This window comes from Artibeus jamaicensis, unplaced genomic scaffold, assembly GCF_021234435.1.
Source record: "Artibeus jamaicensis isolate MK-2021 breed Jamaican fruit bat unplaced genomic scaffold, CSHL_Jam_final scaffold_847, whole genome shotgun sequence".
In the NCBI taxonomy this organism is placed as follows: domain Eukaryota; kingdom Metazoa; phylum Chordata; class Mammalia; order Chiroptera; family Phyllostomidae; genus Artibeus; species Artibeus jamaicensis.
In genome coordinates, this window is record NW_026522057.1 from 13,123,881 (window position 1) to 13,698,356 (window position 574,476).

The 574,476-nt window shown below is 47.9% G+C and overlaps 6 protein-coding genes, 1 long non-coding RNA gene and 1 other non-coding gene across 32 annotated transcripts; 4 read left to right on the plus strand and 4 right to left on the minus strand.

Moving 5' to 3' along the window:
* Positions 1-109,971: 109,971 nt before the first annotated feature.
* LOC119052350 (uncharacterized) lies at positions 109,972-114,437 on the minus strand. Of its 4 annotated transcripts, none has more exons than XR_008390687.1 (4): positions 114,353-114,437; positions 113,934-114,043; positions 112,130-113,723; positions 109,972-111,612 (listed from the first exon to the last, which is right to left on the minus strand). It is a non-coding gene; the product is annotated as an uncharacterized LOC119052350 (long non-coding RNA). The 4 variants fall into 4 exon arrangements; XR_008390686.1 differs by lacking the exon at positions 114,353-114,437 and having other exon boundaries at positions 112,130-112,379; positions 113,595-113,723; positions 113,934-114,324; XR_008390685.1 differs by lacking the exon at positions 114,353-114,437 and having other exon boundaries at positions 113,934-114,328.
* A 25,980-nt stretch (positions 114,438-140,417) lies between these two features.
* PTPRU (protein tyrosine phosphatase receptor type U) lies at positions 140,418-216,277 on the minus strand. Of its 4 annotated transcripts, XM_053660412.1 has the most exons (31): positions 216,102-216,277; positions 201,435-201,566; positions 198,398-198,669; positions 197,838-197,919; positions 197,620-197,735; positions 197,106-197,280; positions 196,324-196,617; positions 186,868-187,176; positions 182,382-182,491; positions 181,726-181,927; positions 181,279-181,381; positions 178,633-178,906; positions 177,886-177,922; positions 177,023-177,161; positions 173,020-173,049; positions 169,908-170,065; positions 160,499-160,689; positions 159,723-159,798; positions 159,183-159,259; positions 153,872-153,908; positions 153,133-153,230; positions 152,934-153,050; positions 152,007-152,161; positions 149,956-150,091; positions 149,343-149,492; positions 147,820-147,993; positions 145,413-145,553; positions 143,303-143,428; positions 143,018-143,175; positions 141,847-141,982; positions 140,418-141,599 (listed from the first exon to the last, which is right to left on the minus strand). In XM_053660412.1, the coding sequence occupies exons 1-31, from the start codon at positions 216,172-216,174 to the stop codon at positions 141,537-141,539; spliced, it is 4,341 nt and encodes a 1,446-aa protein (XP_053516387.1). In that variant the 5' UTR covers positions 216,175-216,277; the 3' UTR covers positions 140,418-141,536. The 4 variants fall into 4 exon arrangements, with proteins under 4 accessions (XP_053516387.1, XP_037005179.1, XP_053516385.1 ...); XM_037149284.2 differs by lacking the exon at positions 173,020-173,049; XM_053660410.1 differs by lacking the exon at positions 173,020-173,049 and having other exon boundaries at positions 201,435-201,581.
* A 6,804-nt stretch (positions 216,278-223,081) lies between these two features.
* On the plus strand, positions 223,082-253,890 carry MECR (mitochondrial trans-2-enoyl-CoA reductase). Of its 5 annotated transcripts, XM_037149283.2 has the most exons (11): positions 223,204-223,294; positions 229,297-229,521; positions 235,287-235,384; positions 235,861-235,992; positions 242,384-242,527; positions 245,226-245,328; positions 246,395-246,497; positions 247,478-247,551; positions 248,738-248,798; positions 248,950-249,022; positions 250,400-252,129. In XM_037149283.2, exons 3-11 carry the CDS (start codon positions 235,339-235,341, stop codon positions 250,558-250,560), a joined length of 897 nt encoding a protein of 298 aa, XP_037005178.2. In that variant the 5' UTR covers positions 223,204-223,294; positions 229,297-229,521; positions 235,287-235,338; the 3' UTR covers positions 250,561-252,129. The 5 variants fall into 5 exon arrangements, with proteins under 5 accessions (XP_037005176.2, XP_053516392.1, XP_037005175.2 ...); XM_037149281.2 differs by lacking the exons at positions 229,297-229,521; positions 250,400-252,129 and adding an exon at positions 253,525-253,890 and having other exon boundaries at positions 223,082-223,294; XM_053660417.1 differs by lacking the exons at positions 229,297-229,521; positions 250,400-252,129 and adding an exon at positions 252,983-253,349 and having other exon boundaries at positions 223,082-223,294.
* On the plus strand, positions 224,641-224,745 carry LOC119052537 (U6 spliceosomal RNA). The gene has a single exon (XR_005083135.2). It is a non-coding gene; the product is annotated as a U6 spliceosomal RNA (small nuclear RNA).
* Positions 253,891-256,426: 2,536 nt separating the features above from the next.
* On the plus strand, positions 256,427-284,979 carry SRSF4 (serine and arginine rich splicing factor 4). Its single transcript, XM_037149279.2, has 6 exons — positions 256,427-256,740; positions 273,067-273,209; positions 274,101-274,213; positions 277,450-277,664; positions 280,441-280,530; positions 280,792-284,979. Exons 1-6 carry the CDS (start codon positions 256,634-256,636, stop codon positions 281,639-281,641), a joined length of 1,518 nt encoding a protein of 505 aa, XP_037005174.2. The 5' UTR covers positions 256,427-256,633; the 3' UTR covers positions 281,642-284,979.
* Positions 284,980-297,353: 12,374 nt separating this feature from the next.
* On the plus strand, positions 297,354-301,098 carry TMEM200B (transmembrane protein 200B). Its single transcript, XM_037149221.2, has 2 exons — positions 297,354-297,446; positions 299,454-301,098. Exon 2 carries the CDS (start codon positions 299,474-299,476, stop codon positions 300,395-300,397), a length of 924 nt encoding a protein of 307 aa, XP_037005116.2. The 5' UTR covers positions 297,354-297,446; positions 299,454-299,473; the 3' UTR covers positions 300,398-301,098.
* Positions 301,099-301,192: 94 nt separating this feature from the next.
* Positions 301,193-472,698, minus strand: EPB41 (erythrocyte membrane protein band 4.1). 15 transcript variants are annotated; one of them, XM_037149213.2, is made up of 21 exons: positions 472,552-472,698; positions 397,835-398,295; positions 394,060-394,269; positions 391,616-391,720; positions 381,457-381,499; positions 375,194-375,269; positions 372,775-372,993; positions 363,082-363,169; positions 359,392-359,544; positions 356,832-356,929; positions 354,525-354,697; positions 350,131-350,336; positions 345,566-345,628; positions 340,643-340,819; positions 338,845-338,895; positions 317,038-317,487; positions 315,721-315,849; positions 309,013-309,114; positions 307,847-307,927; positions 304,732-304,836; positions 301,193-304,056 (listed from the first exon to the last, which is right to left on the minus strand). In XM_037149213.2, exons 3-20 carry the CDS (start codon positions 394,111-394,113, stop codon positions 304,738-304,740), a joined length of 2,367 nt encoding a protein of 788 aa, XP_037005108.2. In that variant the 5' UTR covers positions 394,114-394,269; positions 397,835-398,295; positions 472,552-472,698; the 3' UTR covers positions 301,193-304,056; positions 304,732-304,737. The 15 variants fall into 15 exon arrangements, with proteins under 15 accessions (XP_037005108.2, XP_053516389.1, XP_037005102.2 ...); XM_053660414.1 differs by having other exon boundaries at positions 397,835-398,312; positions 472,552-472,623; XM_037149207.2 differs by lacking the exon at positions 472,552-472,698 and adding an exon at positions 453,433-453,573 and having other exon boundaries at positions 397,835-398,312.
* A 16,598-nt stretch (positions 472,699-489,296) lies between these two features.
* OPRD1 (opioid receptor delta 1) lies at positions 489,297-535,283 on the minus strand. Its single transcript, XM_037149795.2, has 3 exons — positions 535,070-535,283; positions 492,304-492,653; positions 489,297-489,858 (listed from the first exon to the last, which is right to left on the minus strand). The coding sequence occupies exons 2-3, from the start codon at positions 492,641-492,643 to the stop codon at positions 489,320-489,322; spliced, it is 879 nt and encodes a 292-aa protein (XP_037005690.1). The 5' UTR covers positions 492,644-492,653; positions 535,070-535,283; the 3' UTR covers positions 489,297-489,319.
* Between the last annotated feature and the right edge of the window lie 39,193 nt (positions 535,284-574,476).

Here is a 574,476-nt window from a genome sequence, read left to right on the forward strand (position 1 = left end):
CCACTGCCTGGAGCAGATCTGTGGCAGGGCTGCTACCCAGTTTTAGGGCTGTAAATCTATCCCTTTTCCCCTCTGGAAATCAATCGGAAACCCACTTGCTGAGCTGACCCTAAATATAAAATCTCTTAAACCGCAGCTTTTCCTGGGCCAGGATGGGGCCACCTAAGGACGTGCCCTGAGGAGAGTCCATCCTTGACTCAGACCAGGGTTCTACCCAGGGTCAGGGGCAACAGCAGGGACTCCCAGGGCCAGGCCCAATCACAGCACAGACCAGAGAGCAGGTGACAGTGGAAAAACCGCATCTGGGCGGCGCTCTGTGCTTAGCACCTCCCTCTCCTCCTGCGCCCATTTTTTCCATTCTCTTCTCGAGTCTCTCTTTCCAGTCGGGGAAGATCTGCTCAGAGAGGGCAGGGGACTCACCAGCTTCCACCGCAGGTCGGGCTGAGGGTAGGGACCGTGGCCTGGCCGCTCAGTCTGCCTTTGGTCCCGGAGACAAGGGAACCAAAGGCTTTCTCACTGTACCTAACATGGCGTCACAAACCCAGGCTTTTCCTTGGGATAAAAGCTGTCTGTGAATTAAACCGATGAACATCCTTCCCGTACGCGGCTCTTGCCGTTTTTGGAGATGAGAACAAGATGGTGTGCAAGGGGAGAACGGACCGCCCTCTGTGTTCACAGAAGTCAGGTGACAGCTCCCTGTGAGAACTGCCAGGGCCCTGGCCTCCTCTCTTCCTCCCGCGTTCTAGAACAGAGCGGACAGGCCCTGCGCGTTTGCTGGGGGCACCGATGGACTGACCGGGTGGGTCAGATGTGGGTACGGTGCCTAGAATTTGGGGGTGTCTTTTGACCAGCTTTCTGCAACAGCAATATTCTCTCTGTCACCAACGGTGGCGACTTTATTCTTTCTTTTTTAAAAGATTTTTATCTATTTACTTTTAGAGAGAGGGGAGGGGAGGGGAAGAGAGAGGGAGAGAAACACCAATGTGAGGCAGAAACATCCATCAGTTGCTTCTCGTCCGCACCCCAACCAGGGACTGAACCCACGACCCAGGGACGTGCTCCGACCAGGGACTGAACTGGCGACCTTTCGCCCTGTGGGTTGGCGCCCAAACAACTGAGCCACGCTGGTCAGGGCACCAACAGTGGCAATTTTAAATCAAGATTGCAAATTATTTGTTTTCCCCTCCTTGACTGCTTCTGTCAAGCACTGTGTGGTGGGAGCTGGATGATTTCCCGGGCTAGGTCCTGAAGGCCAAGGTGAGTTCCAGTGCCCCGAGGCCGCCATGCTGTGAGGAGGCCTGAGTCCCAGGGAAAGGCTCTGCTCAATATCATCAGCTGAGCCCGGGCTTCCGGCCCAGCTCGGCCGTCACACAGGTGAGTGAGAAATTCTCCAGATGCCTTCAACACCCAGCTGCTCAGGTCACTCTCAGCCATTTGGGTCTTTCCAGCCAAGGCCCCAGATGTTGCAGCATGGGGATCAAACATTCCCACAGCACCGTGTCCAAGTTCATGACTCATTGACGCCGGCCATTATTTTACGCCAGTGAACGCCAGGTGGGTGGGTGGGCAGATAATCAGACTGCGGATGTAGGGTGCCAAACGCTACTCAGGCAGGGAGTGGAGTCCACTTCCCAGGGGTATCCCAGGAGGAAGGAGGGTGAAGAGAGGAAAGCAAAACGGACGGCTCAGGGGACCGCATGAGGCTCGGGCAGGCCAAGGAAGGGGGCGGCCGAGGCTCCCCCAGATGATCCCCCAGTGGTGACGTAGCCCCTCCCCCACAGCCCCCACTCGGGGACGTGCACCAACAGCGTGTGGAATGGGTGTTCATATCGGTCTCACCTAAATGTTAAAGGTGTCCCAGCTGGGGGACCAGGACCAGCCCTGTTTTTGTCAGGTTCCAAATTAGTCTAAATATCACAGTGGCCAGAGGAGAGAACAGGTCATACAAGACCACGGGAGTCCCCATTATTGCCATGTGGAAAGGGATGGGGCAGATGCCTCAAGGCGGACGGAAAACTGGCAAGTTCCAACCCCCACTTCACAGATGAGGAAACTGAGGTTCACAGTGTAGAGGAACTTGCTCAAGATCACACAGTGATAAAGCAGCAGAGCTAGGGCGTGAACCCCGGTCCTTTGGGCTTTGGAGCCTCTGCTCTAACCACAGGGCGTCTGAATCTCAGGCTGTGGACTCAGGTGGCCCTGCCAAGGTTGGAGAGGCTGCAGGGCCCCAGGGTCCAGGCAAAAGATTCCTGAGTCCAGGATGCCAGGGAAGGCTGGCACTTTGCCCTCCGCGGCCCTCGGCCCCTTTCAGAGAACTTAGCTGGGTGAGCATGGCCGGGGCTCGGTGGCTGAAGTAGGAGCATGTCTCAAACTTCCACTCTTTACAACCAAAGCTTCTGCCAGCAAATGACTCCAAAGAGTGGGGCTGTTTGCTCAGGAAATTGCGGAGGCAGTAAACAGCCACCAAAGTAATTAAACACAAACGGTGGACGTGCCAGGCTTCTCAACGCCGCCAAGCTGCTCCCACAGCAGCACCCCCTCCGCAGGGTGAGGCCAGGCGAAGCCACCGGGTTGTTTGTCTGTTCAGCTGAGCAACTGAAAGTCAGTTAATCAAAGAAAAGTCAGAGAGGATGGGGGATGGGGTGGGGTGCCTTGGAAACCGCCGAACAGAAACCCCTTGGCCCACAGATAGGGAAACGGAGGCCCAGCAGGGAGCCGAGACCTGCCCGAGGACACACAGCAGCCTGGAGGCAGAGGCAGGTCGGGAACGTTCCCAGAACTCGCGGCTGAATGCAGGGGCGGGTCCTGGAGACAGGTAGGGTCCGACAGGTGGTGAATGAGAAAACTGAGGCTCAGAGAGGGGAGGCAACTTGCCCAACAACCTACAGTAGGTTAAGTGGTGGAATAAGGAGTTGGACCGGGTCTGTCCGGCATCTTTTTATTACGCTTCGCTCCCTTCCCTGCTTCAGCTTCTGGATCAGGACTTAAAGGAAAGGAGCTGGGGGAAGTCAGGGACACTGACGTCCAGAGGCAAGGGGCGGCATTCCAGGCTGAGCCACGGCCCAGCACGAAGGTGGGACCCTGCTTGGTGTGCTTGCCTATTAGTCCTCCAGGTGACAAGTGAAAGAGTCCACTCGCCCTGCCTTGGACGGTCAAGGGAAGGGATTGGTTCCTGGAACTGCGAGGCCACAGTCCAGACTAAGTATCTCCCATTTGTTCATCCAGACCCGCCCCACCCCACCCCGCTCAGGGCCCCAGAAGGACGATCTGTGTGGATTATCGTCCTCTGGCTTCTAGGTGGCTCAGCCAATGGAAGCACCAAAGGGAGACTGGAGGGAGGAAGGACAGTGTGGCCAAAGAATTGATTACCTCTCTCCCAGTGCAAGGTCCCCAGAAACTGTGACCAACATGCACAGTCCCCACAGGGAAGCCATCTCCACACAGCCCTCTGTCTCCAGGTTGTGATACCGGCTCACTCCCCTCACCCAAAAGTAGCACTGGCCCTCTATTACTTGGCCTGAACTATCCCTGTGCTGTCCCCTCCACACTGCCCTCAACCTTATAAATTGTCCATGTATTAAATTCTCCTCAAATTGACCAATTGTGTTTCCCGAGACCCAGACTCACACAATCAGCTTCAGGTGTGGCTTGACCTAGTGGCTCAAATGATGTCAACAAGAGACCCAGGCTCTCTCTACCTTCCTGCTCTACCTTCTGTGATGCCAGCTTCACCCTCGGGCTCCCCGTGGTAGCATCCTTCCCCCTTCCCAAACCCATCCCCCTACCCACCCCACTCTCACCTCCAATGACCAATATTCTCCAGGTCTCACCTCCCCACCTCACAGCATTTGGGGGAAAGAGAGAGAATCTATTTGGGTAGCTCAATGGAAAACCTTTCTGTTTCCCTGAATCCAGAGCAAATATCTCCACATCTCACTGGTTCTGATCCAACCAAGCCAGAAACTGTGGCCAGTGTCTAGCTGGCTCAGGCCAAGGAGGGCCCACCCTGGAGCTGTGAGTAGGCCAATCCCACCCAAACCACGTGGCTGAGAATGGGAAAGAGGTCAGCTACACAGAGGGGAGGCTGGGAGAGCCTGGAGGTGCAAAGCAGCCAGGAGGCTGTTGCAATGGTCCAGCCGAGCACTGGGAGGGCCTGGCCTGAGGCAGGCTGTGGGGCAGGGAGAAGGAAGAGGCTTCCGAGAGAGATGTGTGGACATGCACTCCTGCATCCCAAGGGCCCGGATGAGGAACTAAATTCTAGAGTTGGCATCCGGCCCCATTTGGTCCAGGACTTTCCAGACCATATTGATGGATAAACAGCAGCTGTGGAAGTGGGTGTGCAGAGCCAGGGCCCAACGGCCACCCGCACCTGCACGTCATGGGGGCTCAGGCTGCAGATGGAGCAGAAAAGCACACAGATGGGCCCAAGGTGGGCGGAGGGCAGGGGAGGGATCCTCTATGGGGAAAGGCCAACAGCCATGCAGGGCAGAGGAAAGGCCTGGACTCTGGAACCTCGTGGACCTGGGTCCAAATCCGGCCCAGCCACGCACTTGCTGTGCAAGTCACCGCTCTCTCTGAGCCTCAGGCTTCATAACTGTATAAAGGAGGGTTAGACTTCACTATGAAAACCAGATGCCCTAGTCAAATTCTGGGGACAACGTGGGCTGTGGCTCAAAGATGGACCCCTGAGGCAGGCGAGAAGTTCTTCGCCCTCACCCAAACACTGCACCTAACCGGCACAACATGCCAGTACGAGAGACCGCATGGGCCTCATTAGGTATTCTGCTGAGACTTACGTGTAAATTGACCAGACACCCTGCAACAGTCTGGGGACCAGGTCAGCAGATGGTGCTGGCGGCAGCACAACAGGATGTCTCAGCTGCCCTACCCCTGGGGCCTGCCCACCCAAGACACTTGTTAACCCAGGTATCATTGCTGATTGAAGCTCCTGGCAAGGCGGGGGAGTCCCCACCTGCGGGCGCTCCTTGGGGATCTGGGTGTCCTGCCTCCCTGACCCAGGTACCCAGCCAGACTCCATCAGAGAGACAGCTTCCGGCCCAGGATGGGGTACTTGTGGAGACTAGCCACCTAAGCCAGGTCCTCCAGGTAACACTGCACTCGGATAGTCCCATCTTGGGTTGGGTCCTCTCAGAAGCTGACCACAGCATTGGGAAAACATAGCAGTACTGTCCCATTAAGTGGAATACTCAGGAGGGAAGCAGGTCTGGTCCCACTGCTGTGTCCCTGGATATGCAAAGGGTGTAACCGTACCTGTGGGTGACTCCCCTCAGTCACCCACAGGGGCAGCCTTTGGCTATGTGGAGACAGGGGTTCTGGTTCCAGGAAGTGCCTCGGGGTACTTGGGCTTAGTTCGCTGCTGGCTCAGCCACACTATCAGCTGGAGGTGCCCAGTGGGTAAGCCTCCTGCCCTGACAACTCCGGAAGCCCGCACTGACAGCCATCACCCTCGTCTTAGACATACTCCTAAGAGGGAGACATGTCACACTTTCACCAGCTCTTGGGCTGTGGCTAATGCCTTAGGTATCTGCTCAAGTACAAATGATGGACACCCTTCTATGGAGCTGTGAGCTTGCAAATCCATTGTCACAGCCCAGTGGGACATTTGTAGACCTGTGTAGATGCCATACTCATGTGAACCTGGATAGAACAATGTGGCTGATCACACCTGAGCAGCCCAGGTAGACGGCATCACAACGGGGGTCCAACAGTGGACTGGGCATAGCAATTCTGCCCCCAGAACTCAATGGGCTCCAAACATGGTCCCCACCTGCCTGCCGAGAAGGGACCATGGTACGTCCAAGTCAGCAAGCAGCGCTCTATAGCTGCTTGTTCCTTCCAGGGCAGCCATTGGTTACAATGTTTGCTTCATGCTCCACAAGTACCAAAGCCTTAGCCCTGGGTTCCCCCACCACCCACTGCATAGGTGGGATCCACCTGGGTCCATCACCTGCCCTGTGGGACTTGGGGCAGCGGGATCTGTACAACTACGCTAATGGTCCTGCTATTTGATGTGTGTAGTAACAAAACATTTTGCCCTGATCTACTTCTACTAGGGGCACCTGTGGAGTCAGTGGCAGGATTCTCCTTGCCATACTCCGGTAGGTGGGTTTCTTCCCTGACAGGCCCCCAGGGCTGGGGAACATATGAGGGAGCTCTCAAAACAGAAACTGCAGGAACGAGTCTTCGTGCCTCCAAGGAATCTTTCTGCACTCATCAGTCACCTCTGCTGGTCTCTGCTTCATCCCACAAAGTAGCCTGCGTTTCTCTCACCAGACCCAGACGGGCCTTGTGAGGACAAGGAGGGTGACCCCAAGCAGCTGCTTCCAGTGCCATGATTCCAAAGACAAGACAGGATTCTCCTTGCCAGTTTCTCCTATTTGCAAGAGTTTCTCTTATTAGGTCCCCCAGAGAGTCCTAGGGAGGGTTCTGATTGGCCCATCTCTGAACCAACCACTGGGGTGCAGAGTGCAATACTCTGATTGGACAAACATTAGTCACATGCCCATCCCTGGGCGTGGGGAGGCGAGGTTAAGGAATTGAGAGTTCTCAGAATTGCATGGGGCTAATGGGAAGTTCTCTCAAAGGGAAGAGGTGTTATTATTAGAAAAGGTAGGAGATAAAAAACAAGTAGACATTCTTCACATGCACTCACATACCCACACTCACCTGGTTAATTCCTATTTACCCTTTAAGACTCAGCCAGGAACCTCCCCTGACCACCTCAGTCTCCATCAGAAGCCCCCTAGTGTGTCCCTGCAGTGTCCTATAGTTGCCACTATCACATCCCTAGCCAGCTGGTGTAAGTGTGTCTCCCCCCACCGGATGCGACCCCTGGAAGGCGGGGCCCTGCATGCAGGAGGCATAGAGGAGGTTTCAGGAACAGGTTTTGTTGACTATTCTGTTACATATTTCCCCTGACCTTTCGTAGGACTCACTAAGAGTAGACTGAAACCCCTCATAGAACTGGTGTCTGGATCGTTCAGTCCAAAATCCAGTGGGTACAGAGAGGAACAGAGAGAAGCAAATGGTGTGTGTGGGGGCGGGGGGTGGCCCCACAAGCAAACCACAGGGCTGTTCTGATCACTCTGCCCAGATGGCCACAGAGGCAGGAGCTCTGTGTCACCAGGAGCTGTCCAAGAACCTGGCCACATATAGTGAACTATTGGATAAAGCGAAGACCCCCTCCCACCTTGCCTCCTGCTGGCTGTGTGCACAGCCACCCGGGGCCTGCAGCCCTGACCTTCCCCCGCTTCCTGTGGCCTCAGACAAGGCCTGGCCTGCAAACCCTTCAACCCAGAAAATCAAGGGAGAAATGCTCCCTCGAGCACAGAAAGAGGCACGTACAGGATGTTTATTGTGGTGTAAGGATGTTTACATAAAGAATAAAATGGAAACAACCTAAATATTTATAGGGGGATGATTTAGGGAGGGAGGGAGAGAGGGAGGGAGGCAATGAACGTGACGCATGCCTCCTGAAGCAAAATGAGGTGTCTCTGTGCTTGCCCGTGTGGAGAGATGCTAGTGATTTCAAATGATAAAAAGGAAGATACAGCACAGTGCATAGAGTATGATACCTGCTGCGCTTTTAAAAACAGCTCAGCACACACCTACAGGTACAGAAATGCGTGTTAAAAGGGTCCGTAAGGATTATACACCACACCGATAACTATATGCCGTGGGGAGGGGACTGAACACTGGAGGTGGTTATGGTGGGAGAACGGAGGAATTTTTCCCCCTTATCTGAATTCTTAAATATCAAACAATGAGAATGTCTGCATGCCGCACTTGTGTAATTAAAAAAATAATTTAAAGTGAATGGGGGAAATGGCAGGATCAGCTTATTGCAGCATTGTTATAAGAGCATAAAAGCCGAAAACAACTTAAATATTCGTCTGTGGGGAACTAACGAAATAAATGATGGTGCCTATGGCAACAGAGTACCAGGCAGCCACCGAAAGGGAGATGCTCACAAATGAAAAACAGCTTGAAAAATGTGTCGTGCATGATCTGATTTTCGTAAAAGAAAATTTAGACTGTCCATAAAAATACTCACTGTAGGATAAAGCATGTGAGCTTTGGGACCATGCTGAAATCTCTGCTGTGATGTTTACTAAAAGAGGGGCCTTGGACAGGTCACCCGATGTCTCCGAGCCTCGTTGGCCCACCTTTAGGTGGCAACAGCGGCATCTATCTCACGAGCCCATGGAGAACTGTTCGAACTACTATGTCCAAAACACTCATCACAGCAGAGTTAAGAGATAGATCTCATGATTATTGTTGTTATTTTTAGTGTCTCGTCTGAAAAGTGGACTCAGAGTGGAAGAAATACAGTGTTTTATTTTATTTGTAAAGAAATATTTTGAGGTAGAACTGAAACACAATAAACTGAACATAATTAAAGTGTAAACTTTGGGTAAGTGTTGACATAGGTACATACCCATGAAACCATCACCATGATTGAGATAATGAATATATTCATCACCTCCAATAGTTTCTTCATGGCCCTTTGTCATCTGTCCCCCCCCCCATTCCTCTTTGGTAGTCTATGTCTTTCAAGGAGTTGGTCCATTCTATCTAACAAATGTATGTGTGTAATATAGTATTCTCTTATAATATAGACTTATAATGTTTATAAGCTCAATTCTTCTAATACTGGTGATTCATTTTCTCTCTCTCCATCTCTATCTTTCTAACTCCTGGCTAGTAATTTACCAATTTTATTTATCTTTTCCAAGAACCAGCTTTTGGTTTTATTAATTCTATTAATTATCTGTTTTCAATTTCATTGATTTATGCTTCCATTTTTATTATTTCCTTTCTTCTGCTTGCTTTAGAATTTCCTTTTTTTACAAATTTCTTAAGGTTATTTTAAGAGCTTTCTTCTTTTCTAATACATGGATTTTGGTGCTATAAATTTCCCTCCTAAGCACTGCTTTAGCTGCAACCCACAAATTTTGATCTGCATTTCCATTCTCATTTAGTTTAATTTAATTTTCCTTAAGGCTTCCTCTTGGTCCATGGGTTATTTAAAAGTGTGTTGCTTACTTCCAAATATTTAGGAATTTTCTATAAATCTTTTATTATTCTAGTTTAATTCCACTGAAGTCAGAAAGCATATTTGTATAATTAATGTTTTTTTTTGTTAAGGTTTGTCTTATGGCCCTACATATGGTCTGTCTTGGTGGCTGTTCCATATGTACTTGAGAAGAATGTATGTTCTGCTGCTACTGGACGGAGGGTTCAATAAATGCCATTGTGATTAGTTGATAGTGTCGATCAAATCTTTTATATCTGTACTGATCTGTGTTCATTGTGATTCAGTTTCAACAGGTTGGTTTTTCTCCTCATCAGGCACCTATTTTTCTGGTTGTTTGCATGTCAGGTAATTTTCGACTGGGTGTCTGACATTGTGAGTTGTATCTTCCTGAGTGCTGGACATTTTGGTATCCTTACACATATTTTGGCCTTATTCTGGGATGCAACTAAGTTACTTTGAGATAGTTAGATCATTTTAGGTCTTGCTTAAGCTTTGCTAGCAGGCCCAGAGGAGTATTCAATGTAAGGATTCCTCACTCTGCTTAGCATCACAGGAGGCACGCACTTTTCCAGCCTGGCGACTGGGAGCAGGGACTCTTCCCAGCCCCGTGTGAGTGAGTGGCCCTGTTATCTGGGCAACATTTACCCCAACCCACAGGCAGACTCCTCCCAAATGTGTCCCAACGAGAACTCCAGTGAAGACTTGAGGCAAGGATCTCTGCAGATCTCTGGTGATCTCTCTGGGTGTAGCTCTCCCCTTTCTAGCCCTCTGCCCTGTGAATCCAAGCTACATTGGTCTCCCCAGAATCTCAGCTCTGTCGCCTCAACTCAGAGAGTCCACGGTGCTTTGTCTGGGGTCCCCCTCTGTGAGTGACACACAGCAGGAAACTCTTGAGAGGGGAGCGAACACAATTATAGGACTCACCTCCTTGGTCCCATCTCACAGATCACTGGCCTTCACTGCCAGATGTCCGACGTCTTACACACTGTTGTTTTATATAGTTCGCCCATGGTCGGTCCTCTCAGATGCAGGAAAAAAAATCCAGTCCCTGCTAGTCCATCTTGGCCGGAAGCAAAAGCTCCTCACTTTTATTCTTCATGTATTTTTACACTGTGTGAATGTTTACAGTATAGTTGTATTATTTTCTAATTTAAAAAAAACATGCTAATAAAGATGAAGGTGAGGTGAGGGAACAAGCCAGCCCATCAGTTACCCGTCATATGTGACTTTCCTCCAGGCTGTACATCTGGTGCCACCAAGGAGAGGATCCTGGGACCAGTGTGCCCACGTTCAGCTTCTGGGGAAAGCACTTGTCCATCTCCACTCTCATCTCAAGTAAATTGCTTTCCGTTCTACAACAGTGACAATGGAAACTGCACGTGAAATGAGCCAGGTCCTTGGAGCACAGCGACACAGGCTCAGAGGGTCCCTCCCTGGCAAGGGCTAGGGTGTGCGTGACAAGGATTCTCTTACCGCTCACGAATGCCCTGTGATTTAACATTGTTTTTGAAATGTCTCCAGTTGCGTGGTGGCTGGGGCTCCAGGCACATGAGATTGTGCAGAGGAAAATGTAAACATAGGACACTGAGACCTTGGCTCCCTGAGATTTTGCCACTGGCTCTTCCAGAGCCCAGCTGGCACGTTAAATCACTGGAGTCAGTGTGAGATGCAACAGGACTGACATCAGCGAGAGGAAGAGGGGGCAAGCTTGAGAGCACTGCAGAGTGGGCTCTTCTCTGAGTTGCATGATTCTGCTGCTATCGCTTTGGGGAACAGTGGCATCAGGTAAGACCTCCAATTATGGGGAGACCACCCCAGGTGAGTGGCAGCAGGGACAAGGCCTGTCAACAGGGTGTTGTCCTCGGTTTCACAGAACGTAGACAGCTGCTCTGTCAGCTTGTGATCTTCAGGGCACAGGCAGTTTTGTAAAGGAGATAATAGCTCGGCTGTGGTGGCTTCTAAGGAGTGCCAGTCCCGTGCAGTGGCACCAGCTGTGTGCCCAGGCTGGTGAGGCCCCTGCCATGGACAGCCATGATAAACAGCAGCTATTACTAAATAATAACATCATCATTCCTTGGCCCACAACTCCATGCCCAGCTCTGTGCTAAGCGCTCCAAGTGTATTTTTCACTTCATCCTCACAAACATGCTCTGAAGTACAATTTTATAGAAAGGGAAGCCAACCCTCAGAGAAGGTAAGGTGTTGCCCACTGTGACCAGCTTTGTAAAAGGCAGGTGTAAGGTGCGAGCCCAGACTCATCTGCCTCCAGAGCCTGCATGCTGATGCCCTGCAGGTAAGGCACCCCTCGTTCTCTAGACCTACTGAGTGCCCGCCTTGGTTGAATGCTGTGTGGCCCCAGGTGAGTTGTGAAGCCCTGTGCAATGGGCTAAGTCACCTGCCCTGGGGTGACTTCGAGTGATTTCTAACAGCTCATCACCTCAAGAGGAGGTTTTCTCATTATTAGTTTTAAAAATCTTATGTGTCTCTAAACCTGTCTCAGATTTCAACTTCCATATCATGTAGCTTCCCTCGGACTCCCAAGCTAATGAGTCAAGTGTGGGGCCTCTTGGGCAGGTTCATGGGTTGGGAGGGGCAGACCTCGGACAAGGGTGATGCTAGACCAGGCTGCTCCGGGCAGCCCTGGCCTTAGTCGTCTGACACCTGAGAGACTAAGCTCTGAGCTGGGGAGGGGGGGATGGAGAGGAAACCGAGCAGGAGAGTGGCTTACCCAGCTCCCAGTTCGGACGTCTTAGACCTCAGAATTCTCACCTGTAAAATGAGGATAAGAAATTCAAAGTGGGGAGTGGTATGATACTATGGGAAGACGCACGGAGCCCCATTTTCGGCGTGGAGCAGCGGCCCAGAAGGTGTCAGGCTTTGTGTACCGTGCCCACGGCTACCCCTGCACAGCCAAAGCCACCTGGAGGACCAATGGCATTTTTTCACGTAAGTGGCAGAAAACTTAATCCAAGGTTACTGAAGAAAAAAATGAATTAACTGAATTCAGTAACTGCAGTCCATGGGGAGGTCCCGTTTCAGACCTGGCTGCATCCAGAGGACCCCCACAGTCTCCCCGGGACCTGGTTTCTCTCTCTGGCCCCTCTCACTCCCAATTCCCCTGGTCTGGCTGCGTCCAGACGCTCCCTCTGCGGGGGAGACGGGATGACTGCAGCGAGAATGCTTCTGTCCCAGGGTCCAAAGAGCCTTTCCTTACACCCAGCACGAGTCCTAGGAGCCACTTTGATTTCCTCCTTAATCTTTATGATTTTCTTTCTTCAGTTTCCTTTGAATTTAATTTGCTCTTATTTTTCTAGTTTCTTAAGGTGCCAGTTTCAATCATTGATCTGAGATCTTCCTGCTTTTACAGTATAAGTTTTTGGTGCTATAAATTTTCCTCTAAGTACTGCTTTAGAAGCATCCTACAAATTTAATTTGCTGTGCTTTCATCTATGTTCAGCTCGAAATACTTTCTAATTTTGACTTTTTTGGGCCCACAGTTAATTTAGAAATGTGTTTTTAGTTTCCAAATGTTTGGTGGATTTTCCAGGAAACTTTCTGAATTTACTTTCTAATTTAATTCTATTGTGGTCAATGGAATTAGTGCACTTAATTCCATTTAAATCTTTTTGGTTTTAGATTTCCAAAATCTAAAAGATAAAATACAAAAAGATAAAAATTTCTAATTTAAATCTTTTTAAATTTGTGCACTTAATGAATATAGGTTGTTCTTGGGTGAAGTGTTCTGTGAATATCAATTATGTCAAGTTGGTTAATAGTGTCATTCAGGTATTGTATAGCCTTACAAATTTTCTGTCTACTTTGTCAATTATTAAGAGGATATCAAAACCTTGGACTATAATTGTATGTTTGTCTATTCCTCCCTGGTACATTTAGTTTTTGCTTTATTTATTTCAAAACTCTGGTATCAGGAACATAAAAACAGGATTTTTATGTACATTTCATGAATTGACCCCTTTATCCTTATGAAACATCCTTCCTTATTCCTGGAATAGTCTATGCCTGAAATTTACATTTTTTATGTTAATATGGCCACTCCAGACCTGTTTTAATTAGCATTAGCATGGTGTGTATTTTTCAATCCTTTTTACTTTCAAGCTATTTGTTTCTTTATATTTAAAATGCATATCTTATAGAGAGTATACAGTTGGATGATGGTCATTTATCCAATATGATAATATCTGCCTTTTATTGAGGTGATTAGACCATTAATATTTAACGTGATTGTTGATACAGTTAGATTTAAATCACATATCATGCTTTGTTTTCTATTTTTCCCAAGTGTTCTTCATTCCCTTTTACCTTTCTTCTGCATTCTTTTAGGTTGAGTTTTTTTGTGATTCCACTTCATGTCTCCTGACTTATTCAGTCCATGTCTTTTCTACATTAGTGATCTTCTTTAGGGTTCACAGTGTGTGTGTTTAATCTATCATGGTCTGCCTTGGAGTGATAGCACACCACTTGCAACAATAGTTTCTTTCTCCCTACCCGCCCTCTGTGCTATTTGTTTCAATCCATTTTACAATTATGTATGTTACAAAGCCCACAATACAATGCCATTACTTTTGCTTTGGAACCAGCCAATTACCTTTTTATCTCATTACCTCAAATAATAAGAAAAGAGTCTTTTATTATTTACCTATATAGTTGCCATTTCCAAAGCTTTCGTTCTTTATGTAAATCCTTACTCCATGTGGTATTATTTTCCTTCTGCTGGAGGACTTCCTTTAATACCTCTCGCAGTGCAAGTGATAAGTTCGTCCAGAGCCTGGTCCTCAAGACTTTTGTACCCAGAAGCCCAAAGTAACAATTTCCCAAGGATGGATCATACCCTCCGAAAACTCGAAGTTAACCAACATTTCCTGTCAACCCGGGAGGAGCCAGCTGGATGCGAACATGGCAGGACCACTAAATCTCAGTCATGCAAGGTCTTCTTTATGATTAATGTCAATAGGGTGCCCCTCGGAGCTGCTGTCCTGGGAGATGGATGAGAAAAGTGGGGATGCTGCATGTTGTGCACCTACTGTGTGTCGGCGCTACGCCAAGCGTTAGGAATACCTCACAGGGTTGCGAAGAGGATGAAATGAGCCCAGCACCAGGCACATGTCAAAGGTAGCTGTCATTATCTTCCTCTATCATTTTAACAACTTCATGGCACAGGCATTGTGACCTTGAGTTACAGATGAGTAAACCAGGCTTAAAGAAGTGAACCAGTAGGGCAACTGGGATTCAAACCCAGATCCGTGTGGCTCCGAAGCCTAGGCTCTACTCCACCTGATTTGCCCCAGTCCTGCAGGGCCAGGGGCCTGAGCTGGTAGCCACAGGGCAGAACTGACCTCCAGGCAGCAGAGCCCATGGCCACAGAAAGCATGGAAAAGAATGTCCAGGGAATGAGCTGCAGTGAGCCAGGCTGATGGCTCAGCTCAGAAATCAGTCTGAAGGTCCCAGCAGGAGTGAGAAGCAGCTCCAGCTACCAGGGCAGGGGTGGGTGGGGGCACCCAGAGCCAGGTCCAGGGCCATTTCCCAGCAGCCCCACCACACTCCACCTGCCTGATCAGCACCTAGCACATGGAGAGCTCCAGGGCACATTTGATCTTTTAACAAACCAGAATGTTCTTGCCGCCACAAAGCAGTGTGAAAGTACAATGTGTGCGGCACCAGAGGTATTAAAACTGATTTTGCAGGTTTTGCTGGTTTTCCCCATAGTCACCAGCTGCCCCTGAGCTTCAACTCCCCAGAACAAACTAGGAACATCTATTTTCTCTTTTTTCCTTTTTTTTTCTTTCTCTCCTTTGTTCTTTTCCTCCTCCTCACTTGCTGCTTGTCATCTCAGAATGGTGTTGCTTCCTATAATCAGGACTTAATTCCTCATCACAGAGCTGGATGTTTCCAGAAGACAAGAAAGGTACTGATGGTAATTAATGCTCCCCTGCTCTCTGGGAAGCAGGAATCACTCCATGCCCAGCTCCAGGGTGTGGATTTCTTTTTTAGGAGCTTTAGTATGGGAGGCACTGGGAGGCCAGCCATGGGTTAGCAGATACTCCTCTCCCCGGGAAAAGCAAGAATTCAGAAGAGGTTGTCAAGCTGAAAGCTGAGAGGGGGAGCTTTAGAGGCAGGGCTAGGGAGACCCCACCACAGGGGCTGGAACCAGCTTGTCCCCCACTATCAGGACGACTAGCTGTAAGAGGGGGGAAGGTGGGAGGGGCATCTGGATCAATTCTGCTAACTTGGCGAGACTGTTCCTGGTTTTCATCCTTTCCTCATTTTCTTTCCCTGCCGACTCCCATCACACTGAATTCATTAAAAGTTATCTACTCTGTCCCAGAAGATGATGGGAGAGGATCCCCGTGGCCGTGGCCAGAGTGGAGGGCACCTTGGGGAGAATCAGGAAGTGAGACCAGGTCAGGCAGACCCAGGGAGAGGCTGCTGAGGTCCTCAGGGGAGAGCTGGCGTGGCCTGGAGGAGGGGAGGAGGCAGCAGACAGAGTCCGCAGCCTCGGGTGACGGCAGCCATGCGGGCAGGACTCAGAATGTGTATGAAGTTGCCCTTAGCAGCAGGGCCCACATCCAAGCCGGACGGGATCCAAAAGATGATGTTTTAAGGCAGAGTGGCGGTCTCAGTGAGCGCCCAGACATGGAGGAGGTGGGCAGTAGGAGCAGAGATGTCTGCAGTTCGCATTTCACCCTCCTCTCCTGCATACCACCCCCCTCATGCAAGATTCACCTGTCTCCTCGTGGCTGACCCAGCCCAGCACTGGGCTCTAGCTGGTAGCCTCTTCTCTCATTGGCCTCAGTTTCCTCCTCTGACAAGTGGGTTAATGCCCCCTTCCCCACACTGTGGGGACTGAATGAGATCAGGCGGTGAAGGAAGCCAGCAGTGACCCAGCACCAAGGGCACCAAGGCCACTGAGACCGGCATCTGTGCCCCACTGTTCTGTGCCTTTCAATGACACTGTGCTTTACCAAATAGGGGGAATTACTGGGTCCGGCACAAAGGAGGGCCTCCATCCATCAGGTTGTCACGCAAACACATTAGTTAATGGGTTGAATTCCAGCTTTGACATTTCATAGTCGCATAACCTCCAGCTGGAGCAGAGAGTCATTCACCCCTGGACTTCAATTTTTTAAATCTCGGTAAAACAGGATCCGATTAAAGAAGGGGACTAGGGGCTGAAGAACAGAAATGGTTTTAGAAACACCTTGGGTAGCACCCGACCTGTGCCACCACTCAGCTCTGCTCGTCCACTTACCACTCGCCACCACCGCCTCGAAGTTCTTCATTATCTTATCTTTAACTCGTGTTTGTAAGTGAAGTCCGAGGGGACGCTGGGGCACACGCACATGAGCAGAGAGTGTGCGTGGCACGTGTGTCTGCTGTCTCTAGCTGTCCCCTCGCGCATGCAACCTTCGTGGTGCCCCCTGCAGGCCAGCAGGTCTGCAGCAGGTCAGCAAGATGCAAGCGAGCACTTGGCAAAGCCTGACATCTATGACGAGTGAGCATGCTGACAGCCCCAAACGGCCAGGCTTCCTGTTTGAGCCAGAACATTCTACAGGTGCAGAAGAGAAGTCGTTGGCATTCCAAGAACCATAAATGACCAGGGAAACTTATCGTGTTCTCTCCTTCTTGTGTTGCTCCCATCAGCCAACCACTTACAGAGCATCAGGATGGAGAGGGGAAATGCAGGGTGAGCACTGCATGGCTCTTTGCCTTTCCGGTCTTTCTTGCTCACCAGCGGCCAAAGGCAGGAAGTGCTGGGAGCACGTCCACATCTCAGGATGTGGTGGACTGGCTGTGGACTTGGCCTCGTGCAGAGTTTCCGCCCCTCCAGCAAGAATGAAACACATGCTCACGAATGAGCTGTGAAACACCAACTGCATGATTTCAGTGATTCTGTATGCAAATTAAATGTCCTTGTATTTGCATTTAAAACTAGCATTGCACGATATAAAGATGAACAGTAAAGTTCATGCTAATAATTTAAAATTCTAATTTTCTTTACTTAAAATAATATGAAATAGAAAATGAAAGCCACGATGACAAGATGAAAGAGACGGGCAACAAGGGAAAAGCTTTCCATGGCGCTTCTTTCCAGCTTTTTGAACAAGGGCCCCACATACTCATTTTTCTCTAGTTCCACAAATTATGTAGCCGGTCCTACGGGGAGAAGCCAGGTGCCAAAGCGGAGTCTGGGTTTCTGTTACACGGCTTCTCAGCCACCAGGATGTGCTAATTAAGCACAGAACCTTTTAAAATGTGAGTCTGAGTCCAGGAGGAAGTTTTTAATTACCTGTCCTCTCCATGCAGGGAGGAGGTGGGTGGTGGGGAGCCCTGCAGGAGAACAGGGGCCCAGGGCGCCCTCAGAGGTGGAGGCGAGAATAGAGAAGTGAGGAGGGAGGGAGAGGCTGGGGCCTGAGAAGTGCGCACTGGTGTGTGGGCCTGTCTGGGTCCCTGTCCCTGTGCCTGTCCCTGTGTCCATGGCTGTCCCCACACATCTCATGTCACACCCCAGCCACCCTGGGAGATGAGTTGTCACCCCCTTTCACCAATGAGGACAGCGAGGCTCTGAGTGGTCAGGCGACTTGTCCAAGGCCCCACAGCTGGTGAGGGCAGAGCAGGCGCAGAGCCGGCTCTCCACAGGCGATGACGGAGGCTGGCTCTGTGCCGGCCACAGGGACGGAGATGAGGTCACTGGCCTCTAGGCCCCCAGTCCTGTGGAAGGCAGATGACGATGATGCAGGGGTGTCTGATGGGGAGGCACAGGCCATGTGGGAGCCAGAGGGGGACCCTAACCCAGCCTGGGGTGTGAGGGGGCTCCCCAAGGAGGAAGGGGAGGAAGGGGAGGAAGGGGAGGAAGAACGTGTCCAGGTGGAGGGACAAGCAGTTCAAAGGCCGCAGAGCCCCGGCCTCTCTACATGCTGTCACCTGTGTCCCAGGTCGTCTCCCAGCTGGAAGGCGAACAGCCCAGGCAGGAACTGCTCCCGAGTCTTCCCTGGACCCAGAACCTAAGAACAGGGCCTGGCACTGTCATGGGGCTTTCATCGGCATCTGCCTATCGGTTCTGCCTGCCCAGACGCCCTTCCTAGTCTGCCTGCCTGGCTCGGTCCTGAGTCTCCCCACTGCCCGTCTTCTCAGGGGGGCCTTGGGCTTCCCCAGAGTGCCTGCTGCCCCTTTCCCCTGCTGCTGGTCTGGAATCTGGCCCCCCGATGGGGTACACGTTCCCAGAGGTCCAGGACCTGCCTCCCTCAGACCCTCCTCCAAGTGCCAGCCTGTGCTTCACGGGAACATGCTCCTTGCCAGCTGAACCGATGTCTGGAGCCCCAGCTCCTCTGATGTGTGAATCAATCCCCGTGGCCTCCTGCACAGGCCCAGGGAAAGAGCAGGGACCCAGGGTCCACCAGACCTGGGCTCCCCTCCCCTCCTGCCACGGACAAGCTGAGTGACCTGAGACAAGTCAGTGCGTCCCTCAGAGCCCCTGTCTCCCCTCCAGAAGACTGGGAGCAGCAGTGTCCACCTGGGGGCAGGGTGAGGGGTGACGGGGTTCAGCACAAACTCGGCCCTGCACGCAGTAGGTACTCAGTAAATGCCGGCCCCACCCCTGCAAGCTGCATCCAACTCAGAGCTGAGACTCCAAGATGCTTTGAATGAATCCTTTGTCTGGCAGCCTCCAAACCGCCAGCCCAGCCTCGAGCCCCCTCAGCCCCACTCCTCCTGACGTAACCCGAGTGGTCTTGTGGGATTCGTTCCATCCATTACATACAATAAATCTTCCAGGATGTTTAAATTCCGATCTTTTTTGTAATTCCCCCCTCCTCCTCAGGGAAATGGCTGCTTTCAGCACAGGTCACACATAAAACACCCCGTATCAGACAGGAAGAGGAGGCAGGGACTCCAGTAAGGAGCAGCTGCCGTTGATTAGGGGACATCGCAGCCCCCCTGTCAAGGGGCGCACACTCTGCCCTCTGCTGGGGCTGCAGAGCCCAGAGCGATGCACTCTCCTCCCCACCGACTCAGAGACACGTGATTTAGGCTCTTCAGGTGGGACTGCTCCTTACAGCAAAGCTGGGAGTGTGGTTTATTGAGCACCGGCTTCGTGGCCCCCACCCCAGATCCGCACAGTCGAGAGTATTATCATCTCTGCTGCACAGTGGGGGATACCCCAGCACTGAGGGGTGAAGAGGCCCCTTAAGATTGGGCACAGTAGTAAGAAGAGGGGCTAGGATTTGAACCCAAGTCTGGCTGACACTTAGGCCCCTCCCCTCGCCCTGCTCCTGCTCCCACTCTCCTGCTCCTTAGGAACATAAGAGGATCCCAACAGGAAAGGTGAGCAGAGAGATCCGCCCAGTCCAGCTCACCAGGCTTTGGGTTCAACTCCCTCTGCTGGTCATTTGCATATATTTGTATGTCGTGGTGCCAAAGGCCTCAAGTATAGGCAATAAAATCAATTAATTAGTGCAACCAACCAGCGGGCTCTTAGCGGCAGGATGTCCTTTGCCAAGGTAAAAAGTGGAAGAGAGCTAGAAAACAATCCATCTCATCACCTCCTGGTCCGGTAGAGCTATCTCTGAACTGGGCTCGACCCCCACCGTCAGCCCCTCCCGGTCAGCGGGGAGGCACTGGGGGGCGGGGAGGAGGAAGGCTGCACATGCGCAGACTTCTGGAAGAACAAACTGGCCGCAGGTAACACCGACACAGACGTAAGGACACAGGTGTAGGTGGGATATGGCCAGGGGTAGACACAGGTACAGACACAGACATAGACGTACAGGGGGACGCAGACAGGACTGAGGCCACGTGTGACAAGAAGGACAGCACCTCTGTTCTCTGTAAATGCCTCAGAGGCAGCACCTCCTCCCAGCCCAGAGTTGCAGGTGCTCAGACACCCTGCCCACAAGTGAAAGGATGCCCCGGGACAGAGCAGGGGCTGGTGGTCTTGTTACCGAACAGAGGCCCGGGTGGGGGGCAATATTTGGCCCACCCAGGGATGCCAAAAACTGTTACAGAACAACAGGGGCCCCTTCCAAGGACGGTATACTAATACCTACTGGGCTCATCTGTCCACCACCAGAGGAAAGACATCTCTCAATGCCAGAGATTTGTAAAAAGGAAAGGAAAGGTTTATCTAAAGGTATACAGACTTCAAGTAGTGACCCAATGTCCCCATTAATATATCAAAGTCCTTTAGGATAACCACAGACACCCACAGCACTTCCTTCTCCCCCTGCCCTAATTCGGGGTACCGTATCTCAGGAAAAGAAGCACACGTCCATGTTTCAGGTTGCTGCCACCATCAGTGGGTCGCCATCCAGGCAGAATCTCCAATTAATCCAAAGTCATGTGGCACTTTCTCATAGTCCACTGGCAAGAGTTCTTTGTACCCATTTTTCCAGTCAAAGTCTCTCCTGCTTCCCAGGCCATGCGGCCAAAGGGAGCACCCCAAAGCCTCATGGACCTCCTCTACCAGAGCTGCAGGGGTCTGCACTCTGGCCAAAACTGCATGGTTCCCTCCTTCACCTGGGGAAGAAGGGGTTTGCACTCCACCAAAACCGTGTAGCTCTCTTTCCAATGGCTGCCGCTTCTGCGTTTAAATCCCCGTGCCAGTCCTCCTTTGCAGCCCCATTTCCGACTCCTCCTGCTATTGGTTACACCTGCCAGGACTCCCACATTCTCCCAGCTTTACTGGGCTGCCATAGTGAGTCTGGGCAGGTGTGGCCCCATCGCATGGAGCCAATCAACGGCAAGCTCTCACGCAGGCGCTGTAACCAGGGGGTGTTGCCTCCTAATTACATCCTAGGTGGAAGTCACTCCCTTCTCCCTGGCTCAAAGCATGGCCACAGCTATTTAACATATCTACGAAACCAGTTAAAGGTTAGAGACATGTTAAATGACCATTCTAGAGGCTATCTGCAAAACTGTTGCTATGCAAAACAACTCTCAATGGCCCTGCTCCATTTGTCCCTTCCCCCAACTGACACCTGTGGGGGGAGGAGGGGTAAGAGGTGAGGACATCTTATATGTCTTTCTAATATTTCCTGGACACCTTGAGTTCTGGACCCCATACCAAATCCCTTTTAGGGGGCCCCCCCTCTTGGCTGCACCCTGTTACAATCTCTCTTCTATCTGTACAGTTTCAAGCACTGTAACTGTCTGGCCCAGGTCTCACAGGAACCCTGAGGGGCCGTCAGTGCCCCCCAGATGGTTGCTCTGACCTGCCCTCCAAGGTGTACTCTTTAATGGCCGGTCCCTGAGTGACCAAGGGGAGAGGCCAGGGGGACCTGGGGGACGTGAGAGTCAAATGAGCCACACCCACACTCTTTAAACTGCCTGACTCCCTTCACGGACACAAGACGGACATGGCTGTTCACAGGAAGGCTGGAGTCACACGTGGGCCAGGAATGTCTGCCCACACACTGGGGAAGGCCGGGACAGCCAGGTGGGGCCAGCCTGGATGCATGAATGAATGAATGAATGAATGCACCAAAGAGGTGGAGCAGGAGAACTGACGGGGAGAGCGAATCCACACCCCACTGGACCATGCAAGGATTCAGCATGGATGGCGCGAACCAGAGAGTGGGAATGAGCAAACCCCTAAGGAATGAAAGACAGAGCGGACACCTGTGGGCTGGAACAAGGGGAGGTCTTCCCACACCACCCCCTTCAGGCTGTGCTGCTGCCCTGTGGGAGAACTCCACCATCCACCTCACTGTGTCCAGGAGGGACATGAAGCACAGAGAGGTTCGGTAACTTGCTCCATGTCACACAGCTCATGGGGGCAAAACTGAGACCCCAGCCCAGACCCTCGGCCCCACCAAGGGCCTCAGGCTGCTAACAGATCTGCCATGGCCTGGCCTTGGCCCAGGATCATCAGGAGACTCGGCCTCCTTTGCTTCCCAGTTGACATTTGAAGTGAACTTAATAACACCCAACTCTTTATGTCAGAGTGAAACCCTGCCAGATTCTTCTAAACTGCTCCAGTGTCCCGGCGCTGGGTTTCACCATCAAATTGGTCCCTGTGGCTGGGGCTGGGCTGGGCGGGGCTGGATGCAAATGGACCCCATCTTTTCTAATGTCTCTGAGGCACCTTTGTTTGACTTTCCTGCCCCTGCCTGGCCGATGGGGTCCCGGGAGGCCAGGCGGCTGCACTCTGTACCCGGGCTGAGGCCGATGCCAAGTGGGGGAGGGAGTCTCCACAGGAGGCTGCCTCTGCCTGCCGTGACTCCCAGCGCCTTCACCCCATCCTGCTGGACGGTGATCCAGGGCCCCACTGTACCCCAGACCATGTCTGCAACTTCGCCCCCACATCCTCACCCTCAGAGAATATTGTGTGCCATTCTCCATGTTATCCTGACGTGTTTGGGCTCCCTGGCCTTTGCACAGGCTGTTCCCTTTACCAGGAATGCCTTTCCATGTCTCCTCCATCTGGAGAAGCCCTGCTCATCCCCCAAGGCCCAGGCACAGATGGCAGGAGGGAGGGAGCTGGCATATTTGCCCCCCTGCCATGTGTCAGGAGCCATGCCGTGAGGTGAAGACTCCAATCACAGACTGAGCTTCATTTGCCCATTTTACAGATAAAGAAAGTGAGACTCAGATGTAGGGGCAAGTTTGCCCGCAAAGTCCACCATCCGCCACGGATGAAAGTGAAACTACCAAGACCAGATCTGCTTGGGGAGGAAAGGTAGCCAATCCCTCAAAGGGGAAGGGCCAAGAGCCCCTTCTTCAAGGGGCTTTTATTGGGTTCGTTTGCACAAGAATGTGAGAAAGGATCAAACAATAGATAGCATTCAAAGAACCATGAGGGCTATTCTCAGTCAGGGTCAGATGGCTAATGAGCCATAAAACTTTGAGAAACAAACTTCTTGCTTAGACCCTTATCTTTTTAAATGAAAGCATTCTAAACAAAGCAGGTTTCACAGGATTTTTACCTATTCTTTCTTATGCCTGATTTACCCCAATACCCGCCCTTTCCAGCACAGGGCTGCACGCCTTCTGCATCATAGGTTTTTAGGCTTCAGTGGATTAGAGGCAGGAAGCGCTTCTCCCAGACAGAAATAAAAACAAGGGTCCATCGCTCCCTCTTTGTTGCAGCCCCCCACCAGCCCTGAGTCCTTCCATGATGGCCTCCCAAGTGATCGTGTCTGGCCTAGGTTGTCCCTCTCTGAGGGGTCATACCTGCCATGGGCACCATCGACCATGCTTTGGGGGCAGGGGAAGAAGCAGAAGCAGCGCTTGCTGCCAGAAACAAGCTTTGTCTCCTAAGTGGCCTGCATTCTGGAGGTCGCTCACTTAGCCATGGGAGGCAGTTACAATTCCTGAAACCAGGCAGGGTGGTTCCCAACACTCAGAGACAATGGTAACTTTTCCAAAATCACCCAGGGATCAGTGGCAGGGCTGGGATAACTGACCAGGACAACTGACCCCCAAACCAGGATGTCTCTGGTCATCCATCCAACCCCGAGAAGGGGCATCACTCCTTCCTTCATGCCCTCACAGAGTGTCTTTTCTACGTGGTCATTTCCTGTCTGTTTGCCTCTGTCCCTGACAGGTCCCTCCTCAAGGAGAGGAGCAGATAGAATTCTTCTCTTGCTCACTTTGCTGCATCACAGTGGGCCGAGGTGAGCCGAATGGCCCCGTCCCATTCCCGCGTCCTGGTGCCCGACTCCGCCTGGAGAGAGAGACCCTGGAAGGAGCGAGCTGTGCTTGTCTAGGTCAAGCCTCTGTGTTTGTCCAGTTCACACGGTCACGTGTTCAGCCCTCAGGAGGGGCTGAGGGGGGTCATGTGGGAGCAGACTGAGGCCCAGCATCAGCACCTGGATGTGTCCAATGGTGGGGCAGATTCTCAGGCAGGTGGTGAGCTCCCCATCCCTTAGAAGAGTTCAAGTTATTACATTAAAAGGCTGCTTCCTGAATAACCACACATAGGGGAGGGGTAGGTGGACTGAGGTCACTGCCCGTGCTAAGATTCTGACCCCAGGATGTCTGGCTCAACTCCAAGTTCCTCCGGATTGATCCTGTGATTCCACGGGTCCAGGGAGCTGCGGGAGAGGTTCCAGGCCTTCTCCAGAGATCCCGTCACTCTGAGACTCTCGGGCCTGTGAGTCCAGAACAAATCTGTGATTCCAGAATTCGAGGATTCTGTGAAAGGGACCAGATGCTCAGATTGTGAGATGCAAGGATTTTATAAAAGTGTCTTTGAGTCTATAAAAGAAGTTTTAATTCCAACATCCTGTGCGTCACAGATGCTGTGAAAGGGCAGACAGTTCTGAAAATCCTGGGCGACATGAGAGAAGGTTCCAAGACCCCCTTTCAGGTTTCAGCGTCCGCAGGACAGCACCCATGGACAAGGACCTGCAAGCTACTCTCTGCCCCAACATGCAGTCCCCGGGAGCTCTCCTCGCCCGGCTCATACACCCTCCCAGGTCCCCTCATGCTTAATAGGTTCAAGGGACCCTGAAGACCAAGGTGACAGAGCCTGTTCGGTCAACCCCTGGACAGATGTCCTCCCAGCCAAACACTGTGCTTTCCGGTGTTGCCCTGCTCTGTGACTTAGGAGGAGTGTCCTGCTCTGTGATGGGGGCGCAGCCTCTGCTGAGTAGCATTTTCCGCAAAAAAATGTCCTTAGTATAAGCAGCAGGAGTGGGAACCAGAGGCCCACATTCATTTCAGTCCCGTTTGGTTCTCCTGACCCACTCACCTGCTCGTCACGGGGGTCTCCTCCCTCAGCCCGTGTTTAATCGGAGGCTCTCGGTGGGTTCAGAGCAATGGCTTCCTTCAGGGTCAGTTCGGTTTCTCTGGAAAGGAGTTGGATCCTGGGGAGGGGAGACGTGGAGACCAGGCAGGGAGGGGCTGGAATTCTGGAGGAGGCTGGATCCTAAATTTGTCATCCAGGACATCCCAGGGTGGCCCCTCCCCACACACCCCCATCTAGAGGGACCTTCTTACCCAAATCTGCTCAGGTGCCTCCTCTGGTCATACCCTGCCCAGCAGCTGCTACACTCAGGACAACACCCCAATTCCTCTGCAGGGTACCCACAGCTGCTGCCCCCCTATCCTACCCCCTGTCCCTCCCCCAACCACAGCAACCGGGTCTCTGTTCCTCAGGCCCACCCCACCACCCTGTCTGCACCTCCCAAGGGTGGGTGAGCCTCCACCCACCCACTCCCTCTTCTCTGGTGAACTCCTCATGGTCCTGCTGGTCTCTGCTCAGATGCTTCTTCTTCCAGGCAGGCTTCCCTGACTCTTCTAGGGGACTCCTCAGTGGCCTGTGCTCCCCCTCCATAGCCATTCTCACAGTTGTAGGGGACATGTGCTCAACACCAGTCCCTCTGCTCAACCGAAGCCCCGTGAAGGTGGGACCTCAGCTGTCTTGTTCAGCAAAATCTGTATCATGACACCTGACTCATAGTAGGTGCTCAATCACCATTTACTGGATGGATGGATGGATGGATGGATGGATGGATGGATGGATGGATGGATGATTCATGGATGAGGGATGGATGGAGGGAGGGAGGGGGGTGAGTGGGTAGATGATGGGTGGGTGGATGCATGGAAGTCTCAGCATGTCAGAGAGGATACATCTAACACTCGGAGCTGGTTCAGAACCCCCCAAATCACACCAAGCTGTCCCTTCTTGACCAGCAGGTCTTCACCTCATGGGAAGACAAAATGTCATCCAAGATAAAGCCCTGCTGTACTGGGGACTTGCCCCGCCTCTTCTTGCTGCTCCTCACACTGCCGACACCTCTGTGCAATGGGTCTCTCAGTCTTAGTACATTCAGGACATGGCAGCTCCAAGAAGCTGTGTCTCTGCCTGGCAGTGGCCCAGGGGGACACACATGGCCTGCCTGGCCCAAACCAGGCTCTTCTCCATCGGTCCCATGGTGATGGCTACTCCTGTGGGGATTAGGTGACAGACTCTCTCCCTATGAAGCCATCGGTTGCCTCAGGTAAATGAACTCCTGGTGATAATAGTGATCCTATCACTATAATAATAAAACTACCACCACCACTGCCACAGCTGGGCACTGACTTCGTACCCAGCTCCAGGCCAGCACTCCAACCTCCTCACCCCGATTCATGCTCTCCATCCCCGCCCCCCTAGAGCTGCCACTGCTCATCCCACTTGACAGAGGAAGAAACAGAGGCTTGAGGAAGTACAGGGACCTGCCCAGGCGCCTCAGCCGCAGGCAGAGCCAGGCTGGCCCCTGGGGACCCCTCCGGGGCTCACAGGCCTCTCAGTGTCTCCCACTCCGGCCCTTCCTTGGGTCCCTGCGTGCTTCTCGCCATCCCCACCCCCCACCCACACAATAAAGACTCGGGCCCTCCCTTTGGAAGGACTCGAAGTGGGCTCCCTGCTCCCTTTTGCAGTCGCCTGGCCCTGGGCAAGGACACGGAGAAGTCAAGGGTGCAACGCTCTGCCTACAGTGGGGTTTTCTGACGCCATCAAAACACAGGTGCGACCAGTAAAATGGTAACTATTAGTGTTTGTGTGTGCATCACCCACACTCGCCTCTCAGCGAGCACGTCCCAGTCCACTGAGAGGCTCGGGCCTGCTGCCGGGGAGGCCGGGGGGAGGGCAGGAGGTGGCATCTGGGTGGTCGGTGTGGCCTGGCCTCTCCCAGCCCAGCCTGGCCCAGGACGGTGGGGTTTTCTCTTTGTCCTGGGGAGGCCCCACCGTGGTCTGCTGCCCCCAGGCTGGGCCTCAGCAAAAGAAACACCGTGCTGCCCAGGCCTTGTGGGGGGAAGCCCCAAGGGGAAGGCGTCAAAGGCTGTGATGGCCCCAATGGCCCCCGAGGGTGGGGTGCATGTTGGGGTGCTCGCATGCCCCCCGTCTCTCCCAGAGGAAGCCCTAGACACCAGGAGCAGAATTCCCAGCTCTGCAGCACCCCCAGGAGAGAAGCCAGGAGGTACCTTCTGTTCATCTGCAAAGGATCCTGCCAAGAACTAAGACAGGAAACTGCAAAGGAAAATCAGACAGCAAGAAAAGGGAACAGAACCTTCCAGAAAGGCAGCCACAGCCCCATCTGCAGCAACTGCGGTGGGGGAGGGGGGAGGGTGGGAAACAGGCAGAACAGTCTCCAAGCTGGAGTGGGGACAGGGTGGGGGGGTGGGGGGGACGAGTGCTGAGACAGCCTGTCTGCTCCAGGCCCACGCTCCGGGGCTGTGGTCAAGCCGGAGGACGCCCGGATGCAGCACCAGCAGGGGCAGGGACCCCAGTCCGATTTCCCTGAAGAGTATGTGGGGGCACGAGAGGTTCTTCACAGGGGAAGGGAAGCATCAGGGGCCCGAGGGGCAGACAGGCCTGGTTCACAACCCAGCTCCTCCTCCTGGTGCTGCAAACCCTCTGGTTTCTGAGCTTCATTTCCCTTGTCCGTAATATGGGATGGACTCGCCTCTGCGTCTGGGGCTGGTTGTGGAAAGTAGCCACGTTGAGCACATGGGGAGCACTCAGTATGTGTCAGCTATCACAACATTGGTTATTTAATGCCACTTACTGCTCCAGCCGTGGGGCGGTGGGGAGCAAAGGGAGCCAGCGTGTCACGTGTGGCTCCAAGTCCTTTACTAACTCATTTACTCAAGCATACTCACTGAACACCTGTTTTGAGCCAGACCCTGTGCTGGGTGCTGAGTGTGGATACAGGGAAGGGCTGGGACCCATCTGCAAAGCAGAGTTGAGTTCAAAGTGGGAAATCATTTAAGTGCAGTCACACCCTTCCAGTGGGTGCTTTAGGAAGGGCTGAGTCCCTTGCTGATGCTGGAGTTTTGGAGACATTCACACTGATAACATGCCTACTGTGTGCAGGACATAGGCCAAGGCACACTCCATGGCAGCACCTCACTGAGCCTTCGGCAGAAGGCTAGGAAGCAGAAAGCATTCAGCCCACTCACTGATGGGCGAGGAGACTTGGAGGAGGAGAGGGACACGCCCAGCGTCTCCGGGGCCAGGTGCCAGGTGCCGGAGCAGGTCTCCCACCCAGGCCTGGGAAGAGGCAGGGTGGCCAATCAGAATCCAACCTCTACTCCCCACCAAGGGTGTCTGAAATGTAGACCCAGGATGCGCCCCCCCCACCACTCACTTAAAGACTAGGGACCTCAGGGCCCAGTTCCAGGATCTGGGGCCACAGAGCCCACAGTAGGGAAGTCCCGGTGGGGAATTAGCTAGGCAACTTCCAAGGTCTTTCCCAGCCTCTACCTTCCCGAGTCTGAAAACCCTGCACCCAGCGCCCAGCTGAGCCCAGCACAGTGAACAGCCCAGTTTGCTGGACAAACAGTGATTCCCATTACTGGGACCCTCAGCTCTCCCAACTGCCCCTGGCTGTCCTCCCATTCCTGGTCTGGGATGCTGGCACATCCTCCCCTTCTGGTTGCCTGCCCACCCTCACTGCCCCCACACACGCGCACATACACAAGCTCCCCCAGCCAGAGGAGGCTCTAAGGAGCGGGGAGGAGTGTCCACCTAGCACAGAGCCCCTCCCCGCACCTTTTGCCTTCTCCCCTATCAATTGCATTTGCATCTGAAACAGATGGAGTGTTGGTACTTCTCCCCCCATTTTTCACAGAGCTCTGGGCCAGGACAAAACCATGTGTAGTAATTAAAAACGGAAAAATGCAATGCAATCCTCCTAGTGGGACTTAACCATCTTCCCCCTTGTAAACCCGTTAATGAATTGTAATTGCATAGACAGATCCCCTCTAGAAACCTGGTAATCAATTCATTGTGGGGCAAAGAGCTTTCCCAGACCTGAAGAAGGAAAGACGTGTATATTAATTAACTTAATTCTTTTTCTATGTAAAAATCGGGACAACAAAAAATATTGGTTGAACAGCAACCTGCCAATGGATGTGGCTGCCCTGGGGAGGTCCTGGCTCCCCTTGTCTCTGGACCTTGTTTCTACCCTGTTAATCAGCGGAGAGCCAGGAGAGACATGGGAATGACACGGAGAACGTGGTGGCAGGAGGACCCAGAGCAGAGATGGGGGGAAGTGGGGCGAGTGAGCAATGAGAGTTGGGTTTGAAAGACCCCAAGATGCCAGCCTCACCTACCTCAGAATCTGACGAGATGGTCCCTTTGGGCTCAGCCCCTCACTGGGAAAACCATGGTCCCCAGGAGGGCGGCCGTGCGGGGAGGTTGCTCTGGACCCAAGGTCCAGTGCAGGTTGTGTTCCCCAGAAGCAGAGGCACATGGGGACCTGTGGGCGAGTGGCTTGCAGAGGGTGCCCTCTGCGAAGGAGAAGAGGAGCCAGGCAAAGGTGCGGCCTCAGCCCGAGTTCATAGGGAGCCTTGGAGGACGTATGGCATCACGTGGCTGTGCCCCTCAGGCCACGAGCAGGCTTTTTGTACCTGTGCCAGCCAGTCATTAGCTGCAGGTCAGCGAGTGGGGAGAAGGTTTTTCTCAGTGAGTCAGCTGAGAGTAACTCTCAACACAGCTAGAACGTGGGTGCACTGGCCCAGTAAAGAGCACCTGTGTGGGGCATCAGCTTCTGTGCCTGTGATGGGCTGAACTGCCTCCTCCCCAAACTCCTGTGTTAAAGTCCTAACCCCCAGTCACTCAAAATGTGATCTCATTTGGAGATAGGGCCTTTACACAGGTAACAAGTCACAGTGAGGTCATTAGCATGGGCCCTAATTTAATGTCTCTTGTGTCTTAGTCCACAGGGGAAATTTGGACACAGACGTGCACACAGAGAGAAGGCCAGGTGAAGAGAGAGGCAGAGATGAGAAGGATGTTCTTCGTACAAGGAACGCCAAAGACTGCCAGCAACTCACCAGAAGCTGGGGAGAGGCACAGAGCAGATTCTTCCTCACAGCCCCTGAAGCAACCAACCCCTGCCAGCACCTTGACCTTGGGTGTCTAGCTTCCAGAACTGTGAGGTGACAATTTTGTTGTTGAAGCCACCTGGCCTACTTTGTTCTGGCAGCTCTGGGAAACTGAGACAAGGCCCAGCTCTGGCCTCGTCCTCAGTAACATCTGGAGATTCTGCTGCTCCCCACCCCCACCCCCGCCCAGCATCGAGCCTCTGAGAACAGCCTCCTAATTTTCCTCAAGGAAATGCTGTTGTTCAGAGTGGGTCAGTTTTATTGATCTATCCTGAAGTTCACTGGTTCTATCCTCTATCCTCTCGACTGCTGAGCCACCCGTTGAGTTTTTTTATTTCGGTCATTGTATTTTTTAGTACAATAATTTCCATTTGGTTCTTTTATAACTCCTATTTCTTTGCTGAGATGTTCTTTCATTTGTTTCCAGAGAATTCATAATTGCCTATTGAATCATTTTTATGACGGCTGCTTTAAAGTCCTTGTTAGATCATTGCGATATTTGATTCGTCTCAGGATCGGGGTCTGTCGATTATCTTTCTCATTCAGGTTGTGATTTTCCTGGTTCTCAGTATGATGACTGATATTTTTTTTTACATTATATCCTGGACGGTTTGAATATTATAAGACTCTGGGTTCTATCTAATTAATTTTCTTTACCAGAAATCGCACCAAGAAGCCAGATGGGTTTGCACGCTCAGCTCTCCCCACCCCCTCACCCAGCATGCCTGCAAAGATAGGGCGCCAACCTACTCCTTGTTGCTTCTGAATGGGGATGTTGGTTCAGCTCTCCACTTGCCCTACTGACACAGCCCGTAAAGGGAGGGGACGCCTGAGGACTGGTGGAGGCAGGGGTGAGCTTCCCACTGGGAGCGGAGGAAAGCAGAGTGCCAGCGAGGCCGCCTCCCACCACCTCACCACGCCTCATTGATGCCAGGGTGGGGGAGAGACTCAGCTCCTCTCTGGGCCCCACTGGTGCCAATTCAGTGGTGGGTGGGGCACCCAGTGTGACTCGCCCACCTTCCCTCTCTACGTCAGTCTCACTGCAGTCAGGTGGGAGTGGAGGCCTAGCTCACGGTTAGCCCCGTGTGACACGGCCCTGCAGAGCAGCCAGAGCATCTGGCCTGCTTACTGATTGGGGTGGGGGATCATCGCTTCCTGCTCAACCCTGCTGAAAATGCAGGCCAGGGGGAGTGGGGGAGAGTAGCTTTTCTGTTGCCTTTGGGCTGGAGTTAGGCAGATTTTGACAGAAAGCTTCTCTGTTAATCGGCCACCCTTTTCCCACTCCCTTGGCCAGAGTGGCAGGTTTTTCTTGGAGCTTTTTCAGGCTGTGTCTGTTGGTGGTTCTGGGCTGGAGGCCGCTGCAGCGCTCTGTCGGGATATAGGGGAGGCAATAAGGAAACTCTGGAACTCGCCGCCAGGTCAGAGTCAAGTTCTGAGGCCCCCGGGCAGTCGCCTCCTTCTGTCTGTCTCTCAGTCTTCTGTGCTCGCTGCCTTGGTGAACCCAGGGTGTTTTAGCTATAAAGGGGGAAGACCTGGGAGGACTGGGGCTGCTCCGACTTGGAGGAAACTGGAGCCCCAGCCTGTAGATATTTTCTTGCCACCCTTCGATGGACATAGAGAAGCCCTCCCTAACTCACCAATAGGTCAGCCCCACCCTCCCCTTGTTACACGTTTCCATGGCAACCCGTGAGCTTCCCATGTGTTACCATCAGCTGCATTCGTATGTTCGTGTGTGTCTGTCTGTCTGTCAGTCCTCAACTAATATCAGCGCCCATCCTTCTGTCGTGTCCATGGAGCCCACAGGGGTCCAAGGACAGGTGTGGGTCCTGCTCACTGCTGTGTCCTCTGTGCATAGCCCAGAGCCTGGAAAAGGAGTGGGAGGTTTTGGGGGGTGGGACTCCTTTAGATAGAAGCTCAGAAAAGGCCACTCTGAGGCGGTGACTTTTCGGCTGAGACCAGAAAGACACAACAATGGAGTCAGGTAGGTGAAGCTCTGAGCTTCTTGGCAGAGAGAGCATCAGGTGACAAAGCCCTTGGTGGGGATGAGTCTGCCGCACTCCCAGAGCAGCGAGGAGGCCAGTGGCTAAGGAGAGAGATAAGGAAACATCACACGGGTCCTCGTAGGCCAGTGGGGGAGGCAACGGAAGCCATGAAAGGCTCCCTCGGAAGGACAAGGGACACGATCTGACCGCGCTCGTTGGGCGGTCTCTGTCTGCTGAGGACTGCGAGGACGGCAGGCATGCATGGGGAGGTTGTTAAGACACTGGATGAGAGACGACTTGGGGATTACATCCGGTAAAGGGAGGAGGTTAAGGGGTGGTTGAATTTGGGAATGAATGACTCTCCATCAGCAGAAGGGTGTCCAGGGGTTAAAATGGGACAGGGTGCAGAATGCACGGGCACACAGTAGGTGCCTTCCCCTCCCCAATTAGAAACTGGCTCCACCCCTCTCAGCTCAGGGCTTCCACGGCTCCCCAGGGCCTCGGCAGGTTAGGGTCGCACAGGCGGCTCCAGGTCCAAGGTGAATGCTATCAGCGGGCCCCTGCAGAAGCAGATGGTGTTCCTGCACCTTCTGCCTGCGACTTGTCGTGGCAGGTGGCAAGTGGCCCCCACCTGTCCTGTCTCAGTGCACTCCGGTACAGGGGGCCCAGGAAAGCATCTCTCCCAAAGCCTCACTTGCTAAGTCCAGCCCGCTTCACTTCAGAACCAGGAATCTGGCCTGTTCTCCATGGGCTGCAGACAGGCCTTAGAAGCCTGCTCCCAGTCTGGACTCTCCACCAAGAATCGTGGAGGCAGAGTGTTAGCACTAGAACTTGAGGCATTATCCGTTCCAGCTCCTTTAGCTTTCAGGTGGGGAAACTGAGGCTCGGAAGGCTGAGTCAAGGACAGTACTTTGGGGTCAGCAAATCTTGGATCCTCATTCTAACTCTACCACCTCATTGCTGAGATCTTGGGCAAGTGACTTACCTTCTCTCTAGGCTTCTTCGTCTGTAAAACATGGCTAGTACTAGTAGCCACACTTACTCTGTCATCAGGCATTGTTTTAAGCCTTCGCTCTTTAAATCCCCAGAGCAACGCCATTTGGTCGGTATTTTCATTACTTGCTCAATCTTGCATGAGGAAGGAAACTTAGGCACAGAGAGCTATGTAACTGCATAAACTTCCATCACTCAAAGCCTAATTGAAATCCAGTTGCTCCCAGCCCCAGTGCTGTCCTCTCTCCGGCACATCCTTGAAGAGGACCCTGAAGGTGAATTGATAAATGCCTGTGCAGGGCTGAGCACAGTCCCAGCACACAGTCAGAGCTCAGTACATGCTGGCGAAGGTGTCAGGCTCCGCCCTGAACTCTGGGGAAACAGCGGTGACTGAGCTGGACATTGAGCCCTAAGGGGCTGCCCATCCCATGGAATTGTTGGAGGAGTGAACTGTCTCTTATAACACAGAAGGGGGCGGGAACTGGAGAAGGTCAGGCAGGGGGCCCCAGGAGCCCCAGGAGGGAAGTGGAGACAGAGAAGGGAGCAGCATGTGCAGAGGCTGGGTGGTGAGGAGGGCGTGCCAAGCCCAGGGGCCCAGAGAGGGGCACCAGGAGCCATTGTAGGCCCCAGGGGTCCAAGAAGGGACACAACAAGACCCGAGGGGTTTTTCAGGGTCATTGTGGGGGAGGGATCACACGGGGAGGGAGTTGAGACTGGAGGCCAGTGAGCTACTACAGGGGTGGGGGTTGGGCGCATATTCAGGTCCTTGCTTCCTCACCTTTCATTGGCAAGGGGAACTTTCACAATAGGAGTAGGGGTGGCTCTCTCTCCCCTCCTACTGGTTGCTCTAGACCAGGAGTGGATTCTGGGCACAGACTCTGAAGCTGCCAGGCCATGGGCAAGCCAGGAGCCTCCACCTCTCCCCTCTTCACCCCCTCTCCTTCTGAGGCTGCTTCAGCACAATAAATGATGAAGCAGCCTCATTACTGAAGCCTCTGGCTCATTAGCAGGCAGCTGGAGGGGCTGGGGGACCCCTGAGGAGAGATGGGGGTGGGTTGGGGGGAGCGGCGGAGCCCAGGCGGTAATAACAGCTGCATGGCACTTTGTGCTGAGTTTGGTGTATTCGGATTGGTGTACAGACATCCTGGGCTTTCCTCTTTTATAATCACTCATGATCTCGTTTGGGCTTCAGAACGATCTATGGCACTGTGCTCTTGTTAGAAGGGCCCCATTTTAGGCTCTGAATTCAGGCACAGAGAGGGGGAGTGAGCTCCTCAAGGTCAGGCAGATGGAGGCCCGTTCCTAACAACAGCAGCCCACAGTCACAGAGCCCCTCGTGTGTGCAGGGACTGTTTGTTACCTGCAGCACCAAGGTGCGGGGGCGGGGGGGGGGGGTTAGGGAAAAGAGGAAGAATAAGACCTGGATTTATTGTTTATAAAAATAACATATATAGCAAGAAGCGAACCCAGGACTGACCCGGGTCTGCCTAATCTCTAAACTCAAGCCCAGCCCACACGGACACCCTGACTTCCCCCTCCCTCCCCCACCCCACCTCATTCCAACCCCTGTGACCTGCCAAAGGGCCCGCAACCCTCCCCTTCTTCCCTGGGATGGATGAGATGTGCTGTGTGACTTCGAGCCAAGCTCCTGCCCTCTCTGGGCCTCAGTCTTCCACCCTCCTCGCTCCTTCCCACTCCCAGTCTGCAGAATTTCTTTGTGGAGGGCCATGTGGAAGTCCGTGTGTTAGGGTTCTGCTGATAGGGTGATGTGGGGGTGGGTGAATGGAGGCACACGCTGGGTGTGCCTGGGTTGAGCCTCAGGAGAGAGCCGGCTCTGGGGTCAGGGTCCTGACCCTGCCCTAGACCCCACTAGGGACCCCCAGAGAGTCCCATGAGACCCTGACTGTCTCCTCACCTGCAAAGTAGGGGTCAGACCTGCTCTGGCTCGTCTCTGTGGGTGCTTTGTGTTCACGTCAGGGTTCTTGATCCAAGTTGTGCTTTGGGTGCCTGTGAGGGGCAACCTCGCTTCTTTAATGGACTCCACACCTGGCGCAGTCTGGGTGGGTGAGGGGGACCCTCCCAGAGACAGGTTTACACAAAGGGCTGTCCCCTGAGGGGCAGAAGGGGGATTGAGACTGAGCGTGAGGCTGTCTGCGGGGGCAGGTACAGTTGTTACCTTCGAGAGCATGAGTGGGGGAGGGGGGATCCTGTGTGTAAGTGCACACGTCTGTGTGTGTATTTGTTCATTCGAATCGTGCACGTGTCTGTGAGTGTGTCAGTGTATCTGTCTCAATACGTGGGTGTCTGTGCTCGCATTTGTGAGTGTATGTGGCAAGGGTATGTAACCTCACTGGAGGTCACAGGCACTGGCTTGTAGTCACAGTCTCGGCTTCAGACCTGGCTCTGCTGGGTCACGCCGGGCAAGTCACTTACCCTCCCTGAGTCTCCGTGTCTTCCCCCCGCAGGACCCAGAGGCAGCCCCTCGTGTTCGGGAGCCATCCCTGCAGGTCAGACCACAGTCCTCATCCAGGGGGTCCTCACACAGCCCCGGTGGTGCCTATTACCATGGTTGCAGTTATTACTAAACTTGCCACGTGTGGGGGCCTTCATCTCTCAGGAAAAGCCTTGGTGGGGACCGGACTGGAGGAAGGGACAGGTGAGGTGAGAGACATGTCACCTCGTGAGTTCACTCTGAGCTCTCTGTCAGTCCCATCTCAGGCCTGTCTCCCTCTTCTGTCCCTGAGCTGTTGATGTATTTGGCACCGCATGTTTAATTCACTGGTGCATAAGAAATCCGTCAAGTGAGGGTGTCAGTCTGCGGCTCCGGCCTGTGGGGATGTTCTTCTCCACTCTGGTCCGAGATGCTTGCTTGTCTTCAAGAGCCTGTCATCTGCGAAACTGAAGGGCCCGGCCCCCAGAAGTGTGATTGCTAATCCTGGGCTGGGTCCCCTCCTCCTCCTCCTCCTCCTCCTGGACCGAAGGCTCCCGGGAAGTACGGTTTGAGGCTGACGCTTGGGTAGACACTGTCTCAGAAAGCCCAGAGCCCAGCCCAGAGGGCATGCCAGGGTGGTCGGCAGATGGGAAGTGATTCTGTCAATGGAACAAGCTGGAAGGTCACACTGTCCCATAAGTTGTGGTTATAGAGGAAAGGATTTTGGATCCTGAAGTCATTAGAATAAGTCCTATCTTCTGGCCAATGTTCTCATAAAGACTAGAATGAGTTTCAAGGTCAAAGTTCAAACCAGCATTAGGATGTCAGAGTCCAGGTGAGTTTGAGATTAGGTTGAGGGTCAAGGTCAAAAAGAATCAGGTTGATAATAAGAGTTAGGTGGAAGTTAGACCAGGACCAGAGTCCACATGAGGAGCCAGGCGCGGCCCTGGTGGGGTCCTGGCTGGGCTGGGCCCTGCACCTCGTACTCCTGCTTGAAGCCATAGCCCTCGGCCGTCTTCATCTGGTTAATGTGCTGCAGGAGGTCAGCCACGCGCACCGCAGGATGCAGCTGTCCCGTGTGGTACGGGGAGCCCTTCCGGCCACACGGGCGCCGCGGTGAGCCCCCCAGAAGGCTGCTGGCTTCAGCGACCACACCCCCACGCTGGTCCCCTGCAGTTGGAGAAAAGGAAAGGGTTTCTGACACACGCAGGCCCCAGCTCAACTTGGGGACCAAGGGAGGACAGGGAGCAAGGGTAAGGAGCAGTGCTGGGCTGTTCGCTGGAGCCAAGCAGCCCAGCTGGGCCTATCCGTGTGACTGTGGGCCAGTCCCTTCCCCACTACATCTGTGTTTTCCCACCTGTAAAATGAGCAGGCCGATCACGTGACCTCTGAGGGCCCTTCTGACCCAGCCCGGCCTGCTGTCCCCTTTCTCCATCCCTCTGCTTCCTCCTAGGGCCAGACCTCTGTGACTTCTCTGTGCCTCCTGCAGGAGCAGCACTCAGCAGAGTCCACAACAGCCCCTTCCTTTTCCTCTTCCAGGGAACAATCCGGAACACTGACAACTCCCAGCAATCGCCCCCGTTCGAAGTCTAGCAAATTTCGAAATTAGCTGTTGCCACACCCTCTCTGTGGATTTGCTCTTGAACCCACAGATTAAAGATGACAGGGAGAAGTTCACTGTCATCCTGTACAGTGGCCTCAGCCAATCCAGGAACAGGCAGAGAGGTTCACAGTGCTCCCCCATCCTCCACCCCCAAAACACCATCTCCTCCCCACTGGACTGACCTGCTCCCGACTCTTCTGGTCAGCATCCCCAAGGACATCCGCCGAGGTCCCTGATGTCAGGTCCTGGGGTGGAGAAAACAGCCCCTCAGTCCCACCCGCCCTCGGACACCTGTTCCCACAGCCACGTGTCACGCTCCTCCTCAGGGTCACAGTCCTGAGCTGCCTGTTGCCCGAGGTCTGAGACAGCTGTGCTGCCTATTCGCCCTGTTTTCTAGCTGCGTGGGGCGGGAAAGCAGCCCGCTGCCGTCTGGCCCATCATGACCACGGCGCCGCCGAGGCTCGGAAAGACGGGACTGACCACTTGTACTGTTTCCAAAGCGTGTTCCAGAAAACGCTAGTTATGCAAGATGATTCAGTGGTAGTCCATTCACTCAATAGGACCAATGTTCAATTTTTAAGAATAAATTTAGAAACTTTTTCTTTAAGCCAAATGACACAGGTGTGTCCTCTGCAGGACACGTCAGGACCTCCAGTGCGCGAGTGTGCGCAGTGAACCTCCATCGGCAGAGCGGAAGGAGCAACATTGCCCAAACCTCTTTTAGCATGGAGGCTTTTTTGCCTGTTTCACAAAACGTCTTTAGGAGAACAGTGTAATGCAGTGATGAGCAGCAGGGACCCTGGGTTAAGACGTGTGAGCTTGAATCCCAGTTCCGCCACTCACTGGCTGTGTGTCCTTGGGAAGGCCACTAGCCCTTTCTGAACCTCAGTTTCTACACATGCCAAATGAGGATAGAGTCATTTCTATCCGAGGGAGGTATTGAAATTATTCAATGGGAGGATGTGTGAAAAATATCCATTCCGTTGTTGACACATCATGAATGCCCACAGGCAACTGTTGCTGGTATGATTCGAATTTACCATGAATTCAGACAAGCTCCGAGTCCCAGAGAGGTGGGGCAGCTTCTCAGAGGAAGGAAGGAGCAGACAAGAGTGGAGCTTGACCTGTCTTTAATCTGCCTTTGCATAAAAACTTGAACCAGAACTTGAAAGGTGGCGTTGGAGAGATGGTTCTTCAGAGGCAGCTGCAGCCGACATGCAAAGCATGTGTACAGATTTCAAGCAAGAGAATCTTCTCCGGCTCTCAGAACTCTTAGGAGCTCCAAAAAGGGGACAGGGGAGACAGGATTTCTCAGGGTTTTTATGGAAGCTGTGCCGACAGCTCGCCAGAGAGCTCTCCAAGTGGAGGGAGGGGGCCGTGTGCAAGGACCCCTTGATGGGTTGCCAGAAAGTGCACGCGTAGGTCCTCTGGCTGGGGACCAGAAAACTGTGCCACCTGGTCAGGGTACGTCAGGAGGCTGGAGTATATCTGGGCAGCTTCCTGGCTGAGTCCAGCGGCAACATAAGTTGGCAAATACACATGCAAACCCAAATACAGCTGGCCAGCAGGAGACTCACATAAGTATAATCATATAGTGTTTGTCTTTCTGTGCCTGGCTTATTTCATTTAGCACAATGTTCTCGAGTTTCCTCTATGTTGTAGCGTCTTTCAGAATTCCCTTCCTTTTTAAGGTTAAATAATATTCTGCTGTAAGTCTACAGCGCACTTTGTTTATCCATTCATCTGTCAGTGGACATGAGTTAATTCCACACTATTGTGAATAGTGCTGCTATGGACCTAGGCGGATGCCCCACCCCCAGGCTCTGGGAATCACCCTCACTGTGGCCCAGGGCACAGCCAAAGACCCATTTTGGGGCAGATGAAGAGCAGCCTCTATGCCAGTGACCTTGACCATCAACATGAGAGAGAAGATGGAGGAGGAAGGAGGGAAGAAAAGGGAGGTCAGGAGGGAAAGAGAGCAGGTGAAAGAATTAGGATACAGATAAGGAAGAGGGGGCGGGAGATGAAGAGAGAGAGTAAAGGGGCAATGGCAAGGACAGAGAGATGGAGAAGGGCAGAGAGAGGGAGGGACAGGTCAGACACCAGCACGCCACAGGGAAGACAGAGGACAGAGGACAGCCAGTCAACCCGGCTGGACAACGGTGCCCAAGCAGCACCCATCCCGACTGGACACCGGCCTAGAAGGTGGTCCCCAGTGGTGGACCACAGGGCTCTGTTCCCGCCCTCCCGGCCCACTCGGAAGAACTACAAACACCAGCCAGGCAGACCCACAGGAGACAGAAGTGGGAGGGACACCGAACAGGGCCCGCCTCCAGCCGATCTCAGGGTGGGATTAGCAGATGGAATGTAACAGAGACACTCAGAAAAGTTCTGCATTTGGTTCAAACATGAACCGCACAAGTGGAGGGAGGAGAACTGCCCTGTCAGCCGTTCCTGTAAAAGCTGAGCGGGAGGCTCCCAGTGAGTGGACGTGGGCGGGGCTGCTGGAAAAGCTAGAACAACTCTGGGTGACGCTGATGCAGACAGAGGGTCAGGGAGGAGGAGGTGAGAGACCACTGTCCTCTGGGCTGGTCCAGGACCATCTGAGCCTGCTCTGCCAAGGAGGGAGAACAAGCAAGGGTGGGGGGATGTTCTAGAAGGCTTGTAGAGTCAGGGAAACAGAGTAGCATCAGAAATCAGACAGGGGCCTGGGTGGTAACCCCAGCTCGGCACTTCCTGTGACCTCTGACAGGTCCCTTACCCTCCTGAGCCTCAGTTTCCTCATCAGTAAAATGGGGTCATAGTGCCCACTTGTCGGGGCTGGTGTGAGGACTGTGTGAAGAACTGAGCCCAGAGGAAGCGCCCAGGAGGCGGATCCGAGAAGCCGGAGGCCACCCAGCCAAGAAAGGCTCCGGCAGACCTGACTGCTGTCTGCACTGCACGGAGACCCACCAGTGTGGGGACAGCTGCTCCCCACACAGGCACACACGCACACGGCTGTGGACCCCAGAAGCTTACTCTGCACTGTGCACTCACTCCATCTCCTCACCACAAGTTCACACAGTTAGTGTAATGACTGCCGCCTTACACAAGAGAAAACCGAGGCTCAGACGAGTTGAGTGATGGAGAGGTAGAGGGCGGCAGAGTGGAGATCTGAACCTCATTCTGTTTCACTACAAAACTGCCATTCTCATGCTCACCTCCTGTCGCGTTGCACGCCGTGTAAACAGAAATGTGACGCCTGAAAAAAAAGGAGAGAATCCTGTTCAAGTGGGTGGCACAGGCCGTGCAGCATCAGGTTCACACTGCAGGAGGGACACGGATAAGCTGAAGCTCGCCTATGGGCCTCCGGGCCCAGAAGGGCGTGGGAACAAGGCCACATCGATTAATTAATTAATTGAAGATGTAGTTATTAGAATCCTACTGAATATTAAGTCTTGTTCTAAGCACTGGAGATAAAGAAGAGAAGAAGATGGACAAAGACCCTGTTCTCCCAGAGCTCGAATTCCAGTAGGAAAGACAGACAATAATCCAATTAGCACATATTTGGAAGTGGTATGTTCTGTATTACAGAGGCTGGTCAGGGAGAGCCTAATGGGGGGGGTGATATTTGCACGCAGACCTCAAGCAGGGAAGTAAATGTTTCAATAATTATCAAGAGAATGATTCAGTCTCAGGGGGCGGCAGGTGCAAAGGCCCTGAGGTAGAAATGAGTATGATATGCTCAAGGATAGTGGAGACGTCAGCATGGCTGAAGCAAAGCAAATGAGGAAAGAGATAGGAGACAAGGTGTGAGGAGTTGGTGGGAAAAAGAGCATTTAGGGTCTATGGGCCATGGTCAAGTTTGGAGTTCATTTGTAGTGTTGAGGGGATTCATTGCAGAGCTGTGAGCAGGAGAGTGATGTGAGCTGATTTGTGTTTAAGAAGACCGCTGTGGCTGCTGGGATGAGAATGGAAGCGGAGAGGCCAGAGGAGGAGAGATCATAGAAGTCCACGATGACTGGGGACCGTGTCCAGGACAGGGAAGTCCTGGCCTAGCTGGGGGGTGACACCGTACTGCCCATGTGCTGGTAGCTGCGGGAGCCAGGGGGGAAGTAGAGGGTGAGCTGCAGGGAGGCTCTTACTTCTGCCAACACTTCCGGGTCTCCCACGTGCCGTAACTGCCCGGTCGTAGTCAGAGATCCTTAGGTCAGAAGGAAACTCAGACACCCTCTCATCCAACTAACTCCTTCCGTTTAACGCACGGGAAATTCAAGCCCAGAAGGGAAGGGGGCTTGCTTAAGGTCCCAGGCAAAGTCCGGGTGTCCTGACGTCCAGTCTCCCTCTCTTTCTCCTTCTATAGAGTGGATCTGTTGTGCCAGTTATCACTCTCAGCTCCAAGTTCATGCTTCAAAACCTGACCTACGCTAGTTGGCTGAATTCCTTTAAGCGTCTCTCCTTTACAGGGAGCGCAACATTAAGCTTTCTCAGTAGAGAGCGCCGGAGGAGCGCTGCAGGAGGCAGGGGCTTCTCACAGTCGGTCAGCAACACGGTTCTGAGGACATCTGGCCACACCTGGCCCCTCCGTGCACCTGGAACATGCACCCAAGACTGGTGCTTCTGAAGTGGGGCGATGGGGTGGCAGCAAACTTGTGGGACTGAACCCTTAACCTGTGGGGTCTGATGCTGTCTCCAGGTAAACAATCTCAGAACTGAGTGAAATTGCCAGACACCCGGCTGATGTCGCAGAACTGCCTGGTGGGTAGGAACCCTCACATCTGACATCAGAAGACTGGCGTGTGCTGAGAGCGGCGGAGACACCCAAGGGTGTGCTTTCCCTTCACATTAAAAAATAATTAAAAACGTTTGGTATTCTCGCACACTTCTTGAGATTTCTTCTTCTCTGGGTATGTTTAGACTTACATGTTGCTTTTTACTCTCACTCCTCTTTTATCGGCACCTCCCCAACATGAATTATTTTTGACTGTCTTTTTTTTTTTTTTATTTATCTGTTTTTAGATAAAGGGAAGGGAGGGAGAAAGAGAGGGAGAGAAGCATCAATATGTAGTTGCCTCTCCCACACCCCCAACTGGGGACCCAGCCTGCAAGCCAGGCATGTGTCCTGACTCGGAATTGAACCAGCAAGTCTTTGGTTTGCCGGCCAGTGCTCAATCCACTGAAACACACCAGCCAGGGCCTTGACTGTCTTTTTTAATGGCTGTTCTACATTTGGTCGCATGGTTGCTCTGTAACTAAAGGAGCTAATTGCCATTGCTAGGCTCCCATCTACATGTGTCTGTTATAAATGATCCTGGGAGGGCCAACTCTTCACATAGATCTTTGTCTCCCTCTGATTTTCCCTTATGATAGATTTGGGGGCTTAGCAGTGCGATAGGTATGGGTATGTTTAAGGTTTCGGGTGTGCTTAGCCAAATTGCTTTCTCAGGGGCTGGATTGGGTGCCGCTCTCCGTGCAGGGTCTGGGGGGCGGGGGTCCTGGGCTGGTTTCTGACGCCTTCCCCCTCCTCCAGCATCATCTTTCTGCCTCCCACCTCAGCTCTTCTCCCTTTTCTCTCAGGAAACACAATGGAAAAGTTGATGTTCTGAAATACTGAATCAGGTATTTCTCTCTAAGTAGCTTTAAAAGTCAATATAATTATTCTAGTCCCATTTAGTTTAATTTGCAGCAAATTATGCCTTTAGTGTGAAGTGGGGGTTGCTTTGCTGGTTGGAGTGGAGGCGGGTTTGCCCGTTACAATGGGAGCCGTGGACAAGAGCCCAGGCTGGGCAACTGCATCGGGGCTTCCCAGAGGAGGGGGTCCCCCAGCGGGAGGCTTGTGCCTTGGATACCCCACCCTGTGTCCCCGGGTCAGCTCCAAGTTCACCTGCAGCAGATGACCATGGTGATGGGCAGGTCCAGCGCATCCTCCACACTTCCTCAGGGGATGTCCAGAATGACTGAGCTCACAGCGCCCTGTGACTCAGCCTTTAGGGCTTTTTCCCCCACCCCCCACTCTGTCCCCTCCTGGTTGAGTCTCCTGGGATCGCCTCCCACATGGACCACCTGCACTTCGGGTGGAACTCGAACTCAGCACTGGTCACTGCAGAGCAGCAGGATGGTCAGAACACAGGGTCTTCTCGAGAGACAGACGTGAAGGACTGTGACCGGCAGGATGGAAAACAGTGAAAGCAGACTTTCTCCCATTTCTTTTTTTTTTTTTTAAGATTTTATTTATTTATCTTTAGAGGGGAAGGGAAGGAGAGAGGGAGAGAAATATCAATGTATGGTTGCCCCTTGTGAGTCCCCTGAGGGGAACTGGCCTGCAACCCAGGCATGTGCCCTGACTGGGAATCGAACCGTGGTTGCTTGGTTCCCAGGCCCGCGCTCCCATTTCTGATGAGACATCTGACTGGTGTCTGAGGCCCCTCTTGTTCCCTGTGCTGCAGTTCCTGTGCCTGCCAGGCCTCCATGTGGGGCCCAAAGCCTGCTGGGAGGTCTGCTCCAGAGATGACACCTGCTACCCAGGTGGCCAGGCCTGCACGGTGGCCTCCTGTCTCACCCATTCCATGACCAGGCACCAGGCCGCCCTAGGCAGCCCTCTACCTCCTGCCCTGGGCTATAAACTCTCCCTCTCCTGGTTGTAAGGCCCCAGCCCCACATAGCTTATCGCAATGGTTAATTTTATGTGTCAACTTGGGACGTGTTTTGAGTGAGATTGATGCTCAAACTGGTAAACTTTGAGTAAGCAAATTGCCCTCCATAGTGTGGAGGGGTCTCGCTCAATCATTTGAAGTCCCAGATAAACAAAAAGACTGACTCCCCCCGAGCAAGAGGGAATTCTCCAGCAGACCGTCTCTCTGGGCTCCAGGTTCACACAGCAGATTTTGGACTCTCCAGTTTCCATAGCAATTGCATGAGCCAATTTCATATAATAATCTCCATATATAGCGCACACACACACACCCTATTGGCTCTGTGTCTCTCTAGAGAAGCCCAACTCATACACCTGCCCAGACCAAGAGCCCACGTTCTCCAGGGCTGCTCTGTTATTCAGCAGGTCGCCTCCCCAAGTCCGCTCTCCTGGGTGTGGAGACAACATCTTTGGTCAGCGCCTTCTCCTGTCTCGCGTGCTCCCTTCACTCCCCTCTGTCCAGTAAACCACTTTCTCAAGAATCCGTAGTCAGACTCTGCTTCTAGGGAGCCCAGTCTCAGCGAAATAGTAGTGGGAGTGCTCCTAGGAGTGAGCAGGATGTAAGATGAAATTACTGAGGTGGCAGTGAGGGCGCTGTCACGGCTGGTAGGGGAGTAGCAACAGTCCCTGCCATGTGGTGGCAGTGCCATGGCTGAGACATTCACCAGAGGGAACAGGGAAGAGATACAGCTGGGGTTGGGGGGGGGGATGCCCTGGCTGGTGCAAGTTCTGACACCATGACATATGTGAGATAAGTAATTATAAGGATATTGGAATTAGAGGCTATTGTTAAGTGCCACTGATACACTAGAGACTGAAAATTATAGACTCAAATTTATTGATCAGCAATTTGAAACAAAATGCTCATCAGAGAACCGACTTGGCAGCATATGAAGAGACAGGCATCTCTTGTAGCCAGACACCAGGTACAGGACTTCACCAGGAAAGCGGGAGAGCTCCAAAGAATGACGGCCTCTGGCTAGGAAAGCCTCCTGTGCCAAAGTCAGGCCCCAGCAGGAAGTCCCTGAGACTTGGCCAGACGATGTCTGGATGGATGGACTTGAGAGCCCAGATTCCCCTGAGCCCCTAGGCCTGCAAAGTGACCCACTCACCCCTGTTCAAAGGTGAAAGCCCCCTTCTGGAAGACTGTGCGCAGACCTCAGTTGAGGGGGTGCCTTACACAGTAAGACCTGCCTTCTTCAGGGTCTGGCCCTAGGTGCCCTATGGTCACCAGACCCATAACGAGGCTCAAATCTAAGCATGCGTCAACTACCCAAGTACTGGGTCTGCCAGGGGAGGAGAGAGGTCATACATCCAAGGAGCTGCAGGACCTGGCCACAAAGAGTAGCAGGGACCAGGGAAGCAGACTGGGAAATGGATCCCAGAGGTGCCCCTGGATCAGGAGAACGGAATACAGAGCTGGGCGGTGAAACACGCTGGCGTCGGGAGACTGCGCCATGATCTGGATTCAACACCCTGGGAAGGGCCTGTTCCAAAACAGGGCTCCCTGGCGTCTGTGGGGATGACAGACACCACGATGGCAGATGGCATAATTATCGTAATGAGCAGCAAGGCTGGAATGGCAGCCTCATTAAATCTGAAAACGTTGACCTTCAAAAGACACTGGTTAAAGATTGGAAAGGCAAACCCCAGACTTTATAAAAGGACTGCAAATCATGTATCTGATAAAGGGCTTGTTTCCAGAATATATATAAAGAACTCTCGAAACTCCATACAGAGAAAATAACCCTTTTTTTTAATGGGCAAAAGACTTGAACAGATGCGGATGGCAAATAATTACACAAAAAATGCTTGATGGCTTTAGTTATTAGGAAAATGCAGATCGTACCACAATGAGATGCTACTCCACACCTAACAGAATGGTGAAGATTAAGGAGCCGGAACACCAGGCGCCAGGAGGGACTCCCACACACGGTGGGTGGGAATGGAACGAGGCGCCAACACTGTGGAAAACAGGTAAACACGCAGCCCACCACCGGACCCGGCCAATCGCTCCGCCTATTTACCCAAGAAAAATGAAAACGTGAGTTCACCCAAGGACTCGCCCACAAATGCTCCTAGCAGCTTTATTGGCAACATCGGAAACACTGAAAACCATCCAAAAGCCCATCGCCAGGTGAACAGACGACCAGACTGTGGTATATCCACATAATGGTTACTACACAGCAAGAAAGAAGGACAAACTACTTATACGCAATAACGTGGATGAAACTCAGAATAATTAGGCTGAGCGAAAGAAACCAGACAAAACAATACATGCTTTATAATTCCGGTTGTATAAAATTCTAGCAAATGTAAACTAATCTACAGTGACGGAAAGCAGATCAGTAATTGCCCGGAGGAAAGCAGGACAGAGAAGGGGTTAAAAAGAAGCTAGGGTGGGAGGAGGTAGATGCAGGCAGATGGGCGCCAGCTCGTGGTCGGCAGGGACTGGGAGCTCTCCCTTGTGCTGAGCAGAGCCCCGGCCCGCCTCAGTGCCTTTCCAGACTGTCCTCTCCGGAGTGAGTGTCAGAGGGACCAGGCAGGATCTGCTGATGGCAGGAATGAGAGGACCCCTCCTCCACTCAGCCTGGTCTCTGGGAAAGTTATTCCAGCTGCCGGCCTGCGGCCATTCTGGGTGATGGATGGTCTCTCTCCAGTGTTGGCTGGAAGATGGGTCCTCTTTAATCTGCTGCAGTGTCATTAAGACAGAAAACATTTGTTCTGTGGGGCTTCGGGTGGCCTTTAGAAACTGCAAGTTAAACACCAACCAGAAAGGGCTGCTCCAGATTTAACCCTTCCCTTTCCAGACAGGCCCAGGCCTCAGGCGGATGGGTCTACAGATCACCGGCCTGGGGCCCCTCACCAAGCTCATCTCAGCCTGGTAAGTGAGTGGGTGTGAGGGTTGAAGGAGGGGGAAGGGAGAGGAATCCTTGAGTCTCTCCGTTTGGGTGTTTGTAGGGCCCTCCTCCGAGGCTGGTTAGAGAGCAGAGCACTGGGAGGCCCACACTGGGAGCTGGGTGATGTTAGGCTACTCCCTTAACCTCTCTGTGCCAGTTCCTACAGGGTGGAGGGGCTGAAGGAGCCTCTCAGCTCTGAGTTTTTGGGGTCTTTCATTTTTCATGGCAAGAAGAGTTTGGTGGTCTTCTCCAAGAGGGGTAATGTGTTCATGGTCCTCCCATGTTCCTGCACTGAAACCTGCTGCCCTCTGGGACCACATGTGACCAGGCCACCTCTGGAGACAGAAGGGAAAAGGTAACCTGGACGAGCTGACAGGAGGGAAGAAGCCCCTGTTACTGATTGTGCCCTGGAAGCCCAACAATTTGCTGGGACCACCCCTGCTCAAAGACACACACACACACACACGTACACACTACCCCATGCTAGCTTCACAACACAAGAGAGAGTTCTCACCTTGATTTCTCCCCTTTCCACCTCCCTGCTTCTGTACATGCAGCCCCCCCTCCCAGTATACCTTCCCCTCCTCTATCCAAATCCTATCCAGCCCAAGGCCTGCCTCCTCCAGGAAGTCCTCCCTGATGTCTGGCAAACTCCTGATGGCTCCACCCTGGTGGCCCACTAGTTATTCAATTTCCCAACAGTTTTGGATTTTGCTGCCATGATGCCCAGACATGAAGCGTGGACTCATTTCATTGTTCACCAGGTTAATTTACTGGGCACCGACTTGCCACCGGGCACTGTGGGACTGCAGAGGGGACATAACAGATGTGCATGGAACACCTGCAGATGCAGGTGCTCCCTTTGCCTGGTGGGGGCCCACGTGGGGTCCTGGCAGGCTCCTCCCCCTGTTGGGAGGATGAGGGACCCTAGGTCCAGAGATGGGAAGGGGGCTGCTCAGATCCTGCAGTGAGTCAGTGCCTGGGACTCAAAACCAGGCCAGCCCTGGCTAGGGTGGGTCAGTGGGTTGGACGCTGTGCCATAAACTAAAAGGTTGCCAGTTCAATTCCTGGTCAGAGCACATACAAGAGGCAACCAGTTGATGTTTCTATCTTACATCAATGTTTCTTTCCCTCTCTTTCTCCCTCCTTTCCCCCTCTCTAAAAATAAATAAGTAAAAAAATTGTTTAAACAAGACAGATTCCAAGATCCACTCCACCCACCCCGGTACCTGCCTTGAAATTCTTTAAGCCCCCTTGGCTAGGGCAGGATTGCTCATTTAACTTAGAACCCTATGGTCACACGAATGGGGCTCAAGTGGCCACTGATGTGCAGAGAAGGGGGCAGAACAGGAAGCAGCCAGGCAGGGCCCCTCAGGGGACAAGGGTAAGGTGAGGGAGGCACCCAGCACAGGTGCAAACTTCTAAGGGACGCCCTCTCTCAGGGCCATGTGAGCGCCTGCTGCTTCTCCGTGGACGCTCTCGCCACTCTGTGGACTTGGGTCTGTGGTCCACCTGGGAGTCTGGGCCCCCTTTCTTCAAACTGTCCCCAGGGCCTGTCTGTGGCTACCGGACATAATCCGTCTGTCTTCAGACTGTTCTCTCACCTTCCCTGGTAGGTCCTCTCACCAGCAAAGTTCTCAGAGAAACTCACTGGTCCCAGGCAGTGAGAGGGCAAGGCCTAGCTCTGGTCCTGGCACTGGGTGGCAACTCCTGTCGCTTGGAGCTGGTAGGAACTTCCTTGCAAACAACTGTCAACATAAAAGCAGTAAAGCAGTCCCGTTTTCCTGGTCCCTGGACTCCCTCTCTGGCTCTGTCCTGGGGCCGCTGGGGTGAGAGGAGAGTTTGTCGATGAGGCTAATAATGAGCATCAGCTTGTGACCCCACTTGGGCTGCTCCTGGGTCAACTTCAGGTTAAGGAGAGAGAAGAAAGAGAAAATTAAGTCCCAGGGTGCTACCACCAGAAGGATCCCCCCCAAAACTGAATCGAACTCTCTCATTACAGATGAGGAAACTCAGTCTCTGAGAAGGTGCCAGAGGTTTACCCTTCGGGGCATTGCTGCAACTGGCCTGCAGGACTCCTGGGTGTCAGTGCTTCTGTGCGAGATGGGATGTACGTGTGTGTGTGTGTGTGTGCCTCAGCACACACAGGAAGGTCACAAGGACAGATGTCTCTGGAGTGGGTGAGCATGAGCGTGACTGGGTGTGTGACAGGAGGGACAGCGGCTGTCCCTGAGTGTAAGGGTGGTGGCCTCAGGTAGCTCGGCCCTCTCAGAGCATGTGGGTGCCTGTCTCAGCCAGGCCACACCGGGTAGGGATCCAGTAAACACTTGCAGGATGCAGGGAGAGCGAGAGGGGTGAGATCAGTGACATGGGTGACAGTGTACAAGGTGCCCAGCACCGTGGTGGAAACCCAGAGTCCAGGGCTTGGTGCTGAGCCCCAGGGGGTGAAACGGATACCACCCTCTCCTGCCGCAGGGAGGGCCCACTCTAGGCTCAGGCACTGAGCCTGCAGGGGCACCAAGTGGCCTCAGCTTGGGTGGGGGAGGGGGCCAGCCCACCACCGAGCATCTGCTGGTGGGTAGCTCAAACCTGCATCTGGGGATGTAGATGTAGGTCGCGGACACCCAGGGTGAGTTGGGGCAGGAGGACCAGCTGCCTCCCAAGTCCGTCCCAATCCCTTAGCCCACAACTGCACGGGCTCTTCCAAATGCCCTGGCAGCCTACCAATGATTCCAGTTTCCTAGACTCATCCCCCCACTCAGCTTATGGTGAAAGGGACTCGCTGATTTAGGACATAGGATCTGCAGTTAGAGGGGCATGAGGAAGGGTTTGTACAGGAGACCAGCTCACTGTCCACTGTGGGGAGCCACACCCTAACCCCCATTTCCTAATGCCTCCCTGGGTCCTGTGATCCTGGAGAGGATGCAGCCGACTGACCCCACAACCAGGAGGGGAGGAGAGAGGAGGTGGCCAAGGTGAGACCCATAGTGTGATAGTTAAGAGTTTGGGACTCCAAGTTTGACAGACCTGGGTTCAAATTGTTCTTGGTGTGAACTTGGGCAAGTCCCTCCACCACTCAGAGGACAGCTATCTCATCAGGGCAGGCCCCATCCTGGACTCGGACACATTGGCACTATCCTGGAGATCGTTCATATTCCCAGAGAAAGTACATTCTTCCCCATCTAATTAATCTAATTAGAAGTAATCAAGTTGTGGAGATCTGTGCAGCAGGGTGAGTGATTAGGAAAAATTACCTCCCTGCAAAGAGTTTAGACATAATGTTTTTGATTCCATAATCTAAAAACCAAATAAAGGAGAGTGGGCTCTCTCTCCCCAGCCCCACTGGCGAGAGCCCAGAGATGGAGTGAAGCTACCGCCAGATGGGCAGGGAGGCAGAGAGGACCGGCTGAGACAGCCCCTTGCAAGCTCTGGGAGAGCCGTGCTGTCTTGGGACCACCACCCACACCTTCGGGCACAGCCATAGTCCCACCATCGGGCCGCTCTCACACACCAGTGGGGCTCGTACACACCCAAATCCTGGGACAAATGACACGTCTGTCCTTGAGCTTCAAAGTGTCCTTCATATTCTATTCTAATAGACCCTCCCTCAAGAGAACCCAGAATTCTCGGGAACCAGAGATGATGTCATGTGTGTGCCCACATGTGTGTGTTGGGAGAGGAGTTGCACCAACTTCACTGCTCCATCGGGAGGAGCTTGGGAGAGCACCTGAGGGATGATGCCTGGGTAGCGCAGTGCCTTGCAGGGTCCCTAAAGCATACTCCCTCCTCCGTATTCAGCAGGGAGTAAGCGCTCAGGTTATTTCAGGACGGGGGACCTCTTTGCTGAGAGCAGGGCCCTACCCAGGCCATCCACCACTTAAGGATGAGCAGAGGCTGGGGACAGATATCTTCTGCCCGACTGGGTTAGGTGGACTGGCCCTTCCACCCACAGCCTTTCTCAGTTGTCCCCCTATTTACCTGAGGCGCCTCATTAGGATCAGAGAAACTGGGGAGAATAGGACTTCAAAGGGACAAATGGAGGGGCTTCCCTTAGATAGAGGGCCTGTTGTGGGGAGGGAGACAACAGTCTTCAGAGGGACTCTTCCCCAACCCCTGCCTTTGGGTTTAAAGATGAACAAACATGATGTAGCATTCAGGGCCATAGATAAAGCCTGGAAGCCAGTACTCAGAATTTTATAACCCAGAGTTAAGACTATAGAATTCTTGACCCCAGGTCTATAGATTGTAAAACTCAGAACCACAGAACCTGGAGGCAAAGACCCCAGAATCACAGAATTCTAAACCTGGATATTCAAAAACCAGAGTCATAGAATCCTGTGCCATGGAATCTAGAACAGTGAAATAAAAGACACTGAGCCCAGAGCCCAGAATCACAGACCCTAGAACACTAGACCAGAGGACTTTTATTCTCTCTGAAATGCTCTTTGCCACCTGTATCACTGCAAAACCCTCATCCCCCCACTCAGATGCCCTTCCCCACAGGAGTCTCCTTGATACCCAGGCTTTCACAGGGCCCTCCTTCATCCGAGGTGCCCAGCTCTCTCCTGGGTCCTGTGATGCTGTTATGCCTGTCGCCTCCTACCACTCAGGTCTGATTCCCTCTGCATTCACTCCACCCCTGCACTGGGCCTGACCCAGTTCCACACTCATGGTAGATACCCGAGGCATGTGTGTGGAAAGAGTGAGTTCCGGAGTCATTTAGCTTAAACGCCTTTATGTTCCAGATGGGGCACCTGAAGTCACAGTCACAGTGCATTTAGAAAATCCCAGAAAAGACCCTGGTTCTTCTCATTCTAAGCCTAGAGCTCCTCCTGTGCCCTAGATTGTCTCTGAGGGACTGAGCATTGGCACGGAGAGCTGCCATATCTTGTTGCTTTATTATATTCACCCACTGTTGTTAGTTTCACCTTCGAAAGCCCCCAAAGTTTAGGAGGCACCACTCAGTCTAGGGTTGTTGGTGATGGTGGTAGAGATGACAGTAGCTTGCCTGGAGGAGATGGCACCTGAGCTCAGCAGCTATGGGAGGCTGTGCCAGTCAGAGAGAAGTATGTGAACAGGCCCAGAGATGCATCTGCATTCAGACACTACAGGTGAAGGGTAATCATTGAGACAAAAGGTCATGTTAGAGGAGACCCTGCAAGGTTTATATGTGACCTGAGGATGTTTAGGCCTTACCTAATGTATATCTTGTATATATTATATCCCCAGACTGCATATAGCTCCTTGAGGGCAGGAACTATGTGTTCCTCCCCAAATACAAACACAGATTTGATCAAGAGAAAAAGTAAAGTTGTGGCTTGGGAATACTGCTGAGCCGAGTCTCAACTGAGGCAGCTCAGCTGAAAATGAACGAACGTCAGGTTAGACCAGGTGGGTGTTACAAAGAGTAGTCTGAACAGGTGGGGGCAGGGGCCGAGGAGGATTTGGGAGCCGGGGAAGGGAAGGTGTGTGGACATCAGGAAAGTGGATCCCAGGTGAGGTTCCTGTGTTGGTTAGTGGCCATGTTGGTTTCAGAACCACGGACAGCTCTCGGGCAGTGCCATGGCTTTTCTCTTCAGGCTCCTGGGATCACTCACTTTCCTCTGCACTCTGGATAAAATGTTCAGGTCGATAAAGAACATTTTTTTTCTTGCAGATTATGCATTGTGACCAGGAGTGAAGGAATGGGTTCTGGAGCCAGACTGCTTGAATTTAAAACCTGGCTCTGCCCCTTAATAGTTATATAATCCTCAGCAATTTTCTTAACCTCTCTGCTATGGCTGCCTTACCTGAAATAAATAATGGTACCTACCTCCTAGGGCTGTAACGAAGAACAGATAAATGTCATTGTAGTAAAGAGCTTGGCATAGTGACTGGTACACAGGTGGTACTAAAAGAATATGTGAGCTATTATTGTTGTTGTAATTATTATCCCGAGATCTTTCTATGCAAGATGGGAATTCTTGCACTCAACTTCCATTCTTTAAAATGAAGCCATTTGCTTCAGACACCTTATTAGACCTTTTTACCGTGAAAACATATTTTATGTTGTTTTGTTAATAACTTAAAATAAAACAACAAAATAAGGGTATTTGAGTTAAAAAGTATTTAGGTTCCATAACTGTCCAGCTGTAATTGTCCCCGGGCCTGATTCAGAACTTTTCATGAGTAGATAAAGAGTCGAGCACGAGGCGTGACCAGATATGGGGCCTCCGGAGCAGATCATAGGGTATACTGATTATAAAGAACTGTAAGTTCTTGTCAATGTTTTTAGCTTCTATATTGTTCCTCTCCACTTCCCCAGTGTATGTTCGGGCTGCTAGGCACCCTGAGCCATGGTATGCAGACACCCACCCCTCTGCTCACACACCACCCATCAGTCACATTGCCCTTTGGATTTCCTGAACAGACCACAATGCTTCTCTCCACTGACACACCCCATGTGCTGTTTCCTGTGCCAGAAATGTACAATATCAAAAAGGATTATTTCTGTTGCAAGGGGCAAAAAACAATTCAACCTGGTTTAAACAAACTAACAAAAAGGGGAAATTAATTGCTACATTTCCCTGAGACATCCAAGGAGTTGATGGCATCAAGCATGGTTGGATCCAGGCACTAAAATGACGTCATCAGGACCTTGTCTCTCTGTCTCTTCGTTATCAGGGTCCTTCACAGTCGTACTCTCTACTCGAGGTGGGAAATGAACACCATAAACACCAGATGACATCACACTGGATGAGCAGCTCTCTTTTTTGTTTAGCAAAAGTTTGTGGCAGGATTATCATCGGTCCAGCTTGGGTCATCTGTCCATGACTGAGATGTTATTATTGCCGAGAGGTGAAATTAACTGAATGGCCAGGGCTGAGTGGCAGAAGCCAAGGGTTGGGTCAGCTCCATCAGGGCAGTCTGAGAGGGGGTCAAGGATTGCTTTCACAGGAAAATTGGGGAGTGGTCCTACCAGAAGAGGGATGAACTCTAGACAGGCAAACAAAAAAACAGGCCAAGCTACCCACTTTGTCTCCCCTCTTTCTGATGTGTGCATCATCTTTCAGATCTTGGCTTAAATTGCACCTCTTCAGAAAATACTGTCCCGACCTCTGAGCTAAACCACAGCCTCTAATCCTTTTTGCTTTACTTTTTAGCTCTTTTATATTCAAAGTTGGTTCTCTATCAAAGAGAACCAGAGCCAGACACTAGTCAGAGTTATAATCATAGATTTTATTCCAAAACTGTTACAATAGGGGAAGAGAGACTTCAGTATAAAACTAAGCACAATTTTAAATACAAGCACAAATAGGGATGTATAGCCATAAAGCAGAGTGAGCAGTTGCTGGATGGGAAATTACTAAGAGGAGACCATGGGGGGGGGTGGATTCTTATTAAACTGACCTAACAGGATTCTTACTGAATGTAGGACAGGGTAATCAGATGCCAAAGATGGGAAGTTCTCTCTAAACTGACTTAGCAGGATTCTTGCTAAAACTAGACTTGGCAAGAATGGATATGTAAGCCCAAGATCAAGGTCTGGTCAAGAGGAGGGCTCAGAGGAGCCTGTCTAAAGTTCTGTCAAGGAGAATCTGCCATTGCTTACTAGGCACCAGTCACTATTCTAACTGATTTACACATATTACTTAGTTTAATCCTCCCAACTTCTCTATGAGATATATACTTTTATCTCCATTTCAGAAGTGAGGAAACTGAGGCCCAGAGAGGTTAAGTAACTTTCTGAAGTTCCCACAGTCAGAACGTGGCTGGGATTATAATCCAGGCAACTATTCTTCAGAACCCGCTCTCTTAACCACTGTGCACACTCTTTTTAAACACAATCGTGCAAATAATCACAAGCCACCTGTACTTTGATATATTTTTGATGTGATTATTTACTGAGCACCTGTCTCCTCCACCAGGTCATGAACCCGAGAAGGCAGAGATCCTGTCTGTTGTGTTCATTGTTAGAACCGGGCTCATCTAGCCCCTCACACAGCATGTAGCACATGGAAGGATGTGGTGTCCTCATTTCCCAGTGGGGATAAGGAGCCCACCCAATGTTTCCCTCCCTACAGGAGGGATTTGGAGAATTAGCTCCAAATGTAAGTTTCTTCTCCCCTCTTCCCCCTTGGTGGTGCACTCCTTTCCTTCTCTCGCCCTCCTTCCTCTTTCCTGCCCTCCCTCTCTCACTCACCCTCATGCTATCTTCTTTCTCTGCCTCTGTACTATACTATCTCCTCCCTCTCTCCATCCTACCTCCTAACTAATTAAATGATACTGTGAAATGCATTTCATTTTCATTTGACTCAGGGGCCAAAGGGGGCCGGCAGCCACGTGTTCATGAAGCAGCTCTGTGTAGAGGGATGTAATGAACCAGTTTTATTACAGCCATCCTCTTGGCTCATTCCATGAGACGATTATGTATTCACTGAGAAAAAAGAAGAACCACAAACCTCAGCCACAAGTGCTCGAGACTTAAAGGTGGGGAGGGAAGGAGGGTCCGGCTCTGAATCCAGAAAGAGCCTGGGCTGCTCAGTGCTCTGCGTGTGTAAAGAGCAGGGGAGGAGGGACAGCTGGACCCAGGGGACCCCTGGACTCCTGTTACCGCAGCGCGGCCATAACCGTGCGATCGGAAATCCCTCTCAGCTTTGACTTGATCCACGTCAGAGTGTGGTTATTTAACTCATGGGGATGGTTGCTGCGAGGGGTTCTCAAATCTGTCTGTTGTACACCCAGCACCTAACAGCGCCAAGCACAGGGTGTGTGTGGAATAAGTGGCGTAGCACATTACAGACCACTGTTTTATTAATACACATGCTACTGTGGTTGTAATGAGAGAGAAGTGCATTAAAAACATTTCTGAACTCCTGCTAGCTTTCCGCCATTATGTCCTTCCTCAGCCATCGGCACTCAATAGTGGTGGCTGTAGTAGTGACATCATAAGAGCAGCCACCATCTGTTGGGCACTTACTGTATCACACTAGGCACTGGGCTTGCTGGTTTGATGGATTATCTCATTTAATCTTCACAACAACTCTGGGAAGGGAGGGTAGTTATTCTTATGTTTTCCTAGTTCCCTTTGGTGAGGAAGGAAGCCAAGCCTCAGAAGTAAAGAGCTACGACCAAGACACTGAACATTAGACAATGCAGGACAGTGATCCCTGAGAGACGGGCCACAAAGAGGTGAGGCCAGGGGCTTCCCAGCCATGGTGCAGGAAGGAGGAACCAGGTGGAGCTGAGCTAAAGAGACATTGCCAGGAAGCCAGGAAGAACAGGGCAGTCAGGGATCATAGCACAGAGTGTCAAAAGGAGTGAGAAGAAACAGAGAGAACTTGGTACATCCGCAGAGGGTCCCTCCCAAGCATGCCACCGAGGACTGAGAAGCGCCCCCGTCTGAGGAAGCTCTGGAGAAAGAACCACCCGAAAGAATGAGAGGTCACAGAGCCAGAACCCACACAGGCCTGGGAACAGAGCCTGTTCCCTCTAGCCCGACTGGGGAACCCGTGGCTCACAGGCATTTGAGAAAAGCACACAGAGGGTCTCACCCAGATCATGGGAGGTAAATACCTGTAGACTAAGCATTACTTCAGGTCCACCTAACAAGTCTTAAAAGCAAGACCAAAAGGATTAAACTGTTAATTATTAACAAGTAACTACACCCCAGAATATAGCCTAAGAAATGAATAGAAATACAAAACTACCCAGCATCCAACAAGACAGACTTCACGATGCCTTGGATTCAATTAAAAGCTAGCAGGTTGCCCTGGCCCAGTGGCTCAGTGGGTTGGAGCATCATCCAACACACCAAAAGGTTGCGGGTTCAGTTCTTGTTCGGGGCACGTATGGGAGGCAACTGATTGATGTTTCTCACACCGATGTTTATGTCTCTCTCTCTCTCTCTCCACTACCTCCCTCTCTCTCTAAAATAAATGAAAACATATCTTCGAGTGAGAAAAATAAAAACAAAAATTAGCAGGCACTCAAGGAAAATTCAACCCATAATGAGGAGATAAATGAACTTAACAAAACCAACTCAGGAGTGACAAAGATGGTAGCATCCTCAGAGAAAGACTTTAAAAGTTGTTCTAACTGTATTTCCTATGTTCTCAAAATGAAACAGTGATCGTGGAAGATATGAAAAAGATCAATGAACATGGACCAGTGAAAACCACAATGTGTGAGATGATATATATACACACTCACATACATACACTGGATGAAATCAACAGCAGATTAGAAATTGTGGAAGAAAAGATTAATGAACAGGATGCCATACCAATAGAAACTATTCAAACTGAAATACAGAGAAAGAGAATTTTTTAAATAGACAGAGCAGCAGTGAATGTTGGGACAAATTCAGATTCTACTGTACATGCATAATTAATGAAAGTCCCTGAAGGGACCTGTTGGGTCAGGAATTCAAACCCAGGTCCCTGATGACCCCTAAGTCCATTTCCTTCTTCCCTCCACACTGTCTACATTTATTCTTCACTCTGTGAGGGTCCCCATCACTCCTCCAGCTCATGGTCTCCCAAAGCCAGCAGGCAGGTCCCTGGAAAAGGAAAGCCTCAGTAAATCTGAGCCATCAGCAAGGAGGGGCTGAGTCAATCCCTCTGAGAAGCAAACATTTCCGGCAGAGTAAATCACCAGCCTCTTAGCCCTGGCAGGTGCAGACGCCCCTCCTCCCCCAGGAAGTTTGTAAATCAGAACTTAGACCTGGATTACAGGCTCTGCTGAAGGGGAAGTGAGGCAGGAAGGGGAGGGGGGAAATTTAGGGAGAGGGCAACTCCCCAAGCCAGGTCCTTGGCAGGTTTCTGGGATGGTGGGGAGGGGCACAGTGAGGGGCCATTGCTCCCACGTGTGCCCCTAGAGGGATGATCCAGATGGTGCCTGGGGCTCCTGCTAGCCCAGACATTCTGAGTGTCTCTGACCTGGGTGTCTGGGGGCAGCTGAAGAAAAGAGTCTGGGCTCAGTGAAAAGGCTGGAGAGGGGGCATGGGAGTTGGCAGCAGCTCTGAGCTGAGCCCTGAGTGAGGGCGATTGGTAGGAAGAGGGAGTTGGTGGTGACAGAGGATAGGCCCAGGGTAGGGTTGCCCTGTAGAGACCCTGGACCAGGAAAACTAGGAGAAAGCCAAAGGGGCCAGACTTAGCACTCTGGGCTGGCAATCAGAGCCTAGGTCAGTGCTGGTTCTGCTGCTGATGAGTCATATGACTGAGCATGTCTCATGGCCTCTCTGTGCTTCAGTTGCTTCATCTGCACAAGGGAGACAATCAATCCTGTCCTGGATGCTGGGCTGTTGGGAGGACTGAAGGGGGTCAAGAAGGGGAAATCCTATTGGAAAAGGACCTGCTCCACTTGCCTCTACTCCCAGTATCCCTGCCCCTGAGAGCAACGTAATTGGAGGAGGCAGGGAATTTATGCAAACGAGACTTCTCCTTTCCTTCCTTCTATCCTTTCTCCTCCAAGGTCACCATCACTGTGGCCTCATACTTGCTGGCTTGAGTTTTCCCGGGGATGGCTGGAGCCTATAACACATTGGTTGTATTGTTTAAATGAACAGCAGCTCTGGCTGTCTCTTCCCAGGACCCATGCTGCTCTAGAGCCCTACCACTGACCCTCCCATCCTAATCCCTGCCCCCCTCACCAGCTGTGTGACTTTGGACAAGTCACTTCACTTCTCTGAGCCTCAGTCTCCTCTTCTGTTAAATGGGTATAAGAATGCCTACATTTGTCCAGTGTATTTACACATTCTTCTAGTTCTCAAACAGACATTTCTTGGGAGCCTCCTGCATGCCTACCCTGGCCTGGAAAGAGGACAGAAGGTGGGCAGGGGAGACGAGGCCCTGCTTTCTAGGAGCTTCCATGGTATTGGACTGTCAGGTGGCTAGTAAGAGGCCAGGAGCTGAAGCAATGCAGAGTGGCGGGGGAGGGGCGGGTGACACATCCTGAGTCACAGGGTGGGTCCTGAAGCAGAGCCCTGGCCCAGCAGCTGCAGAGCAGACACGTGACAATCCCTGGGAGGGGACCTACAGTGTGCGTTTCCTACAGACCTGCGAGCCAGTGAAGTCACCTCCCAGAGCAGGGACGTTCCGAGCCCAAAGCAAGCCTCGGCTCCTGGTGGAGGCTGAAACCTTCTGGGTGCCCTTGTCTCCTCGGGCTCAGACAAGGCCCCATGATCTGTATAGGTGAGGCTTACCTGCTCAGGTGTGTCCCCCTGGAAGAAGGACCCTCAGCTTCCCCTTCCTGAACTCTCCGTCACCTCTCCACTGGCTTCAGAATGCCCAGCAGTCTTACCTTGGGACGTGGAGATCTTGTTATCAGAATATTCTGTCCACTCAGCCATCCATAGCGGCTGGACGAGCAGCACCTTCATCCCCACAGGCGATAACAGAATTTTTAATTATTATAATCATCACTTAAAACACTGCTTTACTAGCACTGATAAATAGAATGAGATTTCTCTTTGCCCATCCTCTTTGCCCATCCTCTTTGCCCATCTCTCCCTTCAGCTCCAAATCTGATGGTGACTTTTGTAGGTAAGCAGAGGCTCCTAAGGGGGACCTCGTGCAGGAAGACACCTGGAGCAGAGGGTGTGAATGTGGACATGGAGACACAGCTGGGGCCAAGGGCCCCGTGTGTGCATGTGTGTGGGTGAGTCTGCCGGCAGATGCTTATGCACATGTGCAATGACTAGGGGTGGCAGGGGGCAGATAGCACCTTGTCAGGAGCAGGACACAGGAGGTGAGGTCAAGCGACAGATGATGGCATACCTGGGGAGTAGGTGATGGGGTGCAGGTACAAGTCTGTCCCTGGAGGTAACAGCCAGGGCCCTGGAGGGAGGTGGGCCCACATGCCAGCTTCCTAGTTGTCTCGGCCTCTCCTGAGCACTCACGATGCGCCAAACACCCTGCCTGCCTCGGCTCCCACCCCCCAATGAGGTGCCACTGCCCCATTCTGCAGAGGAGGAAACTGAGGCTCAGGGCAGCTGAGTGACTGGCCCAGGGCCACAGACCACTGAGGGGCAGGTAGGGAAACATGAGCCTGGGGCTTTGGGAGAACAGGGCCCACTCCTCTCCCAGGGTCCCTCCACTGACCCCCTCACTCAGGGTCCTGGGGTGAGCCATGAGCTTCCTGGCTCAAAAGGGTCAGGGTAACAGAGTACTAGAAAGACTGACACCCCTCCCCACCCAGGGTGCGGAGTCTACCACAGGGCTTTCCAGTGTGACCTTGAGCAGGTCCCTCCAGTCCTCTTAGCCTCACTCCCCTCACCTGCCAAAGGTGGGGGAGGGGCGGCAGGGAGAACAGCCTGGTCTTTGGCACAGCCCCAACAGCCTGGGTTCAGATCTGGCCCTCAGCACCTGTGAGTTTGCGTCACCTTAGGTAAATTGCTTAACTACACAATCTTCTTATCCATAAAGTGGGAGACCACAATAAAAGAACAGGTGGCTTGTATCAGTATCATCGGGAGGAGGTAAGTGCAGCTCCTTAGAAAAGTGAGAGCAGGGCCCAGGGTAGGATAAATTCCCAAAAAATGGGAGCTGTTTTAATGTGATGATGGGCAGTTATGAAGGCCAAGCGTGATGCTAATATCTGACACTTATATAGCGCTTTGTAAAAAGAAATGATGCTGGTAAGCACTTCATTCAGGACAAACTCAGTGAATGTCACTGTGCCCCTCACTCCCTGCCCACCACTGACCCCATTTCAAGGCCCCACCCCCACCCCCAGTGCTCAGCACTCCGCCCACCTGCCCCCAGCCCTGCAGTCTGAATCCTGGACACAAGGGGCAATTTCATTCTAACCCGCACCCCAGCCCTGGCGCTGAGCAGACCCTGCTTCCCTGAGATTTCATTACTCAGCCCTGCAAGATTATGCCTCCTGGCCGGCTGACTTCTCGCCCACAGCCGAGGGGCAGGGGGCGGGGCGTGCTGGGAAGAGGCGGGCAGGGGGCAGGCCAAGCAGTGCTGTGAATGAGGTGAGGGCTTGGCTCCCAAAGGCAGGGTGTTTGCTTCACAACTGGAGCTGATTGACTTCAGCCTCCCTTCCTCCCCGTATTTCTTAGATGAGGAAACTGAGGCCCAGAGAGGGCGAAAAACTTACCCAGGGTTACACTATAAATCTGTTTCAAAGCAGGGACTAGAACGCAGGTCACCCCTCGTGTCACCCCTCCTGCCAGGACTCTTCAGGCCACTCGGACGATGGGGGATTAAAAGGCTTGTTTAAGGGCGACCGCAGGGACGGGACCAGTCTGCTGCCGTGTGGGAGAGGGGTCTAGGAAAGGAGGCCGCTGGGGTCAGGGTGAGGAGGTCGGGCACTATTATGATGGGTAATAGGAAGCCATGGGTGGTTCTTGAGCACAGTAGTGACCCAGTCAGAGCTTGCGTTAGGGAGCTGTCTCCAGAAGCCGCATGGGGCATGATTGGAGGTTAGGAGTCCAGCAGGTTGGGGGGGACCTGGTGAAGAAACCGGGCTGTGATCCAGGAGCAGAGTGACCAGAAAACTGTAACGTAACACTAGGGACTGTGTATTGACCACGATGGGTCCTAGGAACTTCACGTGCTTCATTGTATTTCGTCTTCCAAACTGTCCCATTAATAGTCCTGCTTCTTCATGCGACTGAAGCTCAGAGAGGTTGAGTTCTCCCCTGAGGGTCTAACATCTATTAAACGACAAACCTGAGGCTTGAATCCAGCACTGCCTGCCCCACTCAGGGCTGACATGTCTGGGATTGTAATAGTGGGGGTGGGAAGGAGGGAACCTCCCACAGACACCTAAGAGGACGAACTGACAAGGGAGGGAGGTGGCAGACGGATGAGACTTGGAGGATCAGCCTGGGAGTTTGAGCTTTGGGGGGGGTGTTGGGGTAAGGCCTGGTTTGGGGAAGAAGGTAGTGAATCCAATGAGCAATATGAGGCATTTCTGTGGCTAATCTCATTCCCAGTAGCTTCTAACTTGATTATTTAAAAGAAAAAGTTTTAAATCAGTCACTGATGATCCTCAAAACTAAATGAGCATCTCTCTGAGTGCCTGACTCTGAGCTTTGTATCAGTCAGTCAGGCTAGTCAATACTGCGGTAACAAATATCCCCCAAATCTCAGTGTTGTAAAATCACAAAGGCTTCTTTCTCACGCAGGCTACCTGTCCCTGGTTGGCTGGCCCCTCGGACCCACATTATCCTCTCCCCAAGCCCCAGGCTGACAGGTCCAATGGAGCATCTCAGATCATTCAGGCAGAGAGAAGAAGCAGCAAGGGGCATTGTGCACTGATTCTTAAGCTCCTATCTGCTCCTATCTCATTGAGCAAAGCAAGTCAGACAACCTCACCCAAGCTCAAGTGGGCAGAGAAGTGCAGCCTACCATGTGTCTGGGAAAAGAAGAGAAAAATTGGTGTACGGTGCACGTGCCAACGGCTCGTCTGATAGTCCCAGTTGTGCACCCAGGAGGCAGCTCACATTCCGCATTTCCAAAGAGAACTTCCTTCTCCTCAGAACTACCACCGCCAAGCCTTCCTTTGCCCACAAATGGTGCCTCCATCTACCAGTGAATCAATCTGGGAACTTGAGGCTCATTCTGACTCTCCTCTTTTCCTGCCACCCACTTCAAATCCTTCATCCAGTTCTGTTGATTCAACCTCAGGGGTGTGTCTGGGTTCCATCTGCTTCTCTCCGCCTGCACTGCCTACAGCCTGGTCCAGGCCCCCAGCTCTGACACCTGCAGTGGCTCCTGCCAGGTCCCCCTCCTCCTTCTTGCCCCTCCACACCCCATCACTCACAACAGTGTGACCTTATAAAAACATGTATACCTGTCACTGTCCTGCTGAAAGCCATCCAGTTGCTCCCAGAGTCAACTTCAGAGACCTCACATGGCCACAAGGTCGTGCTGGATAAACAGCTGTCTCCACCCTCTCCCACAGTCCCTCAATTACTCCTAGATGTAGCAAAGGTCTCTGTGCTCACCTTCCCACAAGTGCCTGGGACGTCCTTCTCATGGCTCCCGGCTGCGGAGACACCCTTCTCATCCACAGATATCAGCCAAGAGTCTTTAAAGCCTTCCCAGACCTCCTGGGAAAGGATCCCCATGCAGGCGCTCTGTACCACCTCATCCTGTGTCATTACCTCCATGGCATGTAACACTTTCAGAAATTATCCCGCTTATTTATTTGTTCATTGGTGTATTTATTATCACTCCTCCCACAAGGCTGCAGGCTCCAAGGGGCAGAGACCTTGTCTGCCTTATTTCCTGTTGAATCTCCAGTGCCCTGCAGGATACTGGGCACGTAATAGGTGCTCAAGAGACAATTGAATGAATGAATGGATGGATGGGTGGATGAGTCACTGAATCAATGAATCAATGAGTTAAGTCAGAGCCCAGACTTCCTGCCTCCTATGGTAGGATCAGGGAAGAGGGGCTTTAAGTATGGTCAGGGGCTGGTCCTCCCAGGCTGGAGGTCACAGTGGGGACCTGTCCTCCCTGGTCCGTGGTCCTCTTGACAAGGACCTTCTCTCATATTTGTATCCAGGTGGTTTGAGGGCCAGCATGTCACCTCCCCTCCATCTCTGGCTTGCCACCTTCACCCCTTCCACACGTTGGCTGCTTCGGGAGAGAGCCAGCCTGAACCCTGGGCCATCCACAGACCCTGCCCACCTCGGGCCTGTGAAGAGGACCAAAGAGAGGATGTCTACGGAGAGGCTCGTTCCCTGCCTTCAGGGAGGCCTCAGGTTGGTGGGGGGCAGGGCATTCCTGACTCCTGGTGACCCCAGGCTGAGGGAGGAGACACACATAGGTTCTCAGCAGCCACCCACGGGGCAGCAGATTCAGACACCTGCCCCAAGGAGTCCCCAGCCTGCCGGAAGAGACAGTCCTGATTTATAAACACCGAGTCCAGTAGGGGAGTTCTAGTCCTCTCTGGGGTCAGGAGCTCTACCTCAGGGAGAGACCGGGCACTGCTGAGGGAGCCCCAGTCCCCACACATCACACAGACGTGAGCTCACACTGTCCCAACCGAGACCGGGTGGTGAGGTGGCCCTTGTGCAGGTGGGGACCCCCATCCCTGAGGCAGAGGGGCAGCTTGGGGGAGGAGGAAGCTACCCTCCCCGATGAGGGGACACTGAGGCAGAGTTTCCAAGGGCTTCCCTCCCCTGGGGGACGTATCCCCCCTGACCCAGTGGAAGGAGCCCGGAGCCCAGTCTCTGTGCCCCCAGCATCCTGAGTCATCGTAGACAGACCCCCGGCCCTCTCCAAGCCCGTCTCCTCCAAGCTGTGCCTCAGGGTGAGCTGGGTGACAGCTAACGGTGGCACCACTCCCCCCCGGATTACCTCTCCCCTTTCATCACAGCCCCTCAGCCCGCCCCGCTCACCCCGTCACCGGTGGTTCATGATCCTGCAGTTGTGAAAACAGAGGCCTGACTAAATTCTTGGGCCCGTACACCGCCCAATGGGGAGGCCAGGTGGGCGCCCCGCTTCCACTCCATCACCCATCCTAATGCATCGTCTGACACTTTCAATTTATTTTTCAATTCCTCTATCATCAGAAATGACGATTAAATTTCCAGCATAAATACAGCTTTAGCAAACTGAATTAATCACAGTGAGGAGGGGCAGTCAGACGGGCTCAGTGCGTCTCAGGCGTAAACCCTTCGGTCCTCACCAAGGCCCTGCAGGGAGGCCCGAGGTCCCGGGGGTGTCCCTGGAAGCCACCCCTCAAAGCCTCACTGGGGTCCCCGACCCTGCACCCTTGGCCCTCTTTAGGCGGTTCTCCTGTAGGGAGTCCGGGAGAAGAGTCTTGCCCAAGGTCACCTTCCCCACTGGGGCAGACTCAGGGGACACCCGCCCCTCTTCCTCCAGCAGCAGGGGGTTCTGCAGGAAGCCTTCCCCACCCCCAATGTCCACGGGGCGGGACGGGCAGGTGGACCTGAGCACACTGACACCCCAGGCACACCCCAAACCCCAGGGGTTTGTCTTTCTTGAGGCTTTTGCTTCACCATTTGCTCCGCCCACCAACCATGAGGAACTTCTCAGAGGTCCCCTCCTGGCCCTCCCTGGCCCCAGCTGTGCCCTGGGGGTCCCACCCGCCCTGAGCCTCTTTCCTCGTCTGTAAAAGGCTCAGTGATGCTCTGAGGCTGAAGAAAATGAGGGAAAGGGACACAACGGGCTTCTATTAATATAACATTAATATCAGTACAGAAGGGGCTTTGCGAATAGTTATGTGCTGCGGCCCCATCAGGCGTGTGGTTGGTGGGGGGCAGGGTGGGGTTAGCAGACCCTGTTTGGTCCCTGTTGGTTGCTGGATTAGTCAAGCTCCTCCCTTGCTTATTCATTCACCAACCCATTTTAAAATAACATAAGCACCTCTGCAGGCCATGCTGTGTGCCAGGGGCTAGGACACCACGGTGAGCGGAGCCAGACCCTGGCCCTCGGTGTCCCCCTCTGTGAGATGGCGGTCACCTACACGATCCAGGGGCCCCGCCTAGACTGCCGCCCTGAGGCCAGGCTGAGGGAGCGCCAGCAGGGCTGGGCCGGGCGGGGCCTGGGCAGCGCACTGAGAAGAGACTACGGGGGTCTGGGCGGGACTGGTGAGCGATTCCAGAGAAGACAGGGGTGCTCCCACCCCCGCCCTGCTGCTCCACACGGTGACCTCCTGGTCCGTGGCTGCTGTGGCCTCATCCTGCTCTGGGAGGCCCCGCCTGGGGAAGGAGCCCTGGGCCCGCCATGGACTTGGAGCCTGACCCACGTCTGAGCAGGGAGCCCCCACCCCTCTGTGTGCAGATGGGGAAACTGAGGACAGCAGCTTCCCGGAGACCACACAGCAAACTGGTAGTGACTAGTTCCCACTGACGTGCGTGCTTGTGGTGGAGACACGTAAACAGTAATCACAACAACAACCGTATTAAAGGGCACCTCACACTGAGAGTTATTTCGCCCTCACAGCCTCCCCTTGGGGTGGATGCATGACTGGCCCCATTTTACAGGCAAGAAGACTGAGGGGAGGGCCCAAGCCCACTCCCATTGCAGCTCCTCCATCCCCACCCCCCACCCGCAGCACTTTCCCCAGCGGGCATCTCTGTGTTGGGGGAGATCACTTCACTCACGTCCGCCCTTCCTGCTGGTCTCTGACCTCCAGGTGCTCAGTGGCCGAGTCTGTGTCACTCACCCTGACATCCCAGCCCCAGCACAGTGCCTGTCATGCACCAGGCACTCACTAAAGATTTAAGAGAGAGAACAATGAGAGCTCTTAGGGAAACCAAGTCCCCCAGAGGAATCACACCCACTCCCTGCCCCGTCCTGCCCCCAGCACAGGCAGACCACCCACCCCGGGCTCCCGCCAGCCCTGCCTCCCACCCTCCTTTGCTCTAAGTGCCTGGCAGGCTCAGAAGGAGTTAACAGCCCCAGCAGCAGGACTCCAGGCCTGCCCGGTTGGCTGAGCCCCTTAATGAAGCCCTGCACAGGCACAGCCGGCTGCTGGAGGGTGGGTGGTGGCCAGGGGACCCTCTCAGGAGGCCAGTGCACTCTGGGGAGTCAAAGTGAGCCCCTCCCCTGCAGAGCCGTGTGCACGGGTTCAAAGCCCCCACACATCAACACCTCCTTTTGTCCTCGAAGCAGCCCTGGGGCACTGCTGTTTACACAAGAAGAGGGCAGGGAGGGAAGTGACAGGTCGAGGGGGTGGGGAGATGACAGGCCCAAGGTCACTAACTGCTCAGTGCTCCCCACCTCTCACTCAAGTAGAATCCTTCCTCCTCCTCCCCAGTGCTGGTGGCTGACACAGCCAGGCTTTCCAAGTCCCTGCGTGCTCCCCGCCCACCCTGCCACCCTGCAGGGCACTCTGCCTGTCCACAGACTGAGCAGCTCCTCCTCAGGTCCCAGCTGCCCCCTCCCCTGGGCCCTCGAAGTGACGGAGATTACAGAAGTTTCCTCGGGGACAACTGTCTGGCTGAGACTTCAGAGAGTGCTCAGGAAGGGCTCAGGGCAGGGGCATCTGAACTGAGACATGAAGTGCCAGGGTCAATCTGTCCAGGAGCACAGGGTCAGGGTGTCATTACAAACAGAGCCCCCTTCACTCTGAAGTGTCCCGGGGGAACAATGAATCCTGTAGTTGCTTCCGTCAGTAGGGTCAAAAGAGTTCATGTCCATAAAACCCAATCTGGTCCCAGTACAGGGCAGGCAAACCACACACGAGAACCATGACACCATCATTGCTATTGCTGTCACACTATTGTCACACACACCTATAATAGGTCACACACACACACACACACAAGTCCTTCCTATTCACCTGCTCTGAGTCTCAGGGACCACCCCTGGGAGGTGGTTGGGGTGAGCACTGCCTGCCCTGGGTGAAGCTGCCCAACCTGGGGCTGTCGCGTAACTGAGCACCCTGAGCCCCCACGGTGGGGGTGCAGCCAGGTGTGGGGTCAGTCCCTCCCTGCCCATCATCCTTGCAGCACCTGCCAATGGACTGCAGTGTCAGGGACCTGGGGAGGCCTAATCAATCGTGGTGATCGGCACCTTGGCCGGATGTCTACCGTGAGGAGCCAGCCCGCTCTGATGATCAAAGATCCAGGCGGTTGTGTTCAAACACTTCCCAAGTGATACGCTTCTCACTTGTATCTCCAGGAAAACAGTTTATTGTCAAGGACATTGGCCAGGGTGGCTGGCTGACTGGACCCTTGCTCTCCCTCCTGGAGTCTGAGAGGGTATCGGGGTGGGCGGGGCTGGGCATCAGAGTGTCTGGCTCAGGACACAGGACAGACACGTCCGCTGGGAGAGCCACATCCCCATCCCCCCAGGACCCCAGGGCCCTTCACTGGGTAGCTGTCTCACCTCCGCCCTGTTTTTCCTGTCGTCTGCAAAGTCTCCTCACTGCATGGGGGTCTTCACCAGTTTACAACCCCCCTACTTCCTTTTATCCTGCCCTCTGCCCAGCTCTTAGTTTGCTTTGTTTCTGATGTGCCCCAAGCCCCTAGAACAGTACCTGGCACATAGTAGGTGCTCAGTCAGTGAGTGCATCCCTAACAACACCAGCTCATGCACAGGCAGGAAAGCTCACAGGCCCATTCACTACAGTGCTGCAGGTGACAACAGGGTGTGATCACAGCTCATACGCCTCAGAGCCCTGGGCTGAGCACTTGACCCTCACAAAGCCCCTGAGGCAGGCACTATCATTAACTTCTCTTTACTGATGACTTAAGTCCCTTGACCAAGGCAGCACAGTTGCAGAGTGGCAAAGCCGAACCTTGAACCTGGCAGTGTTCTTTAGGCACTCTGGGGTCAGACTCAGTGCCAGGCCAGGTCAACCTCCCCACCACCTGCCCTCACCATTCTCCTGGCAGTGCTGCGGCCAGAACCCCCACTGCCCTTCTGCAAGGTGTCAGGTGAGGCTCAGGAGGCAATGACTTGTCCAGTCTCTGTCCTCAGCTCTAGCCCTACCCCCATTCCCATCCCTCCCTCGAACCCCAGCACCTCAGGACCAAGAACACAGACAGGTACAGCCTTTGGAGGTCCTGGTGGGGAGGGCCCTGCTGATCCTCCCCAGGTTCCCCAGGAGGGACAGAGGGGCCAGGTGGCGAGCCTCGAGCCTGGGGCCTTCAGCCTCAGGTCCTACAGCCACAGGAAGAAAGCCAGAACCCCCCAGGTATCTGTCACTCAGCTAAGCCAGCAGCAATGACCCATCCAGTCCCAGGCCCCAGCAGGCCTGTGGGAGCCTGTCAATCAGGGCCAGGAGCTGCGGCTCTTCCTTCCACGATTCTTCCCGGCCTCACCTCAGGGCTCCAGGCCCTCTTTGTGGTCCAGGGAGAGACAAAGTCATGGCCAGCACTAGCCTCCTTGCTTTCCATTACCACAGGACTGGGGTCTGATGAAACATTTTGGAACCCCTGAGTTCAAGGTCCCCAAAAGCAGACTTTGTGCCAGACACACAAACCACCTGCGTCACCTCACTGAACCCTCACAACAGCCACACTCATATTGTCACTCGCCCCGTGTTGCAGACGAGGAAACCGAGACACAGGGAGGTCGAGATCTCGGCCCACAGCCGCACGCGGCTGCTCTGGGTCAGAGCAGTGAACGCTCGTCCCCACTCGTGGTGCTGTCCTCTGGCGCCCCGCTCTGCCCGGGCCCTGGGGTGGACACCAGCGCCTCCGTGACCACGGGCACGCTGGGCAAGTGGGAGCACGTCCAACCGCCCGATGCGGACGTGTCTGCGCCTTGGGTCCGGGCTGCCGGACGACTGAGTGGGAGGTATGAGTGTTTCAGAGCCACTAAACCAGACCCACGGGCCCCCCCCGTGAGCCTGGCAACTCACTCTAAAGATTGCACTGCACCTCCACTTTGCTGCGTAAATTTGAAGTGGCCTTTGGCCAAAAGCAATAAAACTCTCACCCAGAAATGTTCGAAGGACTTTGAAATGATGGGCCCGAGCCCTGGTCTGACGTCTGGATGTGGACAGGGGACGGTGGCAGCAGAAGGAAAGAAAAAGCATGACAGCAACTTCCCACCCGCCCGCTCCTTCCAGTTTCTATTAACCTCCCGGCCCAGAGCCCTGGCCTGTGGGTGGGGAAGGAACCAAGTGGGTGGTGGCAGCACCGGGAGGGGCATTCCAAGGTCACTTTGCCCTTGAGGACGCCCAGCCCCCTCCAGCTGGGGCAGCCATTGGCCATGCAGTCCAGAGCAGAAGAGCAAGGGGGTAGCTGCCAATCCTCCAAGGTCGGGATCATTCTCAATATTTTGGATTCACAGCACCCTAGAATTGTAGGCAGCCCATGTGAGGTTGTCCCAACAACCCAGCCATGAGGACAGTTCATAGCAAGGACAGGGTCCTGCTCAAGTTACCACGTTTTGTCGAGTACACACTTTCTCCTGCCTTCTGCTCCAGGTCTCCATGTGCAGCCCTGCTCTCTGAGCCCAGACGGTGCCTCTTCTACAGACGCCGTCCTGTTTAGAGGTTTCCAGCATTGGCTCAAGGCTTAGCTGGGCCCTCCTACCTTGCTTTTGTATGAGTTTTGAGACTGGTTCATCTTCAACTGATCACAAAAAAGAAGGAAGTTAGAAAGGGGAAGGAGCCACAGGGCCAACCTGGCGGTCTCCAGCCCAGCTCCCCCAACCCAGTGATTTTTTTGGACGAAGTGGGGAAGAAGAGGCGGGTCCTGCCTACATCTGCCCTCCATCCGGCAGTGACCAAAAGCAGAAGACAGAGGCTCCTGCCTTGTAGCACAGTGACCCTGGCCCCAGCAATAATGGACTCTGATGGGGGCGGGGGGTTGACCAGGAAAGCAGAGGAGGGCATGACTGAAAAGGGGAAGAAGACGTCGCCCCTCTGACAGTCATGTAGGTCGTAGCAAACGCCATCCCACCCCAAGGCACAGTCCCTCCACGTTCCCCACCTGGCACCCCACCTCTAGCATGCTCCCACGAGTGCCCTGGAGTCTCCTTCTGAACTTTCTCTCCCGTGTGCCAGGCAGACAGCCTTCCGCCAAGGCTGGGAGAGGATGTGGAGGACGCCCACCCCAGCTCCCTGGCCCATGGGGGGGGCAGCCGGGAGGCCTGTTTTAAAACGCCTCCTAGCGTTTCCTACCAGGATTGAGCCCCAGTTGCCTCCTTTGGTGACTGTCCCAAAACGTGCTCTGGTGAGTTGGCTCTAAACCCTTCCTAGTTGTGTCCTTAGGCAGGTCACCTCGAGTTCTGACTTCAGTTTCTTCCTGCTCATGAGGATGCCACGCAGCAGTTGGCAAGATGTGTGACAGTGGGTACCAAGGGCTTAGAGCAGCACCTGTGTGCTGCAGGCGCTCCATCCGGCACATGCACTCTAGCGGCACCTGTGCCTTGCCCCAGCCCCAGAACTCATGTCCTCATGTCAACAACAACTCTCGATCTGGGGAGGGATCAAAAACTCCCCCCTTCTTCCACGCTATCTATAATTCTGGGTGGGGCTTTACCCCAAGCCCCAGCTAGTCAGGGTATGACAATAACTATCCCTCAGCCATAGCTATTGGCTCAGGGATGGTCACATGGGTCAATAAGAGCAAACAAGGTGCAGCAAACATTGGCTGGGGTGCTGGGACAGAGGTGCATGGTCCCTGCCTCCGAAATTGAGCCCCAAGGGACAAAAAAAGCTACTGCAGCTATCTTGCCACCACACAGGCCCTGAGGATGGAGCCAATGCGGCAGAAGCAGAGCAGAGAAAGAGACTCAGACATCATTTGAGCCCTTAATCAAACCATTCCTGAAGCCCTACTCTGACTTTTAAGTTACCTATGCCAATACCTCCCCTTTATGCTGAAGTCAGTTCGATACGGGTTTTCTTCTCATCAAGTGCAGCTGAAGGCATTGACAAAGACATGACTGCTGTTGTTGGATGTATTCTTATCCTCTTGAACCTCCCCAATTGCACCAGGCAGATACCAAAGCCCAGGCAGAAAGGACAGCCCAGAGAAGTCAAGGGTCTAGCCCAAGGTCACACAGTCATCATGGGATTAAGCCAGGGCTTGACCCAATCCCCAAATGCTCAATCTTCAATCTCCCCAGGTAGCTCTGCTGCCCACCCCCTGCCCCAACTTGGTGGTCAAGTACGGCTGAGCTGTGGTAGATGCTTGTAGATGACCATACACATGGCTGCTGGGTGGAGTCTTCCTGCTGTCCCTACATGACCTACGAGAGGCCCAGATGGTAGGAGAAGAGTAGATAGAGGGTAAGAGGAGTGGCCACAGCACTGTGCCTAAGAAGAGCTACATGTGATAGAGCTACACGACCTGGTCCAGCCCTGGCTCCACCATTCAGAGCAGTAGGACCTGGGACCAGTGACTCCACATCTTTGTCCCTCAGTCTCCTCACCTGTAGAATGGGCATTAATAAGAGTCCCTGCCTCAGGGTCTCAGGGGAGGCTGTCAAACACTAGCTTGGAGTTCGCTGAGTAAGACGTAATCTGAGATCTGACTGATGCCACCAAAATAATTTAAAATGAATTTTTATTTTGTAAAAATGGCAACCACCTAGTGTAAAACATCCATGCAATATGAGACATTACCAAAAAGTGAGTTCAGTATTTGGTGGATCTCATCCTAAGCACCTCTCTATGCATGTAATTGCATAGAAGGGAAGATAGATGAGGAAAAGTGAAATTACACAAGTTATCTGTAATAAAAGCATATCGAATATAATTTAACAGAAAACATTTAAATTGAGGTTAAACTGAAATAAATATCAACTTCAAATAAATGTTGCTTCACAGGAGATATTATTTCCTAAAATAAGTTCACAGTTAAGAAGAAAACTTATACATTTTTAAGATGTTGTGGTTATGCTTTTTTAAAAAAACTTTTTTTAATTTTGGACTGACTGTATTGACTCCCTTGTAATAAAAGTTAGGAAGTTAGTGGTCTTGTTACCCTTACACTGTTCTTTAAAATGTGATTATTCCCTTATCAGGCCTTATATACTTCATGCTCGTGCAGAGCACAATTCTCATGAAAATCTGGAGTGAGCTCTGCATTTAAATGGAGTCTGGTCTGAGCCCCAGTCCTTTCTGCCTACCTACCTGCCTTTCTTTTTTTAATTTTAATTTTAACCATATCTTTGCCTTTTTTATATTATTTTTTCATTTCAAAATTTTTAACAGGATATTTTTTCCAGAAAGACTCATGCATGTCATTTGGTGAGCTCTGCACACTGGAGAATGTGCTGCCTTTATACCTGAAGACAGCTTGGCTGGGTATAAAATTTGCAGAGTGTATTTTCTTTCCCTCAGAATGTTGTGGACATTGTCCCACTCCGTCTTCCAGCATTATTAGGGTGATACGCACGCCAACCTGATTTCCCCCTCTGTTGTGATTTGACCTATTTACTACATGAATCTTTTATTTTTGAAACTCAATTATTTCACTCAGATTTGTCTTAGAGCTGATCATTCTTCAGCAAAATTTCCTGGGTGATTGTGTGTACTTTAGGGTGGCCGATTCATGACTTTTCCAGACTTGCTGTATAATTTGGAATTTTTTATACCATTTGTCCCATACAAGGTTTATTTGCTAGATAACCTCTGTCTCTCTTGTATCCCCCTCATCACCCTACTCCTTGACACCAGAAAAGGCTCTCCTTTTCCATTAAATGTTGTCTGACTTTCTGCAGCTTATCCGCAGTGTTCCTTATTATAGTTCGTCACGCCCATTTTATTCACTGGCGTTTGTAATGTGGTTGTAATCTCTCGTTTCTTTTTCTGCTTTCCTCTGTCTCATTCCTGAGGACGGCCAGCTTGATTTCATCTCGTGCCGTTACTTCAAGTCACCTCTTTCAATCCTCATATTTCTCATTCAAGTCCTTTTAAAAAAAAATACTGTGTCATTTGAAAAGGATGGAGACTGTGACAAACAACTGTTTCCCTGATGTCTTCGGGCAATCCCTCTCGTGGTGTGTATTCCTCACCTGCCTTTATGTCCCCTTTCTCCCTTTTTGCAGCATCTGTGCACAGTTCCTGCGCTGGTCTCTTCTTAACTCATCTTTGAGTGGGGCCAGTTCTTCTCGGGAGGGAAGTGTAGGGAGGGGTGGGAGGGAGGGCCTTGGGCAGCACTCAGCTTCCACTTGGGTGTGCCCTCTCGGAGTCTCCCCACATCAGTGGTTTCCTTTGCTGTGGGAGCACAGCTCAGTGTTCGACACTCGGTAGGCAGGGTGGCCCCAGCCAAGACTCTGGGGGAGATGTCTGGGTCTCCATGCCCTCAGCCAGGGATTTCTGGAGAGTTTTCAGGTTTGGGACATATCCCACAAAGCCTCAGCTTTCCTATCCACAAAGCAGACGCACAGTGTCTGCCCAGGGCCACAGCTTCCTCTGTGCCAGGGCAGATGTCACAGTATTGGGGCAGATGTCACAGTATTGGGGCAGATGTCACAGTATTGGGGCAGGAAGACTTCAGAGGATTTGATCTGTGGTCATTTCCTATTTCAATTAAAAAAATCAAGGGGAAAAAGAAACAACTCATTTATTCCTTTTGTTGCTGTTGTTGTTGTTATCTTTAGTTGATTTTGGGAGAGGAATAACACTCAAAAGTCCTTATCACCATTTTTACATAGAAATTAAATGCTTCCTTTTCTCACCCATTATCTCTTCATCCTAACACCAACCCTAAGAGGGGAGCAATATTCTGTCACTCTGGGCCAGATACTGGCGGTGGCAAGGCCAACAACTAGGGGACCCAGTGTCTGTATAGAAGGCAACAGGGCATGGTCACCTCCAGTAAGAGCAGGTGGTGCTCACAGGCGCCCTGCTCTGCCTCAGGAGAAAATCCCGGTACCTCAGCCAAAGATTCTCTTGTGCTTTGGGTTTGGGTATACACAACACTTACACAGCAGATGCATAGCAGTCGCATCACTGCTTCTGGGTTCGCCACCCACAGCAGACAGCACTAATCAGCCACGGCACTCGCTTATTTTCCCTGAATTTTTTCAACACTGCATTATAGGCAGACATCAATTAATCAACATTGGCAAGTGAAATGAAACCTATTTGCCACTCCTGTATTACAGTTTCTTTAACTATGTTAAACACTGGCAAAGGAGTCAGCAAAACCTGGGCCAAATTTTAGCTCTGTGATTACTATCGGGATATCCTCCAACAAGTCTTTACTTCTCTGAGCCTCGACTTTCCCATCTGTAAAATGGGGATTACTGATATCACATAAAATTATTAAAGGGAATACATTAGACAGTGCATTTTAGTTGTGGCTGCTTTTTTCTACAAAACTTCAAAACTTACTATCTTAAAACAATGAGCACTTATTTAGTTCTTAAGTGTGCCACATAGCTAGGGGATGCTTTTGAATGAACCAGTGTGACTGATCCCACTTGAACCTACTCCCTTGTCTATGGCAGGTCAACTGGAGCTGGTTGGTCTTTGGTGCCCTTACTCAAATGAATGACAGTTAACTGGCTGTCAGCGGTGTGATGGGGTGCTTAGGCCATGGGGTCTCTCATCTTCCAGCAAGCTAGCCCAGGCTTGTTCCCATGGCAGCAGCAGGATTCCAAGAAATTGGGTAGAAGAATACAGGGTCACTTGGGGCTCAGGCTCTGAACTGTTATGCTATCATTTCCACCCTCTTCTACCAAGCAAAATAAGTTGCAAAGCCAACCCGGTATGAGGGATGGGGAAATAAACTCCTGCACCTGATGGAAGAAACTGCAAAGTCGTATTTCAAAAGGCATGATTACAGGGATGGGAATTGTGACCATTCTTGCAATAAGTCTACCATAGCACTTTACACGCTAATGGACACGGTTGATGCTCAATAGTGGGTTTTAAGGGGGGAAAAATAAAAAGTCACAAATTGTGCATTTTTTCTCTTGGTTGATGGAGCTGATAAAGACTGAGTATAGCAAATAGCTTTCATCTCGTGAGTTAACTCCAGTATTAGAGAAGATTGCAAGGTTCACACTTAGCGGGAACGGTGCTGAAATCAATCAGCACATGAGTTTGCAATAGGAGGCCCTGGAAGAGCGTGTGCCAGGCAAGGAGACCAGAGCTTGGAGGAGCCAGGCCCTGCACCCTCCTGCTCTCCCCACGGTTCCTTGTGGGATCACACAGGTGCATGAAAAGCAGAGTATTCTTTTAACAAAATGGCATTTTCTGCTGACCTGATGACAGTCTGGAGGCACATACAATTTTCATCAGAGCTGACAGGGACAAGCACTAATGAGAAGGTCAGTGGACGGAGCAACAGCAAGCCTGTACTATGGTCCCGGTTCCCCATGGAGCAGCTGTTTGATGGCGAGCAGGTCCCTACCTGGGGATGGACGCTGGCAGAGAAGGGATGGTGGGGGAGGAATGCTGTCCGACCTAGCCAATGGGGCGAGCCCCGATGAACTCTGACATGGAGAATGAGTCAGTTTGTTAAAGGCAGGCTGCCCCCCTCTACACTCAACACTCACCCCTGTCTCCCCCACCCCTTCCCTGGTTCCCTACCAAACCCTAGAAAGTCACAGTCAGTCCCCAGGGAGCTAATGGGTGCAGAGCTGCCTCTGACTTAATGCAAATCCTAGCCAGCTTTAGTGTTGGGGTTCTGCTCATTTGTACTTTGCTGGTGACACAATCTGTCCCTGGCTCCAGTTGAGCCTCTAATCCCCGCAATTTCCATAGTGCTAGTAATTATGAAAAACCACCTGAAGCACAGAGATTCTGCACCCTGTGTATGAGATTACACACTTTAATGGAGTTTATTAAATTTATTTTGCAGTTACTGCGGAGATTAAACTCGCTGTGTGGCTCCAGAGGGCCAAACACGCACCAGAGGCGGAGCCTTCCAGGAGACAGGCTCGAATTCAAGGGAAGAAGCACTTTCTGAGGGTCAGAGCCAGTCGGTGCTGGTAGCAAGTGAGCGAGAGGGTGAAGCCAGCCTGGTGGGTCACTCTGGAGGCCCCGAGAGCAGGGGCCACAGTGATGATGCCTGGGCACGTTCCCTGAGCGCCACTCCCCAGGGACCTGGGAGAGTCAGTGGATTTTTCTGAACCTCTGATGGTGACAGCCATGCATTAGGCGCAGAGCAACGCTCAAAGAGGGGCCACGCTATTGTTTCATTGCTTAGAGTTGGGAGAGGCCTCCCCCCACTCCAAGTTTTCCATTAACAGTTATAGAAACTGAGGCAGAAAGAGGTTATGTAAATTACCAAAGGTCACACAGCCATTAAGGGGTGCAAGAGGGATTCAAATCAAGGTAGTCATATTCTGGAGCCCATATTCTAAGGCCGCGGTCCCCAAACTTTTTGGCACCAGAGACTGGTTTTGTGGAAAACAATTTTTCCATGGGTGAGGGGGAGGGGTGCAGGAGGTGGGGCTCAGGTGGCAATGCCAGCAAAGCCCCTCAACTCTGCTCACCCCCTGCTGTGTGGCCTAGTTCCTAGCAGGCCACGGGGGTTGGGGACCCCTGCTCTAAGGCACCACCCTGTCCTTCAGCAACATAAGGATGGGTCACCTTGGACTTCAGAACGAGTCCCCTAGTGGCTAGTCTAGGAGGTTCATTCGGAAACACAAAACTTGAGCCTGCTGATAGATTTAGAAGCACACTGGCATTGTCCTGTGAAGAATGACCCAGTGGCACCGGTGGCATCTACTGGATCCAGGCTTGCTGTGGACTCAGATGTTAATGTGTCAAACTTCCATGCTGGCCTTGGACCAAACTACTGTGGAAATTGGTGTGGGAAGCCCCCGCCCCAGTGGTTAGTGGCAGATACGTCACGGGGGCGAACGTGCTCCTCAGAAGTGCTGCTGATGAAGACTCCGGTTTAGGGCAAATGCTAGGAAGGCCTATGTCACAGGGAAGTGGCATTGAGCGGGAGCCGCAGGGACTCTTAGAAGCGACGACCGTGGAGCCTGAGCCAAGCAAGAAGAATGAGAAAAGCAGAGACCCCTGTCGCAGCCACACCTGGGCAAAGGGCTTTCACTGGCTGTCTGGTGAGGAAACGGAAATTCAAACAGAAACCGTGTTCAGTCATTCGTCAGAGGTTTATTTCACAGCTTTTATGCTTGTCAAGACAGACAAGGCCCCGCCCACCCGGAGTCTACATTCTCCTGGGCCCCCCTCAGTCGGTATGATGACCTCTGCCCCCCACCACAGACACACCCAAAACCCAAGGGCTAACCTGCCTTCTCATTCACCTCGCAGTCTGGTACGGGTCTACCAGTTCTTCTCCATCTTGTAGCTGCACTGTCTGGAACAGGTGGCCCCAAGGTCCCCCGAATGGGGAGAGACGGATGGAGGAGCCACATTAGCTCTTCGCCACCTCACCCGGGAAATGACACATGTCACTTCTGCTCACAGTCCATTGGTCAGAGCAAGACACAGGGTGTGAACTTAACTGCTAGAGAGGCCGGGAAATGCAGGGTGGCACGTGGACTGGGTGGGGAATAATGTCTTGGCTGCAGGCTCCACTGAGACCGTCCAAAGTTGCGTTTAGTCTCATATCACCTGTGCAGTGAGTTGTCCACAGCTCTCTTCTCGTGGATTGATGCTGTCTTCCTCAGGGAATCATCCAGACGACGTCATGGAGTCCTGAGTCTAGGGGCTCCTGCAGGCCATGCTGCATACAGTGGAAAGGAAGGGGCTGGGACCACAGGACCACCGTCAAGATTCTGGGCCCAGAAATGAAGAAATCAGAAAGACAGCCCCTTAGAGAATTTCACCTCAGCAAGGCTTAACTTTTCCTCTGGCTGACAGACAACTTGAACATGACTTTCTCCTGGATGTTATAGGAAAGGCAAAGAGAAACAAGATTGGGGTAAAGGCTGGAGACTCCGGGAAAAGCCTCATTAGGGGGAAGGACTCGGGTACCGGCTCGGAGTGGGGTGTTCGATGACAGCGACTGAGTAGCCAGGCTTGGAGCCTGCATTCAACGGGACAGCAAGCAAACCAGGAGACACGGCCAATTCTTCACATCTCCTCACCCGAGGGGTGTTGATGTTTCTGAGTGTCCAGGGCTGCCTTCCCAGGAGGCTGCAGGAGCCAGGAAATCAAAGAGCACAGAGCCGTGGGCTGGCAGGGCCCCCAGTGCAGTCACCCATCCAGGCTCCTCATGTTCACAGCAGCCCGTGCTCCTCTGATGCTCTCACACTCACCACGTCGAGAACCTGTGTGTGTGCCAGGGGCTGGCGGAGGGGGGACGTTCCCGCTATCCTCACACGTCAAAAGAGAAAAACTGAACCGCAGAGAGGGTGATGCCTGGTTGAGGCTCACTCAGCTGGCGTGCGAAGGAGTGGGGCATGGAAACTCAGTCTCTGCTGGCTTCCACATTGTCTTCCTCTCCAGAAACCCGAGGAGGAGTGACAAGGCCTGCTCACCAGCAGCAGCAAGCCCGTCTTTGTCCTAAGGAGGTACTGTTCTGCCCTGTGCCTGAGGCATGACTTTACCGGCCCCTGTAACGTTATCCATCCGGGTAAGTGAGGCTCTGGTGCAATAACAAACAGGCCCTGAATCAACAAAGATCCAGCACCCGGGCTTCCTGTTCACTGAGGCTCTGCCCCATGTGGTCCTCACTCAGGGACCCTCAGAGTGGCTGCCGTCTGGCACATGGCCAGTCGCCAGAGCTGATGAGCAGAGAACGCTGGAGGGTCTCACAGCATGAAATGCTCCAGCTCAGAGTTGTCAGATCCAAGGGGGTTAAACAACAGGAATTCATTTCTCACAGTTCTGGAGATTGGAAGTCCCAGATCAAGGTGCCTCAGGATTGGCACCTCGTGGGGGCTCTCTCCTTGGCTTGCAGATGGCCCACCTTCTTGCTGTGTCTGTGTGTGCACTTTCCTTCGTGCGTGAGGGTGAAGACAGAGGGGAAGCAAGCTCTGGTGTCTTGTCTCATAAGGACACTAATCTCATCATCAGGGCCCCACCCTCAAGACATCATCTAATTATTTCCCAAACGCCATCATCTTGGGGGTTAGGGCCTCAACATATGAATCCCAAGGAGACACAACTCAGTCCATAGCAAGCACTCGTGTTCACAACAAATTGCCCAGAATGAATTGCTCAACTGCTCCCCCCAAACCCTTGGAGGCCAGAAAGTCCATCCTTCCTGGTGCCAGGCAGGGAGGAGAGTGGAAAAGCTTGGTGAGCAGCCTGGATGACCCCACCCCCAGCTTTCCCACATGGGTGGCTGACTGGGCAGCTGCTGCTACCATTAGCAAGTCACAGAGCACAGGGGAGGGGCTCAACTGAAGGGAAAGGTCATGACAACGACTTCCACTGAAAAACTGCCTCAAGTCACGCCCTGCGATATGTTCTATAAACACATGATCTACTTTGATAATCACAGCACAGTGTGGGGGAGAGGTCGTCTCCCCCTTTCCCAGGTTATTTTAACACAAGTAGTTACCGAGCACCACCATGGGCCAAGCTGTGCTCTAGACAACAGGAAAGGGCAGTGAACAAAGCCGACCAAGTCTCTGTCCTCACTGAACTTGTACTTTGGTGTAGAACATGGATAACAACCAGCTTAACAAAGACACAAAGGGTCCAATGACGTCAGAGCAGGACACACGTGGTAGAGAGGAAGGAAGAGGAGGAGGAGTGACGGGGAGGCTGTGGTGATGGGGTGTTCAGAGAAGGCTTTCTGGGGAGGGGATGTCTTAGCAGACCTGAGTGGGGTGAGTCCTGTGAATTTGAGGTGAACAAGCATGAAGACACTGTGAAGGGCTTGTGCCAAGGCCCCGGGGTGGGAATGCACTGGTTGTGGCCACAGGATGGCCAGGAGACCAGGGGGGCCGGAGCAGAGGGAGGGCGACGGGGAGAAGGTCAGAGAGGATGGGAGACCAGATCGGGCCTCACGTGGAACAGAGCTCACACAGCTCACACCGCACCCAAGCAGCTGATAGGCTGTTCCTGGCCATGCCTGTGCCCTTCCGCCTCCAAAGTGCCCACCCTGCCTTGTCGCTGTCACTCCCCCTCACAGGGGGTGAGATGCCTCCCCACGGCCCACCTCCCAGACAGTGAGACCCCATCTTGCGCATCACCCTGCAGTCCAGCACAGGTGGCTGGACCAGGACTGGGCACCTGACCCAAACTGGGCCAGTCACAAGTTTGGAACTAGACCATGGGTTCATTCTTTACTTGGCCAGACCTGTAACTTGTAAACCCGAGGTGTCTGCGATGGCATTCTGTCATGTGCCCAGACACAAGGAGGAGATGTGGTGGGGAGGACCATGACGTGTGAGAGGAGCGGGGACTCAGGACCCTGAGAGGGACGGCCAGCGCTGCCCTCTCCCCTGCCCCCTCTAAGTTTGGATCCCCCTCCTGCCCTTGGGCCCAGGGAGGCCACGCAGGTCCTGAATCCCCTCCAGTTGTAAGCTAACTCGAGCAGGGTTCTGATACCTGCTACCAAGGGAATGTCATTGGCTTCGACTACACACGCATCTCCCGTCATCTCTCATGGCCCATGTCACCTGCGGCCCTGCCAGGAAGCCCATCCTGACCGTCTTCCCCGTGGTGGGTGTCTCCAGCCACCGCTGACCCCAACACCTTGAAACTTCCTGTGATCCTTATGTGAAACCCTGTGATTTGTCCATGTAGCTCATCTTTCTGTCTTGAGTATCTCCTCCCAGGGGTCAAGAATCCTATTTGTCTCACACCTGAATCAAAGCCCCGATCTCAGGCCCTGGCCCAGCCCCCACACACAGCAGGCACCCAGTGCGAGTTCACTGAGCCACAAGCTGATCATAGTGAGGACCACTCACTGAGCACTGACCCCGTGCCTGGCATCTGCAGTGCCTGCCTTCGCTGTTTCATTTCATCCTCACCAGGAGCCATGCGTCTGAGGTTCGAATCTCAGCCTTGCCACTGTTTGACCATGAGCACGTTGTTGAACCTCAGTGAGCCTCTGTTTCTCCTCTGAAAAATGCGACTAAGAATGGTGTCCCCCCTCATGAGATGGCCGTGAGGATTAAATGAGTTAACGCAGGGAAGGTGCTGACACCAATAAGCGCCAAACGATGTTAGCTGTTTTGAGGCAGACAGAGCCAGGGAGCCCGATGCAGCACCAGCACCACTCGCGAGGCTGTGGGTGTGCCGGGCCCACTGCTCACTGGTGCCCACTGATGCCCACTTTCCAGGGAGTCGACAGTGGTGCATACATGTTAATAAGGATCTAAAGAGAAAGTACATGCACAAGCCTGAGGACACTGCTAAATCCAAACGTAGATGTCAACCCAAGAAAATAAGGGCGGCAGCCTGGGCGGGGGCAGCAGCCCAGGAGGACTCTTCCCCAGGACTCCCTGGAACAGCCAGAGCAGTTGATAAAATGCAGAAATATGTCCTCATCGGGTGGCATTAGTTGCCACCCTGAGCCCCCGGGTGCTCTCACACTGCCCCAGCCCCCCTCTGGGGGCCCTCCCACCTCTAAACTGTCCCACGTAAGAGCTGTATCCAGCCTTGGGCTTCAGGGTCCTTACCAGCTCTGGTGCCTCCAACCCCTATTGGGCGGTGCCCTGGGTCTACTGGTCAGTATTCTCAACCTTATCCCTGCTCAGGAGGCTCTTTTTACCTGATTGGAAACTACGTGCTTTCTCTAGAATGCCGTCTCCTCCATTTTTCTTTGGACACCCACTGCCACTGCCTCCTAGGCCCCTGGTGGCTGGGTTCCAAGAGATGGGCACACAACCTCAGTCTGGCCAGTTAATAATCAGAAATATTGCGCATTACCTCTGGCCATAGCAATCAGCTGAGGAATGGACACCTGCCTCATGACTGACCAATGAAATTCTACTCTGAAACTTTCCCTAGAATTATTAGGCTAGTAAAGCTCTCCCTTCTGCTGGAACTTCTGGAAGCCTCTAGGAAGATGGGGGTTGTGAAAAAGGTGGAAGAGTGAAAAGGAGAAAAACACCAGCCAAGTCATAGGGCGAGATGGGTTCCCGAAGACTGTGTCTGATCACCTGGATCCAGCCACACCTGAAATACCCTGGACCTTTTGTTTAATAAGCCTCTAGTTTCTCTTTTGCATTCCTTTCCCTTATAAGGAAAAGCATACCACCTGGCACAATTATTATCCCTGTGAAATACTGACCCCGTGAAGTAACTTATCGATAGCCCCACACAGGGATTCAAGCCTCAAACCAGCTGTCTCTGGTGGTGACGGTCTTTGAGGAAAGCTTGAAGACTCGGGGCTGAGGGAAGTAAGAGGCCCTGCTTAAAATTCAGTTTGCAGAGTCTGAAGTCACTCAGCAGGGGAGTCTAATTTAAGGTGTCCCAAATTGCAGGCAATCACCACAATTTCCTGGAACCCCCCACTCCCCTCCCAGGGCCAGGCTGTCCACGGACCATGACAGTTCTGTTATCAGGCTTGGCAGGACATAAGCTGTTGCTGCAGCTGCCAATCCAAACAGGTGGTGAAGTATAGCAGAAGGTCATTTTCCTCCCTCTCACTGCCTGGGAGCAGCCCCTCAGCTGCCACCAAGACTGGCTGGTGGTGGGACAGGGTGGGGGAGTCTCCAGGAGGCCAGGGGCTCAGATGAACCTTGACAGGTAACCACTTACTTTTCAGAGCAGCAGGTAAGTGGTGATCTGATCGGAGCTCCTCCTGGCTGGAGAAGGAAGTGGCCCTATGCCCCCCATCCCCCTAAGACTCCAGCACGGAAATTATTTAAACCAGCACAGGTGTGGTGAAGCCTCCAAATGTAATGGAATCCTCCTTCCGTCACAGCCTAGGATCCACCAAGAAAAGGCCCTTTTAGATTGGGCGCTGCTCAGGGACCGAGGGTTGAAGGTCAAGGTGAATCAGAGACCAAGATCCCGAACAATACCACTATCTTCTGTAGGCTGATCTCCTTGAAAACAGGAAGGGGTTTTTGTTTGTTTGTTTGTTTGTTTGTTTGTTTGTTTGTTTGTTTGTTTTTTGCCACTGTTGGCTCCTCAAGGCCTAGAAAGTGCTAGGACCTAGGAGTGTTTGTTACATATTTGTTGAATGATTGAATAAATGAAAAAAACAATAACTGAATTTCTAGGTGGGGAAACTGAGGCCTACAGAGAGCTCATAGCTCATCTGAGACCACTATCAGCTATGAAGCAAATGGGGAGGGAATCATACGGCCCACTTTGCCCAGGGCAGTCCGGTTTATATTGCCCAGTGCCCTGGCATAATCATTAATATTGCCTTCTTTCACTCTCAAAAGTGGCCTCATTTGAATAATTTTTCAGGATCAATGAAGAGGGTGGGGTCTGGAGGAGGAGGCTCCGGCTGATGGGTGGCCTACAAATATCTGGGCCTCACCTTCCTCCGTTTAATCCTGACAACCACCCTTGACTCTCCATGGCTTTCTCGCACCTTGGGCTTTTTTCATGTATTAACAGAAGCTCCATGACAAAGACGTTCTATGGCCAAGTAAATTTGGGGAAAGCTGAGTTAAGCAACAGGAAACTGGCTTCCTCACCACCATGGTTCTCAGGGCCCTCGCCAGGCTAATATTAGCAGCAGGAAGAAAGAAAGGACACTCCTTCAGCACTGTAACTGCATAAAAAAATTGTTATGAGATAAATCTTTATACTATTTCCCCTTAGTTCATTCCTTTACCCAGACAGGTAGTTTACTGTGCCACAGAATGTTAATAGGAAGGGGGGAAAAACACATAAGCATTTTATGATGCTAAAGACAGGCTCAGAATGAGATGCCTTTTTGCTCAGTCAAGCAAGTCAAGGGTTTTTGATTATGCAAATATAAGCCCTAAACTTAGTGTGCAATGGAGGTAAAGAACAGACATAGGAAGGAAACGGAAAAAATTTAGAGGGGAAAGAAAACGAGCAAAAGCTGTGATCAGGAGCCCCAAAGCCTCAGGGAATTTGTAGATCTCTTGGGGAATCCCCAGGAAATGAACAGAACATGAGATGGGGCTCAAGCCAGATTACAAGACATTAAAGGAGGACTGCACCAACCTGGAGGACTTGGGACAACCCAAGTGGAGGGAGCTATGAGAGGCCTGGGTACTCTGTGACTCTGAGTCTGCAGTGTTACATATGTAAGTTGGATTTTTGTTCCTAACCCTTCACTCCCTTTCTGCCTCTGCCAGGTAGCCTTGCAGAGCACTGGAATAGGTGAGATATAATTGCCTGCCTCACTGATCTTGGGCTTAGCCATATAATTTGCTTTGGCCAATAAAACGTGGATGCAAAAAATAGTTGCAGTTCCGAACTGAGGCCTTAAGAAGTAAGGGGGCTCTTGGGAGTCAGAGAATGTGGGAGAAAAGCACAGGAAAAGGAGAACTTGAGAGGCCATCCAATAAACCTGTGCATAAACTATACTACAAAGCTATAGTAACCAAAACAGTATATCGGCAGAAAGGCAGACACACAGACCACTGGAACAAAATTGAGAGCCCAGAAATAAACCCACACATATATGGGCAACAAAATTATGACAAAGGAGCCAATATACCATGGTTAAAGGTCTTCAATAAATTGTGTTGGGAAAATTGGACAATCCCATGAAAAAAGAATAATACTAGACCACTATCTTACACTATACACAAAAATTAACTCAAAATGGAGTAAAAATTTGCATGTAAGACCTAAAACAATAAAATACATTGAAGAACAAAGATGGAAGTGTGGGTAAACACAGCTCATCTTCTCACACAACCATAGCAAAAAATTACAACTAAACTGCAAAACAACTATCACCCAGAATCATCAGAAAATTGAGCTGTATAGAAGTCTGACAACGAAGGAACTAAAGTCACACTCCTCCAGATGGGTAGGAGGGGTGGAGACACAGAGACACGGAACAGCTAGTCCCACACCTACGCGTGGTGAATAAAAATCGGGAGGCACACCTCAGTAGCAAGGGATCTCAGTCTCACCCCAGATCACCCAGCCCTGGGTTCCAGTGCCAGGAAGATAAGTGCCCATAACTTCTGGCTGTAAAAACCAGTGTAGGGTTGGGGTGGCTGAAAAAAAAAACTGTGGGATTCTCAGGCATCTCCTCTTAAAGGGCCGGAAATAGACTTAGGAAGACTCAGTCCCTCTGGGCTCCAGCACCAGGGAAGCAGCTGAAAGGGCACCAGTGGCACGTAGGGAGAAGCTGAAGTGTCTGGCATCAGGCTGAGTGCTGGGGGACAGCCTCCTGGTTGAAATCCCAGAGGCCAAGCCGAGGCCATCATCCCTTCTCTGGGCCCTGCCCAACGTGGAGCAACAGAGTGGAGAAGCCACATGTGAGACTTCATCAACCTGGTTGACACAGGTTGCCCCACCCTGGCCATTCCCTAAGGCCCTGCCCCATCCAGCTTACAGGTGCGCTTTTCTACAGTAGGCCATAGTACTAAGACAGGGAGTCAAGGCAGCTCTACCCAATACATGGAAATAAACACAAGAAGGCTGCCAAAATGAGGAAACAAAGAAATATGGCCCAAATCAAAGAACAGAACAAAACTCCAGAAAAAGAACTAAACAAAATGGAGATAAGCAATCTATCAGATGCAGAGTTCAAAACACTGGTTGTTAGGATACCCAGGAACTCTCTGGGTACTTCAAGAGCATAGAAAAGACCCAGGCATAAATGAAGGTTACACTAAGTTAAAAAAAAATTTACATGGAATCAATCAACAGTGGAGTGGATGAAGCCAAGAATCAAATCAATGACTTGGGACATAAGAAAAAAAAAACCATTCCATCAGAACAACAATAAGAAAAAAAAGAATTAAAAAAAAAAAAACAAGGATAGACTAAGGTGTCTCAGAGGGGACAACTTCAAACACACCAACATTCGAATCCTAGGGGTACCAGAAGGAGAAGAGAAAGAGCAAGAGATTGAAAACTTATTTGAAAAAATAATGGAAGAAAACTTTTCTAATTTGACTAAAGAAATAGGCATACAAGTCCAGGAAGGACAGAGAGGCCCAAACTAGATGGACACAGAGGACCACACTCACACACATCATAATTAAAATGCCAAAGGTTAAAGATAAAGAGAGAATCTTAAAGCACAAGAAAAAAGAAGTAAGTTAACTATAAGGGAGTTCCCATAAGACTATCAGCTGATTTCTCAAAAGAAACTTTTCAGTCAAGAAGGGACTGGCCAGAAGTATTCAAAGTGATGAAAAGCAAGGACCTACAACCTAAATGACTTTACCCAGCAAAACTTTCTTTTAGAATTGCAAGGCAGATAAAATGCTTCTGGGACAAGATAAAGCTAAAGGAGTTCATCATCACCAAGCCATTATTATAAAAAATGTTAAAGGGACTTATTTAAGAAAAAGAAGATCAAAACTACAAACATTAAAATGGCAATAAAGTCACAACTATCAACAACTGAATCTAAAAAACAAACTAAGCAAACAGAACAGAAACAAAATCATAGATATGAAGGCCATTTGGAGGATTATCAGTTGGGAGAGGGAAGGTGGAAAATGGAGGGAAAGGTGCATGTACTGTAAAAAGTACAAATGGGTGGGTACAGAATATGCGGGGAGGTGCTAAGAACAGTATAGAAAATGAAGAAACCAAAGAACTTATATGCATGACCCATGGACATGAACTAATGGGGGATAATGCTGGTGGAAATGGGGGTAGGAATGGAGGGGGGCAAAGAGTGGGAAATGGGACAACTGTTATAGCATAACCGGTAAAATATAAAACATTTAAAATTTTAATAAAAAAGAACTCTGCTCCCAGATGGAATTTGTCTGACATCCACAGTGTTGTAAAAATTTGGACATTTCATAGAAAAAAAAAAACCCACAAGGTCTCTGATTTCTCTTGAAAAAGTAGGAAATCAGGACACAGCATTCTAAAAGTCCCACATGGCAACAATTACCAGGAGCCAAGCTCATCTTCAAGAGCAGCACAGGCTTTGGGGTTCAGATGCCTGGGTGACCTTGGACAAGTAACATGCCCCTCTGGGCCCGTTACATCGTCCATGTGACAGGTGTATCTCGAGTGCCTACCTTGGGGGTCCTCAAGAGCCATAAGTAAACTAACACGTGTAAACACAGGCAGGTTCACGGTAAGAGCTATGATTGTGTTCACTCCGGTTCTCCGCCAACGGGACCTGCCCTCTCCTGCTGCCCACACTTCCCTCCTCTGATGATTTTCCCCACTGTCTTCATCCTGTCACTCATTTACATGACTGACCTAGCCACCTGCCCCCAGTCATTAGAGTTTGTGACCCCTGCATTCCAAGATTTGGGCTGAAAAGGGACAAGACTCAAACATGAACCAGAAGTTCTCGATGGGAGTTCCAGTCTGGATTCTGCCCTCAGTCAGTGCCTTACTGCGTCCGGGGTACCCTCACCAGCCCACACATCTATCTTCGGGGGGTGTGGAGACCCCAGTGCCCTGGGACGGAGAGAATGGTCTGAAAGGGGCAGAATCCCTGCAGGACCAACCATTGGGGTGACTGACATAATGTGACCGTGAGGATATCACCTCCTTTGTCCTCACACCCGGGGCTTCTCGGGCTTCTGGACGCTCCCCTATGCAATGCACAGGCCTTCTCTGAGCTCCTACAAGGAGATCCAGGCCAGTGGGGGAAGAGCGTCCTTGCTCCACTGTCCTGAGAAACATCTGTCAGCACCAGCTGGACCGTGTGAACAGTCCATCCGCTCCTGTGGACAGTCAGTGGAGCCAAGCAGGGGGCCCGGGTGAACTTGGAGGAAGAGCAAAAGATTGATTTTCAGATTATTTCCCAATCCATAGCTGTCAAGGAAGAAAAAAGACCTAAACAATAGTGAAATTAAATCAAATGAGTTTCTGGATGCAGAGCCATTTCTCTCGGTCTGCGGACTCCCTCCGCTGTCCCTAGGGAGGGGATGATGGAGGGGCTGTCCGTGCATTTGTTCACCCACTGCTCCCTCTGACCAGCCGCACATCTCCACAGTCAGCAGGGATTGGCTGTGCTCCTACTGTGTGCTCAGCCCAGTACCTGGTGCCAAGAACCTGGGAACAAATGGTCAAACGCCACCCCTTCTTCGTGGATCCTCTGACCAGAGAGCCCTCAGGCCTTCAACAATCAGCTGCCACCTGGGACCGAGTGCTGTGTGCAGGGCACAGGGTTCTGTGGGACCCTGTGCCAAAAGGGCAGGGGCTGGGGTGGGCAGAGAGGCAACAAGGACTTCCTAGGGGATGCTGAACCCTCAAGGTTGGAGCACTTGGAGGAGCACTTGGAGTAGCGATGAGCTGGGCTAAGGCTGGCCACGTAGTGGGGCAGCTCTGAGTAGCAAATTATCAAAACTTTGGACTTTGTTCTGAGGGTAATGAAGATCACAGGAGGTTTCACTCAGTAAAGAGTCAGATTCCTGTGGAATCTTCACTCTGGCTCCTGTGGGGAGAAGGGGTTGGAGGGCAGGAAAGCAGGGAGGTGAGGAGGGCAGATGGGAGCCCAGACATCCTTCCTCTAGGGGAGATGGAGGCCTCGGTTCAGATGCATGAACCCCCAGCACAGAACCGTGAGTGGGCTGAGCCAGCAGGTCAACCAACCAGCACCTCGGGGCACCAGAAGCACTCCCCCTCCCCCTGCAGTCCTCCCTCCGGTCTCGTCAGTGAGCCACCCTGACTCCGTTAAAATGCAGACGCTCCCCCGGCTCCTCCAATGCCCCTCATCCTGCTCTCATCATATTTGAACGTACAGTATCATTTACTTACTCACTGTGTTTATTGCTTGCTGTCTGTAACACACCCACATGAATGGAAGTTCCAGAGCAGCAGGGACTTTGTTGTGACTTCAGACGTTCAGCAGAGCCGTCCCCTCCTTGCCCTTCCAAAGACCAGCTTGGAGAAAGAAATCAAGGAAGTCACTTCAGTGACCTCCCCTGTGACCAGCCTGGAGGGCAGAGCTGGGGGATCTGGGAACTTCTAGTAAACTCTGTGAGCAATGAACACGGAGATGCAGACCAGCAGGCTCCCGGTCCTCAGGGTTGATGAGGTCAGGCTGGGCTGCGCTGGGCCGGGGTAGAGTGGGGGTGGAGAGGGACGGGGTTTGCACCTTCGTGTGGCTGTGGACACAGGATAAAGAGGCTAAAGGCAGCTCCCCTCACTGCAATGCCGCACACCCTTCACCGTCAGGCCATTGCTTCTGTCCAGCTGCGGTTCCCACCCGGCCACACCTGGACAGCTATCCAGCTCCCCGTCCTCCTCTCACTGACTTGGGAAAAGGAGAGATAATGATTCCATCCGGATTCCACCCTCACATCAGCAAGATCTCTGCAGTGAGAGTCACCTATCTGTTTCCGGTGTCCCTGGAGGTTTTCGAAACTAGAGCAGATAAAATGTGTAATAATTTATATTTATGGAGGATAGGGGATTTGTGTAAGATGTCCTGCCCCATTCAATCTCACCCTAACGGGAGTAAGGTAGGGATCATTATCTTATTAATTATAAGGACAAGAAACCAAGGCTCAGGAGGGACGTGACGTGGCCAAGTCACATTAACAGCACAGCCAATATTAGTCCTCAGATCAGAGACTCTGGTGACCGCCCTGTTCCCAGAGGACATCTGCAGCCCCTGTTACCTCCATGTCCTGAGGGGGGGCCCTGTGGACCAGGATCTCCGTTGTACAGAAGGAAAGTCAGGGGGACCTGAGGTTCTGCTGCTGGTTTTCAGAGGGGCTCATTCCAGAGGCCAGAACGCCAGCTTTTCGGCTAAAAATGCATGAAATGAAGACGTGATAGATTACAGGCTCTCTTAGCCCCTGGTTGTCAGTCTTTAGGCTGCTGAAGAAGTACCTGGGGGCAGGTGTGTCTGTTTAAAATGCATGTTCCCTGGCCCCACCCAGAGATGCTGATTTAGTGGGAGCGGGCCAGGGAATGTGCACTTCATGCAGCACCCGTCCCTCACCTAAGTGCTCTGGCAGAGGCTGGCCATGCAGACTGTTCTCAGGGAAACACTGGCGTAGGGTTTTCCCAGCCTCATACTCAGTTCTGTGGGGACAGTTTATAGCCTGGTGTTTAGGATCAAAGATCCTGCATCCACCCAGTCTGGGCGCAAGGACCAGCCCAGACTTCCACTCACCAGCCCCAACCCAGAGGAAGCTAGCTGACCACTCCGTGCCCAGTGTTCCCACCCAGAAGTGGGGATAATGACAGCGCCTCCTTCATTAGGTCCCTCACAAGGAACATCGAGTCCATGCCCCAGAGCCCTGGGGAGAGCGCCCACACAAACTGGAGCTCAGCGATGGCCCAAAACAGCCCCGCGACACAGAACTGGGGGCCCACTGGAGAGATGAGGGATTTGGGGGTCAGCGAGGTCAAGTAATTTGCGTCAAGACCCACAGCTAACAAGTGACAAGCCAGGACTCAAACTCTCCCCCATTTGTCTCCTCCACCCAGTGCTCCCAACCACTGGATGGCCCTGCTCCAACAGCACACGCCCCCTGGCCCCACCAGGTACATCGGGAGGGAGTCAGACGAGGCCACCGCAGGGGCCGGGCGTAGATTGGCCACATAGGCCTAGAATCGGCACTGTGACTCTCCAAGTGGCACTGGCCAGAGTCTTCAAACAGCATCCCTTTTTGCCACAGACACTTCAAGTATCATTGCATCCGTTGTATCCTAAGGCCAAAGGGGTAGAGCAATTTGCCATGTAGCCTAGACTTACTGTAGAGACCACCTGGGCTCCCACTCAAAACCAGCAGCTTCACAGATGACTGCTGTGGGGTGGACGTGGGCCAGTGTGACGTTTTGTGGATGTCAAGACACCCGAGACCGAATTATGGGCAATAGCAGAAGACTCGCCACACCCCTTGACGAGATTCAGATGGTATACAGTTGGCCCTGCCAGGTCAAAGAAAACTGCTCCTCGTGGTCCTCACAAAATTGGTGTAGAGAAAAGGGCATCAGCCAGGTCAATAGTTGTGTTCCAATTGCCGGGGGCCATGTTAATTTGCTCCAGCAAAAATAGTGCATCTGGGAAATAGCTGCAGTCGGAGTCATCACCTAACTATGGTGACAATAACCCTCACCACCTTACAGTAGCCCACAGCCATCCACAGCCATGCTCCAAGAGCCATCTAACTTCCCAGCAAGTTCGTCAGATTAGTCAACATGCCTATTTTTTTGAAGATTTTATTTAACTATGGAGAGAGGGGAAGGGAAGGAGAAGGAGAGGAAGAGAAACATCAATGTGTGGTTGCCCTTCACATGCCCCCCAGCTGGGGACCTGGCCCGCAACCCAGGCACGTGCCGTGACTGGGAATCGAACCAGCGCCTCTTTAGTCCACAGCCCTGTGCACTCAGTCCCCTGAGCTACCCCAGCCAGGTCAAAACGCCTATTTAGAAGCACCCCTGCTTCCTTCAAGTTGGGAAGGTGGCATTAATCTTTGCGATCTCTCCCCCCTCCACTGAAAGCATTGTCACCTGGGGTTTACTACCTTCCTGGGGAAGGGAAGTTGTAGGGACTTCTACTTAACCTTCCCTGACCGAAGGGCCAAAGTGGGGATTCCACCGCTTGCTTTGTATGTCTATTCAATCCCACTTACAGAAACTGGGGAAATAACTGGCCTGGCCCATTGTGAGATGAACTTGAAATAAGACTCCACCTTTCACCTGGCCATTGTAAATCCCTCTTGGATGGGGACCACAGTGGCGTGTTGGGACCCCAGGACTGAGCATCACCTCACAGCCAGTGTCTAGCAATCCCTGTAAGGTCCTTTCCTCCAGTGGACGGTCTCCCTGGTACAGGGACTGACACGCCAGGCCTGTGTACCGAGTCTGGTCCACCGTCTACCTTTGCAAGGCCCGTGACCTAGAAATGGTTTTTTTTACATTTTTAAGGGGATATATATGCATACACAGACATATATGTGTGTATATATATATATATATATATATATATATTTTTTTTTTTTTTTTTGCTGATCTATATCCTGGGACCAGTTTCTGTATCAGTTGCAGTCAGTAACAATGTTATCAGGGAAAGTTTCACAAAAAGAATTATCAGCTAGTAATGGGATTAACCACAACGAAGCTAAGAGAACTCTAAACTAAACAGAACCAGTCGGTGTGGAGCTGAGGCAGCATATTCAAGAGAAACAAAATTGAAAGAACCAGTCCCTGAAAAGCTGGGATTCAGACCTCAGTGGCAAGGGCGTGGCCGGAGCCACAGGAGGAGGAAGGCTGCTGAGGCTGAGAGACCGCACAGCACAGGGCCAGGCGGCCAGGCAGCCCGGGACCTGCCGTCTGAGGAGCCGAGGCGCCTTGCTGGGAAGCCCTCCTCTGCCACAAGATGTAGGTGATAATAGTCTCCACGGTGTGGCTGTGAAGATTCAACAATCCTCAACCAGGTGATTCAACCAGGTGAGAGGCTGAGAACAATGGTGTTTTTCCAGGTGCACTGAAGTGCAGGTAAGCCCTCGGGACGTGTTAGTGGTCACTGCTGTTCTTATCATCCTCGGCACCACCGTCATCATCGCTTACTACCATCCCCTCAGGGAGAAAACTGAGCCTCAGTGAAGTGACCATCCTGAGGCCGCCCCAGGACACAGCAGCACTGGACTCCAAGCCCGTCCATCTGGTGCCAAAATCCAAGTTCTTTTCACCTGTGCCATGCAAGAAGCCCCATCCCAGTCTCTGAATTAGATAAATGGGGAAACTGAGGTCCAAAGAGTGGAACGGACTTTAGTCACACGGCGAGAGGGGCCAGAATCAGACCCGGGTCCCCCTCTCAGCCTTCTCTGAGCAGAAGCTGAGACAACAGTGTCCTGGACACCTGGGCAAATGTAAACCCACTCAGGTAACACTCGCCAGAGCCCCTGTCCTTTCTCCCCCTCCTTCTCCTTGTCTAATGTTGATTTAATCTGTGGTTTTATAGTTAATCATCTTGTAGTAAATCTTGGTTTTAATCTCCCCTGGGCCACCCAGGCCATCCTTTTACTAGGGAGTAAATAGCGTGGGCACTTTGGGCCACACTGCGGCCGGCCCAGGGAGCCTGGTCGTGGGGGGAGAGGCGGCAGAGCCTGGGGGAGCCTTGAGGCCCTGGAGACGGTGAGGTCAGAGAATATCACAACATGACGGCGGGTGTGGGCAAGGTTTGTGCAAGACACGGAGCTGTGATAAAATCAGCCTTTGATCCAAAGCTCAAGGTGAGATTTTAAATGAAAAGGCCAGCTCCAGATACAGGGCTTGGAAACAAGAGCCCTTGACTTACGTCCTTGCACTGTGGCTTTCCTGCTGTACCACCTGAGGCCAGCCACGCCCTCTCTGGGCCTCTCTGCCTCCTCACTGTCACTCAGGGGTGGTCCACCCACCCAGCTGTGATGAGAGCTGAGGAAGTCCAACTCAGAAAGAAGCTCTACCCACAGGCCCCTTGGCTGATGACCTTCGTGGAGCCCTGAGGGCCAGCCCTGCCCCACTCAGCTTCCTCTCTTCTCTCCCTGCCTCTCTGAAGGGCAAGAGCACTGAACAGGGAGTCAGGAAACCTGGGGCCTCAGCTCAGCCTCACAAGGCAAGACAACAACTTGCCTTGTGACCTTGGATTAGGGTCTTCCTCTCTTGGAGCCCAAGACATTGCAATTTATAATGTATATTCGGTCTTCCTCCACCATTTCCGTCATGGAGTTCCTAACAATGGAATTTCTTACAATGTTGAGGGGTGTCTTTTGTGATATTAGTGAAGTGACTTTCGGAAAGCCCCCAGGTTAACCTAGGGGTGGGGGCTGGTCGCCAAGAGAACCCACCCCATGATTAGAGGTTTGGAACTTCTAGTCCCATTTCTCCTTCCTGACCTGCGAGGAGGGGGGAGGGGCTGGAAATGCAGTGCAATTACCAATGACCAATGATTTCATCGATCACGCCTATGTAGCTAATCCTCCACAAAAAGAAAGAAAAAAGGGGCAGGAGTTCTGGGAGCTGCTGGATTGGTAAACGTGTGGAGGTCCGGGGACAGGGGCGTGCTCAGAGAGGGCAGGGGTGCCCCTTCCCATACACCTTGCCCCATGCACCTCTCCCATCTGGCTATTCTGAGTTGTAGCCCTTTATAGTAAACCAGTGGTCCAGTAAGTACTTTCCTGAGTTCTGCAAGCTGCTCTAGAAAATTAATCACAGCCAATGAGAAGGAGGAGGTCTTGGGAACCTCTGGTCTATAACAGTTCAGTGAGAAACACAGGTGACAGCCCGGACTTGGAATTGGTGTCTGACGTGAACTTCCGTCTGGTAGGACTGAGTCTTTAACCTGGGACCTGGCGCTATCTCCAGGTAGGTAGTGTCCAAATTGAGTTAATTGCTTGCTGGTATGAGAAAAACCATCTATCAGGGGGCCTCGTGTGCAAAATCAGAAACGTGCTGGATTCCAACATTCTTCCCAGTGTCTTGGGTTCTGGGATCTGCTGCAGGCTGGTCCACTGGATGGGAGGAAGGTGCACGGGCCCTGGATGTGGCCCCTCCCCCCAGCTGCCTGCCCCCTCACCCCTGCCACTGCTCCTCCATCCCCCTCTGCCTCCTTATCTTTGGGGACCCCATAGGGCACCGTCCTCATTCCGCTCTCCAGATGCCAAGGGGAATATTTCAGTGCATCTTAGTCAGAGCCAGAGAGCTGAGCTGTCCCTCCAGATGGCGAGTCCTCTCCTGCTCCAAGCCCTAAACTTGAATGTGTTCAAGATGAAAACCAGAAGCCCTAACTACTCCTTCCCTTAGCTGTCATCCTGCAACCTGTGCTTCAAAAGCGGTGCCACAGAAGAACTGAAAGCAGGGTCTGAAAGAACTCTCTGTACACACATGTGCATGGCAGCACTGTTCGCAATGGCTAAAACATGCAAGCTACCCAAGTGTCCACCGAGAGTCGAGTGGATAAGCAAAATGGGGTCCATACGTACAGCGGAGCCCTTGGTAGTGGGGAGCTGGTGGGTGCTGGGATCATCCACACGGGCAGGAGTGGATTCTACATCAAGCGGGGCTGGCCGGGAAGCAGCCTGAAGCGTCCGTGACCCTGAGAAGGAAAGTCTCTGAGGGACGCAGAGACTTCCTGCTCTCTGTTTGGGGAGCTGGCAGAGCATTCTGGAAGGGAGGAAGTGCCAGAGTTGGCTCACCCTCCAGGGCGCCCGAGGCAGCACCGGCTGAGCCCAGGGAAGTCAGGCGCCAACTTTTTATCTTGCCTCTCATTTTCAGGAGGGTCATCAACCCCGATGTCGGTCACCACCATGTTCAGGAAGTGGCCACAGCGGGGACCAGCTTCCTTCCCTGTACCTGGCCAGTCCCACGGGACCTCCCCCACTTTCTTCAAAGCCTGTTGTCTTTAAAACAATCAAAAAGCCCAGAGTTGATTTCAGAGCTGTCATGAGATAGGAAGAGGAGGGAGGGGCTGGGGGTCAGGCAAGTTCAGGTCACTTTCCGGTAGAAGGGACTCGTGGCATCAAAGAACTCACGCCCCACCTCTGAGCCTCAGCTCTCTTGACTGTTAATGGAAATGGTGACTGGTGACCGATGTCACAGGCTGCGGGAAGGATTAAATGTGACCATGAAGGCAGGGTTTGACACAACCGTTCCGTCACCTCTTTGCTCTTGATAGAACGTCTTTTCTTTTTCTCTGATGGAATGTCCTTTCATGACCTGGGAAGGGAGGCGTACCAGCCAGTGAAAAGGAACAAGAAAATATTTAAAAGTAAAACATTCAGCATGCCTAAGCTTTGAAAAACCAACCTTCCTTTCAGGTTCAGGTCGGGACCCTCCTGCTGGGTCCTGGCTCTCTGCCTGCTCCACGCCACACCCAGGGGCTCCTGCTTCACTTCTGTGCCTGGGCCAGAGTGAAACAGACACCTGGAGCCGGGCCAGCTCGGAGCTGCTGCCCAGAGCCTGGCTGAGGTCCCAGGCAGCGGGAAGGAGTCTGGAGACAAGCCAGAGCCAGCGGGGAAGACAGAGTGTACCGGAGTATGTGTGTGTGTACCAGAGTGTACCGGAGTGTTTGTGTGTGCCAGAGTGTAGAAGAGAGAGACAGACAGACAGACAGAGAATAGAAAAATTAACTGCGAATCCCTGGTCTGTGCCTGGGGCCCTTCCTCCTCTCTGATCCCCTTTCTGCCCAGCCCTCGGTCACCCCCTCACCCCCACCCCAGCTCCTGTTCCAGGAGATGTTCAGTATTTGGGGCCTTAGATTCCCCAGCTCAGGGAACCATTTATCAGCTGAACTCTGGGCTGTGCCCGAGGGGCTGAGGGAAGCATCCAGAGAAATTGGGGTCCTTCTGATGCTCCTATCGCCTCATCCAGAAAACCAGGACGGCCCTGGCTGTGGACTTCTTTCCTGAACACTTTTGAAAACCAGAGACTGGAGCGAGAAGCCAGGCATCAGAAGGCTGCACCCAGGAAGCTGTGTCTGCTCCCAGAGTAGGAGTCCCCGTGTCCCAATCCTTCGGGCCACAGAAAGGGAGGGAGAGCCAGCCCAGCCCTCAGCTGTGGGGGGAGAGCAGGAATCATGGACCCACTGCACAGGGGGGCAAAATAGGGTCTCCTGAACATATATAAACCCACACAATAGCTAGAATGGAGATGATAATAGTTCAGACTTACCAAAGCACCTAATAAATACACAGTGAAGAGGTATCCAATGAATAAAAGACATCCCCTTTGCAGATACAACTTGGTTCCCAGAATGCCCCTGCGGATTGGGGAGGGTAATTGCCACAACCTCACCTTTTTAGACAAAGAAGCAAAGGCTCAGAAAGGTTAAGCAACAAGTCCAAGGACACACAGCAGTAGTTGGTACTCCTGACTCCTGAGGAGCACCGGGTCCAGCTCTCCATTGACAGACAGGGAGCTCAGACTCGGGGAGCAGCAGGGATGAGCCCCAGGGCACCAGCCAGGGTGTTGCCAGCACCAGTCAGGATTCCCACTTGGGCAGCTCTGACCCAGCGCAGGCTATTCCCTGGACGCCAACCCTTTTCTCTCGGGCCCCCCTGCACTGCCTTCCTGTCCCCCTCCCATCCCAGAAGCTATGACACTCCATGTCACAACCCCATCCTGACCTCAGCCTTGGAAGACCAAATGTCCAGAACTCACCAGGCCAATAGAGCTGTGTGATCCCTTCAGCTCCCTACACCCTCCAGGGCGCTGTTCTCCTGCATCCTGTCCCCACCAGAAGGCCAGGGAACATGGGCACCCCTCACAGATGTTCTTCATCATCCCAGGAACTGAGCCGTGGCCCCCCCTAATACCAAGACTGTCTACATTGCCAAGTCTAGGGGCACTGCCACAGCCCTCAGTACCAGGCCTCTGCTTACACACCTCCTATGATGGGGCGCTCACTCCCTCAAGTGCCACCCAACACACCAAGACAGCCCCGACTGCCAGAAAGGCTGTCCATTGACTGAACTGAGAGCTGCCGGTGGGCCTCACTGCCCTGCCCAAGACACACTTCTGGGGCACACAAGCCGAATCCCTTTTTTCACGGTAGCTTCTTAAACATTTGAAGGGATGATCACAGCCACTCACTTATTCATAAAATATTTACTGAAAGTAGCCACTGTAACTTTTGTATCATCCATTCATCCTTCTGAGTGGGAGCCAGGCCTCAGCTGGCTGGCACATGCACAGTGGAACTGTCTTCACCATAGTCCTGCAGGATGGGACCATTGTCCTCCTGAAGGAGGAGCTCGTGAGGCGCATTCAGGCAACCCTGAGAGGGGGCGGATTCCTGGCCCTGTGTAGGACTCAGTGACTCGTCCAGCTCACTGGGGCCTCTGACCCCAGAGCTCAGCCACGGTGTGGCCTCCACTGTGTCAGTGGACAAGAGGCCAGGGAGGGAGTGACTAGAGGGCCCAGCCCAGGAAAAGGCCCCGGTGGCCAGGCACTGGCCCCTTTGGTGCCACCTCGAGCTCAGCTCTGGCCCTGCCTGACCCTGCCTTGGGTTTGCTCCCTGGGGCAGGGTTACTGGGCTTCAGGGCTCAGTTCAGGGTCAGAGAGACCCAGGGTCCAGGCTGACTTCCAGGACTCCTGGCTGCTCCCTGGCCAGCCTGCGGGGCTGGGGTGGGTGGGGTTATTTGCTGAAGGCCTGGAGGCATGGACGGACTCTGGAATCAGATGCCCTTCAAATACTGCCTCTGACCCGGAGCAGCTCTGCCCTGGGCATGTCAGGTAACCGCATCTGTACATGGAATAACTACCCTCCAGACGCTGCTCGTCAGGGGTCAGTGACCCAGGGAGCAGGCAAGGCAGAGCATTCCACTAGAGTCAGAGCCCCATGGACACCAGATGTCACTCCCGGGCAGCCCTAAGAACGTCATCGGTGAAGAGAGCCCTGTGGGGGTGAATCCAGGCCCCAGGCCCCAGCAACCACTCCCCTCATCCACACTATGTGATTCTCCCTGGTCCTCTCACTCTTTGTCTGGGTGACGCCTGTCTCACAAGGTGGCGGCATGAGGAGTGACAGTGTGAGAGCGCCCTCTCCCCTTCTGGAACCAGTCAGGACCCAGTGAATGTGGCTCCCACCCCTTTTCCATGGAGCTCACCCGAGGCACTGCCGCAAAGAGGTTCCTGGTGCCCCTTCTCCATGGGGGCCCTGGAGCCAGGCCCATTTGAAAGGCATTTGGTGGGGTGGCTGGTTAATAATCCTGTGAGATCACAGTGTTATGTGTAGGGTGATGAACGAAGCACTTTACACAGCTATTATCTCACTGGGTCCTTCTAACGGCCCCAGCCAGGCAGGTGCAGACTGTTCCCTGTTTTACAGGTTGGACATAGGCAGTGGCTTACCCACGGCCCCGCAGGTGAAAATTGCAGTTAGAACCCGGCCAGCCTTCCCCAAGAGCCCACTCTCAGCCACTCACCTGCCCTGCCAGCAGTAAGAGTGACGAATCACCAGGGGAGACAGTGCCTGCTGTGAGGACAGGGACAGAGCCCTCTGCTGCCGCAGTGACTCAGCGGGAGGCAGCCTGATGTCCGGCCCCTCTCACCGATTCACTTTCTAGGGCAGATCTGCCCAGGTCACCACAGTCTCCCACTGTTTTATTTTATCTGTTGAGCTGAACAAACCCGCAGGACAGAAGGTGAGCTTGGCTGGGGCCCTGCCACCGTTCCTGCATCACGGGGGTGAGGAGGGATGGAGGGGAGGCTGGCCCGCCGCAGCCAACACAGGGTGTCGGGACCCCTCTGCACCTCCTCCTCCAGTGACCTTCCCCGCGCCCTGGCAACTCAGTGGCCTTGCTCTTCCTCCTACTCTGCACCCAGGGCTGGATCCCCTCTCTGCGTGAATGTGAACTGAGGAGAGATGGCCATCTCCAGGGGCGACAGAAGGTTCTCTCACCTCATAGGCTGATGAGGGGACCAAGGGGGACAAGCTCTGGGGTGTTCTGGTGCCGACTCACTTACCCCTTCTGGAAGCCATTTTCTCGTGTATACAATGGGAGGAGAAACTACGTGGTGGGAGGAGGAAGTAGACGATAAAATGTGTGGCGAGCTCAGTGCTGGACGAGCCTGCAGCAAGTATGCAGTAAGCACCAGCTGTCACTGTTACTATGAAAATAAGGACCACGCAGCCCACCCGGCCCAAACCCTCCTGATTGTACAGAGAGAGAAACCGGGGCCCAGACAGAGCAAGAGATGGATTCCAGGCCCCAAATTGTGAGCAGGGGTGGATGCATGGCCTGGCCCTTCGAGTCTGCATTCCTGACCCAGGTGGGTCTCAGCCCCACTGGGGATCTTCTGGGCATCCTCAGAGGAGCCGACTTCAAAGGGTAATTATCCAGGAGAGGAAACAGTCCTTGTCTCCGCTCTCAGACCTAGAGCAGTGTCAGTGCCTTGAAGGGGCCTGTGGAACTGGGAGGCGTCCAGGGAGAGAGCTCAGAACTCCAGAGCCCAAGAGGGGCTTTGCAGACATACATTTAGGGGCACAGACACCTGCTGAATGCCAGGCATGACGTCAGTCACTTTAAGTCAGACAAGGCCATGCTCAGATCCCAGCTCTGCTGCTGACTTGCTGTGGCCTTGGCCAAGTCCTTTAACTTTCTGAGTTTCAGTTTTCTCATCTGTAAAATGGGTATATAATGTCCGTCTCATGGGAGGGCTTTGTGGAATAAATGTAATAACTTACATGGGGTGCCTGGCACATAATGGAAACCTACACACTCTAGTTTTCTTCCACCCAGCCTTGACCAGCCTGGTGACCCGGGTGACCCCTGACACCCTGCCTCTGTCTCCTTCTCGGAGAGAACTGGCCTCAGGTCTTCCACGCTCCTCCGCTTCCCAGCAGCTCAGAGTTTGGAACCTTACATTTTCTCTGTCTGCTCCTCAGAGATCAACCAAGGCTCATCCCGAGGACCAGGCAGGGGTGTGGTAGGTGGCAGGGTGGGTGCCACTGTAGGGAAGAGAGAGGGGCTGCTGCTTGAGAAGCAGTCAGAGGAGGGGCACTAAAGGGAGGACCAGAGGCAAAGAGAACGTACCCTCCACTGATTCAAGCCCAGGTGATGATGGTGGTGGTGAAGATCCTGTGGTGGTGAGGATGGTGGTGGTAGTGGTGGGCGTGAGGGGATTAAGGATGGTGTGATGGTAGGGAGAATGTTAATGGTGATGTTGATGACAGTGGTAAGGATGATGAGGAGGAGGGTGGTAGCGATGAAGGTGACGGTGAGAATGAGGAGGAGGAGGAGGTTACTATCATGAAGATAATGGTGAGGATGACTATGTCAAGCAGTTCTATGTACCAGGTGGCATTTTAAGCACTCACACACTTTCATGCATTTATTCTTCTCAACAACTCTAAAAATCGGTATCAGTGGTGTCCCAATTCTGCAGGTGAGAAAACTGGGGCACAGAGGTTAAGTAACTCGCCCAAGGTTGTGCAGTTGTTACGTGACAGTGATTGAGCTCTTCTGGCTCCAGAGTCTCCATGTTCGGCCACGATGCTGTAATAATAATGACCGTAAAATAGTAGACACAAGTAATGAGGTCAGCCAACCATTATTAAATGCTGACAACGTGCCAGGAGCTATTCTAGGCATTTCATACTATCTTATTATTTTTAATCTGGCACACAGTAGGTACCTGGTAAACAAGTTCACGGACAGATCTGCAGAACAGATTTGGCAGCACCTGAAGTGAAGGGTCCTCCGACCACAGGACCAGGAGTGGCCTCGGAGCAACTGGGTTAGAACATAAAAATCCCCCCAACTGGCCGGCTCTTCTCTCTGCACGGCTCACACCGCCAGGGTGGAGTCACAGAGCCCTCTCTCCAGCTTGATATCAGCCGCCACAACCCGTGCGGAGTTCCCCACAGCAGCCCTGAAGTTGGGTTCGTTCTGCTGGTGGGGAAACTGAGGCACAGAACGCCGTCCTAGACCTGGGATTGCTGACCCGCATCCGTGTCCAATAAAAGGAAAAGCCAAACGTCTGACCCCAAATAACTCCAACTCCATCCCAGTTAATCTGGTTGTCTGGTAGTTTCCAGGGCAGTGGACCCATAAGACACAGGGCGCTCAGAAGTGCTCAAACATCCCCATTATGGTCAGTTCTCTCTGCACTGTTGTTAAATTGCTCCTGGAGAACAAGATTGGAGAGACAGTGCTAATTTAATTTGCCAGAATGAATAAAGATAAGACAGTTACAAAGGGTGATGAAGTGCTGGGAACACATAATTCACGTCCCGATACCCAGCTCCTTCCATCACCACTACCTTCCCCACTCTGGAGCTGATTAAGCCAGAACGATTGCAGTTAATTATCTTCCTCTGTCGCCGGGCCAGGCTGTGGGCGTGAGGGGGTTGTAAATGGGCAAAGGATGTTAAAGGGGGAAGGAGGAAGCAGGGGTTTGTGGACCCCTCCGGAGCTCACAGGTCCCCCTTGGGGAAGAGGGGCCACTTAGCGAACATGTCCCTGAGTTAGAAGATCATGAATAACCCTCGGGGCCTGGAGTCCAGAACTCCTGGGAGCTGTCAACGGATGTGCCTGCAGGTGGGTTCATCACTAGCCCGATGACAGGCAGCTGGACCCAGAATGTGGCAGCGGCATCAGTTGCGTTCACGGGACAGCGCGGTCGGTGCACACTGTCACCTCCCGGAGCACAGGAGGCCTCTCATCAGTGCACACGGGGAGGTGGCCCATCCGTGAGGCAATAAGTGCTTTCATGGTACAAGTTGGGGTGCACATTATGTGTGAGGGCACACGGGGGTTCTTGGGGGCTGGCTCAGCGCTGTACACAGGGGTGTGAGGTGGACAGAAGCACCTGTGTTCAGACGGCCCACTGCTAACTAGTTGCGTGACCTTGGCAAAGTTTCTCCCTAAGTCTCAGTGACTTCCCGTGAGGAGTGAGGACAGTAATAGCACCCTCTTCGTAGAGTTCCGGTGAGGACTGAGAGGCCACACCTGGAAAGAGCCCCACTCCGCGCCCAGCCCACGGGAAAGGCTCTGTGGTCACAGCTACCGCCCATGTCATTACCGTGAGGATCCCACGGTTCCTTCCTGTGTGAACATGGGGCGCGTGTTCATCGGTGAACGTGGGCAGGGGGCCGGCTGCGCTGGTTCATGCACCCCGTGGGCAGTGGCATCCACAGCCATAGGGAGAGACCTCTGTCACCTCCAAGGTGCCATTCCACCCTCCTTAGTGGCTCGGACTCTGAGGATGTGGGGCCCGGCCGGGAGGAGGGAAAGCAGGTGGAAAGCCGCCCTCCAGGGCCAGGGCGTTTGGACTTTATGCAAAGCCGGAGACCTACTTTGCTGGAACTGGAAGCAATTTGCAGCCACACAAAAGCGGGCATTGGAGAGGGAGCCAGGGGCCCAGCCGTGAAAGGGGGAGCTGACTGTGGAAGAGCAGTTTCAATGCAACCGGAGCCCGAGCACACCTGCGGGGCACCGGGGCTTTCGTTCAGCAGAATGAAGGATCCGCACGCAGGCACCTTGTCTGCTGGTGGGAGGGGGAAGCACAGACTTGGTGGGCTGGGTTTCAATGTCCTTTTGTATGGAGTCTAAATTGAAGACAGCTGGCATCGGGGCTTGGGCTTGGAAGATCCTGGAATCTGGGTCAGGCAGGGCTGGAATTTTTCTGGGCATGAGTCACGACAAAGATGAAAGGGATTTGGAGCTGGAAGGGCTGTAACAGGCACAGGTTCAAGGAGTGAATGTGGCTGTGAGTGGGAGGGTCTTGGGGAGCAGAACAGGTGGGACCGAGGGGAGAGAGTGTTTCAGAGCAAAAGACTCGAGATAAGGCTGGGAGCATAAAAAGGGCAGGGTGCGGCGCTGGGCACGAGAAACCCCACGGCTTAAAGGAACAGGACCCTGGTCCTTAGCCCCAGGAGCAGGTCCTGGCAACCTCTGATTTACAGCCAGTCAGAAGCACAGGTGACATACAACCTGCACTTTTGACTGGCATCTACAGTGGTAAGGTGAGACAGTCCTGTAGAACAGAGCCCTTAACCTACGGGATCGGACGCCATCTCCGGGTAGGCCGTGTCAGAACTGAGCCGAGTTACAGGACGCCTGGCTGGTGTGGGGCACGGCTTTGTGTGGTGGGGCGGGGGGAGTGGGAGGGAACCACACACGTTGGAATTGGGGTCAGACACATAAGCTGACGGCCAGCCACGAAGTGAGTCAGAGGCCGAGTGGGACCAAATGCCAAGCAGTCCCCTGAGAATACGGGACTGCTGAGAACACAGAACTCTCCCGAGCCCGAGCTACCTCTGTGCCCCCACCCCCGCCCCAGGGCAACACAGCTCTGGAAACACCACAGCAGAGGCCTCACTCTTAAGAGTCTCTGTTGGACGCTCCTACTGGGTGGGTCTTCCCAGGGAGGCCCCTGGTAAAGGCTCTGGCTGCCTGGAAGGGATGTGCCAGCCCCTCCCCGTCAGCACTGAAGCAGTGTCATCTCAGATGGTGACCCTGAACCAAGTGGGCAGTCAGCAGGCAGCCTGAGGCCGAGCAAGCCAGGGACTGGGCAGCAGCACAGGAGGCAGGGCCCAGGGGCTAGGCGTCCCAGGGGGAAGGTGCCAACACCCAGTGGGCGTGTGTCCCACTCTCCTGCAGGACAAGCTCTCGGGTGTGGACTGAGCAGATGGGACTGACTGCTCCAGGCACACTTCTCTGAAGCTCCGGCCAGTTGCCTGGATGCTCTGAGTGGGGAATGGGGCCAATAATACTCACCCAGAACTGCAGCGGAGCATCGTGAGTCCTGAAATTGGAAACACGCCCATCCTAGCACCTGTCAGAGGGAAAAGTCCCTGAGAGATGGGTTCCCTCCCTGCCCGCCCCGCCCCAGCCAGGCCACCCAGCCTGGGGACGTCGGCACCATAGTAATGCTTCTGGGACTGTGTCCTGCGCCACTGCCTTGTATGACCCTGGGCCAGCCCTTCCCTTCTCTGAGCCTCACTATCTTCATCTGCAAAATGGGGATAATAACAGCCCTTCCTTATAAGTCCAGGTAAGGACACAGTGAAGGCCTGACCCAGAAGAGGCACTGGAACAGAGGCAGCAGCCGTCACCCGGAGACGGGGCTCTGCGGGGCCTTTTAGAGGCGAAGCCCTGGACCCGGAGCAGGGCTGTTATTCCTGCACCATCGTTCACCCCAGCGTCCCTTCCAGGAGCCCACGTGGGAGGTTTGTGGCTGCTCCTCTCCTGCCCCCGACACCTTCTCTCTGCCCGTCCAGCTTTGACAGGCCAGGTCTGGCTCTGCGTAGAGAGAGATTTTCTGTTCATATCAAAACCTCATGGAAAACAGTGTCGTCTGCTTGATTAATGACAAGAGCAAAAACGTACCAGCATTCTTCCACCGTGCCTTTATGGGCAGACAGGCGGTCCCCGCGTGTGAACAGCTCCTCGAAAACTGTGCAGGAACACACGCCCCCCCTTTTAAGTCACAATTATGTTAAGAGCAGTTTTCTCAACACTGTTACCATTTTGCCTCTCTTTTTTTATTTTTATGTTTTTAAACCCGTAATTTTATTTTATCTTTTTTAAATTTTTGTTCAGGTACAGTTGTCTTCATTCTGCCCCTCCCACCTCTCATTCATTGCTAGAGACTGAATACTATCTCCTCAAAATTCATATGTTGAAGCTTAACTCCCAAAATGATGGGATTTGGAGATGGGATTTGGGGAGATAACTGGGGTTCAATGAGATCACGAGGGTAGGGCCCCCACGGTGAGGTCAGTGCCTTCACAACAAGGGACACCCGAGAGCTGACGCTCACTCTCTCTCGCTCCCTCTCGTTTACAAAGGGGGTAGGTGTTTGTTTTCCAGCCAGGAGGAGACTACTCCCTAGAACCCAAGCGTGCTGGCTCCCCAGTCTCAGACTTTCAGCCTCCAGAACTGTGAGAAAATGAATTTTTGCTGTTTAAGTCACCCAGGCTGCGGTATCAGCCTGAGTTGACTAAGACATTCATTTTTGTGAATGATCTGTTAAGGGAGCTGAATCTAGCAAATGCATGAACTCCTGGGAAGGCATTGCTCTTTATAAAAGCATTCATTTGCGGCATAAAACACAGCTGCATGCAAGCCCAGGCAAGGCCGACGGGGTGCCCCGTGCAGGCTGAACATTCTGCTGCAGAGTTGTCTGTAATTACTCGCTCACGACCGGCGCCCAGGGCTTCTGTTTCCAGTCATGACCTGCAAGGAAACAGCAGAGGTCCGGCTGGGTCTGGCAGCCCTGCCACGGTCCTGTAAGGCAGCCAGGTAAGGCCCCACCTGGACCCTCTCACCTGTACAGCTCCCTCGATCCCAGACCCCTTCCCTGGCTGACTCCATCCTTGGGGCTGTAGGCCCTAAGTCTGGTCATGTCCCTGGACTCTTTTCCATGGCCTTGGCATTGGATCTCTGAGTGTCATTTTCCCTAAGGGCTTGTTCCTGCTTTTGGGGTCCTTCTCCGTGCGTAACCAGGCAGATGGCCTCACAAGTGAAGTGGGGCTGGGCTTGACACCATCCTCGGGCCTGAACAAGAGGCCTCGCCCAGGCCCCGGGCACTAGAGGGCCCCATTCTGCCCCTCCTCTAGCCATGCCTCTCCTCACAGGATGTGGAGCCTGTGTGAGCAAAGGGATGTGCCCACTGGAGACTAACCCCCAATTTCAACAATGGTTTGGATATCCGGGACCCCACACCTCCCACCCAAATGTCCCAAAGCCCGCTTCCTGAGCCTGGTGGGCCTTCCCTGGGTCTGTCCTCCTGAGGGTGACATACTGTAGGATAAGCACCCCAGTCCTGAGAGGTGCTGGGGGCAGCGGTTCATGGGGGTATAAAAGCAGTCTGAGCAAGTGCCCTGGGGCAGCCACAAGCGTGTGAGGCCTTGGTGCTGTTCGGCAGCCTGGGGAGAGGGAGTGAAGGGGTTGACCCCCACGGGCCCAGTATGGCTCTCTCTACACCTGCACATCTAGGGTGGAACCCCCAGGGGCCTGAGAACGTTAACATCAGACCTGGTCTCCCAGGTTGTCATACAGGTGTATTTGTCAAGGTAGCAAATAGAATATATATTATTGACCAGTTAGCTGGCTTACCACTTTAAATATTTAGGAAAATGGGCCTCCACTAGTGGGGGCCTCCCTCCCTGGGCCCCTCAAATATTAGGGACAGCCTGGATTGCCTACGCTGCGCGGACAATGTGCTTGGCACATCATCAGCAGGGAAGAAGCCCACCTCCAGCAGGTAACACGCTCCAGCTTCTGTTTCCACTGGTGGGAGTGGAGGAGCCGGGGGGCCTCAGCTGATTCCACTGAGGGGCAAGCAGAGTCCTCACTGGGTGCCATGTCCCACTGGGGACCGGCACGGTGCTCACCCACCCATGGGGACCATTTCATCCCGCTGTGTGAGAGGACAGGCTCAGCCCCTGAGGGCGTTCAGTGCTGCTCTGGAGAAAATCGGGGCCCCTGTCAGGAGGTGTGGCTGGGGGAGGTGGCAGGGGCCTCCCAGCTGGGTTTACGGGGCTCTGTCCCCTTCCCACACTATCTCACTTACTCCTCACAACCACCCGGCGAGGGGTTACTCTCATCATCCCCATTTCCAGGTGGAGGCAGCTGGCCTGGGTCACGCTGGGTCAGCACATGCACCCCCATCTTCCGACTGTTGGACCTGGGCCCCCTCCGTTGTCAGCAGGAGGTCAAGAGCAAGTGCCAAGAGCATGGTCAGAGGCTGGGGGTGTGGGAGAGCTGGGAGCATCTGGGAGAGGTCTCTGCCATTCCCGACTCCACCCCTGGGACCTTCAGTGCTCAGCACAGGGTGTGGCACAGAGGGAATTTCCCTTGAGACGTGTGGCTGGTAAAGGGACGACACAGCTATAGGGACAGGGCGGGAGACTCCCCCAGGGTCCCCTCAGCCTGGACCCTCCAGCTTCCTAAGCTTTCTTCAGTCACTGCCTTCCCTACACTGTTCCCTCTGCCTTCCAGCATTCAGAGCCTTCTCTCAATCTCCCAGAATGAATCAGCACCCCCCCCCCCAATTCAGGGCCTTTACCCTTGACCTTATCACTTCCTGGTCCCTTGGCTCTTCCTCACGTTCTCAGGCAGGTCAAGTTCATATTACTGTGTCTCCTTCAGGGCACTCAAGCCCTCTGTCACATGGCACTTGCCCCAGCCTAGATGAATTATGATGTGGGCAGTGATTTGTTCGATGCGTCTCTGCCGGACTGGCTGCGAACTCCATGAGGACAGCCTCCGGGGCCTGGTCACCTGTCTCTCCAGCATCGTAACCCGTGTGCAAGAACCAAGGAGTGGGTGGCTGAGTAGGGAACCAGTGCAGGGGACGGCAGCGGAGCCGGGTCTGCAGCTGCAGCCTGGAGCTTCCCTCAGCACCCCCCCCATCCCTCCCGCCTTCTCTGGTCCCCAGACTCACCCTGGCACTTCTTCCACACCCCTGTCCCCTGAGTGCGCCCCTCACTGGAGCCCTTCTCATTGTGCTTCGTAAGTGGTCTGTGCCTCCACCCGCCTTCCCATCCCGACCAGGGACTCTGGGCTGGGGTTTCTCCAGGGCCCCAGGGCCCACCCCGGGGCAGGACCAGGATGGGGACTTGGAAGGTTTGTTGAATGAATTACACTCAAGAGAAGGAAAGCACCTGGCTGTACTCAGGTGCAAAGTAGCTGGCCCTTCACTCTGCAGACTAGCTGCTGATCACCCCCCAATACACACACACATGCACATGCACACACACCAGCCCTCGGCACAGCTTTGGCTATAGCCTTCAGAGGTCCCATGTGTGATACAGGAAACGACAGGGCACCCTGGAGCTCAGAATCTGGGAGTGAGCCTTTTGGGACCAGAGCGACAGTGAGGCCGGTCCCCGCCTCCCCTGCAAGGAGAAGCAGGCGGGGGTGGCACACCCGAGACTGCTGGCCAGTGGTCCGGCTTCCAACACGGCTGTGGGGTTGGCTGGTGCCTGAGGGGCACTGGTGGGGTGAGGGTGTCAGCGCATCCATTTCCCCCTGAGGCCTGACATCTTAAAATTCATGGGATCGCAGCATCACAGGCTGCAGGGACTCCCCAGGGCACTTCGTGATAACCGGCCGAGGCGGGAACAGGATTTGTCATCCTGTGTGTTTGCCACCGTTTTCACACACGAGAATTTTATCTCTACCCACTCAGCTTCTCCCCTTCCCTCGCCCTCTAAACGAGAATATTATCTTTGCACGATGGTTTCTGATGTGTGTGTGCGCCTGTGCGTGATGCCCAGCCAAGGGAATGTGCCATGGAGAGAAAAACAAAGGAGAAACCAGAAGACCAAGGTGGTCGTTCCACACACAATGAGCCAGGGAGGTGAGGAAGGAAGGACGCAGGGAGAGCCGTGTGGCAAACTTGCCGTCCGGAGAGACTCTGGAGCGGGGCCGAGAGAGGCCCCGCAGTCTCCGATGGGAGGGAGGGGGCCTTGGCAACCTGTTCTGGGGGTAGGAATTGCATCCCCTTTCACTGCCTTCAGGAAATGAACGTAAAGTGGGAATTCCTTTTTCAAGTGACTGTGGTCACTGGACTGTTTCTTTGGATACACACTGAGTGGAGACTCAGCCTCATGGATCCCGTGATAATCGGGTCAGTCCGACATGAAGGATGCAGACATCGGGGCTTCTCGAGGGCCAAGGTGAGCTTGTAGGTGTTGTGCCAGTACCCAGGGCCGAGCCCGTGCAGGGGGAACACTTACTAAATAATTGCTGAACAAATGGAGAAAGAGGAATAAGAGTCTTTTTTTTTGTAATTTATTTTAAGATTTTTTTTTGAGAGAGGGAAAGGAAGGGAGAAAGGAAGCTAGAGAAACGTCAATTGATTGCCTCTTGTAAGTGCCCCAACCAAGGACCCAACCTGCAACCCAAACATGGGCCCTGTCCGGGAATTGAACCGGACACCCCTCAGTTCACAGGCTGGTGCTCAATTCACTGAGCCACACACACCAGGGCAGGAACGCAAGTATTTACTTTCAGGAGTTCATTTTATGGTCAGTTAGCAGAACAAAAGTAATGAATAAAAGACTGTCTGAGGTAGGAGTCACCGAGTTGAAACCTATCAAATGCTTTATTGAAGGTCAGGTACAGTGTGGTCAGCGGGTGTCACTTCTGGCATCACACGGATGAGGAAATAGACTCAAAGAGGGAAGAGACTTGCCCGAGGTCACACAGCCAGGCAGCCAGGAGCTGGGGGCAAACCCCACCTGCCTCGCCCTCCCACCACGCTCTTTCCACGCACTCAGAGCAGGGGAGGGGCAGGCGATGTGTAGCTGTGTAGCATCAGGGCAGGAGTTGGGGAAAGGTCGCAGGGTGAAGGGAGCGGAGGCTTCTGATGGGCACAGCTGATAGGACAGGGGCTGCAGGGCGGGAGGGGCATTCCAGGAGGAAGGAAGAGCTGGGAAGTGGGGAAGCCCAGAGCTTCTCGGGGGAATGGAGAGAAGTGATGTTCGGTAGGATCAGCAAGGGAAAATATGAGAAGGAACCGCCCCCCCAAACGGAATTATCTCCTGGAGGGCGGACCCCCCCCAGTGCGGCTCCCCCTGCTAGGTGAGTGTTCCAGGAAGCCATCTCCGTCAGCATTGGCCGACCGGCTGGCGTGGTTGTGTTCTATGTCGGCAAACTTTTCTTTGAAGACTCCTTCAAGGCATTTGCCCTTTTCGTGGTGGGTGGTTTGCAAGCACACCTGCCCACACTGCGCTGAGTGTTCAGCAGCTTTGACCAAAAGAAAAGCCTGCCCCCCATGCCCCACCCTCCCTATTCACCCTATCTCATCCCAATCAACCTTTGTTTGCTTGTTTACCCAGAGGAAAAAGGTCCTCAATGGGAAAGGTTTTGCCCACGTGGAAGAGGTAAAACAAAAAACGGCAGAAGTACTGAAACGCATCAAAATCAACGAGTTCAAAAACTGTTGTGAGCTATGGAAAAAGTGTCTCAGTAGGTGTATTGCATCAAATGGGGAGAACTTTGCAGATGACAGATGTTTAAACATGTAAGAATAAATACACCATTTTTATAAATAAATTCCAGGGTTGTTTTTTTTTTAGGTCCCCCCTCATATAACAGGACGGGCAGGGTGGGGCTGGACCAGGAGGTCCCTCCAAGGTCACAGCTTCTCGCAGCTCCTCAGCTCACTAGAGTCAAAGGTGTGGGCTCAGTTTGAATACAAATGCGTAGACCCGTTTTTCCAGCCCCTGGACTCTAGCTACTTCCCCTGCTCTGTAAGGAGCTGACTTCCAGCCCGCCCTTAGGGCCCTGGCCTGTCCTCTAGGCCCAGAATCTGCACATCTAAGCTTAACAGGCCCTTCGGACTCCGTCTGCCTGGCCCTGAGCCCCTCACCAGCTTGCCCAGGTCCTGTGCTTTAGACGTAGGGACTGGAATGGGCCCAGGGGATGAGGTGGGGGAGAGGAGGGGGGGGTGAAGCACACAGAAGCCAGGACAGGCCACAGGCAGAGGGAGAAGGGCTGGTGCTGCCTAGAGCTTCCAAAAGTCCTGCTACCACGTGAAGCCTACCATGCAGTTGGGGATCAACATATATTTATTGAATAAATAAATATCATCCATTTATTAAGCACCTACTACGTGCAGGCCCTGTCCTGGGCTCTGGGGATGCAGCACTGAGCAGCACAGATTTCCCACCGTGGGAAGGGGCACAGGCTGTGGGCAGAGCAGGCAGACAGTCCAGCGTGGGGCAGTGGGGGGCTGCCCGGAGGAAGAGGCGCTTCAGCCAGGAGGGTGAGCGGGGCAGGGGTGTGGGGCGGGCCACAGGAGGGGAACAGGCTCCTGCTGGAGCCACCAGCCGTGCAAAGGCAGGAAAGACAAAGGAGGTAACAGGGTCCAGCAGAGTCGTGGTCAATGAGACGTCCAGGAATGGAGCTGCCCTAAGGTTGTGCATGATCAGAGCTATGTTACCCAGCAGGAAGCCAAGGCTCGGAGAGGCCAACGGGCTGTCCAGGTCACCAGGAGCAGGCGGCGGGGTGGCTGGGCGGGAAGCCCACTGCCCCCACCCCCTGGCTGGCCTCCTTGGCCTCGGGACCTTCTCTGCCTCCTGGTCCACCCCAGCCTCTGTCCAGCTGATCATTTCCCTCTTTCCCAGCAATTCCTCTTTCACCTTCCACCTCGGTGGCTGAGACCATTTCTCAATGTCCAGCCAAAGGAATGATACTTATTGGATGTGATGTAAGTAACAAAACACTTGGTATTCCAGCTGGTGGGCCCGGCTCTCCGGGAATAGCGAGGCTGGCTGCAGACACATGATCAATCTCGCTGCCTTCCCAAAATGAGACCTCAGAGGGGCGGACAAAGGGCTTCGGGGCCAGGCGGCCCTGGGCGTGGATCTGCGATTTCCAAGCTGCGGGTCGCTGTGAGAACTGAAGACACTGGGTGCAAGCTGTCACATCTCATGGTGGTTCTGTGCAAAGGAAAAGAAATTAGCACACCTGCCCAAGTTCTCCGGGCTCAGGACAGGCCCTGCCCATCCCCTTAGCCCTGGACCTGCATGTGGAGACAGAAAATAAATGGAGATGCTGGGTAGAAGCTCAGGTTCAAGCTCTTGCCCTGCACCCCTGAGGAGCTGCTCCCCCCTCAGGCCTCACCCCCGTTATCTGTGCAATGGGCTGTTTGTCCTATTGTCCTGGGCTTGGTGGGTTGTAGACACATAAAAGTTTGCCTGGGCTCCTCATAAGACCAGCACCGTGCCCGCCATGCTTCTGTGACTGCTGTCATTCTTGTCATTTCCCTCCCCCAACACCCTGCCCCGTCCCCTCTGTGGGTCTCTCAGAGCCAGGAGCTCACCCTCAGGGAGCTGGTCACTGCTCTCATATCCCTCCCGGTTCTGGACCCTGAGTCTCTTCGATAGGTTCAGTCCACCTTTTCCAGCCCGAGGCTCATTCTTTTCTACTTGTTATGCATTCTGGAGCAGCAGTTACCTTGGACATCATCTGGTCCAATCCCTCCGCTGTCAGATGGGGAAGCTGTCCAGGAGGTCCCTGGGATTCGAGCCGGGGAAGCCCCGTGCTAGGCAGGGCTCTCTGCCCCTCCAGGCAGCCCCCTTTCATATGCCCCCCACTGAGGTCGCCCCTGTGGAGCTCCACACTGAGCTGCACCAGATCAGGAGAGAGCAGGGCGCCGTAGACCGTCTCCACTTCTCCACCTGCAGAGAAGGCACCACAGCCCCGCCTTCAGGTGCGGGGGTGCGGGGGAGATTGCTTGGATGAAATATTATTCAACCATAAAGAAGGAAATCCTGCCCTTTGCAAAAATATGGATGGACCTCGAGGGCATTACACTAAATGAAGTGAGTCAGACACAGAAAGATCAGTGCTGTACGTTCTCTCCTATATGTGGGATCTAAAGTTCAAAAACAAAGTCAAAGGAACAGAGAGTAGAATGGGGGTTCCAGGGGGTGGCGGGGCAGCAATGGGGAGATGTCGGTCAGAGGGCACAAGCGTCCAGCTATCAGATGCGAGGGTCCTGGGGACCCGACACACGGCGTGGTGACCGTACAGGGAGCGGTGCTGTGCCACGTGCTCGAGAGGTGCTCGGAGACTAGATCTGCAATGTTCCTACCACACACACACACACACAGTTGTAGCTGTGTGAGGGGACGGGTGTGAGCCTTGTTGTGGTAATCACTTCACAATATATACATGTGTCAAATTAACACATCGCACGCCTTAAACTTACACGATGTTACAGACAAATCACATCCCAATAAATCTGGGAGGGAAAAGTCAAGAGGCTTCTCATCCAGATGAGAAGCACAGTGGGCGGGGGATGTTCAAGTTCAAGTCCAGGTGAGAGATGTCAATTTGGGGGTCATGAGCGTGTACGTGGCATTTCCATGGGACCGGATGTTCTCCCCTTGGGGAGAATGTCCGTAGAGAGGAGAAGAGGATGGAGGCCGGAGCCCTCCGTTACTGAGAGGCTGGGAAGAAGGGAAGCGTCCTGCCAGGGAGGCAAAGAAGGACCAGACAGAGAGGCCAGAGGGAAAGCAGGAGAGCCACGCCCTGAACACAGGTGTGATGGGGCGGGCACACACCAGATTTTGCCATACGAGGACCCTGTTTATCAGATTCGGAACTAAGTCTGAGATCCCATCTTCCTCGGTCTCTGACTACAGCAGAGATCTGTAAGACCTTGCTCCTTAGAGTCACATGGACCTGAATCCCAACCCCGGCACTGCCCCTTACGAGCCATGTGACCTCAGGCAAGTCAGGTCCCCTTGCAGGCCTCCTGACTGGGAACACGGAGATCATCACCACTTTGCCTCATCTCACAGGCCTCCAAAGCCCCGTCACCCACCCCACGCCAGGCCCAGTGGAGCAGGGCTCCGGGAGGCCTTGCGGGCTGGCACAGCCGGGGCCCACTCCCGGTCCTGCCCACGGCCCCCACCCTCACTGGTGACAGTGCCCATGGTCCAGCAGCCCAGCTCTGCAGCTTCTCAGCCGTTCCATTCCAGGCACTGCTTCCTTTCCGGAGTTGGGTTCTTCTCCGACTGCGGCTTGTTTCAGGCAGAACCTTCTATGGCGAGGGGCAGGGCACAGAGAGTTAAAGCAGGAGGTGTAGTGATTTATTGGCCCACGTAACTGAAAATACAGGGCATGGGATTGGCCTCGGCGTTGACTAGAGGCAGGGGCTCAAGCCGTCCCCGGGGGCCCTGTCTCCTCCCTCCCTCCCCTGAGCTCCGCTTCCCTCCCGTGAACGTCATTCTCAGGCAGGCCTGCTCCTCACCGTGCGAAGCTGGCACCAATGACTCCGGGCTTAGAAGGTCCTTATGGCTTGTGATCCCACTGAAGGGGACCTGTCTCCATCCCAGTGTCCACACATCGGATCACAGGGGCCTGTTAATGAAAGAGAAGGGAAGGGTGTGGACAAACCCAACAGCAGATCTCTAGAGGACTGATGCGCCCTTCGCTTCCTGGGGCCCTGGAAAAATAAGGGTCTGTCTCCCTGATGTGACTGCAGCCCCTGCTCAACCCAGGAAGGTAAGTGTGAGGTCCATGGGGTCAGCAAAGGTGGGCAGGGCTCCAACGAAGGGCTCAGAGGATAGAGTGGAAAATTTTGGAAGACAGGCGTGTGCTCCTGATCTCTCTCCGATTGGAAGCCAGAAGAGAGAGGAAGGCTGAACGGACTGGAGGCCAGGGTCTGACCTCTCGGCCCCAGGGCCCCCAAAAGAGATAACACTCCAGGCATTGTCCTGGGCTCCGGGCCTGGCCAGGCTGCCTCCTGTAGCTGGGAACAGAATGAATAAACAACAGGAAGGAGGGTGCCTAAGAATAACCTAGGATTGGGGAGGAAAGTATTTATCACGTAAGCAAATCACAAGAGAACACAATCGGCAACAACCTCCAGTCAGCTGAATCTGTGTATTTGGCTAATCACATGTCTAGCACTGCTGTGAGCTCCTATTAAGAAACAGGTGGCTGGCACTGGGGGGCCTCCTGGGGTCTCCCCACCCATTGCAGCAGGGTGCACATCCTACCCAGCACACTGAGGACACCATGGCCTCCCATTTGTGGGAGTCTTTCGAGGCGTGCAGGGGGACTCCTGTCTGATACTTCGGTGAGGTGTTAATACACTGGCGTCACCAGGCCCCTGATGATGTCAAAATGTTATGAACTTCCTGGGAGAAGTAATGAGTGGAACTGACTGAAATGAAATACAAGCCTGACTGGAGTGGTGGGCTGCTGAGTGTGAAGCCATGGTGACAGCCTCCCTGTTGACTTCCCACTGGCCAAAGGGGACAGGGCAGTTGAGGGAGAAGGGCATCTGTCAGGCGCTTGTGGGGACCCCAGCCCAATTCAAGAGACAGAGGACCTTCAACTTTGTTCATTCATTCCCTTCCTCATTCCATATACTCGCCCAGCCCCGATTTCAGTGTGAACACCACAGCATGACCCCTGTCCTCAGAGAGTGTGTGGTCCAGGGGCACAGGGGGACCTACATACATAAACAAATGAATATAATTTAAAACTGGGGTGCTTATCGTGAACTGAGAGGATGAAACAGCATGAAGGAAGAAGAAAATGAGGGCTTGACTTGGGGGGTCAAGAAGGGCCTCCCTGAAGGAACAATTGAACTGAGACTAGAAAGAGTAAGAGTCAGTTAGGCAGCAAGGAAGTGGAAGAGCTTTCCTAGTAGAAAAAAAAACCTGCCCATGCAAAGGCCCTGAGGTTGGAAGGAGCTTGGAGCATCCCAGGAACAGAGGCCGCCAGCATGGCTGGAAGGAGGCTGGAAACCCAACAAGGACTCGCCCAAGGCTGATGGGCAACAGGAAGTGCCCAGGAGACCAAGGCTGAGGCCGGCGAGTGGTTAGAGTTGACACTCTCTGGAGTCCCTGGACATGGGTTCAAATATCATCTCCCACTCACTGGCTGGGGGCCTGGGTCAGGGGCCCAACTACTGGGGCCTCAGCCACCTCACCTGGAAAACGGGGCTGTCCTCGCGCCGCCTCCCTGGTGGGCGTGTTGTGAGGACTATCCGTGGTGGCCGAGTGTCCGGCACCCTCATTTCACACTCAGTAAATGATGAGTGTGGTTCTGGAATCGGGACTTCCCAGCCTGGCAGAGGGCTCTGTGTGACCACGACCACCCACCTGGGGCCCGGCCCCCGGCAGGAGCTGCTCAGTGAACTGGCGGAAAGAAAGAGCGTCCGGTGCGGCAGCGGGACACTGCCTGGGGACAGCTAGTCTCCGCTGCTGGGGAGCAGCCCCCCGAGCCCCCTCCCTTGAGTTTCCCTTCTCCCACTTGGCTCCCGGCCAGATCCCCTGTCGTGTCTGCACAGGGGTAACGATGACAATAATTACAACAATCCCAGTCTCAGCCCCCTCCTTTCAGCAGAGCTCCACTGGCACCGGCTGCACCCCATTCACATCCCCAGAGAAAGGGGTGCTGAAGGCGGGCTCAGGGCAGGAAATCCAGCACCGACACACCACGTGACTCTGGGCAGGTCCTTTTTCCTTCAGTTTCTCCATCTGCACAACACAGGTATTGAACTGAACACTTACAGAGGTGGGAAGAGTTCATCACTTTGAACTGCTAAGTTCTGAGCACGTTCAGTGTGCGTGTGTGTGTGTGTGTGCACGCACGCACGCGTCTGCCTTTCTGACTTTATCCCCTCTCCTCTCTCCATCTCATAAAGCAACAGTCCCAGTGGCCTCTTGCCAGTGCTGCTCAAACAAGCTCTGCTGATTCTGGCCTCAGGGCCTTTGCACTTGCTGTTTCCACTTCTTCTGCTTTTCTGGGGTGTAGCCAGGCAGGTCCCTCTCTTTCATTCAAGGCTCAGCGCAGACCTCCCCTAGAGTACCACCCACCACAGTCTATTACCCTTTCACCCCAAGAATTTACCCTTTCCAAGTTTCATCACTGAAGCAGCTCTAACCCACAGCCCCTCAGATGTAAATGTGTTTGCAGATGGTGCCTCTACAGCAGTGAGTAAGATAAAACGAGACCATTAAGAGGGCCTGAATCCAACCTGCCAGCTGTCTTTATACGAAAAGGAGATGAGAATACACAGGGAGACACCAGGGCTATGTGTGCACAGAGGAGAGACCATGTGACGACACAGCGAGAAGGTGGCCATCGGCAAGCCAAGGAGAAAGTCCTCGAAGAAACCAAATGTGCTGACACCTTAACCTTGGACTTCTAGCCTCCCAAACCGTGAAAAAATAGATTTCTGTCCCTTGAGCCACCCAGTTTGTTGCATTTTGCAGAGGCGCCCAGAGCAGACTAGCAGGTCCCCAAGCCCTGCTTTGTTTTTCTGTCAGCACTTACCAGCCCCGACCTTATTTGCAGATGCACTTGTTTATTGTTTTGCCTCCTCCCCACCTCACACACTGCAGCAGGAGCTCCGTGAGGACAGGGACTTTGCTGGTTCTGTTCTTTGTACCCTCAGCCCTCAGGCCAGCGCCTGGTGCAGAGCAGGCAGGCCTCAGTAGATGGCGAGGCCAGAGCCAGGATCTCTGGGTTCACATTACAGCCCCCTCACTCCCTCATGGTGTGACCTTGGACGGGATTCTTGACATCTCTGAGCCCAGTATATTTCCTCTATGAAATGAACAGAATAGTCATGCCAAACTTAGAAGCAGGTACAAAGCTACGGTAGATAAATGCAGGCAAATTGCATAGCACAGGGCCTGGCATCTAGTGTATGCTCCAGAAATAGGAGTTACAGTTGTTGCTGTTGTTGTAACAGTAGTAAGTACACTCGCTCACTCATTCCTTCTTTCCTTCCTCCCTTCCTTCATTCATTCACTTATTCCCTCTGCAACACACACTGACACCTCTTCTGCTGACAGACTCTGGGGACATCAAAAGTCAGACTTGGTTTCTGACCTCGAGATGCTCGTGGTTCAGTGGGGGAGACAGGCCAGGGAACCAGTACTGACGGGCTGTGTGCAGAGACAGAAAGAGGTTCCGTGGGAGGGCTTCCCAGAGAAGTGGGTGTTGGGGCTGGGTCTTGAAGAGTGAGTAAGAGCTCACCAGGCTGAAAGGGAGGAAAAAGCATTCCCTCAGAGGGACAGGCAGGTTTCCAAGCAGGGGCAGGCACTTGCCCGGTGTGGACCTGCTAATGTCCGTGCCTCTATGCACTGGTGCAGAGCTAAGGAGTTTGGGCTGTGATCTGAGGACACATGGAGCCTGGGAAGGGCTTTCAGCAGGGAGGGACCCCATCAGCTTTATGCTGGGGAGGAAGACTAGCCCTGGGGCACCGTGGAGCAGGGGCTGGAGGGCAGAAAGGCTGTCAGCACAGAGAGCTGGGCACAAGGAGACCGGAGAGGGGCTCCCAGGTCATCTCAGGAGATGCATCCCAGTCAAGGGGCTTGGCATAGAAATGTCTGAGCTGCAGAGTGAGTCCCCACCCACCCACCAGGCAGACAGGAAGGACTCGGTGACAGTGGGGACAGAGAGCTAAAGAGGGTCAATCAGGGCATCATCTTTACAGTTCACAGGGAGGTCAGGAAGGAACACTCTGTCAGCCAGAACCAGGCAGGAACACTGGCAAGGCCAGAGAAGCTTCCTCCCCCACCAAAAACAAAGGAAAACACATTGATTTTCATGACACATTCATATTTTCTCAAGAGGCCATGTGATTGTTTTTGCACTGGAAAGCTATGAATGGAAAATTCCACCTGCCTCCTCCAGACACTGCACAAGAGTGAAGCATCTGTCCCAGTTCCAGGGGCCCAGAGCTCCACCGTGGGAGCTCAATCCCGTGACTTGAGACTCTGTTTCCCGTTAAAATGCTGACATCTTCACAGAAGTACATCTTCTGCACAGACTTATTTTCATTAATTCAACAAATATTTACTGGCTTTTAGTTCGCAGACCTAGGAGCTGGGAATACAGAGATTAATTATGACTTGTCCACGTTCACACCTTCATTTAAAAATGATTAAAGAAGCGAGACTGAGACCAAAAGAGTTGAGAGTCAGTTGGGCTGAAAGGAAGGGCAAGAGCTTTCCCCTTCCTCTTAGGTGATACACACAAACTTATTTAACACTCCATGAAGCAGGGAGTTCCCATGGGTTCCGGGAACTGCAAAATGGGGCAGAGGGGAGGAAGCTTCTATAGAAGAAAAAATGAGGAACAAGAAAGACAAAAACAGAAAATAAAGAACAAGGAAGTAAGCATAGAGCTCAGAGCTGGTTTCGAATTTAAGGGTTGGCTGATTACATATATTGCATTTCTTGTCAAGTGGAGCATTTACAAAGAAAGTTATCTGAGTTTTAGTTTGCTGATGTGGCACCCTGGCAAGAGCAGCTCCATCTTGAGCCTAGAAATTTATTTCAGTGCCTTCAAGATACTGGCCAGCTCTGTGTGTGTGTAGGGAGTGGGTCAGGGGGACAACGGGAACTCTGACCAAACCGTACAGCAAATGGTGGTGGGAGCAAGGTGCTATGGGAGACGCCAGCAAAGGTGACTCATCTCATAGCTGCAAAAGGCAAAGCTTGAGATGAAGCTTGGAGAATGGAAGGGAGTGCAGGACGAGGTAGAGAATTCCAGACAGAGGGCACAGCCAGGGAACACAAAGGGAGCCATGAGCTAGGATGCTGGGGGACAAAGGACTTCATGCCACCCAGAAGTCTTGGGCATAAGACAGGACATGGGGATGGGGCTGGAACTTCAGGGACTTCTCATTGATTGAATATTATTAATCACCTCAGTTCTTTGCTAGCTCACAGCTTCCACCTTATTTCTCCCACCAAGCCCAACACAATCTCCTTTGGAGAACTGCCTTGTCTCAGTCAAGTGGTCTGAATGACCCACCTTCAGCACCAGGGTGGGGTCTGATTGCTTTAAGCTGGCAGCCTACCCCATCCTGCTGGGGAGGGAGGCCAGACACCAGAGGAGGGTTGAGAAGAGAGAAGTTCTGAGAAATGGAGCCTGCTAGGCCTGCCCTTGCAGTTCTCAGCTGAAGCAGCGGATTCCCACGTTTGTCCAGCCCATTTGTTGTTACTTTCAAGTGAAAAGCTCCTAACTGGTGCAGGGCGTTTCTGGAGGGCAGAATTGATAGAGCTAGAACAGTAGCAGCCAGCCAGTGCCTAGACCTGGAGCTGGGTAGTATATACAGTTCTTATGAGTCAAGGTCTTTCCCCAGACAACATCCCCTGACCCCTTTCACTGCTTTGGCACCTGAATGGCAAGTCCTGGTTGGGCAGCCTGGGCATCCGGAGCCCTGGGTTTTATCCAAACCCAACCCCTTGCCTGATTGTGGGACCCAGTGGAATCTTACACCCACCTTCACCTCCCAAGGTCAGGGTCATGTGTGACACTGACGGGGACTGGCTGCTGTTCCTCTGTCCATCCACACAGACTCCTGGAAACCCAGCCCAATGTTAGAGAAACAGGAAGAACTTTCACAGGCTGCAGGCAGGAGGCCTCAGCTCCCACAGAACCTTTAATGCTGTTGAAAGCTCACTGAGCTGCAATTAGACTGTAGGGTGAGAAAAATACCCCCGAATCTCAACCATTTACTTTCTAGCTGCAGCTGACCTGGGAAGTCAAGCTCTAGGAATCTCTCCTCAGTCTGCTTATTGTAGACAATGTCGAAGAGCCCATTCTGGGGGACAAGACTCAGTAAGCAAAGTAAATCAATGGGGGTCAGCCCAGGTTTATTTCTTAAAAACAGCAGAACCACTGCTCTGCTCTGCTGGGTGGCGTGGGCTACATCTCAGCACCCATGTCTGCATTTACAGGCAGGAGCAGAGAAGGCAAGGGTGGAGGGACCCACCTTCTCCCATGGAGAAAGAAGATAATCTGAAAAGCACTAAAGCATGAGCCTGGGGCACAAAAAGACCTATGTGGGGTGTGTGTGTGTGTGTGTGTGTGTAGTTATGGTGTGAGATGTGAAGGCAGGGCAGGGGTGAAAGTGAGGGAGGAAGAGAAGGAAGTGGTCAATGCTGATATGGTTTCCAAGCTAAGGATCTTGAACTTTGCCCTGTAGGCACTGTATCCCACCACACACACGCACGAACACACACACACACACTAGAATAAATATCGGGCATTCTCCCTCTGTGTCAGTTTTACTGGAAAATGTTCATTATTTTCTTTTTTATGTTAAAACAATTATAGATGCCAGAGGAAAGGGGAGGGTAGAAAGAAGGGGAAGGGATTGGTCAAAGAACATGTATGAATGACCCATGGACATGGACAACGATGTGAGGACAGACTGTGGGAGTGGGGGTGGGCTGGACATAGAAGGGCAAAGGGGGGGAATTGGGACAACTGTAATAGAATAAACAAGAATTTTTTAAAAACAAAAACAATTACGGGTATATCATAGAGGGCACACTTTGCATGGATTCGAAGTATGAAATTGGAAAACAAAAGGAACCTGTGAGCTGTGGCGGGGGTGTTGATGAAGCCCTGTGTAGATGGAGACGCTCTGGTAACCTGGGCATCCCCGTGTCCTGACACCATTAGCAGGAAACTCCCAGTTTCTCCTTCCTAAACGGGTCAAAATCAAACCTCTGGTTCCTCCTGGTGGATCTGTCCATGGTGCTGAAGCAGGGTTGAGCCATTGCAACAGGTGAGTTCAGCCCTAAAAGTTTCTGTGTCTATCTCTTGGAAGCAGATGATAGGAAAGGCTCAGAGAAGACCCCCCAAAAGTTGAGCAGCTCTGAGGGCCAAGAAGTGAATAATCCTTACCACTTCCCTTTCAGTTCAGAGGGCAGAATCCTCAGGGCAATTCGGCTGGAAGGTAAGGAGAGGAGCAAGATTAAGACAATTATTACATGTGGCATTTATGGGGAAATTATATCTTGAGTTTGGAGACTTTATTATGCTTCTTAAGAACTATTTAGGGCTTTTTATAATTTTTCTTTATCTATCTTAGAGAGAGAGAGAGAGAGAGAGAGACATAGAGTTGTTGCTCCACTTATCGATACATCCATTGGTTGATTCTTGTATGCCCTGACCAGGGATTGAACCTACATTCTTCACATATTGGGATGATGTTCTAACCAAGTGAGCTACCCAGTCAAGGCTCCACTCATGTTCCTGAAGTTACAAAATAGTGTATGTGTGTGTACACATGTGTGTGTGCACATCTGACTATGCATTTAGTAGATTCTCTATGTTATGACATGTCTCTCACATTAAAACAACCTGACATCTCATAATCCCATTACTCAAGAAAATCTTTGACAAATATTTTTAAATTTTACAATGTAGTTTATTTATATTATATTTATGTCAGTTATTAATTTTTTAACTTTATTTATTCATTTTTATAGAGAGAGGGAGGGAGGAGGAAAGAGAAGGAGAGAAACATTCATGTGCAATCACCTCCCACATGCACCTCACTGGAGACCCAGCGTAACCCAGGCATGTGCCCTGGCTGGGAGTCGAATGGGCGACCCTTTGGTTCATGGCTGGCGCTCAATCCACTGAACCACACCAGTCAGGGTAGTTGTTAAATTTTTAATGCATACATTTTTATCTGTTTGCTTTATTTCTGCAACTCTAGTCAGAACTATACAGTTGCTTAAGTAAAATTTTGTAGAACCCAAAAGTGACAAAAAACAAATTCCCTCCCCTTTGGCACCTCCATTCTCTTGGAGAAGGAGACAATAAATACATATATACCTATGTACAAAGTCAGTTGATGATAAATGCAGGGGGGGAAATAAAGCAAAATAAAGATGTTGTTATTTTTTTCTTTGTCTCCTTTTTTATTTAAACTAAAACCAAAAATAGTGTGTGCACATCTCCCCTCCTCCACCCCTGCCTCTGGCAACCATCAGTCTGTTCTCTGTATCTGTGAGCTTGGTTTATTTACTTATTTTAAGTTTCCACATACAAGAAAGCTCATCGATATTTTTCTTTTTCTGTCTGGCCTATTTTACTTAGAATAATGCCCTCAAGGTCCATCAATGTTGTAGCAAGTGGCAAGATTTCATTCTTTTTATGGCTGAATCATATGCATATATAAAATCTCACATCTTCTTTATATATATATATCACATCTCCTTTGTGCATCCATTGATGGACATTAGGTTGTTTTCATACCTTAGTTATTGCAGAAAATGCTGCAGTGAACATGGGGGTGCAGGTATCTTGTCAAGTTGGCATTTTTGTTTTCCTTGAATGAATACCCAGAAGTGAAATTGCTGGGTCACATAGGAGTTCTATTTTTAATTTTTTTAGGAACCTCCATAGTGTTTTCAATAGTGCCTTCACCAATTTACATTCTCACCAACAGTGTATAAGGGTTTCTTTTCCTTCACACCTCACCAGTATTTGTTTCTTATCTTTTTTTAAGATTTTATTTATTTAATTTTAGAGAAGGAAAGGGAGAAAGTGAGGGAGAGAAACATCCATTGGTTGCCTCTTGCATACCTCTAACCAAGAACTTGACCTGCAACCCAGACATGTGCCCTGACCAGGAATTGAACCAGCAACCTTTCAGTTCACAGGCCTGCACACAGTCCACTGAGCCACACCAGCCAGAGATGTTTCTTATCTTTTTGATAATAGTCATTCTCACAGGTGTGTGGTGATATTCATTGTGGTTTTGCATTTTCCTGATGATTAATATGTAGAACATCTTTTCATGTACCGGTTGGCCATCTGTATGTCTTCCTTGGAAAAATGTCTATTCATATCTTCTGCCCATTTTTAATGAAATTGGGGGTTTTTGCTATTGAGTTGTACAGGTTCTTTATATATTTATATTGAATGTATTAACCTCTTATCATGTATATGATTTACAAATACTTTATTCCATTGAGTAGATTACCATTTTGTTTATGGTTTCCTTTGCTGTACAGAGCATTTTAGTTTGATGTAGCCCCACTGTTTTAATTGTGCATTTGTTGCTTCTGCTTTGGCGTCAGATCCAAAAAATCATTATCAAGACTTATGTTAAGGACCTTACTGCCTATGTTTGATTCTACAAGTTTCATGGCCTTACATTCAAGCCTTTAATCCACCTTGAGTTCCTTTTTGTTTATGGTTAAGACAGTGGTCCAGTTTTTTTTTTCATATGGCCAGCCAATTTACCAACATTATTTATTGAAAAGACCGTTCTTTCCTCACTATATATTCTTGGCTCCTTTGTTATAAACTAATTGACCATATACATGTGAGTTTATTTTTAGACTCTCTATTCTATTCCACTGATCTATGTGTCTGGTTTTTAGACCATTACCATACTGTTTTAATTACTATAGCTCTGTAACATAGTTTAAAATCAGGGAGCATGTTGCCTCCAGCTCTGTTTTTCTTTCAGAATCACAGTAATTATTCTAGATGAAGATCTAGAGATCCTTAATCTTCTCATTTTACAGGTAAAGAAACTGAAACTCAGAGAGGGGCACCTGGCAAGTGAGGAGCAGGACCAGCATCAGATCCCAGGGTCCCTAATTCTCAGGCACTTGTCTGTAACAAAATGGCAGGCACAACCTGCGAGTTGCTCCAGGATGTTGTTTTGTTTTGTTTTTTGTTTTGTTTTGCATGTTTCCCACCCTGCCTGTTCTTCTGAGAGTTTGGAGGTGCAGGTAGGGCCGAGCTGCCTGAACTCCGACGTAGCATCCCAGCATGCCACTGGCTCAGTGTGTGCGGCCCTGGGCAGCCTCTCCTTCACTCCCATGGGCCTCGCTTTCTCCACTGTAAAATGATCTTTCACAAGACACGAGCACTGAATTTTGAGTCCCCTGGCATTCTGGATGTGCTCAGAACACCCTCTTCCCCGAGGGGCTATAAAGCTGGACGTGGTCTATATGTGCTCTGGCTTGGCAACAGCTGCTTCCCTTCCCCAGCAACAAATCCAATTCCACCTGCTAGAAATTCAGCTCCATGTATTTGGGCTGAATAAGTTGATTTGTAGGTATTACCATTTCCTGGGGCTGCTCGCATCAGAAGCAGCAGGAGGGTGTTCCAAGTGCTTCTGAATGAGCCCTAGAGTCCAGCTGGGACAAATCCATCCCTCCAAAACAACATCTGCTGGAAGGTGGCATTGGATTATGTCACATTAGAATAGCATTTTATTTGATTCCGGTAACCTTTATTTCCTCAGAGTCCCATCGAAGGGATTTACTCAATCTCTCATCGAAGGACCCACTTCCCTGTCGGGGGACTTTTCCTGGCAAGAGGCATTCTGGGAAGTGACTGAGTTATACCAGGAAGAAAGGGTGTTGATGGTAGAATGAAGGTCTCTGGGCCTGGGGGGGAAGGTGGCAAGAGCAAGCCCCCTGACAGGAGAGGAGAGTCCTGGGATTGAGAAGGCCACACCGGTGGGATAATTTGCTTCGCAAGGCCTGTCGCCCAGCATAGGTGCCCCAAAGATTCATTTCACTGCTCATCCATTCTCTTCTCAGTCACTCACTCAACAAGTACTTCTTGGCCATTGGTGCGCAGGGGTAATGTGCCCGGTAAAGGGGACACAGAGGTGGTTAAGAGTTTGCCTTACCTTCAGGGACTCACAGTCTGGCACAAGGTACAGAAACTCTGCCCCAAGAATAGACACCAGGGAGCAGGAGATGGAGCATGAATCACCTCAAGGGGCAGGTGGGGCAGACGCGGGTCTGAGGGTGGATGCCCCAGAAGCAGATGGTGAGACAGGGCTCTGGTGCCAGTAGTTTATGTGTGAGGTGACCCCAGGCGAGGACATGGAGAGACTGCACAGGGAAGGGAGCGAAGCCTGGACTTCCGATGTGTCACAGTGACAGGCGGCAAGCTCGGCCCTGCTGGGGACCCTCTGAGGACCATGAGGAGCTGTATCAGAGCCATCCTACTGCACGACATGGAGGCTGCACACTTGCCCACTGACCTCAGGACGTTATCTCCTCCTGCCCCCTGAACTTCCAGGTGGCACTCACCACACACACCTGTCACAAGAATGAGCAACTTCTCCAGGTGCCAGAAAGAATAAAAATGCAGGCATTTGAGGTAGGAGCCATCAGCATGCCCAAAATGGTCTGTAGTTTCAGAACTCAGGAGAACTCAGGACATCAGGGGGACATGTGCTGGGGCGTCCCCAGCACCTGCTGTGGCATCTTTGGGGAGCCCACATTTGAACTGGGTTTGAAGTGTGAGTAGGAGTTTGGTTACTGCAGCGGGCATGGGGGTGGCCACGCCAGTCAGCTGGACGGGAGGGGGAGACATGAAAGTGGTTCCGAGGGCCAGAGGATTTCAAGAACACAACTTCTTTCAGAGTTAGTCATGAGGACAATTTGAGCGGCCTCTGCGCAGGGAAGTTTGGGTGGTGGAGTCGGAGGGAGAAAGAGAGCTTTATAGGACTTTATAGGGACAGCCCCCAGCAAAGGCAGAGAGGAGAGGATCCAGAGGACAGGAAGAGACTGGCCTTCCACCAGGAGAGGAAGAATTCTCCTCCTGAGAACGGTTAAGAATTCTGCTCCTGAGCTGGCTGAGAACAGGTTTGGCCGGGAGACAGAAGGGAGTACTCACAGGAGTCAGTTACCTCTTGGGAGTACAGGTCGGGGTTAGGAGAGGACTTGACAAGGATGGAGGACTCGAATAGTCTTTGAGGGTAAGGAGAGTGGGAGCAGACGACAGGAAGGTCAGAGGAAGGATGGGCGAAGCTGGAGGCAGCTAACGTTGGCATGGACACCTTGGCAGTGTTGCCAGTACCCACGGAGTGCATTTTTCTCAGCGGCTTCCCGGCATCTCAGAACAGGAGCTGAGAAAGCAGATGGCTGCCTTGGGAAATGGCTAGGGTTTGGCAGGGCAGGGTGACAAGAGGAGAATGCCAGCCTGCAGGCACAGTGTTCCTGGGGGTGGGCCGCACGGGCGCCCCATCGCCTTTCCTGTCCTGTACCAGGGAGAAGCTGGGTGAGGGTGAGGGCTAAAAAGACTTCAGCTGGGGGTTCAGGGACCTGGCTGCCATCCAAGCTGGTGTGCCCACTTTATGAGTGACCCTGGGCAAGTCACGTCCCCTCCTCTGGGCCTCCATTTCTTCATCTGTTAATTCAGAACTTCTCAGCCTCAGCGCTAATGACATTTACAGCCAGATGATCCCTCGTTGTGGGGGCTGTCTTGTGCCATATAGGAGGTTTAGCAGCACCCCTGCTTTCTACCCACTAAATGTCAGCAACCTGTATGCAGATCCACCGGGAACCAAACGTCTCCTGAGAAGCAAAGCTGCTCGCTGTTGAAAACCACTGCAGTAATAATAACAACAACAACAATAATAATACCTATCCAGCCAACCCATGAGCACAGCGGTTCTCATGAGGAACACGTTATAAAATGGGAAGTTCACTGGTGGGGGCCTCCGGCAGCAGCTTGGATGTGAGTAGGGATTTATCACCACTTCTCCGTTGCCCACCCATGCAACACATGGGCCAGAGACCGAGCTGGCTCTGGAACGCAGGTGTCCAAGGCCCGGGCTTCTCCCGCACAACCAGCTTTATGAAAGTTCACCTTTTTGCAAAGCGTCCTGGGAGGCTGCCACATCTTCGCTTTTCCACAGTCACTGGGTGTCCCCAAGACGGGTCTTAAAGAGCAGAGGTGAGGAGAAAGGCCCAGTTGGGGACGAGAGGGACCCTGATCTGTTGAGGATGGGGTTGGAGGCAGCAAAGGAGGCCAGATGACAAGGAGGAGAGAAATTTGAGTCAGGGTCCGTGCAGGAGGCAGAGGGCACTCCAGGAATTCGAACAGGGGAAATCAAACGTAAAAAGAAGTGTTCATACATAAAAGGCATGAACTACTAGAATAATTAAAAGAGGACTCTGAAGAACACAGAAATAGTAGATGCAGGGAACAGGTACCACTTCTAGCGATGGCCAAGGGTGTGGCTAAAGCCACCTGGACGATGGCTGCGGGCTGAGGAGAGCACAGCCTGGGGTGCAGTGGAGGTGGCCCCCGACGGCTGCTGAACTGGCTGCTGATCAGCTTCCACACTGAATAAAAGAAAAAGGAGGCCCGACCCCTGAAGCGAGCTGCCTTCTGATGCTATCGCCTTGCACTGTCCCTCCAGTGCCCTCGACTGACAGATTTCAACACTGCCAGGGTCCAGCTCCTGCGCCCCAAAGCAGGGCAAAGAAGGGTAGACTTGGAACTGAGAGACACTAGAGTGACAACTGCCACTGTCCTTGCCTTTGTCTAGTCAGATCCCACCCTCACCTTCTACACGCTTTTGAACTTCCCTTCGCATCAAAGCAATTGCATGTCTCCACCCGATAGAACAGTCATCCTTTGTGCCAATAAAATTCCAATTCTTGCCTCAAATTGGGGAGATACGCAGTTCCAATGTCACTGTGCCTGTCACTGGTTGTGTGAATGACCCCTCAAAATTCATTACAGTCAAATTCTGCTTCCTAAAAATGAAATTATAAAGTTTGCCTCCAATAATCTGCATATAAATATTAATGGGAAGAAGGAGAGAGAAGAAGGAAATGGTTAACATCTAGATATAAATGTATAAACATGACCAGCAAAGGTATTACAGCCCTCATTTCCGTAATTGGTCACCAGGCCCAAAACTCCTCCTTCTTCCACTGCCCATCCCACATCGCCCCCCTCCTCACCCACAGCCTCAGCTCGTTGGGGTTGTTACCAGGAAAAATGCACCAGGACTGCACCCCTGAGTGGTAGAGTCCTCAACTATCCTGCTCTTGGGCGTTGGCAGAGTTTCCCATGAACCTTTACCGTTGGACATGGAGTACCAGAGGTACCCCAGAGAGCCCCCCGAGTTCCAGACGCAGTCCTCCGTGCCCCCATTATGCAGCAGCAACTCAGTTTCACCTCGGAAGTCAGGATCAATCAATCACTCTGTCCAGCAGCATAACTCTTTTTTGTGGTTAAGCAAAACAAAAAACCATCAACCACACTTTTCGCTCTAGTGTTTGCTCAGTGACACGAGGACCTCAAATGGCTCGATGGCAGCCTCATCCTTCCATTCACCGGAACCATCATTGTGTCCTCTGGTGTGGCCCCTTGGGAACAAAGATCTCCAAGCTAGCAAAGCTCAACTTTCCTAAGAAGCAAAAATTCTGCAAAGGGATGATCACGACCAACAGTGAGAGGAGCCTGTGTCCATTGTTACTCATCACTTCCCAGCTTCAAATCCACCCCCCAAGGCCTGTTCGTGGTACCAGAACCTCTTCCCCTGCATGTGTGATGTTCACCACTGTCAGTAGGTGGCACTGGCCGGACACGGGACGCTACCTGATCCCAGCGTATTCTGCTCCTGGGTGTGCAGGAGGACACTCAGGGGAGCACAGTCCTCGTGGTATCCTCAGCATCCCCACAGCTGGCTTCCCAAAGGCAAGATGGATGGAAGCCCCAGCTCCCCTCCAAGCCTCTTCCTGATGGCAGCCCCCTGTTCCCTGCCCCCCGACTCTGTGGGCAACTCCTTGGCAGCCAGTGCCCGGGCTGGCTTTCCAGCACACTCAACGGCAACCCCACAGACAGCTTCCCAGTGACATCAGCACCTCAGCGGGTAGTTCTCGGCCGCCACCACACCACCTCTGGCTGGGACAACCCAGTGAACTTTTCCACTGTCCGTGGGCTGCGACCACACCCTCTCTAGTGGTCTGAATCCCGGCTGTGGGGAGGATCCTCACTCCCTTCCAAGTTTTATTCCTTGAACACTCTCCTCCATTCTCCATGCTATTCTTTAAGGTTCTCCTTTATTTCCATTTAGTTAGTTTGATGTAGTGTCTGACTCCTGACTGAACCTTGACTGACAAAGAACCACTGGCACTTCCTTCCACACCTCGATTAATGGACCCACGCATCTCAGTGATGAGGGAGACAGCAGTACACAATGCCATCTGAATCAAAGCGTAATTACATCCTTTCAGCATCTGTGTCCCAACTGGCACCATACTTGAGCCTTTAATAAGCCATTCTATTTTTCAATTAAGCTATCTACTTTCAGACGATGACTTCTATGGTAAGACCAGTTAATTCCATGGGAATGAGCCCACTGCCGCTCTTCCTTTGTAATGAAGTGAGTTCCTTGACAAGAGGCAATTCTGGCAGGACACCATGATGGTGGGTGAGGCATTCTGTAAATCATGGGTGATGATATAAACAAAAAAGCATTACAGGCAGGGACAGCAAATCCATATTCAGAAAATAATTCTATTCCAGTAAGGAAGAATCATTTCCCCTACATGACGGAAGAGGTGTAATGAAATCAACCTGCCGCCAGGTAGATGGCCGGTCCATCCGGGGAACGGTGCCGTGCTGTGGGCTCATGTTGGTGCCATATTGTGAGCTTATGAGCACCCAGCAGTGCTGGTATCCAAGGCAACCCTCAGTAAGGGGAAGTTCATGGTTTTGAGCCCATGCAGATCCCCTATCCCTGCCACTCTGTCAACTTTATTCATGGGCCAATTGGACAAGCACAGGGATATCTGGGTAAAGAGGCGGACAACTGCAAAGCACGTCCTAATGATCACCTGATTATTGGAAGCCTCCCTGGCAGTGGATTCCTGTTAGTGAGCATTTGCTTCGGACACAAATCAGTCTGCGCCTACGCTGAAGAGTCCATCCACTTTCCTCTCCCCCAGAAGTCCTTGCCACCAATCTTCCAATCCGGTTCCTCCCAAGTATCTGACCATCCAGCCAAACTACACCATTAACAACTGCTCATAGATCACTGTAGATCCCTACTTTTGGCCATCTCTAATTGCAAAATGGGCAACCAAATATATTATCCGTACTTAAGTACTTAAAGTTGTGCCCACTGTGAAGACTTTCCTTCACCCCTGGCCGGATGGGGCTGTGATGCTGCAGCCTTCCATTTGGGGTGGTACCAGCCTATTGTGTAGCACCAGCTATAAACCAGGCTTGAGTTTTTATTCCTCAGTCAACTGATCATGAGGAACTCCCTGGGAAGCCATAAGTATGTTTGAGAAATAAGAGGCAATGAAGCAGGAGTCAGAATCACTGACTCATATAAATCATAACTTCCACACTTGCCTAAGCATAGACTCTTTCACACCATTCCCATCTGATGGTAGATTGCTGCTTCACAAGGCTAAATTTATAGCTAGTTGTGTCCAGGAAATCCTAAACGGGAATCTCAAACTTTGTGATGTCCCGTAGTTAGGCATCCAGTCTCTACCACAGTCCAGTAGCAAGCTCGAAGCTCTTTCTCAGAAGAAAACAAGTGTTACCTGTGTAAGAAGGAATAGATTTGCTCAAACCCTGGAGGTCTGCTCTGTGGTCTTTCTGTTGGGGCTTGCCTGAGCATCCCCGTACAGCATCCACCCCGTACAGCATCCACACCATACAGCATCCACCCCGACAAAGTGGCAGAAAGACTTTTACTGAAGCCTTTACTTCAGGCAGGGCCCTCTTTGGCTATAGTCCCCGCTCACAGCTGGCAGTCTAATGAGGGTTTTATCGATGGGCCAAAGCAGCTCACACAAACATCTCCTATATGTTTCTTCCAAAATCCCAAAGCCTACCAAGTGCCATCCTCCTTTTTTGAGGTAGGTAGCGTCAGGTGCAGCAACTTGACTTTCACCTTGAAGGAGATAGCTCAGCACATTCCATACCATCGAACACTCAGAAAGCTCCCAGAGATAGCAAACCTCTGACATGTCGTGGTAATTTCCCCGCCCTCTTGTTCACGTATGTGCTACTTCCTGTCCACCAGAGGCAATCAGCTCATCATCAGGGCAGTGCACAGGTGCGAGGATGTGCAGCAGGTCAAGGCCATCGCCTTCCTTGGGGACTAACGGCAGAAAGCCAGGGAACCGACTTGGCTCCCAGGCGAGACCGTGAAGGTGTGTGCAAGTGCAGCTGGCCCCCTCAGGTAAAAGCAAACTGGTCTCAGTGGTCCTCACAGACTGGTATGGAGGAAGAGGCAGTAGCCACGGCACAGTAGAAGTACCATCCTGAGTTGCTCCAGTGAAGACTACGTCTGAGACAGAAGCTGCAATTAAGTCACTGCCCGACGAAGCACGCAATAACACAGTCACTTTCCGAAACCCATCCAACCCCTGCACAGGCCAAACAGGCCAGTTAAGTGGGGATGAAACAGGAATTACCACCTCCGTACATCCCCGTCTTCATTAACCCCTGAAATCTCTCTGGGACGGAGAAGTGCTTCCACTTTCCTATCATGGCAGAGCAAGGAAGTTCCTTTTTTTCCCCAGAATTCCTTCCATAATTGCCCTCACTTCATGAGTCATAGACCCAATCATGGGGAGCCTTGCAGTTGCCAAGGAAGGCCACCGCAATTATACCTGCAGGAACTAGGCAAATGGCCCACGAGATACACTGGGTCTAACTATTGATCACCTGACTGTGTTAGTTGTTTGTCACTTTGACTGGTGAGCCACAGTGGCATTTTGCATCCCCAAGGATTATCATTAGTCATGTCCAAAGGTCTGGGTACTCTCTATTTTCTACCACGTTCAGTCTTTCTAGTAAGTGGCCCTTGGGGAAGGCTCGGGGGAAGATTAATGGCACATAGGGATAGCTCTGGCGCAAGAACCTTCTTCGAGGGGCCTGACCTCCTCTTCAGCAAGGGACCCTGATCTGTGACTTGGCTTAGGCCTGGAAACCAGTGAGAGCCACAACTCTTCAGGGCAATGATTAAACTCAGGTTTTGACTGCCGGGTGCAGAAGTTTGCTTGTTTGTTTGTTTGTTTGTTTGTTTTTCTGTTACATAGATCAAGTAATACTGCAAGAAGCTACCCATCTATTCCCTTCCTAGGGACACACTGATCAATTAGTCACCGCCAAATGTCCCTAAGGACCAAGGCATCCTGATTACTGGTACGTCCCTGCTGCACTTTATGGCAAAGGCACTTACCTTGTCTTTGGCTATTAAGCTCTGCCACTCAGCCGCTACCTCTCCAGGACCTATGGTCCCCGTGAAGTCAAGGAGCCCCTCTGAATGTCGGCATACTCCTGGTGATGTCTGGCCTACAAAGGTGAGCACCCACAGAGTAGCTTGAGGATGTAGGTTCTCACCTCACTAATGCATTTCTCAATGGCTCATTTAGGAGAGCGTCTTCTGGGAATTTTCACGAAACACAGTTTGGGGTGGTCATTCAGATCATACATGAGAAATACACTCCAACACTCTATATCCTTAAGCCTTTGGATTCCCTCTTCCACATGATTCCATGGAAGCTTGGGCATCCCTGCCCATTAAACATAAGCCATCTTTTTAATATATAAATATTTTATGTTTTTGTGCTATTACAGTTGTCCCACTTTTCCCCCTTCACCTCCCCTCCACCTAGCCCACCCCCCCACTTCCATAACCAGTCCCCTCACCACTGTCCATGTCCATGGGACCTTCATATATGTTCCTCGATGAATCTCTTTACCTTCTCCCACCAGTCCCCCCCTCCTCCTCCCTCTCCTCTGACAGCTGCCAGTCTGGTCCATGAGTCTATGCCTCTGATTCTATTTTGCTCATTAGTTTCTTTTGTTCATTAGATTCCTCTTATAAGTGAGATCATATAGTATTTGTCTTTAACCAACTGGCTTATTCCACTTAGCACAACAGTCTCCAGTTCTATCCATGCTGTGGCAACAGGCAGGAATTCCTTCTTTCTTTCTGCTGCATAGTATTTCATTATGTAGATGTATCACAGTTTTTTTAATCTATTCATCTACTAATGGGCACTTAGGCTGTTGCCAAATCTTGGTTATTGTAAATAGTACTGCTATGAACATGAGGTTGCATAAATTCTTTTCTTCGTGTTTATTCCCAGCAGTGGAATCACTGGGTCAAAAGGTAGTCCCATTTTTAGTTTTTTGAGGAGATTCCATACTGTTTTTCACAGTGGCTGCACCAGTCTGCAACCCGCCCCCCCAACAGTGCACTAGGGTCCCCTCTTTTCCACATCCTCACCAGCACTTGCTCTTTGTCGATTTATTGATGTTAGCCATTCTGACAGGTGTGAGGTGAAATCTTGTGTTTTTAATTCACATCTCTCTGATGAAACGCAAGCCATCTTCAAGTCCAAGTTTCAGTCAACCAATCAAGTTAACTGCTCAGAGCCACCTTCCAAACCACACAAGCTATCGTATGAAATCCCAAATCCACATTCAGGAATTCAGAATGATTTAATATTATCCTCTGCCCTTTGAATCAACTCCCATATGTATTCCCCAGGATTAGTCAAATCTTGCCATCAGCAAAAGTCTTGCTCTTCTTCTATTCTGTAAACTATCTCCTCCTGGATCATAGTGTGTACCTGACCCCTTACAGCACACTGAGATTTGACCCTCATTATGCATACAATGGCAACACAGGGTGCACGTTCAACTAGAATAGTCACCAGCTTCAAGGCTTCTGCCCCATAGAGGCTACCACAGGGTTTTCAAATGAAGGAGAACTAGTCTCTTCAGACACAAGAGAGCAAGTTCTTTGTGATGGCAAATCTCAGGGTGACTTTCCATTTCATCTGAGTCCGACCAGGTATCGCCAATCCAAGTTTCGGGATCCCATTCTTTCCTGACTCATATCCGAACTCTCCTGTGGATGCCTTGCCCATGCTGTGAATTTAACTGATGTTTCGATCCTATGGGCCACGCAAGTGTTTTATGTTCATTAATATTAGCTCCTTGGCTGCATGAAATAAGAGATTTTTTGATGGAAGCTCTGTGATTCTCAAACCATGATTTGAGCTGAGAATTAAATGGCCTGAATTTATCTTTTTTTTTTTTTTACCTCGAGTGCTCCAGTGCATTCAAGACCCCATCCCACACCAAAGTCCTTGTCATGTGACGGTCACCTGTAACAGTGACTTGGGCTCCCCAGACACTTGCTTCAGTGGGCTTTGCATCAAAACCCATCACAGGTGGTGGGGTAATCATGATGGCACTGAGTGTATTACCAGCATCCGCACTGGCAGGGAGCTAGTGGGCAACCAAACCACCAAACTTGCACTTTTGAGGGTTTGTGTCCTGGGACCACCCCTGCTCCCGATTCTATATCAATTAGAATTCAGTCAGGAGACAGAGTTCATAACCCATAATTTGAACATGAAAATTTAATATAAAGAGTTATTAACTAGTAAGGGGTAACTCATTACTACAGGCATAAAGACACTCAAGGACCCAGGAGCAGCAGAAAGAGGCATCCGGAAGACACAGTGTTCTGAAAGGAAAAAGCAAAAGCAGCAACTTATGGCTGGGTTGAGGGAGAGGGAACGATGAAGGGTCTAAGGCCTGAGAAGGTTCAGGTGAAGACTGGGGTTCGGGACGAGGGCGGGATGGCCACACAGACGTGAAGAGCATGCAGCCTCTGGTGGCTGAGAGGTTTGCCGGGGACTGTGGGCTAGCACTGGTCTGTGGAAGCAGCCCTCTGGAAAGTAAGGCCTGAAGGAACATCTGGAGCTGGTTTACAAGTTTTTGGCTCCTGTACTAATTTTTTTTTTTTTTTTTTAGAGGAAGGAGGACCAGACCCTTGAAAAGAAGTGACTTCTGGCTATCACCTTACAGTGTCCCTCTAGCGCCCTCTAATGGCAAAGCCTATCATTGCTCCAGCTGGCAAAAACTGTTTGCAGGGTCCGGCTCCAGTATCACCAAGCAGGGCAAAGAAGGGTGTACTTGGAGCTGACAGACAATAAATCAGCAACTGGCTTGGGGGAGAAGCAGCCATGGAAGGGAGCAAAGGGATCACCAGGGGAAGACACTGAAAGGGCAAGAGTTTCTCTGCCTCTTGGGGAAGAGGGGCAGTCATGGGCTAGAGCCCTGGGGAGAGAACTGTCCCCAGCTCTCTTCAAAAAGAAAATGCAATCACATAGTAACCACAGCTCAAGAAAGCCACATTGTTCAGCTTTCAAATGAACAGAAAACAGAATTCCTGGACAGGCTCCTTCTTCCCACCCCTGGGAGTAAGTAGGAAGTGAATTGAGACACATTTCATTTTTCTTGAAGAGGCTTTTTCAGTTCCTTGGCTCCTGCTGACTCGGGCCACCCCCACGATTTGCAGATCCACCTGATATTCAAACATTTATTCAACAGCCTCCCTGACAGGCCTGCCAGGGGATGGGCACTGAGTCTGGGAAGCTACTTGACCATGGGCCTCAGCTAAGCCTGTCTCCAGCTGTCTGCACTGGCCGAGCCTGGCTTGAGTAAGTGTTGAGAGGGAAGAGTGATTTGTGGGCAAAAAAGAAATTGCAAACAGCTAATGTGCTTCAGGCTCAGATTTGCCCGTATTTTTGTGATGATTCCAAGAGCAAAGGGCTTGGAGTCAAGTGACATGGGTTCTAATTCTATCTTGGTTCTTTTCTATCATCTATGGGACCTTAAGCAATGCACCTCACTTCCCTGAGCCTTATATATCCAATGGTTCTGGTAATATGTGCCTCTCGGGTTGCTGGAAAGATTAGGGACAATGTCTACATGAAGTTTAATGCAAGGACCTACCACAGTAAGTACTGAGGCCTGTGAGACCAAAGCCCAAACCACAGGCAAGTTTTCACCAGATTCTGAAAGCAAATACTTAGACCAATGGCCTGACACCACTGAGCCACATCAGCCCCTTTGTCACTGATGCGGTTTTTTATTAGTTGACATACAATGTTATACTGGTTTCAGATATACAGCATAGTGATCAGACATTAAATGCATATAAAGTGACCACCCCAGTAAGTCTGGTACCCACCTGGCACCACACAGAGTTGTCCCAGTATTATTGACTGTGTTCCCTAAGCTGGGTTTTACATCCCTGCTTTTGTCACTGATGCTGAACCAATGGTACCCTCCTTGCAACGGGTTCCTAAAGGGCAATGGGTCTTTCCACACTGGACAGATCAGGAGACAGAGCCCCAAAGAGAACAGATGTTCACTCAAGGCCGCGTAGCACGGTGGTGGCTGAGCCAGCTCTGGAACCCAGCCTCATGGTATCAAGCCATTTGACCATCTGGAAGACTAAAAATAATGTGCTTAAGGGTACGGGCTTTAGAGGAAGACAGACGGTTTGTGTCCTGGCCCTGCACCTTTCATTCATCCAGCAAATACGAGTATTCACTGAGGCTGTGCCAGGCGCCATGCTCGGTGCAGGGGGCCCAGGGGGACCAGATCCACATGGCTTCGGCTCTCTCACAGTCTGGTGGGAGAGGCAGTGCACAAACGACCAGTGGATAGCAAGCCCATCGCCCACTGTGAGAAGGCAAGTGAGAACATATGATGCAGGGCCCCGAGAGTGACAGGGACAGTGAGGCTGGAAGGCCCCCTCGGGACAGTCGGGGGGCCTCTCGGGGAGGAGCTGGGACCTGGATAACAAGAAGAACCAGTCATGCAGGGACTGGTGAGGGGCATTCAGGCAAAGAGCTGGAAGCGATAAGAAGAAACGAGGTCAGAGAGAAGGCAAAGGCCACACCAGGCAAAGCCTCCAAGGTCAAGACCAGGAGCTCTGCTTTTACTCACAGCAGCAGGAGGTCCCTGGAGGTCTGAGCAGGAGATGGTGCCTGGCTTTTTGTTTATTTTTTCAAACAGTCACTCTGGCTGCTGCTGTTTGTGGGACATTTGGTGGCCCTGTGACCTGAGGCAAGTCGCTTCAGCTCTTTGAGCCCTGACCTCTGCAGACGGGGGGATAACAGAACCTGTCTCACAGGCTCCGCTGGAGGCCGACCACGCACTTGGCACCATGCCCCAGGTTTGGCAAGGGCCAAATACAGCTTTGCCGTTTACATCAACATGTCCGGAGCCTTTGTCCTCCGCGCACAGGACAGAGTGTGGCCGGGACCTGTTGAAACCAGACATCCTTCCAACCCGGTCCACACAGCCCCGCCCCCACTGCCCTGGCAACACCACAGCCCGTGGTTTTTCCTTCTTCCATTTCTCAGACGAGGTCCCAGAGACTCACCCAGGGTCCAGCCTCAGTGCCTCCCCGCCCACCCACCGAAGAGGAGTCCCTACTCTCTCCACCACATGGCAGGGTAGGGTCCGCCCATGCAGACCCCATTGTTTCTGCACTGCCCTCGGCCACGGGGTGTCTATTAAGCTCTTGTCCATCAGAAGCCAGCCAAGGGAGGTCAGCAGGATCCCAGTGACAGGGAGGCAGCCAAGGCCTGCTCTCAATTAGGGCCTTGCAAATGGCCTTAGCATCTATCAAAGTCACAGCTCCATCTCCTGGGTGCCCAATCAGAGGCCAACAGGGAGGCCAGGAGAATAATTGCTTGGCAGGTTCCTACAGCCAGATTTATTATAACAAACAAATTCCGCTCCTGGCAGTGCTAGGCAGCTGGCCCGTCCGCGATCACAGAAATCCTATTTGCTGGGGTTGAACGGGTAGAGGCTTCCACCCGACTCGTGCTGAGCCCGAGGCCCTGGGCAGAGCCAGGCTGGAACATTTGTCTTTTTGTGCTCCGGGCTGCCTGTCCAAGAGGCTACAACCTCTGACACATTTCACAGCATTTGAAAATCAGCGCCCGAGCCACAAATTACTCATTCGGTGTTGCGCCAAGTGATTCTCTGGCTTTTGACACCACCCAGATCGTCAATAGAGCGAGGCAGTTAAAGGCCCAGGCTGTGGAATCAGTCCAACCATGGGTTCAAATTCAAGTCTAGACTCTGTCGTGTATGGCTATGACTTCGGGTGAGCAAGCCACCTCTCTGAACTTCCATTTCCCCATCTCTAAATGAAGGAGTTATCTCCACCTCGAAGGGCTGTTGGAAGAAGTAAGCAAGAGACGAAGGGTATGAGGCACCTAATACAGTAACGGGTGCTAAACAAAAGTGACAGTGACCATCGTTATTAACCAAGGACCTCAGTAGTATATGAGACGGCATTTGTGGAGGGACAGTTACTATGCTAATTCCTATTTTTAAACAATGTTAGTTCTTTCGAAACATTTTTTTTCTCTAAACATCACAACCAATCCTGCAAGTAGGTATTGTTACATTGATTTTCTAGATTAGGAAACAGGGTGGCTGGGGCACGTGAGTGGTGGGATGTACAGCTGGGGGTGGGGTGCCGGCTTGCTGGCTCTGGAGCTGGCACTCCTTGTAATACACACACCACCTTCCCAGCTCCTCTGAAAGGCCATGTAAGGCCGCTGGTCAGACAGGCAAGACCACTCTCCCTCCTCCCTCCCTCCCCATACCAACATTTCTTTAGCACCAGTTACAAGACCAGCCCTTTGCTAACCAATGGAGACAATAAGATCAACAAAGAAATACTTCCTGCCCTTGAAGAAGGAACTCAGTACCTGATGGGGGCAAATAGTAAAGCTGTATTCACACGGCCCAGAGCACATGTATCAGTTAGCTGCTGCCGCACAACAAACAATCCCCAAAAATGTCTTGGTTTAAAAGAAAGAACAATTTATCTGTCAGTTCTGGGGGTTGGTTAGACAGCTTCTGCTAAGCTTAATCATGCAGCCACTCTCACTTCATTTTGGAAGGCCCAAAATGGCCTCATTTGCAGGTGTGATAGCTGATACATGCTGTTCACAGGTTGCATTAGTTCTTCTCCACATGTCCTCAAAGTTTCAGGTAGGCTAAACAGGTTTCCTTATGTGGAAGGGTTCTGAGAGGGCAAAGCAAAAGGTGCAATGCCCCTCGAGGTCTAGGATGCAGAACTCACTTGACATCACTGGTGCCACATTCTATTGCTGAAAGTAAGTCGCATTCTGTCGCTTAGCCAGCATCTGACATACGTCTGCGAGCCACCATGTAAGGCTCAGCTGTCAGCTCAGAATGAGGGTGGGTGGGTGAGTCTGGCTAAGTGGGGTCCCAACTGATAGATTTTTAATTCTGATCAAAGGATGTTGAATTGCGTGGTTGCTAGAACAGGTCATCTCCTTTCCAACGGTCCCCAACCTTTTTGGCACCAAGGACTGGTTTCGTGGAAGACAATTTTTCCACAGACCACAGTGGAGGGTGGGGGGTGGTTTCTGGATGATTCAAGCACATTACATTTAAGCTCACCTCCAGCAGGGCAGTCCAGTTCCTAACAGGCCATGGACCGGTGCCCATCTGTGACCCAGAAGTTGGGGACCCCTGCTTTAACCAGTGGGAAAACTGAGGCACAGAGAGTTAGCCCGCATGCAAACAGAGTCAGCACATCACACAGCCAGTCTCCACACAAAAAGACCGAGGCCCAGAAATGGGGACTGTCTTGCCGAAGGCCACACGGCAAGTTTGTGACAGAGCCAGGAGTGACTCAGGTCCCTGTCAGCCAGCCCACTCCTGCCCTCCCACTGCACCCCCTGAGGAAGCCTCAGGCTGGGAATGACCGAACCTGGGCAGCAGCATGACCATCTCCAAGTGTGTGTCTCCTGTGCCCTCTCTGCTGTGTGTTCACAAATAGCCCTCGTGGCACACCTGACACCATGCAAGGCACTTAATCACAATGCCTTCTGATCCTAACAGGATTGCCCACATTTTACGGATGCGAAACCGAGACTCAGGGAGGGAAGCCGGCTTGCCACCCAGGGTCTCGAAGCTGGTGGACCCCACCTGCCTGACACCAAACCCTGAGCTCCCCATGCTGCCCCCAAAAGAGCTCAACCTGGATCCAGGTCCCCACGGCTGAAAGGCAGCTCTGTGACCCTCGAAGGTCTCGGGATAAAGCCCCCGCCTGAGGAAGTGCCCCAGAGGCCCAGCAGGAGGCAGCAATAAGCCAGAGTCCCTTTGAACCACCTCTGCAAATGGAAGGTCCCCGAGTCTCCACCATTTTATGGACGGGAAACAGATGCCAGACAAACGCCTAGGCTCCTGACTCCCGGCCCAGGGCCCTCCCACTGCCCTGGGCAGCAGGGGCAGGTGCGCAAGCCCCAGTCAGGCCAGCCAGACACACACAAGGCTGCTCTGCGGCATTCAGAGAGCACGTTTATTTACAAAGCACTTTACAAATACCAGCTTATGCCTCCCCACAGCCCCCTGCGAGGTAGGTCAGTAGTCATATCTACAGTTTACAGATGGGGAAATAGAGGCACGGAATGGGGGTGTGGCCTGCCCTCTTTGAAAGACAGTTTCCCACCCACCCATCAAAAACCAAAATAAACAAAAAGCATTGATCCTCCCTCCCAGAATATACCTTCTTCCTCTGAACTCTAAGGGCTGTGAGCAACCCTGACCTAACAGCGCCCTCTCCCCATTTGGCAGCCTGATCAGGAGCCGAGGAACCTCGATGCCAGGGGGCTGTAGTTCAAACTGCCACTGGTCCAGGCTGGGCAGGACCCAGCCAGTGAGGCCTGAAGGTTCTAGGCAGAGGGGACTAAGGTTATGTCTCATTCTGCAGATACTGGGTCAGGCTGGGAAGGAGCCCCATGTCGGGCACGGCAGGGATGGGCAGATCCCGCAGGGAAGCTCAGAGCACATGTCAGGGAAGCGGAAGTGGGAAGGATAGTGAGCAAAATAGCCCAGGGGCTGCAGGGGGCAGCAGTCGGGGGTGGAGGGCTGCAGTTCCCCCTGGGGAACCTCAGTCTGATGTGCCCACTAGCAAACCAGGGCAAAGCCCAGTCTCCCCAGGACCTTCAGGAGCTGGGCCAGATGGGATTCTAGATGCCAAGACCCAGTGCACTCCCAACACGTGTCAGGCCACGCAGGGTGGAACCCTGGCCTGGTATACACTGCACCAAGGGTGGGGACACAGTCAAGGGCCTTGAGCCTCGGTCCCCTAGAGCAGGCAGTTCTGAGTCCCTGTCACTCTGCCAGGCAGTGCCGGGCCCCTCAGAACAGGCCAGCACCCTATACAGGTGGGCTGGGCTGCAGTCTTGCTCGGCTGCTCCTTGGCCCCCCGCCTGCCCGTGGGACATGGCAAAAGGGCCTGCCCACAGCGGAAGGCAGCACCAAGATGGCCCGTCATCCACTCCAGTGGTCTCCCTGTAGGGCTGTGGTTGAGCAGAGTTGGGGACGCAGGTCTTCCTCGTCATTCCGGGATGACAGGCCTGGTCCTGAGTGCACAGCGGGTGCTCCGAGCCAGGGGCCCCCGCTATCTTGACTCCAGCCCCTCCAGGTACTCCAGGGCCATATCGTAGCAAAAGTGGTACTGATCCTGGGGACAGGGAGAGAGGGGACCATGAGCTGGCCCCTCTCTAGTACTGGGGAGGGAGGGCAGGCATGAGACCTGACCCATCTTTGAGGAGAGGAGGGAAATGGGGTCACATTTTGGCACCACAGGATTAATTGTGAGGAGCCCAAGGTCCAGTTGCAGGGACCAGGTACAGGAGAGTGGGTGCCGAGAGGCCTGGCTGGGCGTGAACCAGGGAGTTGGAAGTAGCACGGGGAACATGGCACCTCACCAGGGTCTCCACCATGTTGGGTTTGTAGTTCCTAAGCGTTTTGGCAGCAAAGAAAACGTCCACCAGGCTGTGGCAGCGAATCATCTCCAGGACCGTGGAGCAGGCGCAGAAGGTGCCGCTGCGGCCGCCCCCATTTCTAAATGAGACAAAAAAGGTTGCGGGCAGGGCTTGCAGTAGGAGGCCGAACTCCAAGGTAAAGGGCAAGGCCAAGGTCTGGGAGCCCAGAGGTGAAGGGTGGGGCCAGGGAACCCAGAAGGGAGGGGCAGAGAACCTAGAAGTGAACTGCACAACCAGGCGAAGGGGGCGGAGTCAGACGCTAAGACTGACATCCCAAGCGGAAGATACCTAGGAAGACAAAGCCTCCAGGAGAAACAGCGGATTCCGAGAGAAAGGAGAAAGGATTGCTCCAAGAGAAAGAAGTGAGACACACAGCAATGGAGGAGGGCCGCGGGGCAGCAAGCAAACCCCAGAGAGCAGAATGGAAAATGAACACTGAGAGTAGCGGTCACTCCCAGCAGGGCGGACCCAGATACAGCTTGAGTTAGACCCTGGCCCATCCCTGTCCCTCTGCTTCCTCTGCTCCCTGTAACTCAGGGGGTGAGGTACCGCCTGGGAGACAAGGGACTAGGCCGGCCCTCAGCCCCGGTCTCTAGGAGTCTCTCCCACTAGAAATGAGAGCCCCGGAGAGCCAGGCAGGCCTGCTCGACTTGGCTCCCTATCCCTGCATCCAGGATGCCCAGACCCACAGCACACAGGGAAGGGCAAGTCTAAAAGCGTGAAAAAGTGGGGGGCAAAGAGTGGCTGCACCCAGACATGAATGAACATGTGAATTATGAGTGGGGCATGTGAACAAATGAATGAATGAGTGAAAAGATTTATGTGAACATTCACGAGCAAGACCAGAAATCCACTGGCTTAAAAAGTGCACTATGGTATCACAGGACTCTGACAGGACTCTCTAATTAAATTGGTAAAGTCCAACATCACACAGAGTGCTGGATGGCTCAGGGTTAAGTCCACACCCTGGGAACTGACCGGGATACTCTAGGGAAGGCAGGGTCAGGCCATCTGGGAGCCCAGGGGCTCTGGTGCCCACTCCCACGCTGGACCTCTGCCCCTGGCCCTTGGGTCCCCGACCCCTCCTGCTACCCAAGGCAGGGCCAGCACTCACAGGCAGTGCACGACAGTGCGCCCGTCCCCACTCTCCGCCTGCCACTTGTCCACCTCGGCCAGCAGGCGCAGGAAGGCCTTCTTGGAGTCAGGTGTGTCCCGGTATGCGGACCAGCGCAGGAACTGGAAGTGTCGCACCAGCAGGTGCCCCTCCTGCAGCTGGGGTGTGGGGGTGGGCAGCCAGTGAGGGGACATGAGCTCCGGTTACAAGGCCCCCAGTGACCTGAAGGCCATTACAGACCATACCATCACCCCACTTCTCACCTGGGGCTCCCAGCTCACTCACCCTGGAGATGTTCTGTACCCGGAAGACACGGGCCACCAAGTCTTCGTCCGCTGTGCCTGACACGAACTCCACCTCCATGAGGCCATACTGCTGCCGGCCCGGCTCTGGCCAGTACTGCAGGCATGGCTGGCGGCACAGGCACAGAGATGGGGGCTGAGCGGAGCCTCTGGGCGGCTGCCACTCACACCCGCCCCCAAGCCTCCACACCAGCCCTGGGACTCCCACGCACCCTGGCCCCCTGCCCTCACTCCAGACTCGTCTTCAGAGTTCCTCACTCTCTGCATTCACCCACGAGACTGCAGTGCACACCTGCCCTGGTGCACTCTGCACAGACACGCTCACACTTCCTCAGGAGCACACACACCTACAGGAGGCTGCCTTCTTCCAGGGACCCATCCCAGCAACCCCTGCCCCCGGTCTTCTCTCGCACTGCTTCTGCCTTCTGGCATCCGCTCAGAGGTGGGGTGTCCCTGAAGCTGCGACACAGCTCAGCCCCCGCCCGAGTCCACTCTGTGGAGTCAGGGTCCGGCACGTGTCCCCCTCCAGGCCACAGACTCCAGACGGCAGAGGGACAGGAGGCACGGGCCCCACACATACAGGCACAAGTGCTCCAGGCTCGCCGACCCCAGGCCCCAGCGTCTAGTCTCAGCTCTTCCTTTATCTGGGCCCCAGTTTCTCCATCTGTGAAATGGCCCAGCTCCTCCCAGACAACACCGTGCTGCATCTGCTTCCCTCTCTGACTACTCCCTGCAGGGAGAGGGTGCTACCTTCCTCTTTTTGCCTGGGGTCCCAGCAGCCGCTTGCATTCAGGCCTTTGCACATGCTGCTCCTTCTCCACAGATCGCTCACCTTGCACTTCTTCGCCCAGTTAACTCTACCCTTCCTGCCCATCTCAGCTCAAATGTCACATCATCTCCCCCAGGAAACCCTCTCGGAAACATCGTCCCACAGGCTCCTGTGTTTCTGCTGTCTCTGTCGGGTTTCGTGACTGTTCCCCCTGGACCGTGAGATCTGGGAGGGCAGCATGTTCTCTGTCTCCCCAATGCCCATGGAGGGCCTGGCAGGGAGCAAGCTGCGGTAAAAGGTGGCTGAATGAAGGAGCAAATGGGTGACCTGTGAATGATGTCCCTGTGGGCCTCCCTCTGGGTCCCTTCCCTCCACCTGAGCAAGGGTAGGTTCTTGCCACATAGGATTCCCTTCAGATCCCTGCCCAGGGACTGAGGTTCATTACCCTGCAGCCCCGGGTCATTTATGCCAAGTGCCTGGCTCATAAAGAGCCTCGGGGACAAGTCTTCTCCGGGCGGCCACTAAGAGGATGTCATGCTCATTCCTCCTGGTCTCCTGGGACAGGGAGCAGGGGAGGGAGGAGCACAGGGACCTAGGGGATATGGCCATGAGGGGGGCATGCTGGGCGCCTGCACTTCCCGGGAGCTTCAGTTTGGGGAGCCCCAAAAGGAAATGGGGCGCCCCTCTAGCTGAAGTCACTGAGCCAGAATCAGGACCAACCTCAGAGGTGACTGTCACCCTCATCGCCTTCATCCCTGCTATGCACCAAGAGGCCACCGTGTACTAGACATGGCCCAGCACTAAGCTCCTACATACTCTGACATGGTCCTGACAATAACCCCATGAGAGATCAGATGCTGGAAGATCCCCATTTCACAGAGAAGGGAACTGAGGCTCAAACAGTTTCCTAGACGGAGCAGTCAGAAACTGAGGGGGCTCTTTACTCTGCCCTGAAGGCCCCCGTGATGGGCAGGTTACTTCAGGGACTGGAAAAGCAGAGGCTCTGAAAGGAGGCAGCCCGGAGTAGGGGACACGGATCCGCCACTTCGCAGCTGTGACCTTGGGAAAGTTGCTTCACCTCCTTGGGTCTGAATTTCCTCACCTGAAGCCCACAAGTGCAAAGCAGAGTCCCTGACACACAGCAAATATTTAATAAAAAGCAGCTATTTTTCTCTAGTCCGGCAGACAAGGAAACCCAGGCTCTGCGAGAGAGCACGACCTGACGAACATCACTCAACAAAGATGGCAGAGCTGGGATCCAACCCGACTTTCCGGACGTGCCCTTGAACACACAGGGGCCCTGGGCGGCAAGCGGGGCCCTCACCCAGGCGGAGTTGGACTGGTGCAGCTGGTTGAGCATCACGATGGAGGTGCACCCATAGTCGTAGACCAGCCGCCAGAAGTCGGGCGTGGTGCTCTGCAGCGGGTGCAGGGTCACGATGAAGGCCGCGCTCCGTGTGTAGCTCTGCGGGGAAACCGGGACGCAATGGGGCCCGTTCACCACCACGGCACAGCCCGACGACCCCTGCCACTGGCTGACCCTCCCCCACCTGCCCACACAGCTGCCCGCCACAGGACCAGGCTGACTCCACTGGCCCTTCACAAGTTGGCCAGTGCACTGAGGCCTGAGTTGGCAGGCTGAGCCCCCAGGCCTCTCCAGGGTCCAAGTCCACGGCTCCCAGGAACTAAACAGCAGAAGGCTCCCAAGTGGGTGGCAATGGAAGCTGAGGCCTGCTAGACAGAGGCTGGCCAAGCTTGCTCCCTGCCTCAGGGCCTTTGCAACTGCTATTCCTATTGCCTACAACAAATTTCCCAAGTGTTTACATTACTCTCTCCCTCACTTCTCCTAGTCTTTGCTTAATTGCCACTTCCTCAAAAAGGCCCTCCCCAACCCTTCGTCACATATAGCCACACAGAGCCCCAGCCTGTGTGGCTCATTTGATTGGAGCGTAGTCCTCTGGACCAAGAGGTCGCAAGTTTGATCCCCGGTTGGGGCACATTCGAGGGGGCAACAGATCCATGTCCCCTCTCACATTAATGTCTCTCTTTCTCTGTTTCTGTCCCTCTTTCTCTAAAAGCAATAAAAAAATGTTCTTGGGTGAAGATTAAAAAAAAATAGCTATGCACACAGGCCTCCGAAACCCACAATAAATATTCCTTCTGCCGGGTTGACTTTTACAGAGATTACCAGCATCTCACATTCCACTGCATATTTGTTTAATAACTGTTGCAGCCCTTTCCCCAAATGCAAAGTTCAAGAGACCAGAGACTCTGGAGTATGGTCTGTACCCAGCAGCCGATTCCTACCTGGGGCCAGAGACCCAATGGGACCCTCCCCAGCTCAGAGGCACTCAGGACCCTCGGAGAGCCTGCTGTCCAGCCCAATGTGCCGGTGGGCACACTGAGGCCAAGGGGTGGGCTGGGAGGGAGGTCACAGATTCCTAAGTCCCCACCCCTAACTCTCCAGCACTCAGGCCACCGCCCAGGACCCTGGCCCCTCAGCGGGCACAGGCACACCCACACCCACGCATCCCTGCAGGCTGAGTGACAGTGGCTGGTGGGCCCCTCTCTGGCCATTCCCTTCAGTAGCTGTGGCAATGACTCCCCTTGCCTTCAGCCCACAGCAGGAAGCCCTCGGGAAGCAAGTATGGGAGCTTTCGCTCTTTAGAGAAACCCCACTGTCCCCTGTGCTGTTCTGTCAAGGGACTCCAGCCAGGAACCAGGCCCCCTCTCCCGCAGACCTGCTATGAGAAAACCTCCCCCTCCATGCGGAGGGACATCCAGTGGTTGACAAGCCTGGCACCGACCTACTTGCACACGCTCCTCCCACAGCGAGTTTTAGGACAAGGACGGAGCTCAGCTCAGCCCCTTCCTCCTTTTCTCTGGGCCAGCCTGTCCTCAGGTGTGCGATCAACCACTCCTGCCGCCACCACACGTGCAGGCCTGTCCCTGAGGGGAAGGGGACGGCCTGGGGCTGTGCAGCTGTACCCGGAACAAGTCTGCCTGATTCAGGGGTGAAGGAGCAACTGGACCACTTGGCCACATGCCAAAAAAAGTCACTTTCTCCAGTGTGATCAGCTTTTTTTTTAAAGGTAACATGTTGACCTCCACCTGTTTGTCTCCCGCACCCATCTCTGGACTGGTTCCCATTTGGGAGAGGAAAGGGGCGATGCTCACACTCTTCCCAGCTCAGACAGCAGCATCTTGGAATCATTCATTGGGCCCAAAGGGCCCCCATTCTGCTTGCAACACCCAGTGAAGGAGGTGGAGCCCCCTGAGCTGGGAGCAGGGAAGGGGCTTCTAAATGGACCTTGAGCCCTCAGACCAGGCCGGGGTAGAGCCAGGGAACAAGTCACCATCCTGGGCCATGTCACAGGGAAGAAAGACTCCAGGTTCAATCTCCCCAGGACACGCTCCCCTGGCTCCAGACGTGAGGTCTCAAGTCCCGCCCCCGAACTCTCCCATCCTCCCCCAGACTCTGTGGGGCCTGATCCCGCTGACTGCCATACCGGGGCTCCGCCACTCGCACCCCTGCTCAGGCCGAGAACGCCTGAGTAGGAGCACTGGCTTTGATGGCCTGAACGGAAGCTCACTGAGGACAGAAGGGTCACCCCAGAAAGGGCAGAGGGTCCAGAACCAGAGCCTTCAGCTCTGCTCCCTGGCTCCTGGACCTCTCCAGATGCTGTGGGGGTGGGGGAGTCCCAGAGCCCACCCCGCGCCCGAGCCCTCACGTCCGTCAGGGCCGCGTTGATGTAGTTGTTGGGGTCCCCGTCGGTGGAGATGAGGAAGGGCAGGCAGCGGTCAGGCGGCAGGACGTCCATGCTGCGGTTCTTGTCCCGGTTCCGGGGCAGCAGGGCGATGCTGCACTCCTCCACGTCCAGCGGAGGCGTGACCGAGTTCAGCGTCTACAGGCAGTGAGAAGACGAACGGGCTGACAGCCAGTGCTTCCTGGACCGCCGCACAGCCCCACGAAGGAAACTGGGCTGGGTTATTAACCCCATTGTACAGATGGAGAACCCAAGGTCCAGGGGGGGGACAGAGGGCACGGACCTGGGCTCCCCGTCTCCAGGCCACACAGAGCCCGGACGGAGCTCTGGAGACTGGAACTGCCTCCTCGCCACCCGTGTAAACTGAGCCTCATTTTCCCTCAGCCGCACAACGGGACAGTAACATGCCTGCCTGAGGGGGCTACCGGGAAGATGAAGTGAGATCACGTGCAGAGCCCAGGAGACAGAAGGCACAGAGATGACCATTACTAGCTCGTCGGGTACGTTCCAGGACACAAGCCCCGAGAGCGCGCATCTCCCACAAAGCGGACTCCAGGGACTTGGAAGGGGTAGTCACCTTCCTTGGCCACAGCCCTGTGTGACCAGAACTCAATTCCAGACCACCTGGCACGGCAACAAGCTAGGGACCCTGGATTCCTCTGTCTCTTGCCTTCACGACTCGTGCATCCTGACTCATGGGGGTCTCAGTTTCTTTCTCTCCCCTCACAGTGGATCCCCAGTCTCTCATGATCCCCAGAACCCAACCTCCCTCTCTGGGAACCATTTCCTGAGACACCACTCTGTGCTGGCCTAGAGCACCAGGCAGCCGGAACACATGCTCCTGAACTCTGGCAGGAACCCTGGAATGGAGAGCACATCTGGGCTTTCTGCTCACCTAGTGACCACACTCTGGACCACTGCAAAAGTACCTTTTCCCAGTCTCCTGACAGTAGAGAGGATGTGAACCTAGCCCTGCTGGGTACCAGGGGGTGGGTCTAAGAATGAAGCCAAAAATAGAAAAGAGTGGAACCAAAAACAGACAGAGACTGTGTCTTGACATCATTATCTGAGCACCCAGATCCAGCCATAACTGAAGCTGCACCATCTTCAATCTTTTCAGTTACAAGAGCCACTGAGCTGGATTTTTATTACTTGCAACCAAAAAAATCCTGATGAACATGAACACTGCAAAGCCAATATTACCTATCCATCTTTTCTAGATGAGAAAACTGAGGTCTGGAGAGGTACAGTGAGTGTTCAAGGCCATTCACAGCTCTTAACTAGATAAGTCAGGATTTGAACCCAGGTTTATCAGACTTCAAAGTCTGGCTCCACGGCACTTTGATGTACCTTCTCCACTGTCTCAAACTCCTTCCTAATAGCCCAACTCTGACTCTTTCAGCACTGAGGACCTCCAGTGCACACACACAACCCACGCCCACATGACCACACACCCATACACCTACACACACGTGCTCACAGCCCACCTGGAACTCTTCCCGCAGCTGGGAGGAATTACTCTGAGGGTCAATACGGATCATCTCTTTGTAGGTAGCCTTGAATTCGCTGACAGGGATGGTGGTCTCCCCACACAGGCAGGCCTCCAGGATTGCATCATGGATGAAGATGTACTGCTCCTGGAACAGGAGGTAAGAGCACGAGGAACCAGGAGGGGAGGGGACTAGAAGCTGGAGATTTGGGGGGTGTGGCAACAGGAAGTAAGCTCGAGATTGAGGTGTGGGTCCTGATGTGGAGTCACTTGTCTCATATTTCATCCCTACAACCGCCCTGAGAGAAACTCTGAAGGTCAGGGGACACCCCAGGGTTGCCTCCAGTGAAGATCCATGTCCAGGCATGTGTTGAGTGCAGAACCTATGACCTTGGCTGGCTGCTAGTTGACCTCACCCAGCTGCTAGTTGACCTCACCCAACAGAACACAGTGGAGCTGAGTCTGCGAGACCCTGAGAGGCTGGCTGACCAAGTTCAGGGATCAGAAAGAACAAGGGGAAATTCTAGGGAGGGGAAGAGTCTAAGGACACCCTTCGGACACCAGCTTCGGGCTCCCACATGGAGCAGGGGACAGAGGCCTGTGTCCCCTACCTCAGTCTGGATCATGTTGACACGCCGGGAGCAGAGGGTCTTCACGCAGTTGTAAATGTCCACGACACCCTCACACTCGGCCATGTCCAGCATCACGTCCAGAACGATGTAGCAGCCTGTGCGGCCAGTGCCCGCGCTGGGAAGAGAATGGCCCAGGCCAGGTCAGGGGCTCGGGGAGGGAGCCCAGGAACAAAGGGAAGAAAAGAGGGGCCCTGGGGCACCTGGCCAGGTCTACACTACGCAGGGGATGAGGGGCAGAGAGACCCCTGCCCCGCAAGGAGGAGCCAGGGAGAGGGCTGCTGGAAGAGTCCTGGACAAGCGTGAGAGGACAGAGCGGGGCATGGGCCTCGGGGAAGGAAAGGAGGAAAAGGGAGGGGAGAACGCAGAGTGAAAATTAGCAGCTTCGGTGGGAGGGAGGCACAAAGGCGATGCCCGGAGCTTACTCCGAGGCTGTTCTTGCTCCGGGATATTCCTCCAACCTCCAGTCTCCTGCACGTCCCTCAAAGCCACCCACACACAGACCCACTCTCAACCCTCAAAGCAGACAGCACGCTTTTGAGTCCCCGGAGCAATCTGGACAGACTTTTATTAAAACCCCCTTCCTGCTGGGTGATTGCTGGTCTCGTGGTTGTCTCCCTAACCCAACTCATCGAGAGCTCGGCTATGTGGGATCCATCCCTGGGGCCTTCATGCTCAACACAGGTGAAGCAAATTGGGGGGGGGGTGGGCAAAGATGACGCCAAGACTTCAAGATTGAAAATAATGGTATTACAGTGGGTCCCCATGTCCTGCTGGTGGGAGCTAACTTAGTACGACCACTGTGGAAAGCTGGCGGGGTCTTTACTAAAACACAGACAGCAATCTACTCCTACACATGCACCCCACAGAAAAGTGTGTGTGTGTGTGTGTGTGTGTGTGTTGGCCAAGGGACATGCCACAGAATGTCCTTACAGCGCTACTCACAGGGCTCAGAACCGGAAGCCACCCAAATGCCTACCAACAGCAGAACCGATTAACACGGCGGTTTATTCATCCAGAGGGAGAAGATACAACAGGAAGGGATCTTAGGAGCGCAAGGTTGAGGGGATGAACTCGGACAGGAGAGAGCACCTGCAGTGCAACCCCAGGGAGACAAAGTTCGCAAACACGCGAAACCGACCGACAGTGCGAAGTCAGGGCAGCGACCGCTCGGGGTGGGGCCCGCAGGGCTCTGGGGGCCTCCGGGACCTGGTGACACACCTGGACAGCGGTGGTGCTGGTTATTTCACAGGTGTGTTCAATTTGTGAAAATTCATAAAGCTGTATATACACGTGTACACCTTGTGCGTTGTAAGTGTATTACTCATGGAGGAAGTTTTAGTCTCAAAAAACAGCATTTTTGTAAAGAGGCCCAGGGAAATCCAAGAGGAGCCGGTGTGCGGGCTGGCAGTGCGGGCAGTGGGGTGAGTCTGCTCTGTGGCACTGGGGCAGCGACAAGCCAAGCAGTGGAGCCCTGGACTCGTGGGTCCAGACGCCTTGCCGAAGCCACGGGGTCAGAGGTGAGGCTCCCCAACGGGACAGTGGGGGCGGGAACAGGACAGGGCACGGGGCCCCCACTTAAGAGGGAAAAGGAAGATACAGAGTCAAAGAAGAAGCAGAGCAGAGAGAGGAAGGCAGCTGGGGTCACGGGACCCACCCAAGGCAGGAGTCAGGAGAGGAGGGGGTGAAGGTCAAAGCCACAGAAGGTGAGAAGGCCAAGGAGCAAGGAAAGGCCCTGGGTTTGGAGAAAAGAGAAGGCGAAGTCCTTCCCAGCTGAACTTGATCTTGCCTGGTGCCGCCAATCTCAACCCCTCTATGTCTCCTGTGTCTCCTTGGTATCTGGGCCAGGGTCTTGGGAAGCACATGAGGGTGCCAACCTCAGAGCCAAAGTTCAAAGGGTAAGGGCCCCCTGAAGGTCATTCTCTCCTGTCCTCTGCTTCTAAGTAGGATGAGCCCAAGCCCAATCTCCCATATAGACTTTGCACCCACCCCACCCCCAGCTTCTCTTCTCCTGGGGGTGCCCAGAGCCCCACCTGCAGTGGATGACCACGGGCCCGGCGTCAGGCGGGGTGGAGGCCTTCACGCGCCGGATGAAGGCCAGCAGCCCCGTGGCATGGTAGGGGACGCCGTGCTCCGGCCACGCCGTGAAGTGGAACTGGCGGACCTCATGCCGGGCAGAGTAGCCTCTCTGGGGAGACGACAGTAAGCACAGTGAGTCACTGCCGGCGTCTGCTGGACACTTGCTGTGTACCAGGCACCATGACGAGCATCGCCCCACAGGATCGCAATCAATTCCAATAATAAATGTAGGCGTAGGTGTTACTGTTCCCTGTACAGGGAGGAAACTAGGGCTCACAGAACAGAAACCCCTTGCCCGAGGTTCCTTACTGCAGACCTGGGCCGGGGTCTGCCTGACGCCTGCACCTGCACCGTCAAACACCGACCTCCGACACCAGGTCGCTGTTAGCCCTGGGAGGTCACAGCAGCTCTCTGGCTCGTCTACAGGGGGAAAGTGTCTTTTCTGAGGCTCTTACAGTGAATCAGGTGGGATCATGGACAGGAGGGCTTGTCCAATCACTGGCCGGTGGCTTCTCATCAGTGATAGAACCACTCTGGGGCTCACCTGCTTATCTGTAAAATGGGGCTACTGGTAAATGCCTCACCCTACAGGGCCTTCCGGGGCTGATACATATGTGTCACCTGCTCAGCAGCATCCGGCACAGAGTAAGACCCACAAGTGACTACTGTCATCATCTACAGTATCTCAACTACCTTTCAGCATCGCCAGCAAAAACAGCTTCCTGTCCTATCACGCTGCTCCCAGCAGGTCCCAAGAAAATGCCTGGTGGGAAGGCAGCAGTGCCCTCCTCCCCTCCTGCTCCTGGGCTGGGGGAGGTGGGCGGGTGGGCTCTGCCTCACCCCCTCAGACACCCCAAGTCACCAGGTGACAGGAGACTCACCCGCTCCAGGGCAAAGGTGCGCACAACGTATTCAGCTAGAGTCTCTGTCTTCACCAGCGTGATCTTGATGTCCCCGTACATGTCCGAGTCTTCCGGCCAGTACCTCGAGCATTTCACCTGCAGTCCCACGGGGCAGGCTCAGTGGGCCCTTCACTGCACCCTCGGGCCCCGCGCGCCCTCACCCCACGGCCCCGCTTACCCTGCCCACTTCCACCAGCTTGGTGATCATGACAATGCTGGAACAGTGCTCCTGCCACACCAGGCGCCAGAAGTCGTAGACCATCTCGGGCTTCGGCCCTGGAGGCGCGGAGGGCGCTTGTCTCGGAGGCAAGGCCTCCGTCCATGGCCAGCACCCCATCGCCCGGCACCACCATCCCAGGCCAGGCAGCTCCTGAGTCCCAGTGGGGGCTTCGTGCACATGCCACTCAAACCCCACCAACTGCCAACATGTGCCCAGAGAACCCCGGGGATGGGCAGTGTCAGGGAGGGCCTGGCTGGGGACCTCAGTCATCTTGAGTGGGACCTAGGAGGTACAACTGGAGGGCCATGGCACAAGTCTCCAGAAAGGATGGACAAATGGACAGTCGGGGGGGCAGGAGAAAGACAGCCAGAGGGACCCAGGTGGCCCCCAGACTAAAAGGCACCATCCACAGCCATGGGGACTAAGCCCCTTCGCATGCTCCACCTCAGGGACGGACAGATGAACAGGGAGCTACAGACGGCCCGGGCACATCGGGGGACACAAATGCAAGGAGGGTGGAGGCTGACAGCCAGATTCCAGAAGATACAGCCAGACTGGGGCTCAGAGAGACAGACGGACAGACAGACACAGAGGGAGACAGGGAGTCAAGCCACTTGGTAGGGAAGATGGAAAGGTGGCAGAAGGCACTCAGCACAGCGGGACACACGGGGGGCACGTGGGCAAAAGTGGCCGATACCTTGAGTGGCTATGAAGTGGTTTGACCTGTGGTAACCCTGGAACAGAAGAAGAGGGAGCAGTGAGCCCCCAGGGAGGAGCCCCTTGCTCGCTCGGGCCTCCTCCGCCCTCCTTCCCCAGAAGCTCATCCCCACCCCCAGAACTGCCCCACCCAAGAGGACCTGCTAACCAGGTGACCCTGTCCTCCCAGTCCCCAAGCAAGAAGGGAGGAGCAGCGGGGACGCCAGTGTATTGGGTCTAAACCCATTGTTGCTGTGTGGCCCCAGGGAGGACATGACTCCTTTACAGGCCTAGAGGATCTCCCCATCCATAAAACCGGGACAATTATCCACAGTCTGCTGACAATCCGGCTGCTGTTTGCAGAAAAATAAAGCCAGGGTGACCCTTCTCTGTCCCCAAAGCCCCAGAGGCCCTGAGCAACCCCAGACCCTAGGCTGGGTCCTGTCAGCTGTCCCAGCCCTAGTCCCTCAGCCACCCTCCCGGCCCCCTCTCAGCCACCAGAGCCTGGGGGCCTACAGGAAAGCGTCAGGTGGGGAGCAAATGAGCACACAGGCCACACAGGTTCTTAAGTATTTTCTTAAATCCTTAAAATCAATAATAATAAAATTGAGACCTTATTTATTATGGCCACATACTGTGCTAAGCACTTTGCCTGAATTATCTCCCACAAAAGAGGCCAAGAACTACTTCTTCCTCCATTCCCACTGCCCTCAGGCACGGCAGAGAAACTGGCCAGACCCCACCCCCGCCCCAGGGCCACAGCTGCCCCTGAGGCCCCGCCCCAGCGAGACAGGGCATCACCAGGACGACCTGGGATTACAGCTAAGAAATACTGCAGAGCAGGTGCAAGAGAAAAAAAAAACAAAACAAGGTCAGCCACTTGCATGAACTTCACGCCCTCAATACAGCTCCTGGAATTCCCCTGCCCCAGGCCCAAGGAGCCCTGGAATCAGACTGCCAGGGTCCAAACCCTGCTCTAAGGAGTGCTTGCTAACTGTGTGCTCTTAGACAAACCATTTCATTTCTCTATGCCTCAGTGTTCACATCTGTAAAATGGGAAATGTTGCAGTATTTATCTCCTTGGGCTGCTGTGAAATAACCTGTCAAGGGCTTGGCACTGGGCAAGCAGTGTCAATATTTACTTAATCAATAGCAGCTGTTCTTATTACTACTGCTTCAAAAGTCAAAGAATATCCTTCACATCCAAAGTATGAGTGTCAAGAATCTCTGGGGCAGGAGGAGGTTTACTGTAGAGGTTAAGAATCTTATCCCTGGAGTCAAGTTGACCTAGGTTCCTGTAACAGCCTCACCAAGTGCAGAGCGTGCTTCTCAGCCTCACGCATGCACACGAATCCCCAGGGGTCCAGTTAAAAGGCAGATTCAGATGCAGAAAGTCTGGGGCGAGGCCTGGGGATTGCCAGCCACCTCCCAGGTGGTACTGATGTTGGGCCTCAAAACACACGCTGAGTAGCCAGACCCTCAGCCTCTCTAAGTCTCTGTTCTCCTCCGCATTTGATGATAACAGTAAGAAACACATCTCAGAGAGCCTGCTGTATACCTACATGCCACTCTCATGAAAATGACCAGAACGTAGTCAAAGACACAAACAATGAAAAGCCTCCCAGACGTCCTCAGTGCTCACCGCTGGGACTTCTCCAGGTTTGGCCGAACGCCCTGCCTCTGCCTCCCCAGCCGCTGCCTCTGCTCCAAGTCCCCAGCCAAGCTGCTGGGCTGCTGCACCACGGGGGTCGGAGGGGAGGGCCCAACAAAGGTGCTCTCGGTGCTGCCCTCCCCCCGCCCACCCCCAGTGCTGGGCAAGCTGGCAACAGGCTTCCCACCTAAAACCCATTTTCCTGAGAATCCCACATGAGAGCAAGAGCCTCTTCTGATTCCTCCATCTCACACCATGCCAGCACCCACTCATGCGCTAGTCAGCAAATACACCTTTTTAAACAGATAACCCACGATATTCGCTTACTCCCTCTTTAACTGCATCTTGCGTTATGGCAGAATTATATTACATAGAGGACAGTGGAGTCGAAAGTTTAAAACAATCGGATTTAAAGGCAGATAAGGAATCCACCTTGAGCAAACCTGCTTTAGAGACTGCATTACAGAGCACTGGTCCTCACACGCCAGGGCATCAGCGTGTCCTAGGAGCCTGACGCTGGGGCAGACCCCGCCCCTCCCTGCAGCCTCCGAGTGGGGGACACTGGAGGACTGACCACCTGCGTTGTGGGTGAGACCCCCTGGGCACCCTGCTGCTCCCCAGAGGAAAAGCACCACCATCTCGTGTTAGGACTGAGGGCTCAGGCTGGGGATGAGGCCCAGCTCCACGCGGTGGTGAAAGTCACCTAACTTTTCTAAGTCCCCGTTTTCTCATGTGCCAAACGTGGGTTCCCGCCTCACAGGGCGCAGGGAAGACGATGACGTGCCGTGCTTAGGTGCCCGCACACAGCAGGCGCTCGGCCAACGACACTGATGTCGACCGGGGCTGTTTCTTAAGAGAGTGACAGCAAATAACCGAGCGGGTGGGACTGTGTGTTGTGGACGGGAGGAGAGCGACCCATGCTCGTCACCTCCAAGTGGAGGCACGGGGACTGAGTGCGGCCACCACACCTGGTGGGTCTAACGCCCCGTTTACAGTTGGGAGCCTCACACACCAACCGCGGTCAAGCGCCCTGAACATAAGGGGATGTGTGGGGGCACCAGGGCAGTCACTGGTCACCTCCGGCAGACGGGGCCGCGGGGAACTTTCACTTTACTGAGGCATCTCCACAGTGTCTGGCAGTCTGATAATGAACCGTATTTTTGTGATCATAAAAAAGCAAAAAAAAAATTTTTTTAAGGAAAAAAGGAGATAAAGTGGAAAATGCAAACAATCCCATCAGGCATCAAATATTATTAAAATATATATATAAATAAAATCAGAAGATCATTAGATAAATTTGGAAGTTTCTTAAAATAGTTTTAAAAGGCCCCAAAATGACACAATTAAAAAAAAATAGAATACCCAAACTGCTCTCCAAAATTAAACATTTCAAATTAGGGTCAAATGGAAGGCAAAATAGTTGGGGAGGAGTTTCAAGCAAACTCATCGTGAAGGGATTTGAACTCCAGGGAAACTCGTTTCCGGGAGACTGACCTTGGCTGTCCGGCCTCCTTGAAAACCCTGACTCCCAAATGGCAGAGTCAGGGCGGCAGGTCAGCCTCCCCACCCACCCTCCCCAGGTCCCCTGAAGAAGGTGTGGCTAAGGAGGGGACTCCTGGAGCACAGGGGGTAGGGACAAAGGTGACTAAGGTGGTAGCGGGCCTCACGGGGCCTCGGGACACACCCCAACGCCGCTGCCCGTCTCAGGGCCTTCACAGCGGACGTCCCGTTCAGCGGACGACAGGAGGGACCTGCGGACAGTGGGTTAGTGTCGAAGCATCAGCGCTGGGTGGCCCCTGGCCAGGTTGCTAAAATGGACGGTTGGTGCTGGGCACACAAGTGACCGGAAAAAGGGACAGAGACTGAGAGAATCTGAGATACAGCCAGTCAGACAGACAGGAGGGGGAGGAGGAGGAAGTGGAGGCAGGGAAGGGGAGAGAGATACTTACTTCACGGTTTATCCGAATCTTAGTGATTCCAGTGAGGAACAGTACAAAGCAAAAGAGACAGATATTAGGCCAGAGGCAGAAGGAGGGGGACAGAGCACAGGAGTGGCCAGAACGGGCGATGCAAGTGGGGGAGGCAGAGTGGAGACGGGTGGGCCGGCTGGGGCCAGGGAGGGGTCAGTGGCCTATCCCCGTGGGGGCCCAAGAAGAAGCCAACTGGGACCTTGAGGAGACCAAGGAGAGGCCCCCTGTCACCAAAGCTGCTTCAGTCTGAGATGCCAGGCCCTGCCCACATCCCAGCCAGGAGAGAGGATGGGAGGTGGCGGACAAGGCAAGGAATTCTGGGAAATAGGGGTGGACTGTCGGGCCCCCAGGAGGGGGTGAAGAAGAGGGAGAAGAAGGTCATCTCCAGAATCCCCAACTACCCCTCCTCCTCCTACACACCTCAGGCCTTTGCTCGTGCTCCTCCCTACCTGGGAGGCCCTTCCCGTTCCTCCTCAGCCACCCAGAGCCAGCTAAAGCCCTCCTTCGTCCGTGCAGCCTACCACTGCTAACCGTGACCTGACTGACCGGCTGTGTGACTCCAGCAAAGCCCTTCCTCTTCCCGGCCTGTGCTTCCCTATCCTGGAATTACTTGACCTGTGTATATATAGTGAAGGATACTTCTGTGTCTCCCTCCCTGGAATTTAATGCTCTGGGAAAGCAGGGACCATGTCTGTCTTGTCCACGTCTGTGTCCTTGGTGCCCAGCACAGTGCCTAGCATGTCGCAGCTGCTCAAAATACCTCTGACGAACGAACAAACGACTCTCTCCCAAACCTGGCCTCCTGCAGCTGAGGGAGTCCGACCAGTGTCTTGTCTCCACCTCCTCCATCCTTGGGGAACAGCCTCGTCTCCTCCTCTTTGCACCCCTGCCCGGGCCTCCTGGCTGCCTGCCCTGTCTCTGGCCCTCCCTCCGGTCCACCCAGACCTGGTGGCTGCAGTGACGGTTAGCAGCAAAGGCTTTGGAGACTCAGACAGGCTGAGATTTGCATCCTTCTTGGCCATGCACTGGCTGTGTGACCTGAGAGAAGTAGCTTCACCTCTCTGAGCCCCAGTTTCTTCACCTATCAAGCGAGGTCATGATGCTAACTACCTCATAGGGTAGTTGTAGGGATTATATGAAACTAAATATTTGGTATAAAGTGCTTAGCACAGTGCCTGGCATATCACACATGCTGAATAAATATGAGTTATTATCCTCAAGTTCTACCCGGATCCCAGTTGAACGCTTTAACAACGCCCTGGCGCCCCTAGGGAAAGGCTCCTATTTCCTAAAAACTGCCATTGGAGTCCTTGGCAGTCCAGCCCCTGCCTATCTGCAGCCTCACTGTGTGTCATGAGAATCCCAGCTCCAAGCCTCTCAGCCCCTTACCGAGAGGGGATCCTCCTCACAGCTAGGCCTAGCTGCCTACCCTCTTCTCTTTATTCTGCTTCACGGAAGCCCCCCCATCTCTCAGGCCAACCCAGAAGTCTGCAGGAACCTTCCTGGTGACTGCCGCCCGCTCTGTCCTCCCCTGCTCTGAACTGCCTGGCCCTGATGCAGGAGATGGGGGCACTCAGAACCCAGCCATCTGAGCCCCCACTCATCCCCTGGCAGGTTTCGGCCCTGCCTGGACAGGGAGCCTGGAGTGGGCGGGGCCAGGTCGGCAGAGATGACGGGGGTGAGGCACTCACGTCTATATAGTTGGCGTTGATGTAGTCGGCGTCGGGGTCTCCCAACATCGGGTGCAGCTTCACTCGGTGCCGATCATCTGGAAACACAGAGCAGGTAGCCATGGGGCACGCAGGGGCTGAACCGGGGAGCACGGAGTGGGGGCCGGGGGAAGGCTCCCTGGACGCCAGATGTGAGGCACAGGCAGGGCAGCCGGGCACTGACCACTAGGATCTGGGGACCACGAGGGGCAGGGCAGGCCAGTGGTTTGAGTGTAGACAACGGCATCGTGAAGGCCAGAGGTCATGTGCTGCTCAGACAAGTATTAGCTGTGTGACCTTGGGCAGGGGGCTTAACCTCCTGAGCCTCAGCTTCCTTACCTGTAAAGTGGGTTATATATCCCCCTTCACAGGATTGAGAGGAAGTAAGGTAACAAGTGTAATGCTCACCACATGGCTGGGCGCATGGCAGACCCTCAATAAATGGCTCACTCGGGCTGCTCTCCCCTTCTGGGAGCCCCTCCCACCCACTGCCCCCGACCCAGGCCCTTCCCCAGGACTCACAGGCAGGCAAGGGTTCCTGCCGGCCACCCTTGACCTTGTCCTTTTTCTTTGTGGCATCCCAGCCTTCAAAGAAGCTCTGCCAGAAGGGAAAGTGGAAGTCGGTGGGGGAGAGAAGCCCCTCCACTCATAAGACCCCTGTCCTCTCAACAGGATGCATTGGGACCAGGATGAGGGCCATGCTCGGGGTGAAACCTGCAGCCTGAGATAAAGCCACCGTGAATCCCTTCGCCAGCTTGGTTCAGAGCCGAGCAGTGTGTGGGGAGAAAAGTGAGAAAAGGGAAAAAGAGGAGCAGACTTCAGAGACATTTTAGAATGAGAATCAGGTTTAGGTTAAATCAGGTTGACTTGGGAAGAAAGTCAAAGTGAGGGTCAAATTCAGATTAGGATAAGAGTGGCATCAGAGTCCAGACAGAGGTAGGACACGGGACTCAAGTCAGAGTTCAAAGGGTGCTCAGATGAGAGTTGGGGTTAAGTTTGAGGTCAGGGTCAGTGTGGTGGTCAGGTTCAAATGCAGGATAGGATAAGGAGCATGATCAGGGTCCAGATAGAAATTACAAAACGATTTGAGGGCTGATTTCAAGTCAGGGTTAGGATTTGAGTGAGAAACCAGATTAAGTCTGAGATTAGGATCAAGATCAAGGTCAAAAAAATTGGAATGAGTTGGGACTGTCAGAACCAGGGTCCACTGGGACGGGGCTGGGGGTCGGCAGGGTCAGGGTCCACATGAGGAGCCAGACGCGGCCCTGGTGGGGTCCTGGCTGGGCTGGGCCCTGCACCTCGTACTCCTGCTTGAAGCCATAGCCCTCAGCCGTCTTCATCTGGTTGATGTGCTGCAGGAGGTCGGCCACACGCACCGCAGGATGCAGCTGTCCCGTGTGGTACGGGGATCCCTTCCGGCCACACGGGCGCCGCGGTGAGCCCCCCAGAAGGCTGCTGGCTTCAGTGACCACACCCCCACGCTGGTCCCCTGCAGTTGGAGAAAAGGAAAGGGTTTCTGACACACGCAGGCCCCAGCCTGGGGAACCGCAGCGGTCACCAACCTTTCTGGCACCAAGGACCGGTTTCATGGAAGACAATTCTTCCATGGACCGGATGGGGGAGATGGTTTCAGGATGATTCAAGCGTGTTACATTCAAGCCCACCTCCTGCTGTGTGGCCCAGTTCCTAACAGGCCGGGACTGCTACTGGTGCACAGCCTGGAGGTTGGGGACCCCTGGACTAGCGGGGGGAAGGGAGCACAGGCAGGGAGCAGTACTGGGCTGTTCACTGGAGCCAAGCAGCCCAGCTAGGCCCACCCGTGTGACCCCGGGCCAGTCCCGTCCCTACGGCATCTCTGTTTTCCCATCTGTAAAATGAGCAGGTCAGATCATGTGACCTCCGAGGGCCCTCCCGGCCCAGCCCGGCCTGATGTAGTCCCCTCACTCCATCCCACTTCTCCTCAATCAGGACCACCCCTCTGTGACTTCTCTTGAGATGCCTCCATGGGGCAGAGCCCGTGACAGTCCCCTCCTTCCTCCCCCTCTTCCGGGGAACAATCTGGAAAACTGACAACTCCCAGCAATTACCCCCATTCAAAGATAAGCAAACCCCAAAATTAGTTGTTGAGGCCACTGCCTCTGTGGATTAATGAGAGGCACCTGAATAGAAGCATTTATCCTGCATAAGCATTTCCATTGTCAGCCTGTGCAGCGGTCTCAGCCAACCAGGGAAGAGGGAGAGAAAACTGTCCCCTCCCCCAAGACCAACCCACTCCCTGACCCTTCTGGTCAGCCCCTCCAAGGACATCCCAACCTGTCCCTGGTATCAGGACCTGGAACTGAGAAAACAGCCCACTCAGCCCCACCCACCCTCGGACACTGCCTCCCACACACCTGCTGAACCCTCCTCTCCCTCCCGTCCTGGGTAAGGCGAGGGGGTTCCCACAGGCCGACCCTCTGCCTTTCTTACAGCTGTCCTCTGCCCAGGTCTGAGCTGGCAGGGGAGAGTGGGGCACTCCCAGTGGGGCCCGCATGCCGGCCTCCATCCACCCCTCACACATGCTGTTCCCTCGGCCTCCAGCGCCCTTCCCTCCTGCTTTTGCCTGGTGAACTCATACTCATCCTTCAGATCTCGGCCAAAATGGCCCTCCTTCGGGGAGCCCTCTCTGGTGCCTGGCCTCTAGTTCCTACTCATGACTAACTAACCGAATGAAAGCCGGAGCACCAGGGCAGACCCCTGGGCAGCTGGGCTTCCCCGGCCACCAACGCCTGTCCCTTCACACGGGGAGCCTGCCGGGCCCTGCGTGCACCCTGTCTTCCTGCCCACAGTGCGAGGGCTGGCCCCAGGTGGAAAGGCAGCTCAAAGTGGGGCCCCATTAGAAAGATGGCGAGAAGGAGGCCAAGGGGGGGTTCTCTGTTCTAAGGAAATCCTTGAAATTCTGGCTTAAAAAAATAAGTAGGCTTTTTCCCCCTATAAGACCTGCTAGGGCTTCCAGCACGGTAGCGTGCATTTTAGATCTCTGAGAGATGGGTGGAAAGAGCGATGTTCCGCCCCACCGTCTCTCACCAAGGACAGCTTTTGTGTTTGTTTCATGAGACACCCTCAGGGAACACGGTGCAATGCGGCGACCAAGGGGCAGGCTCAGGAGTCGGGCCCCAGATCGCACCCCAGCCCTGCATGCGACCTTAGGGGTGTTACTTAGTCTCCCCAAATTTCTGTTTTTGCACGTCAGATGGAAAAACTGTTACTCTCCAATAGCATGATGTACACATTAAGTGAGATAATGCACACAGAGCCCCAGCACCTGACACACGGTGAGCACCTGCAGAGGCAGCTATTGACCTGCAAGGAGTTTCCAGAAAAGGGAGGAGCTCCCTGAGGCTCGGGGAGGCGGGACAGCTGGCTGAGAAGAGGAGGCCTTTCTGCCTCAGCCCCTCTCCGCCGGCCCACGACCTAAAGAGCACCCGCAACAAACACACAAAGACAGGGATTTCGAGAGGAAGCCGTTCTGCTGGCTTGGAGGACTCGGGGACGGGGGGTCCTGGTGCTGGTTGCGGAAACCACGCTAGCAGCTCTACAGAGGGCTCTCCAGGTGGGGAAAGGGCTCCAGGAAGTGGCAGGAACCCAGGAGCTCGTCCAGGAGACCCCGAAGGACTAGCAGCCCTGACGCATCCTCACAAGTAGGCGTGGGTCAGCTTGATGGGTGAAGACAAGCAAAAATCCCACCTGGCTGAGATCTGACTGGAACCACGGCCAAACCTGGACGGCCTCCAGCTGAGCCTGAGAGAGACACAGGCTGTTCTACAAAGGCCACCACAAGACAACAGGATGAAAACCAATGACGTGGCCAAGAGGACCCTCCATGTCCTGGATCCAGAGATGACAGGTCCCTGGCTCCCCTTGTCTATAAATTCCCATGGGAATCCACACACACGTCTCCCTCTCTCTCTCCTCCCTCCCCCACACACCCTCCTCGCCACCCCCACCCCAAGGACCAGCTTGCCCACAACTGGCAGCCCCACCATGAAGGTGGGGCATCTTGTACAAGTAACCACTCGGCGGCTGATGTTTTGTGGAGAGGGCTGAGGACTGAGAGAAATAAACACCAGGTCCGGAATCAGAGAGGCCTGAATTCAAATTTAAGTCACCTGATCTCTCTGGGCCTTAGTTTCCTCATCTGAAAATGAAGAACCTCAGACCTTCCTCGAACACAGGCCCTTTCTTTGCCCTATTCCCATCTGCTCCCTGACAAAGACAGGCCCCCGATGATACAATCTAGTAGCACGCTGTAATTTCCCTTCACTGTAAGCAATTAGCATAAACTTTAAAGAAATGCAGGCTGTAATGACAGCTAACAATAACTAACATATTGAGTGCTTTCATGTGCCTGGCATGATTCCTAATGTCATTTACTCCTCAGTACATCCCCATGAGGTAAGCACTATCGTTATCTCCCCGTCCAAATGAGGAAACCCAGGCCTGGAAGGGTCAAGCTGCTTGCTCAGGAGGCGGCAGCACTAGGACCCAAGCTCAGGCCCCTCTATGGTCCACCCTGCTTCCTCTGTTTCACTCTTCCTGATAAAAGGACATTTGTGGTGACGAGAGAACCTGGCACTTATTTGACAAACCATTTGGCTGGAACCCACCGGCACCCACGGGGGTCAAGAGCTCCCAATGGACAGGGCCCAGAGGGTGTGAGGGTTTTCACAGGCAGGACTTCAGAGACACCAGGGGCACATGCCAACATCTCGGGAATATCCCAGCCGGCTTCTTCACAGCCGGCCTGCCACCATTTACTCAGCATAATAAGTCCCTATTTTAAAATTCACATACCGAGGAGGCATCAAAATCCACATGGCTTTCTGTTCTAAACCACAAAAATCTGGCCTACCCTGTTGGGAAAAGAATAGAAGAAAGTGGAGGCTAGACCAGTGCGGGGCCTGGGGAGACGGGGAGGAGGCTCGGAGACCCACCTCGGTCCCGGAAGACACCTGGACCTCCCCCGCCGTCACGTGTCCACCTGCGCCCTGCCTCCCGCCTCAGCGCCCACTCCCTTCAGACAGTCGGTTAAATCTGATCCGTCCCAGCCGAAGACCGGCCACCCTGCCCAAAGGTGTATCTTCTCAAATTGCTGGCAGCACTAACTGTCCCCACCACCCGCATGGCCATTAGCCTGGTGCTGCCTACCCTGGATCCGCCTTGTCTCCCCAACCCATCAGCGAGTTCCTTGGGAAGAGAGCCCAGGCTTCCCGCCTCTCAGGTCTCTCTCAACAGGACACAGAAGCAAGACAGGCGCCGCCATCACCCTCACCTCCCCCCAATACTACTTAAGTTTTTGGCAAGATGAGATCTCTCCTTGTTTCCCTTACAGGCCCACCCACGTGCCTTTGCACATGCCGGGGCCCATCCACGGACGCCCTTTCTTCCCCATCTCTCCCCATCCAGGTCCGACCCCCTCCTCAAGGCGCAGGACGGTGTGTGCCAATTCCTAGTGTGTACCAGCACCAGGAACAGCGGCCCGCAACTCAGAACGACCCACACTGCAGCCCTGGCTACGCCACTTCCCGGCCGTCAGGCCAGACAAGCACCTTTGGAGCTTCTGTTTCCTCATTTGGGTTTGTTGTTTTTGTGTGTGTGTGTGTGTGCGTGTGTTAATGTTTACAGCAGAACAGCCCCAAACTGGAAATACCCTAAACATCCATCCAAGGATGAACGTGTAGCTTGAAGGGTTGATAACAGCCACCGTGCACGGCCGTGGCGGAAATTTGTGAGGGAGATCACGGAACATGATGAGTAAGTGCCTATCGGCGAGTTTGCAAAGTCAGATAAAATTGGACAAGTTCCTAGACAAATTTAACGTGCTAAAAGTGGCTGGAAAAAAATAGAGAGCTTCAATAATCCTTTACTCCTTTAAATAGAGTTAAAAGTTTAATTTTTTTTTCACAGAGAAAACAACAGAGAGAGATTGTTGTGCAGACAAATTCCATTGAACTTTCAAGGAGCCGGTTATTCAAATCTTCTGGGATAAGGAAAAAAAGAAAAAAGACCTCAATGCATTTTGGAAGGCTAACAGAATTTTGATATCAGAACCCAGAAAAGACAGCACAGAGAAAGAAAAATTATAGGCCAATCCCACTCAGAAACCCAGCTTTAAAATCGCGAACAATATTGTAATTATACTGAATCCAAGAATACGTAAAAATGTAATACATCACGACCAAGCTGAACTAGCTCAGGACTTAAAGGTTACTTTCACACTGGAAAAGCTAAAAATGTCACTCACCTCATTAACAAGCTAAAGGGGAAAGAAATGACAATAAGGCAGAAAAAGGGATTTGATAAGTTTAATGCCCATTTAAAATAAAATCTCATAGCAAACTAAAAACCGAAGGAACTTTGTTCATCTGGTAAAACATTTCTACCAAAAACTCCAGTCAACTTCATTCTCAGTGTTTAATGTTGTATGTACACCTTTTAAAATCGGAGAAACATGACAAGGATCCCTGCTACAACCAATCCCGTTCAACACCAGGGTTCCCAGTCAGCGCTACTCAGAAGGGAAAGGGGAAAAGGCTAAGAACAAAGAAAGAAGAAATAGGACTGTCAGCATTTGCAGATCTTTTCATTGCAGTCAGAAAATCTGAAAGGTTCTACAGACAAATTAAAATTAATAGGAAAGTTGATCAGGAAGTATGGACATAAAACATATACACACAGAAATCAACTACGTATCGCTATATGAGCAACAATCAGACATGCAATATTTTAAACGTGTACCATTCTTACAGGGAAAGCTGAATATCCATATATCACAGGATGAAGCTGGACCTTTATCTAATATCATATACAAAAGTACACTCACAATGGATCAAAGACCTAAATGTGAGACCTAAAACTATGAAACTCTTAGAAGAAAATACAAGGTGGCAATGATTTCTTGGTTATGACACCAAAGTCACAGGTGACAAAAGGTTTAAAAAATGACAAATTGGACTTCATGAAAACTTTTCATTTTTGTGCACCAAAAGATATCCACAAAATAAAAAGGCAACCCACAAAATGGGAGAAAATTTATGCAAATCATGTATCTGATACGAGATTAACATCCCGAATATACATAGAGAGAGAGAGAATGCCTAAACCTCAACAGTAACAACAGAATAAAAAACCCGACTCAAAGTGGGCAAAGGGCTTGAATGGTCATTCCTCCAAAGATGTACAAGTGGCACATGTTCAGCACCATACATTAGGGACTCGAGAAGCAGATCTACGAGCTATTACCCGCACTCCTTAGGATGGCTTCTACCAAAACCAGAAAAGAGTAAGTGTTGGTGAAAAGGCAGAAAAGTCGGAACCTTGTAAACTGCTGGTGGGAATGCAAAATGGTGCAGCCAGTGCGGAAAGCGTGAGGGTGTCTCCAAAAAATTAGACATAGAGTTACCATGTAATTCCACTTCTGTGGATACATATTTTTAAAAACACTGAAAGCAGGGTCTCAAAGACACCCATTTTGTACAGCATTATTCAAGATAGTTAAAACACGGAAGCAACCCAAGTGTCCACCGACTGATGAACGGACGTGAAAAATGTGCTGTGTACATACAATGGCATATTACATCCTTTATAAAAGAGGGAGGAAGTTGTGAAAGGTGCTGCCAGATGGAGGAACCTTGAGGGCATTATGCTCAGTGCAGTTAGCCAGTCACGAAACACAAACACGGCACGATCCCACTTACAGGAGACAGTCAAAATCAGAGCGACAAAGGGCAGAAGGGGGTTGCTAGGAGCGTCAGAGAGAGGGGAAGGGGCAGTCCCTACTCCAGAGGCACAGAGCTCCAGTTTACAGATGAAAGAGCTGTGGGGGCGGGTGGCAGAGATGGCCGCATCACTCATATGAGTGAATTTGATACCGCTGTACTGTACACTTAAGAATGGTTAAGATGGGCCCTGGCTGGTGTAGCTCAGTGGGTTGAGCGCAGGCTGCAAAACAAAGGGTCACCAGTTCAATTCCCAGTCAGGGCACATGCCTGGGTTGCAGGCCAGGTCCCCAGTAGGGGGCGAAGAAGAGGCAAACACACACTGATGTTTCTCTCCCTCTCTCTCTCCCTCCCTTCCCCTCTCTCTAAAAATAAATAAATAAATTTTAAAAAGAATGGTTAAAATACTAAATTTTATATTACATGTATTTTACCACACATACACACAAATCTGCCATTTGCAATAGAAATAAATATATATAAGGGACCTTGGTGTATACCTAACAAAAAAAAAGGTAGAACAATTAATAGAGAAAACGATTAAAAGACATTCAAGACCTAAGTCACTGGGGTGACATATGTCACATTCGGAAATGCTAAGGCAATCTCAGAAGGTGCCAGTTTTTCCCCAAATTGATCCACAGGTTCAATGCAAGTCCAGCCAACCACGTTTTCCAAGGAACCTGACGATTGTGGACTTTGTAAGAGAGAACGAGAACAAATAGAGCCAAGACATGCCTGATGAAGAACGAAGCTGGGAGGGCCTGACGTTTCAGATGCGAAGCCTTAGACCATCTCGGGACACAGAGAAGGTGGCACAGGCACCACTGCACGGGCCCACGAAAGAGAACGAAGGCGAAAACACAACCCGCACGTGTGCGGAAGTGCGGTGTGTGATCAGGGTGACGTGGCAAATCCGTAGTGAAAGCATGAACTACAGTAACTGATGCGGGGACAGCTGATTTTCTTCACAGAAGTAATAAAATAAAATCCTTCATTCATATCATACACAAAATTCAATTACAGCAAGATAAAGATTTCAATGTAAGCCCTGGCAGGTGTGGCTCTGTGGATTGAGTGCCAGTCTGTGAACCAAAGGGTCACCTGTTTGACTCCCAGTCAGGGCACGTGCCTGAGTTGCAGGCCAGGGCCCCAGCAGGGAGTGCACAAGAGATAACCGCACACTGATGTTCCTCTCCTTCTCTTTCTCCCTCTTTCCCCTTGCTCTAAGAATAAATAAATAATACAAATAAAATCTTTTTAAAAAATTTAAATGAAAAATGCAAATTATTAAAAGTTTTAGAAAGAATAAAGAAGTATTTTATGACCATACATAACGAAGATTCTTTAACAAAACGCAAAAGTCGAGCTCTAAAAAGACTGATGAACTTCACTAAAGTGAGATAAAAACCTGTTCATCCAAAGACACTATAAAAAACCTGCAAAGATGAGTCACAAATTGGAAGAAGATATTTGCAATTCATAAGTCACAAATGGTTACCATCCTAAACATATAAAAAAAGTGAAAAACCACTAAGAAAGCAACAGAAACATCGACAGAAAATTAGGTAAAAGACATGAACAGGCATTTCATGGAAGAAGAAACCTGAATGGCCAGTAATGATTCGAAAATACATTCAACCTCATTAGTAATCAGAGAAATGCAAATTAAGATGGTAGAGAATTACCATTTCATGCAAAGTAGTTTGGCAAAAGAGAAGGAGGCTGGCAAACTCTGATCCTGACGTAAAGCAACGGGAACTCTTGCGCACTGCCGCTGGGAGCAAACCGAGGCAAAGCCACTTGGGAAGACAAGTGGGCACTGTCTCATCAGGCAGAACAAGCGCACACTCCGTCGCCCAGCGGTTCTAGCATCTCCTGCGCAGGTGCATCTGGAGAGGCAGCTCGGAATGTTCGCAGCAGCCTCATTGGGAATAACAGGAAACTGGAAACAAAGCAAATGCCCACGGATGGCAGAACAGAAAAATAAACTGCAGCACATTCGAACAATGGAAAACTACACATTGGAGAAAATAAATGAACTGCAGCGCAACATCCACCTGGGTCAGTGTTTGAATCGTGACGTGGAGTTGAAAAATAGAGCGTGATTTCGTTTTTATAAAGCTCTAAAGCCAGCAAAGTTCTACAACGCCCAGTTTGGGGGGGGTGTGCACACGTGGCCAAGCTACCCCCCAAAAGGCAAGAAAGTAGAAACACAAATTTCATGGGAATATTTACATGTAAAAGGGAGAAGAGGGGCACCTGGCGGATGCTGTAATTCACCAGTGGTGTTCGCTGGTGTTTGTTACATTATTACGACTTTATGACCTTCATAAACATTATATATATTCTTCTGTACAAAGCAGCACTAAATGTAATAAAAAGACGTGTGACGAAGCGAGTCATGATCAATCCCCAGCACATACAACTGATTCTCCACGTGCTTCCCGCATGCCAGGTACAGCACTAATGATGCACACACATCATCCTACTTAGTCTGCAGCAGCCCTACGGACAACGGAATACAAGGAAGCGGACCACCAGAGAGGTTAAGCAGCCTGCTTCTGGGACCTGAGGTGCAAATCCAGGTCTGCCTGGCTCCTGGGCAATCCCTCTTCGCCACTGGTCCCTGGCCTCGCACACCACAGGAGCTCCCTAAGCCAGGAGCCTGCTCGGGTCCCCTCAGATCACTTAGCATCACTCCCTCCCGAGTCCCCGGAGCACTTCCCACAATCAACACACTTCGCCTCCTCTATGCATCTAAGTCCTCCATTTTCCAACAGCTCCTCCAGGACAAAGGCCACACCTCTGCCTTCTCTGCCCTTCCAGGCCCAGTGCCGGTCACTAGCAGGCGTACAATAGATGCTTGATTTGGGTTGGGATGTCACAGAACTTAGCGAATGTGAGGAGCCCCAGAGCCAGGAGGAAGGGGCGCGAGGCCGGCACTCACCCCGCGGGCTGTAGCCACGGGACTCCATGAAGGACAGGCCCAGCCGCTCGTCCTCCTGCAGGGTGCTCTGGTCCGTGAAGCTCCGGTCCACCGCGCTCATCATGTGCGTCTTCTCCTGGCGGTAGTTGACGGTGGCCTTGGTCATGTTCACAGGCTTCCTGCAGAGGGGGGTTGACGGGAGACGTGGATGCCGAGCTGGGCAGGGCAGTGCCCCGAGTCGGATGGGAAGCCCAGCACTCAGGGGCCCTGAAGCCAGGTGCAGAAACCATTCTAGAAGCATCTTTGGATGCTGAGAGGGCTCTGCCTCCCTCCTTCACTCACCAGACCCAGAGAGGGCTGCCTCCCCCCAAAAGGGACTGGACAGGCACCCTCTCCTGAGGACCTTTGCTAAGAACAAGGGATGGAGCAGCAGTGGGGACCTGGTCCCAAGGCTCGGGAAATGGCAGGAAAAATCACTCTGGTCCTATTTTAGTGTCACAGCAGTCACCCCATCCCGAACTCGGAAGACGGCTGCGCCACTCCAGCCCCCGCATCCCCTCATCCATCGTCCTTTCCCCTGTCCTCACCAGTAACCTGCCCTCACCAGTCACCTGCCCTGGGAACTCCTTTTTCTCGTGTAATGAGATGGCCCACAACCCTCCTTCTGGGCAGAGGGTCTGGCCAGTGCTCGGCCAGTGCTCAGGAGTCCTCCCCTGTGCCCGGAGTGAACTCCAACCACGGCTGCATCTTACCCCCAAGCTCCCAGGATGGGCCCAGCACAGGCCACACTAGACTTGTAAGGAGATCCACACAGGTCCATGTTCCCACCACTTAACCATCAGTCCATCCAACCGCTAGAAACAGCACCGGGAAAGACAAGAGGCCCCGCCCCACCCCTCCCAAGGGCAGAGCTTCTGCAGAAGGCCCTGGGCAGCTGCCCTGCACAGCCCAGGTCTTCAGCCAGATGAGGAAGGCAGTTTGTGACTAGCGCCAGTCGGAGTAAAGTGGGAAGGAGAACAAGGGATGGGGAGCCAGGGACACAGCTCCTTGACGAAGGGGCCAAGCAACAGGCAACGACTTGGGACTCACTTGAGATTGAAGAAGAGCAGGGGCACAATCCCATGAAAGGCTCCAGACGAGAGACCTATCAGCCCTGGCCAGGTGCAACAAATGGATCATTCCCCCCACCCCCTCTCTCTCTAAAATCAATAAATAAAATTTTAAGTTTTGAAAAAGAGAACTATTCACTTGCTCGGCCCTACAGCATGCAACAGGTGGGGCAGACCTAAGAAAGGACTTTCAGGTTGTGAAGGCTCAGGGACACTGATGATCACAGAGAATAAAAGGCCCATGAAGGCATCTTCCCACACAGGCAAATTCCAATTAGCCTGTCCTGGCTCAAGAGCTTCTGGGGCAGAGGGAGGACAGGAGGACCTCTGGATGCCCCTTCTGCCAGGACCCCAATGTCCTTCCTGTGCTAAGAAGATGGCTCTGGGGACTGATGCTGCTGTGCGCTGAGAGAGGCACAGCCTTCTCAGCCTGGACCAGGGACAGCTCAGTGGGCCCCAGCCTCCTGCTCCCAGCCCCACCCACAGGCTCTGGGCATCACCCTCACTGTGGCCCAGAGCACAGCCAAACACCCCTCTGAGGGCGGATGAGGAGAAGCCGCTGTGGCTGTGACCTTGACCATCCAAATAAGAGAGAAGGTACAGGAAGAAGGGAAGAAAAGGGAGGTGAGGAGGGAAAGAGAGGGGTGAAAGAATTAGGATACAGAGAAGTAAAAGCAGGTAGGAGATGAAGAGAGAATAAAGGGACAATGACAAAGAGAGAGAGAGATGGGCAAGGGAACCGAGGGGGGTGTGGAACAGAGAGAGGGAGGGACAGGTCAGACACCAGCACGCCACAGGGAACACAGAGGACAGAGGACAGCCAGTCAACCCGGCTGGACAACGGTGCCCAAGGAGCACCCATCCCGACTGGACACCGGCCTAGAAGGCGGTCCCCAGTGGTGGACCACAGGGCTCTGTTCCCGCCCTCCCGGCCCACTCGGAAGAACTGCAAACACCAGCCAGGCAGACCCACAGGAGACAGAAGTGGCAGGGACACCGAACAGGGCCCGCCTCCAGCTGATCTCAGGGTGGGATTAGCAGATGGAATGTAACAGAGACACTCAGAAAAGTTCTGCATTTGGTTCAAACATGAACCACACAAGTGGAGGGAGGAGAACTGCCCTGTCAGCAGTTCCTGTAAAAGCCTAGCTGGAGGTTCCCAGTGAGTGGACGTGGGCGGGGTTGCTGGAAAAGCTAGAACAACTCTGGGTGACACTGATGCAGACAGAGGGTCAGGGAGGAGGAGGTGTGAGACCACTGTCCTCTGGGCTGGTCCAGGACCATCTGAGCCTGCTCTGCCAAGGAGGGAGAACAAGCAAGGGTGGGGGGAATATTCTAGAAGGCTTGTAGAGTCAGGGAAACAGAGTAGCATCAGAAGTCAGACAGGAACCTGGGTGGTAACCCCAGCTTGGCACTTCCTGTGACCTCTGACAGGCCCCTTACCCTCTCTGAGACTCAGTTACCTCATCAGTAAAATGGGGTCACAGCTCCCACTTGTCAGGTCTGGTGTGAGAACTCTGTGTGAAGAACTGAGCCCAGAGGAAGCACCCAGGAAAGGGCGGGTCCCAGAAGCTGAGGGCCACTCAGCCAAGAAAGGCTCCTGGAGACCTGACTGCTGTCTGCACTGTGCGGAGACCCACCGGTGTGGGGACAGCTGCCCCCCTCGTGCACACACACGCACACGGCTGTGGACCGCAGAGCGGGGCTGCATGGGGACTTTCCTGGATGAGGACTGTGGTCTGACCAGCAGGGATGGCTCCCGAACACCAGGGGCTGCCTCAGGGCGGGGCAGGACACAGAGCCTCAGGGAAGGGAAGAGACTTGCCTGGGATGACTCAGCAGAGCCAGGTCTGCAGACTCTGACTACAAAGCCAGTGCCTGTGTCCTCCACTCGAGGACGACAGGGAGAGGACAGTCAGAGCAGAGGAGGGGGCTCAGAGACAGAGGAGACTACCGAAGCCAGAGTGGGTGGGACGGGGTCTCCCAAGGAGGGGCCGGGTCCCAAGGCCTGTGGAGCTACTTACGGGTAGTAGGAGTAGGCATAGTGGTCTCTCCTGGCAGCGTGCAAAGAGAACAGCGCAGTCGGGCCCAGGTCCTTCCACAAGGCCAGGCCCGGGGCCGCACACCGCCAGCGGGGAGGAGCCGGGTGCTTTCTGGGCTGGAGGAGGCCTGCCCCAGCACCAGACAGGTCAGAAGGGCCTTCCTTGTCCCAAGGGCTGGCCAGGCTCAGTCATTTAGGACCAGGACCCAAGGCCCCCTCTGGAACCTTCCCTGAGCCTGCTACTGGGGTGCAGAGAAGGTGGGGAAAGGGCCTGAGGGAAGCAGAGCTTTCAGCCACTCATACGTGTACACACAGAGAGAAATACACGGAACTGCACGCCCACACAGAGGCAGACACACTCAGATGGATACACGCTCACTCTGTATGCAGGTAGAAACACACAGACACTATATGCACTCACAAATGCACATGGACCCACATGCACAGACACATGTATTTAAACACACATTGACACACTCAAAAACATACACACACAGTGGTGCACACACACAGACACCCCCCACTCACACACCCTGCTCACGGGCCCCCACCCTCAGTCCTTCTGGCCCTGAGGGAATAGCCGTTTGTGTAAACTTGTCCCTGGAAGGGAGCAAGCAGCTGGGACAGGGAGGGGGAGGGTGGAGAGGGCTCAAGGGAAAACCTGGGGTCCCCCTCACCCACCCAGACTGCTCCGGGTGTGGAGTCCATTAAAGAAGTGAGGTCGCCCCTCACACGCACCCAAAGCACAGCTTGGATCAAGAACCCTGACGTCACCACAAAGCACCCACAGAGACGAGCCAGAGCAGGTCTGACCCCCACTTCGCAGGTGAGGAGGCAGTCAGGGTCTCACGGGACTCTCTGGGGGTCCCTAGTGGGGTCCAGAGCAGGGTCAGGACCCTGACCCCAGAGCCAGCTCTCTCTGGAGGCCCAACCGAGGCACACCCAGCGGCCCTCCATTCACCCACCCCCACATCACCTTATCAGCAGAACCCTAACACACGGACTTCCACATGGCCCTCCACAAAGAAATTCTGCAGACTGGGGGGTGGGAAGGAGCGAGGAGGGTGGAAGACTGAGGTCCAGAGAGGGCAGGAGCTTGCCTCGAAGTCACACAGCACATCTCATCCATCCCAGGGAAGGAGAGAAGGGTCGAGGGCCCTGTGGCTGCTCAGGGGCCCTGAAAGAGGCAGTGTGGCTGAAGGAAGAGCATTCTTCTGCGCTCCTTGAAAGGTCGTTATTTAAAAGAGCCCTCCCTGACCACTACCCCATAATCACTGACTACATTATGTTCCCTTTACTCTCTCTGCCCCCCACTTGGAGACCCTGTTCTTTTCACAATTCATAATCATCCATTTGTGCTTCTAATTTAATGCAACGCGCCGCACTAACTACAAAGCACAAGAGGATTCTGCCCACCACTGGATCCCCGGGGCCCAAGACAGTGTCCAGCACATTATAATCTCTCGATAAATAATTCATTGAATAAGTAATCAATAAATAAGGGGGAATAAATAAAAGATCTCCACCTCCATGAGCTTCCATTCCTCCTCTAAACAAGTGATGTTAATAATACCCCCACCTCCACCTTCCCATCCCCTGGGGCTGCTGAGGTTTAGGCAACAGGAAGCGTACGCTCAGCTCTGCACTGGGGGATGCACCGCCAATGAGACGGAACCTTCTCTGCCGCAGAGTGTTCAGTCCGGCAGGGAATATGAACATTGAGCAAAGCACTGTATGAAAGTAACTGAAAAAAGTGCAAGGAAAAGAAAGAGTTGCAAAGGGAAAGGGAAGAGGCTCTAGAAGCAGAGCAAGGAGATCTGACCCAGCCTGAGGTCTTGGGCCTGTGGTCTGGGGTAGGCCAGGCCTCCCCCCCCAGCCCTGGGGTCCTGGGCAGATTCAGCCAGACTCACTGTCCCCACGGGCAGGGCAGGATGGAGAATCTGACATCTCCTCCCATCTGGCCCTGACTATCTCCCATAATTCCCTGCCCCCAGCCACCTCCTTCCTCCAACAAGGGTGCACAGGGGGTAACTGAGTAACTACCCTCCTATAGCAACCTCCAAATCTGTTCATTACATTTGCACCCCAAGTTGATCTGAATACCCCCCTGCCAGGACCACCCTGTCCCATGATGGACACCCCGCAGTGCAGACTGAAGGAGCCTTGAGGGCCACAGTGCACCCTGAGGGCCAGGGAGAACTGGGGCAGGGTAGAGTGGGGGTATAATGACAGGTTATAGAACGGGCTGAATAACTTTTAGAGGAAGGGAGGATCCTGAGGCTCCTCAAGTTGCCTGAAGGGTTTATGGAGAAGCAGTTGCATAAGCAGAGGGTTTCCTAGTGAGGGCCTGCCTGGAAGCACCTCTGGCTCACAGCCTCCTGGGCCCAAGCTCTCTCTGCAGAGATGGATGACATCCCCCACTTTGCCAATCCTCTCTCCTTGAGGGTAGATTGTTTAGGGCCTCAAATGCCACTTGCAGTCCCCCAGTGTGGGAGCCCTCCCTCACACCCCTCTCCATCTGTCCCACGCCCCAGTGATGTGGGTGAAGCTCCTAGTACCTAGTAATTACTCAACAAATGATGCTTTAAAATTCAAAGCTATGTGGAAAGCGGGGCAGGGAAAAATCGAGCCTAATGCCCTGGACTGGCCACCAACTTGCCCGCTCCCCACACCACCTCCCCACTGTGGGCAGGCCCTCCCCCCAGATTCTTCTCCTGCTGGTGCCTGGCCTCAGACAAAGGGGCCCTCGCCAATTCTTCCTCGTCTTCCTAGAGCCTGCTTATCTGCCGCTGGCAGCCCAGAGACCTGGCGCCAACTCCTCTGTGTGTGCCCAGCCTGGCAGCAGCAGGGGCTACAGAAGCCAGAGCCCAGGTGGAGAGAGGGCAGGGTAGGCTGTGCCTCTGGTTCCCTGGGTGACCTTGGGCAGGTCCGTGCCACCTCTGGGCCTCAGCATCTCCATCCATCAACTAAGGGCTGTGTACAACAGAGTCCTAGGGCTGCCTGGTGGGGAATAAGGTAAGGAGGGGTCTCAGAAGCCCCCATCAGGCTCCAAAGAGAGCTCAGTTTCAGCTGCTCCAGGCATGGGCTCCCAGGGGAGGTTCATTTGGTGTTTTGAAGACAGGTCCTGTTGCTTTCCAAAAATCTGAAACCCACTAGACTAGATGTCCTTGAACTACCTGGCAGCTCTCACTTTACTGGGCTCTGAGCCTCTACAGTTCTAAATTCTGAGTCTTAGCATCCTAAGTCCTGGGTCTATGAAACTCCAAAACTCCATGCTTCTAAGTTCTGGGTTCTAAGATGTGCCGGGATTCCTGCTGCCCACTGCCAAGTTCACCAGGACACACGGCCCTTGCAGACATCGAGGCTAGACCTTTGAGGCGAATCTTTAAGGCTTGGGGGATAAAAGGGGCAGAGAGAGGACTTCTCTGGGTCATGAGCCCAAGAACTCCTCAGGCACCAACGTAACAGGGTCTAAGGCAAGCTAAGCCCAAAGGAGAGTGAGGCTCAGGGTCCTTGGCTTGAAGGGGAGTGAGCACCTCCCTCACTGCTCAAGGTCAACACCTCAATTCCATGGTCAGAGTAGACAAGTTGGCAGAAGGTCTGCAGGGGGATGGGGATTCAGAGTCACGTCACCTCCACTCTCCCCCTGGAACAGCCCAGCAGGTGCAGGAGGGCAGTGCCTGCTACTAGCATAGCTCCTTGGCAGCAGGCACCGAGCACCCTTTCCTGGACAGCAGTACCTGGCACCAGCCAGACCCAGGCTCCAGCCAAGCTGCTCAGGGGCAGCTCTGTTTGCGGTCTCTGGCTTCCCACTGCCCGGCTTGGGTCCATCCACAGGCCTGATGCCCAGGCTGGCAGTCCTCCACACACCCACAGCGGCCCCCTGCCAGCCCCCAGCCCTACCAGTCTCCAGCCATGGCTCCTCTATGCCTGCCAGGCCTCTGAAGGGCAGGAGCCACAGGTGGGCAGGGCACCACCTCACTCACCCCTTACGGATGATGATAATGATGGCCCCCAAGAGGAGTATGAGGACAGCAAGTCCCCCAGCACAGATGCCCAAGATGAGCCCCATCTCCTCTGATCTCTGGGACACCTCCAGGGGCCGCTTGCTTTCCTTGCAGGCAGCTGGGGAGAACAAAACAGGGCGAAAGATCAGAGAGGAGACGGGGACCACCTACGCCCTGGCCTGAGCCACAGGGGGTGAACCGGGCTGCACAACACGTGTGCACCGAGACACCTGCCCCTCTCCACAGGTCAGCTTTCCAGCAGAGCTATCTCCTCGAGACCCCCCATTCCTTCTGCGTCCCTGCGTCCGCTTCACTTGCGCTATTCCCCTACCAGGAGTAGCTCCTCTATCTCACATCCTCCCCGTCCTACAGTGAATGGGGGACCTTCGGACCCACCTTCTTGCCCTCCTAGGATGTGATAGAAGGAGAGAATTATACACCTAGAGTCTGGCGAGAACATCTCAGGATGGGAACCAACTGTTTGGGAGCAGGGTCCACCCTGTCCCCACCACAGGAAAGGGGACAGATAAGAACCCAAAGCTGTGCCCAGCATCCATCACTCCCGTGGCCCTGCCATAATGGCTGCCCATACACAGGCCTGTTCCGGGCCCCTGCCAAGGCCCCCTCTGTGAGCACGAGCAGTGGAACAAGGGAGGGAGTTGTCCCTGCTGCCTAGTCTGAGAGAAGGAGGCTTGGGGTGGGCACATGACGGCCAAGAAGGGAAACGTTTTCTGACCCCAGGCAGGCTGGATGACCCTCCTCTGCTCCCAAAGGCCTGGGTGCTCAGGGTCCACCTCCCAAAGCCCAGCAAGCGACAAACCCCCAGACCCAACAGGACTTGCCTTTCCTGGCGATGCGGATGCAATTCAGCCGGGTCTCCTGGAGGTACAGAAGGGGGTCTCAGCACCAGTGAAGCCCAGCCCTGACCCTCCCCAGGAGGGAGCCTGGGACAGCTTCTCCTGACCCTGGTCAGGGCTTGTCTGGTCTGGACAGTGACTAAAGACACCCCACCCAGCAAGGGGACCTGGGGGAACCTGGAGGGAAGGGCTGAAAGGGGAGGGACCTGCAAATAGTGCAAGACCTTAAGAAAGAGGAATGAGATCAGCTAACGAAAGAAAGGTGTCCCCCAAATTAGAATCGGGCCTAGGTCCAGGGATCTACTTAGGAACTGAGAAGCCTGGGTAGGAAAGACAGAAGACAGAAGGAAAGACAGGGGCTTGGGGAGGAGGTGGGTTCTAGGCCTCGAGGTCTGGTGTGAACAGAAACCTGAGACGGTCTCCTCCGGGGAAAGAGGAGCCTGAGACGAAGACCAAGGGCTCAGGGAGGGGGCGGGGACTAGACTGGGGGCTTGGATAAAAAGAAGTCAGGTAAAAAAAAAAAACACCTGGGGAAAGGGGTAGAGTTGGAGGGTCGGAGCCTAGCGTCAGAAGGGCGGGGCCCAGGGGAGGGCGGGGCTCAGATGGGGGCGGAGTTTACCAAACAGTGGGAAGGATCTGAAGGGGCGGGTCGTGGGGGAGTGTGTTCCGGACAAGGACAAGCAGCGAGCCTGTCCCCCAACCACTCCCAGGCAACCTCGGCCTGTCTCTCACCCCCTTAAGGTGGCTTGTTGCCTGGAAGTAGATGAGGTAGGCCTTCCGGGGCTCAAGCGGTGGGTTCCAGAAGCCGCGATAGGTCTGATTGTCGCCCACGGTGAAGGGCATGGCCTCAGGCAGACTGCTGGCCGCCAGTTCGGCCCCGAAGTAGTGCACCAGGCCGCGGGCCAGCGCGGCATCGAAGGTGAGCGGCACTGGGAAGCAGTCCTGGCCGCCGGGCTCCCGCCGCAGCCTCCTCGGGCGCTCCTCCTGCACGATCACCTGGTACACACTGGAGGGGGACAGGAGAGCGCAATGACCACTGGGGCCAGGGACAGGGAGAGCTACCTGGGGGCCAGGGCCATGGGCTCTGAGGTCAGGCCCAGCAGGGGGCTGATCGCGGCTCTGCCTCTTGCTAGCTAGGAAAGTCACTTAACCTTCCTGGGCCTCAAATTTCATCCTCTGCTGAATGGGCGTTATCACAGGGCTGTTCCTTGAGGTAGAAGTGAAGAAGGAAGCAAGCTTAGCAAGTAGCCGGGCCTCTCGGCTGTTATCACTGGGACTCAGTAAGGCTGAAAGAATGTGGGCCCTGCTCAGGTGCGCCCACCGGGACTCCCCAGAGAGTCCCGCAGCGCCTGCCACAGGTCTGAGAAACCCGTGGTCTCAGGCTCCATTCTCATCATTGCTGGCTCCCTCTTCAGCGAGAGTTAAAGGAGATGTGTTCATTCATTCAGAAAGTGTGCGGTAAGCTCAGACAACTGGCCTGCAATGGGCACTCGGGGATCTGGTGACCTCGGGTCGGAGAGGCTGGCGCTGAGCAAGCAAACGACACACAAACGCTACATCCCGAGTATCCTCCCAACCAGAGGCAGCCTCGAATCTGCAGCTCTGAGCCCGATGTCTCTCGGTCCTAACGGCTGGTTATGTTTCCTGGTCTGTATTCCCTCTGATCTGTGTCTCCTGGTCCCGACTTGCGTGTTTCTGTTTATTTTTACCACTTTCCTGAATGGCTTTTTGCTGAGAGCGCCTCCAAATCCTCTGTGGAACAAAGCCAACCATGCCTAAATGAATCCTGACAAATTTAAATATTTCGAGTCACAGCCTTGATTGCGTCTCGGCGTGTGACACCCCACACGGACAGCCTGCAGTCTGGGGAGTGGAGATGCCTTGCTCTCCAGCTGTTTCCTTCGAGCTTCCGAGCTGCGGGGGAGTCACCCCAGCACCCCGGCATTTGGGCCACACAGGTTCATTCCCTGTCACTAGCTTGTTGCAAACGCCAGCCCAGGCCCCTCTCAGCCTCCACTTCCCAGGCTCCGTTCAGGCCTCTCCTGGCCCGAAGTCCCCCCAGGAGATGATAATGATCAGCACTGGCCGGGAAGAAAGTGCCTCTTAAGTGGGCATGACCCCCATTATGCAGACAAGGAAAGGGAGCTGCGAGAGGTAAGGATATACCCAAGGCTGCACGGCCATCACCCCCGCCCCGCCCAGTCTTCTCATCATCATTCCAGAGCACTGCTGACCGGGCAGGCTTGCAGGACCCCTCACAAGGACAAGGCAAGGAGGTTTCCCAGTCCCTTCCAGACTCAAGTGCACCGAGGCCCTGTGCTCCTGCAAAATGCAAAGTGCCCCTCAGATGCCCTGATGTTTTTCTGGGTTTGCCCTGAGGATCTGGGAATCAATGAGGGACAGGCTTTGCAGTGGCAAGCATGGGGGAGGCAAAGCAGAGAAAAGAGTGGAAGGGAGTGAAGAAGTGAAGGGTGTCAAGGGCACCTGAGCGACCTGCTGCCTTCCTGAAGGGCTTGCTAGGCCCCGCCCATGGCCAAAGACAGGTTTTCACCTTCTCCCAATGCTTGTACCTTTTGTGAGTAAAGAAGATGAACCAGAGGTGCAGGGCGGCTCTGTGACTTCGAGAAAAGGTACCAGCTTTGCAGACAGACCTGGGTTCCAAACCCCAGCTCTATCTCTCACCAGCTGTGTGGCCTTGGGGCCAAGTTCTTGAGGCTCTGAGCCTATTTCCTGATACATAAAATAAGGTACTAGTACCCACTCCACAGGGTGCAATGAGGACAAATGACTGTGCAGGTAAAGTCCCTAGCATGGTGTCTGACTGACAGTGAGTATGTACACATACACCCTCATACTCTCTCACACACACACACCCCAACTTGTCTCCAGCACCTTCTCCCCAGCAGAGGCAGCCCCATCAGCAGCCCCAGCCTCCTCTGGGGAGAAGGAAGTGGAGAAGCCAAGTTCTCGGCCACTCCAGAGAAGTGGCCCCATCCAGCTGGCTGCCCTAGCCTTCTAGACAGCCCATCCCCGTGCCTCCCTCAGATGAACCCTCCAGGAGATAAGCTGGAAAGAAACAAGGCCCCAGAGCTCCCTTCTCCAAGGGGTCCGAGGGAAGGCCTTCCAGAGCTCCAGGCTGACACTGTCCAGGGATCTCATGACAATCACCACCTGACACCCGTGGCCTTGGAAGGGAGTGGCTACGGGCATTCCGCCTGCCCAGGATCAAAGAACATCCCCCTCCAGACACTCCAAGCTCCGAGTGGGAGATTGAAGGAGGACAAGGGTGAGCTGGCCTGGGGCAGTGGGCTCTGGGTCAGCGGAGGGGCCTCTTCCCAATGACCTTGACCTCCCACCCCTCCCTCCAGGCTTTCCTACCTGATGGGCGCACCACGGCCCTGTGCGGGCCTCAGCAGCACGGTGATGGTGTTCTCAGACTCTCCCAGGGGCGACGGCATGTCAGCATAATCAAAGCTGGGAGCTGGCGGAAGGGACAGGGACATAAGCATGGAGCCACTGGACCAGAAGGCCAGGCCCCCAACCTCCTTGACCCCTGCCCTTAGATCTCTTCCCCTTCAGCCTTCGGCTCCTTGTCCCCTCTCACCTGAGCTTCCCTGACCCCTGACCTCAGCCCTCTGATTCCACTGACCACAGTCTCCTGTGCCCTCTGACTTCATTTTCACTGACCTCAAACCCTAAACGGTTCATTTATCTCAGCAGGAGACGACCACAACCACCCCCAGGAGGCTCCCTGCCCCCACCACCCGCGGAGCCCCAGGATTCTGGTCTCCTCCAAAGGGGCCAGGCCAAGGTCAGAGGGCTCACCTGAGATGTTGGTGGTGATCTCTGTGAGGGCCGCCTGGCCGAAGCCTTTGCCCGTGCGGGCCCGCACAGAGAAGAGGTAGGTGGTGCCTGGGTGCAGGTTGGAGAAGACATGGTAGGTCTCATTGCGGAGCTTGGAGATGGTACGCCGTGGGCCCGGCACGTTCACCGCCGGGTCTGATGACTCGATGCTCTGGTAGCTGATCTGGGGACAGGAGGGGCGGGTAGGCACAGGGATGGGGAAAGGCATCGCTGGCCTAACAGCCTCCCATCCATATGTTAAGGGATAAGGCTGGGCAAAGGAAGTGGGACTGTGGTGCCACTTGGCCCAGGCTGCTGGGAACCTTCCCCTCCCTCTCCTGCCTTCAGGTGCCTTGTCCCTGTAACCCGGGGGTCCCCAACCTCCGGGCCGCTGTGGACCAGTACCAGTCCAGGCCTGTTAGGAATAGGGCCGAACAGCCCAGTCCATGGGAAAACTGCCTTCCATGAAACTAGCCCCTGGTGCCAAAAAGGTTGGGGACCACTGCTGCAACCCACAGATGCCGATCACAGTTGAAGGAACCTCAATGATCACCCCAGTCCCCACACCATGCTTCTCCCTCTCCAAGTTGTATGTCTGCTTCCACCAGGGGCCCCCACAGTAAGGGGTCCAAACCCACCTCATACTGAGTGATGAGACCATTCGGTTCCTGAGGCTCCTCCCACTTGAGAAAGATCATGTCCTCCAGTGGAGTGAAGGTCAGAGACTCAGCGGCAATCCCACCAGGCACTGCAAGGGAAAGGCAGCATGGGGAAGCTGGCTTTGTAGCCAGAGACCCGAATTCAAATTCCAGCCCTGACATTTCCAAACTGGTACACTTGGACTATTCAACCTCTCTGAGCCTCAGTTTCCTCATCAGTGAAATGGGGGTGATGCTAACCCTTCCCTCACCCAAATTAAGTGATGTGATGTACATAAAGCAATGTCCTATGGCTCAACCTATTCCTGGGCACTCAAAAAAGTAGCTGGCGCTTGCATTACTCTGCAGGTTGCGTTCTGCACAGAAGAATGTTTGGATGGTCTTATTCTGACCCAGTTGAGTAGTTTTCAGAACATATAAACATTTGCCAGAGAAATGAAAATAATTGCCTTAGTGGATAGATACATTCTTTTCTAATTACATAAACAATATGCTCAATGTATAAAATCAAAATGAGCAGAAAGAAAATTAATGGCACCTACAATTCCATTACCCAAAGAATAATACCGTTCACATTTCAGCATAAACCCTTTCGGGCACAGTTTTGTTTTACTTTGTCTGTTTTTGTTCTCATGTATCATCTTAACAGCAAGTCACAAGATGTTTCTTCTGGGAAGAGAATGGTCTTTGTCTGGGAAAACACCTTAATAAACCACTGCTGGGAAGCTCAGCTCCTCGGACGGATGGAAACCAAGCGGTTAGCGAGGCCACACCACCACCCACGCGCCACAGCGATGAAATGGAAAAGACGATTCCAAGTGTTGGTGAGGACACAGAGCAGCCAAAGTTCTCACACTCCTGCCAGTGGCCATGGAAATGGCTAAAGCCACTTGGGAAAACTGGGTCTATCTGCCCGTTGTGAGCAAGTCTACTTAAAATATCCCACCAAGATTTTTTTCTTTTCAGCACAATTGAAAATAGCTGAACACGGAAGACAACTACAACGCCCAGCAATAGTAAAGAGGGTGAATAAATACAGGGCCTTCACACAGTGGTCTGCTCAGCAATGAGACTAAATTCCCTAGGACTGCACCCGCGACGTGGCTGAATCTCTCATGCAAGAAGTTGAGAGAAAGAAGCCAAGTGTTTTATACAGTACACAAAACAAACACACCCTGCGTGATTCCACTGACATATAATTCACACGAGTGGAATCTGCATTACAGGCATTACAGCCCAGGATGGCCCTGGGAGTCTGTGGGTGGGAAGGTACCTGGAGGGGTCTCCTGGGAGATGGGGATGCTGGGTGTGGATTATCCTGATGCGCCCAGTCTGTGGGAATCGACTTAGCTGACCACTTAATGTAAGCATACCTCCTCCAAGTACTATCCTAATACTTAAATGAAAAGTAGAACATAGTAAGTAGTGAGCAGTTACCGGAGGGAGAAGGGAGGACAGGGGCCGAGAAAGAAGAAAGAAGGCCAAGCAGCCCAAGTGAGGCCGGGTCAGAGTGAGGTGCAGTCTCAACAAGATACCTCGTGGGGGAGCAGGGCAGAGGTCAAAAGATTTTAAGAACACAGCGATCTGACGTTGAACTTGACGGTAGTTTATGAAGGGTAGCAGAGTGCATCGCCCCCAAACATGCCACTTTGACTTAAAGACTATTTTGAGCTGGATTGAGGAGGGAATTGAGGGGAAGCAGATACAGAAGACCCTTGAATAAAGCCCTTTCGTTGAACACTGCTCTATTATAATGTTCATAAGAAAAAAAGATCGCTTCCCGGCAGGGGCCACTGTCCGTGTGGAGTTTGCCCGTCTTCCCCGTGTCTGTGGGTGTCCTCACCGGGTACTCCAGTTTTTCCCCACACCCCGAAGATGTGCATGTGAGGTGAGGTGGGCTGTCTGAATGGTCCCAGCGAGTGTGACCTGCCTGTGACGGAAGGATGCCTGTGGCGCCCTGTCCGGGGTCAGGTCCCGCCTTGGGCCCTGAGCTCCAGCCACCCTCCACCCTGCAACTGGAATAAACAGGTTGGAAAATAATTATCTTACTTGTCTCTAATCATCTTTTCAATGTTTACTATTAAAAGTGCTTTGGGTCATTAACCAGAAATATGCCCTTGGAACCTGATTCCTGTTTATATCAATCAGCCTGTGGTAAAACTGGATTTGTTATATGTTGTTTCACTGGAAGTCACGATTGGTGAGAACTTATCGCTGATGTTAAGTAAGGACCGTCGAAGAAAAGTTCTCTGCCCTCAACTATTTGCCTAAAAGAAAGACATAAATTTGTAGAGGTGCCCCCCCCACCCTGAAGGAAAGAAGTTAGTCAATGAGACAACGCTAGACTAGAAAAATCTACATGAACTTTACTAAACAGCCCTTATCTACCATTAGTTTCCCCATATTTTTGCCTTCGCATAATCTGCTGCCCCTAGAATCTCAAGGTGCTTTCCTTTGCCTCGTCACTTCTCTAACAACTCACTGTTCTGCTGTTATGATGCCACAGAAGCCCCAGTTCTAACCAGCCCTTCCAGTTACTCATAGCTGAGCACTCACTCCCATGTGTATACGCCACGCACATGGTAATAAACTCCCATATGCCTGTCTCATTAAGCTGTCTTTTCTCAGTCTAATTTACAGAGCCCCAGCCGGTGAACCTAAGATGGAGAGAAGGGAGAAAGTTCAGCTTTTCCTTCTCTACATTTGCAGTTCTTCGGGGTAAACCCCTGTGGTCCTCACCGCCCCCCCCCAGCAAATCCACACCACGTCGGCACTGGGCATGGGGTACGCATGCTGCCTTGGGGGAGCGGGCTTTGGTGAAAACCAAGGGAGGAGCTCAACCCTGTGTCCGGGCCGCTGCTGGGCACAGCAGGAAACTGCACATGTGAACAGGCGAGGAAAACTGTTCGCCAAGCAGCTTCGGGCGCCCAGGGATTTGCAGGAATCTGGGCAATGCTCCAGACCTGTGCTGGCAGTGGGGCTGCTAGGAATGAAAACTCTGAAGCAGATGGCCCGGTTTAGAACCCAGCTCTGCAGCCCATCCACTAGCTAGGTGATCGCATCTGTAAAATGGGAGTGGTAACCGTAAGCTACCACGTAGGGCTGTCATGGAATTATATGCACAAATATATGGAGAGTGTTCAGAACAGGACTTGACGTGGGTAGTAAGTGCTGGCTACGTATCAGCTGGGCACAGGTGGAGCACTTCACCCAGCAACAAGAGGACGCACATTTTTCCAAGTGCACATGAAACATTTACCAACATTTAACTATAGGTTGGGCTGTAAAGTGAGGATCAAATTTCAAAAGACCAGAATTAAAGCATGTACACTGCCCACAGTGGAATTAAGCTAGAAATGAATAACAAAACAATAATTAGAAAAGTCCCAATTGCCTAGAAATTAAACAACATAATTCTAAATAATTCTAGCGTCAAAGAAGGAATCATGACAGAAATTAGAAAATATTTTGAACAGAATGATAATAAAGATGGGGCTTATCAGAAGTCATGAGTGCAGGTAACACAGGGCTGACAGGGAAATTTATGGCTTTAAATGCATATATCAGGAATGAAGAGAGTTCAAAATTAATGCTCTACTAAGCTCCCATCCCAAAAAGCTAAAAGAACAGCTGATCAGATCCTAAGAAAGTATAATAAAAAAGGAAATAAATATGCAATAAAGAAAATCAACTAAGCCGAAGTTGCCCCTTCACAAAGGCTAATAAAGTTTATAAGTCTCTAGCAAGAGCGAACAAGTTTCGGAGTCAGGGGGTCAGATCTGAGTCCCGGCTCTACCAGGTGCAGCTGGAACCTCTCTGAGCCTCAGTGACCTCAGCTTCCAAATGACATAACGATAAGCCCCACCACAAGCACGGCTGTGAAATTCAAGGGAATGTGTGCAAAGCACGTGCAACAACAGCTAATGTCCCATGGGCCCTAAAAAATATTAGCTGCGGTTTTGTTTTAATAGCACAGTTCACCTCCTAGGAGAGAAGACACAAGTTACCATGTCAGGAATGGAAAAACGGGATATCATTTAACAGACGTTAAATAAATATAATAAGAGGATTTGGTAGACAACTTAATGTCAAGGAATTCGACAATTTAGGTGAAATGAACAAATTCCTTAAAAACACAGTACACCAAAACCGATACAGGAAAAAAGCTGAATATCCCAAAATCTATTTTAAAAATTAAAACTGTTATTTAAAAACACTGCCACAAAGAACACTCCAGGCCCACAGATGGCTGGCTTCACTGCTGAATTCTTCCAAACATTTAAGGAAGGAATTATACCAATTAACCCAAAGGCCTCCAGAGAATAAATATTAGCTATCATGACTTCGTTGTTACAGAGTTGATTTGATCCTAAGCCAAAAAACTTTCCTACGTACATCTCGGTCTCAGACACGGGGTGTCCGTGGGGGGCACGGAGGGCCCTGGGAATCAGGGCAGGGCTCTTACCGTCCTCGTCCGTCTGGAAGGTGACCTCCTTGCCCTCCTTGCGCCCCTCGGGGTTCGTGAGGACGAGGCGCACATGAACGTCCCGGAAGGGCAGCAGGTTCTTGATGGTGTGGCGGCTGACCCCGCGCTCCATCCTCACGCAGTCCCGGACCGTCTGGTTGTGGCTACTGCCCAGGGTGTAGTGGTAGCACAGGGACACGGTGTAGGTGTGGCAGCGGGTCACGTTGTAGCCCAGCGGCTCCCACTGCAGGGTCAGCTGGCGGGCCTGGATCTCAGCGAACGCCAGGCCTTTGGGGGCCCTCATGGGCTCTGGGGAACCCGGGGGAGAGAGGAGAAGGCAGAGGAAATGGGGAGAGAAGAGGAAGAGCAATCAGAGAGGAAACATCTCAGTCAGTTGACTGAAAGCATCCCCCCTCCGTCCCCAGGAGCTCAAGGGGTCCCCCAGCAGGGTGCAGGTGTGTGTTCTGGAGTCAGGTGGGGCCACGTCTGAACCCTGGCTCTGCCGCCTGCCGCTGGCAACCACGGGCTGAGTCGCTTCCCCTCTCCGAGCCTCAGTCTCCTCACCTTCAAAATGAGACAATAATAAGCCCTGCCACACAGGATGGTTGTGAAGTTTAAGGTGATGCGTGCAAAGGACACACAACAACACACACGACAGGCCCCATAAAATATTAGCTGTAGTTCTGTTTTGATAACACGGTTTACCGTATTCCTGGACCACATCAGGCCAGTCTGAATCAACCCATTGCTGTATTTTTCTTAAGAGATTAATTCCAAAGTTGTTCTGTAATATGTAATACAATAATATAGAAATCAGGAGGACAGAGGAAACGAGAGCCAAATAGTTTTAAAATGCCAGAGAATGTTTAGGAAAACAGAAATGCGTGCCATTAAGTCCTGTGCGGGGTCTAAAAATAAGATTCGGGTGGAGTGATGAGCACCCTGGCTACCAAAGCAAAAAGAGAAATACAATGTTATATAAGGAAAATAATAACAATGGCAGTTAACGTTTACTGGGGGCTTTGTACGTGCCAGGCATTGTTTTAGAGCCTTTAAAAGGCTTTATTTCATTTAATCCTCCCTGAAATTCAACAGACAGATGCTATCATTAGTCCCATAAGAATATGCCAAGGGGAGGCACAGAGAGATGAAGTAACTTGCCCACAGCAGCACAGCCAGGTGAGTGGTGAAGCTGGGATTTACATAGGACAGGCTGCCTCCAGAATCCGTGATCTCCATTAACCACCACCACTCAACCTAGGGAGGTGAATTCCTAGGTGAATTCCAGGGTTAGGAATTCACTGCCAAAAAAAAATCACACCAATTCCTCAGGAGAGACAGCTACCCCAACAAGAGGAAAGAGCATGTTATAGCCTCTTGGTGACTCTGTGGGGCCACAAAAAATGTCCCCATTTGATAAATGAAAAAACTGAGGCTTCTGGGGGAAGCCAGGATGGAACCCGGGGGCTCAGCCCTGAGTCCGGCATCTTCACTGGCCAGCGGTGTGATCTCAGGCAAATCTCTGGGCCTCAGTCTCCTCCCCTATAAAATGGGGGCATGAGGGAGAAGCCAAGATTACTTGTGAGGGTCCTTTTCTCTCTTGCACCCTGACTCTGTGAAATTCAGTGTCATTGCCCTCAAGTTCTATGAGCACCAACGCGTTGCCAGTTAGAGGATCTCAGGAAACACCTTAGTGAATGGGGAGAGGGCACAGCTGCTTGGCCTCTCAAAATGATTACGTCCCTATCATAGTTTTGTCTATGATTGATGGGCTCAGGATGCACTTTACAGAGAAGATGCAGAGGGAAACATGAGCCCAGGCTGCTCTTCACAGGGACCCGTGGGTAGCACAGCTTTAGCGGCTGGCCCCCAAGCGCGGCACGGTACAATTTTCTGTTTCCGCCCGGGACCTCTCCTTTCTTTCCCGAGCCACAGGCAAAGACCATGTCTTCAGACATATATCTGGCCACCAAAGAAATATTTCTGCAGCTGCTAGGAGCAAGGCACACCCTTCAACTTCTTACAGTTCTGGCTCCCTCCTCCCCACAGGCGTGGCAGACCTGGTCCCCACCTGACAAGGACAGGGAAGGGCTGGCTCCCGCTGCTCACGGCAACCCGAGGGCTGCAGGCTGCAAGCCCAGTAACCACACATAGGTTTTTCCTCCCTGGACCACGGAGACTTAGCTAAATGTTCTTCTCTGCAGTCTTGTTTTAACCCATCATTCTTATGTGTTTGGGGCAGAGGGGGTGGATTTTGTGTGTGCTGACTCTGCCGTCTTCTTCAGAGGTCCTAGGTTTATTCCCTGACTTTCTGGCCCTGGTCCTTGCTGTCCCACGCGTTTTGTCCCAAGGTGTCTGTGGGAGCCGGGTTAGCACTGCCTATGTGCGCTAGCGCACACCGTCCCCGCCCCTGGGACGCCTGCCCCACTTTCTGCTCCATCCCTCCACTCGGCCCAAGCGTCCTGCTTCCTTCACCCTCCTGCGGCATTTACAGGTGGGCAGGGGATGTTACACGTAAACCGGTGACACAGGCTGGGCCTGCAGTACATACAACAAACAGACGATGAGCATCCCGACCACAACGGGCGGCTGCTGCCCAGCTCCACTCGAGGTTCCCGGGCCCAGTGACAGGCTCAGGGTTGCCAGACGCCCCCATTTCCTTTTTTTTACAGAAAAGCCAGAAATTCAGATTTTCATGCAAAACCTCCAGATTTTTAAACACTGACAACCTGCTCAGGTTCTTTAAAGCCACTTTGCAGGGCACCAAACAGCAGCCTCTAACTCAGGGGGGGTAACACACCCACCCACACGCCGGGGTGTCTCGTTCTCCCCTGGCGGTGCCAGCCCCCACCGACCTCGCTGGGCTGAAGGGCCTTCGGGAAGAAAGCTCCCATTGCTCTTCCCTCCCCACCCTGATCAAATCTGGGCAGATCCAGAGGCTGGAAGAGTTTGTTGACTACAGACTGATATGTTGATTGAGGGGTGTGAATTCATGAGTCTCTGTGTTTCCAAAAACCATCTGGCAAGCAGACACACTCCCTTCAGCTGCCAGCGCACACGGGCAACACAGAACCTGGGGGCCTCTGAGCCCCTCCCTCTAAATTCCACAGGCTGCAGGCCACTCGGAGACCAAAGGTCAAAATGCACATTACAACAACAAGGCTAACAGTTAACATCTGTTCGATTAGTCCAAAATGTGTTGATTTTCATAATGCTAATGAAGATACAGTAACCCTGCACCATTCAGCTGTTTCCTGTGGAAGGGACTTTGGGGTGGGGCCGGGTGCTCCAAACTGCAAATCCTGCGTCCACCCCTTATTAGTTCTGTGACCTCGGGCAAGTGACTCAACCCCCTGGAACGTGAGGTCCACGACCAGAACAAAACGGAGGTGACCACGCCCACTTTGAAGAGCAAGTGCGAGAGCTCCAGGAGGCGGGTCAAGTTGCTCAGACCGCATTAATGAATTAAACAAGCGCGCACCAAGGTGAGATGCTGGTAGCAGTGCAAATCAGTACAACCATTTTTAAAGCTCTGTACGTCAAAGCCCCTTCTGAAACCACTGCTGTCTACTTATCCTAAAGAAAACTCAGGAAGGAAATAAAGCGCTCTAAGCACTGTTTCAACATTGTATTGTTTTAATAATAATGGGAATCCAGGAACAAACAGTCCAGCAATATGGAGACACTCAGTGGACTTCTACACCCACTAAACAATACGATAAACAACCTAACACATGTAACAGCATCAAGCGAAGGAAGCAGAATACAAATGCTTTCCACATCCCAATAACAAGGGTGTAAAAATGTGTACATGGGCAGAAAAACTGAAACAGCTGCTGGGCAGGGGCGACGAGATTGAGAGAGATTTTTTCAATGCCTTTTACTAACATTATATTATTGTTTTTATGGTAAATAATGTTGTGGGAGGGGAGTGTCAGGGGGATAGAGGAGACGACAACACAGCTGGCCACCAACGCAACAGCCACCGGCCCAGGCGCCTGAGCAAGGAGGAAGTAGTTATGTCAACGAGAAGCATGTCATTAACAGGGGCAGGACGAGCTGCTCGGGTCCTACCTGCCTGGCCCCTGCCCGGGCGGGCTTCCCTCCTGGCCGGCCTATGACAGATGGTTCGCAGTGCCAGGCACAAAGTCTCAGCCCACGCTGGCAGCTGTTTTGACTTTGTCTCAAACATCGGATCAGAAAGCAGGGCATCCAAACTTTGGTTCTGACTCTGCTATGGACTCGCTGTGTAGATTTGGGCAAGTGACTAAGTTTCCAAATCTCAAGCTTACTCATCTGGAAAATGGGATCAACAGCCACTACCAGGAAACCTGGGATCTTAACCCACTCCGTGACCACAGGCAGGAGCCCGCCCCCTCTGGGTTCCCATCCTACCTCTGGACACTAACAGGAGTGGAACAAGATTCTCTATGGGTCCCCAGCTCTTCTTTCTTCCATTCTAAGTACCCACATGACCAGAACTGGCTTTGAAGAGTTAAAAACACCATAATAATGACAGTTGTCATTTATGAAGTTTTGGGCACTATATTTCCCGTGCATTTAATGCGTTTGTATGCAATTACCTGCATTTAACCCAAAACACTGAAGGGCTCCAGGATGCAGACTTCACAAGTCCTCTCTTTTCCATCTACACTTATTCCCGAAACTGTAAGGGCTAAGTGTGGGGTTCTCAGCCTTGGCAGTATCGACATTTTGGACTCCGTAATTCTTTGTTGTGGGGGGGCTGTTTGTGCATTATAGGATGTTTAGCAGCTTCCCCTGCTTCCTCCACCCTTTGATGCCATTAGCCTCCCCCCCCCACCCCCTCGCTGTGATAACCAACATGTCTCCAGACGCTGCACATGTCTCCTGGGAGACAAACCACCCCTGGCTGAGAACCACCCACGTAAAAGACCTCATCCGGTCTCAGGGCTTTAAATACCATCTACGCCGTGTCTACTCTGATGACTTCCAAATGTATATCTGCAGCCCAAACCTCCTCCCTGAACTGCACACTCGTAAATCCATCCGCCGGGTACAGATCTCCACCGACCCTCTCACAGGCACTTCAGCGTCAACACCGAGCTCCTGCTCCACGGACCCCGGACCCCTGTCACAGCAGCTCCTCCTGCAGTCTGCTCCTTCACAGCTGCTCCAGCAAAACGCCTTGGAGCCATCCTTGACTTCTTTCCATTCCTTCTCTCTCATTGCATATCCAGTCCATCAGCGAGTGCAGTTAGCTCTGCCCTCAGAGTAAACCCAGAATCGAACCACTTTTCACCACCTCCATGCATCTTCCCAGCTCTCAGCCTCCACCCTCTCTCCTCCAGAGCGCTGCTATAGCCCCCTCACTGGCCTCTCCTATGGTCCCCTTGCCCTTTTAGTCTATTCTCTGCAAAAAGGGCCAGAATCATCCTTTTAAACAAAGCAGGTGATGTTACTCCTGCTCTCTAAACCCCACAGTAGTTCCCCAGCTCACCCCAAGTAAAATGGCCCCGAGTCCTACATCCCCCCCCCTCAGTCACTAGCCAGCAATCACACTGGCCTCCTTGCTGCTCCTCACCCAAGCCAAGCGCACTACTGCCTACACTGAGCTCACTCTCCTCCCCCAGCAGTGCCTCCCGCTTCCTGCACAGCCGGTCCTTGCCTCCTTCAGGTCTCTGCCATAATGTCACCTTCTCAGTAAACCGGACCCTTGAGCCTTTTTAAAATAACAATCTTCCTACCCCCACACCCCCACCCCCTCCCTGACCCTTATCATCATTTCACAAACTACACTGTCTGTCTCCTTGCTGTCTGTCTCCTGTCAGCAGACTGTGAGCTCCACATGCAGAATAGCCCACAAGCTAGTGGCCTCTGTCCGTCTTGGTCCCAGTCCTGTGTCCCTAGGAACTATATAGTACCTGACACATAACAGGCACCAAGAAACCATTTTGAATGAATCTTTACAGTCCGTTCAGTAAAGATCATTATTATTCCCACTTTATAAAACAAGGGACTAAAGTTCCAAGAGGTTAAGTAACTTGACCTAGATCTCTCAGCTAGAAAGTAATTCCCACTAGAATACTCCGCCCCACCACCCTAGGGTCTCCCCAAGTGTAGCATTAAATTGGATTTTAGCTGGTTCCCAGATCAGCTTTTAAATAAAGCAAAGAACATATATTGCTTGTAACTGTAAAAGTCAATATATGCAAATGAAATACGAAAAATCTCGCTGTTGAGGATAAAAAGAAACACTTAAGAATATGAATGGCAAAAATAAATAAACCTAAACCTTGTACCTTATTCAAAAATTAATTCAAAATGGATCATGGACTTAAGCATAAAATGTAAACACTATTTTGCAGTTTCATTGAAAAGAACAGGAGAAAATCTTTTGAATCTAGGATTAGGCAAGGAGTTCTTAAACTTGACACCAAAAGCACAATTCATAAAAGGAAACTTTTATAAATTGGCCCTCATCAAAATTAAAAATGGTTGTTCTGTGAAAGACCAGGTAAAGAGGATAAAAAGACAAGTTAAAAACTGGGAGAAAAGTATTTACAAACTATATACCCAACAAAAGGACTAGATCTAGAATGTGGAAAGAATGCTCAAAACTCAGCAGTAAAAAGTTAATAACCCAGTTAGAAAACGGGCAAAAACACCAACAACTCATTGAAGAGGAACGCAGATGGCAAACAGCACAGGAAAAGATATTCAGCATCACTAGGCACTGAAGAAATGCAAATTAAGACCAGAATGGAATATTACTATATACCTCTCAGAGTGACTAAAATAAAAAAATCACGACAACACCAAATGTTGGAGAGAATACTGAAAACTGGATCACTCGCACATTGCTGGTGAAAACATAAAAAACCCAGCTACCCTGGCAGTTTCCAATAAAACTAAATATGTCATTACCATATGACCTATCAGCTGGGAGCACTGATCCCAGAAAGTTCACGTCCACAAGGAACCTCTAGGCAAACGTTCACAGCAGCTTGACTTGTCAGAGCCAAAAAGCAGTGCCAGTCCAGATGTCCTTCAACAGACAGAAGGTTAAGCAAACTGTGGTGCGCCCATACCACAGAACACTACTCAGCCATAAAAGGAATGAACCGTTAATACACACAACAACTTGGGTAAATCTCCAGGGAATCATGCGGAACAAAACAGTCGATCTCAGTGCCAAAACAATTCAACTGGCAAAGAAGATTATTTTCGATAAATGGGGCTGGGACACCTAGACATCCCCATACAAAAGAATGAGGCTGGATCCTTACCTCACGCCATATACAAAAATTAACTCAAAATGGATCAAGGGTCTAAATATCTATGAAACTCTTAGAAAACATAGGGGTAAATCTTTGTGACTTTGGATCAGGCAATAGTTTTAGGTAGGACATCAAAAGCATAAAGTGGGCTTCATCAAAATTACAAACTTTTGTGCTTCATAGGACACCATCGAGAAAATTCAAGGACAACCCACAGAATGGAAGAAAATGTTTGCAAATACATCCAATAAGGGTCTAGTATCTAGAATATATAAAGAACCCCTACAACTCAATAACAAAAAGAAAAAAAGCAACTTAAAATGGGTAAAGGATCAGGACAGACGTTTCTACAGAAAAGACACCAGTGACCAATGAGCATGTGAAAAAAATGTTGAGTGTTATTGACCATCAGGGAAATGCACACCAAAACTATAGTAAGATATCACTTCACACCCATAAGGAAGGTCAAAATTAGAAGACAAATAATAACAAGTGTTGACAAGAATACCGAGAAATCGGAACCCTCATACACTACTAATTGGGATGTAAAATGGGGCAGCTGCTTTGATGGAGTTACTGTGGGATACATACGCCATATACCCAGATGCAATGCAGACATTTGTCCACACCAAAACCTGTCCCTGAATATTCACAGTGATATTCTTCATAATAGCCAAAAAGTACAAACACCCCAAATATCCATCAGCTGATGAATGGATAAATTGTAGTATTGTCCATACAACAGAAGATTAGTCAGCAATAAAAAGGAATAAAGTACCGATACATGCCACGAGATGGATAAACCCCAAAAACATGATCCTAAGTGAAAGATGCCAGTCACCAAAAAAACCCCAACAACTATATATTGTAAGATTCCATTCACATGACATGTTCACGAAGAGGTCACTCTATAGAGACAGAGTGAATCACTGCTCGCCTAGTGTTGGAGGTGTTAGGGAGAAATGAGTGGGCTCCTGAAAGGCAGACGGTTTCCTTCTGGGGTGATGAAAATGCTCGAAAACTGATTGTGTTGACAGCTGCACAGCTCTGTGAATATACTAAACACCACCACATTCTAATGAGTGAATTGTATGAGGTGTGAATTATACCTCAGTAAAAGTGGTACCAAATTTAAAAATCAATTCCAAAAGGTTATAGAATGACTTCATGATTTATATGACATTTCTGAAATGACAACACTTTAGAAACGAAGGGCAGATCAGCGGTGATCAGGGCCTGGGGTGGAGGAAGGACTGGAGGTGAGTGTGGATACGAGAGAGCAACAGCAAGGATTCTCAGGCGGATGGAACCGCCTGGCATCTTGACTGTGGTGACAAACACACAAACCTACACGTGTGGTAAACTGTATAGAACTAATTGCATACGGATGACTATAAGTGAAGCTGGAGAAGTCTGAATAAGATCTGTGGATTGCATCCATGTCAATATCCTGATTGTCATATTATGCTACGATTTTGCAAAATGTTACCAGTGCTGGAAACAGGATAGAGTGTATAGGAGATTCTGTCTGTATTTTTTTTCTTATGTATGAATCTACAGTTATTGCAAACCAAATTCCAATTTTAAGAGAAGCTGAAATCACAGAGTGAGAAAGTTGTTCTTTTCTCAATTTCTCTTCGGGTTAAAATGCTTTACCCTTTTCAAGGTAGAAGAGCAGACCTCAGGCTCGAATGCCTAGACCAGAGAATCCAGCTACATTCAACGACATGCTTTTTTACTTAACGGTGTTTAGTTGTTTATTTTATCTAGATGGTATGATACAGAATGAAGAACATGGATTCTGGGGACGGTCAATCAAGGGTGGCAAGGCCAGCTCTGCTACTTACTAGCCGTGTTACTTTGGGCCACTTAACATCTCTGTCCCTCAGTCACTTCATCTACAAAACGGATATGAGCAGAGTACCGAGACCATGGGGTTGCTGTGGCTTTTACATCGGTAAGAGTGTGTGTGTGCACACGTGTAAGGGTCTGGCACAAAGTTACAGTTAGCTATTATTTTTATCTTTCCCATAACAACAATTGAGGAAAAATCACGTCTTGGCAAGTTTTAGAAGCACAGATGCAGCCCACACTACCTCTCAGACTGTGCCATCCGCCCCCCCCCCCCGCCCCCGCCGCATGCCCTGAGCCTGGACCCGGGTGTCCAAGGGAAGAAGTGGGTTCACGAGGCACACACCTGCGCACTTGGTGCGGCTGACCAGGGGCGGCCCGGGGCGGCCGGTGCCTCCCTCGCCCGGGCGCGTGAGCAGCACGCTGATCTCGTACTCCGTGTCCGGGTCCAGGTGCCACAGCTTGTAGGTCTGCAGGTTGACGGCGTGCACCTCTGCCCACGGGCCACGCGACATACGGTACTCAATCTCCTTGCGCACGATCGGCCCGTCACCGATAATGGAGTTGGTGTTGAGCTGGATGATGAGGTAGGTGGGACCAGCACGCAGCAGCTGCGGGGGCGCGATGGGAGTGGGGGGCTCTGCGAGGACATAGGGTGGAGGAGCCGACGGATGTTGCTGTGAGGACCCTGGCCCGCGTCCCATCACACCCAAATCCCCAAGAGCCGTCCCAGCCCTGCCGGGACCCTCGCGCAGCCCCCAGGCCCTTGATCAGAACGCTTATCCCTTCCCCGTTAAATGCCCTGGCCCTAAGGGGCGCCCCACTGCAAAGGCTGACCCTCTCCCTCTCTCCCCCTTGGAAGCCCCAAGTCCTCACCACCAGAGGCGGATCGCGAGCCAACCCAGGTCAACCCGTCCCCCCTCAGCCTGATCCCTCCTGGCTCACACTTGGACCCGGTGGTCCCGCTGGCCCGCCTCTCTCTCAGTCAGACTCCACCCCCTCCAGCAAGACCTCCTCTCCCGAGAGACACTTCCAACTCCCCAGGCCAAGTTTCGGGTCAGACCCGGAGCCCGAAAGACCCTGCTCCCCAACCCCCATCGGCCTCGCCCTCCGCGAGCCTGCGCTGACCCTTGACGATGAGCTCTGCGAAGTTGGAGACGCCTGCGCCACGCGGGGCCTGGGACACACAGCGGTACAGGTCCTGATCCGCGCGGCCCACCGCGGCCAGCGGGAAGGTGGCTAGGAAGCGACGGTGGCTGATGTGCCGCACGCCGGCCGCGGGCACCAGCGCCCCGCTCTGCCGCTGCTCGAGGAGAGGGGCGACAGGGTCAGGGACGCCAAGGAGAGCGGGTCCCAACCTCGCTCTGACCTGGCCGAAGGGAGTAGCAGCTGTCCCGGCCCCCTTTAGCCGCCCCTACTGCCTACACTGGGGCACAGGGGGTTCCCGGAACCCGCTCCGCCACAGGAAGGTGCGGAGCCCGTTAAAGAAAGGTGGTCGCTCTGCCTCTGATGGACAGTGTGACCGGGGGACCCAGGGACCGCGCTCTGTCTCAGGGGGGATGCAGGCAACCCAGAGGGCAGCCCAGAGCGAGGTCCGGAAGGGGCCCCCAACACACTCTGGCCGAGGTTCGCACCCCCTCACCTGCAGAAGGAAACGCTCCGCCTCCGCGGCTCGGCCTGCGGCCATGCACTGGAAGGAGGCGTTCTGGCCGGCGTTGACCTCCACGTCGCCCAGGCGGGAGAAGTGCGGGGCCTTTGCTGCGGGAATACAGCCGCCGAGTGAGCTGGGTCTGCGCCCCACCGCAGGCGGAGCCGTGAGGGCCCGCCCCCCTCACCTCGCACCCGGGGTCTGGAACTCACCGCAGGGGTAGCTGAGGAGCAGGATGTCATCAAGGCCCATGTAGCCCCTGCGGTCCGGGGAGATGAGGGCCTCGAACAGCACCTGGGAGAGGCGGGAGGGCCCCTGTCACACGGACATGCCTCCAGCCCTGCCTGGGGAGGTGTCAGGAGAGCCCCCCCTCAGCTCTGCTCCAGCCCCATCCTCAAACCAACAGAGGTCAGCCCAGCTCGCAATGACCTGTCAGCACCCAGAGCTAACAAGGTCAAGGCCAGAGGTTCCATCCCAATCCTTCGAGCAGCAAAACTCTTCCCAGCCAGACAGGGGCACAGTTGCAACACACCCTTAACCCCAGCCACAGACTATTCCCACTAAGAATGACCTCTGATGCTGAGCCCAGACTGAACCCTCACTGAATAACCCAGCACTGACCACAGACTGACCCCTGACCTTGACCACAGATAACTCCTGACCCTGAACAGACTAATCCCAACCTTAGCCACTCACTTAGTCTGGCCTGAAGGGGGCGCCCCTCTACCCCCGCCCCAAAGCATGAGCTGACCACAGACTGCACTCGGCCTACCTGATACTCGTTGGGCCAGAAGGTGCTGACAGCCATCTCGGCCTGGTGCCACTGGCGGCCGTGGGACCCGGTCATGTTCCAAACGGCACTGCCCAGGGGGCCTCCGTTGACCCGCACGTAGATGCCCAGTGTGCCCGGGCTGTGCCCATCCCGGCTGTAGAGGAAGTAGCTGAACTGCACGCAGTGGGTGTCGTTCTCGCTCAGGCTCTGGAAGATGAGGTGGGCTCGCTGGCCTGGAGCATGCTGAGAGGCATTGACCAGCAGGTAGGAGCCTGGAAGGAGAGGAGGAGGAGTCAGGAGCTGAGGAGACTGCAGGGGAGAACGGGGGGGGGGGGGGGGTGGCCAGAGGAGGGGGCCGAAACAAAGGACCCCAAGCATGTGCACCCGCGGTGAGCCAGGGGTTCTGATTCTGGTCCCAGCTCTCATTCACTGGGTTCCGTGCACTTCCCTACATCTGTTCCCCAAAGGAGAGAGTTGGAGCAGCAAGAAAAGCACAAACCCTTTCTTGCTCCTCACCACCTGCCATCACATCCAAACTCAGGCTGATCCGAGGCTTTCCCCATGTTCGGAGCTGTCCCTCAAGGCAGGGACTAGGCCACTCATCTCTGCAGTCAAGAGCCTGGCACAACTAGCCCTCAAAGGCCACCTCTTCTGAGGTCTCACCCCCACCCCGTTTTTCTACAGGCTTCCCCCGGCCCTTAGACCATTGATAAAGGTGTGTCTGTTTCCCAGCAGCCTGTGGCGCCTCGGGCCTCCACTTGTGTCCTCAGCACAGGCTCTGATGCAAGCTGAGTGAATGCATAGAGCAGATTGCAAGAAAGGACTCTTAACTTCTCTTCCAGCACCAAACCCCTGCCCCACCACCCCACCACCCCACCGTGTCTGAAATCCTGAGATACAATTCTCTTGGTTTCCAACCTGAAGAAAAGCAGCCCTGCCCCTTCCCCAGAGATGCAGGCTGTGAGCTGGCCTGAGACTGGGGTGAGGGAGCGGGCTGGCCTCCTGGGGACCTGGCTGAGGGATCGTGGCTTCCCTTCCGTGGGGAGAAGGCCCCAGCAGCTGCCAAGGGGGTGCCCGCAGCCACTGGCGCTGCCTCCTCCTGGGCTTGGCTGACAGCCAACACAAGCTCATTCAACTCCCAGCCCCGGGAGGACTCCCCGGGGACTCCGCAGAGGCGATCTCATTCATCTCTGTGAGCAAGAAGCCTGTGAAGGCTGCTTCTGGTTCGGTCCTGCCGGGCTAGTAAACAAAGCCCCAGGTCCCCATCCCCTCTCAGGAAGGGACAGATCCCAGCCCCCAACAGTTTCTCTTGGCCCACTCGGCGTCCTCCTCTCTCTTCTCCCTGTGACAGCTGTGTGTGTCTCTCCCCACTCAATCCAACACTTTGTTCTTGCTTCTTCCTTCTGCTCCCTCCGCCTCTCTCCTTTTCTCTAGGTTTTTCTCACTCGGCATTCCCCACCCTTCTTTCTTTTACTCCCATCATCCCCGTGGCTCTTCCTTCTCCTCCCTCCTGCTCTCTGTCCCTTCTCTCTCCACCCTCCACACCCTCCCCAAGACAGTGGGAGGACCAGGAAAACAGAGACCGTGTCTCCCTTGCTGACCACTGTATCCCCAGGATCCAGCCCAAGGCCCACGTTATTTGCTAAATTTCTCTCTCCCCTTTCTCGCTGGATATGCCTCTGCTTATGTGCATGAGAGAGGCACAGCCCACATGTGCTTGGTACATGCCAACCACGTACCAGACTGAGCTGGGCCCTGGGGACATGGAGACAGCCCACGCAGGGCCCTACTGTGGCGGGCACCTTGACAGATCACTGTCACACAGGTCGGACTTTGACAACTGGGGATACAGAGGTCAAACAAAGAGCTAGAAGCCCTGCAAAAGCAGAGACGAAAGCTCCAGGGAGGATGGAGTGTGTAGAAGACGAGGCGGGGAGGCCTCCAGGCACTGCCAGGGAGGGAGGTGAGGATTGGAGGCCACCCAGGCCAGGGCATGGAGGGCATCTCTCCTGTGGGCTCCCACTCCTGGCCCCGCCGCTGAGAATCTTTGGCGCCCTTCCCCCTCCCCCACCCCCTGGGCAGCAGTCGCAATCTCAGCCGGCTGTGCTGAGAGCTGAGTTGTTAGACCCCGGCCCCCTGCTGTGCCAGGGCAAAGATGAAGGGGCCCCCAGGCCGTCTGTTCCTGGGGCTCCCTAGTTCTCACACCACCCTATCTCCTCCCACCCAGCCTTAATCTGTGAGAAGGTCGATAATTTGGGGTCTACCTGTCTTATCTCGTTATTAACTCCCAGTTGATTCTGCAAAGAGGGGTGCTAGTAATTGGGCCCCCTCAGATACGTCCAACAACAGCAACTAAACATTAATTGAACCCCGCCATGCCACCCCATGTTATGTACTTTATCTAAAACCCCTATGACATGAATTACTCTCCCCATTTTTCAGTTAAGAAAATGGAAGCCCAGAGAAGTTAAGTGACTTGCCCAAGGTCACACAGCTGACCAAGTGATAATGCCAGGATTTAAAGCCCATTCTTTGTGATGCTGGAACCAGTGTCCTAGGGGCCATGACCAGAGTAGGAGGCCAGAACTAGAATCCCTCTGTGTAATTTGTCTCCTGGCTCCCCAGTCCAGGGCTCACAATTCCCCAAAATGCCCCATCCTGAAGCAGTGGCAGAGCATTGCGGAAGTGGGGACGGATCTGGGGCTTGCGAGAAAAAGGGGGCACACATATCCAGCCCCTAGTGTCACTGCTCCGTCGGCACCTTTGGGTCCCAGGAGACCAGGATTCGGAGGCTCTCAGGGAGGAGAGAGGGGCTTTGATGACCTGGAACTACACCCATCTTACAGGGAAAGCTACATGATGTACACAGCTGGGCAGTGTCCAGAGAGCTCCACATTCCCAGTGTCACGTATGTCACTACAGATGCCAAAGCAGAGGAGGCCCAGAGACTGAGGAATGTACCCACGGTCACACGGCAGGTGGGTGGAGTGCCCCTAGAAGGAGACAAATGGGCAAGGGCTGCTGAGAGGAGACTCACCGTGGGGCAGGTCCGCAGGTGCCCGCGTGCCGGGGTGGATCCGCACCTGCTCCCACTGGAAGTCGTCGTACTGGGCCTGGCTGTACTCACAGGGCACTGCTGAGTCACTCGCCTCCTCGAAGGTGCAGCCGGCTGTGAGGGCGGGGCCTGGTTAGCAAGGCCAGGAGGGCTCCTGGGATACCTCCAGGTGCCCCCGCACTGTCCTCTGCCACCCAGGCCCACCCACCTCCGCTCCCTCCCCTCAGTGGGCCCTCCCACCAAACCCTCCCTCCTCCACCATCCCCCTCTCCCAAGACCCTCTTTTCATTGTCTCCTCCCAATGCCAGGCCTCCACATGATGCCCAAGCCTCAGATACTTCCCAGGACCCCCCACTGCTCGACCACCCATCAAAGACTCCCCTCGACAAGAACTAGTTATCATCACTGCTCCATCATCAGAGCCTCCCAACATTAGAGCCACTCACGACACCAGGGCTAGAATTACTCCCATTTCACAGATGAGGTAACTGAGGCCCTAAGAGGCAGAATGGCTTCTTTAAGGTCATGCAGCTGGTTAGTGACAGAGATGGGGTTTGAAACGCAATCTCCTGACTGCTAGCCAACGTCCCATTGCCTGTCCCTCCAACTCCACATAGAGGACAGATGTAGCAAACCCTGAGACCGGCAGGGTCATGAATGCCCTATGCCAGCCCTGACAGTATCTCCTTAAAAATGACACTGGCAACAGGCTTACGACAAGCCCTGAACACTTCACACTCGGACTCGCATTCAGGCCTCGCCTTCGGAGCGAGTACCACTATCGTTCCTACTTGACAGACGAGCTTCAGAGTTTCAGTCACTGCTCACAGTTACCTGACTTGGGGTTCTGCCGGCAGAAATGTGACACTCGAAAGCACAGTCCTGTGTGGGCGGGGCACAGGTATGAGTAGAGGAAGCAGATTCTCATGTTTTGGAACCAATATTTGCAGGTTAAATGAGAAGAAGAGGAAGGAGGAGAGGACTGAAGTGGACATGAGACCTCTGCAAATCTTAGCGAGCTCAGCGCAGCCCTGAGACAGACACCTGATGACCCTGAGAACACCCTGGGATCCGAAAGTGACCGCACACCGGTTCCTGCACCCACGCCCCAGCCTCAGTGTTCAGAGTCCCATCGGGAGAGTCGGAAGCATCCGAGACCAGACAAATGCCTGAGCAGGAGGCAAGGAAAAAGGCACACACGTGCCAGCCCTGGGTGTCTGCAGGGGACAGATGAGGTGACTGGGGCTCCGAGGGGTGGAGGGTGCACCCACAATATAACGTGGTAGACAGGTGAGCAGACTCCGGCATCAGACAGACTTGGGAGTGAATCTTGACTCTGCAGTTTGTAGGCAAGTCGCTTCTCATTTCTGAGCGTCAGTTTCTCAGCCACACATGGGTTGTGGAGGATTCAGTGTAGGGTCCATTTAGCACAATGCCTATGGCACACGCAAGTACTCAGGAAAGTGCAGCTTCTCACACATGTCGCTCCAGCCTACATGAATAGCAAGCAGGATCGGAACCCATGCCAGTCGGTTGCCAAAGTCCACATCTCCCACCAAAAAAGCCTTCACTAAGACGGGGGCAAACCTGAGCTGCTTCCCAGGCTCAGGAAGAGGAAGGAAGACAAACAGACAGCAGTTGGGGAGTGAGTGCCACATACCAGGAACAGCAGAGGCTTTGCACACGCAGCCAGCAACTTCACTATAGGAGGCTCTTGTTTCATCTACAGCAGGAACCCTCTGGGTTGTCATGTGGACCATGTAAAGTGGCATATGGAAACACACCGGGCACGGCCCGGCACAGAGGGGCTGGGCACGGCCCGGCACAGAGGGGCTCGCCACTGTTGGGGCGTTTTCCTTTCCTCTTCTTGGTCCCTATCAGTGCACAATGATGGGAAGTGGGCATGAGGCTGGCACAGAGTTGCATGCAAGGAAATCACAGAAGCCTCTCTGCAGAGCTGGGGCAAGGCCCAGACTGAGCTCTTCGCCCCTTTATGTGAAAAGCCCTGGTCAGCACCATGTCCTGTGGCCGGTGGGAGGTGGGTTTTAACCCCATCAGTGCTGGGAAGACCTCAGCTCTCCCACTAGAAAATGACCCACAGTACAGCACAGAGACAGGACTTGGCCAGTAGGGATGGTCAGGGAGTACTTCCTGGAGGAGGAGACAAGTGAATTCATTCAGCCTGAGCTTAGTCTGCTCCTGAGGGTCTTAGCCAAGGCCTCCCTGAGGCAGAGAGATTGCCAGGAAGGGAAGCCAAGGATTTAGAGCCCTAGCCAGGGCTCAGGTTCTTCCTTTTTCTTCACAAGCAACACAGCAGCTGCCCAGCTGTCTCACCCATGGCCCTGGGGTGAGCCTGAGAGTGCCGGCTCCCTCTGTCATGTGCTGCCAGGACTTCCAAACCAACTGACCTGGTCAGAGGGACTTCCAGACGAACTGACCTTAACCAGTATAGCCAGGTCAGTGACCCTGCACAGGTAGACTGAGCCAGAGTGGCCCCACTGTCACCCAGGTGACTGCCAGACCAGCTGACCATGGCCAGAGTGACCCCTGACCTCTGCCAAATAATGAACCCCGGCCAGGGTGACGTCCCCAGCTGACTGACTCCATCCAGAGGGCCCCCTTAGGCAGAATGACTCCCTCTCCCTGGCCCATGTCCATCCCCAGTCATGTACGTCTGAGCCAGGCCCATTCCAGCTACAGCCCTTAGTGGGTAAAATCCTCAAGGAAAACCCTACCCTGCCCCCAGCTCACCCTGGGATTGGAACAAGCAGCCCTCCCAGGCCCTGGGAAAAGCCCCATGACCTCCAGTCTGGACGGCGCAGAAGCCAAGAACCAAAGCCAAGTCCCAGCTCCTGCCCGAGACCCAGCTGCTGCTAGAGGCCAGCAGCCCAGGAGGGAAAAAACGAGATCAGACTTTAGGTTTAGAGCAAGAGTGGTAGCAGGGAATCCCTCTCGGCTCCACAGGCACAGGCGTGGGCACAGCGCGGGCACAGACACGGCACTCACATCAACACCACCACAAGGGGGCTGCCACTCACCCCTGTGACCCCTGCACCGCTGAACCCTCACAGTAACTCAGAAAGTGGGTGCTACTGTTATTCCTATTTAACCAACGGAAACTGAGGCCCAGAGAGATGAGGAGGCTTGCCTGAGGCCGCACCTTCAGTCCCAGAAGCTGGGCCTTAAGCCTCCTGTCTCTGTTCAAGAAGACAAGGCACAGACAAAACCAGGCCCTGGTGTGCCACCGACCACAGGCATTAGCTCAGTGCCATTCCCGGGTCCGTGTTCCCTGACCAAACAAGGCGGGGCCCAGGCTGGCACCGTTGGAGGCACAAGGAGGGTAGGACAGCCCTGCCCTCAGACCTCCCAGTGGGAGTGGGACAAACGAGAGGTCGCCAGGGCGGGATCTAAGAGAGGTGCAGAGGAAAGGTTCCTGGAGGTGGGCGCACCTGAGCAGGGCCTGGAGGGATGGGCTCGTTCCGGAAGGGTGTGTGAGGCAAAGGGCCTGGCGGTGGCCGAGGGAGGCAGTGAGTAAACGGAGCTCGTGGGGGCACAGAGAGGAGCGACTGCCAGAAGCAGTGGGGGATGAGACTGGAGGGAGGGCATTAGAGCTACATCAGGGAGACCTTGATGCCAGGGTGAAGGGTTTGGCTTCCTTCGAGTTGGGAAGCCACAGGCGGCGCTGGGGCAGGAAGCTCCCGGATTCTGCTGGGACGAGTGACATGTTCTGTGAGCCACAAGGAGGCAGGTGGCTTCTCCAGAGGGCACTACAGGAGCAGGAGATGGAGAAGCCACCAAGGGGCTGGGGGTCAGCTGTCAGGAGCTAGTGAGGAAAGGGGCCTCAGTCCCCATCCTGGATGCAAACACTGCATACTCCAGTCTCACTCAGAGAGACGCACAGCACACGCACACGCACGCACGCTCCCTTACTCCTGCCAAGTCCAAGCCTCGGGGACACAGTCTCCACTGGACTAGGCACAGGGGAAAGCCAGGCCCCTCCCTGTCTCTGCCAGGACCTCCCTGAGAGGGTGGGTTTGATCAAAGCGGGACCACCACAAGCTCCCCCAGCCTCAGCTCAGACTGGCCCAGCCACATTCCTCAGCTAATCTCCCCAATCTGGCAGGCGGTTGCCTGAGCAACCGTCAGCCACAATTTGGGGAGGCAGGAGGATGGTTTATCCACATCCGGCTGGGCTCTGGATGGGGTGATATAAGGGGCAAAGTAACCTCTGCAGGAGGGGCCAGAGTGGGGGGCTGGCCCTGGTGTAGGAGTGGCGTGAGGGTCTCCACCACCCCACTGCGTGTGTTTCCATGTGCTGAGGCGTATGTGTCCCTGCGTGCATGGCCATGAGAGTGACAGCCTGGTGCCAACTGACAAGCACTCAGACAGGAGACCAGATCTAACTCCTGCTGAGCCTCTGACACCCGTGTGACACAGCTGGTGGCTTGCCCTCCCTGAACCCCTGCTTCCTCACTTACGAAGTGCAAGTGGGGAACCAGGTCACTGCCGACTCCGCCTCCAGAACTCTGATCCCCCTCGAGTGAGTACACACAAGAGCACCAATGCCGTGGCGGGGAAGTGAGACCGAGCATGGCTGTCTCCCAGCAGTGTCCCCCGGGCGTGTGCTGCGAGGTGGTGGGTGTGTAGGGGCACACTCGTGTGCATATTCAGCAGTATGCACGTGCCTAAGGGGAAGGTGAGCTGCATGGGGGAGGGGGGGTGTGCATGCATACGTGTGTGTGTGCGCGCGTGCGTGCGAGCACCACAAGCACATGAGCTCAGACTCCCCTCCCCGCCAGGCAGGGGTGGTACTCTGTGCCACCCGCAGCTGCCAGCCACCACTGGGGGACTCGGAAGGCCCCCGGTGAGCAGAGTTTGTATGCCATGAGATTTGTGTTCCCTTCAGTTTGTCAACAGAACATCCGGTCCCCAAGGGCGGCCCCGGGAGAAAGGAAACCTCTCCCAGAAGATTACAAATTGAGGACTAGGGTCACACCCCATCCCAGCACAGCCCTGGCCTGGGAACCCGAACACCACCCCAGTGACAACGCAGGCCTATGGCATCAGCCGAAGCCACACCTCTACTTCAGGCATCCCTCACCCAAAACCTGGAGCCAGCACGGGCCCACCCCTGGTCAGCCTTGCCCACCCAGCCCTGTCCCAGGTTCCCCAGCCCTGTCCCAGGTTCTCCACCCCAGCCGAAGTCCCAGCTCGGACCCATCTAACCCCTACCTCGTCCTTACCGAGGTTAAATCCCCACGCCCTGCGCAGACTGGAAGGTCAATATGCTCCCCAAGAGTCTGATCCCAACCAACCCCACCAGGCTCCAGGACCATGCATGACCCCAGCCCAGAGGCCTGACCCCGCCCACTTTGCCAACCTCCTTGTCCAGACCATCACGTACAGACCTCAGCCAGGGCTCTCTGCAACTGCCCTCCAGAGCCCTGAATAATTGATGAGCAATTAATTAAGGGCAGAGCTGGCCGCAATAGCCCACCTTCTGATCACACAGGCTTCAGCAGAGCTGCAACCAGGAAGGTCAACTCCAAGGCCAGCTGACTCAAAGGCCAGCGGTACAACATCCTTCATCGCCACTGAGGCTAGAAGGACGCCAACTACAGAAAGGGAAGCCACACCCACTCCCCATTTCCCTGACCAATAAGCGCCCCGAACCCCAAGGTTAACCGTTGGGCCGATCCACTGGCAGTATAAGGGAAGGCACAGGATGGGGCCAGACTCCACGGGGAGGCAAAGGACTGAATGGAGGACGGGGCTGTGCAGAGGGACGGTGGGCTGAGAGTACACAGACCCCTGCCGTGCACACACCCAGTGTCACACAAAAACACAGAGCAGAGTAGAGAGGCAGAGGGCTGTGCACATACTGTGCAGCGGGAAGCTCTTCCCTTGCTGACTTTCCGTGGAGGGAGCAGCTATGTGGCCCCACAGTGCGATGTGCCCAGGGCACAAGCAGCAGCTCCACACCGCGCAGAGGCAGGATGCAGTTATTCGACTCGGGGGAGCAGGGCACACGCGTGCACAGACCGCAGCCCACACACCTGAACCAGCACGGCCCGAGCGCTCAGCACCACGATGCAGTGTAGAGGAGCCCCATCCATCGCGGCCATGACCCAGAACCTCACAGAGGCACAGCACAGCAGTGCAGTGAAACAGGTGTCTGGGGGAATGCCCAGGTGCTAACTAAGTTCAAGCCTTACTAGTTCTCCCCCTGCAGACTCCAGCATGGGGGGCAGGCACGTGGTTGGCTTCTGTGCAGTCTACGAAAGGATGTGTCCATTGCGGGCATGGGAACAGCACAGAGACGCCGGGAAGAAGAGGACACCTGTGGTGCAGAAGGAACTGCTGGGTGTGGAATACAAGCTCGACACAGTCCCAAGGAGCAGGGTAGGTGTAGACGCGAGGACGGGGGTAGACTGTGGCACAAACTGGCCCACAAAAACCCAGGCCACTCCCCGGGCCCAACACGGTGGCCCCAAGCTGTGGCATCAACCGGGACCCCGGAGCAGCATGCACGGAGGGGCAGAGGGGCACACGGTGATGGCGTTCCATGCAAAGAAGCTGTTCAGCTGGGGCTGCCAGCAGAAACCTGGGAGAGGCCACCAGCAGGCACCTCAGCAGTCGCACTGAGATGGGTGTGGGTCCCGGGGGGCAGGCAGCGTTACAGAGGCAGCGGTGCCCAGGGGAGGACTGGGCCAGGCGCAGGCTCGCACCCAGTGCGGTTCGGCGCAGAGCAGCCGTGTGATGCGCAGACGCAGGGTTGTGGAGGCATGCCATCTGTTGGCACAGCACAGTGGTGCATTGCTCGGAGCTCTGCCCAAACCCTGGGAGAGTCCACAGCCCAGTGCAACAGTGAGATCTGAGAGGAGTACGGCCCAGACGGGACAGCGGCGCAGCTGCAGGGTGCAGGTGCGGCCCCACGGACCGTGCGAAGGCGGGGCCTACAGACACACGCAGTGCAGGGTCCCGGCACAGTCCCGCAGCGCAGGGCTGAGATGCGGTGCAGGGTGGCCCAGTCCCTGGGTCCAGGGACCCCAGAGAACACACACTCGAAGCGGTCCAGGGCCACAACACAGCACAGTTATGACTGTAAAGCCAAGGCATGGCCCACCGCAGTGGGGAGGGCCGCACGTGCTTCCCCGTGAGGCCCGGGGAGCAGCGAGCCCAAGCCCCTGGGAACACCTGTGCCCAAAGCTCCGGGAGGCTGAGCTGGCTGCCCCACGCGTTAGGAGCTGAGGCCTTCTCTGCCCCGCGGGCTTCCCTCTACTCCACCCCCAAGCCCCAACACCTTCCACCCCAGTGACCCTCCCAGCCCAGGACAAACCACCGCCACCCCAGGGACGGGCAGCACACTGCCTGGGTATTTATGTCTGAGCAGGGTTCCAGCGCACTGGCAGGCAAACAATGAACTGAGGTTTTGCTAAAAAGCTTTTGGACAGTTCAGCACATCCCCTGGCCCCAGCCCAAGGCAGAGCAGGGCAGAGACAGAGAGGAGACCTGGGTCAGGCGCCGGCACAGGGCGGGTGGCAAGTGGGATGAAAAGCAGAGTGGAAGCGAGAGGCAAGCCGGCCCCAGCCCCTCCTGCTGGTCACTCTTGGCCTCCCCACCCCGTGGCCCCTCGCAGGCCACGACTTCATCAGAAGCCGAGAACACACACATAATAACAGCTGACACAGGTAGTGCCTACTGTGGGCCAGGACCTGTTCTGAACTGCACACAAGTACGTGTGTACACACACACACACACACACACACACACACACACACACTACACCCTCACAACAACCCCAGGCAGCGAGTTCTGGAATCACCCGCCTCACCAGTGAAAACACTTCAGACCCAGGGAAGCCTGGTAACTGGCCCAAGCGCTGAGCGGCCGGCAGTGGTGGAGCCGGGATTAGAGCCCAGAGGGTCTTTACACTGTAGGTAAAGTGCATATTTACACACATGCACGACCACGAGGGTGCACGTGTGCTCTCATGCACGCACACACACACTCGCACGCTCTGAGCGACGCGTCTACCACTCTCCCACATGAGACCCATCTGTCCTATCCAGATGGCCTTCCGACGCCTCCCAGGGTCACCTCTTATCCCCCTGCTGTCCTGCACCCCTGCTCTCCATCGCCCTCTCTCTGTCCCTCACGCATCCCCCAGCCCTCAGCTGTCCCCAGCACCCCCTGCGCCCTCACTCCCAGCTGTCCCCACCCCAGATGTACCTTTATCACTAGTGACCTCTCGCCCCCCAGCTGTCCCCCAATCCCCAGCTATCATGCCACCCCCGGTTGCAGTCTTGACCTCACGTGCATGCTGTGTCCCAAAAACACCCATTGCCCCATCACACACACACACACACACACACACACGCCTCTGTAATCAACGCCAAACCTCAAGGACCTCTCTAAGCCCCTTCTCCTCATCCCTTCTGATTCACCACCAGGTCCTGGGGTCGACACCCCCAGGGTCCTCCAAGACCTCCTGAGTGGTAACTGCCCCTCTTGTGGTGTCCAGCCGAGGGGTCCTCCATTCCTCAGGCAATGGTGGCCCCTGCCAGAGCCGGCCAAGGGGGCCTGCCAGCCCCCCCCATAACTGTCCCCTAGAGCCCCAGCTCCACCTTCCATCCCCACCACCGAGCCCCTCTGTGTACTGAGGGGCTCACACGGATGCAAACACCGAGTGGCACCTGTCTTGGTCAAGGCCCTGGGGACAGGAGATGACACTCGGCCCTGCCCTCGGGGGCTCTCAGCCTGCTAGGGAAGGAGACAGAAAACAAGTGTGGCGAACTGTCACAGGGGCGTCTGGGAGAACTCTGACCCACTGTGCCGGAAGCGTGCCGGGAAGGCTCCGCTGGGGAAGTGACATCGGAGCTGGACCCTGGAGGCTGAGCGAGTAGGCAGGCCCGGGCAGGCGAGGCGGCCCGACTCACGCAGGGTGGAGCGTGTGAGAGGGCCCGGGCAGGGGCCTGGACCAGCACCGGCCTGGCGAGCCCGGAGCACAAGGTCCGGAGAAGGAGGCGTGGGGTTGGGGGGGGGCCACCGCATGAAACTGTCACGGAAGGTAGGGACTGGGCCACACAGGGCTGCGCCTGCCCATGAGGGTTAGGGTTTTGTCCCCTGGGTGCTGGAGAGCCTTGAGGCCACAGCATGGCAGGATCCTGTGTCCACCCAAGAGAAGTCCTGCAGGTCCCCAGGCCACGGAGGCACCGGAAGGCCGGAGGCAGAATAAAGACCAAAGAGGGGCTGTTTCGACCGTGTAGGGAAGAAACTGAGGAGCAGGGGTTGTGGATTCGGCGGATTCGGTTGTGGATTCGGTTGAGAGGTTGTGGAACCTCCTCAACAGCCCCTGAGCAAAGGTCCATCCAGACCCATTCCACCCCCGAGGCGTCCAGCCCTCGCCCCTTTTGTCACTTCCCACGTGACAGAAATGTCCTCCACCCGCACTGACCAATATGGCAGCCACTAGTGACACGCAGCTCTTGAGGACTTGAAATTCAGCTGCTGAGACTAAAGTACTGAGTTTTTCTTTGAATCTCAACAAACTTAAATTTAATGACCGCATGTGACTGCGTGGCCACCGTATTAGAGAGTGCAGGTGGAGAACACTTCCATTGGGTTAGAAAGTTCTGCTGGGCTGTGCCACTCTAGAATGACCACACATGGGGATGCAGGGCCACTGGGGCCTCCTGCAGGGGCTCCCGGCCTTGGGGTCTGAAGGGGGATCGAAAGGCAAGCCCCAGGGAAGGGGCGTCACAAGCTGAGCTGGCACAGTCCCAGTTCCTGGTCCACAGCTGGGCGCAGTCACCAGCCAGCTCTCACACACCCTTTTCCTGAAGACATACACCCCTGAACAGACAGACAAGACTCCCCAACCACAGGGCGCCCCTGGCCAGGCTCACAAACACAGGTAGTCCGATGCCTGCTGTGCACCCCAGTGCTGGATACAGAGAGAGCCCCTACCCCGCCGTCCGGACGCTGCCTGCCGCACACCCAGACACCCAGCTGGACCCGACACAGAAGCACTCCTGCACCGGAACAGCCATGGACCCTAGGACTCCCCCACATCGGGCACACCCACCACCGGACACAGAGTGGCTGGGATATCCTATGACGGCATACCCCGACCCTTCACGTCCCGGCACTGGGAGACCCACACGAGACACTGAAACACAGCCACCAAATAGCCCCACATCCAAACTCCAGGAATTTAACACTTCGATACCCAGACACCCTGGCATCAAGATCTCCAAGGCTCAGAGCAGCTGGTAGCCTCCCTCCTCCGAACTCAGATCCTTGCACACAGAGTAACCAGATGGCCGGACACCCTGACAGGCCACACATATGTCCTGTGCCCCGGGCTAGAATCATACAGCCACAGTCACCCACACACGCACACACACTCCCCATTCTGACTGTTCCGATGCCAGAATCGCACCTGCACACACCTCAGCTGCCTCGCCCCACCTGCAGAGGTCACCACGGGGAGCAGCCCTCCCCACTTCCCTCAGGCTCACGAGCAGCCAGCACAGAGGCTGGGACCCCAGCTGCCCACTCCAAGATGGAGGACTGAGGGAGTCTTCCCCTCCCCACTCCACCCCAGGCAGTCTCAGTGACGGTTGGGACGCAGTGGCTCTCACCAACCGCCAAGGCCTCCAGCACAAAGGGCTGTCCACTGACGCCTGGCCAGCTGCTGGGGGTGGGGTTGCCGGGAGGTGGGAGGCGTGGGGGACGCTGGGGGAGGGGCTGGCAGGCAGCGACCTGCTCCCGTCCCCTCTGCCAGGGCTGAACCTGCCTAATTCACAGCTTCCAGACGACACTCTCTTCATGGCCTGTTCACACACCATATCATCCCCCAGCAGAATTTTCCAGATTCCTGAAGGGAAACTTCTTTAATCTTGACTTTCAGTGGAATCACTGCGCCCCCATCTGGCACCTCCAGCTCAGAATGTGACCCTCTGGACTTCATTCATTGTGTCACGCCACATGTTCTTCACTCAGCACGTGGGCCTCCTGCCTGGCACTAAGGATTCAGAGGGGAGCTAAAAACTCAGTCCCTGTCCTCACACAGCTCATGGTCTGTAAAGGAAAACGAACCAATAAACTGTAATTACAATAATTACAATGGTATAAAAAACCCAATCAACCCCCCTTTCCTTCCAGGGCTGGAACAGGGAGTAATGAGGAAGACTGCAGGCGGGATGTGGGGTCCCAGCTGAGCTGACAGCTGGAGGAAGGGAGGGGTTCACCAAGTGAAGAGTCGGAGTTAGGGAGTGCCAAGGTGCAGAGAGGAGACAGAGGGCAGTGGGCGTCTAGGGAACACTGATAAGTGGGTCAGACTGGCCAGAACATCAGTCAGAGAGGCCAGGGGCATGGAATGAGGTGGGGCGGGACAGGCAGCGGGGAGCTAGAGCAGACAACGAGGCCAAAGGAGAGGGACTTAGCCCTGAAGGCAATGGGGCACCTTCGGAGGGTCTCAAACTGGGGCTCCAGACTTGTATTTCATTTTAGGAAGCTCCCTGGCACCATGGAGGGAGCGATGGAAGGAAGAGGCTGGAGCCTTCCTGCAGGTGAGAGATGGCCGAGGGTGGAGAGATGGGGACAGATGGGAGGCCCTGGGAGAGGGTGAGGGTAGGATGCATGGGGAGGCAGGCAGAGGCTTGGAGGGAGGGAGCACAAGGCAGCCCGCAACTCTAGCTAACCCAGCCCTGCAAGCCTGGCCTAGCTGATGAAAGCATGGGAGGGTGGCAGCGTGCCTGGAGCAAGCACGGTGCCCACCCTGAATTTTCTCTGACACCTGAGCTGGGCAGGAAGCTGCCCAGGAGCTGGGCACCCCCACCCTGGCCACTTTCACTGCTACCTGCGGAGTCCCCTCCCCCAGCCACAGGGAGAAGGGCCAGCTGCCCAAACAAGCCTTTATTGCCCAACCTGAAACCACTGGGCAGCCTCTCCCTCATCCTGCTCTGTCCACATCTCTCGCAACAAAAAGGCCCTAACGAGCTAGGATGCAGAGGAAGAGACTGACTGCCAGATCTACAGGGCCGAGAGGCCTCGCCACCCAGACTAAGGAGGGGAGGGGGACGCAGAAGGCGTTCAGGGACCCAGGGTGGCTGCACATAGACTGGGGGCAGGGCTGACCCCACCCCTTCTACTAAGAGCTTCTGGATTAAGCTCTAACAGTAAAGCAATAGCAACACGGGTGCCAGGAACTCTAGAAGTGAACTGACCTGCCCAAGGTCACAAGGACAGCAAGTGTTGGAGGCAGAATTTGAAACAAGTCCCAGAGCTTCAAATCACAGCCCCAGGGGCACCCCGCAACAGCTGTCAAATTCCTCCTTCCTTCCCTGCCACTATTAGCTGGAACCTTCTGCTTCGACCTACCACGTGCCATTATGATGATGCCCATGAAGCAGAGGAGGAAACTGAGGCCTGAAGAAGGGAAGTACTTTGCTCCAGGTCTCACTCCCAAGACCTCAGTTCTTGACAACCATCCCTGCTGGCGGGAGTTGGGGCACCTGAAGATTCGTGGAATCAAGGTGAAGGTGATAGGGGTGGGGAAGCATATTACCCCTTGGGTTTAATCTGGAGGTGGGGGAGGGGGACAGAGTTGCCGCGGGACCAGGGAGGAGTTGGGGAAGGACAGGGAGCAAGGTCGACTTGCCATCCTCTCAGGCCTGGCGAGGTCAAAGCTAAACTGTGCGTTAAGGCCCCGGAGCCTGAGAGCTAGTCCCCAGTGGGAGCCGGGAGCCTAGGAGCAGCGCTCGGAAGGCCTGAGAGGACGGCGGGACCCTGCACTGGATCCCGGGGAGGCCGGTTCTCAGAGGCAGGCGGCCAAAAGCAGTCTCTCTCTCGGGGCCGGGGCCGGGGCCGAGGTAGCTCAGGCACGTGTTGATCCGACACGGTGCTGATCCCTGCCCCGGGCCTCTCCCTGCTACTCAGTGCCCTGGGTGGGTACCAGGCTGGAACCGCCCAACCGGTGGGAGTGGGGGAGGCGGCTTGGTCACCCCGCCCCAGGGGAGGGGTCGAACGCAACTCAGAGGGAGGGGGCCACAGTCTGGGATCCCAGGCCTCAGGGTGGGATGTGGGGGTTTCGGGGGTGGGGGCACACAGACACACGCACACAAACACACAGCCGACACACGGTCCGCAGCACACACGTGCCCACAGACACAAGCTCCAGATACACGCGTAGAAATCCGATCACACACACACCTACACACACACCCTCTCTCTCTCTGTCTCTCTCTCTCACACACACACACACACACACACACACACATACACACACACACCCCGAAGGACGCCAGCCTGCGAAACACACCCAGCGACAGCGCGATCGCACAGCAGACAGCATAGAGACGCGTACACGCTCTCACACACGCGGAGGTCCTGGCCGGCGGGGAGACAAAGTTGCGGAGTCGACCAAGGGAGTGTCCCGGGAGACCCCGTGGTCCGCGGTGCCTCCTGCGAGCAACCGGAGGGGGAGCTGTCCGGAGGCCGAAAGCCAGGCCCTGCCCGGCCCGGACGTCGCAGCCCCGCACGGGCCCGGCCCCCGACTCGAGAGCCCCTGCAGTCCCAGCCCTCCCCGCCTCCCTTCGCGTCCACCTCCTGCGTGGGGCTCTCCCAGCCGCCCGCCCGGCGCCCTGCAGCCCCGGCGCCGGCTCGGATCAGCCGCCCGCCAGCGCCGCGCCGAACTTGCGAAACAACAATCGGCCCGACATGTCGGAGTCGGCGGCCGCGGGGGCCCCATCCCTCCCTCTGGAGCCTCCAGCCCGGCCTGACCCGGGAGGGGCGGGGGAGACCGGCGCGACAACTTGTTCCGGGCCCGCGCGCCACCCGCGCGCGCGCGCGCGCACACACACACCCTGCCACTGCCCCTTGGGCGGCCCCGGGCCCCGGGCACACACTCAGCCACACTCACCGCATTCCTGGACACGCAGCCAGCACGCACGGACACACTCACACGCTCACATCCGCTCCAGACACGCTCCTGCACACGCATTCCCGGGTCACTTGGCATTCACTGGGACCCACGCGGCCCCCGACGGAGCACACCACCGACCCCAGGCACTCCCACTCGCACACAGCGCACGGACACGCACGTTCCGGGCCCGTTCCCACGCCTTCGCACACGTACACGCGTTCTCTGATCCGCACGCGGGCGGAATCCACGGAGCACTCCCGGTCATACGTATAACACACGACACATGCTCAGGCACAACAGTCATGCCCCGTCACGGCACACGAAATGCAAACAAATGCAACACTAAGCAGCTGCAACTCCAGCCACACAAACTCAGATGCACACACAACGGACACACAACCTACTTGGCTGCACAAACATTACGCACAGGGAGACACACAGACCCTCTGTGCCCAATGCCTCGATGTACACAACATTCACTCCAACAAACTCACGGACACACAACACATACAGCACCTTTTCTTACACACACAACTCATGGATACACAACAGTCGCAGACACAGAACACCATGAACCCGGGATCGCACATCCGACACTCAGACACACACGGGAGCAAGCTCCTAATGCCCGGTCATCCCAAACTCACACTTTCTTCCGAGCTGCGCCACGGGCCCGGGGACTCCGCAGGGCAAGCTTGGTCCGACCGACGCGCACTTACCTGCCGGAGTCTCGGTTTCGGGCGCACAGAGCTGGAAGGTGAGCGCCAGGACGAGAGCCCGGGCACGAGCCATGGTGTGCCGCCGTCTGCCCGGGAGCCTGGAGCGGGGGGCGCCGCCGGAGCCGGAGCCGAGCCCGAGGCAAGCCTGAGCCCGAGCGGAGCAGCGCGGAGCGGACCGGGACTGGCGCCGAGTCCAGAGCGGGAGCCCAGGCAAGCGGGGCGCTGACGTCAGTCCCAGCCTCGGGTTCCGCGGTCTCGAGGCGCCCCCTGGTGGCAGCCTCGGGATCTGGCGTTGGATCCTGTCTAAGGCTGCCTGGGCGCTCCCCTCCCCCACTCCTGCACCCCACCCCACCCCCACTTTCCCATCCCGCCTGGAGGTCCCGAGTGGGCCTGGACTCCACGCGACTCCGCACTGAGCGAGCCAACACCGACATTCTCAAGCAAGCATGCTCACGGTCCACGCCTACCGCTCACACAGTGCCCTCAGGGACAGAGACCCAAAGAAACCCCGACCTCTCTGTCCCGTTTGATGCTTGCACCCCCTCCACCTCTGCCCCTACAAATGCGCACTCATGCATCCCTTGAAGGACAGGAAGCTCACTGCCTGCCAAGAGCTGGTGGTTGGGTCTTTGGAATGTTAACTTTTAGAGCTGGTCATAGTACTCATTGCCCTTTTAATGTCCGTGGGACCTTTCTGATGTTAGTGATCTGTGTCATCTCTCTTTTCTTAGTTATCCTGGCTGGAGGCTTGTTTACTTATTTATTGATCTTGTTAAAGAAACAGCTTTTGGTTTGTTTGGTTTTTCTCTATTGATTTTCTGTTTTCCATTTCACTCATTTCTGCTCTCATTTTTATTATTTTTCTTCTACTTCCTTTGGATTTAATTTGCCCTTTTGTTTTTCCAGTTTAATGCAAGAGCTTAGATGGTTGATTTTAGATCTTTCCTCTTTTCTCCTATAAACATTCGGTGCTATACATTTTCCTCTAAGCACTGCTTTCGCTGAATCCCACACGTTTTGATAAGCTGTGTTTTTATTTTCATTTAATTTCCATTGAGTTCAAAGTAGTTTGACATTTCTCTTGAGATTTCTTGCTTGACTCATGTGCTATTTAGAAGTGTATTATTTAATCTCCAAGCATGTGGGGGTTTTACAGCTCTTTCTGTTAATGATTCAAGTTTAACTGCATTGTGCTCTGAGAGTAGTCATTGACTGAGTTCTGTTCTTCTGAATTTGCCAACCTGTGTTTTGTGGCCCAGAATGTAGCCTGTCCTGGGGAATGTTCCAGGTGAGCTTGAGGAGAAGGGGTGCCCTGCTATTGGGTGGAGTGGTCTGTAAATGTCGGTTATATCCCGTGGATTGATGATGTTGTCAAGTCCAACTATGTCCTCACTGATTTTCTGCCTGCTGGAAATGTTCTTTTCTGACAGAGGGGTGTTGAAGTCTTCGACTGAAACAGTGGATTCATCTATTTCTCCTTGCCACGTTAGCTTCTAAAAAGCTCTTCCTTTTCATTCTATGAGGTCCACCTCCCTCAGGAACTCTCATCGGTTCAAGTCTACTCTCTGGCCACACAGGTTAAGTATTATTAGGGCTTCCACCCAGTGTAAACCCTTGTGCAATGACCACAAACCAGTTGCGCGTTACTGTGTAAGACCAGACACCTTCTGTGTGCTCAACCCGCATGGACTTGTCCGGTCCTCGGCTTTGCTATTCCCACTATGCAGCTGAGAAAACTGAGATACAGAGCTAGAGGTGATTTTTCAAAGGTTAGGCAGTAGCAGTCAGCATGCAGCAGCACCAAGATGTGAATCAAGGTCATCTAGCCTGAGTTGAATTGGGGCTGAGACCTGCCTTTCATCTGGAATAAATCAACAATTACTGGATACTGATTCATTCATTCAACATTTGCTATGTGTCAAAGAGTAGATATAAAACAGACAAAAATCCCTACGCTCATGGAGCTTATACGCAATGAGAAAACAAGGAAAATAAACAACCAAGAGCAGCAAATTCTCTCGTATATGAGACAGCGATATGCCAGAGAAATGGGAGTGAAGAACAGTGAGGGGAAAAGCAGGGAGTGGCAGTTTTAAACAGAGCACCTACTATATGACATACCCATTATTTGTCTCCACCCCAGAACATGAGCGCCCTAAGGGTAAGGACTCTGTCTTATATTCCAGTGCTTTGGATGTAGTTAGTGCTCAATAAACAGTGAATGGATGAATGAATGAGTGAGTGGCTGTAGACATTGTCCTTGCCCTCCTCATGTGGCTTACATTGTAGGGGGAGAGACCAATAGCAAACATGCATTAAACATTTTTTTAATTTCTTTATATTTAGAGAGGAAGGGAAGGAGAGAAAGAGAGAAATATCAATGTATGGTTGCCTGTCATGGGTCCCCTGCTGGGAACTGGCCTGCAACCCAGGCATGTGCCCTGCCCGGGAATCAAACCTCGGTCTTTGGTTCGCAGGCCCACACTCAATCCACTGAGCTACACCAGCCAGGGCACATTAAACATGTTTAATGTTTAATTACAATCTTCTATGTGTACTCTAAAAGAAACAAATGGAGTGTTGTGATAAATAACTGGAGGGGTGGAGGGATCTACTTTAGTTAAGGATCCGAGAGGGATTCCCTGAGCGAGTGATGTGGTGACATTTGAGCTGAGCCTGGAGCATGCGGAGGAGCCTCCGCGATCACTGGTGAGGAGCCCTGCAGCCAGCGAAGACGGCCCGCGCAAAGGGAGAAGCTGGCGCGTCTGAGGAGCAGGCAGGCCAAGGTGGCTGGAATGGAGTGAGTGGGGAGAAGAGGGGCGTCGGGTGCAGCTCTAAGGCTGGGAGGGCCTGCAGGTCACACAGAAAACTAGGAGGCTTTAGATTAAACCATAAGAGCAGTGGGAAGCCACTGAAACATAAAGCAGAAAAATTAAAGGTTCTGATCTCTGTTAAAAAAAAGAAGAAGAAGAACTGCTCCCTAAGCAGCCAAAGGGAGCACAGGCTGAGGAAGTGCAAAGCCCTGGAAGCAGATGGATCTAACTAGGTGGTCAGTGACACTGAACAGTGCCTAGCAGTTCGAGGCATATCCAGGCCCTTCCTGTGCACTGGCTCCACTGGCTGCTGCCTCCACACTGGGGCTGGCACCACTGAGGTTGCCCTGGCCTGGAGGAGGCAGGACTGAGGACACCTGGGCTCTTGGTCTCCTCTCTGGTGAGCCCCGACGAGCTCCAGGCTGAGCTAGGAAGGGGCCAAAAAGACAGCAGGCAAGGACCAGAGGCAGAGAATGAAAGAGAGTCACAGGGTGACAGAGAGAAGCAAGAAAAAGGTGATAAGGCCCTGACTGGCAACTGGGCGTGGTCCCACAAAGCAAAAGGTTTGCCAGTTTGATTCCTGGTCAGGAATCAAATGGTCAGGGTACATGCCTGGGTTGAGGGTTCGTTCCCTGGTCAGGGCATGTAAAAGAAGCAACCAATCAGTGTCTTTCTCTCTCTCTCACTGATGTTTCTTTCCGTCTTTCTCCTTCCCTTCCCCCTCTCTATAAATAAATTCCTTATTTAAAAAGGAATTGGTGATGGGGAAGAAATGGAGACAGAGAGATGCTGGAGCAGAGAAGAGACAGAAGGTACAACCCAGAAAACAAAAGTCACGGAGAGAAACCTGGGGAACGGCAGGGACAACCAAGAATGACGCTGTTTGCAGATAACGCTTACAGGAGCCTCTGACAGAGGTGCACCATGGAAACCAAGGCTCAGAGGGTATAGGGCACTTGCCAAAGGTCACACGACTGGTAAGTGGTGGGCCCAGGACACAAACCCGCACCGGACTAATTCCATGCCCCTCTGGTCTTTGTGCAGGGAAGTCTACAGGGCAGGGGCTCTGGTGGGAAGAGAAGGAACACAAGCAACAGGTGGGCAAGTGAAAAGAGAACATTCTGCTATACCTGAAAAAGACTATAAAACTTCTCTAATCCTAGAGAGAAGAGAGAAGGAAGAAGAAAAGTCCTTCCCTGAGTGACCCAAATTTAAGGAAAAGGAGGCAGCACGACAGGCAGGGCCAGGCCATGAGGAAATCCAATTACTTTCAACTCATGGAATATTTATGACCCCAACCCTGCGCCAGGCCCCATATTGGGTGCTGGCGTCATGGAGATGCACCAAACAGGGTTGCACTCTTGCCTGGAGGGGGAAATGGGCACATAAATAAATGAGAGGCTACATCCTAAAGGCCATAACACCTACCCAGAGAAAAGACAAAGGCAACAGGGGTTGACTCAACTTAGGGATTCAGGAAATAACATCCAACAAATAATGTGTGAACCTGGAGCTTCCCATGTACGCAAGGCAGGGAAAACCATATCAAGCAGAAGGAGCAGGCTGAATAAAGACACGAGACATGTAAGTTCCGAGAAAGGTGGGTATCAGGTACAGTTGGATCATGGGCTGTGCACTGTCCAACAGTAAGAGATAAAGTCAGTGTGGGAGACAGAATGCAAAGGCCTTGATGCAAGCCCAGGACTATTGGGCTCAACCCCCTAGATCAATGGTTTTCAAACTTGTCCCTAGGGGGACCCCGGCATTCCTCCAGCCAAGGTGAGGGGTTTTACCATTGCATTAAAACTAGTCATAATTTTTCTAATTCGCAAAAATGGAAGTTAAGTGCATTGAACATAATTTTTTGTTGTTGCTTTAAGGTGTCTTTCCACCATACATTTTTCTGAAGACTTCAGTAAATGTTAGTAGTGTGACAGAATGATGGAATGAGCACAGAATCGCAGTTTTGTTTACAATTTTAAGTTTAATATATCAACTGTTAGTGGTGTTTTACAAAGAACTGTAGTTTCTGGTTCTCTCTAAAGGAATTGGGGAGGCAGAAAAAAGGGAAGGGATCTCAGGGAGAAGCTGTTGACACAGTTCTGAGAGCTGAGGGCCTAAACAGAAGGTGAAGGCAACCAGGATGGAGGAGACTAAGACCAGCCCCAAGGAGGAGACTTGCCAGGCTTCCCACAGAATTGAGGGGAGCCAATCTGGTAGAGAAGATAATGTCAACAGCTCAATGTCCCCTAGGGAGTCTTACAAGAGAAGTCACCCCGTGTGTCACTGTGAAAATAGAAGATAAGCAAGGCTGAAAATGTGTGTGGGCGTGCATGTAAGTGCAGTATGCACCCAAGTCTTTCCCCCATCATGGGACACCAACTTGCTCTATAATAAAAGCAAGTACAGTCCTTTTCAGTGTGGCTCAGTTGGTTAGATGTTGCCATTTCAGTTCCCCATCAGGGCACATGCCTAGGCTGTGGTTCGATCCCCAGTCGGAAGCATATAAGGGAGGCAACCAATTGATGTTTCTCTCTCTCTCTGTGCGTCTCCCTTCCTCTCTCTCTAAAATTACTAAGCACAGTAAAAAAAAAATAAAAGCAAATACAAACACTTTTTGAGCACGTCCTATGAGCCAAGCCCTAGTCTGTATGTTTTACAGGTGATATCTCTTATTTACCCTTCACAGTAACCCCCTAAACACATTCAGCAAAAGCTTTCGTGTGCCAAGCATTCTTTTGCTCAGTGCTCCAAGTGAAGTGAATAATATCTTACTTGATCCTCACAACAGCCTTGAAACAGATGCTATTATTTCCTTCATTTCAAGATAAGGAAATGGAGACACAGAGAGGTCAAGAGACTTGTCCAAAATCACTTTGAAGTGGTTCTAGAAAGTGGCTGAGCCAGGACTCAAACCCAGATTGGCCAGAGCCCGGCATCTGCACCCTTCAACACGGCACTTTGCTTTCTTCTCTTCCTCAGAGAAAAGGCTCTGAGTTAAAGAGCTTTGGGTCCATAAAATCCAGAGGAAGGAACTTTTCCTTACCCTTCAAAGCCCTGGCTCAGTGTTTCTCAAAGCCTCTTCCCTGGGCCACCTGCCTCAGAATATTCTTAAGAGCTTGTAAGAAATGTACGTTCCTGAAGACCTGCCCAAGACTCTAACACAGTAGGACTAAGATGAAACCTCAGGTGCTTTTTGTACACATGGAAGATTCTGAGTCACAGAACTGGCTCCAACAGCACCTCCTCCAAAAACCCCTCCCCAGCCCCCTTCCCAAACCCCTCCCTCTCTCCTCCACTCCAACAGTGCACTCTGTCATGCTCCTACCCTTTAACTGGGGTTTTAGTTCAGCTCATGTCTTCACTCCACCAAAAACATGACCTAGTGTCGTTACTGGACTACATCTTTTTACAAAGCACTTCCATTGTCCTACTTAATCGTTTTCTAAACCGAGAATTTTCAGAGCGGGCCCTCCTCCTTGTGAACCCTCTCTTACAACTGAACATGCCGCGTTTTACAAGGCACTCCCCGGTCCACAATAACGTTATTCTACTGTTTCATCTTATCCGCACGACTGTCTTGAAGGAGGAATATTCTTTCCCATATTCCTAGGAGAAGACAGACTCCGCGTTTCAGTCATTTGCCCAAGGTTCCCAAGCTAGGAAGCGGCAGGGCTGGGTTTAGAACCTAAATCTTCTAACTCCAAAGCCAGTATTCTTGCCTCCACATCAGCTTATATGTACTCTACTCAGTGTAGGGAACTCAGCTTTGCCTCCCTGTGCTATTAGAAGTGTAGATTAAATGAAATCATGCCTTTAATGGCCTGGGCACAGTGAGCTCTCTACAAATTGTGGGGAGAGGGAGAAACTGAGGCCGGGGAAGGGAAATGTCTTCCCCGAAATCAAACAGCAGATCGAAGACTGCAGACATAGCTTTGGGCCCGTCTCAGGCGCTCCCTGTGGGGAGATCAACTGTGGCGGGCTAGAAATCTTCGCGACTCCCTCCAGTACCCCCACCGTGCATCCCTCTCCTCCCGCGCAGCCTCACAAGGCGCCACAGTGCTGGCGGCGGAGGAAGAGGGACCGCCCTTTAAAAGGAGCAAGGGGCGCGGTCACGGGGAGGGGCAGGGGGCGGGGCGCCAGCGCGCGCCGTCGCCGGATGATGACGTATTCCGGCGTCCGGCTACGAGTTCTTGGAGTGAACATGAGGGTCAGCCGCACTCGGTGGTTGGCGCGAACCGCGGCTCTCCTGCGGCGGAGGCTGCTACCTGCCCCCGGCTGCCGCCTGTCTGCTATCACCGCCTACTCTGCATCCGCGGACCCCTCCCGGGTCCGGGCGCTGGTCTATGAGCACCATGGGCACCCAACCAAGGTCGTCGAGTAAGAGACAGCGCCGAACCGGGGCAAGGGGACTGTGGTTCTTGTAGGGTTTTAAGACGGCTGTGGGGAAGGGGGCCGGGAAGGAAGCGAATAATAGGACCGAAACTGAGGCCCAGGGTACGTTTGGAAGCTTGGAAAGCCCGTGCTTCTAAGAAGTTAAAGACCCGAGGGGCACAATTTTATCGGCAGCAGTGGCTGACGTTTATGGGTCAAGTACTGTATGTCAGGCAACCCCTGTGTACATGGAGGCTCTCATTTAATCGTCACCACAACCTTTGGGCTAGGTCCTTGACGTAGTCTGACTTTCAGATGAGAAAACTGAGGCATAAGAGAGGTAAAATCACTTGCCCAAAGTCACACAGCCAATAAGGGGCAGAATCGGAATTTGAATCCAGGTCCGACTAACTGCGTTCTTACCTTCTATTATTTTTGGAGAGGATTTTCAGAATGCTTTTACACCCATTTGGATCTTCACTTCTCAGTAAAGTAGGTCATTGTTTCCATTTTACAAGGGACAAGAGACTTGTCCAAAGTGCTATACTAACAAAGATTGGAACAGAAACGGGAAGCCATAGCTTCTGACGCCTCCTCCTGTGGTTTCCTCTCCACGGCCTTGAATGCGTGTCTGTAGTTGCAAAGTGCTCCTGTCTTGGAGTCAGTGCAGACCTGAGGTCAAATGCATACTCCTCCTATTAATAGCTGTTTGATCTTGGACAGGACGCTCAGCTCCTCTGAGCCCTCATTACTTTCATAATAATGTCCTCCAAAAATTCTGGTAGATCTTAATCCATGATTTTTGCTCACAGCTGATAAAGGCAGTATGTGACTTGTCAACCATCATAAATCTGCACATAAGTAACTACAGGCACACCTGATTTCATTGCACTTTACGGACATTGGGTGTTTGCAAAATGAAGGCAAGACCCTATACCAGCGATAAGATTACGACCCGGTTTATTGATAGACTCGCCTTGTAGTGCTCTGAAACCTAACCTGAAAATCTCCTGTGTAGCTCCTCAAATGAGGGCGAGTGTGGACTGTAGTGGAGCTAAGGTGAAAGCCCCAATCCCGAATTCAGAAGACCTGGGGTCAAACCCTTGACCCCCGCTGTCCTAGCTGTGTTTGGCAAGTTACCAAGGTTCTCAGAGCCTTGGGTTCATCATCTTTAAAAATGGAGATAGTACTTTTACAGCTCATAGTGCTCACCAGCTGAGATCAGTCTGGTGTCAGAAAGTGCCTACACTCCCACAGCCCCTTGTTTGCAGCTCTGGTTCCCAGCAAATAGTTGGACTGTTTTCCAGAGGATAGGCGCAGGGGACGACTTCACGGTTAACATACAGGCCCTAGTGCTGGCTTCGGTGGCACATGCACTAAGATTGGAACGATACAGAAGATTAGCATGGTCTCTGCACAAGGGCAGCACACAAATTCCTGAAGCGTTCCATATTTTTACCAAAAAAAAGACAAGGTGGATGTTTGGACAGCCAGAGGGGATACATTGCAGATAAATTCAAGGTCATTCACTCAGCCTAGCCACATCCATTTGAATTGTGACCAAAAGAATTTTGAGAAGACTCATCAATAAACCCCAAATTGTATGTTGCTCATAAGTAATAAATTACCAGTAAACCCTAAAGTGTATGTTAATCATGAGTAATAAATCACCAGTACACCCCAAATTATATATCAGTCATAAGTAATAAATTACCCCAAGGACTGTGCTGTAACGATCTAGTAAATCTCTGATGATCACACCTTTTCCAAAAATGAGCCCCAGACAGGAACAATGTAGAGTCTTTCTTCTCACAGGCTTGTGACTTATGTGTCTGGTCTGGGGCCACATTGTTAATCTGTGTCTGATTTCAGTAAGAAGCACACCTTTTATTGTGTTCTGTGGTGATGAGGAAGGCATCTCCAATGTTTGGGGACCCTCTGGGAAGGTTGGGCAGTTGAGGGCAGTTGCCTCCTGATTGATCTCCTCTTGGAGAGCTAGGGACACTGAAACAGGCTTGCTGCAGATGCCACTTAGAGAAAAAAGACAACCGTCTTGTCTCCTGTGGAGCCCTGGGAAATTCCTAGAAGTTCAAAACATGACACTTCCATGACCCATTGTGTTCAGCCCTGGCTTCACATCTCAGTCACCTATGACACTTTTAGAAACTACATACTCCCGGGTACCACCCCTGAAGTACTTAGTAAGGCTAGGATGGCCCTGAAATCTGTGTTTTTTAAAGCTCTCCAAGCGACTCTGATGCCAGGCCAGGGTTGAGCACCGCTGCCCTGTGGATGTGGACGGTCAGGCCGGTGGGCAGTTCTGCCTCGGAGTGGCAGCTTTCCCTTCTGACTCCCGTTCAGGCAACTTGGCTTGATCAGGGTTGGACTGAGGCCAGAGGCTGGGATTCTCTTTGTAGTCATGTCTTGGGAGGATAGGATAGGGTATCCGCACTGTCACAGAAAGGATCAGGTGTCCTTTAAACATACCAGTGACTGGGTATGTGGGTCAGGTTACACCAGGTAGGGTCTTGGAACCACTGAGTCTGAGCAGAGTGTTCCCCAGACGCGTGCGGTTTGTGGCGTTTGCACCGAGTGCTGGGAGCAGCAGGGAGGGGATGAGGAATCCTCGGGTCTGAGGGGCTGGGGAACTTCTCAAAGCGAGTCCTCCAGGGAGCTCCTGTTCTCATTTCAACATTCCGAATGGCCTTCTCTTCAGTTCTGCCGCCCCCCAAACTAAGCTCTACCCTCCTCTACCAAGTCTTTTCCCCTGATACTGTAGAGTTTCTTTTCCCCCAAAGTGAACTCCCCTACTTATTTGGGCCTTCTTCATTTAAAGAGGTGAACTGCTGATCTAAATGAAGTTACGTGCAGGACAAACAATGACATGGGAGAGTGATAAACATTCTAGAAATTTCAGAGGCCCGCATGGCCATTACCCCTTGCGTAGAGTTCCAGGTTCTCTCCAGTGTCTTTCCCTTTCCTTTTGTTTCTGAACGTTCCCTTTCAGAAGTTTGCATGCGCTGTGCCTTATGGTGAAAGCTGCTCTCATGTATTCTGTACTCGCTATGTGGCAGGCATGGGACTGAGTTCTCCACATATATTATGGAATTTAATGAAATACCCCAGTGTGGTCACTGTAATCCCCATTGTACAGACAAGGTAACTGAGGCTCAGGAAGCTTGAAAGGCACTTGTCCAAAATCATACAACTAGGATGTTGCTTTATTCAAAGTCCTTGATACAGACATAGACCCGAAGAAACCATGACGATCATCCCACATGTTTTTTGAGAATGTGATGGGGGATGAAACTGGGAGTGAGGTCGGTCAGAAGAGACAGAGGAGCTATAGGTCTGCTCTTCACAGGAAGGACGGTGCACCCTGGGGAAGATGGTGGGAATGCTGTCCCTCGTCTCTGCCTCTTTTCAGGATCCTGAAGCTTTCCTAGAACAGCGTCCTGGTCGTCATGGCTCTCACCTGCTGCTGCTAGCACAAAACGAGACACAGCCACTGTGCTGGCTGTGTGGAATCCGGGGAGCAGGTGGCAGGCGGCCGGGCGGTGTAGCCGCAGGGAGTTCTCACGGCAGGGCGCTGTCTGTTCTCACACATTTCTTCTTTTTCCAGTTGATGTCAGTGTTCAAACCCCAAACTCTGTGCTGGTGACTTGGTTTATAAAACAGAATTCTGGTACTTTGAAAAAAATTAGCATTTTGGTTTGGCGTCCTGTTGAAAACCGGGATTTTGTTTGTTTTGTCTCCTGCAGCTCTCTATTGTGGTCCTGAATGAAGGGGGGCGGACAGAGTTCACTAGGTTAGCCTGCATTCATTCCCAGAGGGCCTAGGGAGTGCTAGGCGCCGAGCCCGCAGAGGGGTGGTCCGTGCGGTCTTCGCCCTCAGGAACTTGCCATCTAGTCCAGGAGAGAAAGTACAGAAATGTTCCTGGCAGGGCTCCTGCATGTGCAAATACCGGAGGGAAGAGATGAGAAAACGTGGTGTGTGCGACAAACAAATACTTAGTAAGTGCCCATCAGTGACCCTCTGAGGGAGGTGTCTGCTGAAACAGGCACAGAGGGACCAACCTGCGCTCGCGGGATTCTAACTCAGGCTGGATTCTACGTCCTGTGGCACCTGAACATCACCTTCCCTCTGGACTCCACACTAGGCTGCGGGGTTTAGGGCCAAGCCCTTTCCCCCCACTTGCTCATTCTTGCCTCTAAGGGCGAAACCCAGCAGGCACACCTCTGGGGGACTAAGCGTTTTCTCCATGTCCAGAGTGTCTGGGGGGAATGCTGCCCCCCAGTGCGACCCCAAGTTACTGCGCTGTCTGGCCCTCGCCTAGCGGCTCCAACAGCCCTCTGGTACAGTTCCAGGCCATCCCCACCCTGGATGGGTGGCAGGGTCCTCAGGTTAGAGAAGGAAAAGCAAAGCGGATAAGAGATTAGTCTGTGGCTCCGGTGTGTCAAGGGGACTGGCCGGGGTTCTGGTCTCCACACTGCCATTCATTATTACAGTGAGGAAATCTCTCCAGTCTCTGTTTTTGGGTTTTTGCTTTTTTCATTTTCTTTGATAAAGGGGTTGACCAAAGTCAGCAGTGGTAAATGCAAGCATTTGTGCTGTCCCCTCCACCTTCCATCCTCTCTGCCGATGACAAACCCTCAACAGCTCCCTCATTTATATACCTCAAACCCTACACACCTCTGTACCCCATGCTGCCCAACAACTTTTTCCTGCCCAGACAAGAGGAGGCCTCAGCAGTGTTTTCAACATGGTACTGCAGCCATGGAAGTTGTTAGGTGACACAAATCCTCTTTGATCCAACAATTATCCTGCCCTGACGATTCTATGAAACTGAAGCAAGCCTTAGACTGCCTGCTGGTCAGTGGTTGCTCTAGCAACCTCGGGGAACACTGCTGTGGCTAGAAATCTGTGGTCCTGGGCACAAGACTTCACCAAGGCCCCCTTTGCCATCAGTTGGTTACCCAGTGGGCAGCCCACTAGGCAGGGGCTGCTCAGTCACCTTTGCACCTATCAGAGACAAAAGCAGTGGCAGGCAGAGACCCCGCCGCCTGCCCTGGCCCGGTCTTGCTCTCTGGAGCAACAGGGAGAGTTAGGCCTCAGCAAAGCAAGCAACAGGGACGCGGCAGCTCCCCTCAAGCAAGTGTCCTGATGTCAGCAGACTAGAATGTTACGGGGCTTGTAAGCTTCATCTTAATTGCAGAAAAGTAGGGGATTGAGAAGGGAGAAGGTTTCTTTGCCAACCCTGGGTAGAAACTTCCAGAAGCTGCCCCAAGTCTCTGACTCCCTTTTGTTCAAAATGAGTGAGCAAAAAGTCCTGGATGGTAGGAGAGCAAGATTTCTTTGAGGCAGGAAGGGAAGCAGGCGCACCTATCACACCAAAAGACGTGGGACGGATGAGCTTGGCTTGGGGAAGGGAGCTTCCCTGAGGGCCAAGGACTCCTGTGGAGCCCCCCCGCATCAAGGCCCCCAACATCCCCTACTGGGGGATGAGCTGAAGAACTTCATTTCTCTGAGATTTCCAGGCTCTGCTTATTAATTATTAATCAAGTCTCAGGACAACTGTGTCCATCCAGCACAGCAGGCGTTTGACCAAGTCACAGGAGAAGACTTGTTTGTAACCATGGGGGTTGCAGGCAGGCCAGGGAAAGCCACATAAGATGTCAGTTTCCTCCACCCAGTGTCCCCTGGGAGGGGACACATTCTTTGCCGTCCATAGTGAGCAGGTGAGAAAGTGTCCATGTTCTCTGACTCTCTCCCTGCGCCTGTTCGTTGTGCTCAAAATAATTTTGACCCGTGTGAGGGGACTGAGTGGAAGATGCAAGATAAGTACAAATGGTTGCTAATTAAATGCGGAAGGCGGGAAAGCTATCTTCACGGCGCTGGCTAGTGCCCGCCTTACACAGCAGATCTAACTGAACAGTCCCCAGAGCCCTGGCCTCTTTTTCCCCCTCTCAAAAGGCTCTTTCTTCGGCCTGCTTTTGTCTCCCTTGTAGTTCACATGGCATCACAGGTGTACAGCTGCAGCCTCAAAGGAGCCATTGTGACCTTATCCAGCCCGGGATCTGTTGAGTGGAGGCAGTGGCGTCCCTCCGAGTTGCGTGGCGCCATCACCCTCACAGGGGAAGGCCCTGGACGTCCAGGGGAAGCGACTTGAGAGCTAGCCAGGCTGTGTTTGGGCACTCCATGTGTGCTCCACTGCACAGCCACCAGTTCCTTTGGTGAGTTTAAAAAAAACAAGAAGAAATTGCTATCATTACACCAGAGGTCCAACTCCTGGAACTCAGACTCGCGCCGCTTTCCTTCCTGTCTTGGCAGGCTGGTATCCTTGACGACGCTGTTAGAACTCTGCAGGAGCAGCGGTGTCTGTGGTATTGATGGCGTTCCACAGGGCAGGCCTGGGCTGGTCTCCCAGGGTGAGACTCGGCTGGTCCAACACGCCTTCCCCCGGGCGCACAGCGTGTATGTCGGGCCTGCCACCGCCCTCACCCACCTGTGTTTTGGCTTCAGCTTTCCATGTCCTAGACCCTCGTCCCCATCACATTCTCCTCCCCTCCCACTTCTGTGGATGTCACCTAGCGCAGAGCAGCCAGGCCACCCAGAAGACAAAGAAGAGAGCTGGGAGCAGGCTGGAGCCCGGTGCAGCACTTCTCAAAGCGCTGTCTGGGGGCCGGCAGTCCCTCCGCGAGCTGTGTGACAGTGTTCCCAGCTGAGCCCACTCCTGGAGCTTTGATTGCTCGGAGCCACAGGGGTTTCTTTACTGGAGGACTTCTCACAACCTTTATGACTCTGCTCTGCTGTCTGGATCTTATAAAGGGGATTTAGTGGGCAGCCATTCCCAAACGAATAGCACCCCAGGGAAGACCTAATAATAACATCTCCCAGGACAAAAGTCCACAAACAGCGGGAGGGGTGCAGGCCTAGTGTTCTACAGTCTGAGATTTGGAGTCAGGCTTCAGGTCAAGTTTTGCCACTTACTAACAGTTTCACCTTGGGCAAGTTACTTAACTTCTGAGCCTCAGTTTCCTGTATGCAAATTAGAGTGACAACATTCTCCAGACAGGTGTTTTGAGGACTAAACAGCACCAGGTATATAAAATGTTAAGCACTATGCCTGGAGCTTAGTAAACTGTCGACATTAGTTGCCATTTAATTGTCCAGCCATCGCCCAAAATATGTTCACTACCCTAGACTTCATGCCATTCGGCTGGGGCCTGCTTTAAGCTTTCTCCCCAGTCCACAGCACTCTTCTTTTGTCCCTTGTCATCATCCAATTACCCAAGCCACGGGCCCAGGAGCCATCAAAGATTTCTCCGTCCCCCCACATGGAGTTGGTTACCAGGTGACATCAGTGCTACTCATATAAGAGATTCTAGGTCAGGGGTGTCACACTCATTTTCACCGGAGGCCACATCAGCCTTGCAGTTGCCTTCAAAGGGCCCAATGTAATTTAATACCGTATAACGTAACTACTCCTTAACTAGGGGCAAGGAGCTCGGAGCTGCCACCAGGTAGAAACAAGGTGCTAGGCGGATAAAACAAGGCAGAAGGCCGGGTTCAGCCAGGGGCTGGGGGGCGGTTGGCATGTGTTTGCCACCTGTGCTCTGGGCTGTCTGATCCTGCCTGTTTGCACAGCTCCACTCTGCACTGCGCCTGTCACCTGGCCGTTTTCTGTGCCACTTTCTCTGGCAGGAAAGTCCTCCTTCACTCTGTCCACCCAGTAAACTCCTGTTTATCCTTCGAGCCTCAACTAAACTGTCACTTCTTCCCAAGCCCCTTTGCTCACTCTGCTGTCTTCCTGCAGCTGGTTCACCTCAGCCGCTGTCAGCACCACGCACCTGCCTCAGAGACAGCACTTCTGTGTGACTGCCCACACCATCAGGTCCTGGGCAGATTTTTTTTCATCTTTAAGCCCCATGGCACCATACCTAACACTTAGTAGGACTATCAATATTTGTTGAATTAAATTCACTTGAATTTTCCAGAAAAATTGTCTTCCTTTCAGCGATCCTTTACAGAGGTATGGCCAGCTTGTAGTGGCCTGCCCAGGAGGGGAGCTAGCCACTGAATCAATAGGATGAATGTAATGGCTAATAGCCTGCCCAGGAGGGGGCTAGCAGCTGAGTCAACAGGATCAGGGAGAGCAAGTAACTAAGTAACTAGGAAGTAAGAAAGAATTTCGTATTAACTCCTATCAGCAGTTCAGCTTTCTTGCTTCTATAAGCTGCTTCCTGCTTTCTCACCAGAAGTAATGGCCTGAGTGACAGACTGCCCCCTCACCCTATATAAGCAATTTTCCCCACTGATCGGGGCCCAGAATTTGGAGACTGCCTCCTCTGGGTCTGCATGGGTAAGTAAAGTTCCACTCCGTACACCCAAAAGCGACTGAGTTGTTTTCTGTAACAAGCTAACTGTTTCAGAGGCTTCCTTGGACTGGTAACAGGTGCCACCGGGCACTGAAGGATGCTTTATGCACTCAGGTCACCCTGTGAGCCAGGCTCCAGTGTCCTCCCAGTTTCACAGACCAGGGTTTCAAGGTTTATCTATCTGGTAACTGACCAGGGCAGGATTCAAACCCAGGACTGCTGATTTCGACCCAAACCCACGCTCTGGCCTTCATCTGTGAACTGTGATCTGCCTGGATTCTCATCTTGACCACGGCCATCTAGAGCTTTAAGAAGTACCATCTTACTGCATCTCTGGGCTGAACTTGCCTGTGAGGAAGAGCCATGGGTTTTTGCTCAGACCAGACTCTCTTAGAGGTCATCTCCATTTGTTTATTCGCTCCCATCTTTCAGGCCTGTTTTCCCTAAGAGCCCAGAATCAGGAAGAGCAAATACAAGCCTCAATAGCTAAGTCCCTGTGGTTTGAGCCTCTCCTCCGCCCTAAACGACTGGCACTTCTGTGCCACATTTTCTCTCTGGAGAGGAGACTTGGATCATCTCTGTGGGGAGCCACGAGCGCTGTTCTGGTCACCAGCACTGTGCTGCAACCGAGAGTCCTCTGCTCTCCCTGAGCTCCCGATCTAATAGGAGGCAACTCACTGTGACTGCAAAATGAGGAGGTCAGTAAAAAAAGCCCTGAACTGAATCGGAAAGGCCTGGATCTAATTCCAAATTCATGCCCACAACCCCGAAATCCAAACAGCTCTGCACACTGAGCCTTGTTCTTCTTTTTTAATCATTTGTGTTTTTTCGTAACTTTTGGAGGCAAAACCTGACCTCCAACATGAAGTTCTTAATGTGGTCGTTATTCGTTCCCTTACTGTGAATATGTATGTGTTTTGTTGCAAAGCAGCGTGTCTGATGGTGGAGTGCTGCCCCATCCCCCACGTGGGGCAGAGATAAAACACAGTTCAGAACCCTGAGGCATGCACATCTCACCCCAAGTGTTTCGAAAAGGAATGTGAATTTGTGCCTTGTGATCAATTGAAAAATATGTATGAAAAAATTTCGTAAACTAGAAAGCAACGAGCTCGGGTAAGAAGGTCTTATGGTGTGATCGCTGTTTCTGTGTAATGGGGGCGTTCAGGAGCCCAGAAGTGGATCAGTAGATGTCTTAGGGGGAGTGACATTTGAGTTGGTTCTAAAACAGTGAGTTGAATTTTTCACTTCCTGGAGAATCTGCGGGAAAGCCTGGGCCGAGGCAAGAGCATGTGGAGACTGCAGGGAAAACAATGTCTCAAAAGCTTGAGGGCATGGACTTTGCTGGCTTACACAAAAGCTCAGATTATATGTCAGAATGCCAGAGAGAAGCAGCACAGATGATCCAAAGGGGCCACCAGTCCATGGTCCATGCTGTCTGGGCATAGTGTGTCTTTGCAGTGCCAGCTGATTTGTGCATTCACAGAAAAGCTTCGCTGTCTGCTTAGCGGGCTGGGGAGCTTCTGACGCCTCCGCTTCCCCTGGCCCGTCCAGCAAGAATCAAGCCCGCTCACCGCTCCTGGCAGGTGCTCACTCTCCTTGCTGCCTTCCGCTTGGTCTGGAGGAAGCCGCCAGCCATTTGACTGCTCCAGCATCAGACTACCAGGCTCACATGGATCATACACTTACTGCTTTTGGTGGCCTTGAGCAATCTGTATCCCTTCTTTTGTGCCTTTGTTTCTCGGATATAAAATCAGAATAATAGTAGAAAGCTGGCATGGAGAGCACTCAGCATAGTGACTCACCGGTAAGCACTCGAGCAGCAGTTACTGTTATTATTACAAGGACCCCCCTCCAGCCGCACATAAACACGCACATTCCTCAGCATTTACCAAAAAAGGGGGCGGAGGAATCTCTCTCTCTATTCTCTCTGCCACGTCGTCAACTTCTTCCTAGTTACCCACTTTCTCTAACAAGTATTTTTATTTTGTTTTTTTATAGCTGTTTCTCAACCATGGTGAGGTACAGCCTCCCTTATTTTGGTCATAATCTGGTACAGGGGTTCCCACATTGGGACCCCCAGAGTCCTTGCAGGCAGTCAGAGGGGTTCCCAGACTAATTTCAGGATGCTGGGGACAGGAAGGTAAGTAAGTAAGAGCACCAACTTTGCAAGTAGGGAAGCCTCGCCACTGTCCAAGTGTCTTACCTGTCCAGTGATCTCTGGCAGCCTCCACTTCCTACCTGATAGAATGGAAATAGTAATACTTCCCTCATGGAAGTGTTACATCTTAGATCGTGTATTTAAAGCCCCAGCACAGGACGCCGTGTGTAATAAATACCTGCCACCATTATTACTATTAGTACAAGACATTTCTTGAAAGTCACACTTTTACTGCAAAATGGAGCCTCAGACATAATTAAAAGGTCAGATTTCCATGAAAAGTGGGCAGAGTTACATCAGTGTAGAGCGGTGACGCTGTTGCCTAATGCTCAGAGCCCCCGGCCAGCAGTTACACGTGCCTTTAGTAAGCACAGATGAAGAGAATCCTTGCTTAGCAAGTCCGTTTGGGCAGAGAAAGCACCGCAGACGTGAAGCCTGAGGGGTGTGGGGAAGGAAAGGGTCCCGTAATGAAAAGCCACAAGGACCCACCAGTCTAGCACACTGATCAGTGCTTTCTGGCTGGAAGATCTTAACAAAAGTAACACACGGATATTGTCACTGGGCCACGCTCAGAAGCCCTTTGGCAGGTTTTGCCCATTGACCAAAGTTCCAGGGGCCCCTGGGGCCCGCAGCGGTCAGAGGGAGTTGTTCCATACACTGGGAAGGAGAACTGCTCTTGGAAGTGCTCGGGTGCCCGCCCCACCCCCACCCGTTTTACAGGCGGAGAAACAGCCCAGAGTGGCACGGCCATCACATGGTAGGGCTGCACACCTAAGATGCTTGCTCCCGGTCCAGTGTGCTTTCTGAGCAGGTTCCTCATCCAGAGGGGGCACCACGCCAGGGGGTGACCCACAGTCACCAGGGAGTTCTTTCTGAGGGACAAAGGTCATCTCAACTTCCCTCTGCAGGAAAGTCTCCCCCTCCCCTCTGTGTGTCATGAGGGGGAACAGGAGTGGAGGACAAATGAGCCAGCTCAGGGAGGCCTGGTCGGTTGCGCCTGTTCCCGAGGCCTCCTCAGGACGCCCCTGTTTGGAGAGTCTGGGCAGCGGGTCAGAGCCGGGGCCTGGAGCCTGTGTGAGTGAGCACACCAGGCGCCCGATGAGCAAGTTCTGGGAAGCAGAAAGTTCATCCAGGCCAGCGGACTCTTGAACTATTTTCTGTCTCGGAGTGGGTGATGCGGCTGAGCGGAGTGGGTGGTGCGGCTGAGCGGAGTGGGTGGTGCGGCTGAGCGGTCACCAGGGATTTCCCCCTTGCAGCTAATGAGAGACTCAGCCTGTACGCTGTTCCTTACAGCACCTTTCTCGTTTCCGACAGAACCCAGACTCCTGGGCGCACAATGGCAGCGGGCACACAGCAACGCACACGACGGTGCTGCCTAACGTGCTCTGGGGAGACGGTGTGAGTGAAAGACGCCCTGTCTGCCCTGGGTGACATTAACATCTCTCTTTGGCTTTGTGTGCAGACTGAAGGACCTGGAGCTACCTGCCGTGGGCGGGTCAGACGTCCACGTGAAGATGCTGGCAGCCCCCATCAACCCATCTGATATAAATATGATCCAAGGTAGCCTTGCTTTCTGTGGTTTACATGGATTGGCTTTTTTGTTGTTGCTGCTCAGTCACCCCCTCACTTTCATCCCTCCTCAGGTGTGGGTGTGAGATGCCTGGGGTAGCAGCCGCTGTGCCCCAGATGCAGATGCACAGTCTGCAGGCAGTGTGAGCCCCTGGCCTCCTCTCCCTGGGTTGTGAGGCTTTTCCAGAATTAGGAGGATTGCAGTAGGAGTAAACCAACCACAGCGATGAACCTGCAACATACTGGGCTCCTTTCTTACATTATCTGGTTGAATCCTCCTAATAACCACAAATGCAAAAAAGCATTGTCCCCCTTCACAGGTGAAGAAGCTGAGGCTCAGAGCGGTCGGGTGGTAACTAACACAGCTGGTCAAAGGCAGAACCCAGGTCGGGCTTAGGCCTGACTTGAGGTCCATGCTCTCGCTGCCCAAGCCTGGTCGGATGACCCTCTGTGCTCTTCCTCCTTAGGGAATTACGGCCTCCTTCCCACGCTGCCTGCAGTCGGAGGGAACGAAGGCGTCGGACAGGTGGTGGCAGTGGGCAGTGGCGTGACCGGGGTGAAGCCAGGAGACTGGGTGATTCCAGCAGCTGCTGGTTTGGGTGAGTTTCTCCAGGTACCTGCAGCCTTTCGTTGTTCCAGATCCTAGTTCACACGCACTGGAGAGGTTTGCTCACTGGCTCACTGCAACTAAGCAGCTCGGGGTCTATTGTTAAGTCCACAGACCTCGCCTACCCTCAGGGCAGGTGGGAGCTGAACACAGAGAGCAGAAATTCTGTCTCTTCCGCTCAGAAGGTGAGTTGCCTGCTCTCTCATCTCCATGGGCTCATGTGGATTGGAGCTGTGATTCTCTGAATCCCCAAATCCCTGCTGTGAGGTTCAGTGTGGAACACAATCAAGACAGCCCCTGCCCTCCAGGAGGTTAAGGTCCAACTGAAGGAATCTCCAAACCAATAACCTCAGCAAAGGGAATGCTACAAATTCAAATTCACAGGAAGCGGAAGACGTTCCTGGCGACTCTGTGCGCCAGTGTGGGGGGGGGGGGGGGGGGGACAGTCTTAAGGGAGAATCAGGGCTTCCTGGAGGAGGCTCATAGGAACAGACCTTTGACAGATGAGTTTTGTCGATGGAGAGGAGCCAAAATCATTGCATTTGGAGGAAACAGAGGAGCAAAAACACAAAGATGAGTTTGGGAAATGGCAGAAAATCCGGCACAGCCTCAGCAGAGGATGTGCACTTGGGAGAAGGTGGCGTGAGTGAGAAGGTCACAAAGGTAATGCGGCCACACGGGACCCTGCAAAAGCCACACAAAGCATTAGGGCCCCCTTTTCAGTAAGGAGTCATTGCTGAGTTATTCAACACTTGGTGGGTTTTGAGGCGCAAATATTACACAGAGGAGTCCTCCCAGCAGCCACGGGAGGGAAGCGGACAGACATTGTCAATCCCATTGGGCAGGAGGAACTGAAGCTTGAAAGAAGCCCTTGCCCAAACTGAAATAGCGGACTGAAAGAGAACTCACCAGACTCGCTTTCTCTGTTTTCCCCACTACACCCCAGCTGTAGGACTCTATGGGTTATAACTTCCAGAGAGTCAACTCAGACTTGCTTTACAAAAAAAGAAGCTAATCAGTCTGTGAAACTGGGAAATGCAGGAGATAGAAGGCTTCAGGCAGAGCTGGAGCCAGGAACTGCAGTGATGTCAGAGCCCTGTCTTTCTCTTGTTCTTATTTGTTCTTAGATGGGCTCTCCCACACAGTGATATAGTAATAGCAACAAATATTTATCAACCACTCCCTGTGCACCAGGCACTGTTCTGAGGACCTTACATATATTAACTCATTTATTCCCACATGAGGTAGATACTGTTATTCCCATTTTGCAGATGAGACGATAGTAAATGTAAAGGATTAAGTAATTGCCCAGGATCATCTAGCTAGTAAGTGGTAGAACTAAGATTCAAAATCCCCTCTGTTACATAACCTTTCATAGATGGCCACCGGCAGCCAGAGGTTTACGTCATCCTGAGAACATCCTGCACAGTCCATTCAACACAATCATATCCATCCCCCAGCAGGGCACCCAACAGTCCTCTCTGGGTCCTTGCCCATCCGTGACCCCACCACCAGGGCAATAGGGTTGGGCCAGTCCAATCGCTTAGTTGATTCTCTTGCCCATCTCTGTGGTATGGAGGGTGGGCCTTGTGGTTGAGAGCCCCAGAGGTTAGGAAGCAGTAGTTCTAGAAGGAAAAAGGCGGGGGGAAAAACAAATGAACCAGTAACAGAAGTCCACGAGAAGCTCTTTGCTTCTCTGAGATCAGGAGAGCTGCCGAGAATGGCCACACCCTCTCCTCCCGCCACCTGGCAGTGAACGTACCCGGCCATGTGAACGAACGGGGAGCTGCAAGGGCTCACTGGACACCGGCTGGTGCTCGGACCAGTGCCCGTGCAGGGTGAGGAGCACATGTGGTGGGGCAGGTAGGCCCTGCCCGCAAAGGGCTCCCGCCTGGGAACAGGAAAACAGCTATACAACGCAGTGTAACAAGTGCCCCTCTCACCGGATGGCACAAAGGCGAGAATCCTGTATCAGGAAGCTTCAGGAACTGACGATTGAACTTAGTTGGAAACACTGAGTAGTGGAAACGCAGCCAGCGGGCTGGGTGAGGGAAGGCTTCCCTGGCAGGGAGTACAGCATGGGCAAAGGCATGGCGCCATCACTGCTGCAGGCAGCTCAGTGTGGCTGGGCCCGGGGAGAGACCGTGCAGAAGCAAGGTGAGGCTGGAGAGGTGGGCTGGGGCCCAGACAAGGAGGGCTCTCATCCACGGTCAGAGGGGGCCTGGTGAGGCGTTAGGAAGAGGAACGATTTGATCAGACTCCTGCAGTGCAGAGAATGCTCAGGAAGGGCAGCAGCCACGTGGAGGCAGGAAACCAGTAAGGAAATGCCTGACTTCAGGTGATGAGTGTCTGGACAAGACAATGACGCAGGACTGCAGGAGACATGGGTTTAAGAGCTAAAGTAACAGAACATGGTAATTAGACTTGGAGAGAACAACAGAGGACATCTGCCAGGCGTGTGGGTAATTGCACAGGGGATGCCGGTGGTGGTGGTGGCCAGAACAGGTCTTTCTCCCTGGAGGAAAAGCGAGTCTTTTAAACCAGGTGCCAGTCAGAGAGGATGAGGATTTTATGATTATCAGGACTATAATTAGTTCAGTTTATTCAGTAAACATTTTGGGAACATCTGTGCTGTACTGGGCCCTAATATACAGCAGTGAACAGACCTGGTCTTGTCGTGAAGGCTGCAGCTCAGTAAGAGTGGTAATTAGGTAAACAGCTAAGTCCTCTACTGGCCAAGTCTTGGTCATTTTTCATGGTATTGAGCTGCCCAGCCATTGCTGTGGCTCTAGTGAGCTTTTCCCCACGTGCATCCCAACTAGTCCCGAGGGCGACGGGGCCGGAGAATGTGTGATCTAACCTACCCATTGCAAACAGTCAAACCCCGGCTGAGGCCCTGGCTGATGTGGCTCAGTGGATTGAGCCCAGGCCTGCGAACCAAAGGATCCTTGGTTCCATTCCCAGTCGGGCACATGCATGGGTTGCAGGCCAGGTCCCCAGTAGGGGGCACACAAGAGGCAACCACGCATTGGCGTTTCCCTCCCTTTGTCCCTTCCTCTCTGTCTAAAAATAAATAAATAAACAAACAAACAAATAATTTTAAGGGCCTGGCTGAGGCAGCACGGAGCAGGAGAAAAGGGACTGGCCTGGGAATCACATGCGGGCTCTCCTTCCACCTGCCCTGTCTGACCTTAGGTCACAACTATTGCATTTTGGGCCTCAGTTTGCTCATCTCTAAAATGGACTAATAGTTACTGCCTTGCAGCTCAGACACTACTCAACTGAGGTAATGGGTGCAGCGATCTTTGCAAATGCTAAATCTCTGTGTACATTAGATCAGGGTTAGGAAACTTTTTTCTTGAATGGCCAAATAGTAAATATTTTAGGCTCTGCCTAACGTACCACCCCTACTCAACTCTGCCATTTTAAGTAGCCATAAACAATTTCAGAAAGTGAGCGTGGCTGTGTTCCAGTAAAACTTTATTTACAGAAATAGGTGGTGAGCCGGATTTGGCCCACGGGCTAGTCTGCCGACCCTGCATTAGGTGATGGAGATGGCGAAGGGTCAATGGCACATGTGTGAGCAATGGCTGTGCCCAGAGCTGGGGCCCAAGACTCAGGACCAGCAGAGGGGCGGTGCTCCTTTCCCACCCACTCGGCACACGACGGTCTGCACGAGCGCCATCGCGCTGAATCTTCACACAAATGCAGCGAGATGCTCTCCTCTCTGTTTCATACAGTGGGAAAAGTGAAACTCAGAAAAAGTGAAGTAAAAATCTGAGATCGCACCACTAATGGGTGGCAGAACAGTTTTTAATCAGGTCTCTCCAGCTCCAAAGCCTCAGGGTTTCTCCTTTCAACCCCTGGAGTCCCTCGGGGCTGGCCTGGGCACTGTCCTCACCCCGCCCAGGTCCTACTGAGAAGAGGATTAGGGACAGTCAGGCCCCAGAAATCCCTGTCAAGGGCTGAATCTCCCTTGTCGTGCCACTAAGGGGAATTAGAAGACAACCTTGATTTCATGCATACAAGCCGGGCACCAAGCGTTTGGCATGGACTAGAGTACAGTAAATGTGGGCTGCAATGCGGGGGTGACGATCACGAAGAGGACGATGAAGACTTGAGAACCAGGCCCAGTGAAGCCCAGAGAACACCAAGGCCCCTCTGGGACCCCAAAGGAACCCTTCAGTTTTTCAGCCTCTTATTTTTTCTCAGTCACAGATCTGCTCTGGGATTGACACGGCCTTTAATCGTGTCCTGCTCCTTATCCCCAATTCCCGGTCCCTAAAGTCCAAATATTTTCTACACTCCTGCAGCACAATTAGTAGTCGCTTAAGCTGCCTCTTACCCCCCATACCTGGGACGTGTGGCACCAGGAGACAGGATTCCGGCAACTGAGTAATGAGTGCGCATACCCACGGGCTTCGGAAATTTCGGCCCAGGGCCCTGGGACAGCACAGCCAGCAGACACAGAGCCAGCAGGCTGCGCGGAGTTTCCGTACGGCAGTTTCCAGCCTCGTGTGTGCGTGGCACAGCCTGACTCCAAAGTCGTCCTCTCCGCCTCCGCTTTGTATGAGACCCTGCCTGCCTGGGCGAGCACCTGCCACCCCGCCCCCGGTGCCCTTCAACCCCTGCCGACATATCTTCAGCAGACAGTTCAAACCCATCTACTCTTCTCCATGCCCACCGCCAGCGTCTGGGTCTAGACAACCATGGTCTCAGGGCTCAACCCCTGCAGAAGCCTCCTGGTCGGGCCTCCCATCTCCACTCTGCCCCTCACCACGCCCGTCTCTTCCTCTAAGCAGCAACAAAGTGTCTTAAAGCATAAATCCAGTGGCCCCAGGGTTCTCTTAAAGCTCATTAGAAACTTCCCGTTCACTAAAATAAAATCTATTCTCCATGCCATGGCCCTGAGCTCTGTTTTTCAGACTATAGGTTATGACCCATTCGCAAAATCAGTAAAGTGAGTTGCAAACGGAATTCTTTTTTACTAGGGCAGAGTAGAATGAAGAATGAGATGGTAGGGTAAATATTGGTCCGTGAAAACATTTGGTGTGTGTGTGTGTGTGTGTGTGTGTATACACACATGTATTAATATATGTATAGACACACATATATGAAGACAGATACATAAATATTTATAGAGAGAGATACACAATCACGTATACACACCAACAGAGAAAGAGATTCATATATGCGTGTGTCCTGAGTTACAGCATCACTCATGGTTCCTCTAGTCCAGATCATGAAATTCTCTGAAACATTCATTCAGCCCGTAATACCTCAGCTACATCTTGACCACTCTTCCCATCACTCTCTGCCCCCGATTTCCACCCTGATGTCCGGCCTGCCTCAGAGTCCCCGTGTGTGCGTTCTCCTCTGCCCCGGATGTCCCTGAGTGGCTAATGACACCACCCTTTAGCCTGTTACCTCCTCAGAGAAGCTGTCGCTGACTCCCGTCTAAAGTAATTCTCTCCACTGTTACTCTGTCCCTCTATAATTTATAATTACTGTGTTTTCTTGTTTGTTTCTCACTTGTTCTACTCCACTAGAGTGGAAACTCCACGAAAGTAAGGCACGCATCCGCGCTGTCCTGGTGCGTGGCTCATAGCAGGTGCGGGCGGGGGGGGGGGCGTCTGAGGAGGGAGGGGCAGCCTGGTTTCCAGGCCACTGGGCGAGTCGCTTCCTTAGTTTCCTGCTCTGCAGAGTGAGGAGGTTAAACTCCCGACTCTCAAGGGCCTTCTCAGCAGTGACATTTTACGAGTCTTTAGTCTGGGACTGGAGTGTGGCTTGGTAGTTCATGATCATTTCTTTCCATTTATAGGACTTTTTTATTGCCCGTATCTCATTTGATCTGTGCAGCAGCTCTCGGAGGAGGCCAGCCAGGCTCTTCCTGACAGTGTCGTTTATCTACTAGAGGAACGAAAACTCGAGTGACGTGGGGATTTGCCCAAAGTAGCAGACTAACACCACCGGGTCCCAAACCTAGGGCTCCAACTTCTACTTCCATGTGTTTTCCCATAACCCCACCCAAGTCAGCCTGCCCTGGGTGAGACTGCGGACCCAGGAGGAAAATGGGAGCTTTCTTGGCCTCTCACTTTCCTGGTAATGATGTTACTGTCTTACCCTCAAAGTGCAGTAGCCTGAGATTCTTAGCCACCCACTGGGTAGCATTAGCCAATGGTAGTTAACGTGGGAACAACACAATCTACACCTCACTTAATTATGAGGACTCAGAGGCATCCAAAAGGACTTCAAGATTGTTTTTGTTCTCTAACCCTTCTTTGAAGTCTGCTGTCCTAGAGGCCCGTGCACTGAGGAGGGTGGACGGGGGTAGAGGAGGAGAGGGCCCTCCTTCACTGCCCAGAACTCCTCCGCTGACCCAGGAACCTGGCGGACCGAGGCCGTGTTCAACGAGGAAGCGCTGATCGCAGTTCCCAGCGACATCCCTCTTCAGAGCGCAGCCACACTCGGCGTCAACCCCTGCACAGCCTACAGGATGCTGATGGACTTCGAGCAGCTGCGGCAAGGTAGGACCCTGCAGGCGGGAGGAGCAGGCCAGCATCTTCCAACTGGGTGTGACCCAAGTCCTGGCGCCGAGGTCAAGGGCACTCAGGCTTGGGGAGGAAGACGGGCCCTCACTCGGGTGAGTGTGGTGTGGATGCTTCTGCTTAGAGAGATGTTAGCTTGGTTCCTGGAATACACGCTGAACCCCCATGAGGAGCACATTCTGGAAAACTGCTGAAGGGTCACATTCTTGGAGCTTGGGCCGGAATCCTGTCATTCAGCAAAAACAGGTCGAGCTAAACCCTAGGGATACAGAGCCAGGCGAGGTAGACACAGGCCCTGTGTTTTCAGTAGAATGCTGAACTCAGTAATTCCACTCGGCATCCACGTATCACTTTGCAGTTCACATGGGGGCCTCCACGGCTCTCCCACGTTGGATGCGTGCAGTGGTCAGAGTGCGCAGTGAGCGAGGTGCCCCTGGTTGAGATGCAAGCCCCAGACTGACAGCCTGGGCCTGAACTCCAGCTTCACCTTCACTAACTGTGTGCCGGCCTCTCAGGTCATCAGACTTTGTGAAACGGAGGCTGGGAATTCCGAGGGTGAGCTGAAACCCTGCAGTGACACCTGGCGCAGGGCCTGGCCTACAGGGCAGTGACCACCCTGCTTTCACCATTCGTCCTTTTCAGGAAGGAGGAAGCTGAGATGCAGAGACGTAAATTATCCGTGTGAGATCCCTCAGCAAGGAAATGACAAAACCGGGTGTTTTGTTTGGGGTTCCCTGGTAGCAGAGTCCGAGATAAGGCCTGGGGACACACAGTTCACTGGGGAGGTAACTTGGGAATCAGGAGTAAGGGAGAGGGGAGAGTGAGATGGGAAGGGGGAGAAGCCAGTGAAGGCCGGTTACTGGGGTGGGCGACCACGGCTCAGTCCTGCAGGGGCCCTCCAGCGACCCTCAGAGCACCCACCTCAGCATTACCTGCAATGGCAGGAGGTCACCCACCCACTCTCATGCCCCATGTGGGAGGCTTCCCTGCACGTTGTGCATGTCCGCAAGCTGGTAGGACCGTGGAAGTCCCCCAGCTTACCCCTGCCATGCCAGCGAGGAACCTGAGACCAAGAGGTGTTGGAATACAGTAAACTTAGGTGGCCGCTGCCGCCCCAGGCCAGCTGGAAACCAACCCCAACTTCCCACGGAGAGCAATGCAGGTCTCGCAGCGCTAGCAGAGCAGTCCTAGCAACTGACAGCGGGGAAAGCCAGCAGGTGTGGCCGGGGACCTTTGCTCAAGCCTAGTGAGTGGACACTCTGGTCATCTGTGCCTCACCTCTTCGGGTCACCCCTGACCTGGGCCACCACTGTGGTGGACACAGCAGGGCATTCTGCGACACCCCACCTCAGGTGCCCACCATGCCCCTTCACTTTCCTGACTCGGGGCTGGTGTGGCCTAGGCTAGATTGGCATTGAACTTATGATCTTGACCCACAGTAAGAATTCCATTTTGTATTAAAATCCAGAACATAGACATGTATGAATATACATATAATGGGAACCAAAATTTCATAGAGCAATATTTACCCTTACTATGTGTGATGTGCTCTGCTGTTTTTTATTCTAGTCCCTTCTGTTTCACTAAAAAAAAAAATGCCACTTGTGACCCACTCCATTGATTTCATAACCCACTAATGACTGACAGCCTGTGTGACACCCTGACCTCAGAGAATGGGTGTCCTTCCAGGACGTCCTCTGTCTCTCGCACCAGATCCTGCTGCCTGTCCACACCCGGACAGCACTCCAGGGGAACGGAGCGCCTTCCCGGGCACGACAGCATCGGCTCCATTTCGGAGCGTCCCGACTGATGCTGGCAGGGCTCCCGCTTCATTGGGAGGGAAACCAGTTCAGAGAGGCCATGACCTGCCCTGTCTCGTTCAGTTACCATCACTGGCGAAGCAGGACTCACACCCAGGCCCATCCTGTTTTAGGGTGCCCGTTTTCCCCAGCATGCCGCACTGCTTCCCCAGGAACTACTTCCAGATCTAGGGCTGGGCTTGGACTACAAACTATAGGACCCTGTTTCAGGGGCTGTGCAGCTTCTCCAGGATGGCTGTCATCCCGTTTCCAGGCCATGAGCCTTTATTAAGCAGTATGGAGGGAGAGTAGGCATAGCCTTCGCCTCAAGAAGCTGCAAGCTCTGGGTACAGTTGGACCCATATACAACCAAGTAGAAGATGAGGCCCACTGTGTGGATTAGCAGAGACAGATGCCTGCAGAGTGCTGTGGGGAAGAGCCTAGGAGGGCTTCATGGAGGAAGCTGCACACTGGAGCTGCACTTCAAAGGATTTCAGTAGGATTTCAAAATGAAGGGAGAAAGAAGAAAGTATTGCACACCAAGGATATAACCTAATCAGAGATTTGAGGACATAAGAATTGGAGGATGACAAAGGATATAAAATCATTTTTACACAGCAGGGTCTAAATTTCGCCCACTGTAGACTCTGATATGCCAAGTCTTAGGAGGCACCGAGGGTGTTGTGGAAGTTTGGGGGGACCATTGGGAGAAGAGGGAGCAACACTCCAAGGTCTGAGAAGGCTCCTCAGCCAGGTCCCTGCGCCCCGTGAGCCTAAGTACTCCATCTCTTGCCTAATGTGATAGGAACGCAGGCTGGAAGCCCTTGACCAATTACATGTCTCCAGGGCTTGATCTGAGTCTCTTCCTGGCTCCACAGGAGATTCTGTCATCCAGAACGCATCCAACAGTGGCGTGGGGCAAGCAGTCATCCAGATCGCCAGGGCCCTGGGCCTAAGGACCATCAACGTGGTCCGAGACAGGTACGTGGGAGGTGGCATCCCAGATCCTGACTTGGGCCTTTCCACCTGGTGTCCCTGCGTCTCCACCAGATGGCGCCCTTGCATAAGCAGGCTGCTCAGGCCCAGCTGTCAGAGAAGAGAGACTAAGTCTGGACTTTAGGACAAGCGAATCTCGCAAAGGTGAAGGGAGGGCAGGAAGGAGGTGGAGCTGGTGGTGATTGAACACTAGCAGAGTTTGAAACTCTTGACTTGTGATAACCCCATGTTTTCAGACGAGATCGGGCGCTTTCAGGGTGGTATGGCCGTAGACGACCCCATGTTTTCAAAACCACAGTACATATATGGGAAGGTTTTCAGCTGTGTTACTCTTTCTGTGAACCATCTAACCCAGGGCCTTTCCCTTGCATGAGTGTGCACCTCTTAAGTGCACAGAATACGGATTGAAGGGCAGGGGCAGGTTCATCACCTCTGTTTTATCCATGAGGAAACTGAAGCTTCAGAGAGGAAGCAGCCTGCTCAGGGGGCTGCACCCTGCAGGTCCGTAACAGACTTCCCTTCCTGACTGGTTCCCCTTCCCTCAGATCACTACACCCGGCTGTCCACAAGTGTGGCCCTGTCTGTCGTGGAAGTGCGGGCTTAGGGGGAGAATTGATACTCGGTTCAGTTCCCCACCCCCTCGGGTGTGTTAACGGAAATCATTGTTTGCCTTGGGCACTCTGGGCTGGAGTGTGTTTGTACAGCACTCTGAAGAGCCCCTTGAAAAGAGAGGGGAGCGGAAAGGAAGTGGGGTTTGTCCTTCACTAGAAGAAATCAGGAAGTGAAATGACTTCTGGGTGGGGATGGTTTTGAGCATCCCTGAGCTGGCAGGAGCTGCACAAACCGCCCAGCCCCGAGCAAACCCAAGCCCAGAGATGGGGGAGCTTGATGCACCGGGCGGCGGCCCCACCCCCCCCACCGAGGTCTGGCTGACACCCAGCCCCAGCTTCCCACAGGGAGGCTCACAGGCTCACAGCTGCCGCAGAGGAGCCCTAGGAGCCTTGCTGGAGAAGGTGAGCACGTGTGACCAAGGACCATGTTTACTTTCCAGACCTGACATCCAGACGCTGGCCGACAAACTGAAGAATCTGGGGGCTGAGCACGTTATCACAGAAGAGGAGCTGAGAAAACCCGAGATAAAAAGCCTCTTTAAGGTACCTCGGATGCGGGGCAGTGCCCTCCAGTCCGTGCCTGCCCGCCACAGAGAGCTGGCTTCATCTAGAGCAGCTGGGACCCGGCCCCACTGTCCCTCCTCTCGTCGCCCCTCTGTCTCCTCGTGGGAGGCTGAAGCCCACCCCTCGGCCAGGGCACAGCGTGGAGCAAGTGCCCAGGGGCTGTGAGAGAGGCAGGGGAAAAGACAGGGTGGAGCAAGCCCTGTGTGAAGTGCAGTTTTGAATGTTTGTGTTGGGGCCACACAACCATGTAGCCAATGGGAATCTCAGAGCTGGGAGAGGGCCTGAGGAAACTGAGGCACAGACAGGAAAGAAAAAGAAAAGAATGACGTTCCCTAGGTACCTACCTTCCATTTTATCTGTTAGTCCCACAAAGCAGGTGCTATCTGTTTTATAGATGAGGAAACCCAGACTCAGAAAAGATGAAGGTTTTGACCGAAACCACACTGTCAAAGTGGTGGAGTAGGGGCTGCCCCCAGGACTCTCTGAACTCAGAGCTTCTGAACCTTCCAGAGCGTCCACCCCAGCACACTAGTCAGTGCCTAAGCCACATGTCAGCCTCTTCTCACTGAACCCCCAAGTGACCGAGCACACGCTCTGTCGGGAATGCACACCCCCCGAGGACACTCCTGACGCAGTGGGTCTAATACGAACTGAGCTCGGGGTGCCGAGAAGAGGTGCGCTTGGGGAAATGAAGTCCTTGGGAATGGACTGCAGCAGCCCTTTGTCTCTTCTTTCCCAGAGGAGGGGAGATCTGAACGAAATTCTCAAACAGATCATAGGATTAGGTTGGTAAAGAAAAGGCCATTCCTGAGCAGGGGAAAAAAGAGAACTCTAAGACAAGAACATCCTGTTTTCTTCACCCCAGTCCTCTAGCCACTTGGGCCAGGGAAGCGGTGGGTGGCAGCGTCCCCCCACGTGCAGAGCGGGAGCCCCCTCACTGCAGGCCCCTTGTTTTCCAGGACACGCCTCAGCCTCGACTTGCTCTCAACTGCGTGGGCGGGAAGAGCTCCACAGAGCTGCTGCGGCACCTGGCGTGAGTCCGTGAGCCCAGCAGGGCCAGTTCGCGGCACTCCCCTGGCCTGTAGCTGCTGGGCCAAGTCATGTCCTAGTTCTCTGGGCGCTTCCTGTCTCGGCCACCTTCATCACAAGTGACTGAGAAGCCCACCCAGCATTGTTTTTCCCAGGGACCCACTGCCAAGCTATCTGTGAGGGGGGTTGGTTATGAACTTATAACTTAAGGGCATCTTAAATAGTCACTTAGTCCTAGCTTATTAGCTTTTAAAAATAGATTCTAATTTCAGAGGTAATACGATGCTTATTGTAAAACATTTTGAAAGCATAAAAAAGTACAAAGGAAAAACTAAAGCACCAGAGCTACCGGTCATCCCACCACTGCGGGACTAACAGCGCGTGTCCTTCCCTTCTTTTTCCCATTAATGCAAACTCGGGCAGAAGTGTGCCCGAAGGGACACTTCCCAGCGACAGCAGGAATCCCCTAAACTGTTTCAGTTAACGTGTATTTGCTAGCACTCAGCAGCTGCAGCGTGTAGAGATGGCTGAGACACCCGAGGAGATCCCTCCAGAACTCACAGTCTAGGCGGGGAGATGGGTCAAAGGGCAGGGAAAACAGTCACTGAGAGTTTACTGTGCACTGAATCCTGTGCAGGGAGTTTGAGGTGCCCCTCCCCCAGCCACCCTGGCCAGGGGTGCTGTGCCCACCCCCATTTAAACAAGGCCCCAAGAGGATGGTCACCTACCCACGATCTAGGAAGCAGCAGAGCCAGGCTCAGCCCTGCTCCAGGCAGCCTCTGAGGGAAACTGCGGTGTGGCGGGGAGAGAGGCGGTCTGGGCCCATGTCAGCACCGTGCTGCAGGCGCACGCCTGAGAGCGGAGCAGGGCCAGACCGAACACAGGTCTCGAGCTTTTCTCAGCGGAGCGAGCTTCTCTGCGGAGCCTCATCAGAGTCTGGCTGGGCAGTTAGAGCGGTGGGCCCCCAACCCTGCCCCCACGTCCAGGTCACCTAGAGGGGTGGTGGTTGTTTTTAATAGAGACCCTTCCCCCCTGGTTCATTAGGTCTGGGGTAGGGCCTAGGAATCTGGATTTGGGGCCCTTCCCAGGAATTCTGAAAACAAGGTTTAGGCTTTAGAGTTGGAATAGAAGTGCTGTGGCAGATTCCAGAAGGGCCCCGTGCACCCACTCCGTTCTCTCTGACTCTTCAGGCCTGGGGGAACCATGGTGACCTACGGGGGCATGGCCAAGCAGCCCGTCATAGCTTCCGTGGTAAGCCGGTGGGGAAGGGAGGCCCGGACGCGGGCCCAGACTCCGCAGCTGTCTGGGTTCAGGCAGCCCGTCCCTGGGGGAGGAATGTTTACTTTAAGTGGTACCTGAAGTCCTCGCCCTCGGAGCCTCAGTGTGTCCTCTGTGTCCCCAGAGCCTGCTTATTTTTAAGGATCTCAAACTTCGGGGCTTTTGGTTGTCCCAGTGGAAGAAGGACCACAGTCCAGGTGAGTGCGTGGTAACCCCCTTGCCAGGGGTCACACAAAGGGCAGTGCCTGCTGTAGAAGCGACCAGACTTGGAGCCCTGGATCAGTGATTGGACGCCCCAGCCCCACAACAGAATAAAGGAAAACAGCCTCTAACTGCAGCTGTACTTAGCAACAGTTACCAGACTAAAGTGGGCTTAGTCCTCAGGGGCGTAACAGTGAGCAAGGCACACCCTGCCCTTCCGAGAGGCACTGGCGTGGGAAGACCGCCGTGACACACGACCAGGCAAAGGAGGAACGCTCTGGAGCCAGCCTGCCCGCGTCTCCCGTTTCTGGTTGTGGGTTGTGCCTGGCCTAACTGCGGGACCTGGACAACCTCTGCCCCGGTTTAGACGTCATCGTAGTTTAGACGTCATCATAGTTTAGACTGTTGTTGGCCCTATTTGGCAGAAGAGGAAACTGAGGTTCAGAGTGGTTAAGTAGCTTGCCCAAAGTCACCCCACCTAGGGAAGGGTGCAGCCAGGATGGGACTAGCTAATCTGTCTGACCAGAACCTGATCCGAGCTGGAACATTCTTCCCCTCCTGGTGGACTGGCTCCCCAGAGACTGACCCCCAAGTTGAGACTGAAGGATGACGAGGGGTCATCCAAGTGAAGAGAGGAGAGGGGTGGTGTGAACGGGGTGCTTCAGGAAGAAGAGACAGCATGTGCAAATGCCCAGCAGGGAGAATAGGAAACTGGACATACAGGTTGTGACCGCCTTATAAAAGGCCTTATAGTCTTCTTAAGGAGCTCAGAGTCTGTCTTAAGACAGCTAGAGAGCCGTGGAAGCGTTCTAAGCAGAGGGTATGATCATATGTGAACGCTGAATGCATTGATGTCTATGAGAAAACACTTCTCAGCCAAGGTCGTCACTTCTTACCTCCCAGTACCCTACTGGGTCCTCAGTGGGAGGGGATGCTGGCGGGTCTGCTCTCAGAGAGCTCCCTTCCTGAGCAGAGCTGATCTGTTCCGCCCAAGTTGTTGTGCCAGCTACATCCACCTCCCTCCCTGATCCTCTTCCGGCTGCCCTGCCTGGAAGTAATCCTGCCTCTCCCGCCATTCAGACTCCAGGTCACACCCCAGCAAGGTTCTGTGTGTCTGAGCCACCTGTCTGTCTGCCCATCAGTTCTGGGGCCACTCCCTATGTTCCTCTGCCCCCACCCCTGGCTCTCACTGTCCCGAACACGGGTGGGGACCAAGCAGCCTCCATGGCTGCCCTATCTGTGGCCAAGCCCTGGGCTCTCCAGGCTTTCCTGGGCTGCAGCGCCAGCTGCTACAGCAGGGGTGATGCGTGTGCCCTCTCCGAGCCCTGCCGCTGCTGCTGCACCCCTGTCTCACTGCCTCCAATGTCCCACAGCCCAGTTCAAGGAGCTGATCCTCACTCTGTGCGACCTCATCCACCGAGGCCATCTCACAGCTCCCGCCTGCACCGAGGTCCCCTTGCAGGACCACCAGGGTGCCTTGGAGACCTCGATGCAGCCCTTCGTGTCTTCAAAACAGATTCTCACCATGTGGTAACTCCAGCAGAGCCGGAGCGAAGTGTGAAGGGAAGGGGATCGATAGGACTGGTTTGGGCCCGTAGTCTGGGCCCTCAGCCTCCCACGGGCTGCTCCCCTCCTCCCAGTGACTTCCTACCAGGAGAGCTGCAAAGCCAGCCAGGGCCTTCTCCCAGGCCAGCCTCAGGGCACCTAATAAAGTCTGAACTTCCTAAACACAAACGAAACCCATAGAAGTCACCCCTTTTGAGAAGGGCCATTATTGTCACAGTGCATCTGCCATCTCCCAGGACTTAGATGCTCCTCCTTGCTTATCCTCCGTTTTTTCCCCCAGTGACCATTTACTGACACCCTGAAAGCAAAGCCAGGGTGGGCCTGGCAGGTACCAAAGCCAGTAAGACTCAATCTGTGCCCTCAAGCCACCCAAGCCCACAGAGGAGAATCTTCTAAAAGGGCAGGTTGAGCCCTGGCCGGTGTGGCCAAGTTGATTGGTCACTAGCCTGCAAACTGAAAGGTCACTGGTTTGATTCCCAGTCAGGGAACATGTCTGGGTCACAGGCCAGGTCCCCAGTTGGGGGCGTGCGAGAGACAATTGATGTATCTCTCTCACACTGATGTTTCTCTCTCTCTCTTTCTCTACCCCCCTCCCTAAAAGTAAATAGACAAAATCTTAAAAAAAAATAATGCCCTATTTCTAAGAAAAAATAAATAAAAATTAAAAAGCAGGTTGACTCATTCTCAGGTGGTATGCAGCTCAACGAAGAATCGTCCAGTCCAAAATTCAATAGTGCCTCTGTTGGGAAACCCTTTGTTAAACCAGGAATCCCATAATAGTTTCCATAGTGATCAGCGAGCTACAGAAGAGCCGTGTGGGAAGGTCTACAGGTGCCCTCTGGATAAGATTTGCCACCTTAAGCAGCTGAGTTCAGGATCCACTCCAAGTCCCTCATCGCCCTGTCCCTTATCCTCAGGATTAGGGGAACAAGCGATGTGTATGGAAGGCTTCTGTGGGCAGTGAAAAAAGCTTGAGAGGTGGTCAGGGGCTGCCCAAAGGCTTTCGGAGCGAGAGTTAAGGTTGGGTTCCTTGGGCAGTCCACACTGTTGGGCTAGAGGGAGTGAGGCGCCTGTGCAGGGAAGGGGCAGACAGGAAGGGGTAAGTTTGAGCGCACCATGGTTGGAGACCTCTGGGGGCGTTCAGAATTCCTAAGAACAATACCCCTGGGGGCCTGGGGGTGACATTTGGTTGGGCTTTAATGGGAGATGATTGTTTTCTCAGACAGGAAAGGGATACAAGCATTACAGATTAAGAGACCAGATTAAGCAGAATTGTAGAGGCAGGGCATTTATGTTTGCATCTTCTGACTTTCCCCCAATAGCCACTCTCTTCCTAGGAATTAAAACTGATGACTTTTAGGTGGGCACAGAGTAGGGCTACAATAAGCACTTCCCTGCCTCCCTTGCAGCAGATAAGGTCTGTCCCTTGTCACTGATGCAAGCAGACTGCATGTCAGTTTCTTAGGAGCCTCTTTCAAATAACTGCCATCTATTCTGAACTTTTTCTTCCCTTCCACCTACGGCCTGGCTGGGATGCAGATGTAATTCCTGGAGTTTGCATAGTCATCTTTGACCATGTTAAGAATGGGCCAGCAGCGAGAGAGCACAGGAGCCTGGGTGACACCCAGGAGCTTTGACTGTCCATCTTGGGAATTGAGGAATAAGTTTTACTTAAGAAATAAGCTTCTGTGATATTCAACCCCCTGGTGTTTGGACTTTCTCTGAACCTAACAATCGGAAGCTGAGAAAGTGCATTGTGGCGGTTTGTGATTCCCAGCTAAGGAACATGCACTTGATCCCATTGCAATAAGAAAAGATTTCTGAGCCAAAAGATCAAAAACCGCTTTGGAAAAATCTCTCCAGCAGCATGTTAGAAAATTTGGAGAAGGGAGGCACTAAAAGATAAAATCAGAAAATCCCGTGCTTCTGAATTTTAGATAAGTAAAATCTCCCTAAACTTGAAAGACCAACATCGGGGTTACCAGCATTTAAGAGGCCGGCAGAGGAAAGGAGGCAGACAAAATGATGTCAGAAGAGAATCTGACTTCAGCCCTGGCCGGTGTGGCTGGTCCCACAAACCAAAGGGTCTCAAGTTTGGTTCCTGGTCAGGGCACATGCCCAGGTTGTAGATTTGGTCCCCAGTAGGGGGCGTGCAAGAGGCAGCTGACACATGTTACTTTCTCGTTACTTACTCTCCCTTCCACTCTCTCTGGACTCGATCAAAGAAAAATAAAAATTTTAAAGAGAATCTGACTTAAAATGGATCACTTCTCCCATACTTTACAAGTACAGGAGATTACTTTTAATTTTCAGGCTGAATAATCTCTCTGTGGGGTTGAGACAGCTCTCCTGGCTCACTAAGTAAGCAATGCCATTTTTAATGGTTATAGGAGGAACCTTTGGCTCCAGGAAGCTAACATAAGACAAACCAGCATTACCTCCCAAACCAAAACTTGGGCACACCTGAAGCCCCAAGGCTCTGCGACTGGCTCTCCCTGGTGTCTTCTGGGAGCATCCATCCTACGACCAGTCTACAGCCACTGCTGTCATATTGATGATTGTCTGTGTTTGGAAGATGAGATCCTTAAGCCCGCTTTGCTCCGGGAAAGCATGAGGCCAAGAAGAAAAAGGTTCTTGCGTCAACCTGTGTATGCTGGAAGCGCTCAGTTGTACCCACCAGCCACATGCTACCTGGCAGGCACCATGGCCTGGGTGGGACACTGGGCCCAGACAGAGCAGCTGGAGAGGGTAGAAAAGAGACTCAGTCCTGGTACAGCACCTGCCTTCGTCTGGAGGCAGGAAACTCTTGGGGGGGGCGATAAATGGGAAGGAGACACTGGCCCCCTCTGAAAAGTAAGATAGTTTTCCCTACACCCCTAACCATCTGCAGTGTGCGAGTACTTTGACGTGTGTCTTCATTTGATTTTCACAGCTTCCCTGTATCGTTGCGATTTTAATATCACCACTTTGCTGAAGAGGAGGATGCTGAGAGAGATGAGGTGACTTGCTCAAGGTCACAGCAGGCAGCAGAGCTGCCCCCAGACACCAGGTCCCTGATCCTGTCTGGTCACCATACCAGTCAGTCCCAATTCTTTTGGCCTCACAGTTGGCCTTGAGCTCCCTCTTTTCTCAGGGCTCCTTGATCTTGTTCGATGACAATTAACATGTCAATCAGAGGAGTTCAAATTGCCCTGAGTCTATGTCTCATGGGTGGCATGAAAAAAAAAAACAGCACAGAACCAGGAGGTCATTGAAGTAGTCCATTTACTCATTCAGTAAATAGTCTGAACACCCATTATGTGAAAATCCCTGTCCCTGTCTCCAGGATAAAGCAGGAGACAAAAAATACCCCACAAAGACAAAAAACAAACTGGGGCCCCTGATACCAGGGAACTTATATTCTAGTGGAAAAGAAAAACTGAGTGAGTGAATAAACAAGGTAATTAGAGCATGATAAGTGTAGTGAAAAAATAGTATGGGGGGCATGAACTTGGAACAAGGTGAACACGGAAGGTCTGAGGCCTGAAGAAGGAGCCAGCCATGTTCCAGACAGAGGGAGCAGCACACTTAAAAGCCCTGATGTGACCCTGGCCTGGTAGCTCAGTTGTTTAGAGCATTACCTTCATATGTGGAGGCTGTGAGTTCAATCCCTGGTCAGGGCACATGTAAGAATCAACCAGTGAATGCATAAATAGGTAGAACAACAAATTGATGTCTCTCCCCCTTCCCTCATGCTCTCCCTCCCTCTCTCTAAAAATCAATAAATTAAACCTTTTTAAAACCCTCATGTGTGAACAGTATGATGAGGCCTGAACTAGCTTAGTAAGTGAAAGTGGAGAGACGTGAATAGGTTCATGAATATTTAAAAGGAAAAATCAAGAGGACAGGTGGTTGAAGGTTGAACTTTGGCACTTTGCTGGCTAGAGGTGCCACCCCCCGAGTTAGGGAGCACCAGAAGGAGGCTCAGGTGTTAGAGACAGGTGTTTCCCCCCCCCCCCCGCTGTGGGGCTCTTTTCTCATCCCTACGACAGACTGATCACATTATAGGACAACCAGGGTTAGTGCTAGTTCTTAATATTATGATCCTCACACTTTACTAAATTCTGAATGGATCAAAGATTGCAATAAAAAATAAGCCCTAGAAGTAACAGAATAAACCAGGGGAGGTTTTGGTTTTGTGGTGGGGGGTTTAACCTCAGTATGAAGAAGGCCTTTCAAACTACAGCACAAAATCCCAGAATCAAAGACAAAGAATGGGTAAGTTTGATCCCATAAATATCAAATATTTTTGCATGGCAAAAAACACTAGGCAACTGGGGGGAGATATTTGCAACTCATCTGACAAAGAGCTAATTTGCCTATTATACTGTCAGCTCCTATGGAAAAAAAATTAAGAAAAATGGTCAAAAGATATAAAAGACACAGAAGGTAAAATATAAAGTTCTCTTAAACATAAAATAAGGCTCACCCCACTCAAAATAAGATAATTTCAATTTATTGTACCCTACCCAAGATACCATTTTTCAGCTATCAGATTGACAGAGATCATAAAATTTGGTAAGTGTTAATGAGGAAATGAAGAATTGAGCAATATCTGTCAAAATTACATTTGCCCACACCCTCTGAGTACTTCCAGGAATAGATACAACGCACACAAACACACACACACACACACACACACACACACACACACAGTTACTCCTTGTAGCAGTGTCCTTCACTAGGGCACTTATTAAATAAATTCCTGTGTGTAAAATGTGTATTATGAGCTACAAAAATGGTTCTGAGGAAGCTCCTTTTGTACTCATATGTAATGATTTTCAAAATATCAGTGCATAACTCTATGTACACTACTATTTGCTTTATGTGTGTCAAATACCTCCAAAGGGACATTTAACAAACTGATTACACTGATTGCCGCTGGGGAGGGAAACTAAGCAGCCAGAGGAAAGATGGGAAAACTTTTCACTGTGTATCATTGGAATCAGTTAATGACTTATCTTTTCAAAACTAAATATAAGAAATAAGTAAAAACAAAACCCAAGAACCTCTTGTGGTTCTAGGTAAAGTGGATTAGTGAAAAAGGAACCAATATTAAGCTCCTACTGTTCAGTCCAGATATGGTTCCAAGCCCTTCCAACTACACTACCCCACTTATCCTGATATTCCATTGAAATGGGATAAATTATTCTAATTTTACAAGTTAGAAAGTAGGTTAAATTGGTCTTGTAACTTAGTCAATGTCAAGACTAGTCTCGCTCCAAAGCTCCATCCAGGCGTCTCCATTTTCCAAACTGCTTCTATTGAAGCAAAGTGTCCTATTTAAAAATAATTAATACTGGTGTTATTTATTGGGCACTTGAGATATGCTGGGAACACCACAAAATGCTTTGCGTAACAATCCTCAAGACAACTCTGGAAGGTTGGAAATTCTAGCCCACTTTCACAGAGAAGAAAAACGAAGCGCAGAGATGTGACCCGTAAAGAGCCCGAGGTCACAGATACAAGACGGTTACAAACCAGGCTTAATTCCAAACCTCCTATTCTAAAGTAGAAACCACACCCGCCCAATCCGAACGTTAGAAGCAGAACGCAGGCCGGGAGGGAGGATCACGGACACTTCCGCCCGAAGGGGCAGAGCCCGCGGCTGCGGAAGGCGGTGTGTATCCCGCCAAAGCGAGCTCGCGAGAAGATGTGTCGGGCTGGCTTGGGCCAACGGCCTCCGCACCGCCTCTGCCGTCTGTCGATCACCTGGCCCCGCCCCACGCTGGCGCACCCCTGGCAGGCTCCGCCCCCACCCCTGGCTGGGCGGGAAGCGAACGCGCGTTCCCTCCCGTTACCGCCCGCCTGCGGGAAGGGCGGGGGAGGCGGGAGGCGCGCGCTCGCGAACTACGTGCTCGCGTACGTCGCCGGGGTTCGGCTGCGTCGGTCTTGCCGTCCACCCGTTGCCGCCGTCGCCGCTGCCGTCGCCGCGCTCTCGCTTCGCCGGCCACCGCCTAAGGGGGTTGGGGCTGGGCCAAGCTACCGCCGCAGTTGCTGCGATGCCGAGGGTGTACATTGGCCGCCTGAGCTACCAGGCCCGGGAGCGCGATGTGGAGCGCTTCTTTAAGGGCTACGGGAAGATCCTGGAGGTGGATCTGAAGAACGGGTGAGGAGGGCGCAAGAAGGGCCGCCTGGCTGGGGACAGGGCCCCGGCGGTGGCGGGGATGCCGCGGGGACGGGAAAGGGAGGCCTGCCTGGCCCGGAGCTGCTCTCGGCCTGCTCCGGTTCCGCCATAGTCGCGGCGCTTCGGGGGCACGAGTAGGCCGTGGTTCCCACTGCGCCTGCGCGGGTGGGGGTGGTGGAGGGAAATGGGAGCAATGGTGAGGCTCGGAGTGGGATGGGGAGAAGGAAAACCCGAGTGATACTGGGGCTCCAGGCAGGAGTGCACAGCTTCAGGACGCGGAGGAGGCCTGGTTTTTCTCCAGCTAGGCACTGGGGCTGGGGACCGGTGTTTTTCCGGCTAGAGACCAACCTTTCCCGCTGAACGGACTGCTGTAAATAAACAGACAGGATTTCCTGCTCCCCTTTCCCTTTTCCCCAGTATAATGGACCAGACGGTCACAACGCATCTTTCCTGGGGATAGCAGATCTGGAGAGAAGCCTTGTTTAGACTTGCCATGTGCCACACTTTGTTGAGGCGGGAGACTTCGGTTTGAGTAGTTTAGTGACAGTTTCGAAAGTATCGTCTTGCCATGCTGAAAGACTTCACCGTTCCCTCTACAAGGGTAAAGCCTTAACTTGTTATCTTTAAGATTCCGTACAGAGTTTCCAGGCTGTGGTTTCCGTTCTCCAGCTTGCCAAAAAAAAAAATTGCTTTGTCGTTGTAGAATTTGGTGGAGAATAGTGGCCACCCCGGCTAGTACGCGCGTCAACTAGCTACTGTAGACTGAGACGCACAGCACGAAATTGCTTATTGCCTCCCTGGGTGTATATGGTCTGTTATTTGTGTTCCTAATCTACTTTGGCAGAGCAGGGCTCGCGGGAGCTACGTGTTTCAGGGAAAACCGGTGGGGAGTCGGATCAGAAAAAGAAACTCAACGGGGAAAACTATCAGAATCAGGAAAGTTTAGGTAGGACTTCAAAGACACAGACATAAAAATTAAAAGGAGTAAGGGCAGCATTTTAGGGTACCGAACCTTGGCTTTTTTTTTTTTAAGACCTGCCTTGCAGCAGGGCTAACGTTGCTACAGTTTGCTCCCCAGCAAACATTAGCAACTAACACTTGAGTAGTTGGGGAATATACCTAAATTTGAGTTGCATGTTTGAGAAAAATCGGTAACTACCATATACTCAGAATGTTGGGTGAGTTTTAAAAAGTCAAACCGATCGTTAGGAAAATCACCTCACTCAGAATAGTGTCCTCAATAAATTTTTTTTTTTTATGAATACTGACTTTGTTTAGAGTAAAAGACTTGGGAAAATAATCACTTTGTACAATAGAGCTTTCAGTTCTTAAGGGGTTTTTTTGTTATTGTAATACATATGTATGTGAGAGAACAAGTTAAAATTCCCAGTTTTCTTCAGAGCCCAAAAAAGTTGACAGAATAACTAAATTTTACAGGGAAAGCATGGGTTTTGAAGCTCGACAGACCTGGGTTAAATCTTAGCTTCACCACATAGTATCTGTGGGCAAGTTACTTCTCAAATTCTAAGTTTTCTCACCCAGGAAAATTAGATGTAATAATTGTGAAGCATTTGGCTCATAGTTGTAAATGATGGCTATAATTACAGAGATTTGATGGGGATGTTGACGAGACATCTTAGCTTGTGTTTTGTAACATAAAGCACATTTGGTGAGGCCTGTTTTCTAAGATTACTCAAGTGACGACAGGAAATGATGTTGATATTAATGGGAAAATTGGTTAATTGAACAAATATGTTGATAACCCACCAACAGGGTATCTGCTAAATGAATTGGGAAGGAGACAAAGGAATTCTGTTCTTGAACACATTATTTATGGTTATAAAATGTATACTTTGAGTTAAATGTTGTTCACACTTTAAACCCAAACAAGTAAAACTTGGAATAGTTTGTTCAAAAAGGGTTTTAAAGAATGGATTGCCTAAGGCTTCAACAAAAGAAAGAGAAATGTCTGGGAATAGTGCATGTTGTCACAGGTAATGAGGAGTTGGTCCATTAAGGGATAATTTTGAGAAGTAATAAACAATCTACTTTGGATTGACTCTTCATTAAGGATCTAGAAATTTAACAACATAAACCAAAAGCAACTATAAGATTTTATACTAAAAAATCAAAATCATAAGTTAAGAATTCAAAGTCTTTAGAGAGAAAAATTGAGCAACCCTGGAAATGTTGGGATGAGAGAAAGGACAGGTTGTTCCAGGATCCTAAATGTCTAGGTTTCTTTGGAAGAACTGTTGGATCTTACAGTTCTGCTGCTGGACCATGATGTACATGAGATCTGTGACTGAAACGAGAAATAGGATGTTATTTCAGGGGTTTGAAGACAGGTGTGACAGTCACCAAGCGGGCACGCCTCCTGGCGTCATTACAGAGGAAAATGAGCCAAGAACCAGTGGTATAGGTGTATTTCAAGTAAGAATCGCCTGGACAAATGGCAGGAGTGCCAAGGGGTCTGAAAGGAAGGATCAGGTCCAAAAGGAAAATACAGCATAACACAGCAGCCTGTGTAAGCTTGTGGTCCTGGAAACAGGAGGATAGGAGAGCGGTATTTCTGAACACACCTGGATTGTGATTAATAGTGATTGAAACTTAAAAGCAAATCTTCCATGGGTAGGGAATTTAAGAGTTGCTGGAGTCCAAGTGTGTAGAAGGGAGATATTGTCGGTAGACATACCTGTTACCGTATTTTGCACATATAATGTGCTCCTGTATATAATGTGCACTCAAGGTGTTTGTGTGCATTATATACGGGATTATTATACCCATGTATAATGCGTATCCTTATTTTTTCTCTCAAAAATTCAGGCAAAAAGGTGTGCATTATACTTGTTTGGGGGAAGGCTCAGGATTAATTACATAGGCATAAAGTACTGCTGTAGTAGAAAGTTGACCAAATGATGAAGCAGATGAGAGCTCTCTAGACGAGACTTGAGTGTCAAGGAGAGGCTTTTATGGGCCCTCTTGGCATTTGGAGAAGGATGTGTGTGGTAGTTCGCTGTACCAGGCAACCCTAGCATAGACTGCCTTTGTTTTTGGAGAACTAGGACCACAAACATGATGTAGATGCCTCAGCACCCTGGAGACCACTCCAGATCCCCTTAGATGGAGCCTACGTTCATACCTGCAGCACTAACTCCAGCAAGAGTTAGTCACCAGGGGGGTCAAGGAAGAGAGAGTATTAGCACCTGCTTATGGCCTACCAGCTCTACGGTAACCTTTGCTACCTCTGACCGTGTGAATCCTGTGGGCTTTCTTTTTTATTAATAAAACCACTTTGTAAAGGACAGAAGGTTTTTTGATACAGTAGTTTCTCTTGACACCAAATTTTGTGGTTTTAGTCAAAGACCTTTGTGTCTTAATTTTTCCATATTTTAGTTAATGACTTAAACATCACATCCTGAGATTATTCTACTTGCCTAGTAGCTGGACAGGGGAACCACCCCCCCCCCCCCCCCCCAACCAAATCATAGAGGTGGTAGGTTTTTGTTTTGTTGTTTCTGTTGTTTGTTTTAATTTGTTAAAGGGATGAATTAAAACTTTCAAGGGAAGCTTGGCTATAAATTTCAGAATCTGTGTTTCATATTATAGTGAAATAGTTAATAGCCAGAATTTTTAGGGGATATTCTGGTCTGCTTAATTGGATTTTTATGATAGCCAAGTATTACCAGGAAGTTTTCTTCTCACCCTTGTTAAAAATTCTTTCAAGTAGCCCTAGCCAGGTGGCTCAGTTGGTTGAAGCATTGTCCCCTACACCAAAAGGTTACAGGTCGGATTCCTGGTCAGAAGGCTACAGTATGGGAACCAACCCTGGTCAGGCAAGGTGGGCACATTCAGGAGGCCACTGATTGATGCTGCTCTCACGGTGCAGTTTCTGTATGTATGTATGTGTGTGTGTCCCTCCCTGCATCCCTCCTTCCCTTTCTCTATTTAAAATAAATAAACATATCCTCAGTGCATGAAGATTTTTAAAATTTCCTTCAAGTAGAAGGTACCTTATTTAATTTTTAAGTATGTGAAGACGCCTTAATGAGTTGAGTCCTTGCATTTGTTTCTGATCTGGGGCATTGTTAGGCCTTGGATACTAAGATGAGTCTCCACCAGCCCCAAAACCTACACAGGGATTTTACCTTTTGACTGCATTGACGGGAGTTTGTTTTTTCCTTTTTTTTTTCTTTTAAAGGGGCAGTAATGGAGATATAATTAGTTTGATGTTCCACGTTAGGTTTTTGATTAATTGAACCGTTTTTTCTTAATCATGTGGGAGATCACCTTCACCCATTACCAAAGAGCAAATAAATGCTTTATAATTTTTTGTGGTAATGCTATTATTAATGGGTGACAGAAATAACAAAAGAAAAATACTGTCCCTTTAAGGACCTCACTACCTTTTTCTTGGGCAGTTCTGTTCTCAAAAATAGAGTCACATTTGAACCCACGCAGTCCCAGGCTTGGGAGCTGTGTTAAGTCAGGCATTCGTTCTGGATCAATTTTGTGATTATCTAAGAGAGATTAAAACATAGCTTTCTTTAAAGGAGTGTTTGAACAAGAATAACTATTTTATGCATAGTTAGAGTTAACTAATATTTCAAAATAGCACCTATTTATTTCTGATTATAAAAATTTTACATGTTTGTTGTAAATTTTTTAAAATAGAGAGGTAAAAGCAAATCATCCAGAGATGACACTCTGCATTTTAACACTCTTTAGAGAGAAGGGAAGGAAGAGAAAAAGAGGGAGAGAAACATCAATTGGTTGCCTTTTCCACTCCCCCAACCGGGGACCCGGCCCACAACCCAGGCATGTGCCCTGACTGGGAATTGAACCAGTGGCCCTTCAGTTCCCAGGCTGGCACTCAGTCCACTGAGCCACACCAGCCAGGGCTACATTTTTGACACTTTTACCTTCTCCCACCCACTGTCTTCTTATTCTTCCCCCTCCCTTATTTTAACATATTTGGGACCATACTGTAATGATAATCCTATTTTGTGACCTTTCTGTTTCTAACAGCCTGATGGTCCTTTTCCTTGGTCATTAAGGGTTCTCTTACCTGATTATTAATGGCTACATAGTATACCCACATATAAATGCTACGTCATACACATAATTAAATCCATTGCAAGACATTTAGGGTGTCTTGGTTTTTCACTGTTTCGTGGATCTAAAGCACTGTGGTGGGTATCCTTTAGTAAGTCTCGTACCCCTGCTAGTTGTTACCTCAGGGCCCCTTCCTAAAGCGGGACTCTGGAGTCGGTGTATGCTGTACATACTTTTAAGGCTTTTGCTACCCATTGATTTCCATTACTCTCAACAAGTAGTGTTTATATTTTCACTTGCCATGTATAAGAGTTCCTATTTTTCTGAACTGTCAACTATCCATGTTATAATTTTTAATATGATTTTTTAATTAGAATGTTTAAAAATTATGAGGAAATTATCTTGAAGCCTTCGATGCTCACCCATGTCGTCTCATTTAGCCTACCAAGTATAACAAATTCAAGGACTTCTTTTAAAAAACAAACTAACTAACTTCAGGCTGATGGGGGTGGGGGTGGCAGGCAGCGGAAAAGGCTCATGAAGATCATTTAGCACCAGAAGCACAAAGTGAAAAGTGTCTGTACAAACCCTTTTTCAATAGGCATGGTCTTGGGTGCAATTTTAGGTCCCACTTTTTCTACTTAATTTGTCTCATATATTTTTTCCTATTACATTAAAATCTTCCTTATTCACATCATTTTAATGACTGCATAAAACCCATTGTATGGCTGTATCATGATATTTTTTAACTGAGTATATCGAACCCATTGTATGGCTGTATCATGCTTTACCCCAACCATTACTCCTAAGTTGTCTCTAATTTCTTGCTGTTAAAAATAACCCTGTGTTGGGTATGATGTGCATAAAGCTTTGCTTGCATTTTTGTTATTCCTAAGGACAGATTCTGTGAAGTGACATTCATATGTCACAACGGGAACAAACATTTTCAAGGCCCTCAATACATACGGCCCAAAACTTTCCCTCCTAGCAGCCTCGCCAGCACTGAGTGTCCATGTTGTTTAAAATCTTTGCCAATTTAGCAAGTGAAATGGTCTTACATGTTTTAACCAAGAATTTTTTTCTTAAGCAAACAAGACATAATGAGGAGCAGGACTATGGATTGCATAGCAGTCTGTTCCATTAATAGCGTGACCGATACAAATGTGACCGCGTTTTTGTACTGAAGTCTTGTTGAAGTCAACCCACCTCCAAGAAATTTATTCATAAGTATGTTGCTGTATTTTTACCAAGACATGGGTAGTTTTTTAATTTGTCATTTTGGTAAATTAGTGCCAGGAGATGATGCCACACCGTGATTCTGACCGAAGGCCACTGGCATCGACTGCCCTGGCTCAGCACTTCCGCTCCTCGGTCCCAGGTCCCCACAGTGGGTGATCTGGGTGAACATGCTCTTTTTTGGCCAAGTCATGTTAAACCCCTGTTCCTCAGTTACTGTCTTGCCCCTCCCCCCTCCCTCATTGAGGTAGCATGCGGGTGAAAGGGGCCACGTGAAGAATTTTTCTTCTTAAAAGATAGATGCAGGATGTAGACTAGACAGATTGTGCTTTGGGCTCCTCTGAAGAACAGTGCTTCAGGCCCCCGACAGAGTACTGTTGGGGTGGCGTTTAGAAATTTGGGAGCTAACATTGCGACTTTCAACTAGAATATATGAACAGTGTGCATTTGAATGACTTATTTTTTAACTGAGTATATCAAAACACTGTACAAACAAGTGTTGTCTCTGGTTTGTGCTGATGGGGAAACTGAGGCATGAGGAGATTAACTGACTGTCCCAAGGGTACAAAAGGAGTTGTTGACCCCTGGAAGCGGCAGCTCTTTCCTGTTCACACAGCAGACACAGCACGGCGGTGCCTGTCGAAGCGGCACGCATGCTGTCTCTTCCCAGATGGTTCCGCCCTGTTTTTCTGGGACTTGTCTCCAAGGGTGAGAAGGTGGCTCGGGTTCCACAGCTTGTTCAGTCTTTAGTTTCTTGGCAGAAGCTTCCAACGGGCTGACAACTTAGCTGCCAAAAAGTATGACAGGTGGTACTTTTCATGACATCGGCCCTGGACAGAGACTGGTAGTGATTCTTCACCTCAGGCCACTCTTTGAAGCGCTTCGAGGGAGGATTTGTGTGGTGGGTGCGGTAATGACCTCTGTCCTGTTCGCCAGGGGTCAGGCTGTGCTCTGAACTTGCACGCCCGCGTTTTGAGGAAATGCCCTACATGACCTTTTCTTTGTATTGAGGTGAAAGTTTGAGGTATCTGAACTGCATCTGCTACCTGAGGGAGCACTTTAAGGGTACTTGTAATCCCTCGATGGGGTCCCCCAACCATGTCTTCAGTCCTGGACCAGAATAGGGCGGGCGGGGGTCTTCCTAGACAGAGACTTCTGAGACCCAGAAGGTGGCGGGCACTGAGAGGAGGAAGGTTTGGGATGAAAGTCAAGCGGGAGGCTCAGGGAGTCAGGAACCACAGACCAGGAGCCCTGACTTTGAGAAGTTATTCCGTGTGGGTGAAATAAAGCGATCAGTTCATTAATTTTAAAGAATTTCATTAAGGTGTTACATGGTCAGTTTCAGGGGGAGGGCATCCCCAGGAAATAGCACAGGGAGTGTCGTCTTTAACCAAAAATAAAATTAAAATGAGAAAGCCCAGGGACTGTGTGGCAGTTACGTAGGACAGGAGAACGGCCACAGTGGTCCCAGAGGCGTGACCTATAAGAGGCTCTAACGCCTGTCGTCCCCCTTATAATAATGTCTTTTCAGAAGCAGGCACTGGTGTTCTTCGTAGTGTTGGTGTTGGAATCAGGTAGTGCTGTCTGCTGAGTGTAAACCTTTATTTCATTAATTGGCTATGTGACTTTCATCTTTTGGGTTTTTAAAAATTGTTGGTAATTGTGACTGAGTCTTCATGAAATTTAGTGGGTCATCAGGGAATAGGTGACCCCTTTTCTTGTAACACCTTTTAATTTCATTTACCCTTAATGTTGATGTGTCTGAAAATTGAACAGACACAGGTGTGACTGTGTTTGTCCCTGCCCCCCCTTTAAGGAACGCAGCCATGTTGACTGAAAAATGTCGGTAATAACTTTTAGTTATGACAGGAAGTGCTGGTTGTGGTCATTTGATCCCACACTGTTTGCAGGTCTGTCACTTTCTGAGGGTAGTTGTGTTTTGTGGGGCGGAAATACAACTATGACCAGGTAAAAAGTGAAATAGCATAGCAGCCTCAGTTTAAAACAGTTTTGGGGAGTTAAAACAAATTGGCAGATCAGCGCATAGGACAGTTACAAAATAAAACTAAATTAGAATTTGATACATACATATCTTTACCTCCTATTTTGGAGGAATTATGTTTTATCCCTTAGTTTTAGGATAATGAATGTTTTTATTCTGGTTTCCTCTGGTATGTGAGTCTCCCCTTAGAAGTGGGCTGGTGTCTTCTTCATGGTTTGTTATCTTCTCCGTTTTCCTGGACTGGTGTTTCTTGGTTTGGGGGGGGTTGTTTGTTTGTTTTGTTTTGTTTTTAAAGATTTTATTCATTGATCTTTAGAGGGGAAGGGAAGGAGAGAGGGAGAGAAATATCAATGTATGGTTGCCTCTCATGCGTCCCCTGCTGGGAACTTGCCTGCAACCCAGGCATGTGCCCTGACGGGGAATCGAACCATGATCCTTTGGTTCTCAGGCCCACGCTCAATCCACTGAGCTACACCAGCCAGGGCCCAGACTGGTTTTTAAATTTTTATAAGTTTGGTTCTAATACCCTAGAGAATAATTGTTCACAACTTACTAGTTCTAGTGCACTTAATGGTATCTCTTGCCATTTAGTTTTTCTCATAAGATGCTAATATTTATGTGGGGACTTGTTACCCACAACACAATTTGATGAAACTGACTTTCTGTGTTCCTGAAGGTTGTGTTTCTTAAATCGTGTTTGCCCCATGGACCACTCCTCACTCTGTACAGAAGGCGTACAGAAGGTGTGGAACGTGGTGGTGGAGTGTTGGTTTTAGGTTAGAACCAGGATTTGGAGAGTCCCAGGGGTTGGGTATCCTTGGCAAATTACTTAACTTCTCTAAGTCTTAGTTGCTTCATCTTGAGCTTTACAGTAAGTGTCAAAGTTGTGAGAGTTACTACAAAGGAATTTGAAGGAGGGAGGGGTCCTGGCGGGCAGCAGTAGTTCACGGTGGTTTGACATTAAATCAGATCTTAAATGTTCATCAGCAGAATACTTTTCTGGTTGTTGTAATTCTTAACATAGTTGAAGGGCTGTAAACCTTGCGGTATGCTTTGGTTTCTCGTCCATTTTCCCCATTACTCATGCTTATATTTTTTGATCCCAGTCATCATTCCTTACAAAACTAATTAAGTGCATTTTAAAATACATAATATTGTCAGTACCCACTCACGGCCACCCCCTCTAGGCCCAACTCTGTCGTCTCTATGCTGGTCTACTTTGTGCTGAGTCGAAAACCAAAGACAGATTCTGGGGGTTGATACGGGACCTCCAGAATGGGATTTGCACAGAATAATCTTATTTTTCCTCTATTCTTCTAGTCTGTTATGTTCTGAACCCACACATGTTTTCGGAAGGACCAGATGGCTGACACTGGCTAATGGGAACCAAAAGACAAGAGTGAAAATAACCTGATTGTTACATACCCCAGGCTTTGTGCTGCTTCACCCTGCCCCGGGAAAAATTTGGTTTTTTTCCCTCTGGAGACTACCCCACTGTGTCAGAAAACTTGAACACAGCCTGGCTGACCTGAGGTTAGACTGTCGCGTCAAGCAGCAGCGCTTGTTGAATGGAGAGGATTACACTCGGGACGGGGAGAGAAGCATCGGCCTTCACAGAGGCAGTGTAACCTTGTGGTTAAGAGCTCGGATTTCTGAGTCTATTGGATCTGGGTTCAAATTTAGCTATATCACTTACGAGCTCCTTGATAATAAGTTGTGTAGCCTCTCCAAGCCTTGATCTTCTCGTTTGTAAAATGGGGATAATAATAGTAGTAGTAGTGATAGTACGCTCTGCACCTTTGATACGGGGCAGGAATGAAACATGGACAATTATTTACTGTGTGCCAAGCGCTAAATATTAACTTTGGTGGTGGTTATGGAAGAGCTCATAGTCAAATGAGAGGAGAAGCACAAAGAAAAAAGAACGAGGCTTGAAAGGACACAACAGCGTTATATTAAACATAAAAATGGATTGAAGTTTTGAAGCTTTAAAGAAGGTGCTGTAAATGCTTAGAGTCGGGCAGGTTTCTGAGACTCATACAAGGGTGTATGGAAGAAGGTTGGTATCATTCACCTTGTATAAGCAGGACATTCCAGGTCTAGAGGGCAACACAAATGGAGGCATTTAGGAGTCATTATAGACCTCTGAGCAAAAGAATGATAAAGTAGCTGGCTTTCCCTGCTATGTGTAAAGAGACAAATTGAGTAAAAATAGCCATCTTCTAGAATTAAGTAAGTTGATCAGACAGGAAGAGACAGCCCCAAGGGCCCAGCAGAATGAGAAAACTGTAAACCAGGCAATAGGTGAATGGCCAACTGGAAAGGAGTAGACAGAGGTGACTGCAAGGTTGTTGGGAGTGAATTAGATGGCCAGGGATCCGGAAGAGAGAAATCATGAGGTAGGTTTTCTTCTTTGAAGGTGGGGAAAGATCAAGTGCAGACTGAGCTGTGGCCAGCGTTTGCAGACCAGGAATCCACACTAGCTCTGATCAGAGAGCTCTTGGTGTGCAGGAACTGCCGGTTTGCCGACCTGAAAAGAGCCCCAGACTGGGTATTGGTGAGTCCTGAAGTCGCACCCCAGCTCTGCCACTCAGTGAGCACGGGTAAGTCATCCGCCTTCTCCGGGTGGCCTTGATGGCCCTCCCTTCTCTGAGGCCAAAGAAAGGAAATCCAGAATGTCCAGAGCAGCCTCCTTCCTGTCTCACGGTAGAAAAGGGTCTCAGGAACCTACTTTGTGTAGTAGGAGCTCCTAGTTGTGGGTTATAAACAACCCTCTATAACCGGGAAAGTCAAATTACAACCATAGTCAGTGACCCAAACAAGTGACTGTGACACTGGTTACTTCTGCCTGGAGGGCTGGACCACTGCACGCCTGGAATGTAGCAGACCTTGGGGACCAGGGGCAGTCCCAGTGCTCACTCCCAAGCTGCTCTCCGAGTCGGCCTCGCTGGAGCACTAGAGAGCTGGTTGCAGAGTATCTTCCTGCAGTTTTCCAAGCTCTTTGTGCAGACAGCAAGAACTGCTGTGGTGGTGGTGTCGTAATTACTCTCCCATCCATGTGTCCTGACTTTTTCTCTCACAAACACCCAGTTGGCTGAAGTATAGGTCCAACACTGAGTGCTTTGAAAGAAAGCTATTTGATTCCTGTTCACTAAATGCCATTTCTTTCAGGGTAGTAGATTTAAGGGCTCTGCCCTTAAAGTACAGTGCTGTTGACCCTAGTTTGAGGGTTCAAGCCGACCCATGGGTTAACTTCAACAGATGAAAATTTTTCCTTGGCTACAGCAACAGCCCTAATCCTGACCAGCCATGGAGAGGTTCGGTTCTTACCAGGAAAATGAGTGAATGTGGGAATGGCTCACCACATTGGGAAACAAAACTCACATCCTGCTGATGGTTGGCTGAGGACTGTCATGTCCACATACAAAGAAAAGCATGTGGCACAGTTTTAGGACAAAGGTGAGCAGAGACCCACTGTGGAAAGGGGCACATTTCGGTCATAGAGAGAACATCCAAGGCATGCCCCTTGGTGAGCAGTGTTGGTGGGTGACTGCAGGCACACGCATGGAGGCTTGCTTTTCCTGGCTCCCCACGTCCACTCCCTGTCCGTTAGCAGGTGCCCAGCACCGCCTCCGCCAGTCTCTGCCCAGTTAGCCGCCAGTCAGCGCACCTCCAGGGCAAGCCGTGCTCACCGTGTTTCAGACAGGACTCTCCGCCGGTCTCCGTCCTCGGAGACGGTGTCGGGAAGACAGAGACGGCCCGAAGTTATTCCAAAGGGGTGAGACGGACTCTGCATCTTCTTCAGAAGGACGTAGCAGGTGGTGTTTGGTACAGGTTACTAGTATCAGGGGAGTCTGTAGCAACAGCACAGGCTCAGACGAGCGTTGTTTTTCGGGGAATTCTTCTAAAATTGAAGTCTTGGAGTACTTCAGCTTGAAGAACACGTCATTCCAGGTTGAGCGTTTCGGCACTCGGACCGGGAGCTGGAGCCGAGCTTCAGTGTTGAGTGAGAAGGGCATCCACAGCACTGTCGGCGGCGGAGAGTGGACCAGAGCCTAGAACAGCCCGCGGCGTTCGGTGTGGCTTTGTGTGCGCTGTCCAGCTACCTGGCCATACTTGGTCAGAATCCTGGTGCCCGCTTTTTTTAGGGAGAAAGTAACAAAAACTCCCATCCGTCATTTTTTTTACTTCATTTGTCAGAGGAAAACGTGACCCCAAGAAAGGGAGTTTTTGTCTTGATTGGTAACTAGCGTTCGTTTCATAACTAGGCCATGCTGTTGGTTCTTTCACACAGGCACAGGGGGGAGAGGTTGAGAGACGTGACCTCTAGAAGTCTAGCAAGAGGAGGAATGTTGGAGGGTTTTTGTTTGTTTTTATTTTTAGCAATGCCTGCCAGAGAGGGATTTTTAAGTTTGTCTTAGATTTGATCTCAGAATTCCTTCATCTTCTTTATTTTCATACTGGAATTATGAAAGATGGTCTATATTTTTAATAGAGCATAAGAGAAAGGGCGTCTGCAGCTAGAATTAAGTGTATCATCTGTTGGGCTGTGTGGAGAGGCTCACTCTCGGGTCACACCAGGGATACGTGTGCATGTGTGTGTTTAACATCACTCCTGCCTCTGACAAAGGAATTGAAAGGAGAGTGCTTTGGCGGGGCAGAGCTTAGTTTCGTGTTATTTTTTGCAAAGCGCAAATGGATGTTAAAATGGATTACGAAAGATTCCTTGACATTAGTTATCAGAAGGCTCTTTACTTTTCGAAGGCACTAAAATTCCAGAGATAGTTAAAATGTTTAAATAAAACTGAATGGGACCCACACAGTTTTAAAAGGTATTTTAGATGGTAATTAAATTTCTCCCCAACCGTCTGCCACTCTGGTGTAAACCTCTGGTGCCACCACATTAGTTGAAGTCACCCCTCATTAAGCCAGAGGAGGGCTTTCATTTGTCATACTTCTGATGTTAGAAGAACCCTAGACGTGAGTAGTATAGCTCCCTCATTTCACAGACTAGGCCCAGAGAAATAAAAGTATCGAGATGTGCTTTTCAGAGTTAGTTTATAGCTGAACGAGGGCTAGATCCCAAGCCAGTTCTTGTTTCTCCAGTCTTACTAGTTACAGTATGCCTCAGTTTCCTCATCTGTAAGGCAGGGACAATAGTGCCTGATTCTTGGGTATTGTGAATATTGAATAAGATAACATTGCCTTGTACATGGAAATGAATAAATGTCGAGTAACATTTTGTTACATAGCCTCTGCCTTATTTGGGGGGACCCCTTCACTTTACTGAGTGGAACAAGTCATTCATTGAGTCGAGCAGACCTGAGTGGACAGTGACGTGGCAGAGCAGCTGCGCTGACCTGGTCTTTGCTCTGAGAACAGTCAGCCTCTCTGTCGAGCCTGGTTTGTGGCTGTAGGAGGATCGTCGGTTTAATGTTCCCAGCCCACCCAGCGTATCAGTGGCAGAGAGAAGTGGCAGGTGCCTGATTTACCCTTGGACTGGACTTTGGCATTAAAATGTCGCAAATGGTATTTGTGGCTTTTCACAGAGTAGTGGCCAGAATTTTCCTGTGAAATAAATCAGATCTCACATCATCAATTTTAATAAGTGACTTGGATAGCCCCCCAAAATACAGCTCCTAAGTGACCCACCCATTGGGACTTTTTTGTAGGGAATGTTAAGGAGGTTCTGTAGGGGGCATTATTTTCTAACAACACAGATGAGTCCCTACAACTCAGGGAAGAACTTTATTGGCAAGGCATGCCCCCCTTCAGCCTCAGCGAGAGATAGGTCTGATCGAACATTAATTTTTGTTTTCAGATCATTGTGCCTCCACTTAACAGACCGTCCTTACTCTCCCTCAGAGGTCAGAGTAGGTTCTGCATGTGAGCCTTGGAGCAGGTTGAGCGTGCACAGGATGGTCTTTGAGTCTGGGGGAGCGCGTGGCCTCGTAGGTCTGACGTGCGCTTCACTCTTTAACAAGTTCAACTTTTTATTCCAGATGACTTGCAGAGCTTAGGGTCTTGCATTCTCTGACCACCCCCCACCCCAAGTGGTTATAAACCATCCTTATTCTGAAGGAAGACCATCTGTGTAGATGTTTTTCTTATTTAATCTTTAGGAGTCACTGTCCCTTCTGATGTCACACTAGATGAGTTGGGGGTCGCTGAATGGTGCGGAGCCTGCGGGGCGTTTCACCGCACCCATACTGAGTGTGATCTCATCCCTCTCTGCTCGGCATCCGCTCACTCTCACGTGAAGCCGAGAGCAGTGATGCTGTGGGCAGAGCAGACCTGTGGCCCATTTTGACAACTGAATTCAGGTTCTTTTGCGGGGAGGAGCGGGCACTTTATTGTAATCTATTTAGAAATAAACCAAAGAAGAAAGTAGTTAGCTTTGATTTTTTTATTTGCTTTTCACACTTTTTTCTCTAGAGATGATAGTGTGGCTTTCCTCACGACCCACCCTACTTTGGAAAAGAAAGAGCAGTGGCGATATGTTTTATGTTAGATTTCTAGTGACTGAAGCACTTTTAACATAGAAAGTCTATGATTTGGAGAGGCACTTGCTCTGTCAAATATGACATCACATTCAAAATCACTTACTAAGCTGCTCAGCAATTCTAGCCCACGGAATTAATGAAACCATGTTTTTAAAGACTTCATAGCCCACAAAGGGAGCCGGGTGCCCCCTGGATAATGTTACTGCAAAACATCTCCCATGAAACCACTGGGTGTGCCTGTATTACATTTTTTTTAGGGAGTTGAGATTGAGTGACTCTTAATGTTTGAATGCCATTAACGGACATTGCAGTTTAAAAACCCTCTGAAATTGTTAGCTGTGCATTGTCACCTAGAGAGACTCTTACTGGAAAGGAACTCTTTAGTAAAGAAAGAATCCTGCAAGGCCAAGTTCTCTCACTTAACACGTTGAGCGTTACGTGCTGGTGAAGCTGGTGTCATTTTGGTCAGACTGAGTGAACTGGTGGCAAGTCTTGTAACCTGTGTTTAGTTCCGGTGTGTTTAAACGCAGAGAAGCACCAAGTTTGCCAGTGTGCACAGCTTTGTTAGAATTTAAACACGTTGCTGGTAACTTTCCTTCATGATCAGACATGATCATTAAGATGCTATTGGTTTGTAGGTAGATGTGGGCACAAAGCTAGACCTGCCAGGGCTATGACAGACCAAAGTGGAAGTTTAGTGATAATGTAGTTTATAGGGCATTTGTTTGACTTTGCTTACAAATATTTTATCATTTCTGTGCTTTTGTTTTATAAAAGTTGTACTTTGTAACAGGCAATGAAGAGAATTTTGGAAGGAGTTTGTTTTCTTTCACGTATATGTTAAACCCCAAACCTCTTTGCTGGAAAATTTCTAGCAGTAGTTTGTATAGGAGTTGGCACAATCATATAAAGCTTTTAGGTAATTCCAGCCTAACTGACACTTCAGAGAAATGAATTTGGAATGATACGAGGAAGTGAATGGCTCTGAGTATTTTTCACTGATAATTTCTGGAACATTCATTCATTTGTGACTATTTAGGCAGAGGAACAGGAACTTTTTTTAAAAATATTTTCACTAAGGAGATTAGAGACACTGAGATTATCTTTAACCTGTTATATTACTCCAAACATGATTTAACAGATAAAGCACAGGGCCCGAATATAGGTCTAATCAGTAAGTTCTATGTGGTATTTTGATACCTTATACCAGGCACCCCTGTAGAGGTCTTTGTAGTTGCCACCAACTACTTGGGGGATAAAAGAAGCGGTCTCTAGATTTAGCCAGTCTCCTACTAGAAAGATAGGGGTCTGCCTTGAGAAGTCTCCCTGTCCCCTGGTGGTGCCTGTTGGCACCAAACAAAGTGGTTTCAGTTCCAGGGAGGAGAAAGTTGGTCCTTAGTTTGCAAACCCCACCTAACCTTTGCTAAGCATGAACCTCATTGTTTTCTCTTTAATGTAGTGAAGCTGGATGTCAAAATGGTGCCAACCAGGCTTTCGTTTGCTCTCTTCTAGATACGGGTTTGTGGAGTTTGATGATCTGCGTGATGCAGATGATGCTGTTTATGAACTAAATGGCAAAGACCTTTGTGGTGAGCGAGTAATTGTTGAGCATGCCCGCGGCCCACGTCGAGACGGCAGTTACGGTTCTGGACGCAGTAAGCATTTAAAGGGCATTTGTATCAGTGACATGCCTTTGTTATTAAATGTTAATTTTTTAAGTAATTAAATTCTTGTAACATTGAAATGTATTGATATTTAAGCCATTTGTTTTTAAAATTATGTATCTTAAAATGTAAAATTGCAAATAAACATCTTTGATAATGTTTAATTTTAATTAAATTAATGGCATAAATTTCTTGTTTTAATACTTTATAAATATGTTTAATGATGTATGTTTGTGTTGTTTTGTTTTTCTCTGTAATGCAATTGTTTAACATAGATTTAACAAAGACCTCAATGTTTTAATTAAAAGAATCCTTTGAGGCTAAGATGACTGCCTGTTCCATTTGCTGACCTTGGGTTACCTTTCCATGCGTGGCTCTTTGAACCATTGTGGCCCTTGGCTGACCAAAACAGGAAGCCATGTGACGACCGCAACCTTTCCCCATTAGACCTGGGTGGTGAGGATCCCAAGGGTTAGACACAGATGAGATTAAACTGAAATAGGTGCCTGAAAATCTTTTTTTGTTTCTCATATAAAATATTCACAAAAACTTTAATCACTGTGAGTAACACCAGTAACTGATTTAGTAATTTGGTTACTTATTTCTAAATTGTTAATAGTTTTTAATTTATGCATGTTAACTTTAAATATAAATATTAATGAATATATATATACTTAACAACTTTGTAAATTGAATTAAATTTTCATGTTTGATTGCTTTTTTTTAAAGAGAAATCTAGTTTGGATTTAAGGGTGGGGATAGAGTTAAAATATACGTGTTGTTTGGGTTGGGGGTGAATGGTATATTTAAGGGGAATATGTGCTGTATCATCTTTGCCTTTTCCCCCACTGAAGTAATCTTATCTATTTGAACCTTCCCAAGGTGGATATGGTTATAGAAGAAGTGGCCGAGATAAGTACGGCCCTCCCACCCGCACAGAATACAGACTGATTGTGGAGAATCTGTCAAGTCGGTGCAGCTGGCAAGACCTAAAGGTTTGGACCCTATTAATCTTCTGGGATAAGGTTGGGCAAGAGTTGGCCCTGGCCGGGTCAGTCAGTTGGCTGGCGTGTTGTCCGGAAACGCCAAGGTTGCAGGTTTGATCCCTGGTCAGGACACAGAAAAGAATCGGCCGAAGAATGAATGGGAAATGAGTGGGCCGACAAACCAACGTGTCTCTCTCTTGCTCACTCACTTGCTCAAAATAAATGGGTGGGTGGTTGGGCAAGAAGTTAAGGTTGGGAAGGAGGAATTTTGTGCAGGCCCAGGCACACACAGAATGTAATGGTATTCTACGTTTGAAGGCTTCCCGAAGCACGTGGAAATTCTGTGATGAAAGTTTCTGTCCGAGTACAGAAGACGTCAGGGTTTTACTGCTGCCCTGTGTTACGGGCCGTCACTTTGAGGGCAGTCGGTGTTGCGTGGCGTTTTCCTCTGGGGAACGTGGGCGAGCAGCGGCTTTCAGCTGTTTTATCTCACGGCACACATTAACTAATGACTGAAGCTCTGTGGCACACCAGAAAGTATTTTCTGCCAGTCTAACCAAAAAATAGGTATAATTTGATTTCTCACACCAGTTGGTTATTGTTGTATTAGCTATTGTCATTTTTTTATTTGACAATCTAAGGGAAAACAGGTCTGTGCCTCAGGCTAAATTGGTCAGGTATTGTAGGTTTTAGAAATTCTTGTGGCACACCGGTTGAAAATGTTACAGAGAGATACCAGTGTAGGTTTGTTTGTTTGCTTCTCAATTAAAGAAAAAGTTAGGACTCCCAGTGTTTCCTGCAACGTTACTTGTAAGATGAAGTGTATGTCAGTTTCCGGTGTAGGCCCTCTTCGGTAAAAACGGTTATGTGACCCATGTTTTTTCTTAAGGTTTATTTCATTTTCATGGAATATTTATCCTGAAAAAGGTTTTTTTATCACATTTTTTAAAGAATTTTTAGAGAGTGGGTAAGAGAGGGAGAGAAACATCGTGTGGTTGCCTCTTATGTGTCCCCTGCCAGGGACCTGGCCCACAACCCAGGCGTGTGCCCTGACTGAGAATCAAACCCGCAGCCCTTTAGTTCACAGGCCCGCGCTCAAGCCACTGAGCCACACCAGCCAAGGTTTTATCCTGAAAAAATAAGGGGTTTTGTTATTGTTGTTTGTTTTTAGAAAGCTTGGTTATCTAAAGTTGTTAGGTAACAAAGATGAGATCCAGAAAAAGGTTAATCTACGCAGGCGGTCTTAGCAGGTTGTCGCTGTTGCAGCGGCCCGGCCCTTGCTGAGTGTCTGCCAGCAGACCACTAAAGGGAGGGGTCCATCGTTCTGAGAGCTGAAGTCTGAACGTTGTGAGTGGAAACTGGAAAAGCTTTCAACGTCTTGGGTTAAAATGGGGCCTACCAACATCCTCAGTAAGTCAAGGCAGCCTTCAGAGCAGGCTGAAACCCCAGCCCTTCTGTTTGTCAGTTACTCTGCTTTAGCAGGTTACTTTCCTCCTGTGCTTCATATTCCTCAGCCATAAAATAGGACTAATACTCATTTCTACTCAAGGTTATGTGAGAATTGAAGGCATTTTTATATTTTAAAAAAAGGCTATAATGGTTCCTGGCACAGTAAACATTAGCTATTATTAGTCAAGGAAATGTAAAAATAAAACAGATTCAGGGGATATTGTTACTTTTTAAAGTCTGTAAATTCATGACTCCCGTGATGATGGCATTGAGATGAGATTTATACAGCCGCGCACCTCTGGTGTCATTGAGGGTGGCCCGTGCTGTGCGACAGAGTGGTCAGGCACCGCTGCGCGGCGGTCGGCCGCGGGCCACGTGCGTGGTGCACAGTGCGGGTACACAGTGGCGGTGTATTCCACGTGGCCTGGGTGTGCAGTCAGCTGTATGCTGTCTAGGTTTGTTTCTGTGTGAGTGCACTCCACGGGGCCCCCGTGACGCAGGTGCCTAGCAGCACGTGTCTCGGGTCGGGTGCAAGCGCAGCGTGACTGTGTTGGGAGTTCCAGGTCCAAGGGCTGGCTGCTTATGTTCAGGCCCGGGCTCACCCGCCGGCTGCCTGAGGGGCCTCGGGCAGTTCACTTCACCTCTCAATGTTTCACTTTTCTCTGGTGATGTGGGGGTAATGATTCTGTCTGCTCATGTGGCTGCAGTTAGGACTGAAGTGATCAACTCACCTATCATACAGTGAACCGTCAGCATGTGAGCTGGGGTAAAGCAGTTTTTGTGCAAAGATGTCATTGCTGGGTTATGAATAATAGCAAAAGATATATATATACACACACATAGATATACACATATACATACATGTGCGTGTGTGTCTATAAACTTAAAAAGTCCCAACAATTGGGAAATCCTCAGAAAAAGTATTGGGCACACAAATTATGAAGCCATGTAAACATTTTATGATTCACTGAGCAAATAAATAGTATCAAATCACATGTGTTCAGTGTTTATGAGAGTAAAATATAGAGAGGACAGTAATCAAAATAAATTGCTACTGAATATTCATACTGAGTATATATTATATATAAAGAAATCTGGGGAAATTGGCCATAAGTCCCTAAGTTTTAAATTCATCTAAATTTTTTTTTCAAGCACTAATCAGATCTCTCTTTTCTGCACCACTCTAGTACATGTCCAGCATGTGAGCTGTGTTCTCTCATTGGATTATAGCAAGTCCTTAAAGAGAGCAAGGGAGGAGGCCAGTAGTGGAGGGTGAGGGCGGTCTGAAACCGGAGCTGGGCAGCACAGTTCTGTGGCCTTCTTGTCTTTGTGTTGAAGAGAACAATTTCCAGTAAAAATGAGGTTCTAGTTTTATAATCCACTTATGTGTTTGTTTATGTTACCAATATCTGTACATGTTTTTAAGTAAGAATTTATAATGAAATGTAAAAATCCTGCCTTGCAGGTAGTGATAGGAGGCTGTAAAGCTTCTATAAACAAAGGACATGCCAGTATAAAATCTAGAAAGTGATAGGTAACTAAAAGGTTTTGTATTTAGACATAACTTTATTTAAAGAACAGTTAAATATTAATTACCTACCACCTGCCAAATGCCTGATGCTATAAAGAACCTCAGTAAATGCTTGGTCTGTAGATTGAAATACTTTAGAGTAAACTTTATTCCAAGGAAAGCTAGCATTTCTTCCTAAAAGAAAGGGAAAACTTTTGTAGTGGTGATGGCATTAGCTACTTAGCAGAGTATGTGTTAACCTATCAGCAACTCTCTTTCCCTCCAGGATTACATGCGTCAGGCAGGAGAAGTGACGTATGCAGACGCTCACAAGGGCCGCAAAAACGAAGGAGTGATTGAGTTTGTATCTTACTCCGATATGAAAAGAGCTTTGGAAAAATTGGATGGAACTGAAGTCAATGGCAGGAAAATCAGATTAGTTGAAGACAAGCCTGGTTCCAGAAGGCGCCGGTCCTACTCCAGGAGCCGGAGTCACTCCAGGTACTGTCGCCCCCTGTGTGGCAGGGCCCCCTGGGGACTCCTGAGTGAGTGCGCAGAGAGCCGTTTCCATTCTCCTGTTGGGTTCTTGGTGATGTGGTTCCATCCGGGTCAGTAACTCAGAACTTTGAACTGAATGTTTATTTGTGAAGCTCTTGAACTCTTATGTCATTAATACAAATAGAAGTAAAGTCCTTTCTCTGAGGCAGGAACCAGTGACCTTTCCCATTTCTTGGGTTCGCCAGCTCATCCCTCATTGGGAGCAAACATGGTCGCTTTCCCAGGTGTTCCAGCTACTCCAGGCTGGAGACCTTCTTATTCGGCAGTTACTCTGCAACGGGGCCAGGCACTTGTGAAAAGGGCAAACACGGTTTGTGCCCTCATGGAACTCAGGCTAGTGGAGAAGACGGGCATTGAGGAGATAATGCCGTGGTGCCGAGTTTGTCTGGGGAGGTGCACATGGCAGGAGCAGTCTGGAGAGCCGGCGGAGGCGTCCCTGGGACACATGGTAGACACTGAGCCCTGACGGGTGACTTGGAGACGGTGCGCAGAGACTAGGGCTACGTGTTGCAGTTCATTTATTTTAGAGAGGGCAAGGGAGGGAGGAACAGGAAGGGAACGTTGATGTGAGAGAGCAGCGTCGATCGGTTGTCTCCCGTGTGCACCCTGACCGGAGACCAAAGCCGCAGCCTTTCGGTCCATGGGGTGATGCTCCCACCAATGGAGCCACACTGGCCGGGGCGGCGTGTCTTCATTCTCCTTTGAGCCACTGATACACCCTTCACCTTCTCTCTTTCCACACATTTAGTTGTTTGAAAAAAATGGTTATCTGTTTTGAAGACTTCCCCATAGTTGAGATTTTGCTAACTGTGTCCTTGCGGAGGTGTTTAACACATTCCGTTAGCCTGTTTACTATTCTTATAAACTCATAGTTGGATGTTGAGGCATTTGGAGTAAGGCCAGGTGTGCTTCGGAAGCAGTGCTTTGTGCTTCCTGCTGCCTCGCTTGTGTGGTGTCTGGATGGCCCCTTCGAATGATTACGACACGTGTCGGTGTGTTCAGGAGTGGTTAGCCCGCGCCGTCCGTTCCAAGGTTCTGCCTCACCACCACCCCCCAACAGTTTTGGCATCTGTTGATAAGCATTAGCTAGAGCCATTCATCGGAGGTTGCAAAATGACAACTTTCTAATTTTATCATTCCTTCTTCATTTAAAGGCTATAATTCTATAAAGGATGATTTCCCTCATCTATTCTTTTGTTACCCAGAAATAAAGTTTTTATAGGACATGCAAAATAAGATTTGATACCTTTATATACCAACTTTCAGAATATTAAATGTGCCCTAGCAACCCCCAAAGGTGGTAAGTGTGGTTGTTTAGTATCATTGTGAATGGATTTTTAGATGTTTATACATTTAATGTTATGTTTACTGCAGTCATAGTTTTTTATGCTCAGATTGTTCCCTTTCTTGTCACTGGGGACTCATCAGGTTGGCTCCTGTGTCAGTACCCTTCGGTTTGGTTTGGTTTTTGTGTGACTAGGCTTTACTAAATATTTCCCCAAACGTTCTTTTTATTGCGATCATTTTTAAACAGTTGAAAGAGCGGTTCACAAAACATCCCTGTACCTTCCTTCTGGCTTCAGTGGCTGTTAGGGTTTTGTCATCTTCTGCCTTGTCTCCTGCTGTGTGTGTGTGTGTGTGTGTGCGCGCGCGCGATTCATACACACATGACAAAAGCATGTTTGTCTGTATTTATACATGCACCCTGTACTTCGATTTTGTTGCAGCGTTTGAAGGGAAGTTGTATAAATTCTGACACTCTGCTCCACAGTGCCCCAGCATGCCTCCAAGGAGGAGGACAGCCACACTTCTGTTCTCTAACCTCAGAACATGAATAGTGATGCTGTAAAGTTACGTGGTGTCCAGGCCATGCTCCGGTTTAGTTTCCCCAGTTGTTCCACGGGTGTTTTTCATAGCCGCATCTGTGCGTATTGTGTTTTCTGATCAAGACCCGTCCATCTCACATTCTGAATTTATGTTTCCTCTTGGTGTCATTGAATTTGAACTTTATCTCCTGAAGTACCTGTAATCTGAAAGTTAGATCTAAACAGGAGTAAATGAGATGCAGGTTCGACATTTGGGGTGAGTCCTTTCATAGATGATGGTTCCTAGGGACCTTTGGAAGTTCCCCCCTTTCTGCCACAATGACATGTTCTGGGGCCTTATTTTTTTTCCATTCATGTCCTGCCTTATACCTGGATCCCTTGTTGCTTTTGGTGGCAATAATAAGGAAAGTCCACAGTTTGGGCTTTTTAAAGATTTTTTTAAAGCTTGGAGTGTATTTTTAAAATGGCTCTCTGGTCACAGTGAGTCCAGTAGATTAGATACGTAAACAGCAGAGGTAAGGAGACTGGAGAACAGGCTGAGAGAGACCAGTGTATATAAGATGAGGGAGAGTCAAGTGGCTGGTGTGCAGAAGGGGTGAGTAACGGCAGCACCGTGGAAGGAAGGAAGGAGTCCGGCACTGTGGGTCTGGGTGGGGCGTGTGTTCAGGATTATTGGAGTTGCTGGGAGTCCTGCAGAGCCATGGGGGGGGGGGTGTGAGCAACCAGACCCGTGGGCCTGGGGCACAGGAAAGAGCTCTCTCTCGGCTTCATGCCTGGGCAGTCGGTGCTGTGCATAGTTTCTTACTGAAAAAATGTCTGAGTGGACTCCATTCGGTCACACTCCAGTCAACAAATTGTTTTGTTTTGTTTTAAGAAATGTTTTCTCCCTGTAGGTCCCGCTCTCGTAGCAGACATTCTCGTAAGAGCAGAAGCCGAAGTGGCAGCAGCAAAAGCAGTCATTCTAAGAGTCGATCTCGGTCCAGGTGGGTCTTCCTTGGTGTAAGTGGAGGGGGTGAGCAGGAAACAGCCACCCCATTTGCCACGTTGACTTTAATCATGTGACTACTAGTCTTATCTCACCCAGTTTCTCCAGCTCTGCACTAGATCCCCGGGGGTTTAGAAAGCAGTTGTTGGCCGTGGATTATATTGTGCGGCACAGCTCCACGTTCCTTTGCCCTTTGCATCTGATGACTAGCGTCAAGTATGAAGTTGCATGTGAATTCGACTTCACTGTGTCTTCTCAGGTCGGGCTCCCATTCCCGGAGCAAGAGCCGCAGCCGCAGCAAGAGTCGAAGCCGCAGCAAGAAAGAGAAAAGCCGCAGCCCCAGCAAGGATGACAAGAGTCGCAGCCGCAGCCGCAGTGTGGACAAGCGCCGCAGCAAGAGTAAAGACCAAGTTGAAGAGAAGGTTCAGAACAACAATAACACAGGGAAGTCCAAGAGCAGGAGTCCCAGTCGACATAAAAGCAAAAGTAAAAGCAGGAGTAGGAGTCAGGAGAGGCGAGTGGAGGAGGAGAAGCGGGGCAGCAGGAGCAGGAGCAAGAGCAAGAGCAAGAGCAAGGAGAAGAGCCGGAGTCAGGAGAAAGGCCTCCGCAAGAGCAGGAGCAGGAGCAAGGGAGGCAGCCGGAGCCGCAGCCGGAGTCGCAGCAAAAGCAAGGACAAGCGGAAGGGGAGGAAGAGGAGCCGGGAGGAGAGCCGCAGCCGCAGTCGGAGCCGCAGCCGCAGCAAGAGCAAGAGGAGCAGAAAACACAGCAGCAAGCGAGACAGCAAGTCGGGCAGCAGCGAGAAGAAGAAGAAGGAAGACGCCGACCACTCCCAGTCCAGGTCGAGGTCCCGCTCGGGGTCAAAGGAGCGGGACCGCGCCAAGCCCGAGTCCAGCCAGAGGGAAGGCCGAGGGGAGAGCGAGGATACTGGCGCCAATCAGGAGACCCGGTCCCGGTCAAGGTCCAACTCTAAATCCAAACCAAACCCTCCATCAGAATCACGCTCCAGATCAAAGTCGGCTTCAAAAACCCAGTCTCGGTCCAAGTCTAGGTCCAGGTCTGCATCCAGATCGCCTTCCCAGTCTAGATCTCGGTCCCACTCGAGGTCCTAACTGGCTCCGACCACAGCTGGAACTACCCAAGAAGTTTTGTACATGTTCGGTAGCTGTAGCACAAGTGGTTGAAGTAGAACATACGTCACTGCTGTACATTTTTAACTCCCCTAATGGTGTGTCTACAGTTGTTAAATCTAAGTGCTTCCTCTCTGTAAAGCCTCCCGGCACCAGGCCTTCCTGCTCGACTGAAAACAATCTTCTCTTTGAAAACCCCCCTTCCTCATGGCCCACAGTAGAATATCCAAAACGCCTTGGCTTTCAGGCCTGGCCTTTCTTACAGGGAGCTCAGTACCTGGATGGGTTTAAGGCTGGAATGATGACATAGGTAGGTATGGTGAGTTCAACCATTTTTGCCCCTGAATTGATGCCCTTTGATGTATGCCATTTAGTGAAAGTGCTAAGTCTTAAGTTTCCTACCACTTTGGTTTCATATTTTTGGACTTAACAAAGTTGTGAATAGCACAGTCAAGGAAAATTGATACCTGCAGTAACCCATAGGAAATAAACTATAGAGTTCCATATTCTGGTATTGTGATTATATTGTTTTATATTAAAAAAAGAAAAGAAAAGAATTTTTTTTTATTTTATTTTTCCCCGTCTTGCAAAGTATAGTGACCCCTGTTTCCATTAAATTTGAATAAAGACTATTTTTGCTTGACAAAATTTCATGGTTCTTGAATCAAAGTTGCATTTCCTGATCTCTCTTGATAATTCTTTTCTTAGCATAAAAAGTTCAATGTATAATGACTCTGGTTTCTGGAGATCATGGCTAAGGAGCCAACATTTTTCCTACAGGATTTTTCTCGCCCAGCAGTGTAAAAGAATTTAGTTTCTTGGGAATTTACAGCCCTTCCTCTCTGCAGAACCTAGGATTTGGCCCTGACCGTTGGGGCCCGGCCAGGTGTCATACTGCAAAGTGAACAGTTATCAGTTCAGTTCCTAGTTGGGGCACGTGCCTGGGTTGCAGGTCCATCCCTGAATGGAACACATGCGAGAAGTGTCCAGTCAGTGATTTTCTCCCTCTCTCTCTTCCTTCCCCTCTAAAAACAGTAAAATCTTTTAAAAAATTTTTTTAGGGTTTGAACTGGGGTTTAAGCAGGGTTTCCACAGAACTGAATCTACTTTCCTTAAGCAAAGCTGTCTAAGTGGCTGCAGGACAGCGTCGCCAGCCCACCGCCGTGTGGGGGGTATTGAGACGGCCCCGTCGTCGGGGGGAGACACAAAGGCCTGTGTGGGGCGCCCGCTCGTGCAGGCCCAGGTCGTCGTTCCACATTCCAGGTCCCAAGGAATGAGGAGAAGAAAAATGGTGCGTGTTGGGGTTTATAGTGGGAAGCAGCACTTTAATGCATTTATAGGGAATTTTCCAAAAAGGAATCAGCCAAAGAAATACAACAGCCCACTACCATTAGCCTCTGGATGCTCAAAATCCACACATACCTTTCTTTCCTACTTAACCTTTCTTCCCCTCTCCCTCCCCAAAAAAGAGTGGAAGGCAAAAACGGATAAAAAACAAGGGTAGTGGTAGAAAGTAGTAACAAATATAGTAGATATTAAACTATCAGTAATCACTTGGAATGTCGATTACGTGAATAAAAGACTCATCAGCCCTGGGCTGGTTTTGCTGTATCCGATAAACTGAAAAGTCGCAGTTTAAGCAGTTTGATTCCTGGTCAGGGCACGTGGGAGAGGCAACCGATCAATGTTTCTGTTCTCTCCTCCTTCCCCTCTCTCAAAAAAAAAAAAAAAGACTTCTAGTGGAATTTAAAAAAGAGCCATCTCTATGTCGTTCAAAGACACCTATTTTAAATATAGAGACACATTAAAAGTAAAGGGATAGAGAAAGGCCGTGGTAACGCCTATTGAAGAGGCACAGGGGGCTGGGTGGGTGAATGATGGAAGGAGACCCGGGTGGCGCACAGTACAGTGTTCAGTCGGTATCGGTGACTGGCAGGTTCATCAGGCAGAAAGCCGTACGGACAGGTGAACTGAAGAGTGCCATCAATGAGCTTCATCTACATGACACAACAGCAGCAGACACATTCTCAAGTTCACATGGAACGTTCAAAATAGACCACATTCTGGTCCATAAAACCCATTAAGAAATTTAAATGCCAAGTATGCTCAGACCACAGTAGAATTAAAACTAGAACAGAAAGAGCTAGAAAGTTCCAAGACGGTTGGATATTAGACACGTATCTAAATAATGTGTGTCAAAGTCCTGAGAAATATTTTGAGCAAATAAGAACAGCTTACCAAAATTTGTGAGATGTCGCAAAAGCAGTCTTGGAAGTTTCTAACATTAAATGCTCCTATTGGAAAAACAAGAAAAAGGGACTTCCGCCAAGATGGAGGCGTAGGTGGACCCACCTTGCTTCTGTGCACAAACAAATCTAAGAACAACTATTTTTAACAACGATAAACACAACCAGACCACACAGAACATCGACAATATGGAGTCCGAAAAAAAGGACGAAATGCTTGGCTAAACTGGTAAGGGGGCGAAGCCAGCAGCAAAGCCGGTTTACCAAAAAGATCCCTGACCTGGTGGCACGCAAGCAGCCGAAGGCGCGGATCGGATCGCGGGCTAGCTACGGGCGCACACAGGGAAGAGGCACAGCTGGCTGGCTGCGGTAGGTCGCGCATCTGTGTGCAGATAAACCAGTGAAGAGGCGAGCATTGAGACCCCACTGCACGGGGCAGCAGGCTCGCACAATTCTGATCAGATAAACAGGCCAGGGTGAGTGGTGGGACGGGACAAACTGGGCGAGCGGAGAGGACCGCCATTGCTCCCTCTTTGACCACGCCCCCACACACAGCGTCACAAACCAGCAACCTGGGTGGCCCCACCCTGGTAAATAACTAAGGCTTCGCTCCTCTTACTTACCAGCGCAAACAGACCAAAAATGGCTCAAGAACAACTCAGAGCCCCAGAGCCGATAAATAACTCAGAGCCCCAGAGCCGATAAATCTAAGCCATGAGGAAATAGCCAAACTTTCAGATGCACAGTTCAAAACACTGGTGATCAGGACGCTCACAGAACTGGTTGATTTTAGTCACAAATTAGAGGAACATATGAAAGCTAAACTAATTGAAATGAATGGTAATGCAAAGGATACCAATAGTAATGGAAAGGAGTCTGGGACTCAAATCAATGGAGTGGGCCAGAAGAAAGCAAATATTGGCCAAACAGAAAAGAATGAAGAAACAAGAATTCAAAACAATGAGGAGAGGCTTAGGAACCTCCAGGACATCTTTAAATGTTCCAACATTCAAATTATAGGGGTACCAGAAGGGGAAGAGTCACAAGTGGAAACCTTATTTGAACAAATAATAAGAGAACTTCCCCATTCTGGCAGAGGAAATAGAGTTCCAGGAAATCCAGGAAGCTCAAAGAGAGTCCCAAAGAAGTTGGACCCAAGAAGAAACACACCGAGGCACATCATCATTACATTAGCCAAGATTAAAATGAAGGAGAGAATCCTAGAAACAGCAAGAGATAAGGGGACAGTCACCTACAAAGGAGTTCCCATCAGACTGTCAGCTGATTTCTCAAAAGAGACCTTACAGGCAAGAAGGGGCTGGAAAGAGGTATTCCAAGTCATGAAAACCAAAGACCTACAACCAAGATTGCTGTATCCAGCAAAGTTTTCATTTAGAATGGAAGGGCAGATAAAGTGCTTCTCAGATAAGACCAAATTCAAGGAGTTAATCATCAGCAAGCCCTTATTATATGAAATGTTAAAGGGATTTACCTAAGAAAAAGAAGATAAAAAAGTTGAACAGTGAAAGGACAGCAAACTCACAGTTATTAAGAACCATACCTAAAACAAAAGCAAATTAAGAGGACAGCTGGATCAGGAGTGAATCATAGAAATGAAGATCATGTGGAGGGTTAGCAACAGGGGAGTGGGAGAAGGAGAAAGGGGGAGAAGGTGCAGAGAATAAGTAGCATAGACAGTAGATAGAAAATAGGGGGAGGGTAAGAATAGTAGGGGAAATACAGAATCTAAAGAACTTGAGACACGTGTTCATGAACTAATGGGGGGGAATGGTGGGGGAGGGGCATGCAGGGTGGAGGGGGGAATAGAACAAATGTAATGGCATAATCAATAAAAAAGTTAAAATTAAAAAAAAAGAAAAGAAAAACAAGAAAAAATCTAAAATCGATAATCTTCTTAAGCTTCTGCCTTAGGAATCCAGAAAAAGAAAAGCAAGTTAAATCTAATGGAAGCAAAGAAACATTAGAGCAGAAATCAACGAAATTGAAAGCAGGAATTCTACAGGGGAAATCAACAAAACCAAAGCTGATTATTTCAGAAACTATAAACTTATGGCTAGGCTAACCAATAAAAAAAGGTAGATATAATAATATCAGAAATGAAAGGGGCCATATCACTACTAATCCTGTGTACATTAAAAGGATAAAAATGTTATGAGCAACTTATCCCCACAAATTTGGTAGTCTAGATGAAATGGAACAATTCCTTGAAAAATGCTCTACCAGAACTAAGAGAGAATAACTCTAGAAGCACTGGGCCCAAATGGTTCACTGGTGAAGTCTACCAAACATTTAAGGAAAAAATTAAATCAATATTCAGTATCTTCCAGAAAATAGAAGCAGAGTAGTAGGAGATCTTTGATTTCTTTCACCAGAAATCTTGTACATATTTTTTTAGATGGATACCTAAGTAATGCATTTTTGAAGGGTGTTAGGGTAAGTGGTATTTAGTTTTGAATTCTAATTGTTCATTGCTGTACATAGGAGAGCAATGGACTGGCAGATTAATCCTAACTCATCTTATTACACCAGCATTACCCCACCATCAAAACCAGACAAAGACATTACAAGAAAAGTATAGACCAATATTCATGAACACAGATTTAAAATATTAGCAAGTAGAATCCAATGATATATGTGAGGAATTATACAATAGCTCATGCAGGGTGGCTCCGAGCAGAACACAGGTGGGGGCTGACCTTGGCCTGCACCACCCTGGAAACTCCTGCTCCTGCACAGCTGATCCTCCACAGAGGCTGGACATTGGTGGTCAGTGGTCATAGCCTATCCTCGGAGCTGCCCAGCCTGGGTAAATCTGTTGATTGCTTGAGCCAAGCAATCAAGGCTCAACTACAAGAAGATGGTGTTCTCAGCCCAGCCAATGGGTGCACCTTGAGGATTCAGCTTGGGCGATAGGGGAGGCTGTGCCACTGGACCCTACAGGTCACCTACTATATAGGCCATGCTACAAAGATAGGGAGTCATAGCAGCTCTACCTAATACATGGAAACAAACAGGGAATTAGTTACAGGGGAGCTGCCAAAACAAGGACACAAAGCAACATGGCCCAAATGAAAACATCAAAACTCCTGAAAAAGAACTAAACAAAATGTAGATGAGCAATCTATCATGCAGAGTTCAAAATATTGGTTATAAGGATGCTTAAGGAACTTAGTGAGGACCTTGAGAGTATAAAAAGGATCTAGTCGGAAATGAAGGATATACTAATTGAAATGAACAATTTATAGGAAAACAACAGTAGAATGAATGAAGCCAAGAATCAAATCAATGATTTGGAACATAAGGAAGCAAAAACCAACTAATCAGAACAGAGAAAAAAGAATGCAAAAAAGAACCAAGAATGGTGTAAGCAGCCTCTGGGACAACTTCAAGCATTCCAACATTCACTTCACAAGGGTACCAGAAGAAGAGAAAGCAAGAAATTTGAAATCTATTTGAAAAAATAATGAAAGAAAACTTCCCTAATTTGGTGAAGGAAACAGACGTGCAAATCTGGAAAACACAGAGAATGCCAAACAAGATAGATGCAAAGAGGCCCACTCCATGACACATCATAATTAAAATTGCAAACATTAAAGATAGAGAATCTTAAAAGCAGCAAGAGGAAAGAAGTTAGTTACCTACAGGAGAGTTTCCATAGACTGTCAGCTGATTTCTCAAAAGAAACTGCAAGCAAGAAGGGATTGGCAAGAAATATTCAAAGTCATGAAAAGCAGAGACCCACAGCCAAGACTGCTCTCCCCAGCAAAGCTATCATTTAGAATCAAAGGGCAGATGAAGAGCTTCTCACACAAGAAAAAAACTAAAAGAGTTCATCATCTTCAAACCATTATTTGAAATGTTAAAGGGACTTATTTAAGAAAAAGAAGATCAAAACTATGAACAATAAAGTGGAAATAAATACCTATCTATTAACAACTGAATCTAAAAAACAAACTTAGCAAACTAGAACAGAGACAGTTATATAGATATGGCTAGGGTTTTGATGGTTGCCAGATGGCAGGGGGCCTTGGGGTGAAGAGGTGAGGAGATTAAGTACAAATAGGTAGTTACAGAATAGCCATGGAGATGTAGAGAGCAATATAGAAAACTGAGTAGCCAGAGCATTTATATGCATGATCCATGGACATGAACAGTGTGTGTGTGGGGGGGGGGGGGGCTAAAGGGGGGGATTAGAACAACTGTAATAGCATAATCAATAAAATATAATTAAAAAATTAAAAAGTATACACCAAGACCAATTGCAGTTTTTTCCAGGTATGCAAGACAGTTCATTCAAAAACCAATTAATGTAATCTACTACGGGAACAGGGCAAAGAAGAAAAATGACATGAGCATATCACTAGATGTAGCAAAAGCATTTTTGAAAGCCCAGCACTCGTTCATAGTAAAAACTCAGCAAGCTAGGAGTAGTTTCCCTCAACTTGGTAAAGAAATCTACAGAAGACCTACAGATAACATCATACATAATTGTGAGAAAATAGATGGTTTTCCCCTAAGAGCAGCAACCAGGCAAGGACATCCCCTCTCACTACTCCTATTCAACATGATATTGGACTTTCCAGCTAATGCAATAAGACAAGAAAAGGAAATAAAAGGTAAACATATTAGGAAGGAAGAAAAACTATTTGTAAACTACATAATCTACTCTATAGAAAGTCCCAAAGAATCAAGAGGAAAATTCCCCAAACTAAAGCAATTACAGCAAGTTTTCAGAATACTAGATTAATATATAAGTCAATTGTTCTCTATGTACAGCAATGAACAATTAAAATTTGAAGGTAAAAACAGTACCATTTGCATTGCTTAAGGTATAAACCTAACAAAATACATACCAGCTCTCTGGTAAAAGAAATCAAAGGTCTACATAAATGGAAGGAGATTCCATGTTTATGGATTTGAAGACTCAATACTGTTAAACTGTCAGTTCTTTCCAACTTGAGCCATAGATTCAATACAATCCCAATCAAAATGCCAGCAAGTTATTTTGTGGCTATTAAACTGATTTTTAAGTTTATATGAAAAGGCGAAAGAGAAAAAACCCAAACAAAGCAACCCAGAACAGCCAACACAACACTGAAGAACAAAGTCAGAGGATTGATGCTGTTCAACTTCAAGGCTCACTGTGAGATTCAGGAATCAGGTCAGTGTGGTATTGGCTAAAGAATAGAGAAGATAGATCAATGGAACGGAATAGAGAGCCCAGAAATAGACCCACACAAATAGTGTTTAACCAACCTTCCACAAGGAGCAAAGGCAATTCAATACAGAAAGGACAGTCTGATTCCCTCAGCTGCCCCACTCCCCCGAAGTAGAAGTAGGAAACTGGGAGGAAGCAGTCAGTCACGTTGACAAACGTCAGCTACACAATTGCGACATCTGGTGTCGGCCTGGAGGATTCCAAGATAAACCCGATGAACCAGACATGGGACTTCTCTTTAAGAAGCTTCAGCTAGTTACAGAGCTTTATTTTTAGTGCTAAAAGCCACATACACTTAACGCATGCTCAGTGCAGCTATACAAGGCAAAAATCCCAGGATTTAAAATGCAGGTACTTCATTTCAACACACCAGGCGAGTCAAAGAGACACAAACCCAGGACTTGTACCGAAGTGTATAAGCCACGCTGGGCACCAAACCCCAATGGCATGCACAAGAATGTCTTTAGCAGCCTTATTTGTAATAGCCCAAAATTAGAAACAACCCAAAAGTCTTTTCAAACGTCACGGGGACAAGTTGCGGTACATTTCTACAACAGAGGACTGTGTAGGTGAAAAAGAGCAAACTACAGACACGAAGCCACGTGGGTGAATCTCCCAAACATAAAGAAGCCAGACACAAAGGGGCAAGAACTTAAATTTCACATACATAAACTTTTAAAACAGCCAAACTAAAAATTCACTGTTTAAAAAAACAAAACACTAAATTATAATATTAGAGGTCAGAATAGCTTGCTCCTTTGGATGAGGGAGGAGGCAGCCATGGGAGAGGACCCTGCCAGGCCTTCTCGAATCGGGCCGTGTTCTGTTTCCGGACCAGAGAGGAGGACCGGCTGGGCGGTTGCTTCATGAAAGTGGACTGAGCTGGACATTCTGGTTTTATACTCACAACAAAAAGAGTTTTACTGAAAGGCAAGTGAAGGCTCAATCAGATCCCACTGGAATTAAATTCCTTCTTTCACAAGATAGAATACATATTCTCAAGTCATACTTCCCAGGAACCCCTGGTGTTTCTGAGAGTCTATTAAGAACCTCAGGGTATTCCTAAAGAAATGCAAATTGGAACAACCATTCGGTATTATTTACACCTGGTATCTATTATGAGCTCCTACCTCCCCACCCCCAGCAGCCCCACTAATTCTGAACCGGTGGCCATAAATCACCCGGAATGACAGAGAAACCTAAGAGAAAGCAGCTAGTACTCTCACTCTGGGGCATTCACCCTGAGGGGGCAACTGAAACAAAGAGAAGAGCACCCAGTACAAAGGTCTTCATACTGCCAACAGGGGGAGCCATCGAGTCTGACAGACACTCACAGACCCAGTCTCAAGCACCTCGAAGGCCTTCTGCACGCACTGCTCTGGTACACAATTCTAAACCCCATTCCTAAGGTTTTTTTTAAAGATTTTATTTATTTTAAGAGCGAGACAAAAGAGGGAGAAAGGGAGAGAAACATCAATTGGTTGCCTCTCACACACCCTGAACTGGGGACCCAGGCCAGTAACCCAGGCATGTGCTTTGACAGACTTGAACTGGGGACATTTCAGTTTGAAGGCTGGCAGTCAATGCACTGAGCCACAGCAGGTGGAGATATTTCTATGGAAAAGCTTACAAAGGTTTACATGTTGAATATCATTTAGTGAATGATCTTTATCGGGAAGAGTCAAATTACCTGAACACCGAAATGGTCAGGACCACACACAGCAGGGACTAGGGCCTGGCGGTGGTTTTCATTTTGCTGCCGGGAAGTTGGCCGTAGACGCTTCCCATGGTCTGAGTCACCTCAGTGCCTTCGCTGAGGCATCTACCTCTCCGCAGGAGACTCCAAAAGCCTCTTGAAGCATCATTGGTGGTTCTTCTAAACCAGAAACCTGTGCTGGACCCAATGACGTCACTGACGTATGGCTAGGGGTCCCAGGCAGGGGTACACTAGCTGAATGATTGGAGGCACTGGTGTCCTGTGAAGAAACTCTGCCAGGACCAGCGACTATCTGAGGACATTTTCTCATCTTTTGGCTCCTGGAATATGATGAGGGACATAAGGTTCCTGGGAAATGTCAGTAGGAGACCAAGTAAATGATCTAATACTGTGTGTTCTGACCACGCCCAAGGCACAATGGAGAGGTTTTGCCCGTGGCAAGTAAACTGGGGCTCACAGGAGCCTCCTAAGGTCAGTGTATTGCCCGAATTTTACAGGTGAGGAAATGAGAGATTCCAGGAAGGGGGTGGCTCTCAACACCTTCTTGCTGTGTGACCTTGGACAAGTTACTTAAAATCTCTGTACCATAGTGTTCTCAACTGTAAAATTCATACCCCTGTCTCCCTACTCTGTTGAGAAGGCCTGGAGGCAGAGAGAGCTGGTCTGGAGTCACTTCACCCCTGAACCTGCAGGAGATGAGGTCAATGTCAATCATACCAGCCTGGCTTAGAGTAAGGGCTAGGTGAGTGGTGCCCTTGGCCTCGACCTCCTCGTTTGTAAATGTGCCACAAAGCTGCGCTGGTGCCCATGTCCCTGGGTCCAGCTGCTCTCTGCATCGCCCAGCATTTGAAGCGAAGGAAGGAGGAGAGGGCACTTGTGAGGGAGCTCCGAAGGCCTCCCGACCCCTTCACCTGAGGATACAGGCATCACGAACATCAAAGGGCGCACGGCTGTCTGCTAAAAACGCCAACTTCTGCAGGCCAGGGCCGAATCCCCAAGCACGGGACCAGGCCGGCCTCGAGAGCCTGGGGCAAGTCCTCTGAGACCAGAGTTCGCGCTTAGATCAAGCCGTCCTGGGGTCCAGCCCAGCTCTGGCTATTACCAGGTGTCTGTACAAACGTTTCCGGTCGGCATGGCCGGATGGGGGCGGTGCTGCCCTCTCTGGGCCGCCTGGAGGATTACAGAGGGCCCGCTGCTGCAGCTCCTCGCAGGGACTCCCACGCTGGTCTGACTCCGCCTTCCACTCCCACAGCTTCGTCCCTTACAGTCCACCACACAGTTTTGTGCCCTTTCTCGCGCACCCTGACCTCCAGCGGAATCCCTCTGTCGTAGGCGACCTGCATTGTGCCAGGGGAGCGCATCCGAAAGGCCTGAAGGCCGGTGACCCTAGGTTCTGGATGGGGCCCGAGGGGGACACGTAAGGCCCAGGAGCCTCCCGTGGGGAGTCGGTGGAGAGGCGGGATTGAGTCCCCGCGGCAAATGCGGCGGTGCTCCGGGCCCGAAGGGAGAGGCGGGCAGGCGTGGGCCCCAGGTGGGCAGTGCGGGCCTCCGCGCAGAGGAAAAAGAGCCCGGCGGCGCAGGTTCAGAGCCTCGCCTCCAGGTGGCGCCAGGCCGACCCTGGCAGTGACTCCGCCTGCCTTTGGTGTCCAGACGTCTCTGAGTCTAGAAGCTCTACGTTTCCATTGCTGTGTCTTGGGCATACTTCTGCTGCCCTGGCCTCGGGGCCTGGGTCCTAAACTCTGGGCACTGCTGGGAGGCAGGGGGTTACTCCCTGGAACTAGAGTCCTGCCTCACTTAGATGGGGAAGAGTGAACTGACCCATCACAAGCTGTGTGACTTTGGGCATGCCAGCCACCCTCTCTGGGCCTCTTTAGTCTTTATGTTTACAAAGGACTTTATTCAGACCTCTGGAAGCTGGCATTTGATCCCATGTTACAGACAGGACTGGGACCAGTACAGGGTTGGCAGCGAAGGGGTGGGAGAAACTAGACCATGTGATCTGAGAGCTGTTCTCTACAGGAGAGGGTGACCAATAGGTAGATGGAGAGATAGTCCCCACAGGCCTAAACAGGGGGAAGCTCCATCCCGCATGTGTGACACACATGATAGCGGCACCTCATGTTCAGGGTGGCCGTGCACACTTAGGAAGGTAACAGATATAAAGGGCTTGGTGGTCAATAGAGTTCGACCAGACCTGGACATTCCCACTGCTGTCCCTCAGCCTAGGGATCGGGGGCAGGAGGCTGGCCTTGCCCTGTCCCCCAGGAGGGTCTCATCTCCTTGACTTTCCCAGTGTCACCCAGCCTCTGCCTTCTTCTCTTTTCTGGGCTGGGGAGAACAATGGAGACAGGGACTCATCCTCCTGAAGGGCTTTGCCATGGCCCAGAGACACCAGGTGAGAAGCCCAGTGGCCCAGCTCAGAGCTTCCACGGGGTGGGGCACGGATTTAACGTTCACATCTCAGAATCCTCCGAGGGCCTGAACCTTGGATGGGACCTGGTAACTATGGGGAACTCTTGTGACCCTGACACGCAATGGGAAATGCCACTAGCCAGGTCAACCCGGTCAGGTCGCTACACACTGGTATCTGCCCCCAGAAAAGAAAGCATTCGAAATGGGGTTCTGGATTCTCCTTGCCAATCACTTTCTGAATCAGCACACCAGTCCTGCCGGTGCAGGACAAACTGCAGAGGCAGAAGCTGTGAGGGAATGCCGTGACATGCCCCAGGTCACCTAGGGGAATGACTGAGCAGCATAATCCGAACTGGGACCCAGCCACGCTCTGCCCCCTGAGCCAGCATCTCAGTTCTCAGCTGAGTGTGTGGTCGCTCTGGTGGGGCCGTTTGGGCACAGGGCTGTGTCCCGAGCACTACCAGGGCAGCCCTGACATGGGATGGTTTTAGAAACCCCTGGGGTTCTGGCAGGAAGCCCAGGACCAGCCAGGTTGTTCCTAAAGTAGAGGCGAGAGAAGGTGAATTTCCAGACCAGTGCCGCTTGTTCCATGCCCCAGGTGAGGTGGAGACATGCAGATGACAGACGCTCCCTCCCCATGGTGGCTCCCGGAGAGGACATGGAGCCTCAGGTAAGGAGGGACACAAGGGTCACTGTGCCTGGATCCCTGCTTTCACAGAGAAGCGTAGGGAGAAACACTGACCACCTTGGTCCCCGGGGCACGACGCGCCCAGGCCCCTCCTTCAGAAGTGAGAGTCCAGGTCACACAGAGGCCAGCACGGATTCAGGAGGCAATCGGTGTCCCAACAGTGAGGTGACTGCGGCCCACACAAGCAGGCCCAGTGGGCATCCCTCTCAGAGTGGGAAGGCACTGCTCGGTCTGGCTGTGTGTCTGTGGGCGGCCGGTCTGCCTCTCTGAGCCAGTTTCCTCCTCTGGAAACCGGGCTTAACATGGACTCCCTAGAGCTCTCGAGGAAGTTAAAGGAGGTTATACAGAGGGAAGGGGACTCTTCTCTCCCCCCACCACCCAGAACAGGCCCAGGGAAGGTTTCTACAGCCCTAAACACTACTCCCTGAGCCTGAGGCCTGGAGGTCAGAGGAGGGAGCCGCTGTTTGGCGGACACCTGTCCACTTTGTGCCGGATGTTGGACATGTGCATTTTTATAATCATCACCTGAGGATGTGCTGATTTTAGAGAGAGGCTGGGGGTGGCAGGGGGGAGTGCGCAGCACCCACTGGTTGCCTCCTATATGCACCCGACTGGGGATCAAACCCACAACCTAGGGATGTGCCCTGACCAAGGATCGAACCTGCAACATTTTGGTGCACAGGACTTAACTAAAAAAAACTGAACCACCTGGCCAGGACTGAATATGAGTATTCTTATGTAATCTTCAAAACAACGCTGGGAGTTAAATATTATCTCCCCATCACTTTTTTTTTTTTTTGACAGATGGGGAAACAGATGCAGACAGCCGAGTCTTCTCTCCTGCTATCTGCGTGGGGCTAAGGGAGGGAGAGAGAGTAGGAAGGGGCCTGGGGGTGGGGGAGACACAGGCCAGTCTAGGGCCAGTTGTGGGCAGGCACTCCGCTGGGCACTGGACTCCAGGGCTGAGCAAGCCAGATCCACTCCTGCCCCTTCCAGCTCAGGGCAGGGCGGCACAGATGGGAAGCGGATTTAGTTTCCAACTTCCAAAGGAAGTGGACCTCGGTGTGCCTGAGCACCGCCAGGGTGTGTGATGGAGGGGCTGGCCTGGCCTAGGGGCCAGAGAGGGTCTGAGGGATGAGCAGGAGCCAAAGGAACAATCAGGGGACATCAGAGCATAGATCGGAGGGTGGAAACAAGTCCCGCTGCCCAGGAAGGGCACGTGTGAGAGGGGCAGGGGCCAGTTTGTGGAAGTGAGAAGGGATTTTAAATTCCACTTGGACCACAATGGGGAGCCACTGAGGGTTTTAAGCAGGGAGTGAGAGGTGGGTTCAGATTCAGGGTAGAGATACTCAGTGTCCCTCTGCACAGCCTGCCTGCAGGACAGCTAGCTCCCTGGGGCAGGGAGAAGGTGGCTAATTCCAGATCAAAAGGACAGGGTCTGGGAACTTAATGCAAGGGGAAGAGGAAGGAGCTGCAGGTGACCCCTGTTGTAGCTAGCCTCGGAGGTGGGGGCAGTGGGGCTCTTCACCGAAGGTGAACAGGAGGGACAGGAATGGCCAAGGGTTACTGGGTCCAGGGAGACTTCCCGGAAGGTTGTCTGGCTAGTAGTGAGGCTGGGCTTGTGGGCCCGGGATGGAGGAGCCTCAACTCGGGGGGGGGGGGGCGGGGAGAGGGGGCCAGGGAGGGGGTGAAGCCAGGAGGGACAGGCAGGAAAAACAAGTGGGAAACACGAGGACAGCCAGGCAGTCCAGGCCTGGCCTCCAGAGTTGATGTCCCCGGGAAGAGCAGTGACTGAGGGAGCAGGAGGAAGGAATCTGTGAGGGCGGAGGGCAGAGTGCAGTGAGTCAATGTGCATCGGGTGGGTGAAATACCCGGTCCATTTGAGGGTCTCAAGCAAAGGAGGTGTCGGGAGGCGGGAGGAGGCAGGAAGGAGGCTGCTGCCTCGATGGGGCGAAAACAGCAGCCCAGGCGGAGAGCTGAGGGCATTCTCTTCCCAGCTCAGGCCAATGGAGCCCCCAGTCCCACGTGGGCTGCAGGAGGACCTGGCCGCAGAGGGCAACCCTGGAGACTGGGCTCAGCCCCACCCGCGGTGGCCTCCTGCGAGCACCGGTGATCTCCAGGTCGGTCCACCCGAGGAGGCTCTGCTCCCACGGGTGGCCGAGGATGCCTGGTCCCCAGGGGCTGGGAGAGGGGGTCCCCGGGAGCGCCAGTGTCAGCCCCAGTTCCTCTCGACCGAGCCGGAGGGCAGGAGCCGGTGTTCCAGACTTAGCTGTGCCCTGAAGGCTTCGGGACCCGCTCTGCCACGCGTTGGGAGGTGGCGTGGCCCAGGCCGGCGACGTCCTCCAGTTCCCGTCTCAGCCCGGGGCGCACAGCCGGGTCTCATTACCTCCCACACCCCGCCCCTCGCGCCCGCGTGCCGGGGGGTCTGGGCGGCGGGGGAGGGGCGCGCTCTAATCAATCCCAGGCCGGAAATTCTTCCCGAGGGGCCCGGCGGGGCTGCGGGAGCGAGGGGGGGGCGGCACGGAACCTGGCAGCCCCCCGCGCCCCCCTCCTCTGAGCCCGCCCCCAGCATCATGGAAACTGGGCCGCCGGCCGACCCCCGCGCTCTGCGCCACATTCTTGCCTCTGGGGGCGGGCGGGGCGCGAAAGCGGAGTCGCCCCCTTCAGGCCGGTCCGCGGTCCTCGGTGCCCCGCTCCCGCTTCGGGACGAGCGCCGCCCTCCACCGCCTCCGGACCGGACGCATCTTCTTAGGGGGCGTGGGGGGCCGAGCGACCCCGCATTTGATTCCCTCGGTTCTGGGCTCGTCCCGAGTCCCCGCACCCCCACGCCCGCCGCGACGACTGGTCCCCGAGCGCCCGCAGGGAGGACCCGCCGCGCCCGCGATTCTGCGCCCCGCCCTCGGCGCCTCGGGCGGCGGACGCCCTCTGCCCATTTCACAGGCGAAGGCAGTGAGGTCGGACCGCGGAAAAGCTGGCGGAGCAGGAACGCGGGCCGCCTCCTCCGGGCAGCTCCCGGGACGGCGCTGGGGGCCAGCGGGCTCTCGGAGCCCCCGCGAGTCCCCTCCCCGGCGCCCGGGCCGAGGGCACCCGGGAGGCGCGGGACGGAGCGCGGCCTCCGACCCCTCGGGCCGCGGAGCAGGGCGGGGGGCTGCCGGTTCCCTCCCGCGGGGAGAGGGCGCCCTCCCAGGCTTTTGCGGACTGAGCGGGGGACTCGGGCCGGGTCTCCGCGCGTGCACGCCGCACCTACCTGCCACCCGCAGACCGGAGTTGTCGCTTCTTCCAGTGGCGGGGCCCGGCGGGGCGCGGCCCCGAGCGGCCCGGGGACTCCCGGAGGGCGGGGCCCGGGCGGCGCGGGGCGGGGCGGGGGCGGGGCCGGGCCCCGGACTCCGAGGAGAGCGCGGCGGCGCCGCGAGTCGCGGCGAGCGGACTCGGACCCGGACTCGGACCCGGACCCGGACCCAGACCCGGACCCACCCGGGTGCCAGGTGAGCAAACCAGGGCCCCGGGGTTCGTTCCTCACTTTTCCCAACTTTCTGTTCGGCTCCTCCCTCCGCAAAGACGCGGGCGGGCGGGAGCCGGGTCCTCCCTCTCTCCGGGACTGAAGCGCGGACGCGGGCGGAGGCGGATTCCAAAGTGCCCGGGACCTGGCGCCGAAGAACTTCCCGCGACCTGGGACCTTCGGACCGTGTCGCCCAGTGCTGGCCCCTCGGGGGTCCCCAGCGTCGACTCACACCCTCGAGCCTCGGGGTCTCGGAGCCCGCCCCCACCTCTCTGGACGCCTCCGACTCCCTCCCGCAGGGATGCGCGGGGGCTCGGGGTGACTTCCCTCGAGTTGGCGCCGGGGCGCTAGCTCTAACCCGGGGCGCGACGGTCCCTTCTCCGGCCTGGGGCTGCGGAGAGGGCTTCACACTCAGCCACAAGTGGGTAACGGGCCTCGCCCCCTGCCGGGACCCTCCGTGGCTGTGCGGAGAAGTGCCCAGCGCTGAGCTGGGTCCCGAGGCCCGGCGTCGGGTCCTGGTGGAGCCCCCCGCCTCCTATGGCGGCGTGACCGCCTCAGGCTCCGCTCGGCCACAGTTGCCATCTGTGAAAAGCAGGCTGTGGACGCGGCGGACGCTGCTACTCCGTGCTAGGCCCGGGGCTTTCAGCTCTCCTTTCGGGGGCGGGGATGGGTGTCCTGCTTTGAGCTTCTGGGGTGCGGATGGGGAGTGGATAGGGTAGCAAGGCCTCCCCGCTGGGGCCTTGGGGCGAGTTCCAGCGCTGGAGCCGTTTAGAAACCAAATTGGGGTTGGGAGGATACACCACGGGGTCGAGAAAAGTCCTCGCCCCCCTCTCCTGCGGCCCGGGGCGCCTGAGCGGGCATTTCTTCCTACACCCTCGCTTCCTTGGGGGCCACACACCACACGCAGCCCGGTTACTCCTGCCCCGGCCCGGGTCCAGTCCCCGGGCCGCGCCGGACCAGCAGCGGGAGGGACTGGAGCCCGGCGCCCGGACCCTGGGGCGGCCCTAGGAGCAGGGGCGGTGCTGCACCGGCCGGGACCCGGGCCACTGAGGCCTCGGACAGAGGAGGCCGCAGAGAAGGCCGGGCGGCGGGAAAGGGGGATGATTCATCCAGAGGAGCCCGAATTGGAAACGTTGCAACCTGGGAACAGCCTTGTCCGGGCCGAGCGGAGAGCCAGGAGGGGAGTCCAGCGGACAAGGCCTGCGCCTGGCCCCGGAACCCCTGCCTTCCTGCCGGCCACAGCCTGGCTGCTGGGCGGGGTGCGGCGGTGCGGGTTGAGGGGGGGGCGGCCTCTTTGAGTGGAGTTCAAAGAAATCCTGGGCAAAGTCTACCGCTAGTCATGGCCGGAGGGGTCTTCCTGGAGCCTTGCTCACGTCTCTCCTGCTGCAGCTTCACTGCCGAGTGAGGAGGGTGGAAGGAGGAGGGGGCGGGCAGGAAGAGTCAGGAGTCGCTGACACCCCCTCCTTCCTACGCTGCGGTATGTAAAGCGCAGCGTGGGGAAGAGGGGCCCGCGCGCGAGGGACTCCGGCGGCCCGGGCGGTCTGCCTTCCCCCACCCCCTTTACTACGGCGCTGCCACGTGCGGGGGCGAGGTCGCGCCCGGGCGGGACTTACCCTGCAGACACCGTTTGCGGGGCCCCCGCACCTCCCGGGGCTCGGGACCGCGGGTTGGCGGAGAGGGCGTCGGCGGTCGGAGCCCTGCAGCCGGGGATGCGCCAGGCAGCCGCGGGCGCCCCCCTCCCTCCTCTCCGCCCGCAGGCCCGGCCAACTCGGGCTTCTGCCGCGCGGCCCTGGCTCCGAGCACGGCTGCGGAAAACCGGAGTGGGGGCGGCTCCCTGCCTGGCAGCCCGGGAAAATCCGGGGGTGGCCGCCAGGGATCTCCAAGCGTCCTGGGCGAGGCAGCCCGATCTTCCCTCCCGGATCCGCGTCCCCAACGCGGCGCTCCGCCACTAGGCCCGTCGGTTCAGCCCCTGCCTCCCGTCTTCTCCCCGCAGAGCGCGCAGACGAAGGCGAGATGACAGCCGGGAGCCCCGGAGACCGCGTGGAGCCCCGGAGGAGCCCCGAGGGCCGCGTCTCTCGCCTGGGCCGCCGCCTGGGCCGCCGCCGGCGCCCGCGCTCCCCGCCGGAGCCTCTGCGGGTGCGGGCGCGGCTGCGGCTGCGCTCGCCGTCGGGGGCGTTCGCGGCGCTGGGGGCGCTCGTGGTCCTGGTGGGCATGGGCATCGCGGTGGCCGGCTACTGGCCGCACCGCGCGGGGGCCCCGGGGCCCCGGGCTGCCAATGCCAGCGCGCCGCCGGTGAGCGAGCTGCGACGCGAGGGTCGCGGGGCCGGCCGGGCCCACGGCCCGCACGAGCGGCTGCGGCTCCTCGGGCCCGTGGTCATGGGCGTGGGCCTGTTCGTGTTCATCTGCGCCAACACGCTGCTCTACGAAAACCGCGACTTGGAGACCAAACGGCTTCGCCAGGGGGCACTGCGGGCTCAGGCGCTCCGGCCCCCCGACGGCCCCGGCTGGGACTTTGCTCTGCTCCCCAGCCCCGGCCCAAGGACTCCCCCAGCCCTAGGCTGCGCGGAACCAGAAAGTTGGGACCTATCCCCACGTCGGGGCACCTCACCTGTCCCGTCAGTGCGGAGTCTGCGTTCAGAACCTGCTAATCCTCGCTTAGGGCTACCTGCCCTGCTCAACAGTTACCCGCTGAAGGGCCCGGGGCTGCCCCCACCTTGGGGTCCGCGGACCCAGACTGGCCATGTGATCATCACCGTGCAGCCCTCTGGCTCCTGCATCGAACACTCCAAGTCTCTGGATCTGGGCCTCGGGGAGCTCCTGCTTGGGGCCCCGGCTACTCGGGACTGTGCTCACCGCAGCTGGCCGCGGCTGGATCGCCTCAGTCTGGAGGGCTATGCCCAGCTGGGAGGGGGCGGGGACCTGGGGGCTCGGGTTTGAGCCGCAGGGGGTGGCCTGCTCTGAGGCTGCACCGCGCACCGCACCATGGTAACAGGACCAGCGCTTCAGCGTACCCCAGACTGGGGAATGGATGCTCCGGCCACAGTCGCTGGTGAGGAGGCATCCTGACCTGCATGTGGGCAGAGAAGTGCCAACTGCACAAGGTTCCACTCGCTGGAATGTGTTTTGATGTGGATTCTGGAGACCAGCGGGACTCGGCCTCAGGAATTCCTTCAACCTCCAAAGTGGCCTTAGCCCTGAACAGGTACCTGAGGGGGCTGGTGCTCCAGGCCAGGGTACTCGGGAGATGCACCTGGTGTCTTGGCAAACCCGAAGCTGTGGGCAAGAACCCTCAAGACTTGGAAGGTAGATGGGGATGTTGCAGGTTGGGACAGGCTTCCTCCGAGGTGGCAGTGGCGACTGGGTTCCGGCCTCCAGGAAGATGGGCAACGGGGGAGCCGAGACTTTTCACTGCCATCTGGGGTGGGGACTGAGCCCCCAGCTCCCACCGCGTCAGTCCCTGTTTCCCCTCAGCCATGTGGGGTGCACCCTCATGGGGCTACACCACTGCCAATGCCTTCCTGCTGAGGGCCGGCCCCCCAAACAGGTCTGAGGAGCCCCTGCTCTCCTCCGTCCTGGTCGATGCTGCAACGTGTCCCTCCAGCTGGCAAACAGCACCTGCCCGTTCTCAGAGGTCGTTTTATACAGTGTTGAAGCTGCGTTTTGGCTGATGGTGGTTTACTTTAGCAAAAGGGGAAGAGAACTTTAAAAGTTAATCAATCCTCACAGATTCAGTCCTTTTTTTAAAAGTTTATTGAAAAATGCAGTACAAGAAGCAAGACCAAACACGTATCTAAACACTACGGTTCTCTTCCTATGAAAGGCCAAAGCAGCAGACCTCATTATTGCCTGTTTAGCCTAAGAATTTTGCCAATTTGATTCTGCTGCCATAGTTCCGATTTTGTCGAGAAATGTAAACAACTACTTGATATGATTCATAATTTTTAAAAATTTTACAAAGCTCCTTCATTTTTGTCACCAAAATAATACATTTGAGAGATGGGTATGACCACCAGCCTGGGGCCAGGGTCCTGGGCAGGTATTTCGTGTGTCGGTCAGGCCAGAGCTCTGGCTCCGTCTCTCCAGGTGGCTGCTGTCCCGTCACCCTCAGCTGTCCTGCAGAACACATGGCGGGGGGCCCGGGAAGGGTGGCAGAGGTGCCTCCACAGGTCCCTGCAGTCCGGCTTCAGGGGCCCTCAGCTTATACACGCAGGTCCAGCTTGGTGAGTGGGTGGGTGGCAGAGACCTCATGTGGCTTGGAGGAAGTCTTTATTTCTCAAGTGAAATAAAAATAAAGTTGCAGCTAAAGTTGTTACTGTGATATGTCTGAGTCACTTCAGGAAAACCACTGCCGAGTCCCTTGCCTCTGTTTCCCACCCGGACAGAGCCTGTGTTTCTTCACACACGCGCACACACACACACAACCGCAGGAAGGAAACATCCAAACTATTGCCCAACCCCGAGATCTGTTACCAGAGAAGGAGGAGAGGGGAAGAGGCTGGGAAGGACCCCCGCTCTCACTAGCTTGTCCAAATCATGACTGCTCGGTGCCGGAAGGGCATTAGAGATGTCCTGGTCCAGTTCATAGGAAAGGAAGCAGGGAGAAGGGGAGCCCGTTGGTGACAGAGCTGAGGGAAAGGTGTGGCCCCAGGTTTGTGGCCCCTGCTCTGAGCCGCCACACTGCTCTGGACAGCACCGAGTCTGCCAGGTTCCCAGTGCACTGGCTGTGCTTTCTTTCCCCGGTGCTCTTCGTGCCGCAGGTTCCAGCTCTGGGAGCCGCAGTGCCTTTCAGCACAACTGCCTGCCACTGGGAAGTGAGCTTCCATAAGCTTGTTTGATGCGAGCTGGACCATCCAGGCTTGGGCACCAACCAGAAAGCCCATCCATACTGACACCTATGCCCACAGGCGCTCAGTCTGTTCCTGAGACAGGACTACCTCCCCAAGCCTGCCACGCATCCCACCTGAGGTCTTCCTGTCCTTCCCCAGGAGGGCTGCCTGTTGCTTCATAACAATCTCACATAACTATTAAGAGAAAAATGCACACACCTGAAGTAAGTTCAAACCACCTGCGCCTGCCAAAGCAGAACTGGCCAGCAGAGACTGGCCGCAGGCGGCGGGCTCCCGCCGTGGGGAGCACAGGGGCAGGCCTCTGACCCACTGTCTGCCTCATGAATTCACAGATGTCCCAGAATTAGGATGCTAAGGATTTCCAGGCAGATCTGTTTGTGGGAGCAAGCTGGGAGATTAGAGAAGCCCCACTAAATAAAAATGCCCCCAAATCTGGACCTGGAATGGTGGAATTGAGACATCGGGCCTCATTTTCAAAACCAAACCACAACAAAAGAGTTCAACCCAAGTCCACCATACAAATCAAGCCCACAAACCCTGACCGACAGCCCTCAGATGGGAAGTGAGAATGGGCAGAGCTGGTGCTTGTACACCTGGGCATGTGGGGTCTTGTGGGCACAGTGGCCCCCAAAAGCCCGCTTCCCTGCCCCAAAATCCAAAAGGGCGTCTGCAGGCAGGTGCTGGTGGCAAGAAGACAGGTCAAGGATCACAACCTCCTCTCGAGTCACATTCCCCATCATCATCCCAGGGTCAGAGAAGAGGCCCAGGGGCGGCACCTGGACATATTGCTTAGCAGGCTCTGACTGAGGGACTGCCCACCATTCCCTGTATGGGGCACACAGCCCAGAGCTAGAAACACTTTCAAAAACCTCATTCGCTTTCTTTGCCCACATCACCACTAAAAATGTGCCTTTAGTGCTCTTAGCCAAAAGTGCCTATTTTTCCGTGAGTTTTGGTCTCCTGAGATGGGAGGTGGGGGAGCACTTAGCAGAGCCACTCCTTCTGATGAGGTAAAAGGGGAGGGAGGGCAGGAAGGTGAAGGCCACAGTCTGTTCAAACATTCACAGTATCAGATGGAGCTGAGCAACTTCTTACGTCTCTGATCTAAAGAAGCTCCGAAAAGAAAGAACAGGAGGGAGGAAGGAAAAGCAATAGTACATTCTCAGCAGAGGCCTCTGCCTCACCGAAACCACCCCCACAAAGGGACAGGGACACTTTCCTGGGGTCTGTGGATCAGGGCCTCACCCTGCCTGACATTCTGGTAAAGTCACATCATTGGCTCTGAGAAAGGGCTGCTCTTTGAAGTTTCCACTGTCATCCAAAGGGCATAAAACTAGAAGAGGAGCAGGGCAGCCCCATTAAGCTGGCTTTGCCCCCAACACGCGGACGGAGGCTTTGGAGGATTTCCAGAGGAATCCTGTGGGCCCGGTGAGTATCTGGGTTGGAAACACATGGGGAGAGGCTGGACTGAATGAAGGGATTACAAACCGCCCCATAGAAAACCCGAAAGCTCTTTAAAAACAGTCCAGACAGTGAAAAGTTGAGCAATCTCTGGTATCACAATATAGAAAAAGGTATTCAAAAGGATCGGTGATGTCCAGAAGACTCTGTTGGTATAAACTCCAAATAGAAAATGAAATTAATTTTCTGGTGGTTTATAATAATCTTGAAAGTCTGACTATCGCAGTTTAGCTTCTTGATCATTTCTCGCGGATGGGAGATGGGCAGGGAGTTGGGGGTAAACGATTCCTAGAGGACAGAAAAGCAAAGTCGGTAAATCCCGAAAAGAAGGCTTACCCAGTCCCATTACCAAACTCCTGTGGCCACACTATAATCAAGGCCTGAGCGGCTTCACAGCACCCCGTTCTGACTGGCGACTGACAGCATCCTCAAATCTTCTGTAAACTGCTTTTAGGCATGAATTCATCTGGATCCCTGTCTCCCAAAAAGCAGCCACCCTGCTTTCAACCCTCTAGTCTGGTCCGAGAACTTCAGCCATTTCTTCCCTCTCCCCCAACCCCTCCATTTCCAGACAGCCTGGCCCTGCTTTTCTTGGTTCTGTTCTCCCCCGCCGGCCCTCCCCTGGGACAGCAGAGAGCAGAGCAGCAGAGAACTGGAAGGCAGGCGAGCTGGAACAGCAGGAGGTGGGGGGGAGTTTGCATCCGCATCTGGGGTGTCTCCTCGACCCCGACCCCGTCACTGCTGCCACCACTAAGGAAGGGCAGGAGGACACAGGAGACCTGGCTGCTTTAGCAGGGGCCAGCTACTCAATCACCTCATCAATCTCTCCTCTGCCTTCACTGGACCAAGCTCCAGAGCGGACACCTCTAGAGGGACGGCTCCCAGAGGGGCCAGGGTTCCCACCCAGTGCTTTCTGAGGCTGGGAAAGTGAGCACCCTCCGCCCCAGCAAGAACAGTCCCTACCTGAGCTCATTCCTCAGAGATTTCGGTCTCCTGATGGACGACCACCTTGGTCACTGACATGTCTGGGTGCTGCTCCTTTGCCTCCTTGATGGCCTGCACGAGGACCTGAGAGGGACGGAAAGGGCACCCGTCAGGCAGAGAGCAGCCTGGCTGGTGAAGTGAGGTCACAGGACAGCACTTCTCTGGCAAATTCAATCCTGCCTGCCGAACTGGGGCAGCGTTTAGGCTAAGTCAAGCTGATAATGACCTTAACCGCTGCATCTGCACAGGGAAGCTCCTGGACTGAACAGAGACAGGGAAGGTCAGAGCTGTCTCTGAGGAATCAGAGAGGGATTTCAGGGGCCATGGCGGCACCTGCTTGCTGGATCTGAGAGGATCCACTCGGAAGTGAGTCTAAAGGACAAACCAAAAGCTGTGCTCACCGAAAGGTAACTGGGAAGTTCAGAATAGGCGAGGGAAACACAGCAGCACGCTGCGAAGAGGGAGAGATGTCTTTGACTAAAGCAGGGAGAAGAAGGAGGCGCGGGAGGGCCTGCTGGCATGCACCGCCCTACCCACATTACTTACCATTACACGGAATACTTAGTCTTCACAGCCACCCAAAGAATGAAGGTAAAAACCATTATTTCCCTTTTGTACACACGGAAACTGAGGTTCAGTGCTTAAAGTGCCTAGTGTTTCACTAGGTTATTGTCTAGTAAGCAATGCAACAGAAGTTTTAACTTAAGCCCATCAAACTTTCCTCTTTACCATACTGTCTTTTAGACTCTGGGGAGAAGAGACCCTGTTTTAGTTAGCATTTGAAGGGGTTTTGATTGTTTTAGAAAAGCTAGAGGGAGCAGAGGGAAAGAAAAGTAATGGAGCCACCACTTTCCTCAGGCTGCGCATTTCTGAGCCTCTAGCTCAGGGCACAGCGATTCTCAGAGACAACTTCCTCCCCTACACCTCCCCCCACCATTGAAAAGGATTCTAGCTAGATCTGACCAGCTGCCTGTTGACTCTGGCTCTTAAAAATCATCTCTAGCCCCACCTGGTGTAGCTCAGTGGATTGAGTGCAGGCCTGCAAACCAAAGGGTTGCCAGTTCAATTCCCAGTCAGAGCACATGCCTGGGTTGCAGGCCAGATCCCCAGTAGGGGGCACATGAGAGGCAAGCACAGATTGATGTTTCTCTCTCTTTCTCCTTCCCTTCCCTCTCTCTAAAAGTAAATAAAATCTATTCTTAAAAAAAGAATCATCTCTAAGATGGACCGGGAAGGACGGGGGAAGAAGGGAGATCCCTCTTTTGGTCTCTTGACTCCAGGAAAGCCGCTGTTGGGCCACCACCTCTACAGGCCGCTGCTCACCCTCCCTGACTGCTTTTCGCCCAGCTTTTCTGCTCATGCTTCAAGGCCCAGCCCAAGCCCTCGAGTTGGCTGCTCTGGCTTTCACCTACCTCACAGTGAAGGCCTGCATTGCACTTCTCCTGAACAGTCAGTCCTTCTTGGGGCACTTCCCTCCCCCACCCAGAGAGCACACCTATCCTTCACAGAGCCCTCGGTGCCCAGGAGAACTGAGGGACCCTGGAGCATCTCTTTGTCACAACAACCCTGAAAGAAACCTATGATTTTCTTTATTCTGTAGATGGTGAAACTACATCTCAGAGAAATAAAATACCTTGCTCAAGAGCACACAACGACCAGTGAGCTACGGAGTCAGGGATCCACCCAGCTCTGTCTCGCCGCAAACCCTACACACCCTTGTAGCCGGCTGCTCCTGCTGCCCAGCACAGACTGAGCACACAGCGGAGCCCAGATCAGCCCGGATAAGAGGCAGGTGCAGGCTGGGGATGCAGCAGGATCCCCTGAGCTGGGGCTGCAAGGCCTCTCCCTCGGGCTGAGCAGCCTTGCTGCTGGGACCCTGAGCCCAGCATTCTTAGCTGTAAGTCTCGACCCTGCGACCAACAGAACCACCAGCACTGCAGCTCAGGCTTTATTTTCCTCTTTTTTGAGGCACTCAGCACATCAGAAGAAAGGCCACAGAAGCTCCGCTCCAGCGCTCCTGTCAGTGATTCCAGAGGCGTTTGCATGCAGTGTCTTCCACCCCCTCTTCTCTGCAGCTTTCCTGCCATAACCTCTCTGGCAGGGAATTGGGAACATTAATCCTGACCTTATTATTTGCTAATTGCTTGTAGCACACAATTAGTACCTAATTAACATGAAAACATAGAATTTAGTTCAGAAGGGCCCAGAAATTATCTAGATCAATGTACTGTTTTGGGAGAGGAAAAAAATCAGAGGCAAGGTGTTTTGCCCAAGGTCACACAGCAAGTTAGTGTTAGATCTAGGGCAGAAAGCAAGTCAAGTCCATGTCCTGCTAGTTGTCTCCTCAGCTATGACAGCCCTGAGGGTAGCGGTCCTACCTTCCCTTTGCTTTGATGTCATCAATTGTCCCTAGCACAGGTTTAGGTACTAGGTATCCCTCGAAGAGCAACAGCTCCATTTACTTGGAACCCACCAGGTGCCACACACTGGACATCCATTTCTCACCCGATTCTCAGAACCACCTTGAGAGGAAGGTGTTAAGACGCCCACTGTATAGATGGGGAAGCGGAAGCCTGGGCAGTTAAGCGTTAGAACTTGGTAAGCCCTGGGATTGGAACTCAGGTGTTTTGAGACTAAAGTCCGTGTCTTCCTATTACACTTCCTTGCTCCCCAATCTATGGACCCCATCCCATAGGCTTTGGTGAGCTGATTCCCTTTGTCTTTCTTCTTCTTTTTTTTAAGGATTTTATTTATTCTTAGAGAAATGGGAAGAAGGGAGAGAAAAAGAGGTAGAGAAACACCGATGTGTGAGAGAAACATCAATCAGTTGCCTCTCGCGTGAGCTCCAGCTGGGGACCAGGCCCCAGCCCAGGCATGTGCCCTGACGGGGGTTGGGCACATTTGACCCTTTGCCTTGCAGGACGATGCTCAACCAACTGAGTCAAGCCGGTCAGGGCTGTCCTTCTTCTTGGGGAAGAGGTAGAGTAGCTGAGGGGGCTCTTTGGAGGTGAAGTTGGCAGGAGTATCTTTTACATCCATCAACCTTCCTTCCCAGGGACCCCTCCCATTCCCACAATCTCCTCGGCATTCCCACCTGATCATGGTCAATATCAGCATCTCCTGTGATCACAATTCTCTTTTCGATCCGGGTCTCTGATATCCCACCTTTTACAGTCTGAAACCAAAGGGAGGTGGTCATGTGAGAAGGAAAGAAAAGAGAAACAGCGAGAGATTATTCTGCAAGCTCCACTCCCAAATTTGACCTGCTGCTGGTACTGCGCAGAGCGGCCCTCTCAGGTGCTTGTCCAGAATCTTGGCTGCACCTGCTAAATGAACGCACCTCTATCCCCTTGCATTGGTAAAAATCTTTAATACATTGAACAAAAAATCAGAATTCTCTATTTACTTCCTTTCCCCATTTTCTTCCTCCTAAATACCATAAAAATTCAGTAGTACACAAAATAGACAGGTATTGTTTATTCTTTAGCAGTGTATTTTATTATTTTTTCAGGAGGAAAAAAAATCAGAAGACTGACCAAAAGTGTTATGCAGCTTGAAATTGGGCCCTTTATTTTAAAGCGTGTTCATATTACTGATGCCAAAAAAGCCTCAAATAACCTCCTCAGGGTGGGGAGGTTTCCTGACTTGACACATGAAGAAAACCAAGGTCTAGACCAGGCTAAGTAACTGGCTTCCAGTCACCTCTGTGCTGATGGTGGAGCTCGGACAGAGATCGAGATTTCTTACTTGTCGGAAAATGCCTTTTCCTGTAGTAACTACAGCAGACAGGGATCTCTGATCTTCTGAGGGGATATGTTGTCCCTCCTGTCCCCATAAGCAATGCTGTGACACTTCCAGTATTTCAGTATCCAAACTACAGTCCCATGGCCTTGACCCTGGACATGGTCCTGATTGTTGTGGCTTAGACACCAAGAACACTTGCCCTTAAACTGACTTTTTAAACTTATCTCCACAGCCAGATAGAAGACTCCCCAGCCAGAGAGATGGACAGATAGGTAAGGAGAACAAGCACATGTGACTTTATGACACCACTCAGGAGGCAGGGACACTCACAGGGTCTCCCCAGACTTATTCCTGGGGAAAGCAGCAGGTCCTTCCCACCTGGGACACTGGGAATAATTTGGCTCAGGAGGGATGGAGAAGAAAACCCTTGTTTATGGACCAGAGTCCTCCCTGCAGAGAGGCAGCACACTGGACATGCTACCGGGTTCCAGAAGAGCGTGCCGGCTGGTCTGTTACCTTGGTAATCTGAGTCGTGGTGGTGCTGCTGGTGGTCTCCGATGTGATGGTCTGAGCTGTCAGCAAGACTCCAGGGTCCAAGTCCCCATTGCTGTCCTCAGTCTGCAGAAGGGAGGGAGACAAGCGTCACTGCACCTTGCAGGAAGCTTTGCGGGCAAACGTTGCCGGGTGCAGTTTTGCTCTTCAGCTGTACATTCTAAATTAGAAACCCGATTCCTTTACAGTGACTTCTCTCTCTCTCCCTTTTTAAAAAATTTTTTCTTCCCTTTCCTTTTCTTTTTCTTCTATTTTTTTCTTTTTTTTTTAGAGAGAGGAAAAAGGAGGGAGAACAAGAGGGAGAGAAACATCAATGCATTAATTCATTTCATTTTGTACCCGCCGACTGTGGAACAAACCCACAACCTAGGGATGTGCCCTGGCCCGGGAATTGACCCCGTGACCCTTTGGTCTTCAAGATGATGACCAACCGAGACACTTTGGACAGGGCTACAGTGATCTCTTAATAAATAAATTTAAATAAATAAATAAAACCAGCCCTGGCCAGGTGGCTCATTTGGTGAGCCAAGGAATCTCAAGCTATCCTCTTTGAAGATGGAGACGGAAGACTGGAAACAAATGAAGTAGGAAGTGTCCCTTTAAAGCAGAGTGGAAGGAAATGTACATAATATCTCAATGGCATTTCTGACAACAACACTATTATTGAAATGGATCCTCCTTATTATAGGAGGGATTGAAAAGTTTTCAAAATGCCGAGCTATACAATTAACCTAATTCGAGACCGAGGACTGGGGTACTTCTTGTTCCTCTGGAGCGCATTACATACGACCAAAACGAACACACTATGGTCAGGCTGAGAAATGACGTCAGCAAAAGAAAGAGAGATGGCCGGCCCGGGCCACACTCAACGCGATGAGCAGGGGTCGGCAGTCATTTGGGCCGCGTGACTCGCTGCTGCGAACCCCAAACCCAGGTGGACACAGATGAGACTGAAGGGGCAGAGGCTACTCATAGCCACATGCGCCGCACCTGACAATGACCTAAAGTTCCTGGCACTGGTATTGCACACTGTTCCAGAGGGGCATTTAGAGAATTGCAATTATTTTCATAAAGCATCCTGAAGCAAAAAAGGTGAGAGGTGTCAGGTTATTACTTTTTCTGGCCCCTTTACACAGTCATTTGTATAATAAGCAGAGGCTTCCCATCTTTTTATGAGAAGGCCCACATTTTATTAAGGTGAAACTTTTGACATGGGCAGGCAGTGCTCAGGTGGAGGAAGGAGAAGAGAGTTAGGAAGGAGGAAGGTCGCTGGCTGCGTCTGTCCAGGTGGGAATCCAGACAAAACGGAGAGTGGGAGCGCAGCCGTGTCACCTAAGTCTACACACGTGGCACCGCCGCACAACGGGCTCATTCACCAACACTGTCTTCAGCCCTGACCCACTCACCTACCTTAGATCCAGACTTAACTAAGATGTACTGCACTCCTACTATGTGTCAAGCACATAATGCAAGTGTTATCTCAATCGCACATCTCGGTATCTGAAGTAGGTCCTGTTATTACTGTACTCACTGTGTACAGTTAAGAAAACTGACGTCCAGAGAGATTAAGTGACTGGTCATGGACCTATAGTTAATAAGCTTTTGAACTAGGACTTCAGGGAGGAAACTTTGTGAGGTTTCAAATTTTGAAGTTTGAAGACTGAGGTTTGAATCTTGGCTCAAATAACTGGGCAAGTTATTCTGACTCCTCTCAGGCTCAGTCTTCCCATTCGTACTAGGTCCGACTGAAGTGTGTGCTCCGCCTGTCTCGGAGACCGAAAAAGATCTCAGAACTGAAAGTGGTTTACAAATTGTTATAAGAATATAAATTTGCATGCCAGGAGGGCTGAGCCTTTTTAAAGAGTCCCTCCTCCACTAAACCTGTGCCTCAATGTTTCCTACCTGATCCCCAGCCCCTTGCTCCTCCCCTTCTGTCCCCGAGGAGGGTGGCGGATGACACCTCAGGCTTCTTTTCTGTGACCGTCTCACCAGTGTTTCCTCAAAAGGGTACTGTGGCTTTGATGGCTGCTTACAAAGTTAAACATCCACTTATCCTGCGACCCAGAAATTCTACTCTTCGGTGTTTACTCAAGATAAGTGAAAACCTGTCCACAGAAAGACTTGCACATAAATGTTTAGAGCAGCTTTAGTCATATTTGCCCCAAACTGGAATCAGCTCAAATGTCCATCAACAAATAAAAGGATGAATTGTGGTATATTCACACAATGCCATACTATTTGACAATAAAAAGCAGTGAACCGGATTCATGTAACATGGATGAACCTGAAAAACACATTCAGACACGAGAGTGTACTGCAGTACACTCTATTTACATCAAGTCCAAGAACGGGCAAAACTATGATGACGGAAATCAGAGCAGCTGCCTAGAAGGGTGGGGATCGGCTGGGAAACGCTACACAGAAAGGAGTGATGCACATGTTCTGCACCCCAATGTATCTTGGTCACACAGGCATATACATTTGCCCAACCCGATCAAACTGAACACTTAAAGCCTGTGCAGCTCACTGGACGTAAACCGGACCTCATGCGCACATATCCGCACATTTCCACAAACAAAAAAGCCCTGTGCTGGCTCCCTATCTCCTCTCGCCCTGTCTCCCTAAGAGTGGGATTGTGGAAAAATAACAAGGTTCCCGGGCTTAGTTGTCTGGCCAGATAACAAAAACAGAAGTAAAAATACTTATAATGAGAAACAGTCTTCCCGACTTCCACCAAGATGGAGGCATAGGTGAAAGCACTGCACCTTCTTACACAACCAAATTTAAAAACAACGGAGTTTTAGCAACAAAAACACAGCCAAACCACAGAAAATTGAACTATATGTAAGTCTGACAACAACGAACCCTTTAGCCAAACCAGTAAGAGAGGCAGAGCCAGCAACAGGGCGGGGTTGGGCAGGAAAGATCCACTGGACCAACCGGGGCACACAACCCAGGCACACGGGCAGCCGTGGGCGGATCCCAGGTGTGGAGAAGCGGGAGGACCCACCTGAGGGCGCAAGGCGGTGAACTCACTGAGGGCTGACCATGGTCACACATTTGCAGATAAACTGGTGAAGGAGCGAGTGGTGAGACACACCATACAGGCCCCAGTGGCGGAAAGTGGCAGAGAAGACCGCCATTGTCCCTCTTTGACCCTGCCCCCACATATGGCATCACAAACCAGCGACCTGGGTGGCCTCTCTCTGACCTGCCCCCACATATAGCATCACAAACCAGCGACCTCGGTGGCCCCGCCCTGGTGAACACCTCCTCATACGTAACAGGCACGAACAGATCAAAACATGGCTCAAGAACAACTCAGAGCCCCAAAGCTGATAAATCTAAGCGATGAAGAAATAGCCAAACTTTCAGATGCACAGTTCAAAACACTGGTGATCAGGATGCTCACAGAACTGGTTGATTTTAGTCACAAATTAGAGGAACATATGAAGGCTAAACTAATTGAAATGAATGGAAATGTACAGGAAACCAATAGCAATGAAAAGGAAACTGGGACTCAAATCAAAGGAGTGGACCAGAAAGGAAAAAAATGACCAAACAGAAAAGGATGAAGAAACAAGAATTCAAAAAAATGAGGAGAGGCTTAGGAACCTCCAGGACATCTTTAAATGTTCCAACATCCGAATTATAGGGGTACCAGAAGGGGAAGAGGAACAGCCACGAGTGGAAAACTTATTTGAACAAATAATAAAGGAGAAATTCCCCAATCTGGCAAAGGAAATAGACTTCCAGGAAATCCAGGAAGCTCAGAGAGTCCCAAAGAACTTGGACCCAAGAAAGAACACACCAAGGCACATCATCATTACATTAGCCAAGATTAAAATGAAGGAGAGAATCCTAGAAGCAGCAAGCGACAAGGGGATAGTCACCTAAAACGGAGTCCCCATCAGACTGTCAGCAGATTTCTCAAAAGAGACCTACAGACAAGAAGGGGCTGGAAAGAAATATTCCAAGTCATGAAATCCAAAGACCTACAACCAAGATTGATCTATCCAGCAAAGTTTTCATTTAGAATAGAAGGACAGATAAAGTGCTTCTCAGATAAAATCAAATTCAAGGAGTTCATCATCACCAAGCCCTTATATGAAATGTTAAAGGGACTTGCCTAATAAAAAGAAGATAAAAAAGATTAACAGTGAAAGGACAGCAAACTCACAGTTATTAAGAACCACACCTAAAACAAAAGCAAACTAAGAGGACAGCTAGATCAGGAGCAGAACCATAGAAATGAAGATCACATGGAGAGTTAGCAACAGGGGAGTGGGAGAAGGAGAAGGGGGGAAAAGGTACAGAAAATAAGTAGCATAGACAGTAGGTAGAAAATAGATAGGAGGGAGGGCAAGAATAGTATGGGAAATATAGAATCTAAAGAACTTGAGACACGTGGTCATAAACTAAAGGGGGGGAATAGTGGGGGAGAGGGTGTGCAGGTGGAGGGGAATGAAGGGGAAAATAGAACTGTAATGGCATAATCAATAAAATATATTAAAATAAATAAATAAAAATAAAAATACTTATAATAAAATAAATAATAACAATGGCAAAGAATTATCTGGCACTTATCATGCACCAGGCATTTTTTTTCTACAGGTTATTTCCATTTTATACTGTGCTTTTTCACTTACCAATTTATCATGTAGATGATTCTCATTGGATGCTTTTCAAAATAGCTGCTCAGAATTACCTTAATGGGATGGACCCTAATTCATTTAACCTGTGCCCCACTGACGGCCAGGTAGGTTGTTTCCATAGCAGTGACATATTAAAGGGCTCCCTCCCACAAGCAACTAAGTATTTCCTACCCCCTCTGGCTAACTGTGCCCACGATCTCGAAGCGATTTCCTCTGCCCTCCTTTTTCAGTCCCCTTCACTGCCAGGTCCTGTTCACTCACTTCTGTCCCTCTTGCTGCCACAGCCCCCTCTTACTTCCTCAGGCTACACGTCAGTTCTCTGCAAGGATCGCCCAGACCTGCTCCTGTCTGCAGGCGTCCCCCGCTTTCAGGTATTCAGGACACAACTTTAGGAATCATCTTCCAAAATCACGGCTTTAATGAGGCCACTTTCTCACCACTATGAAAAAACGTGTCCTGATAAACAGCTGCTCATCATTTACCAAACGCAAGCTCCACACCCAGGAGAGAGAGAAAAGGGAAGCATTCTAACATTAACTAAGCACTTTACAGACATCCTTTCACTGGATCCTCCCCAAACCTTGCGATGGTAGGTAGTATTATCCCCATTCTACAGCTGAGGAGCCAGAGGCTTAGAGAGACTGATGATTTGCTTCAAGTGATCCAGCTGGTCATTCTGAATCAGCAAGGCCTTTTGGCCAAAATATCTGCTCCTCAGAGAGGATTTTCCAGACAATTCCAGCCCCAAAGTAGCAATCTCATGTAGTCCCAGGTCGTCTAACTCTTTATTTTAGCTTACTTTCTTTACAGCACTTGCCACTGTCCCAAACTTACAGTTATTTATGTGTTTTATGGCCTGTCTCTCCTGACTGAACGTAAGTTCCAGAGGGCAGGGCCTGTGTTTACCGTGGACATTGCTTTGGCCTAATAAAGAAACGCTCAAGAAATGCTCACTGCAGGAAGGATTAACAGTTCAGTTTATAGAGGGAAAAGTTTTTCTTACTGTTGGCTTCTGTGAATTAAAACAGGAAAGAAAAACAACATAAGCAACCCTAGCTCATTTAAATTGCCAATAAGGAAGAGAAATGTTATTAAAAGTAGGAAGCAAACAAAAATTTTAAATACAAAGAATCTTATGTGATATTAAATTTAATTGTACTGAATTGATCATAATTATTATAGCAGTTATTTATGCTTTCAGGCTTGATGTTCAAGTTAATTCCATGCACTACTATGTCTTATATAATCTTTTTAAAAAAGATTTGATTTCTTTATTTTTAGAGAGAGGGGAAAGGAGGGAGAAAGAAAGGGAGAAAAGTATCAATTGGTTGCCTCTCGCATGTGCCCCAGCTGGGGACCAGGCCCGCAACCCAGGCATGTGCCCTGGCCAGGAATCAAACCAGCAATCTTTTCCTTTGTGGGATGAATATGCCCAACCAACTGGGCATCCCATGCTGGCCAGGGCAATGTCTTATGTAATCTTCATAACAAAATCATAAGGCAGCTAACATCATGTGGCTGGAGGTGGGGAGGCAGGGCATCAAGGCTCAGAGATGTTCAGTTACTTGCTTAACTTAACAAATGGAGAGGCCAGTACCTGCACTCTGGTTTGTTTGACCCAAAGCTCATATTCTTCACCATTACACTGGACTGCCCTCCCTCAGTGAATTGGGTGGATATAAACAGTCAGATCCGAGGCAGTTTTGATGTTAATAAATTACTGGTCCCCAGCCCCCAGGCCACCAGTACCAGTCAAAGGCATATTAGGAACCAGGGCTCACAGCAGGAGAGGGAAGCTTACCTCCTGCTGTCTCCTCCCCTCCCCCCAGTCCATACAGGTGCCAAAAAGGTGGGGGACCACTTCTTTGGAGCATTCTTAGATCAGTGAAACCCTCCTAAAAAAATGGCCCAGAAAAGCCTAGCATTATTTGGAGCAAATAATTAGGCGCCCTGTGGGAAAAGGTTATTTACTGTGTTTATTCTGTCTTTGGTTCTGAAACATTAAACGGTGTCCTACCTGAGCAGCCTCATAGGTGATGGTCTTGGTCTCAGTGTGGACAATGGGGACGTCTTTGGTCGGGATCTCACTCTTCACAACATCGGCAGCATCTGAGAGGGTGACGGTCTGGGTCTTCACCAGGGGAGGCTGCGGAGCAGTAAAGCAACGGTCACCAGGGCCTTCCGAAGGCTCTGGAGGGTTCATCTTCTGACATTGACCTGATCAAAGTGACAGCTCTAACCAAGCAGAGGGCTAGTTCCACCTCTGCCCAAGATTTGGACACTACTCCAAGGTAGCTCTGACAAGGTGTCAAATCCTGAGAGCTATTAAAGAACAGCATTACGGTAATCACTTCCATATGCTTAATGGAAGGCTAGAGGATCAGACGATTATGATCGGTGATAAAAAGCACTTCAGACTGACCTTCAGAATTTGAATATAAAACCATTTGCCAAATAGCTGTCTTTTTTGTTTGTCCTTCCGACTGTGCCATTAAGAAAATCAGCTGTAGCTCCTCTGCTTAGTTCAAATGGTACATGAAACAGCAGTGGCATTGAAATGCATTACCCTGAATTCATTAACTTCTTTCAAATCAATGTCAGACATTCACTTTGGAGGGATTGAGAAGAAACAGTATTTGGGAAACTGGGAAAAAAAAAAATCAGTTCTACCACCACCTGGTGATTAATCTCAGAATTTCAGAAGAATGAATATTAGTAGAATATCAAAGGCTACTTATCCAACAGTTCACCTTCCCCAAGACTATAAACCACCCTAAAACTAGCAATTGATTGTGATAAAGTTAAGTGGCCGTCCACCTCAGCATAGATTAGTGCCTGCAATCACGGAAGCCCCTGTGGGTGGGGTCAGTGGGAGTGGTGAGCTGTACTGCGTGGCTGAAATACATAAATAATTTGGGGGGGCCTGAAATCTCATAATAAAATCAGTCACCCCTTCTAATTAAGTGTATTTTAGTTTTTCGAGCACAGTCTCAGGACACTGTAGGCCCCTCATCATATAAGTCAGAAATTCACCTCTTCTCATTGCCCATCTTGACCAAGGAAGAAAAACACACACCAGCTTCATCACGGTGAACAGCTGGAGTTTACCCCCAAGAGTCCTGTTAAGTCATGGGGGGAAAGCATTTTGCAGCCATGGAGGTGATTCCTCTGGCTAAATTTCTTTAGAGTGATCAAGGGCTTCCATTTTATTCTGTGGTTCTGAAAACAGCAGAGAGGCCACTGCCCGCACCACCACCACCACCTCCTCCACCGAACAGATTCGGGCCCTCTCCCGACGGAGTCATCCAACCTGCGCCGCTGAATCAGTTACTACCTGGAAACTTCGAATGAGGGTGGGGAACTGGTTACCCACACGGGAGTCAAGAAATGGCCCGTCCTGCTTTCCCAGCGGCTCTCCTGGTGTGGCACGCTCTTCACTACTCTCTGCCTTTGTCTCACCGAGTTGCAGCTGAGAGGAAGCTGGCGACACTGGGACCTGTGAGGCACCGGCCTGATCCTCCTCTCCTACACATTCCCCACTCGGGGCTCTTGGCATTTCCTTAATATCAAGATAGCCAGCTTCCCCCTGCTCCTTCTCTTCTGCCTCCTTGCTGCTTATGGAGAGGGGGCCAAAGTCAAAGCTTTGTGGCCACTCCGGTGGGGCGGTCCTCTGGCTCTGACTAGGAATTACTGAGTGCTCGGGGCCCGCCCATTCAGAGTCAGGGGTGGCAGATGGCCCCTGTGTCACGGGAGCCGCCTCCTCTGTGCGAATGCCATTTACATTCTACAAATAAATGAACACATACAAAAGCAAGAATATTAGGAATAAGTGGGAAATATAGTGAACTCTGAGAATCAACAATGACTTTTAAGAGGCCTTAATAATATTAATGCACATAGAAACCAATAAGCTTAGCTCCTAAAGTAGTCAAAAGAAGAATTAAGTCAGCAGCTTAAGTAAATTCCAACTTCATTTTGGTCATGTTTCTGGAACTCTGTTAATCTGAGAAGTAATTTTGATGTCTTTTGCCCACTGTCAAGAACTTTGTATTACTATGGTCTTTCCTTTATGACACATTCTTCTTACATAAAGCAGTTACCGGTACTTTGCCATTCCTAAATACCCAAGTCATTACTATACACAGGGTACAACCCAGTTTACGTGAGTCAATCAAAACATCCTCAGGGAGCCTGATCAGGTTGAAAACATGTCACGTCTCCAAGACATATGTATCATCATCCTAGCACCTAATACTATAATCTAGACTTTGGTTGGTGGGGACATAGAAGTCAAGTTCATCCAGCACACACTTAATCCAATCACTGCCATGAAATTAAATGTAATATCAAAACTAGTGAAACATTTATTTGTAAACAGAATAAAAATGGCCCAGCAGCTGAGGTCATTTATTCACAGATGAATGACTACCATCTCCAACCCCTAAGGGAAATGAACCCTGGCAACACAGAGTTCCCTCTTTGGGTAAATGCCTCACATCACAGGAAAAACAGATCTAAAATAGTACTTCCAAGAGAATGAGGATGAGAAGAACATGTCACAGTAGATAGACCTATTCCTAAACTTTAAAGAAAGGTGCTGGAGGTAGAAGAAGGAAAGGAATTCACATTAGCAGGAAAAGAACAAGCCATCTGAAAAATGAACAATCTAACAGAAGTCAAACGTAATGAAAAGTTACAAATGCAAGTGCTCACCAGAAAGCTGTAAAAGTGCCACTTGGGCCTGAAATCTTGGTGAGGTCAAATTGCACACTGCACACCACACAGGGACTTAATGACAGACAGGGACTCTTTTCAAACGGTCTTTCAGGCTCCTGAAGTAAATGGCATACGCCTGGACCAGCTTACACATTGTGGTACTCAAACCACGTTGTATGGATTGTATTTTAGACAATCACTGCTGCTCCTTTCCTTGTAAACCAGCCCACTTGTGATGAATAAAAAAAACTTCTCTATTAAGGCAAGAAAAGATGCAGCATCCTCACGAACTCAGGCTGACTTTTCTTCTGAACCATCTTGAAATTGTCGGCAGCATCACAGTCAGGCAGGTCTCTCAGTGACGGGTTATAAATATTACTTAGGACATAAAAATGGAATTGAGAAATGACGATAGAAACTGTCTCTGCAGATGTATCAGAGACACAAAAATATTCTTGCTAAGGGTATATGAATTTCCTCACACTTAAAATGAGAATACTACTTGGTTTGACTCACAGGGTTCTGAAGATCAAACGCAATAGTCTATAAGAAAGCACTGTGTAAATTCAAAGTACCATACAAATTCACTTAAGTCAGTCAACATTATCTGAGCACCGCTGATGTGCTACAGTCTGGGGACACTAGAACGAACTTCTGTACTTTCTAGGGCACTTATCTCACCATTTCTTTTGGGTTAGACAAGCTGATGTAGAAATATCCAAAAATAGATGAACTGATAGTAAACACATAGTCTTCCTTAAATTGCTATATGCTGGCTCTGTGAATAGCATACCCAAACCTATTCACATACAGAGGAACTTCATCAGAGGTGGGTGATTAATAACCAGGAAAATACCTAAGGTAATCAATCAAGTAAGAGACAGTTTTGTACCAGTATACTCAAGTGATAAGTGTAGTCTGTCATCAAGAAGCCATTGGTGTCAAGATAGAGGTGTAGGTAGATGTGCTTTGCTTCCTCACACAACCAAAAGAAGGACAACAAATTTAAAAACAAAAAACAACCAGAACTGCCAGAAAATTGAACTGTATGGAAGTCTGACACCAAGGAGTTAAAGAAAAAACATTCATCTGGACTGGTAGGAGGGGTGGAGACAGGCGTCCAGGTACAGAAGATGCCCGGCAAGGTGGTAGACCAGGAGGTCCCACATTCGTGTGAGGATAAGCCAGGAGGAACAACTGGGGAGAAAGACCACACAACCCAGGGTTCCAGCACAGGACACTAAAGCCTCAAAACCTCTGGCTGAAAAAACCTGTGGGGATTGCAGCAGTGAGAGAAACTCCCAGCTTCACAGGTGTGTTCATTGGAGAGACCCACATGGTCCTAGAATGCACACAAACCCACCCACTGACCCAGGAATCAGCATCAGAAGGGCCCAATTTGTTTGTGGGTATCGGGGGAAGAGACTGAAAGCCAGCAGAGAGCTGAGCAAGTGGCACTGTTCCCTCTCAGACCCCTCCCCCACATACAGGCCACAATGCAGCAACATGGATTGCCCCACCCTGGCAAATATCCAAGGCTCTGCCGCTTACAATGTAACAGGTGTGCTGAGACAAAGAAATATGGCCCAAATGAAAGAACAGATCGAAACTCCATAAAAAAACTAAGCAACGAGGAGATAGCCAACCTATCAGATGTGGAGTTCAAAACACTGGTAATCAGGATGCTCACAGAATTGGTTGAGTACGGTTGCAAAATAGAGGAAAAAGAAAAGGCATTGCAAAGTGCAATAAAGCAAAATACAGGGAACCAACAGTGAAGGGAAGAAAACTGGGACTCCAGTCAATGATTTGGAACAGAAGGAAGAAATAAACATTCAACCAGAACAGAATGAAGAAACAAGAATTCAAAAAAATAAGGAGAGGCTTAGGAATCTCTAGGGCAATTTCAAATAATGCAACATCTGAGTTACAGGGGCGCCAGAAGGAGAAAAGGAACAGGAAGAAATTGAAAACTTATTTGAAAAAATGAAGGAAAACTTCCCTAATCTGGTGAAGGAAATACACTTCCAGGAAGTCCAGGAATGTCAGAGAGTCCCAAAGAAATTGGACCCAAGGAGGAACACACCAAAGCACATCATTACCCAAGATTAAAGATAAAGAGAAAATCTTAAAAGCAGCAAGAGAAAAAGAGACAGTTAGTTACAAAAGACTTCCCGCAAGACTATATGCTGATTTCTCAAGAGAAACCTTACAGGCAAGAAGGGGCTAGAAAGAAGTATTCAAAGTCATGAAAGGCAAGGACCTACATCCAAGGACCTACATCCTTTGCTACTCTATTCAGCAAAGCTTTCATTCAGAGTGGGAGGCAGATAAAGGGCTTCCCAGATAAGGTCTTCATCATCACCAAGCCTTTACTATATGAAATCTTAAAGGGACTTATAAGAAAAAGAAGAAAATCAAAACTATGAACAGTAAAATGACAACAAACACAATTATCAACAACTGAACCTAAAAAACAAAAACAAACTAAGCAAACAATCAGAACAGAAACACAATCATAGAAATAGAGATCATATGGAGGGTTATCAGCAGGGAAGGAAAACAGAGAGAATGGGGGGAAAAGTATAGGGAATAAAAAGCATAATTGGTAGGTACAAAATAGACAGGGGGAGGTTAAGAATAGTATAGGAAATGGAGAAGCCAAAGAACTTATATGTATGACCCATGGACATGAACTAATGAGGGGGAATGCTGGTGGGAATGGGGTGCAGGCTGGAGGGGGAGAGAAGAAAAAAATGGGACAATTGTAACAGCATAATCAATAGAGTATACTTAAAAATAAAATAATGTTTATTAGCATAAAAAATAACAATAAAATTAAGATAAACATTGTTCAGGCCAGCACCACGTGGCCCAAAGTTGCCTACTGCTGAGTAAAATTAGATAGATCAATCATTGTTTTCAAAGCATGTACAGAAGAGACCAAGGGTAAAGGCTGTAGCCACAGTAATATCAATTCAACAAATATTTACTGATCACCTAATATGTTAGTCCTTGGAAAAAAAGAAAATGGATAACAGTTGGGCTAAATTACCACTTGCAGCAAGCACTCTCACATATGGTCAAACCAACCTCTCCAGTTGGCTCTGTTGCCCAGATCCCTTGGACAACACAGCCAACTGCTTGCTGGACACCCTCCCAGGCATATGGAATGCAATGTGCCCCGAACTAAACTCATCTCTGCTGCTGTCTGGACCTGTCACCCCAACCTCCTCCACCGTTTCTGTTGTGTTGGTACATGGCACCATCATTCACCCAGTGTTCCATGCCAGAATCCTGAGAATATCAATGCCTTCCTCACACTCACCCACCACCTCCCATAGATATATCATCAAGTCATTTCTATTCCACGTTGATGTCTCCCTTACGCGTCTGCTTATTTCTACTGCACACTTGCTATCTTCATTCTGGCTCTTACACCGCCTCACCAAGCTTACGACTCATGCACTCAGTTTTTCTTCTTTCCTTCTTTCTCATCTCAAACCTTTCTTGAATGCATCCTCTATCCTACTGCTAAAGTGTTTGTTTCTAAAATGAAACATTGAAAATCCCAATTTGCAGCTTAAAACCCTCCAGTGGTTCTTCATTTCCTTCTGATTCAAGTCCAGTCCCTTTAGTAAGACATAGAAAATACTTTAAAATATGACTCAGCCCTGGCTGGTGTAGCTCAGTGGATTGAGCGCAAGCTGTGAACCAAAGGGTAGCAAGTTAGATTCCAGTCAGGGCACATGCCTGGGTTGTGGGCCAAGTCTCTGGTGGGGGCCATGTGAAAGGCAACCACACACTGATGTTTCTCTCCCTTCTCTTTTCTCTAAAAATAAATAATAAAATCTTTTAAAAAATAGGACTTTCACCTCTGCTCTGTCTGGTGTGGCTCTGGATTGAGCACTGGCCTGTGAACTGAAAGGTCGCTGCCGGTTCGATTCCAGGTCAGGGCACATGCCTGGGTTGCAGGCAAGGTCCCCAGTTGGGGCTTTGTGACTGATCGATGTCTGTCTCACACTGATGTTTCCTTCCCTCTCTCCCTCCCCTCACGTCTCTCCAAACATAAAAAAAATACAAATCTTAAAAAAACATGATTTCTACCTCTCTCTCCAGCTTCACCCTGCTACACTTCCACACACATCCTCTTCTCCATTAATTCAAAACTAGTTGCAGCTCCTAGAACAGAGCAAGCTTTCTCTTGCTTCTGTGCCTTTATAAATATTGGCAATATTGTTCCTTCTGCCTGGAAGTCCATGCTCAGCTCAAGGGTCAGTTCTTCTAAGTTTCCCCGTGGCTGCCTAAAGTCCGTTTAGACCCCATTCCTCTCGCTCCCACTGCACCCTGGCATCACTCATTTAGTCATCAGTCTTCTCCGTTAGACTGCGAGCTCCTTGGGAGGTGAGCACTTAGTATGATACTGTGTGCTCTCTTGTACAGTTTTTGACACAGAATAGATGTTCATAAAAACTTGTTGAAAGTGTACTCCACCCAGGTAGACTGAGAGCCTGACCAGTCCAAAACTGTAAAGGGTGTTTAGAAAGCTCGTGACAAGTGGCTCACTCGGCCAGACCCGCCGCCATGTCCAGCATGTCATCTGCTCCATCAGTAAAGTAGGAGGGAAGCTAATGTTCCCGCATGTTCACCGTGTGCCAGGTATTGAGCCAGTCACTTTACCATGTTCCCTCAATTCATTTTTCACCTCACTATGAGGTAAGTCACTATCTTTATTTTATAGATGAAGAAATGAAGTGGTTAAGCCACTTAGAACTAGTAAGTGATGGAGCGAGGATTTAAACTCGAGCCAGTCTCTGGTTCTAAAGCCTACTTCTCCCCATGGCAAGAGAAAGTATTGATGTTTCAGGTAGGACCAAAGGACACGTGCACCAAACCTGACTATACTTTTGGTAAGTACGAAGATAAGTCCTCTTAGCAGAGTCTGATTTCCGTAGCTAACACTATTCTTTTAAATATAAGGAAAAAGCCAGAAAGCCAAATATATATATACATATATTGAGGTAAAAAGAAGACATAAAGTCTCTGACATAAGACACTCAAAGTGTGGAATACAACATCAGTGAGAAGTTTTAACTGACAATGTGCCTTTGGCTATGACCGTCAACAAGGACATTGGATTAGGTAAGACCGCACAACTGCGTGTCCCAAACTGGTCTGAAAACTTCAAAGGGAGCTGCTTAGAAATATGAGTGGATATATGGCTGCAACTCAATGATCCACAGTGACAGGCAAAATTGGGACTTAATGCGACTCAAAGGTGTTAATTCAGACGCTGCCTGTCTGGACTCATGGCGGGTCTGTAGAAGACACTACAAAGAAAGACCAGCGCTTGTATAAAGAAAGTGCTGTAAGTCCTTCTAGTTGGTTTCAAGAATGAGAAGGAAGAATGCTGGACAAATATTTAATTAAGCAGGAACACAATTTGATTGAAAAATCTCAATTTTACTTAAAAAGTCAATGGTTCCTGCTACATGTGATCATTCAGTGTTTCTTTATGGGGGCGGGAAATGGGATTTTTTTTTTCCTACAGGGTCTCTCCTGAAAACTCTTTATTCAATGGGATTATGTCTCAAGATCACCTAACTCCGTCTGTACATGTGCTCTGGGGAGTCACTGATCACTTCCCCCTTGCCTTGGAGATCTCAGGTTTCATTAAGAGCAGGATGTGGGTGTCGTACAGGTACTTTGCTGCCATTTCATTAAATGCAGTCCAGCATATTTTTCTTCTCAGTTTATTTTTGATGTAAATGATTTATATATTTAAAGAGAGACTATCAAATGAACTGCAGTTACACTCTGGCCAGTGGCTCCACTGGTTGGAACATCACCCCATACACCAGAAAGTTGTGGGTTCGATTCCCAGTCAGAGCACATGGAGAGGTTGCAGGTTCAGTCCCCAGTCAGAGCACATACAGGAGGTAATGGATCGATGTTTCTCTCACACATCAGTGTTTCTCCCCTTCTCTCTCTCTCCTCTCCTCTTTCTCTAAAATCACAATAAAAATAAATCCTGAAAATCTTTCTAAAATTGTGCTACATAAGCAAGAACCATATGATTTTTTTTTCTGGAAGGTCCATGTAGTCACTTCTATCCCACACATTTAATCACTTGTTCCTGCTTGGTGAGGACCAACTTCACCTCTGGGCAACAACAGAAAAACAAACCCTTTTCCCAGGAAAAGGAAGACAAGTCCTGACTGCTGTGGCTCAGCTGGTTGGCTGCCATCCCGCAAAGTGAAGGGACTTCACTGACCAGGAGGTCCGTTCAGGCACGGGCCCGGGTTGCGGTTCGGTTCGTGTGCCAGAGCAGATCAATGTTTCTATTACTCTCTTCTTCCCTTCCCGTCCCTCTAAAAATAAATAAATAAAATCTTTTGTAAAAGGAAGACGAGAACCTGCTGTTGTCTCCTTTTTATCTCTCTACTAAAAACTTGGGCAGGCAGATGAGGACCAGGCACACGACAGCAGTGTCCCTGCTCCCACTGCCCTGTGGCCGCAGGGAAGTACTTCCCTCTCAGGCCCAGGATTCGATGCTGGAATGAGGAAAAAGCCACAAATGCTAACTTCAAAGGCTAACCCTTCCTCTTGATGATGTGCTGTTTTATTTCTTATCCATTTAAAAATTATATGTTCTTATGCATATAATTACACACATGAAAAAGACATTAAGTACAGGAAAATATCACTAGTGGTAGGATTGCAAACAGTTTAATTTCTTTCTTTGTGTTTCTCTGTACTTCCTAACCTTCCTAAAATAAATATGTGTTACTTTCTAAAATAAAAAGTGTTATTATTTTCTTAGGCAAGCCTTTGTATCTGGCTTCATAATGAAATGATCTATAAAACCTGAAGACTCTGGTAAACAATCTACATCATGTTTAATACTTTCTGATTTAGAGAGGGCAGGAATATTCTCAGGAATGCAAATGAAAACATGGCTGTAGCTGTAATTTAATTCCTAAGTAAATCTTATTAGATACCTCCCTCTGCAACGGTGAAGATACTAAAAAAACAAACAAACAAAAAAAACGATCACTCTCTTGGTAAAGTCATGAGAGCAGCTAGAAATACAGAATATGGAAGATCAAAGTATCCTCAAACTGGGTCTGAATAATGACTCTAGAGTAGTGATACAGATCAACACTATCACACTTCACAGCAGAATGATTTACGATTTATACTTCTCTCTCCTTCTCTTTTGGCTGAGGGCCCTACACCTTGAGGTGAAGTCTTGTTTTATTAAAATCAAGTACGAAACATCAGAATGAATTGACCAAGTTCAATAGATAGTTGCTTCATTGCCATCTCAGAAGAGAAAACGTTTAGGTGATTTTTGGGATAATGAAAGAAAGAAGTAACCTAATCCCCAGGGCACTTAGATTGAGTTGAATGAAGATACTGACGTCAGTACATACAAATGGAAATTAAATATGTTTACATAGTAAACTCAGGGCCACGTGGTGCTTGTGGCAATGGTGGAACCTTGGGAAAAGGCCAACTTTTACCAGAGCTGGTCTCTGCCTAATTACAGTGTCTTGTTTTGTTTTGGTGCATTCTCAGGTATTATAATGTTACACTAAGCACTGAAATAAATCAACAATGTCACTGAGTCTACCACAAGCAGAATTAGACAGCTGAGAGAAAAATTTTGGAAGAAAGAAGAAAATAGTCATGTCAGTTATAAAGCTAACTTCTAGTGAGGTTCTTGGAATCACTATGCATTTAAGTTTTCAGAAAATGTTTTCCCTCATATTCCATTCAGTGTTTCAAAGATCTATCTTTAGAATACCTGTGAAAATTTTACCTGCATATACATGCATGGTTAAACATACATTATAAACAAGTTAATAAGTTGGGTTTTCTTACTTGCTGAAATCATACAAGAAAAATTTTATTTTAAAAAATTTAAATTGATTTGAGAGAGAGAGAAACATCAATCTTGTTGTTCCATTATTTATGATTCATTGGTTGATTTTTTTAAATTCTCACTGAAGCATAAGTTCATTGATTTGAGAGAGAGAGAGAGAGAGAAGCATTGATGTGTGAGAGAAACATCAATCAGTTGCCTCATGTATGCACCCTGACTGGGAATCGAACCTGCATTCTTTTGGTGTATGGGACAATGCTCCAACCAACTGAGCCACCCAGCTAGCGAGGTTGATTCTTATATGCGCCTTGACTGGGGATCAAACCCACAACCTTGGCATATCAGGGACAATGCTCTAACCAACTGAGCTATCTGGCCGGGGCCAATACAAGACAAAGTTTAAGGGAGGGCCATTAACATGCTAAAGTAACATTTTATTTTATAAAATTGACTAAATTGGGAAGTAGGAAACACAAATGATAATTGCAAAAAGAACTTTCATAGTCCAACCAGACCAAAATACAAATTCTTTCACTAGATTGCACAAATACCCTGGCCTACCTCATTGTACCAATACCATCTTTAATAATTAATCTCAAATCCTCTATTCCAATCAATGAGAGTTTCACATTTACATAAATATACTTAGGGGCTCAAGCAGAGAACACCAAAAAATTCTTTTTTTGATGAAAAACAAATAATTACTAGAGTTATAAAATGTCATTTGGTTTGATGATGGTATTTTTTGCTTTGTTCGCTTTTGGATACCAACTAAATTTTTTTCTGACCTTATGCTTGAGGCTTGCTTGGTTTAATTAACAGGAATTTATTGATCTATTTTTTTAAAGATTTTATTCATTTATCTGTAGAGGGAAAGGGAAGAAGAGAGGGAGAGAAATATCAATGTGTGGTTGCCTCTCATGTGTCCCCTGCTGGGAACTGGCCTACAACCCAGGCATGTGCCCTGAACTGGGAATCGAACCAGCAACCTTTCGGTTCTCAGGTCGGCACTCAGTCCACTGAGCCATACCAGCCAGGGCTACAGTTGTTTTAACGCTTCATAGATTTATTGTTTCTAACCCTATATTACTAGCCACAGGTTTTATTTCCTGAAATTTAATGATGTTTGCAAGAAAGAGACTGAAATTTGCATACTACCGCTGTAGTCACTTACGTAGCGCAACCCTAAATGCCTACATCTATTAAACTACCACTGGTTTGCACATCTCTTCATTCTATTTGCCATTCTAGCTCATACGCTGAGAGTGAGGACTGGCCTTGGAATGTCTCCATCATCTTTGCAACGATTTTGTGGCCTGTTGACATGCAAATACCTCCAAGAAAAATAAAAGGGGGGGGGGAGATTTGGGGATCCATTAGACTTCTTGATAAGATTTGTATAATTTTTAAAAACAAATTTTTGATAAGAGAAAGGGGGTGAGCAGAAGGTGACAGTGGGCTCGAAGGGGAGGGGTGTGCACAGACACACAGGTACCCAGAGCGCATTACCCTTGTTGTGCAAGCCCCGTAAGAAGCGCTCTGTGCTGCCGGTGCCCACAGAACCAGCAGGAATCGAGGTTATCTTAGCACAGAAGGAAGATACCCAGCAGAAGAGTCCAGCTCCTGGTTCTTAACTAAAGTGAACAATAAATACAACAGTCACTTAAACGACCAACAACGTACTTAAATAATTCCCCCGAATGGTCTGCAACATGCAAACTAAAACATGTACAGTCCAACCCTGATAAGATCAGTTCATTGCGAGTGCTTCGTTTCTATGATCTTCAACAAAACATGGCAAGTCGGCCAAGCACAGCTTTAAATGCCTTTGGGAAAAGCTCTAAGAAACAAAACATACCAATATTGGTAGTATTATTCCTGTTTTGAAAAATTAATAACAGTGTTTCCCTTGACTGTATAATAATCACTAGGAACATAAACCTAGTGACTTCTTAATTTAATCTTTATTGTATTTTTTCCATTACCATTTCGTGCCCTTATACTCCCCTCCCCTAGCGATCAGCACACTGTTGTCTATAATTTTTTAAATTTGTCATTAAAAAAATGCTTTTAAATGGGCACTTGCAATAAGAGATAAATCAGATGTGGTAATGGCTTCTTCTGCAAAAGCCATATGTAAACAGCGCATAAAGTTGACAAGTCAAGCAGCAGTAGCCCATTCTTCAGCCAAAAAAGGAAAGAAATGAAGAAAGAAGAACAAAAATTACCAAAAAGAAAAACATTCCCTGGACCTCTGCCCCCCAAAGCCTCAGAAATAACGGTTTTGATACACTTTTGCTGGAAAACTCAGGCCAACTGGTAGATTAAAAAAGGACATTAGAATCGCAAACAGTGAATATGGGGATAAACTAACAACAAAGTAACTGTGTGGCCAGCAAAACATGGTTTCAAAAATTCTATCTTTCCTCTCCAGTGTGCTATTTTTTAAATCATGCAATACATGTCTCTTCATTCTAAAGTTTCTTTCTTGGCTATACCCTCCCCGACTTTTTTAAAAAATAAAGTTTGTGTGCTATTGGTCCCCGGCTAGAAATACAACCCTGTAGAGCTCACTAGCTTCTCCATGAAACTTGAGTCGTTTTCACGCTCCACTGCTGTCTTCTGGCACACAAAGATTACATCTGGATAAAGGAGCTTATTTAGGAAGATGCTGGCCTTAATTAAATCACGGTTGGTAAAACTGCTTATTATATGAAAATCACTTCATAACACAGCCTCTCATAAATGCCAGCAAGTGGAATTTGCCCGTGACATATCCTTGAAGCATAGTTTTTACAATTTCCTAAATAGTGCTGTTATTAGATTATCCCCACAATATGCGAACGTAAAAGCAAACAGCTTCAAAATCAGTGCCCGCTGCAAAATTTTAACTATTAGGTAATAGAAAATTTTGCCTTCACACTGCACTCACCAGCAAGGGCTCCACAGATCAAACGAGTGTTCTCAGACTCGAACAGAGCTACAGACGCCAAAGTGATGGAGCAAGGATTAAAGGTTATGCTAAGCATACCTAGGAGACCAGAAGCCTTTAGTCGGTCAGTTCTATTTCATTACACAAAGAAGGCGGAGACATGAAGATGGAGAGAAGGGGCTCTAACCTGCGTGAAAACTCACTTAGTGGGGAACACAATTAAACACATTTGGCAGGGTTTCTCAGAAGCCCCCATCCCAGAAAGGATAAAGCCATAATAAGCACTTCAGGAAACTACAGATACTAACTAGATGCGTCTTCTCCTCCTGAAGAAATTTGTAATAATGAAAATGGCTTTCTGTGTTACCATTTTCAACAAATTCCTACAAGAAATGTGGCTTTGGAGAAACACTGCAATGTTTTTACATTGCTCAGACCTCCACAGGGTACTTACTTTGAGCTGGTAAACAGACCACTTCAAAATGCAGAGTGTTGGTTCTAAGTAATCACCTGGGTAATACAACAGAATCTAGAATGGTGAGGGGAGGATGAGAGATCAGGTTCATCCAGGGTGAAGTGAGAGATCAAGTGGAAGGCCGTCTGCGGGCTCCATAGCACGGGGGCAAGCTCTCCTCACACCCACAGGCCCAGGCCCACCCCAATCTTCGTTCTTCAGTGTGATCGGAGTGGAAGTCCTGGCAGGTTAATAGCTACTGACTTGTACAGTGCTCTTAAAAAAAAAAAAAACCCAAAGACATATCCACCATATTCAAAAAATGCTTCAAACAGATGTGACGATTGCATAGCGACCGATTAAGTGGGTAAGAAAAAGTTATTTTAAAAACTTGGTATAAATAAGTCAAATGAGTTCCAAGCTTATTTAAAATATTAATATTTTGAGAACTGAACACGTGTCCGTAGGTTACCTCGGTTTCAGGACTGAACAGAAGACAACTACCGGGTGTAGATAAGAGAAAAACATAGAAAAACAGGAACGTTTCTGGGAAGACTGGCTGACAATACCGCTTGATCCAATGAAGCAGAGGTTCCTTTTCCTTTCTTTTTTCTTTTTTTTTTTTTCCAGTGGTCTGTTCATGTACGGCATGACTAGCTCCTACTTTCCTTGATGACTAGTATCAACCAGCAAAAGATTTGCAATAAGATTTATTCAGGATAAATTTACACATTAACAGAGCCAATAACATGAGAAAAATATCGAAGAAATTGTTCCAAAAGTTCTTAGCAGATTTTTTTTTGAGGTTTAAATATTTGCTGAACTGCTAAATGGATAAACAGTTTACTGGAATGAGCATCAGAGCTCAGAAATCCTGGACCAGGCACCAAAAGGAAACACAGGGTTAGGGTTTAGAAAGCACCTCCTGAAGCTCATTACAGGCCAAGGAACCCTTCAGAACACAGCCATGTCAACCTGGGAGCAAAGACACTTACGAAAGAAGGTAACTTCATTTTATTCTGACTTATTGGTAAATACTGCCTCATTAGGCTCTGAATTGAGGGATTCCTCCCAGAAAAAATCTCTTTATTTTTAAAGAGAACCCCTTCTAAAATTTTTTTCTAAATACCCAGTTGCTTAAGACACTAAGGTGAACCAAAAGTTCCAAGTGAAAATTCTTTCACTTTCTTTACCGTGTTTGTTAGATAATGTCTAAAATCTGGCTAAAAAAAAGGTAAATTTGGGAACTGATTATTCCTTAGGGGAAAAGAGAGGTAAACTCATAAAAACTAAGAAACAAACACCAAAAAGTCAGCTGGATTCATCACTGGGTGTGTTTTAAACACAGTTAACAGAGAACTATTTGGAAAACTGACAAAGGCAGGTGTGCTGGGTGGTTACAGTTATTTTGGATTACAGTTCGGGTGTACCCCAACAGCCACATAAACAGAAACAAATACCTTGTCTTTTGTTTTCATTTCTAATCGCAAACAAGATAAAAACCCACTTCAACACTGAATGAAGGTGCTGACATTGCAACCACAGCTCTTCGAAGCCGCACAAAGGGAGGAAATGTAATTAACCAGTTCTCTGGACCTGTGTCAGGCCGGGGTCAGCAGAACGCAGCCAAAGGGCCGAAAACATCCCTCTCCTGCTTTCTGGGTGGCTGTGAACTAAGAATGGTTTTGCATATTTAAATGGCTGGGGGAAAACGTAATAATATTATATGACAAAAATGATATAAAATTCAAATTTCAGGGTCTGTGAGTAAAGTCTGATTAGAACACATTTAGGCCTATTCGTTAACTCACTGTCTCTGCTGCTTTGACTCTGCAAGGGTGAGGTTTGTGGCGTGTGGAGCTGAAAATGGTTATTATCTGGCCCTTTACCGAAAAAATTTGCCAACCCCTGGTCTATCTGATAGTTAAAACTCTTGATATCACAAGAGTTTGACACAACTGGTATTTTTATATCTTGTAAAACACAAGACAAACCACAAACCACCCTTTCTGATATTACAATCCAAGATGAAGTTATATATACAGAAATGCACCCTAGTCTCGAGAATATGTTCTATGGTAAAAATGGTTGATTATTACCTGTGGTAAATGGATGAGAGATTTTAACTGAAGCGAACTACAAGATATCACTAGAGAGACTGACACCCATCACAGAGGTATATGTAGATTCTTTGAATAAACCAGGGACCGCGCTACAGAGTTAACAAGAGACAGAGGCTTCCAGGTCTTACAAGGGGGCTGCACGTACAGACAGGGCCCACGGTGATTAACCTGGCACACACCTGTGTCCCAACAGAAGAGATTCTAAGTGAAGAGTTAGAGCTGATCCAGTGCCATCTGTGATTTATCATTCAATTCAATTGAACAATTATCTTTTGTTATATGTCTAAGATATAAAGGTGATGGACTGACAAACATCTAACCAAAGCAAAGCTTCTCACTTTGAAAATCTCAGTTTTGAGGAGAGAGGCACAAACTGAAAGAGGTGGGTTAATATTTCAAATTTTAATATCATTTTTTCTGATGGGAATCTAAATCATAATCAGAATGGGAACAGAGGGTAAGTTCCTATAATATTATCAAATCACACTCGTACAGATCAAATCACCCGGGGGTGCTAACATACGGAAGGGCAGTCAGGCCGTCAGGGACAGCAAGCAAACCTAGAACGCAGACGCTGGCGGTGTGCGTCTTCAAAATAAAGTAGTGCTACTCTCTTGTCAACAGATTCTGGGCTACAGGAAGTTTCCAATGCTACAAAACTATCCCACCCCAACTCTTTGGTCTAAAAATAAGTCCCAGGACCTGGCTGGTGTGGCTCAGTGGATTGAGCATTGGCCTATGAACCTAAAGGTCTCTGGATCGAGTCCCAGTCAGGGCACAAGCCTGGGTTGTGGGCCAGGTCTCTGGTTGGGTGCATGTGAGAGGCAACTAACTGCTGTTTCTCTCACACACTGATGTTTCTTTCCCTCTCTTTCTCCTTTCCTTCCCCTCTCTCTGAAAATAAATAAAATCCTTTAAAAAAAAAAAAGTAAATCCCAAGTGCCTGTGTTATTGCCTGTGTAGAAGTTGGGATTTCCAGGAATTTCAAAATGTTCTTTCAGAGAGGACATAAAGCTAAAAAAAATAAAATAAAATAGGGAAGCAACCTATGGGTAATAGAGCCAGGAAGAGAAAGAGCTGGTAAAGCAAGAAAAACTAGAAAAAGGAAGGAAGAAAGCAGACGGATGACATGCTAGGAGGAAGACTGGATCGATCTGGATAGAAGACGGTGAGTTATATGAGGGCAATAACTGTCTAATTCCAACATGCGAGTTACTTTTAACTATACAAAGAGCTTATAACATGGAAGATAGGAAATTCTTCAGGACCAAGAAGTGAAAGCTATGAGAAAACATTTCGACTGAACATAAGAATGATTTATATACAAAAACCAGAGATGTCCAAAGATGTAATGTGTTATATCTTGGGACATATTTAAACACAGGCTAGAAGACCACGTGGTCTCTGAATCTCCATGTGATACTGTACAGCGGAGTCAAGCAGTACAGGGGGGAGGAGGTGGATCCTAAACTTCTGATAATGCCACCTCTTAACATCCCTGCAATCCATTACCCTCGTGGGCCACGAACAAATGAACAGACAGCAGCTGCCGTGTTTTTCCTTAATTTTTATTCTCTGTGTTTTGTTGAGATGGGATCCTGTACAAAGACTCTTCTTCAAAGAGACAGATGAGGCGAAAACCAGACTAAATGGCATCCTCTGCTGCTTTGGGGGACCTAACGAGGAAGGCGGGACCCTAGGCTTCCTTTTCCCCTTTAAACTCTGAAATGTTAGCTTTATTCTATTATTTACCCCAAACAGAATCCTGACTATGATAAAGGGGACGGCTGCCCTCAAGGGCACCAATCACAACAGATGAGAAAAGCACTCCTAAAGCATCCGTTTCCTCAACAATCTGTCATGTATACATTTAGTCAGGCTACTGTTAAAGTTATTTAGTAGCATTTTTGCGTCAAGTTCTGCTGCAGCACAAAGGAGGCCCTGGAGCATACGGGGTATACAGCAGCAGCAGGGAGAGCAAACTTACTGTCACTACCCACTACAGTACAGAAGGAAGATTGGGATTTTGCAATTTTATACTCAATACCCTTGGCAAAATAAGCAACAGTACAAAAGCATCGCATATGATTTTTTTTAATTTTAGGCCTTCCTTTTGAAAATACGTGATCACTGGGTAAAGCCTAGATATAAATTTTGATTGGTAATGCCTTCTAAAAAAAAAAACCAAACCTCTAATGCCTAGTATGTCCTATGTGCTTATCTGTAGGAAGTATTCCAGAAGTGACTTAGTGATGGAGGAGAAAGTGAATTGGCTAATATCCACAGAAATTTCAGACTAAAATTTAAAGCAGTATTTAATAGGAAGAAGTGCACTGGGTCCTAGGATCTAGGATGATCTGGAGATCTACTCCACAGATAACCCCAGTCTAATGTTAGTTAACGAAGTCAACATCTTCTCCCTTGAAAACATTTACTGACATAAACAAGTGTAAAACTGGCCCGTGCAAACTGGACCTCCTTCGTACTCCGAGTACTAGAATAAGAGAATGGCTGAAAGATGGGCCCGAAACACTGACGCTGGCTCTATTCACAAGTGCGGCCCACTCTAAATATACTATATGGATGAGATGAACTGTTTAAGAGTGTAAAGAATTTGGAAAGACTTTTAACTTTAGTAGTTTTAAGTGCTTGTTCAAATACCAATAAGGAGTAGATGGAAATAAATACAGCTATTTAATTGCTTCCTTTCACGTAAAAAATTTCAAGAAGTTGACGTGTGTTTGTTTTTTAGTTTCCGTCTTCCTGGCCCCTAAAAGATCAAGAATTGAACAATAACCAGAGCTTCTGGTGCCTGGAACATGTTACACATTCTTTCTCACGAGGCAGGTTTGTTTCTGTGTTACTAGGTGGAAATCTGGGCGTCAGGCAGGTCTCCGTGAACTTATCAGTCGCCCTAGAAGTAATTAATAGCAATGGCAAGGCAAAAGCAAGGCTTTATACTGGCCTGTATTAATAACTTTAGTCCAAATTATTTTTTAATTATCAACCTGCCATTAAGAAACTGCACCAGGGTGGCACCAACCAAGGGTGTCCTATCTTTTGGTGTCTCTTTTGGTGACGCTGGAAAAAGAAAAGTTGTCTTGGCCACACATTAAATACACAAACACTAACAAAAACTAATGAGCAAAAAAAAAAAAGGTTTTAAGTAAATTTACGGTTTTGTGTTGGGCCAGATTCAGAGCCGTCCTGGGCCGCATGTGGCCCATGGGCCATGGGTTGGATACCCCTAAGACACAGTTATTAGGATCTGTCTCTGGTATTAACAATGGAAGGAGATATGAGAAGGTAACGAAAGCTATTTACAGTTTTATGTGAGCAACATAGACAGCATTAACTTTAGGTAACACAAGCTGTAATGTCCAATATTTTTCCTCTGATAATTGTGTTGGGTACAGCTTTTGAGCCCACACTGGCCTTCTCCTCAAATATCTGTAAGGGTCTGTGAGAACTCCTGCTGCACTTCAGAAAACTGAAAAGGACTGTTGGTTTCCACTAGACTTAGTGAACTTGGAGTAACTCCAATACAAAGGGAAACAAAATTCAAGGTGAAGTTTACAATAATAATTAATAAAATACTGTGTATAGGAATGAAAACTGGAAATATAATCTGAAACAGTCATAGAAGTACCAATAAAATTTTAAGATTACTTCCTTTTTAGTTTCTTGAAAAAAGAATTTAAACCAATGCTACGGTTTTGTTTATTTCACAAAGAAAGCTCTTATATCTCTATTTCACGGATAAAGGAGAGTACTTATAATGATCCCTTTCTGGGTTAGAGAATAACTTCACAATATTTCAGGTTGACTTGAGATCTTTTATAATGAGTAAATCAATAAATATTCTTAATTATAAACATTTGTTGTAAACAGATATAGTCTGTGACGTGAAAGATACACACTCACGCCAGATTTTTACATTTAACCCAATCTGCTTCCTTTTCCCCCCCTTTTTTTTTGGAAAGCTTATAATCACAGAGTAGCACTTTTCCGGAGTACCAGAGAATTATTTCTGCCTGTCCACAGAGACATAAAACAATAGCGGTGAATGAAGGACAAAAGATTCTTGGCTTTACTGTTCATTTTTTTCTCTAAGAAGCCATCACCTTCGAAACAAAAAGTCTTGTGTAGCAGTTTCATCAACTGAAAAGCATTAAGAGGTAAAACAAAGTGCAATAATCTCAGTTTGATAGCCCTATGGACTCAGATTCCAAAACAAATATTTGAGACAACATTAACCAAATCATCCATATTGGTACATTCGAGTGCCATAAAAAGCAAGCTACATGCAAGACTTCATTAATGCAGAGGTAAAACAACAGGTTAGACATCCGAGTTGTGTTATAGAGGGCACGCTCATCTTTACTTCAGGAAAGTCTGGAAAATCAACATGCAAACAGAGGACACACACTTGTCACATAGAACTCCAGAGCTCACATGGCCACCAATTAAAAACAATTGATTTCAACACAAGTATAAGAACAAACATGTCTGAAATGTATCAAGAAAAGAAAATATATTAATATATTTTTTAAGCTTACCATATGGCTAAATATTGCTTCTAGCAATATAATTACTTAAGTCATAAAGAAGTAACACAGTATTTTAATTCAGAAGAAGGTATGCTTATGCACAGATCTTGAATAAATCTGTATTCCAGGACTTTTAAAGATGGGCAGAGTAGTCTGGGAAATTCAGCCCTGGCTGGAGGCTAAGTCAGGGACACCAGCACCATTTTCCTTAAACCACCAACATGTTACTTGTGAAAAGATGGCATTTAACCTTTGCAGCTCTCTTTTCTACACCAGGCAGGATAAAGTTGTTTGTCCCTGAACGTCTCAGAAATACACATAAAGAAGGCCACAGAAGACAAAAGCCCTTTCCCAAAAAAGGCCTTTGTATATACTGGTTTGATATCGCAAGAAAAGGAGTGGTTTTGGATTCATAGATTAAAACGTGTCTTTTTAAGGCTTTTGAAAGGTTAGCAAGTTGAAATTTTTTCTTAAATTACAAAGCCCATGCCACACAAACGACTACGGAAGATTAGGGAAATGTTCCATCTGATGTGTCTACAGAGTACCCGGCTTTGTGTGAAACACTGGAGGGAAGGACGTAGCCACACTAAATAGAAACACGCAGAATGAAAAGGTAAAAGCTGCTGGGAAAGTACCAACCTGCCACAAGCTTAAATCTGATTTTTCTACACTTGTTAAACTTCTATAAGGAAATCTGGCTTGGGCAATCTATTCCTACTCCTTTGTGCCCCATAATACATATTCTACAAAGAGTAACATTTATTGACGGAAAAATGGTCACAAGAGCTTTTCTAGGACAGTGAACTATTAGGATCAGAGAGCATCATACAGGGGATAACACGGGAGGAGTCAATGACAGGTCTGACGGTTTTAGTCTTGACATTTCGGACGAGCACCCTGTTTTCCGGTCACAGAAAGACCAACCACCAAACAGCCAACGCCAGAACCACGAGAAAAGACATCATGTAAGGAAAACGAGGAGATGGAAAAGTACGAGAGTAGAGGTGGCACTTTTTGAAAGACTTGTGATCCTCGGGGATTGGAATAGAAACCTTGGGAAGAATGTCTTCATTCTCTTGCTGGGGCAAAGCTCTTTCAGTGGATCTCTCTTGCCTTTTAACCTTCTCTTCATTCTGCACTAACAGAGCACGTTCCTGTGCCTGCTTTCACGGTAGAAGATTGAGAAAGACAGAGAAAGATGAACAAAATGACAGATGAAAAATGCTTAAAAATGATACTTGGGGATGTGCAAAGGATTTGGGAAGGTCTTTCGGACATTCTATTTTACTTACTTTACTTTGGCAATTTACCCCAGCAAAGTTTTTATAACAACAGTACTCCATACATGTTTTTTTTTTAAATGAATGGACACTGGAAGTCCCGAAAGTTCAAGGAGACATGGACTTCCTTACAGTACTTATTCACCCTTGAGGACATTCACATAGGAATTTGGGGTTGGTTCATTGCTTTGTTGCTCCCAGTTTTTCCCAGGTCAATTGGGCAAAGGCAATAATGAAGCATGCTTCTTGCCATCACAAAAGTTACCTTTATTACAAATAGAATGGTAGAATATAAAAAGTTATCCTCATATGTCTCACATAGATTTTAAAAACTGTAACACTTCATTTGATATGGCAATTAGCTTTAGCTCAAGGGAATAAAAATCTGAATCCTATACATTTTAAAGACTGCAAAGAAAAAAAGTATAAAAGTTCATATGTGTCTTGAAGGTCTACTAAAAAACAAAGAAACCCACAAATCTTAACAATGGCAAACTCCCTTCCCCTCTCCCTCAGAATTATGATTAAAAATAATAATGACCATTGTGAAGGCTTATACATCACATTAAGCAAATACTTGTGACACTTTTAAGAAAAATTATTTTTTTAATAATTGTCCAATTGTAAGCCCCCCCGACCCCCAAAGTTCTGTTCTCTGCTATCCAGTCAAGACAAACGTTATCTATGAAAGGAAAAACTTGGCTCTCAGCTCTCTCAGCTGAGCCAACCTTCTCGGGTCAGTTTGGAAGTCTGACACTGGTTCTTTGCACACCCCTAAGTGATACGTATCAGGGAGAAAGTAGCTGGGGGACTGGTCAGCAAAGAAGAATCAAAGGAAAAGAAAGGATGCAAAATTATAATAATGATTTTTAAAAGAAAATAAAGGGGAGAAGAAAGACAACATAAAAAGAATAGGGTACAATTAAATTCATTTTTTCCCTGAATCCATATTTATATCTTCATGCAGCTTTTCAACCAGCCATGCGCCAAAATAAGCAAATTGAAAGCTGCAAAAGCTGCAGCAGTGGAAATGTCATGTGTCAGGTCAAAAGGTGGGATGTGAGAATCTACTAGTGTAGCCAAAGAAAAAAATTATTCAGCAGCTGCTGTTCGATTCTGGGGGGGGATTATCTGCTTAGTGCCATGACAAGAGCAAAGTGTGATTGAGAAGCACAAGTCATAACAGCAGCTTTACCTCTGGCCCACCAACCTTTCTTTCCGAGGGAAGGACAGAGGTTTTCTGCACCTGGTCATACACAAATTGCACACAATTCAGCTGCTTGCAATGCAACACAAATGCTGTCAAAAGTGGAAGAGGTGTTCCCAGAGAACATAAACACTGTCCTAATTATTTTTAAAAAGTAAGATATGCCAGAAAGTGGAATTATCCTATGTAAAAGGTTGTGACAGTATAGTTCTCACTTATTCCACTGTTCGTTTAGAGGGTATTATACACAAATACAGAGCGAAAGTGGCTTGACTATCCCCACCGATCTAATTTCATTTATCAAGAGTCGTTTCTTTAAAAGCCCACAGGACGACACAGCCATTCCCCAGAGCAGTCCTGAGATGGTTTCTGAAGGCTTTCCTATTAAGATATAAGACATTTTCTGGAACTGGAAACTGATTCAACTTTACCAAACTTCATCCAAGAAAGTACTGTTACTTTTTCAAAGCAGTTGAGCATGTTTTATTATTTGTACAGAGTCCAAAAGAAAACTTCTAGAAAATATGCAGTTACCAGGTGAGAGAGCAACAAGGCATCTTCTCTGTGAGAAAAATAGTCAGTTCAGGGGACACTAGTTAGATTTAGAATACAAAACTAATGTCCATGTGCATCAGGGCACGGAGACCAAGAGGACAGTGAATAGAACCACTGCATCCCATCATCTCTGGTAACTCTATTTAGTGGCCCATCATTCAGGAATCCTCCACCCTTACTCAGTGAAACTGGCTCCATTCATTCTATTTAGAGAGTCATTAGCCAAGTTTAACCACATTTTGAGAAATATAAAAAATACGCTTGGCTGACCAACTTTTATTATCCTCTCCAGTTCCAGAAACTAAATAAGTTGAGTAGTTTATCATAAATTCTAAATATAAAAACAAGTCTTTTGAAATTATTAAGACATTACTTTACCTTTCTTAACTAGAATTGTTAATACTTTAGGATAAAAACAAGCATATAATTTAAAAATCATTACAATCACTCATTGAGTCATTGTGACTATTTATATAAATCTTTAGCCTGCCAGGCTAAAGATTAAGTAAAGACTTTTTGAATATATGCTCAAGGTAACTTTTTCACTACATATATTTATTTCTTTAGATGTAGAATTTCTACAATAGGTAATAAGAACAACAATAGAAAAGAACAGCCCCTGAAAGATATTGCTGGCTTCCTCTAATTGTGACTACGGTACAAAACAGTGAATTAAAAGTTTGATGTTACTCATAAAGATAAAATAAAAAATCAATAGTTTTTTTAAAAATGAAACACAACTATTACTTGGTATTCTACATTCTCTGGCTTAGGGGCCTCCTGGGTTTATTATATAATTGTGGTTAACCATTCCAGACATTTCGAAGTTGTGCAAATGTTCAAATAAAGTTTTTTTAAGAATGCGTATTCCTTTTCAATTTTGACCTTACTAAATTTAGTACACTCTCTAGTCCTTGAAGGCACAGTTTGAACATAAAGTTCCATTGGCTCACGGCCAGTTTGCAAACGCACACACTAGCCTGCAGCTGCAGAGCGAGTTCTCAGGCCGATTTGTCCACCAGGAGCCGTGAGTGGCTCCCATAACCAGACTGGGTTGTCCACCTGACTCAGCAAACCAGTGGTTGATGAACGCCTGAAAGCTGCCATGAATTTGATGGAGGCACCAAAAATACACTTTAGCTCTAAACTTTCTCTCAGATACAGAACATTAATATACAAAAACACTTATTTCACTCACTCTCCCAACTGGTCATGCGGACAAAGTACTCACTCCTTCTCCTGTGGGGACTTGGCCGTTGATGTTAAGTGATCGGAACGGGGAGTGAGTGGATAAGCGTTTATCCCATTCACTAGGCCGTGGTTCTGGGACAGATTCCATAAAGTTCTTTTTCAGCTCACTGATGCTGGCGTGATGTTTTTTGATCTCTTCTTGACTTTTGTCTAAATCCTACAGTTGAAAGGACAAAGATGCAAAACAATAAATACTCAAAGGAATAAAAACACACCAAGGGAAGCCCATCACAGACTAGGGGCATCGGTAGAAAACACACCACATCCAGGAGAGATATTACGAATCCAAAAACTGCATTCAAATTGTAAATATACAACATGGTATATTTGCTTGCTTTTTTTTTTAAACAAGGTGCTTTTCTTGGAAGCAATGAAGCATCATAACCCCACAGCTCTTAGCAGTTATATAACCCATAAGGAGCTCACTCAGTTTTACAACTCTTCTTCCCATTATGACTCAGTGCTGGCTCTCCAACTCCTCATCCCAGGAAGGTAATTCCACAACTCAATTAGCCTCAGATTGATATGAACTGATTTAGGCTCAGCTCAGGCAGGATGGAGAGAGCAAAAGACAAGGAGAAACTATTAAATAAGGGACTGGGTGAAAGATTCAGCTTTCATCACTGACTGTCCTGCACTGGGGTAAATTGCAACCGGGTGGTACCCCTCTATTTCTACCTAGAGATGGTTTTGCTTCCCTGTATTAGGTGGCTGTTGTTGGTTTTTGGTAAACAGGAAGAGCCTTTTCTTGATATAAGAATTTATTACTGGTACATAAAATCTGAATCGCTATGTTGTACACCTGAAACTAATATAATATTGTATGTCAACTTCAATTGTTTTTAAAAAAGATATTCCTCTGGGAGAAAGTAATTGATTCCAAGATTACAACAAAAAAAGTTGAAATTCATGACTCAGGCCTTCAGAGCAGGTTGTGACTATCTCTGACTAATTACTCAGGGATATGTAATATAATGGCTCTTTTCCTTTGCCAATACTACTCACACAAATGAAAAGGCTTATGCTTTCTAGCTTCTGACAGCTTCACTTCATTTTTCAGTACCATTCAAAATAGGGACCTTCTTCTACTAACCTTCAATGAATGGGAAGTGATCTAACAAGAATTCTTCAAATAGCTTATGTATCTCCTTATGATTTAAAATAGCTCAACTGGCCCTGGCCAGGGAGCTAAGTTGGTTGGAGTGCCATCCCACGTACCAGAAGGTTGCAAGTTTGATCCCTGGTCAGGGCACATACCTCGGTTGTGGATTCAGTCCCCAGTTGGGGCATATAGAGGAAGCAACCAGTTAATGTTTCTCTCCCAAATAGATATTTCTCTCTTGCTCTAAAAGTCAATAATAAAAACATATCCTCTGGCGAGAATTAAAAAATAAAAGAATAAATAAAATACCTCAACTGTTCCAGCAGATTTGCATACTGGACAACTAGGGGTAAGCTCTTCAAGAGCATATTCTAGGGAGACATGATCAAGACTAAGGTTAATAAAGCTAGACACAATGAGAAATATCTAGGTTTATGTAATAGGAAGTATATAACAACTTTCAAAAGGGAGATAGCCAGAAATAATCTGAGAAATACAACTTGAAGACAAAAACACAAATGTTCTTTGTCCAAAATACTTCTCTGAAAAAACCCAAAAGATCTACGCTTGAGACCAAAATATGTGGGAGGCCGGCACTTGACAACTGCTAAAAATTCTGTGTTTATTATATATCAAGGCAGCTCTGTGTCCAAGAAAAGCATAATACTAAATATATCTCCTAATATGCTGTGTGAATTTGGGGATTAGTCTTTTTTATTCTTTTAGACTCCGTGGGAAACAGCCTCATTTTGAGGAAAAAAAATTGATGCCCATTTCATTAAAAAGTTTCTTTTTCTGGAGCCATTTAGGCTTTGAGTAAGTTAGATATTTTTTTTCAAAAGCAATGTCAAAGGGAAAAATAGCACAGGAAAAGAAAATCAGTTGGGACACAGGACACAATTTTGATTCTGGAGATATTCATTCAGAAAATTCGTTTAATAGTCTATCCTTTTTATTCTTGCAAGAACGAACAATGTGTATTTGCTTTGCGATCATTCAGAGAAAACTAACGCACCAGGGCAATCCTGCAGCTCTCTGGGATGCAGTGTGAGCACAGCTCATGAACACAGGCTTCCCCATAAGGAAACAACAGTTTGCCCTTTAGTTCGAGCTGAAAGCAAGGAAAGCCTATTTACTGGCTAAAGAAAAGTCATGAACAAGCGTAGTCAAGGACTCACTCAGTAGGAGGCTGAGCAACTGAGAACCACCAGGCATGTAAGGGCCCTGTGACCCAGCTCCTGACTGGAAATTAAATCGGCTTGGGCCAAAAACAACTTAACATTTTTGGGAGAGTTAAAAGTATGAATGGAGCAAAACAAAAATGAGCAAGAGATGCTATGGTAAGACCATAACTCTCTAGGTTAGTTAGCCTTTTAACATGAGAGATTTGTGACTCTTCTTGCCTAGCTTTTCACTGGCTGGAACCTGAGGAAATAAAGGTTTCAGTAACATCAGTAGCTTCTGAGGGAGCTTTCTCCATCCTTCTTAGCTGGCTCTGTTGGAAACCTGTGGGGGCACAGAGTAAAATTAAGATCTCAAAGGGACCTGTTCCAAATAGAATTTGTCATAGACTCTTGCTACAAGTTCCCTCTGGGAGATGGAGGAGGAGGCGGTACATCTAAAAATGAACTCGACCTTATTTGTGCCAGAACAAAGCATTAGTGGGAGTGGGGGAGGAGTAAGGAGAGGAATGCTTAAAAAAAAACTGCTAGAGTGACAGATAGGTTGAGAGAACTTCCTTAGGAGGAACGAAAAAAAAAAACCCAAACTTTTACAATAACTAGAGAATGATGGTTAGCCAAACTTTAGCCATGTTCAGGTTAGACACTTTTTGATGCCTATCATATTATAATTTAAGCAGCAATCAAACCAAACCATTTAATATAAAATATTCTCAAAAGGTAGTTAGTAGTTTTAATTTTCAAACACACACTTATTAGAAATCCCCTCTCACTGCCGTCAATGAAATGCTGGGGAAAAACACATCACACACAGGGACTTCATGAGTCTCAGAAGCCATACCACACCTCGTGGAACGAATGACAAATATATGATTGGTACTGCAGGTTCCAGGTGAGAGGAAGCACTAGCCAAGACATAGACATGTTTAAAATTGGGAGATGTTGTTTTGCTGAGTTCAAGGAGATCAGCTGACCTCTGTCTTTCTTCCTAATCCCACAAGAGGAAGCATCCAGGTATGGTTTCAGTTCTGGGCCAAAGCAAAGAGATCTAGTCTCCATGTTTGAAATGTCCTAGGGTCCAGCCTTGACCTCATGTTACATGAGGTCGATGTATGTACAGCACTTGGCATTGTGCCCGCCACACAGGACACGACCAATGAAGGCTGGCTATAATTTGTGTTACTTTCATCCAAGTACCTTAAACCTAGCAGGCACTCAAAATATATGTTTGACAAAGAGTAAGATGAGTTTAAGTAATTAGTAGAGACCATTACACTAAATCAGATATCTATCTCAGGAAGTTTTTTCAAACTTCTATATTAATAATATTGACCACATTTAATACATGTTCATCTTTCAGGTCTCAGTGAAAATGTCTCTTCAGAGAGAATCTCCTGCCCTTTTTATTCTGAGTAGATCCCTTCATTTAGCACAGCATATGGTTTATTTGCTTCATTGTTTTTATAACAAGTTGTAATCATTTTATTGCTATTTGTTTACTGTTTTTCTCCTGCCCACTCCCCCACGCTGTAAGCCTCCTGAAGGCAGGAACCATGTTCATCATCTTCCTGTATGTTTATATTTCCTTTATATCTAAGTTAAACCCCTGATATCAGAGTCTGTTCATTTCTCTTGGCTCTGTCTTGAGCGGAATTGCAAAATAATCTGGTCATCAACTTCTATATAAGAGTTTTTCAACGTGTAAACTAACATGGACTCAGTTTTTTACACAAAGAATAATTCCAGTTTCCTTCATTTTTCCTCATGGAGTTCCCTCAATCTTCTAATGAGTTTTACATGTGTATTTCTTTATCCAATGTGGAGAGCCCAAAACTAGATAAAGTATGCAACATAACTCTAGTAAAAACCTCACCGATGTTGAGTGTAGCAGGAAAATGACCTTATAATTGCTACAGCAGACAGCATGTTGCTATTTCTGAATGGCAGAGGGGGGGGGGGGGGGGGGGGGGGGGGAGTGTAGTTTAACAGAGTTAGACAGGCCCTATCTGAAATCTTGGCTTTACCAATTTACCAGCTCTGTGACCTCAGGGAAATTAACTAATTTCTCTAAACCTCAATTTTCTCATCTCTAAAATAACAGTCTCATACCCACACACCTGTTTCCAGGATTAAACTGTCTTCTGTCATAGTAACTACTCATTTCATACTAGGCTCCCTCCTTTTCTTCCTGTCTCTCACTTCCCCCTCCGACTATCTTTCTGTCATTTTCTGGTATCCCCAATATTTTAAACCCATTTTGAATTATGATCATTTATCTTACTTGTCCAGGTCAGAAGATAACCAATCTGATGCTTGGGACATATAGTAGTTTATACTCTTGGAAAATTTGAAGAATTTTCTAATGGAACCACAAGAGGCAAAGGTAGTCCCAATCATATATTTTTTTAGGTAAATATGAAAGATGGAAGCCAGAGAGAAATCAGGTGAGATGGTTATGGATCTTCACATTCACCAACATGCAAAAGCACTTTAAACCTAAAATTCTCTCATGCAATGGCATGCAAAACCAAACGCGGCACAGAAAGAAGAAAGGGGCATCAGCAGAGAATGCAGAAGGTCACAGGCAACCAACTGAAATAAGCTTCAAGTTCATACAAACCTCCAACATTAAATTGCTATGTCTGATATAAATGTTTTCACCATCTAGTCTCTCTCTCTTTTTCTGTGAAAATGAAAGAGGGGAAAAACAGAAAAGCATAAAAAATTAAAATGTCGTTCTTGCGGGAGAAAATTGCAAATTGGCAAACCAAAAGTCATTTAAAATTAAATGTCCACAGCGCAGCATATGCCAACATGAAATGGTCACAGAACCACAAAGACACACAGAGAACACAATTACCACTGGAAAAGGGGTGGCCTTGTTCGTGAATGATGGGAGGATGTGATGATGCTATTTAAATAGACAGTGCTCCTGGCTTCATTGGCTTCTTACATAACAAGCTGTTTTCTGTTCATTTCTGAAATTGAGCTGTTGAGGGGTTTTCTTAAAATACACGATTTTAAGAAGGTTTAAAACTCCATGTTCATAAATTAAAAAATGTACTTGAAAAGTAACTAAATAAAATTTAATATTTAAAAAAATAAAACTCCATGTTCTACAGAGTAGAGGAATGCTTTAAGACATTCGTTTTTTGACAACTTTCATACTGAGTAATACTGCAGTATGTACATCTCTAACACTTTCTGTAAAAGAGATCTATGGGCGTTTTACATATGATCATTCAATATTCTATTCGGTAGAAACTGATTCACCCCACTCTATAGCTGAGAAGCAAGAGGCACGGAGCAGCCAGGCACAGAGTTACTAACAACACTGGCAGATGCTATGATGGTTTCATAATAAATATGTACAAAATATTGCCAACAATTTCAAGAACATGGTGCCTTGTGGAATATTTCTTATAAAGTTTAATAAAGGATAGGTTCAGCCTTTACCAATTCTTTCATGTTTCGAAAGATATTTTGCTACTGGGAAAATTTTCAACATATAGTAAAGGATTATAATTTTTTGTACACATATGCATGTGCATATATGCACATATACACATACATCTATCTGATATCCAAAAGCAATTTCTGATTCAGAGAAATCGATGAGAAGAACAGGTCACTGTCTTTTTAATGCACTGTAAACGTCAGCACGGGTGATGCTAATGCAGTTTTGTGAAGTGAAAAATGGCTAACCTTCCTCATTCTTATCAGATCTTCAGTTTTTCCTGCAAGCTTCTGTTTTGCCATTATTAAAAAAAGAAAGAAAGAAAAATGATAAAATATTGGCTCACTGAAGTTTGTCTGAACCTCCATTTCATATTTTTTTTAAGGAGGGGGGAAGGGAGACATGGAGGAGGGCGGGGAGAGGAACGAGTGGCCTACTGGCACAAACCTGCATTTGGTCACCATTTGAGGTGGGTACTGTGACCTCGATGTGGGTTTTTTCCACCTACATTTAAGAAATAAAGTGGTAGAAACATTTTAGGTTAGTAGGTTTTTATGAATAGCACTGTTTCCAAATAAGCCGCATCTTTAAGCTGGTTGTGAAATAAGCTGATAGGTAACCACCGTGAGGCAGCCTTTAGGGGGTGTCATGGGAGTGTCATTACCCTCAAGGGTAATCTGTTAGTTCACCAGCACATTTTCAAGGCTGAAGAGATACTGTGGACAGCCAAACAAGCAAAAGAGAAAATTAAAGTAATTATTCTACTGATGAAGCAAATATTACATACTTATTTACAAAAAAGTACTTATTAAAGATAATAATTAGGCTTAAATAATCTATGTGTTTTTGTGTTGCTTTTTAATGATCTGAAAGTGCCTTAAGTAACATTTAAAAACAAGTCCACAAATGAAGATATTAATGTATGACATACACGATAGAAACAAAAAGAAAGTCTCTGCAGTTAAAACACACGTATAAATAAACCACATACAACACCAAGCAGGTAAATACAAAACATGTTGTTAAGTGATCAGTATATTTAAGGAGGCAGTTTCATCCTCCAGTTTATTAGACAACAAAACACCAAAATAAACTTAATCCAAATTGTTACTGATGCAGGCAATCGTCACCAAGGTCAGTTTATACACGAGCACACAGGGCTCAGCTGCGATTCTCAACACACCGCAATCTCCTGTCTAGGGAGCTGGAACCCATGCATTTGGTGAATGGGTAAGATCCATCCTTCACACTAAAGCCTCCTGCCTAACTTTGAAATATCTTTGTAATAGTCATTTTATATACCCCAAATGGAGTAAATATAAATTTAAAAAACCTACACAGACTATTAATAGGAAGCATAATAAAGTGAGCCATGCCTAATACACTGGATATCTCAAAAAGAAGAAACTGTTTTTTATCAAGGGTCAACTCAATCACTTTGCATCATTAAGTTACTTACAGAATCACATCACTCAGTCATTTTGACATACGCTTTTTAATCACGCTTGGCAGCATTACTTTGACGTACAATGGCACTGGGCTATCTTCTCTAGGACTGAACTTGAAGAACACAAAATAACACCAAACCCTGTGACACCGTCAAACCAGCAGCACGTCCAGCAGTAGCACTGCTACCTACCAGAGGTAGTTAATGAGCAATGTGGTCAGTTCTACTCGGAATCCCAGGATCCTGGCTGTGTGGCCATTAGCAAGTTACTTCACCTCTGAGTTCAAGTTTTTTATTGATAAAGTAGAAATAATATCTTCGCAGAGTTGTGGACACTTAGCAAATAGTGGTTTATAATTATTTTGTAAAGCTTAACTTGCTTGTATAAATGAATAATGACTTTTTTGCTTTGGGTGCTTAGCAATCCAATAGCAAGAAATTGGGAATCTCTATTTCAGTGCAAGAATGGAGGCCCAGTAGCAACAGTACGTGCCTCTGTATGCAGCCCCAGAGAACACCGAATGGGATAAAGCGGTAGGTACACACCTGCAAAGTAGGTCTTGCCAAATGACTCAAGATGCCAAAAAGCTCTAACTGGCATCAACTTAGTGTTAGATAATGAAATGTACACAGTTACACTTTAATAGTAATATTATTATTATTGCTCCATGCAATAAATATTGCTTCAGGTAAATTCCATAATTATTTTCTTAACTGCTACAAATAAAATCAACTCAGAGTCACTCTTAATTCTGTTACTACTATTATGGTAACAGAAGGTTATCAGAGGTGGCTTCCAGTCTGATCTCTACACAAGTATCTCGAAACAATATAATATAGAATTAAGTGGGGAGCAAGCACTTAAATGGGGAGTATATACCAGAAAGTGATCTCTCCACTCTGCCAAGGTCCCAAGAGCATAGAGAACCTTTCTTGAAGATACTTGTGTCTGCCTATAGGCAAAAGAACATGTTAGCTGAAAGCCAAAGGAACCTTAGCTACTCAAAGAGTCCCTTGCTCACTCCAGTAATCTAACACTTTCCAGTTAGTGTGACAGTTGGAAGTGCCAGGTGAGAGACCCTAGCATTAAAGACTGCAGTTGACACTGACCCTGATGGCTCCTGTCATGCGCACTTGGCTGGGTACAGAAATGCAAGCACCCACCCTTCAGTCATTTTTCCTCCTCTCTGGACTCAAGTTGGTCTCAAAGGACAATCAAACTGCATGTCATATTGAACAGTTTTTTTAAAGGATATTCTACTGATTATGCTACCAGTTTTCCCAATTTTTTTCTCCCCTTTATCCCTGCTCCACCCTGTACCCCGCCCGCCAGTGTCCCCCTCTCTCCGATAGTTCATGGCCACAGGTTGTACATAGAATGAACAGTTTTTTAACAGTCAAAGCAGAGCCAGATCAGCCTCCGCTCTACAGATAAACTAAGTAGTGAACCAACTCCAAAAGAACAGGGTTAATCCATCGGCCAAGGTGAGAGCACTTACTAAGATCTTACATGGTTTTAAATTTCTTAACAGATATAAAAACGCCATTTTTCCTCTAAAGACTGTGTCTATAGTCCTGTTGTCAACAGTGAGACTCGTATTTGCTATGCTTCACTAAATCTGAACTAGTGCCTCAACTCCATCACTGCTTAAATGTGCTTAAAAAGCTTACCAACACATAAAAGACCAGTCCAGTTACTGTTACTCCTGGGAAATCTAATTCAATTGGTAACTTTTCAACAAGGTTCAGTGACTGAGGGTACAATCAAGTCAGAACTGTAAGCATGTCAGTAGCACAGCCTCTCCTACATAACAGAACTTCCCCCATTTTTAAAGCTACTTAAGGTTCCAAACCTTAAGGTGCGTAACACCTGGGTACTCTCCGGCTATGCTGCACACATGTCCAACTCAGGGGAATCAAACTACAGCACAGCCTACTCTTAAAAAGGAATGTGGAGATTCCTTCTGGGTGAGTAAAACAACTTTTAAGGGCATACATCACAGTGCTGCCACATTTTGTAGACTTCGTTTTTTTAATGTAAGAGTTTGGTAAAGTTTGGGTCACGTGAAAACTTCTCTGAGACAGCTTACAGTCTTCATGACATAATTCTATGAATGCATTTTAAAGGTTCATGGGAGATACCTTCTTCCAGAAAGAGTGAGGAAGGAATAACTTCACTAGGATCCTGTAGGAATCAGTGCTTTGAAAACCTTCCTGGTCAAGGGGTTACCACCTGTAAAGCAGAAAGCGAACTTGCCAGATCCTGGGACTTGGGACATACCTGCCATATTTCTGTGGCCTCTGGCTCAGCTTGTTCGGGAGGTACTTCTTCCTTTTCCACTTCAACCTTCACTGTTTCCTCCTGGTCTTTAGAAGCCACTGTTTTCTTGGCAGGCGCGCCTGGCACACTGCCTTCTGCGTCCTGTCTCTGAGCAATGGCTGGTGCAGAAGTGGGCCGAGAACCTCGGTCTGTGGAATCGACGGCCGCTGTCATTTGAGAAAAGGAAAAGAGGGGAATGAGTGATGAAGGGTCACTGCACCACTTCAAAGTCACCAGGTGGCACATACGAGTGCTACAGTGTCCAGTGGACCATCACATGGACAGTATAAAAATAAGTCATTAGTAGCGCTCCGCCAGGTAACCGATGGCAATAAGAAAGCGAAAACAGAAAAGCTGAAATGTGCCAGCTATCGTGTTCTGGAACAGGGGCTGTGCATGGAGGCACTGACATCAAAATAAGAAAAGAAACTAAAAACCCACTTTATTAAAACATTAGCAATTGTTTAACCTTGTAATATGTTTGTTGGTTTTAAGAACCTATAATGCAGTCTATGTAAGGGGAACAGTTAATTAAGCTTATTTCTTCCATAAAGCCTTTTTGAAATAAAGATTTATTCACTTTTTGATAATTTCAAGAACCTAAAAATATATTTTAGGAAGAAGGATTAAGTCTGATTTCTTCTGTTATGGAATGATTACAAAATAATTTGATAAATGGATCTCCTAAGACATGTATACTTTTGATGATTGTTTAAGGGCAAATCTTTGAATAAAAACACGTTGATTTTTAATAAGTCATTTGATTAACATAATATGAATTCAAAACCTTTGGCCATTAGTCTTTAAAATAAACAAACAATGCCCCGCCCCCAACCTTGGCGTTTTGTTCTACCATCTCCTCGAGTCTTACCGACTCACATGAGAACCCCTGTTCTCCGGTGTATTTAGGGCAGCAGGTCTCAGCCGGGGCGAGTCCGTCCCCCTGGAGTGCACGACTGTGCCTGGACACGTTTTTAGTTGCCACGCCTGGGAAGGGACATGGAGGGGGTACGGGCACCCACTACGTACAGGCCAAGGCTGCTGAAGTTAAGCAGCCTCAATGTTGGAAAAAGGTTATGTATACACTATTTTAGAGAGAATATTCAATGTAGGATTATGATGAAATTTGATCTTTTCACAGAGTTCATATTTCCTTTGGTTTGGACTATTTGGCATCTCAGTTTAAGATCGCTTACTTCAAAATAATCACACACACTCTCGTGACTTTTATCTCCGTTCTTCCAGGGACTAGCAGAAAACATCTACACACTTTGTAGTAAAACCTCACTTCTCTAGCAGTGTCCAGAGTTACAGTGTTTGCACATGACTTAATATTTCTGATAACAAATTACCCTTTCATGTACTGACAGGTTTAAATTTTAATTATCTTGAATGAAAGCCTCTACCATTTTGTTATTTTTTAATTATTTTATTTATTTTTAGAAAGAGGAATAGAGGGAGAAAGAGAAGGAGAGAAACATCAATGTGAGAAAGAAGCATCAGTCAGTTCCTTCTCATTCCTGCCCCAACCAGGGACCAAACCCACAACCCAGGCATGTGCCCCACTGGGGATCAAACTAGCAAACTTACGCTTTGTGGGATGACACCCATCCAACTGAGCCACGTTGGTAAGGGCGAAAACCTTTACAATTTTTATGACACACTTTCCTGCCTCTTAAACTGAGTATACTGAACTTAACATATTCTGATAAATTTAGATTTATAAACAGTAAAGATTAGATAAAGAAATCCATGAATCAGAATAGATTTAAAAAATGGAAATTCACAACTACTTCATTCAGACAACACCCAGAAAGAAATGCTTGTTACCCTGTAATGATTTCCAGTGAAAGAAACCATTCCTCAGACAACATTAAAAAAAAAAGAAACACAAGAATGTACTTTAGCTTTCAATGAAACCTGCCCTGTTACAAGTCCCCGCTACTCATGAGTGCTCTAAGCCAATTAGTGCAAGAATGGCAGATGGCAAACCAAACCCAACAACACAGGGGAATGTGACAAAATATTTTGCTCGCAGTTGTGTGAAAGTATCATTATACATGTGTATTCACACCTCCTCTCAAAGAATTAATTCAGCTCTGACTGGCATCACAGAAACACAGCCCATGCTTCCACCATGTGTTATTTTGCCACTTGCATTTGGTTGCAATCCAATACTAATATTGCAGAGCCAAATGATTTACGTCTTCAGCATTCCCAGCCCTGGCAAATCTGTGCCACATGTGGAAAAGTAGATAGAAATGTGGAAACTGGCAGTTAGAAAGAGAGGCAGAACGTTTCATCATTTGTAAAATGTGGACGATATTAAGTCCATAGAATAGCGGGGGAAGGCATGTTCAATGGTTATAAGAATGATTAATAAATCCTGCCCTGGCCGGTGTCGCTCAGTGGATTGAGTGCTGGCCTGCAAACCAAAAGGTTGCCGGTTTGATTCCCAGTCAGGGCACACTCTTGGGTTGCCTGCCACAGGCCCTAGTTGGGGGTATGTAAGAAGCAACCGATGTATAGCTCAGACATCGGTGTTTCTCTCCCTCTCTTTCTGGCTAAATAAATAAGTACCTTTTAAAAATACTTAATAAACCTAAATATTAATAACTTTTAAGGTCATACCTTATTTTAAGAGCATGTGGGGCAAAAACTCTGTACACACAAATATGCAATTCAAGTGAAAGATATAACTTGGGAGCCCTAGAAAGAGGCACAATGCGTTCCTCTTTTCAATAAGAAGACTACAAACCATGGACGGGAACAGAGAATCATGGTAGCATCTCTGGTTGTTGAGATATGATTCACATACCATGCAATTTGCCCACTTAGAACGCTTAGTTCAATGGTTTTTAGTACATTCACAGTGTTGTAGGTTGTAAATATTTTTAAGATGTTTTGGCTCTGCAGTTTTATGAATTCGTTTGTTAACTATTACAAGATTTTGATGCATATGTAGAGAGCCCATGACCTGAAAATTCAATTATTTCCCATAGCTAAAGAGTGCAGGTTGTGATAACCTTATGGACCCATTCATTCCAGTATTACATTGCTCCTGCCTGGGCAATTGGAACTTAGATAGTTGTACACCAGAGCAGTGAAGAGTAAACTCAAACCCCTCGAGCTGAGTAAAAGGAGACTTAAATTCTAGTTCTAGCTCTGAAACTCACTAGCACAATTTCTGCTAGTATAGTACAGGCACAATAATAGGTAGCAAAAAATCCGTGTTTCCATTTTCAGAGGGACCCCATGTGAATCATCTATTATCTTAAAAACAAAACAGAATGAAAAAACACCAGCTGATGCTCAGGTCCACCACGGACAGATGAGATACCTAAGAGTGAGGCCTGGGCATTTGTTTTCAAGCCCCGAAGACGGTAGGTGCGTCTGCCCCTGGCAAAAACCGCTGCAACCACTGCTCACCACGTGGATGAACTTTCCAGCTGTGTCGCCCTCGCCAGTTATGTAACTTTTTTTGTGCCCTAGTTTCCTCATGAGTGAAACAAGAATTCCTAACTGCTTCTTGGTACCAAATGATTGTTGGTATTAAATAGAAATATATGGAAATGGTTTGAAAAGCAAAAAGGACCACACAAATGTAAGTTGGAAAATCCTCGTCATCACTGGTGGCTATCCCTGTGACTGTTCCCATATAAAGCAGGATCTGAACTAGTTTTAGCTCAGCAGCTGGGGAAGCAGATGCTCTGAGCACCAGCTGTAACAATACTCTACTTTACTGTCTTCTGCACTTATTTATTGCCTTTTTTTAATGGCATAAAGAACTGAATGCGGTTTGCTACTTCGTTTCAGTAATGCTCACATATCCTTGAGATTAAACTTAGAAAAATTCAGACAGATCTTCTGTCAGAATACACAATCACGAAACTTACTGCCTCACTATTTTATTTAAACAAAATTTGGAGACTCCCAAAACAGGACCGCTCTTCCTGTTTATAACTGCCACATGACAAGTGATCTCAACTTTTTAAATGATTGCTCTGGTGAGGCAGCCTCTTCTTCTTCCTACCTGAAAAAATAAGTATGTAAAAACATCCAAGAGGGCTTTATTTCAGTACACTGTGTTGGGTTTTCACTGTGGTAGATGTTCTGGATTCTAGTTATGTTCAGTCTACTACTACCTGCCGGTGGAACCCTGGTCTGGTTACTACCCTCTCTGAACCTCACTTCTCTTTCTCTTCAGATGATCCCACCGACGTAGACAATTAGTGAGATCCATTTCATTTTGCCAATGACATTCTTCAGTTTGGCTCTCTTACAGACACCTGCGCTTCCTCTATCTCTCCCTAAAGAGTTGGGGCCATAAGGAATCACCAAAATTCAGTACAAACCTCCATCGAGGCTCCGGGATGCGCGTTTGCTTGCTGTGCGCTCAAAGTGAGGAGCGGGCCTGTCGATCAGGGCGCTGGCTTGCCTGGTCTGAGCCTGAGTTCGACCGCTGTATCGAAATTTGGATCCCAGTGCAAGAAATTTGCTCTTAGGAATGGTGTCTGTAGACGTCAACCTGGGGGCAGAAGAAACCCAGAACGATCATATTAGCATATATTTATCTCACTCTAATGAGATGGTGAGATCAAAGACAAAAGTCTAGATTTTTAAAAGCTTCAAAATTCTCAGTTTCCTTATAGTTACTAAGAGAGATTTCAAATCAAGCAATCATTATTTTAATTCTACGTCATTTCTCAAAGCAACGTACAATTTACTTGTGGCCTATAGTAATAATATTATCTTACTAAGTAGGGCCTTAGGGTTCTCAAACACTTTTGAAGCACTGTGACATTTTTACTACATCCTGTAATATTGTCATGATTTTATAGATACAAGAAGCTGAACCTCAAAAGGTTACTTGCTTTAGGTCACATAGTTGTTAAGAGGTTGGGCAGTAACAGAGTCCAAGGCCAGAGCTCTTTTTCCACTTCGCCAGAACAAGCCTATCAAATGCACTCCAAACCCCACTAATGCCTGGAAACCTATTTAATAGGTTATTTGGTGTATGTTCAACTCAGTTGGGAGCCCCGTCTGCGTGTTACGCAGCACCCCATGCTCTCTTTTGTAGTGGCATTTACGGCACTGAATTGAAACAATTTATGTGCTGGGCTCCACTGCAAGACCATGAGCTCGCTAAGGGTAAAGGATAAAGACTATGACTTATTCTTCTCGGTATTTTCACCTCTGGCATAGTGCCTGGCATGAATTTGGCACTCAATAAATGTTTGCTGAATAAAAAATTACCACATCAACTACTATAAAAAAAGAGTATTTTTTCCTTGGAGATAGTTCATTTTAATTCAGCAAATACCGACTTTTTCTAAGCAACAGAGCATTACATGTTAACATGTCCTTTTATTTTGATGCAATGGATTTAAATAATGCTATCCCCCAAGTAAATACACTGGCTGAAGCTAAAATATATACCACAGATATTAAACATTCAAATAACTTTTTTTACTTTTCCTTACCCTTTTTCAAAATTCTATTTTCTTGGCTTGATTTTATAGAAGAGGAAGATGAAAGCATAAAAAAGTATCTTAATGGCCAATAATTAAGATTCTTTAATTGGGTATAAAATGGACCCTCATGTTTTATTTTGAAATGAGAATCAATGTTACTTTCCCTGACTTTTCTTCCTGCCCACTGTGCTATAGCGCAAAGTATGACATGAAATGACAAACAGAAGGAAAAGATATCATGATTCTGCCTCCTGAGAGCCATTCATGCAGTCAAATTTATTCATGAATGACATGACATGAGGTCTTGGATTTACTTCAAAATAATCTGGGAAGCAATGGGAAGAACTGGGGGGGGGGGTGCTATAGATAAAATGAGACTTGCCTTGGGGTGATAATTACTGAAGCTGGGTGACTGGTACTCAGTGAGTTCATTATACTATTCTCTTTACTGTTGTTACATATGAAATTTTCCATAATAAAAAATTTTTTCTTTAAAAGACAAGCCAACAATAAAAAGCTGGCTCTCCTTTCAATACAAGTAATTATTTGGTCCATGGTCTGTATTTTCTGCTAGACTTCATGTTCTCATGGTATATTCTCAGTGCCTAGTACAGTACCTACACAAAGGATAAGCACAGAGAAAATGCTTGGTAAATTGAATACAGGGGGTTAATGATATGGCCTCTTGAAAACCAGAGGAGATAAAAACTTTTTTCTACCTCCTGATTATTTGATACAGTTGAGCTTGGGTTCTCTGTGCTCCCTTTCTGGGGTTGGTTAGGGCCAAGATAACGATCAGTTTCATACCTTTAACCTTCTCCAGTAAACATCCCACAGAAAGCAGTCAAGCATTGCTTAGAGAGACTGCATGCGGAGGTAAGTTCCGGGTACCTCCTCCTGAAAGGACTGGTTTCAGCTCCAGCTGGGGCAATCACAGAGCCCCTCGTCAACACAGGTCCCTAGTCCTCACTTCCCTCTTCCTTCTACCATACACAGAAAGGTGCTCTGGGGATGCGGAGGCATGACTCAGCCCAAAGGAGAAATGGATTCATTTTGTCTTGCTTAAGATGATCCTACCTGAGCTAAATAAAAGAATGCCAGCCATACAAAGAAGGGAATTTTAATGGCAGGTTTAAAATAGAAACATGCACAATTTATCCCTGCAAAATACTTAAGTGAGAAGAATACCTGAAAAATGTGTGATGCTCTACACAGACTTTCCATAATTTCTTAGCGGCTCGGTAGCTGGGAAGTTTGAATCCAATGGTACTCTCATACTGTTCTTGCTATAAAAACACAGATTAACACAGAATATAAAAGGATTGCTTGACTACAGTAATACAGGACCAGAGAAACACGGTGCTACAGAAAAGGTCATCAAGAATAAAAACAGCATTCCTAGTCTAAAGACGTAAAATATTTGAAATTTTTCCTACTTACAAGAAGAAATTTACTCACCGAGGTGACTTTTTCCACAACAAGGAAGCCAGGGAATGCATCTTATTTTGTTCAGAAACACACACGCACAGAGCACATTTTTCTGAGCCATCATTAAGTCACCTTTTGATCGTCCAGACCCTGCCTGCTCTTCCTTAGTCACCATCTGCACTTGGGACACTAGACTATCCATGCTCAGGGAATGGGACAGATATGAGTCCTCCAATCAATCAATATTATTATTCAGTCCTCTCTTTTTTTGTAATAGGAACTAAAGATTAAAGATTTTGGCTCAAATCAATTCTTGAATTACTGTCTTCTCTTTTTTTCTCTTAGTTGATCATTAATCTATCTCAGTACTTCTTTTCTTTTTTTTCCCCATCCATACCAGAGGACATTTATTTTCATTGCTTGTTAGAGAGAGAGAGGGAGGGAGGGAGAGAAACACTGACCAGCTGCCTCCCACACGTGCCCCATCCAGGCAATCAGACTCGAGACCTAGGTATGTGCCCTCACCGGGAATTGAACCCTCAACCCTTGGTCACAGGACCATGCTCCAACGAACTGAGCCACACCAGCCAGGGCCATCTCAATACCTCTTTGTCTGAAGCAAACCATATCCTGCCGGGGCCACTAGAAACACTGTCCCGCTGGTCCCTTGCTTCTTTGTTTCTGCCTTAAGCATACTTTTTAAAATGGAAAGCAAACTAATGTTTATTTCTAGCGCTCATTATTGCCAATAGCAATGTGATGAGATAGTGTTACACGTGAAAAAACTGAGGTCAGACAAGTTACTGCTCAGTCTCACAGCTACGAAGTGGCAGAGCCAGAACTTCACAGTTTCCACTAAACCATGCTGCTTCTAAGTCATCTACTGCAGTCATAACACTTCGCTTCTCAAAACCCTACTGTTGTTTCTGACTGCTTTCTTTTGTTTTTTAAAGATTTTATTTATCTTTAGAGGGGAAGGGAAGGAGAGAGGGAGAGAAACATCAATGTATGGTTGCCTCTTGTGTGTCTCCTGCTGAGAACTGGCCTGTAACCCAGGCATGTGCCCTGACAGGGAATCAAACCGCGATCCTTTGGTTTGCAAGCCCGTGCTCAAGCCACTGAGCTACACCAGCCAGGGCTCTGACTGCTTTCTTAAAGTAAGAATTCTGTATTTTTAGTATACAGTATAGAATTGACACTTAAAGAAACCAAGGACTTCAACTATTAAACTTATTAAAATTTGTGTGTATGTGTGTGTGTATGTATATGTATAAATACAGACATCCTCTGCCTTCCCACATTAAAATGTAAGATTGTTGAGAGATGGACTCTTTCATTCACTGTTCCTCACCCCAAGGATAGTGCCTGGCACAAAGAATGCCATCAATTAGTATCTCTTGACTAAATGACTTTTGGACTTGAAACTCTGTTGGAAGATAGCAACTGCTGGGACAGGCACAGACAAATCATTATGGTCCTAAGTAAATGCCTCAGCGATAATCCTTATGAGACTTTTCATGCTGCACGTTCAGTATTTCGATGCTCAAATAATGAGACATTTCCACCAGCAGATGGTGATATACACACAAAAGCCACTTTACAGTAGTTTGATGCTTTCCTGCTTATTGCAGCTGTCACCTCCTTTGATCTTCAACTCTGACAGAGAAAGTACTGCCTACCTTGAATGGTGAAGAAGCTGAGCTTTAGATTTCTCCAGGGTCTTTTATTTAGTAGGTGGCAGAGCAGGAGCTAGAACTGTTTTAAAATTTAATTCCTACTTAAAGTTTTCCACTATACCCTGATCGATCTTGAACATAAAAGTTAAATTTGGTCAGCATCAGTATATTCTAAAACTTGCCCACCAACTAATAAATGAATTATCTGACACAAAGTTAAATAACTCTATTAAAAATCTAGGAGTTGACCCTAGAATATATTCCCAGTAACTACTAGAAGCTACATACAAATGCATTTTAATTATATGAGGTAAGAGATTGGTGATACAAGCATAACTTAACCCCACAATTTAAAAATGTCACGCTACTTAATTGAAAAATATTTTCCATCAAGATTTTACCTAGAGTAAACAATCCAAGTTTCACTTCTGGCCACGGTATGTTTACGTACATAAAGAGGAATGCCCCAAAAACCAGTGGCAAGGAAGAAAAGCCTTACAGGACTGATTGAGAAAACAGCATCAGCTCCTGCATCGTTAACTACAGAGAACTCTTAGATGACAAAACAAGGAAAACAGGAAGGAAGAGATGTTTTAGACATGGTCTGTGTTTGATTCAGGAAGAAAGAAACACAAATTTTGTACCTCTCCAGGCCGAATCTTGATGAAAAAGCTGCTACGTTTATAAGAAATCTTCAGCACTTTGGGCCAGGGAAAGCGGTTAATTCTCAGTTTATCTTTGTAAACCAGAAGGCCACTAGAGCAGACGCCCAGGATGATATCCACTCCCTCCAAGTCCTGAAAGAGAGAAGCGTTAGCACCTCAGTCTTGAGCAAAGTGCTCAACGCACTGTCAACTCTTACTAGACAATCAGAAGCTATCAACAACCAAAAACAGTAATAATCATAACCCATGGGACTATTTGGTCCATGTAAAAATGTCATTACTCTGCCACATTTTTAAAAAAATCAATTTTATTACCTATTACAAATATCTTTAAGTATCCAAATCAGACACAATAATTCTATTTCTGTAATCTGTTCCAAGAAAATAATTCAAATCACAGAAAATACTTTATACATGAAAACGTTCAGAACGTTACAGGAGTGAAAAGCTGGATGTAACCTAAGTATTCAAGCACGAGGGTTAAATTATTGTCCATCCTTTGGTGAAATAAAATGTGGCCATTAAAATATTTCCATAAAATTTGGGAGATAAATGGGAAAATAATTGTTTTGTAATGTTAAGCAGGTTAAAGCTGCATATACAATTTGATCCTAACAATATAAAAAATACACATAGAAGAAAGATGAATATACCAAAATGTTAACAATGGCATTTTTTAGGTGGTACAAATTATGAGCAATTTTTTGTTTAGTTTTCTATACTTTCCAATTATAAAGAGCATGTGTAATTTTCTTAAAACAATGTAAATATCACAAAAACATATATATGTGTAAAAATTCAAACAATACAGAAGTGTGTAAAATAAAAGTAAAATTCTACCCTCTTTTCCCACACTCCTTAACAGTAAGCAGTAATAATTTGGTAATTTCCAGGATTTTCATCCTATTCTCTAGGCACATACAAATATGTTTAGGTAAGATACACATACATACCTATTACTAATAATTATTATATTACATAATTATAGATACATATATATCACTTTTATAATCAGGAAAATAAGGAGAAAAAATTACAGTCAAGTCCTTGAGGGTAGAAATTGTAGCTTAATCATTTCTGTATCACCCCAAATACTGCCTGTTATTGACAACATACTCAGTAAATGTTTACATTAAATTTGTTACCTGCCTACATTATTATTCATAATTTATTATGACAAATATCAGCAAAATCTTTGCCTCTGACTTACAACAATTTTGATTCATTTAGACTGACATGTATACCACCAAACATCACGCACAATTAAAATTCTTTTTAAAAAAATGATAAAGTGGACATCCCTCCTAAAAATTATAAGTAAAGGAGTTAGTTTTATTCCTATATAAGCTCAGTGTGAGAGGATCACAGATTCTTATAATTATGTTAAGTATATTAAATTATAAATATCACCCCCAAGTTAAGAAAGAACAGTAAGAAAAATATAGTCCTGTTTACATGTGTCTTTTCTCAAAGAAAATTATTTTTTCTTTCAATTAGATTTTATTGACTGTGCTATTACCAGTTGTCCTGATTTTTCCCCCTTTGCCTCCCTCCCCCCAGCACCCCCCACCCCCTCAGGCAATCCCTACGCCACTGTTCAAGTCCATGGGTCACGCGTATAAGTCCTATGGTTTCTCCATTTCACATATTGTACTTTACATCCCCATGGCTGTCCTGTAACTACCTATTTGTACTTCTTAGTCCTCTCACCTTTTCACTCACTTCTTAGAGAAAATTCTAGAAATTAAATATATGTAACATCTATATCTGCAATTCAAGAAAACTAAATTTCACCTGAGTGAAATTTTAATCTCTACAGATGATTACTATTTAGATAAGTAATCAACACCTAGAGTTAAATGCTTCTTGACTACTTTCCCAGAACTACATATAGAGAAACATCTTAGTGCCAACACGTGTGTGTACAAGCACACTCAAGAAGTAGGGATTATGTACAGCTCCAATTCAATGACTGTGTGACCGAGAATTTTTCAGAAGATGCCCTCTTAAGTCCTTAAAACATGTGGGTACAACTATACCTCTCAATTGTATGTCTGGAGAAACACTTTGCTTTACAACATTTGGGAAAGGAACATGCTACCTGACTTCTCCATCTATCCCAGATAAATTACTGAATCAGCAACCAGCCTCCCGTAGGAAGTGAGGAGCAAAACCAAACAATTTCGGTTCTGGAAATACAGCTCATCTGATGTACTAGTCTTCCTACTATCTACTTTGCAGATTCACAGACTGCATAGATTCAAGTTACAGTACTCAGCCCAAAACAACTGGAGCAACATCTTAAGAAAAGCACTAACATGCAATGAAATTTTAACAGAATTAATGTAAATAAAGAAAAGAGTTCAGATGTCAGACACTCAGGTTGGGAGAAGCCTAAAAGGTCATTTTAGGCCAATCACCCACCATATGTTTTAATGTCCTTTTCTAAATTGCTTCCACGAGACTCTACTGCCTATCTTGGACTACCTCCAGAAAGAGAGACCTCACCACCTTATGAGGCAGCCCACCCCATCTTCGAATAGCTCTGACGGATGGAAAGTTTGTCAGACTGAGCTGGACAGTCTTTCCATGTCGTTTCCAGTTTCCTGCCTCTGGTCTTACATTTTGGAACAATAGTAAAATCTCCATTTCACACACCAATCCTTTAAATACGTGAAGACAGAAATTATGTCTTCCCAATTTTCCCTTCTGTGGGCTGAGTATCCCTATTCCTTTGCTGGTTTCTCATTGGACATAGTTTTGAGTCCCCTCTTCATGCATCCTAGTTAAGCTCCTCTGCACGAACCTCTGACCATCTCTCGAGCCCTTTCCCTCAAAAACTCCTCAGCCTCCCAGCCACTTTAGCGGCTGAAGATGACAGAAGTCAAGTGACTTCCCTTCAGTATTCATTCTGTTAGGGTGTATTAAGCAGAACCAGGATTAAAGCTCAAGTTTCCAATTTCATAACTCAGTGGTTTTCAAATGAGCCACTATCGCTCATGCCATGTGTACTAGAATCAGTGAACAGCTTGGTTCAGCAGATTGCTGGGCTCCATTCACAAAGTTTCTGATTCAGCAGTTCTGGGATGGGGCCCGAAATGTGCATTTCTAAGAAGTTCCTAGAGATGCTAAGTGCTGGTTCAGGGACCACACTTTGAGAACTGCTACCTTCGGTCAATGGTTCTCAGACTCAAGCATAGATGAGAAGCATTTGGGATATTCATTAAATCTGGAAGCTTAGCCTTTCCTCCAAAATAATTCACAATAAGTCTGGGAGGAGTTTGGGAACCTGCGTGTTTAACAAACGCTCCAAGTGAGTCTGACGTAGTGACGTTGGCTGTGAAAGATGCATTGATGCCACTCTACGTTTTCAAATGTAGCTGCATTTTGAGAAAACATCATTTCTTTTGCTCTAGGTGCTGTTATCTTTTTGATCTACACAGTGACTTGGATATGCAACTTGAACTCTGATGGTGGAACTGCAAAAGGGTGATTCAATTTACATACTTGATAACACTTAATTGACTCAATTTGTAGACTTAAAATTTAACACGAATCCCTATCTCTTTAGGATGTTTTACAATAACATCCCAGATAAAGGTTGGTGAGAAGCGTTACATGACACAGGTCTGACACATGCATGTGAATAAAGGCCAAAATTATCAGTACCTTTGCTTTGTGAAGGTCAACACCATACATGGACAACTTTTTGGCATTCTCAAGAAATTCCAGGTCAGCTTGAGCTGGAGTCATGGACCTTTGATAAGATACAAATTGAAAACTCAGTGTCACAGCGTCAACATTTACAATGACATTTACATAATTATTGTATTTCATATAAACACATAAACATATATGCACCAATATGCATGTAGATACAGTTCATAGTTCTAGAAGTAGAATATTATGGAAAATGATTCATGAAAAATGTCTTCAGATAAGAGATCTTAAAGAAACAAAAAGCCCACCAAAAAGCTATCAGAAAAAGTTTTAAAAAATCCTACTAAACAATTTCCTTACAGTAGCCTCATCTACCATCAGTTCTGCCCCTCCCTCTCCTCAGCCTTTTCTTCCAACACATAAACTCCACCCACTAACTTCTCTTGTTAAAGGGGTGACCAAACTAAATCCTCAGAGGGCATGGTACAATTTACAATATCCTTTTAGCTGCCTTTTCCTCGCCATCCTCCTAAATTGAGTTAATATGGAAATTAAACAGGAGGACAGCTGAAGTTACTTAGCTGAATTCTTAATGGGGGCAGGCTTGATGAAAAGGAAATTTCTGGTAACAGATGGTGTTCCTGCCCACTGATCTAAACAAAATAAATTGGTTAATAGAAGCATGTAGATAATGGGGCTGCTTTCCCTGTTATTAAGATGTCTTCATTACTGGGCATACAATGAATTTGGCTTATTTGAAAACAATCGGTCTCACTGCCTAAGCATTCACTGTGATGGTCTTTCCTTCTCCTTTGCAACTTTCCTCTCTTTGGAAAAGTGCTGTTGAGCAGTCACGTTGAGCTTTGGAGAGAAAGAGATCACTCCTAGGGCTGCACAATTCGGACCAATCAACTAATCAACTCTCTTTGGGGGAGTCCCCAAAGAAAAACCATGGAAATGTCTGTTTCCCATAAGACTGGCTCAAGCTATATAAAGCAGCAGTGGCCTATTCATTTAACAGGACGGAAAACGTCTCTTCCTAACCCATCTGTCTTTACCCTCATTAAAAGGAACAAAGGGTTTCTGGGAACAACAACCAAAAAAAAAATCTTAGGAGAGAGGGAGCAGATTTGTTCATGTCTCAGCCTCCCTGAACACACTTCTTTTCACCAGCACCGCACTGAGCTCTGTTTGTAAATGGATCTCAAACTGAACATACACACACAAAAGAAAGGAAAAAATAAGACATTTACAGGTCTGTATATTCAAGTCATTAAAAACATCTCAAGAAAGTTTTGTGGTCCCCCTGTTCCCCCACGACACACACACGTAAGTTAAATACTTTTATAATTAAGGTTACTCCAGTCATTTTATGGTTTTTGTTGTTACTATTATGGCTTGAATTTTAGGATTTTGAAGCTGGAGTGGAGCTGGAAGATTACAGAGTCCAACACTTTTATTTTGCTGATGAAGAAACAGGCCCTGAGGGATCACATGGTCACGGGCGAGGTGTGACTCCTCGTTTAAGGCAGCAGGATCTAGTCAGCACTCAAGTTTTATTGCTTGAACTGGAATCCTGGCTCCTGAATTTAAAAAAAGTGGTGACCTGGTGTCTCCTTCAATATCCCAGCTATAAAGAGTCATAACAATACCTACTTTCTGAGACTAGGATAGGCAATGACTTTTGTCTGTGCTAAATGAATAAATGTGACTGGTAGAACAAAATCAGGTAATGCTTGTGAAACTGCGTCATAAAATATAAATGTTTATTATTATTGCAAAGTTAGGTTTCTGATGGTACAGTGATACAGCTTATGGCAGCTCATAAAAGAGAAATAATTTGGACCACATGGATTTGAAGACAAATTTTAAAACATTAAGTGAAACAATTATGACAAAATCTTCCTTAAACTCACTCCTCCAACTCTAAAGGACTTTAATGGGGTCAGTTTGAATACAGATTTAAATGTCAAACTATGTGTTTAAATGCTTTTCTGAGTAAGCACGCTTTAAAACTATTATGGGCAGGTAGAAAAAAAAGAGATCTTTAACTTTATTTTTTTAATTTTTTTTATTTAATTATTTTTCAAGTACAGTTTTCTATTTTTCCCATCCCAGCCCACCCCGCCCCATGTTCCCCAACTCCCTCCCATTTCCACCCCCCTTAGTTACTTAACTTTAAAACTATAACTTTCCTTATTAGTTGAAAATAATTCAACAAATTTTGAAACACACAAACTTATAAGTTACCTATAACACAAAGACTAGTACAAAATAATGTTGAATGTAAACTGTAATTGAAAAATAAGATCTTTAAAATAAGTTACCTATAATACAAGTAATTTTTTCCTGAACTGTGAGAGTAAATTGTCAACCCGATGACTCATCGTTTCCAAGTGTGTGTCATTCCTACAAATAAGGACATTCTCCTACATAACCTCAATGTAATGGTCACAACCAGGAAATATTAATACATTACTTCCACCTAACCCCCATTCAAGGTTAGCCAGTTTCAAAAACATTCTGTACAGCAAAAGGGTCCAGTTTAGCATCACAAGTTTCAATGAGCTGATGACTCTTTCATCTTCTTCAGTCTGGAACAGTTCCTTAATCTTTGTTTCATAACCTGAACCTTTGGAAGATCGTGGGCCAACTGTTCTATAGAAAGCCTCCCCCATTTGGGACTGACGTTTCTCCACGAGTTGATGCGGATTCTGCATCTTCGACGGGAATGTGCAGAACCAGCCCTGTGTCCTCCATACACCCTACGAGGTGGAACACAGTTTCAATCTGTCCCCTCACGGACGACGTTCACAGACACCACTGGTGTCTGCCAGGCTCCTCCTCCTTATCTCTTTATAATGAGTAAGCGCTTTGTGGGAACGTATTTTGAAACCTTCCTCCACCTATTATTTTCTTTTTCTTTTAAATTAAATTTACTGAGGTAACAGGTGAACACTTTTGAATATCCTATTTCTTATCAAACTTTAAATTTACTCATTTATTTATATCAGTATCAATTCATGGATTCTCATTTTATTCAGTGCAATATAATTATTTTCTTTATTTATTTAGTGCTTAAATTGCTCAAATTTGGTCAGTGGAAGCCTCTCCAACCTGGATTCTGTGTCCTTCCAACCATTTCCTATCATTTTTTGAGCACCTCCTTGTGGTACAAAGTAGAGTTAGAGCGCGTCAGTGTCTGTGTGCGTGTGTGTGACTGTCTGTGTGTGTATGTGTATGTATGTATGTATGTATGTATTCATCTATCTACCAACCTACCTACCGGAAACCATGGGTTCACTTTGGAACCTCCAGTTTTCATGCAGTATCACAGGGTTCATTTTAGTTTTCCATTCTCCAAAATTTGTATCTGCTTTATGGACAGGAAGAAACCTGGCTCCTATTACCTTTAATGTTTTGACTAATTTGATCGCCCTCCTGTGTATGACCAATCTCTCATTGCTGCCATTGACTCATACCCCACGTGGACGCCCCCTTTGCCCACTTGGAGTCTGAACTGCCTATGCTGGGCTGCTCCCCACACGATTGTCCTTTTTCCCTCACTCAGGTTCTGACTCCTGGTATAAGGCGACCCCTTTCCGTGGACATCTTCATCTTGCTCAGGCTTCACCCCCCTGAACCAGGTACCACCCATACGGATGTCCCCCACACCATGTGGTCCTTACCCCCACATGGGTGCCTTTCTCACTCTGCTCTAGCTCTAACCACCACCGCGTACCCACACATGACTACGCTCTTCATCCTATTTGAACTCTGACTTTTCATGCAGACTGCTCCCCCCACCCCTATGAACGTTCTCCCCACCCTGCTTAGGGCCAACTATCCCCAGCCAGACTGCCCTTCTGCATGGATAACTATCTTGCTCTACCCCACTAATGACTTTAGATAAAAACTGCTTAAAGAAGCCTTTTCCAATTATAAAAATCATATATATTCACTGTATGCAATTTGGAAAATATCACTAAGAGCACAGAAAAAAAACTCCTATAATCCCATCACCTACAGACATTTGTGCATATAAATATAACATATTTTATAAATGTAATGTTCCATATTAAACTTAAATTATTTTCAATTTAACATTCTAAAGATTATGGCTTTTCCCAAGTTTTCCAAGACTCTTAAAAGTAGTAACAAAGTAGCTGGGAAGGGATTAGATGCTGCTAAACCATTAAGATGAGTGTCTTGAATTATTAAGTACCACCTAATAATTTACTACTTGAAAGTACTGCAGCTCACAAAAGTACCTAACCAGGGAGCTCTGACACCAGTTAATTCTTGCTCATCAAAAAGGAAAGTTGTAACAAAGTTTCTCTGTATTCATTTTGAGCAAGTTGGGTCAGGATGCAGAGCCACTCAGAGAGCTCCAGTGTCACGTGACAGCCTTTTCATGATGTCCGTTGCATCTCTTAATTAAGGACTGTGATTTCAAATAATTAAGGAAGATAACTGAGAAGTTTACATACCTTCCTAGTACCCATAAAATGGAGGGCAATTAATTTTAAAGCTTGATTTGCTAGTGTAAATTGAAAGTGTAATTACACCTTCAAAGTCTCTGTCTGGGCAAAGGGCCACTACTAAGGGTTCCATATACGTTGGTTGTCTCCTACTTTACCCAAGGAACAGGGTGCCACTTGTCTGTACTTTTCAGTGTGTAGTAAAATGCTTCTGCCTGAGCAGAAGTGTCTTTGGATTGGTTAAAACACCATGCTGCTGGACAGAATTAAAATTCCCATTTGGCTTTCTGTTTTGTGAGGGTTGCCGATCGCTCTAAAAAGGAGCAAGTAAATTCCAAAATGACAGACTGCTACATTTTCTATTCAAGGGGATTCATTATTGCTCAATTTCTATCTGCATACCTAACAGGACATCAACTGAACCATATCCATTTGTCCTCTGAGATCATTTTGCCTTTTGGGGTTTAAATTCTGTTACATTCTGACGAGGGTTCTCTAAACCCAGCATCACTTAAAAAATAGGAACAAGAATTATTACTATCCTAGCAAACATCTGAATTCTCACTTCATACTAATCATGATGCTAAGCACTTTACATGAATTTTCTTATTTAACCATCACAAAATTCATATCGTCACCCTTATTTTTCAGGTCAGAAAACTAAAGCTTAGAGCCCTTCAGTAACTTACTAAAAGTCATAAATTGAATGAGGAATGGCATCTGCACTCAAAGTGAGACAGGCTGCCTCTGGAGCCCATGCTTCCAGCTTATCACCTAGCTCAGTGGTTCTCAAAGTTTTTGACCTCAGGATCCCTTCACTCTCTATATGTGTAAAAAGTAACAATACTTTTTTGTGTAAAAGGTAACAATGTTTTCTCCAAATGTAGTGAGAAATGGACATTCCCTTACATATTTACAAATTTTTAACTGTCTGGCTTAGGTTGGATATTCCTATCTGCTTCTGCATTCAACCTGTTGCAATATGTTGATTTTGTTATATTAATGTGATCTCACAGAGACACATAGTTGGAAAAGGATTGAGAATTAAAAATATTCTTCTTTGATACTACACCAAAACTCAACAATGGCAGATTCTTAAAGGTCATTTGCAATGTGAAATCTGAAAACATATCAGTAAACTTTTATACTGTGTTACATTAAATCCATTGGTCTATCTTGCATTTTGAATGTTTTAAATGGACCTTTTTCATCCAGTATTACAGCATGCATTTCATATTTGAAAAACACTAATTCACTGAATAATGCAAGACTTCCAAATGTTGACATGTCTCATCGCACAATATAAGAAAAAAAATCACATTCGTTAAAATCATCACAACTTCATCAGAAAAGCCTTTAAGTATTTGGATCCTATCAAGATCATGGTGGCAAATACAAGTTTTCCAAAATTTTAATTTTTCACTTGAAAGCTTGAATTTTGTCATTAGCAACAAATACTATCAGTTGTTTACTAACCCTAAACAAGTATGTCAAACTCATTTTCACCAGGGGCCACATCAGCTTCATGGCTGCCTTCAAAGGACTGAATATAATTTTAGGACTGCATCAAAGTAACTACTGTAGAAACAAGGTGCCGGGCCAGATAAAACAAGGTAGAGGGCCGGATTCGGCCCACGGGCCTGTAACCTAAAAGTACCAGGTTAGTAAACATTTTTAAGAAAATCATTTCATTTTTAAGAAAACAACTTCCAAATAACCAAGTCTGAATAATAACTGTCATTTTTTTCAAGTAAAAATGGTGTCCATTAAAAAGGCGGCTAATTCAGCTCACAACTGCAAACAGTTACACAGGAGCTGTCCTCAAGGCGACTCCTGTATCAGTGTGCAGTGGAGCTGCTTTCTGTGTACGTCATATTTAACCACACAGAATATTAAACAGAAATATACTTAAGATTTAATAAAATTATCATCTTTTTTATGGCCTTATCAAGAAAATTTCTAACTGAACCGGCTCTGTTAGTCTTATTTTTAACTGCAAGTTAGAAAATGAAGGGGCACGCTGGGGGAGAACATAATGATCACTAGCTTGGTGTCGCTGCCTGGTTTGTGCTTCCCCCACTCCAACACAGGGGAAAGGCAAGTATCGCCACAGTACCACCATGAAAATAATTTTGACCTCATGGACCCTGTGCAAAAGTCTTAAAGACCACCAGGCTGGCCTAACTCAAAGGATGGTTATAAAGATTAAATGTGGTATTATATATAAAGTGCTTAGCATAGTATCTGGCACATAATAGATACACAATAATTAGCAGCTTATAATGACTGTGTAATAATACTACAACAGAAAGTCTAGCATTAGATGAGAGTTACATTATAAAGTCCTCCCATACCTGAAATTCTATTATGATCAAATAACCATTAAAAGAATCATTAGAGACAGATTTAAGGTATGAAACATAATCTGACAGCATCTGCTGTTTGGCTCCACAGCAGTAGAATAAAAAATACACACACGCACACACGCACACATACATGTATATTTACTATTTTACTACAGTTATACCACTAATAATAAGTCATTTCACTTATCTATCTATCTATCTATTTATTTTTAGAGAGGGGGAAGGGCAGGAAAAAGGCAGAGAAACACTGATGTGCAACAACACTGATCGGCTGTCTCTCACATGCCCCCACCCGAGGACCTGGCCCACAGCGCAGGCATGTGCCCTGGCAAAGTTCGGTTTGCAGGACAAAGCCTACCCCACTAAGCCACACCAGTCAGAACATAAAAACCATTTCTACATTATTAGAAAATAAAAACAGCATTCCCCTACCATCCTGACATTCTAACAAATCAAATTATTTTAACTAACTGTTTCTTTCAAGTCTTGATTTTGTATATATAAATGTAGTGAATATATTTTATATATATATATATATTTCTAGAATCATCAGAATATAAATAAAAGTATTAAAATATAATTAAGGACAATGTGATATCCTTAAGTTACAATCATCAACAAGTTGCAAATGCTGTATTTGGTGGGTCCTGATATCAGTGCACAGTTCTCTTTGCACTATGGGGAAACAGTATGACCCCGCGAGAGTGGGGTAACTCTTTTAAGACTACTGCTATGCAGGTTGTAGACTTAAAACCCTCATGGTTCTCATGACTGATGCACCAGAACCTACAGGGGAAATAAGACAGCTGAAATTGGCATACCTTGGGTTAAAGCTCTCTTTCCTGAAGCATCTCAATCTATTGGAACCACTCCAAGGAAACGAGATTGCTCAGCAGTGAGACAGAACACTTGTTACTATCATGTAAAGCCAACTAAGACTGTTCTGGGATGGCTGGGGTGGGGAAGTGGTAGGGGGGAAATGGAGACAACTGTACTTGAACAATAACAAAAAAAATAAAAAAAAAAAGGCTGCTGGATTTCTCAGCAGTGTGACCCTCTGGAACATCATAACATAACTCATACTAACATAACTCAAGGTACTAACTCAAGGCCAAGATCATACATTTGCCTTAGTAGGCTAAGGCAGTTTGCAAAATTTAGCATAGGAAGTCACTCAAATAACAATGGGATGTACGGTAGAAGAAACACAAATTATCCTGGCACTTTACTATTAGCTAACATTTATGGAATTTGTACATGTGTAAGACATTGTATTAAGTTTTTCTACACCTTATCTTTTCTAATCCTATCAACCACCCTATTTCCTCTGAGGTAAATAATCTCTATGAGACATGTAAAAAACCTGAGGCTTGGAGAGATTAAATGAATGACCCAAATCCCAAGGGAAGGACCACAAAGAGCCAAGAATGTAACCCAGCTCAGTACAACTATAAGTCCTTGCTCTTGATAAATGTGTTATGATACCTCTCGACATTATCAATATTTCCATGAAAAAATCCAGTAAATTTAACAGACTTTAAATACAACTTCAGGGGTTTCATGGGCCCTCTGAAGTCTATCCATGTACATAGACCCCAAGTTGCCGCGGACCAGCCTCAGCGGGGTCCAGGGATTCCCAAAAGGTGGGTAAGGCGTTGGCGATGGGTAACAGACAACAACACGCCTCAAAGGACAGTGAAGCTCTGTTCCGTTTATTGCAAGTACAAGCAGGTTTTTATATTTTCATTTTAGGTAGTGATTAACACTTGCAGTACAGCATAATCAGTTAAGCAGAAAAAATTAATACAAAGGTAACCAGGAAAAATATGAAAGTTCCCATAGATTCAGTTATAATAAACAAAGATTATTTTGACCAGGAGAGTCATAAATCAGACAATTAGAAGTAGCTGTATGTATAGAATTTGAATGTCTTATTGTATATTAAAGTTTCTCAGAATTTGTCATGGGGCAAAAGGTACACTAGATGGAGCAGAGGTTAGGAAATTTATTATAAGGCCTTTGTGATGTCTAACTTGGCTATCTAGCCTTTTCTGTCTAAAATGTTTCTCTATGTACTATGGACTCTAACTCCTTGGTAATTGTATCTATGTGCTTATAGTATCTAACAAGCTTCTCCTATTTCTTTGCCTGCTAAATTCTAATTAATATATATTCCTGTTCAAGGTAAAGGAAGGGCTGTTACTCCAACAACTTTTAGACATTCAGGGGCTATTTAATTAGAGGGAATTTTGTTCTCTGGTCAAGAAATTATTTTGTACAACTTCATTGGAATTATGAAAATCAATGAACCTGAAATACAGGTGTCTAAAAATCCCACCACCTTTTGATCACCCAAACAAACAGGTAAGGAGAGATAGACAGGAAATCCAGCCACAGTTGCCTCTGCCTTGCAGATGCATCTCAACCATCCTGACCTTGTCAAGGGACGGTTGCTGGCCGGCTCCCGACACCAAGTCAAGAAACTCTGTACTAAGGATCACAAGACACCTAATACAGCATAAGTTTAAATTTTGGAAAAATTAGATACAGCAATCATAATAATAGCTATCATTTACTGAGCACTTACTATGTGCCAGAGACACAGTGCTTAGTGCTTTGCATATATTATTACCTCATTTCATTTTCTCCTACAATGCAACACCCAATACTTTGATGTGAAAACAGGTTCAGAGAGCTTTAAACAGCTTACCCAAAGAACTGGGAGGGAATTCAGCTTATACCGACTCTTTCTATGGCACCAGTTCCCACTAAGGCAAATACTGAATCAATACCAGGTGAAAGGCTTAAACTTACTGACGAAACAAACTCAGAACAAACCCTGGAGGCATATTTACCTGTATGATTTGTGCAGCTCCATGACCTTCTCTTCAAGTTCCTTGGTCTGATTTGGGGCCAGTTTAAAATCACTAACATAATCCGCACCGTGGAGTTCTGGGTCATAGTCGCCCAGCTCAGACTGGATGGTGTAAGAACCTAGTAATGCTAAGGTTGCAAAGGAACAAGGCAGACGTCCTGCAACTATGTCCTGCCGAAGCTGAAGACATAAATAATATCTACAGCCAAAAGAGAAAAGATGTCACCATGTCAGCAATAATAACAACAAAATATAGGGAGAGAAAAGGAAGAAAGGGGAGAGAGATGGAGGAAGAGAGAAAAAAGTGACTGAGTAAGTATGAGATAATATTAATAATTGTTCAATCCATGTGGTGGGTATATGGTTGTTCCTTGTATTGTCATTGATTCTTTTCTGTGTGTTTGAAATTGTTTCATATAAAAATTTTTTTTTTTTTTTTATATTTTATTTCTTTATCTTTAGAGGAGAAGGAGAGAGGGAGAGAAACATCAATAGTGCTAGCCCCCCCCCGGCGCTCAATCCACTGAGCTATAAAAAAATTTTTTTAACTGTATGTTGGAGTCATGGTTGGGAAGAGGTTTAGAAAGAAAAGAGGAAAAGCCGAGCAAAGTCTGAAGGAGGTAAAGGAACTATGTTTTGTTGACTTCATTAAGAACCACGTACACATATACACTTGTCTAACCTCAACAGAGGACACCTGTGAGGGGGGAAATCACTGCTAGATTACAGATGAGGAGTCAGCCTCCGAGGGTAAGCTCAGTCCATCGGACTGTAACAAAGGCTGTTTGACTCGGAAATCGGGCCTTGCCTTTTCCATCACTTTGCTTTGCTGGTATATTGCTCATCATATACAAAAATGACATTATTGATACATTTCCCCTAGAATATGAACATTTTTCAGTGTGTTTTTCCTCCAAGATGGGCTTAAGTTTCATTCGGCCTTCACATACTATCACCTTGTAAGACTCATTCCATGAGTGTGCTAACTGTTGGGAATTCAGATTGGTGTTAAAACAGTTCATTCTGACAAACCAGCTAAATGTCCCTCCCTGTGTAGACCCTGGCTTCTGTTAATACAATGTTCACACCTGTGACCTGGACCGCCCAGCCCTTGTTCTAACTGACCGAGATGACCGGTTCAGACTGTTCTACCAAAGAGGAGAACTGGGAGGTATGATTAAATTTAATTTTGTGTATTATTCAGAATCATATCCTTGCTTTGACCATAATAAAATATTGAATAACATATTTATTGGCATCAGTTTTTGCTATCTGTAATTAGTCACTACTGTAGTTATATTTAAAAAAGAGCAATGCCAACCAACCACAAGAATCTTAATTAAGCTCCTCTAAAATATGATTAATAAAGTTTTTAGAGATCTGTTTTGTTGTATGCATAATAAACCTCAATGAAGAAAGATGAGTAAGTGGCAACTGTAAGAGACAAATGTTACCTGTGAAAAATAACCAAAGCATATTTTCAGGCAAAGATCATGAATCTCGACTTTAAGACTGTACTAAGTGTAACAAGACAAAGAATAATTTTTTTAAAACTATATAGAAATTTCACAGTACTTAACAATCAGACATTTTAAGAGTCTTAGGCTATTCTCTTATTTGAGAGAAAAAAAACCCTCAAGCCCAGAAATGTATGTTTGCCTGTAATCAGATAGTTGAACAGCAAAGAACAAAATGAGAAAGTAACTTCTCAACCACCGACGGTTCAACTGAAAAGACATCTGCCCAGCACCTGCTATGCACAGGCTCCGAGCAAGGTGCCCCGTACACAAGTATCTGTAGCAGCACTCTTCACTATCTACTGCTTTCCCGTTTTCTTTTTTGTTAATATTTACACAGAATTTGACAAAGGCCACACTCCTAAATCAGTACGTTGTTTTTTAAAAGAATAAGATTTACTTCATAAATTACGTGGGCTCAAAAATTACTGAGGAAGACCTAGTTCATAAGGATCATCCACCTAATCACACCCTTTAGAAGGAAGAAGAACTAATAATAACACTTGGGCTTTAGCTTCTTAAATCCCTACAAGAAAGAACATGGGGGGAGAGGAGTATTTTTAACAAAAAACGAAGCTATCTTACTACTACATTTGTGTCTTGCCCTTTGGAGGTTGGTATGGTTGATGGGTGCCCAGTCCATGGCGTGGTATAACACCTGTGACGGGCATGGTTAATTCCCCCGCCAATTTTTTCCAGTCAAATACAAATATTTGACACTTTTTGGCTCACTTATTTGCTAGCCTGCCTTGAGGTAATCAGCACCTTTCTATCTTAGTTTAATAGATCACCATTTTTCTTCAGTTCTGAAAAGAGAAATTCTCAGAGCTTATGATAAGGAGAATTACTTAGTACATAGTTAGCTATTAATAAATGGTTTACCTTGTTATATCTTCAGTTAACTGTGCTGGGTCAGGTGGATAAAACTTTACATTAAATGTGAAATTCCAAGGGACACCTGTAAAAATAAATGCAAAAGAATTTCATGCTTATGCCTAAGTTTTTTATCATTAGAAATACCTAAAAATATTCACAATTTTCTTTCCTGAAGTTAAATATTTTCATGCTTTGTGAATGAAATATTTTCATTTCTTTAAAAGTTGTTTAGATACCACTTAAGAGGTGGAGTTAGATGATTTCATTTTTAAAAAACCCAATTTAATATAGTCTTGTTTACAAGACCAAAACTATATAGGCAAAATAACACAAAGGAAACCATCTTATAGTATAAGAAACCATTCGGCATGGCGTGGGGAATGTAGCCCAGCCCCTGATTTGGAAAACTGACAGGGAGCGGGGAGCGAGGTCAGCACACAGGACCAATGCCCATAGATAGGTTTTCCTGTGGGGAATCAGGCCTGCATTGTACCTAGGCTGCTATGAGGCTTGCTTTTGTTAAAACTCCCTCACCCTGGATTGAGGCAGCAAATGTTTACTGAATATCTCTCAAGTAACTGCCTAAAATCTATGCTAAACCTCCCAAGGATGAGTGCAACCAGTTCAACCACTTTTCCCTTTGCATTTGCAAATATCCTTCTTTGATATAATTAGCAACATCCTCTCCTTTGTTTTCTGTAAAAGGTAAACACCTAAGGCAAACCTGTGCATAGTAAATGAGGACCATCCTCAATGTAATATGCCTGGAAAAGCAATAAAAGCCTATCCAGGCAGGGATCGGGACCCTCTCTCACTCAGAGTGGCCATGCCGTCCCTTTTTCTCCATAGGACTGCTGTAGTCCATGTGAACTTGTTCGTCGAATCCACAATACACGAACCCTGTGGGCCAGGGTCCGCATCATTATAGGTCAACATTTTTACAGCAATGGTTTTCAAAATGTGATCTGTATTACCACTCTGTGTCCTCAGAAGTCATTTGAATGATCTATGAATGTTCTCTTTTGGTGGCAGCATTATTTATTTGTGACATCTCTCAATACAGGTATACCTCATTTTGTTGAATTTTGCTTTATTACACTTTGCAGATATTGTGGGGGGGTTGTTTTGTTTTTAACAAATTGAAGTTTTGTGCAAGTCTATCAGCACCATTTTCTAACAGGGTCAGATGATAGTTTGCCTTTTTTAGCAATGAAGTGTTTTTTAAATCAGGTATGTACACTGTTTTCTTAGACAATGCTAATGCACATTTAGTAGACTACGTTAGAGTATAAACATAACTTTTAGCCCTGGCTGGGGTGGCTCAGTGGATTGAGCACCGGCCTGTGAACCAAAGGGTTGCAGGTTCAATTCCCAGTCAGGGCACATGCCTGGGTAGTGGGCCAGGTCCCCAGTAGGGAGCGTGCAAGAGGCAACCATGCATTGATGTTTCTCTCTTTCTCCCTCCCGTCCCCTCTCTTAAAAAAAAAAAAAGTAAAGTAAATCTTTTTAAAAAACCATAATTTTCATATGCACTGGGAAACCAAAAATTTTGTGTGACCCTCATTGTTATGATATTTGCTTTATTGCAATAGTCTGAAACCAAATGGACAATCTCTCCAAGGTATGCCCAAGAGAAACATCGACATGAGAGACAAACATCAACTGGTTGCTTCTTGTACGTACCCCAATAGGGACCAAATCCGCAATCCAGCTATGTGACCTGACAGGGAATCCAAACAGCAACCTCTCGCTTCACAGGACACTGCCCGACCAACTGAGCCATGCTGGTCAGAGCTGTTGTTTTACTTTCTGATACTGATATCATAGCAATGTAGCCACTGTTAATTCATAACTTCCCATACAAAACTTTTTTTAAAAAGGTAATTTCTATGTTACCCATAAAATATTTGTCTAGAGCAAATCCATATGGAAAACAAGATAGCCAAAAGGATGTTTAAGCTATGTGAATTCAACATTTAAAAACTTCAAACATAAATTTGCTTATTTCATAATGTACCGTATTTTTCGGACAAGACGCACCTAGGTCTTAGAGGAGAAAATAGAAAAAAATTGAAGCAAAAAATGTGGTAAAATATTCAATAACATAAATAATATAGTATTTCACCAATGTAAATGTACATGGAACTCAACAGCAGCATTAACAACCATTATTCCTCCCAAATTGGGGAGGGGGGTGCATCTTAGAGTCCAGAAAAAACATACGGCGTATAAACAACAATTTTTTAATTGTACAGAAAGAATAACAGTAAGGAAATCAAATTAGTAATAGTTTACTGCCCTGACTGGTGTGGCTCTTTGGGATGGGTGTCATCCCACAAAACAAAAGGTCACAGGTTTGATTCCCAGTCAGGACACATGCCTGGGTTTCAGGCCAGGGGTGTGTGTAACCGATCAATGTTTCTCTCTCTGTCTCCTTCCCTTCCCCTCTGTCTAAAAATAAAGAAATAAAATCTTTTCTTTAAAATAAGCAATAGTTTATAGAGTGTGATTTTTTTTCCCTTTGAGCTCTGTGTTAAGTAACTGATATCAAAAGCTTAATAAACCCGGGGTTGGTGGGGGAATAAAGCACTTTCATCTACTGCCCATGTGCGTGTAAACTGGTACAAAACTCTGAAGAATAACTTGACAAATATCACAATGTAAAATGTATATATACCCTGTCACCCAATGAAATTTATGGAAAATTTCATTTCCATAAATCTATCTAAACATATACTGAATTGTGGTCCAAAGGAAATGTGTGTGAGAAATTGTTTACAATAGCAAATGTCTAAAAACAACCTGAATCTATTTATTTAGCAAAAGAAGATACAGCTCCAAGATACACTGTTGAGTGGGGGAAAAAGTCAAGGCAAAGAATAGCACAGATAGAAAGCAACCATGAAAGTTAGGGTAGGAAAAAACTACATACTCCAGGTATAATTACATACACACAGTCTACTCCTGTAAGGACATACAACACACTAGTCACAGTAGGTGACAAGGGAGAAGGGGAGGCCTGGGAAGGGAAGTGAGAGGCCAGGGGAAATGGTCAGGAGGGAGACCTACTCTCACGACATTCTGTTTCACAGCATTTGAACTTCATACTTTGTACATGTACTACTTAACAGATATACACATACATGTATAGATATACACACACATACACACGTAATTGTTAAAAAGGATAAACTTTGTCTTCTCCCACTGAAATGCTAATATCCAAGGACAAGAATTTTTTCTGTTTTATTTAATGTGTATCCCTAGTACCTAAAACAGTGCTTGGCATACCATGGATGCTCAAGAAATACTTGTTGAGTGAATAAATGAAATAAAGTAACTGACCTCATGCATTGTTGTGAAGGTTATAGATAAATGCTACAGCTCCAGAAAAAAAAATTTTTAAAGGAATGTATAAAAGAAGAATAGGTACTAGTATATTAAAATTATTTGTTGTCCTAGCTGGGTAGCTCTGTTGGTTGGAGCATCATCCCATACACCAAAAAGTTGTGGGTTCGATTCCTGGTCAGGGCTCATACCCAGGTGGCAAGCTCCATCCCTGGTTGGGGCACATATGGAAGGCAACCAACCGATCAATGTTTCTCTCTCACAGCAATACGTGTGTCTGTCTGTCTGTCTGTCTTTCTCCCTCTCGCTCTAAAATTAATAAACATATCCTTGAGGAAGGATTGAAAAAAATGTTTATTTATTTATTAATCCAGGTCCCCCACTGATCTCGAGTCACTAGATCTAATCAAACAAAAATCACACGCCCATGCACACAAACCCTGTATTTCGAGTGGATTTTTCCTCTCTATTTAACCAAAATAAGGAAGTGTAACTGTATTAAAAACAATATCTAAACAGAAATATCCCCCAAATTAACTCTTTCACTTTCATTAATAGCAACTGTAAGCAGAGGAACCCAAACTTTCAGTTCAAATTTTTCCCATTCAAGAGATACAAGTTCCAGATACTTTTAAAAAAGATATCCAGTTTCACTGAGCACAAGGTCAGGGTCAAATGCAATAGGGAGGCTAGAAAAGTTAATCAGTTGGGATTTAAAAAAAACATTAAAATTAAGCTATAGGCAGTGACTATTTCTAGAATATGAGAAATACATACTATTAGTAATTCCTTATTAAGAAGGTTTAGTTAAAAAAAAAAAAGGTAGTCAGAAAACCCCTAAAAAGTTTCAACATTAAAATTTCTGCCTCTAAATCAGCAACACTTCCATGACGTTCCTGCCGAAAGTGCATAACTTTAAAATTTATGTACCATGAAGAAAAATCAGACGAACTCAAAGTGACCACTGAAAAAACAACTGGTCTGGGCTCTTCAAAACTATTAGTATTATGAAATACTTTAAAGACTCAGGAACAGCTCCAGATTAAAGACAACTAAAGAGATGTGATAACTAAATGCAAAGGAGCACCTTGGACTTTCTCTTCTGTAAAAGCACTATTGGAACAACTCACAAATAAGGTCTATAGGCTAGAGTGTTGCCTCAATGTTAACTTCCTGCTTTTAGTAATGGTAGTATGACAAACCAATTCCTAGTTTTTAGAAAATGCAAACTGAAGTATTTTGGGGTAACAGGTATAATGGACAGCAACTCTTTTTTTTAGTATGGTGAAACTCCCACAAAGCCACTTTAAAGTATAAAAGTCCGTACATTTACTCATATAATTAAGCAGCACCGAGTACATTCACAATGTTGTACAACCATCACCTCTATCTACTTTCAAAACATGTTCATCGCTCACACAAAAGACTCCGTATCCATTAAGCACTTACTCCCTCGGCTCCCCCAGCCTTGGCAAGCTCTGACGTGCTTTCTGTCTCTATAGATCTACTTATTCTGAATAATTCATACAAATGGCATCATATAATATGCGGCCTTTTGTGTCAGGCTTCTTTTACTTCTACAATGTTTTTGAGGTTCATCCATGCTGGAGCAGTTCCCCGTACTTCATTCCTTTTTCAAGGCTGACTAATATGCCACTGTATGGACCTACCCCATTTTGCTTATCCATTATCCACTGATAGACATTGGGTTGTTTCCCCTTTTGACTAATGCAAATGGTGTTGCTATGATGCAACTTACTCTCTAACCAGCTAAGCTACCCAGCCAGGGCCTATAAACTCTATTTTAACTGTTCTTCCTGAAGAGTCTTCTTGTAAAATCATTTATTCCTAAGTAAAATTGAATGTTAAAAGTATTTTCATTGAAAGGCGCTAGGAGTTATGTTTTTCTTGTCATGTCTCAAATATGCTGAGTATTTTTTGCTGTGTTACATTTTAAAACAAGATTTTTAGGCTGAGAGCAAATATGGAAAGTTGATGGTCCAAAAGAGTATTTTGTTTCTCTGTCTTAAGAAATATATATTATAAATAGGGTCTAAAGGAAAACACTCACATAATAAAATTACTTTATTTTAGAAACAAATAAAAATTAAAATTTGTTTTCAGGTGATTAAGAGTTAAAACTTACTAATCACGATGAATAACATCTTTGCAGTTCCTAGAAGTTTCCTCAAAATACACTCAACTAAAAGGATATCTGGTCACATATAGTGGGGGGTTGGGGGAGAGATCTCTACCCTTCAGCCAGCCCATTAAGCCTGTAGCCAGAAAATTGTAATCTATACTTTTTTGACCTAGAAATACCTATTTCTAGATACTAGTCGGAGAAGGGTGTGCAGCAGCAATATATTCTAGAGGGTTTGAAGCTAGGAGAAAGCCACAATGTCAGAAGGATCATAGGTAAGGAATTCTCATTCTTCTATTCTTTCTTATACTTCAGTTTGGAAGAGGAATGTTGAAAACAGACAAAAAGAACCACAGAGAGGAAAACATGAAGACGGTTAGTCCAGAACAATTTGACGAGTACAAATCAGGCAGCACGCTTCTAGCTGAAGGCTACTACAGTTTCAACCACTACCCTTTTGAGAACTGGCTCCCTATCCTTTTTCTCTTTTCATCTTTGTTCTTTTCCACCCCCTGTTTCTCTCCACTGGCCCTATCTTCCCCAACTTTGCCCAGTTGTAAAAAAAAAATCATCAAGATCTGACCTACATCTCAACAGTGCCCACTACTGCTGTATCTTTCTATTACGGAACCTCCTCCTTCCAAGGGAAGGCTTTAACTCCATTTCAAAGCCACCCACTATAGTCAGGGTTCTAAAGTGACTAACAGTCAGAAAGCGGTTAGAAATCCTCTGACCTACTAAAAGAAAGAACTATCAAAAAAAGGCAATGTTCACTTACCACGAACCTGCTTTTTTATTTCTTTGGCAGAGTCCAGCCATGTCTGTAAAAAGAAGAAAAGGCATTCACACAGATCTCCAAAACATAAACAAGAAAGTACGGAATCAGGGTTGCTGACCATCTTCAAACAGTGCCACCGGGCCAACCTACATCTCCCATATTCTTTGCATTCATTTCCCAGAGCACAGTAGTTTTGAGTAGAAAAATGGGGCTGGGCAGTTGGGCTGGAATCCTAGCTCCACTACTTCCTAGCTGAGTGTCTTTAGGCATCTCTGTACCTCAGTTTCCTCATCAATAAAATAAGATATTAGTAGTAGTGCCTATCTCAGAGTTACTGTGAAAGTTAAATGAATATATGTAAAACTCTTAGTAAATGAGAAATGCTAAATAAGCTCTTGTTATTTTTATTACACTATAAAGTCTGGTAGAGATCTATAACCAGGATTATTGACATCAGCCAGATCTTGTTTCCCCTCTGACTCTGACCTCCCGTCCTGTCTAGCTCTTCTGTGTCAGCGCCGAACCTGGGACATGATTTGTCTCAATAACAATAAATGTTTACTGAATGACCATTTGGTTTCCCCTGGCTCACCTTGTCCACACTAATCTCTCCCTTCACTGTTCTTCAACCCCACTTAGAGTCTGCCCATCACGGCGATGGACCATGCAAAATAATGGTACTTGAAAAAAGCCTCATCCTTAACATCTTTCATAGGCTCCTAGGGAAATTTTTGAAGACGGAAGTTTCTAAATTAAATTGTTTAAAGAATTTTTATTGGCATAAGACACATACAGAAAAGTACATAAAACATAAGTGTATAGAGCCATAAATTATCAAAGCCAACATATAACATTACCAGGATCTCAGGAGCTCCTCCCAATCTTCCCCATTCCCCTCCTCTAAAAAGTTTAAAATTGAATGTTAGTGCTATGTAGACGAGAAGAGTAAGGTGCCCCCTCTTCACCCTCTACCAACGAGGGCAAAGCACAGGTAGCCATCCAACATGCCCCACCCAAGCGATGAGCTTGAACACCCCCATCTTCTATTTCACTGGATCCCACTTTAACTATTCATAAAGATCATCACTACCAAGGACAACAAGCACAAGAGTGAAGACGAGTCTCCTTTTTATCTCCCCTGCTCCCACAATTAACAGATGATTAAGAAGTATATGTTAAAAATGTCACAATATAAAATTGTTCTATAGTATAAAACTAAGCACACATTAGTTTAAGCCCTGTCAGAAACAGGGTAACTAGAGTGTTTCTCCTTCATCTCTCATCAAGACCAAAAAACTTTAGGTCCAAAGGCAAGGGAAGACTAAATGCGCCAACTGGTAGGTGTTGTAGAACCTCTGAGAACTATAGTTTATACCATGTAATCCAGAATCCCTAACAAAGACTGCTTGTTACCACTTTAAACATCTCCCTACCACAGTGAGGCAACTCCATATTTTCCATTATTTTTTAAGAGAAACCTCCCCAAATAACCTGAAGCTGCCAAGTTTCATAGATTTCATAAGCCATTCCCCACAATTCAACATAGAGAAGGCAAACCAAATTTGCATCAATGACATGGTACCCCAACGTATAAGCTACCTTATAGAATACATTATTGTTGCTTCAGTATTTCGACCTCCAAATCAAAATTAAAAACAGTGTGTACAAGATAATAAAAATCAGTGTGCACAAAAATAGGTACTTTTATGTTCAATTTAAATACTTCATTTCATAGCATTTTATTTAGCCAAAAAATATTTGAGGAATGCCTCCACATGCTAGGCACCACAGTTACGAAAAGGGATTTAAAAACAGCACTTGTCTTCAAGGAGCTGTCTGTCTAATGGAAGCAGTGAACACTGAACAATCAGTTTGCTCTGGGCATGATGATTACTATGACAGAAGTGCTTGAAAAGTGCTATGAAAGAGCAGAGAGTGCTCTTAGAGCCAAGAGGAGGTGCATCAAAATGGACTGGGGATAAGAGGCAGTTAGGAAGTGTTTCTCAAAAGAATGTTTGGGAGACCCACACTGAGGCTTGAAGGACAAACAAGAATTAGCCATGCAAAAAAGAGGAGGAAGTAATTAGAAAGGCACAAAGTCTAAGAGAGAACATGATATATCTGAGTTACAGCCTGTACTTCAACATTGCTGGAGCACAGAGGTACAGAGGAGAGATGTAAAACGGAATGGGGACATAGCATTCCATGCTAAGAAACTTGGACTTTATCAAGTTCTAGGCAAGGGGGAGCCACTTAAGGATTTAAAATGCAGTGACATGAATTTGAGGAAACAAGACTGTACACAGGGAGACCAAATAAAAGGTTGTTGTTGAGAATGATAAATGTGGTCCAGAACAGAATAGTGACTATGGGTACCAGTTTTGAGGTCAGAGAGCCTTGCGTTCTAATCCTGCCTTGACCTCTCTACCACTTACTAGTAATGCAACCTTACATAAGACAATCTTTCTGAGTCTCCATTTTCTCATATATACAATCAGGATAAAACTATCTTCCTCACAGTTATTGTGGATTAAATTACACCATGTACAGAAAAAACATATAGCCAGTATTAAATAAATTATACTGATATCAATAATCAAAAGAGTGTAGCGGGATAAAGTCTATGGGACAGAGAAGATACTTAGGAGCTAAAGTAGGCTTTATGACTGATTGTTGGTAAAGTATTATGGTAAAGGATAATTCCCAAGTTGCTGGCTTGGGCAACTGGGTAGATGTGGGAATAGAAAATTCCTGCATCTGAAATAGGAAATGGAATTAATTTTCATGAGGATGAGAAAAGATAGCAAAAAAGTGGAAACAACATGAATGTCTCCCTGTCAGGAGTACAGTTTGCCAATTATAACTGGTGAGTTAAATAAATTAACATTTTAAACAGAATTTAAGTTTGTGCATTAAAAAATTGCTTTCCTATATAGCTAAACATGGCCTGCCTCCTTGTACAACCACATCAAAACTACAACTAAATTACAGAACAACATAACTCAAAACCATCGGAAATGGAGTTGAGTGGAAGTCTCACAACTACTGAATTAAAGAAACCACATCCGTCCAGACTGGTAGGAGAGGTGGAGACATGGAACAGGCTGGTCCCACATCCAGATGTGGTGAATAAAAATTCAGGTGAGATATCTCAGGAGCAAGGAGTGCTAGCCCCACACCAGGCCCCCCAGCCTAGGGTTCCAGTGCCAAGAAGATAAGTACCCACAACTTCCGGCTATAAAAACCAGCAGGGATTGAGTCAGTGGAAGAAACTTCTGGTGTCCCAAGTAATTCCTCTCAAAGAAGCCACACACAGATTTACTCAGACTCACTCCCTCTGAGCTCCAGCACAGGGGTAACAGCTTTCTCCCACACAGAAAGTTGAGCAAAGGCCACTGTCCCTTTTCTGAACCCTCCCTCAAGAGAGCCACAGAGCAGACAGGTGACATATCTGAGACTCCATCAACTGGGCTAACACTGTTTGCCCTGGAGATCCCCTGAGGCTCTGTCCCATCTAATATACAGCTTCTAACAATGACTTTTACATATGAATGATTGGCCTTGGCTCCTGCTTAGTAACTTCCTAATTTCTTTCAAACAAGCAACAGCTGGCCTCAGTGAGTAAGTGGCCCCAGGCACCACACTAGCAGCAACCAGCCTAGATTCACAGTTTGGCTTCCCTGGGAATCTCCAAGCCCAGCATAAGTAGCAGTCATCTCAGATTGTTTTATAGCTCATGTGGGAAAACACTGGTGTGGGCTGACCTTGGCCTGCTGTGGGGGAAACCCCAGGGCCTGCACAACCAATGGACAGCAACAGACCACATGGGAGTACCACCACACTGCCCCTGCACAGCTGATCCTCCAAGGAGGGCAGAGGTTGGTGGTCAGTGGTCACAGCCAGTCCTTGCAACTGACTGGTCTGCTGCAATGGGAAGGTAAATCCTTCCCACTGACCTGCCAACAGTAACTAAGGCTCAACTACAAGAACAGGGCACACCTTGAGTACCCAACTTGGGTGATAGGGGAGGCTGTGCCACTGGACCCAACAGGACACTTACTACATTAGGCCACACTACCAAGACAGGGATTCATAGCAGCTCTAATATATAGAAACAGACACAGGAAGGCTGCCAAAACAAGGAGACAAAGAAACATGGTCCAAGTGAAAGAACAGATCAAAACTCCAGAAAAAGAACTAAACAAAATGGAGATAAGCAATCTATCATGTAGAGTTCAAAACACTGGTTATAAGGATGCTTAAGGACCTTAGTGAGGACCTCAACAGGATAAAAAAGATCCAGTCAGAAACGAAGGATACACTAATTGAAATAAAGAATAATTTCTGCTACAGGGAAACGACAGTAGAGTGGCTGAAGCCAAGAATCAAATCAATGATTTGGAACATAAAGAAACAAAAAACAACCAGTCAGAACAAGAAGCCCTGACTGGTATGGCTCACTGGATTGAGCACAGGCCTGCAAACCAAAGGGTTGCTGGTTTGATTCCCAGTCACGGCACATGCCTGGGTTGTGGGCCAGGTCCCCAGTGGGGGGCACATTAGACACAACCACACATTGATGTTTCTCTCCCTCTCTCCTTCCCTTCTCTCCAAAAATAAATAAATAAAATATTTTAAAAAAAAGAACAACAAGAAAAAAGAATCCAAAAAACCCAAGGATAGTGTAAGCAGCCTCTGGGACAACTTCAAGTGTTTTAACATTTGCATCATAGGAGTGCCACATGGAGAAGAGAAAGAACAAGAAATTGGAAACCTATTTTAAAAAATAATGAAAGAAACTTCCCTAATTTGGTGAAGAAAATAGCCATGCAAGTCCAGGAAGCACAGAGAATCCCAAACAAGATGGATGCAAAGAGGCCCACTCCATGACACATCATAATTAAAATTACAAAAATTAAAGATAAAGGGAGAATCTTAAAAGCAGCACGAGGAAAGAAATTAGTTACCTACAGGGGAGTTCCCATAAGACTGTCAGCTGATTTCTCAAAAGCAACTTTGCAGGCTAAAAGGGACTGGCAAGAAATATTCAAAGTCATAAAAGCAGGAACATCCAAGATTGCTGTACTCAGCAAAGCTATCATTTAGAACTGAAGAGCTTCCCAGAGAAGAAAAAACAAAAGGAGTTCATCAGCACCCAACCATTATTTATTTGAAATGTTAAAAGGCCTTATTTGAGAGATCAAAACGATGAACAACAGAATGGCAATAAATACGTATTTATCAACAATTGAATCTAAAAAACAAACTAAGCAAACAAGTTCAGAGACAGAATCATGGATACAGAGAGTGTTTTGATGGTTGCTAGATGGGAGAAAGGTGTACCCCTACACCCTTGGGTGAAAAGGTAAGAGGATTAAAAAGTACAATAGGCAGTTACAGAATAGCCACGGGGATGTAAAGTACAGTGTAGGAAACGGAGTAGCCAAAGAACTTACACGCATGACCCATGGACCTGAACAACGGTGTGGGGAGTGCTAGGTAGAGGGGGGGAGAGGGGGTAAAATTGGAACTGTAATAGCACAATCAATAAAATATCATTTAAAATAAATAAATAGATTGCATTCTTTCTTGAGCTTAAAAATGTTTTGAACTAATATAGAAATGAAGAGCAGCAATATCCTGATACAGATCTCCATTCATTCAAATGAATAATTACAGGTCTCACATGTGTTTCCAGATAACTCCTCACATACTGCTCCTGTCACTTGAAATACTCTATCCACATTCTTCACCTGTAAGATTCCTAACTATCGCTTATAATATAGATCTTATGTTACCTTCTGCAGAAAACCCATTCTATGTTAATAGAATATAGAATGCATCTTATTTACGTCCTTTAGTCGGTCTGCAAGTTCCCTGAGAAAGAGACTATGTCTTTTATAGCGCAGCCCAGCAGAAGGCAGATGCTATCTATTCAATAATGTTTTGTGAATGAATACGTGAATGAAAAAATAAAGAATGCTACTGAAATAAATCAGGATAGCAATGATAAAGTTTTAACTAAGGGGATGGAATACACCTCTCACAGGGCTATACAAGTTCGCTTCTCACTGCTTTCCGTCTTTTCTTGCCAGACTCGGTTTGGCAATTATCATGTAGTCAGTAGGGAAAAAGAGAGAGCAAGCTATTCCGTGTGAGGAAGAAGTCAATTCAATTAACTCCCCTCCCCTGATACAGGTCCCAAATTCTCTACAAACAAAATACGCAGATACAGATGCTCTTAAGGAGAGAAGTTACCTATACAAAGGATAAATCTTTACACACACAAAAGGAGACACTAGACACTGAGAACGTATTTATTTCTCCTTGTAAAAAATGTATTTCTTTTTGTATTATGATTCACATTTCTTCCCACAATATGAGTAACTAATTCTGTAGTCAGGAAACAAAAACCGAGAAACAAAGATAAAATGTTAAAATCAAGGAAAGAGAAAGAGAAGCTGAAGAAGAAAATCACCCAGCAAGGGGCAGCAGGCAGGGATTTGAGAAGTGAGTTGACTCTGTAGCTTTGAGGAAGCCACTAGTCTTTATGAACCACGGTTTTCTCATCTCTAAAGTGAGGGGGATGAGCCCCAAGAGCCTGTTTTCAGAATGACAGGAAACTTAGATGTGTGACAATCATAGATTAATTCCTCTACAGATTTAACCATTCCATAAATACCTCTATACTTAAGAGTATCTGGAAATCTGGCTTATTGAAAGTAAATATATAGGGAATGGTAACTAAAATGAAGTCAGAATACCTGACTAAAGACACTAATTTTAAGTAAAAAGTATATTATTCTGCAGTATTCCCTACCTGAGAAAAGATCAGGTAGTTTATTCAACCTTAGGTATGGTCCAGAATGTACCTCTAAATTATAAAACACAAATCTAATTTTTTTAAGCAAAGGCTTTGGTTACTTAGTAATTTCTTTTTAAAATAATATTATCATAACAAGGTATAGCTAATTTTTATTAAATGCTTTCTACATGCCAGGCACCATTCTACATGCTTTTATAAAGATTATCTCATTGTAATTCCTATTTTACCAATAACATGAGAGGTATAAGTCATTTACCTAACTCATAACAAATAAGTGGAAAGCAGTTCTCAGAAGTGTAATATATCTGCTTTCAACAAACATTTATGGAATGCCTACTACACTCAAGCCAGGCAATATGCTAGACAATGATACTTCTTAGGAAATCACAGTACAGTAAAGAAAACACACATGGGCCCAGAACAGTAGATGATAACCCACAACAAGATGCATCACTGTGAATCTCAGAACCCTAAAGAGAAAAAGAAAGAAAAGAAAAGTAGAGAAGGTTCTATTAACTTAATTTTACAAAGGTGGGAGAGAGGGAATGTTATACAAAGGATCAAAAGTTGGAATGGCTTTGAATTTATTAATAGCAACATTGGAAATCAGAAATCAATGGAGTAATGCCTCCAAAATGAAGGCAAATAGTTTCAAGCCTAAAATTCTATACCCAACCAAACTAACAACCAAATGTGAGGGTAGAATAAAGATATTTTCAGACATGTAATGAAAAATATTTTCAGACACATCTGAAAAAGATTACATCTCATGTACCATTTCTCAGAAGCAGCACTCTAACAAAGGAAAAGGTAGGATCAAGGAAGCAGAAGAAATATCACTAGAGAGTTATACATAAGACAGAAGGGGCAACCCACCCACACTGAAGAAGCTTGACTCAAGAGATATCAGAGCAGGGGAGGACTGTCATCATCAAGATCGCTTTTGTAACAGTATTGGCCCTTTACCTTGGCAATGCCAAGGAAGTCTTCCCCACATTCATTTTTGGACATGGTTTGTTTGGGACATGTGCTATCGAAGTTCCTGCTTTCCCTTCAATGCAGGATGGGCTAAAAATCCTCATTGTGACCCAAAGAAAAATTCTGCTCTGCCCTATTTCTGAGGGCTGAGGCCACAATGAATTTACAAGCAAAAAAATATAGAACAGCCCACTGCCCCTGACCACGTTCCTTTCAGATATTCTGTGGGGACCTGGCCCATACTACAGACCTGCCAGATACTCTGAACATAAGCCCTATGTCTCCCAGGATTCAACTGCCCTCTGACTTCCCCACAAGGGGCCCTTATAAACTACCAGGAAAGTTAAAGCTAGATAATGATTCAAAGAAATCAGCTTTTCTTTTCCAGAAATATGTTATCTATGAAGGATAATAATGCCTTTTTTTACACAGGCAGGTTCATACTGCTATTCAGCTTTTATATTTGGCACTTACAACATCACTTTGTACATTAATATATAAATGTATATAAATAAAGCAATTTCATAGTTGTTTGTTAAAAAATAAACAAGAGAAGGGAAAGTTCTATAATGGAAACATGTGCTGACAAAACAGAGTATAAATGATACCAACAGTGGTGAAAGTTTTTGTACCAATGTGGGCCCTGGAAGCTCAACTGCAAATGGAAAGAATGTCCTTTGCTGAATGTCTTTAGATGAGCCAGCTTCAGAAATTTAAGCATGCCTGGTTCATAGAAAAATTACTTCCAGTTATATTAAACAGCTACTCAGTGACTTTATTTACATGCCCAATTCAAGCATTCTCAATTATTCTCAAATCAACCATGGGCCAATATAAAAACACTCAATTTTATCTCATGGAGTTTGTATAACATAAAATACATTTCAGAGTATTTTTCTTGATTTGTGGAAGAATTTCCTAGCTCAACAGCTGCAGAAAGTTTTTCACTGCAGTTCTAGGGGTATTGTTTTGTTTTTTAGTTACATTCTATCTCTGCTTATGATGGAAATGAGAGACTTCAGTACAAGTTTGGCATGGGCCTTTAAGGAGACAAAGTAAAGGTTAAATCCTTAAAGAACAGTATGAACCTAGTGCTGGTAGACACAGTTCTGTTTGAATCAACAGTCGTTCACAGAAGGAACAACTATTGCAAATTACTAGAACTACTAGTACTATATCCTACAAATAATTTTATTTAGGCAGAGGGTAATTACACGTCTTCTAGTATGCACTGACTAACTCAACCCAATCTATAGAGTTTGCAGTTGTTAAAGGATGCCGTCCCTCTATTTCTCATAATATAAGTCATCTTGGGAAAAGAACCAACTAACATGGTTTAAACACATTGCACTCAAGACTTTCTGTCCATGACCTGGCCCCTATGTAGCTCTCCACATTCATCTGTTACTCTGTTCCTCACTTTCTACACTCAGCCAGGCTAGAGGGCCCTTAGTTCCTCTGATGCCACTTTCTCAACACCAGGCCCTTCTCTCTCCACTTCGCTTGCCCATTTTACCCTTCAGGTCTCAGCTTAGGCATTAGCTCTCCAGAGAGGACTTCCTACGTGCACCCCCACGGCATCTTCTATTTCCTGTTGCATGACACTCATCACATCCAACTGTTAGCTCCACAGGGCAAGGGTCGTGCCCACCTATTCATGGCTGGATCCATATCATCTGGTATAGCACCTACAATACTTGTTAAACTGGACTAAAGTTTTTATCACTTGATTTTAAGGTAGATACTTGTCATTTTAAGTAATTGGCCTGGGAAATAATTCACATTTTCTGAAGTAAATATTTGACTTTTAAACTTTCCTCCCTCTTCCATGTCCTCACACTTTCCTTTACTTCCTTCAAAGTTAAATTTACTGGTTTTCTTTTAGGCTGGAAGAAAATGTCAGATTCACCGTCTAATTGTTTCAACAATATTGGGACTTTATTCTCTTTTACTCTCAACTATATTATAGGTACTCTCAAATTATAAGTACATATCATAATTATCCTATACTTACAATATTGATAGAACCATCCACTCAACAAATATTTACTATGAACCTCCTACATTTAGATCAAATACTAATTGTATAGTACATAAAGTTATTGAGCTATGCTTGCTAATCAGGACATCATAGCTCTGTATTTTCCCTGTCTTAAAAATAAGCAGTAAATACTTTCATGGTGAAAGAACATATTGGCAATGATTCTTTTCTTTAAAATGTTCCTTCTAGAGCTAGAGAAACAACAATAACTCTAAGTGCATTGTGTCTTGGAGAGGCGGGCATAAATACATTCTTAAAAACAAAAGAATTAAAGCATTTTTTTCAGCCTCTTAAATTACCAGCAGTCTCCTCACCTTGCAGGTTTCATTATCCCAAATGGCCAGACCAAAGTAGTCTTCTTCCAAAAGATTGAGGTGTTCACATACTCGTTTAAGCAAATCTTGTCCCTTTGCATGTTTCTGCAAAGATATGCATACTTTAGTTGAGGTTTCCTTTTATTCCTGTATTTTTTACCAAATAAAATAAATTTCATTTTCTAATTTCCTCTTTTATCTTTGGTTACTAACACTTTCAAAGGTGAGTAACAAAAATCTTATTTTATTATTTGTAAATAAATATATAACACACAGTGGCTTGGAAACGGTGCTATAATTCAAAGCAAAATTCCACCTTCCCTCCATCTACTGCCACACCCTCACTTCCATCCTGAACATGACATTCTTTATTGTCTGGTGCAGTATTTCCTGCAGCTCGCTATGCGCTGCTGCGGATCGTCATGACCACCTGCACTAACTGAATCAACTGTTGACACTGACGGTTATTAATGGCTTTGGAAACCATTATACTGTCATTCTCAGACCAGATTTCCCAGGAGAATGAACTATATCTCAAGTCTGTTCAACCTCTTTCAGAAAAATGCATAAAATGTGAAAGTCTAGATACCCTGCCCCATATTAACTACCGCAGTTGCTTTTTTAGTTGTGCCACAAATCATTTTCTTAATGTCCCTTCACCTAGAAAATAAAGCACTACGAAATGTGGGTACCTGCACTCCTGCTTATAGAGAGAAAATGCCCTAACTTAGGAGCTAAAATTTGCAGACATAAAATCCTGGCTCATCCACACACCAGCTAAACAGCCTGAGTCCGTTCAATCACTACTTCTGAACATCAGCTCTCATATTTACACCTGTCCTACCTATATGGACTGGAATACCTGACAAAAAACCAAATACACTAGTCAATGCCTTCTGAGAAACACTTTTTAAATGTAAAAAAAATAGAAATAATCTTTTGGAACACATATGATACACGACATGTCCTTTTCTCCATAAGCTGAGTTGTTTTTAATAACTATTAGTAATTCACATGGATACCAATTAACTTTCAGACTTAACTCATTTATATTACATCATTTTCTCACCTATATTTTCACTCTAAGTGACAGAGATGATTTGGGAACTCGGCACGTATAGGTCCCTACTCCCTTGTGTATAATTCCAAATCGAGAAGTTAAGTGATGCCTATTTTTGTCAAAGCTCATTTGAAAGCACATTCTGAACTGTTATGGGGCCTTTTTTGATCTCTTATTTATCAGCTTAATATTTTACCAAAAAAATAATGTGTTTGACCAAACAATGTCTGACTGCTATATATACGTTCTACTAGGTGTAGTATGAAACATGCAGAACATGTACTTACAGCTGTTCTAAAACCCAAAATATTCTGAATTCTCAAACACATCTGCCTCCAAATATTTCAGATACAAGGGGCCCATATCTGGATCTTGGTCCGAATGGGAAGAACAAGCATAGAATAGCTTTCCTCATCTCTAAACGAACTAGTGATGAGAACTAGTGGAGAACCCGGGCATCCCATAGGCCCATAGGTCTTCTCTAGTTACCCTTAGACTAGCTATTTTCAAAGTTTAATAGTTTATTTTTCTGGATTTATTTTTCAAAATTTAGAGAAGGAATACCTATTAATAAATATAATATTTTAGACTATTTATGCTTTGATATATTTGCATTTGCTCAGAAATAATTCAATTCAGAAATAATTTGTCACTAAACCAAAGATATAAATATATATGAATTGTCTTATTAATAAAAGCTATTATTAACAATGATCACAACAATTGCTTTATACCAAGCATATAATTGACAATTACTGCTCTAGTTAAAAAAACACCTAACAGGTTTTAAAGGATTTTAACTTGTCTTGAGGGAGCAAAGAATAACTAAATAATATATTTTTATTCAATCGTGATTCAATTCCTTATTCTTTCAGAAAATAATAGAGAATTTTAAGAAATGGCATTACTTGAACTAAAATTTTTTATATACTATTTCATGGGGATAAAGAAATACATTAAGTAAACTGAAGCTTATTAAGGTTTAGAGAAGACAGCAAAAATGAACAGATAGTCATTTTTTTTGACAAATACAATTACAGGGATAGCTGCATCTAATATCAGAAATTGAGGCTATCCTAGGAAACTTGTCATGGTAGGTTACTCTATAAATAACAAACCTATTTTTTTAAACAAAATTGTTTTGAATCATAAAAGTAACACAGGCTCAATTCACAAGATTTGACAGATGCAGAAAAAAATAGAAGAAAACAGACTCACTCACAATCCTTCCACACCTCTACCTCCAGAAGCATCACTGTTAGCATTTCAGACCTTAGAAATGGTCATTGCACTGGGTCTTATCTCAGGCCTCGGCACCACTCACCCAACCCTACATGAAGTAAGTTGTAAGACTTCTAACCACTGAAACTGAAAGAGCACTTACTTCCACAACACATTCGTAAACTGTGTCATCCAACAAAGAAACCTTGCAATGCATGTTTCTGTGTCTTCTGATGGATTTATGGGAAGCTTTTGTTTCTCTTTCGGCTTTTGATTCAGGACTTTCTTCTTTCACTTCTATTTTAGAGCACTCTTCAACTCCTTCTTCCTTAGTTTCAAAATCTGGATCTTCTCTCTGTTCTTCCTGAGCAGGCTACATAGACATGACACCACCAAGTCAATAATACAAACATTTTACAAAACATTCTGTATACACTTCTACCTATAATAATGCTCCCAATAAAAGCACTAACTGAAGAAGAAAAATTGTTGAAACACATATAAGTGATATTAAGATTATTTTTCTATAAAAGGTATTGCAGTCTCCCAAAAGATCTACAGACTATATGCTTAAAACTTCATAGTAGAAGGTAGAATCCCATCTTTCAAATCAATAAATGAAAGTTTCAAGTAAACTAGAGGACAAAAATCTGTTGCTCTCAGCATTATATATTCCTGACTATGCCATTATATATTTTTAAAGTCTATCAGAACTTCAACATCTCTGCACCATGCTCCTCAATTTTAGCAAGGAGGCCTAATGAATTTAAAATGAGATGTGATTTGTCACATATTCTAAATTTTATGAATGTATAAGAGAAGTTTGGGGACCAATTTTAGAGCATAAAGCAACATATATAGTAGGCTAACAACTGTAACTACCAATTAACTGATACTAGGTATCAATCATGATAAATGCAAAGATCCAAAGAAGCAATAGACAGACTGAAACCTGGGTCTCCTAGGGCCTAAACTGTTATGGGGCTATTTCTAATCTTTATCCATCTTAGAATGAACCTTCATATATTTTACATTTACATCCCAAAGTTATACCGGTAAGGGGAATGACATTTTGGCGGACTTTTACTTCCAGCAAAACAAAATTGCTGAAAGATTCTTAACTAGACCTCACTAATTCTTTTCTTTCAAAAGAATACATGACTTGACATTTAGAAAAAAGGATTTCATTACATGACTCCCGCATTAAATTTTGGAAGAGGTCTAAAAGGCTCCTTTCCAACCCTCATGACCCTCTTAGAATGCAAACCCCTCTTCGGAGGGGTCTTCACTGGCTATCCTGTATGTCCTATTCTTCACGTCAGCACCCTGTGTTCTGCCTTCATAACATTTAATATGATAAATAACTATTTTGTATTTACTACTTTCTTGTCTCCTCTGTTAGTGTCATCAAGAGTAGGGAATCCTGTTTGATTTATAAAAATAAAGCAAACATTTACATAACAATTACAATAGGCCACTTATTGTAAAAGCATTATTCATATGAACATATTTTATCCTCATAATAACCTCCAGAAAGGATGCTACTATTATTCCCATTTGATGGATAAGAAGATGGGGCCAGAGAAGGTCAAGTAACTTGCCTAAGATCATAGTTAATAAGTCACATGTCAGTCTGGCTCCAAAATTCCTAATCTCAAACCTCTTCACCATATTTTAGTTTTTACTTAACCACTGAATATTCAACTTAGGGCCTGGTACACATAGTAGGTTTTCAATAAACATTTGTTTCATGCATAAACAAATATTAAAAGCTGATACATGGCTTCCAAAAACATCCAAGGCATTCTAGGTGAAAACTATAAGGCAAACTCACTTTTTAAAAAAATCCTGGATAGAAAAGGCCCACTGAAATAAAATTCTCCTACAACCTTTACACACAAGGTTCTGATCCAAAAGGTTTTGACTTGAAACACTAGCTTCCAAAAAAGCCCCGAAATAGTTTTTTCCTTTAAACAATATCCCCTTAAAATTTTGTTGTTATTTGTTTCTTTTTCTTTACATGTAGACAAATACCTGCACACAATTTATCCCAACTCAGAATTAAAGAAGATTCAATGAATGAGATTTTAGTTAAATCCAGAATTGTGTCCTTCATCTGTTTTGGCTTTAGCACAAATGTTATGATCTTTAGACAAAATAAACCAACTCTGAGTCAAATGCTAACTAAAATGAGAGACGGATTTTTTCCCTACATAAAGCAGAGGACCAAAAAAAAAACAGTTCAAAACTTCCTAAAAGTACCAGGCATCCTAAAAGATGATATAATTTAGCTCTTTTGGTATTCTTTTTCAAAAAAAACCTTTTTTTAAGATTTTATTTGTTTGTTTGCTTATTATTTTTAGAGAGGGGAAGGGAAGGAGAAAGAGACGGAGAGAAACATCAATGTGTGAAAACATCGCATGCCCCCCACTGGGGACCTGGCCTGCAACCCAGGCATGTGCTTTGACTGGGAATCGAACTGGCAACCCTTTGGTTCACAGTCCAGCACTCAATCCACTGAGCCACACCAGCCAGGGCTCTTTGGTATTCTTAAAATAAAATTAATGATATTAAAATATGTAGAGTTTCTTTGCCTTTACTGTTCATGTTTATTAAATGAATAACAGCTAACATTTATTGATGTTACTATATGCCGGGCAATGCCTTAAGAGCTTTACATGTTATCTCTTTACTCCTCCTAATTACCAAATGAGGCGAATACTGTTATCCTCACTGCAGAGGAAGAAACAGATAAAGCCAGTGTCACTTCTCTATGATTTGAACCCTCTAGTCTGATTGCAAAGCCTGCATCCTTATCTGTTACACTGTGTAGTAAATCTTGCTTTCAATCTTGTTTCACTAATAGCAAGAATGTAACTACAACTTTATCCTAAATTTTCCTCTTAGCACCTTTAAAATACAATATTTCTAGAAATACATGTAATACCTTCAGGAAATTCTAATAAAATTGTACAGCCCAAACCTGAAACCTCTAATAGAAATATATAGGACTTATACTTTTACTATGCAGATAATGCTCCCATGCTTCAGGAATAAAGACTGAAAATTTCGCCACATTTTTTGGACAGATGGACAAATTCACAGCTCGTGTTTAACTACACTGTAACACAGTTAAGGCTTCAAGTTACTGTATATTACAATGGTGATATAAAGAGCTAGACGTCCTCATCTGTCTCTTCCATTCTGGGATAATACAGTCTAGCTGGAGAGCAAGACAAAAATAAGACAGGCACGGCTCAAATCTCTCACATGCCTCTGGGTGCCTGAATCCATCACATGGCTTGTATGAGACTTCCATAAAAGAATCATGTCTGCTGATAACTATCCCATGCCTAATAACTCCAACAAAATGAACTTAAACCACCTGAATTCTTTTTTCCTTTTTATTAAAAGTATGGACTCATTCCACTATTACAGTAAAATGATATATAGGCTGAATAAAACCATTTGATAAATTCTTTTTTCACTTTCTTGTCTTTGATTTATACTAGATAAATATCTTTTTAAAAATCAAGTTTCCATTTACATTAATTGTTTTATTTTTTAATTTTTATTTTTCAATTACAGTTTATACTCGGTATTATTTTTGCATTAGTTTCAGGTGTACGGCATAGTGATTAGACAATTATATACTTTACAAAGGGATCCCCTTGATATTTCAAGTACTCACCTGGTACCATGCACAGTTATTACATTATCGCATATAAATATACAATATATTCCCTATGCTGTACTTTACCTCCCTATGACCACATTAATTTCTTTAGAGCAGAAACTCCAAACCTTCATGTTACTTCTCACTATCAATGCCAAGTCAACTGGCTAGTAAGAAACAAAACCAGACGTTCTTACCTGAAGAGTAAGGTGTGTAACCTACCTTCATTGTACCCTCCTCCCGTACATCTGCATATCCTCACCTGTGTTTCTGCACTGCTTAATGAGTGAAGATCCAAGGATGGGTCTGTTTTGAGTTCAGGTTCAGGAGCTGCAATTGGGGCCTTTAAAATGATCTCTTCATCAAGACTGGTGGCCAATTCTGTTTCTTTCTGACCTCCTTCACCTTTCTCTTTGGCTGACTCTACTTCTTTGCCTTCTTCCTCAGAGACCTGCGATTTAGGCCTCTTGAGAAATGAGGAGAAGAGCCGTGACAGGCCCCTGTTTTCCGACGTCCGCTCCCTGTTCTTGGTCAAGTCCTCGCGGGTGGGAGTGTCTCCATTAGACGTTTTCAGCTTCTGCTCACACTGATTTTCTCCCTCGGCTGCTGCTTGAGAAGCCTCTTCCAGCTGAGCCTCTTGCTGGCCTGAGTTCGTAACCCCCTCGCCCTCGTCCTTCTGTTGTTGGTGTTGTGAATTGTCAGTCTCGGCCACTAAACTCTTCTCTGTTGTCATGATGGTGCTAATAAAAAGAAGTTGGAAAAGGAGGCCTTATAAGCAAAACACATGACTGTAGGCAAAACCCCAAATCAGGTCAAGGGTGCCAAAATTACTATATTTAGGTATTTAATCACCAAAAGACAATACTCCAGTCCATTAAACATGAGGCTTTCCATTAAAGCACAGAAATTATTTACCTACACATCCTGAATAAATTATTAATACCTTGACTTGCTAAAGATATGCACTAGAGAAATTGGCTTAAAATAGAATCCCCTGAGGTCACCTTAGTGAAATGGATCCTATTTTAAATTCAACGCTCAGAACTGTACATAGCAAATACAGTTTTATCCTGCATTAAAAAAAAAGGATATTTGTATAATGTCATCTGAGGGTGCAAGGTATGCAGGAATTACTCCTTTTACCCCAAAAAATAATGATATTAAAGGTTCTCCAACCCTTTATTGTTTTCCCCTATATTTCTTAGAATGCATAGACTTCTTTCTATATTAAAAACAGAAAATTCAGAATTCTGATCATTTATGAAACTTGACCATAGCAATGGCAAGTATATAGTTAAAAGAATCACAAAAAAATTCTTACATTTTCATCTTCCAATACTAAAATTACAGGCTTTTGCGAAGTACCCTACTTTATTTTTTTAAGTTTATTTATGTGTTTATTTACTTATTTATAGGAGATCGAACGGAGAAAGAGAGAGAGAAACATCGATGCAAGAGAGAAACAGCGACTGGCTGCCTCTCACACGTGCCCTGACTGGGGCCCAAATCTGCAACCAGCAACGTGCCAGGACCAGGAACCCAACCAGCACCCTTTCACTTCATGAGATCACACAACCAAACGAGCCACACCAGTCAGGGCCCACTTTCAGTTCTTTAAGACCTTTTTTCTTCTAATAAATACAATTTTGAATGCTCAGCATTTTTAAGTGTAGGCACTTAAACTCTTACAGTGTAGAGAAATAATGGAGAAAAACAAAGAAACAAAAGAGAAGAAAACGTAGTAGGCAAACAAGGCAATTGTAGGACAGAAGAAGGTAGGCTGTAGACCTCACGTATTTCAAACCTGCTGGTTTCTAGCCTCTTGATCTCAAAACAAAACAGCCAAAGAGTATTGTCACACCTCGTTTACTAAAGAACAACCAACACGCAAGGGAACTTCTGAGACACTAGCCAATGAAGCTGACTACTGGTGACCTTACTTTGATTCACTGTTCAACTTGGAAGGACTCCATGAGAAAAGCAGCATTGACATTGTCTTTACAACTGCTCCACACTATTTAGAGGAAGTAATTTTGTTCAGATGTTAACAATCCAAGTTAATTAATTATATTTAGCCCATTCCCTTCTCAGGCCTTTGCACTTGCTGGTCTCTCCACTTAAGATGTCCTCCTCCCAGCTGTTAGAAAGCTGCTCCTTTTCTCATCAGCGCCATCTCTGCTCAGCTGTCACTTCCTTAGAAAGGTCTCCCACACACACCCTGTCCAAAGTGGTGGCCCTTACTCCTCCAGATGGCCTCACACCACTGCTGCACTTATTACAATCTACAATTATCCTGCTAACTTAATTGTTTCCTCGTTTACTGTCCTCTCCCTTTCTCTCTCCCCAGCTAAAATGTAAGTTCCAAGGCAAACGAAGACCCGGCACATTACAGGTCTTCATTAAAGTTTGGTGAATGAGTGAATTTCAGCGGAATATACCTGACAAATACAAACTGCAAAGGCATTCTCTATTTATTTAAGTAAATTTACTCAAATGCATGATACTCATTCATTCAACAGATCCTTATCAAGCACCTAGCACAGGCCCTCTATCGGGTGCTCGGAGTACAACAGTGAACAAAACAAGACAAATAAGGTCTATGCCATGATGGAGCTTATATTCTTGATTCAACTTTAACCAGTGTGCAAAAATTCAAGAGAAATCTTACTTACAATATGAGCAAAATCTAAATGATTGTGTATAAATGAAACAAAGCAATAAAAAGAGAAAGAAATTAATTTTTTAAGCACTAGTTCTGTGTCAGGTCCCGTATAAGGGGCATTATCTACATTATATCAAATTAGCCTTTCAAGAAGCCTGAATTCAGGGGAAAGAGGAATCACTAATATTACAGTTGAAAACTCTGAAACTCAGAAAGTAACTTGCCCAAGGTCGCACTGCTACTAGGTGGCAAACCAACGACTTTGAGTGGTACCGAAATAATAAAGATATATGAAAAGGAAAAGCCTTTGTGTTGGCCCTTACTACTAATCTACTCAAATTATTTTCAGTGTTAAAAATATTTTAAGTAATAAAAATTTTTATTGAGGCACATTTTTAAACCTCATTGACTAGTCATCAAACTTACTCTGCACTAATAAAATAAACAATCCAGTCTTTATAAACACTACTGAAAATATTTACCACCCAATATACATTATTAATTTGTTAGCGCTAAGGGAGGTATACTCATATTTAAATTAAAAAATAAAATAAAATTACCTCCAATTCCTCCTTACATTAGAAGTAGGCAATTGATTTTTCCAGAATTCTTTTTCTTTAATCTCTAAGTAATCAAATGTGACCCCGAAAGAAAATCTAGATATTAAATCATCAGTTATTCTAAAAGAGTAATGATTTGATTTGAGAGCACCAATTTCTTCACACTTCCTTTGCAAAAACAGAGGACGAGCTAAAGATTTAGCACTCTTTCCATGGATTCAGACATGACTGTTCCATCCACCTTCCTGAGAAGGCAGACACCACTTCTATTGTGACATTTTCCTATACAACAGTCTACAATGAGGTCTCTCATAAAGACTAATCAGAAACTAAAAATTATTTGTGAATATTTTAGCAGATATGAAAATCACTTAAACCTCATTTTCTAACAGTCTTTTACTTGTATCTTTCAGTAAATAAACAGTAACAGTATTTGTGTTTTGTTTTACAATTTTTCTTATAAATTTAAAAATAGGAAAGATCTCTTAAGGATACTCCTACAATTGCTCTCAGATAAAAGGGCATCTAATCTCTGAGAGAGTAAACTGAATGAGTCTAAGTACCCAACTGTTAAACAAAAACACCCACGGAGTAACAATACATATGCTAAATGTGTTTGTTAAACTTTAATGTGTATCCGACCATCCAGCGATGTTGTTAAAATACAGATTCTCATTCAGCAGGGCTGGAACAGGGCCTGAGACTCTGAGATTCCAACAAACTCTCAGATGTTGCCCACGTTGCTGGCCCACTGACCATATTTTGAGCAGCAAGGCAGAGAAAATCACTATTACTCTGGGAACACAATCAAAATGCCTAAGAAACAAAGATGGTGAAGTGGAGTATGAACAATGAGAAATACCCGACACAATAAATGCTCAACAAGTGCTTACTGAGTTAATGAACAAAGCAAAGAATGCAACATAATATTAAATGTGGAAGCTAAACCATTAACATTTTTTTAGAACTCATCTGGTGCTTAATCAAAAATTAATTGAAATTTTTAACCACAGAGCTGTGCTAATTCCAAGTTGACCATGCATGTAGCCACGGCCCTTGCCCAGTTAATATTCTTGCTGTCTTCGTTGATGTGATCTCTTTGCCGCTTTTCAGAAGAAATGATGAAGACATGAATAAAGAATTAGAGAATAACATCTATCAGTGCTAACTAACTCAATACATTTTGCCACATAATTGGACATATAAAAAAACTGAACATAATTGGACATATGAACAAACAAGAACACAATACAAGGAACAGGCACACAAGCGGAAGGGCAAAAGAATTCTTTTGCAACATACTGCAACTAACTTCAGGTAATATCATAAATACAAGAAAACAGACAATGCCGTATTCAGCAGAGAGGCCACAAGTCAGTCTATGCAAGGAAAGGTAGATAAAAAATAAATTATTGAGGATGGTTTTTATTCATGCTCTTTCCAGCTCTGCACATGGGCAGTAGTGTAAGGAAGAGTCACAAAAACAAAGGTAGGGGTGGGGCGAGAAGACATAAAACAAAAACAATCAACCGGGCAAGTATCTCCAGTTACCTCTGAGGCTGATCAGAATTAAACAAATAAACAATAGAAAAAAGAAAGATTCTATGAGCTATTTACTAAAAGCTCAAACTCATCCTGACAAATCTGCTACACATGCAGCCAAATTCTTCACATTACAAATGACAAATGGGTAACCAGAGGAAAAGAGAAAAAGAAGTCAAGCAGTAAAAAAAACAGGATAAATGTTCAGGAACAACTGTAAGGACACATGGAAAAAAACAAGGGAGGGAACCAAGGGAGGGGCGTGGAAGCAAGGGAGGGAGGTGGGTTTGGCTGGGGTCGGGGGGGACTGGTGGGGGGAGAATGCAGACAACTGCATTTAAGTGAATAATAACAATTTAAAAAACAAGGTAAATGCTTACAAATAGACCTTTCTTCTATAAATAATACTATTTTTCATTCTGGATACAAAATCCAAAGGAAGTATCTGTTTATGGAATGTCAGAAAGAGGTCTTGTGATTTTTTTTAAAAATCAGCACAGCACTGAAGACAAAGTAATGAGCTCCCATCCCATTTCAGTCCTCACCCTCCAAATTCTAGGAATTATACCCCAGCTCGTATCAAAGATACACTTGTTTTAACAGGGTGCATCTGTCGACTTCAGGCAAATCAGATCTTTAAAAACCCGATAGGGAGAAGACTGCAAGTGCTGGATGCTGTCTTTCATCTTTTCTTTTAAGATTTTATTTATCTTTAGAGGGGAAGGGAAGGAGAGAGGGAGAGAAATATCAATGTATGGTTGCTTCTGGTGCACCCCCTGCTGGGAACTGGCCCCTGCTGGGAACTGGCCCCTGCTGGGAACTGGCCTGCAACCCACAAATGTGCCCTGACTGGGAATCGAACCGCGATCAACTGGTTCACAGGCCCACGCTCAATCCACTGAGCTACACCAGCCAGGGCTGTCTTTCATCTTTTTTGCGTCTCTTTCTAACATTAGCACAGTCAGTACTCCATTAATGCTTCTTGGGTGAAAAACTTTACAAAAAGCACCATTAAAAAGTTCCCCTTACAATCATCATTTAGGAATGAAGTTTAATGATTTGATTATTAGTCATGATACAGGGTGCAGCCAGGGGGGCCCCAAAAAAGATTTGGAATGGTGTCCAGAATTCAAAGTGTATAGGAATATTGGAGAGACATATAAGATGTCCTCACCCCCCCCCCCAGGGGAAAGGAACGAATGGAGCCAGGCCATTGAGAGCTGTTTTGCATAGCAACCTCTGGAATAGTTATTTAACATATCTATAACCTTTAACTGGTTTCAGAGATATGTTAAATAGGAGTGGCCAAGTTTGGAGCAAGGGAGAAGGTAGTGGACTGGGACTCAGGAGGATGTAACTAGGGGCTGCTCTCCTGAGTGAGAAGGCCTGGGTGGGAGCTTGGAAAAGACTGGCTCCAGGACATGAGGGGATAACTGCCCAGGTGAAAGGGAAAACCATGCAGCTTTGCCAGAATGGAGATCCCTGCAGCCAGGTGAAGAGGACAGCCGCATGCTTTTGGTGGAGTGCGAACCCCTGCAGCTTTGGTGGAGGAGGCCCGCGCGGCTTTAGGGTGCCCCCTTTGGCTGTGGGGCCTGAAAAAGCAGGAGAGACTTTGACTGGAACTGGGTGCAGAGGACTCTTGCCGGTGGACCATGAGAGGGTACCACAGTACTTTGGATTAACTCGAGATCCTGCACAGTGACACAGCTGACGGTGCCAGCAGCCTGCAATACAGACGTGTGCTCTTTTCCTGATTTACGGTACCCGGAGTTGGGACAGTGGGAGAAGGGAGAGCTGTGTGGGTGTAGGTGTACAACCTAAAGGACTTTGATATTTTAGTGGAGGCGTTAGGCCTGAATAGCATTAAATAAACATTTTGTTTCCTTTTCACAAATCTCTGGCATTAAGAGATGTCTTTCCAATTGGCAGCGGACAGAAGGGCCCAGTAGATTTTAGTATTTTGTTTTTGGGAGGGGCCCTGTTGTGTAACAATATTTGGCATCCCTAGGTGGGCCAAATATTGTATTGCCCATCCCTCGGACCTCTTGTTTGGTAACAGTCATACTATTCAAATTAGCTCACTGAGTACGGATTCAATGTTTACTGGGTACTATGTATAAGATTTTGGCTCAGCTCGTGGAGAGGGACTAAAAAAAAGGATAATACACAATTCTTAGGGAGATAAGACATGTACAGGGTGGGGCAAATATAGGGTTATAGTTGTGAGTATATGAAACAGCTTATTCTTGTATTATTATTTATATATTATTGTATTGTTTTTCCAGATGAACAAATGTAAACCTCCTTTTGCCCCACCCATACAAATAACTAAATCACAAGGCAGTACTGGGTACTTAATCAGACAAGTCCTCATGAGTGACCAATTCAGCATTAAAAAAGTAGAACTTTCGACTAGAGCAGAGATTTTCAGCTGGTGTGCAATAATACCTGATAAATAGTCAGGGGACTGACCCTCTTTTCCTTGAGATTCGCAAATAAAAAAATGACAACAGTTAACACAATAATAGCCATCTGGTGTGAATGAATCAAAACTACACTTAATGTTTTTTGTCAGACTGGCAAAAATAAATATTTTCATTGTGCCACAGAATTTCAGCAATTGTGTGCCATGTGTGCCATGAGATGAATAAGGTTGAAAATCGCTGAACTAGAGCGATCACAAAAGGCCATATAGAAAAGGTGATTTTAAAGTTATGCTTTGAAACATGAATCTAAGATATCAATAGAAACTTGAAGTGCAAAGGGTAGATGGAATTCCAGATAAGGAAACTGGAATACTGTAGATATTCAGAAACTAGTAAGAGGTCAAGACTAGTTGGAACAGGGCTACAAAAAGGTAAGTAGAAGGAGGTAAGGTTAAGAATCAAGTTACCATTTAATATTAATTGTAGGCTGTAGGGCTGGGTGAAGGAGATGAAGGGATTAAGGGAAAAAAACCTCAGACAATAGTATGGTGATTACTAGAGGGAGAGGAGATGGGGGGGATTAGAAGGATTAGAAGAAGGTATAAAGGGAAGAAAAAATTCTCACTGAAATAATAATAGTAACCACCATTTACTGAGCACCTACTAAACATCACATACTTCACCACATTACCTTACAACCATTCTGTAAGGTAGGGCTTTTCATTTCCCAAATAAACAGGTTCTGGGAGGTTAAAAAAATTTTACTCAGATTATAAAACTAAGCCATACTTTGAAGGAAACTACTATTATAATATACTACAGGGTAGGGATTCTATTGTAAATCGCCAGGGGAACATTTGTCTTTCTAAAATGTGGTATTTCGGATACTTCGACTCCACTGTTCTCTGTTCAGGATTTATGAACAGGCTATTCATCTGGCCGAGACCACCTCCGTTCCCACCAGTTTCAAGTCCCCTACTCATTTACATACCTCTCTTTTTCATAGAGTGTATATAAAGATGAAATAGGGAGACAGGGAAAGACAGGCAAAGAGGACAGATTATGAAGGGACTTGAATAACATGCTAAACAGTGTGGACTTCATCCTGAAGGTAGTGGAGAACCACTGAAGGCTTCTAAACAGAGAAGTGGGCAAACAAAGTGAAGGCAGGGAAGGCTAGAGAAAGAAAGAAACTCGGCAAGTGATTGGGTAAATTCAGGTTATCAGTGGGTAAGTAAACAATGGGAATCCCTAGGGAAGCTGAAACAAATACTGGGCAGAGAAACTTGAAAAGCCTTTGCAATCAAAGCTTAAGAACTACTGTCGCCCTTGGTTTCTCTAGCTTAGTCTCATTAACTTGCTTCTCATTAACCCAGATAGTTTCATGTCTGAGCCTAAAGTCATTTTTATAATAAACCTTCCTTGACTTACTGTGATAAATGGTGTAATAAGAGAGGTATAGCAACAGAACCAAAATAGAAAAGAGAGGGAAGAGAGAGATGGATATCTCACAGGCACCCCAACACACGTGTCCAAAATTAGACTCTGATTCTCTCTCCTTTTCCTACACTGTAGCTCAGACCAGAAACCTAAGCCTCATCCCTGTCTTGGTCTTCTCCATTTCCCTTCCCAGTCAACTCTGTCAGTACTATAGCCTACCTCCAAAGTATATTTAGAATCGGTCCATTTGTCCTTGTCTCTACTGCTGCCATGTTTGTGCAAGCTTCTGTCATTTCTCCCCTGAACTACAGGTACGTGAATATCTCAACAACCTCACTGTGTTCTACTTTTCCTCTTCGCCTCTATACTCTAGTCTCACTAGCCCAGTGCTTTCCTGACTTCAGACAGTGGCGCATGCCATCTCCTTAAACTGAAATGCACCCCATCCCCTGCAACAAGTCTGGTTTCTCCTTATACTTCAAGTTTCAGCTACAATAAGTCTTCCTCCAACAACCTTCCTTGACTGTATTAACATCTACATAACTCTCCCCATAAGTCATTTCCCCAGTCCTCTACCCCAGAATCTATGCATTTCCTTCACAGAACTTCTCTCAGTGTATAAGAACATACTTGTTGTTTACCTGTGTAATATGTCTTCCTTCCCCACTGCACCACTACCATCTACACTGTAATATCCATGGCAGAAGGGCAGTCTTCCCTTCCACAGTACACCTAGTACCTAGCACAGAACCTAGTACCTAGCACACTGTACCTAGGCACTGTAGGTACTCAATAAATATTTTCTCAATAAATGAGTAAACATAAGGGAAAAAAATAATTTAGATTCAACCATATCAATTATACATACACACGACAGAGGTTTACAATTTCATAGTTTCTAAGAAAAGGGTGTTAAGGTCCTCACCGAACATGCCCCAGAGATAAAATTCTGAAAAGCTAATAATCTTTAGCTACATTTCTAGATGTACAGTAGCCAGAGAACTCATTGGAGTCTTCAACATACATTTTCGGAGAGCATTATGATGTTCTGTGCAATACAGTAGGCAGTGGGGTGGCAACAGTGAGAAGAACACACATTCCCTGACCTTAGTCTCCACGCAGAAAATCATGGAACATAACAACCCCTCCACTCTCATTATTTATATTTCATCTTAAAGCTTACATTCAATTCTGGGCAGTGTATTTAAGAGAAACCAGAATCCGTCTGAAGAAGGGATAGATGACGACAGAATCTGAAACCATGTCATAAGGTGAATAATTGAAAGATGTTGGAATGCTTAGTCTAGAAAAAGAGAATCCAAGGCAGGGACTGACTTAATTGCTGCCCGCACACATTTCAAGAGTTGCCAAATTCTATGTGATCCTTGAGGGCAGAACTCCGATTAATCTGAGACACAGTTACAGAGACACAGTTTTCATCCCACTCAAGTAAAAGAAATTCCAAGTAATTAGAGACACCCAATAATTAAGCAGGTCGATTAGGAATAGGGAGGTTTTTATCAGCGGAAATATTCACTCAGCAGCTGAATGACCACCTGTCACGGATGCCAGAGAGAATGTTCTTCCATTAAATGGGTACTTCCATTAACTGACCCCTGAGGTCCCATTCAATGCTAAGACTTTACAGGAAGGAAAGGGAGGACTAAAACAAAAGGGGCATTAAGCTAGTGATGCAATTGGGTTATTTTCTAAAGGTTTTATTTTAAAGTCAGAATCACCATTTAGGTTAGAAGAGTAACGGAGAGGAAAAAAGAAAAATAAAGGCTAAAAGGCCCTTTTACTTCTCTAATCAGACAATGGAATCCAGTAGCATTCTTTCAGACAGAAAGAAAAAAATGTTCAAATATTGAAGTTTCAAAAAATGTGCTAAAAATAGTGTTCTCCAATAAAATCCATCACCTCAAAACCACAGGAAAGCATCTTTCCCTTACAATTCAATATAAGTACACAATTAGCACTTTTAGAAAAATAGGATAACCACTTCTATGATTTTCAGATATAAATGGTGATTTAGGATAAACAGAAGTTTTTTTGTGATTCTCCCTCCACCCTCCCAAAATTATCTGGATCTTAAAGTACTCCTTTTGTAGACTTTTAAAGAACACTTGCATCCTGAGTGAATCAGGAATGTCACTTAGCATGAACATGCTGCTTTCAACAACTTGCTTTTGAGTTTAAGTCATTTCCATGGTGACTAACACCATTGAATCAACTCATTCAAAGATGTTTTTATTTTTTTATTTTAAGGTTTTCTTTATTTTCAGAGAGAGGAGAGGGAGGGAGAAAGAAAGGGACAGAAACATCAACGTGTGAGAGATACATTGACTGGTCACCCCCTACCGGGGACACACCCAGGTGTGTGCCCTGACTGGGAATTGAATCTGCGACCCTTTGGTTCACAGGCTGGCATTCAATCCACTGAGCCACACCAGGCAGGGCTCAAAGATATTTTTAAATAAACATACTCTTACTCATCTCCTTCTAAGAAGACCAAAAAATGTTCTTTATAGATCCATAGAATCCAAGCCTGTACTGAGACAATGTCTAGACATATTCTAAAAGTACACAAACCACGCCCTACCAGAAGAATACACTAACCCTATAATTATGAGGCATCACTGAGGAAGATGTGAGACAAAAAAAAAAAAAAAATCATTTTCCAAAGAACCAAGTTTTACTCATTTTAAGTATCAAAACATGTTAGTTTAGTCATTCTGAGTGGAAATCATTATAAAATAGATTATATGCTTCCTTGCTTCATTTTAGAAACCTAGAACATAATTAGACATGTACTGATTTAGTTACCATTATGAAGCTCAATTACTATGCAGTGCTAATGTCCTCAAGGGCTACTAAAGTCTGTAGGGACAGTAAGTTCTGCCACGAGAATACCTGAGTACTGTATTTTTAAATGTTTTGTATCCGCCTTCAGTAGTTTTCTTGCTTGTCCATCTGCAAAATTAACCCACACTTCCCGCTGATGTCAAGGTGGCCTACCTGTCAATAGCTTCCAACATCTCTTCTAATCTGTTATCTGCTAATCTATCATTGACTAGGAAGCCAAGAGCCAAGTGTGTTAAAATTGTGTCTAAAATAAGAGCTAAGTACTAAGAAAGAGTTAGACTAATGCCTCACATTAGTAACTTCAACACATGAATTTTATGAAATCTATTTTAGCCCTTCGAATACCATGGAGGCCCACTTCGAGGCTCCCGTCATATTGTGCCCAGTTGACGCAGTTAAATAAGTGACTTCCAGATAAGTCACACCAGGGTAATGACCATTCTCTTTCTTTATATGTAGAGATCAAAAGTCTTTAACGCTGTTATTTACATAAGGTGTTGTATTCATTTAAGTATCCATACAAACTTTCCTGGAAAACAAAAAACAAAGTAACAGTTTAGTCTGAAAATGTAACAAAAAGGGAGAACTACTCAACTAGCAGAAGAAATCTCAAGGTAAATACAAACGAAACCTGAAAATGTCCAGCTAAAAAGGGGTTTTGGCTAAGACTATGGAATCTTATCTTTATTTTATCTTACAGCTAGTTCAATCTAACATTCTTAGTAGTATCTAAACTCCATAGTCCCTAAGATTTATTGGACAGGTCAATTTTGTTTTAATCAGAAAATGACAGTAAATTAACTGAATAACAAGTGTCAGCTGACTAGAATACAAGCATGAATCAGAACTTGCTTTGGATCATGGTTTGCTTAACAAATATGTGAAGATGGGAACAGACGCTGTGATTGTCTCCCATTGCCAAGCATGAAAAATACACAGCAGACTACCAGCAGGTACCATGCTTTCTCACACAGTCTTAACACTGGCGAACAGACAAGATTTGGTGATGGTGGAGTATTTCAAATAGCCCACTATTTGCCAAAAGCAGTTAATAAAATTTTTGACTAAACTTGACATTTTTCTCTCTCCAAAGAGAAAGGCCCTCTTATTGTGTCCTCAATTCTGAGCAATACAGAATAATTTGTTGGTGACACGAACACATCTGGAAGCTGGACAGAAAATAATTCCACAAATGTTTTTATATTGAGAAAAGAGGTAGATCGTAATAAAATATATAAGCTTATTATAAACAAATATTTAAACACTTAAAGAAAAGTAGGGCATGATTCCATGGCCAAGGATTTTATAAGAATATAGAACTTGTAAGGATAAGGCAATTCTTGAAAGTGAAGTTCATTCACTACATTTCATAGATATACATTAAGTGCCAGATTCTTTTCTAGGCTGTAGAGATATGGCAATAAAATTTTTTCTACAAAATTAGAAAGTTACAGAAAAACATGAAGAGAGTATTAAAGACACAGTCATGAACAGCAGGGAGATTATGCAGACATACGTCTAATAATGTTTTTACAATAGCATTCCAAAGGAATGCTTACAAAAATAATGGCCACAGGCGAAGGCCCACCAAAGGATGAAGCTTTAAAAAAAGAAAGAAAAAGAACACTTCTAAAAAAGAGAAAAGGGTGAGGGAAGGAAAGATCAAACTCACACTAAAACTTGAGAGAAAACAGAATAGTGTTAACATGCGCCAGGGACAAAATTACTTGTGTTCTTTCAAACCAAACAATATAAAGAAGAGTTTACAACCAAAGATAGTTCAAGCTAGTATAAGTAACCTTCATGTTAAAATGTGTTTAGTTCCCCAGTTCCAGAAAAAAATCACATTTCAAAGTTCAGAAGTAACTTGCAAAATTTGATCTCAGATTCACTAACATACCAAAGGTCCTTACTAAATTTATGCTAGTTTTATTGAACCATAGTTCAAAAATATCTCAAGATGGAAAGATGGACCAAACCCAAAAAGGTGAATTTAAAAGAAATGTAAGGTTTCTGCACTGAAGTTTGAAAAATAGTTACAAAAAATTGTAGAAACAAATATCCATCAGAGAACAGATGAACAAATTAATAACAAATTCACAGGATAGAAACTACAACAGCGAAAACGAACAAGAACTACAGATGAGCATAGACTCATGTCTTCTTTGATTAAAAAAAAAGCATATTGAAAAATATGTAATATTGTTTCTATAAAATTGAAAAACATAAAATACATATTACATATAATTGCTCAGAAATAAACAGGTAACAAAAGATAAAGAAACGCACACCCACAAAATCTGGATCAGTGAGCACCTCCAGAGACAGGGAGGGAAATGAGACTGGAGAGAGATACCAGAGGGACTCTCGACTATCATCAGTAATGTTCTATTTTGTAAGTTGGTAATGTTTATTTCTTTCTATTTTTAAAATATCTTACAACAAATTTTAAAGAATTACATAATTATATTACAAGAAAGACCCAATCTAACTTGATAATAGTATTTTTAAAAGATCTCATATGAGCCAAAAACGGGGTGGGATTTCTAAAAAGATTAATATAATCTTGATAGAAATGCAGTACCCATAACATGGGAACTCACTGAGCCACTGCATTCTTCACAGTTAAGAAAAGAATATTGTTTTATACCCTAAGAATCCTGACACACCAATTCAAAAGAACCTATGTACCCCTGTGTTCATAGCAGCACAATTTATAAGAGCCAAGTGCTGGAAACAGCCTAAGTGCCCATCAGTAGATGAGTGGATCAAAACACTGTGGTACATTGATGCAATGGAATATTATGCAGCAGAAAGAAAGCAGGAGCTCCCCCTACCTTTCACAACAGCATGGATAGAACTAGAGAATATTATGCCAAGTAAAACGAGCCAGTTGGTGAAAGATAAATACTATATGATTTCACTTATAAGAGGAATCTAACGAACAAAATAAACTAATGAGCAAAATAGAACCAGACATGGAAACATGGAACAGACTGACAGCAGCCAGAGGGGAGGGAGAGGGGGATAGTGGTGGGAAGGGGAAGGGATTAGTCAAGGAACATGTATGAATGACCCATGGACATGGACAACAGGGTAGGGACTGACTGTGGAAGAGGGGGAGCAGGCTGGTGAAGAAGGACAAAGGGGGAAAATTGGGACAACTGTAACAGAACAACAATAGAAAAATATCCTATAAAAAATATCATTTTATTCTGAACACTACATGTTAAGCAGGGCATTAACAAAACAGTATATTCAATGATCAGAATGATGAGTCTAGACACAAGGACCTCAGATAATCCATCAAAATAAGCCTGCTTCTGCCTCCTTATAAATAGCTTTTCAAATCTTTGAAGATAGAATTAGTCGGAACTAGATAAAACTGTCACTATTCAACTGCTTTTTACCTTAAAAAACAAACAAACAGCAATTTCATATGGTTCAACTTAGTATATTGTTTTTCACCCCTCCCTCACACTGTTCTAGTCTCCTTTGGTCTTTTCTTTCTAAGGCTAAACAGTCCCAGATCCTTAAACTGTTCGTATAGAACAGTTTACTAGTTTCTCACTGGATTACAGAGAGAAGTGCCTGGCCCTTCTGACTTCATCTTGTTCAAGCCTGCTTTGTTCCCATGGCCTTCAGGCTAAGAGCTTCTGCTTAGTCTTGCATATAAACATGCTAATTCTTAGAGGAATTCTGCTTGCAGCCTGAATTTTACAAAAAGAGCCCCTTACTATAGAGTGCCTCTCCTGAGGAGATAAAGGAAGTGTGTGTTGTTTATTAAAGATTTGCAGGAACCTTGTGACCAGACTTGCATCAACCAGAGTCAACAGACCAAGCACAGTCTTCTTCAAACCCGTCCTGGTGCCCAGATGTCTGAGCCACCAATCACCTCCGGCCCCCCCACTTCCCCCTCCCCTTGTCATAACAAAAGCTGAACTCTGTACTTTCTGAAGATGGATCTGAGTCTCCACTAAGTCTCCCAACTTCTTGGCGGGCATCTTCTCAATCAAAAAACCTTTCCTTACTCCAAACTCTGACTTTCAGTTTTGAGCTTTTGAAGTATTGGGTACATGGACTTTGGACCAGAAACAACTATGCTCATCCGTCTGCTCCAAAAAGATTCCAGAGTATCAGTATCTTTCTTTCATATGCAGTACTAGGAACCAAATGCATTTCCCTAAATGACTGCCATCAGAAAAGCTCTGATACGAATCCAGTTGTATAAACTAATTCTGAACTGAAAACTGAAGTCAGTTCTCAGAATAAAAGTCAAAATCTGCCCTGGCTTGTGGAGCTCAGTAGATTGACAGTTACCAAAGGGTCACCAGTTTGCTTCCCAGTCAGGGCACATGCCTGGATTGCAGGCCAGATCCCCAGTAGGGGGCACATGAGAGGCAACCACACATTGATGTTTCTCTCCCACTCTTTTTCATTCCCTTCCCTTCTCTCTAAAAATAAATAAATAAAATCTTAAAAAAAATTTTTTTTTAAAGACAAAATCTTTTCTACCACCTCTCCTGCTCTAGACACATTCATCTCCTCATTCCTCCATAAACATGCTAGGCACGCTCTGGATTTGGGCCTTTGTATTTGCGGTTCCCTCTGCCTCAAAAGCTGTTTACCAGCCACAAGGCTTGTTTCCAAAGGAACTTTGCTCAAATATCACTTTCGTAGCCACCCTACCCAAAACTGGAGTCCCCATTGCACGTGTTTTGCTTTTCCTTTCATTTTCTTTGCAGCACTTATTACTCTTTAATGGCATACTAAATAGCTTTTCCTTATTTATTTGTCTATCTACCCCATTAGAATGTAAACTCCATTGAAGCAAAGAATTTTTCCTGTTTTTTTCATTGCTTCATATCTGGAACCTAAATACACCACAGTATTATGCTAAGTGAAGTCAGTCAGAGGAAAGCAAGTACCACATTATTTCACTTATAGGTGGAATCTAATGAAAAAATAAACCAACAAATAAAATAGCAACAGACTCCGATACAGAGAAACAGTGATAGCTATTGGAGGGGAAGGTGATTGGGGGCTGGGTGAAAAAGGTGAAGGGATTAAACAAAGGAAAAAAACTCAGAGACACAGACGACAGTATGGTACTGACAAGAGGGAAAGGGAGTGGGGGAGGTGGAAAAGGGTAAAGGAAGGAGACTTGACTTTGGGTGAACACACAATACAATATACAAGTGATGTATTATAGAATTGTGCACCTGAAACCTATATAATTTTATTAACCAATGTCACTCCAATAAATTCAATTTAAAAATCTAAAAAAAAAACCCAAATAAATGAACAAACAAAGAAACTGATCTTGATGTGGTTAAGGCTTGAAAACTATTTTCCTCATGATAAAAGATGTTCATAAATAATTTAGTGACAGATAAAGAAATTCAGAGTCTAGACATACTCGAGAATACAAAAGGCTTATTTACATATCCAAGGCGTTCAGAGACTTTGGATGTGGATATGCTAACTCCTTTTAAAATAAACTGATGATAGGCAATAATCAATATCAAAAACTTTGTATTAGTCTTCTAAAGCTTTTTTAACTTATAAGTATTATTTTAAAGAAAAACATTCACTCATAGGAGAATGCTTTTGTAAATTAATTATAAAATAATTAGCTAAATTATTGTTTTGCTTAGCCACAAAAGGAAATTAATATGCCAAGACCTTGAAAATGCTCAAGTTTATTCCAAATGTTTTCTGGTGTAGTCCAGACAGTCTCTAACAAAGGCAACACTCATAGGAAATCAGAGTGATGTTAATCAAGGCAAATGGCAATGACCTCAGATTCCCTAAGGGCGTACAGTTCTGGGTCAGCTCCCAGGGGTCTGAGTCCAGAGAGAAGTAGGCCTACCCATTCCTACCTAACCTCTAGGTCATTCTTCATTTATATGTGCTCTGAAAAAATAAGGTTGTGTTTCAATCCCGCTGCTGCTGAGAGCACCGTGCACCAAATGAGATCCCAGAAACACTGTTAACTCCTTCTACATCTGCATCTGATTCACTCATCTTCTTTCTCTTTAATAGTCTCCAGACTGACACCTATTCTTTTAAGTAATGATAGCCAATAAGGAGTATTTCTATCAAGAAATAACTTTTGAAAAATTCTTTTAAAAACTTATTAATTTTAGAGAAAAATAGGAAGAAAGGGAAAGAGACAGAAACACTGATTTGTTGTTCCACTTATTTATGCATTCATTGGTTGATTCTTGTATGTGCCCTGACCAGGGATCAAACCTACAACCCTGGTGTATCAGGACAACGCTCTAACCAAGTGAGCTATCTGGCCATGAACTCAAAAAAATTTTTAAAGTAATTATAAAATGTTTTCTTGAATTATTTAGGTTCTATGAAAATTTTTAAACAGTATATAAAATTTCTCTGGAAGCCAATTAATATTACAATATAAAAAGCAGCATTTTCCCATAAATAAATAACAAGATATTTTTCTCCTTCCTCTATTGAGGAAAGTAACAATTAAAGTTATATCAAAATTATAAACAATAGCCCTGGCTGGTGTAGCTCTGTGGATTGGGAGCTGGCCTGCAAACTGAAGGGTCACAGGTTCAATTCCCAGTGTGGGCGCATACCTGGGTTATAGGCTGATGTTTCTCCCCCTCCCTGTCTCCCTCCCTTTCACTCTCTCTAAAAATAACTAAACAAAATTAAAAAATTACAAACAATATAAAAAACCCCTTCACTAATTTAAACAAACCCATGTACTAATATTAAAATATATAACTTCTGTATACCTGGTGATAGAATTATTGCCACAAGAACAATATAGGATATGTACATGCAAAATAATTAATCTGGACCTCTACCTTATATACTATAAAAAAAAACTCAAAATGCATCAAGTCCTAATACAGAAACTAAAACTATAAAAGCCTTAGAAGAAAACATAGATGTAAATATTCATGACCTTGGAGTAGGCAAGGGTTTCTCAGCTATGACAGCTAAAGCACAAGTAACGCAGGAGAAAATAGATGTTAGACTTCACTGAAAATTTTTCTTTTATGCTTCCCAATGACACTACCAAACAAGTAAAAAGACAACCCACAAAATAGGAGGAAATATTTGCAAATCATGTATCTGATAAGGATCTAATATATATATATATATATATATATATATATAGAGAGAGAGAGAGAGAGAGAGAGAGAGAGAGAGAACTACTAAAATTAACAATAAAAAGGCAACCCAATTTTAAAATGGGCAAAGGATTTGTACAGGATTTCTCCAAAGATATACAAATGGCCATAAGCAAATGAAAAGATGCTAAACATCATTAGTTGTTAATGAAATACAAATCAAAATTGCAATGAGATACTATTTCATAACTACTAGGATGGCTATAATAAAAATAAGTAAACAAACAATCAGAAAATAACAAGTGCTGGTGAGGATGTGGAGAAACTGGCACTCTCATACCTTGCTGGTGGCATATAAAAGGGTACAACCACTGTGGAAAACAGTATGGTAGCCCCTCAAACAGTTAAAAATAGAGTTGCACAACTTAGCAATTCCACTCCTAGGTATAAACCACATACAGTTGAAAATGTGTTCACAAAAAGGCTTATACATGAATGTTCAGAGCAGCATTACTCATAACAGTCAAAAAGTGGAAGCAAACCAAATGTCCATCAACTGAAGAACGGATAAACAAAACATGGTATATATCTATACGATTGAATATTAATCAGCCATACAAAGAAATGAAGTACAAATAAATGCTACCACAAGAATGAGCCTCGAAAAAACATTATGCTAAGTGAAAGAAACCAGACACAAAGGTCACATGTTGTATGATTTCATTTACATTAAATGTCCAGAATATGCAAATCCATAGAGAAAGAAAGTAGATTCTAGTTGCCAGAGGCTATGAGAAGGAAAGAAAAGGGAATGACTGCTGATGTGTAAGAGTTTCTTGGGGTGATGAACATGTACTGGAATTAGGTAGTAGTGATCATTCCACAACTTTTTAATACACTAAAAACCATGAATTATAGACTGTAGTATATAATCAGTGTATAATTTGTGCTGTTTAAATTATATCTCAATTTAAAAAAGCAAAGCACTAATATCAACCAGAGAAATCTACTTAAGAGTAAGAGCAAAAACCAACTTAAAAATTATTTCTAAGTCTGGGAATGACAATAACATGCATGTTAAAGCCAATGCCAAAAAAGCTATAAACCCACGATGGGTTTCTATGCAGAGGTGAACTCAGTCTGTTCTCCTCATGAAGGAAGAGAAAATTGGTGGGAGTTTCCTCTGAAGATTTATTGCCCTCCAGGATCTGGATCTAGATCTAGAAAGAATCAAACTTTATGATAGTAATTTGCAATAGTACAAAATTGCACTTCTATTTTTCCTTTGTGGAAGTATGAGTTATAAGTGTTAATATACACAGTCCTGAGAAATGTATTATGGATTAACACATACACGGAAGAACACAGCTTGGTTAACAGTCTCACCTTGCTTCATCCCTAAGAAGTAGATGAAACAGATATTATATCCATTTTATCAGAAAAGATCATCTCAAAGGATAGCGTGACCTATTCAAGACCCTGGGGTGGTCACGCGGGGCTATAAACCAGGTGCTGCGACTCCTGAGACCATTTACTTTCATTGAATCAATGTTCTCTCGCTTTGGCACGCTTTCTCCTTCATTTAACAAGTCTGTCACTCAAAACTTTAATACACTGTTTGTGGAAAAACAAAACTAATTTCTAAATTATGGTATTATTAATTCTTAATAAAGTATAATCTACTTACAAAACAGAATATTCTGTAAATATGGAAAATACTTCAAGCACACTTTACATCTAATTCATCTAAAGTCATTCATCTAAAGTCATCTCAAAACCTCAAATGTCACAAGAGTTAAAATAAACAATTCTATAGAACACATACCACTTATAAGAAAGCTTCTTTGGGCCCTCACTCAGAGTTCATTTACCTCTATTTTAAGACTAATTCTAACAAGCTTGTTTGTCTAATTTATCAGGTAAATTATATAATAAGTTATGATTCTACTAGATAGATGTTCACACTGAGAGTAAAGTGACAACAAGGAAGGAGACACAAAATTCCAAAGCGTAGCAGTCTTGACCATCTGTAGGGGTAACAAATTCCATATAGCTCAAGGTTTTTTATTATTGTTCGTAATGCTCCACAGTCACCAATAAAAGAATGGTAATTCTACATATTTTATTCCAGAAGGCAGAAAAAATATAAACCCTCTTTTCTCAAACTAAAACCTTGGATTCTCCTATTCCTCTTTTGTACCCAAATCCAATCGGTTGCCAAGTCCTATAGATGCTACCTCTCCATTTTTATTGTTCTTGCTCTCATTCACTCAAGAACACTACATAAAAGGTAATGGAGAAAAAATACAATCAAGATTAAATTAAAAATATAAACAAAAAGTAATTGAATAACCTGCCACTATTTCCAGCCCTTGCTTCTATAAAAGTTATCTTCCTAAAACAAAGATTTAATTATGTCACTTTTATTCATTTGGTTAACAAATATTTATTGAAAGATCTAACTTTTAAAGGCTCTGTAATTGGGCCTGCTGGGTGGAGGGGGGCAAAAGGGGAAAAATTGGGACAATAATGATAGCACAAACTATAAAACAAAATTAATTTTTCAAAATTAAAGCTCTGTAATAGCTACAGTATAAAATCCAAACCCCTTTTCCATAGCACCTCAGTCTGGCTGTGATTAGCCCTCACCCTAACATTCTGTCACTTTTCCCACCGCTGCCACCTGGAACCACTGAGTTTCCTGAATCAGCCTGCAGTTCCCTGCTCCTGCCTCTCTGCTTTCTGTAATACCCTATGCCTGCAATTCCACCTACTAAAATTCTAACGCTCCTTCAAGGCCCAGCCAAAATGTCATGCATTCTATGAAACTTCCTCTCACCTTCCAGTCATAATTAATCCCTCCACCTAAGTGTCTTTATTTATTGAAGATATATTATACATTTCCCTTAAATATCCAGCTCATTATTTTTAATAGCTGCACAGTATTTTACTGCATAAATGCTACAAGTTTTATTCAATGGTGACATACAAATTTTTAAAACAATTATTTTATACAGAGAAGAGAATAAAAATAATCCTGTAATTCCACTGACTAGATAATACCTGTTGGCCCTTAAAAAAATAAGCAATAAATGCCCCGGTTAGAAAATTCAAACAATACAGAAAGGTTATTTGCTAGAATTATAACAGCAACTTCAAGTAAGCAAAAGGGAAAGAGAACCAAATGAGATGAGTATGAAGAGGGTAAGAAGAATTGAAGGAGCAACACAGGTTCACATAATTATAAATATGCACTGAAATTAATTTATTTTCCCTCCAAAATAAAATAGGCCATTTTTAAAGACCCATCTTTAAAAAATGGCCTATTATAAAAAAAATTTCTTGTTGTGTTTCTGTAGGGCAAATTGAACATTCTTTTCATCTTTTCTTTTTTCTTTTGACAGTCTCTCCACATAGGGGAGGAAAAGTGGACTATTTAGAAGCAATCGGTCATTAGCAAAATCAGTGAGCATCTCCATGAAGGTGCCTATCTCTAAAGTTCTCTAACTTCCTCTATAGAGTAACCCTCATGGGAAAGGTTTCTGTGCCCTGACTGGTGTGGCTCAGTTGGTTGGGCAACGTCCCCACAAGGAAACTGTTCAATGTTTCTCTGCTTCTCTTTCTTCCTCTCTCTCCCTCTCCCTAAAATTAAATACATAAGTAAAAATTTAAAACCATTTTTAAAGGCTTTTGCTATATAGTGTGGTTCTATCCTGCCAAAACCAGATCTGACAGATGTAAGCCATACGCGGAGGATATACTGCCTACCCAACTTTAATGCAAAAGCTTCCTATTTAAAGGTTAATTTACTCCAGATTCAACCGAACTACTCTTCATTCTTCACACTATATACAGTTTAGTCTTTCTTAAGCTATGCTTTCTTCATGTCTTGACTACAGAATTCTCCCTGCTATTTCAAGGCCACACGCACTTTGCAGCTCTTCCAGGAAGCCTTTCCTTCCCTCTAACCCTCTGTCTTTCTTCCCTCAAACTCTAGAGAGCTTGTTTATGCCACCTTACCCAGCATTTCATTAAATGCTACTTCCTCCAAATGCTACTTCCTCCATTATTTCGTGTGTATTACCAACTGCAAGCTCCTTAAAGGCCGGGTTTATACCCTAAATGTCTGTATTTCCCACAGTACCTAATTAGAGGAGTTGCATAGATGACATTTTATTTTTCTTAATATATTTTACTTATTTATTTTTTAGAGAGAGGGGAAGGGAAGGAGAAAGAGTGGGAGAGAAACATCAATGTGTGGTTGCCTCTCATGTGTTCCCCTACTGGGGACCTGGCCTGCAACCCAGGCATGTGCCCTGACTGGGAGTCAAACTGGCGACCCTTTGAGCACAGGCCCGTGCTCAATCCACTAAGCTACACCAGCCAGGGCAATAAATGACATTTTAAAACGATTCCTATTGTTAATTACTTTTATAGTAATGTAAATATTAAAACTTTACATAGGATTCTGTAACCATAAACTTGAATTCCTCAAGTTTATTTGTGGTTACATGTTGCATAAAGGCAGTATTAGTAATAGTAATTGCAAACCAACAAAGATTCATCTGTCAAGCCACCTTCCAAGAAATGAATGGCTCAACCTGTGACAGTTCTCTAAATTTCAAGAAAAACTTCTTGTAATCTTAGAGACCTGAGTATAGATCTTCAGAATGAGTGGCAGTTACTTACTTTCAACTCTCAGAAAACGAATTTTTCCCTACAGCTGTGTTTACTCGCACCATGCCTCATTTATACTAGAGGTGTAAAACAGCAAAGCCCAGATCTCTCCCCCTCTCTGTATTTTCCCTTGCCTTTGTTATTTGCCTTTCTGCAGCTTGCTAGCCAAAGCCATAATTAGCCCCCCACAGGGACCTATGTTTTTCTAATAAAGAACACCCTACAGCACAATGGCATGTATACACACACAGCCATGTGTATTCCTAACAAATTAGGAACATTTTACACATGCAAGCCTTCAATAGCTAAATGAGAGCACTTTGCATTGCAGCTGCAACTGACTCACGACACCGACTGCAAATTGATTCGTCCCTTTTCTTACTGCGCACACAGTCTGATGAAGGCAAACGACCTCACTGAGACTGAGTGAACTTATGAATGCAGGTCCTAAAGCAGACCTTCATAAGCAAACCAGATTTGTCAAGAAACTTTTTTCCCACAAATTACTACAAAAGTTGTGGTGTTTGTTACATGACAGTTTACTGGGATTTTGCTGTAAGGTCATAGTTTTCAGCCGGACAGATTAATTAGTGCTTCTAAAGACAGGCAGGTAGCACCCCCGCGAAGGCTCTGAAAGGCTCTGAATCCTGCTGTGCGTGGCTTTCACTGCCCAATCTCCTCCGTAGCCCACCCAGCACCGCCTTTCACTCACTCTCCTCCGCCACTTGTCGTCAACCTTGCCCAGCCACAGCCCCACACCCTTCCAGTAAGTGGAGGAGAGTCAAGGAGCAAAATACATTGTCAAATTGAAGCAAAAACCAATTCATTTGTTAAACATTTAATTTACAAGTAAAATTCAAGTAGAAATAAAAGACTTGTGCCTTCCCCACTAAGGCAATATAAATGAAAATTCCTTCACTCTTGTACAAATATCCATTGTAACTGGCTTATATCCTTGCATTAGCAATAGTTATTACTGGCAAGGGTGATGACCAACCTCATTGAAAGTAAGGGCTACGAAGGCTTCGGTGTTTTTAACAAAGGGCTCAAAAAGCCATATTCACCAATATTGCCCACAGACTAAATAATGGTTTCCATATATACTATTTTTTAAAGTATATAGATGCTATTATGATTAATAAAGTCAGACTACATTTAAAACATTTACTGACTTATGCCCTGACCGGTGTGACTCAGTTGGTTCCATTCCCAGTCAGGGCACATGCCTGGGTGGCAGGTTCCGTCCCTGGTCAGGGCGTGTAGGAGAGGCAACTGATCAGTGTTTCTCTCCTTCTCTTTCTCCCTCCCTCCCCCTCTCTCTAAAGATAAATAAATAAAATCCTTAAAAAAAAGATTTACTGACTTCTAAAAGTTTTGTCATGTATTTTGTTAATTAATAATTACTGAAATTAGAGCCACTGTCATATGAAGAGCCACTAAAATATTTTACCTAAAAAGGAGTCTACATAACTGATGGTTATTAATCGAGTTTGAAAATTAAGAATGAATGAAGGTTGGAAATCTCAGTCTTAAGGTTGAAAATCATTGTATGAAGCTGGACTCCTTGAACTGGAACTGTATACAACTTAACTTACGTAAGACATAGGAGTTACCGAATAAATGTGCTTTTGAACTACGCTGAACACGGCTTGAACATGGGGAATCTGAATCTCCCTTCAGCAGGTTTTTCCAGTTGGTAAAAGATTTTAAAGCCCTAAAATTTTTAAGCGTGTGAGATGTAAAGTAGAAATATTAATATATGGTATGAGGTTAGAGCCTCTCCTTAGAAAATGTTATTCAAGAACTACCAATTTCTTACCACCCTAACTGGCATGTCTGATCTGTCTACTCTAAATGGGATGGAGCTGTCATGGCTCCTCATGGGCTCACACACATAATGGTTAATGAAGAGTTCAGGGTCTCACACTCAACAAAGGGGTTCCCTGCCTGAGCTTCCTCGGGCCAAACTATGTTCAATCTCCCTTTGGGAAATATTAATCATCTTGGAATAGCAGTTATGCTTTGCCACAAGCAAGAGCCTCAGTACTGGTTTGTCAAGGGCAGGTGCCAAGAGCTTTGTTTCTTGTTTTTGCCTTTATTTACTTTGCCTTCTATTGTGATGATAAATAGTGCAAAACAGTGCAAAACAACGAATCCTCCTGAATCGTTTGCTTCTTTTACAGTAATATCACAAGCCTATAACATTTTAAAATGGAAAATGAATGAACATTTCTTGGTAAATAATAAAAATACAGAGGGATAAACTGAACAATTATAGCAGCGGTTCTCAATCTGGGGTTCTCATGAGAATTATTGCAAAATATGTTAAAAATACAACTGTCCAGACCCCAGCAGAACATAAGAGTGTGGGGTTTTTTTAAAGCTCCAAAGGTCATTCTAATGCAGACCCTTGGTTAAACTTGAAACTAAAGGTTTTCAAAGTGTAGTGCCTCTATCAACAGCATCGACATCACCCGGGAACTTGTTAAAAACATAAATCCCCAGACTTCCCCCCGACTGAATCAGAAATTCTGGGGACGATGCCCAGCACATCGTTCTCACAAGACCTCCAAGGCGTTCTGATGCCTGCTGAAGTCTGAGAGCCCCCTTTACCCTGCGGTGAGAGGGGGGTAAGACAAAATTAAGTCTGTAAGATAAAAATGTGATTTAACTAATAGAAATATACTTAAGGCATTTTTAATTAAAAATATTGGTTTTGACTTAATAAATCATTAAGTTAACACTGTTATGACTTTCATTGGCTCAATTTGTCAAGTTCTTGGACCAGGCTTCCTTTGTGAACAGAAATGTGCCTGACATTGGATGAGAGATTCAAAGTCAGCATGCCATTCTGCCTATTCTGCATCTGGTCCTGGGTAGCAGGGGTTTCTCAAGTTGGCTGGTTAACTGCAACCCTTGAGATGAAAAAAACCACATGGTTTTTCTTTCTTCATTTTAATTTTAAGATTAAATGATGTCTAAATTCAACGATCAATTTACAGAAAGTACAAAGAACAGAGAAATCTATTAAACCCCACCATGGAAATGAAGTCGGCAAAATCCAACCAAGTAGAAATTCTACAGAATAAATGACCCAATTTCTTCAAAAAACGAATTATAAGAAAAAGGAGAGAGATAAGGAGAAACCTATGGATTAAAAAAAAAAAGAAGCATATCAATCACCTGCAATGGATTATAACTAAAACAAATTACAAAAATATAGTATTTCAGATAATTGAAAATTTAAACACGAAATGAGTATCTGGCATTAAATAATTGCTGCTGCCCTGGTAGCCTGGCTCCATTGGTTGGAACATCATCCCATACTCCAAAAGGTTGTTGGTTTGACCCCCAACAGGGCATATACCTAGGTTGCAGGTTCGATCCCCAATGGGGGCATGTATGAGAGGCGACAGATCAATGTTTCTCTCTCACATTGATTCCTCCTTCTCTCTCTCTCTCTCTCTCCCCCTCCCTCCCTCCCCCAACCCCCTTCCTCTCTCTCTAAAATTAATAAATATATCCTTGGGTGAGGATTAGAAATGAACAAATCCATAAATAATTCTGCTCATTTTTAGGTATAATAATGGTGTAATTATTTTTAAAGTGTATTTATCTTTAAAGAAATACCAAGTTATTACAGATAAAATGATACATCTTGGAGCTCTTTCAAAATCACACAGGAGGAAGAAAAGCTAGTGGGTGGTAGAAATGAGACAAGATCGCCCATGAGTTCATAATCATCGAAGCAGGTGAGGAGCACCTGGGGTGTGTTTCAGCGTACTTTCAATTATCCTATTACATACGATACATACGAGTATGTTTAAAGTTATCCAAAGTTTTAAAGTTTTAAACCAAATGAAGTTAAAAGAGATTAGCAAGGCTGTGACTGGTACATTTGTTCTATGTATTGTCTGAAATGTTAAAATCGGGAAAATATTCGAAAGAAGCCACTGAGCACTTTTAAGAGCTTAAAAACACAAATCTAAATTCTATACTTTGCAATTTAAGGAACAAGATGGCTAAAGTACATTCTTATGAGCTGCTCAGTTTTCTTAAGCATTTTTAATTCTCTGAGAAAACAACTACATGGCCCGCATTTTCCCACCCAGCGTCTAGGTCCGCACAGCTAATTATGTTGACGACCTCAGCCGCCCAAGGCGTTATTAAATGGCTCTAGTGTGCACACATATGCTTCCTTCCCTTGAGCCATGCCATCAGCTTCTTCCTAAATGGGCTGACAGAGAAACCACAGCTGAGGTCCTGCATGAAATCTGTCACAGTGCTTTCATGAAAAGGCAAGTTAAATCTTTACCTTCATCCTAATTTACACAAGAAATGTATTTAACAAATAAGAAACTGTCAAGAGAAAACCTTCAAGATAGCAGCCCTTGCCTGGAAATAGTTACCCTCTAAAATTTACACACTACAAGTAATTGATCCTCTAACACCATCGTATCAATATAGTATATTTACAATATACTATTTAAGAAATATAGTCAAGATAACAATGGCTTTCTCCTTGTGGAAGGATGTTTTTCTTCCTCCTTTTCTGCATTTCCCAGATTTACCGCAAAGGGCATGTGTCACTTTGACAACTGGGAAGAAACGGTGCCCCTCCGCTCTGGGGGCAGCAGAAACTTTATTTTACCACACTACATGGTAAATTATAAGTCCCTTTACACAATTCAGTTTGGCCCAACTTAACACAGGCTACAATCTTGTTCTCCTTCTGCCCTTATCTTTGCTTGTATCCCCAGTATAAACTAGACATCTTTTTCTCAGGAGTCCTCGTCAGGAAGGAGACAGGTCACCTCTGTTTCTCCATGGGTTGACTTCAAAGGTTAGATAACACTAACTTCCAAATCACTTCCTAATTTGAAAACTCCTGGGTTCAAGGAATAATCCACAAACCAGTATCTTCTTTCATTTAAAAAAATGTTATTTATAGATTTGAGAGAGAAAAACATCAGTTTATTGTTCCGCTTATTTATGCTTTCATTGGTTGCTTCTTGTATGTGCCCTGACCAGGGATTGGACTCACAACCTTGGCTCATCAGGGTGATGCTCTAACCAACTGAGCCACCTGACCAAGGCCTACTGGTGTCTTTTTTCTAGGCAACTTCCGCCTGCCTAGACCACATCCTCTTAGAAGTTATCCTCCCATTCAAATTTGTTCTAATTGATTTGTGTCTACTCTATTATTGTACTTCTTTCAGTCTTTTCCTTCAACTCCTCCAACATATAGCAAATTACTTCATTTTTTTAGCCTATTTTGTGTTCAGTCCCTACCCTATTTCTAACCACCAATACACTGGAATGATGTAAAAATAAAACTTCATGTGATTCGACCTAATGTTCAACCTGATATCAGGTTCGACATAATTAAAAGCCAACAACTGTAGGCCCTGGCAGAGTAGCTCAGTTGGTTACAGTATCATCCCAATATTTCAAGGTTGTGGGTTCAATCCTCCCTCAAGGCACATACAAGAAACAACCAGTGAATGAATAAATAAATGAAACAACAAATCACTGCTTCTCCCCCTTCCTCTCTCTTTCTAAAATCGACAAATACATTTTTTTTCAAACCAACAACTATAACACCATCCTTGGTAAACTGAAGAATGTTGTATCTCTTCACTTGGTCTTGATATAAATGTGCAGAAACTGCTCAGTGCCTGTCCAAGATGTCTCTCTCTTTTTCTTGATAACAAAATCCCTGTATAATTAAGGGCAGAATGTGCCCAACTAAAAGGCTGCATTTCCCTGCTATCCTTACAGATAAAGAGTCTGCCAGTGGGATACAAATGGAAGTCATTGCCCTTTGGCCTTCCACCCTTCCCCCTACTGCCTTCTTGCCTAGGACGCAGATGGCTCAGTGGGATGCAGGCAGCCATCTTTCGACCTTCAGAATGGAGGCCATATGTTGAGGCTGGCAGAGCACAATTAAGAGACTAGTTCCCTAATTTCATGGGACTCTGAAAGTTTTTTATTTAATATACACAAAGATTTTACTCTCTAAAACAGACCTATGACTTGAGCATTCACACTAACAAGCATCCCAGTTACACTATATCTAAAACCTGACTATTGATACTTACCATAGGAAAGGAAAATAATTTACTGATTAAGTTCGGGTTCTAAACTTAAACATGAATCTGAACCTGTTCAGACAACTTGCTACCTATGAGGCTTCTTGGACACATAACATCCCTATGTCACAGTTTTTTTTATTAAACTGTTGGTAGTCAAGGTTGCTCTGATTATTCAATTCTAATGCTCAGTACCACACCCAGTACGACACTGTAAGGGGAACATGTATACGCTATGACCCAGCAATTCTACTCATAAGTATCTACCCTGGAGAAACTTTGATAGCTTATACACATCTACACATCCAACACACACACACACACACACACACACACACACACACGGAGACCTCTCACGCACATACAAGAACACAGGTACAAGAATGTAATGTTCATTGCAGCATTGCAATGTCTATCAGGAAATGAACCACTGTGGAAGAGTTACACAATGGAAAACTACACCACAGTAAAAGTGAATCGACTACAATTACATACAATAACATAAACAAGCAAAACTGAATGATATAGTTCTAGGGATAGCTATACAGTAAAATTATCTTTTAAATAAATGTAAAATACAAAATGTACAGCAGCAGTTATTCCTGAGGGGAGGGCAGGAAAATGGATGGGGGGGGAACACTGATAGATTTAATAGAACTGGTCATGTCCAACTGGTAATGTTGGATAGTAGGTTTATAGGCATTTCTTTATTATACCTTCTAAATTACATTTCATGTTTCATTTGGTCTTTTAATGTATCAAATGTCACCTAATAAGCATATAAAAAGAGTGTATAAGGATACTGAAGTCCTGGTTTAAATAAATAAAAAACAAATTCCATTCTTGCTACACTCCAATAGTTGCTGCTTCAGTTTCAATAACTAATTCTTACCACTTAACACAAATAACTATTATACTGTCCTTAGCAGCTTTCCAAGAACTGTTGATTTGCTTTGTTTTCTCTCAGAGTACATGTCAAATTTCTCTTGAATAAATAAAATTTCCTCATGATTTGAGACAAAAATATAATTTCTACAAGTATGTTAGTATAAAAGCTAAGATGTGGCAATTTCCACAAGTATGTTTTATAATGAACCAGGGGAATGTTTAAAAAGAACATGAAAAAGAATTTAAATTATTAAATAACTTTAATTTATAGCAAGCCAAAATGCACTTTAGTCATTATACTGAAATATCTGAAACAATTTTGCTATTTGACAAGAATGTAAATATTTATAAAATTAAACATTAAGATGTCCAAACTCTTCTGTGGAATATCTAAAATAACTAACTACATTTTCCATGGCATGCAAACACTGGAAGAGTCCCTAGACGCACCTAACAAAATAAAAGCCATTCATCCTTGAGGGATTAAGAGGCCTATTTAAAATTCATAATTAAGCAAAGAGTGTGAAGTTACACTTATCTGTGAATTTGGCCTTCCTTTTGTACACGCTCACAGCTGCTCCATTCCCAGTCCTGAATAATTACCTACGCCCCCGCACCTCCCGTGTTTTTCCACCACACTCTGCATATTCTTTCCATACATAGGATCTTTCCTTCCAGCCATGACATAGATTTCTCTGCCTCTCCTTTTGTATGAGTTTACTTCATTCCACATTAAAAATGCCAACACCTGAAGTATTCATGAACAACCTATTCACCCTTAGAAATGTCCTGACTACATGGAAGAGCAGGAACCAGGCCAGCAAACTCTAGGACCATCCTTTGAGATCTAAACCAGCTAGACATCTTCATTACTTGACTTTTATCAGTCAAAATTATGTGCTGACTACGGGGGAGAAGAGGAAGTATAGGCACAAAACAAAATGCAGTCACTACCTTAATGAAATAAAAGGTGGAGTTGTTATTGCAAGTAAAATTCTAATCAGGTATTATTCAAGTTACAATTATTTACATGACACAAATCCAAAAATTTCATCTAATGGAAGTCAACAGACCAAAATGAAAAGTGGTCTCTAAAACAGCAAATAGCCAACATTTTTGCATCAGGCCTAGTAACCCTGAATTGCTAATGTCCACATTTTGCCAGGTTCCAATTCAACTGGCTACAAGTAGGTGAGACAGCAGAGGAGATTTCTCTTTTGAATGAGGAGTTAAAATAGATAAACTTTAAGGTTCTCTTCAAGCATAAAGTATTATATACACTAGTAAAAAGCTACAAATATTTATGAAGTGATAAAATATTACACACTATCAACAACCCAAATCTGTGTCGGCACATTTTTATTCTTCCATTCATTCACAATGTCTATTTGAAAGACAAACTCATCTTCTTCAAACGCAGATTTTCCCAACACCATACCATGTCCATTCTCCCGTCACAGTCACCATGGACACTCTGCCTGATTCTCAAGTAGAAGAGCAGCCTGAGGTTATCTAGCAAAATGAGATTATATTAATTTAATCAACACCACTATAACATCTCTGGCAAATCTTGACTAATTTCAGATGTCAAACTAAATCAGTCAGCCCAATAAGATTTGTATCATTGAAAGCAAATTTATTTCCTAATTTTGTTGTCAAACCTATTTTAGGAATCCTGCCTGTTACAGCAGACGATTAGAATGTGAACACAGAGTACTCTAACAATATGTCAATATATAGAGTATTCTAATAATAACCCTACAATGCATATCAACCCAATAACTTTACCTCATTTTCTAACTTTAAAAAAAACCAGCCCTGGTTGGTGTGACTCAGTGGATTGAGCACCAGCCTGCAAATGAAAAGGCCACCAGTTTGATTCCCAGCCAAGGCACAATGCCTGGGTGTGAGTCAGGTCCCCAGTCAGGGGTGTGCAAGAGGTAACCAATCAGTGATTCCTTTGCACGTAGATGTTTCTCTCCCTGTCTTTCTCCCTCCCTTCTTCTCCTTCTTCTCTCTCTAAAAATAAATAAAATCTTTTTAAAAAGAAAGAAAAACAGAACATTAAATACATATACCTAATAGATTGTACTGATCCACAAGATCTTTCTTCCTTTAGTTATGAAACTCATGACACCAGAGTGATACTATGTTGCAATGTAAAAGATACCTTCTGCCTATTCTCATTTACAATATGTTGGGTTGGTGATATAGCTACTTTAAAAATCATCAGTTTAGCTCTGGCTGGTGTGGCTTAGTGGACTGAGTGCTGGCCTGCAAACTAGAGGGTCACCAGTTCGATTCCCAGTCAGGGCACTTGCCTGAGTTACCAGTCAGTATCCCAGTAGGGGGCGTGTGAGAGGCAACCACACATTGATCTTTCTCTCTCTTTCTCCCTTCTTTCCCTTCTCCCACAAAATAAATAAATAAGTCTAAAAATAGAGATAAAATTAAAAGAACAAATTAGTTCTGAAATCTTGATTTTACTCCTTAGAATCAAAGAAACTGCTTTGTGAAAACTTTAACCAAAATAACATCAGATTGTTTGTTTCATTGACCAGGGTTGAAACCTGTACTCCTCGTATGTAAACAGGAGGAACTTTTTCTTTTCTTGGCTCTTTTCTTCCAATAAACTGAGTTGCTATTCCTATTAGAATTTAAAAATGAAACAAAGTAAGAGCAAGGGCTGAAACTCTATGGAATCAGAGTGGGAGAGGTTGGGGGTATCAAATCCATAACGCTTCATATCTCATCAAATGAAAAAAAATTAAGTTCAAAAAGTAATACCATCAAAATGTTTATAGTGTTACTATTGTTTGATAAAATTATGGGTAATTTTTAGTTTTGTCTTTATACTTTATCACCAAATTTTTTAAAACTCCACAATTGTTACTTTTAAAATCAAGGGGAAAGGCATTTTAAGTAATTTATTTCTATGGATCTTCTTTGCAGAAAAACTACCTCTGCTGATAAATGAATAGCACGACTTAGGTAGTTTTTGATAAGTACCTCTTAAAACTCAGTGTAGATTCATTAAACACAGTTCTTTCTTCAAAGGATATTCATCTAATAAAATCTGCTTATAACCATCTACAATTAATTCTTCCTTATAATTTGATTCCACACTTTGGTATTCTACCAAAACCTGTGAAACATGTCCTGAAAACCGAAATTCTAGTGATTTTCTACGTGCTTTTCATGTCCCGTACTTCAGGGTAATGGGTAAATCATTAAGCCTTTCAGACGTGAAAAGTCCCCAGGAAGAAAAGTGAATGTCATGCTTTCGTTCTCTTATCAAGCAACACATTGAATATCCTAATACATATTTCTTGGCAGAGCACATGTCAGACAGTTGTAAATATTTTCTTTTGGCTCTACGACAGCCAATCTCTGGATATTTTGGTTTCCACATTTAGAACCAGAATAACTTTCTATCTCAAAATTAAACATAATTGTTAACCAAACTAGAAATAGTGCTGTGACATGCAAAAGAATGGATTTGGACTCCTGCCTCACATCACATAAAAAATTAACTCAAAATGGATCAAAGGAATGAATGTAAGAGGTAAAACTAAAAGCCCTTAGGAGGAAACATCAGTGTAAATATCCATTACCTTAGATTAAGCCGTGGTTTCTTAGGTACGACACCAAAAGCACAAGCAATGAGTAAGTTTTTTGATTAACTGGACTTCACCAAAATTAAAAACTTTCGTGCTCCCAAGGACACAATCAAGAAAGTGAAAATACAACCCACAGAATTGGAGAAAATATTTGCAAATCATGCAGTCCCTGGGCATTTTTCCTTGCGGAGCTATTCTCACTCTAACCAGTGGTTTTCTTCAGGGTAAGAATTGCATCTTGTCCATCTCTGAAATCCTTATGTCTAGTATAGAGACTAACAAAGAACAAGGTAGTAGAGAGACAAACAGTGGAGAGAAGTGACGACATAAAGCATACAAAAGTGGAGTGGAGTCAACCCGCAGACACTGAAAAGACAGACCAGAACGTGGGTGCTAGGGCTGGAAAATGTAGATCTCAGATCCAACTGCTTCAGGTAGTATAGAGTCTCTAAAAATAGAGAAAAACCTTAGAGAGAGGAAGACGAAATATAAAGGAAAAAGCAGAGTTTCTCAGTATGTATTCACACTAAAGTAAAGCCAGTCTGTCCTGGTCACAGTTTTAACATATAACCTCTCTGATGAGAATCAGGAATCTACCATTTGTCATACCTGCTTTTCTATATGGTTAAAAATAAAGTCAAAGAGAAATGTAAATGAGAAATCATTGCCTTGGCTGGTGTGGCTCAGTGGACTGAGTGCGGGCCTGTGAACCAAAGGGTCTGCGGTTCAATTCCCAGTCAGGGTGCATGCGTGGGATGTGGGCCAGGTCTCCAGTTGGGGGCACATGAGAGGCAACCACACAATGATGCTTCTCCCCCTCTCTTTCTCCGTCCCTTTCCCTCTCTCTAGAAATAAATAAATAAAATCTTTAAAAAAAAACAAATCATCTGGCTATTTTAAAGTTTAGCAATAATAGGAGCAAGGGAAACAAAAATAAACAAACAAAAAAACCCAGCTTTTCTCTCCACCAATCAGTCATACGGACTAACCGTGTCTAAGATTTCTAGGTGCTACAAGGACTATGACGGAATAGGAGACTAAGTCTCCACACTGAAATTTACACTGCAGTTGGAAAGACGTCCTATGCAGGTACAGTGATGCAGGCAGTATGTGTCACACACAAGTATAAACATTTTTGGAAGAGAATAAAAGGAATCTTTTTTTGACATGAATCAATTCTCCCTAGTTTATCTTTTTAAATATTTGGATTTTCACAATCAAGCTTTCCTAAAAAGAAATGCAGTATGTTTATAAAGTAATTACATAAAAATCAGAAGACCAGTGGTTGCCTTCTGAAGGGTGTGAGTGAGCAGAGATTAACTGGGAAGGAATGTGAGGGTGCTCACAGAGATTAAGATAATGTTCTTTTAAAAAATATATGTTGTATTTTTTTTCCATTACCGTTCAGTCCCCTTATGCTCCCTCCCCTCAGCAATCACCACACTGTTGCCCACGTCCACAAGTCCTTTTTCCTTTTTGCTCAGTCCCCCCACCTCCTCGCCTCCCCGCCGCCATAGCTGTCATCCTGCTCTCCATCTAGGAGTCTGTCCCCATCTTCCTTGTTAGTTCAGTTTGGTCATCGGAGTCCACATATGAGTGAAAGCACATGGTATGTGCCTTCCTCTGACTGGCCCATTTCATCTAGCATAATGTTCTCCAGGTCCATTCATACTGTTACAAAAGGTAAAATTTTCTTCTTTTTACCAGACAATGTTCTGAACAAGCAGTTCTCAAATCCCCAGACCGGCATCGCGGGATTGTTAGAAATGTGAATTCCCAGGCCCCACTTCAGACCTGCTGAATCAGAAACTCCAGGGACAGGGCCCATAATCAATTTTAAAGTGGTCTGTGAAACTTTAAAGAGAAACAAGATATTGCATAACTTCAAAAATATCTCCCCCAAATATTTATTAATTATGTGGTGCTTGTAACACATATCTATTAATTCTTTCATATTCTCTTTTCTAGGAGATGGGATTAGATTCTCTTGAATGTAAGCTGCACTTAGTGACTTGATTCTTTTAGTACAAGAATTAAAAGGAACAATATTGTTAACTTTATAGTGGAGAAACCTGGCAGATACTCTCTTAACCAATACTAGTTGATTAACTAGTAATAATATCATATATCCCCTGTCGTGTGATAAGGATATACCATGTCTGTGGTATTCCTCTCAATGTACAACTTACCTAATCATGAAAAATGTCAGACAAACTCAAATTAAGGGACTTTCTATGAAATACCTGGCCAGTACTCTTGGAAAGTTTCAAGGCCATGAAAGGCCAAGAGACTAAGAAACAGTCATAAACTGAAGGAGAGACTAGGAGAGACTAGGGTACCTGACATGGTACCCTATACTGAATCCTGCCTGGAATGGAGGAAAAGACAACAACAGGAAAATGGAAAACTGAACTAAAGTCTGTTATTAATAGTATTGTACCAATGTCATTCTCCTACTCTTGGTAAATGTGCAGAGATTACAAATGATGTTAAGATTATGGAAGCTGAGTGAAGGGTATGAGAACTTTCTGTGCTACCTTTGCAAGGTTCTACATTGTAGATTCTAATGCAAACTGGAGTCTGAGAACTATTCTTCATCATGTTCTATGTCTGATAAGAGATATGAGTTACGCAAGTCTTATGCACTTGTCAACAATCACTGCTCACTTTAAGATTTGTGCATGTTGCCCTGGGCGGCTCAGCTGGTTAGAGCATTGTCCCAACACATCAAGGTCAAGGGTTTGATCCAATGAATCCAATGCCCTGGCTGGTGCATAAATAAGTGGGACAACAAATCAATGTCTTTCTCTCTTAATAAACTAAAAACAATTTTTAAGAAAAGATTTGTACATGTCACCATAAATTATATCTCAAAATTAAATAACTGTTAAAATCTAATCACAAAGTGTTTCCTCTTCCCCAACACACAATTTTGAGAAAATTAAATTGCTATGTATTAATGGTAACAGTTCCATCTAAACAGGTAAAGGAATGCACAGACATTTAAGTTAGTCAAGTATTTTTATCAAGCAGAAGATACTAGTTTATGTAGGAAAAAGTTAGTTCCATACATTAAGAGCTTCATAATTCAGTTAAAATTGACTCTTTAAAGTTTATTTATTCCAAAAAGTAAATCAATGATGAAAATCTCAATGAAAAGTGTTCAAAGCAGGGTCTATCACACAGTAGGAATTATCTCAGCTCTTTATTTTTCTCCAGCTATAGTGGGATTGCATCTACTTCTTAAGTATATATAAATACAAAAAGTACCAACACCCAGTAATATCATAACAAGTTACCAGTATACTTTCAGTGTCACCCTTGCCAAAAAGTATGAAAAAAACAAGAATGCCTCAGCTGTCTCTTCCACACCTGGACTCTCACTCTCCTCTCTACTGTCTTAAAATGGGGACAATTGTTCTCTCACTTAACAGGGCCTTGCCCAGCCCATCGAAATTGACATGTCCTAGGGTATGTTAGACTGCAGAATCCCAGGCCTCAGCCCAGGCCTATTGTATGAGAATCTGCATTTTAACAAGATCCTCAGGTAATTTGCATGCACATTAAGGGTTAAGAAATACCAAAATAGAGGTGTTAATATGCTTTTACCCAAAAATGTTGCATAAGAACATCACAGTAGAAGTTCAATAATTTAGAGTGCAATAAATTATGACTTGTGAAAGTCTGAATAGGATGGAATGAAAGTCAACCACTACTCCACCCGTAACAGGAGCACCAATCTAATCAGCATGCTGGAAATCAGTTCTGACTAACCCAACAAAGTCAGCCAAACCCAGGTTTTAGGTCTAAGTCCCCCAGTTATTAGCTGCATGATCTTCGACCAGTCAGTTTACCTCTCCCAGCCTCAGTTTGCTGCTTTGTTAAAGGAAAGTACCATCTCTGACTCATGGGATTGCTGGAAAAATACTTAGTAAAGTCCTCAGCACAGGATACTCAATAAATCTTCTTTACTTCTTGCCTTATTTTTGAATAGGACAAGATAGACTCAGAAAAATGATGCAATTTATTCATCATCAAATATAATGAATACAGCAAATGTGTTTTGATCCAAAATGATTTTCTGATGCTGCCTTTTATTGATTAAAGTGCAAAAGATACAAAAGAAAGTTTGCCCTGACCAGTGTGCCTCAGTCAGTTCAGTATCGTACCACAAAGCAAAAGGTCACTGGTTCGATTCCTGATCAGGGCACATGCCTAGGTGGCAGGCCACTGCCCAGTTGGGGAAGGTGCAAGAGGCAACCGATTGATGTTTCTCTCACACACCAATGTTTATCTCCTCTTTCTTCCTTCCTTCCCCTCTCTCTAAAAATAAATAAATAAATATTTTCTTTAAAAAGGAACAAAAGAACATTTATATGTTCAACTGGGACATATCAGATCAGATCATTTTCAGTGTGATTTAGAAATTATATTATTTTTTATTTTTTTAATTTAAATTTTAAAATATAGTATATTATGCAAAATAATGCACTACAAAGTAAATTACCATACCTATAATTAAATTTGGATGAGAAGATGTAGTAGCTCTTAAAAACTGGGAAAATACTGAATACTCAACTACTTACAAACTAAATATACAAAATATACTCAGCTCAAAATCTAACTATATTCTGCTCTCCATACTGAAATTGTCAACAAAGGTATTTAAAAATATAACAAAATGGCCCTGGCTGCTATGGTTCTGTGGATTATGTGCAGGTCTGCGAACCAAAGGGTCACTGGTTCAATTACCAGTCAGGGCACATGCCTGGGTTGTGGGTCAGGTCCCCAGTAGGGGGTGCACGAGAGGCAACTACACATTAATGTTTCTCTCCCTCTCTTTCTCCCTCCCTTCACCTCTCTAAAACTTAAATAAATAAAAATCTTTAAAACAAAAATCTGTTAAAAAAATTAAAAGTAAATAAATAAAGGTCAAATATAACAAAATATCTAGACTTTTGTTTATAAAACAGTAGTTAGTATACACGTTGGAGAAAACACGATTTCTACTCTCACTAGCTTCTCGTATTTTTCTGTCCTATTTGTAAATCCTTGACCTCCAGAAAGTCACTCCAAAAATAAAACTGTAAATAACCAATAATATTCAGAAGATACCAGGGTCATACTGTCATAGGGCAAATTTATTTCTAAGTGATTTGCAGAGCATATGGTCTTTTAATAATCTAACTGTATTTGACTTACACTAATACCAGAAGAAGAGATAAACATAATGAAACTTGACGTGGAAGAGTAAATTTGCTGAGGGCCTGAAAAACACAGACTATTTAGTCTGAAACTGAACAGAATAGACATCTCAAGCTGAAAAATACGTGACTATTCCCAATTTAGGCTTGGTCTGTTTTTACCCCCACACTAACACTAGCACAAACCATCTGGGAAAGAAAGATGTCTGCGTTTGGAGGGGTGGGAGGAGGTGAAAAAAGCCTTTGGCTGTCAAGTAGGAATAATTAGTACTGCACACTCCTAGAAAGAAAGAGACTATAGAAATGTATGTAAATAACTTTATCATTGAACATTTAATCCCAGAAAGAATGGTTCACATGAAGTAACATAATAAACAACTGTAATCGTGATTAGAACACAGAATATGCATATTATAACCCCTTGGTTAATATGTTAAGATTATTTACTGTGCAAAGGTAGATTTACTATGAAACTAGAAAAACTTAAGCATCAGGGCCCTCATTTGTACTGCCAAGTTCACGTGGTAGAGCAAAGACTGAATATAGATAATCTATATTATCTTTCTACTGTCTCTATAGAAAATATTACAAAAATCACAATATGAAAATCTTTGGAGGAGTATGAAGCCAAAAATATAGAAAAAATTACATCAGTACAACAGGCAGTTAATTAATTTTTTTAAAAGCCATGCTATTTTTCTCAATTCTATGGTGCTTATGCTATTTTTCAGCTTTTTAAAATGTGTAATTTGTTGTGATTTATTTTCTCTCTAAATATTTTTCCTCTCTAACTTTGTATTCATAATTTTGTATTCTTTCTTTTTTAAGATTTTATTTATTTATTTTTAGAGAGAAGGGAAGGAAGGGAGAAAGAGGAGAGAAACATCAATGTGTAGTTGCTTCTCACGCACCCTCTACTGAGGACCTGGCCTGCAACCCAGGCATGTGCCCTGACTGGGAATTGAACTGGTGACCCTTTGATTTGATTTGCAGGGCAGCACTCAGTCTGCACCGAGTCACATCAGCCAGGGTTGTATTCTTTTTCTTTCAAAAGTCCCTGTTGGTAAGCATTTTGAATACTGGTGAAATAACTTAACCTGCCTTGCAATTTTAATGTCATTGTACTAAACACCTGTTTAAAGGTCTCTCCTTCTATCACAGATCTTGGGTGTTTTTCATCACCAGGTACAGTATACCAAGGCACAGGTCAAATTTCAGCAGAATTTTATTTAGAACTTTATTTTTTCTTTTTTAAAAGATATGTATTGATTTATTTATTTACTTACTTACTTGAGAAAGGGGAAGGAAGGGAGGAAGAGAAACATCGGTAGGAGAGAGAAACATCAAGCAGTTGCCTGTTGTACATGCCATTACTGGGACCAAACCTACAACTCAGGCACGTGCCCTAACTGGGAATGGAACCAGCAACCTTTTGCTTTGCAGGACGACACCAAACCAACTGAGCCACACCAGTCAAGGCTAGAACTTTAGCCAGAAAGAAATACCAGTGCTGAAAGGTGGTAAAATGGAAAAGAACATCTCATGGATAGGTGGCATATCTAACAGAAAAACTGATTCATCTGTAATGAGGTGATTTATTTAGGCAGGATGGAATACAGCTAAACAGTAAGTACATAATAAAAAATAATCGGAAAGCTACTGGTAACTAACAGTGCCGACAACTGACAGAAAACAGGAGAGACCATGGAATCCAAGAGAGTAAAATGATTAAAAAAATAATCAAGGGAAGTTCTTCAAAATTAAACAGAGGTACCATATGACCCAATAATACCTCTCCTGGGCATATACTCAGAAGAAATAAAAACACATTCACACAAAAACTTGTGGATTAATGTTCACAGCAGCATTATTCATAACAGTCAAAAAGTGGGAGCAGTCCAAACATCCATCAGCTAATGAATGAATAAATGAAATGTGGTGTAACCATATAATAAAATATAATTCAGCAATAAAAAGGAATGAACTATTATAACAACAACCAAAATTAAGTACCTAGGAATCAACCAAGGAGGTAAAAGATGTATACTCGGAAAATTACAGAACACAGAAGAAAGAAATTAAGGAAGATACAAATAAATGGGAACATATGTTGTGTTCACAGATTAGAAGAATTAACATCATTAAAATGTCCATACTACCCAAAGCAATCTATAGATTCAGTGTAAGCCCTATTAAAATACCAATGGCATATTTCACAGATATAGAGTAAATAGTTCAAAAATTTATATGGAACTAAAAAAGACCCTGAATAGCCTCAGCAATCTTGAGAAAGAAGAACAAAGTAGTAGGGATCACAATACCTGATATCAAACTATACTATAAAACCACTGTGATCAAACCAGTCTGGTACTGGCATAAGATCAATGTCAGTAATCAATGCCAGTCTGATACAGACACATAGATCAATGGAACAGAATAGACAGCCCAGAAATAAACCCATGTCTCTGTGGTCAATTAATATTTGACAAAGGAATCAGAAGCATACCATGGAGTAAAAATAGCCTCTTCAGTAAATGGTGTTGGGCCCTGGTTGGTGTAGTTCAGTGGATTGAGTGGGGGCCTGCAAACCAGAGGATCGAGGTTCGATTCCCAGTCAGGGCACATGCCTGGGTTGCAGGCCAGTTCCCAGCAGGGGACGCCCTAGAGGCAACCATACATTGATGTTTCCCTCTCTCCTTCCCCTCTAAAGATAAAATCTTAAAAGTAAATAAATAAATAAATATAAAATAAATAAATGGTGTTGGGAAAACTGGACAGGTACATGCAACAACAACAAAAAAGAAACTAGACCACCAATTTACACCATACACCAGAATAAACTCAAAATGGAAAAAAGACGTAATTATAAGTCATGATACCATAAAAGTCCTATAGGCAGCAAAATTCCAGATATCCCACTCAGCAATGTTTTTACCGCTATACTCCTAGGGCAAGGGAAATAATGGGGAAAAATAAACAAATGGAACTACATCAAATTGAAAACCTTCTGCACAGATAAATGAAAAGGGAACTGACCATATGGGAAAATATATTTGTCAATGATACCCCAAACAAGGGTTTCATCTCCAAAATATATAAGGAACTCCTACAACTCAACACCAGGATGTCAAACAAGCCAATTAAAAAATGGGCAAAGGACCTGAATAGACCCTTCCCCAAGGACATACAGATGGCCCACAGACATACAAAAAGATGCTCCACACCACTAGCCATCAGAGAGACGCAAATTAAAACCACATGAGATACCATTTCACAAGGGTCAGAATGGCCATCATTAGCAAATCAACAAACAAGTGCTGGTGAGGAGGTGGAGAAAAGGGAACCCTAGTGCACTGTTGGTGGGAATGCAGACTCGTGCCGCCGCTGTGGAAAACAGTATGGAATTTCCTCAAAAAACTAAAAATGGATCTGCCTTTTGACCCAGCAATTTCCTGCTGGGAATACACCCTAAGAATCCCAAAATACCAATTCAAAAGAACCTATGCACCACTATGTTCACAGCAGTGCCCACCAGTAAAAGAATGGATCAAAAAACTGTGGTACATTTACACAATGGAATACTACACAGCAGGAAGAAAGAAGGAACTCCTACCTTTTGAGACAGCATGGATGGAAATGGAAAATATTATACTAAGTGAAATAAACTAGTCAGTGAAAGACAAATACCATATGGTCTTGCCTAATTATAGGTACCTAATGAGTAAAATAAACTAATGAGCAAAATAGAACCACAGGCAGGGAAACAAGCAACAGACAAACAGAGACCAGAGGGGAGGAAGGAGAAGGATAAGGGTGGAAAGAAGGGGAAGGGACTAGGCAAGGAACCAGCTATGAATGACCCACGGACATGGACAACAGGAAGGGAATGACTATAGGAGTGAGGGGTTGGCTGGGAGGAGGGGAGCAAAGGGGGAAAATTGTAACAACTGTAATAGAATAACAATAAAATATTTAATTAAAAAAAAAAAGAATGAGCTATTGGTACATGTTACCACATGGATAAACCCTAAAAATGCTATCATAAGTGAAATAAGCCAATTACAAAAGGCCACATATTATGTTTTCATCTATGTGAAACATTCAGAATAGGCAAATCTATAGATTGCCTAGTGCTGGGGTTGAAGACTGGAAAGTGGGATTGACTGCTAACGGGTGTGGGATTTCTTTTGAGGGAAAAATGTTCTAAAATTAGATTGAGGTGATGACTGCAAAACCCTGTGAACATACTAGAAAACAATGAATTGCACATTCTAAATGGGTAAATTGTATGTTGTATTACTAATATCTTAATACAGTTGTCAAAAAAACGCCAAGGTCAGAACATATGTAAGTCATCTACAAGCTGGATTTTAAAGAAATGTCATTTAAAATAATAATAATAATAATAATAATAATAATAATAATTTCTTATTCATTAAGTGTCTACTACATTAAGCGTGTATCATCTTTTTTTTTAAGATTTTATTTATTTACTTTTAGAGAGAGGGGAAGGGAAGGTGAAAGAGAGGGAGAGAAACATCAATGTGTGGTTGCATCTCATATGCCCCCAACTGGGGACCTGGCCCTCAACCCGGGCATGTGCCCTGACTGGGAATCAAACCGGCAACAGTTTGGTTTACAGGCCGGCACTCAATCCACTAAGCCACACAAGCCAGGGCAGCATATGTTATTTCTAATCTTTTCAGCAATTCTAAAAGGTAAGTTTATGGTTTTAAATGTTACATAAGTTAAACAGATGAAGAAACTGGGAAACAGGGTAGATAAGTGACTTGCCTAAATACACACAGCTAATCAGTGTCAGCCAGGACTCTAAACCAGAGCTGTGACTACAAAGGTCTTTGACCTGGTTACTCTTTTCCTATCTCAGAATCAAGCTCAGGAACTTTGTATCAGTAGCCTAGTTCTATATCACCTTCCAGAATTAACAGTCTGATACAAAGGACTCCTCCATTAACATTTAAACTCAGCCAGCTTAGGGCAGCGGGTGCTCCAGCTTGATCACACCAAGGTGTGTTTATCTCCACTCTCCTCAGCCAAACTTTGGACCTGATTAAGTGCTTAGGATCTTCTCAAGCAAAACTCTGAGACAGAATTACAACAAACTGAAGGATAGCTCCTTAGGTATCAAATGTTGTTAAGAATCAAAGAATGGGAAGGGGATGTTTGTTTATTGAGAGGTATTTTGTACAAAATTACTGAGCTATGATCAGAGATTGTATGATCTCAGGTAAGTGATTACCCCCTCCCACATCTACCCCAAATCCCTCTATTGTTTGTGTTTCTCTCCTGTGATTAGTATTTAGATATTGTATGGGTAACTGTGGTCTCCCCTAAGGGCTATATAGACATAGTGTTGATCACAAGCAAGAGGTGGGTCCTCTCTCAGTTATAACCTTAGGTTAGCAATTTCCCAGCAATGTACAAGAAATACATCAATCAGTTGCCTCTCGCACTCCCCCAACTGGGGTCCTGGCTTGCAACCCAGGCAGGTGGTCTGACTGGGAATTGAACCAATGATCTTTTGGTTCACAGGCTGGCACTCAGCCCTGGAGGCTGAGGAGCCACACCAGCCAGGGGCTAAAGGGGAGTTTTATCTTGTGAGCCAGATTACACAGAAGCGTAATTGTAACTTTGTGTTTATTTCCCTTTTGTATCTCTGAGTCTCTAGTAAAAGTAAATACAAAATGTTTCAGCCTGGCCTCAGCTGTGTACAACAGGTGTATTAAGAGAAGACTCACCTCTGGGACAGAAAAGTAAAGAGACAGCAGCACTCCTAATGTCCGCAAGGTATTCCCCATGGGAGAATCTTTGGGAACCAGTCAGCGCTGTGAACTCCAACTATTCCACCCCACGTGCAGCACCTCCTTCTAAAGCCAATGCTAGATCTTGACGTTTACTTTTTAAGATAGAATGCAGTTTTTTTCCTTCCAAGGATGGACCTTACTGTAAACCCAGATCTATCTGATTCCGAATCCATATTCTTATTGGCTGCTACATCACATTGACTCTGAAATACTATAAATAGGAAACTGTTCAGGAAAAGTATGGGAGAGAATTATTTAAGAAGAGAAGGTGGAAGAAGGTAGAAAGAGAGGGAGGGTGGGAGAGGAAAGGTGGAAAAGAAAGGAAAGGAAGGGATTTCGCCAAAGTATAACAGCTCATTGTGGACTGAATGTCAAAGATGGAAGTATTTTAATATATGCATTTAGCATAAATGGAGAGGGGTACCTGATATACAGATAGCATTTGATATGTTTTAATTCCCTTTCTTAGGAACAAAGACAAGAGGCATGTAGAAGAAGGCCGTCTTGCCCTGGCCATGTGGCTCAGTTATTTGGAACACTGTCCCCACACAACAAAGGTTGCAGGTCCATCTCCAGTCAGGGCACATACCTAGGTTGCCCATTCAACCCCTGCCTGGTTGGGGCTCATACGGGAGGCAACCGATCAATGTTTCTCTCTCACATCAATGCTTTTCTTTCTCTTCCTCTCCCCACCCTTTAAAATCAATAAACGTATCCTCAGAAGAAGATTTTTAAAAAAGAAAAAGAAAAATGCTGTCTTAAGTGTTAGCTTCTGAAAAAGTTCAAGTGTAACGATATTAGAACAGATATCCAACAATAACAAAACACTCCACATTTCCTTACTAAAAAATATTCTCTAGCCCTGGCTGGCGTAGCTCAGTGGATTGAACACAGGCCTGCAAAACAAAGGATCGTGGTTCGATTCCCAGTCAGGGCACATGCCTGGGCTGCAGGCCAGTTTCCAGCAAGGGATGCACAAGAAGCAACCATACATTGATATTTCTCTCCCTCTCTCCTTCCCTTCTCCTCTAAAGATAAATAAAATTTATTTTTAAAAAAAATATTCTCTAGGTAAGAAGAACCCAGAATTGTGGCAACTATAAAAGTTATACTATATCTGTTCTCTGTTTTAAACAAAAAGGAGAACACACTATCTCACTTCTCCAATATGTTTAAATGCAAAACTACATACTAAGTCATGAATTCATTAAACTACAAAATCTATTTGCTTTCTTATTTAACACAATAAGGTATTGTCTTAAAGTAAATCTTCTGCTACTTCACAAGGATTCAAGGCACTTCGGCTTTCAGGTGGCCTGTGTGCAAGTTCCCCTGCAAAAACACCCTCCCGACGAGCATCAGCCAAACCTCTTCCTGTTTTTCACCTTGTATGTTTACTTTCACATCTGCCGCAAAAGATAAAAGCAACAATGGGAACATCAACCACGTGACCAAGCCCTACCAACCCGGAAAATGAAACTGTGAAGCCAGAGCTGCTGTGAAATGGGTCTTTAGACACAGGCTTAAAACTGTTATGTGTAAGTCTGAATCAAATCCAAAGATCACCACTAGACGAAACCACATAGTATATTTTATTTAGTTATATTTATTCATATATAATAATCATTTAGATGTATAAATAACCAATTTAAGAAGAAAAAGGTAGGGGTCAAGATGCAAAAATTATCGTTCCTAATCAAAGATTGTTCTCTCCTATCTCCATGAGGTCAGATTTTATCAAAGGGTAAAGGGAACTACCATTTATTTATTATTTGTATGTGACAGGCACACTGCAAGGTTTATTTTTGTTTGTTATTACCATGTGTTCTGTGTGATGTGGGTATTATCCTCATTTTACAGAAGAGGAAACTGAGGTATAGAATAGCACTTTCACAAGACCACAATCAGTAAGAAATCACTAGCTTGGGCTCTGGCCAGGTAGCTCAGTTGGTTAGAGTGCAGTCCCAATATGCAAAGGTTGAAGGTTTGATCTCTGGTCAGGGCACATACAAACAGCAACCAATGAATGCATAAATAAGTGAAGCAACAAATCAATGTGTCTGCTTGTCTGTCTGTCTGTCTCTCTCTCTCACCTTCTCTAAAATCAATCAATCAATCAATATTTTTTTTAAGAAAAAGAAACCATTAGCTTTGGCAGAAGGCCTGCATCCAGATCTCTGCTTTCCCACTTGCTCATGGACATTTTCAGTAAAGTTCAGAAAACTGTGTAACTTAGGATAAGTTATTTAAATTTTAACATACTACTTAAAACGGAACATACTACTTAAAATGGAAAATAGAATTAATCACACTGACTTCATGGGTTTGTATGGAGGTTTAAATGCAAAAATAATGGATAACATTTATCTGGTGCCAGACACTATTCTAAATACTTCACATATATTAATTCATTTAATCACCATACAACCTTAAAAGGTAACTATTTTTATCATCCCCATGTTATATGGGTAAACTGAAGTACAGAAGTTATTGTACACAACTTGCCTAGAGTCAGCAGCTACAGACTGGCACAACTGGAATTAAAAACCAGGCTTTCTAGCCCTGGAGTCCACACCTTCAACACCTATGTCACACCTAAAAGCACACAGCACAGGGCTTGGCTCATAATAAATCATGAGTAAATACTAGCATTTTTATTTAACTGGCACATAATACCACCCAATAAATAGTGGCTGAAATGTGTTAAACCAAGTAGAAGAGCCAGAACTTTAATCCAAGTTTCACTCTGTCCTTTCCCATAACTACACGTCTTTCTGTGACAGGCATGTCTATCCCTAAGTATTTTGTGCACGCCCAGTCATCTCTACTAATGCTAGATCATCCAACTTCTTTAGCACAGGGGTCACCCCTTATATATTCCTGCATTCCCATATACTCCAGGGTCCTGCTCATGATGAATAATCAATTAACATGTATTAAATGATCATGCCATTGCTCTGCTCAAAATCCTGTCAAAAATTCCTGTCTCAGAAAAAAATGCAAAGTCTGGAACTTGGCCAACAAGGCCCTCCTCCTCAAACTGCTGTTTCCCCAACCACAACTCCTCTGAACTCAACTCCTGCTGCTTTCCCCTAGGTCATTTCAATCCCATCATGCCAGCTTGCTTAGTGTTTCTCAATCGCTCTAAACATGCCTCACCTCTGTGCATGTTGTTCTTCTGCCCGAAATACGCTTCTCCAAATACCAGGCAGGACTCTGCTCAAGAAGTCGCCTCATCCGGAAGGGCGTCTCTGACCACTCGAAGGAAACTATCCAACCCACCTCCCTCACTCTCTGTCCCCTCATCCTACTTTCCCTGATCTTCACTAAAATCTTATGTTTTATCCCCGGCTGGTATACTTGTTTATTATTTGTCCTCTCCCACTAAAATGTAAGCTCCACAAAAGCAGGTATTTCTATTCTTCATTTTATTATCAGATAACTTTATTCAATGCATGTCCCAATGCACTTAGCACAGCATCTGGTAACAGCAGACAATCGATAAGCAGTTATTAAATTAATAAATGGTAGGTGTATTAGTTATTTATGGTTGTACAACACATTACCCCCAAAACGTGGTGGCGTAAACCAACAAACTCATTCTCTCGGTCTCTACGGGTCAGAAATTCAGGCCTGGCTTAGCCGGCTGCCTTTGGTGCAGGGTCTCTTAGGCGGTTGTATCCAAGCAGCCAGGTAGGCTTGCGTTCATCTCACAGCTCTGCTCTGCTTGGACAATCTGCTCCCAAGCTCCCTCCACGGCTGTTGTCCAGCCTCTGTCCGTCTCCAGCTCACTTACACAGTTATGGGCAGACCTTGGTTTCTCACCACGTGAACCTCTCAGAGGCTGCTTGACCATTCACAGGATATGGCAGCTAGTGATCCAAGTGACAGGAAGAGGGCCAGAGAGTGTCCAAATGAGAGTGCCCAAGACGGAAGCCATAGCCTACTGTAGCCTAATCGTGGAAGTGACATCCCCCACTGGTGTACTGTACCCATTAGTAGTAAGTCACAGCTCCAGGTAACAACTCAAGGGAAGGGACTACACAAGGGCACGGAGACAAGAGGCAGGGATGGTTGGAACTATCTTAAAGGCTGCCCACCTCAGTGAGCATAATAAAAATCTTTAAAAAACAAAAAACACACCTTGCCCTTTGGCCACCTGACATATTCTTTAGTATATCTGTTTAAATTATTCTATAATCATTATGCAATCATTCATCCCAGTGCTAGTCATTTCCATCTTATGAAACACCAAAAGGCATACACTAACTGTTGAGCATTGCTTGTTACCCAGTATTCGTGAACAGCCCTATCGGAGATGATCCAACTAGCAAGGATCAGTCAACAAAAACAGCTTCCAGAGAAAAAAGAATTATTGAATAAATGTTGCTACGTACATGACATCAGTTGTTAAAAAAAATATGTATTAGACATTGGTTGATATTATAGAAATATCATTAATTTTCTTAGGTTTGATAACGGTATTGTGGTTATGTAGGATAACATCTTCATTCTTAGGAAAGGCACACCGAAATGTTTTAGGAGTAAAGTGTCGTGATATCTGCACCTTACTTTCCAAGAAAACAGGCTACATGGACACACTTACAGGGAGAGGTAATCAGAAGCAGAGTCAGAATTAGAAACCAGGTCTTCAATCTTAGTTATCCTGGAATTCACATTCTCCCTATACCTCTGTACGTCTACTGTGTCCCCTATGGTATGTATCTAGCTACTATATTAAGCAATATTTGTTTTGGGGGGGATGGGGAGGGCAATGAAAGATATGACACTGACCCTCTGCCCCCCAGAAGGTGACAATCTTACTGGGGAAGACAAACTTTATATGCAATATAAAATAATACATGACGAATCTGGCGTGGAACAAACAAATGCCACAAGAGTTCAGAAGAGGATTCTAATAAACCTTCAGAGAATAAAATATCTTTAAAACCTCTTTCCTTTAGCAGGTTTCTTATTCTTAGCCTTCTTTCCCTTAAATACTTCTCCTTTATTTCCTTGGCACCAACTGACTGATTATTTCCTACCTAACAAAATTATCTGGAGACTATCTAAACATACAACACATGTTTTGCCTGTTTGGAACACAGGATATGATTTTTTTTAATAACACTGTTTACATTTTTACTGGAAAAACCACTAAGTATACTATCTGAATTTTCTTGCCTTCAGAAGCAATTGTGTTGTTTCAAGTCTTGAGGATGCCAGAAAGCTTGACGATTTAAAAATAACCTCACAAAGAGCTCACTTCCAACACCAGATGGAAAGAAATTACTCTAAAGACACATGTGTGGGAGGACATACATACAACATCATATGATACCATGCAAAGGGTTATATAGTTATGTAATACCATCAAAACTAGCAGGACTCTGCAACTAGTAAGTTAGCAACAGTATCGATTCTCTGAATCATTAAAAAATATAAAAGGGCAAGAAACAGCAAGTGGGTGGTAGCGAAAAAAAGCCTTCACTTTAAGCTGCCTTCCATGTGTCCCCAGTGCACACTGAAATGGTTGGCAGGTAAAATCTGAGGGCTTAAATCCTTGGAGCTCTTGACAGCTCTGCCTGTGTCCATATGGTCAAAACCGGGCGGAGGGAGGACGGAGGAGAGGGAGGGAATAAATTTCAGCAATCTGCACCAAGTGTATTATTAAGGTGAAACACTTTTCATTTGAATATATATAGAGAACATCAAACTGGTAAATTAAAATACACGCTTAACATGTCAATTCAAAATAACACTTCTTAATAAGATATTTAATTTTTATATTCAAAGATATACTGTTAAGATAGCACTGTGTTAAAATGATTCTAATAGGGTTACTTAATTTATGGAAGCATTAAGTAAGGGCTAAACAGCCATTCATCACGAAGGAAGCTTGGCACAGTGCATCCATTCACAAATTACCGAAAGTGTACGTTTCCATTGCACTTGTGGGTCACAGGCTTAAATTTAACTATTTCAAAGTAACCCTACGCTTTCATGTTAAATCACTGAGAGTTTCTCACTCAAGATTGTTAATCATAATTTTCTATGGTTCAATGCAGATATTATCAAAATATAATATGAAAGTTTTCTGAGTGAATATTAATGTAGAGAGTATCTAAACCTCAGTCTATGTTATGTCCAGTGCTATGATTCAGGCATGTAGAGAGCCTACCAAAAGTTGATTTGGATTAGAATTATTTTTTTAGGAGATAGAAGGCATAAGAGCAGTCAGGTTGCATTTATAAATCACAGTTCAATACAGGAGTATATTTTATACCCTTTTTTATCTTATTTTTCCCGCTATTTCCCACAAAATTTCCCACAGAAGAAATTGAGTGGAAATTTCTAATTGGGTGAAAGTGACCCAAAGAGGCTTCAGCCATAGAAGGAAGAGAAGTAGAAATTTAATAAACAATCACAGTTTAATCCACATGGATTTATCTTGGAGATAATTAAGAGACAACTACAAAATGAGAAATGGTCTTAAATTTAAAAAATAAAATAAATAAATACTAAAACAAACATGATGCCAGAATGGCTCTGGAATTTCTATGCAGAAGAGATTTTTAGGGGTAGCATATATATGTAGATGACTTTGGGGAGAGCTGGTGAAGATTAGGAGTAGGGTATATTAAAGTCTCTCTAAGTCATTCCTTGAGTTGTATTGGTCACACCTATAGTATGTTGCTTTTATTTAAAGTTAAAAGAGCTAGCCAATTTATTTTTGAATACTTTAAGATGGGCACAATCCCATCTAAATAAAAATAATTAGCAAAAATAAGTATAAACAGATATTGATCATAATCAGATTCTCCCACTAGACTTTCTAAAACCAACATCTGAAGTAATGTCAGTGAGGTAGCTAATTGGAAATAAGATCAGCACTGGAAATAAAATATCAAGGTCTCCTTTCTTGCAACACCAACTTCTCAATACTGTTCATAACTATAGTTTTTTCTTTATCCTTCTCACTGTGTATTCATTATATAGCAGCAAAGTAAATCCAAACACTAATCTAACCCAATGTGTACACCAGAGTATTTGTTACATTGCATTTTTCCAAAAAAATCATGACACCACTCATAAAAAGGACACAGAATAAACTGTCAGTGACATGCCAACAAATTTAAATAGACAACTAACATATATATTTGAGATCTGGCTATTCTCTAACTAACTAAAAGCCACTATAAATGCAATGAATCAATTACCTTCCAATAATTCTACATAAATAAGGCCCATAACTGATCAATTCATCATGTTATTTTTATCAAAAATTTTAAGTTTCACCTTTGGGAGCAATATTCTGAGAAAAAAGCAAAGTTGTTCATTAGAAAAAAGTTATTAGAATTATTATTGTTTAGCTCAAAAATAAAATAAGGTGATCGGTTCCTTGCTTGCCCAATAAGGGGAAAACAAACCCTTTAGACATAACAGTGAATCTGCATATCAATCTGCATGTGACCAATCATGAATCTGATGAGACTTCTGGAAAAATACACTGGCGGCACTTGGGTTGGCCTGCTTCTTAGACAAAAAGGAAACAGATTAAATGTACACATCTCTTGATTTCAGAACCAAATTCAGTTCCCGAGGGCCACTGCTATTTCCAAAGTTACAATATCAGACCACCAATATTAAGTTGAGTTTGCAAATTCAGTATACAGTGTAAGCAAGCCCGATCACTCACATCACAAATTACAGACTACATATTTTATGTCCCAGTCTACCGGTAAGCACGTTACAGTACCTGCAGAGAATCCAAGAGCCCCTTGACTGCTATCAGAAAACACATTGGACAAGCACAACTGAAAGCTTTCTTAGGAACAGGAGGAAGGGACCCAAATAGCATCGTAAGCACACTATCTCCCATAATATGAATTTGTTAAAAATTAAGAACATTAGCTAAGGAATGAGCTGGAAGGCTAGCTCTGTAATTTCCAGAAATGTTCAATTCAAGCTGCACACAAGAAAACACCACCAGTGAACTTTAAATGTGGGGCACAAACCTGACAAAACAGGAAAAATATGTGGGTCAGATCGCAACAAAATACCACAACCTTTTTTTTCAGAGGCAACAGGAATCATTTAAAATAATTTGTTAACTTAGATATTACAAGTGTTTCTCAAGGAAAAAAGGAGGTAAGGTGAAAGATTAAATATACAAAGAGGGAGATTTGTGTATTATCTTGTTACTATTATGTAAATTATTATATCATGTTATTTTCTGTATTTCACTGAGGAAAAGCCTACTATAAAAGAGCTCACCATATCTACCCCTCACCATATAGGTTTCCTCACTATATCTACTACTGTAATAAATATGATTTGATGTTTAACAAACACCAAGGACCACCAAGGAAGAGAATGGAAGCCTAAGAGCTTTTCTTCACCTACCACCAACCACCAGCTACCATAAGAGCTGCAGCACTTAGGACCTAGACCGTTTTAACGAACACCAGCTGAAGAAAATTCAACTGGCTGGCCCTACTAATGAAGCTCCAAGAAAACTCAAAGCAAAAAAAATTCTTTCAAGTGCCTTCAACATAGGGAGCTTTCCCCCACACTTCAAATTACTAATATAGTTAACACTTTTAAGGTGAGAGAACTGAAAAAGGTCAGGAGGAATATACATGTATGACTAGCACAGATGAAACCACACAGCCAAAGGACAGAGATGGGGAAGTGGGGGTTATTACTGAGCAGTTCTTTTTTGGTTGGAAAATACAGGTAATAAGAATACCTACAGAAACTGAGAATAAATTTGTGTGATTTTAAGCAGCTTTCAGAAAGGATAGCCCTGACCGGTGTAGCTCAGATTGCTGGGTATCATCCTGCAAAGTGAGGGGTCACCGACTGGATTCCCGGTCAGGGCACATGCCTAGGTTGCAGGTTCAGTCCCCGGGCTGGGCACATGTGAGAAGCAGACAATTGATGTTTCTCTCTCACACTGATGTTTCTCTCTCTCTCTTTCTCCCTCCCTTCCCTTCTCTCTAAATATAAGTAAAATCTTTTTTTAAAAAATAAAAGGAAAATAAAGACAGAAGTGCAGATTGGGGTCATACTGTACAAGGACTTACCTATAAGACATTTGGTATAAAACACTGGTATAAATGTTGATAGGATTTCGGTGAGGCCTAAAGCTTAAAAACACTTATTTCTAAGCCTAAATTCAACTCTACAAGGGGGGAAAGTATAGTTTTGTTACTAGAAGAGAAAGGAATCGGGTTAGCGTGCTGAGCTCAGGTCTACCCAGCGAGTTCCCTTTTCACAATGGCAAAGATACTGTGCTTCAGTATCCCCAGGGATATGAGTAATGCCTACCTTTATCTTAATTATAACCTGCTCATAGAAAGCACTCTGAATTAGCACCCTCATTCCAAGGCAATCTGATGTTGAGTCATTATACCCATATTTTTAATCTGTCATTTGAGTGCTTACTGTGTGCCAGATACGCTACTATATAGCCTACATGGGTTATATTAATAACACCCCGAGAAACTATTTCATAAAACCAAAAATTGTACAGCTAACACAGAACTTGTACGTTTCCAATTTACAAAAAAGGAAAATGAAGAGTAGTTAAGTTTCCATTAAAAGTAAGGGTTAATGATACACTCACAAAATTGGGATGAAAAGAAATATACAAAGGAGACATATATATCATATGTATGTTATATATGTGATATCTTATACATGTGCGTATATACTTAATTAAAAGGATGAAGCCAACTAAAACTCTTGCCGAGGACTGAGAATACTGAAAACAGTAATGACTAACAACAGCCTTGAGTACATATCCTCAAGAGAGTATAAATGCACTATAATAATTTCCAAGATACAAGACATAACAGTTTCTTGCAATTTTCCCTAAAAACAGAAAGAGCAGCTGTGAAATCACCCAGACTACTAAAAAAAGCTCAGCATCTCTTTTTAAAAAGACACACACACACACCCCACTATCTCCTAATCAGCAATACACGCCAAAAACCGACAAGTCTCCACAGACTAGTCATTTATGGTAGGTTACAGTTAGAGAAACAACAGAATGACAGTCGCTATCATGTGGCCAGAAACCAATCCGTCAGCAATTTGTTTCATGTGAGGTGACTTTCTCTCTCCAGAGAATGCGCGACGCTGGGAAGAACAAACGGGCTTTGGCAAACCCGGCTCAGGAAGAACAGCCTGCTGATGAATCTTGGAGGGAGAGCCTCCATCCAGGCTCTCCACAGGTATTTAAAAAAAAAAAAAAAAAGGCAGCCCATCGAGCAGGAGGAAATACTTCCAAGGCGACAGATGCGCGAACTGAAAAAGGAGGTCACGGTGCTGAGAGAACAGATTTAACCCGTTGGTCCAGGGAACCGTGAAGGCTAAGGGGGAGCGCGGTTGAGCCCTCCGGGCGGGCGGGCGAACGGTTTAAATGATGCAGGTGGCTATGGCGGGAAGGCCTTCCCGTCCTCGCGGGGCTCCGGCGGCCCTCGGCTGGTGCCCGACTTCCCCAGGCAGCCGCTGCCTCGCCACGAAGAAAGCACTCTGCAGCTGCACCCCACACCTTCGCCACCCGAAAGCTGCGCTCCCCCCCCGAGTAGGTTTCCTGCCGACGCTCCTGCCCCCAGTGCGGTGACTGACGGACCAGACCGCACCGGTTTCCCCGCATCAAAAATAAACCCCAAGCCTAACTTCCAAACGCTCCCCCAGGTCGGCCCCCGCCTCTCTCCCCTCTGGCTCGCCGCTTCCCGGCTCCAGTGCCTTGGCCTCCGGTGTGCGAGGGCGGGAGAGCCCGTGTCCCCGGCCGGGGGCCTGCGGGGGGCTGGAGACAAAGAGGCTGCAGCGACGCTGCGGCCGCCAGGACGCCAGGACCGTCCCCTCGGGGACAGCTCCGTGCCCCGCCCCGGCCCCCCAGCAACCCGCTCCCGAGTCGCAGCCATCTAGCCTCACCCGCGGCCCCGGGGCCCAGGGTCCTGCGCCCGCCCGCCGCTGCAGCTGTGGGATGAACAATGGCAGGAGGAGGCGCCGGCGTCCAGGGCTCTGGCCCTCTGCGACTCGCGGCCCGCCGGCTGCAGGCGAGCTGACTGACTAACCCACCGGCAGTGGGAGGGAACAAGTGAGCAAGCAGGAGGCTCCGCGGCGCGCCCTCCCGCCTTCCCTCTGCGCTGCTAGGCCGGCCCGGCCGGCAGCCAGCCCGCCCGCAGGCACCCGCCCCGCCCACTCTGATCGCCACAACATTGTAGTAAATTTCTATTGGACAGCGCCGGAGGGAAGGAGGGGGCCGGGCCAGCGGCCCCTCAGCCCATTGGATGAGGCCAGGTGGCTCCTCTGGCGCCCCAAACCCCCCTAGGCGGGTAAGGATTGGAGAGCGAAGGAAAAAAGAGGGGAAAAGGCTAGGGGGCTGGCCTCGTGTGCGCACGCGCAGGTCGAACGTGCTCTGGAGTCCGGTGCTCCCAGCCCCTGCAGCACCCACGTGGGTATTGAGGCAGCTAGTGCCCAAAACGAAGGTGAGGCCCTTTCCACCCAGAGGAGGGCCAGGTAAGAGGCTGAGACTTGAAATCCTCAGGGAAAGCGGAGGTTGCTGCCAGACTACTCCAGCCAACTGTCTCCTAATGCACCTAATGACTTCAGTTAAATCACTCAGCTTTTCTGGACCTCAGTTTCCCTTTCTAGTAACCTGACCATCTCTAGATACCATTCTAACCTTGACATTCGATTAGACTTTACCTCTTCTGGCAGATGTATAAGGAATGGAAACCTGAAATGGAGTGTTGTGGACACACCAAGATTTCACTTGTCTTCTGTGTTGAATGATCTCCTAATTCTGCCCTGGAACCCTCAAAATCACAAAAACCTAGCTGAACTCCGGGTTGCTCTGACAATTGCCCTATGTGCCTTTATTTCCTTTCAGAAGTTTCAAAGGTCCCTTGACCCTTTGCATTCCCTGCCAAGTTGGTCCCTGAACAGGCTGGGGCCCCACAGAGCAGAAAGTAGGCTCTGTTTTAAGCATGCTCCCTAAAAGGTAAAACAGGTTCTGCTATTTTCATTTTAGAGAAGAAGAAACCCAAGCAGAGAGGCTTAGACTTGCCAGGGTAAGAAGCCAGGCAATCTGACATCAGAGCCTGTATGTGCCAGCTACATTGTCTCTTGGTATCTAATCACAGCCCTCACAGCACAGCGCAGCCTCTAAAAACAAACTAGCTAGGTCCAGTTCCCAAACCCTAGCACTCCTAATTGTTACACCTTCTCTGTGCCTGTTCTGGACTCCATGAAAAGGGATGATAACAATTCCTACCTTGTAAGAGTTATTGTAGGAATTAAATAAGTTAAAATATGTGAAGTTCTTTGAATAGTGCCTAGGTCAGAGTAAGAGCTACATATGTGTTATGATCACTGCTATTTGGAGACTATAAAATAAGGACTGAGAGGTGTGGAGCTGGCTAACATAATAATAATACATTTGTTAAGCACTCAATTGTTGTCAGCACTGAACTGAGCATATTAAATGAATTATCTGTTTGAAACACCCTGAGAACCCCTAGAGGACCACCTGATTACCCTAGCTAAAACTGCCTCCACTCACACTCCCTTGCCCTGCTCTTATTTTGCTTCATAGCACTTACTTACTTCTACCTGACTCTGCTCCAATAATTGTGTATTATTTATTTGTTGTCTCTCTCAATAGGCTGCTGCAGTATAGACCCATTAGAATGCAAGCTCCAGCAGGGCAGGGACTTTGTCCTTCTTCATCTCATGAACAAGTTATTTTATGTATAAGGAAGTGAGGGTTTCTAAGGTCAGATGATTTGGCCAAAGTCATTCTGTATCCTAAGAATTAAGTCCCTCTTCTTAAATACTCTAGTACCCTGTCTCAGGTCCTCCAGTTCAGCCGTGCTTTTGTTTGAGGGAGTTCTAGCCCTACCACCAAATTCAGATTTATAAAAACCACTATTCTCTGCGCTATGAAGTGCTAGACAATGACACACCATATTGAAGAGGCTTGGTTGGATGCATGGAATGTATAGTATTTAACAAACATCACCCTGAAAAAAGGTAGGAGGTCTCAGGCTAACAGGAAATGGCCAATACAGGCTGTTGTATACCACTCTTAAATTCATAGTGCCATGCAACGCCACACCAAGAACTGTTAGGACAGGCTTTAGAATCTGAAGGACTTATATTCTAGTTCTGGGTTTTAATTCTTAGCCTGAAGATGAAAGAGCTTTGTAAATTGTAAAGTACCATCCACACAAAGGGAATTTTTTTGTTATTAATTAGGCAAACACCATCACCTGTTAAGTTAAATGCCCAGTCCCTAAGTATAGCTGGACCCAATGCATAATTGTTGGGGGTGAGGGATGAGTATTGCCCAATCTGAAGGCGGAGAACTACCCTTACTCATATGCCCATCTGTCCTTTCGAAAGAGGCCTCTGCAAACCAGACATTGAGTCCCAGCTCACCCTGCAGAGGCTGCCACTGGGTACCAAGGTTAAAGATCTCAAGCATCTCCGAAGCTAATCACCTAGATAGAAACTCAGTTTCTTGCCCTTCCTGCTCCATGCTCTCACATCTGGGTGGTGGCTGTGCCATGCTCCAAGCCCCAGGATGGGATCTCTAGGGGCCATCTCTATCCCGCCTGCCAGCTGAGCCTGCCACTGTCTCCCCCATCACCCCTCCTGTTCCTTCCTAGGGAATACAGGCCCCGCTAGCTGCCTGTCAGCCCCTGGAGCAGTCAAGGCCACTAAGGAAAAAAAACAAAGAAAAAAAGATGGCATGAAAGGGTCCTAATCCTCCCCCAGTGCAAACTGAGCTTCAGCAAAGCAAACACCAGCTGCATGGAAGAGGGTGAAATTAGATGGTGAAATTAGGTGGTGACCAGAGGAGGGAGCCTGGGAGGGTAGATGGGACCTCCAATGACCTGGAAGAGATGAGACTGAAAGAAAGCGGGGGTAGAGTGGGGGCACAGTTGGAGTCTGAGCCATTCCCAAATCTGGGACGTAGGCGGATTAGGGACACAGCTGGTCTGACAGCCCAATGATAGGCTCATGGAAAATATCTGTCTGTTGGGAGTGATGGCAAGAGATGAAGAGGGCTTTGAAAAGCTGGGCCCACCAGCAAAGTGCTCCGACCAGCCGCTGTTGAGTAAAAAACCAATCCTGGCACCAAAGGCGCATGAAGAGTAGAGCTTTCCATCCTGGTCATGAAACTGCAGTAATTTCAGACCTTTTAAACACAAATGATAACAAGGCGGGGGACAATTACTATTCATGCAGTGGTATGCCTTTCTATGGGATTATTTTTAGTAGTAGGACTTGAATTGTTCATAGAAAATATATAGTTAAATTAAAAAAAAAAAATTACAATCACCAAAAAGCCATCAGTCACAAATAACCATCGATATTTTGGTGGAAGACTTCCTTTCAAGTACCTTTTCTTGCAGATACTTTTTTCTTTATCTATCTATCTATCTATATATATATATATATATATAATAATTATCATATGAAATTGCTGATTTCATGGGTTAAAAATGATCAAATATCAGAAAAATTTACATGGTTCAACCTGATGCTTTTTAAATTTTAGATCATATATTTTTGGAACTTTTTTCACTTAACCATATATTATGACATTTACATCACCACATTTAACAAAGCCCTGTTATAGTATTATAGTAATAAGTGTATATTCCAAGATGTAGTTAAACCCAAATGTTGGACACTTAGGTCATTTCCCATTTTGTGCTCTTATATGATACCTGACAAACATCCTTTTATCTAAATCATACCCATGATTATTTTTCTAGGATGTATTGACAGCAGCATGTTTTTTCTGTTCTTTCCTAGCGCCGTGAAAGTTTGTTGAATTGAACACATAAAGCCATAAAACAAATCTCAACAACATGAAAGAATCAGCCTATTACCCCACACGAGGCTGCCTGTTCTGGCTGAGATGAAGGCAAAAGAGCTCACGCACACCAGGAAGGCTGTCTGAAAACATAGCCTGTTTTGGCCTCTTTGACACCACGCATTTTGCTTGCAAAATTACATTAAGATCTGTCGTGAAGAGTTTTCTGTACACAGTAAAAGCAAAAAACTAAATGTAAGTAAAATAAATATATTAGCGTTGACCACTGATGTCCTTTCTGCTGTGGAAACACGCCAGAACACAAGGGGCAGAAGGGAAGGAAGCTGACACTGTAAAGAGGGGCTGTGAATGGTTCTAAGATATTCCTTCCGGCCTCTGGATTCACCAAATGTTAGGACTGGACAGGGCCTTAGAGATCGAGACCAAGCGCTAACTTTTAAACAGTTTGAGAAATGGGTCCAGAAACAAGAAGGGACTTGCCCAAGGTCACGCAGTATAGGGGTAGCGAGCCTAAACTTGAACCCAAATCTTCCAGCCCCTACTACAGGATTCTGTTCACTGCCCTCTTCTAAGTTCAGTTACATTCCCCTTCCAAAGCTGGAGGCGAGGCCAAATTCCACAGCCATAAAACCTAGGAATGTCTGAGCTGGAAGGGACTTTAGAGGTAACTGATTATTAAAAATGATGACAACTACATTTATTAGGTGTCTGGCACATACTAAATACTTCATATGCATTATTGCATTCACCTTATACTGGGTTGGCCAAAAAGTCCATATAATTTTTTCTGTAAAATAAAAGACACATTTTTCACTTTCAGCAATAACTTTATTATTTGGATATTTTGAGTATGTCGGCTATCTCCCGCCATTGGATTCCAGTGGATCCAGTGGGTAGAGGCCAAGGGTGCTGCTAAACATCTTCCAATGCATAAGGCAGCCCCACAGCAAAGAATTATTTGGCCAGAAGGTCAACAGTACCAAGCAACTTCGCAAACCACTTTTGACACATTCGATCAGGTACAGCACCTTCTCTTTTCTTGTGTTTCAGTTGCATTTTAACTTTCCTAAAATAATAAAGCATAATATGCCAAAAATGTTGTGCATCTTCTTTCATTTTCAATATTAAAATGGCTGCACAAAAAAAATTCACCAATTTTGATAAGTTGTTTTAAATGCACACTGCTATGACAGCTGTCACGATACAATCTAACAAAACCATTTGAAATGAAGTTAAAGACAACTAACTAAGCACTACCAGAGCCCTTGCACAGCAAAAACTATTTGAACTTTTTGGCCAAGCCAACAGCACCCCTGCGAGATATTACTAGTTTCAACTACGGTTAAAGAAACTACAGCCTAGAACCTGAAACACAGTTGAACTAGTCATGTCTGTCACTGTCCTCTGCCCCACACCACCATGCCTAGTCGCACATACAAGAATCAACCAATGAATAGTTAATAAGCAGAACAACAAATTGATGTCTCTTTCTCTCTCTCTCTCTCTCTCTCTCTCTCTCTCTCTCTCTCTCTCTCTCTCTCTCGGTTAAAAAAGAAAAACTGTCCCTTGACCCCAAGGAAAATCTGTCATGACTGCTTCTGATTGTAGCCCTGAGACATTCAAGGAGGGACGCAAGCATCTGGCCTCTCATGACCCTCCCGCCCCCTTCCCTCACCAGCTGGAATGAGCCTAATGACCCTGATCCAGCAAAGCCTCCAGCTCACTCAAGCTTAACCGACTAATTCTCTCTCCCTAGGGCAGGGACCCCTCTCGGCTAGTGAATTTCCCAAGAAACACGGAATAGGCTCAGTGCCATCGGCTGCTGGAGCCCTTTCTAAAACTGGTCAAGTCAGCCTGGCCCACCTCTGGGAGAGGGCAGAGAAGGAGGAATAGGGAAGAAGGGGGCACTGGGCACCCAGAAATGGCCCAGCTGTGATTCACCCCAAGATCCTTGGAAGCTGCTGTGGCAGTGCAGCCCCTGAGGTGCCCATCTAGCGTTTAGCTCATCTCAATTTCCTAGCTTTCCAGAGACCCAGAGGGCTTCAGTGGGGAGGAAAGAGACAAATAGCTACAAATAACTTCTAGCCTTAGCTCTGCCAAAAGTTTACGGTGTGACCCTGGGTGAGTCACTTACCCTCTATCTTAGATCAGGCTGCCACAACAAAACACCGCAGCCCGGGTGGCTTAAGCAACAGAAATTCACTTTCCCACAGTTTCGAAGGCTGGAAGTCCGAGATCAGGATGCCAGCCTGGCTGGGTTCTGATGAAGGCTCTCTTCCTGGCTTGTAGGTGGCTGCCTTCTCTCTGTGTGCTTACGTGGCAGGGAGAGCCAGCTCTCGGGTGTCGCTTCTTATAAGGGTACTAATCCCATCACCAGGGCTGCTCCCTTATGTCCTCATCTAGTCGTAATTACCCCTGAAAGGTAATTACTTGCATCTCCATGATGGTCTTTATAAGACGACCAGCAAAGGTGGATTGAACACTCACTGTGGGCCTAGGCACCTGGCCTGCACCCTCCTATTTAGCTCTCACAGCAACCTGATGGCGTGAGCACTATTTTAACCCCACTCTATAGCTTTGGGAGCGGAAGTCAGAGAAGTGAAGCAGTTTGCCCCATGTTACACATTTGGTGCCCTTGTTACACCCCTACAGAAAGGGGTGTAGTTGAGAAGCCAGGTGTGTCTGGCTCCGGAAGTCTGTCCTCTGCCAACTATACTACCCTGCCTCTCTTTCTCAATGAAGCCAAGGAGGTGTCTTTACCTCTAATTGACAGATGAGAAAGCTGAGACCCAGAAAGAGGCAGTGGTCTGTGGGCCCCAGGTGACCCAACAACTCAGTAGTTAAGCAGGGATTTGAACCAGGCTCCTGAGTCCTATACCCAGGGTCATTTCCCCTACCCCTACTACCTGCATCCTGAGCATCGGAAAATGCCCCTCTCTGCTGGACACTGGGAAACACCTGGCATCCCCAGGGGCATAGGGAGCCCCCTCTATTTAGGAGTGTTGGGGAGAAACTTGGCAGAATACCACCTGGGGAAGAGAGCAGCTGAGCTGGTTATTCAAAGCGTCCCTAGCTGGGGCTACCTCCATCTGGGTGTCCCTCAGCCACCCAGGTAGAATCTTCCTTCCCGACCCAGGGAAGGGGGCAGTTACAGAGGAAGCTGCTCTGGGCCTGGGCCGCGGTGGCTGGTGCAGCTCTCTGCTGCAATTTCTGCTTTCTGGGGGAAAACAAAAGCTGGATCCTCTGAACCTAACTGCTAATTACCAATAATGACATAATAACCATCGTGGGCCCAACAGCCAAACAGCCTCAACTAGAAATACTGCATAGTTCGGGCTCAGAAACAAAACGTCTGGGGCACTCGAACTGAAACTGGTGCCCTGGCAGGAAATGTCAGGAGCAGAAGGGCTTCAGGGTTGACCCAGCCAAAGTCTTATCTGACAGATGGAGAGGATGGTGCCCACTCGTGCAGTTACTTATTGAGAATCTACTATGTGCTTAGCACAGTGCTAGACCCAGGGAGGAAAGGCTTTATCTATTTATTAATCCATTCCACAAATATTTACTGAGCGCCTGCCATGAACCACGCACTGTTCTAGGTACAGGGAATATAACACTGAATAAGACAAACAAAAATCACTGTCATCACTGAGCTTACATTCCAGTCAGGGGAGGCAAACAATACACAAATGTTCAATAAAATATAGCATGTTGGACAGCGATAGTGCTGTGGGGGAAAATATGCCAGGATGGAGAATAGGGAGTATTGCTGTTGCAACAGGAAAGAGTGTTACAATATTAAATAGGCTAGTGAGGAAGGGATTTACTGAGAAGGGGGCAAAAACAAAAAAATTAAGATGAGAGGACAGTCACAAAAGTATTCGGAGGTAGAATCTTCCTGGCCGAAGGGACCAGCAAGTGCAAAGGTCCTGGGGCAGAAGTGTGCCTGGTGTATTCGAGAACTTCCTTGACATCATACCTCCAGTCATTAACAGAACTGGGAGAGGAAAGGAATCAGACAGACTGATCACCCACTGTGCACTTGAATTCTCTCAAGCCTTAGGACAATTCTGGAGGTAAGGATCATGCTCGCTATTCCACCATTTTACAGTGGAGGGAGTGAAACCCAAAGAAAAAAGTAACTGATCCCACATCAAACAGCTAGAATAGATGGATCTATTTGACTCCAGCTTCCTCCAGCCTCCCTGCTCCCCTTCTCTGTGTCCTGTGTATCCAAATCCAAAATATTTGCTGAGTGAATGAATGATAAGGAATAAAACCTGCACATATCTCAAGCCCTGCCCTCTCGATGAACTGTTTTCTGATCAGTCATGACTGATTTTTTCTTCTTGTCTTCACTCAATCATGAGTAACAACAATAATTCCGATGTGCCACCTATACTCTGAGAACTTTCCCCAAATTATCTAATTTAGCCTTTGAGTAATCCTAGGAGAAGGTGCTAATATTTTTTCCCATTTTATAAGTGAAAAACAAAAACAAAAGATCACTGATGTAAAACAACTTGCTGTGCTGAAGGTACCCCCATTGGCAAGTGGTGGGGCTGGGATTTGAATGAAATCTGCCGGCTCCCAAATCCCTTTTTTTACCCCATCATATCTGTAGAAACCTCTGACATCACTCCATCCCCTTCCTTTTATAGATCAGAAAACAAACGCAGTGGCATTTGATCAGAGAAGGCTGCAGAAGGGAACTGTCCTCATGTGGCTTCTGGAAGGGAGATTGTGCAGGCACAGAGCCAGGAGGACAGAGAGCATCTGGGGGCAGGGGCCAAAACCAGGCCGCGGGTGAGGCTAGCGTGTTCCAGCCAACCAAAAGAGGGGGAATTTGGGGTAGGGGTGGGGGGAGACGCTGAGCCTCTGGCTTTCAAAACCAGTTTATTGGGTGTTATTTGTTCAACAAGAGACTGTATCAAAACGCCAAGTCTCTAGACTGGAAAGACGTAGGGCAGGGAAGACTCTTGGAGGCAGCAATTACAATAGCAATGGCACTGGCTACCTACCATTGAGGACTCGCAGAGCTGAGCACTGGACTGTGCTTCACCTGCATTTGCCGGTCCTCACAGTAAAATCAGCCCCTTACACAGCAGAGGAAACTGAGGCTCAGAGTAATACAGTGACCACCCAGGTCAGTCATCATATTGCACCCATTCATAGGATGGTGCAGAAAAGAGTCTAGAGACTTCGGTCCTGCCCCGTGACCTTGTACCATTAGCCACCTGCTCTGAGCTGAGGTTCTGTGTCTGTCCCAAGAAGGAATTGGTCGCCGGCCTCTACCGTAGAATCCAGGAGGCTCAGGGATCCAGGTCTGCCCAGACTATGGGGTCTCCCACGGATACAGAACTTCATACTTGCTCTTCTCCCAACCAGACAGAAAAAAAAGACCTGATTACCAGCTTCCAGAGAGAAAAAAATAAAATTGCATTTTTTTTCAAAGTATTTGTCCCTTTTTCAAGACTGCTGCTGGCTTTGGCCTCTAGCCAGGAAGAAGCTTCTAGGGTGGGAAGTTGGGAGGAGCCCAGGCCTCAAGACCGAGTGTCCTTGGGCCTGAAGCCAAGGGGAGCCAAGGGACAGGAGAGAGTGGGCTGGCGGTGGGCCAGGGCCCCTCTGGAGATTTGGGCTTTTTTCTTAATCCCTTCCTTCCTTTCTGGGCCAGATCAGGCTGCCAAAAGAGAGAGGGGAAGCAGTGGGTAGGACTAAGGGGACAGAGCAGTTCAAATCCTGATGCAATAATCCTTTTTACGTGTGTCCATTCCCTGTGCAAGGCCCCTCGTGGGGATTATCTTATTGAAGCCTCCACCCCTCCCTGTGAGGAAGGCCTGCTGTCCCCACTTCACTGAGGTGGAAACTAAGGTTCAGAGGGGACTGCAGGCCACACTACTTCTAAGTGGCAGCTGGTGGAGAGCCCAGGTGTTGACTCCAGAGAGAGGCAGCCACTAGGTTTGACTAAGGTCAGATGGGAAAGGAACAAGGAGAGGAGGCAGGCGAGGAACGGGGTGGGAAGGGCCCTGGCAGTCTCAGTGAGAACAGGCAGTTGTGAGGATGAAGGGAGGAGAGGGCAGCAAGTGATCATCTGCAAAGTGACTGTCTGCACAGCCCAGCTCGGTCAGGCCCTGCCTCCCCGACCAGCTTCTCTCCCTCCACCACCTGCCTCTGCCTTCACACTCTCGCCACACCAAACTACAGAACTCAGTCCCTGAGCACATTAAGTGGGTTCAAGCCTTCACACATGCTATTCCCTAAGCCGAGAAATTTGTTCCCTCCACCAACCACCGAGAGAGCTCTTATTCATCCTTCAAATTCCAGGTTAGATATCTGTTCACCTGATGCCTAGAAAGAGTTAACTACCTGCTGAGCTGGCCTTGCTCGGAAGTGCTTCACGCTGACCTGAATGAGACAGAGGAACCCTGTCTTAGTCATCTTTGTGCCCCCAAAACATAGTACACAGTCAGTGTTCAAGAAATTATTATTGTCTCTAATTACATTTTTATCACTGAGTCTTTCAGGCAGACAAAGCAGGCTTTCTTATATTTGCTCTCAAGGAGAGGAAAAGGAAGGCGAGAGAGAGTGACTTCAGAGGTCACGCAGACATTCGGTGACACTGGTTGCACTAGAAGCCAGGGCTTCTCTGTACCACACAGTCCCTGCGTGGCCCCTTCCCCAAAGAGCTGTCTTTGCTGCCAGACCTGCCGCCATCACCACAAAGGACCCCCTCCCCCAAGGCAAGAGTCGGGGGTGTGAGCCCTGGTGACCAGGGGCCTTGCCCAGTGTCTAGCTCAGACATAGGTGCTCCTGGGGAAACTGAGGCAGAAGGTGGCAAGGAGCAGACAGGTGGCATCCCCTGTCCCAGCCTGGCTCTGGTTCCTCCTCCCACCATGTCCCTCGGCCAGAGACCCCACCAGGCCCCAACACCCTCCAGACCTCAAGATTTCCCTCACCTCTTTTCTCACCTACCCCTGCAATCCACTATCACATCCCACTGGCTCAGCCCCCTAGACAGACCTCGCACGCACCCCACCGCTCCCCATCCCAGCACAATCCTTGCCCCATATCTCAGCATCTCTCTCCTGGAGACTTGCCTCCATCCCTCCCCTCCTGTTCATCCTCCACACCAAGTGATCCTCCCAAATACAAGCCTGACCATGTCATTCCCCTGCTTAATATCGGATGCCTCCCCATCGCCCTCCAAGTCAAGTTCGCCAATGCTCCTGAGCCCAGCGCTCCAGCCCCAATTCCCCGAGTGCAGGTCATGGCTCCATAGGTCAGCAAGGCGGTTCCTGCAATGAGGAGCACTGCTTCTGCTGGACTTTGCCTGAGAAGGTGTCCACATTTCACACTTTAGTGCATTGGTCAAGGTGGAGTTGGTGGATTCTGTACCCTTCTCCCCAAAACCAGACTCTGAGCTCCCAGGGAGGTAGGGGGCAGAGACAACACAGATTCGTCTCTGTGTCCCATGCCCTGTGACAGACCGGGTATTAGTGAATGCAGGTGACGCGGTCAAAGCAGATGGCTAGGTGACTAGATGACCTTTCAAGAGGTCTCCTCCCTCCCTTCACCTCACAGGTGCCTTTCAGAACCTGTCAGACTAGCTTGCTCCCTGCCTGTCTCCAGCAGACCCCTCCCAGACATGGTCTCCACTGTCGGAAAAGGGATATCTTTATAATCCCAAAATTATACTCATAATTACACCTACAATAATAACACTAATTACCATCATTGATTACTCACCGTGTGCCTCATATGCATTATTAATCCTCAAAAGAACTCTCCATGATCTAGAAGATAGGTGGGTTTTTTGATTATCCCCATTTTACAGGGAAGGAAACTAAGGCTCCAAGAGGTCAAATATCTTGCCCAAGGTCACAAGATAAGTAAGCAATAGATATGGAATTCAAAGCCAGGTCTGTCTGACTCAACCACTATGGTGTCTGGCTTTCTCCTGTTTTCAGTTGTCTTTTCTCTTCAAAACTCTCAGAGCAGCAAGCCTGGGAGGAGGTACTGTGTGTGTGCATGCGTGTGTGTGCATGCGTGTGTGTGCATGCGTGTGTGCGTGTGTGTGTGTGAATGTATTCACTCAGCAAACATTTCAGCAGTTCCCGCTGGCCCTGTGCTGGGCGCTGGAGATGAACACAGATGACTCTGCCTCCTTGGGGGAGATAAGAGAGTCTCACACTAAGAATTTGGGCTTTGGGGTGAGCAGCCTTGAGACTGAGCCCCAGCTCCACCCCTATATAACTATGTGACTTTGGGGAACTCACTTGGTTTACTCGGCACCAGTTCCCTCCTCCATAAAGTGGGGATCATAATGCCTGACTCCCTGGGAGGACTAGATGAGATAATGTGTCTAAAATAGCATAAACAACCAGTCCAGCATATCAGACATATCCAATAAATGGCAATAATACATATAATGACTAGAGATTCTCTGGATCCCTAGGCTGTGGTGGGATTAATTCTCCAGGGCCCTCCCTGGAGCCTCCTCAGCCAGACCCAAAGAGTAATAGCAGTGTTAATGCCTAACCCACCCAGTATCTCATTAAATAATTCTTCCAGGGAAGCGTCCCTTATTAAGCCTAGTTTGTAGGTTTGGCAATGGAGGCCCAGAGAAGGTAGGTTACTGAATCAAGTCACACAGCAAAAGAATGGCCACACTTGGACTTCCACTGAGCTACTTGTACACTAGGCAGAGCCCAGCCCTATCCCAGGGCCCTGACCAGGCTGCTGAGGAGTGTGGGGCTCCTGCTTCCTAGATTCTAGCCCCAGCGAGGTGAGAACTTAAAAGGAGGAGAAAGGAGCCAAAAAGAGGGGCCCTTTACTTGATCCCCTTCCAAAATGAGCCCAGGGCTGGGAGGAAACCACCAGTGCCCACTCAGGCCCTGGGCTGGGCACTTCTCCTTGGCCATGCCTTTGTAGGGGAAGTGTTATGATATGCACGTCACAGATGAGGTCTCCTAGATTCAGGGAAGTTAAAGATTCGTCCAAGGTCACGGAGTGAGGGAAGTAGAAGTACGGGGAGGCAGAGCCTCTCCTCACCCCTCCCATCTTTAGCCCCAGATCTCCCCAGCCCTCCCTCTCTTCTGAGGAAACCGAGAGGCTCTGCCACTCCCTCCCCCAGGCCCCTTGCTGCTGACTGATGGACGTGGTACTCAGCCACACACTCATTCGAAGGACCCAGAGCTCACTTCACAGAGCTCTGCCCCTCAGCCTCAGGAACTCAGTCTAGTGAGCAAAGAGGAAACCCACATTCATGAGCCCTTATGATGCTGGGCACTTTGTATCTATTAGCCTTTTAATCCAATACAAAGAACACTGATGGGCATAGTGGCACTTAATGAATAAACAGGTTCATTCAGAAATATTCATTGAGCACCTACTACCTGCCACTATATCCTCGGTGCTGGGGCTACAGCAGTGAACAGTTGAACAAAAATCCCTGCCCTCATAGGCATTACATGAAGAAAAGAACAAACATACCTGTGTTGGGTAGAAGCTAATATTTCTCATCCCATTTCACAGATGAGAAACTGAGGTGCAAAGATGCACCCAGCTACAAGTGGCAGAACAAGGATTTTATTCCCGTCCAGTCTGGCCCCGAAGACCCTTGTATCGTATCATGGGACCCCCCCAAATCACAGCAGTGTGTTGAGCATCAGGAGTGAAATCAGCGGGTTGTGGTAGGATCCCACAGTACTCTCTCAATTCTTCCGTCCCTGCCCCTGGCCTCCCTTCACTCCTCCTAGTGGCCCCAGAGCCACGGGACATGCATTAGAATCAAGCCCACAGGGCGGCCACTTAGCCAACCAAGTACTCACCCAGAAGAAGCCATCGGGGTCGTGCAGCCAATCAGGAGAAGCCATGGAGCCATCGCCACATGGAAGCAAAGGACAGCAGTGAGACACAAGTACCACCAACAGACAAACTCTTTGGGGCCCCCTCTTCGGCCTGGGCCTGGGCCAGGGGTGAAACTCTGCCCTCCCTCCACCTCTGCTGGGGCCCTGCTGGGGCAGACGGCCCCTCACACAGCAATCTGACCATGTGATAATCCACCCTGAGCTCATCTGGACGCCCAGGGCACAGCCCACTGGAGGCAGCAAGATCCCTAAGGACAAATACTAACTGAGCACCTACTGTGTGCCAGGTGTTGGGGCTCAATATAAAGAAAATAGACACAATCCCTGTCCTCGGGGAGCTGGCAGTGCAGTGAGGACCCAGTCACGTGGTATTGACTGATTACAGCTGTGCTGAATGCTCCAAGGTGGAAACCTAAGAGTTTGGGTTCAAACCCTGGGCCTACCAGTCACAAGCTGTATGATATTGGACCTATTTCTTAACTCCTCTGTGACTCAATTATTCATCTGTACAATGAAAATAGCATTAGTACCAACCTCCAGGGGTGTTATGAGGGTTAAATGAGTGACTATATGAGGGACCTCCAAAAAAAAGATTTTATTTATTTTAAAAGTGTGTATTTATTCTCACATGTTTAAACTTCAGTCGCCTTCAAAGTACTCTCTATTTGATGCAATACACCTATCAAGACTTTTCCTCTGCTCAAAACAGTTTTGACTCATTGATTTTGATGCCTCTTATTGCTTCTGCTGTTTTTTTGTTTCACCTCTTCTACATCGGTTTCCCTTTAAGGAGTTTTTTCATCCCGGGAAACAACAAAAAAAAGTTGCTGGGGGAGAGACTGGGTGATAGGGGAGGTGGGGCACGGGAGTCATGCCTTTTCGGTCAAAAACTGCTGAGCCTCAGTGAAGTGTGGGCCAGTGCACGCGTAAATCACCCATCGAGAAACGGGCAAATGCATTGAAAGAGTCTTAAAAAAAGTCACTGAAGCCGAATGTAGCCTCTCACTACAACGCCAGCTGGTGCACTATGACACAGACACACACTCACCTGGCGGGGAAAGCCTGTACTGCAAGGGGCCCACCCCCCAGAAGATAATTCTGGGGCCGTGGGGGGGTCCCCTCTCATACATAAAACGTTTTGCACAATGTCTGGCACACAGTGAACTGTCCGTCAGTGTCAGCTGCTGTTACCCCAGGGAGCTGTAGGCATGGGTTTTAGAGGGACTGAGAATGGGTCAGGCCACCGCCTGCCTGACAAGGTAGAGGTTGAAGGAGACAGTGAGAGCTGAAGCTCTGAGCCCAGTGCCTGACACATGGTAACTATTCAATAAACAGTGGTGGCGTTCTTACAGCTGTTCTCCGCACTTCACCAGCATAAAGCACCTCAGCAGAGGTGCTGTCAGAAGTGCCTTCTCCCCTCAAACACACACCCAGAACTGCAGCTTTGTACTGAAAGTACCCCGCACCCATATTCTCACCTGATTCCACAAATGCCTGATCTCCTCTGACCTTCGCAATAACCCAGGAAGTGGACAAATGGGAAATTATTATTATACCCATTTTACAGATGATGGCGGTGAGAGGGTACTCACTCCTCTGTGTGTTTCTGGCCTCGTTACGTGGTCAAGCCAGGATTCCAGCTGGCATCTGCCTGGATTTTGTTCTGCGGGTCCTTGTTTGCTCCTTTCCCTGCAGTCTCTGCAGCACTAGCTGCACAGCCCCAGACAAGCCTTGGAACCTCTCCAACCTCAGGCTCTTCATCTGAAATAGCTGCCAGCCCAGGATCTGAGCTGTTCCCAACCCAAACTCTTCCTCCACGGGCTCACTGCTACCCCAACCCCACCTCTAACCTTTTACCCCATCATTGACTTCAGTCATGAACCCATGAACCCAGAAATGTCTGCACTCAACTACTAAAATTCAAGTTTTACCGATGAAGATACTGAAGTTCCAAGTTGGCCACAAAACCAAGGTTGCCTTTTAGTGCCCAGCTCTTGCACCTGGCTGTCTGGGGAAACTTCCGGTGGGGCTCTGACCCACAGGATGCCCCTTCTGCTCCTTCCCCCAAACCAGGCGCAATTGGGCACTGGCACAGCCTGTGCCCAGCTCCCCACCTGAATACACCAGAGCTCCAAGCTCAACCAGCAGGGGTCAGGCAGGTTCCAGAAGTTAAGGGATAGGCAATATGGACACAGGTAAGGGTGAGTACCTATAGAAGAGAGGCTTCCCCTTTTAGTGAGTCTGGGCTTTGAAGTCAGACAGATCTAGGTTCAAATCCCAGCCTGGGCACTTCCTAGCTGTGTGACTTTGGTCAAGTTGATTCATTTCCCTGAATGCCTGTGAAATAAAGATAATTCCTATTTCCTCATGAGGTTGTAAGGATGACATCAGTTAATAATGCATATGGAAGGCTTAGCACAGAGTTCCATGTACAGTAAGTATGGCTCTCATTATGCTTAGAGAATGTAGGCCAAGAAAAGGACTTGGGGGCACACCACACCCAACCTTGCCCTTGCCCTACACTGTCCACTGCCCCTTATGTGGGTGAGGTAGGGGGTGGTCTAAGTCCCAAAACAGGAACTGGAGACTACAGCAATGGGGGCTGTAAGACCGTTAGAGACTCCAGGTTCGTCTCCCCCTCTCATTTCCCGGAAAGACAAAATGAAACCCAGGGAGAAAAGTAATTGGTCCACAGACTACAAGGAGGTAAAACCCTGCCTCCTTTCATAAAAATCTGAATCTTAGGACCTGGGGAAATTCTGAGTGTGCCCCACCCAGGGACGATTATAAAGATTCATTCTGTTAGCCCCTAGCAAATGTCAGCTCACCATAACCTGTATGGTGAGCCCTGCACAGGTATCCTGTTCAGCTCTGAGGCTAGGAAACCTCTATGGTACACAGTAGGTACTCAAGAAAGGCTTAGGGTATAACCCTATGAAGTTTCTCTGTGGTTCCATGGCTTTGCTCAGGCTCTCCCTCCAGGGGTTTCTCCTTGTTATCTCTCTTCAGTCACTCCCACCCTGGCCTCCGTCTCACCCTGCAGCCCAGGTCCCATAAACTGGGCCCAACCCCAGCCAGCAGAGTTCTGGGCCTCCAGAGGCCTGTACAGTGTCAGCACCTTCCCAGCCAGACCGGGATGTTCCTGCTCAGCACAGCTAGCCGGGCTCCTGGCCAGGATCCACTATGCAGAGGGGGTGCTGGCTCTGCCCTGGCAGAGGCCCCACCCCCACTGGCCTGGGGCGTGGGGCAGCCTGGGAGCCCTAGGAGCCCTGGGAGCTTCTATCAGCACCACTGGGGCCTACAGAAGGGACACCAGCCTGGTCTAGGCAGCACGGGGATGAGCCGATCAGCAGACAGACAGGTGTGGGCTTCCTCACCTCACTGAGTATCACCTACACACCCAGGTGCTCCACCTGTATCCCACATTGCTGAGACCTGGCAGGTCCTACCTGGTTCTGCTATACACACAGAGGAAACCTCAGGGCTTCTCCACTCCATTCCTCTCTTAAAACACCTCCATTGGCCAGCTCCCAGACCTGCTACCACTCTGGTCCCGCACACTCATTACCTCATTCGATCCTGCTCATGCCTGTGAGACCCAAATTATTGACTAAGAAGGAACCTGGGACTCAGAGAGGTAAACTGACTCACACCACAACATCACACAGCAGGAAAATGGCAGAGCCAAGATTCGAACCCAGTTCTGCTGCATGAAAAACTTATGGGACACAGGATGTCCCCAACCCTCCCTCTTCTCCACTTTCTACAGCTTCTGGATCCCCTTCTTCCCAAAAGTTCTACCTCCTCCCCCATTCCTAGTCAGAATTAAGAATTCCCATCTCACGACTGCTATTACACCTTGTTGACCTGCCCAACGGCAGCAGGGCACAGGAGTTATTTCTGAAGTGTCTGTCTCTGACACACAGAAAGGCCTTGAAGGCAGAGAGTAATCCCAGTAGGTGGTCCTTAGACCCGATAGTCTGTACCTTCTATCTCCACCGCCCCCTTCCCCCACCCCCACACAAAAGTCCTCTGGCCTCCTGCTGTTGATCTCCCCATCCCCCGCCTCCTGCTCAGCCTAGCCTCCAGGCCTGTAACTGGGGTGACTGTGGGGAGCTCACTGAATCCTCAGGGGCCCTGTGCCAGCGCTCTGGCCCCACCCTCTCCCCTTCCGTAGCTGGGGATCTGACCCAGACCTGACACCAGGCAGTTCTCACAGGGACTCCCAGCTGCCCTAAGCATCAGCCCCAGCCCGGAGCTCCTCAAGCCTCCTTCTTCTAGAGAGAAGGGCTCCAGAAACACAGAAGGGGAACACTGCCTAAAACACTGCCTAAAGTCAGCCACTCCCTCCCAAGTGAAGCTATGGGCCTAGCAATAACATCCCCCAAACCTACCGGGATAGTTCTCCCCTCCCCTCTTCTGGAGCAAACTTGGGCTGGGGTCTGTCTGGGCAAGTCCCCGCCTCTAATTTGTCGGAGGGGAGAACTGTTCTACCTCTAAGAAGTGGGGTCTGCCAGAAAGTGTAGGCTAGGACAAGAAAACTCTAGTAGGAAAACAGAGGACAGGGAGAGGGAGAAACTGGGGACCGGGCTACACAGAGACCAGAGATGAGAGACACGGGGAATCGGGGAATGAGAGGGAGCAGGAATCTACGGCCAACAGAGAGACCAGGGAGAGACCAGAGAGAGAGGGAAGTCCCCTAGACCAAGCCTGGAAGGGCGCGTGCCGGGCAGTGCCGGAGCCCCAGCTCGCGGGTCCCGCAGTCCGGAAACTCAAAGTCAGTTACGTAAGGACCGGAGTGGGGCGCGGGACCCGGGGCTCCGGGTGCCCCGTCCCGGGGGGCGCCTCCCGCACTCCCATGGGCTCCTGCCCGCGCCACGGAAGATCCAGCAAGAGCCTGCGGGGCGGTCAGGGCGGGGTTGGGAGGAGGGGACCTTCGGTTGCACCACTCCGCAGAGGCCGGCCGGCGGGAACCAAACCCAGGACCCCCGCCCCAGACAGGCCCGAGACTCGCTGCGACCGTCAGCGGCAGGAGTCCAGCTCCGGACCCGAGCTCCCGGTCCTCCTCTTCTGTCGCCAGTGCCCCTCCCCGCACCCTGAACTTGGAAATGCCGAAGACCCTCTGGACCCCTACTTCGGACCTTGGAACCCGAGGCCCCTAGACACCCCTACACACACACACACACACACACACACACACACACGCTCCTGACCCTTACACTCAGTTCTCTCTGGTACCGGGACGGCCTGGGCCCTTGGGAGTGGGTCCATCTGGTCTCCTCCCGTCCCTCCCGGAGACCCGGGGAAGCTCCGTGAGTGGTCCAGGCTCACCTGTGCCGGACGGGGCGGGGAACTGGCCGGGCCAGGCCGAGCCGGGCCGCGTTCTCGCTGTCCTCCGTTCTCTCCCTTTAAGAGGTTCCTGCCACTTTGCCCGGCTGGGGGCCTCCACCTGCACTGACAGGGCAACTCTGGCTGAGGCCCCGCCCCCAACCCGGGAGGCCTCCCGATTGGCATGAGCAACTGTCAATCGGCGGGGCGGTGGAGAGGACTGGGCGGAGGAGCGCGAGCGTAGAAACCGGGAAGGGGCGGGGGCTGCAGGTGCGGCAGAACCCGGACGCCTAGCCCGGGACAGCCGCGTGTTAACCTCAGAGGTTCAGGGGAGGGTTGAGCAGGAAGCTACTGGATTGGCTAGTATGGTCTCTGACGTCATGTGCAAAAGTATGATGCAATTTGCCATGTGGTGCTGCCCCTAAGGGCAAAAAGGGAGGTAGGAGGGTAGTTGTCACAGGGAACCTAAGGAAGTGTGACCTTGGCGAGACACCTGGATCACCTGCTCACCATTTCATCCTGTATGACCTTGAGCAAGTCACTTCTCTGAATCTGAGTTTCCTCAACGATAAACCTTACTATGACTTCCTGAGATTAGCAATATAGCAAGCATAGCTCTGGCACACAGTAGGAGACTCCGTGAATGCAGGTTCTGGTCCCTCTCATTCCCATCTTGCACTCTTCTCAGAGACTTTCCCCTCCTGCTGGTCCATCTTGGTGCTAGAAGTGGCTTATATAGTCAGGGACCCAAGTCTCCTCGCCTCTACCTCATTTCAGACCTGTGCTCAAATAAGCTGAATGGCAGGAAACTCACCACCTTCCAGGCTGGCCTCATTCATTTCAAAACCGTCCTGAGACTTCAAAAGCTCTCCCTAAAATTAAGGCCAAATCTGCCCTCTATGATTTCTGCCCACAGAGAACAAACCTAATCCCTCTTCTATGTAGAGGTATCACAGAATCATAGGATATTTCAAGTCAGAGAGCTATGGAGAGCTTACCACTCTTTTGCACAAATGGGAAAAACTGAGGCCCACTGTGGGCAAGTAACATCCTATGGTTCAGTGGTCTTTCTGTTAGATGGGCTCTGGAATCAGGCTGCCTGGGTCTCAGTCTTCAATGGCGCCACTCACTAACTGTGCATTATTTTGGGCAAGCTACTAACCCTCTGCAAGCCAGTTTCCTCCTCTGTAAAATGGGGTTAATAAAACCCCATTCATCAAAAGGTTGTTGTGAGAATTAAATGAAATAATCCATGTAAAGTACTGGGAACAGTGCCAATCTCAGGGTAAGCATCCGAAAAATGGTTAACATTTGTTATAGTGACTGATGTTAAGGTTATATCAGGATAATAAGTTCATGTGTTGTCCCATTCCCACCCTCAAATTTGCTGAAGCCTCCTCTGAGTCAGGTCTTCTTCGAGGCCCCAAGACCCTGGTCCCTGCCTTCATGAAGGGTCACAGAGGAGGGTCTGACTGAGGCGCCAGATCTAAGGGATGCTTTCTGATACAAGCGGGTGGGCTCCAACACATCAGAAAAGACTTAGTTCCCTTAACCAGAAATATGGACAGTCGGGACCCTGTCAGTCCCTAGCCCTGTGGACCCTGGGGAAGGCTGACCTACACGCCCAGGCTCCCGAGCATAGTGACACACCTTCCACCTGTCCACATTTTCACTTGCCCACCAGGTGACACGGCCTTGTGGTGAATTAAGGGCTTGGGATTTGGTGGCCGTTGTGTTTTGGCTCTGTGTTTTACCAGCTTTGTACCTTGGGGCAAGTCACTTTCTCTCTGGGGTAAAAGGACTAATAATAGCCCCAACTCTACATAGAGCTGTTGCGAAAATTAAATGAGAGTTATGTGAAAATACATGTGCAAATACCCAGTAGTGGATCTATTACTATTTTTAATTGCTCCCACAAGTATTCTCGCACCCAGGAGAGAATGCCTTGATTTAGCCTCAGTAAACAGGGGGTTCCTCTCCAGCTCCCCCCATTCTGACTCAGGTCTTCAACCGAAGGGGCGAGGCAGGCGCAGGGAATCCCCGCAGCAGCCGGGAGTACACTTAGGAGCGCCACAGGCCACGCCCCCTCCCTGATTGGGGTGGGCAAGTGGCTCCGGCTGCGCCTTGGGCCGAGCTGCCTGTGCGTGACTCAGCAGGGCCAGCGCCTGCTCTGCCTGATAAGGATGTGTGCTTGTGAACATGTGTGCGTGTTGGGGATGGCCAGGAAGGGCTCTGTCTCTGAGTTTGTGAGTGAGAAGCACATGTAGGAGTGTGTTTGTGATCTTGATGTGTCTCTCATCTTTGTGTATTTGTGTGTATGGGAGTGCATCTGTGTGTGTGTGAAGGTGTGCTCATGTGTTGGTGAGTTTGCATAGAAGGTGTGATTCTGTGTGTGTCTGTCTCCATGTGTCATATAAAAAGGTTTCCCCCAACCCTGTTCCAGGGCCTGAGGACCAAGAGAGCTCTGCCCTGCCCCAGGGGCCTCTATGTCCACACAGCCTGCGTTTCTTATTGAGGTGCCTTGTGTACTTGTAAGGGTGAACGTGGTCTTGTTGGCCACTGCAGAGGTGAGGCTGGGGGTGCTTTCACCCCTGCCCCACTGCCTCTGCCTGTGAAATCTCCACCTCCCTCCCCTGAATATTGGAGGCAATTTGCTACCTGAGATGCTCCTGGTGAAAGGAGACCTCCGGAGGAGGCAACTGACAGTTAGTGATCACTATTGTACATGCATTCTCTCATTCGATCCCATTGAATCCTTACAGCCAAAAAAAAATTCTGAAGAGAGTGAGACTCAGAGCACAAGTGACAGCAGGCCAAGGTCACAGAGCTCTCAAGTAATGGAGGGTGTGAAGACTGACAGGCAGATCTTCCCCTTGAGTGGAGCACCCAGTTCGCCTGAGGCCTGTGGGGGGCCTGATAAGCTTGGGGGCAGGAAAAGGTACCTGTTTGTGTCTTCCCCGCCTTCTCCTCTGAGTTGCCTGGGCCTTCAGCCAAATCCTTATCCTTCCAGAGCCTGGACACTGCCACCGGCTTCAACTGGGTGACTGAGTCTTGAGTTGGGTGATAAAGAGGCCAGGAGAGTGAGTGGCTGGGGTGGCTGGAGGAAAGGACCAAAATGGGACCATCTGTTCCTTCAACAAATCTTCTTTTAACACATGATTAAAAACTGACCACTACCCTGCTCAGTCTGAGAGGAGAGGAGTCACGCGACCAGGCCGCAGGGAATGGTGGAGACTGAGGAGAAGCTCAGGCCGGAGGCCGGGGGTGTGGCTGGAATCTGTTACTGGTTTGAATCCTGATTTCACCATTTACTGGGCATGTGACCTGGCCAGTCACATAATTCTCTCCCAGTTTGTCTCCTCATCAGTCAAATGAGGTAATGGTGCTCGTCCTGCCTGCCTTTCCTGACACTAGAAGGGAAAGCCATTTGTAAACTGAGAGCTGCTCTCCATGCTTAATGGACATTTCTGTTGTGAGAAGGCCCTAAAGCAACTGTCTACCCAGAGCCCAGAGGGAGGACACGATCCCCTGTGAGGGATCCAGGAACAGTGAGTACCTAGAGAAGGTGACCTTCAGCTAGACTTCTTTTTAAATATAAAAATGTAATGTTTATTCCCAATTCTTCTGTTTACCCCAGCTAGACCTTCAAGGATGGATTTTCACTATATGAAAAAGGAAGAGGGCGTTCCAGGTAGAGGAACAGCCTGCACAAAGGCCTGGAAGGGGAATAGTGAGGATGGGGTCCGGCAGCAGAAAATGGTCTAGAACATCATGAGACCAAACTGCGGAAGAGCTTCCATGTCAGGTTAAGACCAGGGCAGGTGGGGCGGGGAGAGCTACTGACATATGGGGGTAACCAGGGCATCTTTGAGGCAGAGACAGCCATGTTCAGGCTGGGGTGTGGCAGGCACAGGGTGGGGGTGGGGGGTAAAGAGGAGGAGAGGGAGAATTGGTGGGCAGTTCCAAGAGGCCTCTCCTCTGAAGGATCTATTTCAAGCCTGGGGCAGACCCGCGGGATAACATTCAGGTGAGCAAGAGGCTGCAGAGCCCCCTTCCAGGGAGAGATGGGTGTTGGCAGGGACGGAGAAAAAGCTGAGCCAGATGTCCCATTCCAAGGAGGCATGCATGGGCACAGAGGGGGCCCACCAATGAACGTCTAAAGGCTCAGAAAGACCCCACCATCCAGGAGTTCCTCTGGGTTTGCCACAGTGTGGAAAGGTGGCCACTCCCACCAGGAGATCCCCTTCCCAGGGAACCGGTCGTTTCTGGAAGCCCCTGTTGAAACAGCAACGGGTGTCGATGACTGGTTTACTATGTATCTGCCGGTCCCACTAACCACTCCCATCAAATATCCCTATCTTATGAGTGAGTAAAATGAGGCTGCGAGAGGCAAAGTGATTTGCTGGCCATCACACAGCTAGTAAATGACAAGGCCAGGCCTAAAGGCTGCGCTCCCTGTTTCCTGAGAGGGCAGGAGGTGTTGGGGAAGCTAAGATTCTGGCTCTGTGGCTTGGAAACCCGGGAGAAACAAGCTCCGGGAGAAGGAAAGAAGGGGTCTGCCGCCACCTGGTGGTTATAGAGCCACTTGGGAAGAGCCGCAGAGCCCAGACGTTCTACCCCGGGATGGAGGCGCTGCCTTGAGGGCCTGTGTGCCGGCTCCGAGGCAGGGGGCTGTGGTGAAAAGAGGGGCTGTCCGTGGGACTGCCCTGGATTGTTGCTCCAACTCACCACAATATATGAGACCCCAGGCAAGCCTCCTAACCTTGCTCCTCATCTCTTCCCTCAGGACCTCTGAGAAGACTGAAAGAGGTAGTCTTTACTCCTTGCAAAGGCCCTCCAGAGCTATGATGCTCTTGCAACCTTTTCATTTGGGAGAACCAAGGACCCCGTGGTAAGTTCCAGGATCGTGGGGCTGGAAGCTTATATGGGGGCCTCTCTAAGAAAAAGAAAGCTAAGAATATAAAATGCCTGTAGCCACGCAAGCTGGAAGGCGTGGAAGTCAGAGTAGAAAGAGACAGTAGTCTTAACCAACTAACTGATGTGAATGCATTTTACTTTTGCAAATTTCACAGAAATACATGACCTTGTGAACACAAGGCCAGGGTCCCTCCTAGGGCCTATGCAAGTGCAAGGCTTTGGTTGACACATAACCCTCATCCTGAGTTCACCAACAGGCTTGGTAGAGTCAAGTGTGAGGTCCCCCATGGAAGATTTAGAGATTCTGAAGCCAGAACCAGATCTGGCTTCCCGCCTCCCAACCACCCCAAACCCTCCCACCCCCCTGCTAGGCATGTCTCTCACTCAGAACTCCCAGAGTTTCCTACCTAGAACTGAGTCCATACTCACCAACTCACCACACCTTCTGTGTGGCCACCGCCTAACAGCTGGGTTGCTCCAGCCAAGGCCGCTCAGGGATCCTCTGTTCCATCCAGTCGAACCCTCCTTTGCTTTCCAGGCCTGGGGGTGCAACCCCATATAAGCCCCAGGAAGCCCTCTGGGCCTGCCCTTGCCTCCCCGGGCGGTGCCAGCATGCTGCTTGGCACAGAGGCCTTTGGTCAGAAAGGCTGTTGTCTGGGCGCCTGCAGCCCCCTGCAGCGCTATCTCTCTGGCACTGCCTGCATGTGGTCAGTCCAGAGGGACACATCCGGAGCCCCTCCTCTTGCAGCCAGGCCTGGGGACTGGGCAGTGGGACAGAGGACTCTGACCTAGTCCCTCCCAGCCCTCCTCTAGCTCACAGTCTGGTGGTCAGATAAGACATGGACCAGATCTTAAAACCTCTAGGGCCAATAATAACTTAGAGAGCAAACTCTTTGACAAGCCCGGTGTGGGAAACCGAGAGTAGTGGGTGTGCCAGGGTGTGGGAAGGTCCCTGTGCTTTGCCTCCCCAGGTCTGACCCTCTGCTTGGCCCCTCCCAGCCTTTCTAAGGAACTATGAGCTGGAATCACTGTTCAAGTTCAAGCCTTTTGCTTTAACAGAGGCCAGCAAGGCTAAGAGATGTGACCCAGGCCACAAAACACATTAGTGGCTGAGGGTGGCGTCAAACCTGGGTCTACTTGACTCCAGGTCTGAGGCTCTCTGCTCGACCTAAAGTATGAACAGCTGGGGTGAACCACCCCTTCCCACCCTTGACTCCCAACTCCCTGCTCTCACTCCAGGTCCTCCATCCACTCAGCACAGCCAGAATGGCAAAGAGAAGTTCAAAGGGGTCCCAGGGGACCATGAGAGTTGGACAATAAGGACGGGGCCCTTTTGGAGCACCCCCCTCCCCACTGAGATGAGGGCAGCGAATGGACTTTCGTCTGCCGCTCCACTGCCGCCCTCAGCGTGAGTGTCTAGCCTGCCGCACTATTTTCAGAATGTTCAGTTAGTGGAATGAGTGACTTCGAAGTAGCAACTGAGGGCAAGGAACCCTCCTGGGTGGGGAAATCATCCCTCCAGTTTGACCTCATCCGCCTCTGGGTACTGCTTCTGGTCCCCTGGGGGCGGGGACCGGGGCCGGGCTTCCTGTGGGTCCTATTAGGGATTCTCAGTTCTGCTGCATCTTCCCTCTGGGTCTCTCAGAACAATGTCCTGACTATCGGAGGAGGCCTTTTGGTGACTCTGGGAAAGTCGCTTCCCCTATCTGAGCCTCCACTTCCTCGTTTGTTAAAAATACTCTCTTTGTGGTGTTTTTAATTATTCAAATGAGATAGTTATTAGGACCTGTCATGTGCTGGGCACTGCGTAAGGCACACGGAATTAAATGAGATAATAGCTGTAAAGCACAGCACTGCCTGACACACAAGGGTGGTCAGTGAGTGGCAGGTGCCCACCCCCTCCAGCCCACACTCACCAAGTGTCTCCCAGACCAATGCTTCCCTCATTCCAGACCCTCCTTCAGGAACCAGCTCCAGCCCACAGCTTCCGAGGATGAGGGGAGGGTGGGGCAGGGGGAGGAGCTAGGGACAACGGACTGGGAGTAAAGAGTAGGAACTAAACAAGGGTGCTGGTGCCAGGTATGGCCAGTAGGTGGTAGAAGCGTCCGTGAAATGAGCCTGTCCTCAGGCAGCGTCTCCCAAATTTCTCCCAGAGCCTCCTAAGCTTTTGGGTCCTGGACCCAGGCCCCTGGCACCTCCAGTGCATCCCACACGAAGGCACACACGGACACACAGTGCATATCCTATTTCAGAGGGCTCTGGAATCACCCGTGGACCCCCTAGGGATGCCCCCAGGTAAGGGAGGACACTCAAATGTTAACAGAATGGGGAACTATTGGTGATGTTTTCCCCCTACTTTTCAAGTTTATTGGGTTTCTCAGATTCTATCTTCAGCATTCTATAATAACTCTGTTACTGAAGAAAACCCCTGCTCCTTCCTGGCGGTCTTTCCTTATCCCTTTAGGGTACAGTGAGGTTCCCGTGAGTCTGGCGATGCTGTGGGGGCCATGCAGCCTGCTGAGAAAGAGCAGGTCTTGCTCAGCATGGGGGAGCAGCTGTGGGGCAGTCCAACCAGGGCAAAGGGGTCAGTACAGAGCAATCAGAGAAGGCTTCCTGGAGGCGGAGAAAGCCGAGCTGCTCTGGGTGATGAAGGTGGCACGTGACAGGAGTCTGCCCTGCCTACTCCACAGTCTGAGAACTGCCCACCCTTGGGCAGTCCCCTTCCTGGGGAGGGCCCCCTCCTCCCACTGCGGGAATTTGAGGTTTCGGGAAGACAAAATTGAATTTGGAGTCCTAGAATTCACCACTGGGAACTGGGGCATGAGGTAAGGTCGTTTGTATTTTTCAAGCAACTAGCCGCTATTGCAGGTGGAAGGCAGAGTGTGTTTCCCCAAGGACAACAGTGTGCCCTCAATACCATGGGAAACCATCGTCTTGTGGGGTCCTCGGGAGAGCCCTGGGAAGTTGGTTACAATCATTGTCATCCAGTTTTACAAAAGAGGAAAGTGATGTCCGGAGTGGTCGAGCAGATATGCTTCTCCTCTGGGAACAAGAAGACCCGACTGTGCTCATGCACTCACGTCAACACGCAGGGGCCCTCCAGCGTGCTGCGCCAACGCTCTCTCTGACCTTCCAGGATGTTCTTCCAGCCTCGGTGGGAGCTGGCTCTGGGCGGAGCTGCCAGGCCTCTGGAGTCTCCTTGGCATGAGTCCCTCTCTGCGAGCAGCTTCAGACCAAGCAGTCCAGCCACCTGCCCACCCTGGGAATCTGCAGCCCTGCCCAGGCTGCTGCCCACACAATCTGCAGCTGAGCGGGACTGGGATTCCAGGCTGGGCAGCCCGTCGTCTTGGTGCTCATCCCCGTGACGCAGCAGCTCCAAGGGGCCGAGGTTCTGGTTCTCTGATGGAAGGTTGCCCTAGAAAGGGAACAGGAGCTCTGTTCCCTGGTGCCCTCTTAAGAACCTGGTCACAAGTGGCTGGAAGGTGGACGCCAGACCAGGAAGTTTTCCTTCCAGAGAGTTACTTATTAACAGAGGACCTGGAGAAGGCTTCTTAGGACATCAGGTTCTAATTCCCACCCCCAGAGCTGCCTTGAGGGCACAGAAGTTTGAGACTTCTATAGCCAAAGGCAAGGTCAACGTAGGGCAGGGAGATAGAAGGGAGGTGGGGGTAGGGTGGAAGGAAGGGGGAGTTAGTAGGAGCCCCAGGAGGGCAGGAGGCATGTGGTGTCAGACGCATGTGGGCGGGGCTCTGGAGGTCAAGGGACTTAGATTAGGGCCGCGGGCTACAGGGAAGAGGAGAACCAATTTGGAGGTGGGGGGAGGGCAAGGAGGCGCAGAGGCCTGGTTTGGTTTGGGGCACATTCCAGCTGCTTGCTGTGCCTGTCTCTCCCATCACACGGGACTCGTAGGGACAGTGCTGTGTTTACCTCCTGGGCAGGTCCCGAGGGTAGAGCCACACTCTTCCCTCAGTGTGAGCAGGGGGTCTATGTCCCCTCCCGAACTGCCCCCCAACACGCAGACACGCACGAGGAATCACAGAAGGTGAGCAAAAGAAAGAGCCAGAGATGTGGACATCGGAAATAGAGCTCACTTTACTGGGGAGACAGAAGGTTGTCCTTGGTACCAAGATGGGACCTGGATTGGCAAAAAGCCGGGTGTTTGCGTCAAGCTTCCTTTGTGACACGCCCGCTTCCCTCGTTCCCAAAGGGAAGCAGGTCCAGTTACAAACACCAGACTCCCGGGCATCCTTTTTCCTGCCTCTGGGCAGATGCCCAGGGAATTTTACCAATAAGTGAATGTTTCTGGAATCAAGGAACAAGAAGGAAATGTCTCCATTTTCTCCCAGGATGTAGAACCCCCAGAACCCATCAACTTCTACCTCTATCCCTCCATTGCGTAGAAGCCCAGAGAGGGACAGAGACCTGCCCAAAGTCACACAGCAAGGAAGTGGAGGACAGAGAGTCAAACCCACATGTCCTGTCTCCTGGCTTGGGACTCATATCTTCTAGAAGACTCTAGATGATAAGCCTCATCAGATGGATGTCGCCTGGGACAACCATCCCCATGACTCCATCCCCATGACTCAAACATTCAGGCCATGAGGTCTAGGCCAGTGCCACCCAGGGACCTTTCTTTCCTCCCAGGCTGTGTCCACATCTTGGGTCCCAGGGAGGGCAGTGCCAGTGAGGTCAGAAGGGCACAGCCAAGTATAAAGTCCTCGGAGAGAAGGGAGTCTCAAAGATTTCTTCTCCGTTACATTCTGGCCATCTTGTGGGGCTCAAGGGGATGGTTAAAAGAGGAAGTCCTTTGCTCCTGACCCACAGCATTAAGAGACCTGGCTCAGAGCACATGTGACCTATCACATAATATAAAATATTAAACTACACAATATTAAACAGCTCCACTTGTTGCGCACCTGCTATGCACTGGGCACGTGGTCCATCCACTGGGTGGAGGGACTACCAGGTGCAGTGCCACCTGCTGGGAACTCTTTCTTGACCAAAAACAGACAGGGTCCTTCACTCACAGCCTCTTTCTTAATCTTCACTACTTACCAGGTAAGGGTTGTCATCCACGGGTGAGGAAGTGGGCTCAGGGTGAAGCGACTTGCCCAGAGTCATACGGCAAAGTCACGGCAGGCAGTAGAAAAACGACAGAACAAGCAGGTCTCCCAAGGCCAGGAGAAATGGACGGGCAAAGGAACCCGCCAAGGTCGCGGCAGTTTCTCAGGCAGCTGGCATGTGGCTCTGCCGCCAAGGTGACGAGGCACCGAACCTGGCACGGAGGAGGCTCAGTGCATGCCTGTGAGCTGGACACGAGGTCTCCCCAGCGCCCTCTGAGCTATCACCGAGTTTCCTCCTGGACGCAGGAGGAGGGAAGCAGAGGAAGAGGATCTGATGGTCCCAAGATGGCATCCCCACTGGCCTAGCTATCGCCAGGCCATGTGGCCTTGGACAAGTCACTCCCCTCTTTGGGCCTCAGTTTCCTCATCTGTAAAATCGGGTGATAGTTCCTACCTCACAGTCAACTGCGAAGATTGAATAAATTACCCCATGTAAAGTGCTTAGAGCAACGATGAGCACTGCGTGCTGTGTGTTCCCTGTCATTACTGATTACACGGGTCTCCTTCTCACTGAGGTGGCTGCGCAGAAGCGCTCTGTGCTCTGGGAAGAGCTGGGCCCCGGGTGAGGCTCCTGGCCGGTGGAGAAGACAGAGCTAGCACCAGGCAACCCCCAGCCCAGCAATCTACTCCAGCAAGAGGTCCATCGTGAAGGCCCCCGCCAGCCCCATTTGCAACCCCAAGCTGCCTGCAGACAGAACCACACAGCCAGCCATCCTGGTCTTCCATCTCCTAACATCTGCCAGCATGGAGTGGAGGGGCCAGGTCCGGCTCTCTTTCATTACCACCCCCACTTCCCAGCGTTATGGGCTCAGTGCCCCGAAATGAAAGAAAGGAATAAATAATAATGAGTAAATTTATGACGAGACAGAGGTATGGGTCTGTGTACTGTGGGTGAGTGCGGGGCCACCACCCAGGGGCCTCACTCCCTAGGGGCTTTCAAGCTCCAGGTGGATCTGCAGTGGTTACCAGGCAGGGAAGCCGGCCAGAGGCCAAGCCCCAGGCTAGGGAGCCAGTGCTGCAAACAGGGAGGGCTGGTCTGCAGTGGGAAACCTACCAGGTGCCCGGCCTCGTCTGTGGCGGCCCCTCTCCACTTTGAGGATCACTTTAAATCCCAACCCAGGCAAACCTCCTCAGATAGCTGCCTCTGGCGCCCCGCCAAGGTTACAGAATAAGCCCGTCTCCGGGTCTGCTCTGTGCCAGGCTCTTTGGTAAGCACCTCACTTGCCGCCTGATCTCTAGTTCTCGAAGGGGGAATCTTAGAAGTAAACTGAGTCACTAAGATCACACTGCCAGCAGGGGGCCAAGAATCCAGCAAAATCGGGACACTACGAGACTAAGCATCCTTTTAGAGCCTGACCCATTCCTTGGACTTAGGAAGACACAGAAGCCCAGAGAGGGCAAATCCCTTGCCTAGGTCACACAGCCAGTTAGCTTCAGAGTTGAGATTTGAATGCAGATTTGGAGCTTCCCAGGTCTTGTAGGAGACTGACCTTGAGGACTCTGGTTTACTCCCATCACCCTCCCACCCTGCTCACCCCCAACCTTTCTTATATGACGTTTGACAGTATCCTTCACTCCCTCCCCCTGGGTACGCCCTCCTCCTCCAGTTTCCATGGCAGCACATCTCCCCATCCTCCTCCGGCTTCCTGGCAACTTCTCACTCTGCACAGAGGCTCCTGAGCGAAGAGGCATCCCTGGGCTAGGCCCTCAGCCTCTCCTCTCTCGTGACTACCCCCGGAAGCTCAGCTACTTTCCTTCTAGGCCTCTGGCTCTGACCTTGCACTGCAGCCCCACTTTAAAATAATAACAGCAATTCGCCACGTGCTAAGAGCTTAGTTATGAGCAGGACCCTACACAGCAGGTCCCTGAATAACGCTGTTGAGTTCAACATTGTTTCCTTACGTTGGTGAGGAAGAAAATGATCCCCAGCTGGGGCCACTGTCCGTGTGGGGTTTGCACATTCTTCCACGTCCGTGTGGGTTTTTTCTGGGTGCTCTGGCTTCCTCCCCCATCCCAAAGATGAGCATGTGAGGTGAACCGGCGTATCTACATTGTCTTGGTCTGAGTGTATGTGTGTATGTGTGTGTGTGAGATATGTGACCTGTGACAGAACATCCTCTCCAGAGTGGGTCCCACCTCACTCCCTGAGCTGCCAGGGGGCTCTGGTCACCTGTGACCCTGAACTGGAATAAGTGAGTTGAAAAATAATCATCTTACTTGGTTTTATTACTCTTTCTTAAATGTTTGTTAGCTCACATTGATTCCGATGTTTAATATTAGAAGCATGTTGGGCCTCCATTTAGAAGCCGAGTGATGCTTTTGTGGCTAGAAATATCCCGTCGGAACTTAACTCTTGCTTACGTCAATTGGCCTACGTAAAGTGGTTTCGTTACACATCATGTCCCTTCAAGTTGCCCTTTCCAAGAAACTACAGATAATGTAAAGGGAGGACTTGCTGTGCACTAACTCATCAGATCCTCACAGTCCCTTGAAGGAAGTTCATTCTGAATTTTTTTATCCTCACCAAGGACATTTTTTTTTGTTGCTTTTAGAGAGAAAAAGAGAGAGAGAAAGAGAGAAACATAGATGTGAGAGTGAAGCATTGATTGGCTGCCACCCACAAGTGCTGGGACTGGGCATCCAATCCGCGAACTTTCAGCTATGGGACAACATTCCAACCAACTGGCTAGGGCGGGAGTTCATCCTACAGATGAGGAAACCGAGGCACAGAAAGGAAAAGCCAAGACCTGACTCTAGCCCCAACCACTGCTTCTATTACAAGAGATACGAAATGGCAGGATATTTTGGAACCAGAGGCCAAAACTTTCTTCCCTCCCACCTTCTGAAGAGAGAGAAATGGAAATTTTGAGGGAAATCAGACCTACTCTAGGTGTGAGAGCCCTGTGATGCTCTAGAACACAGGTGGCAAACACAAGGCCCGCGGGCCAAATCCAGCCCTCCACCTAGTTGCTACCCGGCAGCAGTGCCCAGCTCTCACTTAACTGTTAAGGAGGAGTTACATGTATACAGTCCTACAGTTACATCCAGCCCTCCAAAGGCAACCGCAGGGATGAAGTGGTCCCTGGTGAAAATGAGTTTGACACCTCTGCTCTAGATTATACTGTCCATTTGGAGCATTAAAACGCATTGTGTGCAGTACATTTTAAAGTGTGGAGAGTTAGAGAGTGCCAGGAGGAACAGAAGCTTGTGGAAAATTTCCCTTTTCCTTGAGGTTTTTCCATTTGGTTTTAAGTCTTCGGAAACCCCATGCCAGGGCTCCAGCTACTACGGCTCTTGAACTTCAACGAGGTCTGGTGTCCATCACTGACTTCTGAGAAACCTGGGTCCTGGTGCCCTGAGTTCTGCCACCATTAACGAGTTCTATGCCTTAGGGGTGAGTGGCTTGACCTTTCTGAACCTGACTTCTTGTCTAAAATAAGGGTAACAGTACTACCCCGCCCCCCCACATCCCCCCAAGAACGTCATGAGAAACGCTAAGTCCCGCACTCCAGCTGCACACAACTTCAGGTTTGCCAAGCGCTTGAACATTTCCCGGCTTTTTGGCAGCCAACTCTCCGTCATCCGTTAAGGCCCTCTGACCCTTTCCACCTCTTCCAGAATTTCTATAAATGTTTCAGTAAAAAGCTGGAAAAGGCACTTCCCTGTGACACCCTCCCTGGGGGTCCTCGTCACTGCACGCATCACAGGGAAATGCAATGCTCTGCTCACGCTTCATCTCCGAGAATGGGCTCGAACGTTCTGAGGGAGGCCTGTCCCCGACTCATGTCCGAGTCCCAGGGCCCAGCGTGCACACAGCATGGTATTTCCAGTACAAATTTGCTTTACCTCAGCCCCGACTGGTGTGGCTCAGTGGACTGAGCGCAGGCCTGCAAACCAAAAGGTTGCCAGTTTGATTCCCAGTCAGGGCACATGCCTGGGTTGCAGGCCAGGTCCCCAGTGGAGGGCTCATGAGAGGTAACCACACAATGATGTTTCTCTCTCTTCCTTTTTCCTTCCCTTCCCCTCTCTCTAAAAATAAACAAGTAAAATCTTTTTTCAAAAATTTGCTTTACCTTAAAGGCATGTGGCCTGGACCCAGCCCCTGCTGACCCCAGGACAAAGTCATGTATGAAAAGTGGTAAAAGGGAGCCAGTGTGTTAAAGCCACAGAGCATGGCAGCAAGTGGACCTGGAGCAGCCTCGAGACAGGCCTAGACTAGGAGGGGTCGAAGGGGGCACGGTTCTTAGAAGGAAAATAAATAGACCTGGTTCCAATGTCACCTCCTTCAGGAGCCTTCCTTGATTCCTAAATTGTCTGTTTCCTCTGACATCTCCCCAAAGCATTTGCAGAAGCAATCCCAAGTGATGAGGAGTGTCCAGGAGTGTCCCCACCTTGCCGATACATACCCACCCCCATCCAGACACAGAGGCCTCTACGGTCACAGGCTCCATTTGGGTGGGGAAGGCAATCTAGGTGCGCTGGGACCCCAGGCGCAGGCAGCTTAGCAGGCTGGATCTGAGTGCTGGGCACAGCCCCCCATCTTCCCAGGCCACTAGGGGAGTCTTTCCTGGAGGAAGAAAATTCCCGGGTCCACAGCCTTGCCCTGAGAGACGGACCGTGCTTTGCCCACTAAGGGCAGGCACCCCCACCCCCAACTCGCCCAAATCCCATCTGGAGCCTAAGCCTCCACCCCTCTCAGCCCCTACTGGAGAGACAGCCTCCCTGGGAAAGGCTTTTGTTCCCAGGAAATGACTGTCAGAGGCAGAAGAGGTACATTGTTTCTTTTTCTTTTCTTTTTTGCTTCAGACAAAGACGTCAATTTCTTTCCATCTGTCCCAAAAAGGGAAGATTAAATTTGTTTTCACAGGGATGTCAGAACACTGCTTCAATAGGGAGTCAGGCTGTAAGACAGGCTGCGTCTGTGAGGAAGGGGAGGGCAGTGGGGGTGAGAGATGAAGGGGACACACGGGGGACAAGGACAGACCCTGGCACTGGGGGGAGCGAAGAGCTGGGCCTACCTGGGTAAAATGACAACCCAATGAGAAGAAATACTTCCCTGCTGAGCTCTGGGTGGACCTCCCCTCCCCAGCAGTTGGAAGGGGACAGCTGGAGCAGGTGCAGGGAAAGGGGGAGCACACACTGACGTCAGCATTACAGCTACAGAATCTTTCTCCCCTCCCCCCTGCCCACAGTTCCTCCAGAGCCAGGGCCCTGCGTGGGCAGGTCTAGCTCACTGGAAACTGGACACAGTGCACACAACCAGATGTTGAGTAAAGGGAAAGAGAATTTCTCAGAGGCTCTTCTCAGAAAGCCTATTCTGGTGCTACAAACAGATGCCCCACCCAGTCCCAGGGGCACATACCCTCTACTACGCTGCTCTAACCCATGGTCCTCTGTCCTCCAGCACCTGGGCCAGAAAAGCCAGGATCCTAGAGACACCCCCCACAAAAAAAAAAAGCTTCTGCCCTCTGGCTTCAGGACCTAACCTCAAAGCAGAAGCCCCCCCCCACACACACACACACTTCCTGCCTCAGCCCACCCACCATCACCTCTTGATACAGAGGCTGACCTGCAGTTCAGCTTGGGAACTGAAGCTCCCCAGACCTCCTTACGCCTTTTGAGCCCCATTAGAGACTTGCAGCGGAGGAGTCTACCCCAGCTGCAGCCCTGCTGTCCTGTCCTGGAGCCACCCGCCCTGCTCAGTGTCCTGTGCCAGCCCCCACTGAGATGCACTGCTGGGGACCCTGATTCGGTGCTGAGGGCACATGACTGTCAAGGAGTGAAAAGGTACGTATGTGTGTGTATATATTTCTCTATTTTCTTTAAGATTTTATTTATCTTTAGAGGGGAAGGGAAGGAGAGAAATATCAATGTACTGTTGCCTCTTGTGGATCCCCTGCTGGGAACTGGCCTGCAACCCAGGCATGTGCTCTGACTGGGATCCCTGGGTGAGCAGGCTCGTGCTCAAGCCACTGAGCTACGCCAGTCAGGGCTCTCTATTTTCTTTTTATTTATAAAGATGTCAAGTTGGACCTGGACCTTGGCAAGCACAGCCTTGAGACCTACCTCCTGCTAGATAGAGCTCGGGGCTGGGACTCTATCCCACGCTATCCCCTGCACACAGGCCCAATCTTGAGCAGTAGCCACATCTCACTGTCCCATCCTTGAGACTCGCCCAAGAAGAGGCCCCCCCTCACCACGCAGAGACCCAATCTTCCAGCTCAATTCCCAAGCTGCCTCCCCCACCACTGCTCCCCCCACCCCCGCCCCGGGTCCCGCGCCTGGAAGCTTCAGGCCTCAGTCAGTAAGTATCACCACTGACACGACCGTCTCAGGGTTCTAACTTAAAGCTGCCCCAAGGTCGAGCCCCTGCCCCACTGTAGTGGCCCTGTTTACCCGACCAGTTCTAGAGCCCACTCACTGGTCCTACTCCCTGGGGGTTGCTAGCTCCGCCTCCCTCGCCCCAACCCAGAGCCTTTGACCACACACTCCGTCCAGAGGCACCGCCCCACCCTCCTGCCCTCTGCTCCGCCCCAGAAGTCCACCCACAGCTGGGGCCCCAGCTCTTGGACCCCGCCTCCTTTCAAGCCCAGCTACGTTTTCCAAAATAGAGGCTCCCTTATGCCCCCTTCCTTTTGCCCCGGTCTGTGTCACGGCCCCCGCCCCCATTAGAACTCGGTGTGACGGCCAGGTCACTCCGGAGGGGTGCACGGTGGGCCGGCCGAGCCTGGTCAGGCGGCAGCACCGCCAGGACCTTCGGACGGGGTGCAGGCGGTGACCCGTTCCCGGACCGTAGCCTCGCGGGCACGGCTGAAGCTGCCGGGCTCCGGGCGGCCGCAGGGTGAGCGGCAGAGCTGGCGGAAGCAGCGCTTGAAGTTCTCGTCGAGGAAGGCGTAGAGCAGGGGGTTGAGACTGCTGTTGGCGTAGCCGAGCGCGATGCACAGGTGCAGCGCGGCCACCACGAGCGGGTCGCGGCGGTTGATGTCCACCAGTGTCCAGACGATGACGAAGATGTGGATGGGTGCCCAGCACACCACGAAGGCGCCCACCACCACCAGCACCATGCGCGTGATGCGACGCAGACTGCGGTCCTTCTCCTTGGAGCCTGAGAGCAGGCGCACACTGCGCAGGCGCAGCAGCATGAGGCCGTAGCACACGGTGATGATGAGGATGGGCACCACGAAGGCAAAGAGGAACACGCAGATCTTGGTGACCGTGTCCCAGTACCAGCTGGGGCTGGGGAACTGGAGCATGCACACCACTGCCCCGTCTGGGTCGAGGAAACAAAGACAGACAGAGGGGGTAAGGGGCTCGGAGCCTAAGGGGCTCCTTCTGCCTGCTTGCCGCGCCCCACCTCCTACCCGCCTCCAACTTGGTCAAGTCCCAGCGCTCCTTCTGGCCTTTGCTCAAGGTCATTCCTCTCTCTGGAAAGTCCTCCTATTCTTCTGCACTTGATGAACACTTACTCACCCTTCAATACCCCAGTAGGATTGGCCCTAATATAGAAGGTGTTCCTATATTCTCTCCCAGTCCCTCACTTCATAAGACTCCAGTCCATGGGCAATAATAATGATAAAATTTAGCCCAAGACCACTAAACGTCAGTCATTGTGATAACTCAAAACAGCTCACGAATTTCCAGAGTAACTTCAGTGGGCACAATATTGCTGACAGAGAGCCTGAGTTAAGAGTAGGACTCGGGTCCAACTAACTGTGGTGTGGCCTTGGGCAAATTACTCAGACTTCAAGAGCTTCCCTAAAGTGGGACTAATAACAGTACCTAAGCCTCGCAGGGTTGTCGTGGGGCTTAAATGGGCCAAGGCATGTAAGCCATTTAGCACAGTGGGGTTTGAGCTCTTGGTACATTCACAGGGCGGAGGATAGATACACGTGGGAGTCTGGAGGTCAGGGCTAGGGATGGGGTGGCAAGTCTCAGCTTCTTAGCAAAAACTTCCTGACTGCCAGACTTGTCCCGGGATAAGAGGGGCTCGCGGGATGGAATGAGCTCCCTGTTCCTAGGCTATGGGCTTGGGCAGCATGAGAGCACCTCACAGGATGCTGTGAGGTGCAGACACAGGGCTGGGGCTGGCCTGAGCAACTCCCTAGGTCTTTGAGAATTCTGAAGCTTGAGGAGCTACACAGTGGACTTGGAGCCTGAGAGTTATGAGGAGGGGCTGGGGACCCACAGACCATGAGCCCATGACATCAGGCTGTCAGGACCCACAGACACTGCTGAGGTCGAGGACCTCACTGTACAGATGGTAGAACCATCAGAAAAGAACAGCACTTGTCCAAGGTCACACAGCGAGTGGCATACAAGTGCTGATGGCACACACTGGGGAGGTGGTGTGTGTGTGGAGTGAGTTAGCCCATCTGGCCCAGCCCCCAGCAGGGCTGCAGTTAATGGCCTGTAAACTGAGGGCTGACAATGAGGAGTGGGGCCCAGCTGCTGAGTCAAGACCCACAGCTCAGAGACTCTGTAAGGGCTCTACCCTTGTGAGCCAGTGGTGGCCAAGAAGCCTCCCACCACACCTGCTCCCCTCTCCCAGCACAGCACTGATGATCTGCAGCCCTTCACGGCAGGGGCTGAATGGAGCATCAGACCCGGGGACAGAAGCCTTGGTTTCTAGGCCAAATTCCACCATATGTCTGGCTGTGTGACCCTACATAAATCATCTCTCTGACTTCGCTGGTTCTCAGCTTCCTTAAAGTCAAATGGAGGTAAGAGTCCCTGCCTTGTCTCTCTCACAGGCTTAACCATTCTAGTAGCTGCTATTTACTGGGCCTCGGCCATGAGTCAGGACCTGTCCTGGGTATTTAACACGTACAACCTCATTTCGTTTTCTCCATGCCCCATGACAATACAGTGTGGCTTAGATGGGTTAGTGACCCGTGGCTTGATGCCCTGCTGAACTGCTTCCCTCACTTCTTCACATCAAGCTGGGGTCATGTGACCAGCTATCACTAAGAAGAGATGGGCCATAACATTTAAAAGTGGTTGTGTTTTCTCATCGTTCCCTCTCCATATCCATCTATTGGCCAGGTGCCAGTAGTAGAAGATTCCAAAACCATCTGTGGAGCCTGGGTCCCTGAATGATTGTGTGGCATAGAGACCCTCCTCTTCTTGCTCATATTGAACTGTAATGTGAGTGAGAAATAAACTTTTTCTGTGTTAAACCACTGAGCGGCTACCCTAACTGATATAGCTGGCTACTATACTAATAATTGCCATTTTACTTTGAGGAAATGCACCTGCCTGTAATTCTCTGAAGGCCAATCTCTAGGCCTTGCTTTGGTCACATGGGCCAATGATTTCAAATCGGGGCAGAAGGGAGTTGGGATAGAACCGAAGATCTTGTGGCCTCCACTGCTCACTGATCAGTGACACCCTCACCCCACTGGCCATCCAGCTGTCTCCTTACAGGTCAGTCATCCACACACTTCTGGCCAGTGGCAACGTGCTCATACATCAGCCATCCATAATCCCATTCAGCATTTCATTTGGCCAGCAACCCACAAGACCAGTCATTCGTCCTCACTACAGTTAACCATTCACATTGCTCTTTGGCCAGCCATTCCCATTCCCATTGGTTGACTATCCATACTCTCCCTGGCCAGTCACTCGCACTGTCATTGATCAGCAGTCCACACTTCCACCCTGGTAAGTGATCTGCAAACCCGCAGAGGCCCATGTGCTGCCTCCTGTGGTCACTCACCCCGGGGACGGGTCACAGCCATGATCATGATGGGTACACCAACACCCGAGGCCAGGACCCAGATGCAGATGTTGATCAGCTTGGCCTTGGCGGGTGTGCGGAAGTCCAGGGCCTTGACAGGGTGGCAGACGGCAATATAGCGGTCGACACTCATCATGGTGAGTGTGAAGATGCTAGTGAACATGTTGTAGTAGTCAATGGAGAGCACAGCCTTGCAGAGCAGCTCTCCAAACGGCCACGTCTCCATCAGGTACTTGGCGCTCTGGAAGGGCAGTGTGCTGGTGGCCAGTGCATCTGCCAAGGCCAGGTTGAAGATGTAGATGTTGGTGGCTGTCTTCATCTTAGTGTACCTTAAAAGGAAGTGCACGTGTAACTGTTCCATTGCACAGACTTCAGTTTCACGTGAAATTCAGGGAGGTGAAATGACTGGTCCAAGGTCACACAAAAGGTCAGGGGCAGAGATGGGACTGGAACCCTGATCTATCTGATTGAGCAGCATTCCTTTCTGCTATAACAGAAGGGGTGTTTCTCTGGCTGGGGGTGACTTTGGCAGAAAGCATTTTAGGAAAAACCCTTACCTTTTAAAAAGAAAATTAAGCTCCAGAAGAAAATAGCTGATTGAACTCTCTAAGTCTTGGTGGTCACCGCTGTACAGAGGGTGACACCCTTCCCAGCCTCAATGGGTTGTTATGAAATTTAAGGAGATGATACAGCACTTAGCCCAGCACCCAAAGCATGGTAAATGCTCATATATGAGAGCTGTTCTTATTCTTCATATACAAAGAATGAAGCTGGGGGCTCGACCAAAGTGATCTGTCCCTCTGTCACTGACCTGGCCTTTTGGGGATGTGACTGAGCAGCTTTGAGGGAAGGACTCTGCCTAGCAGAATGACTGGGGCCCGAGACGGCTGGGGGTGTCCTCCCTGGTAGACCAGGGCTGCCAGTCCTTCCTGCCATCCTGTCCAGACTGTCTTGCTCCCCCATGCAGCTGGACTCACCCAGCTGTAGGGAAGGGGAACAGGGGGCAGTGTCAGACGTCAGAGCATGTGCCCAGGTGTCCAAGCCAGGTGTCTGCAACCAAGCCCTGCACCTGAAACTCTGCAACACCCCTCCACGCTCTGTGCTGCCGCACAGCTGCTTTTGCACTACAGCTGCCCCCTTGTCTGCCAACACTTAGAGTCATGGCCCCTTCGGTGCCAGGGCTGGGCACCAAGTAGCCTGGAGGAGGCTGCCTACAGTGCAGTGTGATCCCGCCGAAACACAGTCCCAGTGCAGCGTGATCACCGCCGAAACACACAGGTACACCAGGAAGGGGTGAGGACTGTCCTGGGGTGATCGGAGAAACCCAGAGAAGAGCTGTATGAGCCCTGCTCACAGTTCAGAGCGGAAGAGCCCTGAGAGGCTGAGGGTTAGTGATTTTACAAAAGTGTGGCCCACGGACTTCCCTCAGAATCATGGAAAGAACCTGTAAGAAATGCAGATTCTTGGACTTAACCCCAGCCCTTCTAGATCTTAATCCACGGAAACTATCTTTAACAAGAACTGCCCCCAGCAAGTGATTCTTATGGACCCTGAAGTTTGAAGAGCACTTGTGTAACCTAAAGCCCATGTTGGGGAGAGATGGGGAGGCTGAGCCAAGGCCCCACAGTGACAGTGGCAAAGCCAAGTCAGGAAATCGAATGCTTTCTCTCCACCCTAGCCCTCCAGGCTAGCAACCCACAAGACCCCCCAACCCCCTCACATGCCAGGCAGTGCCCCAGGCGCCCAGAAGGAGCGCTCTCACGTGTTTTTAATGACTGAGCAAAAACTATCAGCTAAGGCTGTACCTTCATAAAGTCACTGATTTGTTTGTTTTTTTAAAAAAAAGACTTTGACTCACTCATTGTCCTCCAGGGCCAGCATCTGTCCCACTCCCTCTCAAAATAGCTGTCATTTGCCCTGCGGCTGGAGAAACAAAAAGTTTTGCTCGGAGATAGCAGAACTGCTTGGGAAGTCTGTCTTCAGCGGGCGGGCACGGGTTCACAGCTGTGTGGGAGGCAGGCTCAACCCCGCAGCTGACTCGTCTAATTTTGCTTCTTTACGCAGAACAATTAGAGGCTGTTCTTTGCCTGCTATTTTGATTTGTGAAGGATCCTTCAATTCCCAGAGGGGGCTGGGATGCTGGGAAGTGGGTGATGAAGCTGCTGTAGTTGATCCAGGCGGGGCTGAGAGCCCCAGGAGCTCCCTCCTCACGGCCCCCCACCCCACAGCTAACCGGTGCCAAGCCCGGTCTTGTTGGCCTCCTCGGACAAATCATGCCTCTCACCTGCTCTCAAGGCCCCAGTGGCTTCCCAAAGTTCTCTCCACATTTCACAAACTGGCCCGACCCCTTCTAGGGCCTCGGCTACCGGAACCTTCCCCAACCCCCGGCCTCTCCCCTGTTCCTTGGACCCCACCAGCCCACCTCCACCTCAGGGCTTCTGGGCTGCTCGCTGCTCTGTCTTCCTGATGATCTCGATCCTGACCCCCCATTGTGTACGGTTTGCTCCTTCACTTGACTCAGGATTCTATTCGAATGTCACCTCCTCAGAGAGGCTGCCTGACCTCCCTACCTAAGGCACCCCTCCCCGCCCCGGTCACTCTCTAACTCCTAACACTGCCTCACTTTTTAAAAATATTTTATTATTTATTTATTTAAAAAATATTTTATTTATTCATTTTTAGAGAGAGGGGAAGAGAAGGGAAGAAATATCAATGTGCGGTTGCCTCAGTTGCCTCTCCCGTGCCCCCTACTGGGGACCTGGCCTGCAACCCAGGCATGTGCCCTGACTGGGAATCGAACTGGCGACCCTTTGGTTTGCAGCCTGTGTGCAATCCACTGAGCCATGCCAGCCAGGGCTGTTTATTTATTTTTAAAGAGATGGGAAAGGAGAGAGAAAAGAGACAGAGCAAAACGACTGCTCTACTGCCTCTCACACCCCCCCAGCTGGGGACCTGGCCTGCAACCCAGCGACGTCTCCTAACCAGGAGTTGAACTGGCAACCTTTTGATTCATATGCTGGTGCTCAATCCATGGAGCCACACCAGCCAGGGCTCATTTTTCTTTACACCATGAACTTCTGCCTGATTTAACATTTATCTTCTTTTTCCCTGCACCTGCTTCTCTCACTCATGTAAACTCCCCGAAGACGGGAGTTTGTCCATTTTGTTCCCTGCTGTGTCTTCGGCCCTACCAGTAGTTCCCTGGCAACAGCACGCTTTCCATAGCCGTTTGCTGTGTAGTTCAGGTCTCATCGGCTGTCTCGGGGACCGCCACGGCGGCCTCTCCACCCCACGATTCATCATCCGTAAGTTGGGGTGCTCACGATAAAAGGCAGATTTCCTCAGGGCACTCTTCTGCTTACGAGCCTGCTGTGGCTCCCCATTGCCACCTGCAAATCCAAACTCCTCAGACACACGCGCCATCTGCGTGGGCTCCTCCCCCGCCCTGTGCCTTCCTGCCACATCTGTGGCCCCCACACATTCAGTCTCACATACCCTCCCTCCTGAGAGACAGCCAAGGTGGTGGTTTGGTGGGAGCTAACCAAAAGCTATACCAAAAGCTATACATGCATATAGCTTTTTATAAAATTTTATTTCTGCCAACGCTATACCAGTGCATAGTATCGTCACACAGTATTATAATCAAAATGGGTGCCCCTCTGCCCCGCCCTTCTTCCTGCCTCTGTCCTGCTCCCCAGAGGCCACCACTTTTCATGTTTTTAGTTATTCTTCTAGAGATTATCTCCATAACTCTAAACAATATGCTTAAATGGCTATTTCTTCGCTATTTATTTATTTATTTTAGAGAGGGGGAAGGGAGAGAAAAATATCGATCTATTGCCTCTCACATGCCCCCAACTGAGCACCTGGCCCACAACCAAGCACCTGACCCATACATAACCCAGGCACATGCCTTGACCAGGAATTGAACTGGCAACCTTTAGGTTTGCAGGATGATGCCCAACCCACTGAACCACACCAGTTGGGGCTTAACTGACCATTTCTTGATGTAGCAATTTTAGACGGTATTTGTTGAAGTTTGTATTTGGTTAAGCCAGACTATGCAGCAGTAACAAACAATCCCAAAATCTCATAATTTAAAACAATGAAGGTTTCTTTCTAACCCTTGCAGATTCCGTTCGGCGCCTCAGGGACTAAATTCCACGAGGCAGTTTGAGCCTCTGCAATCCTGGGCTCTGCCTGAGGCCTTCTGGGTCACGTGGGGGAGGAGAGACGGCTGCAGGGTCATCTGAGCTCTGGGCGAGCTGCAACACAGCACTTCCACCTAAAGCTGACTGAGGAGCACTAGTCACGTGGCCCGACCAACAGCGAGGGGCTGAGATGTAAGTCTTGTATGTACCCAGAGGCAGGGACAACCAGACATCACCAAACGCTAGTAATGTCCCCACCTTCTCTCCCACTGCCCAACTCCTCACCCCTTCTCCATCCTCCCAATATACTTTTGCCACAATTCTTAAATTTCTAGACTTCCGATAAGATGGAGGCATAGGTGGAAACATTGTGCCTTCTTGCACAACCAAGTTTAAAGACAACAAATTTTTTGTAACAAAAAACGCAGCCAAAACACAGAAAATTGAACTATATGAAAGTCCGACAACAATGAACCACTCAGCCAGACCGGTAAGAGGGGTGGAGCCAGTGGTGGGCAGAGTGGGGTTACACAGGAAAACTTGACCAGACAGACCCAGGCCCGCTGGCAGCGGTTGGCGGATCCCAGGCGTGGGGTTGCGACAGGCAGACCCAGTGAGGGCGCAAGGCGGCAGGCTGACCAGGGTCACACATTCGTGCGCAGATAAACCAGCAAAGGAGCGAGCAGTGAGACAGACCGCACAGGCCCCAGCAGCTGGAAGCAGCAGAGGGGACCACTATTGTCCCTCTTTGACCCCGCCCCCACATACAGCGTCACAACCCAGCGACCTGGGCAGCCCCACCCTAGTGAACATCTAAGGCTCTGCTCCTCATATGTAACAGGCATGAACAGGCCAAAACATGGCTCAAGAAGAACTCAAAGCCCCAGAGCCCATAACTCTAAGTGACCAAGAAATAGCCAGACTTTCAGATGCACAGTTCAAAACACTGGTGATCAGGATGCTCACAGAACTAGTTGATTTTAGTCACAAATTAGAGGAACATATGAAGGCTAAACTCATTGAAATGCACAGGAAACCAATAGTGATGGAAAGGAAACTGGGACTCAAATCAAGAGAGTGGACCAGAAGGAACAAAAAAAAAATGACCAAACAGAAAAATATGAAGAAACAAGAATTCAAAGAAATGAGGAGAGGCTTAGGAACCTCCAGGACATCTTTAAATGCTCCAACATCCAAATTATAGGGGTACCAGAAGGGGAAGAGGAAGAGCAACAAGTGGAAAACTTATTTGAACAAATAATAAAGGAGAATTTCCCCAATCTGGCAAAGGAAATAGACTTCCAGGAAATCCAGGAAGCTCAGAGAGTCCCAAAGAAGTTGGACCCAAGAAGGAACACAGCAAGGCACATCATAATTACATTAACCAAGATGAAAATGAAGGAGAGAATCCTAGAAGCAGCAAGACATAAGGGGACAGTCACTCCTACAAAGGAGTTCCCATCAGACTGTCAGCTGATTTCTCAAAAGAGACCTTACAGGCAAGAAGGGGCTGGAAAGAAGTATTCCAAGTCATGAAATCCAAAGACCTACATCCAAGATTGCTCTATCCAGCAAAGCTTTCATTTAGAATGGAAGGACAGATAAAGTGCTTCTCAGATAAGATCAAATTCAAGGAGTTCATCACCACCAAGCCCTTATTATATGAAATGTTAAAGGGACTTATCTAAGAAAAAGAAGATAAAAAAGATGAACAGTGAAAGGACAGCAAACTCACATTTATTTACAACCACACCTAAAACAAAAGCAAACTAAGAGGACAGCTAGATCAGGAGTGAACCATAGAAATGAAGATCACATGGAGGGTTAGCGACAGGGGAGTGGGAGAAGAGGGGAGAAGGTACAGAAAATAAGTAGCATAGATGGTAGGTAGAAAATAGATAGGGGGGAGGGCAAGAATAGTATGGGAAATATAGAATCTAAAGAACTTGAGACACATGGACATAAACTAAAGAGGGGGATGGTGGGGGAGGGGTGTGCAGGGTGGAGGGTAATGAAGGGGGGGAATAGAACAACTGTAATGGCATAATCAATAAAATAAAATTTAAAAAAATTTCTAGTTAAAGTGATAATCAGGGTTTATACTCTTTTTTGGGGGGGAGTTACATTCTTATGACTGTAGATATTGTCTACTGCTGAGCCAAATGGTATGCTATAATTACACTTATATTCTACTACAGATTTTTTTCCTGGAATTAATAACTGCCTTTTTTTTTTTTTCATTTGCTGTGTACATATTGCTAAATCCCCTCAAACACCCCAGGCTTTTCCATGCAGTCACGTAATTTTCCAGGTCCTTTTGTCTTCCTACTGATCCGCCTCCCGGAGCCTCCCTTCTCCCCTTTCAGACGAACAGGGCGTGGTTGGTTTCTAGAGCAGCTGCACGCCTGCCCTCCAGTGTCATAGCCCCTGTTTCATGGGTTAAAGGTCTTTTCTGTTTTGGTGTATGCCCTCATTTTAGTGGAGCACATCCTTTAGTCACTTTCTAAGAAAAGACACAGAAAATAAAATGTTTACTCTTGCATGTCTGAAAATGTCTTTCTTCTATCCTTACTTCTGATTTCTGTGACTGTATAAGGAATAGTAGGTTGGAAATAATTGTCATCGGAATTTTTGAAGGCCTGGTTCCCTCATCTTCTGACTCGTATGATGTCGCTGAGGTACCTGAACCATTCTGATTCCTGGTAATGTATGTATAAGTTGTCCTTTCCACCCCCAAAACTTCTAGCATTGTCTCCTGATCCCTAGTTTTTTGACATGTGCGATGATGTACCTTCGGGTGGTTCTTTTTCATTTTTATAGGGCCCCCTCAGTCTGGAGATTCATGTCCTTCACTATGAAATGTCCTCCTGTCGGTTATGTAGTCACATCCCGCTCTGCGTTGCCTGGGGCCCTGGACAATCCGTCAGCCATGGGGCCTCCTGGACTAACCTCTAATTGTATCTTCTCTCCATCTCTTTGTCTTTCTGCTACACCCTCTGAGCAATTTCCTTTTTATTATCTCTTACCCTTTATACTGACTCTTTAAAAGTTAATGGCTCTTGTGTTTTATTTTCTCAGTGCCCTTTCTTACTCCTTTTTATACAACATCTTATTTCATGGATACGGTGTCTTCTCTTACCTCTCTGAGGACATAATAGTTTTGGGGTTTTGTATTTTCTTCTGCTCTCCGCATTGTCTTTTTGCTTCCAACATTTGCGTTTATTTGTCTGCTCTGGCCTTTCTCATCTGTCCTGGAGACTTCCTTCAAATATCTGAAAGAAGTCTGGTGATCTGTGACTACAGATGGGCCTTCCAGTGACGCAATCAATAACTGATTGGCAGGTGTGTGCATGCGCGCGCGTGTGTGTTTATCGATGTGGTGGCCTTCTGAACTGGTGGTCTGCACTATAGGGGGACTGAGCAAAGACCTGGCTCTCCACTGGGCAACATCATCTAAATACCAGGGTCTGTAGTTCCCTTCTCCGGGGGCTTCAGAAAAGAATCCTCCCATCTCCTGTCTGGCTGTCAGGATTCTAGTGGCAGAGATAGAAAAGGGACCTGGGGGTCCCTCCACTTTTCATTTGGTATCACACTCAGGCCCTTTCTGTGTCTGATGGCCCTGAGGTCCGAGTTTCTCCAGGTTAACGTCTCTCGGGAAAACCTTGACCTCCTGCAGAGTGGGGTAGGCACTTGGCTGTGCAGGCCTCAGCGCCTCACTGCTCGCTCCACAGCCAGTCAGTCCCCTGCCCCTGTGTGCAGCCCCACACCTCACCCCGCTCAGCCTGTTACTCCTCTTCCAATTGCTTTTCATCATCCGAATATGTGTTGACATGTCTTAGGGAACATAAACTGAGGCATAAGAGGTAAAGTGACTCGGCCAAGTCACATGACCAGTAAGTGGCAGAACCGGTATTGAATTGAGACAGTCTCGTGCCCACACATCTGGTAATAACTTTGCAGTAATTGCTCCCTCCTTCTCTCCTTCTCCCTTTCTCTCCCTCTCCCCTTGCCACGTGAGGACACAGCAAGACGGTAGCTATCCGCAAGCCAGAAAGAGAGTTATCAGAAATGACCATGCTGGCACCTTGATCTTAGATTTTGGCCTCCAAAACTATGAGGAAATAAATTACTTCTGTTTAAGCCACCCAGTGTATGGTATTTGGTTTGGCAGTTCAAGCTAAGACAAAATGACATTCCTGCCAGGTTGGAAAGAATGAGGGGGGGGGGGGTCAGCCGTGTGAAGATAGAGGAGCAGGTTGCTTCAGGCAGAAGGAACATGCGCAAAGACCCTGTGGCAGGAAAGAGCTTGATGAGCTGCAGGAACAGACAAAAATCTGGTGTGTTTAAAGGGTAGTGAACCAGACAGGGAACAGCAGAAGATGCAGCAGCAGAAGTCAGCAGGGGTCAAATCACGCCGAGCCTCGGGGCCAGAGCGAGAAGTTCAGATTCATTCTGAGTGCAAGGGGAAGTCACTGGAGACTTGAAGCAGAGGTGTGGTACGGTCTGAGTTATGTGTGGTTCTTAAAAGATCACTCTGACTACTTCCTGTGCGGAGGCTGGATGGATTGCAGAACAAGAGTGGGCAAGAGACCGAACTTTCTGGAAAGATGAAGTGCTTGTTGCTCCACCCCCAAATCCTGCTGTTGGTCTCTAGTTATTTTTTTTTTCCAAAAAGTTGTAGATATGGCATTGGACTCCTACTTTACACCATACTAAATAATTAACTGAAAATGAATGAAAGGTCTAAATGTTAAGAGCTGAACCCATAAAACTCTTAGAAGAAAACAGGGGAAAAGCCTCAGGACACTGGACTTGGCAACAATTACTTGGATATGACACCAAAAGTGCAGGCAACAAAAAACAGAATAAACTGACCTACATCAAAACTGAAATTTTTTGTGCATCCAAGGGCATTATGAACATAGGGAAAAGGCCAACCACAGAGTGGGAGGAGATGTGTGCAACTCACAGATCCGGTAAGGGATTAATATCCAAAATATATAAAAAAGTCCCAGAACTCAGCACTTCAAAAAAAAAGCAAAGGGCTTGGGGAGACATTTCTCCAAAGAAATACAAATGGCACATGAAACGATGCTCAACATCAGGAATCATTAGGGAAAAGCAAATCAAAACCACAGTGAGACACCGCCTCACACCTACCAGGAGGGCTACGGTCAAGAAAATAAAAACAGGAGAGAACCAGTACAGGAGAGGAGGAGGAGGAAGAGCGGGGACCCCTGAGCTGTGCTGGCGGGAAGGTAAAGTGTCCAGATGCTGTGGGAAACAGCGTGGGGAGTCCTCAAAAAGCTGTCAGTAGAACTGCCATCTGATCCCACGTTCCCACTCCTGGGTATCCGCCCAAAAGAACTAAAAGTAGGATCTCAGACCTCTGTGCACCCTTGTTCACGGGAGCATTATTTGCACCACAGCCAGTCCGAGCGTCCAAGGGTGGGTGAGCGGGTAAACGGAAGGCGGTCTACCCACTCAGTGGACTATTATTCAGCCCTAAAAAGGGAGGAAATTCTGGCACATGTTGCAACATGGATGAACCTTAAGGACATTGTGCCAAGTGAAATAAGCCAGACACAAGACATGAAAAGACAAATACGGTATGACTCCGCCTACAGGGGGTCCCTAGAGCAGTCAGATTCAAAGAGGCAGAGAGCAGAATGGCAGTTTGGGGCTGGGGTGGAGGTGGGGGGCATTTGTTCACCAGAAGAGGGCTTTGGTTTGGGAGGATAAGAGTTCTGGAGGCGGACAGTGCTGACATCCACACGACAATGGGAATACACTTCATGTCACTGAGATGGACACCTAAAAAATGATTAACATGGTACATGTTCTGTTATACGCATTTTATCACAATTTGAAAAAAGGTCATGGATAATCAAGAGCTGTCACAGTCTGTTTTCTAAGCTGGAGGATGCGGTGAAGGGCCCTTCAGAGCCATTCAGACCTTGGCTCCTCCACAGACCTAGCTGTGTGATCTTGGATAAATTACTTTACCCCTCTGAGCCTGTTTTCTTGTTCATAATTTCAGTGTAACCATGCTTTTTAGGAGCCAAAATATGTCTAGCTTACTAGCCAGCATGTAGACCAGAACTGGCAGCCCTTTCAGTTTTCTTTTTGCTCTGATATTTTTCTGCTTTTTTCTCATCAGGTTCAATTCTCTTCATCAGACCCAACCCTGGGGGTGAGGACATTAAGCTCCGGCAGAACCTCTATTGACTCTGAGATGCACTGGGAAACCCTTTGCTTTCTTCCTAAGTCAAAATCCCCATGAGCTCATGTGGAATTATGCAGCTGCTAGACAATTTGCTCCCAAACATCTCCGTCCCTAGCAAGGCTGCCTTGTACTGAGGCACTGAGTTTCAGAGCTCTCAACCCATCCTGTCCTCTGTCAAACAGCCCCATTGTCAGGGAAGATCTATTAATTCTCCTTCAGTGAGAGGAGATTGGGCGTGCTCTGTGACTGAAGTGCAGCCAGGGCCCCATTCAATCTGCACACCCTCCCGAGTCTCTGAAGAGCTGGGCTTCTCTGGTGACAAGTAAGCTCCTTGTCAGGACTGTCTCCCCCAGGCACGCCCGGGGCAGTCGGTTAGACTGGCTGGTGTCTTAGTGCCCGGCGCTCAGAAGAAAGTTAACACATTCCCTCCTCTGCGTAAGGCCTCGGCAGGACTGGTCTGACGGCTTCGGGTCGGTGGTTCGCTTCTTTTCAGCAATATTCTCTCGTGTGCCAGGCACTACGCCAGAAGCAGCAAACGCACGATTTCAGCGCATCTCCACTGCAGCCCTGGTGTTAACACCATCCTCATCCTACAGAGGAGCTAAGTCAGACAGCTGGCCCAAAGACCCGCGGCTAGGAGGGGACAGTGACAGGAGCAAACTTAGCCCCGCGCTTGTAACCCCTCCAGTCTGTGCTTTCTGTCCCCAGCCTCCCTGCCACCTGCGCTGCCTTATCAGACACTGGCCGTGGCGAGGAGCCCCACCCGGAGGCCAGAGGTGGGCTGACTCCACAGCCTTCACCTGGTTTCCACTCAGTCCTCGCCCCTGCTGCGTCGGGGGCTTGGAGACAGCCTGCTCACAGTCCAGGGGGAGTCGGGAGGGGCAGACTGACACGCGGCAGAACAAAGTCACAGGCACAAGGACAGGGCCTGATGGGGCAAGGAGGAGGGGTCAATGCAGCACTGGTCACCAGGGGGCAGTGACCAGTTTGTTTTATTTTTTAAAGATTTATTTATTTACTTACTTACTTACTTATTTAGACAGAGGGGAACGAAGGGAGAGAGAGAGGGTGAAAGGGAGAGAAGCATCAATATGTGGCTGTCTCTTGTGCAACCCATATTGGAGACCTGGCCCACAGCCCAGGCATGTGCCCTGACCGGGAATTGAACCAGTGATTCTTTGGTTCACGGGCCAGCACTCAATCCACTGAGCCACACTAGCCAGGACACAAACCGTATTTATAAACAACTGTGTGCAAGCTGTTCTCAGGCATGAGTGTATGCACTCCTTACACTGGGTTTCCTTCGTTCTTTAATAGATAACAAACATTGGTTGGACACTAAGTACCAGGCACTGGGGAAGCGTTCTGCATCACTCAGTCCGCCCAGAGCCCCCTCCAGGGTAGACAGTATTTATTATTCCCAAATTACACAGAACTTGCCCAAGACTCAGAAAGAGGCTGAGCAGAGACTCAAACCCAGGGCTCTCCCCTGAAACCCCAGTGCCTTCCTCTGACTTCAGTTTCAACTTCTCTCCTATGGACCCAAAGTGTTCCATGGGCCCTCACACACTCTGACAGGTGAGGTGCAAGCTCCCCAAAAGCGTGGCGTTTGTCTTGGTCACCACTTTGCGCCTAGAACTCAGAGCAGTGCCTCTCACCACGCAGGTGCTCCAGGCACATTTGGTGAATGAATGAAGGTCAGTGAGTTAGTCTTCCTCCAGACTGGGACATCCTTCAGGCAGCAACCGTGTCCCCTTCGTGCTGGACTGAGGGGACATGGTGTCTACTGGAGGACTCCCTGTGGACAGAAGCCAGTAGCAAGTCACAGAGTTCAAACTGGGACAGCCCTCCCCTCCCTGCCTCTCCTCTGTCTTCCTTCACCTCCTCCTCCCTCCCTTCCTCAGCCTGGACCGACCCAGGTCCCCTGAAGGACATCTGGGCCCGAGCCCGTCTGCCCTGAATCTGAAGTGACTCAGCTCTGCGGCAGCAGAGAGAAATATTGTCAGATCATTTATCCAAAGTAGCTGATTTGTTTTCAACTAAACTAAGGGGAATTTTTTCTCCATTTATGCACAAAAGCCCGTGTGGGTCAAAGTCAGGGTAAGAGGCCTAAAAACCAAAACAGTAACCGTAACAGCAACAAGGTGAGAGCACCAACCCCCATCTGACCAACCCTGGGGTACCTGAGCAACCGAATCAAACAAAACAGCTGCTGCCGAGATCAAAACTCATTCAGTCCCGAAGGGCGTGGATCCCTGGAGTATTTAGAATTCATTTTATTCCCAAATGCTGTTGAGATCTCAAAATAGCAGATGCTCACTATAAAATGTTCAAATGACACAGAAACATTTCATGAAGAAAGCTGAAAAACAATCATTAATATTACAGACCGTCATTGCAGATAACATGCAAACACACAACTCTGTTTTACATCCAGGGATCTTGCTGTAATGACGTTATATAGCCTCTTTCTTTCAAAAGTATGCTGACCATCTTTTGATAACCATGGATACAAATTAATATAATCTTTGGTGACCGAACTAATTGTTAGTCTAGTCCAGAGGTCAAAAATCTTTTTCCTGTAGAGTCAGAGTAAACATTTTAGGCTTTGTGGGCCACTTAAGGCCTCTGTTGTTTATTCTTTGTTTGTTTTTCTTAATCTCCACCTGAGGACATGGTTGATTTTAGAGGAAAGGGAGGGAAGGAGAGAGAGAGAGAGAGAGAGAAACATTGATGTCAGATAAAAACAGTAATTGGTTGCCTCTCACACACATGGATTAGGGACAGAATCCACACCCTGGGCTTGTGCCTTGACTGGGAATGGAACCCGCAACCTTTCAGTTTATGGGATGCTGTTCCAACCAACTAAGTCACACCAGCCAGGGCTATTCTTTTTTCCTTTCTAACCACCCTTTGAAAGTATAAAAACCATTCTTAGCTCAAGGACCACACAAAAACAGACTTCAGGCTAAATCTAGTCTCACTCACAGATACTGAGGTTCCTGAATATAGTTACTTAATAAATCCTCTGTTGAAAGATATAGAGATTGTTTCTGCTTTTGTTGTCATAACGCTGTCACAAACATCTTCACGCACACAGCTATCTGCAGGTCTCCCAGACAAAACTATCTCCTAGAATCTGAGCCAGAAGGAACTTTCATAGTGAGGGCACTCGCTCCACGGCGCTCCCTCCAGTGGCTGTGCAGTTTCCACTCAGGTGTGTGGGAGGGAACTCACCACCTGCGGGCACAATCCATCCCATTGTTGGGGCAACTCCCAGGATAGGCAAGTTCTTTCATTTTCTTTTCTTTTTTGTTCTTCCTTCCTTCATTCCTCTCTCTCTCTCTCTCTCTCTCTCTCTCTCTCTCTGAGCTTGAGACTGCCTCCTTCTTACCTGGCACTGTTTTTCCTGGTTCTGCCCATGAAACCACAGAATCTAACCCTAACCCTGCTCCCTGCCATGTGTTGGAAAACAGAAATTTAACAGTACACAACCCTGTCCAGCTGTAGTGAGACCCCAGCTACACAACTGCGTGCTTGGTGCGTGTTAGCTGTTACGGCTTTTTGGTTAGATGCCTTCTCAGCACTATGTGGCCATTCTTGGAATCCCTCTCGGTCTGTCCTCATGCATTAATTAATGTGACTCTCCGAGAGAAGATAACACCACCTCTCAGGTGAGTGGAGGCCCCGAGATGGTGTGGGTAAATCACCTCCCGGGCACGCCTCTCCAGGCGAGTACTGAGGCCAAATCCATTTTCTGTGGGATCTGTAACCTCACTCCATTCACGTGGACACGCGCCCCAGGCAGCACAGATGGCCTCTGAGGACAGGTTTCCAGCTTTCTGCCCTGTGGCTGGCTGCGTCCACCCGGAACCAGATGTGGTTCCCATGTATTTCTCACCTAACTGGCATCACTGCCGGTAGAACATCAGCTGAAATTCCCTCTGTCTCTTCCTCCCTCTCACCCCCATTCTCTAAACATAAATTTTAAAAATATTTTTAAAAAAAATTTTAAAGATACATCCACATCCGAACCCCCAGTACCTATGAAGGTGACCTTTTGGAAAAGGGGTCTTTACAGACGTCATTACATTCCAAATCCCCAGAGGACACCCTCCTGGTCTATCTGGATGGGTCCGCGTGCGCCCTAACGCCAATGACCGGTGTGCATGTAAGAGACACACAGGCAGAAGAGACGGCCACATGGAGACGGGAGCAGGGATCAGAGTGATGCAGCCACAAACTGAGGGATGGAGCCACCAGAAGCTGCAAGGGACGGGCAAGGGTCTCCCCAAGAGGGAGTGCAGCCCCCCAGACAGTTTTCAGGCTTCTGGCCTCCCGACTGAGAACACACTCCAGTTGTCCTAAGCCATCAAGCGCGTGGGTTACAGCGGCCCTTAGTCTAGTGAAGGCGTAAACTGGGGAGAAGCACAGAGTTTGGCACCGGACACACCGGATTTAAGCCCCAGCTCTGCCTCTGACTGACAGTCTGATCTTGGCGAGTTCTAACATCTCTGAGCCTCTGTTTGCTCCTCTGTGAACAAACTGGGTATTATTTACAATGCTACGTACCGAATGAGTTCATGCCTGTGATGTCTAGCACACTGCCAGGCACGCTCATGGAACCGTAGCTTCTCCCCTTGTCCAGATGAGGAAAACGGGCCAGAGTCAACCTGCCCAGCTGCTCTGGAAAGCCCAGGAACCCGACTCCTGCGCTGGCCCTTCATAACCTGCCACCGCTGGGGTGGGACCTGGAGCCCTGCGCTGGAACGTCAGAACTGGAAGATGCTCTCATCTGTGACAGTGAATTCAACCCCCCTCTCCCACTTTACAGATGGGAAAACTGAGGCCTGGAGAGAGAAAGGCGTAAGGTACAAGGTTACATAGAGTACCGGTTTTCCTGACGTCTGGGAGGCCAGGTTCTTTCTAATTCTCCAGGCCGTTCTCCCAAGAGCTAAGGCCCAGATGAGGGTTTGAGATAGCTGAGGCCAGAGGAAAAGGGAGCTCCCGTCCAAGGCTTCAGAGTCCCTGAAGTGGCCCTGGGCCCTTCGTAGATGCCTACATTCTAGGCCCCGTGTCCGGTGATGACCAAGGAAGGGCATGGCCTCCATCACTGTCGCCATCTTTGCCACCATCTCCATCTCAGTGCTTACACTCAGTGCTTAGACTGTCTGACACGTTCTCCTGAATTCTAACACAACACTTCCACAGATGATCTCATTTCATCCCTCCGACAACCCTAGGAAGTCGCTACCACCACTGTCCTCACACACAGGAGAAGAGTGAGCCCTAGGAGTGCACTGGGTTGAATAGGTGCCCCCAAAACTCACGTCCACCCGGAACCTCAGAATGTGACCTTAATTTGGAAACAGGGTCATTGCAGATGAAAGTCATGATGATGAAGTCAGACTAGATTCAGGTGGGCCCTGAATCCAATCCAACCGGGGTCCTTACGAAAGGGAACCCACAGATGGAAGGACCATGGGGCCATGTGAAGACGGAGGCAAAAACCAGAGCGATGCAGCCGCGAGCCCAGGGAGGCCAAGGGCACCGGTGCGCACAGACGCGAGGAAGGAAGGGCTCCTCCCGGGAGCCTCCGAGGGAGCGTGGCCCTGCCTGGTTTCAGACCTCTAGCCCCCTAAGCTGTGAAGAATCCATGTCTTTAAGCCACCCAGTTCACAAAACTGGTCGCGGCAGCCCGAGGAAGCTCATACAGCGGGGCTCGCCGTCTGGCCAGCCGTGGCCTAACACACAGAGGCAATGTCTGTTAAAACTGCTCCACTCCCCTGCTGTCCCAGCAAAAGGACTGTTGCCGTCAGGACCACAGAATGTCAGCACTGAAAGGAAAGCGGGCCACTGAGAGTGTGTGCTGAGCACTGACCAGGTGCCCGCCCCCCTGCACCGCAAGTGCCACAGGTGCTTTCTTTACGCCACTGGGTCTGCACAACCACCACGGGAGGTGAGCATTATAAACCCATTGTATAGGTGAGGAATGTTGAGGCTAAGAGGGGTGAAGTAACTCACCAAAAGTCCCTAAGCGGCAAGGAGCGGCAGGGCCTGAGTGGGGCCTCGGGTCCTCTGACTCCTAACATCTACCACACCTTCTATGCCCTGTGTGTCAAGTTCAATCCCTTTGTTTTACAAATGGGAAAGCCAAGGCCTGGCTGGAGCAGCGATCACAAAGGCTCTGCCCACTGTGGGAAGCAGCTTAAATAGGGCAGCTGCCAGGTGGCCTGGGTTGGAGGAGGGGTTCCCCCTATTTGCAGACAAAGGGTGGCCACTCTTTGGACCCACAAAAACTAGGCAGCCAGGCAGCAAGGGCTTCGAGCTCTGTCCCCGCCTGCCACTCAACAGGAATGGCGAGTGGCCAGAAATTAATTAGCTGTCTCAGTTTTGGCAAAGCCCAAGGAAGGAAAAGTGGTTAATTATAATGAGACCAGGGAATGTGTCACTGGAGAAGATTAACAGCTGGACCACAGAAACACAGGGCCCCTGAGCTGAACACGAGTAGAGAGGATGCCAAGGTCAGGAATAAACAGGGCAGACTGTTCAAAAGCCACAACAGGCTCGTGGATGCAGGAAAGAGAAGCCCTTCTCTATCACCTTGGCTCTGCTTCCGGCTTAAAGGGTGGCTGGACCGAGGGATGGGGCAGCCAGACACAAGAGAGGCCCCAGGAAAGCAGAGTTCCTCAAGTGTGACTTGTCGACCCATGGGTCTCAGGAAGGAGCACATGCCCCCCCACCCCACAAATACCTACTGGTGTGATGTCTGAGTGTCAGCCCCTAGGGTGGGGCTCTGGCTAGGAACGAAGGATTCTCCCCCAACCCCACATGCGCCCATGTCGGGGGCAGAGAGAGAGGGGAGCAAGCAGGTGTTTGGAAATGTGTGTGGTCCCTGCTCTGATGGGGGCCACAAAGGGCACTGCGGGGACACAGAGGAGAGGGTCAGAGAAGGCCCCTGGAGGAAAGACTCCCTAAGCTGGGGAGGGTTATTCTACAGAGAACAGAGGCCTGAGGTCGCTGCACATTTTATTTCCCTCTTGTCTGGTAGTTGGGGGATTTTTATTATAGATCCCAACTCAACAGAGCGAATCTTATCAACAACGTGTCAACCAGATATTTAAGAAACACTTAGTGATAGCGCCTTAGGGCCAGGTGTTGAGCCAGAAAACAGGACAGAAGATGAATGGGACACAGTTCCTGCCCTCCAGGAACAGCCAGTGTAAAAGGGAAGGCAATCAGAGGGACAAATAATTGTGCTGCAGTTAGAAAACATGCCCTGGCTGGTGTGGCTCAGTGGGTTGAGTATCAGCCTGGGAATCAAAGGGTCGCCGGTTCAATTCCCAGTCAAGGCACATGCCTGGGTTGTGGGCCAGGTTCCCAGTAGGGGGCCCATGAGAGGCAACCACACATTGATGTTTCTCTCCCTCTTTCTCCCTCCCTTCCCCTCTCTAAAAATAAAGAAAGAAAACCTTTAGAAAAAAGATATTCCCGTAAAGAAAAGTTAAAAAAAGAAAACACTATTTCATGACCAGGTACTTTTGTGTGCGCCTCCACTCTGTCTGTCAAACGGGCTCCGGACAAACGCACTGGATTTACACCATTGATTCAATCCTCATAACAAGTGACTGTGGGAAGTACTTTCACAGCCTGTGGTGGGGGTCAGGGAGGCAGGGACTTGCCCAAGGTCACACAGACGGCAGGTGGCAGTACCAGGACTCGAGCTGGGTCCCTCTGGCCCTGTGATGGTTAGTTTTATGCATCAATTTGGCAAGGCTACATACAGTAGCCGGTTCTTTAGTCAAACACGAACCTAGGTATTGCTGGGAAGGTATTTTGTAGACATGGTTAAGATCTACAGTCAGCTGACTTCGAGTAAAGGAGAGTACCCTTGACAATGAAGGTAGGCCTTTAGGACAAAAATGCGGTTTCCAGTGTAATTCAAAAATAAAATTAAAATTACTGTGATTAACATGTTAAAAAAACAAACAAAAAAACCCAAGGTTTCTGTGAGGAAAAGAAACTGTGCCTGTGGAGCACAGCGGCACTGTCACCTGAGGGTCCCCAGCCTGCCCTCTGGACCGCGGACCTGCCGAGCCAGACCCCGCAGTCACAAGCCAATTCCCCGAAACACATCCTACTGGCCCTCATTCTCTGGGAGGGCCCGACGGACACAGACCCAAAAGCCCAGGCTCCCGCCTAAGGCCGGTGTCCCACAGTCCCCTCCCCTGGAAAAGGCAGCGACAGCCACCGCCAGGTTGGGTTGTGGTGGGGGCCAAATGCAATGACAGGCAGCGCGATGAAAGCGGAGAGAGGGTCGCAGATAAAGAGACTCTGCGGACACTCACGCTGGGGTCCTCGGGCAAAAGTCTGACATCTCTGAGCCTCAGCTTCTTCGTCTGTAAGACAAGCACACTAAATTCTTCTCGCCGCCCAGGGTGTTGTAGAGACAAAAGGAGATTTTCATGTCAGGGCTCCCGAACAAAGTCCTGTGGCCTTATTACCAAAGCGCATGGGCGTGTCGGCCACAGCCTCGGTTGGCAGGGTCTTGACCATTTTGAGTCCTTACCATCACCAAGGAAAGGTTCCAACCCCACAGTCCCATGTAAAAATATTGCCCACAAGTTTATCATTTATAATAACCCTGTGTGGATGCTACACGTGGCCTAACCTGTCCCCCAGCCCCCAGACACACTCTGAGGACAAAGAGGCAAGGCAGGCCCCAGGCAGAGCGCTTCACACACATTCCCCCCCTCAACACCAGCCCTGGGAGCGGCTGTCAATCAATACACGCCCCGTTCACAGAAGGCAGCTGAGCCAAAGAGGAGAGGGGCCATCTGGGGGTGTGGGAAAGGACAGGACCAGGATCCAAAGTCAGTCGTGGTGAAAAGCCCAGGTGTCCCACCCCTAGGCCTTTGTCCAGGCTGCGCATCACCCATCACATCTCCCGCTGCCTGACACACGGCAGTGTCGCTTTTGTTTTATTTCGTTAACAACTGATTATTTTAATAACTTTATAAACCAGTCTCCCTGCTCCATGCCCTCTCCCAATCTCTGGCTGTATGAAAAGTCCCTTTGCTACTGCTGGAATCAGAGGGTATCACGAGTTCGACCTTCTTCACAGACATCACTCCGTGGACACTTGGCTCACGTGGGCTCTGGGAGCCAAGGGGCCCTCGGAGCAAAGGCTGACTACCTCTCCCCACTGTGGCCCTCAGCCATCTCTGAGCCTCAGTGTCTTCATCTGCCAGAAGAGGAGGAGTATGGTGCCAAGCTCCAAGAGCGGGGAGAATTAAGTTAGATCATATACGAGGCACCCAGCAGAGCTCTAACCACCTCGTCAGCACTCGAGAAAGATCGGGGGTTCTCATCCGGTTGTGAAGTCCCGTGGAGTCAACATGCTATGCTGTGCTGTCTCGGCCTTTCTTATCTGGGGGGGCAAAGCTGAGCAGGTGGAGGGAGTGTCTGGGGCCACCTGCCCCGCCTCACTCCGGGCAGGACGACCCCTGCCAGGAAGGAATGGAAAATCACTAGATGAGGGGCATTTCCTGGCTCTTCAGGAGGGTAAGCTTTTGTAACCAAGGGAAAAGGATTTGCCTCCATCTGTCCTGCAGGGGTATCTGAGCTGACCTGGAGAAGCGCCTCTCTCCCTTGGCTTAACCCCTCTCCCTGGTGCCCAAGTGCTAGGCAACCAGCCAAAGGGCTTCATCATCACCAACAATTTCCTGTTACTGGTCTGGCCCTGCACTAAGGCCATATAGCTTCCCTCTTAACCTTTGACCTCCCTCTTAACCTTTGTACCCTCTACCGAAAACACATCCTCCCAGCAACAGGCCTCTACTGAGTGCCCCCTTCTCCTCAGCCTCACCGTGTGCACCTGCAGCCCCACTGGGCTCTGTCCCCAGGCCTGTTTTAGTTGACACCACTGCCCACAGCCTTCGCCTCACAACTGGTTTGTCATCGTCTCTCTCTTTCCTACGAGAACGTCACCTCCATGAGGGCAGGGATGGGGCCTTGCTCACGGCTGCACGTCCCGCACCTGGAAGTGTGCCAGGTACTTAGCGGGGCTGCGGCGTGGATGTTCACCACAACCCTGCCATACAGGTGCTTTTCCTTTCCAGGGTACATTTTATTTTCTAAAATTGTATTCTTTTTCCATTACCTTCAGCCCCCTCATACCTCCCCCCAACCCCCCGCAATCACCACCTGTTTCCGTACCCAAGAGCCCTTTCTCCTCTCTGCTCAATAGGTGTTTCTCTATTGCCTCCATTTCACAGATGAGAAAACGGGCTCAGTGAGGTGAGCTCAAGGGCGGACAGCCGGCAAGAAGCAGACCTGGATTTGAACCCCAATCTCTCTGACTCTGAAGGCTGTGGCTGCCATGCCAGCTGCAGACCCTGTGCCAGGAAACCTGGGGTTCTCTGGGGCCTATCAGGCCTTGTCGGTGGCCCTCAGGCCGGACCGCAGGTGCAGGAACCCACTTCTCCTGCTCCCGAGTACCATGATCTCCAGGCACCCTTGGCTCTCCCCTAGCCAGGTAATTCCAAGCATGGAAAGAGATGTAAGAAGAGGGGGCAAGAGGTTAGGCAAAGCAGGTTCCAGTCCTGACTTGGCCTCTAACTCAAAAGACACAGAACATCTCCAGGCCCCAGTTTCCTCCCTTGTAAATCAGATGGGCTGAACTTGACATACAAGGCGGCAGAAGCCAGGACAGTGGTTACCACTGTGGGCTCTAAGGTCAGCATGGCCTGATTTCAACCCGACTCTGAGACTTGGAGCATGTCATCTCTCTTCTCTGAGCCTCATCTTTCTTCATCTATAACATGGGACTCACTTCACACAGGCATAAGGACTAAATAAAATACTCTAAACCAGGCACATGGCATAAAATAAGTATCCAATAAAAAGAATCATCATCCATGATTCAAAATGCTATGCCTCGGTGAAAGGCCGCTTCCACAGGGAGAAGAGCGAGGCTGCTTCCACCTCTCTCTGTGTGATGTTCATTGAAGAGGGCTCAGAGGACTTTGAAGTTTGAGTTCTTCCCATTTACCAGGAAAGATTCGGCAAGCGACAAAAGACATAATTCTTCCGCACACTCCCACCCAGGCCAGAGACAAAGCTACTGATTTCTGCAGCTGCGCTGGGAGCTATAAATCAACAGAGCACAACCCAGATACCCCATCCCGCCCCAAGTCCCCCAGCTGGTAATGGGGCCGCTGAAGCCTGCATGATGCGCAATTACTCATTTAAGCCAGGCTTTCTGTCCTGCCCACCCCACGATTATCCCTCTTCCTGGGCATGTTATGACGTTCTGGGTAGCCAATTGGATTTAGAGGTCCCAGGACTCTGAGCTTAATGAAATCACGCCTTGCCCTTGCACAGCCCCCTTCCTCTCAAAGTCCAGGCATCATCTGTCAGGCAGGGGAGAAAGAGAATCCGAGAAGCATTCTTCAAAGCTCAGCCATAGGGAGAGGAGCCGAAATGATCTTACCTTTCCTCCACCCAAACCTGCACCCAGTGGTTGGCCAGTGTCCCCTCACATACCTCAGTGATGGGAAGCTCCCTATATTACACAGCTCCCGTACCTTCTTAGAAACTTTGACAGTCACAAAATTTCTTATAGAAATCATGAGATGTGTGCCCTGGCTGGTGTGGCTCAGTGGACTAAGTGCCGACCTGCAAACTAAAGTGTCGCTGGTTCAATTCCCAGTCAGGGCACATGCCTGGGTTGTGGGCCAGGTCCCCAGTAGTGGGTGCCTGAGAGGCAACCACACATTGAGGTTTCTCTCCCTCTCTTTCTCCCTCCCACCCGCTCTGTCTAAAAGTAAATAAATAAATAAATGAATTTTTAAGAAATTATGAGATGTGTACAAACATGTGTTCAAGAATGTTCACAGACGCATTATGTAGATTGTTATAGTACTAGAAATAACATAAGTCCCCCCAAACAGAACACATTCATATAATGCAGCCATCAAAAAATCATGTTTTCAGAGAATGTTTGCTAACATAAGAATGTGCTCATGACATGTTAAGCAAAAAGGAAGCTTACAAAATATTTTATATGATGCGATCATTATTTATAGTGTGATCCTCACACCATTAAACCACAGAGGGGGCTAAAAAGAGAGAAAGAGAAGGAAATACACCCAAAAGACAAAGGTGTTCTCTGAAATAACTACTGTGTTACCTTTATAGTAAAAGGATGTTTCTAATATTGAACTGATAAAGTTTCCCCACAGTTTCTACCCAATAATTCTACTTCCTATGGGACTCAATAAATATCAATCAGATGAATGAGAAGCAAGTCTCACTCCTCTTCTAACTAATAGAAATAACAGAAAATGTTTATTGAATGCTCACTAAATGCCTGGCTCTGTGCCGAAGTCCTTCACATCATGCCTCTCCAACTTCCCATAACCACCCTCTATGGGTCTATTGCTACTCCCATTTCGCAGATAAGAAAACTGAGCCTTAGAGAGGTCGTGCATACATGGCCCAACTTCATTCTCTTAGCAACTGGCACAGGTCAGTCTGACTCCAGTGTCCAGGCTCTCAACAGCTGTTATCCCATGCACCCTCTGAGGGGCCTCAGGGGTTTGCAGTCCGCCCTGTTCCTGCCTTCTCTAACAGACACCCCTGCTCTTGCCCCCATCCCCCTTGTGCCTCGTGGACAGCAGTAGCAGAGTCCAAGTGGAGTGGTTTTGGAGTCAGAAAAACCTGGGTTTGCACCTGTTGGGCCTGAGTGGCACCTACGCCCTCATCTATAAGTGAGAATCTATAGCCCCAGGGGCAGAGCCGTCATGAGGCTTGGACAAGCTTCTGGCATGTGGCAGAGGCTCCTCAGTGCCCTCTGTGACTCCTCGGGCCTCAGTCACTTGTGCCTGAGTCACACACTCCTCAGGGAATGAACCCAAGGCCTGGGAAGTGTCAGCTCCAGGTCAAGGCCAGCAGACAGAGCAGGAAGACCAGCCAGGGCTGCCGCTCGCTGTCCCTGCTCCTCCTCACCAGGGGTCATCTGGCCTAGCCTCCTGCCTTCTTAGAAGTCCAACAGTGTCTCAGGGGACAACTGAGGCCAGGGTGTCAGTGGCCAGTCCAAGGTCACACAGCTCTCTTCCCCAACCTGAGCTGGCCTCTCTGGTTTCCCTACTTTGAGGTCCTCCCCATCCAACCCTCCCCACAACCACCCACACCAATTCATCCTCTCGAACACCATTAGGGACAGACCGATGGCTCCAAAGTCTTTTCCCCCATGGCCTCTGACCCAAAGCTTCCTCATTTCCCAGCATGGCCATCTTACCGAGGGACCCGAGGGCCTGTCCAGCCCATGCTCCCACTGTCCAGACTTGAAAGTGGAGCCTCACCACGACCTCTGGCCCCTAACACAGCCCTGCCAGGCCGTCTCCTTCCTCGGTCCTCCCTCCAGTTACCTGGGGCTGGTCCACGGAGGGCCTCCAACATTTGCGCCCCACCGGGAATTTTGGAAGGCAGAGCCCATAGCTTGTGGATTCATCCCTGGCTCCAGAGCCTGGCCAAAGCTAAGCTCACAGCAGGCACCACGACAGCTGCAGTGAGGAGGACACCTGCTGGCAAGGCCTTTCCTGCTTTTGTCCCTCCATGCTCTCCTCTGTCACAACCTCCCAGCCCTGACACTCTAGTCTTAGCCACGGTGAACCTTCCCACCCTCTGCAGCTCTGGACTCTCCACCCAACCTTTCTTTGCTCATGCTGCTCCCTGTGTCTGGAATGCTCCGCCCCATGTAACGGCCCAGGGGGTCCTGACAGGCATGGCTGCGTTAGGAGCCAGAGGCCAGGCTGAGGCTTAAGCTGAGAGCCTGGGAGTGGGGGCTGGGGCGGGACAGGTCTGGCAGGGGTCAGCATCAGCAAATGCTTGTTGAGTGAGGAAATGTGCAGACGATGCAGGAAGTAGGAGAGGGCCCGAGGCAGAAAACACAGTCGGGCCTCAGGGCCGGCCGCTCTGCATGCCTGGAGCAGCTGCAGGGGTGCCTGCCACCTGAGGGCTTACCACGTGCCGGGTGCTGGGCCGTGGCCTCTCACACACACGAGCTCCCTAATCCTCCCGGTAATCTACAACGATCACCCCAATTTTACACTGGGGCTCAGGGAGTCAGGCTGTTCGCCCAGGATGTGACTGAACTGGGATCGAGATGGGGCACTACCTGAACTCTAGCTGTGACCTTTAGGACTGCACTGTGTCCCCTCCCTGGGGTCTCACCTGGCCCAGGGCACTGGGTCCGTGAACCCCAACCCAGGCCACAAGAAAGGGGAGGGAGACAAAAGGGAAGGAGTTTATGCTGGGCCCCCAGAACCAAGACGGGGACTCAGAGCTTCTGATACTGAAAAGCTGACACTTGAACACCTCCCAGCAACCCATGGCACCTGGGTAGTAGACAGAGGGGACACCAGAACCTGTCACAATCTGCCCCAGCCCACAATGCCTGGCTCAACCTCCCCTCCCAGCTCCGGGCTGCAGTCACCTGGGGTGAGAGGGAAAAGATGATACTTTATCAACATCATCTTATTTTTAGGACAGAGGGGCCTAGGAGGCAGGTACTAGAGTCTACATTTTATAGTTGAAGAAACTGAGATGCAGAGTGACCATCCAACTTGCTAAAAGATCTTAGTAGGTGGCAGAGCCAGCGTTTAATCCAAAGAGACATGAGCTGAGGGAGAGATCAAGGGGCGGAGAAGCACGGAGCCTAAAACACACAATCAATCGGGAGGAACAGGGGCGAGGCGAGGGTGGGGCTGCAGTGGTGCGAGAAACAGCAGGGTGCCACCCCGCCGAAACCAGGGTCCGGGAGAGGTGGAGGTAGGGAAACAGAGCAGGCCGTGGCACAGACAAGAGGCCAAGTGGAAAAGCACAGACTCCATTTACCCACCCGGATTCTGGGGCAGGCAGACCAGGAAGATTTGGGCCAGACAGAGGAAAGATGGAGTAACGTGTCAGAAATTGGGGGGGGGGGGGCTCCCGCTAAACTCTTCACACTCCATCTTGCCCAGAGGGCTGCCAGAGGGAGCTCCGAGATGCCAGCCCTGCTCAGAGCCCTGACTCCGCCCGGAAACAGGGGTTGCTTAGCATCTGTTCTGAGGACCCACGGAGTCAACCGCCTGCCGAACTCTCATCACAGACCTGGGGAGTGATGCTCGTCTTGGGCATCAGGTGTCCCGAAAAAGCCTGCTCACTCTTCAGGAACCACAGGCTGTTTCCCCAGAGGCCCCCCCTGCATCCCAAAGGAGGAGTGGAGAGACACAGGATACAGGAGGAAAAGGAATGGAGAACGCTTCCTGATGTCCGACTCTGATCCCCATGTTCCTGTCTTTCAGCGCCTTGTCCATGTCCCCTTCCCACCAGAAGCTGCCCCCTCGGCTTTTTACTCGGTTACCCCTTCCTCATCCATCGGCTCCTCGAGGCCTCCTCTGCCTGCCCCACCCAGGGGAGACCCCATCGTGGGCTCCCAAACCCCTGCAGATTCTTCCGCAGCTACAAATGGAAGCGTGCTGGGTGACCGACCAATGAACGCCGCCTCTCCCACCAGACTCTAAGCTCCAAAAGGGCAGGGGCTTTTCTCTCCCATCCCCTCATCTCAGCATCCAGCACAGAGCAGCCATTGAACTTTCCTGAATTAGTTAACTCTTTCCATTCCTTCACACAGACACCCGCCCTGTTCTCAAAGAGCTTAAAAGGCTCAGAGACAGCATGTTATCATATTTAACGCTCACAACACAGGATGCATTGCAGCAGCAGAGGTGAAGTCGCCAGCCCCAGTACACAGCGTGTATGTGGCTCCAAACTCAGGATCTGAACTTAGATGTCTGGCTTCAGAGCCCCAGCTTCGACACTGCACCGCCCTGCTCTACTGCCCCAAGGGTCCTCCAGCTCTTCCCCTGCAAACCTTCCCTTCCCTTGCCCCTACCCCCCAAACTGCCTAAGCTCAAGATTGACAAGCAGAATTCATTCATTCATTCACTCATTCATTCATTATCCCACCAATCCACTGACTCCCTTACTGGTTGTGCCAGGCCCCACGTGGGGGGCTAGAGCAGAGGCTTCTCTGTCCTGGGCTCCCCTCCCCCCACTGCTCTTGGGACTTCACCAGCAGAAGCAGAGCCCCAGGCAGCCGCCCTGTCCCTAGTCTCCCACTCCGTGGGCAAGGACAAATTCTGAGCCTCCCTCATTCCCCTCCCCCCGCCCCCAAGGACAGCAGCCTGAAATACATGGGGCTGAACAATGTGTAGGCTCCCCGTCCTGTGTCCCAGTCACTCTCTGAGGGTCCTAGGACCAGAGGAGGGGCAGGTTCGGCCTCCTCCCTCCATGCATTTCTTTGTCCCCTATCCCAGGCAGCTCTGAAAAAAGTTTTGGACTTGGGAGTCACCAGCCCAGGGTTCAGCTCCACGTCTGGCTACTTGGGGGCCTTCAGAACAAGTCGCCCTGCCTCTTTCCGAGCCACAGATTCCTCGTCTGTAAAACAGGGACGATGACAAGGATTCTAATGCTTACCCGGCAGGGCGGGAGGTGAGGATTGAATCATTCAGACCCACATATACGGTCATCACACAGATGGTTGGCCAGGGAAACGCCTTAGCAAAGTGAGGGCCCAGGGGGCTTTGCTGCACTGCCAGCAAGATGCATTTGATCAGGCAATTTGGGGAAGGTCTGTTGGGGGTACCCCAAGCAGGCTGAGCCCAGGACCTTCTCTCAGTAGACAGACCCTCAGAAATGAGAGGCCTTCCCCTAGCTCAAGGGCAGTGGGGGAGCTGAGCTCATCAGCACACCAGCCAGAGGCCCTGGGACTGGGACTGCATACGCTGACGCTCAGCTCTTCCCAGGCTAGAGCACCGAGGGCCCCCTGGGAGAGGGTATATGCCAGGATCCTGGAATCTTAGAACAGCAGCTGCTGTCGGGCCCACCTGAGGGCGAGTGCCTCCCTCTCTCTGGAACATCCCTCCTGTTCATCACACAGACAGCTCCCACTACGGGGTGCAGGCACCCCGCCAGCTGCATTATAGATGCTCTCCCATCCACACTGCACAAAAGCCCTGTTGAAGAAGGTCCTATTATTACCCCATTCTACAGATGAAGAAAGTGAGGCTCAAAGAGACTAAGTGACTCGCCCAAGTCCCAAAGCCAGTTCACAGCAGAACCGGGATTAATACATTCACCAGCTGGCCCAACTCTAAACCCTATACTATCCCAAGAAGCAAAGTGAAGAGAATCACTGACAAAAACGCAAAGCAAAGATCAGCGCTGCCTGTGTTGGGGGAATTTGCCCACAGTAGCTGGTGATGAGTCACTGAAAACACAGGAAATTCTCATGTCTTCCACTCTTCCTGGGGGAGCAGAGATCTCCCAGAGCTCATGGATGCCAAAGCCCCCTCAACACCCACACGCCCCCCAGTGCTGTACTCCAGCCCCGGGTGCTCCGTCCTGCAGAGACGCTGTACTTCCCAGCGGGGGAGCCGAGTGTCTGTCCTTCACACCAAGAAACAGAGGCCTGTGGGAGGTGGGGCAGGGGAACGTTGCCCTCACTCAGATGGTCATCAGTGACCAGGTGGAGCCCACAGTTCACATCTCCAACCTCTGAGTCCACAATCTCCCCCCTGCCTTGCCTGGTGGCACCACGGCCCAGAGATGTTTAGGGCTGTGCCCTCCATCAGCCAGCACAGAGGACCCAATTTCAACTAGCAGTAAATACCAGGACATCTTTGTTGTTATAAGAATAGCAGTTTCCTTTCCATCCTTTTGCCCCTGTCTGAACTAGCAGAGCTGGGGGGGGGGGAGGCTGCTTGTGGGGCAAGCTGATGGTGTTTCAGACTCCCCGAGAGAGCCTCACTTCCTGATGTGAAAGTACAAACTCCAGCCCAAGCAAACCACTGCTGCCTTTGGTTTAAAAAAAAAAAAAAAAAAACTATGAGAGGAGAGCATAAATGGGAAGGGCACTTGTGAAGAGGATCTCAGGCCTCTCAGAACCACATCCAGGGCTCCTGACCAGATGGCCGCTGAGGACAGGAGCAAAGAGCTGACTGGCTGACCCAGAGTGGATGCCCACTGTGCCCAGGAACCACAGGCTCTCCGCCCCCAAACACACACAAGTGTGCAAACACATGTGTCCAAGGCCACTCTGGATGCTCCCCTCCCTCTAGGGTGTCAGGGGGTTGACAAGAACTGACACAATGTCACGTTCTCCTACAGAGAGAATCACAAACTGACAGTGTGGGACAAGCACACACCAGCACGGGGACCCCCACGGCTGATCACCAAGTGTGATTTGGTGAGTGCCCCTACAGCACGGAGCAGACACACACACACACACACACACTGTCGCCCCAGCTACAGAGACAGCCTGTACACAGCTGTCTCGCCAGAGGCCCCGGGCACCTCAGGCATCTCTGCCCACCCCTATGAGTTTCGGAGGTCCAAACAAACAGAGCATTTGTACTGTCACAAACACAGAGTCACCCACTCACAAACTGGCAGATACACAAACTGTTGCCAAAAAGTCCCACAGAGCCTGATGCAGAGGCAAGGGGATGCCAACAGATGATCAAGTGTTATTTAAACACACACACACACAACGCACATTTCAGTATCTTCCTTTCACTAGAAGTGGTCTTCGCATTTGGCCGCATGCTCCCCCTGCAGGGAGTACGGAGGCCCGGGGGTAGTGGGGTCTGGGGTCCGAGGTCAGGGTCCCAAGTCTGCAGTCCCTACACTACCCCGGTCCAGGCCCGTGGCACCACTCGACAGCAGACTCACCGGACGATGCCGAACATGACGAGCACATTGCCCAGCAGCCCCACGGCGCACACCGCTGAGTACAGCGCGGTGATGGCGATAGCCAGGGCGAGGGACGAGGCACTGCGGGCGCCAGGCGGCCCCGACACATTGGTGCCAGCGCTGGGGAAGGCGCTGGGGAAGGCGTCCGAAGCGGTGGCAAGGAGCGGGGACTGCAGCTCGGTGTCAGTGGAAGTGGCCGACTCCATGGCGGCCGGGAGGCCAGTGCCGAGTTCCTCTCCACCGTGCGCCCAGGGCGCAGAGACCAGGCGCGAAGAGCGCTCCAAGGGCCGGGGCCGAGACCGGGGCTGAAGCCAAAGTCACGACGCCGCCGGCTGCAGCGCCCTGGCCGCCACGCTCCCTCCGCGCCTCCTTTGCCCGCCTAGCCGCCTGCACCAACACTTCCCCGAGCTCTCCCGCCCGCTCTCCTCGCCCGGAGCGCTGTGAGCTGAGAGCCGTTGCGGGCTTCTCGGACGCGCCTGCCGCGCGCACCACGTGGCCCGGAGGCGGCCTCCAGTCTGCGCCCGAGACCGGGGGCGGGTGTTGCACCACCGGCTTGGAGCTGGGCCGAGGAAGCTTCCCAATCCCTCCCTAGAGACACTCCACGGGCTTGGGTGTACCCCACCCCAGCCCGAACTCACCGCCCCCTGCACCTCCGCCACCCCCCCGACCCCCACCCCACACACTAATTTAAAGGCTGCTTTGAAGTCAGGAGGATCTGAAGGTGAGTCCCGCCTTTCACCCCGGCACTGACCAATAATGATCTTGAGTGACTCACTTAACCTCTCTCAACTTCATTAGCTGCATCTGTAAAAGGATAACCACACCACCTGGCTCAGAGGGTTGCTGGGGAGATTAAGATGATGCGAGTAAAGAACTAGCTCAGTGCCGGCACACAGTAAGTGTGCATTGTTTAGTGTGCATAAATAAGCATTGTTTTCCGGGGTTTTCTTGCACCCCATTCCTCCACTCAACAGATTTTGGAGGAGATGCTGAGTATAAGAGCCGGGTACTATTGGGGATCTGCTAGTGCACAAAACCAGAGGTGGCCCCTACCCCATGGGGCTCACAGCCCAGGAGAGGAGAGGCAGCAATCCTAAAATCACACCAATGAAGACATAGTTACAAGTTGAGGAGAATAAAGGTAAGCAAGGCTTTCTTGTGGCGGGGGGTGGGGGTGGAGGGATAGCCGGAGGCCCAGACGGCTTCCTGGAGAAAATGACACTTAGGGTGAGAGGTGAAGTTTGGGGAGTAACAGACTTAGAGAAGAAACCAGGAAAGAGCATTCCAGGCAAAGCAAGCACATGGCCACGTGTGCAGAGACGCGCCGTCAGAGGGAGAGAAAGGAGGCCAGGAATAGGGAAGGAAGGCCGGAGCCAATGTGGAGAGAACGGATGAGGTGGTGGGAGGGGCTCAACGGCCACTGGAAGAGGGTCATTTTGCACCCTTCTCCCTTAACCCGGCCTGCCCACACCCAAAACCATCTTCCTTCTTGGGGCTCCTGTCCTTGCCCAAACATCCTCTCTACTAACCATTTCTCTGTCCTGGGCACTGTGATAAGCACTTTATCTGTGCATCAGCGCTTCAGAGTAGATTCTGTGATGTGTCCCCAGTTTACAGATGAGAAGACTAGACTAGACATGAAATGATCCCATATGGCAATTATTTCTATCCGAGTTTGCTTCCTTCTTGGGGAAACGAGGCCTGGTTGATCCCTGCACCCAGCAGAGGGCTGGGGTCACAGGGAGTGCTCAGAAAATGGTGGTTAGATGAATAAAGGTGGGTGATGGTTAGGCAAATAAAGGTGGATGAATGGAGTGGGAGCACATTGAGGCTCCTGAGCTCTAGGCTTTAGGGTGATGTTCTTGGCCCTGAGAGTGGCTGGGCAGGGCCCCCTCATCCATGTCACTCTCCAGCTTGAGTCATCCATCTATATACAAGGCTCCCTACTCTTTCTCAGAAAGAACAAAGAATCTCCAAGTTCACCCTCCCCTCCGTTCTCTCTGCCACTTCTAGCTGCTGTCCAAGCCCGTTGATCAGCCACAGTAGACTCCTCCCCACAAGGCTTTCCCATGTATCATCTAAGGACTCATCAGAGGTAGTTTTTGCTCTGGGGTCAGATGTGCTGCCGAAACTCCCTCCCCTGTACCTAAGGGCCCTGTACTCAGAGACTTTTCTGGTGCCAGGGAAAAGAAATTGGAACTGGAGAGAGGAGGGCGATATTATGAGAGTCCTGGCCCCCTCCCAACCCTTGCAACAAGCCAAATTTCCTCCTAGCTCAGGATAGTTGCACACTCTGGTTCTTCTACTTGGAAGGCTCAGCCATGTCCCCAGGCCAGTGCTACTCGTCCTTCAGGTTTCGGCTTCAACATCACTTCGCTCACAGCCCCTAACCCCACCAACAAGACCAGAGGCCCTTGTCACTTGTTCTTGTAGCATCCTGTACCTCTCCTTCCAAGAATGCCCCACATACCACTTGGGCAGTCCCTGGGTTTCTGTGCATCGCCTTTACATGGGGTCTTGTGCACTCCTGCGCCCCCACCTTAGTACAGTCCTGGCAATCAGTGAGTGAGTGATTGAATAGGAAGTTTAATTTCAACTTTGGTGAGCTCCCATTTTGGTGGAAACAGAACAGACACAGCTTACCACAGACCTAGGAATTCTTCTAAGTAGCTAAAACCCTTTGCATAAACTCTGCAATCACATCTTACTTGGAACTGAAATACCAGATCCCAGCTCCAGGCCTGCGCTTGGCTTTTGGCCATCACCGAGCACGGCTATCCTCACTCCTTGGCCTTGCATTTGGGATCCTCCAAGTGGGGTCCCAACCAGGGTTTATTTCTGTTCTCTTCCAGCTCTGTACCCTGCTGCCAACCCCAAAGGCATGTTCCAGCCACACTGGGCTGAAAGGAGTTTTTAAAAATTGCATTTCACAATGTTTTCTGACTCCCTCCTGGTTACAGAGATGCTATGTTGGAAACCCATGGCTATGGTGGAGGCAAAAGACAGGGAAAGACTCGCTTCACTTCTCTGAGCCTCCGGCTTCTCATCTATAAGGTAGAGAGAGGGGTAGGATCGGGGGAGGGTCTGGTGAAAGAGCCGATGCTCTGCCAACTGAGAAAGGCTGCCTAAGCATCACTGTTAAACCATGAGGATGCGTGAGACCACCGCTCTCTTAAAGGAGCTCACAGTCAAGAAGCTGTGAAAGATATGGAAATGACCAAGTATATGAGTGAAATATAATTGCCAAAAAAAACATATATGCTATTATGGACAGCCCCTTTTAATAGTCTACTCTGGACAGAACAAGAAGCCAGCCATCTGCAACCCAGCAGAGAGTCCTTACTGGGACCCATCTATACTGGCACCCTGATCCTGGACTTTCAGTGCCCAGAACTGTGAGAAATAAATTTCTGTTGTTTATAAGCCACTCGGTCTATGGTGCTTCATTATAGCAGCCCAAGCTAAGACACAGGCCAAGTGCATGTCCATTGCCCCCACTGAGGACATTTCGAAAGAATGAGTGGAAATTTGAAAGGCATCTAAAAGGGATTCTGCCCTGACTGGTGAGCGTAGGCCTGTGAACCAAAGGGTCGCTGGTTCAATTCCCTGTCACGCCACATGTCTGGGTTGCAGGCCAGGCCCCCAGTAGGGGGCATGCTAGGGGCAACCATGCATTGATGTTTCCCTCTCTTTCTCCCTCCCTTCCCCCCCGCCCCCCCGTCTAAGAACAAATAAAATATTTTTTTAAATAAATAAAATAAAGGGGATTCCCAATAGCCTCCCCAAGTGAGTACTTTGAAGAGATCGACCCTTGGATGGGTGAGCATTCTAGTCTATTTACCTTTAAAAGGCAGTCTCATTCCTGTGGTCACATCTCATAATGACCCTTTGGCTACCATCTGTAGAGAGCTTGCCATGTGCCAGGCTCGGCACCAAGGGCTTTCCGGGTTATCTCCTTTGATCCTCATCGACCCTAGAGGTGTAGGGTCCTACTATTATTATTCCATTTTGCAGAGGTTGGATTACCTGCCCAAGCCACCACTGGGATGCCACTCTGAAAGCCAGTCTCCTGACTGCCACACTCTGTCGCCTCTCAGAGCAAAGACTAGAAAGTCACCCCCATAAAACACAAGAACTCGTTGCTTTCTGCTTCTGCTTGGCAGAGTCTTCCCCTTGAGTTCGCCTCTGTACCTGGTCAAGCACAGAGTAGACACAGCCCATCACAGCTGGGTGACAGGATGGTAACCCAGGCTTTGCTTGGGGCTTGTCCTCATTCTTGACTTCAGGGAAAAAACAAACTCATACACGCATGGGAAATCCCAAGCTAACTGGGGACATCAGAAGATGTCAGCAGTAGAGGAACAGAAATTGCAGAAAGAGTCAGAGCAGAAAGGAACTCCCTGGGGAGCTATTAACAATTTAGTAGGTGGGAATGTGGCTCCCACCTGCCAAGGAGACAGATCCGCCTGATGGAAAATACAGCGACTCCTCGGAGTGAGCGGGCAGCTCCCCTGGGTTGCCTTTAAGTCTGGCTCCATCTGCAAGCCCCAAGAGGGGGAGGACCTTAACAATAACCATAAAATAATAACCACTTACATTTGCAAAGCACTTTTGACTTTCCAAAGCACTTCCAGATTGATGACTTCATCTTATCCTGACACCATCTGGATACAGGGGGAGGTCAGGTTTCATTATCTTCATTTTATAGCTAGGAAGACATCTAGAGCGCCTGGGCGAGATCCCCACGGCTACACAGCAAATCGGGGAAAGAAATTGGGTTGATACCATTCATCTAGTTCTCAAGCCAGCAATCTGAGAGATATTCTTGACTCCCCTCTTTCCCCCAATCCCTCACCTCTCACCAACCAGTGAGTCCTGTCCATTCTTCCTAGACAACCCCCAAATCCTGCCATTGTCCTTTCTTCTTACTACCGTCTTCCGAAATAGCTACCGAAATCATCCTGAAATGATCTCCCTGCAGCCAGGATCGCTGCCTTCAAGCAGTAACAATGGCTACAGGGTGCTCCACGGTGTTACCTCTTTCTACCTCGATAGCCCCTTGTACCAACTTTCCCTTCACACACTATGTTCCAACCAAAACAAACTGCTTGTGGGTCTCTAAATAGCCTGCTTCTCTCACCTGCAGGTTAATCTAAGTGGTTAAGAGAGGAGCTTTGGTGTCAGACCGGTTGAATTCAAAATCCCAGCTCAGTCACTTACTGGTTGCAGGGTAATTCGCTGAGTTTCATAAAATGGGGACAACAAAAGTATCTGCTTCATAGCGCCTGGCATACAGGTGGTGCTCAATATGTGTCAGTGGCCGCTGTGCTGATGGATCCTCTCTGCCTGGAGCATGGCACTGCAGGCTCCCCAGAGCCTTTGTCACCTGACCCACTCCTGTGCCCCCAGCCCGTCTCAGCCATGTTGCTCCCTCGCCTGCTCCCCGGATTAGCCCAGATGAGTTTCCATCAGGCACCATCTGTTCCCTTAGTGTGTCTCCTTCCTGGAAGCACAGTCAGGTGCTGGGCTCCTAGAAAACCATCCCACCTGGACACTGCTGGGGAAACCCGAGTCTGTCAGGAGGAGAGAATGGAGCTGAAGAGGAAAGGTGGCCAAGGCAGGAGGGAGCTGGGCTCCCAGAGAAGGGGAGGCCAGAGAAGGTTGTAAGTTCCTTGAGTGAAGACACAGGTGGGTAGTAAGAGCCTGAAATTTTCTGCAACAGGTTCAGGGTCAAGGGAACAGAGATAGTTTCCCACTTTCTAATGGGCCCTTGGGGTTTAGACAAAAACACCTCAGCAGTGACCTTGATGGACCACGTGCCAAAGGTCCTTGCCCCATGTTTCCTGGATCATGCAGACCTCAGGGAGGAGGACAAGACCACCCTGCCCAACCCCAGCCCCAGTGACTGACACTGGATTCCCCAACCCTGGCAGATGGGTGCAGAGGCAGAGTTTATTTTATTTATTTATTTTTAAGTTGCCTTTGCATCCTAGTTGCTTGGAGGAAATGCGTATACCCATTGGAGGAAACGTCATGAGGCCCAGGCCAGGCATCAAATAAAGATGAAAAAGGAAGGTGGCCTGGAGAAGCTGAAGCTACCAAACCTCCCCCCCCTCCCTGCACCTGGGTCAGCCCCCTGCCCAGACACTGTCAGCCATCTGCCCAACAACCACGTCTTTGCCTTTTTCCGTGTGGTTGTACCCTGGTCAAGGGTAGGGGTAGTCCCTTGATTTGTGGGGAAGGAAGCCTTGTCCCTACCTCAGGGGTTTGAGTTGGCCTAAATAACTCATGGTAATCAATGATGAACTGCAGAATAGTCACAATTCTTCATTACTTTCTGCATCTGTGCCCTTCACAATGTGACTTTGCAGCTCTTCCCATCAAGCAGTGGAATCTATTTCCCCACCCCTCATACCTGGGATGGCCTCGTGACTTGCTTTGGGAAGGAAATGACAGTACCAGTTCAGAGTCTGGGCCTCAAGGGGCCTTGCATTCTTCCACCCAATCTCTTGGAACCCTGTCGCTGCCATGGAAACAAGCTTGGGCTAGCCTGCTGAATTAGAGACCCAATTACCTGGCATCCCAGTTGACAACCAGGCAACACCAGACATGTGAATGAGTGAGGCCATCCTAGAGCAGGTGACCCCCAACAGACCCAACAGCTGACCACAGGTGCACGAGCCAGCCCAGCCAAGATCAGCCAGGCCTGGCTCACATCACAGAACTACTCAGCTATCCATAGACAGCTGTCGTTTCAAGCCACTAGGTTTTGAGATGATTTATTAAGCAGGAGCCATCATAATACATACTTTCTTACATCAGTGATTGGTCTGAGGGGATATGTAACCAATGAAATGTAAAGAGAAATCTGCTGGCAGATGATTTTCTATTATAAAAAGCAAAGCCCTATCAGAAGAAAGCTGTCTGACCAAACCCCTTGGGACGCTGGTATGATGCCTAGAGCTGTAGCAGCCATCCTGCAATCAAGAAGCAATAAGCATGAGGATGAAAAACTAATGTGGTGCCCTGACTGGTGTGGCTCAGTGGATTGGGCACCATCCTGCAAACTGAAAGATCACTGGTTTGATTCCCAGTCAGGGCACATGCCTGGACTGTGCAAGGTCCCCAACTGGGGGCATGTGAGAGGCAATAGAGTAATGTCTCTCTCTCTCTTCCCCTCCCTTCCCCTCTCTCTAAAAATAAATAAATAAATTTTAGAAAAAGAAAAACTAATGTGGTGAGGTTTTCTGTAAAAAGACCGAAAAGTCCTGAGTCTTTGGTGATGATGCTGAGCTCTTAGTACACCAGCTCTGGACTGCCTGCTTCAAGACCTCTTGTTTGCCACTCTTTAATGGCTTGTCATTTTTTGTTGTTGTCATTACCTGCAGCTTAAAGCATTCCTAAAGGATGTACTAGTGTTTGGGTAACATCCCAATAAGAGTGACCCAGGAATAAACAGACATGGTTTATTGGTATAAATATGTCTTTGTTTTGAGACTGGGAGGTGAAATTTTTGTGACTAAGAGTATGGACCCTGGCCCCAAGCCAGTGTGGTTCAGTTGGTGGGACATCATCTAGCAAACCAAAAAGTTGTGGGTTCAATTCCAAGTCTGGGTACATGCCTGGGTTGGGAGTTCAGTCCCTGATCGGGGTATGTACAGGGGGCAACCAATCATTGTTTCTATGTCACATTGATGTTTCTCTCCCCATTTCTCTCTCTTTCCTTCTCTGGAATCAACAAAAGAAAAACAATTAAGAGTATGGGCCCTGGGTTCGAGCACTGGGTCTGTCACATGCTAGTTATGTGACTCTGCATAAGTTTATCAACCTCACCAAGCCTCAGTTCCCTTACCTGCTGAGAGGAAATGCTAATAATACATATTTTATAGGATTGTGAAGGAAATGAATGAGGTGATGCAAATACAGAGTTTGTTGTGGTGCCTGGCCCGTTGGAAGCATTCAGTGAGCTCTTGTCTTAGCTGTTACTATTACTGCAATAACTATGTTTATATCAACCTTCCTTCCTCCATCCTGTGAGGCAAAGTAATCCCAGGCTTAGAGGAATCCACCCCTGGGATTTAGCCAATGCTGGGTATATGTACTGAACAGCAGGCTGGGTCGTGCCTGGAGATAATTCACAAGGGTTAAATTGTAGGATTTGTTTATTCAGAGTGGAAGGTAACAAGGGGAGGGATTAGAAGGGACTTGAAACAGGAGTGAGCAGCAGCAGGGAAGGGACAGTGGCTAGGAGGAGAGTGTGGGACAGGCTCAAAGTTCCCCAGCCCAGTGCCAACTAGACCTGCATGAACAGAGGCCTAGGTGTCCAGGCAGGAAGCCAGGGGCCTCTGAGACATGGGCCCCAGCAGCCCAAGCGACCAAGGGTGACCCAGTGGGAGAAGGCCTTCTCCAGTGCTCCACTCTGAGAACTGTGCACACAGCCGGCCTCCGGGGTTGGGGGGGCAGGTGCAGAGAGCCAACAACACAACGGCAGAAGTGAACACTCTCTGCCTTCTGTCTTCAATCAAGCCATCATTTTCCTTGGACAAAGCTCAGTTCTTCCCTTTCTTCTCCCTACTTTTTTTTCTCTGCTTATTTCCTCCAGCTTCTCACTCCATCCCAAACCTCCTCCTCCCCATTTGGAGTTCCCATTCCCTCCACTGGAGTCCCTAGGGCCGCCCACTTCCTTCTCTCCTCCTCCTTCCCCCTCAGTGATTGCTCTCAGGAGCATGGCCTCTGCCCATCTCTCATCTCCGCACTCTGATGCAAAGGGTGTTAAAATTGCTTTCAGTTGACCTTGTCAGATGAGTACAGCCTCCTTCTTCAAGGTATCCTTCTCTCCCTGCCCATCCCTGTCCTCCCCAGCCTGTCCCCATGAAGCCTGGGCAGGACCCTGAACCAGAGGTGGGTGCTGGGAACCCAGCCCGAATGCTGCCAGCCCCGCCCTCGTGGGCCATTCTGCCCTCAGAGGTCAGAGGCATCTCTCCCTCTCCATCAAAGGACTGTCAGGCTCCTCGGCCAGCATCCTGGCTGGGTCCGAGAGCCATTCTGCCAGGGTGGTCGGAGCCCTAGGACAGTAATCTGTCACCAGCTGCACAGAATTCAGACCTGGACAAGACCTTAGGCACCATCTCCTTTCAGTTACAGAAAAAGATGCTGAGGGCTCACATGGGAAAGCCCATTAGGAGCAGAGTCAAGACCAGAACCCATGTTTCCTGAATCTGGCAACAATGCGCTATCCCTCATATCTGGCAGGGTGACCCTGGGCAACTGCACCTCTTCAAATGACAGGCACTTCTGGAAGCACTTGTATGTGTGTGATTTGATTTTATCCTTCACCTAATTCTTTCAGGGAAGGAGGGTCACAATCTCCAGTTTACAGGTGAGGAATCCCGGACTCAGAGCAGTTCAGGAGCTTGTCCCATGTCATGCCAGGGATGGACTGGAATGCAGGTCTCTGACTCCAGAGACCCTCCTGACCAAGGCACAAAACCTCTTTGTCAAACACTAAGCACCCTGGGCCTCAGTTTCCTCATCTGTGAAATGGAGGGATTGGGCTCTATGGCCCCAAGACCCACCTGGGAGGCACTGGAAGGAATTTCAAGGAGAGGCAGGCTGTTTGAAAGTTGCCTGCATTATTGGGAAGATTTCTCTGTTTTCCCGTTTGCTTCAAAACAGCTCGCCCCCAGGTTTACACTGAGAGGAGCCTAGGGAAGATGCCATGGTAACCACAGTGGCACCAAGCGAGAGGAGAATTCGCCTGACTTACTCAGACTGGCAAACCCAGTGACCTTAAGCCTGCTGTCCCCAAGGGAGTCAGGGCAGAGCCAGGGCCTGCCCAGAGGACCTGAATCAGACCACGGAGCACCCAGGGAGGGCTTGAGCAGCCTGCACTCTGCCCCTGCGATCCTGCTGCTCTGGCAGAGAGCACGGGTTTGCAACCTAAAAACAAGCCCCTGGGGTCAGATCTGTGGCATATAAATTTGGGGATCTTGGGCAAATCTCTTCCTCTCTCTGAACCTGCAGGGCTTTTTTCTTCTTACTTCACATATAGAATAGGTACAAAATAAATAGCAGCTGCTATTATTGTTATTGTCATTATTAATATCTAAATTCTGAAGAGTTGAATGCCCAGCAGAAAATGAACTTGAAAATGCTTTCTCTACTGCAGCAAGTGCAAGAGGTTATTATCAGCCGTTAAGAATATTCACACTCCCCTGGATGTCTGGAACCCTTCGATTATTACATGTAATAATCAAACTGAGTACTTTCCATACGAAAGACACATGTATGGGAAGAAGTACAAAGATGAATTGTCCATGAATCTTTACAATCCAGAAGGAAATATACCGGGTAGACAGGAGGAGGCGCGAAGTGTCGTAAGAGAGGGTCAGATGAAGTTGTTGGGAGTTGAGAGACACAGCCCACACACTGAGCTGGGGAGGGGTTTCCTGGGGGCGCAGCCAAGTGGGCAGGTCACATCCTCAGGTCCCCCTGCTGCACGCAGGACTGCAGACACCTTTGTGAGTGCACACAGTTCCTGAGTCACCGTTATTGACAGACATTGTCTCTATCAATTGGGACTCTGGCTGCAAGTAACAGAAACCCCCTGCAGCTCATGTAAGTGGACAAAAGAGAGTTATTGCAAGGAAATGGGTGTCTGAGAATCCACGCCAGTCAGGGATATAGTAGGCTGGCTTTGGGACGGCCCTAGGACCAAGAAGAGAATCAGTCCCGGCACTCTCTGCTCCCCAGCTCTCCTCCATCCTCCTCTCTGCAGACCAGTCTCCTCTTCTGCTCCAGCCACAGTGATGGGTCTGACCACCCACAGCAACTAAATTCTCAGCTTTGACACTCAGCCTGGCACACAGGGCATAGTGTGACCACCACCCTGGTTTGCCTGGGATTCTTCTAGTTTCACCTCGGACACCTCTCAACTCTGGGGCATTGGGAGGGTTGGAAACCCTAACACCAGCTGCTCAAACTGTGTTTGAGTTAATGTTCTAGGGCCAGCCGCAGGGATAGGGCTTGAAGCCACACTCAGTGGTCCTGGGAGAAGGAAACATGATTGGTCCTGCTTAAGTCAGGTGATCTTCCTGGTGCAAAGCGCCATAGCAGGATACTTGGCTCGCAGAACCACAAACACAGCTTCCACAGACCAGCAGCCCTGGAGGGTGCAAGTTCCTGGAGAAAGTAGGGTTGGAGTCATTGGTTTGTGGTCCAGGTAGATTCCCCCAAAAGGGTGTCAGCTATAATTTCTGCCTCCCCTCCAAAATAATGAACTCTTCAGGGGAAAGGACTATACCTATTTATCTTTGTGGCCCCAGAACCTATCATATGCCTAACAGAAAGTGCCTTGGCACTTGCTGTTCCCTCTGCCTAGAATGTTCTTCCCCAAGTCGCCAGGTGTCCGACTCCTCTAACCAGTTCAGGTCCCTCTTCAAACGCCAGCAGTGAGCTCGAATCTAAATCACGTCTCTCCCCCAACCCAGTACTATCTTTCTCATCTGCCTATTTGCAACCCATTATTACCTCCTGGCTTTCTTCCCAGCGCTTACCACCACCTGAAATTATCTTGTTCACGTACTGGCTTGAGTTGTGTCTGTTTTCCCAATACTAGAATGTGAGCTCCAGAAGGGCAAACACCTTAACTCTCTTACTCGTCACAGTGTCCTCAATGCAAAGACAGTGCCTGCCACCTCCTGGGTGCTTAAGAAATATTTGTCGAATAAAAGCAACAACAACAACAATGAATGAAATGTAGAAGTGGGGGCGGTGCATCCCAGGTGGGATAACAGCACCAGGTGCAACTCGGAGGAGGGAATTAATTGCAGGGTCTGTGCTGGGAAGAGGAAGTAGCTTAGTTTGGCTGGAGCAGTGGGGGGAGAGAGCACAAAGGGAACTGGTGGAGGATTTGATGAGTAGATTAGTGGGTTAGGGCCTCATCTGCACACCAGAGTGTCCAGCCCTCAGCTGATTCGTGCCTGCAAGGAGAAGGTTTTAGGTGAGGCTCCCTTTTTTGTAAAAGAATAAATGTTCAGTTGGTTCAGGTCACACGGGAAGAGAACATTTCTATCCAAAGGCATACTTTTTAATAATGCCTGGCAGGAGCACCTTGTAATGACACCAGGCGTGCACGTAGACCTTTGTGGAATATTAGGTGTTTGCAGGAGCCTGTCTCCTGTGCTCTAACAACAGGCCCAGGGCCGCACAGGGCTGGCTCTGGCCACCGCTGCAAGAAGACGTGCGGTGGGGTGGAAAGAACAGCGGCCTGCACCCGCTTCAGAAGACCGGCCTTGTTTTGTCAACTGTGTGATGCGGGCAAGACTCTCAGCCTCCGAAAGTTAATTCATTTGTTCAGACACTCCGTCCACAGATAGTCTCCATGCGACTGTTGTGACGGTTAATTTTACGTGTCATGGGCCGCAGTGCACAGATATTTGGTCAAACATTATTCTGGAGGTTTCTGGGAGCGTGGTTTTGGGTGAGATTAACATTTAATCTGGTGGACTTTGGGGAAAGCAGATCGCCCTCCAGAATGTGGGCAGGCCTCAGCCAACCCACTGAAGAACTGACAGAACAAAAGCCTGACCTTCCAGAAGCAAGAGGGAACTCTCCAGCTTGACCCCCTTTGACTTGAATCGCATCAGCTCCTCCCTACAGATTTTGGACTTGCCAGCCTCCACAATCACATGAGCCAATTTCTTAAAATAAATCTTTCCCACCACATACACACATCCTATTGGCCCAGTTCCTCTGGAGAACCCTGACTAAGATAGCCTACTATATGATTAATTAATTCTGAAGACAGAGCAGTGAGCAAAACTGACACGGTCTGTGGCTTCACTGAGTTCCCATTCTAGTGGGAGAAGGAAGCAATAAATAAAAAACAAATGCAACATTAAACACATTAATTAGAGATGTTCTAGGCACTTGCAGAAGTGCCTAGAACCCCAGGGCGTAGCTCTGACAGACCCAGAGGCCTGGCCAGGTGAAGAGTCAGGCAGAGCAGCTTTTAGGCCAGGGCCACAACTTTCATTTCAGTTTCCTCTTTTGTAAAATGGAAAAAGGAGTATCAGCTCTGTTGTCATAGAGAATGTGTAGAATGAGCTCATGTTTGTTAAAAAAAAAGAAAAGAAAGAAAGAAAAAGGATGGATGCGTCTAGCAGGATGGAAGGAATTGTCTGTCACCTTAACGGATGGCAGCAGGCTCCTTAGGGAGAGGACTGTCCCTCTTTAAGACAACACTCTGATAAACCCCCTGAGACAGGGAGCACACAGGCTCTTCCAAGGGCATTAGCTCTAGACTATGAGAAAGACACACAGCGAGAACTGGGGAGGGAGCCACAAGGCAGAGAGGAGAGGAAGCAAGGCAGGAGCTGGAGGCGAAGGACCCAGAGACTTCTAACAGCACCTCGACATTCAATGTTAAATGGTTTGTATTCTGGTCCCGGAACCCCATGCTTTGTCCCTCCTACCTTAGGGGTGTTTGGAATACACACTGGGCTTCCTGTGAATGGGGATGCTTCTGGAAGTGGAGGAAAGGAGCTAAATTCCAGGTCTTACTTACCACCAGGTGTGTCGCTATGGGAGTTAGACACCAGAACAGCCACAGGGTGCAGAGCAGAGACGGAGAAATCCATGGAGTTAGGAAGGAGGAGCCAGAGGTGACTGTGCCCACTTACACCCCCTGGACAAACTTAGTTTTGAGAAGGGAATTAGAATTTCCACTGGGCACAGACTAAAGCGTTCAAGCCATTTTATCTCAACCTTCGGACTCCAGCTGAGTGCCAGGTGACCTGGATGTGAATGTGGAAGAAAACAAAGTGAGGAAATCTTGACCCAAAAATGCTAACAGGGGCTATTTCTGGGTAGTGGAATAATGTAATTTTGTTTACTTTATACACACACACACACACATATAGTTCTATATAGAAAACCGTCCTGTTCTTCTCTCTAGAAAAGCTCGTTTCAGGCCATTTGCCTGCCAGACCCTGACCCTGAGCTGCCTCCCACTCCCTGCAAGGCTAGACAGGTTAACAAGGTGGGTGTTCATTTCCATCTTTCTCCACCCAGCTCCATACTCAGGCCTGGGTTCCGGAGAAGGCCTCCTCTCTCTGCAGCCTCCAGGGCCCCCCTGAAGCCGCCAGCCTCTGCTGCCCACAGGCCCTGACGTCAGAGAGGGCTGCAGGCTTCCCAGGAAGCCGGGGCTCCCCTCCCTCCCCGCTGCCTCTCCCGGAGGCCTGGCCCTAAGCCCTGCAGCCTGGCAGCCCAGGTTAAGTAGACTCCTCCTCACCTGCTTCCACAGGGCCGGCCTCCTCAGACCATGGTCCAGGTGAAATCGGGCTACAAAGTGCATTTGGAGAGGGACAGGGTTGAAAGGGAAATAAAGGTAAGAGAAACAGAGTTAAATGCAGGAGTATTTTAGTAAGTGGTTCAAGTGACAAAAACTATTATCAAATGAAAACAGTTGCAACCTGGCTCCCCCTCTGGTTGAACATCAGAACCACGTAGTTCAGTCTTTGCCTCTGAGTGAGTGCAGGGAGGCTAGCCTTCCTGCCAGTTTTTCTGAGGGTTCCCGGAGGAGAGGTACTTAATAATAATAGGAATAATAATAATAACAGCAGTAATAAAAGTAATAATGTCCTGTATTTACTGGTACCTTAATAGGTTCTACATGAATTCGCCTCTCTTAACCTTATTTGAATGCAAAACGGCAATTTCAGCTGGTCGAACTGAAGTCTAAGAGACAGGCTCTATACTAAGCAGTACGCACACAGCATCTCATCTCATACCCATGGCAGCCCTATGCAGTAGGGACTGTCATACTCACTGAACAGAAACTAAAAGTGAGGCTCAGGGAGGGTAAGGTCACACAGCTTATAAGGTAGAGTCAGGAATCAAAACGAGACTGACTGTCTGAACCCCAAACTCGTAGCTTAACTACAGTCAAGCACCTCGTTTGCACGGCATCTGAGCAGCTGCTCCTTGCTGTCTTGTGAGCACGTTCTCAGGCTGCTGCCACACTCCCAGTCACCTTCACCTAAGGACAGAGCCACTCTTATTCCCTTCAGTGCCCCGGCAACACCAGCCCCAGACTATTTCCCAGTTGTGGCAGCTATCAAGTCTTGCTGACAACTTGGTAAAGTCACGAAGAAATTGCAATTCAGTAAAGAAAACTCAAAATTGATGTCCCACTAGAACACTCAAGCACAAACATCTGAAGGCCCCATGGTCGTGGCTCTCTGGTCCCTCAGGCTTCCCACAGTCCCGCCACAGCCCCTGCCACCTTAGGCGGCCTTCCCTGTTCAGATCAGGTCTCCTGTCCCTGCTGTTTATTTTCTATGGCCAAACCATTACCCCCAAAGAAAGAAAACAAGAACAGCATTTATAACCAAACAAAAGCAACAAAAACAACAACACAAAACAACAAGCTACTCACCTTGCCACCCAAAGCAGACTCCCCTTTGTCTTGGGGTGCAGAGAGCTTCGTTAGCTCTCCTGGCCTTGGCTGTCTCTCCACATGCATTCCCAGGTAGGCATGGCAGTCAGAAAACAGCAGGCTTCCACCAAGATGAGATCTGTCCGAGCATATAAAATGCTGCCAGGCTACATTTATCTTTCTTATGTATTTTTAAATTTTATTTATTTATTTTTAGAGAGGGGAAGGGAGGGAGAAAGAGAGGGAGAGAAACGCTGATCCCTTGCCTCTTGCACACACCCTAACAGGAGATGGAACTCCCATCCCAGGCATGCGCCCTGCCCACCGATCCAACCGGCAACCTTTCACTTTTCGGGATGAAGCCCAACCAACTGAGTCGGCCAGGGCTCCAGTTTTCCTTTAGTTTCTATGAGCTATTTGATAGCCTCCCAGTCCATTCCTTCTCTGCTTAAGCTACCCAGAATTGGTTTCTGTTGCTTGCAATCAATAACCGTGACCGATACCCCCGCCTCCCTCCTAGATTGCTATTGAAGGAGAGGCTGTGTACACCGTGCTTGGTGAACAGTGAAACACGGCAGAAAAGTGATTTATCATTCCACTCTGCATGCCCCATCCGCCCCCTCCCCTCACCCAGCTGCCTCGGACAGAAAAGAACCAGCGAAACAACTCTCAATCACATTAGCCAAAAGGAATGAGGGGCCAGAAGAGCTAGCAATGAGGCCCAAAAATAGATCACTCATGGTACACTTGATAATTACCTCCCCGAATGGGACTTGTGCAATTATATAATTCCAAACTTTTTTTTTCTGCACTGTAAACAGATGGCAAATAATCTCCAAAACCACTTACTGATGATTCCTGATTCCATTAAGGAAGTTTGAGTACTTTGTTTGGATCCTCCCTTACTGAGCCACCAAGAGAGAGCAAGGAGCCATTTCCCCCTGCAGTTCCCTTTCCAGGCCAGGCGGCCTCCGCAGTGTCCACTTAGCTAGAAGAAATCACTCCATTCTCCAAAGTCCTCTGATGCCATTTTTTTCAAGTATAATTTACATACAGTAAAGTACACAAATCTTAAGTGAACTTTTGGATGAATTTTTACATATTTCGCCTGCACCCAGGGGTCCATTACCCAGATTAAGACAGAGAACAACCCCAAATCTCCCCCACACCCCCTCTTAGCCAATGCCTCAGCAGAACCATTGTTTTGATCTCTGTCACCTTAGATTGGCAGTTCTAGAACTTTGTAAAAACAGAATCGTGTGGTATGTACTCTTTTGCTTTTAGCTTCTTTCATTTAACAAGATTTTGAGTTCCTTGATTTTTTCCACTAATCTTTATCACTTGGCACATGAAAGCTTCCCTACTTATGTGCATGCCCTTGTTGGACAGCTCCTTCTCCACAACCCTGCACAAATTAGATACTCAGTAAGTTCCCAAATGAAGTCACCAGTGAAGATCAGAACCACAGACCCAGTTTCTCTGTCCCTCTTACGGTCTCTGTCATGAGGCCGTGCATGTCATTGACAGCTGACTATGTGCCAGGCTCCAGGCTAAGCTCTTCACACACGTTAGCATCACATAAGTGCTCACAACCCTAGACGCAGGCATGACTCTGTGCCCCTTTCCCACTTGAGGAAGCCGAAGCTCAGAGATGTTACATTACTTCCCCCAAGGTCAGCTAACTAAGAAGTGACAAAGTTGGGACTCAGACTGTGACCTCTCTGACCCAGAACCCAGACTGCTAACCACTAACCCACAGTGCCTTGTGGTTAGCAAGGAAGCTAACATTAACGGTCCTCGGGTCCTTTGTGACAGCTCATCAGCCCTCCCATTTTTCCAGCAACACACATTTGTATGCCTGTCTTTCTTACAGATAGGAAGGCCGAGGGTCAGAAATGTTGAATGACTTGTTCATACAACCCAACCAGTAGCCAAGACTGGAAACTAGGATCCCTTTCAACATAAAGCCCCTGTTCTTTGTGGGGCAGTATGGGCCACTTTTCTGTAAGACGAGCGGACTGCACCAAAGGGCTTTAGCAGCAAGTCTGTGCAGCCTCGGTCTTTACTTTATCTTGAACCAGGGACCTGTCGCAATCAACGGTCTCCTTAAAACACAGCTCTGGAGCATGGTGGGCTTGCCTGTGCAAGGCTATTACTAGGGTGACTATGTCCGTGGCAGCGTTTAAGATGTCATCCTCAAATGTTCTAAAAACAGATCCAAATGAAAATGACACGTCTTTTTACTCAATCAACACGAATTGAGTTAATGGTATGAGTAGTGCATGGTGCCAAGCATTGAAGACCAAGGCAGATCTGGTTTTCCACCTCATGGAGCCTCCGGTCAAGTGCGGGGAACAGACATGAATGATGAAGAGCAAGTTCAGGAACATGAGAATCACAGAGGACTTTATTTTACTTTTAGAGAGAGGGGAAGGGAAGGAGAAAGCAAGGAAAAGGAGCATCAGTGTGTGAGAGATACAGCAACTGGTTGCCTCTGACACGTCCCCAACTGGGGACCTGGCCAGCAACCCTGGCATGTGCCCTGACTGGGAATCAAACCAGCAACCTTTCAGTTCACAGGCTGGTGCTCAATCCACTGAGCCACACCAGCCAGGCATCATAAAGTTTTCTAACTGAGCCTGAGAGGTATGGGAAAGCCTCATACCTATGGGAGAGCAAATGAGATTTGCTTTTGACCTGAATGATGACACGGAATTAACAGTTGAGGGGAGTAGAACGTGTGTCTTAGAGCAGGGAGTTCAGGTAGAGGGAACAGATGAAAAGAGCCTGAATCAGGGAGAGAAAACCCTAGAGAGAGGGGCTTCATGAGGACAGAGGCACTCCCCTCGTTCATAGCCAAGCACCTAGCACCACCTCACCTGGCACAAACGAGGCACTCTACAAACATCTAGTTGCCCGAATGAATGAATGAACGCTCCACTCAAACTCAAACGAGCTGAAGTAGAGTGGGGAAAAGAACAGCATGAGATGGAGCCCGAGGAGTGGGCATTAGCCAGATCATACAGGGTCTTAGAGATCACGGTTAAAGGAGTTAAATTTTATACAAGGGAAATGGGAGAGTATTCGAGGAATTTTCAGGCGTGTCATGAATATTTGCATTTGAGGAGAGAATAGCCTGCAGAAGGGGCAGCTGGTGATGGAGGCAGTGGTGGAGATGGAGAGCAGTGGAAAAATCCAGGAGACACCGTGGAATGGAATGATCAGGACATGAGTCAAGGATGACTAACACAGGATTCCGGCTGAAGCCACAGGTTGAAGAATATGGCCATTTGCCACCATAGGGACCCTGGAGGGAAAGCAGGTTCTATGGAGGAAGATGAGAAGTTTTTATACATGTTGAGATTAAGATGCCTAAGAAACATCCAAGTGAAAAAGTCAAGTAGGCTCTCATTGGCTGTGTAACCTGGAGCTCAGAGAAGGAACTATGGAGAGGACCCTTGGCATCTAAACGGTCACCGAAACCATGGGAAAGATTATCCAGAGAGAAAATAAAACAAGGAGAGGCGAGGGCCGAGGACTCAACCTTTCATGGCTACAGAGAGCAGTGAGAGAAGCTGGCAAATGAAACCAAGAAGAGAGAGGCAGGTGGCAAACTGGGGAGCACAGGGTCACGCAAGGAGGAGGGAGAATGTTTCAAAAAGAAGCAGTTCTCAATTAAGTAAAAATGAGGACGGAAATGTTTCCACTGGACTTGGCAATATTAAAGTGATGGACGACATCAGTTGCTATGAAAATATAAATTATGATTTCTATTTTCTCAGCCCTGAGGAAGGAGGTCTAGGGAGAGGAACTGGGAATTCTCTAATAAGGGTCTGGATGCTAGTGACCTCACAGGTTATTACAATTCTTTCCTTTTTGGTGTCAGGATTTCCTGTCTTTGGGGGCAAGAAATGCCGTCTATGAAGATCTCCAGCCCTGGCTGCTGTGGCTCACTGGATTGAGCCCTGGCCTGGGAACCGAAGAGTCACTGGTTCAGTTCTTAGGGTACATGCCTGGGCTTCCAGACAGGTCCTCAGTTGGGGGACAGCTGATCACTGTTTTGCACAGTGAGGTTTTTCTCCCTCCCTTCCCCTCTCTCTGAAAACAAATAAAATCTTATAAAAAGGAAAAATAATCTTCAGACACAGGGGAAAAGAATCCTGAAAAACACATTTAAAAAATAATTTTATTTATTTATTTTTATAGAGGGGAATGGAGGGAGAAAGAGAAGAGAAACATTGATGTGTGAGAGATACACCAATGGCCTACCTCTTGTGCACCTCCAGCAAGGAACTGCAACCCAGGCACGTGTCCTGACTGGGAATCTAACCTGTGATCTTTCAGTTCATAGGCTGGCACTCAATCCCCTGGGCCACACCAGTAAGGGCAGAAAACACATTTTAAAGCATGAGAAAGGACATGTGATTCGGCAAAGAAATCATCTGTAGTTCTATGATTCATTCATCCGACAACACGTTTATTGAGCCTCTACTGTTCACCTGATATATAAATCTCAATCCATTAACTAGTTTTTGAGCCCCTGCTGTATGCACTGCATTAATTTCATAAATCCTTGGTCCCTTCATCAAAAATGTAAACTCTCAGAAAGCAACTCTCTCTTTACCCTTTTGGCTCCCACCAAACTGGGATAACCCAGTCCCTTGGCAATTCACCATTCTCCCAATTTCCCATGAGTCCATTCCTTGTACCTAGAACATCCTCCAACTGCATAAATCTTCCTCATTTTCAAGGACCAGGTCAGGTGTCCCTTCCACTGTGAACTTTTCCCAAATGCCTCAAACTTAAAGCTCCCTTTTCAGGGCTCCTAACGGTTAGAATGACACTTGTCTTCCTATGTTCCCAACCTTTTTTGCACCAGGGACTGGTCTCACAGCAGACAATTTTTCCACGTACCAGGGTTGGGGGCTAGTTTCAGGATGATTCAAGTGCATTACATTCAAGTTTACCTCGTGTTGTGCAGCACAGTTCTTTTTTAAAATATATTTTATTGATTATGTTATTACAGTTGTCCCATTTCACCCCTTCATTCCCCTCCACACTGCACACCCCCTCCCACCCACATTCCCCCCCTTTAGCTTGTGTCCATGTGTCACAAGTTCTTTTGCTTCTACATTTCCCATAATATTCCTGCCCTCTCTGTCTATTTTCTCCCCACTGTCTATGCTACTTATTCTCTGTACCTTCTCCCCCCTTCTCCTTCTCCCACTCCCCTGTTGCTACCCCTCCATGTGACCTCCATTTCTATGGTTCTGTTCCTGTTCTGTTTGCTTAGTTTGCTTTTGTTTTAGGTGTAGTTGTTAATAATTGTGAATTTGCTGTCCTTTCACTGTTCATCTTTTTTATCTTCTTTTTCTTAGATAAGTCCCTGTAACATTTCATATAATAAGGGCTTGGTGATGATGCACTCCTTGAATTTGATCTTATCTGAGAAGCACTTTATCTGTCCTTCCATTCTAAGTGAAAACTTTGCTGGATAGAGCAATCTTGGATGTAGGTCTTTGGATTTCATGACTTGGAATACTTCTTTCCAGCCCCTTCTTGCCTGTAAGGTGTCTTTTGAGAAATCAGCTGACAGTCTGATGGGAACTCCTTTGTAGGTGACTGTCCCCTTATCTCTTGCTGCATCTAGGATTCTCTCCTTCATTTTAATTTTGGTTAATGTAATTATGATATGCCTTGCTGTGTTCCTCCTTGGGTCCAACTTCTTTGAGACTCTCTGAGCTTCCTGGACTTCCTGGAAGTCTATTTTCTTAGCCAGATTGGGGAAGTTCTCCTTTATTATTTGTTCAAATAAGTTTTCCACTTGTTGCTCTTCCTCTTCCCCTTCCGGTACCCCTATAATTTGGATGTTGGAATGTTTAAAGATGTCCTGGAGGTTCCTAAGCCTCTCATTTTTTTTTTTGAATTTTTGTTTCTTCATTCTTTTTAAACAATATATTAATGCTTTTTTTAAAAGATTTTATTTATCGATCTTTAGAGGGGAGGGGAAGAAGAGAGGGAGAGAAACATCAATGTATGGTTGCCTTTTGTGCGTCCCCTGCTGGGAACTGGCCTGCAGGGAACCAGCCTACAACCCAGGCATGTGCCCCGACTGGGGATTCGAACTGCAATTGTCTTCTTCATTCTTTTCTGTTTGGTTGTTTCTTTTTTTCCCTCTGGTCCACTCCATTGATTCGAGACCCAGTTTTCTTTCCAACACTATTGGTTCCCTGTGCATTTTCCTTCATTTCACTTAGTGTAGTCTTCATTTTTTTCATCTAATTTGTGTCCAAAATCAACCAATTCTGTGAGCTTCCTGATCACCAGTGCTTTGAATTATGCATCTGATAGGTTGGCTATCTCTTAGTTGCTTAAAAGTATTGGCTCTGGGGCTTTGATTTGTTCTTGCGCTTGAGCCTTATTTTTTTATTCTTTGGTATAGTCGCACCTGTTATGCAGTGAGGTGCGGAGCCTTAGTTGTCCCCCCACCCCCCAGGTGGGGCGACCCAGTCGCTGGGTTGTAACTCTGTATTTGGGGGCGGGGTCAGAGAGGGTACAATAGCGCTTGCTCTGCTCTCCTTCCAATTTTGGTCCCCTCTGCCGCTTCCCACAAGCAAACTGGGCCCTTCTGGTGCTGGTTCCTGGATGGGTGGGCTTGCGTTCATTCTGCCTTGTGTGCCTCACTGGGTCTGCTCGTTGCCTCCCCAAGTCCAGGGTCTGCTAGCCACTGCTTGCACATCCCAGGTCTACCAACAGCTGCTTTTTCCTGCCACCTCTCTGCCTGCAGCTGACATCTCCCCTTCCCGGTCTGGATGAATGGTTGTCAGACTTCTGTACAGTTCAATTTTCTGTCCATTGGTTGTTTCTCAATATTTGTTGTCCTTAATTTTGGTTGTGAGAGGAGGCACAGTGTGGCCATCTACGCCTCCATCTTGGTCAGAAGTCAACACAGTTCTTAATAGGTCCGGACCCATACAAGTCTGCAGCCAGGAGGTTGGAGACCTCTTGTGTTGATTTCCACATGGGGCTGCTGTCTCTCTGCCCTCACTGTGCCTCATCTTACAATCCCTGGTCTTTACACCTGGAGTGCTTAGTTACATTTGTTCAAGAATCAGCTACTCCTCCCCTGGTCAAAACAGGGTTCTGAGCCCCAGACTGTGTAATCAGGGTGTGCTGACAACTCAGGAAATGCTCTTCTAGTGCCACCTCCTGGCTATAAGGGGTATGACAGTGTCTGATTCGGGGCTTTCCTTGTTCTGGAGTCCCCTCACATCAATTTTTATTCTTTCATGCATTTGGTTTGTTCCATGCCAGGCTCTGAGTATATTGGAGAGCAAGGCAGATTCAGTTCTTGGGAAGGTTAGGGCAGAAGACAGTCTCAGAACTGAAGTGTGCTAGCAGCTGTGATACTGAAGGCTTTTAGACCACAGGAAAGAGGATTTCTTTCCCTTTCCCAAGGCTGCCATCCCCAGAGGCCATAACTGGGGCATGGCCTGAGTAGAAGATTGCCTTCTTGTGGCTACATAGACTCTCACTGGGCAAGCACAACTGTGTCCAGCAGGTCCTCCACATTTCACCCCCTCACACACTCCCCATCACTTTCTCTTTTTTAAGCTTATTGATAACAACAAACAGTACACCACACTACCAAACAAATCAGTGTCTCAGTGCCTACAAATGGCTGGATCCTGGAATCCATGTCTTATGTTCTTGAAACGCTAACATTAGAACCACAATGTCAGAGCTGGAAGAGACCTTCGTTCTTTCATTCATTCCTTCTGTCCATACTTATTGAGCACTACTAGGTCCAGGCATTGAGTGCTGAGACCAAGAAGGGTCATGACATTTATGTTCTCTTTGGGGAGATGGGAAACAAAGCAAGTAAACAACTTTTAAATATTTACTTATTTTTAATAGGTGATACATTATGTGATTCAAAATACAAAAAGGTGCACAGTAAAAAACCTCCCATTCTTGCCACTACCTACCTAGTCCCCTCCTTAGAGGCAAGAAATGTTACCAGTTTCTCCTGTACCCACCAGGAGAGTATATGCACGTGCATATACGAGCAGGTATATCACCCCCCCACACACACACACACAAATGGCAGTATTCTACACACTGTACTGCACCCTGGGGTGTGGGTTTTTTTTTTTTTCACTTAACAATATAGCTTAAGAAATTACTCTATATCAGTACATAAATTGCTATTCTTTTAACAGTTGTGTCGTGTCCCATTGTGTGAGTAGTGCATGATTTAAAATAATGTTGTTGTGATGTTATGATGCAAACAGAAAATAAGTAGGGAGTTGAATTTTACACTAAGGGAGATCTGGCTTTAGATAAGGTGGTTAGGAAAGGAAGTTCACACTCAGGAAATGACACTGAAGCTGAGTCCTAAAAAATAAGAAGGAACACAAGGAGGAAGGGCATTCAAGCAAAACAAAGGATTGCCAAGGCAGATGTGAACTTAACATGTTGGAGGGGCTGGAACCAGATGAGGTGGAGAAAGCCCAGAGCCAGATGTCAAGGGGCCTATCGCCAGGGTGAGGAGCATAGGGGATAATTCTGAGTGCAATGGAAAACACTGGAGTTCATGGGCATGATCCATCACTTTTTTTTTTAACTTCACTTAGGCAGCTATGTGGAGGGGGATTAAAGGACTAGAGTGAAAGATCAGTAAGGAGGGTGATGCAGCAGCCTGGGCAAGAGAACAGCATGGAAACAGGGTGGTGGCAGTTGGGATGACAGTCAGCGCGGGGGTTTATTTTGGAAGTATGGATGACAGGATCGCATGGACCATTCAGCCTGGTCCCCTCACTTCCCAAGCTGACCAAGCTGAGACTTGCTTGCCTTTGCCACAGGTCATGGAGCTCCTCAGTGATAGATCCAGGCCTACACTCCAAGGTTTCTGACTCCCAGGTCAACGCTCTCACTCCAGGAAAGCAGGAGTTGGAATTTGAGACTAGAAACTATATTTTTATAATTGTTAACCAGTCATTACTGATATACTCAATTTTTTAATTGTTTTGACAACTGTGAGCTTTCTTGATTCCCTACTTCGGAGTATATAGAGACAAAATGGAATCTCAGGTCCACCATTGCCTACTGTAAGTGGGGACCAAAGGGCACCGGCAGTGTGGGAGACAGGGATAGCGAACGTAAATCGATGATGAGGAGAGACCTCGCAATAAAGTAACTCCAGCTGAAAAAAAATGAAGGCTTGAATGGGCTTTGCAGATACATGACAGGATACTCCAGGTGGAAGACACTCTGACAGGAACCTGGCGTGTTTGAAGGGTTTCTTGGATGCCAAGGTGAGTGGAGTAGACAAGAACAGTGGAGAGGCGAGCAGAGAGAACGGTAAGATGACAGTGGAAATGGGGGTGGGGGTGGGGGTCAGATAGCGTAAGACTTTGTGAGCCGTAGAAGGAACTGATTGGTCTTTACTCTGCATGAGATGGGAGCCATGAGGGTGTGAGCTAAGTGACAGATCTGTACATTTTCAAGGATCCCTGTACTGCTGTATAGAACTCAAGACTGTAGGAAGCAAAAGTGGAAGTCAAGACCAGCTAAAATATCATTGCAGCCAACTAAGTGACAAGATGACTCGACCCATAGATACGGCAAAAAGTGGTCAACCATTAAGCTCGTCTGACAAATATAAGATGTGAGATAGGAAGTCAAGCATTACTCCCAGGATTGGGCCTGAGAAATAAATGGGGAAGATGAATTTGTTAAGATGGGGCAGATGGGGAAGGAAGCGGTCCAGGTTTGAAAGTACTGGATTTGAGATGTTGGTGAGACATCCAGCAGAAAGGCTCAGCAGGCTGTTGACTATACCAGAGGTCAGGAGACAAGAGCTGGACTGGTCCTACATTTGGAAACCACTGGCACATGGATGGTGTTTAAAGCCATGGGGCTGGGTGGAATCTAGCATGTAGAGGGTCAAGGACTGTGCCCTGGCTCACTTACAACCAGTGAAATAAAGAGAAAAAATCAAGAGGTGTGCTGTGCTAGAATGAAAGTGAAAAAAAATGTATCAAAAAGGAAACAGCAACAACGCCACATGTTGTTTACAGGTCAAACAAATTGACAGTTAAAGCTGAGAATTAAAAATGTGGTATCACTAGACCTTGACCAGAGCAGTTCCACTGGAACTGAGGATGAAAGCTTGACTAGAGTGGGTTACAGAGAATGGAAGTGGGACCAGCAACAGCTTCTTCCTTCTTTGGAGTTTCATGCATGTTCTTATGTTGACAGAAATGATCCGATAAAGGTAAAATGGGGGTGTGGAAGACAGGGAGATTTGATGGGGCCTTGTTCTTGAGTTGGTGACAGGCTGAGAGCTGGAGCACAAGTGGAGGGATTCTTTCTCGACAGAAACACGCAGTCTAAAGACACAGTTTTTCAAGCTCTACGGGTCATCAGAATTACATGAAACACTAAAGCAGATTGCTGCCCACCCCCTGGACCCATTTCTTTCACTAAGTCTGAAGTGGGTCCTAATCCTCTGCATTCATGACAAGTTCCCCAGTGGTGCTGATGCCACTGGCCAAGAGAAGCTTCAAAAAAACTCATCTACAATTATGTGAAGTGAGCATAGTGGATAGTCCGTGATGTTTCTAATTGCTTCGATTTTCTCAGTTAAGTAGGAAATCAAGTCATTACCTGAAAGTAAAGATGGAATACTTATCTCAAGAGCAGGAGAGTGAATAGATGAAGGAATGTTGATGAGTTCCCTCCTGGAGCTAATGACGATTAACTTAAGATGAGAAACTGGCTGAATGTTTTTCTCCAAGAGCCCAGATGCAGGTAGCTGGAGATTTGTATGTAACCAGGATTGTGTTTCGTCAATCACATTAAGTGAAGTAAGAGCAGGGGGAAAGGGAGATGATGAGGAACACGAGGTGGGCAGGGGGATTATGGTACACCTCAAAATTTAAGCTGGAAAAGGAGATATAAGGGATGGTGAAATAAAATGAAAAGGTGACACATTTTCCTCAAAAGTGGGTGCTCTCTTCTCAAAGCCTTACCCAACTTTGTCTTCATCTCTCACCTCTCTGGACTTGTCAGCATGACTCCCTTCCAGTCTCAAACCCTTTTCTCTATAGCATTCATCACTCCTGACAAACGTGTTTCTCTCTCCAGGAGTATTAGTCCCCTTGAAGGCAAGGGCTTTTAGTTTTCTGCTGCTGTGCACCCAGAACTTGACTGGCCTGTAGCAGCTCTCCCCCACACTATTCACCCTATCCACTCCTTGACAGTTTACTTTTCAACCACAGGCCCAGGGCATGGCCTGTACTTCTGCAAAATGCCCTGACTTGGAATGACATGCATCTAAAAACTGAGTGCTGAACTCTTCAAGTGGAGAGGCTGTGGGGAAGCAGAAATCTGGAAAATTTTGTTTCAATGCTTAAGAGGACAAGACCAGGGCAGGCTTCTGCCAAACTGTTTTTGATGACGGAGACCCAGGCCCTTGAGGCTCTCACTGCTGACACCAAAATCCTAAAAAGCCACCCATGTAAGATTGTCACAGAAGACCCAAGCTGTTCTTTGGCAGACCAAAATTTAAAATTCATGGAACCAGCCCTGGCTGGTGTGGCTCTGTGGGATGAGTGTCAGCCTGCAAACTAAAATTCATAGAATCGCAAGACGGGGGCAGGGAACAAACACTTAGCAGATGACTTGGTATTATTCCATTTTTTAAAAATAATTTTGTTATGTGAATATATATTTAGGAATATGCATATGCTGTGTATACTGATTTTACATAAAGTATAACATAACATCTTTATGTTATAAAGACTTTATAACATAAAGTCTTTTAAAAATGTTTAAAAGAACAGTAAACTTTTACCAAAGTGGAGACATTTTATATCCTATATATGTTACTGTCTTGCTTTTCATTAGAAAAGCACTACTAGTTAAAATGAATTTAAATCCCTGTAAAAATCACACAAGTGGCTTCGGGGGTTATTTTCACTTTCCAATAAGCAAATATGTTACAGAGCAATCCCCAGACTTGCCCAACATCACACAGTTCATTAGTGATAGAGCAGAACTGCCTAGGAGAGCTGAAGTTGTAAAAGAGGATGAAAAGGTTAGGGGCTCACGTGGTTTCCATCAACATAAGGAAATGCTAAAAGAAAAATCCAGTCTCAAGAGGGCAATCTTCCGAGTAGATGCCCCTCTTCACTTTTTGTAAGCACCTTGTGTGTATCTCTGACAACTCCAAACTGGTTGACAATATAACCCTTAAACTGAATTCTGAAAGCACGAGCATCTTATTTCCTTTTCTCCCAGCGCCCAACCACAGCAACAGGGACTCACAAAATGCAGGCTAAATGACTAGAGATAAGTACACTCTCACGCAAAACTGAACAAATCAGCATAACTTGGGAGTTGCAGGCAATTTCCCCCAAAAGAGTAAAATTTTTTTTTAAGGGCCATTCTCAAGTTAACTTTTTCTTGGCACATGAGCAGCACCTATGGCCAGCAGGTGGCGCCAGGGTAATAGCTTTCCAAACTTCAGCCAGCCACACTTGAGCATCAAAAAGTAGACTGAAAGCAGCAAGCTATACATGGCACAAATGACACCTTTGCCCCCCTAGATTAGTGCAAAATCCCATTTCCTACCTAGCTCACATGTGAAGGTAAGGGGTTTGGCACAAGGGAGGCTTTTTGGTACAGGCGCAAAAGCAATGGCAGACACCATCTTGAACACAGCTTCTCTCAGTGAAATTACCCACCCGATTGGGACAGGAAAGCATACAAAAAATGAGGGTAAGCAGAGCAAGCCTGCAGGCTGCAAACATCTAGAGTCAGCAGGGCTGCAGAAGTATGGAGAGAATCAGGTTAGCAGGAAGAGTTTTGACCTCCAGCAGGCTCAAAGCTGCAGCCTGCAGCTGTGGTGGCATGAGCAGCTTATCCTGTTGGTGCTGGAAAGTGAAAGGGCAACCCTATGCTCCATACATCCCACTGCAACCCACAGGCGGGCTAAAGAACCAGTGCTGGAAATTTGGAAGAAGAAGCCTGCGAGCTTGTGGGACCTCCAGTACACTTAATCTGGCTGTAGGTGGCTTATCTGCCTAGGAGAGCTGAAGCTTCGGATGTGTAGAACCAGCAGCTGTAATAAGTATTAGTTCCAAAGAAAGGCTTCTCAGGAGTAAGGGGCTTCACCAGCTGCCCAAATATCACTGGTGATGAATTATAGTTACAAGAAATTGGATACTTCCTAAAGCTAAGAATAAGGACTATAAAATGACCTTATCAAATCTGAATCCTGTAAAATGACTTTAACTCATTTTCAGAAAGAAAGAAATATGGTCCCACATTCATGAGACTGTATTTCACATAAATCATTTTTCAAACCAAGGTCAAAATAAGTGGCACGAATTCAAGTGCTATTATATTTCTTCCATAATGACCATTTACCTTCTCACAGATAGAAAAGGCTCTGAACCCTTAAAACAGTTTTGATGGGGTAGAAACCAGGGCTTTCAACATTTTGGGTTTCTATCTACCAGGCTACAGCTAGAAATTATGAAAAGGTGCATGCCAAGTTAAAGCTCTCTCTGTAACTCTAGAAGATTCATATATAATGCTGTAAAAGAAAGTGGTTAGGTGTTTGGATTAAGCTAGATAACCCTACATTTATTAGTAATGAAAACTCCACTTTAGTCATCTTGCAATTTACAGAATTGCTTTTAAAGAAAAATCAAGGGATAGTGTCTAAATAGTTTCCAATAAAAGGAACCTTTGTTCCCTTGAGAAGTGAAGCTGGAGCAGGGAAAATACATAACTATCCAGGAACATCTTATAGTACCAGAAAAGGGCTCCAAAAAATGTTGGAGCAGTCAAAAAGAGAGCCAACTTGATGAAGCTCCCAATGGACAAAGCTCAACAATTTGAGCAACAAAATAAATGATAGCACTGACCCATGGAAAAAAAAGATCCCTGAGTCCATACTGATACAACAACTGAATAAAATGGGAAGAGAGGACAGCTTCTCCTTACAAAATTCTATGAATATAGAAGGAATAATAATGAACATTTGGCAAATGCCACTTGCTACAAGTAATAACAATCCAAAGATGTCAAAATAGTGAACTGATTGATAGTTTTAAAGTATATTCCCCCATGAGTCACTCATTATTTACAAAGGGAAAACCAGTCACTTCACAGTGGAGAGACCCAGCAGTCACTACCTTAACCAAGTGACCAAAGTTAACACCACCAGTAATGAGACATGGACATCGTGCATCCTCATATACTGCATTGAGAAAAGCATGTGACTTTTGTGCAGTCTTCCCCCCAAATAACCTCAATCTAATAATGAGAAAATATCAGACAAATCCAAGTGGCATTCCATTAAAAACAAAAACTGGCTAGTACTCTCTAAAAACGTCAAAATCACAAAAGGGGAACATTAAAGAACTCACAGGCTAGAGGCTTGAGACAACTAAATGCACGTGGGATCTTGGATTGGATGCTGAGTTAGAAAAAAGACATTCCTTAGACAACTGGCACAATCCAAATAAAATCTGTGTATTAGTTGATAGTACTGTTTTTGGGAATTGTACTATGGTTATGTAAAATATTAATATTTGAGAGAAGATGAGTGAAGGGTTATGAGAAACTTTCCATATTCTTTTTGCAAAAGTATAAAATTATTCCAAAGAAAAAAAATTTTTAAAAACATCCCTGGCCAGGTAGCTCAGTTGGTTAGTGTCATCCCAGTATGTCAATGCTGTGGGTTCGATCCCGGTCAGAGCACATACAAGAATCAACCAATGAATGCATAAATCATGAAACAACAAATTAATGTTTCTCTCTTCCCTCCTTTCTAAAATCTGTAAATTTTTAAAAATTAATTTGAAAAGATTTCAAAAAACGGAACATGTTGAGAAGATAGCCAATCAAATGTAACTAATATGAAATTCAGTGAATGTACGATACATTTTGTTTATATTAAAGGTTAAAATTCTTTGAATTGACACAGATCAAATATGGTGGGATTATTCAATTTTCCCTCATCTTACATGAATAAAAGTAAACAAGCATGGCTATTCAAAGTTTTACATTCGCAAATGACAACAGAACAAACCACTGAGGACAAAGAGTCAAAAGTCAATAATTTCCACTGGCAAAAATTGTGGTTAGCAAGTAAGAGCTGCATTTGGGATCTTCACCAAATCAACTTTTGAGCCAAACTCTTAAGAGTGAACAACACAGCCTAACTTTTTACACTATAGAAAATGCCGACATGGTTTTGGCTTTCTTTTTTTTTTTCAAATACACAATCTAACATCCTGACATGCACCCTCACCCCACAACCCAAATACTCAGGAAGAGCTGGGTAAGCAGCTTTGTCAGGGGCTCCAAATTCCTTTCAGTTTGCACCCAAAGCTGTACTAGTATTTTTTCTATGTGACATGAAAACAAAGACTGGGAAGCATTGGCTTAAACTAAACTAACATCTCAAATTGCAAAAAAGTATCCTGAATGATCTTAGAGCCAACTTGAATACAAGGTAGGAAAATCTAGGTAAAATTGCTTTTGTATGTTTTTCTCAGGGTATTTTCCTTTTTGAAGGTAAAATACTAAGCCCATGGGAGTCCTCTAAAAGCCACAAAAATAAGAGCTAAAATTGATAATGCTGTTACATTTCTAATTTGGAGACTGGGCATCTTCAAATTGATGAAAGCACAAATGACTCCCCAAAATTTCAGGGAAACTTTCAAAAAACTTGGAAAAAGAGAGTGTGTAAGTATATTGTACTGTGCCTTAGATAAGCAGAGAAAAGTTCACAACCTCAAGTGTCAACTACCATGCTAATTACAAACCTGTGGTTAATAATTTTACCACACCTGATTTAAGAGCCTGGACTGTATACACTAGGGTGAGTAAATCATCTGAAGGCAAAACACTATCCAACAGTATTAAAACCCATTTTCAGAACCCTTTCTTTTTACAGAAGTTTTTACACATTTAACTCCCCGACACAAGGACATTGTAAGGGCTAAAAATCTTTAAGGCAGAGAGGCCCCAACCCATAGAACATGTACAGGGGTAAATCAAATATCATTACGATTATATGGTTCAAAAGACCCAAACCTACTAGAATTTGTTATTCTTGGGCCTGCATCCGTGTGGAATGCTGCCTAAATAAGCTGTATTTCAGATTAAACACTTACATCCTTGATACCAGGACTCCATCTACTTCTCATACAATTATCTGGCCAGGTGTCTTCAGAGTAAGCATAGTGACTGGCACCTAATAAGCACTTAATGTTTAAAGCATTCATTTGAAAGCATTCATTCAAATGTTTATTGAATGACTTAGCAGTGGCTCTACCTTCTCTGGGAATTACGTAGAAACAAAGCATTATAAATTTTGGCCCAACTTGCTTTGCAGAGGTCATGGTTATCTAGCCCTGGGCACAAAAGCAAACCTGAACTATTTCATCTCAGCAGACTTTAAAACAGTTGCCATTTCATTTCTTCAAACTCCTTATATTCCAAATCTTTCATAAAATATACCAGACTCAAATAATACTAATAAATGGTACTAAAAGTGATGCTCAACAGGATCTCACGTTTATTGAGAAGTGATTAATGGTAAAAAGAAAGGCAATGCCCTTTCCTCATTGGCTGAACAAGAAACTGAAGAAACATTCACTACACATTTTACAATATTCTTCTCTTCCAAAATGCATTTCTGTAAACAAGTTTTTACCACTGTTCTTATCTGTGAAATGAAATTAATCCTGACTTAATCAGTATAATGTACAATAACCGAACATTTCTTAGGACTCCTAGTATTTTACTTTTGAGTAACAAAGGGTCAGAGAAAATGAACCACCCTTAAAGACACGACCTTGGATAACACTGTTAAATTCTCCAAGGCAAAAATTCTTCATAAAAATGTTCTTCCAGTTCGGAAGGGAAAAACCAAATTCCCACTTTCTGGGTTGGAGGCCCATACCTTTGAAACTCAGGTGTTCTTCTCCAAGTGCAAATGTCAAAATGGGGGGAGGAAAGGGTTTAAAAATTAGAGAAAACTGTATGCACTTACGGACTTTAAAATCCGGAAAACATAGTAAAAAGACAAAAAAACCAAAGCCTTATGCTCTGAAATCACAACCAAAGCCAAAATAAAAGGGACATTTTTCACCTAAACTACCTAGCGGGATTTTTTTAGTTTTTTCTTTTTCTTTTTTTTTCATTTTCCAGTTAAGTCCTATGTCTTTTGTGAAATTCCAATACTTAAACTGCAAGTCTGCAATCGTCTCTGAAGACAACGAAATTAAGAAAAAAGTCCTAATTCTCTTGAAGGTCATTTTTTTTTTCCTCTTAGGATATGCAGATGCAACCGTTGCTGTGGTCTGTGCAGAACTGCCTTTTATTTTCCACGACCTTGACGTTCCTAAAGGTTAAAAATAAATTGAAATGGTTAGTTAAAACTTATCTGAGTATGCTTAAAAATTAAAACTTCACAGATTAACTCAATAAAAACTTAGTAACTTGTGCTAGATAGAATATGCTCCATCAATAAAAATTGACTTTTACTTCTTCCCCCCCAAATACGAACCTAACAGAAGCAACACATGTAAGTATAATATACTAAAAAAGACCAAACAGTTCTAGAATCATCTCATTCTAGGCTCAGAGCCTTAGATATATTTATAAGTCTCAACTTCCTTTTTTTGTACAGTGAGGATATGTATCTGTCACAGAGCTATGGAGAAATTAATAAACTGACTTATACAAGGCTCTTAGTTCACAGGATGCAAGAAAATCATCTTCTTCCCCTGGAATGACTAAAATCCAATTAAGAGATGGATTTTTAAAACTGACTGTGATACTGAAGTTTCCCCTGAAATAATTCTAAATGCCCATTTCTTTAAGACTTACTTATTCTTAGAGAGGGAGAGAAACATCAAGGTGTGAAACATCAAATCATTGCTTCTCACATGCCCCCAACTGGGGACCTAGCCTGCAATTCAGGCATGTGTACTGACTGGTACAGAATCCACAACTTTTCAATTTGCAGGCTGGTACTCAATCCACTGAGCCACACCAGTTAGGGAAAAACGCTCATTTCTTATTAAGAATCATTCTTTATAAGCCTTTCATTAATCTATTCTAGAATGCTTTCCAAGTCACATACTCCTTGTGTATTGAAATTTTAAAAAATATGACTCAATCCACATGCCTTTTAAAAGCAAAAGCCTTAACTGGTTAAGAGTACAAGCCTGAACTTACACTTGATTCATCAATCTAACTTGGGTAGAGTTACTGGTTCCCTTTACACTATGCTAATTATGGTTCTAAAGCTGAATATGATTCCTACTAAAAACAGCAGCAACTAGCACTCACGGGCTTCCATGTTCTAGGCACTAAATAACGATCTTCGAAACACCCCACAAAAACTATGTTATTCCTGCTTCAGAGGTCAGAAAAACAAAAGCTCAGAAAAAAAACACTTAACCAAGGTTACTGAACTAAGACCTAAAATTCAAACCTAGGGCTATATGGCTTTTTATACACCATGTTATTACAAATATTTATGTTAAAGTCAGAGTCAACAAAGCTAAGTGAGACTTTGTGATAAAATGACTCCCCTAAAACAAAAATGCTCCATGTATACAAAAAACAGTAAAGCCCTGGCTGGTGAGGCTCAGTGGATTGAGCACCAGCTTGCAAACTAGATCGCTAGTTTGATTCCCTGTTAGGGCACATGCCTAGGTTGCAGGTCAGATCCCCAGTTGGGAGCATGTGAGAGGCAACCAATCAATCTATCTCTAACACATTGATGTTCTTCTCCCTCTCCTTCTAAAACTAAATAAAGTCTTAAAAAAAAACAACAGTAAATTATTAAGAGAGAGCAGTTCTCTTTATTCATGTCTCACTTCACAGGGATAAACTCACCAACGTACCTCAATCTGAAATATTGTTTTTTAAATAAATTTTGAAATTTCAAATTTAATAAAATTTATGAGTTCACCCATACACTGTCTCTGGAAATCAACCTCCATTCAAAAAGAAAAAAAGTTCAGATAATAGAAAAGTTTCTATTAAAAAAAAAAAAAAGTTTCTTGTAAAAAAAGTTTCACATAATAGAAATTTCAGAAAAAATTTAAGATTTTATTTATTTATATTTAGAGAGCAGGGAAGGGAGGAAGACAGGGAGAGGAACATCAGTTTGTGGTTGCCTCTCATGTGCCCCCTACTGGGAGCCTGGCCTGCAATCTAGGCATGTACCCTGAGTGGGAATGAAATCAGTGACCCCTTGGTTTGTAGGGTGGCTGGCACTCAATCCACTGAGCCACACCAACCAGAGCAAATTTTTTTAATTTACTGATTTTTAGTGTGGAAGTGGGGAGGGAAAGAGAAAAAGAAACATGAACAACAACGACAAAAAAACCCCATAGAGTTATTGCTCTACCTATCCATGCATTCGCTGGTTGATTCCTTTATGTGCCCCAACAGGGGATCAAATCTGCAACCCTGGTACATGGGAACAACGATCCAATTAACTGAGGTTCCCGACCAGGGCTCAAAAGTTTTAATGTTCCTGGGCTACAGTATTGGCCCCCCTTCCCGCTTTCTGTATGTTCACCCAAAGTTTTGATAATATATCATTCACAATACAAAAATTACAATTTAAAAAGATCTCTAGAGTTGACCAAAGTCAAACTTTCAATAGTACACTGCTTTTCATATCACTTTTAAATTCATATACCTTGGGTTTTGTTGTTCATAACTTGGAGAGACACCATTCTCACCTCTCTTCTATTAATGATTAATATCTACCTGTGGCTTTAGGAAATCTAGACTCTGGTGTGTTTCTTGATTAAATTTTGCTCCTATGCTTTTATTACTCTTCAAGCCAACAATGTCTGGCCTTCTGTCCTTCAAGGTAAAGTTCAAGACACCTTCCCCTTCTTTGAGACCTTCTTAGCCTCTGAAGCTTTCAATGTCCTTTCAAATCTGCATCCACAATTGAAAATTAAATTGCATTGTCTTGTTTCACATAAAATTAGTCCCAATTCAATCAAAAGCTTCTTGAAAGCAAAGAACAGGTCTTCAACTATCCTCTCTCACAAACTACTTATGAAATTAGCAATGAATAATAGGCTACACAATCAACTTTTAAATAATATTCTAGTTCTAATCACACACAAAAAACTGTATTAGGTGATGGATGTTAATGAAACATTGTGGTTATCATTTCTCTCTCTCTCTCTCTCTATATATATATATCAAATCATTATGTTGTATACCTTAAACTAATACAATGTTATATATGCCCATTACATTTCAGTAAAACTGGAAAAAAGTTTGCCTATCATCTTTTATTTTAATGTTAATATAACCCAGGAGTACAAATAAACTTATATGCCCCAAATTGTACAGATAAAAAAAACTCAGACTTTGCCAAATCTGTTCCTGCCTAAGAAACATGCTTATATTTTAAGATCAGCAAGATTAATAACAGTTCATTGACAACAGCCAGAAGAAATTCAAGAGCATTGTGTAATAACACATACTGCATCAATTTATTTTTAAACAGAAATTTGTTCCTTTTTAGGTGCTACCAAGTCTATAACTACCTGTGTTCATTTTGCCTCAAACATAAAACTATTTCTGAATCTTAACTATACAATGATACCAAAAAGACAGGGCCCTAATGTAAACTTGTATGCCAGAGATTTATTTTTAATTATGCAAGTTACATACAAACAAATGGCATCAGCCACCTTAATCTCTTGCTCAACATCAAGAAAACATCACATTGGTACAATTCAGCAAACTGACTAAATTGCCCTTCAAACCCTATATATACTATATACTCTCCTATACATTGGTACCTCGCACTCAAAGGAAGCACTTTACAGCTTCTCTTTGACATACCCAAATTGCCAACATCACTGTTCTTGCACTTTTGAGCCACTACTAGGTAAAGTAAGGGTGACTTGAACACAAGCACTGTGATACCATGACGGCCGACTGTCTTGATATTTTTAACTTTGTTTTTCTATTATAATCAACATTCAATTATTATCTTGTATTAGTTTTACGTATACAACACAATGATACCATAATCATATACTTTAAAAAGTGTTCCCCCCAATTATTTCTAGTATGCACCTGGCACCATACTGTTATTCCCTATGCTGTACCGCCCCTGTGACAATGCCATAACTACCAACCTGTACTTAATTCCTTTACCTTTTCCACCAAGTCCTCCAGCCTCCTCTTCCCTCTGACAACCATCAGTCTGTTCAATTTTGTTCTTTTATTTTGTCCTCTAGATTTCACACATAAGTGAAATCACATGGTATTCGTCTTTCTCTGACTTACTTCACTTAGCATACACAATACCTCTGGGATCATCCATGCTGTGGCAGTCAATCTTATAACCAAGTCAGCTACTAAGTGGCCAACGTGTTGGGTATTAGCATACACAGCTTGGATACCCTGCACAAAGGGATGATTTATATGCCCTCCAGGAAGGAGTGGAACAGCATGAGATTTCATCACACTACTCAGAACTGTGTTACGCAATCTGAAACATATATTTTTTTTCAGGAATTTTCCATTTAATATTTTTGGACTATAGCTGACTACAGATAATGGAAACTGTGGAAAAACAAAACCACAGCTAAGAGAAACTACTGTATAATTTTGATGTATACACAAAAGAATAAACTTTATTTAGAAAAAATATAACATTCATCTCAGAGATTATAAAGATATTTAAGTATTCACATCATACTATCTTGAAATACGTAGCACCATTTAAAAAATGTTCATGATTCATAGGATTTTAAATACTAGATTAAATTTATAAACATTTATTTTCATTCAAAAATATAAACTGGAAACAGGAATCGATAGGGCCTGCTTCAAGGGCCTCCCACTGCCCAAATCTGTGACAATTTGAGCATTATATAATCCTAATGATAAGTATACAACTATCACAGTAATATATGAAACAGGTAAGAATTAGCAATGGATGCTAAACTAAAACTAAAAGGTGAAAATGTGATAAGAAATAAGGCATTTATATAGTCTCACACTATTTTCCTATTTGTTAAAAAAAATAGCTTCACAGTGAAGAACCTGGTGAACCCCTTAACCAAGTGATCAAAGTTAATACTACCAATAATGGTGTAAACACATCTTAAACCTCCCTAGTGTGATTCACTGAGGATAAAAGTTACTTACATAGTATCCCTGCCAGAGAAGCATATTCTGAATATACCTAGTAAGAAAACCTTAGACAAACTGAAGGACATTCTACAAAAATAAATAGCATATACTCCACAAAAATTTCAATGTCAGAAACAAAAGAGGGCAGGCAGGATGTGGGTATGTGTATAACCACTGCAAATTAAGAAACTAAGAAGACATGAAAACTAAAAGATCCTGTACTAGAACCTGGACCAGGAAAATAACTGCTATCAAAACCAGTAAGTCTACTGGTAAAATATGAACAAGACCTATCGGCTAGATAACAGTATTGTGTCAGTGCTGAATGTCCTAATTTTAATAACTGCACTACGGTTATTATGTACCTTGTTCTTAGAAACACAGCAACATATTTAGGAGAAAAGAGCATAATGTCTGGAACTTACTCTCGGATGGTTCAGAAAAAAATTACACATACACATCCAAAAGCAAATGTGGAAAACACTACTTTAGTAAATCCGGATGGAGACTATATGAGAGTTCTTTGTGCTATTCTTGAAATTTGTTTAAAATTATTTCAAAACAAAATAAAATGGGGGTATAACAGTTTTCAATTCCAGTTTTTTTCTTCTGCAAAACCTGGCTGCATTAAAAAGTTATCTTAGCCTTGGCTGGTGTGGCTCAGTGGACTGCATGCTGGCCTACAAACCAAAGGGTCGCTGGTTCCATTCCCAGTCAGGACACATGTGTGGGTTGCAGGCCAGGTCCCCAGTTGGGGGCATGGGATAAGCAACACACAATAATGTTTCTCTCCCTCTCTTGCTCCCTCCCTTCCTCCCTAAAAAAATGAATAAAATCTTTTTTAAAAAAGTTATCTTTAAAACCAAGTTATTGGCCCTGGTTGGGTAGCTCAGTTGGTCAGATCATCATCCCCATACATCAAGGTTGACAGTTCGATCCCTAGTCGGGACAAATCAACCAATGAATGCACAGATAAGTGGAACAACAAATCGACACCAATTCTTTCACCCTACCCCTTCCTCTCTTAAAAATCATTTTAAAAAATTTAAGACATAAAAAAAGAGTTATCTTAAACAATTTATAAAACCTTAAAATGTGTTATTTCCTCAGACCTACACCAGAAGTCATAAAATACAAGGGTATTTTAGCAAAATAATTTAATTACCTAGTAATTATTTCTTACAAGTCTTTTAGAATGAGAAACGAATATGGAGAAGGTTCTATCACAAGGATCAGTATTTCTAACCACTTTTGGACATTAAAACCTTGTAGGTTTCTATGAAAGACTTACCTTATGGCAGATTTTCTTTCACAAAATTCCTGTTACCACTGGGAACAATTCTATTCAATACTTTGACAATTTATGGTCAAAGGGCTTCACCTATAGGTCAGCTGTATTTGACATTTTTCATCAACCAGTCCTACCCTGGCAATATTTAATAAAATGTGGGAGGGTGGAGGGAAGGGGAGAGGGGATGAGAATGATGATGGATATAGAATAAAGAGAAGACAGAAGAATAACACATAACAATAAACTTGGGTCATTAATGGGTCCAAGTCCCACCCAGAACTGCCATAAGCACAACATAATTTGTGTCTGTTGGACACCCTAGCTTTTATACTTGAAGATGCCACTGACTCATCGTAGCAGGGGAAATAGTACAGCAAGCTGGACTCCTCCATAGTGTTGTCATGTGGAGCCTGCCTATCACTTTTTAAACTAGTACTCCTAGAACCATGTGCAAGGCAGCTACAGTGAGGTCCGCAGTAGGAACAGGCCAGGGTAGCCAGTCCAGGTTAAGCTCCTGCCACAGACTGGCCACTCACAGGTGCAAAGAGGTAAACATAAGATCTTCAAGAGCAAATACAAATATTGTAAGTCTTATTAGTTAACCAAAAAACAACCCAAATGCTAAAAAGAAAGGAAGATGTGTGTATTCCTAAGGCTTGAGGATATGATGGCATGAACAAAGATGGGAAAATAGCAGAGCAAGATTTTACTCTCACACCCCATTCTAAAATTTCTAGTAGGACACACATCCTGATCTTGAAATCAGCCCACGACCGCAAAAAGAACAGTAAAGAGACTAAATAAACAATCTTAAGAAATAAAAATGAATTTTAAGATATGAGAAACTATAAACAGGGAAGATGTTTCTAGTCCTCAATATCTGGTCCTTAGAGGTTAATACCTATATTATCCACCCACCCCACTTCCCCATTTTATATCTGTAATTATAAAATACAAAACTGTCTCTAGAGGAAATACCCTAAAAACCACAAGGTGTCAATATTACTCAAAAGTCTGCACATTTGAAATCTCTTCCTGTAATACATACACAGCTGGCCCCTGAACACAGGTGATTATGGAAACCAAACCCCACCCCCGTTCAGTCAGTTGAAGATCAACCTAACTTTTAAAAATGTATTTATAGGCAGTTGGCTCCATAGCTCAGGGGTTAGAGCACTGGTCTTGTAAAATGTATTTATGACTTCATTTTTTTTATTGACTTGAGAGAAAGAAACATCAATTTGTTATTCCACTTATTCATATAATTCACTGGTTGCTTCTTGTATGTGCCCTGGGTGGGGATGAAACCCACAACGTTGGCATATTCTCTGTATAATTTCTGACTCCCCCAAAACTTTACAGCCAAAAGAGTCTACACATTTTTAATAAGTATTTATTTTTCCTATTTAGCTTAAAATTCTTTCTCATTTGTACTACCACTCCTCCTCCCTCCACTAAGTGGGCATAAAACACAACTGAGGTATATTTATACTTATTTTTTGGTCATAATTTTTATCAGCTTTACGATCTGCTGTTAATCCCACATCCCCAAATTAAATTTACTTATATAGCCCTCAACTAATTTTTCCTATGTCCTCATGGACCTTGATAGAAAAGAACAAAAATTTCAGTACCCCTGGCTAAAAACTGAGAATGCTTAGACAGGCTAATATAAAAAATATATAATTACATTAAAATCACTTGCATTGTTTTATTTGCTTTTGTATGGCTTATGCATCAATATTTATAGTCTCTGATGCTATAAACGAAAGTTAAATGAGTCAAAGAGCAGAAAGACAAAGTTTTATGTAATATTCTGCCTTCCACAGGTGAAGGAACGAAAATATTTTCCATCAGTCCTTCAATTTAAAGCAGGGCTATAATAGTTTTATAAAAATACCTTCTTTCTTCTCATCCCCCTTTTGAATTTTTCTACATGCGAAAGTGGTTAGTTGGAGTAGGAGCACCAAGATAAAGTAAATGCATTATTTAATAACCTTTCCTACTATCAAATCCATTTCTCAAACTGTTCATTAGTAGCTGAGCTTCTATATACATTTCTAAATGTGTACAGAAAAGAGTAAGAAGTAAAAAGCCTGGATAATCCACTATTTTCAGTACTTGAATAATCTGACTAGTAACAGAACTAAGGATAAGACAGACACAGAGCCCTGACCAGTGTGGCTTACTTCATTGGCTATCTTCTCGAAAATTGAGAGGTCACTAATTCAATTTCCAATCAGAGCACATGCCTAGATTGTGGGTTCAGTCCCCAGGTGGAGGCAACTGGATCCATGTTTCTCCCCCCTTCTCCCCTCCTTCCCCTCTCTCTAAAAATAAATAAAAGAGGGGAAGGGAGGGAGAAAGAGAGGGAAAGAAACGTCAATGTGTGGTTGCCTCTCATGCGTCCGCTACCTGGGACTTGGCCTGCAGTCCTCGAATGTGCCCTAACTGGGAATTGATCCGAAGACCCCTTAGTTCGCAGGCTGGCACTCAATCCACTGAACCACACCAGCCAAGGCTAAATAAAATCTTAAAAAAGAAAAGATGCATTAACATTTTTTAGCTTAAACTAGAAGTAAATTAGAAAACACTAGTTTCAAACCAAATAAAATGGTTTGACAGGTTTGACTATTCTCTGAATCACTCCCTGGCTCTCCAGTGAGAAGTACATTTAAACTAAAACTAATTTCACAATGAAACCAATTTCTCAAAACACTTCAGTGTACAATTAAACAAATATAGTTTTTAATAGCCTGTCAATTCCCACCTACTCCCAGAATGAAGATTCTGCATTTGTGTCCTGTTAAGTCTGTGCTAAGGGCTGGACCCAAAAATGGAAAACCAGAAGCACAATTAAGTACTAGGCCAAAAGTGATTGAAGAATTTGATGACTAATGGTATACATACTGATCTAAGTTCTCAAACTTTAAATACAAGTGAATCACTACAGAGCTGGAAGAATGCATATTCCAAGGCCCCACCTCCAAAGACACTCATTCATTCGACAGGTCAGAGGACAAGACGGGAGAGTAAGTACTCCCAGATGGTAACTTGTACAAACTGAGTAACTTCTCTTCAGTCACTTCTAATCATGTAAGAAATACCTAGGGAATTTACTAAGTAAAATTTCTAGTTTAGTAAGTCTGGGGGCAGAGTCCAGTTATCAAGTGTTTTTATAAATACTTTTCAGATGACTCAAAGTTTGTTTTAAATCGTTGTTACCAATTTTTTTGCAGTATATACTTTTAAGTGCTCCACCCTGTTCCCCTCCCCATCCCATTGCAGGCTTAAGGAACTACAAGTAATATGACATAAATGACCGAATTACCCAAGAACTTGTCTGGATTCCAATTCTAGCTCTGCCACTAAAGTGAGATAATCTTGCAGTTTGTGTAAAAAGTGAGAGTAGGGTAGACAAAGTCCTTCCCGCTCAATTTTATAACATTATCCAAAAGCATTCGAGTTCCTCCTTACTCTGCTGCGTTAACAGCAACTTTTACAAGGTTAGGTAGAATAGATCCAATTCACTCCATTTTGATACTTGTGATAAGGGACTTGGCTTAAACCTGAGTGCTCCATAGGTGACTGGCTACCAGCATCAGTAGGTAATAGAACATTGTTAACTACTGTAAATGATAAATGTAAAGATGCAGCAAGGTTTAACAACAAAAAAAGCTTTGAGGCAAAACCAATTCCAGCTCTTCCTCAACCTATGTCTTGAAGAAGTTATTCCTTTTTCAATAACTCTAAACTGCTGTTCATACCACCGTTCTTATTCCTCAATTCCCTACCTGTAAAATAAAAATAATCTTAACTATTCTACAGAATTATGACAGGGAATTAAAGAGAAGTGCCTAATATACAGACATCCAAAAATGGCTAAGTATGTGTAAATACCCAAAAAAAAGGAGAAAAGCAGGATAAGATATCTACAGAATATAATAACTGTATAAACCACTTGTGAAGATAAAGAAAAATGCCAAAATGAGTAGAGAAATTATGGGTGACTTTTCTTTCATTTTCTACACGTTTTATATTTTGGTTATATTTTATAATGAAAAACAAATGCAAAGACAAAATGTGAAATACAAAATTTAGAGCGCAGGTAAATTTACATGCAAGCACTTTAGAAGTTTTATGTGTTATCCATACCAATTACAAAAAAAGTCCACATGAAGCTAAAAGCTTAGTAAGTCCATCTTTTCTAAATGGCTTCATGATTACACAAATGATATAGCCAAATGTTTAACTCTGACATATGTATAAAAGTACTAATTACCTCATAAGAACCACCAGATAGTACAACAGCATTAAGTGCAAGTGAGTTATAAAGAAAAGCCTCTTCCCCTCCCCCTTCATATCTAATAGTTCAAACTTGAGAGTTAGCATTTCCTTCATTTTTCCACTTTGCTATCCATCCTTCGGACCCCATTCAAACTTAAACCGAGTCTTTCATAAAAATGTCTTGATTCCACCCAAACTGGTCTTGCTATTCTTCCTCTACACTTCGGTCTCATATTGTAAATTAGCACCTCAATACACACTGACCTATATATAATGTTTAATTTATGATATCATCTCATAACTTGGTATCTTCTCCCTATGGCTAACTGGACTTAAATCAGTTCAATGAAGAACTGTTTATTCAGCAAGGGACAAAAATCAGCAAGGCACTACTTATTAAGCTAGTTGTTATAACTAGAAGAATTTGGTCCAGGAGAAGTGGTAACATGCAAATTTAAACTGTATTACCTGCTTCAGTGGAGAAAGGCAGAAGAAATAATCTGCACTAACTACCACACTCAAGAGCCTTTCTCCTTGCTCATTTAAAGACATGCACAATTCAATGGTAAAAGAGATCATTTTTGTTCATCCTAATTCAAGGAGCAGCTTTTTCTCCTCTATATGAAACTCCTAAGCAGCTACAGGTTAAGAGTGCTTGTCATTATGTCCCTTAAACTAGGGCAGTCAAAGCCAATGCTATAGGCTCCCCACCTCCTGTAAGATGTATGTCTTCCTCACCTCTCTCCCTCCAGACTAAGTAAACCAACACATCTAAATGAGATGCTGAGGCTGCAGAATCTCTGTATTTCTTCAATTTCAAGGCAGATTTCCCATCCCTACTCTATTTTTTAAGATTTTATTATCTATCTATCTATCTATCTATCTATCATCTATCTAGAGGAAGGGAAGGAGAGAAAGATCAATGTAAGGTTGCCTCTCATGTGTCCCCTGCTCTGGGAATTGGCCTGCAACCCAGGCACGTGCCCTGACTGGGAATCGAACCTCGATCATGTGGTTCGCAGGCCCACCACGCTCAATCCACTGAGCCACACCAGCCAGGGCCCATCCCTACTCTATTTTAAAAAACATGTCACTGAGTAAGTTCCAAATTATGCTGCATAGGGAGATGCTTGGGGGATCTTCCAGGGGGGAAAGGAGGCTAAGTATATAAAGTCAACCATTCATTTGAGTCTGAGTAATGTTTTGTTGGGGTGGGATGGGGAGAGGGGAAATTCCACTGCTCAAGTTTGAAGACTGTTAGAGGACTAATCTTTACTTCTGGCATGTAAGCAGAATGTCTTACATCTGAGTAATTCTTGGTTTTAAAATATTCAGAGTAGATACTAAATAATTCTAGAGTTGCTAACTAACCCATCTCAAAATATTTATGTGTGGAAAAACAGCAAACCCACTGGATCAATCTTCAACCGTATCGAAAACAGAATACTGCCACTTCATATCTAACTGTATTTCGGACATTTTTATATGGTCTAATTTACCAAAACAATCCAGACTGAGTAAGTAAAAGCTGGTCTTCACTAAATCTCTTTAAGGCTTGGAATGGAACAGACAGCTTGAAAGACTATGGGTAGGGAGAAGTTGAAACAATAGGAACAACAAATGCAGACAATTAACTGATGAGTGGACACTAAAATCGTCAAACACTGAAAACAAAGCACTCTCATGTTACTTTTATTCGAGACGGCCACAGGCATTTGCAGTCATTCTCTGCTGTCTCTCCAGTCTGCATAAACCGATTATACCACCCCACTGCTTGAAATTCTATTCAAGATATAACCTTTTCCTTATTCTTCCTTTTTTTCTTGTTTATTTTTTTAAATATTTATTTTTAGAGACGGGAAGGGAGGGAGATGAGAGAGGAGATGAGGGATGATGTTTCCCATCTCATTTGATTTTTGGTCACTTATACCCATCTCTATTCATTTACTAGATGAATTTAAGTAAGTTGCTAACCTGAGTTTTCATTACCCTATCTGTAAATACAGGATACTGCCTCCCAGGATTAGTGTGAGGATTGAAGAGAGACTGTACAAATACCTAACAAAGTCAATGCCAGGTAAAGTATTTCATCCTTCCTGTCCTCTAAACTGCCACTCCACATTAACTACCTTCCCTCTACAATCCAACCAAAACAAAAGTATAGGACAACATCCAAGGTCCTTTATGTACTGGGCCCAACCAACCCAGTTCAGCTTTATCACTTACTTTTCCACATTAAACTTCTTATTCTGAAAACATAACCTAAGCATTCACCATACCATGTTTTTGAACCTGCTGTCTCCTCTTCCTAGAATGCCCTCACTTTTCTATCTAGCAAACTCCATAGATCATACAGTGGTCCATGCCTTTGGGGCTAAACAGATTCTGGCACTTAAGGTGTGGTTCCAGCACGTGTTTGTTTGTTTGTTTACTTTAAAACAAAAGTGGAAAAAAAACCCAAGATGTGCCAGAACTTCACTGATTCATCAATGATGATTTTAAATTTCCTTAAATTTTCCATTTTTTCAAAATATATCAGAGCTATAGAAATGACACACTTCAGTTCAATCTGCGTAAGTATTTTCTCCATCACTGTAAGTCTAGACCACAGGTGGCAAACGCAAAGCCCTCAGGCCTAATTTGGCCTGGCACCTTGTTTCTACCCGGCAGCAGCACCAAGCTCTTACTTAACTGTTAAGGAACAGTTACATTTATACAGTCCTAAAGTTACATTCAGCCGTTTGAGAGGCTGATGTGCCCCCAGGTGAAAATGAGTTTGACACTCCTGGTCTAGACAATCAACAAAAATCAAATCCTGGTGTGTATAGCGTTTGCCAATTTCCATGGTGTAAATAACATGGCTGGTTTCAAATATCAATTGTGATATCACTGAATGTGGGGTTGAGAAAAGATGTGCATGTCAGTTTTATATACTGTATTGCATATAATAGATATAAATTACCTCAAGAGTAGTGAGTATTTATTGTGGTTTAATGATAATAATGGTATTTTAAGTTTACGTAGCTTAATTGTAATTTATATTGCAAATAATTTATAATGTAATTTAATGTAACACCTTTTTAAAAAATTTTACTTATTTATTTATTTATTTATAAGGAGAGGGGAAGGGAAACACCAATGTGTGGTTGCTTCTTGTGTGCCCCATACTGAGGACCTGGCCTGCAACCCAGGCACACGCCCTGACTGGGAATTGAACTGGCAACCCTTTGGTTCACAGGACCAAATGGCTAATGTAACACCTTTAATACAATGTATTTTAATATTAAGTTTATGTTTCATAATGACCTGTTTAACAACCAGCTTGCTATTTTTTTAATTATTATTTTTTTTATTGATTCCAGAGAGAGGAGAAAGGAAGGGAGAGAAACATTGGGATATGAGACAGAAACATCAGAAACACACCCCAACTGGGGACCAAACCTGCAACTGGGGCATGTGCCCTGACCAGGAACCAAACCTACCTACCACCTTTCAGTTTGCAGGACAATGTCCAACCAACTGAGGTATACCAGCCAGAGGCAGAAAGAAACACTGATGTGAGAAACAGGTTGCCTCCCATATGTGACTTGACTGGGGTGACTTGACTGGGGATCAAACCTGGAACCTAGGCATATGCCCGGAGTGGGGAGCGAACCCACAACCGTTTTGGTGTTCGGGATGAAGTTCCAACTGAGCCTAAAATTCTTAAAAGCTAAACAGCTGGCCCACAGTTAGCCAGCTTCAGCACATGATCAAACTTCCACTGAAATACCAACCCCCCCCCATTTATTAGCTATGAGGCCTTGTATAAATAACTCTTTGAGCCTGCTTCCTCATCTGAAAAATGAGAATGATATATTAAATGAGACAGCTAAACTTTAATGTGCACTATGTGCCAAGCACTTATTACACGCCAAACACTGTGCTATCATTTGTATGATTACTCATTCTATTTGACATGGTTCAAGTGTTATTTCCTCCATAAAGCTTTTCTTAATGTCCCCAAATTTATCACTCTCCTCCAGAAAGCCAAAACATTTCTTAATTCTCTATGACAGTTCTTATCCCATATTTTATTCATTCTGTTGTTGCCCTAAGGCAAAGATGGTGCCTTGTTTGTTTGTTCTAATCTAGCAATTAATAAAAACACTTGCTGAAATATGGATGCAAAAAAAGGACATGATTCATAAAAATCCAAATTCAGCATCATCTATTTTCTAGACCTCCTTTAGAAGGCTGAAGGCATTTTATCAGCCACAAAGCAAGGAATACAAATAGAATTTCCTCAACCTTTTTGGCAGTGAGACAAGCAAATTTATCTGCAAGACAGAAGTAGACAGACAGCTCTAGAATTTTACAATTAAAGTGGGTGGAGCCCAGCCGGAAAAACCCCACAAAAAAAAAAAAAAAAAAGAAGTTCATGTTTGTCATCCCAATTTAAACAGAATGTCCACTAACTAGTTGTGAAGAGGCAATCTGAAACAGTGGAGTAGCAAAACGCTAAATGGAAATAAACAATATCCATGGTTATTTATGTCTTAAGGACTTAATAAAACAATGTAATTGGCTAAAGTGATGGTTTCTTCCTCTCTGACTTTTGTATCACTAAAACTTGGCTAGTAAAAATATGGAACCAAGGTGATTACTTCAAATGTTTCTCAGCAAGGGGCAAAATAACCAAGTTAAAGGGTTAGGGGATGGAGAAATGGCTTTAAGGAAAAAAAAACATACTTCCTCAGAAGAAAAATATTACTTGTACTAACACTGTAAGAAAACTGGATTTAAAAAAAAAAAAAGAAGAACCCTGGCTGGTGTAGCTCAGTGGGTTGAGCGCAGTTCTGCGAACCAGAGGATCGCGGTTCAATTCCCAGTCAGGGCACATGTCTGGGTTGCAAGCCAGTTCCCTGCAGGCCAGTCCCCAGCAGGAGATGAACTAGAGGCAACCATACATTGATGTTTCTCTCCCTCTCTCCTTCCCCTCTAAAGATAGATAGATAGATAGATAGATAGATAGATAGATAGGATAGATAGATAGATAGATAGGATAGATAGGTAGGTAGGGGGAGGGAGGGAGGGAGGGAGGACAGACGGGAGGACGGACAAAAGGAAAGAAAAGAAAAGAAAAGAAAAGGAAAGAAAAGAAAAAAAAAAAAAGAAAAGAAAAGAAAAGAAAAGAAAAGAAAAGAAAAGAAAAGAAAAGAAAAGAAAAGAAAAGAAAAGAAAAGAAAAGAAAAGAAAAGAAAAGAAAAGAAAAACATGTTTAGTCCTGGCTGGTATGGCTCAGAGGATTGAGCGCCGGCCTGCAAACTAAAGGGTCTTGGGTTTGATTCCCAGTCAGGGCACATGCCTGGGTTGCAGGCCAGGTCCCCAGTGGGGGGTATTCGAGAGGCAACTGCACACTGGTGTTTCTCTCCCTTTCTCCCTCCCTTCCTCTTTCTAAAACTAAGTAAATCTTAAAAAAAAAAAAAAAGTAATCACATTTAAATTCTTTTACTAAGTCTTTAATATTCTAGGCAAATTTTTTCAACACTTAGACAGTAAATGTATTAAAAATAACTACCTATATACCTAATTGGTACTAAGATTCACTGGGATTCAACCAATGCTTTTTGTCATCCATATCCTCTAGCCTTAAGTCCTTATTTTTTATATGTAGTATTTGGGCCAGAAATTATAGAACAGAAACAATGACTTTCCAAAATATCCATTTAGTGGCATCAATTCCTCTTCTATGAACCTCAAATGTTATCTGGGACCAGCTAACCCTCTTATCCTTGGTTTCTCTGATCTAGATTAACCCATGTATAAACCTTCCCTACAAGATATCTAATACAAGATCTTTTAGCCTCTTCTTGAAACCCTCCTGTGACTAAGAACTCCCTTTTAAGAAAATTCTCCCTTTTATTTACAAAACTTTTCCTCTCTATAACCTCTATCCATTGGTTCTAGGGCTATTTTTGGTATAGAGAATAAACCTGTCAGAATTTTAAAAGCATTTGATAACAGTTATTATGTTCCTCTTCTAAATTACTTCTTGTAAGCTGAACATTCCACCAAACACTAAGGGACATTATGATGACAAATAAGGTAACATATATGAAACATTACAGGAAGAAGTGAGATGTATTCGGTAATAATATCTATTATTATCATATACCGGTACACCTTAACTTCTAACAAGAGTCCCCATCTACCTTCCGTGCAAGGATCACATGAAGGCGCTCCTACACCACTGACTAAAATTAGACTTTACTCCTCATTCTTTTAAATTTGAGTAGTTTTTATTATCTACCTACCTACCTATCTATTTATTTTTAGAGACAGGGAAAGGGAGACCAAGGAGAGGGAGAGAAACACTGACACACACCCCAACCGGGGATTGAACCCACAACCTAGGCATGTGCGCCCTGACCAGGAATCAAATCAGCAACCTTTGGTTTTGTAGGATAGCACCCAACTAACTGAACCACACCTGTCAGGGTTAATTAAGCTCTAACACCTTTTTAAGCCAACTTTGTACCTCTGTCTTAGTAGATTCCTTCTGTATCACACTAACTGCACACACAATTCATTCAACTCCCTTTCACTAACCTAATCTCCAAACTTCCCTCTTGGGAAACACATTCCCCAAATACCACCTCTTGGGAAACACATTCCACAAATACCAATCAACCTTTCTTGAACTATAAAGAAATTCCTGTTCAAATTATTATCTATACAGTGTCCCAGACTTTGTGCTGCACCAAACCTATGTTCACTCTTCCCAAACACCTAATTTCTATACATCTTTCAAGGTTAGGCTGAGAGATCACCTCTTCCAGGATTTTTTCTATGACCAATCCACCCACACCCCAGGTTGGGTTAGGCAATCTTTAATCTTCCAAATTGGCACCCTGTGCATACCTTGAAAAAACACTTTCTATTTTATGCTGCTACTTATCACTAATGTAAGGTTCCTTCACAGACACTAGAGAAACCCATGGTCTAGCACATAGTAAAGTTGTTCAAAGATAAAAAGCTTCATCTCAATTCTTATACAGCATAATAAAATTTAAGTACATCTGAACACACTCCAAGTCACCATTCTTAGGTATTCTGCTTGAAAATGTGAGAGGTTTTATAAAATCCTGCTATTCTCACCAAATAGCAAGGAATTAAAAAAAAAAAAACCTTAGCCCTGGGTGGTGTAGCTCAGTGGACTGAGCACTGGCCTGCGAACCAGAGGATCGCGTTTTAATTCCCAGTCAGGGTACAAGCCTGGGTTGCAGGCCAGTTCCCAGCAGGGGACGCAAGAGAGGCAACCCTACATTGATATTTCTCTCCCGTTCTCCTTCCTTTCGCATCTAAAGATAAATAAATTTAAAAAAAAATACACACCTTGAGCCCTGGCAGGTTGAAACATCATCCTATACACCAAATGTGGGTTTGAACTCCAGTCAGGGCAACCAATAGATGTTTCTCCCTCTCCCCCATTCCTCTCTAAATCGACAAACATATTCTAAAAATATACATATACATACACATACACCTTGAGTTGTTGTCACTAATCACATCTTCTCTAGATCTTTCTCCCCACTCTGCCATTATTCAAAAAATATTATGTACCCAAGTGCCTGGTTAACATTGGGCTTGGCTTTTAAGAGAATTATGTGGTTCCTACTATTCTTATTTTTACCTACAGTTAAAGGCTAGAAATTTAAGACGAAAACTAAACCAACTATTATGAGGTTTATAAAAAACATTATCATTATTCTAAATAATGCCAGACTATTCCAAAATTGAGACAAAGGGAGTTAACTCACTGTTATCTTCATCTGAACAACTAACAGTAATTCTCTCAATTTTTTTTCAGAAGGAAAAAAGGCTCATATGGCAATATATAGCACAGCCGAACCTTCAAAAATCATACATCCTTTGACCCAGTAGTAACACTAAAGGCAGATGTGAATCAATATTTCATCAAATATTTTTCACTACAGTGCTATTTTAGCTGGGAAAAATATTAAAAAGCTGACATATTCAACAATTAGGGATTGATAAATTGCAATGTATCTATGATAAAATACTATGAAGTCATCAAAAGTAATGTCACTGGAGAATATTTAACAATTAGGGAATGGTTCTAAGCAAATGCTGGTTACAAACTGAATCTGAAGCATACAAGTTTCAAGCCAGATAGCTCCAAGGCATGATGCGTCTATGATACTGAATTATATCATGACAGAACAAGTCAGTAATAATGCGAGGCAAAAACAGCTGTAATTCTGCTTCAGTGTGTTCTGCCAAGATACATGCCTAATCTCAAAACTCTGCAACAGCTGTGACATCATTTTCAGGATGAAGTTTAAGTATTTCCCTATGTACTGAGTTACTGTGCCCATTTGGCATGAAGATTTTTTGCAGTCTTGTAAATATAAAAGTGCACACACAAAACACCCAACCTAAGGAGCTTTCTCTACTGCCTCAATAAGCTATCACTCCCATTCTCATAAAACTTGTTTTGTCTTGGAAGCCTAATAAAGACTGGAAGCTTACAGTCACTTATGTAAGGATATTATTAAGGATAACAGTGGGAAACAGTAGAGTAAGGTAATACTGACTGAAATGGTAACTGAGTTTAGAAGTAACCACAGGGACCTCCCTGAAAGCCCAGCAAGCATTTCTTATAGAAGATAAACTAAAAAGCAATCTGAGAAAAGTACAATTGAAGTCCCCCCCCCTTGGTGGTTTTGTTCACCTGCCTGAGAACAATTAAAATACTCAAAGGTCTTTACAGAATAGTTTTAAGAAAGACCCATCAGTTAATAAGGACTATAAATATTATTACACCCACTTTATGAAAACATCATAGGACTGGTCAATTCCAAAATATAAATCTTATACCTACTTATGAAATTCAATTATCACGCACTAAACCACTCAAGTGACTTTAATACAAATCATACTTGATTAAAAGCTTACATAGTTTCAAAGAACCTATGCACCACAATGTTCATAGCAGCACAATTTACAATAGCCAAGAGTTGGAAGCAACCTAGGTGCCCATCAGTAAATGAATGGATCAAAAAATTGTGGTACATATACACCATGGAGTTCTATGCAGCAGAGAGAAAGAAGGAGCTACTACCTTTTGCAACAACATGGATGGAACTGGAAAGCATTATGCTGAGTGAAATAGGCCAGGCATTGAAGGACAAATACCATATGATCTCACCTTTGACAGGAAGCTAAAGAATAAAACAAACAAGCAAACAGAATAAAAACAAAGACGCTGAAATAGAGAACAAGTGGGCAGCAACCAGAGGGGAGAGGGAAGGGAACTTAAGGGGGAAAAAGGGGGAGGAATTTTGAGGAACAAATATGAAAGAGACAGAGATGAGGACTGGGGGGGGGGGGAATGGGAGGGAGGGGGGAGACTGGGTGGGGGGGTGGGATGGGAGAAATAGATAAAAAAAATGTACTTGAAAAGTAACTAAATAAAATTTAATATTAAAAAAAAAAAGCTTACATAGTCCCCAAATTTGCTACTTCATTTTTAAACCAAAGTTTCGCCACAATTCTAACACATAATACCAGTTTATGTTAGCATCTACAGTGTGCATCCCTAAAAATATTCCTATCTCTTCCTTTATGCTTTTAATCACAAGATGTAAGACAACTTTGCAAATGAAAGAAAGCATACTGATATGAGAGATTATCAAACACCTGGACACCCCTCACACACATTTAAATA

Bases quoted from the DNA above. Each gene is read 5' to 3' on its own strand.
- EPB41 (XM_053660414.1), bottom strand. From the start codon at position 398,305: ATGACAACAGAGAAGAGTTTAGTGGCCGAGACTGACAATTCACAACAC. The intron at 356,930-359,391 runs GTACAAAATTTG...GTGTTTTTATAG, and splicing joins TCAAGATTCGGCCTGGAGAG to CAAGAACAGTATGAGAGTAC. The intron at 354,698-356,831 runs GTATTCTTCTCA...TTCTGCCCCCAG, and splicing joins GAGCATCACACATTTTTCAG to GTTGACGTCTACAGACACCA.
- TMEM200B (XM_037149221.2), top strand. From the start codon at position 299,474: ATGACAGCCGGGAGCCCCGGAGACCGCGTGGAGCCCCGGAGGAGCCCC.
- PTPRU (XM_053660412.1), bottom strand. From the start codon at position 216,174: ATGGCTCGTGCCCGGGCTCTCGTCCTGGCGCTCACCTTCCAGCTCTGT. The intron at 159,799-160,498 runs GTGCAGGGCCCA...CCCTTCTGGCAG, and splicing joins GCTTCAAGCAGGAGTACGAG to AGCTTCTTTGAAGGCTGGGA. The intron at 153,909-159,182 runs GTGAGTGCCTCA...CTTCTGTTCCAG, and splicing joins TCAACGCCAACTATATAGAC to GGTTACCACAGGTCAAACCA.
- SRSF4 (XM_037149279.2), top strand. From the start codon at position 256,634: ATGCCGAGGGTGTACATTGGCCGCCTGAGCTACCAGGCCCGGGAGCGC. The intron at 274,214-277,449 runs GTTTGGACCCTA...CTTTCCCTCCAG, and splicing joins GCAGCTGGCAAGACCTAAAG to GATTACATGCGTCAGGCAGG. The intron at 280,531-280,791 runs GTGGGTCTTCCT...GTGTCTTCTCAG, and splicing joins AAGAGTCGATCTCGGTCCAG to GTCGGGCTCCCATTCCCGGA.
- OPRD1 (XM_037149795.2), bottom strand. From the start codon at position 492,643: ATGAAGACAGCCACCAACATCTACATCTTCAACCTGGCCTTGGCAGAT. The intron at 489,859-492,303 runs GTGAGTGACCAC...TCCTCGACCCAG, and splicing joins GGCTGTGACCCGTCCCCGGG to ACGGGGCAGTGGTGTGCATG.
- MECR (XM_037149280.2), top strand. From the start codon at position 223,119: ATGAGGGTCAGCCGCACTCGGTGGTTGGCGCGAACCGCGGCTCTCCTG. The intron at 235,993-242,383 runs GTGAGTTTCTCC...CCGCTGACCCAG, and splicing joins TCCAGCAGCTGCTGGTTTGG to GAACCTGGCGGACCGAGGCC. The intron at 248,799-248,949 runs GTAAGCCGGTGG...CTGTGTCCCCAG, and splicing joins AGCCCGTCATAGCTTCCGTG to AGCCTGCTTATTTTTAAGGA.